This window comes from Bactrocera neohumeralis, chromosome 5, assembly GCF_024586455.1.
Source record: "Bactrocera neohumeralis isolate Rockhampton chromosome 5, APGP_CSIRO_Bneo_wtdbg2-racon-allhic-juicebox.fasta_v2, whole genome shotgun sequence".
Classification (NCBI taxonomy): domain Eukaryota; kingdom Metazoa; phylum Arthropoda; class Insecta; order Diptera; family Tephritidae; genus Bactrocera; species Bactrocera neohumeralis.
Window position 1 is genome coordinate 16,205,787 of NC_065922.1, and position 505,842 is coordinate 16,711,628.

Consider the following 505,842-nt stretch of genomic DNA (forward strand, 5'->3'; position numbering starts at 1 on the left):
GAAAAGACTTTTTCGACCACCCAGTTTTTCAGCCTGGATTATAACTGCGTTCCAAATATTTTAAAACTTCGTACAATTATAACAAAAATATTGACATTAACGTTCCTAACGATTAACTTAGATTTAAAATATATTTTATTCATAAAATATTAGTTTTAGTTATATTTTACTCACAAAGTATATTTTCACTTAAGAGTATTATCGGTGATGTTGTTATGATATACTATATAGTACACACAAATGATTGCAGCTTTCAACACAAAAATGAAGACACCATTCACCAACGAGATAGTATGACTAACTGACACATATTTTGTAACATAACACAGTTATTTACTTTTAGCATTGATTGCCATTAAACTCGAATTTTAGAAGCAAACTGAGCTTACTTTCGAAGATTGTACAGTTATTGTTGTTGTAGTAAAACGAAACTATTTTTACGCGTAAAATTTAGAAAAATAATCAATAAAATATATTCGAAATATTTTTGTTGTGCATTTTTATAGAGGAAACTATCGAATTTTCCGTTGAAAACAGAATTCTATCACACTTGGCAAGCCCTTGATGGCTTATGCTCTTATCTTATCTATGTGGGTCTGAATAATGCATACTCGTATTACCATACAATGCGTACAAAAGTGTTCATTCGCAAAATTGTATGTTGTCACTGAAATGAACAAACAAAAAAAAGTTAGTTGTTGTTGTTGCAACGGTTATCTAGACATCGAGGTCATTGTATGTTGTCACTGAAATGAACACATACAAAAAAAGTTTGTTGTTGTCGTTGCAATGGTTATCTAGACATCGAGGTCATCAGGAAACGTGCTGTTTCGACTGGTGTCGGGCCACTAGATTAGATTAGGTTCGGACCATAGGCAGACGGGTGTCAGATGTGTAGGGTTAACTTCGCATGCAAAGAGGTGGTTAGAATCATGCGGGGACTCATAGCATGCTGGACATAAATTTCGTATGTCGGGGTCGATTCTGGAGCAGTAGGAGTTTAACCTGCTACAGTATACAGAATGAAGCTGCGCAAGGGTCCCTCTCGCTTTCGCGACAACTCGATCTCATCGTCTTCAATAGTGGTGTGACTCTAAATACGCCATTCACTGAAGGGAGTCGGTGAAGTTTTTCATGGATCCACTATAAATGGCGGTCAGTGCATGTCTGAAGTTAGTTACATCCGAAGTCTGGTCGGCGTATTGTCTTATGTCGTCGACGTAGTTAAGGAAGGACTTCATGATGCTCCTAGGAGGCGGTTCCGCTTCAAGCAGGTGATATCTACGAAAACACCCCAGCAGAAACTGTTTGGAGAAGTGTTAATTATGCTCCTTAACTGGGATATTCGACAGGAGAGCAAGAAGCATCCCGTTACAGTCCGGAGTGTAGTGTTCTGGCATGCCTGAAGCTTTCTCGTCTGCGTTTCACTGCATGCAGGCGACCATATTGGCGCGGCGTAGTTAAAAACCGGCCGGCCGATTGCATGGTATGTTGCCAACAACGTTTCTTTGTCTTTTCCCCATGTAATGTCGGCTAGCGACTTGAGGATTTTGTTGCGGCTATCTACTTTGGCAATAATTGCGGTCGTGTTAGGAGTGAAGGATTACAGGCTGTCGAGTGCCACACCTAAAATCTTAGGGTTATTGACAGTCGGAATTATAACACCATCGGTTGCAATATTAAGGTCAAGTCTGTATTCCTTCGTCCAGTTTATGAATGTGGTCGCTGTGGATTTAGTGTAGGAGAGTAATATATTCCGTGCAGCGAAAAAGCGAGAGATAACCGTTAACTTTGGAGAGTTCCGGAGTTTTTTGGAGTTTCCAAATGTAAAAGTTAAACATCAACGGGGAGCGGACACCTCCGTGCGGAATCCCCTGTTAATTTTCTCAATTTATAATTTTTACTTCGAAACAGTACGGATGATTGTCGACCGCTCGGGTAGCTCCATCTCTTCAACCCTGGAGGGAGTGTAGATTTTTCGATGTCCTCAAGTAGCGTTGTGTGGTTCCCTGTATTAAAGGTTTTTGACAAGTCAAACACTACGAGGATTGTCCTCTCGCAGGATGGTTTTCGGTTGAGGCCATTAACTATCTGGGCGTTTATGGTGCTAAGTGCTGTGGTGGTGCTGTACACTTTACGGAAGCCATGTTGGTGGTTTGCTAGAAGTAAAGATCGGGAGTAGCAAGGCCTCAAGTGCCTTCACTACTGGTGAGAGGAGAGTTATTGGACGATAGAACCCCCTTTGTGGGTTACCCAGGTCTCAGTAGTGGAACCACTCTTCCAAATTTCCACAAATGGGGTATTTGAAGAGTGGGCAGCGAAAGGTCGAGGACAAAAAAAAAATATTAGCAAAAGTTATTACTTTTTTCAACGTACATATGTACGCTTGTATGCACATACATCATTTAATTTCTCTTAAGCATTTCATGCTTATTGTTAATAATTTTTTTAATATTTTTCATTCTGATATTTAGTACTTACAACCCCTTCCTTATGCCCTTATTTGCCACACAAGAAAAATGTATTTTACTTTCCGTTTGCCTCGCAATCCATAAATCAAAGTGAAAATCCTGTGCCCGTGCCGCATTGGACTTAATTTGACACCTTTGAGTGCAATTATCCAACTGCACGGCGTTACTCCTTGCGCCACCTTCCAAAGCAACCAGCATATATGTATGTATGTAGGTGTGTATGCAGCTCTGTGTATACTGCTGGCAACGACACATTTTTTATTGTTGATCATCAGCGATAAATTTTACCGTAAATCGCCCGAAATAAGGTGACAAGCTGTAATAATTCTTTACCACCCGAAACAACACCAACGCCACAACAAAAAAACTACATCAAAAGGAGCACGTATTGCCAACAATGGCACCTTCGCAGCTGAGCGACTCACAACCAAAAAGGGCCAATTAACAATAACGAAATGCGTGGCGTTGCGCCCACGAAGAATCCATTCTTATGTATGTAAGTAGGTACATACATATGTACATATATGCATGCCCGCGAACAACAGTTGTTGGTAAGCTTTTAACGACAGCGACCAAGTTGGTCCATCACCGTTTTGCGCCTGGTGCTGCAGTAAGAGAAAATATCTACTTACATGTATAAGCCAGCACACCAGAAGCAACAACGATAGCAACCAACAGCAACAACAATAAGTGATCAAAATATACAATGGCAAAATAGTAGCGATTATCGTGGTTATATAAATCACTTTCGGCACATTTGGCCGCCAGCGGCGCTTTTTCCAATATTCGTTGGCCAAGCAGTTGGACGACTAGTTCGAAAAGAGTTTGGTATATGTGTGGCCCCACACTTTTCTTAAAAAACAAAAAAGAGTGTTATGAACAGCTGGAATAGAAATGGTTTGGGGCAGCAGCATGTATCGAAAATTCAAAAGACAATGCAGGCTAAAAGTGTTTAGCTAAATGCTGCTATAAATAATATTTGTGTAACTTTGGTGTCTGGCGGCGTTTTATACAGCAGCCAAGTGCCATAAAAACCGAGAAATGTAGCATAATTTCTTTAATATTATTTCAGCGTCTGCCTGCTTTCACAAACTGCAAAGAAAATAGTAAAATATTTACCATGCCTACAACAAAAACAAGCAGTACTTTGGTATTTTAGAGTACTTATATTTAAAGTGTTGCCCGGATTTGCGCCGATCCTTGAGCATGTCGCAAACAAAGTAATAGCAAATTTGGTGTATAATATAATACTTATCCATGTAGGGTTATTCCAAATTTCTATTTAATAATAATTAAAAAGTCGCATTTATTTTTTATCTTACAATTCAGGTTTCGCGTTTATTTCAACTAACTCTTTAAGAAATAAAAAAAATAATATGCAGATTCCTAATATTTCATATATTTTACTTTATAAAGGTATTTTTGCTTTACACACAAACAAATAGAAAGGGCAGCAATACATGCAGCGCTGCTGTCAAATGGTTTTCACATTGACGTTTGCTTTCACCTTGACTTTTATGCAGCTTGGTACATGAAATGCCATTAAACTTTAAAAATACCTATTTAGGATTTTTTAAATAATGCTAATAATTATAATGAAAATAATAAGGAAACATATAATCATACAAAATTAAAAGTAACATCAGTGTTTTTTTTTTTTTTTTTTGAAGTATACACTCTAATGATTAATCAAATTTCATTGTTCTTTAAATATTAATAGCAACTTCCTTAACGCAGAATATCTACAACGTCAACATGCGGCGTGCTTACATGTAGATACATATGTATAAGAGTGGCTTAGAATTTAAAATGCAAAAAAGAATATAATTGCTATAAGAATAGACGGCTAAACGTAATATTGTTAGCGCAACTAAAAGAAAATGTGAATAAATAGCACACAGCGACTTAGCAAACGAGCGCGCACAGTAACGTGCAACACTTCTATCAACGTACATACGTGGACGAAAGCCAGTAGCAAGCGGTAACCGGCATTTTGTTGAAAGGTTGTGTTGCGCTCTTTACTCAAACGCTCATCTTAGCAGCCATATGTAGACCGTATAAAAGTTGGAATCAAATATCGCATAGTTATTGTTGTTGTTGCATCTTCTTACAAGTGATTTAGCATTTAGTTTTTTTATATTCTATTTAAACTATTATCATATCATTTAGCTTGTATTAAAGTGTATCGTAAGAGTATACATATATTTATGTTTTATTGTATGTACTTATAGCAATTTTTGTATTTTATTATTTTTTTGCATCATCAATAACTTTATTACTGTTTTGTATTTCATTTATTATACTCATTTGTTTGTTGTAGTGTTTATGTTTTGCTTGGTAGAGTTTTACTTTTAAAAACATCAAGACGTCATCATCTCAATGTATTAATGTGTATAGTGTTTAAAAAATATTAAACAGCATACCGGAAAATAGTTGTTCTTCTTTAGCCAGTTAGCAATTCTTTTACGCAATATTACTCTACTTAATTGTTATTATATAATTCCATTTCTTGTTTCACACACAATACAACTACGCCATGTTCCCCCACCCCATCACTTGTTTACCAACAAAAAGCCGTTGTATTCACGTGTTGATCTCATGCTATGCCCAAACCCCCGCCACACTCCATGCAGCTCCACCGCTCGTGTTCATCGTCGTTTGTTTTCTGCTGCAAACACTTCACTTTGCACTTCAGTCTTCGACGGCATATTTCTGAGTCCATTCACGTGCATTCTTGATGGCCTCAGCCTCGTTCACCTTCCACAATTCTGCGACATCATTTGCTAGTGGATCATCTGGATTGGGTGCACTCAAAAGCGCCTGAATTGAAAGCAGAATTGTACGAATTTGTAATGCTGGACTCCACTTATCCTTGAGTACATCCAAGCAAATGCGTCCCAAGCGATCAATATTCGGATGATAAATTTTGGTAATGAAACGTACTTTTGGCGCTGACATGGGATAATCTTCGGGCAAGAATAATTCCAATTTAAAAACGCCACCTTCGAAAGGCGAATCATTTGGACCCGTTACAATAACATGAAAGTAGCGTGCATTGTTTTCATCAGGAATGGCATTAATGCCGGGCACAGGCTCCTGCATCAAGCGTTGAGTTTCCTTGATGATGCGACGTGGTAAGCTGGACATGTTTACAGTTTGTGTATTATCTATTTACTTTAGCGTACACTTGGTCGTTACAATAATTATTTTTAGTTTACAATATTTTAGAGCCTTTCCTGTTTCGCTACTGTTCGCTAGGGAACGATGCACATGTGAAAGGGGAACGCTATAAATATACAAGGACAGAACAAAGAGGAATGAGAAAAATTAAATTATTTGTTTTCGAAATATATTGAACTCGGTAACTTATTTTATAATAAAAATCCAAACAACTTTCTTTAAAAATGAAGAAATGTTAGCTTTGGTAAAACCGTACATAGAACTTGATTATGATCGGTCGGTTTACATGGCCTACCGACCTACCGGGGCCAGATATTAATTAAAAAAAATATAAATTGTTACATTGCATTATTACTTAGCAAAATCTTAAATTAAACAAATAATGTAATAAACAATTGTTATACTTTCTTTTGACTCTGCTGCATATAATTAAAGGGTCCCCGAAGTTTCCTTCAGGGTGTTAAATATTTCGTGGTAAACTTAATATATCTTGCTCAGGATATAAAATATATATTATATGTATGTATGTACGTTTTTGTGATAATATTAATTAGACGGATGGAAAATCAACATCAAATAAAGTTCATTTTGGGGCCAGTGCCTATGCCTGTACAAATATATCAAGGCGTTGGTGAAAGCTCAGCTCTGCAGTTTTTGTTAAACAAAGGAAACAAAGAAAATATTGGGTATGTGCTACGCATGGTAGAGTTTGACGTAAACGTCGTACAAGTTCATATTTATATACATATGTACATATAAATATGCTCGTATTAAAATTGAACACTTCTGACCATAGCGTGTGCTAATCATCGATCAACACTTGCGCCCCCAAAACAGATATATTGATTTCTTGACAGGCTTGCATACAAAACAAAATTACGTGCTTCTCGAACGTACCACTAAGTGGACCCCCACACGCTCTCCATACGAACACACATTTCTATATATGCATGTGAATGCCAAAGCCGAGAAGTAACGTACCCACTTGGTTAATTTTACGTTTTGGAAAATCAATAAACGAACAGCAAAACCCTTAGCAAATAGGTAATGCTATTATAATAGGAAATTTAAAAAGAATATAGTAAAACCGCAAATATGTTATTTTTTGATTGGGGGGAATGGTAAAATTATGAAAAGTTTTCTAAGTACATCGCCTAAAACACCGACTGAAGTACAAAACGAATACCACAACCACGAGACACCGATGAACTTGCAAATTTTATCCATTCACTGTCAACGTAATTATCTGTATTAGTATACAACTTTAACTATTCTTTTGTTTACTAATTGATAGAGCGTAGATTGTTTAACACTCACCACTATTTTTTATTGGTTATTATGGCTTACTTTTCGTGAGTAATAATTGAAAACAAACAATTAGAAATTTCACGACAAACGCACTTAAAAAAATTTTCTGACAAATTGTCCAAAACTGACAGTGCTGCAGCATAGGGCAAGCATATGGGTGAAAAAGAGTGCACACGACAGAATTTGTAAAATGGCACAAAGTCTCTGTATTTGTGTGTAAGAGTGAGAACACAGCAGTATGAATAGAAAGCGCTGACATAGGTAATATTTTGTAGTTTTCACAACAGCCAGCTTTCTGTTGTGTGCCCGAGCTGCATGGTTGTAACGAAAAAAAGCAATAAAAGCAACGATAAAACTATATATATTTAAAATATTTATGATAAGCGTAGACAAATTTCTATTAGTAAACGCCTTTTAAAATATAACACCTGTATTTGCTTCATTTTATTTCAAAATAATTAAAATTTTTAATATTATATTTAACAACACTGTATAGCTAACGGTTTCACTTTGACAGACCTAACGGACACCGCCATTTTGAAGAAAATTTTGTAAATTTTATTTCAGACTGCGTTCTTCTGATTGGAAATTTTTAAAAACCTCTTATAAAAGTCAGTGTGTACTAATATATTGTTTAAAAAGCGTTCACATGTATAAAATGATGCAGAGAAAAGTGATATATACCACATATGATGTAATTGTTGATGGTGGAAAGTCGAAAATTAAAGTTCAAGGTTGTGGCAGAGTGAATGTGTGCCGGAAATATTTTCCCTTGGTTTTATGGCTAAATATTAGGTGAATTTATTGGATTGCTAGTGATTTAAACTAAATAATATAAATACAAGTGTTTTATGTTACTTTTTACTGTTGTAATATTGTGGAAACATAAAGACGTTATTGGTGGAGCGCTAGTGCTCCACAGCCCCAGCAAATTTCTGTTCCGGCTTTATTTGTACGCCGGAAGTGGATATTCGGCGACAACTGTATAAGAATATGATAAGAGAAGTGCAACAAAGCGGAAAATTACTTTTCAGCATGGTGAGTATTGAAAAATTTGATTATCAAGTTTGTAGCAGATAAATGATGCTTGCTTATGAAATAATACGCTTTAATGAGAATTTTCTTAAGAAATACGGAGAGTTTAGTACCTAAATGCATATTCTCTATATATAAACATTTAAATTAGATATATTGTGCATTGTTGTTCATGATTTTATAAACATATGCGTATTATTTATTGTGTCTCTATATAAAATATAAAAGTGATATGTGTTAATTAAAGGCATTAAAACATAAGGAACCTAGATCAATTGGGGACAATTAGCTTTCAACAATTCAAATGTTTAAATGTTTAAATAATAAAAATAACATACTTTAAGCTCACCGTTTAAGGTAAATTAAAAAGTTCAGCATTTAATTAATATTAAAATGTTCGTATATAGAAATCGGCTATATACACCATAAAAAAGCACTTCTTTCGAAGAAAAATTTCCTTGCCACCCATAATCAAAAATGTGGAGTGGAATCCTTTCTAATCATTTATTGAAATGAACACAGAGTTTTTAAGATTCATAATATATTGCAGAAAATTTCCCAGCGACGGATAAAAATAAACATTAACTTCTGCTCCACGAAAAATATAACTCCATTCAAAAGTGCATTTCATGCTGAAAATATAACCGTGCCATAACTGCATTCAAAGGAAAACCTTTTGCTGGTTCCTCTTAGCCGCTTTTGTTTGATAACCTTCAAATCTAATTAAGGTTATTTAATAAAAACAATAAGAATATCTTTTTTTTATAGTTTGAATGACAGATACGTACATATGTATGTCTGTATGTACATATGTATAAGCTGCAGTGGTCTGATCTGTACAATTTCTTTGGAGACAGTAGAGCTGTCTTAGACAATAATGTACACCGAATTTCGTGAGAATACATTGTCTCGACTTGATTTTAATATGTTAGTTAATTAGTTTTTATGGCAACTATATGCTATGGTGGTTTGATCTGAACAATTTATTTGGATATTGGTAGCATTGCTTTTGACAATATTTTATGCAAAATTTTCAAAAAATATCTTATCAAATAAAAAATTTTTCCGAACAGGAACTTGTTTTTTTATCGAACAGGTGTCCTACAATTATATATTGGATAGTCGCAAAAGTCAATAGAGTCGTATATATCCAGTGCTACCAATCACATTGTGTCATACCATATAGTGTTGGAAAGGTGAGATTTTAAGCTTCATTTAATCAAAATTAAATTCGGAGAAGTTGAAAAAAAGTTACAGCTCTGGAAAAGTGAGTGAAAATAATGAAGAAATTCGCTATATTTTGAAATTTTTGTATAAAAAAGGGAAGAATGCCACACAAGCCACCAACGAAATTTGTGAAGTTTATGGAGACGATACAGCATCAGCTCGTGTAGCACACCAACGGCTCGGTTGCTTTCGTTCTGGATATTTCGATTTACACTGATGGAATAATGTCTCTAGCGGAAAAAAGGCAAAAAGTGTCCGACTGAAATGATACATACATATTTGTTTATTTATTAGAATAAAAATAAAAACAAATAAGTTGGAGTTCGATTAGAAATACGAAAAGATTTTTTCGATTACCCAATATATGCTATAGTGGTCCGATCTAAACAATGTTTTCGGTTATTGCAGCATTGCCCAGAAGAATAATCCTCGTTAAACTTCGTGTAGATATTTTTCCATATAAAACGGTTTTGCATACAAGAACTGGGTTTTGATCGATAGTTCGCATTTACTCATATATAGACAGGCGAACACACCTTGTTAGGCTTATAGTTCACTTTATAGGGTATCAAAAGTTTAATTATTGCCAACTCACGGGCCTAGTTCAGGGTATAAAAGTGGCCAGCAATAACATTGATGATAATTTTTGTTTAGTTTAAGATTGCCGAAGCAGAAAATCTTGGAATCAAAAAATAAAAAAAAAAATCATTTCCAATTCTTACACAAATATTCGAGATTAAGTTGCTTTAACGGAAATAACACCTTTTCAAACACAACAAACAATATTTTATATACAATGCGGAGTAAGAGTGAAATTTTAAGCAAAGCTAGGTTATGGACGAAAGATCAGAAGATTAGTTCAATATTTTGTAGCGACGCCAGGCTTACTTAGAGCTAATTAATATATTAATAACTACCTAAAATAAAAATAACAATAATTTGTCAAAACATTTTAAAATGATCTTTACATCCAAAGTTCTCTAAATAATTTAAAAAAAAATTTATTTCCTCACCAATATCATATTGTTTTCCCCGGTTACTCTTATTTGAGATCTTTCGGTCGAATTGTCCAATTATTGTTCCAAACACACACACGCACAGGCTCCTCTTATATGGAGTATTCATAGTAAGCTGGCAAACCTGTGGTTTATTTGACGATTTTATTTGCTAAAATGACACAGCCTTTAGTGTTGGTAGAGGCAATAATAACAATAACAACAGCGTTATGTGACCAAAAGTGCTAGTGAAACTAGGCATATGTGTACATATGTATATATGTATGTAAGTACATATGTCTGTATGTATATACAGACGAGTACTAAAAGCATGCCGTATCTGCCAGTCTTGCATGTTTCGCATAGTAGTTTTATTATGTACATACCTTTCTATATTAGCAAATACATACACACATACATACTTATGCACTTTAATATTCCCATATGTGCTGGCGAGTGCTACGTCCATACTTATTTACAGCATATTTAGTTGTTGTGGCTCTCGCTTGCACCAACGCAATGCAACCGCGTATCGCATCTGTGTAAATAGCAATAAAAACAGCAACAAAAACACAAACAACAAAACGTACACACAACCAATATAGGCCGTCAACTGTGTCCAAACACATATGAAGTCATGTGTACATACAAACATATGTGCATACATGCATCCGCGTATAATTGCCCGGCAGAGTGAAGAGAGAGGAGTACGACGTCGATGAAACAAAAATAGTGCAGAAAAAATGCATTGCATTCTCTTGCTTCTTGGCCATAAATACAAATACACCAAGCACACACGTGTGTACTGTATGTATGTATGCATGTATGTAGGTGTGCGTAGGCATGTACGTTGCGTGTGTGTTGGTCGGCAATGCTTTTTGTATGCATGAGACTATAGCTATGGCTATGGCTATGGTTATGGCTTTAGGCTGGGGCGCCATAAACCCAGCCTACTTTTATTATGTGCATTACGTGCGCGTTGCTGTGTTGTGTTGTTGTAGTGCTTTTGTTGTAAGTCGTATGCGTTGCGAGCAATAGGCCGCACGAAGGTGGCGGCTGCGATAGGCACACACTGGCACAAGCCGCGGCAGGGTGTGTAAATGCCGGAAAGCAGGCAATCGAGTTGTTGTTGTGCGTTTGTGTATTTGTACAATTGGTTTTGTTGGTGCGTTATGTAACGTGTCGTGTGTGTGTGTGGGGTGGCTGTTTGTATGCGTTGTCCAGGCATGAGTGAAAGGGATAGCATGCAGCTGTGTTGCTGAAACATGTTGCTAATCAACATTTTGACCACCAAACATGATTATCGAAAGTTTTTACACTACATAATTAGTTTTTTCTTGCGGTGTTTGTTTTAAATATACATACATATGTACATTGTGACAAAAATGTAAATACATTTGGACAAAAAAGCACATGGAAATTATAAATAAATATATACATACATATGTATGTATGTACATATACATATATTTAATTGTTCATCAATATTTATTTTGTCGCCATCAAAGTAAAAACATGCCTAATCTGTTGAAAAAATTTGAGTTTTGTCATTATGAATGCTGACGCTTCGCTAACAGCTCTCCATTTCTCAGTCGACTGAAACATGAGTGTCGTTAAATTATGGACCCTAAGACTACCAGCAAGAGTGGTTTTTAGTTTTTTCCTTACATTTGAAATGGCAATAAAATAATACATGTTCAGAGTCTTCTATATACTACTACGTCGGACAGTTCGGACGAATGTCATTGTGGGATCTGTAAGGTGGCTTCTAAATCACCCTTATCTACTAAGTATTTGGGTCAGATGGAAATCCAGGTTCCCATGACGTCTGTCTATTCACGAGTGGATGTCTGGTATAAGTCTGTGGGTCCAGCGCCCTTTAGACGAGGAATGCCACCGCTGCTGCTATATTTTAGAGCTCTTATTTCTCCCTCTTTTTCTCTCTGTCTTTGCCGATACCGTTTTAGACTCTGATAGCTGATATAATCGCTCAAGTTCATCTCTCTGGATGTCAATGGGCGGCTGATACTTCAGCAAAAGTGCATATGTAAATTCATGTGTGTATTTGAAAATATTCTCCGAAAATTTGAAGTTGATTTGGCAAATAGTTTCAGAGAAATAAATAAGAATTATATATTTAAATTGGTGTAATCGGCTCAGAAAATTGTAAACGTTTTTTCTCACAGCAGTGTTTTCAGGGTCGGTGAGGAATATTTCTCCGAAATTATTTGTAAACTGTCTTTAACTTCTTGAGAATCATAAGATTGGAGCGAATTGTAAAGTTTCATAAGCTATCGAGTCTTCGCTTCAAATTGTTTTGAGCTTCGGTTCAAAGGAGTAGACAAATTTCTTTTATATCCTGTTGTTCTGTTTCGTTTTCGCACATAACCTACGGACCTGACGGGAGCGTTGGTCGAACACTAGTGAATCGGAATAATAAGAACTCCTAACTAGTTATTGTCCCATAGACATCCATGCGCTAGGGCATGCGGACGCAAATTTTCAAACTTGTATGCAAGAGGATAAGATAGAAAAAGCAGGCACTTTCTCCATTGTTCACACTGAGATTGAAATATCTCGGCGATCAAACTTTCGGCGAACTGGGATTGCTAGCGGAAAGTAATATTAGCCGTCTCAAAAATTGGGCGATGATTCTCAAGTTTTGTCAAATTATGAAGGTCCATTATATATGTAGGAGTTTTAGGTAATCGTATCACAACGTACCAGCATTTTAAGCTATCCACATGGTTGGTCTTTTAACACATCCTGTATCCTTGATCCTAATTCCTAATCGATCGGAGCTAAGAAGTTTTTGATAAATTATAAATCCACTGAATTTCTTTCACACTATTGACATACTTTTGTAGTTTTTGTACCAATTTTATTGTTCTCTATTAGTTACGAAATTGGAAAATGAAGAGGTTTCGTATTTAAAATATGTCAAAATGACGTTATAATCGAGTATTATCACCTAATTCACACCAATTATTAGTCATTGTTAATAAATAGACGATGTTTGTAGTTATTCCCATTCGTCCGTCGATATTTTAGCGATATTCATTATGACAAAAAAGTACCCGGAAATTGTAAATAAAACGCAAAATATTAAATTATTCATCAAAATTTATTTTGTCGCCTTCAAAGTAATCCCGCCAGATGTAATACACTTATGCCAACGACTTTTCCAAACTTCGAAACACTTTCATAAGCATTTTTTGGGATGGCCTTTAGCTCTTTCAGCGAATTTTTTTTTATTTCTTCGACCGACCGAAAGCGGGGGAAAACGGCAATTTCAAATTGAGGAATAAGAAAAAACCACACGAAGCCAAATCTGGTGCATACGGTGGTTGATTGATAGTATTCATTGCGTCTTTGGCTTTAAATGTGATCACAATCGTACTCTTTTTGAAAAAAGTGCAGTTTTAGTCGATCAAGAATGCGTTTCAAACACAAAATATCCACCAAAATCATTCGAACGCATGAACCGTATAAAGAATATATACTTTCATTTAGAGGTCAGCTAGCATCCCAAATAATCATGTCAAATATAAACCAAGTGAGATCATTTATATGGATTTCAATAGCAAATTGAGTCTCACATATAAACAAACAAATATTATTACTTTTTGTTGTTGTTCAATTTTTTTCAAATAATTTGTTAAATTCCTCATAATAAATTGTAAAATATTCGTAATAACAAGTTGAAATTGATTATAACTAATATAATTTCTCAACTCCTTAAAGAAAATATTTCATAAACTGGTTGAGAATTATGATACGCATTGTTTGAACGATATAAATATTTGTAATGACTCAATAATTGAATATGCGTGTGTAAAGAACAAGAAACAAAGTTAAAGTATATTTTAAAAATTTTCAAAGCGAGTATTAAATAAACTTACTGAGAATTGTAAATACGTTTTGCCTTAATCAAATTTTGTAAATATTTTTACAATGATGCAACACATACATACATACTAACCCAAATTTCGTCACCGAAAACTTTCTTAAAGTTAACCAAGCAGCACAAACACACAAAAAACGCTCGCGAAATGCCAACAAACGAATGCACTTTAAGAGCAAAATTCTACTGCCCTTTTTCGTGCAATTAAACTTTGTCACGAGTGGCTCATTGAAGTTCTTGTAATACTTCACACAAGGCGAACAGCAAAACAACGCAACATGAAATTCACAAAAGCAACAAAAACATACGAAAAAGAGACACACACAAACAAGCAAACAAACAGAGGAAACTGCGACTGCAAACGAAATGAGTTCATTAACATTTTCGTAAGGACACTCGTGCTTAATTTTCGCCTTTTCTCGAACGAACCGTGAAAATATGTGCTTATGTACGGATGTTTTTCCATAGGTACGAGCGTACAAAAGGCAACTCAAAGGACGGCATGAAATATAAAAAATAATCATAACACGAAAAGTAAAAAAAATATATAAAGATTATAAAAAGAAACAAGCGAAGAACGCCGTCGAATTCTTCGCGAATAACGAGTGTGTGGATGTGTGTGTCTGCCACACGAATTTTGTTTCAAGCGGAGTGCGGAGGACAATTTTTATATGCACACGCACTTGCAGGGGATTTTGACAAATAACGGTGCGCTCGGTAGCAACAACAAAAAACACGTATGTGTATGTGTGTGTGTTTGTATAGAGTCTTTCAACATTTGTTGGCCGAAAAAAGTGAAGGAACTCCAAGGCGCACCGAAAAATATGATTAACAAGAGCAGAAATAGCAAACAGTTCGCGACAATTTTCCTTCCACTGCTTGAAAGCGTGAATGTGTGTGTGTGCGTGTTGTCGACGAAAGCGCGTGGGGGTAATTAACATTGGAGTCAAAGGACTTTTGCCACTTGCAGTGACGCGTGCAACGCAGCGAGCAGCGTCGAGCCGCCAAAGAGTGCGTTGCGCGTGTGTGCGTGGCAACATGTTGCATGCAACATATACATTTGATATAGTTGCAAGGAAGAAGTTCGCGCGTCGCGACAGGACAACGTGAAATGAAGAGCAAAAACACGTGAGAGTAAGCGCAAACAGTCGCTCACTCTCTCTCTCACTTTCTCTCTTTTTCACCTTTTCACTATCAAAGCCCCCCAACTTGCACGCGCTTTGCCGCTCTGACGTGATTTTACGCTCACCGCGCTGTCCTTACGAACCAAACAAAAATGCAACGAACAAAACGAGCAAAACAAAAAAGAAAATTGCCATTCGATTGCAAAGGATATATATGTATGTATGTATATGTAAGTAAACAAAACAAAATACATAAGCGCCGTTTAATGTGCGGGCGTGTGTTTTGGCGTGGTCGGGGGCGGCGTGTGTGGCCGTTGAGCACTTTAGGCTGTGCGGCGTGGTGTGGCCGTCGTCGCCACTGCCAGCAGCGTACGCGCGGCGGCACAACAAAGGAAACCCTTGGCAACGCGACCAAACGCCCAACAAAAAGCACGCAATTCATGCCCCAAGTACTATACTACACTACACTATACATGTATGCGTGAGTGTGTGTGTGCGTGGCGCATAGCCGGCGTTGCATGTCTGCACAACTGATTTTGGGCATTTGCCGATTTTGTCGTGGCTTCGTTGTACGCGGCGTGTTCGCAGTGTGGCTGTTGGGTGCTTGACAGGACATGACCGTTGAGCGCGCGCTTCCTTCGCATGCCGCTACCGAGGGTGCGCTGGGTCATTTTCGGGCGGCTGCGTTGGCGAGCGCCAAACATGTTGGTTGTCAGTTGGGTGGCGGGTATACAGACAGTCAGCGGTAGTGGGGGCGGCGGCGGCACATTTCGATTTTATTGAGCAAACAACGAAAATGCAAATGAAAACAAAAAACACCGATGAAAATGCACAAAACAAAATAAAACAAAGCAAATACAATGAGGAGTATAGAATTTCAACGCTGTGCGCGTTAGTGTGCGTGCGCGTTGAGGCCAATCCGTTGGTATATACACATGTGTGTGTGTTGTTTTCTTATTGTGCGCTTGTTTACTTTATATATCTAAGCTTATTTATATACCTAATATGTACAGTACAAAGCGCACGCACACTTTTGTGTGCCTAAAATTGTTTACATATATGAAAGCGCATGCGTGTGTGTGTGTGAGCTGTTGAAAATGCACTCGTCCATGTAATGTCGCTTTCCGACGCTCACAAGCCATCGACTTCCATTGATTTTCGATTGTTTTTGGTTATATGAGCGTGGATTTTGGTAAAACTCGTCTAATTGTTGTTAGTAAAAGTTTGTAAATCTTATTTTAATTTTAGAAAATAGCTATATCACATGCTATAATATATGATTAACTGTATATACAGCCAAAAGTTATTTTAAATTATTTTTTTTTTTTTTTTTTTTTATATGAAATTTTTTTATATTTTATTTTTTTTTTATTTAACTCATGCTATAACGTTTTGGATACTGTTCTAATATTTTTTCGCCTTCTCTTGATTCTCGCATTACTTCTGTTAAAAGCTATGTATTTAAAATGTCTCACAGATCGTGTTTGGCGCCTGTAAGCAGGCTATGGGAAACTCTACGAATGAAAACTCCTTTTAATGATATATTGAATAATATTATTTATAGTCTATGGTAAATATTTAATTTCTAAATTCGAATTTTTATTATCTGCACTTGCATGTGAGAAAAATTATTTTTTCTTAATTTTTTTATATAAGGCATTTTATTTAATGATGAATTGAAATAAAAGCCCATTTGCCGATTTCAATGTATTTTAATAATCAACGATTCGTTCTGAAAAATTTTGATACCCTGAAAATAAGATAAATAGATGAGGATTGTACCGCGGCCTAAAATCTATTGTGCCCTTAATACTGTAACCAAACTCCAGCAGAACCTTCAGAAAAACGTTTCTGGTGATAATGTTGATTTTCTGCTCAAAATTATCTGAAATCCTAAAACCTAACAAAATTATCATTACAATAGATCAATATAACTAACGATCGAAGTAGTAGTCAAAATTTATATTTTTTTTTTTTTTTACAAAAGGACTTTCGCGTCTTTGTTCTTTATGAAAAAGTTTACACTCCAGATTGACTTAAATTTGAAACATTTTTGATTTCCGCTGTCATTCTTTAAGGGCCGGAAAGAGATGTATGGCGGTGAGTACCATTTTTCGGATTAAAAATAACTCAAATCCAAAATCAAAAGAAACAAAAACACTATTTTTGTAGATGGATGTTTAAAGGACTAGTAATACGTCAGAGCGACAAAAAAAAATCAAAATTATTATTAAAAATCTTATTCCTTCCATTCATAGTAATCCCCACCGGATGTAATACACTTTTGTCAACGATTTTTCGGATTCTCGAAACACATTTCATAAGTACTTTTTGTAATAGCCTTCAGCTCCTTCAGATCGGCTGAAAACGGGTTCCATTCCGATGATTGTTGACTTGTTTTAATGTCAAAGTCATAAACCCACGGCTCGTTGACAGTTGTAATGCTCTCTATGAATGCGGGATCGGAATTCGCACCAAAAGATACCTGTTTACGGTACCCTTTTTAAAAAAAGATTGGCGTTATCGGTATGAGTCGAGCAAGAACGCGTTTCATACCCAAAATATCAGCCCAAAATCTTTCGAACGGGCTCGCAACAGATGTCCAGCTCTCTTGCCGCTTTTCTAACACTTGCCTGAGGATTTTCAATCGCCATATCCTTCACTTGTTTAATATTTTTATCAGTTGAAGAGGTCAAAGGTCGTCCAGAACGAGGTATCTCTTCAACGATCTCTTGACCGTCTTTGAAAGCTTTGGCCCACTTGTTGGCTTGTTTTTTGATAAAACTAAATCACTGTAAGCCTTTTTCAACATTCGCAACGATTTCGCACAAGAAATTTGGTTAGAAATATAAAATTTGAGGCAAATTCTTTGTTTGATATTTTTATCCATCGCGCTAATATTTGGCGTAGTAATTAAGGACTGTTCTACCGAGTTACTCAGGTAATTTAATTACAATTTCCGGGTGCTTTTTTGTCCCAAATGTTCAAAGAACTGGTAGTAAGCCTGAGTAACTAAACAAATTAAAATTGATATTCAAAATCTTACTCTTTCAATCATTACTTGACAAATATATCAAAGAATCTCCTGTAAAAATTTCAAGTCGATCGGTCGACCCGCTTCGAAAAAGATTTCCTCACCGACTCTGAAAACAGCGTTTCGATAAATCGTGTTTAAAGTTTCGGGATCTGATTACACTAAGTTCAAAAATTCTTACAAAAACGCTGTTATCTCCGAAGCTATTTACCGGAACACCTTACATAAATTTTCACAGATTATTTTGAAATAATACATTCACAAGGGGATATACACCTTAAAAAATTTAAAAAAAAAAAGTTTATGTTTTTATTTTTGAATTCAATGCTCTTTTAATACACGTTTTAAAGATTATTATCCATTATTTCATTATTATATCCATTATTATTTTTGGCGAGCTTAACGAAATCCTAAGAATGGAAATTTGTTATTAATAACCTCTATGACAAATCTTGGAATCCTTTGCCAGCGATCTAGGGCGTTTCTGGTACACGTTTTCTACTATCTTTACACTTGGTTATTTTTTTATTGTTTTCCTATTATTATTAAATGTCCTGAATTTACAATATTTTCTACAGTACAGAATTGAGGTTATGTTAAATTTGGTAAAACTTTATCGTTCAAGGCATTGTATTAATTTTTCGTTATGGTTGAAATGAGGTTATGTCAGATTTTGTTAGAATGCTTAGTATACAGGGATTGGTTACAATTATAAGATCTTCAATGAAATTATCAAGGGTGCAGGGGACCTCTTGGAATTGTGTTATATGGAAAGTATGAATTTTGTTGAAATTGGACTCAATATATGTAATGTCCCCTAAAGAAGGACCTTACTACGTCCATTGTCAAATTGTGAACATGAATTTCATAAAGTTCTCTGATACCAGCTGGGTAGTAAGTTTAATGTTCCTGGAGTTTTGGTTATTGATTTATCGAGGTCTTAGTAATTTAAAACAGTACCGTTATATAGCGGGTGGGGGGGATTATGATACGATTTCATTAATTTTCACACTGGGGTTATAGAATTTATCAAGCGCGAATTTGGGTAGTTTGGCTTGAACCGTTTTTTTGTGTTATTAGAAGATGGGTCCACTCCCACTTTTTTTTATTTGTAGCCCCCAGGTGCCCTCTAACATTGCGATCTTTTATGCCAAATTACAGTTCTGGATCTTAATATAGTGCTTAGTTATGGCACTTTATATGTTTTCGGTTAATGGCGATTTGAGGGCGTGGTAGTGGTCCGATTACGTTCATCTACGAAGTCGTTCTTCCTTTTTTGTGAAGGAACTTATATATCAAGTTTCATTACGATATCTCATTTACTTAAGTTAGAGCTTGCACAGTCGGACGGACGAACAGACGGGCAGTCACTCGAATTTCTACTCCGCTTGTCAACCTGATCATTTATTATATATGTACATATATGTATATACCCTACATCTAAATATTTAATATTGGCTTGAATCTGAAACCACAATCGACCAGGTTGCCCTCCGTGGCCACGTCTAGGCTAACCTTATTGGCTTAAAAACTATTCTTAGCGAAGAATTTCAAAGTTTTAACTTAGCGTATCATATTTCCGAAATATTTTATGCTTTCTGTTAATATACAATGTATATGCTTACACACGAGTTTACCAACGACTGGTTTAACAGAAATAAATCTTTATCGGTCGCATGGTTGCGTTTATTTGAGTTGTTGTAATCTATTTTGTTCTATGTTTGTCGCGGTTGAAGTTTGCCAACGGATCATCTTCACACAAAAAGAAATAAGAAATAGAAAAAATCACACTCGAACAATTGCGGCGTACACACATACACACGCAGATAAGCGGCGTTCGCAAAACTCACTGAGAAGACTCTTCAAACTAAACAGCGCCAGCCGACAAAAAAAGTTCGCCACAAGTGTGTGAGCAAAAATTCGCAAACCCCACAGAGTTCGATTCAATTCTGGCATAGAATAAATGAAAGAAAGAGAATTGGCAAAAAATTCGCAAATTTGCAAAGAGTCACGACGCCGCCAACGCCGCTGATGTCATACGCAGCCGAAGTGGGGAGCCAAAGAGCGGGCGAACACGTTGGCGCGAACGAGTACGCAAGATAAGAGGACCACGCTGTGTGTGGTTGCGAGTGTGTGTTGGTGAGTTTGCGAATATACATGTAGAATGTTGAGTGCGCTGGTAGCGCAACATGTTGCTTGGCACAAAAATGTTGCGGCGCTGTTTTTGCAGTGTTGCTGATGTGAAATTGCGAAAATTGAGCGTTGAGCGGTTGGCGAAAGAGTGTGTCAGGCATGTATTTGTATATTTTGCGAATATTTTGCAAATTTTATTTTAATTTGTGTGTGCGCGTGTGCGTATGAGAAATTATTTTATTTCCACTCGTTTCCATATGAATTGCGTAGAAACGTGTAAAAGCTGAATAAAAATGCTATGAAATGACGGATGATAGAGGAGCGTTAGAGATTTCGACAAGAGTTTAAGTAGTTAGGAGCGCAATTTGCCGGCGGTTTCTTGGTTTTATACAGCTATGACATTGAAGGTTGTAAGGTATACGCGTAGATAGGTCTCTTTTAGAAAGATAACGAGATCACTTTTGGGAAATACAGCCATGTATATATGTATATAAATATGTGTAAGTAATTTGAATTTTGTAGAGAAATGTTTAAAGTTAGCGGCAGAGAAATTGTAGAGATAAAAAAGTAGCGAAAATAGTAAATAAAAGAAAAACAGTGGAAACAGTTGAACGAATGTTGATTGGTCTGATATTTAGTCGAAAGTATTGTTTTTGGAAAATAAAGTCTATGAAAGTATATAAAAAGTAAAATAATTTCATTAAAAATAACACAAAATCATAAATCAAAGAAAGTAATATTAATATTAAAATTAAAAAATAAAGTTGGGTAGAATATGAAATAAAATAAAAAATAAAGTAAAACAAAATAAAAAAAAATTATAATAAAATCAAATAGAATATACATAAATTAAAATAAAAAACGAATTAAAATTAAATTAAAAATTAAAATTAAATTCAACAAAATTAAATTAAATTAAATTGTTAAGTTAAGTTACGTTAAGTTAAGTTAAGTTAAGTTAAGTTAAGTTAAGTTAAGTTAAGTTAAGTTAAGTTAAGTTAAGTTAAGTTAAGTTAAGTTAAGTTAAGTTTAAGTTAAGTTAAGTTAAGTTAAGTTAAGTTATGTTAAGAACAAAACTATATACTCCTTAGCAACTTTGTTGCGAGTATAAAAACGAAATTAAAAATTAAATTAAAATAAGTTAAGTTATGATAAGATAAGTTAAGTTAAGTTATGTAAAGTTAAGATAAGTTAAGTTACGTTAAGTCATAATAAACGAAATTATGAAATAAAATTAAATTGATTTATGTAGGTACTAAATGATGAAATGAGATATTGTAAGACAAAGAACAAATTGTTGCTACAATATCCTACGGTCGAAATCTGGTATTGATCGGATCACATGTCACGAGTAATTAATCCAGCAAATCTGAAAAATGTAGTTCTGAAAAAACGCATTTAAAAGTAACCTGATCGTACTGAGCGGCTATGCTTTAGAAGGTTTATGTCTCAAAAACTATTTGAGATTTCGATTCAAGATTAAAGTATTTTATTTTTAAAGGTACATATAATCTATCAAAATTTAATATTAAAAAAAAATAATAAATAAGAAAAGTAATTAAATTTAATTTTTATTATTATTTAATTTAATTTAATTTATATTAATTATTATTATTAATTAATTGAATTAAATTTAATTGAATAGAAGAAAACTAGATAAAGAATGAATTAAACAAAACTGTTAACAAAAAATTATTTTTTTTTTTGAAAATTTGTAATAAGAACTATTTTTATTTATATATTTAAATGTTACTTTTAATTATTAATGACTGCCAAATTAGTTGACGCTCAACACACTCGAAATACCATAAAAAAACCCAAACTAATATTTGCCAGCAGTCCAAATTAGGTTAAAGAACTTTTCGTTAACATTTCACCTTTTCATTTGCACTAAGAGTGCCGAAAACTATTTTATTCATTGATCTACATAAGCATAAACCCTTCACTTCCCGCAAACGCTACATCAAAATATTCTACGCATTTCAAAGTATGTAATTTAAATGGAGAAATCGCCTACTCCATACATTAGACACTTCCTATACTACGGCTACACAACTGCGTGCGCCCAGCAACATGTTGCCGAGCAGCAGCAGGCCAAAGAGTAACGGCAAAGGCATGAATTTGAGCTAAAATATAATGATAGTAGAATTTTTTAATTATTTTTGTTGCCACTACAGCCTTACAGTACAGTTAAATGCTGTTTGGCGCTCTTACACGCTATTGCAACATGTTGCTGGCAACATTTAAGAGTGTATATTCGCAATGTTTGCTGGTGGGGATACGTTTTGCAACTCGTTACGCCTAAGCAGTGAAAGAGTAAAAGCGTGTTACTCATTTTCGCTCATAGTAGGAGTGAGTTGCGTGTTGCTTGTATGTGTGACTGTTATGTGAACAGGTGGCGGGGGCAGAAGGTGTGTAATGAGCGCCTATTTCTAAGCAAAAGCCACTGACTACTTGATGATTTTTTTAGTTTGCAGGTAGTTGATTGTCTGTGTGTGTGTGTGTGTGTATGTGCGCCCAGTTCTTCTCCTTGCTTTTAAGAGCATATTCCACGAGTATTTGAGCGCCGCTGTAGGCCAACAGGAGTTCAAATTGCAACATACGCTCCGAACCTCTGACGCTGCCAATCTCTGGACGCTTTGTTGCCAACAAGACTCTCTGCCGCCGCGGTTCGCATGCGAATTGTGCGTTGACTGCAAATAGAAATGCCACTGGCAGTGGCAGTGTGTGAAGTGGGCGGGGTGTGGTGCGCCGGTACGTGGCTCGCACTCGTAACCGCACATATGTAAGACCAATAGGAGGTTTAGGAGACTAGTTTGAGTGGAATTGCATTTTCGCACAGAGCGTGACGTGAACAAGTGTGTGCCTCAGAGTCGCGCAGTCTTCCGACAAGGAGCGGGTGGTGACGCAAGGAACACGCGCTGTTCGAGGCGCTGAAACGCACAGTGAGCAAGTGAGTAAATCGTTGATGGTCGTTCGTTGGTGTGTCTGTGTGTGTGTGGGTGTGTGTTCGTGTGCGCTTAGCATTTCAGCTATGAATTAGCTAGAAGAACGCACGCTGAGCGCCAAACAAAATGTTGCTTACAGCCGCGCTGCCTCGCATATGTTACGGCTGTGACCGCGGAAGGGGTAAGGTGGCGCTGTGTAAAATTTGTAAATTTCTAAGTGTTCGAACTCATAACTGTATGTGTGTGTGCATTTTACTGTTTCTCACGACAGTGACACTGGCCGTACGTAACATTTCACGAATTTTTTGGCCGCCTGCTCCTCCGCTGAGTTTGCTGCTGGCGGCAGCGGTTTGATGCTTTGAGTGTTAATGCGTTTTGGCTCCACACACAAAATGTTTGTGGATCGCCACAACTACAACTGCACGCATCAACTACACTACTGACCACTACAACAACAGCAAAAACTCAACGTATCGCATAGAATTTATATAGGAGACTATGACTATGGCAGCAGCGTCCGCGAGCGAGTGAGTTCACTCAAACGGCATTAGCGGCACTTCGCACACACAAAATTTCTAGAAGACGCACACACCGACATATGTTTGCGCCCAGCATTTAGGAGTGTATGTGTGTGTGTGTGTGTGTAGGAAAGTGACTAGAGTCGTGGTGGCAGCACAGCGCTAGGCCAGACACCAGCGCCAGTACCGAATGTGTGTTGGTAGTAGGAGCGGGCCAGTCGATCTGCCAAACAGTCTGCTAGTCATCCCAGCTAGCTAGCGAGTGAGTGCGTCAGCGCCGTTGGACACACAGGGCTACTTAGCCAGCCAGTGAGATAACCTGGCAGTGGGACACTTAGGCTGTCATCAGGCAGCGCTAGCGGAAGGAACCAGCCATAGAAGTAGAAATAGTAGCAGCAGCAGCAGTGGCAGCGTCAGCGACAGCGCCAACAGCAGCCACTCGGGCAGCCACTCGTGCAGTTAGCCAGTTAGCACGCCAACTAAAAAAGCAACAACCAACAACCAAGAGCCACCAAGCAGGCAAGCAGCCAGCCAGGCAGGCAGCAAGTCAGCCAGTCGGGCAGTCGGCAGTCAGCCACCGCATATTCGCACACTCAGCGAACGCAACGCAACACATGCAAAAAGTTACTCGCTTGCAACGAACGAGACGAGACACGCAACGGCTAAGAACGGATCGCATTAGCGGCACTAGCAGCAAATAGCTAACTAACTGACTACAGAAAGACCAGCGGCGGCTGAATGTGTAGAAAAGGCGGAAAGAAATTACTTTTTTTTGTTGGTTTTTTGCCGTACCAGCGAAGTGTGTACTGAACTCTTTTAAGTAATTGAAAATAGAAAAAAATTCCTGAAATGTTGAAAGTTTTCGAAAAAATGAGACTTTTGTAAAAATGCAACGCCAAACGAGTATGCAAAGTGAACTGGAAAAAAGTGTTTCGAGTGCGACGAAGCATTAGCGTAGCGGGAAAGGCAGTAAACGTCGTGCGCATAGCGGAAGTATAGCAGTGAGAAAGTGCGGTAGGTTTGAAAAAATGTCGTGTTGTTTCACCGACGGCAATGCAGCCGAAGTGAATTGTTATTATTTTTTATTAAAATTGAGTGTAATGTGTGAAGGCGTGTCTAGAAAATTGGAAAGTTATAAAAATACTTTGAAACGAAAGCAAGAAAGTAAAAAGAAAAGCCAGTTAATTTCATAAAATAAAAGTTATAAATAAAAAAATTATAAAATTGAAATTTAAATAAAAAAATTGAAAAAAAAATAAAAATAAAATAAAAATTTTAATTAAAAAATAATAATAATTAATAAGTACTTATAAAAATTAATAATTATTAATAAATAAAATAAAAATAATTAATAAATTAATTAAATAAAATTAATAATAATTATTAAATTATACATTTTTGAAATTAAATTGAACTAATAGAAAAAATTATACAAATAAAATCTAAATTACCTTTACATGCAACAAAAATTAAAAAAAACGAGAATAGATAACGTTACTGTATAAAAAAAATTACTTATAAAAACTAAAATTTATTCACTTCCGTAATAAAAGTAAACTAAAATTAATATAAATTAAAATTATATATTTTATTAAAGTTATAATTGAAACAACCATAAATAAAAGTAAATAAAATCTAACTTATACTTAAGTGGAAGAAAAATTTAATTAAACCATCAGTTATTAGTGAAAATATGAGAGAAAAAATGCATACAAGATCGAAAAATATTAGAAGTAAATGGAAAAGTAAATAAACTAATGATATATTATAAAATAATACTAATGATTATAGCAAAACTAATTAATTTTCTTTAACAAACAACAAACAAAGTTTTAAATATATGTATTTTTAAAAATGATTAAGACTGTCAAAAAGCCATTACATTTTTAATTTTTAAACAAAGTATAGTAATATAGTTTACCTAACAAAAAAAATTAAAAAAAAAAATTAATTAAAAAACAATTAAAAAGAAAAATTATAAAAATAAAAAAATATAAAAATTATAAAAAAAGATTAAAAATTTAATAACATTTAAAAAATATAAATTAAATATTAATCTTAATTAAATTAACAACAAAATTAAGAAAAATTAAAAAAAAAAATTAAGAAATATTGCGTCAAAAGAAATTATAAAAAAATTGAAAAAGAAATTATGAAAAAATTATTAAAAAAGTAAAAAGTGCTAAATTTAAGGAAAAATCAAAGCTATAGCCAAGAAAATCCACAAAAGTGATCACAAGTTTAAGTTGAAGTTCCTAATCAGATGTTATAATAATATGAAATCAATATTACGAGTAGTTTTCTGGTTTGCAAATAACATTTAAAAAACTAAAAAAAAAAAACCGGACAAACACTGCTTAAGTCAGTCCTTACAACTTTTTATACTAGTACTTGCACCAAAGGTTATTTTAGCGTTCGCGTGAAAGAATGGGAGTAAATATAAGCTTGAAAAAAAACAAAAAAAAAATTATTACTGAAAAAGTGACTAAAAATATTGAAAAAACAACAAACAATTATTATTAAATAAAGTGACTAAAAATATTGAAATTCTAAGTGCATTTTTGTAAATTTTATTAGCATAATGCTCAACGCTACATTCTTGTGGTTGCGAAATGGACTTTTCAGAAGCATGAAAAGTATGTGCTAAATACGAATTTGCGGAAGATTTATATTCAGAATAAAATATATACTTATATATAGTGAAAATATATATGACTAATTAATTAAAAATGAAATTCAACGACTTTAGTCTAGTTTTTATTGCTAGTTCTTTAAATAAAAAAGGCTAACCAATAATGGGCTTGAGGACTTCCAGTAGCATTTAAGCAAGAAAAGTATGCAAGTGTATTTATATTTTGTGAAAAGAAATTGTGGTAATGCTTTTAAAATATTTAAAAATGTGAGCTGTGTTTAGATATGTACATATTTGTGGATCTTAGAAAAATTGCCTTTGAAATCCGCCTTAAAAGTGACTGCTTCGAAGTGCGTAAAAGATACTCGGTTGAAAAAATATATAATTTTGAAGTATTTTTTTACCTGTGCAAATATAAAATAACATGATTGAAAAGATCATGAAACAAATATTAACTAATTTAAATACATTTATATAACCATAATAAGTGGTGCCAATAAAGAAGAATATGATAATGATAGTTCATCGTGCTTTTCTTCAGGTTGTTCCGAAGTGAAATGTGAAAAAAAAATTAAATCCTCGTTAATTAAATTAAATAAAAATTTCACAAAAAGTACAACTAGACTGTTTTTTTTTATAGTAGGAGAAAGCATCGCCGGAGTTTCGGGACTTTAATCCGCTAAACTTAACACAACCCATCTCATGACTCTCCAATGAGATCACTGGACTAAGTGTTACTTCATGGGATCTAGCTTATTTAAAGTGGTAGTAATGTGAAAAAGGACTAAAAACAAAAAGAAAAAACTTGCTACTCTTGTAAAAGTGATGTTTATATTGTGTTGCTTTAGAAAGAATCTATTTACCATTTTCTAAAGCGAAATGTGTGCGTAAAGGTTTTCAATACCGAAACGAACTAATGTTGTTTGAAATTGTGGGTGAAATATTCTGCAAAAGTTGCTAAGTTACAAAGAAATTATGTTTTGTGATTTGAAATTGAATTCTTCTTGAATCCTAAAGGATGACTATTGCTCATGGACTAGTAATTGAACTCCATCTGGTATCGCAAAGGACCACAACTGGTCTATGCGTGGCTCTTTGGCCTACCAGACTAACCTATCTTAACCTAATATAAATTGAATTTGATTGGACATGGGAACTTTGAAAATTGAAATGAATATTATAATAAATGCAATTATTTAAAAGTGAACTTTACAAAAAAAAAACTTGGTAACTTAAAAACGTTAGTAAATTTTGTACTTAGTGTAATAATAACATGAAAAAATTAACAAAAAAGTTGTATTACGAATAAAATGTCTTAGAAATTAATAATATCAAAAAATATAAAATAATTATAATAACAAAAAAATTTAATTTTTAGAAGTAAAACAAACTGCAAACATAAAAATAGTTGGTAAATCATAATATTTCAATTTTAGCTCGAATTAAACAAACATTTTGCAAACATTTTTTTTTTTTATTTCTCTTCCTGTTCTGCTTAGACACTTTTTTTCGATTTTTGCGGTTCAACGCCAATTACAGCTAATTTTTGTATATTTTGCGACGTAAATTAAATTCTCTGAGAAAAATGTAAGCAGCTTTTTAACAATGTCTTGATATTTATTTATGATCATTGTGGGATTAAAAGTAAAACAAAAATTTTAGAATTTACTTTTAGACAGTTTATGTCGTAAATAATTTATTTTACCAATTAAATTAATTAGTTAAATTAATTTATTTGGCTAATTAACGACATAAAGTGTTTTAAATTTAAAATTAATTAATTAATTAAAAAATAGTAAAACTTAATTAACTCATAAAAATTAACTAATTAATTTACTATTCATTAATTAAATTAATTAATTTTTTTTAATTTTAATTAATTAAATCAATTTGTTTTACTAATTAGCAACATAAAGTGTCTGCAATTAGGTTCTATAATTTTAGTTTTAAATTAAAATTAATTTGAAATAATAAAATAATTTAATTAATTAATTAAATTAAAATTAACTAATTAATATAAAATAAAATTAATTAAATAAATAAACTAATTAAATTAAAATTAAGTGATTAATTTAAACTAAAACAAATAAATAAATTAATAAAATTAAAATTATTTAATTAATTTAATTTTAATTTGAGTAAAATTTGACTAACTAAATCAATTTATTTTACTAATTAACAACATAAAGTATCCAAAATTAAATTCTATAATTTTAATTTTACTAAAAAAAATGTTTTGCAAAAAAATTAAATTAATGAAAACCGACTTTAGCTATTATAAACAAATTGTAGAAGCTTTAAATAAAAAATAATAATATAAAATAAAGTGCTAAAGAATATAAACCATTTTAATAAAAACAAATTAAAACTACTGAAAAAACAATTTACATAAAATTGACTTCAAATAAGCTTAAAATTCAACACAGAGAAAGTAGGTCACTTAAAAACTATGCTTTTCTCCACTAGAAATGATTTTAATTTTCAACATAACCAACAAATTTGGGCAATATTTCAAATGCGCCGCATAACTCGCGCCGCTGGAAATAACAAACATGCCAACAAATAAGACTACAAAAACAACAAACGCGCACTGCCACTAAATGAATATGCCGTGTCTGGAAAAAAATCTTTTATTGTTTGACAATTCCATCAAATGTTAATGGACATTTGGCGCAAAATGCGCCACCATAACAGCTTACAAGCAGCAACAACAGCAACAACAGTAGCGTCAAATGCAACCAGCAACACTAATAAAATCGCAACACTTGTTGGTACAAAAAATTACTACAAAATACTACGCCAACAACAACATAGCGCTGCAGATCCGCCACAAAACGCACAACAACGCCGAGGCGCGCGTACTCCACGCCAAGCAAGCAGTGTAGAGTAAGGGTTGGGGTTGCTACGCTTTGGTAAGGGTTGCTGGGTCGCTACTCGCTACGCGTGTGAGTGAGGGTGGCGATTGGTGAATTGTTTGCTCCATTTTGCTGTGCGCCTAACAGCAGACGCTGTGCAACGCGCGCGCGCTCGCTTTCACGCAAATCAAGTTTGCAACGCACGCACTCCCTACTTCCTTCCTCCTTTCTTCCAAAAAGGTGAGAAGAGCAAAAAAATGTCCTGCTTTGGGGATAACATTTATGGGGCGACACAATGAGTAACGATTAAGTGAGTGTCCGAACGAAGAATTCTGAGCGTGTGTGTGTGTTTATATGAAGAATGTGCGCGTAATGTGTGCGCGCGTGCAGTGGACGTGTGGTTGTTGCGTGTGAGGATGGCTAAAACGAAAGGAAAAACATAAAAATGACCAAACGGCCCAATTGACGACAACACAGCCGAGTGGTCGCTAGGTGGTGAGCGTGAAAAAAAAGCGCGAAAGAAAACTTTTGGTCATCGCTGCAGTGGGCCGATGAAGATTCGTCTATCAATTCGGCTGCGCGCTCACTCGCTCGCTCGCATGTCCATGGTCGCGCGCGTGTTCGGTTCTATGTACATACTATATGCGGAGAAGAGTATTGCAAGCAGGCAGGTTTGATGTGGTTTGTTTGGCTTGGGATGGATGGTTAGATGGACAACTGACAGACCAATATGTTGTTGACATGAGATACACTGTGTGTGTGCTGTTGTTGTTGTGTTTGTTAGGCAGTAATGACCAACACATAACACTTTTCTATCGCTTTTATGCGCGCGCTTGCATTACTTGTGAGTGTGTGTGTGTGTGTGTGTGTGCGGTTTTGCACGCTGCATACATTCACTCACTCACTCACCTCGCGCTCGCTCGCACACTCAGTGTAACGTCAGCGCGCAGTCAACGTCGCGCGCCGCATAGCGCATCACAGCGCCCTAGCCGCAGCGCTTACTATTATCATATTCTATTCTATTCGGTGTTAGGCGCAATGATTGTGTCTGTTGGTCACAGTGACAGTGGCGAGTGCAGAACCTTGGTGCACGTAGTCGCAAACGCACGCTACTGGCGCACCAACACGGACGTACGACGCGGATGAATTGCAACGTAAAGCGAGTCGAAAACGCAGCTGCGTCATCAGTGTAAGCAATATTTTCTACTTTTCGCCAACGTAACATAAACTGTTATGCGCGCAACATTCATTTGCAGCGCTGCCGCGCACTGACGCACGTTCGAGCCGTGACACACACGGCTGCAACGCGTCACACCGTCAAAAGCTCGATGAAACGTTTTTGCCTAAAATTCGTTTTCTTCTCATTCTTGCCAATTTGGCGACTTTCTTTCTAGCGTTTGTCGTGTGACGCGACGCAGCCGTTGTTGTTGCTCATGCTATTTGGTTGTTGGTTGATGTTCTGTTGCTGTGACTGATTGTTGCTGTTGCTGGTTTCGCGCCGATGCAGCTCCAACAGCCCTACGCTGGCAGCAGCAGCAGCCGCCACCGCCGCCTAGAGTCGCCACTCGCAAACACGTCGTCATTCGAAACAATTTGCAGCCACATTCGCAATCACAATCGCATTGGTGTCGGTGTCGGGCGGTGTTTTGCTGTTCTCGCTGGCGGAAATGCAATCAACGAAGACGCGTCTGCTTAACAGATTTACGAGTTTTACGAATCTTACGAATTTCGCCATAAATCTAATGTTGCGCCTTCTGCGTTAATTGCTTGAATATTATTTTTTGGTTTTTAGTGAACTGAATTGTTGGCAAACGATTTCTTTTGGTTTCGAAGCGATTTAAAATTTTTCGCCACTTGTCGTTGCGGCGCGTGAAATTGTGGGTGCGCGTTGCTGTGTTTGTTGTTTGGTGTGTTTAATCTTTGTTAAAATAAACTAAAACGAATTGTATTTTAAAGAAAATTGTTGGGAAAAATCATTGTGAAGAAAACATAAATTTGAAAGTGATTTTTTAAGCAAAAGCACAGTTGGCATTAATGCCGGGCACAAAGTGGGCACTGATAATTGTTGTGTGTTCTGGCAATGTAATCATTATATTTGTTTATTTTTTTTTGGTGTTTTTTGTTTTGATTCAATGAAGTAGAACTTATAATAACAATGAAAAACTAAAACAAAATTTATAAAAACAAAAAAAATATTAAAGAAAAATTATATAAAGCAAACAAATAAAAAATGAAAAGCAACAAATATGCATTATAAACTTCTATAAATTTCATTAAAAAACATATAGTATTAAAGAAAGCAATAAAAATAACAAATTATATAAAATGAAAAATATATTTAAAAATGCTTATAGTTTACAAAAATCTATGCCATATAGGCGCTGTAGTGGAAAATTAATTACAAAACTCTATTAAATAATAAAAAATGAAAATAAAATTTAAGCAACATGCAAAATTAACGTAAAATAGATTCTTATTAACGCTTTCAAAACAAGCTGCCGATAATTTTGATTTTGTCAACTGTTCCGAAATTAGTGGACAATAATTAAATTTGACCACCATGGAACCTAAAATCATTTTGAATATTTCCCATCAACATAAAATATTATTACATTATTTATAGACATTTTTAAAATTGTAAATTAATAAATTTGGTAAAAAAACTTAATAGAAAATACTAAAAATAATAAAAAAAATAATATATACATATATAATAAGCTTCAAAATTGAAGAAACTGCTCTCATTCTTATGCTTATTTAAAGATGGTTCTCTTTAAGACGAATATAAAAAACTAAATAAATTAATAATAAACATAATATATTAAAAAATATAAATAACTTAACAATAAATGCAATAAAATTAAAATAATTAAACATAGAAAAATAATTCAAGATAAAAATTTTAAAATTAAATATATATAAAAAAATTAATAAAAAAATTTATGACATATTTTTATTATTTCTATTATTGCTTTGTTTAAAATTTTCTATAACCAAGACAAACATAAAATAAATTGCAGTTAAAAATACAATAATTATAACAAAAATATAAGAAATAAAGATGCTAAATTAACAAATTCATAATAAATGGTATACAAATGCATTTATATACGAAAATTTTGTTTTAATAGCGTCAAAAAAAAATCCAAAAAACAGTAAGAAATAATGTAAATTAAAGTTTTGAAATTTTATGAAATCTATGTAATTTTAATTAAATTTATTTTAGACTGAGTTTAAATAAATTAAAAAGTAATGCAAAAAAATTAAAAAAAAATCGAAATTAATTAAAAAAAAATTACAAAAATGTATATAAAAATTGAAAATATTCAACAAAAATGTAAATAAAAAAATGGAAAAAAATTGAAAATATTTAATAAAAATTAATAATTAAAAAAAAATTTACAAAATGTATAATAAAAATTGAAAATATTCAACAAAAATTTATTTGAAAAATTAAAAAAAAATAAAAATTAAAAAAAAAAATTAATATTTTAAAATAATTTAATTAAAAAAATTAAACAATCTAAATAAAAATTAATAAAAAAAAATTTAATATTTAATAAAAAAAAGTCATTTCAAATAATTAATAATCAATAATAAAAAATATGATTTATGTACTAAAACAGTTTCTAAATATTATTGCAATATTTTTGTAAAAGAAGTATTAATCACTGCTAACTCGTAGCAATTGTTACATCTTAATGATGAGTCAAATTTTGGCGAAAGCTCTTAACAAATGAAAACTACCAACAAAAATAAAGTCTAAAATCGCCAAAAACAAAAAAAAAATTTTCAGTGAACTGACTTTAAAAGCAATAACAATAAACTAGTGAAGAAATAATAAAGAAACACAGTGCCTACAATACCAAAAACTATTTTTTTTTCATGAAAGAGTGATTTCAAACTTAAATATAGAATAGAAAGCAAAAAAAAAAATATAATAAATTGATAATATACATTAAAACAATTAAATAAACAAATATATAAAGAGAAATGTTAAGCTGTTGAAAAAGCAAACAATAAATAATTAAAAAAATATTAAATAAGAATGTACTTTAAAACGACAAAACCAGAATCAAAAGCAAAAAAAATATAACAAATTGATAAAAAAAATTAAAATAATAAATAGTTAAATAAAAAATTAAAAATATTAAGTTGATACTAAAAGTCAATTAAAAATAATGTAAAAAATTTTTTTAATAACAATATATTTAAAAGGACTTTTTAATTAACTATACTATACTATATATAATGTGTATTAAAATGCAATTAAATTGAATTAAATTTTTGGTGCAACATATTTTATGTATTCGACAAAAGCCAGGAATACCAAATAAATTGAATTGGAAATCTTTTTTTTTTCATTGCAATACTTCTTTTAAATATTTTTTTTAACTGCCTTTCAGGTTTTAGCATCTACTTTATTAATTAAGAGCTATATTACCGTTAGTGGTGAAAGCAAACAAAAATATTTGTTAAATGAACTTTTCAAAAATATACGTGCAATATTTTTAAAATTCAAGTTCATTTTGTATGCCGATTATATAGTTAGAAAAATAAAAATATTTTTTATTTTTTAAATGATATTTTGAATATTTATTAAAAATATAAATTAATAAAAAATTAAAACAAAATTTAATTTTAAAAATCATTTAAAAAATTAAAAATATGTTTAATAAATATTTAATATAAATTAATAAAAAATTAAAAAAAATTTAATTTACAAAATTCAAAATATTTAATACAAAAAATAAAGGCTAATTAATAAAAAAAATTACAAATATATAACTAAAAAATGTATATTAAAAAATTGAAAATATTTGATAAAAAATTATTATTAAAATTAACGAATAAAAATTGAAAATAATTAATACAAAAATTTAATTGAAGTAAAAGTACTGAATTATGCAAAGAAACAAAACTTAATTTTATTAAAAAAATTCAAAAACTTTGATTAAAAAAATTTTAAATATGTAATAAAAAATTATTAAAAAATAATAAGTAAAAATATTTAATTAAAAAAGTTTAAAATATGTAATAAAAAATTATTAAAAAATAATAAATAAAAAAATTTAATTAAAAAAGTTTAAAATATGTAATAAAAATTATTAAAAAAATAATAAGTAAAAGAATTGAATTAAAAAAATTTAAATATATCATAAAAACTATTAAAAAAAATTAATAATAAAATTTTTGATGTGTTTAATGAGAAAATCGTTTTTCATAAACTAATATTTCAAATATCTTCAAAATTGTGGCTAAATTATAAGCGGCACCCAATGTTTTTCAGTCAGTGTAGTGAATTCTTATCCTTTAAGGAAGAGTTAGTTTTGTAGTGCAAATCTACTTTTAAAATTTAATTAAAAAAAAAAAAATATAAAAATATTTAACTAAAATAAAAATATGTAATTATAAAAATAAACAATATTTAATTTCTTATCTTAGTTATGTATTGTTAACTTTTTGATTACTTAATTTCAAGTTTCAGACACAACACTTGTAGCGCCTTGAACTTAGTAAATCAGTGTTGAAAAAATTTTTTCAAAGAGTAAATAAAAATATATATGTACATATGTTTTGGGCTCTAAGATGTGCATAAAAACTAAATATATGCCAAATGTGAAATAAAAAAAAATTAAGCTAAAACAGTGCAGTACTAATCTACATGTATGTATGTATAAAAAATAAAGCTGTTTCTAGCACTATTATAAGCAGTACTATTTTTAAAAATATTTTTTTTTCAATATTTCTTTATTTATTGAATCTATTTTTTGTTTTAAAAGCCTAACAATAAGTTATAAAATCTTAAATCTATTTAAAAACTAGACAAGCTCTAGCAAGTGATTGAGCTGTTTTGGTGATACGCAAAAAGTATGTGTTTATGATTATGTTGATTAATTTGGTTGGTCCAAATTTGTTGTTTTTGTTTATATTTTAGAAAATTTTAGCATTTTTGATTTTTTGAACTTTTAAAAAATATTTCTTTGACTTCAGATTTTAAAAAACAATGTTGAAATTTTTTGAAAATGTTCATATGTATTTTTTATTTTCTGGACATTTTTTAAACAAATTTTTGATTTTAAAATTTAAAAAAAAATTCGATATTTTCACGTCACCAAATATATGCGTTGCGCCAAGTCGACACCTGTACGCAACTACAATTAGTCTCAAATAATTCCAAAATCAAACCGCTCGGTAGCTTCTAAATATATTTCTCTTAATTTAATACTTTTTTTAATCAAAAATTTTCCACATTTCAAACTATTTTCCAAAACTCATCAACACAATTCACGAAATTCACATCAATCAAGCAGACGTACATGTGACATTTGCAGCCAAAAACAACAAAAGCAAAAGCCAAGAGCGCCAAAGCAGCTGATTACCACCGCCTACCCATTGCACTTGTGCCACCAAACAGCACCAACACCTTCACAAAGCACAGTGCTCAATTGCCATCGCGCCCTTCACACAACACACACTACAGTAACAAAAGCAACAACACACGATTTGCGTTAGTCACAAAAAGCGCACAAAAGAAATTACTAAAATGCAAAAACAAAAACTAAAATAAAATAAGAGCAAAAAGGCAAAATGCTATGCAACAACGTGTTGCAAGGGCAATGCGACGCAACAGTGAATGTTGCATGCAGCGCTGACGCTGCTGCTGGTGCTGTTGCATGTACACTGCCAAGAGCTGCCAATTTGCGAAACGCGTTGCTCTTAGCCAACTTAACAGCAAAGAAAGGCGCGCTGCGCTCTCTTCGTTGGCTGCCAACAGGGGACGCTCTTTTGCAACACAAAAGAGCTAAAGCCTTGTTGCAAGTAGGACGCACATGCACGAGACTAGTTGCAGCCATTAAAATACAAGCTGCTTGGTTGTTGAGTGACTTGCCGCTGTGTTGTTGGCTTGAGTGCGTTGTGTTGAACGTGCAACCTGCCTCGCCGTGTCGCCACCGGCCCCCTCCAAATAGGCCACACATTGCATTTGTTGTTGTTGCAGTGTGTTGGCTTTTGCTCAAGTGTCGTGTGTTCGCTGTTGTGGCGTTGACTGTTGTTGCTGGTGTTGTTGGTTCGAAGGGTTTTGTGTTGCGGATGGACGACGGCGTGCGGCGACGCGTCGCGACGCGATGCGACTGCCACCGGCTCTGACAGAGATTTTGCACGCGATGCCACTGCAGTTCTTGCAGATACCTTCGTACGTTTGTTTGGCTTGCACCGGCGAAAAAATTTTGTTGCGCGCGTGTGTTGTTGTTCTCATTCGCCGGACAAGTGCAGTACACAACACATACACAACAACAAAACAAAAAGTTATACAAATAAAAAATACAAAAAAATATTAAAAAATAAATATATTTATCATAAAAAATATTTTTTGAGTTGAAAAATAGTAATTAATAAAATGAAAACTCATCAAAAGGCATGGAAAAGGTGAATAAGTTGCATTTCGCCATTAACCGTTAAATGTGCGATTTTCAGCCGCGCTGTGTAGTGTTTCGTGCACATTCCCCAAATACTCGTACACTTTAATTGCGTTCAAGTGAATTTTGTAAAATTAGTAAAAGAATTGAGAAAATGTTTTTAACACCCGCTTCTTCCATTAAATGCATGCAAAAACAGTGCGCTCCGCTTCGCTTGCTCATACCGCCGCTGAAACAGCACTCGCTGGCTGCCGCACGCAAGCAGTGTTGCGCCGCGAAAAGCCGGTAAAATGTAACTGAATTGGCAAATTGTGAAAAAATTGCTGTTTGAAAAACAGAAATTTGTTGAAAGTACGTTGTGTTGGAGTTTTGTATAATTTTTTTATGTTTTTGTTTTTATGCGTAGTGAGTTTTTAGGCGCTGGTGCAGTTTTTTGGTAGATTTTTTTTACAAATAAGTGCGTTGGGAGTTTGTTGTGTGTTTCTGAGGGTTAAAATTTGTTCATTGGCAGCTTTTAAATATAACTCAAAACATTTTAAAAATTATTAAAAAAAAATTGAAAAATAAAAATTTGAAAAAAAAAAAAATTTTTAATTTGTTTGTAAACAAAATAAATAAAATAAAATAAAAACCAATAATTATTAAAAAATTGGATAAAATTTTTGAAATGAAAAAAAAATTTGGTGCTCATATAGGGAAATGCTCTTAAATTAAAAAAAAAAAATTGTGGCAAACATATTTTGTAGAAAAAAATATTAAAAAGTTGCATAAGTTTTCAGTTTTATTAAATTTTTTGGTGTTCACATGTTGAAAAGCTGTTCAATTTCCCTTTGTTTTGCTCGAAATTCTATTAGTTTCATATTTCTCGTGTCGCTTATGCTTTTTCCAAATTTAATGGTTTTGTTGTACATTTTTGTTATTGTAGATTTGACAAAAAAGTTAAAATTAGTAAGTAAAATGTTTGTGACGAAGCAGCTAATTATTTAATTTATTATAATTATTTATGTGTCGGTAGTAACTATATTTGGTATTTCAAATATAAACTAAAATTTTTTATTTCAAAATAAATTTTTTTTTAAATACCAAAAATTGTGGTGATTTAATTTTTTATGTGTGTGATGAGAAAATATTTACTTAAAATATAAAAAAAAATTCAAATATTTTAAAAATTATGGCTACAGTGTTAGAGGCTCCCACATATTAAGTCAGTGCAGTGAATTCGAACTTTGTTTTTGAACAAAAATCTGTTTTAAAAATCAAAATTTATTGTCTGTTTGAAGAAGTGTTCGATTGGTAGTGCATTTGAACTGAAATATACGTTTAAAATTAAGATATGAGAAGTTGGAAAAATCGAATTCGAAATTTTTTCGAAAGTTTTTTTAAGACTGTGAGCTGAAAAACATGTGATTAATTAAATAATGTGAGAATGTTGAGAGATTGTGTATATAAAAATTGAATTTGTCTCTAAATCTCGTAATTAAAACCTTTATTTTATTTTCCTGCATTGGTTCAATTTCAACAGAAACATTAATTTTTTTTATCTGAAAAATATTTTTTTCTGGAAAGATTTATATGAATTTCTACAGAAAAAAGTCTTCTTTTAGTGACTTAAATTCAAGTGCTATTTAAAAGAAAAAAATTAATTAATAATTTTTGAAATCATAATTTTTGTAACAATCCGAAATTTTTTTTAACTATAATTTTTAAAACCATTCCGAAATCTTTTTGGAAACCATCATTTGGACACCAGTCCGAAACCTTTTTTAAACCATAAGTTTTGTTATCATTTCGAAACTACAATTTTTGGTTCAAAACTGTTAGGTATCAGAGAATATTTTATATTTTTTAAAGCACCAGTGAGTCAAATGAAATTTTTTAATATAAATAAATAGTTAGACCGGTAATATCGACTTCTCCGTTATTACTTATTCGTCAAATCGATTTTCAGAATAACAAGAACGGGGTTTCATTAAGTTTCTAGTGCAAAAGTTTTAAAATATATTTTTTTCGAATTTTGTATATTTTATAGAAAAATTCAGAACAGTGAAAATACTAAATAAATAAAATCTCAAAAAATTGAATTTTTTTAAATTAATTTTTCAACATAAAAGTTCAGTAATTTTTAAAATCCATGGAATTATGTGTATATCGTCTGCTGAAATGCCAAACAACGTATGATCAAAAAAGTCAAATTGAGTTTTTTATTGCTTACGATTCACTATATCATACGGTGATGCAATATAGTAAAATTTCAAGCTTCCGCTCAGGGATATAACCAATATATAACTAATATGTAACCTATATATAACCATTTTATAACCAAATCCCAAATTTTGTTGTAATATGATTATATCGTTTTTCCTTCGCCTGTAAACTTGTGCAAAGTGGTGTTAAGTTTTTACTAGTTTAGTGATCTGATATAACCAATATATAACCATTTTTAAGGTATAATTAAGTAAACTTATGAGTTAATAATGACTGCCAATATGATTAAGTGTGTAAAAAAAGGTCTATTTTGCATTTTAAAAAAGACCTATAATTTTACTAGTTTAGTGATTAATAGGTTTTTAAGGTAGAATTATGCTTAGAGTTAATAATGACTGCCGAAGTGTGTAAAAAAAGAGGTCTAAAAAGATTTGGGACGAAGTTTTCAGATATTAAATAGAAATCAGGAGTGAAGAATTTTAATTTTTTGTATGAAAATATAAAGGAAATAATAATTTTGGTGCTTTTGATATAAATATACATACATACAAGTGCATATCTAGACTGAGTACCGCTTCAAACTGTATTTTTTAATATTCTTGTTTTTATTAAAAAAAAAATATTTTAAAAATTATTAAAATGGCTTTCAATGTTTATATTGAGCATTACAACAAGTCAAAAATTATTATTTTTTAAGCACTTAGGCACAACATGCATTTATTGCACATTTCACTCGAAAAAAATTAAAAAACATTTCAAAAAAAAATTTAAAAACTTCAAAAACTCCACTACTCGTACTAATTTCAGTTCTCTCTCTTGCAGATCAATATCAATTTACTAACAACAAAATAAGAATATGCGGCATGAGCACACAAAACGTCATTACAACTAACTAAAAATTGCGAAAAAAAAATTATTTTAAATAAACTGAGCAAGAAGCGGCTAAAAAGCTAACATTGTATAAAAAAAATCGTCACAAAAAGTTATGTGCATAAAAAGTGGAAATTAAGCAGAAATTGAAAAAAAAAATTAAGAAAAAAATCGAAAAAATCGTGCATGTATTAACTCTAAAACTGTTTCGGTGAACCAAAAAAGCTAAAAATTACTTGAAAAAATAAATACATATGTATTTACGAAATTGTGAAATTTCAGAAAACTGCAAAAAATTAAAGTGTACCAAAAAAATAGAACAGTTTTGGCAAAATTCTTGCAAAAAATCGGTGAAAAAAATTTAAGTGCTGAGAAAAAAGCGAAAAAAAATCACAAAAATATTGCACTGCTGTTGAAATACGCCACGAGTAGCAGCAGACAGAGGCAAAACGCTAGCAAAGGACAAAAGAAAAAAAACAACAAAACGAAACAAGCGGCTAATTAATAAAATGGTAATCTTCTAGAAGCTCGGATTTGACGACAACAGCGCGTAGACTTCGCTGATCGATTGTGAGTTGTGATTGGTTGGAAAATAATTTACGTTGAAAGCAAAAAATTTACAAGTCGCTGCTTTTTTCATAATTCTGCAAAAAAAAACGCTGTGAAAAAACAACAAAAACACACACACATACGAAGAAACGCGAACGAAAGCACATAGTTGAGAGACCAAAAACAGTTGCTGCTGTACATATGTATTGCTGTGCATGAAACACAAAAAATAAATTACAACAAATTACAAAAAAAATTTTACAATAAATTACAACAACAAATAATTTTAAAATACTAAAAAACGTTTTTGTTGGCAAAAAAATTGATTAAACTTTTGCAAAAATACGTTGTGCTTAAAAACATACACACACACGCCTACAACAACAACAAAAATAGACTTTTACCAAAAAAAGTAAATTATTTACACTTGTTTACTGCCGAAAAACTGCAACTTTGACACGTCGAAACACCGGAAAAAATTGTAAAACATTTACTTGGTTTTTATTTCGGCAAAAAAAGTGAATTTACACAACAACAAAAACAAGTGCAACCAAAATTGACATTAACGCGCTTCACCTGCTCCCAACGCGAAGAAAGTCGCAATAAGCAACAAATCGAGGAAAACAGCGCAATTCAAAAGTCGTATGTTTGTTTTTGTTATTGTTGTTGCTACACATATGCTTTAACAAGTGAAAGAAGTGCAATTTATTGCCGCTGAGTTGCCACCAAAATTCGTTTTGATTTAACTTTTACCAAACGCAGCGCACGCCTCCAACATTTGTGTTTACGCCATTAGAAATGCCAGCCAAATTTTACAACAACAAAAGTGTGAAAAATTACAAAAATCCAGAAAAGTAAATAAATTTCAATTTGCAGTGCATACATTTGCGAAAGTAAAAACATTAAATCTGTTTCGAGTTATAACTTATTTCCAAATTAGCTAACTGTTTTTCGGTATACGCTTGCAGGCATGCACATGTGTGTATATGTGTGTGTGTGACGCGTGTGACAAAGTTACGTCCCGTTTAATTTTACAAATGGATTACATCTGCGATTCACAAACTGGATGGTATACAGCAGCTTTAGTAGCCGACAGTGGCATTATAGCAACAACAACCACAATAAAAGCAACAACAGTGAAAGCAATTAAAATAATAAACACAGCTGATACTACGAGCGCCATAAAGAGATTCAACAGCAGTTTGGCAGGAAACGTGCACATATTGAATTGCTTTTAAACATTTCTGCTTTATGTGGTGAGTGTTGCAATTAATTTTTAACAAATAATAATTTTTTTTTACCCGTAATTTTTTATATTTTTTTTCACATAATTTTTTTAATAATCGTTTACATAATTTTCTTAATATTATGGTCATCCTGTTTGACTTTGCCAGCGGAACTTGTGTGTTTTATATAAAACAAATAAATATCTTACAGAGCACATAATATATAAAAATCATAGATAGATAGAAAATAATACCACCTATGGTCTATTATGCCCTCTTCTTTATCACATATGATCACAAAGGTCTAGCACACTGAGTAATTCCTGGAGCTTGCTCGCCGCGACAGAAGTGATGTGATCCTTATCCACGTAGTTGGTATTTAGGGCCAAAAGCCTGCTTCTCAAATTACTGGGAAATTTAGAATCAGTTATTCCAGCCCTATATTCCTGGAATGCTGCCACAGAGCGGGCACCCAGGCCAGTTGAACCCGTTTGCAAACTGATAGGAGGCCTTCTTATACGCTCCACCACTAATAACGTTTTGATCTCATAAGCTGAGATCGCTTTTAGTGCCGCTTGACTATCGCTGAGTATAGTGATACGCTGGTAGCGATAGTTGCGCTGGAGATTGATTTTTGCACACTGGCTTATAGCAAAGACTTCTACTTGAAAGATGCTCGGAAAACTTCCCATTAATATGCGGTCCCGCAATGTCTGCTCCAATGCCTTCCACTGGTTTCAAAGTACCACTGGATAGCGCTGCCGTTGAGTAGTAGTTCGAGCGTGGAATCACTCCACTTAGCCTTACTGCCGAGAGTAACTAGTAACTTTAAACTTCTTTGTAAAGTTTATCCTCTTCGTAACGCCGTCCCATGGAAGAAGGGCCAGTGCCAAAACCCTGCGCTGCCATGAGCATGGATTGTTTCGCTGCTTATTTGATCACTATATGCAGCGGTGTGAGCTCCAGTATAACTTCAAGTGCGCGGTTAGTTGGGTTGAGTGTAATGTGAGGTCTAGGGATTTGACCGCTTTAGACACCTCCAACTCTCTGCCACCAAGTGTTAATGGCCTTAAGCCCGGAAGAGATCTTAGCTATGTAAAAGGAGCGACGATTGGTTTTGACGGGGTTGATTTGATAAAAATAATAAGTTCACACACTCTTTCAAAGTCAAATTGGTAAACGTCGGTACGTCATACGTTAAAAATTACATTAACTTCTTATTGTCTTACGTCTGTCTGTCGTTTCCATATGTATTCAAATGAAGTAAAGTCGAAGATTTTATAAGTAAATGACGGATTAACATCTTCCAGAGATTATGACAAGCATCCATTCAGTTAGATAAACGGTTTCGCAAACTTAGCATGCCTTTAGGTAGATTAAAGATTATTGATTCACTTTTGAATAACAACGAACTTATTTAATTTCGAGAAAACTTCCGATATTCGCATCCAAAATCAAGTTTTATAGCGACTCTGAAGAATTTTAGTACTTCAGTACATGACTCATGCTTTTATATAGTCACTCTTAATTTTGCCAGAGGAACTTCATTATCTTAAAATCATAAAACTTCAATGTCTTAAAACAGTTTTGGCTTCTAAAGCTGAGTACATTCAAAATATACTTCACGCAAAATGAACTTTCAGAATACCGTCGGTATTGAAAAAGTGCTTGAAAACTAGAAGACACTTAATACATCTCAACCTTCTTTAAAGCTTCCGAAACAGAAAATACTCTTTGACGTAATATATATACACATATTTAAATCTACATAAACTTGTAAATGCAAGGCTCAAGAAGTTCTGCTAATAATGGACCAATACTTCTTCTATATTGGTGTCGACACCACTTACGCTCCTCTTCTGCTTCCTTCGGCGGGTACTGCGTACAATACTCTAAGAGCTGGAGTGTTTTCAACCATTCGGACGTCATGACCTAGCCAGCGTAGCCGTCGTATCTTAAAGGATTACTACTCCATAAAATACAGCCTGAAAGTTTGATATTCATTCCTTATTAGTATATTAAAGATTTTCTTGATCATCACGCTTTGTAAAAAAATTATTCGTTTAATCAGATATCGAGAGCTAACTAGTTGGCACACCGGGATTTTTTTTATTTGTGCCATTTTTTTGATCTTGCTTCTAGAATTTCGTTTTAGACATGTGATTTCTGAAAGTTGTCATCCGTTCTCATATCATCTCTCGCCGATACTAGCCTTGAACTCAATAACAGAGCGTTCAGGGTTGGTCAAGGAGTGCCTAACCTCTTTACCAATAGCACGAGTTCTTATTTTCTATGTCTTAACAAGGACTACTTATAATAGTGCACCTGCGGCCTCTTTAGATCAGCCATCTAACCTAACCATCTCTTCTCATTTTCCCAAATAATTGTTATTCCAATTTAGGATTTTTTTTCTTTTGCCCATTAATTGGTTTATTGTTTTCTTAGACGAATTGGGTGCGGATAAAATAACTCCATAGTTTGGCATAACTCAATTAGTTTACGTGAATATAAGTTTTTCAAGTAATTTTCAGCTACTGAACTCAGCTATAATCGCGTAAGCGGTGTCTACGTCAATAAAGAAGAAAGATCTCAGCTGCATACACCATTGCCTAGCATATAACGGCTTTGTTCTGTGCCATTTGATTTTCGGTACAACTAAACCAATCCCAATTATTTTTAATTTCCATCTGCGTATGTATTGAATCACTAGTTTTGGGTTAACTTGAATTTTTTCCGCACCAAGAATTACTCAAAATTTCTCAAGTCATTTTCTTCTTCTTAATACGAGTGCAGTGGTCATCATCGAAAGGGGCTCTCATCCGAGGCTGTTTTGTCCTTTTCATTGACATCCAGACTGTTTTTGATAGCTTTGGCATAACTTTCATTGTGTTATAAGCTTTCTATGCATGGAAGATAGATCATTTTAAGTAAACTCAGAACCTGCCATTCATACTTATGATCTCTTCGTGGAAGTATTTTGGCCAAATTTAGTTAAGCTACGGTATTACATATTAATATTGCTCAGAAAGATGGTCGTCCTGCAATTTTTCCTAGTCCAAGTCAACATTCTTCTACATACTTGTATAAATAGCTCAAGAACGGTTTTAGTGTCATCAACGGCGGTTTCGTTGTATTAGACCAGATTCACATTGAAGAGTTAAATCATAGTTAATAGAAGTAATTAGAATAACATAGTCTACTATCTTGAACTACTAAAATGATGGAACTTAGCAGAGTTAAGAACCATGTAATGGTTTGCAACTATGCTATTTTTAGTTCCAACAGCTGAAGGATAAGATAAGGTAACCATAAAGTGTTTTTAGTAAATGGTAGGAGTTCTCCAATTAAGAGCTTGAAAAGGTTTAGATTAGGTTGGATTTTTTGACAGAAAACACTAATACATTAAAGCTTATGCTAACTATTAACTGTTCAAAATGATTTCCTCAAGAATAATCTAGCTGTAATCGAGAACCTGAAGGCTATATTAATGAGCTTAAGAAACCATACAGACATAAAGCATTTGCTTAAGCTTCTACAATTTGTTAAACCAACTTATCCGCAATAAAATCGGCGATCAGTCAAAGAGTCCGCCAGTTAAAACCATAATAAATTATTGAGAGAATTTAACAATCTCGCTCGAATGGTAATGAATATGAAATAAACGCAAATGAAGAATTGATACTAACAAGAACAAGAACATGAACAAACTAGATGCCAAGCGGTATAAATATTCAACAAATGCAACAACAACAATAAAAACAACAACAACAAAGCAACAGCAATAATTGCAGCCGCAACAATGCTTAATAACAACAATTAAATGGCAAAGCAACAACAAAAACAAAAATAAAAGAGCAATGAGTAGAAAAACGCAACAACAACAACTGGAAGAGCAACAATATACATTGCGGGATAATTGTGGCAAGTTGAGGTTGGTCCGGCGCAAGTGTTGGCCATTATGCACGTTACTTACATGTCTATGTGTGTATATATTTACATTTCTATATGTAAATATGTAGATGTATATTTATATGTATATGTATGTGTATATGCAGCTAGTGAGTGTGAAAAAATAGCAGCAACTAGCTAAGATATGATTGAGTTGCTGCTGTTGTTGTTGTTGTTGTGCAGTGGAAAGTGATGGCGTGAAGTGCAATCTTGCAAGCGTGGAGCAGCGGGCGGGCGCTGCAGCGGCTGCTCCTACTTATATCGGGCTAATTTTGCGATTTTAATTATGCGCGTGTGTGTGTGCTACTACACATGTGTATGTGTGTATGTAACTGCAAAAATTAACTATATTTTCATATTCAGTTATGTATAATAACTTGTAGGAATATTATTTATTTGATTAGCCGGCGTGCATGCCTGTCTCTCTCTGTATGTGTATATGCATGTGTGTGTGTGTGTGTGTGCGTGCGTACGTGCTTAGGTGCCAGCGTTTGTAGCACGTCATAAAGTAACGCCAACATTGCCAACCAACCAGCCAACAGCAATCACAAACTGACACGACTGCTGACTGACTGCAGCAACGCCAACAACAAAAACAACAACAGCAACAAAAGCTATAGCAACAACATTGCATAGCTTTTTAACTAACGTACAATGCATTTGAAGTCATAATAAACGCCCACAGCATTCACTATACTGCACCACTGTGCATTCGCATATTAATTTTATGCCAAGTTTATTTTTTTATGTGCAAAATATTTTATCTTCTCTTGAGTTTATAGGTTTCTGTAGTTAATTCGATTAATATATGGGTTTTACAAGTGTAGAGAGAATCGTTGTGTTGCAAATTTAGAATAAGTTACACGGCAAGGCGCTTCCAAAGCGGCTTTATCTGTCGTGTATGAGTTGATGTGTGTATGTGTGTGTCTTTACTGTGTTTTGTAGGTGTTCCTAGCTTGCTTTTAATAACCCGACATTAATTGCCGCCCATTTGCATGCTCAATTTAGAAATTACTGGGAAAGGCAGAAGTAGCAAACTTTTTCAGATTTTTTCTTCTATAATTTGATTGGTTTGGCAATATTACTCCTTGATAAATTTGCTTAAAATCAAGAAAAAATGTTAATTTCGGTTGCAACGAAGCTGCAATACCCTACAAAAACATATTCTATACAAGAACTTGATTTTGATTGGTCAGTTTGTATGGAAGCTATATGTTATATTGATCTGATCTGAAGAATTTCTTCAGAGATTGTTCCGTTCCTTTAAATAATAATTCGAACCAAATTTCGTGAAAATATCTCATCAAATAAAAAAATGTTCCATGGCTATACGTGGAATAGGTGAGGGCACAATAGACCGTAGATCGCAGTGAAAAAGCTCAATTTTGCTATTTATCTATCTATCTAAGGGTTGAGTGAGCCGCTCATATCAATTACTTCGCCAAATTGGGATTGCCTTTGTTTTTTTAACGCCTAAGCTTTCCAGCTGTGCTTGCAAAGGCCTGTTCCCACGCAGCTGCAGCGCTTGAAGTCGATCTTAAAGCTTAGCTTAAACTTTCCCACAAAACACCACGTTACATAAACAATAGACGGTCTTACTCTTGAGTAATTTTGAATCGCAGAAGAGACCTTATATCGGAAAAAACTACTCTCAGCTTGAGATTTCATTCTTTGGATCCGTCTGTCCTGGGAACCACATCTGACATCTGTCCATGGAGAAAATAGACAGAGAGGGAGTATGGTAGAATATTTGGTTTATTAGGTGTTTTAACCGAAGCCCTGCAATTTTGAAATCCTCACATCTTGGTCACGACTTAACTTGAGAGCTCGCTCGGAACCAATCATGCGACACCTCAAATAAATCTCGGAAATTGATGTTCTATTATTAAGACTTTACACTCTTGAAAAAGAAACAGAGAGAGAATGACAAGAAATGTTCTAAAAATTATCAATCGAATATTGTGTTGCATTTTTGTGTTTGGATTCCTTTTCCTGCTCTCATACCCATAATATGTAATAACTAAGGTATTGTTTTGAAGGTAGTGATTCCGACTTCTTGTCAATAATGAAATTAATCCTTATGAATCAAAAAAAAAAAATAATAAAAAAATAAAAAAAATAAGTACAGTAAAGATGTATTGAGAATATAGGTTCAGATCTCTACTATGTTAGTAAGGACACACACCATATCCAGTGCTTTGCTTAAGTATTTTGTATTTGCCTTGGCAGCAGAGTGAAATTTAGTGATTGTAATAAAATTGAAGAAAACTGACATCATATTAACTGCAAATTTTACTCTATAACTAAACGTTATTGAAGTCTCTGCTGTAGTATATTCAATAACCTTTGAAATGCCCAAATTTCAGAATTTCTATTTACCAATAAAATCTCTGCTTACTCAAGTGCATGCTCTCCACACAGTCAAATGCATTCAAAAAGCTTACGCAAAGTACAGTTACGCATCAGAATGCAAGGCAGTTAAAAATCAAACTGGCGTACAGTTCAAACGCCTTTATGTATGCTATAAAAATTTCAAAAAACTTTTACTATTTTCTGTGGAACTTCGGCGCAAACATTCAACGCCGTTTCAATATAAAATTTATTTTTGTATGAACAATTTTTTATACACACACATGCATATTTTCACACACGCAAGCAAATATATAAAGTGCTTTCGTCATTATCCTTTTTAATTTCGGCCGTTGCTTTCGCTGCAATTCCTTTCGATTTTTCATTTTTCTGCGCCATTTGTCGACATTACGAAACTTAACAAAACAAAAGTTGTTGCTGTTGCTGCTGTTGCAGCGGCGGCGCCTTCATCTTCATCTATTTTTTCGCGCGCTCGGACGGACAGTGTGCGGTGCGTTCACAATAAGAAAAAGGCCTGTTTTTTGCGCTTGCAACACAGACACAAAAAGTGTTTGGCAGACACAATAAGAAGACATGTGGCAACAACAAAAACAGCACGCGCTCAAACAGACGCACGCACACCCGCTAGGCGCTCGCATAAAACTTGATTGTGGTGGCGTGTGAGTGTGTGTGTGTGTGCGGACGTGTAGCTGTGTGTATTGTTGCAATAAAAGTGAAGTGAAAATATTTTTCCATTTATAGAAAATTGCCAAATATTTTGTATTTTCACATTTTTATATGAAAGCAAAGCTCCGAACACACAAACAGCTATTTCTATATGTCTGTGTGTGTGTGAGTATGCTGCAAAATATCTGCATGTAGTCACTTCAGTATATCGTATAACTGTTTACCCAAATACTTTCAGCTATATTTATTTGTATTTGTGTGAAAACTTTTCTTTTTCTTGCCACTTCACTTCGCCAAACCCTCTGCGGCGGCGTGTGTGCTTGAACATGCGTGGACATTGCAACGGGAGCAGCAAGAATATTATCGAAATGAAATTTGGTAGTCTTATTTTACATAAAAACATAGTATATCAGTGTGTACATATGTTGAAGTTCGAATAGAAGGCGTAGAGGCAGCGTCTGTTTGACTGATGGCTGTGAAATCAAAAATATTAAATTTTAAAATATTTTGCTGCAGCTTATGTGATATCTGATATATATTTCTATATATACATATGATATTGAAAACTTAAAAAACAAGAAAAAACCTTAATTTCGTCTGCATGGAAGCTATAATATCATTCACAGATTCAACTTTTCTTATAAAAGCTTGATTTTGATCTGCCAGTTTGTAAGGCAGCTATAAGCCATAGTGGTCCATTCTGAAAAATTTCTCGGGAGATTGTAGTTTTGCTCTAGATAATAATACGCGCCAAATTTCGTGAAGTTATCTTGTGAGATAAAAAAGTTTCCCATACAAGGACTTCATTTTGACTGATCTGTTTATATGGCAGCCATATGCTATATGGTCCGACTTGAGCAATTTCTCTAGAGATTGTACCATTACTTGAAACCAAAGTTGACAAATTTTCCTTTTCAAATAAAAAAGTTTTTCTTACAAGGGCCGAATTTAGATAGATCAGTTTGTATGACAGCTCTATGCTTTAGTGGTCCGATATGGGCGATCCCGAAAAATGAGCAGCTTATTCTGGAGAAAAGGATTTGTTCAAAATTTCATATAGACATCTCATAAACTGGGGATTGTTCGCGTATATAGAGACAAACGAACAGGGCTAAACTAACTCAGTTTATCAAATGTTATATCAAATGTTCTGAAAACCATAAATCGAATTTTCTGTTGTATTTTTACGTTTGAATACCTTTTCCCGCTCTTATACCCCATAATATGTAATAAGTAAGGTATTGTCTTGAAGGGAATGATCACGACGTTTTGTTCATTATAAAATTAATTTTTATGAATCATAAAAAAATTCAGTTAAGATCTATTGCGAATGTAGGTTTGGATCTGTGATATGTCAGCGAAGACATACACCATATTTGTATTCAAATTTTGCGATGTATTTTTATGTTTGGATACCTTTTTCCGCTCTCATACCCCATAATATGTAATAAGTAAGGTGTTTTCTTGAAGGCTTAAGAATCATAATAAAATCCAGTAAAGATCTATTGCGAATATGGGTTTCGATCTCTAATATGTTAGCAAGGACATGCAGCATATTTGTACTATATTGTCGACGCTATTTCTACCAAAAATTACAAGCGTCTGCTTGGTATAAAGTGTGCTGGATATATTTCTAATCAAGAAATCGTCATAAAACCATAAAGCAAACTCTTTTATAGCTCTCAAGCCAGAAGGGTTTTGTGAGTAGTTTGACTTCAGTAAGACATTAGTTCAACACAAGCTTTAGAGAAGAATTTTTTTATTATTAAAGAGACAGTTTTATATATTTTGGCGAAGTTTCTAAATATTTTGTGAAGCGTAATGTATCTTGGAACGAAAATATATTGTTTTATAGATAATTCTGCTTGATTTGCTATATTTTCCAGTTAACAAACTTATATACCGCTAATTTGGAACTTGATATGCCTAAAATTATTTCAAAAACAGTTTGAGAATTGCAAAATTTCACAGTACGCTTAAGAAATAATGGTGAAATAAGAATATTTTTTTCAACTTTGCATAGAACTCATTAAATACTGCGTTATTTAAAAACATGGTTGCCATGTCAATAAATAATTTTGAAGAAGAACTTTTTAGGTACAATTATTTTGCAGAGTTGATAGCATTTTCATTTCTATTATCTTATTCGTTGTTTAAACGTTTCTACTGAATATTTCAGATCTTTCGCCATAAACTGGCGCTTAAACAGGTTGAGAACTATAGATTACTATGAGCGAAATGAAAACATGTGAACAAGTATGACGATTAGCTGTAATAGCTTAGTGAAACAAGAAATAATAAAGTGATAGAGATAAATGACGAAGAGGAAATTTACTAACAGGGTTGCCACATATTAAAAATTTATAAAAGCAAAATGTAAATGCAACGCTGAGTTTTTTAAGTAAATTTTTGAAACAGAACAAATAGAAATAATTAAGCGTTAGAGATAGATGCTGAGGAGGAAATAAACTAATAGGGTTGCCATATATTAAATATTTGTAAAAGCATAGTGTAAATGTAACGCAGAATTATTTTTTTTTTTATATGTATAATAGAGTGAAAATTCGATTTTTCAAATTTTTTTTTAAACATTTCGAATTTTTTTTGAAAACTTTTCTTTTATATTTTTAATACAAATTCAGCGAATCTTTAACGCCAGGAAATTCCCATAATCTCAGTACACCACAAAACTGCTGTAAATTACAAAATTAATAACATTTTTTCTGCTCCTGAGTGTGCGACGCTGCTCACATATACCAATAACAAAAACAATGCTGCGCTGAGTGCACAACAAAAGGATATGCGACGCGCCATTGCTATCAAAATGCATTTTTAAAACAACGAAACAAAAAGCACACGAACGTGTACGTCTGCAACAGCAACAACAACAACTGCCAAAAAATTACAACAAACATGTGCCACTGAATTGCCGAAAAATTCGCACAGACGATGAGGGTACTGCTTGAGCTCTTAAAAAACTAAATAAATTCCAAAAAATTGTAAACAGACAAATGCGCGTGCAACGTACATATTTGCGCGGTGTGTGTATGTGTTCGTGCGTTGAATAAAATGAGAATTAAGACAAAGCGCCGCGTACGCTTTTACAGCTTATGCGTTGTTTCTTGCACAACGCGCACGCACACACCGCACCGCCAGCCAGCCAGCGTACACCCGAGCATTATTAAGCGGCTCGCATGCTCCTTTTTGATCCTTGCAACGCGCATTGCAGCAGACAAGCACGGTGGTCTGCTACTATTTGGTGGCTGGCAATGCATGCAACCGCACCCGCTGCGCCTCGTGTCTGTCATGAGTGGGTTGATTGTTGCTGCTATTGCGTCAGTCGCCGCCGCACACACCTCAGCCGGTGGCTGATTAATGGAAGTACGCGCGTTGCAAGCTGCGTGTAAAAAAATTTGTTTTTTCATATTTATTCGTGTATTTTTGTGCAAAATATGCCGAAAGTAAGAAAAAGAAAGGCGACTTCGCGTCTGCCAAGCGTCGCTCGGTCCAACTGCCTGTCCGTTCGTGCGGCATTTCGGCTGCGGCACAACATTTTCGCACTCGCCAAAATTTTTTTCATATAAAATTCTTATTTTTATATTTTCTTGCATACGCCTGTGGCTCTGTGTATGTATGTATATGCAGCTATGTATGTGTGTGTGCGTTCTAGTGTTCTTTCTTGTGCTTTTGTTGCCGCTTTGCTGCGCTCAAGCAAAGAAAAAGGAATTAAATATTTTTATATTTGCCCACACACACACATATACAAGCGCACAGCGTCCGACTGACGCCAGCAATACACGCACAATATGCATGCCAGTTATTTGCCTGTATGTGTGCGTACGAGTATGCGCGTTGCATGCAACTGCCGAAAAAACGACGCCGGCGACAAGAATGAGAACACTTTTCTTGCTTTCGTCGGCAGCAAGTCCAAAAACAACAACAGCAACAATATAAATAACATTTTATTCACACATACACGCGCAAGCACACACACACGTAGCAGAAAAGCACACACACCTAAAGCGCGCTTTATCCTTTCTTTATGCGTTGACGCCGACTGCGCTGCCGGCAGCAAAGTTCCATTTCCTTGCGCGCAATTTTTTGCACACACACACATACAAGCGCGGAGTTTTTTTGAATATAAAAATGCAAAATAGCCGAAAATTTTTCATTTCCCTTTTACGCTGCTTCTCATTCCTCTTTGCTTACTCATATATATATTATGTGTGTATGTGTGCAACAAGCCTTTTTTTCTGCCTTTTCGCAAATGTCCTGTTCGGGCAAATGAGTTTGGGCGCGCTCAAACAAATGCATATAATAAATGTACATATACATATATGTATGTGTGTGTTTCCCCATTTCGCTTGCCTCTCATGCAAGTTGACGAATTTGCCGCCACCGCCGCGCCGCTGCTGCTGCTTTGCATTTTTTCTATGCCCGCACTTGCATATGTTTTGCACTGCAGAATTCTGTATTAAATTTTTCATGCGTTATCCTTGCAATCAGGCAAGAAGAAGTAGAAAAATAATGTTGCCACATACATATCGTTGATGTGCGCGCTTTTTCATTGCCTCCTTTGTTGTATTCTTATTTTACGGGCGCTTGCAACATGCAACTTCTGTTAAATGTGTGTTTTTCTGCTGCTTCTTTTGCCTTTACGATGAACCTGCAACGGCTGTGTGTGGCATGTTCACATATATTTTTATATGGGCACATACATATGTATGTATGCATGTTCTTCTTTATATGTGTGCTTGTATTTGTGCATAAATCAGTGGCAATAAGCTCTGGCATCGTAAACAAAGGCAAAAAGAAAGTAAAAGTGCGTCATGTTGCAAGTGCATATTCAGCATATATTTGTAATGTCTTTTGTGTAATTTTTACATCTGAAACACATTTTCAGGGTTACTTTTGTATAAGTGAACTTCAACATATGTACATAAATATGTATGCGGAATAAGCACGAAATGTTGTCAGTAAAATATCATAGTGCAGTTGAGGGGATTTGCTTTGCGTACTCGTAGTTATTATTATATTTCTCTTGGAGCTAATGATGCGACCGGGAGCACTGAAACTTCTAATCTGAGTTAATCAGAGCGAATTTCTTAAAAATCGCTCCACATATAAAGCCAACCATTAACTGCCTACAGACATTGATAAATTTCTGTCGGTGTTTCATAACTTCTTCGCTGTTTGATTATAAGCGTTGGGAAGCTTTAGTAATATGGGTTAATATCTAACATACTCTTTATACATCCATACAGAAATATCAATGAAGATCTGAAAGAATGCTAAACTCGGACCATTTAAGTCAAAAAATTATCCCCATTTAGAATCCAGACTAGAGTTGAAAGTTTTGATACTTTATTGTTTTAGTTTTGGGCATAGATATAACACTTTCGTACTCTATGGTGCTCCCAGAAGATCCAAGTATTAGGAAAGATCATCTTTTGAAACGCACAATTGTATTTCGATCCTCTTTATGTGAGCTACTTCTAAAAAACGTATCTGCGATCCAACTTTTAAAAACTAAAAAAATACTTTAAATCATGTACGAAAATGAAAGAAAGCGATTAGAGATTATTCCTAAACTACCTTAGAACACACAGTCACAGTCAGCTGTTCTGAAGCAGCGTTCCTCGTATATTTAGCTAGAACTAAGTAGAAACGAAACGACGTTTTTTTAATTTTTGAATCATCAAGATTTTTGATTTACATTTTTGGGTTTCCTAACCTGGTTTCTGCTACAAAATGTTTCCAAAATTTTTTTACGATAACAACATTATACCTTGCCATATATAGAGTTTTTGAAACATAATCTACCAATAAGGGTTTACATGGGTTACCTTGGGCTAAAAACAGCCTTTTTTAAATTTTTTTCTCATATAAAAAATTAAATATTTTATTAGAATTTTTTGTTGTTCCAAACATATACTATTAACAAAAAAATTCTGAAGTTTTTTAAAAAAATATTTTAAGCTCGGCCATTGCGACACCTTTTCCACTGACCCCTCGGAAAAAGATGTGCTCACGTTGGCAGGATAGCTTCTTACAGGAATATTTAAAGTGAAAAAAATGTGTTTTAGTCAAAACCTTAACTTAGAACTTAGATGAAGGAAAAAAACTGAAAATTTTTAGTTGTAATCGAAAAAAATCCTTCGTCCAAGCGTTTGAGAATTGTATTTCAAGAACCTGTGTAAAATTTCTTGAAAACTAGTGAGCAATTCTCGAGAAATCTAGCCAAACGACTTTAAAAACACAATTTCGAGAAAAAGGCGTTTAAAGACGGGGCAGTTAGCCTAGCTAGCCTCGAGCGCACAAAGTTCTCAAGGCTGTATCTCCAAAACTATTAAAAATTGATAGCATATTCTAGAGGTGTAGGATTTAATAAGACATGATTTCTTAAGCCCGTAAACCCATGTAACCCCATAAGTTGGGTTAGATTGAAAAATGAATTTTAATTTAGATAATGTATTAGTTGCTACAACGTGGTTTCAACCTGTTGAGTTCGAGTAAGCCTGCCATTAACATTAATTTATTAGATAATATGATTTTTGACCCTTACGTAATTATAAAATTTCCACATTTTACATGAAAACATCTTATGTTTATGGGTGTTATGGAAAAATTAAAACAGAAATTTTTTGATTTCGTTCGAAAGCCTTATTTTACCTTCATATTTTAACTAAATGTTGTACTGAGTATCTCCAACTATTTGCGGCTTAAGGGGTCAGTAGGGTAATCTGGCCTGTTTTTTGACATTTTTTTTCATAGAAATTTTTATTCTACAATAGAACTTTTTTCACATATCATGAGGTATATCGTGGAGTGTAGAAACAATTTTTTCCGAATTTTTTGATGACAACTGTCGGAAAAAGGCTGGGTGAATGAGATGCGTTTTTTCAACGCAAAACCCAATTTATTCTTAAAAAGTACGTGAATAGTTATCGTCCCTACTAGAATCATGAAAAAATGTTGATAAATAAAAAAGTAATTAACGTATTTTTTTTTTTTTTAATTTTTCCCATGTCTTTTTTTAATAAATTTTGTCATAACATTGTCAATAAATTATAAAAAATTATGAATCTATAAAAATTTATGAAATAGCCAGGCGTTTTGTGAACATTTAAAAAAAAGTTAAGCAAATCGGTTGAGTAGTTCGACCGGCATCATGCCCGCTAGTTTAAAAAAGTGTGTTTTGAGAAAAACGCGTTTAAAGTTTGAGGTGTGCACTCCGAGCGCTCCGCACGTCGAGCGGTATTATTATTTTTGGGCCTTTTTCGAAACCTTCGAATGGTAAAGTGGGTTTCTACATTGATTCTAAGGGTATAAGGGAACAGAAAATGCAAAAACAAAAAATTTCAAAAAAAGATCACTCTACTGACCCCTTAATCATAATATGTTTGAAGGTTTTCTGGTAAGTAGAGGGTACTTACAACTTTTACAGCGCCTCTGAATGATTGAAAAGCATTTCGATATTGAAAATAATGTCTTAGCTAATCCTTATCTAAGGCGGGCTACTGCTATAAAATTTCTATATAATTTTAGATTTGGACTGAGCTGGGTATTAAACCAATGAACCTAGGTACAACCCTATGCCCTCCACCAATTTACAGTTCTACACATCTAACAAATTATACTCTTATTGACATAAGTTCCTTGACTTCAAACAAAAAAAATTCATTCTAAATCATTTTCCTCACCAAAGCACTACACCTCCTTGCAATTTTCTGCACTATTTTGCACCGCTTGTCTCCGGACAGTGTCCGCCAGGTAACAAATCGTTTACACATGTACCACTCAGCAGTTGGTGATAAGAAACACATGACTAATTACTGCTACTGCTATTGCAATTGCAACGCATACGCAGACATTAATATTTATGAAAACGGCATACACGCGCACGCACACACACACATACACGCGCGCAGGAGTTCATATGCGTCCGCACTTAACAAATAGCTGTGCGCTTGCATACGCATAAATTGACGCTGTGAAAAGGCTAGGCGCGCTATTCCTGCCATTAAAATTGCCTTTGCGTCCCATCAATTATGATAATTATCGGTTTTATTGACAGTGGCAGAAATCATGGCACAAGCAAAGCGACACCCGCGAACTGCATGGCGACGCGGTGCGCAAGCTGTAGAGAATAACAGGAGCAACAAGGAGAGCATGTAATGCAACCGCGTTTTATTACCTTTACTGTTGTTGGTTTGTTTTGCAGTTCTGTTTACTGTAATAATGACAATAACAACAGCGCTGCGTTTATTTATGCGCATTACATAACAGGCAAGTGTGCGCCACACGCGCATGCGTAGCGCATTCCAACGCCACATCGAGCGCATTCGCAATCGCATTCTCGCGCGCCTGCGCAATTGCATGCGCTATGCTCCCCACTCGACGGCGCACTGCCCGACCGACTCACCGGCCGTTTGTGAGTCGCACAATTCCCGAACGCATACGCGCACGTCCGATTGCATTCGCACAGAACATATATATACATACATACGTACGTTCGTGCGCATGCAACAACCAGTGTCATTATGTTAATTGCGCATATGTGCTCCTCAACACCAAAAGCAGCGTGCCCAGGCAGCGCTTGCGTAAACAGATGGAGGCGCAAAAGCTCTGTGTGTATGTGTAAGTTGTTGTTCGACTGGTGGCGCACCTGAGCGCCACTTAATGCCGCATATATCTTTGTTGTACTTGTAGTTGTTATAGCATCTAGAGCCGTTCGCCGCAACGCGTCGTGTTCCTCTTCCTTTCTATCCTCGCATTCACGCATGCGCCGACATACTCGTATTTCATTTGAGTTCATTTCATTCAGGCGCAACAACGCGCACACACACTGCGCAGCTGCAGCTGCATTTATTATTGCTTGGCGCATTCATGTTTATTTCCCCACTTGTTTTTGCCTCGTACCACCTTGTTGTCGTTGTTTTTGCTGCCATTATTATCACTCACCATATGTAATTGATGATTAAATCGATGTGCTACTGTTGAACTACTGAGGCACCGCGTCCGCTGCCTCTTTTACCTATGGTGTGGTGCGGTGTGAGCGAGTCGGCACAGCTTCGCTTAGCCGTTTTGCATCTTCATTTCACTCACTTTGCATTTATGCTTCGCAGTTGAGGGAGCAATGCTATGGCTTGAGTTTGACTACTTTGCAGGTGCCACAGGTTAATTGGATTACTCCACGTGGTGTTCGCTTTGGTTGTGTGCACTCAGGCGGCTTTCAAGTTATTTTGTGTTACTAAATATATATCTTTGTGGGGTTGTGTAGGAACTCGGATGATCAAAGAACTTTTTGAGAGTAGTGGGAATTTTGAAGTTTGCTTTATGGTTGCTTAAGGGGTTATATGGGTTTACGGGTTTAAAAAAATCGAAAAAATCTTATTAAATTTTACGACACCTCTAGAATATTGTCTTTAATTTTTAAGTTGATCCAAGTAATAGTTTCGCAGATACAGCCTTAAGAACTTGTGTGCTTGAAGCTAGCTAGTCCTTGCTTTGGTGGCCCTTTCCTGATAAAAACGATGAGGTTTAGTTTACATAACCGTATATTTAATATGTTCCCATAACTGGAGTCCCTATAGGCTAAGACTTCTATCCCTTCTTTACAAATAAAAAACCCTATGATATGTATCCATGCTACTCAAACCTTTATAAGGCAGTATATAGTGTGTTTCTATATTGTTTTCTGAAGGACATCTTTGAGAGTCCAAATTTATTAGTTCGGGAGTAAATCCCAGATTTTAACAACGAAGTATTCACATTAGGCTTAGACGAAGTTATCGTTTTCTTAAGTTACATTTCTAGTGAAGACGATTTTCAGTCCAATATTTTTAGGGATTATAGTCATAAACTGCCAGATCCTTATTATCGAGGTGTAATTTGGTGATATAGATACTCCTTTCGTAAATTGTCTCATCCGCAATTGTGTCGTCCATGGTTTAGAACGTGCTGAGTGTATATGCTTTTATGAGATAATGGATCAATTATATGAGCTGAAATATACAAATATAAATTTATCGTGGTGAAATTCGGTATATACACCACACTTGATTTTCAAATTACCAAATTAGTATCTTGAAATATGTGTTCGGAAGGAGAATAATATTTATTTCCGACGTAACGGTGCATTATATTCTATGGTGAATAGGGTAAATTTATGATTGATTGCCGTGGCGAGTTTCTAACGGCATTCGTTTTTCGACATTCACTTAAATTTCATAAAACATGATCGTGGTAAGTATAAAATTGTATTAATCTCCCACATTGTGGAGAAAATGCCACAGTATGGTGAAATTTGGTTATATATATATGGTCCAAATAGATGATATAGATATCTCTTTCGTTAATTGTCTCATCCTTGGTTCATATTTTAGGGCGTGGTGGGTGGAAAATTACGCTTTTATTAGATAGGAGATCAATTGTATGAAGTGAAATATAAGGTAAAAATTAATCGTGGTGAAATTCGATATATACTATACACCACACTTGATTTTCAAATCACCATCCTGAAGTATGGGTCCGGAAGATGGAGAATAATATTTATTTCCGACATAACGGTATTTTGAGATGAAATGGGAAAATTTTTCTTGTCGTGGTGAATTTCTTTCGACATTCGTTTTTAGATATTCCGTTAACTTTCATAAAACATGATCGTGGTGAGTATACAATTATACTCACCTCTCACGTATAATTTTATACTCACCACGACTATGTTTTATGGTGAAAATACCTTAGCCATTAATGCGGTAAGTGAAAAGTCATACTTACCTTACATAATGGTGAATTTCATACCACGCTTTTAACTTCCTTTGTAATTATTAATGAAGTGATTCAGTAATTCTTTCGCACCGCCAATTCTTTATATTTTTTATGTTATAAGTAATTCTTGCGTTTCTTATAAGCATAATACAAATATTAATAATCATATATAACAATAAAAAGCTTTGACTTTTGATTAAGAATTAATGGTGATAGCATAAATTCATTTAAACACTTTATGCTCGTGTGGCTAGGATTGCATGCAGCGAGGGCAGCTAAGCGCAGCCACATATAAGCACTTGTGTAGAATTGAATGAATTAATGTCCGCAAAGCCATTAAATTTAGTGTTATCACAATGGCATAAGAAAAGATTTGCGTGCTAATTACTTATGTGTATTTTCACACAAATTTATATTTATGTGTGTGCGTGCGCATCGCAAGCACCAATGGCGTTTTTTAACACCAACCTTTCAAGTTTCAAGTATATATATGTAAATATATTACGATATAAAATTTATCAGCACTCCAGCGCTTCCCGCGAGCACTTGTGAATTTCGCTTTCAATTAAATGTGGCAGCAACGCGACCCTGCAACACAACGTGCTTTACAGACGCGTTATGGATGAGAAAAGGTGAGCGCGCTGCCTTTGCATTTGCAAAATTTTGTTTTTGCTAGCAATTTGTCTACATTAAGTTACCAAATTAAAAGCGAAATTCGGCCAGCCAGCTGCTGCTGAAATAACGCCACTTCACCCTTACCGCGCGTGCGCCGCGCCGCCTTGCTTTTTTGACCTCTGCACGGCGCTTGGACCATGTCCAGACGAAAGCCCGGCCACTTGTACTACACTTTTATATTGCATTTATTTGCACACTCTCATTTTATTGTTGCTTTTGTTGTTATTATATTTGTTTACTTATAATTTCTCATTTATTTATTTACATATATTTCGTCGCTTGTATTTTTATTTTCAACGTGTCTGACTACGTTTTACGCTCTAAATACGCCAAAGACAATTAACGAAAAGTTGCTGTGACGCGACCCGCCGCGCTGCTTGGTGAGTGGCGGTGTGAAGGGATGCGCGCACGGTGTACGTGTCGGTCAGCGCTAGGCAGGGGTAGCTAGCAACAGCTTGCCTGCTGACCGGCGCTTCAATGCGCTTGTCCCTACAAGCCATGGCATGTGTTTGTGTAATGCAATGCAAACAACAAAAAAGCGCTTTTGCCGCATTATTGCGCCGCGTCTGGCCAAAACACTTGCCTGCAACCCTTTGAGGAAGACGCGAGCGCGGGCGCGCGCACACTAACTTACTCCCTCACTCATACACTTGCTTCTACTTGTGCTTACAAGCCAGCTGTATGCCCTCTGCTGTTGCGCTCACCTTTTCGCTTACTCACTCACACACTTACCCCCATGCTTGCCGCTCACCTTTTCACCTTACATTATTGTAGCGTAAAATTTGTTGGCCTAAAATTGTTTGTTCTTGTCTGGCTGGTTGGTAGAAATATGTAAAAGCCAGTAGTAACGCCAACAACAACAACGCGCTGGTTCAAATAAGAACAACAACAACAAGGCGCTGTTGCAAATAAGCACACTTTCAGCTGGGCGGCCGTGTTTGAGTTTGCAAATTTTTGGGTAATAAGCCCAGTGCAACGGCGTTGCGTGTTGTAGTTTGCGTCCAATATTTGTTGTTGTATTTATTACCACTTCAATCGTACTTCCTTCGCCACACAAGCACACATACATACACAAGCGCATGTAAATACACGACTCGTCTGTCTGCCGCGTCTCCATTGCGCTTGCTTTCGTTGTTGTTTTTATTTTTGTTTCAAGCGTCAGTTTGGCTAAAACCGCAGACTGCCTGTGCACCTCACTCAGCCATGCAGCACATCCTACCGGCCACTTAACCAAAATGCTTGCCATCATACACACATATAAGTGTGTGTGTGTGTTTGTTGCTGTTTGTACCATGCCACATTCAACTCATCCATTTTGCAATGACATGCCCCAAAAGTCAACGCCAAAGCAAAAGCGAAAGCTAAAACGTCTTCTGCTTTGTCGCTGTGCGGCCCCAACCGTCGGTGTTCGAAACTTACACAGAATTAACACAAATTAATTCCAAATTGCAATTAACCAGCCCAGACATACCGATAAATATGTATTTATGTATGTGCCACTCACACTCGTGGCACTCACATACTTAGTTGCATGTAATTGCGGCTGTCTCCAGCTATAAATATTTAGTGTGCCGCGTATAATTTGCAATTGACATGGCTGGCCAGCGTCTGACGCCCTCAAAAGCTTAGCAGAATGCATTAATCCGAAAAGGAAATCAACTCTGCGTGTTGCCGCAGATGGACATAAAACTTTAAGTCGTTACGGGATTACAACTACTGTTTTGGTAATTTTAATCCATTGCAGTTTAAAGGTGGGCCAAACCAAACCTTAATTTCGCTCAATTCTTCTCACCTGGCTTATTGCGCTATGATGATTGTGACTAAGGGCTGTATGTATAGTGTAATATGACAAAAAGGGTATCTGTAGATATGTGAGCCTCAAACTTGTATACTATTTCATAGACTTATTCGACCCACGGACACTTCCATGTCGTTCATTCTTAGACTGTTTTCACTGTCTTGAAGACAGCATTGCCTATAATTGTAGAAACATTCAATTAAATGAGCAATATCGCCCCTAAATTACAGGGGCTGGAAACAGAAAAAAAACAAAAGATGAAATGAAAATAATAAAAATAAAAAGTTTTTTAGATCGAAAACTGCTGAAAGAGTTCTTCAGCTCGTTTCTTTTAATTTCCCTCATTGCTTTTCTTTGCTGCATCTCAATTTCATAAGTGTGATGACGTTTGCCGAAATCTTCAATATATCTAGCCGTTTTCGTATACTAACAGATTCAAAACAAATAGTTGTCAAAAGCTTTTAACACCCCAGGTTTCTATGAAGCTTTCAGTTTATTAACATTATATTTTCAAAATAAGTCGTAATCTTTACTAAGCACCCTTCCAATATTAGACCATATAACATGATCCGGTCTTTCGTAAATGTATTCGTTTTGCTTTCCCCAAAAACATTTTTAAAAGCTTTTTATACCAGAGAGTTTAATGAAGCGTTCAATATAGCTACAATGTGCAATGAGGTTTCCTCTTCTTAACACACAAATATTAGAGTTTTTTATATACATATTTTTTAGTTTCGCAAGCTTGTTTACAAAAGCTTTCAACAACACAGTTTCAATGACATGATTAAAGTCCTTTTACTCATTTTCTGAACATTTCGTTTTCAAAAGCTTTCACCATCACAGCTTTCTATGAAGCTTTCGCTCTTGGTATATGTATTCTACCTGGAATGCTCTTTGAATTTATACTTATTGAGATATATTCCAAATGAAAATATTCCCATGAAAAGCTTTCACCACCACAGCTTTCCATGAAGCTTTCGTGCTTGGTATATGCTACGTGGAATGCTACTTGACTATATACTTATTGAAATACATTCCTTATAATCCCTAACTGCCTTATGAATCTAGTCCTTTTATCAATTTTTGATTTGACTTTTCTAAGTTCACTGCTTAGATATTTAAGTTTCCAATGTGTATCTAAAATATCAAAATGTATCAAGTTTTAAGTGAACCCTATCTATCTTCAATCTCATTAGGCATGTACTTACATATGCATATATAAATCATCTCTAATTTTTCATGCTAAATGCACCTCTTTTGTTATAGTCCATAAAAAATAGTATCGTTGCCTACATTTAGGCGTTTTCAAAGTCGCACACCTAATTCAATAATAAGTCTATAATTTATTTATATTGCTAAATTCAATATTTTTGAGTTTAAAGAGATGAATAAATAAATGAAAATAATTAAAACAAATTTTTAATGATTTAGCTAATTAAAAAATTTAATCCAAAAATTAGTTTCCTAAAAAACTTAGTGAAAATAAATACAATTATTTAATTTCTAGGAAAACAGAATTCATTAAAAGCATAAAAAATATTGAATAAATTTAAACTTTTAATTTTATTAGTTTTAATTTAAAAACAATTGAAATGCATAAATCATTGAAATTAAACAGGTCTAAAGTATTTAAAATTAAAAATAAAAAAATTCTATAAATTAGTTCGTTAAAAATTATTGAAAATTTTAATTAATTATAAAAACTAATTTCTGAAATAATTATTTAAAATAAAAGTAATTAATTAATGCCTATAAGAAAAATAACAATTCAAAATTAAATTAATTAGGAAAAAATACTTTTTTAAAGAAATCTTCAAATTATTTAAAATAAAAAACTTATAAATTATTGAAAATAAAGTTAAAAATTAATTTATAAATTAATTATTTAGAATTAAAATAAATAATTAATGCCCAGAATTTTTAATTAAGAAAAATTTTATTATTAAGAATAATTATTAAGAATTAATTTTAAAAAATATACTTGGCATTATTTTTTTGTAGCATAGCTTTTGTGCTCAGCTTTCAATTTCCCTTCTCAATAAAATTTTTACAAGAATCGAAGGCAAACATATGCAACGTAATTAAAGGAACATCTGCAAATATCAATTGAAACAAGTGTACAAAACCAAAAAAAAATCAACAATAAATAAGAAGGGAAACAGCAACAACAACACAAAAACCGAAATACAACTTTTACAACAACAACGGAAATGCGTAAAAGCCAAAAACCAACCGCCAAAGTAAGGGAACACGAATTTTCGGCAACTGACCACGAGCATCTGCTCGACGGGGCAACAGACTGTGGCAAAAACACACACACACATGCCACCTTTACACATGTGTGATTGCCAACTGACCACATTACTGTTACTACGCAACAAAATTTGGTCAAAAACGGTTACACAAAGCTTACAGTGCGCCATAAAAGAATGCTTACGCATTTGTGCCACTGGAAAACCCAAGCCGGCCGAACCCTTCATCGCAGCGTTTGCGGTTGATGAGCAAGTGAAGCCGAAGTAGCGGTAATAAAAGTAAAAATTGCCAAAAATTATTTCGCAAGGCAACAAACATCACATTAAAAAGCATAAAAGCAACAACAATAGGCCGGTGGCACACATGCATGCAACCGCTACGTTGACGATGACAACACACCAGCTCGATTCCCGTTGCTGGCATTTAACCCCTTTTGCGGCTGGATCGAAGCAGTCAAGCAGTCGGGCAACCCGCCAGCCAGTCGGTGGCAGCAACGAGCAGGCCGTGCAACTGCAAATGCAAATTGAGTGGTTGAAGGAAGTGGCGCACTAGGGAGGCGAGTAAGGAGAGGTGAAGAGTGGAAGGTGGCGAGGCGACGGCGATAGATTGCCAAAATTTTCGAGAAATAAAGGCGCATAAAAACAATGCAAAAGTGTTGGGGTAGGGGAGAGTTGGCCGGGCAGGGGAAGCCGACATGAAATCGAAATCGGCAGGAAGCCCAATAAAAATGTAGACGAGCAGCGAATGCGACAAGAACATTGCAAGCGACAACAACAGCAAGAATAACAACAACAACTACAACAACAGCAGCAATTAGAGCAGTGATACACGAGCGCTGCGAAGCAAAAAAAGGGAAAATATAGAAAAAAAAAAAACGAAAACACAAAAACAATAAAAACTTGATGGGAAATCACCAAAAATTTTGCGGCAAGAATTTTTTTCGCACAGCAGTTTTTAGGCATACCGCGCTTTAACGGGACACAAAGAGGCGGCGGAGGACGGATGGCAGTAAAAGAGAAAGAGAAGAGGCGCACGGCAAGCAGGACGTTGAAGAATGAGGACAAAGTGCAAGCAGTGGCAACAACAACAACAACAACATGGTTGCGACAAATGCAGCGCGTCAACTGCGAGCAACAACAACAATGCTAAGCGCATTAATGTACCGTATATTGCCGAAAATGATATGAAGAAAAGAAATACAAACAACAACAATGACAACAACAACAACATGTATATGGGCACACACTTACATAGAAACATGGGTATGCAAACTGCACTGCACGGTGTGGCAACCCTTCAACAAATCGCTATGACATAATACGCCAGTGGCGCGGTAGCGGGCGACACGGGGTGGCAGCGAGCGGCAGGAACACGTAAAAATTTGGGACAAAATAAAATATGCAAAATTGTCGGTTGGGAAAAATTGAAGCCGGCAGAATGGCAAACGAGTGCGAAAATAAGGGCAATAAAGCGGCGGTTGACAACAACAATAAAAAAAATAAATACAAAAACAAAAGTTACAACAATAATAAAAATGAAAAAAACAACAACATTAAAAAAAATAAAATCAACAACTATAAAAAATTAAAACAACAACAATAAAAAATAAAAAAGCAACAATAATAAAAAATAGAAACACCAACAATAAAAACACAAAAACAACACGTTGATGTTGTAGGAAACAGTAGATTTGTTGTAAAGCGTCGCACAGTAGCAACAACAATAATAGCAATAACAACAAAAAACTGTTTTAGCGTCGGCGGCTGCATTTGTGGCAGGTTCTTCGCGCTCAAATGGCGCTTACAGCAAAAGTAGCGATGACTAAGGAAGTCGTTGTTGTTGTTGTTTTTGCTGTTATTTTCATTGCTTGCATAAATATGTTTACATATGTACGTGCATTTATTGTCAACTGCAATTGCAGCAGTTAATACTTGATAGCCGACGCTTGGCGTTTTCTTTCGATCATATCGCTTATGGCATTCGTGACGTGTAGGGTATATAATTCGAAGTAATACGTGTAAAGCTCAAAAACTTATTTTTGCCGGAAGAAATGACAGATCATTGTTAGGAGAGGGCCGAGACTTTATTTTAAGAACTCTCCTGTGAGTGAACCGGGGTCCCAATCGGTCTAAACCACTTTCATTCTGTGTACTGGTAGCTCCTTAACTCTTAAATCTTCCAAGTTAGGCAATATTCAAAAGCTCTCTCTCTCAAAATCTTTTTTTTCTCACTTACTGAAATTTTTGGCTTCAGTCGCAACCTCTAGCGCCCTTACCCATTTTTCTTAATTTTTTCCTTCTTTCTTATTGCTTCAAAACTCCTAAACTCTTTCATACCTCCATTCATACATTTCATTCACATTTTTATTATTTGCGCTGCCGCGCACGGGAAATGCGCGAAGCAGAAAAAAAACGCACGAAAAAAATTACAAAAAAATTGTTGTTGGCATTTCGAAAATTTAGCGCCAACGGAAGTGCCACCACGCTTTGCCGACATTGTCGTCAGCATTGCTGTTGATAGGTTTGCTTGTTGTTGTATACTGTGTTGTTTTTGTTGTTGTTACGGTTGGCATTTGCCGCTGGTGCCATTGATTTGCGATATGCGATTGGAAATCGCTTGCATTGTTACCAATTTTTTTCTCTGTTTGTTTTTTAGGAATTGTTTTTGTAGCTCCTTATTTGCAGTTTTCCCTGCTTGTTGTTGTATGCATATTTTGCGCACCCGTTGTTGTAGTTATTTCCGTGCGAAACTAGGTCACTGAGAGTACAGCTGAAATTTGTTTATTTTTAGTTAGTGCAGTTTTCAATTTTTTTTTCGAAAAGGGTCTTGAAATTTTTTGCTATGGTCTGGTATTTTTGATAAAGCGACATTTTAGTGAAATTATTAAATTTTGGTATTTCAAAGTGGAATAAGAAAGCGATAATTGGTTATGAGTGTATAAAACTAGTAAATAAATTAAAACATAATTGAAAAATATGCTATTCTGATGTTTTTGTATTTGAAATTTATTGGCAACCCTGTAAACAATATAATTTTTATTTTTTATTATTTCACACGTTGTTCAATTTGCTGTTCTGTATTTTTGTAAGACTTTTGATTCCAATATTGCATTTTAAATTTTTATTTCGTACAGTTGGCAACTCTATGCTTTGTATATTTTACAAAATTTGTTTGCTAAACTACTTTCATATAAATCATTTCAAAAATACTTCAATATTGTTTTAAAAAAGTTATTTTTTTATTTCGTACAGTTGGCAACTCTATGCTTTGTATACAAGTATGTTATACAAAAACTTTTCTTAAGCTATTTTCATATAAAAAATTTCAAAAATAGATTATTTTTATATTTTAACAAAAAAGTTAAATTTAAGTGGCAACCCTAAATAAATTTCAACAAGTTTTTTCATTTGATTTTACAAATTTTTTATTTCACACATTGCTCTATTTGCTCTTCTGTATTTCTAGATAAGTTTAACTTGTGATTTCAATATTGCATTTTAAATTTTTATTTCCTACAATTGGCAACTCTATTCTTTGTATATATTATTCAAAAAATTTTGTTAAGCTACTTTCATATAAAAAATTTTAAAAATGTATTACTACTATATTTGAGTAAAAAAGTTAAATTTAAGTGGCAACCCTAATAAAATTTTAACAGTTTCCGAAAATATCTTAAATGTTACAATATTGTTTAATATTTGTATAAGTTTTTATTTACGTAACGCTATAAACGAGTTTATTTTTAAGTGAAAATAGTTGGTCACCCTAGCCAAAAACTTACTCCTAGCAATTTAAAAATTTGACTTCTTCAATATTGTCCCCAACAAAAGTTTTTTATTTACGTAGATATACATATGTATGTATAGTAGTTATAGTTGGCAACTCAATTATGGTTATTCTTTTTTTAATCTTACAGAAAACCAGTTAAAAAAATTAAAATTAGTTGGCAACCCTATTATAAAAAAATAATTATAATTTTTTTTTCGTAATTATTAACTGAAGAGTTTCAATGTTATCTACATATGAATACCTAACAACTTATTTTTTGAAGTGTAAAAGGTGGCAACCCTGCACACAATTTCTTTTTATTTTATCCAGAACTGCTTTAAGTATTGATAACCAACAAATGCTTTTCAAATATTTTTTATTTTAAATAAATTTAACATAATGCAAAACTAAAATAAGTGGCAACTCTGTTGGAAAAATAAAATTTTTTGAAAGCGAAATTAGACAATATAATTTAATTATTTCTTTTTGTTTTTGATTTTTTTTTAACTTGTATACTATTACTATATTATGCCCAGATGGCAATCCTAAATATTTTTGAAAATTATCGCGATTCATGTGTATAACTGTTGACGTGCTTCTTGTATCCAGTAAATAGCAGTTCAAAGGACTTTTACGCATTTTTTATAAAGCAAGATATGCAACGTGGCAACACGTAACTGTAAAAAGATTGTAGATGCTCTCTCTTTTGAGGCAGCCAATCTTTTCATGCCGCCCCGAAACACCGCTCTGTCAACGCTACACGCTTGGCTTTTCATTTATCACGCTGATTAGTTGCAAATGCTGTTATTTGTAAACATGTGTCGCTGCCACATATGCAACTGCCACATATAGCGACATGCGTGCGTTACATAAGAGTACAATTGCAATGCTGCCACAACGTGTCTGTCATTTTTCCACACTGTCATTTTCCGACATCCTCAACAAACGCATCCTTTGCTCACCACGCAGCGAGACACAATTTATATTTTGCAATTTTCCACTTTTGTTGCTGCTGTTGTTGTTGTTGCAACTGCCACCACTACTCTGCCGCCTGTTGCTGTTGGCCACAATTTATACGTGTACGTGCATGCTACTTCTTGTGCTTCGCTATGCCTGCGACGACCTTTCACTATCTTGAGGCTGTTCGCTTTGTGTTGCGTCAGCACTGCTACCTTGCTGCACCGCCTCTGCATGCAACACTTTGCCCACTCGCTCGCACTTACGCAGTGCCACGACTTGCGTTTGCCTATCTTGCAACTAATCTTTGTTCATGTGCCTTTTTTTCCTTTTCAGCTTGTTTCCTTCTATTGCTATTTTCAACATTTACCCCCCGCCCCCCCTCTTCCCAACACTGATGAATGTGTGCGTACTTTTAATATAATCCTTGAAATTTTCCTTTTTGCTACTTTAGTTTATTTCATGCCATTTTTTAATGCCGCGTCAGTAGTTTTTGCCCACCCGACTTCTCCCTCTCTTGTTGCTACAAGCTTTTATTCCTGTCTTTCATGCCCCCGATTTTCCTAATGTCTTTCGTTGTTGAAAAATTGCGTGCCGCACAGAAGCAAAGCTCGGAAAGGCGCACAAAAAGATTTGTGAAAGGCATAATTTAAGTAGGAAACACCAAAGTGGTTGGGCGTTACGTTGGTTATAATGAAATAATGTCATTAAAAATATTAATAATTATTATTCTGCAAGCTTTAGAACTTTGTGTATGTGTATGGAGATTTCTTTATGGAGGCTCAGTTATTTGCATACTCAAATTGTGTCTGGATGTACTTGGGACTTTTGGTTCTAATGAATCTAGTTCTCCTTGTTTACATAAACCCTATTTTCTTGTCATGATTATATCTGTAGTCTTGTTTGGAAAATTCTTTAGCATATCTCCTTCGGTTTTGACTTTTGCATTTAATAGCATCATGGGATTCTCTTGAGACCTTCAAAATCTTCATTTATCTCTTTCAATTTATGAATTATGACGATGAAATTTCCGAAGAAGATGCCTTATCACAGTGTTGGGGTCTATTGTGTTTTCCAGGATGAAGAAGTATGACATCTCTTTCTCTGAAAGTCTCTCTCTCTCTCTCTCTCTTTTTCTCTCTATCTCAGTCTTTCTCTATCTTTCTCCCTCTCTCTCTCTCTCTCACCTTTGACGGTCCTTTGTAAAGAACTTTCAAAAACGTGCAGGGAAACCTTGTTGTTCTTTACTCTTTTGGCGCTGGTAACAAGTATATGAACTTAGTGTAAGCGCCTTTGATCGACCTTGCTACTTCCATTTTCAAATCGCAGAAGCTCGTCTCTGTCTTTGAATAAGGTTCCGTTTCTTTTGTTCAGTTCAGCAGACTTCAAACTCGCGCTCTCTTTTATTTTAGGTCCATATTCCTCTAATATTTGATACAACTTTATAAGCAATACTTAAAGAACTAATCCACATTAGATTCTAAAATAATTAGTTTCCCGGTCGAAGGCTCGCAGAAGTCCATTGTTCTCTGTAGACTTCGCGCTGATTGTCTCATTTCGGTCTAATCCATCGTCTCGGTTCAGGATCTCGTTCTCGTCTTCTGCTAAGCAGATAGAAATATTTTCTCTCGAATATCTTAAGAATTGGTGTTCTAGATAATAGACCTTCCCTTTACCGTTACCTTTTTTGAGAACATTTCGATAAATTTCCTGCTTGTCATGTTTAACACTTTATTCCGAAGCCGTATGATTGAGAGAGATGATTTTCCAAGCTTTAAAAAAAAGAGACAGTAATCCCTGTAAATGGCTCGTAGAAGTCCATTGTCATCTGTAGACATCGCGCTGATTGTCTCATTTGGGTCTAATCCAAGTCTAGGGTCAGGATTTCGTGCTCATTTTTGGCCAAGCAGATTGGAAATATTTTCCAACGAATAATTTAAGTATTGGTGTTCTGAATAGTAGACCTATGAGTTCTTGTAGTGGATCTATACTCGATTTGTGTTATCTTTTTTGAAAACATTTCAATAAATTTTCTGTTTGACAGGTTTATAACCATTTTCTGGAGTCATATGATTGAGAGAGATGATTTTCCAAGCCTCAAAGGAAATAGATAAGTGTCGACTGTACAAGTCGGAACAGGGTGATTCGAAGAAAGGTGACACTGATAGCAGAAAAGATAATGAATTATCTTGGAATACATCTAATGCTTAACAGACTCTATGAACCGGTTCTGGGAAGATTATAACCACACATTCTTTAGTAATGTTCCACCAGATCACATGTTTTTGGGATAGAGAGAAAATTCCAGAGCGATTTGAGTACAACAGTACTGGAATCAATAGTTTGACTTTTGAGATCCATAGTACGCTTCCGAGCATTCTTGGTCGAACTTTTCCTTTAAGTTATAACTTCAATACACAAACCCTACTATTGATCTTACAGATAGAGGGTTCTGATTTTTTTAAATATTGTTCTCGTCTGATCCAGGTCCATGCATCATTATTTCGAATCCTGTTGCTTCGAGGTTTCGTACTCGCTAATCACCTATTCAATATTGGATCACAGGTTTAAGAAGCTTTTTCAGCTCTGAGGTCCAGGAATGCTTTTTAGAAATCAGAGATGTCAACACTGAGCGAAGCAAACTGTGCACCACAGTGTGCTGAGCAAATATATATGTTTTTCTATAGGTTTATAACAAAAGCGCGAAACTACTTGCAACACTGGCAAATCGCAACGTGACGCAAAGGATCAAAGCAACTTTTCAAGTCCTTTTCCTTTTATGCTCGCACAAAGCGTGCAAGTGTGTAAACTACTTACAAATATAAGTACACAATGCTACTTTCTCATATGTGTGTTGCATGTGTGTGCGTGTTGTTGTTTAGCTGCGTGCTTGTGCGTTATAAGCGTTTGCATTCGTTCCGCTGCGTACTTTTCGTTGTTACACATTTGCCACATAGCGCGGTGCATGACTGTTGTGGGCAGCGTCTAGTCGCGCGGCATGCCTTGCCGGCTTGTCGCTTGCTTTGTAAATGCCGCGTCGAGTGCACTTGTGAAAAATACGCGAGCGAACGAGTTAGTTTCATCTTGCAACAACTTGGCAAGTAACTGCATGCGTTTGTTTGCGTGAGTGCGTGCCACTGTATAGACTTCTATATACTGTATATGCATGTGTGTGGGCGCGTGTGTTTAATGACGTTGCCGCTGCGTGCTCTTTCACTTCAGCACTTTTGCTGTGCGAGCGCGCATCCGGTGCCGCCAAAGACCAAAGCACCAGTCGCTTTGACGTTTGTTACATGGCTAACTGTGCATGTAGCCTACCTTTAGGCGGCTTAATGTGCGATTATAATTTTTAATTTGCATTTGTAGCGCTGTGTGTGTGTGCGTGCGCTTGCGCTGCACAAACAGAAAGCGAACCAGCAGCAAATAGCCTGTGTGCAATTGACAAATAGACGCGCGGACAGACGAATGCATGGCGCAAAGCAGTAGCGCCAGAGCGCGCCAAGCGATAACCAGCCTTTGACATAAAAGGAAGCGGAGCGCGTGGCAAGCGGCTGAGTGGCGCGCCAGCTTTGGCAGCTCCACTTGTTGTTGCGTTGCACTGCGCTACTAATTAAAAATAAATCAATCTCAATGATGTTTACAAAATTCATAATTTCTCTGCCGCCTTTGAGCCAAAGCAAAAGCGAGCAAAGCAGTAAACGCGCCGCTAACCCCGCACAGTGGCGTCGCCGACGATCACCTGCTTTGACAAAAAGACTGGTTGCTGCACGTAAAAAGCGCTCGAGTGCAAAAACAATTAATGTGGCAAGTAACAGTGAGTGGCAGTAGGAGCGAGATAGTGAGTGAAATGGCGGGCGCGCGGCTAAAATGCGGATAAATAATGCCATGAAAGCTGTTTTGATAAAAATGTTTCCTTTTATGCACTTTATCGACGCTTTGCCATTGCAGCGTTTGTGCGGGGGCAGCAAACCCTTCAGTCTTGGTTATTGGAATTTTTTCACAAAACTTGCAACAAACTGCACGAGTACGAAAAAGAAAGCAAATGCAAGTACAGAAAATTGGAAAATAAATCGAAAAACATCGACATTGGATGGCTGTCGGCGCGGGCGTCGGTCAGCGGTAATGGTGGCAGCTTCCTCATTGAACAACGCATAAATGTTGCGTGCTCAAGTGTGCGGCGACGACGACGACTTTGTGCGCCTTCAAAGTGCAACAAGAGTCAAGTGACGCACACTAAGTAAGCAGGGCAACGCAATTTAGTGAATTGCCGTGGCGGGAGGGTGTAGTGGTGCTGGCGCGCCAAAGCGTACGCTTATGAGGGTGTGCTAGCTGAATTTATGCGCGGTGCGACGGGTGGCGTATTAACGCAAAAGTAGATCAGCAGCAAAAGCGGCAAAAATGCGTTACATAAATTGATTTAACCTTTTTTATTATAGTTTGATGGATTCTTTGCAAGTTAGGGAGAAAAAATAACTGTCCTGTCTGTCAGTCTGTCTGTATGTATACATATACATATGTGAACTAGTCTCTGAGTTTCTGAGTTATCAAACTGAAATTTTGCCTGCGTTTTTTTTCCTAAGAAGCTGCTTATTTATCGGAACCATCGATATAGTACTACTATAGCATGGAACTGCCGTGTAAACTGAACCCTCAAAATCAAGTTCTCGTTTGGAAAAAAGTTTTACTTGACGAGATATAGTCACGAAATTTGTCATGGAACATTACCCAAGCCAACGCTATAATATTAGAGAAAATATTCCAGATCGGATAACTATATCTTATAGCTGCCATAGAAACAGAACGCTCAAAATCAAGTTCTCGTTAGGAAAACTTTTTTATTTGATGAGATATCTTTACGAAATTTGAAAATTTTTATTGCTCAAGAGAGCGGTACAATATCCGAACAAATTGTTCAGATCGGACCTCTCTGATATGTAGCTGTCATACAAACTGATCGGTAAAAAGTATGCCCTTGTTAGGAAACTTTTTTGTATGGGAAGATTTCTGCACCAAATTTGGCATACATTTTTGTCCGAAGCAACAGTACAATTCTCGAATAAACTGTTCGAGACCACTAGCCAAATCAATCAAAAATCGATGTCAGATATAATACCCAATATATAACCATTTTATAGACAGAACTCAAATTTTGTTTCAATATGAGTGTATGATATCCATTATATAACCGTTTTATAACCAAACCTCAGTTTTGTTTCAATGTGAGTGGTTTCTATTACATCGTTTTTCCTTTGCCTGTAAACTTATGAAAAGTTATGTTACGTTATTTTGCATTTATTATATACATGCATTTCTTATGTATAGATATACATATGTCGATATTAGAGAACAAAAACAAATTTTAATCCTCGAAAATCACTTTATTATTTTTCAAAATATTTTTAATTAACATCTATACACTTTCGCATGCGTTTGAAGCAATTGTTGAAACACTTTTGCCATTCTGATTGAGGTATCTTCAAAATATTAGTTCTGAACGCATCAACCGGCTCTTCAGGTGTCCAAAAATTAGTTTATTTCTCACGTTAGGGAATAAAAAGAAGTCATTCAATCACAAGTCAGGACTATACGGTGGATGACTCATCAAATTGATGTTTTGAGTACTCAAAAATTAAGTTGTTTCAGTCGATGTATGAGAGATAGCATAGTCGTGGTGAAGAGTGATCCGTGTACGGTAGTTGGTTTTCCTGATTTCTTGAAAGACAACTGTCAAACAAATGGTTGTATACTACACAGAATTTACTGTTCTGCGTTGTTCCAGTGGTACGGTTGTGATACGTTCAGTTTTTCTAAAAAACCAAGCAACCATTTGCTTGGAAATGCTTCGTGCGCGAACAGATGTTTTTGGATTCGGCCCATTTTGAAGCACACATACAGTCGACTGTTTTACTTTCGGACTCATACCCGTAATTTCACGATGAATCACTTCTTACGTTGTCAAAGATATGTTACGAAGCACCGTTATCATATTCATTTAACATTTTCTCTCGACCAATCGAAACGAGTCATTTTCTGAACAAGTCCCACGATAGTCGGGTCTAAGTAACTGGAACGGACCTGGATTTTTATCCGGCCAAGAACTCGGTATCATTCCTCTAAATTATTTGAAAATTGTTTTCTGTTGCTATAACAACAACAATAGCTTTTTTTGAGAAATAAATTTTGTTTACAGTCAAATTTCCATGCAATATGGAATGTATGCTAGTCTCACTATTACCTATAGTTGTCTCAATCACACGATATACATGACGATCTTGCAATATCAGTTTGTACATATCGTCAATAGAATCTGGAACAACAACTGATTCCTACCTTCCCGAAATTCGTCTTGGAGTGATCTACAGTCTCGTTTGAATTCACCATACCAACGATTAACGACTGGTTCTTGATGTAGCTTTTTCTCGCCTCTTTAATTTACCTCGGAAGTTGTAAAAAATAATCGTGCGAAAGTGTTGGCGATTTATTTCTATTTTTTGGTCAAAAAGAATATTTTAAGTTACTGTAAACAATAGAAATAGCGCTCATATGTCAACACATTCTGAGATTGTATAAGAGCAGAAATTTTGAACTGTACGATAAAGTTGTGAGTTGCCAGATTGTAAAACTAGGTTTCCCAAATCCCGAAATATAAAAGGCAACCTACGTATTTTCAAGAAATTTGGCCCAGGTTTTTGCTCAAGACAATGGTTAAATTTCCAAAGAAGTTCTACAGATCGGACAACTACAGCATATAGCAGCCATACAAACTTACCTATCAGTTAGTTGTAAGAAAAACTTTTATATTTGATAAGATATCTGCACGAAATTTGAGACAGATTATTTTTTAAGCTAAAGCTATAATCTCGGGAGATATTGTTCAGTTCGGACCATTATAGAATATAGCTGACATACAAACTGTGTAATCAGACTGCAGTTTTTGTATAAAAAACTGTTAATTTTAAAAGGAAAGATGCATAAATTTGCATTTTCTAGCTTCCCTCTCCTCTCTAAAGAACTCTTAACTTAACTGGGCTTATACATCTTCTGTTTCCCAAACTCAGAAGCCGAATATCAACACTAAAATTACTCAGCAGAACTTCATGAGTGAAGTTGCAAACGCATATTTCCCTAGTTGGTTGCCAGAAAGTTTCTAATTTTCACCAAAATTAAAAATTTCAATATCTCTCCTTCACCAACTTAATTAAAATTTTGCGAAAAATGTTTCCAAAAAAGGAAAAAAAAAACAGTTACTCGCGTACACATGTAAGCATGCATTAAGCTCAGATTACAGCAACAAAGGCGCAGACAGACTAGAAGAAAAAAAAGAATCCAAATTGATACGACATTGTGTCGCCGTTGTAGCGAGTAGATGTCGCAAGGTTTACCAAAAAATTTGATATGGCGAAAAATGAGTAGGCCAAAAACAAAAGAACGCAACAAACTTCAAGAAAACACAGAAACAAAAATCGCACGAAACAAAAATTCTACACCGAAAACGCACAGAAAACAACACTTAAAATGTCAAAATTAACAAAACACAGCACAACAAACAGCAACAACAACAGCAACCGCGCGCTGTGACACTGCAAGGTAATGCAACTGAATTTGAGCGCTGCGGTGCCCTTACACTTGTACATGCTTGTATGTGTGTGTGTGTGTGCCTAAATTTGCTCGTTCGGCCGCATGCGTTCGCCGTTGCGTTGCAATTTGTCGCCGCCAACAGCAACAACAACAAACCATTGTACCGACATACATACATATGTCCACAACAACAACACTGTGTCTGCGTTGCGCCAATGCGTTCTAATATTTCATAAATTCATCGAAATCGCCTGCCGTCAAAAACACTGCACGCAAACGGCCCGCAAAGGCAATAAACAACAAATTCTTGTTCTTTTTAATTCCCCAACATTGCATATTCACTGACTTCTGAAGAAGCAACAAGGTGTATACCCACACATCCGTCTGCTTGCTGATGTCTTCATCGACTTTGTTTCGGTGTTATAGCTTCATTGAATAAGTTCGTCGTCGGCGTTTATGAGGGTGCCGAGTGACCAGTGGGGCCTGTGAGAAATTTCTAATATCAGAATAAGTGGAACTTCAAGATATTTTGGAGTATATTTTGTAGTTTTTACTTCTTCAGAGCGGTGACTCTCCGCTCTGTTAATAGGAAGGTGAGTTCGTTGACTGTGCACTTCAGGCAAGTGAAGGAATGTCGTAGATTCCTTATCTCTACCCTAGAGTTTTTTTTTGCTTAGACTAGTTAGGGTGCCTGGCCACAGCGGTACTGCAAGAAACTATAAGGCTGATGAGCTTGCTAGAACAACTACTTCAGCCTCAATAACTGCGGAATATGAACAGGTAGGAGCTCTGTTGGCTTCCAGTTTAGCGAGTATTGGTCAACCAACAGCTGCTGTACAGTCGCAAGATACTTCTGACCCTTCATAAATTGGAAGAGATTTCAGGAACGCTGCGGTGTCAACCAGATCCCCCTTTCAGTTGTAGTAGTTCTAACTGCTTTCGGGAGCTCTTCGGTCTCAGCAAGATTCACCTTTCAGTTGTGGAAGTTCTAAATAGACACGGTCCGATTAGGTTTCTTGCAGTAAGATTGAACATCTTATCGAGTGCCAGCTGTGCCAGCGGTTTGGAAGAAGATCAGATAGAATCATCTCGATACTTCTTCCTCGAAAGTACCGCTTTTGCTAGACCAAGGAAAAAAGATTACGCATCTCCTACTTTTAGACATCCATGTGAAAAAGCGAAAATGGAAATGAAATATCTACAGAGATTTGTCATAGGTCTATAGCATTTTGCCGATTGCTAATACGAGTATAGAATTACAGGAGTTTTTCGATTGGCTTTATAAAAGACGGAACGGTGTATGAGTGATCTCTTCGCTATGTTCAGAATTCGGCTTGTAAAAATTTTTGTAATATTTTAGTATTTATTTTCTGGTATTAGAAGTTTAATAAATTTTAATTTTCTTTACATTTCTTAAATTGTAAACAGGTGGCAACTACATATTTTATATTATTAATTTTTTACTTACTTATAGCTGTTGCCAAAGAGTTTCTTTTTCTTTTTAAGATAAATAGTATTTTGATAACTTGAAATTATTAACAAATATTTTATTAGGTGGCAATATTGTACAAAATAAAAAGTTAATTTAATGTTTAATATATTTTTAATTTAAAAATAGCCATGGTATTATATTAATGTAAAGGCCACATTTGTGTGAATATTCTATCAGATGGCAACTTCAGAATATTTTTTTTATAAATATTTTTTGTAAGTATTTTTCAAAAAATTTCTTTTTGAGCCAAGATTCGTGTACTCCTTACTGTTTGTAATTTTGTTTTGTTGGGTGGCAACCATTTAAACTTTTTAGGTAATTTTTTTTCTATAAGTTTTGCAATTAGTTATGTTTTCAGAAAAGTAAAATTAGTATATAAATTTTTAACAAAAAATTATTACAATTCAAATTTGTATATGTATGATATTGTAAGAAGGTGGCAACTTTCTATTTTTTTTTTGTATAAATATTTTACAAATAGTTTACTTTTGAGCTAAAAATTGTTGAAGTAACGAAAATTTATTAAATTTTTTGTCAGGTGGCAACTCTATTTAAAACCATTAAACTTATTTTTAAGCGTTTGGAAATTTGTTTTAGTCTTAAATTCACCAAAATTATTATATAACTTTATAATATGAAATGTACTCATTTAAAATGTTTACATATACATATGTTTGTATGTATATATGTATGTATGTATGTATGATATTGTACGAAGGTGGCAACTTTATATTTTTTTTTATAAGTATTTTACAAATAGTTTACTATCGAGCTGAAAATTGTTGTGACAACGAAATTTTTTTAAATATTTTTGCTAGGTGGCAACTCTATTTAAAAAAATTAAATTTATTCTTAAGCATTTTGAAATTAGTTTTAGTCTTAAATTCACCAACATTTATTATATAACTTTATAGTATGAAATGTACTCATTTAAAATTTTTATATGTATGCATGCATGGTATTGTATCAAGGTGGCAACTATATACATATTTTTTTACAAATATTTTGCATATGTGTTTTACAAATAGTTTACTTTTGAGCTAAAAATTGTTGATGTAACGAAAATTTATTTAATTTTTGGTTTAGGTGGCAACTCTGATTAATTTAAAATTTCCCGTTACATAGATTTATCTTTGTAATGCTATTTGTTATATCTTTTTGTGTATATGAATGTTGGTCCATATGTACAACATACGTATATAGGCTGCATATTTGTACATATCTACATATGTAAGTATACTTGAGCTCTGTGTGGAAATCTGTCGCACATAGATTCATATCTCTGATTCTCAGTATCAACTCCCACGCACCACAAACTTTGTTGCTTCTTCGGCAAAGGAAGTTCGAGGCATATTAAGAGGCGTGGGTATATGTCATATGGACATATATATGTATATACATACATACATACATATGTATAAGTATGTAATCTTCAGATTTGTTTACACTCACATATGCTCTGAAGAATTCTTAGTATCTCATTCCGCAAAAGCCTCAAAGCAAATGTTATGATATTTTAACTTCAAGCTTCAATATCTCTTCATTATGTTGTTGCTGTCGATTACGAGATTACAGTTATTATAAATTGGTGTTGATTTTTTTTCATTTGACATTTGTGAACCAATGCCGCTGACTCGCCTCGCCTCGCAATGCAAGCTCCAAAAGTTGTATAATTCACGCTCATTTACTTTTATTTAAGTATGTACATACATGTATGTGTATGTTTGTATGTAATACGTTGATGTTTGTGTGTGTGTGTTTGCGCGCATTTATGCATTTAGCGAACTTAATTGTTTTGAAAGGTTTTCGGTGACGCGCGATTCCTGGAAAACCACTTTGCAAATTTTTTCACTTCACCACTTGGCCGCTTGATACAGCCACGGTGCCGGTGCCGGTGGTGATACGATTACAACAACGCCGCGCATTTTGCTGGCACTACAAGAACGCTCAGATTGTATTACATATGCAGTGCATTGTTAACAGCCAAAGTATTATTGTCACATTGTCATTTCGTATTGTCACTGTTGTTGTTGTCGTTATTATTATTATTGCTGTTGTTATTGCTACTGTGCGCGCTGCAGAAGGTTGATGGTGCATTTTTGCGCAACAACAACAATTATATGTAGCATTTTTTTGTTTTCTGCAATCTTGTATTGCTGCTTGGCACTTCTTTCTCAGAAACTTGCATTATTCATTATTGAATTTCAAATGATACACACACACACACACTCACACACTTAGCCACATGCACACCCACTGTGGGATTGGCTCAACGGCTGCTGCTGTGCTGCATTTAATTTGCAATTCTTTGTAATTATATTTACCAATTCAATTAGAAGTTGGGAATATTAGCTGACAGTCGCAAGTAAACAACAAGTAACGTTGGTAAATCTAAAGAAGTTGTGAAAAATTTTCGAGAAAATGAACATATTTATTTCCTTGTTAGCTGGTTTCATGGAATCGAATTGAGGCGCCACCTTTGCCAAATTTTGTTTGAGCAATAATTTTTGCACAAACACTCACACGCACTTGAGTAGGTGGTATGCTTGTGTAAAGAGCTGATATTTGTGCCTTAAAGAACCTGCTAAGTCAAACAGTGAAGACGACTTCGACTTTTTTGCTGAAGTGGAAAGGAGTCTAGTATTTGAAAACAACTTTTTTGGCAGACAAAAAATGATCTCTGCCCGGTTTTTGTTATCGTTTGAATCAATTCTCGCTATATTTAATCCATTTGGCATCCATAAATCCATTCGTAAATGAAACAACCTACGCTTATAGTGTCAAAAATCGAAAGAACGCCAACTGATCTAACCAGGATTGATAAAGAAGAAACTACACTTCTTCGTATTTGAATACAAAATTTTATTATCGCCTTAAAATTACTCGTATTCGGATTATTTTCAATTTTCCAATTCCAATTTTCGAATAAAATATTCGTTAACTTTTGAGTTGTACGAGGGCTGCTATATATATTTCTGGCCTAATAATGAAAATAGGAATATTTATCAACGAAAATGGTTTTATTGTTTTTCAAAATATTCTCCATCAAGATTTATACATTTTTGCATGCGCTCAAACCAATTTTCGAAGCACTTTTTCCACTCCGATTGAGACACCTCCAAAACATGGTTTTTGAATGCTTCAACAGCATCTTCTGGCGACGAAAATCGTTGACCACGCATTATTTTCTTGATGTGTGGGAATAAAAAGAAGTCATTGGGTGCCAAGTCAGGGCTGTACGGCGGATGAGCTTTGAGCCGTTGTGTGAGAGCTCGCATTGTCATGGTGCATAATGATTCGTCTTCTCTTGTTCGTTTTTCGAATTTCTCCGAAGACTTCAGGCAAACAAATGGTGGTGTACCACTCAGAATTGACCGTCCTACGTTGCTCAAGTGGAACAGTCGCCACATGACCAGTTTTGCCGAAGAAACAGGCGACCATTTGCTTCGAAGTGCTTCTTCCACGAACAACTTTCGTTGGATTTGGCTCGTCTTGGAAGACCCGCACGGTCGATTGGTGTTTTGTTTCGGGCTCATACGCATAGATCCATGATTCGTCACCTGTGACGATCTTATAAACGTCTTTTGAAGCACCGCGATCGTATTTTTTCAGCATTTCTTTACACCAATCCACACAAGCCTTTTTTTGAGCGATTTTCAAATTGTGCGGGATCCAACGAAAACAGACCTTTTTTACGGCCAGGTTTCCTCCGGCGGGTATTGCGTCGAATACCTTCAGAGCTGGAGTGTTTTCATCTATTCGGACGACATAACTCAGCCAGCATAGCCGCTGTCTCGTACAGCTCATCATTCCATTAGGATCCTTTACACATTACTTCAATACAAAAGGTTGCATGAATGTAGGAAATTTCTTTATATCGATTCCGGTTGCTCATTTAGTTTATTCGGATCAGTCCGGCTCAAATTTGATCAGATTTTTGAAATTGTTAGAAGAAAAATCGTAACTTAACGGCTATAGCATCCGTGATTCGACCTTGAATCGGATAAAACATATTATTTTCCTAGAAACTGGATATCTGAAATCCCTTGTGATAAGAAAACAAATCCACACGAATCTGTCTTACAATATAATGAACTGAAGAGTAGTTGAGTAGTTAGAACATGGTATACATTTTTATATTCGATTATTCGAAGTTTAACCAATATAAGTATATTCCGCGATAAGTTCTCTCAGATAGTAATATTTTTGATATCCGCCTGAATATTGCCGAACAAAATCTTTGAGCTACAAAACGAAAGGTTTCTCCATTGATTAAAAGCTGGAATTATACAATTCATATTTTCACTTTCGTTATCAATCTTACTACTATTTTAGTCATAAAGGTAAATTTGATTCTCGAGTTAACACTAAACAGTTTTCCATTCCAAAAAAATATGAATTTTTATTCGAACCAGGAATTAATTTTTAATTCTCCACTAGTTAATGTTATATGAACTTTACATAGAACTCAACTTATTAACAGCACTTGTTTGTAGATCAACTCTTTCCCACTATAGTTTAAATAGTTAAGGTGAGATAGAAACAAAGGAGAGAGGGCAGTATAAAGATTGATTTGTAAAGATGATATAGATAAGGAAGGAGAGCGGGTAGTTTAAAGATTGAAAGAAGTGGCGAGATAGAGAAAAGGCAAGCAAAGAGACGATGCAATTATGAAATATTCTGAAAACCAATCCATGACAAAGGATTGTCTGTAAGAAAAAAATATATCTTTTTGTAGATTAATATCAAAAGACTCTCTGAAATTGAAAGGCAAAACTAAAATCTGCAAAAATAACTTAAGCTTAAACTGGACCACTTATTATAGTACAAGAAAAATAGTCAACTTCGGCCGAACTGAAATTATAATACCCTTCCTAGGTGCATTTCTAACCGCAGATAGGGTTAAGGTATATTGATTTTATTTTGTTTTTGATCGGTCAGTTTCAGCGCAGCTATATCTTATAGTGATCCAATCTGGACAATTTGCTCGATGTTTTTGTTATCCCTGCCAAATCTCGTGAAGATATCTTGACAAATAAAAAAGTTTTCCCTGAAAACATTTCATTAACTTAGTTCAGTTTGTATGACATCTTTATCCTATAGTGGTCCGCAATCAATGATTCCGAAAAATAAAGAAATTTTTCGAAACAAATAGATTCGTACAAAATTCAAGTTCGGTATCTCAAAAAGTGAGGGACTAGTCTGCGTTAATACAGACGAACGGACCCATGGTCTGGCATGATCCGACCTCTCGTCACGTTGATCATTTTCACATATATATTGCCAAACTAAACCTATTTAGGGTATAAAAATCAGGTGTAAGTTCCTAGAATTACAAGAGTTTTCTCTTTACTAGATACACACTCTCTACCAAAGTATATACTCAAATTGTATCCACAATTTTATCCATCATACCCTTTTCACCGCTATTTGCTACCCATATTTCTTTCATTTACGCATTTCCGTCAATTTTCATTTTAACAACACTCCATCTCCACTCCACTCCGCGGGTAGACCGTTGATTGCGTCTTCATTTGCCACACCGTTGTGTCCACACACAAAATTACCGTTAACGAAATGTCGTGGAATGCAATGCCGTTTCTTGCTGGTGCAACAACACCATTGTCCTGCTTGCGGCATGAAGTAGCTTGATGTGTATGCTTTCTTGCCTTCTTCGCATTCTTGTTGCTGTTGTGCATTTTTTACGGTTATTTTTTTTGCAAGGTCTGCAAAAATAAAAACGAAAGTACTTCTGCACTCCCTTACTCCTGGCCATTATGCTTACATCATTTCGTTTCATTTCGACTGCGTTGTACGCGCCTTGCGACAATTCAGCGGCGGCGGCGTTCATGCCACAAATGACTTCAGCTGCAACTTGGCCGACGCGACTGCACTTGTTGTCATCAACAATGCCACCACTGCACCCGTACGTACCACGAACACCACCATCAACCGCCGTCGCCAACACTTTGGCTTTCTTTCGGCTCGGCGGCGACGCGTCGGTTGTCTGTCGCCGTCACTTGACTAGCACTTGAGTCGCTGTGGCAGGCGGCTGGGGCTTTAACACTGCGGCGCTGTCGTTGCATCTCATAATTCTTCCTTCGCGACACAGGCAACGCGGGGTCGCCAGCCGAATTGAAGTAGCAGCAGGTGGATTTGGTGCAAGGAGCGCAGCGCTAAGGCAAGCGGTAAGATGGAGAGAGACATCGGTGTGTAATGAGGGGTAGCGCCATATGGATGAGCGTTGAGGGAGGGGTATGTGTGGTGTTGTCGTTTGCAGGGTTAAGGTCGACCGGGCGGCTCGCTGCGAAATGTTGAGGAATTGGTGAAGCATGCGACACTGCACTGGTGACGATGGCAACGGCAACAACAACAGCGTTAAGCGACAAGCGGCAACAAGCCGAAGTCGAAGTAACAACGAAAGTATACATTTCCAGACTTATGACCAGACAGCCAGACAGCGATCGATAAGGAATGACGCGCTGCAGCAGAATAAGGAATAAGCAGCACACAAACACACACACACACGCATAGCTTTGAAGTACTATACACAGGGGAGTGGGGAGCGAAAAAAGTGAAAATGAATGAAGTTTAATGGAAATAAGCAAACAACAACAACAAAGTTTGAAACAGTAGCAAAAGGACACACAACCAAAATAAAAATTCAAATTATATGCGGCGCAGGCACAAAGCAAACGGGCGAAAGTATGTAAGAAGCGCTTGAAGGTGTAGAAAAATAATCAATAAACGCGTAGACGCGGCCCAGGAACAGCTGTTGGCAGTATAATCTAAGAAACAACTTTTTGAAAGGACGCTCATCATTTTGAAGCGCTGTCGTGCGCGTCGCGTATTTTCAGAATTTTTACAATAAAAGTATACATAAAGCTCAGGTAAAGAGCTTTAAAGCTGCTTCTTCAATCGTTTGAACTGCACTGCCTTTTGAAATATGTTTTGATTATTTTTTGAAAACTTTCGGGTAGTTTTTCTTCAAATACGTTGGAGTCGCTAGTCCTTGAAGCTTTTCGCATCTTTAGGTGAGTTCCTATCCTAGAAGGTTATGGGTTCGAAATGTGTTTTGCTTACTTTTTGAAAACTTTCGGGCAGTTTTTTCTTCAAGTGAGTTAGAGTTATTAGTCCTTGAAGCTTTTGACATATTTAGTTGAGATATTAGTAAGAACTCAACTGATATTTCAAAAAAAAGAGTTTATTCGAACGCTCCAAATTTGGAATCAGTGGCTATTTCCTCTTTCCCTAACTCAAAAATTGGCACGCTGGAAATAGATTCCGCCGAAATAAGGCGGTCAGAAAATTTCACATTCCAGAAAAGCCAATTCATTTCATTTTGATGTGTCTTGAAATCTTCTTCCACCGTAAAACTTAAAGCGACTTAAAGATCTCTAGAAATATCTGCCCTTAGCCGATACTGCCGATAACTGAACACATTATAATAGAATTTTTAATCTAATGTAAGCATTTTCGGTCGGTTTCTCGATACCACTTCGTCTGTATTCCGTTATATAAGGGGTTTTCACGGTTTGAGATGCTCAGCCCGATGCACGATTATACGACGATTTTGGTAGTCAAACGCCTTAAGTTCTTACGTCAGTTTGATCTTGTAAGAATGTAGACCAAGATCTTTTCGCAAAATTCGCCAACCACGTCACAGAGATGCCCAACGCTTGAGAACGACATGTGAGAGACTGATTTGGTCTTCCTCAATTGATTTGTCTCACTGGCACTGGAACATTTTGTACTGTGTCTCTAGATTCAAATTTTTCCACTGGACGCTGAATTGTTGATCTGGCAGGGCGATTATGACGACCACAAATTGGACGTAGCGCTCTTAAAGTTGAGGCCACTGACTTCGAATTCGGTGGTAAAATTTAATAACTTCGACTCGTTGTAGGATCGTATATCTTTCCATGATGAAATAGCGAACTTTACTGAGGAGAACGTCAAAAGAGCGGGAAAAAATATGGCGTCGTTCGCAGTCCCTATCGGTCCACTTTTGTAGCGTCCCTATTGAAAAACCCGTTATTTCCATAAATCGCAGAAGCTGAAAGCAGAGAGTAAACCGATAGTAAATGTAAGAAGGATTACGCAAAAAACATAATGTAATACAATTTAATTGAAACTTCTTTTGTTTGCTTCGAATATCAACCAATTCTCAACTGAGTTATGGAATATTTTACCGACGGTGAAAGCTCGTATAAATAAGTTATATACAAGTATATATTACAGTTACAAGAAGTTATTAATCTAATTTCTTATTAAATATAGAAATGAAATCATGTCTTCCACGAAGAGTGTATTGTGTAGAGCGCTTAAAAGCCAAATGAAAGCAGACAAAATGTTTTTGCAAGTCATAAACTGCTTAAATGAATGAAAACTTAACAACTAATTGCCTCAACGACATAACAAAACCGACTGCTAGACACAACAACAACAACAACAGAAACGGTGGAAATTTGTATAACAGCAACAACGTCAATGAAATTGGTAACAATGAAAACTACCAAAGGCAACAAAAACAGCAATTGAAAAAACAATTGTTTGTGCAACAACAAAAACAACAACTGCCTCAGCCATAACGCCGACGAAACCGACAACAGCAATAAAAACTACTGCGATAAAAGGAGGCGATAGCTACTCATATAAATAAGCGCCGAGCGCGTTGGACACAAACTGAAGGAAGCGGCGAGGGGATAATAACGGTATAAAATATAAAAACTAAGAAATTAACTGCAAATATTTAACAATAAATGAAGAAAAAGGAAAAGTAAAAGCCGAGACCGACGTGCCACGACGTGACGGTTTAACTGTAAATAACTGTGTGTGTTTGGAAGTGCAATTGTATGTGTGATAAGTGCAACATAAAGCAGGCAGTGCAACCTGCGCATTCACCTCCACCCACACGAGCTGCACGCGCGCGAGCTTGCACCCACAACATGCATATATGCCACATGCTGCACAATGACGTTGCAATGTCAAACAAAAACATACACATTCATAGATACAATTGCAATATATGTGGCATTTATATGTGTTTATGTATGTAAAAAAACAACTCCGCTCACGTTGAGTGCCGCAGTGGCAACAAGCGCACACTGCCACACGCTGCCGTTACCGTGTTTAAATCCACCACAGCGCAGTTTGGTGTCTGCAACTTTGACGTTGCAACCTTTTTTGACGTCCACACCGACGCACAGGCTAGCTGACGAGCTGCCTGACTGCCGTGGCACCCACCAATTTATGTGTTGCTGCACAGATATGCGCGTATCCTGCTGCATATTTTGCGCCACCAACACATTTAAATTGGCCATTGCCACCATGCCCGCCCTGCAGCCACCTGCTCCGTGCCGCAGCGTCGCAGCGTATGGCGCATTCCATGCAATTTTCACTATGCAACATATTTTTGCTTTCGTTTTCATTTTGCATGGCTTCATTGCAGTTGTTGTGATTTGCTGTTATTTTATTGTCGTTCTTCTTGTTTGTTTGTTTGTTGCTTTGGCATTACTCCGTTACTGCTGCTTTCCTATTTTTATGTATATTCCTTTCGAATGCGGTTGCATGGCAGAGGTGCGCGGTGTGTGGTGGTGTTGGTGGAGCTGCTTGTATCTGTAGGAGTAAAACGTTTGTAAAGGAAAAACATAATAAAAACAAAAGCGAAAAATATGTTGAAACAGCAAAAGTAGAGGCAAATAAATAAAAAATAAAATTAAATATTGAAAAGAAGGACTGATGCGAGTCCCTGTTTCAAGGTAGATACAGTCGCAATAACATAAAATATTTAAGGAATGATGAAAAGAAAAATAATTGAAAATACTTAAAACAAAAAGAAAATCGAACGTATTCCAAAATTTTAAAATTTTTTTTGATTACTCAGCTATAATCCAGAAAGTTAAACAAATATATTTCAAATACATACATATATCATAATTTTGAGAAAATAGTAAAAAAAAAAAAATTACTTCGGCCGCAGAGAGGCTCAATACCCGTCGCAAGTGCATTTTTATAGCATATTTTATAGAACATAAAAAGATCATTATTTTCATATTTGGTTGTTTTTTGTATGGCAACCATTTGTTTTATTGGTCCGAAATCTTAGCAATATGTTTGGAAATTATAGCATTTTTTTGGCATTTAGTATACAGTTCAAAAATGGAAGAAATCTTGTAAAGGATATTTGAAAATCAGATGACTAACAAAAAAAGAAACACTAAATTTTCTATATAAGAACTTTTTTTTGATCGTCGCCCAGTTTGTATCAGGAACTACAGCTTTATGTTTTAATAACTCGATCTAAACAATTTCTTCTGCTATTTTGAATTCCATCTGATGCCTTTTTATAATATAAAATAGTCCATGCCATAATGAAAATCACTTTTTGAGTATAAAATGTTCGTCTTAGCCCTTCCTTACTTGTTATTGCATATTTTAAGAATATAAAAAAAACTTTGTTGGCAACCATTTATATTGATCCGATCTTAACAATATTTTAATTCGTTGGACAATAATATATGCCAAATTTTGTGAATGTATTTCGTCAGATGAAAAAGTTTTCTATATAAGAACTTGATTTTGATCAGCCAGTTTGTATGGCAGCTTTATGTTTTAATAACTCGATCTAAACAATTTCTTCAGAGATTATTGCTTTTTATTGAAAAATAGTCCATGCCAAATTTTGTGCAGAAATCTCGTCAAATAAAAAAGTTTTCCATACCAGTACTATATTTTAATCGTTCAGTTTGTATGGCAGCTATGTGCTATAGTTTTTTGACTTGAGCATTTTTCTCGGATATTGTAGCAATGCCTTGAAAAATAATCTGTGCCAAATTTCGTGAAGATATTTCGTCAAATGAAAAAGTTTTCATACAAAGACTTGCTTTTGAACGGTCATTTTGTATGGCAGCTATATGCTATGGTTTTTTGATTTGAGAATTTTTCTCGAATATTGTAGCAATGCCTTGAAAAATAATCTGTGCCAAATTGCGTGAAGATATTTCGGAAAAGAAAAAAGTTTTCCATACAAAGTACTTTATTTTAATCGTTCAGTTTGTATGGCAGCTATATGCTATAGTTTTTTGATTTGAGCATTTTTCTCGGATATTGTAGCTATGCCTAGAAAAATAATCTGTGCCAAATTTCGTGAAGATATTTCGTCAAATGAAAAAGTTTTCCATACAAAGACTTGCTTTTGAACGGTCAGTTTGTATGGCAGCTATATGTAATAGTTGCTCGATCTGAACAATTTCTTCCGAAATTATAGCAATGCCTTGGATAATAATCTTTGCTGAATTTTGTGAAGATATCTCTTCAAATAAAAAAGTTTTTCTTACAAGGACTTAAATTTCATTTATCAGTTTGTATGGCAGCTATACCTTATGGTGGACTGATAACGGCAATTCAGACAAATGAGCGAGTTTTTGAAGAGGAAAGAACGTGTGGAAAATTTTATATCAATATCCTCAAAACTGAGGGACTAGTTCGTATATATAGACTGAGGAACGAGGCTATTTCTTGTTAGCTTGCCATGCTGATCATTTGTATATATGTACATATATTTTATAGGTTCTCCAACGTTTCTTGCTGGCTGTTACACACTTTGTCACAGACTTGATATACTGCGGCTCAGTATATAAAAAAATTCGAAAAATTTGCATAAAATTACTTATTAAAAATTCCCAATATGAAAAAAGAGTGAAAATGTAAAAAATATTGATAAAAAATTCCAAAATTTTTAGATGCTATTCCAAATTAAAGCCATTCTAAAATTGTAGCCACCTTGCCTTTCAAAGCACTTTTTCGCCTGATTTTGGCACTATCAAATTGCTTCAGCATCTCCCGTACTCGTATTCGACTTGTGCCTAACTTCCACCGTATCCGCCTTTTTGCCTGCTTGCTTATTGCCTTCAAGCTCGTTATTTTCTCGACTCGCGCGCGCATTCGACAAGTGTTGACCTCTGACACCTAACACAGTGCCATATGTTTCTTTTGCTAATACCCTGCCTCCTCGCAAACTTTCCGCCACTCACTTCTTCCTAACATACAGACAATTTGTAGACACGCTGAGGTATCTATCTTAGCAACAATCGTCGTCTGCATGTCTCCGCTATGTGTTCCATTGCAGGCGTGATTGTCTCAGTCGAATATTCAAACTCAAAGTCGTACTCGAAACTGAGTCGCAGCTGTTGTTGCAAGTTATGTCTTTGTTGTCTATCCTGGCGTTGTTGTCGTCTCGCAAGCATAGTTTTCGCTATTTCGTACATTGTGGTGCCGATTTCACAGGAGGCAATTGCTTATTTTATGTAGTTGTCAGGTGTCGAGCCCGCGCCATCTCGTCGTCTCACAATCGCAATTTCTATTTATACCTTTACCTGCTTATCAAACGACCAGCCTGCTTGCTCCCAGCTGTCTACTTGTCTGTCGTATAGTCTGCGAATGCATTGCTTTGGCTAGGGAAACCTCGGTTTCACCACCCCACTTCGAAGCCACCTCGTATCGCTTGGCTGTCATAATCACCTGTGGTTCTTACACGACGTCTAAGCTGCCAAGTCGCTTTCGCCATGTGACCAAGACGTTCCGTCGGCCACTCAATGCGTCGCAATGCAGTCAGACGCCCGATTTGTAGTCAATCAAAACTTGATTAGTGTGTGTATGTAGATTACTTGGAACGTGCCTGGATTTTATTTATGTGGATCTACATAAGTAGAACTGCAATGCTTTGTACAAGTAGTTCGTTTGAAGCTCTGTAGACTACCTTTGCTTTGGGTGCGTCTTTTCTATTGAAAGCAACAAACGTTTCTGCTGAATGGCTGGGTGTAATGTAAGTAAATCAAAAAGATTGGATAAAAGGTGGGAATAATAAGTCAAGAATACAAATTTCAATTTTTAAATGAAAGCTTTAGAGCTCTTAAGCAGAGGTGAGAATTTTTTATTAGTTTTAAACAGTGATTTGACATTATTTCATAAAATTTCAAAAATATTAAAACAAAGAGCTTTTTAGTGACAGCTTTGCCTATTTTTGCACTGAAAATTAAAGAAAGCTTTTTTTACTAGGTTAAGAAGTAAGCTTTTTAAGACCAAAAGTGTAATCGAACTGATACAAAAGTTCCGAAAAGGTTTAATCGTGAAAGCTTTCTGAAAGCTCTGAAATTGGTTACTTTCGCAATATAAGAAATAAATTTGCTCTGTTTTATTCAAAAGATTTTTGATACTAAAAACAAAAAAAGGAAAAATTGTTAGACTCGTCTGTTTACATATTCATTTTTAAATGAGCTTTGTCGCTTTTAAGCAGAGGTGGGAAATTTCTCTCCTTCTAAACGATTATTTAGCATTGTTTTTTAATATTTTGATAGTAATGAAAGTTAAAGCTTTATAATAAAAGCTTTTAGTTTTTTAGTGTTCTAAAAATACTGAAAGATAAAGCTTTTTAATAAGAGCTTTCACTCTTTTCGCTGAATATTTGCAAACTGTAGAGTAGAGAGATTATATGCGTTTTTTTAAGAAAGTTCACTTCTTAACCTAATTTCATACTTAACAAGTAAGGAAGGGCTAAGTTCGGGTGTCACCGAACATTTTATACTCTCGCATGGTAAAGTGATAATCGAGATTTCATAATACGTCATTTACATATTTTTCAAATACCGTATTTTTGTAAAGTTTTATTCCGCTATCATCATTGGTTCCTAATGTTTATACTCGTATTATACAGAGAAGGCATCAGATGGAATTCAAAATAGCTTTATATTGGAAGAAGGCGTGGTTGCGAACCGATTTCACCCATATTTCGTACATGTCATCAGGGTGTTAAGAAAATATTATATACCGAATTTCATTGAAATCGGTCTAGTAGCTCCTGAGATATGGTTCTTGGTCCATAAGTGGGCGGCGCCACGCCCATTTTCAATTTTTAAAAAAAGCCTGGGTGGAGCTTCCTTCTGCCATTTCTTCCGTAAAATTTAGTGTTTCTGACGTTTTTTGTTAGTCGGTTATCGCACTTTTAGTGATTTTGAACATAACCTTTGTATGGGAGGTGGGCGTGGTTATTATCCGATTTCTTCCATTTTTGAACTGTACATGGAAATACCTGAAGAAAACGACTCTGTAGAGTTTGGTTGACATAGCTATAGTAGTTTCCGAGATATGTTCAAAAAACTTAGTAGGGGGCGGGGCCACGCCCATTTTTCCAAAAAAATTACGTCCAAATATGCCCCTCTCTAATGCGATCCTTCGTGCCAAATTTCACTTTAATATGTTTATTTATGGCTTAGTTATGACACTTTATAGGTTTTCGGTTTCCGCCATTTTGTGGGCGTGGCAGTGGGCCGATTTTGCCCATCTTCGAACTTAACCTTCTTATGGAGCCAAGGAATACGTGTACCAAGTTTCATCATGATATCTCAATTTTTACTCAAGTTACAGCTTGCACGGACGGACGGACGGACGGACGGACGGACGGACATCCGGATTTCGACTCTACTCGTCGCCCTGATCACTTTGGTATATATAACCCTATATCTGACTCTTTTAGTTTTAGGACTTACAAACAACCGTTATGTGAACAAAACTATAATACTCTCGTTAGCAACATTGTTGCGAGAGTAAAAAAACGCATACGAGTATAATCTCACGAAAGCTTTAATCACTTTTAATCTTTCTGAAAGCTTACCAATTGTTAAGTTTCGTATGAGAAGCACTAAAATTTGTATGCTATAGCTTAACAAAAAGACTCTTTACACTCAGCTAAAATATGATTTTTTGAGATAAAAGCTTTTAATAACAAAATCTCAAAAAAAAATTTGCCAGGAGGTAAACTTGTTGCGAGAGCTTTCTCTTGCACTTTTCAGCTTTTAAACTACAAAGCTGCAAAAAATCGCCTTAAAAATCATCAGATTAGTACTTTTATATAAAAAGTTACACTTGTGTAATGCAGTTTAACTTATTTAATAATAATGCCAGGTGGCAACTCTTTTGGATCAACTTTTTTGGATTCTTATTATTTTTAATTATTTGAAACTTATTTTAGCAAATTAAATTTCCTTAACTTACCAATCGGAAACTTTTATTAAACGAAAAGCATTTTTTATACATGTGGCAACCCCGTTTTCAATTTTTTTTAAATTTATTTAATTAGTTTTGTCCTATGAAATATGTGTGTACATGAGTGATAGTAAAATATATAAATTTTTGTGTAATTTTGAGTTAAGTGGCAACACTCTAAAATAATTTATGCTTAAATAATTGCGTGTAATTTGTTATTATAAATAACTATCCATATGAATAATTAAATGTGGCAATTTTTTGAAGATTTGTGGCAAATGTTGCACATATTTTGTTGTTTTTGTTTTTTCCCACCTGTTTGCGGCTACCGTTGCCATATAGTTTGTGGAATAGCAATTAAAATAGTGAAAGTTTTCACAACAGACAGGTAATAGCGGTTCAGACAACAACAAAGAAAATTATAGTGTTGGCAACTGGAGCAACGAACAACAACAATAACAACAAAACCGCGCTGTTATGAAGCAGATGTGGCAATACATTCTTATATATTCATATGTATGTGTTTTGTAAAGTTTTTCAAGGATGCGTCTATATATGTATGTATGTGTATGAAGGTTGTGGCAAGTCTTCATATTACCGTTATTTACATAGTTAGTGGCGCTCACTGCTGCATTTTTCATTTCAAGCATATTTATGCACTCATACATACATATGTATATGTATATACATATAGAGATGCAACATTTTGTTTGTACGGCATATACTGGCAACCAGCAACATGTTGCACGAGGATGCTGCACTTGTATCTCTATGCCAACAATAAATGCTTCAATGTTGCAAAAGTAACTTTTCAATTGACTTCTATGCAATTGCGCTATGCATGCGCACATTGTGCTGGAATTACAAATACAAATGCAAAAGGAAGCGCCACCAAGCACACACACATACAAACATAAAGAGACACACACACATACAAGCAGAGATAGCTTACGACTAAGCGCAATGTAGTGCTGAGAATCATTCATGCACTTTGCGCCATTCACACAGATAGCAAGATTAAACACATACACAATCAGCCATACACGCACACACATACACGGCGAAATTACTATGCACTTGCTGCCGCACATTAAACTAAACAAACTTAAAAACTTTTTCCGGCTTTTCTTCCGTTCTCGCTCACTTACTCTTTCTAACTTTTCACTGTTGGCATTGCATTGCGCTTACTCGCCACCCTCCTACTCTCACCTGCCGCACTTCCGATTGGCGGTGGTGGCGCTCAACGTGCTTTTAGCTATTCTTTCAACTTTTTGTTGCATCAACGAGGTTGATGACATGGTTAGCTCAGTGTTTGGAAGTTGTGCTTCTGCGGTCGTCTGAATGAATGCTGCTGCACTTGCAACACAAAACGCCCGCGTACACCGCCCCCTGACTGCATGCACACACCGCGCCCACCGCCCCCCGCCAAAGCGTCAGCAACTATGTTAGTGCACACTTTCAGTTGTTATTGTTGCCTTTTGTGTGAGTAGAGCGCAACATAAACTTGAACTTTGTGAAATATTTGCGCGCGCTATTCACGTGAATTAAGCGAAGCGCCTGGCGCGGCAGGCAGTTGGCGGTGCTGCCCGTTTAAGTATGGCAGTTTTAAATGCCAATTGAAAGTAAACATCTTAAATTTTGTATTAAAAATATTGCATGCTGCGCAAAAGTTGGCGACAAGTGAAATTAAAATGAAAGCTACGAGAGCGGAGCTTTAAGCTGCGTGTAGCTTGGTACGTTTTAGGGGAAGTTAATGATTTTAAAGTGTTTCACAATGCAAACAAAATATTTGAATGTACTGTATGTGCTTTAAAATTAAAAACAAATTAATTAATTAACAGTTAATTATATAAAAAAGCTCAGTTTTGAATATTACTTGGTACTATTTCTTATATATTTGAAAGTAAGCATTAAATTTTGCGCTAAAAATGTTTAATGCCACAGAAAAGTTGGGGCAAGTGAAATTAAAATGAAAGCTTCGAGATCGGAGCTTTAAGCTACGAGTGGGTTGAGCTAATTTTGCAGAAAATAAATTATTCTAAAATATTTTACAATGGAAGTTTGCGACAAAAGAAATTAAAGTGAAAGCTACTAGAGCGGAGCTTTAAGCTGTGAGTGTATTGATCTCATTTTGCGGCAAATAAATGATTCTAAAATGTTTTAAAATGGAAAAAGTATCTTTGTAAGTATTTTGTCGGCTTTAAATTGAAAACAACTTAATTCGCAATTTCAAAAATATGACGCTCTATATAAAAAAAGCTCATTTTTGATAAAAATAATTTAGTATCAAATTTACATGTTTAAATATATTTATATACAAATTTTATACTCCAATACATAATAAAAATCTCTTTATTATTATTTTTTATTAATACTTCGAACGAAATTAATAAACCTATTCCATTTTTCTCTTCTATTTCCAGAAAATTCACACTAAACCCCAAGAAAAGTCAAAATTCCAAATTTAAACTCAACGTCCAAACATTCAAAGTGAAACAGCAAACACATCACACAAATAAACAAGCATTCAACTTTCGGTAAAAACATAAACAACTTTGGCCTCTTCCCTTCTTCACAACATACTCGAAACACAACTGCGGCATCATAAACCGTTAAGCGTAAAAATAACTAAAAATGTCTACAAACTGCTAATAAAAATCAATTTAAATTATAAAAAAATTTGACAAAACTCTCAACGGACTTAAATATATTTAAAGCGTAAAAAGTGGCTATGAAAAATTTAACTTCTCGGCATTAACCAAAAATTAAATCAACCAAAGTGAAAGCGTGTATTTAGCAAAATATACAAAAATCAATAAATTTAAAGTGAAAGTTCTTTTCAGTTACAGACTTTTGGCAATAAAGTAATTTTTTTGTAAAAGCTTTTGTCGAAAGCTCACTTGAAGTGAAAAAGCTCTTTTAAAGTGAAAGCTCGTTTAAAATGAAAGCGCGTTTAAAGTGAAAGTTCGTATGAAGTGAAAGCTCGTTTGAAGTGAAAGCTTATTTAAAGTAAAAGCTTATTTAAAGTGAAAGCTCATTTGATGTTAAAGCTCTTAATAGTGAAACTGGATTGATGAAAGCTTGTTTCTTATCAAAAGCTCAATTCATATTATATTTTTATTAAAAAAGTGAAAGCTTGTTTTCGGAACAATAGAAATCACAAAAACTTTCTAAAGTCGAAACCCCGTTCCAATTTTAAATCGTATGAATTTTGAAAACCTTACTAAAGTTGCTTAAAACAACATATGTCTCTTGTGCTCTCTCTCACACTCTCATATATATGTCACATAAAGTTCTTTCCTGCAATTTTTGTTTCTTTTTTCTCACAAATTGTGAATTTATGAAAGCTCGTGTTTACATTTTTGTGCATATGAAAACCAGTAAAAATTTAAACTAATTTTAAATAAAACCGTTATTATTTTATATAAAAAAGTGAAAATAACGGGTGTGTTCTCATTACAAAAAAAAGCAAACAAAATTTCGTGCAACAAATTATTTGTCTTGTGTAAAAAAAAAATATATTAAATAACAGTTTCGAACACAAATCATAACAACAGCAATAACAAGGGCGCAGCGTAACGGTTACATCTTACAGCCAACTACAACAAAAGCAACACAGCAACAACAAAAAACCGGCAACACGGCCAAGCAAATTTTTATCTTATGGATTGCTGGACGGGTAACGCCCGACTGGCGAGTGTTTTAGTTTAAGGTGAGTCACCGAAATATTTTCACCAAATTTTATTAAATCATTTATTATTTATTTTATTATTTTCTACAAATTGCTAAAATTGGCACTGCAACTGCTGCTTGCAAGTGTGGCGACACTTCCGCTTTGCAAACCAGCTGCGTTTTGCAGCGAAGGCCATATTTTGGCATTGAAAACGGTTTTTCAAAAATATCAAACAAAAATTTCGAAAGTTAAAAATAATAATTTTGAAATATGAAACATGCAAAAAATGCAAAAGTTGCTAAATGCTCAGCGCAACTTAGCAAAACACACCTTTATATTGCATCTAATGAGCCAGCGCTTGCTGCACCACCTCCGGCACCGTTAGCCTACCGTCGGTGCGCTGTCAATCACTTCATTGATTGTCTGTCTCCCTAACGACTTGCGGCTGTTTTGCCGTACCGCATTTACATACCTCTCTTCATACACCTGCTTCTCCCCCCAAACTACTTTTCAAGCATATGTGATTTTGTTTGTTGTTTTGTTTTTCTAGCGTTTGTTGGCGTTGTCTTTTCATTTGAGAGATGCCAATTCGCAGACACTGGGTATATAATGATTGCGTTGGCTAATTTTGCCAACTGCAATTATACCACACACACACACCCTTTGAAGCGATGGTGGAAGCGAATAGCGGCGTGTTTGTGTGCTGCATTCATTATAAGGCCCTGTAGGAAAATAAACAGAGTAAAATAATTACAAAAATTCTTGGTGACAAAATTTAATAGAACTTTCCCAAGTTTCAAATAATAAGAGCCTTGGAAGTACTTGAATACTAGCTTTCGAGTTACTTGAAGTTAAAGTGCTCTTTATTTAGGCAAAGCACATTCTTGAGCTTCGAATCGAATCATTGCTCAAGTTGGATTTAAAATCTCGCAAATTCAGTGAAAAATATTTATGCATTTTTGGTCTTCCAAAAATAAAGGTTGAAGCTTTTGTTTTGGCATCTCATACTGTAATATTTTTAAGGTTATAAAATATGTATTTTATCATTATCAATTAATGATGAACAAAATTTACTTTCTCTATCACAGTAAAAGGTGCTTAAATAGCCGGCAGGTAGTTGTTGATGTCCCTCCTTCTTTAGTGCTCAAAAAAATTGTTGTGGTTGTCGTCGAGATCTTAAGACAGGTCAAAGTCAGGAGTAGGCTTTAGGTACAGAAGTTTTAGGGGTCTGTAACATAGAATGAACAAGCTAAGAGCTTGTTTCAAACGAGATTCGGTTCGATTAGGATAGGTACGTCAGCTAATTCACAAAATGGGGTCGCACTTAGACTAAAGATACGCTGTAGTCTTTTATGAAGCCATAATATAGAACTCTTGCATCCGATTTTAGTTTCATACGAGATTCAGATTCTTTATGAAGCCATAATATAGAACTCTTGCATCCGATTTTAGTTTCATATGAGATTCAGTTCGGTTCAGTTAGGTTCGACATTTTTTTGATTTTCAAAATGGGGATCGCACTTGGACTACAGTTGCTTCTCAAAATAGGGATCGTATTTGAATTACCGTTACACTGAAATCGTTTATGAAGAATAATATAGAACTCTTGCATTCGATCCTATAAGTCGGCAAAGCGGGCCTTACTAATCTGCTTAATTTCAATTCATATCAACTCAATGGGATATCTGAAAGTGTGAGCTCCCAAGTGTTTCAGCCTTGATTTAGCGAAGGCTGGAGAGTCAAAAAGACGTTTTGAAATGTTTCTACCTCGTATTCTTATATACAGCTTTTACAGCTGGAATCTGGCAAAATTGTCAACCTTACAGTGGATGCGCCGATAATGACCTGTTAGTACCTCGAATGTTAAGAAAAGGCTACCCATGCTGTGGGCAAAGAGCTTACTGAATCTCTTGTGATCGATCTTGGGCCAAAAAGATCTTCCACGGACTGATTCTAGGCTTGTGTTGTTCAAGCTCCCGATGTTGAGCCATCCGGTTTCCATGATACTGACAACAGTGCTAGGCGTTTGCTTTCCAGTTCGTTAGCTTCAAAAGTTATCTGCGATTCCGCTTTAGTCTTGGCACCCCTGCTAGGCCTATCAGAAATTATTCCTAAGAGGACAATATTAGAGTCAATCTTATACTGGTAGAGCTTTGAGCTGACATTACATACTTCAAAAATCAAGCTAAAATCAGCCTATCTAGATCGGTAAATAGCATGAGCTTAAGTTTTTCCTTCTGGGTCATTATAGTTATAAATCCGTTATGAGATGTTTGGAAAGGAAAATGTATGGCTACGATCACCTGAATCTCAGCTGCTTATACATACTAATTGAAGTTGATTTTTTAAAACGTGTAAATTTAATAAAAATGTATATATTTATGGTATACAAATATACATTTTCATTAGATTTTATGAATATCAAATAGAAACGGGTAGTTTCATTGATAGTGATGCTATCTCTAACTGTCTTCAGCAAGTCTTCAGGAGCAATAACTAATTGCACAATTAACACAATATTTAATTGAGACAAGTTTTCAAAGAGTGCTTAACTTCAAAGCGTAGCTGTGAAGTATTTTTAACGAAAGAGTGAATGATGGGCAAGCCTTTCTTTGATAAAAGGAAAATGTTTTGAAAGAACCAAATTTCAAATCATATACTGTATCTATTCTAAGTTAGGTTAGGTTCGATTAATCTGGTAGACAAATAAGCCACGCATAGACGACCAAATTCGTCTTTTCCAGATAGAGTTTAGTTGCTAGATCCAAGAGAAGTAATCATCCTTTAGGATGTCTGCGCTTGACGCGAATTTTAACAGATTTTGCGGCCTCACTAACGATACCTCCTCCAGTGTATCATACCGTCGGAACCCCAGATGCTTACAGCGTAGTCTTGCCAATGCGGGACAAGTGCACAAGAGATGCTTCATTCCGTATCTAATCTAGTGTCTACTGAGAAAGTTAGGCTTAGTATCAAATTAGTTAATTAACTGAACTTAAACCAATTTTTTCGTATGGATGTTTTTATGAGCAAAAGAATTTATTTCAGAATAATGAATATCTAAATGTTGAAGCTAAATTGAGTCTCAATTAACGACTCAATTATCTTTGCTAATTGACCTGAACTTGGTTTAAGGCTATTCAACCTAAAATGACCTTAATACGAAAAATAAAACCGAAGAACTTAATTTTAAGATCCATTTAAAAAAGGTTAAAACAATATTTTAGAAAAGTCAAGCGCTCAACCAATCCCACCTCCCCAAGCCTTTTTTTCATCCAACTCACTGACGTGTTCGACAGTTCGCGGCGAGTGTTTCGCTATTTTGCAACGCGTCAGCAAAGCAGATCGCCGTAACTAATGCGGCAAAGAATGCGCAAATGTTGAGTACACGCGCACGCACACAAATGCAAATATAGAAAATGCAAAAAACTTAAAAATATCGTACTTACATACATATGTATGTACACTACGCTTTTGCACATTCGCGCTCGCATGCTGGGCATGATCGTCATACAAACACAACGAAAAGAGTAGAAAAAAAACCGAAACACCGTTTCGCACAGTGTGCAGCATGCGGGCGAGCGCACAACAACAACAATGCGCCTAACAATATATTGACAGGGGAAAAAATGCAAACAGAAATTTCATAAAAGCTCGCGCGTAAGGCGATCGTGTGTGGAGCGGTGCAGTGGAGTGCGCGCAAAAAGCAAAGCAAAACAGTCGAAACACCAAAGCGAAATGCAAACGAAAACGAAAAAGGCGAATTCGCAGCGAAAATGAATAATAAGAGCCCATGCAACAACAACATTAAACCAACAACAACGACAAATCTGTATGATTCAAGGCCAAGGCCAATGCGAACGGAACACGAACGCACACAAACAAGCAGCGACGCAGATCGCAATCGCCGCGCGCACACACTTGCATACACATAACAACGCGATGCAATGACACACACACGCTTGCATACATACGCATGCATATCTGTATGTATGCATGTGAAATATAAAAACAAAAGCAACAAATAAAAAGAGAAAAAAGCTCCCAAGCGATCCGCAAAAAAATTCAGAATGAAACGAATCGCAGATGCGGATGTGAAACGCGACAGTCCCAGCGTAACGCGCCGCGCCGCGCCGCGCGCACCGCATCTCATCGCCCCCACTGCGGCGGGGCGCGTTTTGTTGGCGCACGCTGCGCTGGCTGTTCGCTTGTACTTGTTGTTGCTCTGCTGTCGTTTTGCTCAACATCACAAACAACAACTGTCATTGCAGTGACAACAACAATAACACAAACAAGAAACGAGCGGCAGTTATGCGCTTTGGCATACACGCGCATACATGGCGACGCAAACAGCATGACAACAACTGGTACATATAACAACAACATGTCAACGCTTACAATGATTTCGTGTGTGCTGCGACGAGTACCTTTGCCTGCTGGTGTTGTTGTTGTTGCCTTCGTTACGCGTTGCTGCGCGCCGATTGTTGTCGATCGTGAGATTCACTCAGATTGCGGAAAGCTCCATGTGTGTGTGACTGTGTGTGCGCGCGCGCTTTACACCAACAAAATCAACAAGTATTAATAATTTCTATGTAAAAACCGACAAAGTCGTGATGCTTTGTAAGGGCGCTGATGAGGGTTATAGGGTGTTGGAAATTTTTTGCATAAAATATCAGCGTAGTCGCAGGCTTTTAAGGCGTGTAGGCGGAAGTAGCGCGCTTCGCGTATTTTCCAGCAGTTATGATTGCTGGCGCATGTTTTCTAAAAGTTGCATTTATTAAAAAAAAAAAATTTGAAAATGTCTGCCCTAAACGTGAAAACAAATTATACTTATGACCTTATGATATGACCTTGTTGATAAATTAGTTGAAGAAATACGTTAAAGTTGTTTAAAAAGTTAAAAAAAACCGTAGTATTTTTGAAAAACACCTGTTTTCGAAATCCTCATATTGTGAATTCTCAATATTTGTGGGTATAAATCAGAGCATGAAAACCAAATAAACCAGAAAATGCAACAACATGCACAAACAACTTATTCTAAGACTATTTATGAACTGGAAATGCTACTTATCTGCCAAAAGAAACTTCTTGGATGGAAAGCCCAAGAAATTAACCCAACCGGGCACAAGTCACTTGACAATTCCAAATACGTCTTCAAAAATTTTAAAAACCCAGAAGTCTCTTTCCGACAAGTTAAAAAAATTTGCCCCGAAATTATGATCCCGAAAATTGCATCCCGAAATTTCGGAATCCCGAGTGAATATTTTCAAAGCGATTTAAATAAAACGTACTTTTAGAAATATATGATTTCTTCCGACAAGTTAAAAAATGTGCCAGAAATTATGATCCCGAAATTTCGAATATTAAAATGTGATTTAAAACATACTTCTTGTTTTGTTTTTTTTTTTATAAATATATGATATCATCCGACAAGTAAAAAAAAATTGCCCCTAAGTTATGATCCCGAAAATCGTATTCCGAAATTTCGGGATCCCGAGTGAATATTAACAATGTGATTTAAAAAAATACTTCTTGTGTTTTTCGAAATATAGTTCTTCATTTTATATAGAAAAGTCACCGAAAGAGAGAATTTTACACAATTTTGCTCTAGAACGCACCCTAATGACAGTTTTATTTTTAAATCAGTTCTGGTTTCGAAATCGTTAACCGGCAATAACTGAGTAATACTTATTCGAGATGCGATATTTTGTTTCATCTTACACAATATCTTAGTAAAGATCAATTAAATGAAATGCTTGGATTTTCATTAGAAGTTAAAAAGCACACCCTATGGTAAAGAGTTCGAATGTAAAAGAAGATTTTTAAAAATTCAGAAATCCAAAAATATTGCTCTGAAATGTCAAGCCAATTTAAAAAAATAGTCCCGAAATTGTAATCCCGAAAATCGTATCCCGAAATTTCGGGATCCCGATATGAAAATCATTATAGCGTTACAAAAAATGTGTTAAAAGATAAACGGAAGGAAAAACCGCTATGAAGCGGCACATTGTATTATTAGATATACACTTTTTTCGTACGCCTCCGCATTTCGAATTTTATTACAAGCGTATGCATATAAAAATTAAAACAAGATCGTTAATAGACAGACGGACATATACACAGGTATATAGAAATATCTTTATTTATGTGCAATTATGACATTTAGATTGCGCAACACAGCGCCAGAATGCTGCGCTCAAACGCATATGAATTATTTATACAAAAACAACAGCAACAACAACAATGTGCGAAAATAAGAGTACGCAAAAAATGTGAAACAAGATTTGCCGCGTCGTGCACCCCTGCACACACATACACACACCCATACAGATATTCTTAATTCGCGCGCCTGTGAGATTTTTGCACTGCAAAACTCGCTGCCGCCTGGCTGCCAACGCTTCCTACTCGCTGGTGGCGTATATTTGTTGTTTGGTGTTTGTTGTTGCTGCTGTGTATTTTTTTCTGCCACTCGCCGCGACTACTTAATTTATTTGTATTCTCTTTGGATATGCTGATGACTGACTGCCTTGTTGTTGTTGTTGTCGTGCTGCTGAAGGTTGGAAATTTCTTGCAAATTGTTTTTATTTTTTTATTGTTTTTTTTTTCAAAATTATACCCATTTTTATTTCAATTTCTTGCTTTGCTATAATTGCTGTTGTGACTATGTTGTTGTATTGTTGGTGTTGTTGTTGAACACCCCTGTCCGGTTGTTGTTTTTGTTGGCACAATATTAATTGCAGAAAACCAGAAGTTATGCAATCAAACAGCAAACAATTTATTGGTTGGCCTGCATCAGCACGGCATGACACTTGCACATACCTATGTATATACATACATACAATCAATACATACATATGGGCGTCCATGCAAATGCTAGGTATTTAGTATGGCATTTGTGTTTGACTTTTGCTTGCTTGCTTAGTCGCTCCAACGCTTAGCTGCGGCTCAACTCAGTTTAGCTTGGCTGATAGCTGACTGGCTTACGGGTTGGCATGTCAAGTGACTGAAAGGCGGTTGGCGGCTATTGCAGCTCACTTGACTGGCGTGTGGTGGCAAGCTGTCGCACTTTAACCAAAGAATGCTAGAATAGTACTTGCAAGTTCTAATGCTGTTATGACTGATAAACAAATAGAAGAAAGATTTGAAATACTAGAAAAAATTTAGAAATGAAATTAATAAAAAAATTAAAATAATTTAATTTTCCAAAATATAAATTAAGTTATATTAAAATTAATGAAAAATAATCCAAATAAATAAAATTAATTATAACAAAAATCAAAAGAAATTAATTCTAATTTAATTATTTAATTTTTAATAAAAAAATTACAAAGAAAATATAAAACTAGAGTTTAAGTAATGTTAATTATTAAAAATATTAAATAAAAGCAATTAAGAACAAAGTTGAAGGAAAAAAAAAAACTAAAAAAAAATTAATAAAAGAATTAAAATAATTTTAAAAATTTAAATTACAAAATTAGGTCAATTTAAAATTAATGAAAAATAAACTAAATACTTTAAACTTAATTTTCATAAAATTCAATAGAAATGAATGAATAATTGTAGTAAAAAATATTATTTTTTAATTTAAAAAATTAAAAAAAAAATTAAAAGAAAATATAAAACTAATCTTAAAGTAATTTTAATAATAACAAAAATTAAATAAAAGTAATCAAGAACAAAGTTTAAGGAAACTGAACTCTAATAAAAGTAACGCAAGATTAATAATAAACTAAGTAAAACAATTATTTATATTTTTAAAATTATAAAATAATATTAATAATTATAAAAAAAAAATGAAGTCATTGCAATGAAATAACAATTGATTACTAAAAATAAATTAATTAAAAATTACAAAGTTAATTATGAGCGATTTTTTTTTTTTTTTTTAATTATAAAACAAAAATTTAAATTATTATATTAAAATAAGGTTGAAATTAACAAAAAATGTTAGCAAAATTAAAAAATGAAATAAAATTAAGATTTAAAAATACTGGAAAAAATTAAAAATAAAATTATTATAATTAAAAAATTTAAATTAAGTAAAAAAAAATTAAATTAAAAAAATTAAAATTAACGTAAAAGGAACCCAATGCCTTTAAAATTAAGTTTTAACCAAATTCAAAAGGAATTAATCGTAATTTAATTAAAATATAATGAAATAAAAAATTTAAAAAGAAAGTAATTTAATTAATAAAAAAAATTAAATAAAAAGAATTAAGAACAAAGATGAAAATAATTAAACTATACTAAAAGTAAGACAAAATTAATTAAAAATTATATAAAAATTGGTTAATTATAAAATAAAATTTACAATAAATAAAATTTTTTAATAAATAATAACTAAATCTAAGTCATTAAAATAAAAAAATTACCTAATAAAAATAAAGTAACTGAAAAGTTACAAATTCAATTAAAAGGTTATAATTTTAATTAATACTAATTAATAAATTAAAATAAAATTAATTACTTTCTCTCAATTAACTTTGTAATTTTTTAATAAAAATAAATAAAAAAAAATTAAATTAGTTCTTAATTTTCTTAATTTTTATCAATATTTGTTTTTTTCATTTTCAAAGAAAAACGAAAATGTATAGAATTAAAATTAATTTTAATTAATATTAATTAATGAATTAAAAGACAATTAATTACTTTCTCTCAATTAACTTTGTAATTTTTAAATAATGATTAACTAAAATTAATTAAAATATTAAAATTAGTTGTATTTTAATTAACTTTGTAATTTTTTAATTAAAATAAATTTAAAAAAATATTTAAAGCTACTTCTTAATTTTTATTAATATTTGTTTTTTCATTGAGAAAGAAAAACGAAAATATATAAAAGAAAATTTTAAATAATTAAAAGCAATACCACGCTTGATTAACAGTAACGTAGCCGGAGCCCATATCGAAAAATAAAAAAAAGTTGTGACAGTGAATTACCGACTTTCCCAGTTCCCAGCAATTTCTGCCTACTTCTGGCTTTTGCCAAATCACTGTAATCACAAAATGACATTGCACAGCATCATTTGCTCTCAACACACACACATACACACAATATAAACTTTTCACGCACTCAAACATAGACAAACTGTCGTCACCAAGCCGTTGTGACGCCTATTTTTCATGCAACGTCATTGCCGCGTCCAATGCCATGCTACAGCATTGTGTGCCGCAAAGCACAACAACATTCACTAAACAACAACAATATCCAGCATACAATAACGCTTGCCGTTACTTCCGTCATTTGTAGGTAAATGCAACATAATTAACGGCTAATTGGACGTTGCTTGTTGCAGCATTGTTGCTTGCCATTCATTACTTGTTGCTGTTGTTGGCTTTTTTTTTTACTGTTTTTATTGTTTTTTCGAAAATTATATGGTTGTTACGTATACGTAACGGTGAACGTGCAAATTAATTTCTTGAATAGTGCCAATGGTTTTCATATAAAAGAGTGCGAGAGCGAAAGAGAGCGGCGATTACGAGAGTGCGTTTGCAGGCAAATATGGCATATGCAGCGAATCAATAGAAGGGAATTAATATAATTGCGCTGGCTGCATTGGTAAATAGTATTAGCAATTAAAAATAATAATATATGTAAACAAAGGCGGCTAAAGTGGCTGGCGATGGCGAGTTGTGAAAGGCGAAAAGCGTGAAAGTTGCCAGCTTAAGAGCGCAAATTGAGGCATTGAGTAAAGTGATATTTTGAATCTATGGAAAAATAGTATTTGAATTGAGGCCGGGAATTTTTCGAAAATTATAAAAATAAAATAAATGTGAAAAAAATTCAAAAAATAATATTTATTATTTATTATAAAAGAATATTAAATATTAATTAATTAGTTTTAATTTTTATTAATTAATTATTAAAAAAAATAATTATTTTTAATTTTAGTTAATTATAATAAATTTATACTTTTTTTAAATTAATTGATTAGTTTTAACTTTAATTTTAATTCATAATTTTTTTTTTTAATTTTATTATTTTTAATTTTAATTAATTAAAATTTTTTTAAATTAATTTTTAATTTTAAAAATGTATGTCAACGCTTAATTTTCCCTTCTTAGCTTATATTCGTTAACTGCATATTTTGACCAGTAATAATTCGTTTTATGAATTGCTGAAGGTAGGGTACTCAGCTACGTTATCGAGCATCTTTTTGCTGACAGGGGTTTTCCAAAAGATTCCCACATTTTGGTAAGAGTTTTGCATTGCCATGCTTCATACCCAAAACATTAACCAAAATGTATTGAGTCGATCCATACAAGAATTTGAGATCCTGTGCTATCTCTCTAAGACCTACGCGAACTTTTTCAAGCACTATTTCATAGATGACTCACATCACTCTAGTTTTTGATGACTTCACGACCTCCTCTGATTGCTGACACCAAGCAAATCCTTGTGTGAGTAATAAAGTAGACTCCTTAAAGCTCTTCTGGAACACTTCTTTTTCTTCTATATTGGCGTAGATACCGCTTACGCGGTTATAGTCGAGTCTGCAACAGCTCCAGTCGTTTCTTGTTTTGTTTGGCCGCTTGGTACTGCTTCGAATATTCTCTCACCTAGAACACTTGCTGCGACAAAAAAGCGGCTAATGATCTAATGTAGGGAATTATCTTTTGCAAAACGATGTTTACAATAGTGAATTAATCTAGAAACTTATTATATAATATTATGTTCGAAACAAAATAAAAACGGGATCTTCTACATAATACTTGCCATTTACGTGCTCAAGCTGACTGCCTTGAAGGCTTTGGCGACAAGTCGTTTTGTTCACCATTTCCCCACATGATAATAATGCCTCTAGAATGTGAAAGTGAACTTTAGGCCAAAAAATTTTTTTGTTTTGAAAACTGTAGGCTGGCCTTCAAGCAGTAATATCCATCTGCAATATCAAAAAATTGAAGTTTTTTTTTCAATTTTTACTTCTCGTAATGCGGTGAGTAAGAAAAATTTCCCCAAACACTCGAATGCATACGATTTGCGATAGCAATTTAGGTCTTTGAAAACACTCTAAAGTGTAAATTTTTTCACAAAGTCAAAGTTTTGACCAGTCCTTTGACTTCTACCTGTATTCATCTGTTATAATATAAATTTTTTGTTATTATTGGACTTGAGACGAGAAATTGTTGAAGACTTTCCTGGTTCTGGACGACCTCTTCCACTGATGAAAATATTAAAAAAGTGAAGGATATGGTGCTTGAAAATGGTCAGGCAAGTGTTAGAGAGATGGCAAGAGAGCCCGACCTCTCTCACGTATTCGTTCGAATGATTTTGGTTGATAGTTTGGGTATGAAACGTGTTCTTGCTCGACTCGTTGCGATAAAGCTGTTTTTTTTTTTTCAAAAAGAGTACCTTGGACATGCTTGATTGTGCGAATTCTGATTCCACATTCATGGACATTAACTGCCGATGAGACATGGGTTTATGAGTTATTACATTTGGTGGAGAATAGTTTGAAGGCGACACAATTAGTATTGATGAATAATTAAATATTTTCCTTTTTATTTACAATTTCGGGTTACTTTTTGGTCACAAAGTATTTTTCAAATATTTTTTTTCCAAATTTTGAAATTAAGTTTGTAAAAAATGCCGTACCGCAGCCGGTAGGATTCGAACCTACGCTCCCAGAGGGAATCTGATTTCGAGTCAGACGCCTTAACCACTCGGCCACGACTGCCTGCATCGGAATGTTCTCACAAAAAGGACTTAATTTTGATAATCCTTAATTATAATTTGCGAAGAAATATGTAACTTATATTTTTCCCTAAAGAAAGTGCGCAGCAGCTCACAAAAGCGCAATAATAGTTCTCCATGCATACAGTTATTCATATGTACACATGTGTGTGTGTAAGTGTGTCACAAATTTATTGATTAATTATGATTGTGCTCAATAGCAACAATCGCTGTCAAGCCCTTGCCTCTCTGCCGTTGGACGTGTCAATCGCCAGCGCAAAAGAAAAGTCAAGCGAAAAAAAGTCGTTCTAACACTTACGCTTACGTCATTATGCAATTTATGCGCAGCATGGCAAATCAATTTCTTACGCTTTATGCATTGTTGTTGTTGTTGTTACTAATGTTCACAGTGTTGCTGTGATTGCGGTTGCTGTAAACGCTAACGTTAGGCGTCACACAGCGTAGTGATTGAGACTTACAACATATATACTCACACTCATGCAAATACACATACAAACATGTTCACATGCATTAACACCGTTATCAGTGTTGTAAATTTAACGGCCGAGACAAATGTTTCGCCTGAATAATGCTATGAGGTGATGGCGTAAAGTCAGCTTGGTCGGGCTGACGGCGCATTGGTGGTGTGAGGCGCTAACGGGAATTACTTTTAATGGAGTAACACACATATAAGTTGGAAGAGAATCTGTAGCTGGTTGTTGTTATTATGGTGAAAGAAGGGATTGCTGTGGGCGGGTCATCGGAAGTGCGTTCTTAAAAGACTTCAAGAAGGCAAAAAGTCTAGACATTTGTCGTCAATTCCCACAGCTTGTCGGCTGGCTGTGCGTGAGGCATTTAAACTTCTTTCTGTTTTGATTATGATTTTCTATTTTGCATCAGATTTATATAGATTTTTGCAATGTAATTATCATAACCTCAACACCCAACTAAATTTAGTTATTTTTTATGCCAGGAAATGTGTTAATCATTGCTTAGAAAATATTTTGCTTTGTCATTCGCGCTCGCAGCCTCTTCGGTTTTTGCACTTTGTTGACATTTTTAACACTTCGTTATTAACTGTGTTGATTCGCTAACAGTTTTAACGCCTACCTTAGGAATTTTTTGTACCAAATAGTTAATTAGTAACCTACCTTCCCATTTTTATTTCTTTTTTCTCTAAACTATTTCCATCGTGAAAAAGTTTCAGGTAGTATGAGAATGGGAACAGTGATCTTTCGTTTTACGATTTATGTAAGGTCATTCAAGCCGTAGTAAGCTACTTATTGTGTTGTTTCTTTATATTATGTTGGTTTTTCTTTGAGCTTGATCCTGGTATAAGAGATTATAAGGTTTCAAGAATACGCGGAATACACAATGTTGAAACAGAAGAAGAGAACGTAATATATACATATATTTTTGAATGTTATTCAAGAAAACTTTCTTAGTAGGTTTCTGGAGATCCAGGTGCAATGTAACACAGCCAATATATCTCTACTCAGTTCAAAACATCATGCTCATATATAATAATCTAAAATTAGCAGAAAAATATAAAATTTAAACCAAGTGCTCGAAAATATTTGTTCTCTTACACAAAATTTACCTTCGTATTTTTCTGTAACTCTTAGATTCCCTACTTCCAAAACTGAGACTAATATTTGAGAACCAATGTCTATCGACGTATTTTTCTGCAACTGCTCTACTTCCCAGACTGTGGATAATATTCGAGAACCAAAGTCTATCGACGTGTTTTTCTAAAGCACTGAGATTCCCTATTTTCCATTTCTAACTTGTTTGCTTTTTACACTCGAACTTTGTTAATTTGGATTTTGGAACGTCTTTAACCCATTCTATTGCTATACAAGTATAGATCGATATTGAGGAGTTCTAAAAATTATTCAAGAACTGGAGCGTAGATTGCTCTGAGTTTCAAGACATTTCACTATTAATGCCTTACGAGCTTCAAATCCCTTATAAGACTATTTAATATATCTGTAGTCCATAGGAACTTGGCAACCCCTCAATGGAATTTGATTTTTCTTCGACGTCAACGAAGTTAATTCAATGTATAGCCCTATTTTTGGGAATACAGAGAGATAGCGGGTATGAATAACTACATAAACCCAACGTGTCTTGTATATAGTGATTTGTATTGGAAGGCATATCCTTGATGTTGTTGTTTTTTACAATGCAGCATTAATAATAAATATGCCACAACTATACTATTATAAAACTTAGACAATAACAAGCGCGCATGTCAATAAATTTTTTTTGGCAGAAAACATGTAGATCGATACGGAGGAGTTCTAAAAGAATTATTGAAATAATAGAGCGCAAATTGGTCTGAATTTCAAGGCGTTTCACTGTTAATGCCTTATGATTTTCAAAGCCCAAATATGACTATTTAATATATCTCTAGTCTGTAGCAACTTGACAACCTCTCGATATATTTTTGTTTTTCTTAGATATAAACGAAGTTAATTCAATGTAGATACTAATTTTTGGGGTTTTAAAAATAACCGATATGAATACAGAGTAATACTCGCAAATGTCTTACAGAACGTCCAAGCCTTTCATAAAGTTTAGGAAGCTCATTGGACTTATCTTTTTAAATTCCGTTAATACTTGTCCGGTTGTCCCATTTTAAGCGTTAGTAATTGCGAATATTCGATTCCTTTGTAGAATTCCGCATCAGCCAGGTGCAGAAATGCTTTTGCGCAAGTTGAAAAAAGCCAATTTAGTTTTAGTTTCTGAGATATTATCTGAAATTTTGCACATATTCTTCGCTTCTCAAGAAACCGAAGAGAAATTTGACGGAACCGCCGTTATTGGATCACTATGGCATATACCTGCCATACAAACTGAACTATCGAAATCAAGTTCTTGTGAAGAATCTTATCACCGAAGCGGTCTATTGCACTAAAAAACTTTACTAATATAAAAAATAATTTTATTTTATAAAATGCCTTCAATACTCCGCCTCCATATACATACACACATACTATCATTTATGTATTATGAAAATAAAACCATTTTTTTTGTAGCCACAAACGGGTTAATGCCTAATGTACTTTTAAGTGCATTTTCTTGCGAACACCAAACGGGCGTCTTAATAACTGTACATATCTCGCATGCATGTGTATGTGTGAGTGTATGTAGCTGGCTGATGCGCATATGTTCGCAAGTACAACAGGGCGTATGACTGTAGATAGACTTATGGACACGCACTTGCGCGTGCACTGCAACAACAGCAAAAACAATAATCATACAATAACTAAAATAACAAATAACGAACGATAAAAAATTGTAACAACTAAAATAGGCGAGAAAACACGTAAACGTACAAATGCTTGTAAAACAACAATAACAACACCGTGCAAACTAACGCGTGCATAGGAAAAGCGATAGCGTAACAAGCGAACCCCCATTTACGCTCGTTCCACCGAAAACGCGCTTCAAGGTTGGCGATGACAAATAAATTATAAAAGCGCAACCGAAACAACAGCAACAACAACAAAAAAATGCAGTGTAATGCGATTGCGACTTGACTCTGAGAAAAATGAATGAATTCGTTGCATGTGTGTGTGTATATGTGTGAGTGAGTAATTGTGAAACGCACACTGCCGCCTCATACCGCCCCTGATAGCTTGAAAGCATTACTGAAGATGGGTGGTAGGGTGGGACGGGGTAGAAGAGTCAGCGGTGGGGTAGTTTGTTAGGTAGCGCGTTGCATGCTCTGTTTATTGAGGGCCTGAGAGAATTCAGTGAGAGAGCATGCGGTGCATTTGAGAGCGAGGTGAGGGGGTTTGCCGATGCGTGTATTCGCTTGTGCGTGGGCGCGTGTGTGTGTTTTGGGTTTAGGGGAAGTGATTAGTAAAACTACAATCAAGTAGTAAGAGAAAGCGGCAAAAATAAAAAAAATTCTTATTTTTACTACGAAGAATTTCAACGATAAGAAAATCACTTAACACGTTGAAGATAACAACAAAACATTGCCAGTCGCTATAGAGTGATGACGAGAAAGCAATGAAGGGCAGCCAGAAGTAGAAGATTTGCAGAGAAGGGTTGAAGGCAGGCCGTGATTTACATTAATTTTTTCTTTTAACTTTTTCTGCAACCCCATAATTTTTCATTTCCTTCATTTTCTCTCCCGCGCCGGCTTACGCACGCTCAAGCGCTCAAAAACTGCACTCATTTCGTGGCGTGTGCAACACTCTTCGCCTCCGAATGCATTTTAGTGCAAGCTGAGTGAAAGAAATTTTCCAAAAGAAGAGCGCATTTTGCGAAATATGCGCAGAAGAGCGAAATATGTGCTGCTGGTGCATGTTGCAACGCGTCTGAAGAGAAAGCGAATGTGATATATGACAAATGCAATTAAAACATTTTAAGAGCACGAATGCAATTGCGAGCGATAACATTTGTTTAGTAATGAAATGTAGAAACTTTGGTGTGTGAGAGGCGAGTGGTGTAAGTTGACACATTCTTGAGAGGTAACGGGTATGAATAACTACATAAACGCAACGTGTCTTATATAGAGTGATATGTATGAGAAGGCACATCCTTGTTGTTGTTTTTTTACAATTTGTTTGTTTAAGCTTAGTTCAACATTGCAGCGTTAATAATTAAATATGCCACAACAATAAAACTGTAATAAAACTTCGACAATAAACAAGCGCGCTTGCCAATAATTTTTAGGTGAGAGAGAGCATACATATGTACACATGTGTATGTTTAAATGTTTAGCAAGTATTATCTTCTAAAGCATTTGGGGAATTTGTATGCTGTTACAATAAAATAACAAAAAATTTGGTAATGTTGAATGCACCGATCTGTGGGAAATTTTGTAAAGATATTTGGTCAATTAAAAAAGTTTCTCGTACAAGGACTTGATTTGGTCGTTCAACTTGTATGACAGCTATATGTTGTATTGGTCCGATCTGAACAATTTCTCTAGAGATTATACAGTTGCTTAAAATAATAATTTGAACCAAATTTCATAAAGATATCTTTTCAATTAACAAAGTTTCTCATACAAGTACTTCATTTTGACTGATCAATTTGTATGGCAGCTATATGTTATATCGGTCCGATCTGAAAAATTTCTCCAGAATTTGTACCGTTGCGTGAAACAGTACTTTGAACCAAATTTCGTGAAGATATCTTCTCAATTAAAAAAGTTTCTCGTACAAGGACTTGATTTTGACTGATCAATTTATATGACAGCTATATGCTGTAGTAGTACCAACAGCTCTGACAAAAGAGCAACATTTTTAAGAGAAAAGAATGTGTGCAAAATTTAAGACCTATATCTAGTATACTGAAGGATAAACAGACAGTCAGACGACATAACTTAATGGACTCCACTGAATTTTCTTTCATAGATCATCATTTTCATTATTTTAGCACTCATGATATTCACTTGTTATCAAGACTCTTGTGTTAGGAGTTCAAAATGAAGCAAGCAATCGAAAAAACCGGCCAGAACTGATCAACAGAAAGGGCTTCGTCTTCCATCAGGACAACGCTAGAACACACAAATCTTTGATGACTCGGCAAAAACTGGGAGAGCTCGGCTGAGAAGCTTTGATGCATCCACCATATAGCCCTGAACTTGCACCAAAGGACCACCATTTATTTCTGTCAATGCAGAACTCCCTTAATAGAGTAAAGTTGGCTTCAAGAGAAGTCTGTGAAAATTACTTGTCCCAGTTTTTCGCCGAGAAACCAGAAAAATTTTACACTGATGGCATAATGTCTCTAGCGGAAAAATAGCAAAAAGTGGTCGTCCAAAATGGTACAAATTTGGTTAATTAAAGTTCATTATAAATACAAAAAATAAGTAGAAGTTTGATTAGAAATACGAAAAAACTTTTTCGACCTCCCAATATTTGACCAGGTTAGGTGTTTATTTGTGCTTTGTGAAATTATTACTGAGGGTTAACAATAAGCATTACGCATATTTGTAGTTTGGAAAGGTCCGCGATTTTGTATTTTTAACCTTTCGGAAATAGTTTAGGACTTAATTGAACACCCTTTGTACCCATTTATTTTAAGAAACATGTAAACTTGAACCATCGAGAAGAATTATTTTGAAATTTAACGGCGGCTTGTTTCGATTTGATTCCAGTTTCGTACCTCTTAAGATTATTATTAGGATATATGGTACTATTTTCTCGGTTTAGAGCCTTTACTTGGGTTCTGTAGAGCCTTAAAGACATCAAAGTAGAATTATTATGAAAATTAACGGCTGCTGAATTCGATTTTGTTCCAGTTTCGTACTTCTTAGGGTCATTATTAGGATATATGGTACCATTTTCTCGGTCCAGAGCCTTTACTTGGGTTCTGTAGAGCCTTAAAGACATCAAAGTAGAATTATTATGAAAACTAACGGCGGCTTGTTTCGATTTGGTTCCAGTTTCGTTCCTCTTAGGATCATTATTAGGATATATGGTACTATTTTCTCGGTCTACAGAAAACTTGGGTTCTGTAGAGCCTTAAAGACATCAAAGTAGAATTATTATGAAAATTAACGGCTGCTGAATTCGATTTGGTTCCAGTTTCGTACTTCTTAGGGTCATTATTAGGATATATGGTACCATTTTCTCGGTCCAGAGCCTTTACTTGGGTTCTGTAGAGCCTTAAAGCCCTCGAATTGCAAACTTTGCCAATAGCTTAAACCTCATTTGGGATAAAAACTGTATCATAAAAACCTACCAACGTGCCACATACTCAACTTGGCTTAATCCGCGCTCACACCTGTGCCAATTCATGCTGCTCTGACCACCCACCCTCCTCCCCGCACATATTACCTAATTGGAATTAAGTTTATAATTATTGTAATTACAAGAGCTTAAACGCTGTGTGTGTTGGCCGCTGTGTTATGGCTACTTGCAGCGGATACCGGGTATTAGCTTTCAATGTTGCCATCTGATTAAAATATACCATGTATGCATAATTTTTCCACTTTTATAAGCAGACACATACATGTGTAAGCCGCGTTTCATTTCAATTCTAATTATTGGTTCGGCGCTGATTTTATCTTTGCACCCATGCGGCATATATACTCATTTGCGCAGGCATGCATTTGTGTGTGTGTGTGTATAAAATGATGTAAGCACATGATTTGTAGTTGCAACACGCAATGCGAATTGTCAATTAATATGTACATTTGTGGTTGTAAAGGTGCAAAGAGACAAATGTGCATGAAATTACAACTACACATACACACACATACGTAAATGAGACTAAAATGGCATTTATATAAATGTGTGTGTAGGTATGTATGTATGTATGTATATGTGGTTCGTTTATTTTTTTAACATGCGCGCATTTGTCCATTGCTGTTTGCATTGTGAATTGCACTTGCCCCTACATGTTGCACAATGCCATAAACACACACATGCAGGCGCCCACACAAGTGTTTGCTTATGTGTTTGTATGTTTGTCTGTGTGTTTGCGTGTACTTTTGCTCATCTTGCATTTACACTTGTTCATGTCGGCCTTACCTAACCCTGCGCCCGCTTCGTTGCACGCCGTTGCAATGGCGATTTGGCCCCGCTCACGCCCGTGCCGCACACGCAAGTGCTGGCAGCCAATTAATTTGCGTGCCTCGTATGCGTAACGCCTACTACTAAAGTTGTTTTTGCATTTTTTTTTTGCACTCACTTTTGTAGTTTCTTATGGTTGCCTCTGCTGCTTCTTCTTCTTCTGCTGCGCATTTGCCATTGTTATTTGCATTGTCTAGCTGTTTTGTTGGTGGGCCACTTGCCACGGTCAGCCATATGCACAGAGAGAGGTGCATATTTGCGCCGCTTAACCCTTGCTAATTTATGTATTTGTGTGTGCAATTATACATATACATATGTACATACATACCGTGTCCATATATGCTCTTAATACATGCATTTTTCATTGTCGCATGTTATGTGGCATTTTCAATTATCTTCACCACTCAATCAGTTTTGTCAAGTCAAGGCAATATTACACTGCAGCTAAGGCCCATCAATACCCATATCGGTGTGCGTGTGCATGTGTATATGGTATTTGTAGCCAAATGACCGCCCAAACGTCTCGTCAACCAACTAGCTGACTGTTGCAAGTCGCCAAATGACGTTGGCGTGTAATAATATATATACTTACTTACTTTAATACATATAGTACATACACACATTCATACACATATACATATTTCCATGTATACACATACATATGTATCTATATGTAACTATGTACATATATATTTAATGCATTACTAGTGTGGCAAGTCAAAGCGCTATTGGCCAGCATTTGCATTGTCAATTGTACGCCACGCCATGTTGCACGCCCCATCACTTATTAATAATATTTGCTTTGTCGCTTCGACATTTCCCATTGCAAATTTTAATGTTTCTCATTTGTGTAAACAAAGACAGTAATGAAAGTTAATGGCGCCACGCACACACAATTGTTTGCCGTCGACGCGTTGATATTTTCATCTAGCGATCTAGCCCTCTTTTGAAGAGAGAGATAGAGTAAGAGAGAGCAATAAGCTTTAGTAATCGTGAGTTCCTTATACTCTATCATGGTCTAGCCAGGAAAATTTAATAATTTTATTCAAATTTTGTTTAAAATTTTATAAATTGGGTTCATAACTGTGTCCACACTATAATTTTTAGACGATTCTGTCTGGTTCCTACAAGCAGCAGAGACAACTTTTTGTGAAGATACTACTTACTTGCCCTAAAGCGTTAAGCCTCCACAGCATTTTTAGAAAATTGAAAAGATTTCTGGACTAGAGAGTTAGTGAAAGTTATTTAAAAATCATTCTTTTATGATTTTGCAAGGTCTCTTTTTTATTTTTGTTTTGCTGAGTTTAAGGCTTTCAACTTTTAGTTGAAAGTCCAGCGATCCCAAGAGCTTATGCATGGATATATATGTTCTATTAAGTTTAGTAGCTTTGTACTCACACGTGGTTTTGAGATTTCGTAAAATCTCTTTTTTTTGCTTATTCTAAGCTACCAACTATTAGAGGTTAGTCCAGTGATGCAAAGAGTTTTCGCATATATCTGTTTTATTAATTTTAAGACTCTTCGTACTGAATACTACAACTAGGCAATTCTATTTCCATAGAGGATTTCAATGTTAGGGTTTCTTTCTTTTTGATACATTAGAGGAAAGATGCTAAGCGGACAACGGAAGCAAGGGCCCCCACGCATCCAATGGAAGGACAAAGCACGTTCGTCAAATGCATAGCAATCTAGCTGCACTTAAAATTAAAGAGGCATCTGGCGAACTTTTGTGTTCTCATCGCAGAACGACGCATGGTTTAATACCAAAAAAGAAGACCCATATAAAGCTCTCAAGAAAGTGACAATTTATTTCTGATGTAGTCGATTCTTTACAACATTTCTCTGCCTTCTTCATTATTACTGGCGTAAACACCGCTTAGGTGGTTAAACCCGAGTTAACAACAGCGCTGCAGTCGCTTTTTCTCTTCGATACCAAGATATCTATTCCACCCCGCGATCGATCGCAACGTGGCAAGGTAGGCAGTCTTTTTTCTCTTTACTGCAACAGTCCTCATCGTACCACCTGTTTTTTTGTGATTTACGAAAACCAATGGTTTCAGAAGCTTGAAAGCCGACCACATTCCTTTATATCGAGTTGCTAATGAGTGCTCCAAGAGAGCAGTACGTGCAAGTCGAGTAGAAGACCAATTCGCTGTTGGTTGTGATAATAGTAGCTCGACGTCGTACCTTACCCGTGTTTGTTGACGAGCGTGCTTTGCTGTATAGAGGCGGGCGCGTATCTTCAAGCTATAACAAGACAGTGGTCTGAGTCGATGTTAGATCTTGGAACGTGCGCACGTCAAAGACATTACAGAAAACAATATTTCAGGCCCCTGCGAAGTCGATCAGCCTTAAACCATTTGTAGAGGTTTCGCCATGGAGGCTGCATTTTCTGACTGTTGTATCAAAGATGCCTTCTTTGCCCACCTTGGCGTTAAAATGACCAAGCAAAATTTTTACATCGTCGCGATGGTAGTCGTCATAAGCGCACTCCAACCGCGTATAAAAGGCATCATTGATCATATCATCCTTCTCTTCTGCCGGGGCGTCAGCTTAAATCAGGGTTATGTTGAAAATTTTGTACTGATGTGGGTTGTGGCTAGACGGTCCACACCGAATTTGCGCTCCTTTATATGGCCGCTGAAATAAATGTCACAAATACATACTCGTCTCCGTCATTGCCCCATTCATCGCATTTCTTTGATGACCTATGGATTTGTCCTTTACTCCTACGAGGACAACAACCAGCTGGACATCGGCACCTTCCCAATTAAGAAGACTTCATTGAACCCTTAAACCGAATATGCCGGAGTGTCTCCGTTGAAGCTTAATTTTTTTCTTTCTTTCTTAGTTTTTGGGTTGATTTTATACCTCTATAAGAATCGACTTCATTTTGAACTGGACTGTAAGATTTTACTATAGTTGAACGACAGTAATATACTAGAATAATAATATACATATGTAATTTAAAGCCTCTTTTTTAATCATCATGAAGGTGATGCTGAAGTAACCTTAAAGGTTGTTAACAACTAGTGATTATTATAGCAAGCTTATACAGCCCATTTCTCGAATTTACACAATTCCTTATAGTTTTTAATACCACGCTGTGTTCACATAAATTTACAATGCTAAACTAAATGTTGCAACTAATGAATGTTGCTTAAGCCGGTGCGTGGTTTTAAATGTATGCGTGATCTATTTACATATGTATGAGTGTGATCTACGGGCATAATGCTATACTTATGTTAGAAATTATTCTGTACATTTCTACTATTATGTACATGGTTGCATTTTATTATGCCTATGCTCATATGTATGTGCAACAAGGTTAATTTATTGTTTAATTATTATTTATTGCTGGCAGTTATTATTATGTTTTTGTGTTTCATACACATGTTGTGTTGCAACTTAAATCTTATTGCGTGATATGTAATTGCAAATGCTCATATGTACCTATACATACATAACATGTATGTATATATGCATACATAATATATACATATGCATGTTATGCTTATATATAGAATTTCGCTCAGTGCGCTAGCGTAGCGCTATTTCTGGCTTTGTAGACACGCATTTTTACGCTTGTCTGCCTCAATTACTTGCGTCATGTTTGCAGCTACTAATTAACTTATCAACATTGTAGTGTGAAGAATTGAATCAAATTGAATGATATGTACTTGAGGCGAGTTGATGTTATTGTAGTGTTTTATGAAGAAAGTTCTAATTACAATAAATATCAATTTCGGTGGAATTTTTTAGTTATCTGATAAGCTTGAATATATTTGAAATCTTAAAAGATTTCTAAAATTTGCTTTGATAACCGGAATATCTCGTTGGGCCTCTCGTTTTCTTGTACTCCTCAACATACTTGTTTTAAAATTCGCAAGATTCTTATAATTGAAGAGCGATGGAGCTAGGGAAAATTGGCAACAATGTTACGAAAAAATTGCATTAACGCCTTTTTTTCTAAGAATTGCTCAAGTGGAATGTGTTCGTTTGGCTTTTCGAACCTTTGTGAGCTTTCAGAGATGTATAAAAAGCATTTTTAGTAAGCTTGAATATATCTGAAGTTCAAAAATCTGCCTGAAATTTACTTTGGCAACTCTTCTTGGGAAAATTGTCAACATTGCTAGTGAAAAATGGCAACAAAGCCATTTTTTGTTCTGGTTTGCCTTGGTTTCTTTAGCGAAGAATAGATTTTTAATTTACTAAAGATATACAAGAAAAAAGTTATTAAAGAAAATATTAAATGCCAATATCACTTTAAATTTATACAGCGAAAATATTTTCCACAAATATTTGAATAAAAATCAACCCAGACGACTTAAATGGGCAACAAATTAATAATATAATCAAATAACAATTGAAATATGCCTTAAATACGAATTTAAAACAAATTTCGAATGAAAACTAAAAAAATGTAAAGCATACAAAAGCGGACACCCAAACAGAAAGCTACAATTTCACCAAACTCCATCAAATAGAAAAAAATGCCAGAAAACTTTCTATTCCCTCCTTCAAACCCATTGTCTCGTATAAATTTGCAATAAAATTAATACCGACCACTGAAAACACAAAACGCAATAAATTATTTATTCGCGAGTGGGCTGAAAAGACGCGACACTAAAAGTCGGACAGTCATCGAAACTAAATTAACGGTGAACAAAAGAAATTTGCAAAAGAACTGTTCACACCAATCATAGTATGGCTCAGTGTGTGCGTCTGTGCAGATCATGAATTATGCAAATAAAGTGCGAATAGGAAATTTAAGCGTCTAACAAAGTTCAATCAAGATGTCCGCAGATAAAAATTGCGATGCTTGAATTTGTTGGAATTCAAATGGAATCGTGAGGCGAAAGACTTGGCAAAAAATTATGCCACTTTTGGGTGCGTTTGTTTGAAGATTTACTGCGTTGAGTCGAGGCATTTCCGAGTAAACATTTGGAACGAAATTACTCGGTGCGAAGCGTGAAAACATACGGTGTTTGTTTCAAGAATTTTCGATTTTGTTTCTTATTTGCTTTGGTGAAAGTTTGCTATCAATGAGATCGGTTAGGCTTGTAGTCAAAAACGTTTATTCTGTGCGAGAATTAGTTGAGATCAAGTAATGAAAATAGTATTGCATTTTCTTGTCCTCCTCTTTTTGCTAATGGTTGCAAGTTATTCTTAGGGTGCGATCCATTTTAAAATAATGTGTTCTTAAACCAACATTCCAGCAACTTTGATACAGTAGGTTCCATTTCCAACGAGATATTCGACGATGAAAGGTTAAGGGTTTTTTCAGCGAAATTTGAAAAGCAAGTGGAACTTAAAGACAGAGAATCGGAGTTAGACATTTAGATTTCACAATAGGTTTGGTTAGGTTGAATGGTCCAACCTAATAGTAATCTCAATTGGATAGCTTAAAGACTGGCCGTCGACCAACGCCTGCTAAGCCACGTGGCTATAGATCCCAGTGCTAGAACACAAGGTGACAACGGAGACCCAACTCGTTCACTCTTTTGTTAGCTCATCGGCTTTGCAGTTTCCAGCCTGACGATGATTCACAAGAGCTGGTTGTCGCTATGGATCACAGTGCTAGAACATAAGAATACAAAATGACAACGGACATCCACTTGTTCACACTTTTGCTAGCTCATCAGCTTTGCAATTTCCAGAAATTTCGCTATAACCAGCCACTTAAACTAGTTAACGATGATTCTTGATGTTATTTTTAATGTGGACAGACATACCTTGACTAACTTTGAATGAGCAGTACACTCAACGCTAGTATCGGCACTCTGTTGTTGGGAGTAAATGCTCACCACCCTGAAAGAAACTGTATTTCGGAACAGTGAGTCTACTGCTGCATAAATAGCCGCTACTTCAGCCAGAAAAACATTAGAGTTAGTCTCTAGCTCAAAGCTAAGCTTGTGGAAGAGCTCCTTATAAGAGGTCTACCCTCCAATCTTACCTACTAGCTTTTATACAGCCGTTCTCATTGCCCCTGTTGTTGCTGTTGTTGAAGCGGCGGAATTTTGCCGATTTGACAGTCACTGGCCGGATAAAAGTCCGGGTCCGTTCCGGTTACGTAGAATTGACTGTCGTGGGAACGGTTCTCATTGCTCCTCTTCTCCAGGGACTTTTGCCCCTTCACAGATGCCTCATCAGAGAAACGGCCACTAGAAAAACGTTGAGGCGCAGTGATTCGAGTTTACAGTTATTTGAAAGAGGACAGCATTTCAGTTTTACTATTTTGGACCCTTTCGTACATCCAGATGTAGTGAGCCTGTAAGTAGTATGGAATTAAGTGCCATCGTTGGTATAGCCCGGACCAACACAGATGGCTATGAGAGCCGCTCTTTAGACATGTTCAAGTTTCTCAGAGAGTGTAGCTTTCTTGAGTGCTCTCCACCATACTTAACTACGGAATCGTAGGGTCAAAACACCACCTTACCTTAAAATATCATCGAAGAAAATTTAAAAAGAATTTGCCTTGGAAATAAAATAAAGGTCTTAACCATACAGAAAGATTCAAAAAAATATATGAAAACTCTACGCTTCCCTAAATTAAACGATCAAAATTAAAAGCAGCATGTTTGAAGCAAAAGAGGAGCAAATTTCCCCAAAAAAAAAGCTTAAGTATGCGAAGAAAGACTAAAAAGATGGTATCTGTAAAAGATAGCTCAAAGCATGGTTAAGCTAACGCTGGTAGTCACACAACCAGCAACAACAAAAACAGCAACAGCTGTGACTCTATAGAGTGTATTGAACCTTTGCGAAAATAGTGGCAAACACACATCAAATAAGCGTGCGGCATACATACTTACATACATATGTATGAATTTGTACACATAACCTACAATAGTTTACAACGCAAACAACAATAAAATAAAATATCGAACAACAACACTAAGCAGCGCCAAAAGTGGAACTGAGGCAAGCGCTGAAAAAAAAATTTTGCGAAACGCACAAGTAGCCGAATAAAATAACAAAATTTCAGCGCGAAAACATAAGCAAACCAATAACAACAAGGGGCATAACTTTTCACCAACCGCGCGAAAAAGTTCAATGAACCCAAGCCAAAGCGACGCGTAGCGGCAGAGTGCGGCGCGTCAAACGGCCGACTGACAGGCCTGTTAACAGTGTAGATCAACGACATACACGCACCTAAAAATTCCCTCAAATGGCAAAAGTTTTTGCAGAAAACAACAACAGTAGCACGCGCTCTGTGAAGCATACTTATGAAATAGGCGTAAAAAACCGCGAACAAAAACAAAAATTAAATTGACGCAGCAAAAAACGATTGTATTTTTGCGGTGCGTAACTGCGCGCCAACAATAATCTGCACGAAAACAACAACAAACGCAAGCGCCTTCCCAAGCAATTCATAACGACAGCTCATATCATTACGCACGCCTAATCAAAAGCGTTGCCGCAACCGCGCGCGCTCCCTCACCAATATTTGGTCTATGCGAAATTGGCAAGCATGGATATTTATAACAGACGCACAACAACAACAACGCAAAATTTGCACACGCAAAAAGTGCGTGCGGTCATTGAACTCGCTTGTCGTAAATCCAACAGGCGTCAAAAAAATCATCGCGCTACAAAAAGTAAAAGAAAGACACACGCACTTTTTGAGTGTAGCGTGCGCGCTCTCTGAATGCGCACATAGTAGGCGCGCGCTCACGCACTTTTGCTACGCACTACACTCACGCGCTCTGACTCTGCGCGCTTGGCGCTGTTAAGAGTGGTATTATCTGCAAATTTGCGAAAATGTTGCGAATTTTGGCAAATGTTGCGTTGCCCCGCCGCGTTCGCGAAACATATTCAATGTCAAGATCAAGTTTAAGAGAATTTCGCAAATGTTTATTAACGCTGGCAGCACATAGCGCGCGCGCGGAGAGTTGTGCTGTGTTCTTTTGTTGCGCGCGCTCGGCGCTTGCAAATTTGGAGTGACACGCATACACGCGCATCTCTTCCGTACGCACACCAGCCTCACTACGCACCGCGTATGTGTGCGCGCGTTTGAGTGCGAAACGCTTGCGAAATTTTGGCAATTTCGCGCATTCTGCTTCAGTTGCTATTTCGGCAAAGCGCGCTAGCGATCGCACATTCAGTTTAGCGGCCGCTTGTCGCTAAGCAGCGGCGCGCACTATTTGCTTTCTGCTCTTTACGACAACCCATATGGTTGAAAGCATTTTATCTATTACATTCAATCGGCTACGCGCGAAATTTGGCAATTTTTCCATAAACAAATCTTTCGAATGCGTGCGTTTTTGGATATTATGTAAATTTGGCATGATCATAAATTTCACTTTATTACTTTAAAATCTGTTTTAAACCAACGCGGTGGCTATTTTAGTTTTATATTGCTTTATAATGCATTTTCCTTGTGAATTTTTATTTTCAGTTTATTTTTATTTAAAATTTTGCACACAAACTTTTTTACGATATTTTTTATGTTTTGCAAATGACGTGACTTTTATTGGCGCTCATCTAGTTTTCGCATAAACGTGCGCTTTTTACAGTTAGCTTAACTACTTCACTGTTGATTAGAAGTTGTAGATAGGCTGTAAGCAGAATAGTAATAAAATGAAATCACAAAGTAAGCGGCCGAACTGCCGAACGTGATCGAGTTTCGAAAAATTCTGCAGTTTCTTAGAAGTCTTTCGTTTAATAAAAATTATTGACGTCTATAACTATTTAGTAATTTAAATAATTTCACAATGAAAAATTAGTTATTTTTAGAGTAAAAACTGAGAATGGATTGAGTCACTTATCGTGGTACTTAAAACACGTTTTCTTAAAACATTAGAAGTACTTAAAGATTGTTGAAGAAAATTGTTTAATACCCTATTGTGTAAATTCAAAAAATGGACCGATGATTCTAACTAACCACAACCCACACCAAACCGTTGTTGTTTCTGAATAAAATCGCAGTTTAGAAATTGGCTTCATCGCTGAACAAAAATTTGGCTCTAAAACGTGGCATATTTTTGGAACTTTTCAAGAGCCCATAGAGCGAAGCGATTTCGCTTGGGAAGGTCGCGCGCCGAATCGATTCTCTACGGTCTTCGTGTACACACTCAGCAACGGCTGCTATACAATATTTTCTTCACTACGCGTTGGTCGTGATCTATTCGGCAGAATATTATCCAATATTGAAAGATGGATGACGGGTTGATTTTCAAAATAAAGTTGAAAGATTTGTAAAGGTTGTTCAGGCATAAGTCTTTCCATGACGAAATGCCAAACAATAGTGAACAAAAATAAAATAACATGAGTATTTTTCTGTGTTTTTGGGCTTTATATGTTGCTGACTTATTTTCATTTTTTTATGGTTCTATAATCATTGTTTCATTCGCGATGATCAGTGATCTTTTACCAATATATAATCCGAAATATTTTATATTATCTGTTGTGGAAATGAAAATTAAAAACTTTCTGTTTTCGCATGCTTATAAAATATTTATCTGTGTTTAGTATTATTTATTTTTTAGTTTTTATGGCTGTGTAATCAGTACCAAATCCTGAAGATCAGTGATCTTTTACCAAATATTTATCATGACTTCGAATAATTTTTTGTAATCTATTTCTGAAGTAAAAATTGGAAGAGTAGAAAAATTATTAGCTAGTGTAGTATGGTATATAGAATGATGAAGAGAGACCATGGCTTCTGAAGTTTATGGGTTTGGGGTTGAGATCACTCTTTTTTTCATTTTTTATTTTTTTTATATTTTTTTTTGTAAGTTTTCGGCACTCGCAGACAAATTAATTTTAATAAAAAATAATATTATTTTAATATTAGTGAACGTTTTCTGATTAAATTTCCCTTAAGAAATACAAAACATGTCTATGCCTTCTAAATATTTTTTGAGAAAAAAATCAATACAAGTTATTAGGGATGTATACGCAATAGATCTCAGGAACTCATTTTTAACTATTAATGACATATGATAAATTGCTTTCTTTTTTCGATGTTTCAATTTTCAAAATATTACTCATGACCCCGAAACGTTTAACGATGATTAGCTGTTATAAAGTTTGAATTGAGGAAATATTAATTGTCAAAACGAAATTCCTCCAATTCTCTGAAGAATAAAAACACTTTATTAAAAAACAAAATATTAATAAAGAAAAATCCGAGATATCGAGCATTGCGGATTTTTTACAACGACAAAGAGAAGACTTATGGAAAGAAGTCGACCTATCGGTAGAAGACATTACTTTTGAGAAGCTACGAAGCTAAAAGACATATACAAGTAGAAAGAAGGCGAGCGACGCGTAGAAAAAGCACTTGAAGTCGAGGCTTAAGCTAAAGTAATCGAACAAATTTTTGAAGACGAGGATGAGACATGAGCAAAAAGTGAGCGAATGAAAAGTGTAGAAAGAACGAAGAAAACAGAAGAACTAAAAGAATCTCGGAGAGATAACAAATTAAGAAAAATTAAAGGGGCGGAACTGACAAGAATAGCAGACAAAACGAAAGAGGAGGTTAACGCAAACACCTTTTTAATTAACGAAAGCACAAACATTGTGGAATTAGCTAGATTTTTGGACAACGATTTGAAACGAGATTGCACCAATTACAGAAAGAGAAGACTTCAGCATTTTATTTCCGTAAAAGTGCTCAGTTCGAGGAAATTTGGGGTGCTGGTTATGTTGTCATAGATGCAAAATTGGACCCTGATTCCGCTGCTAAGGATCGAAATGACGACAAGTGATTCTGCTGATGAAGATCGAAATGACATTTATAAAATGTCCCTGACAATGTAGATATGATTGCAGAAAATGATCCTGATGGTTTTAATATTGGTATTACAACCAAAAAGAAAGGTTTTCAAAGTGGTGCTAGGAGTAGACGAGTTATTGTCTTAAGTATTCCAACTGCTGTTTGGAAGATCACTGATCTTCATTGGTAATAAGCATTTTCTGCAAAATTCAAATATTTAGTTAAGTAGTTAACTTAGTTTTTATTTTTAATTTTTAATTCGTAAATAGTAATTTTTAAGCATTTAATCAAAAATGGAAATAGCAATTGACAGCATTTCATAAACTGATCCTCAAATAATTGTTCTGACTTTTAAAAATAATTCTGCTGCTCTCGAAACGTTCAGTGACCAATTATTAAAACACAAAAATTAGAAAAAAAGTTCTAAATATGAGCTTGGAAAGATCATTGTTCCCGAAATGCCCAAAACTTGACTGGAAGATCAGTTATCCTCACTAAAATTGAGCCAAAACTATAGAAATAAAAAAATGCATTGGTGATATTAAAAACTGTATAACAATGATTTCGACTGACTTAGAGAGCCTTTTATTTATTTTTTTTTCTGTTACTAAAGGCAATTACATATTTCTCAAAAAGTAAATATTTCTTAGTCTTCTCTCATCATCAAATCTAACCTATATGAGTATATACCTTTATGTATTCCTTCCTGCTGTTTCAAAAAATTCAAAAACTGTATGAATTCTTTGTTCGATTTGTGAGTAAAGGCAAAGTTTTTTCTCGTTTTTTGTTGGTTTTTATTTTTATTTCTTTGTGTTTGTTTTTTTGCGTTTTTTTTAATCATCATCAGCTTCATTTATAGCTCATTTGCGTTTTGTTCTATGCTGTCATGTGTGCGTTTCGCATTTTTTGCTTTTGATTTTGCCTTTTATTTATTTTCAGTTTTTTTTCTGCTTTTTGTGCGTACATATGTATGTTTTCTAATATTTGGTCGTCAGGGGCGGAGCTTAATTGTTTGAAGTTGAGTACTTCCTCAATTTTCGTCGCGTTTGAGTGTGTTTTTTGCAAGAGGTTTGGCGGGGCATACATTTATATGTGTACATATGCATATATACATACATATACATATGCTTATCGATTGTACATAAATTTATATTTCATGTTCAAACATTTGAGTAGCTATACAGCAACTGTTGGCTCAAATTAGAGGCCTTAACATAAAGTTTGAAAAAGCGGTTGGCATTAATTTGCAAATACAGGGTGTCGAAAAACGTTCTTTTCGCGATTTAATATTGCGATGAAGTGAATATTTCGAAAAATAGTTTCTTTGGGTTTTGAACAAACATTTCAAATATATATTTTCAGTACAATTTTCTCTAAGAATTCAAAGTCTTAACCACAATGCCACTACCTTAAGAGCAATCCTACTTGCTTCAGATACAACATTTTAAAAATATTTTGAAAAAAAAATGCCTTGGAATAAATAAAAAAATTTAAAATTTATTTTTCAAAATTTAAATGAAAAAAGAATCCAAAAAAATATCGAAATACGAAAATAAATTGCACATAATCACCCGCACTTCCGTTTCCTTTGGCATGCTTCAATTAAAATTCATGTAAATAAGAATGAAAGCACGATAATTTACAAATCAAATAACGGCAATCCCAAACACTAACGCATACAAACTCACACACACTCAATGCAGAATAAACGAAAAACAGAAATGAAAAAAATTCAAAAAAAAAGATGCCCAAAAACCTTGCTAAACGTGTTAAAGGCTTGCTTATTGAAGAACATTTCAAAGTTGATTGCGTTACAATAACAAAATCGACAACAATGAGACTGAAAAACTAAAATGGTTTGCAAAAATTAAATCATTCAACAGAAAATTAACGAAAAAGTGCAAAAAGCGCATAATTTTTCTATTTCGGAAATGGCATTAGTAAGCCAAGCGGCACAGTAGGCAAGCGGCTGGCAGATTGAACGAAAGCGTCACGTCACGCCGCAATGCTAAAAATATATATTTATATGTATGTATGTATATAGTGGACATACATATAAAATATACATATGTCGTTATATACTAGCCTATAAACCTACTCGCTTGCTGTTTTTTTATGTGAGAGTGATTGTTAGCGCGTGCGTATATGCCCTGTAGGAAATATTTGAAAATGTGAATATGAACAGTCGTCGCACTCGCATCTTGGCTCCCACTTCACTGTCATAACTCTAACTCGTAGATAATTTCTTTTATCTTGGAACCAGAATTAACACCAACAACAACGTCAGCTTCGAAATCCAATGCAGAATAACACAAAAACCAGTTGCTTCGTACTGAGTAGGCAATTGAGATTAAGGTCCTCTCTCGACCACCAAAGTTCTCATCATCCCCGCCGCTATATTGACAGAGGAACGATGGCATCACGATGATACCGAAAAAGCCTCCGCGGAAAATTTATGGTTCTTTGCGCATTGGTAACGGCGAATACCGTAGTCGATGGAACGATGAGCTATACGAGTTAACGAAAACATTGACAAAGTTTAGCGAATGAAAAGGCCGAGGCTACGCTGACTAGGGCATGTCGTTTAAATGGACAAAAACTCTCCAGCACTGAGAGTATTCCACACAGTACCCGCCGGGGGATGCTGTGGAAAACCTACAATCCATTGGAAAGACCAGGTGAAGAAGGACTTGCCTTCATTTGGAAGAAAATGAAGTGAAATGAAGAAGTTCTAGATAAGGTTGAACAGGCGTATAGGAGGTCTTCCAGCTTCTCTTTTTCACTGCTAATTCCCTGCATTTTTTGCATATAACGTGTGCTTTCGGGGCTCTTAGACTCGGTTCTGCTTGTCCTTAAGGCATTCCATCTCATCCTAATCCGTTTGTCAACTCTTGTGAACGCTTGATTTCTCTTAAAATTGAAAATATAAAGGACACAGATTTTATTTCAAATTTAGATTGCGTTTTTTGGCTAGCTAGAGGATATTTGATCTGAGAGTCGTTTCTGATCACTGCCAAGTGAATAACGCTCAGAGAACTTTTCTCACTCGCATGAACTTCTACACATAGCTCCGGCTATAACCACGTAAGAAGATCTTTTGAGATTTCCAAGCGATACTGAACTAAAAAATTATATATTTTTCAAATGCGGACGGCAAAAAACAGGAGAGATTTTGATTATCCCCAAGCTTAGGCATGTTAGACTCTCTCTTTTACTACAGAATTGGTTACGTAAGGGTTTGCAGCTTCTTCAAACTAATGACAAAAGACGAATATATATTGAAATTTGAGTTCAATTTTGGTTGAATAAATATTTTTAAGGTCCAAGCGCTCTACAAATATAGAATTTATATATTCTAAGTTATATTTCGATGATATAAACATGACCCAAGAAGTTCGCTTTTATCAATTTAAAATACTTTCTATGTATGTGGATTCATATTTATTGCTATAAAATGGATTTTTATACCAACTTCACAGCAGCATTCGACTTGACATAACTCGCACCTAACAATTTCCTTGAAAATTTCCTGCAGGGTACGTTCCATGAAATAACGCGTATTCGTATGAAAACACGACTGTGAACTATATGAACATATTCGTATGTGACTATGATTATGTGCCTGTATGTATGTATGTATGCAATATTTCATCAGCAATCGCCTCTGCGGTTGGCTTGCATGCGAAGTGCTTCGGTTTTGCGCTGATTGCATTTCAGTTTACGCTTTTTAGTGCTTTAATTTCCCAATAAGTATTTCTATTCACAGTTTGTTCTAACAGAAGTTGGCTTTTTGTTGTTATTTTTTGTGCTTGTTTTTTTTTTTTTTTTCTTTGCTCTCAATTGACCGCTTGCTGCGCTGCGCTCCGCATCTGCCCTGCATTGCGTCGCTCCCGAACCGAACGCATGCAGTCGTGCGCTACATACTTGTTTGTGTGTGTGTGTGTAGTATGTGTGATGCGATCGCTCAGGCGGCTGTTTGTTGATCGCTGCGCGTTGGCGGCTGGGTGGTGGGGTATGCGGCTATGCTAGGCATTTTGCAATGCGCGTTGTTGTATTTGCTTTTTTCATTTGTTTAAAAATAATCGCGTAACGCGCCGCCGCTAAACGCTGCTACGCTTTTAAGTTCATTATCAATGTCGGGCATTGCTATGTGGCGGCGACGACGGCGGCGATTGCAGGCGTGCATAGAATTTTTATATGAATTTGAATGAGTGGCAAGTAAGCGTAGTACATAAGTATGTAAATAGTGATATGTAAATGAAGCAAGAAATGGATGCTGTAAATGTATATAAATATATGCAATATATAATATTTATATATGACACATTATATGTCTGTTATATTATACATACAAACTTATACATGTGGTGTAGGTTTATCTGGACATCGTTTGAGTTAGTTTTATGTGAACTTGCTGTATTTGTGAAATTTCCGGTTTTTATTTACTTTTTTCTCTCATTATTTTTATGAAAAATTTACATAATTTCCTTTTCCCTTTAAGTTTTATCCACTAAATGAGCCTCTCACCTGGTTTGGTAGCCCAAAAAGGCGATTTTAGGGAATTAAAAAAAAACTACTCTAAAGATAGTTTTAAAATTTTAAGAAAAATATGTATATACATTTTAAGTATGTATGTATGTATATACAGTCAAATTTTTTGAAAAAAATTAGTTATTAAAAAAAGAATAAAATATATAAAATGAAACGCGATCTTCGACGGCGCAAAAAGGCTCCTCAGTGATTCTGGCCTAGTGAATGAAACCCAAAAAAAAAAATTATACTAAAAATTTTGTCTATAAATGACCTATGGTAGAAAAAAATTTATAAAATGAGGATGTTTTCAAAAAAAGTTGAATTTTATCCACAATTTTGGTCGTTTTTGGCCAGCTGTCTCATTGTATGAAGGGCACAATAGACCTAAGTCGCGGTGCATTCCTCATTTATTAATCTCATTGTATGGAGAACTAAGTATACACAGAAAATGCATTAAGCATTTGATAGTGTTCTTATCAATTGTCTCCGAGTTATCGCTTAAAGTGATAGTTTAGTCTTGAGCCCTCAAAAATTTACCAACTTAGAACATTAATTCAGAAATTAGAGAAAAAGATATTGAATCTCATCATCTCTTCTTCAGACTTTATTGGTCCTATATTTAGCATATGAAAAATATGTTTTGACATGTTGATATCAAATTAAGGTTATTGGTTCAATATTGCCTCTATTTTACATAACCTCGAACGTATTTTTATACATTTTCAGCCACATATTTATTTTCAATAATCTATTATTCTTGTGTTTTTCCATTATTTTAATTTTTAAAATTAATTTTTTTTTTAATTTTTATTTAGTAATTTTTATTTTTTTTTTTTAATTATCTCTTAATTTTTTTTATATAACCGCGATATGTTATTGTTGTGTTCGTCCATTATTATAATTTTTGAAATTAAATTTTTTTAATTTCTAATTTTTTAATTTATTTTCTATTCCCAATTTTTTTTTAATTTTTAACATAACTTCGAACGAATTTGTATAACTTTTCAGTTACTTATGTATTTTAAAATTTCTATTATTTTTGTGTTTTTCCATTATTTGAATTTTTTAAATTAAATTTTTTTTAATTTTATTTTGTAATTTATAAAATTTATTGCTATTCTTAACTTTTTTTTTACTAAACCTCGAATGTATTTTCATAAATTTTCAACCATATATTTTTATTTCAAATTTTGTTGTTGTTTTTTGGATATTCTTATTTTTTAAATGTTTTTTAAATTTTTTATATTGTAATTTCTTCAAAATTTTTTTCTGTTGTTGTTTTTTTTTTAATTTTTTATTCTCATTTTGTATTTATTTTTAATTTTTTTATTCTTAATTTTTTATTTTTAATTTTTTTATTTTTATTTTCGCAAATTTTTTATTTTACTGTCCCTGCACGACTGCCTGCAGCGCAGTAATCAAGCGAAACAAATGGCGGCTTTACAAATGAGTACAAAACGACTTACATAACTTACTCATACCTACATTTCAAATGTTTCCATGTGTGCATTAAAGGTGGTTGCTAGTTTCCGTATAGTAACTGGGCACGGGCGCCGTAACACATATGTAAAATTTTTTCTAATAATAAAATTTAAGTATGGTTGCATGTGATTTTAACAGAAAACTGCCATTTCAAAAGCGATAAAATGTGAAACCTTAATGGGCAAAATCGCAACTGGGTTTTGCCCTATTTAGGCGCAATTGTTGCACAGTGTTTTGAAATTGACTTTTCTCAGACAAAAGTTGAATTAAGCGCGTTCTCTTAATAATCAGATTTCATGTTATAATCTTGCCACACTTCTTGTAAAAAACGGCTCAAGCAAATATTTAAGAGAGCAGGATAGTTCCAAATATAAACTGAGTAGTATATCAAACCAGCTCAAATCATAACAAAGGCTGAAAATGTACTGAACGTCTTTAATTTGACACTTTTTTGCTCGCCAGTTTTAAACTCTTTTCTTTTGTTCGTAAATTTTCATATGCAAGTAACGGCTAAATCAACAAGTATTTGGTTATCTCATGAAACTAGCATAACCGTAGGCTATATTGTATATATTTGATTGTGCCAAACTATCGAATTTAGACCAGTTGTTTATTTTATTCAACATTCTCAAAAAAAAAAAATAAATAAATCGAACGCCACTTCTATTATTTATACCAAATTATGTAATTTATACCAGTTCTTCGTTCTATTCGCCACTATCTAAAGCATGACAAATCGATTGCAGCTTTTATTAGTAATAACAGTTTCGGTTTTTGGGTGTAACATGTCGAATACAGTTTCTAATTATACTAATTTACGCAATTTATACCAGTTTTTGTTCTTTTCGACACTCTGCAAAGCTTAAAAAATTGTATACTGCTATTTATATGCATGAAATATTTTCTTCGAAAAACTTGTTTAGTATAGAAAAATCAATAAATTTGTGTTCCCTTTGGTGCCAATTGTTTTCAAATGCATAAAGTTTGCTTTGCCCAATCTACAAAAAGGCTGGAAGGACCTCTCCGAGCCGTTCGATACCAAACGAGGTTTCAGACAAGGAGTTCTACTTTCTCCAGACTAGATAAAGAAGCGAAGTGAATGGGTCTGGTTGTGAATAAGCTCAAGACAAAATATCTAATGTCATCAAACAAATAGTCATCGCATTCGCGACTTGGCTCGCGCGACACTGCAGTCATACGAGCTTTGAAGTCGTGGATAATTTCGTTTATCTTGGAACCGGCATCAACACCAACAATAATGTCAGCATCGAAATCCAACGCAGAATAACTCTTGTCAGCAGGTGCCCAAACTCTACAAGTCCCTCATTATTCGTGTGATACTATATGGTGCGGAGGCATGGAAAATGATATCATCTGATGAGGCTGGGTTTCGAGAGAAAGGTTTTGCGGAAGCTTTAAGGTCCTTTGCGCATTGGCTGCATTTGGTATCTCGAATTGGCGAGCTATTGTTAACTCGGCTATAAGTTCGTGAACGGTGTCTATTCCAGTAAAGAAAAAGAACACAATTGGAGCATAAATATAATTGTTTAAAACTTCGACGCGAGCGCCATCTATTGGCACACTTTCTCATTTCAAGTAGCATCTATTGAGTGCTCTCTTAATTAATGAGTGTCAATAGCTGTTATAGCAGAGCGTTTTATGGAATTCCCACTCAGCATACGCCATCAAAGCGCAAATATTTATAAAAGACACAACTAAGTATAATCATGTCATAATTATGTATATAATTACCTGGATTTGTACATATGTATGTGCATTAAATAAAAGAATTTATATGATTTTATATAGATATTATATTATTTTATGTCAACCGGCAGATCATTGCATCCGTGAGCGCATACACGCACATACATAAACATCTATGTAAATATGTATGTATTTGGCTCAGAAGATTTGCCAGCGCTTGCACGCGCACAGCTGGTTAAACGCTAAGCAGGCGCTTTACCTTTCCACGCCGCGCCGCGCCGCACCGCATCAAGCGCTTAGCGGCTTAGCCGGGCTAACTACACCACAGTTGTGGCGCTGCCTGCCAACGCCGATCATGTTTGCATCTTGAATTAAACACACACATCTGCGAATGTCGCGACTTAAGCTTCTAGCATTCAGCAAGCACTTGGCGGTTGGCAGTTGACGGCGCGGCGCTAACTTAGCTTGGTAGTTATCCGCTGTTGCTGGCCGATGCTGCTGCCGGCGCCGCCCCCGTTGGTGCTGCCAGATGATCACGTTGCATCGATTTTTATGGCCAAGTGGAATTTGAAAGCATTTTATAAATATTTATGAATTTTACGTTGCCAACTGCATAGCTTGCATACTTACAGAAATGGTCGTAAGCGCGCGCGCGCGTTTAAGTGTGTGTGTGCGTGTGCAATGCGCCGCTAAACAATGCACCAGCACGGCTCAAGCCAACTGGCTGTGCTGTCGCTTGCCGGTTCGTAGCGAATTTGCAATTGAAATTTTTTGCGCAGCGCGCGCTCACACCCGCCCAGTATGCATGTGTGCATAAATCTACTTGCCGCCACATTTGTATATGCATATGTATGTACTTTGGTGTAAGCGGTCTTGCGCTTAGTTTCTATATAGTTATCTAAGTTTGCAGTTTTAGGAAGCTGCGCGCTAAATTTTCCATAAATAACAGTGGAAAGCAAATAAATAAATTTCGATTTTTTTTTGTGTTTTATATTTTATTTACGGAGATTTTTTATATAAAAAAGTATAATATATAAATACAAACCTTATTTTTATTTTCTTAAAAGAATTGTGATAAAATTTATTATATCCAAATTTCACAAATATTAATAATACTGTAATTTTCTTTTTTATTTCAGGTAAGTTGACTGAACGAGCAGCTCTATGTATTACATAATATATATGTAGTTATATAAGAAATGTGTGAGTACGTACATATAAATTTGTAGGTAATATACATATATATAAGATTCTTAAATTCATTATATTAACTATCATATGTTTGCTTATCTTGCAAACCATCTAATCAAATTTGACTCGGACTCTTGAAAAAGCTACATCGCTATTATCTTCCTCAAACTAGACTATTTTTGAAGCAATATAAGCATGAAAACGCTTACCCCAATTTTCTTGTAATAAACCTGAGCTGGGATGGCCTCAAGTGCCTTCAACGAAATTTGTTGTTGCTGGCTTGGGCTCATTTGCGGAGCGCTATTCGCTAGACTGTTGGTCAGTTTCGACGTCGTATTCAGAAACCTGTGCCTCATCGCTAGTAAGGACGCGTTTATGCATATAAAGTCCTCAGCTACCTCAGCTAACTCCTTTATGCAAAAGATCCGCTGTTTTGGTACGAGTAAAGCTTTGAAACGCTTCTTACTAAAAACACTCCAAAATAGGTTGAACCGATCAGTGTACCACTCCGCTCCACTCCTCTGATAACCTCTGATATCTCTCTGGCGCCAACACGACGATTTTCAAGCACTATCTTTAACCTTCTCGATGTTATCGTCATTAACAGTTGTGGTTGGATGACTAGCATGAGGCAAGTTTTCAATGACTTTACGAACTTCATTGAATGCTTTAGGCCACTCAAACACTTGCATTTGTATTAAAGTAGACACCCCGAAACATTTCTGAAATTTATGAAATAAAATTTTCATAGATTCGCTTTGCTCGCGCAGTTCAAATGTACCAGTCCGGTTCAAATTTGATCAATCATGCACATATTTTCCTAGATAAACAAAACAAGCTAAAATATGAAATTATTCTGATTTTGGTTCTGGTCTGAATCAGAGCGCCACCTGGCGACCGTTATTAGTAAAACGAGTTGCAGATTTAGTTAAATTTCTCTCTTGAAAAATTTTGGAAGTTAAATTATTTCTATTGAATTAATAAACACTATATTTGTAATAAATTGAAAATAGCAGTTTAATATCGGAATGGTGATAAAAATATTGGTTTCCTCAATAATCTTTCTTCACCAGAAATATATTTATACCCTGACTAGTGTATATTAAGCTTGCCACGAAGTAAGTGATCACCGTGATGAGCTGAATCGACTTATATACGCGAAATAGTCCCTCAGTTTTTGAGATATCGTTCTGAAAATTCGCAAACATCCTTCTCTGCCCAAGAAGCTGCTCATTTGTCAGAATCGCCGATATCGGACTACTATAGCATATAGTAGCTGTCATACAAATTGAACGCTCAAAAACAAGCTATTGTATGGACAAATTTTTTATTTGAAAAGATATCGTCACGAAATTTAACATGGATTATTTTTAAAGGCAACGGTATAATCTACGAACAAATTGTTCTGATCGGAGGACTATTGCATGTAGTTGCCATAGAAACTTATCGTTAAAAATCAAGTCCTTGTATAGAAAAGTTGTTTATTTGGCGAGGTATCTTCACGAAATTTGGCGTGGATTATTGTCCAAAGCAACGATACAATCTCCAAACAAATTGTTCAGATCGGACGACTATAGCATATAGCTGCCATACAAACTGAACGATGAAAATAAAGTTCTTGTATGGAAAACTTTTTCATTTGTCGAGATATCTGCAAGAAATGTGGCATAGATAATTGCCCAAAACAAAGGTTTACTCTATGAAAAAATTCTTCATATCGGACGACTATATTATATATCTGTCATACAAACTGATCGTTCAAAATCAAGTCCTTGTATGGAAAATTTTTTCATTGGTCGCGATATCTTCAAGAAATTGAGCGTGAATTATTGTCAAAAAAAATTATGTAGTGTCTGAAGAAATTTTTCAGATCAAGTCACTATAGCATATAGCTACCATACAAACTGACTGATCGAAATCAAGAGAAATTTCTTTGTATACGATACAAATTTCACCATTGAAAGGTTTTATAGCTAAGTTGCAAAGGAATATTACTTTTCTTCTTGTATTATATATTTTTCAACTTTTTTTAAATCTTTTCTTTAAAATCGGTGAACAAATTTTGTTTCCGTCAATTTAAAGAAGAATTAATACACTCGTGCGGTGCAATCAATATCAATTAGAGCGCCAAGTTAATTTATATTAATTTACTTTATAAGTAAATAGACATACATATGTATGTATGTAAGTAGATAAATATATACATATAAGCTTGTATGTATTTATGTATATATTATATATAAGTTTCTGCTCTGCCACACAAAGCGTTTAACCCAAATAGGCGAAATTCAATTAACCTTCGCAGATTATAACCCACCAAAGTGCTATCAGGCGATTATTGCACAAATTGATTAAAAGAACAAAAGCATATCTTATCGCACCGCCCACGTGTCTCCATCCACCGCGCCAATAAACGTGGAAACGCACTCAAGTGACACGTCAAGTCTAAGGGTACAGATATAAAATATGTGTGTATGTTTGTTGTGTGTGTAAAAGTTTCAAATTTTCAAATCTTGCATAATATATACCTACACACATACATATGCAAGCGCGTGCGTTATGCAAACTGCGAAATTTTTCGCACGCATTCACTACAACAACATGTTGCAAGTGTGTATGTATATCTAACGCACTGCAATGCCACAATAACTCAGTGACGACAGGCGAAAATAGCGGAAAATAAAAAATGACACATAAAAACTTTGCAAAATCCATCAACTTAATTTTTTAATACACATAAATGTGTTGTGCGACACACACTCATGCACACACACACTTTTAAAGAGCCCATCCGCCCGTATTTTGGCGAAGATCCACAAACACACACACATACATTTGCATTTGAGCGCCTCCTCTGGCGTCTCAACACTCTTCTATTCGCTGGTTCCACTTTAGTGCCGCGGCGTTGACGGTGGCGACTGCTGGTGGGGCCCCGCAGCTGTGCGTAGCCGAAGTGTGTCAAGGACAGAATTGTGCGAATTTTTTATAATCAAGCTCCACTAACAACTCTGTAGGCACATATATAAACTGCCATTTGCCATTTCTCATTGTTTTACTTGCGAAATTTGGTGCGTTTTTGTTATTGTTATATTCGTTGTTTTGTGCAAAAATTATCGTTGAACTTAGAGCGCGCATGCTTATATAAATACAGTTGTATATATTTATGTAGCCTCGAGTGAGCGCGTGCACGCACCAAGCAATTAAGCTATATACTACTACATATATATACATTTGTATATATATATATTTAATTTTGCAAAAGTCGCTTTGCCTGTGTGCGTGCGGTTGGCATTCGCGCTGTGGCATTAGAAACCTACTGAACTAATTTTCGCAAAAGTCGGCAAAAAGGCGTGTGTGCGTATAACACACGTCACATATATAATACATAAACACATACAGATCGTTAGATACATATATATTTAATAATAGATAGTGCGAAATGATTGTTGGCCTAAGACCCTGTAGGAATTTTGACTGCAAACTTGTTAATTATTTCCGATTATTGGGTTGGCTTATACGTTTGAGTGAATTTCCGTCTAAAAATACGATTATAAAGAAATTTAAGCAAAGCTTTCATTAAAGTAAAATTTTAGCCCAATTTCAAAGTTAGTATCGAAAAGCTTGTGCCTAACCTTGAATCAAGTATTAGAAAAGCACAGAGCCAAAACGTTTTTAGCCATAAAATATATTCTTTAGGAAGGTGAAATCAAACTGTTCAATGAGCTTTGTTGCAAAAAGCTTCGTCTATTAAAGCTTTCATTAAGAGTGTGGGTAATTGAATGTAACCGTCGTCTTTATAATAATAAATAACTTGACTCAAATTGCTCAATGAGCTTTTTTGCAAAAAGCTTATTTTATTAAAGCTTTCAAGATAGTCCGAATTTGAATCTAACAGACATTTTTATAATAATTTTCTATCGTATGTTAATATATGCCATAAATAAGTAAAATCAAATTGTTCAATGAGCTTTCTTGAAAAAAGCTTCTTTTATAAAAACTTTCAAGAGAGTTTGAATGTAACCGACGTCTTTATACTAATTTTTTACTGTAAGAATGTGATCATCGCTGTTATAAGTATTTTTCAGGTGTTTGAACCCGCCCTGCGCCATAACGGTCAAGTTCGTTTTTTTTGCGAGTCATAAGTATTGTTGAAATGCATAGTGACACTACCAAAACTATTTTACTGCCAGAAAACATGCACTCTAGGAGTAAATAGAGCGTAACTGTTCATTGAACTTTCGGCAAAAAGCTCCGTCCATTTAAGCTTTCATCAGTAAATGTTTTTTCCGATTTGAATACTCCTAACAGCCTGGATAGCTATTTACACTGATATATATAATTGTACTTTAATTAAAAAATGTTCAAGAAATATTTGTCATAAAATACAGATTCTATGATGTAACTATCACGAAGAAAGCTTTAGGAATTTTATATGAAGTTAGAATAATTGAAATATTTTTGTGCTATAAAACATGCATTTTATGAGCATGCAGACCGCTACTGCTCATTGAGTTTTCATGCAAAAAGCTCCGCCCTCTAAAGCTTTAATAAAAAAGTTTTTAACCTATTAGCTATTTACCCTTATTTAGTTCATTTTTAATTAATGCATGTTCAAGTTCGTTTGGCTGTGGAGCTTTTATGTAAAAAGCTCCGCCCATTAAAGCTTTCATATTACAAATTTTGTGTCATGAAACATAGCTTTTATGATACAACTTATCCCTTTTTGAACTTAAAAACTCTTATATTTTCAGTTTTCCCCAGAAAGTTACAGTTTCAGTATATAATTTTCGTTGATTGAAAAACTAGAACACAAGTCGTTTTAAAAGCTGTCGGTGGTGATCTCAGAAAGCTCAAAGCTGTCACTTATGTTTCTAGTAACTTACAAATATGTATTTTTGTAGAAATATTTTTTTTTTTCAAAGATTTTGAAGATGAGGGCAAACTATACATTCCCGTATATTTTTATTTTCTTATATTTATATATCCACTAGATGGCGCTGCACTCAGAATAATACTTAGTATTAAATTTTTTGCTAGTTTAGCTGACTTTTTCAATAAAGATTTGGCACAACATGAAAAATATGTGGCCAAAACCTAAGCTTCGGTGCCCTTGAAAACAAGATGCCTAGAATACTACTACAAAATAAATATATTTTAAGGGTATTTTAAATCTGACATGTTCATCCAATCAAGAAATTTGTTAGACTCTATAAATTTTTTATTCAAAGAGGTATATACATATGTAGTACGATTACTAGTAGCAAACACTGTTAATTTACCAAATGAACGCGCATACATTGCATAATCAAGTAAACAGACGTTAGAAGACCCAAAAGCTACGCTGCTCCATTCACCGCCCGCTGCCAGCAAGCCTACCCGCGCCATCCAATCAATTAGGTAGTAACAGCGGGCGAAGTGATGTCTTTTTTGTGTTCGCTACAAACACTCGTTCGCACTTCGTTGCCGTGCGTTCGATGGGTCGTCGTCGTTGGGCGCGCTCGGCGCACATACGAAAGCTACAAACTAGAGATAATGAAAAAAAAAATAAAACACAATGGCAAACAAAAAAATAAAAAAAAGTTTACTAATAACAGCAACAAAAGCGCCAAAAAGTGAATAGCAACAAACAAACCAAAATGGGTAGTAGAAAATTAAAGCGAACGCACATAGCTATGATACACTGAAGAAGCGCGGCGGCGCTTGACTGCGCGGCGCACATATGTACGTCTATACGAATATTCTATGCTTTGTGGGCAAGCGCTTGCTTGTAGCGCGCCATGTGCGCTCGTCGCCGCTTTGGTGCTGATCGTCGTCACCGACAGACAGTGTTTGGTGATCGTCGCTTTGCATAAAACGGTGCAGAATGATGGGAAGCGATTGGCGTGCGTATACGCGCTAACACATAGCCAACATACATAAGTGTGTATACATATGCGCGCCTAGTGGAACTACTGTTTGCGCATACACATGCACATATAATATTCAGATGGCAACATAGCGCAAAGTACGAATAGCGGCGCGCATTTCGCGTGTGTAAACGCGTATAAGGCAACGCCGCTGGTGACCTCATCTTGGCCGCAGTTTGCAAAAAAAAAAAGTGCAAAAACATGAAGAAACGCACACAATTTGACAGCCGAAACAGTGGCGCAGGGCGGGTGTGTGTCAAGCGCCCGCGCGGTAAGCGCTAGGAGGTAGGCGCAAAGCTACGCTATGACTGTAGGTATCAACGGCGCGCTATATACCATATATTTTTGTACATATGTTTCTATGTATAAATATATTCGTATATATAATTTAACATTTTTTAATTTTATTATATATACTTATGTGTGTATGTGTATCTACTTATAAGTACGTATGCGCGCGCTCACATTTTTGCTTTGTGCGTTCGACTTTGTCGAATTTTTTTTATACATTTCACTGCGTTATTGTTGTTGTGCGTCTAATTTCGCAAATTTGTGTAGTACTGAAGTAAAAAAATTGGAAATTTTTGCAACAAAAGTGAAACGTATTTGCCGTTCTGTCACTTTCGCCTTTGTTACTCTCTTTTTGTTGCCTTTTTCGTTATATTTTAACGGTTTTTGGCAAAGTTGTTCGGGTTATACAAATATTTACCTTCAATGTTTGCAGTTATGAAAAGAAAAGAAAAAAACTTAGTCTACATAAGTTAAAGCGGTTTGGCACGCATTGCCACTTTGCGCTGTTGAAAAAAAAATACTTTTTGAGCAACGCTGCCAATTTTTAAGCGCAAAGGTAGTCAGAACTATCAAAAAACCCACCTAAACGCTAAAAAAATATGCTTCCTTATTCCCGTTTACAAATATTTATATTATTTGAAATCGAACTTTAAACACTCACGCCATGTGTCGCGCACAAGCACACTTTACCATGGCTCTGCTGTCAATTTAAAAAAAATATATACATATGTATATACAAATACATATGCATCCCAACTAACAGCCCAACGCGTCGTCATCACGCACAACGTACCTAATGACAGCAACAATTTCATTTGCAAAAAATAATTTGCGAACGCGAAATTCGCAAACATGCGATACGCACAAAATTAGGTCAAATTGAGGCAGCGCTGCTAGTTTGACGTCGGTAACAACAAAATTAAGTGCTCTAAGAAAACAAAAAAAAAAATATATATAATAAAAATGCGAAACGCACAAAGCAAAAATAACAAAAATGTTGTGTTGCTATCTCAATTGACGATATTGTTGTTGTACGAACGCTTTTCTAATCATTTCTAGGTTATGGCGATGGCCTATCTACTTATGCTATTCATTGGTATATGTATTTATTTATAGTTCAGTACCCCGCAAAATTGATTATTTTATTTGCAGTTGAGTTTAGATAGTAATAGTGGGTGTTTACTAAAAGATATATGGGTGTAGGTTTGTAAAAATTATAGATGATATAGACAAGAGATCTGGACTAAAACCCTAGAGACTATTATCCATACCTTACTTACCTTTCTTTCATTATTAAAAATAAATCTGACGATAGACCATAACAATCTACGAAATTCAGAACTGTATACTGTATATTTCTCTAAATAACCAGACCTTATGGAGGACAAATATACATATAACGGTTTTTCCAATAAGAGCGCTGCAAAATTAGTTGTAAGATATCAATGAAATTCTTTATTCCTGTGAAAGTATATTCGATGCCATTATATATGGAACTCAATTTCTTTTGCATGACACCACGGGCAGTCTTGCAGAAGTCAGACGCTGAACCCAATTTTCGACGGTTTTCAAGCATAAATCGGTAAATACCACTGCGAAATTCACGTTCGATATTCGTACGAAGTTCATCAATCGTCGCTGGCTTGTTGGCATAGACTATAGACTTGACGTAGCGCTACAGGAAATAGTCTAACATCGTCAAATCGCACGACCGAAGCGACCAATTGACTGGGACATTTCGTGAGATAACACGTTCTCCAAACTTGGTTTACAATAAATCGATTGTGACTTTTGCTGTGCGGCTTGTGGCGCCGTCCTGTTAAAACCACATATTGTCCAAGTCCATATCATTCAATTTGGGCCAAAAATATTCGGTTATCATTGAGCGGTAACGATTCCCTTTAACAGTAACATGCCGGTCGTGATCATCACGGAAGAATTACGCCCCACTGACGCCGCCGGCCCTTAAACCGCACCACACCGTAATTTTTTCGAGATGCAATGGTGACTCATGGAATACGTGTTGATTACTGCCAGACCAATGACGCATATTGTGCTTATTCACTAATACGTTCAGCCAGTAATGAGCCCCATCGCTGAAGATGATGTATCAATGAAAATTCTTATCATTTTAAAGTTGTTGCTCAACCCAATTCCCGAACAGATGACGATTCTAGTGGTCAAGCGGCTTCAGTTCTTGCGTCAATTTGATCTTGTAAGGATGTAGGCCAAGATTTTTTCGCAAAATTCACCACAATGACGTCACAGAGATGCCCAACGCTTGAGAACGACGTGTGAGAGACTGACTTGGGTCTTCCTGAATTGACGTGCTAGCGGAAGCAATATTCTCGACGCTACGGGCACTTCTTTGTCTCACTGACACGGAACATTTTGTACTGTGCCTGTGGATTCAAATTTTTCCACTAGACGCTCAATTGTTGATCTGACAGGACGATTATGACGACTATAAATTTACCACTGACTCCGAATTTCGGCAGTAAATTTTAATAATTTCGACTCATTGTTGGATCGTATCTTTCCATGATGAAATGACAAACCTTACTGAAGAGAAATGTCGAAAGAGCGGGGAAAAATATGGCGTCGTTTGCTGCCCCTATTGGTCTACTTTTGTAGCTTCTGTATTAAATATCACGTTAGATTTAATTTTTTATCAGAAATTCCAAATTTTTTCCATTTGGATCCTGTAAAACTTTCCTTTCCCTCGCGAATTCTTCTATCGATGAAACTTTCACGGTTGGATTTTACAATATCCTTTATGTATGTCATTCCGGGAGTGAATTCAAAGGCCACTACCTGTTTTCAAAGCCCCTTCTAACAAATTAATATTTTTTTGTTGGCAATTTTCCTAGACTCGTACAATTGAGTATTTTTCTTTTGTTCAATTGAAAAAAAAAATTGAAGATTAGTGATCGAATAAACTATACCAGACCCCCAACAGTTTTTTTATGACAAGAGACCAGACGCGAGCTAAAAAATGGCGAATCGAAAACAGCTAGTTTAATATAACTTCTGTGGCGCTATGCTAGCTTGCTCGTTATCAAATTCGGGGTAACTTCTATCTAGTGGCGTGGCTTAAGTAACTCGTTTAACAATCGAAAGCGGCATTTCCTTTTTGTAATTAGAACAACTGACTAAGAGTTGAGATATCAGGGTAAGGTGTTTGGTTTATACTACTGTAAGAAGTTTTGGAAACTCTGAAGCTGTTATCTTCAATATATTTGAGCGCATATTATATTTAAACTTGATAATTCCACGGCGGTACCCTTCAGCATATTATATTGTCTTTCTTTGGTTAACATGTCATCGACATATATTCAGATCTGTCCAATGCATTTCAAGATTCATACAAAATTTTGTTAGTTATAAATATTTTGTTTTTTCCCAAAAGGATTTATATGTTTCGATTAGACGTATAATAGTCTAAACTTTTTAGATAATCAAACAGTTTTGGAAATAAAAAAAAATTCTGTATCGACGATTTAAAAATTTTAATTTTATACAAATTTTATGAATATACAGTAAAATTTTTTAAGAAAGAGTAAAATATTTTTTTATTTTTTTTTTTATTTTTGAGTAACTCGTGGTCTCCCATGGAGTAAAACAAGGCTTCTCCACTGCTCCATTGATTCCAGTCTTCTACGTGCTAGTGACTATTGTCCATACAATAACCTACGTTTGAAGAAAAAATCAAAAATTTACAAAACTATAGACTTTTAAGCAAAAAAGTTATATATATCCAACCTATCAACTGGAATTCGAAATTTTTGAAACTCAAAATTTGGCTTTCGAAATTTCATATTTATCTTCATATCTACTAAAAATAGTAACATTAAACACTTGTATACTATATGTACTATATGTACTTATGTGTATATTTATAACTTTGAGTAATTACTTGAAGCACTTTTATATGGTACACGCTTATTTACTTTCAACGCAAGTGTTTTGTGCGATTGTGGAAGCTGTTTGCCATTTAAATGAGCATTAACCGTCGGTGGTGTGATAAATTACCCAAGAATATTTGACGACAACGAGCAAAAGACAAGCGCGCAATGTTGTCAACCAATTTATTTCGCATGTGCCGCCTGTGACACTTTTAAAAAGATATTTAGATACATACTTACATAAATAAATATATTCCTCATGCTAAGTTTAAATAGCTGTTTCGTACTGATGAGTTTTTGGGTCAAATAAAGGCGGAGAAAATTAAAAAAAATAAATTATTTGAAATAGAAGTATTAAAAAGTTGTTAAACACTTTTGTTATATTCTGGCAAATAGAGCTTGTTACATGTAGTTTGACTCAACTAAGAACAAAGAAATGAATCCTTTTGAAGTAACGTCAGACAATTTACTGATCTGCGGAACAATTTACTTTCCTTTGGAAAATTCTGTTGCAGGCGAAGTGAGTTCTAATGAGGATTATATGAAGGTTTTCATTTTTTTTAAGTGTTAGGGCAGTCTGGACTTTTTTAAAGGGCTAAATTTTGCGAATTTTTTTTTAGGTGCGAGAAAAATGGGATCGATCGATCTAACTTAGACATATATTGGGTTGTTCACTAAATTATTTCGTTTTTATAGTGCGATCCAAGAATTTATATAAAAAATACAATTTGCATCGATCAACCACTTTATTTTATCCACATCGGCTTTAAGCGGCTTTCCAAGGTGTGGTGCATCCTCAAGATCGACATGGCCGGAACGAAATTTTGCAAATAAATTTTGGAACTGGCGTCGGTTAAAACATCTTCTTCGACAAAGTATAAAATAAAAAAAAGACGGGGTTTTAATCGACCTCAGTTTGGCTAGTAAAGTTTGGACATTTTTTAGTTTTTCTTTAGTTTTACGTCAGCTGAAGGACTACTATCTTAAACGACTTTTTGAAAATTCTTAACAATAATTTTGGAATAAGTTTTGATTTTGTAGATTTTTTTCATATTTCTTTTATGTACAAATCAAGCTTGTTCTCATCAGACCAAAGGCAACTTTAAGAGCTAAAAATAAAAATTCTAGTATTTTTCAATGTCTAGAATGAGAATTTGAGCATGAAAACAGAAAGCCAAAATTTTTTTCTTTGTTGACTGCAAAAGTCATGTGCAAAACGGCAGATCGGAAGCATATAAAATCGGCACAGTAGAAGAGACTGTAGGAACATGATCGGAATTTAACTGGTCACTGTCTGGTGGCGACACACGCCCGTAGATTGAGGCTGACAGATGGAGAAGACTGCAGGAAATGTCTAGAACAGGGCACCAAGGAAATAATGGCGAATCTCTTGTGCACTTGTCCCGCATTGTCAGGACTACAATCTAAGCATCTGGGGTCTCCACGGTATAATACATTGGAGAAGGTATCGATAATGAGTCTGTAGAGTCTGTTAAAATTTGCGTTAGCGCAGACATCCTAAAGGATGGCTACTCCGCTTGGACCTAGGAACTCCGCTTGGACCTAGGAAATCCATCTGCTATCGCAAAGGACCAAAACTGATCTATTCGTGGCTTATTAGCATACCAGATTAACCTAATCAAATCTAACATTAACGGGATGGTCGGCAAGAAGTTTGTAAGACTTAGAAGGAAATATCGGAGACCTTATATGTATTATAAAAATGAGCAGCATGGCGAGCTGAGTCGATTTAAGCGTGTCCGTCTGTCTGTCCGTCTGTCTGCCCGTCTGTATAAAGTCGAATTAGTCCGTCAGTCAAGTAATTTTCTCTTCGGAAGCTGCTCATTTGTCGGAACTGCCGATATCAGCCTACTATGTCATATAGCTACTATACAAACTGAACGATCGAATGAAGTGCCTGCTTGGAAAGCTTTTTCATTAGGCGAAATATCTTCTCCAAATTGGGTATTGGTTATTCTGCAATCAAAATCAAGTTCTTTTAAGGAATATTTTGTATTTGTGAAGGGTGAAAAGTGCCAATTGAAAAAGTACTCTCTCGACGAACAAAGACATAACTAAGCAAGTCTCTCATCATTCCCGTCCTGCTATGTTGTGCAGAGGCACGGACAAAGACAACATCTGATGAGTCGACGTTACGAGTTTTCGAGAGAAAGGTTTTGCAGAAGATTAATGGTTCTTTGTGCATTGGCAAAGCCGAGTACCGCAATCGATGGAACGTTGAGCTGTATAAGTTCGATGACATTGGCATAATTCAGCGAATGAAAAGACAACGGCTGCGCTGGCTAGGACTTGTTGTTCCGATGAAAGAGAGATTCCATTTTTGAAGGTTTTCAATTGAGTACCCGTCGGAGCGCAGAGAAGCTTTCATTTCATTGGAGATTTTAGGCGAAAAAGAACCTGGCTTTACTTGGTATCTCGAATTGGCGGTAAATAACGAAAGATATGACTGGCGCGCTGTTGTCAACTCGGCTATAACCGAAAGCTATGTCTACATCAGTACAGAAGAAGATGAAAAATGGTGAAACTGAAGTTTTTTGATTTGTTAATAAATTTGTTATATATTTTGTTACTTAAAAATTGATTTTTTTATTTCTTTTTTTTATGAAAATTTTAATAATTTTAATTTTAACATAAATTTTTCTTAATTTGATCTTAATTATTAATTTAAAGTTTTTTATTTAAGTTACTTTTTTTTTTTGTTATATATAAAATTAATTTTTGTCTTTTTTATATGCCCTTTAGTAGTACTTGCTGGTATTTAAATTATTTCTGTGCAAATTCTCTTTCATCTGCATTAAATGCAAACATACATACATATGTACATTCCAGTTGGCCTTCAAATTTACTTCACTTCTCATTCATTTGTACTTAGGTATTTATATGCATAGCTGTTTCCTTTGTGTACACCTTTTGTAATTAGTTGGTTTATATACACCTATACATACAAACACACAGACATATGTATATGCATACATACTTATTTACTTACAAACTGAAATCTTTACTACCACTTCTGTCGTTGGTGTTGTTGTTACGGCATTTTTTGCCACAACTAGCAACCGATTTCGTCGTCACTTCCATTTTATATGTACATATGTATGTGCGTATTGTATATATTTATGTATGTATGTATGTATCTGTATGTACTTTGGCTAACAATCTTGACACTGACATTGAAACGCAACTCACCGTCGCCAACGACACTGGTCCGATGACGGAACTAAAGCCATGCACACATACACATATATTTTTTACAGTAAATTTGTATGTATGTATGTTTGTATATGCTGGAGCATGGTGTAGTCTCCTAAAGCTGCTGCTCTTGCCACCCCCACTTCGCTTGCAACGCATATAAAACTTCATGCACATCACTTTGCACAGCTAGAAACAGGCAATTAAAGTCACAGCGCGACAACAACAGCAAGAAAAAACTACAAAAAATATTGAAAAGTAGTAAAACATTATAAAAAGTAACAGCAAAAGGAAGCGAAAATTAACGAGATTTGCTAGCTAATGGCTTCAATTCATTAAAGTGGTGGAGAGGTGTTCGTAGATTTTATTTTTATTGTTTTTGCAATTTATTTATTATTTTATTTATTTTTTGTGCTTTTCTACTCAACTTAATTCGCTTATTCGTTATTTCGTTTCTTGTCTTTTATTTTTATTTTATTTTATTTTTTGTTTTATTTATTTTTTTTAATTTTTTTTTGTTTTTGTATTTACCTCATTTCTCATATTTGTTTTATTTTTTAGTTTTTTTCTCCATTTTTAATTTATTTCACTTAAATTTTTCTTTAAATTTTTTTAAATTATTTTTTGTTGTGTATTTTTTCTCAGTGTATATTTTATATTATGTTTACTCATTTATTAAAGATTTATTATTATTTCGTTTTATTTTTATTTTTTTTATCTTTTTCCCAAATTTTAAATTTATTTTATTTTTTGAAAGTTTAAAATTTTTTAATTTTTTTAAATACTTTCTTTGTGTATTTTTTCTCAGTGTATATTTTAAATTATGCTTACTCATTTATTAAAACTTTTTTACTGGCACTTTGCTTCGTTTTATTTTTATTTTTTATTTTTTTTTATCTTTTTTCTAAAATTTTAATTTATTTTATTTTTTTGAAAGTTTAAATTTTTTTTTAATTTTTTAAAATACTTTCTTTGTGTATTTTTTCTCAGTGTATATTTGATATTATGTTTACTCATTTATTAAAACTTTTTTACTATCACTTTATTTCGTTTAATTTTATTTTTTTCTCCATTTTTTAATTTATTTTTTTTTTTAACCTTTTTTTAATTTTTTTCAATAATTTTTGTTTTGTGTATTTTTTCTCAGTGTATATTTTATATTATGCTTACTCATTTATTAAATTTTTTGTACTATCACTTTACTTTGCCAACATTTGCATGCATTTAAGTTTGTTTTTCATTCTCTTTGCTTCTTACTTTTATTTCATTAAATTTTTTCCTTTCCGGTAATTTGCTTTTCTGTTGGCTACGCGACTTTATTTAATTCAAGCAAAAATCAGCTTATAATGTTTAGTGTTTAAATGAGCTAGTATTGTTGTTGCTGTTGTTTTTGCTTCTTTCGTTTCGCTGCAATCACTGCGCATGCGCAAAAGTCGCACTTTTTGTGCGAAACTTGTGAGTTGGAAAAAATAAAAATAATAAAATTGGAAGCAAAGACACAGCAAAATAAATCATTATAACATAATAAAAAATGCTTAAATTAAGCCGAGCATGTGTTAATGTGCTCAAGTGCATACATACAGACACTCATAGAAACTCACAAGCTGCTTGCTACACACATATAACATGTATGCAGGTATACATATATGTATGGGAGTGTGTGTGTTATAAAAAAGCATTCTGCAAGAACGACAAAGACATAATAAAATCCACATTAACTCGTTAGAAACTAGCGAGTGGAAAAATATATGAAGCGCTTGTTGGCTGAATAAAGTGTGGAGGAGAGCAGGAGCAGCGCTTGCAAAGCTTAAAGTGAGGCTTTACACACAGCCAGCTTTATATAACAATACATTATGCATATGTATATATGTATATGCTTGTATGTTTGTATGTCGTTATGTGCGTGCGTTTGGTTTCAAGGTTATTCCGCTTCGCATGCTGCAGTCGCTAAAAATGACAATAGAACAGCAACAGCAACAACTACAAAGCGTTAAAACAATCATACAGACATACTCATATACATATGTATATACATATATATATGTAGCTATCAGAACACAATTGCAGAGAAGGGAAATCATAAAATGCTTTTGAAATACATTTTATTGCTAAAAAAAATTTCAAATATTTATTTCATTTGGTTTAAGCAGCGATTATCTGTTGCATTCCACTAATTATAGTTCAAGTAATGCATGATTTTACCCACACAATTTTAATTATAAAGCACCATGAAACTAGACCTTAGTTCCTTCAACTGCAATAATTTCTTCTTATAACCGCATTAGACACGTGACTTGTTCCAAGCTGCAAATAGTTGAGTTTTGAAAACTAAAAACCATACAAGCAACCAAGTTTATGAAATCAGATGCCTGAATAGTGATTTTTACTTCAGTTTCATTCATAATCGTCTTTTCTACAAATACAACCGATATTTGAGGTTTTTGAAGAACTTCATATTCAAATATGAACACGTCTTGAGTTGGTTTAATCCGTAATCCTGAGTGCTCTTGTATCTCTTGATAGACAATCCAAAAGAAATCCTGCGAGTTCTGATATCGCTCTATAGTTCCTACAACAAATTTTCGAGCATAATTTCGGAGAGTTTAACGGGTTTGAGGAACAATCAGCATGTGTAATGTTTTCTAAGCTTTAATGATGATCTTCATTGATTGTTTTGTGCCACGCAAATATCTGTGTTCTTGATTAAGCAGATGCCTTCAAACAAGTTTGCAATACTTTCAACGACTTCGTGGTTCCATCAGATACACAAATTTTAAGCAAATGGCCAAATTCACTTTTTGCATCTCGCTCAAACTACCTAAGAGCGTTAAAGGAGACTATACAATTAAAGAATTTGGCTACTCAGTTCAAGTTAAATATCTAAAGATACCAGAAGTCTCTAGTACAAATCCGGTAGGTAAATCGGCGTAGTTATTGATTACTTAGACGATTTCTTTTAGACCTTCGAGGAGATATTAAAAATGTCTAAAATAGTTTTCTTGAATTTAAAGTCTAATAAAATACACTTTAAGTACGGTAAGGTGTGTTAGGTAGTTACGTAGAGTGGCTGTTCCAACGACGTACCTAGGCTTTTAGGGGGCCAATTGTGATAGTACTAGAACTAGAGTCCTCTAAATCTATTGTCTCCCCTCCGGACCAAGCTGTGCTTCTTATCATGTTCATCAGTAAAGTGGTGTCTGGGAAACCTGTTTTCGGTTCTTTTCCTATACATTCGCATATATACTCTCCTTCTCTTATACCTCCTCACAGCTTCAATAGTCATTATATGGCTTTCCTGGTCTACCGGCATGTCTGTCAATTAGGCAGTGATCTGTTAGGACTTCAAATATAGTTCTTATATAATTCATATTGAAAGTTTGCCTGCTTGTTGAGCAAGCACCGAGACTCAGCTGTATTTATAATATGTTTGCCGAATAAATATCTACGCGTAGCCAGATGTACATAATTTCCGTCTTTTTCGGGATCATTTTCATTTGACGAGATATCTTTAAGAAATTTCGCTGGGTTTATTGTCTTAAGCAATGGAGGAACCTCCGAAGAAATTGTTGAGATCGGATCAATAGAATGATCCACTTCGAGTTTCCCTACTTGTTTAAAGAAAAAACACAGAAACTTCAAATTTAATGGGAAATGTTTATTATCATTCGAAAGAGCATAATTTCGCATTTCTTTTTCGAAGATTATCTCTTTCAAATGTTGACCGCGGCCGTTGTCCATCCGTTAAGTTCAATTTTCGATGACTCGTTCAAGCCTCTCGACTGGTAACTGGCGAATGAAACGCCTGATGTTTTGTTCCAAGGCCTGAATCGAAGCGGAATTATCCGCATAGACTTTAGACTTTACATATTGCCACAGAAAAAAGTTTAACGGTGTAATATCACACGATCTTGGTGGCCAATCGACCGGTTCACAACGTGAAATTATCTGCTCACCGAAGTGTTCTCCCAATAAATCGATTGATTGGTGCGATGTGTGGCAAGTGGCGCCGTCTTGTTGGAACCAAATGTCGCCGAGATTACGAGCTGTCATTTCAGGCATCAAATTATTATGCGCGATAACGGTTACGTTTTCACCGGCAACATTTTTGAAGAAATATGGATCGGTCATTCCACTGGCCCACAAACCATACCAAACCGTTGTTTTTTCTGCAAGAAATGGCAGCTCTATATATCATATATTGGTAAATAAAGGCTTATAGTTACCCACACATAAAATTTCTAGCATTTGAAACCCATAATGGCGACCATTATATAAACTCCACCCAGAAGCAGTGTGCGAGCGTTTACTAAACACATATACACATATACTACCTCGCGTTCACATTACGCCGATTGACTATTCCGCCTTAAGTGCTTTGCTAGGATTCTTATCCGCCATTTTTGGCGCACCAAAACAAAAAAACAACAACGGCGCTTACTAAATACCGCACCAATACGAATCATAGTAATAGAGAATACTTCGAGTAGGCCAAAAAAAAAATATGCAGAAGAAAAGGAAGAAGAAGAAGCAGCAGCGTGGCGCACAAGTGCTTTTAAGCCATGGCGTTTCTAGGAATGTTGCACCCTTTTTACGGCGAAATAAATAAATATGCGAATTGCGATTTCGTTGCGAGCGGCAACAGAATTAATGCCACGACAATAACAACAACAACAACAACAACCGACAATTGCTATTAGCTATTTTAGTGCACTTTTGGGCAAATGGAATTTAAAGGCGCCCATTTATGCCAACAAAACTACTAAATAGGCACGCGCACACACTCACACATACTTACACAAGTGCATGCGTTGTTGCAAGCGTTTCCATGAACAACAAACCGGAGGCCAACAAACAGAAATTATGATGGCTGCACCTCGAAAGTGCATTGCGAAAGCAAAGCACACGCACACACACACTCACACACATGTGTGTGCCTTCAAATTGTGTGTTGTTGTTGTTTTTTGTTTTTGTTGCTAGGGTTGAAATACCACGCTTTGCCGTTGAACGGAAAAGAAAATATAAAAACGCCATGGCAAGGAGTGCAATGGCAGGCGTAAGTTGCATGCAACATTGCAATAATGGCCGCCATGCAATGCATGCGGAAAACTAATACACGCACACACGGACACGCACTCAAACTAGCACGCAAATGCCAAGCGGCGCTTAAGTGCATGTGTGGCTATATGTGGCATGCAACTTGCAACTTTGCCACGGCATTAATATTTTCCAATACAATCAAGTTGCATTGCATGCGTGTTGGCGCGCGTGTGCGTGTATGCCTACTCATAGGCTCTGTTATGGCCGCCTGGCATGGCGTCGTTTCTTTTCGTTTTGCACTTCATTGTTGTTGTTGGCATTTTTTCTAGGGTAGAAGTAACTCAATTTGTTAAAATATGAAAATAGTTCGGTGCGAAAAGGTAAAAGGGTTGGTGGAATAGTGTTCGAGGCAGTAAAATTCTAACTAAATGTTTACGAGCTGAGCTTTTTTGATAAAATATTTTTGAAAAAACATAAAAAAAACACGAAAGAATTTGGTTTCGAAAATCGATATATTAATTTTATATTTTTATATTTTTTTTGGAAAACTCCTTAAGGGGTTACATGTTTTTTTTTTATTTATTTATTATTTTATTTAATTCTACAACACTTCTAGAATATTGTCCTAAATTTACAAATTGATCCGAGTAATAGTTTCGGAGATACAACCTTGAGAGCTTGTGCGCTCGAGGCTAGCTAGTCTATTTAAGTGTGTCTAAGTGTCTTTACACGCGTTTTTCTCGAAACTGCTTAAGTCGGTTGGCAAGATTTCTCGAGAGCTACTCAACCGATCCTCATGAAATTTTACACAGGTCTTTGAGATACAATTTTTAAAGACTTGGATGAAGGATTTTTTTTCGATTACAACTATTTATTAAAAAAAATGTCGCGAAATTTTCACTGAAACTTTCATTTCTTGGAAAAATGTCTGTCAAAAATCCAATTTCAGTATTTTTTTCCTTCGTCCAAGTTCTAAGTTAAGGTTTTTCACTTAGATGATCCTGTAAGAAGTTATATGGTTATCAGAAATAGCGTCGCAATGGCCGAGTTTAAAATATTTTTTTCCAAAAATATCAGAACAGTGAATGGAACAAGCAACTGTCATAGGTCAAATACATATGTAGCTCAACAGATCAAGAGGAGAAAGAATTTACTTAAAACGAGGTATCCAGGTATTTCACATATTATTTTTGTTACGAGCGATCAAAGCTCAAATATGGCTAGAAGAGTAGCGACGAGTCGAAGAGAGGTGTTTATAATTTTTGTATTCGAATTTGATGCTCTTAATTCTATTGAGGGATTCACGTTTTAGAAGCGTCTATGAAAAAGTGACTTAGGTTGGTAAAGGTAAATTTTTGATGGCTTGTAATATTGCTGCTGTACTTTACTCAGTTAACATAATACACTTTTTGAAATTTTAAGTTTGATATGGAATACGATATTGTAAACTTATGGAATGTGTAAGAAAAAAGTAAGTTCTCGGTACTTTTAAGCACATTTTCCTCTTGAAGTCATAGTCAACTTTCTATTACTACACTCGAAATGATCTTCAGCGAGATTTTCAGGTGTGAAAAATGGAAATTAATATTTTGTGTGTAGCAAAAATCGTCACTCGGATGAAACAGGGAAATTATTCTCTTCTTATCAGGTGGTCTCGACTATATAGTCTTTAAAATGTAGTGACATGGCGAGCCGTGCGTCGAACGAACTTCGAAATAAGGTCATACAGAGTTAGACTAAAGATTATTTAATATAGATCTGTCATGATGTGAAGCGAAACTCAGGGTTTAAAGCGAGCTACTCCCTTGAGGATTCGATCTGAAATTTGACATGCATTATTTTGTTCTAAAAAATTTGTGCATTTATCGGAAACGCTTTAATTGAACCACTATAGGCTATAGCTGCCATATACACTAATCTATCAGAATCATCTCTTGTTGAGGAAAACTTTTTTTATATGACAAGATAAGATACCTTTACACAATATTAAGTGGATTATTGTTCAAGTAAACAGAGCAATCTTCGTAGAAATTGTTCGAATCGAATCATACTAGCATATGTAGTATATCTGTCATACAAACTGACCTATGAAACTCAAAATGGGGACGAGAAAGTTGAAATACGGTTGACTGTCTGTCTGTCCATCCGTCCGTCCGTTTGTCAGTGCAAGCTGTAACTTGAGTAAAAATTCAGATATCTTGATGAAACTTGATATCCAGGTTCCTAAATTACGAGTTCGTAGATGGGCGTAATCGGAACATTGCCACGCCCACAAAACGCCATTAACCGAAACCCTAAAAAGATACATAACTAAGAACTAGATTAAGATATAAAATTATAATTTGGCATAGCGGATCGCAGTCGCTGTGGCAAAATTTTTTAAAAAAGTGGGCTTGGCCCCGCCCTTAAATAAGTTTAATTTACACATCTCCTAAACTACTAAAGCTATAATAACCAAATTCGCTCAGTGCAAACATTGTAAGAACCTACCGACCGAGTGAAAATGAATGAAGTCAGCTGATAACTCTGTTCCCTTCCCATATAACTGGTACTGGTAAATAACCCATCTCGCAAGTGTTGTGGGCGATTGCAACATTGCAAGAGAGGCAGTATGTTTTCTCTGCGCTATAGCACTCACCATCGTACCAGCTGTTCTTTTGCATTTTCCGAAAAACAGCGATTTTGGTTGCAGCTGTACCTAAGGTGCTTGAAATGCCGTCCCACAGTTCTCTTATAACGAGTTGCTGATGAGTGCTCTACGAGAGCAAGAGTGCAAGTCGAGTAGAAAATCGATCGGCTGTCTGTTGTTATTGCAGCTTTTCGACGTCGAACCTTTCTGCACCTGTTTGTTGACGTGCGTTACTTGCTGCACAGAGGTGTTTGCGTATCTTAGCTGCAACAAGATACTGGCCTGAGTCAATCTTAGAACCTCGGAGCGTACGTACATCTAAAACACTGGAGACGTGTCTTCCATCTATCAAAACATGATCGATCTGGTTTATGGCTTTTCGATACGGAGACAGCCAGGTAGCTTGATGAATTTTCTTATGCTGGAATCTAGTACTACAGATAACCATATTTCGGGCCCCGGCGAGGTCGATCAGCTTCAACCCATTTGGGCATATTTCGTCGTGGAAGCTGAATTTAGTGACCGTTGCGATAAAAATACCTTCTTTGCTCTCCCGACAAAGTCGCAAGGCACGATTTTGACATCGTGGCGGGAGCAACTCTCATAGGTGAGCTGCAAGTGTTCATAGAAGGCATCCTTGGTCACATCGACCTTCTCTTCCGTCGGGGCGTGGGCGCAAATCAGCGATATCTTGAAGAACTTCGTTCATTCACGGTAGTGAATGCCAGTACTCAGCGACGGAGTCTCTCTCTCACCACGAATCTACTCCTTTATTTCACCACTGTAGTAAATGCCAAAAGGACCTACTCGCCTCAGTCCTTGTTCCGTCCGTCGCATTTCTTGGACGGCGGTGACATCAGCCTTCACTCTAACGAAGACATCTACTATCTGGGAAGCGGCACCTTCCCAATTAACGGACTGGACATTTCAGGTGCATGCTTATAATCATAATCCTTAACATGTTTGCAGGGGTCGTCATCAAAAGGGGGGTCACTTATCCGAGGCTGTTGTTTCCTTTTCATAGGTAGGGATTTTAACGTGGCGGGTCCCAAACCCAGCGCACAACCCTGTGGAGGGTATTCCATTAGCTCGCCCTCAAACGGATGGTTTTTGGCTACCCAGAGGATACTTGGTCTAAGACTGTATTTATTTAATTTAATTTACTTGCAATAAATTTTTGCCAAAATTTTATTCTATACTAAAAATCTACTGCTCCTTGCTTAGGTAAAAGCTTGGTTGCTTGCATGTGTGTATGTATGTGAACGTAGAAAACCAGCTCAACAATAATGGCCGCCAGTGCGCAACGCGAGTAAGAAATTGCTAAATAAACACACGTTTAGAAAAATTGGCTGGCAACACACGTGAAAATAAGTACCTACATATAGTACATATGTATGTACATACATACACATTTCAAATTGCTGTGTGATTTCAGCGCCAACGTGCCGCTTTAGCTCCTGCCCTTACCCTCTAAACTTCAAATCAGCTATTTTGCACGCCCCGCCAGCAAATGTGCTTAGATATATACATACGTGCACACACACATACATACATATGCTGTATATATTTCCAAATACATACATACTTACATATATGACTCACCCTCATGTCACACGTGACTGCACGCGCTTGCCAGCAACCCCTAACTACGCGCCGCAAAATTACGCAGAATTTCTTAAAGCTACGCTTCGCCTGTCCGTTGCTTTCTTTTATCGCTTTACTCTTCTTTTCCCTCTAGTTCTTGCTGCTGCTGCTTCTTCTTCTTCTTCTCGCTGCTCCCATTTCTACCCTTGCCACTATTTGGTTTTGTGTGTTGTTTTTGCCTTCTTGCAGCCATTTCTTCTGCTCGAGCTCCCATCACATGTAGTACCGTTGCTTTGTGCGCCACTTCCATTTGCTTTCGTTGACATCTTTCTTGTTTTGCTTGTTTCGCTCTCATTTGCTCGTGTTACACTCTTTTTCTTGCAACAATTTTGTTGTTGTTGTTCTTGCTGTTGCACTGCTACCCTCCATAATTCTTTCCGCATTTTTTTCGTACCGTTAGTCGCTGCTGTTGTTGTTGTTGCTGTTGCTTGCGTGCTGTCAGCCTTGTAAGGCTCATCCCTCGTGGGCTTGTTCTTAGGGCTGCCATTCTCTGGCACCTGCCAGGCGTCTCCAACGCTTCGCACTGCTTACAGCGTTTCAGCTTGTATCTACCATACTCTGTTTGTTGCTTTTGTTTTTCATTTTGTGCGTTCGTGTTGTTTTTGCCTTTCCTTTGCCATTAAATTTCTTACCCCACGGCCGCAGCGCTGGGTTCGGCCACACGCCCTTTTCTACGTCGCTTGGAATTCGGTTCCGTGTTGTTCTAAAGTAGGCTGCCAAAGCAAACGCACACACATACATGTGTATGTATGTACTCTTATGTATATGGAGGCGTGCTGCGTGGTTCGAGTTGCGCGTTGTGTGGCAACTTTCTTCGGCGCTTTCTCCACTCCTCTCTTTCACCTGCCAAAATCCACTGGGGTCTATCGCATGCTTTCAACCAGCAGCAGAAAAAGTTGCACAGTTAAGTATTCAGCTGCCTAGCATTATGGTCTAAGCGCACGCACACACTCACACACACACGCTGTGAAAAATGTTGCACATGCCCTATACTCTCATATGTATGTATATATAGTATGTATGTACTTATATGTAGTATTAGACATTCACACACTCACTTGTGCTTATTTACATTTCGCCTGTGCGTGCGTGACATGCCAAAGTACCAATACACGTGTGTACATGCACATAACTGTATTTATTTATGTGTGTATGTGTGTGTGACTTATATTTGTTTTGCTTTTTGGGGTTGTTTAGTTCATTCGCATTTTATTTTGACCTCACATTTGCACGTTTCTTATTCGTTTTTCATTGTTTCGACATAGCGTTGTTTTTGTTGTTATATTTTTTTCGTTATTTGCCAATAATATACTTAGAAGAATTTCTACATAAATACATACATATATACATACTTATATACAAGTACAAACATTTGAGCTTGAGTTGGTAGATATGTAAAGCTATGTGGGTAGACTTAACTGGTTATATATATGTATATGTATATTTACCTAGCTTCACACATGTACATACAAGTATATACATATATTTTTATGCATGTTATATACAATATATATTTAAGTATATACATATGCATAAACATCTACAATAAGTGCTACTTCTTCCAATCTCATGCATGGATTACTTTTCACTTTTACTGCACCCATACTGTGACACAAACTTAGTACATACACACATATATATATGTACATACATAGTACATGCCTGTCTATATTTCGACAAATCAGTTGGTGTTCTAGTTGCGTTTAGAATTTTCTCTGTGGAAATGGTTACTGTCGAAATTTTTGTGCTTGACAGGAGCTTTGCTAAGCTTATATGAAATTATATACTCTACAATGTACATATGAACGTATAAGTTTATACATCGATGGAGTATCCGAACGACCAGCTTAAATTATTTTGAAAGATCAGTTGGGCTTAAGAAAAGTGAATGCACGATCGATTCCAAAATCATTAAATCTTTTTGAAAAACAGCTATAGCCTTAACGTCTGTGAAACAATGCTTTCCGACTACCAGGCTGTCATGAAACGCATTAGTACTGGCAATGAGCCTTAGATCTATGTTTACGATCGGGAAAAAACGATCAATCCGCCGAATATCGTGGCAAGAGAGAGTCGAAGCCGAAAGCAACACGTCAAAGCAGGCCGAAAATAAAGGTTATATTGACAGTTTTATTCGATTATCGAGCTGTGGTGCACTTCCAATTCCTTCCGACCGACCAAACTATCAACAGGGAATACTATTTGAGTGTTATGCGTTATTTGAGCGAAACGAGGTCGGAAGTGTATGTACCGACAACACTTGGGTTTTTCTCCATTTTTCGTGAGTTTTTCAAATTTTCAACCAATATCGTGCAACAACCACCGTATTCGTCTGACTTGGCTCCGTGTAACTTCTGGCTATTCAGCGAACTCAAACGACCGCTCCGTAGAAACCGTTTTGAGTCAATTGAAGACATTAAACGTGAATCGCCATTGAAGGCTACGGAAGTTGACTTTAAGAAGTGTTTCGAAGATTGGAAAAAACGTTGACACTAGTGTATTGGGGCCGGCGCGGATTGCTTTGCAGGGGCGATAAAGATTTTAAAAAAATAATTTAAGAATTGTAAGATTATGAACAAACACAATTTTTTGCTGATAGTAGTATATTATGACCTAAAATACTTAAAGTCCCCCTCTCTTTAATGCCGATAACATCGAAAAAGTTAGAAATATAGTATTTTAAAATCGTCGTGTTGGCATCATAGCGATAGTAAAGGCTCAGAGGAGAGGAGAGACTTACGGATCGACTCAATCAATCTTGGTTAATGTTTTTGGTATTTGGTGTGTCAAAGCTAGTCTCGTATCAAAAATCCTGAATGCGCCGTCATATTCTAGCATGATACTGACTGACTTTTTCGCTAAACAGAAAACGAGAGTCATAGCTTAGCCAGATTTGACTCGCTTTGACTTTTGAGTCTTCGAAACTGAAAAATCAGCGTCTGTACAGCACCAAGAGTCAGTTGACTCAAACTATAAAAAAGCGTATTATAAATTACCAAAGAAACAGCTGCCACAGACTAATTAGCGCATAGAGATCAAAGATCACAAGAACATACAGAAATCTTGTACCAATATAGGAAAATTATTTTGATCGATTCGGTTTGCTGGCGCAGTTTATATACATAGGTCCGTTCGGGTAAAATTTGATCTTGAGTGTATGTAAACTGAGTTTGACTAAACTAAAATACGATTATAAGACTGAAGATTATGGATCTCTCTGGAAACATGACATACATCGCTACCATGCGCCTGTCAGTCTTCATTTCGAACCTGTAGTGCAAAAACTTATTAGTATAAGCTTGCGAAAACTGTCTGTCCACAATATTTTTCGGCCCAACAACCGGTTCTAAAGCTAACCAAGCATTAAAATACTTGTTCTACCTGTACGTTTTGCCTTCTCCGTTCGAAATTGTATTTTTCTTAGGAATTAGGGATATTAGAAAAGCTACTACTAGCAAGAGATTTGAGCAGAAACTTCGACATATAGTAATTTGTGTAATATTTAATCTTACAACCAGTGGCGTAGCTAGGGAGGGGGTTCGAAGGGGGCCATCGTTGTAGCTACGCCACTGCTTACTACCTTATATACGACGAGGCGGTGCCCCATATAAAGTTAGAGGAGCTACACAACGAAACCTTCTCTAAGGGAATGTTATCGATAAAGTAATTTTGATGATGGCCACAAAGAGTTTTGAGAAAGGAAAAGAAAGAATGTAAAGTAAGTATAGAGGGAGATATAAACATATGATCGAAACCGAAACAGAATTCGAAAATAATGAGCGATAAAAGGCTCTACGTGTGACGTGAACGTAGTCTAATCAAGAAGAATCGGTAAAATAATAACTTAATATTAATAATAAATTACTTTACTCAACACAAAGTTATTGTAAGAAAATGGACATCTTCAAATCCTTTTAGTTTAAGTCACTCTTATTAAAAAGAGTCCCTACAATAACTCAATAAATGCATATTTCCAATAAATTAAATTACCTTAATTTAATAACGTATCATTTGATCTAATAACAGCAGTTTTTTTAAGTTTGTGATATGACGGCGTTTGAAATTTTTTAACTTACTTTTACCCATTTTATACTGGTATTTGTTTATATATATTATTTACATGGCGTACGAGTATATAGTAGTTGTAATTTGTATGTGTTCAGTAAAAAATGGCTGCTCATTTGTTTGGGGTTGACACGCTAATGGCGATGTGACACGACACCTAATTACACATATAATATGGCAGTGGCCTCGTAAAATTACTATATTATTTGCTATGTGGTGTTTTGTGAATATATGTTGTATATACAGAAAAAATTAAAGAATATTATATTATTTACCAAAAATATATAAAAATATATTTTTCGTATATAATATAATATTTTTATACTTTTCAAATTTTTTTATGTTATTTATTTTTATTTTGATGTAAAACACATTTTTCAACTACTTACATATATATTTTTTTCTCTTATGCTTTCAGGTGAGTCCAGTTTTCTTGTTTTCAAATGCCGCAGGTGCTAACAGAATAAGGTAAATCTTTACGTTTTTCTACCATAGAATATACCTATGAAATATGTCTATGAAATTTTAAAGCATCCTTATAAATTATAAATCTCATCTCAGCATATAAAAATCTTCACTTCATAGCCTATTCTTAGCGAAAGCTGGTGAGGTTTCCTACCTCACGCCATAGTTTTTAGAGCTTTCCTAGAGATACTTGTACTTGAAATATTTTAAAATATTTTCGCACCTCGTTCAATGTTGTCCAAACTCTATATCCCTCTTATGAAGATTAACGAATCTTTCTATATTTATTAAACGTATAGAATGATTTCGGGGTTTCGAATTATTTGAACTCGGTTTTTCAAAACTTTGTTGACTTTTTCATTGACATTGTCTCTACGAATAAATTTCTCCGAACACGTTATCCAAATCTATGCTTTTCATTCACCACGCATTTCAATTAAAATGGCAAGTGAATCAACGGAGCGAATTCTAGCACTGCCTTTCTACGAGCACGTCCAGTTATACCTATCAACAAATGTGGACCAAGATATGATAGTTTCTCTTATAAAAAATTCATTTCTTCGTTTGTTTTCTTCCAGAAAAATACTCGTTACTTGATTTGATCTAATCTCAAGCTCAAATTGACAAGCTTCAGCGCTTTCCAGATTTTCTTAAAAAAAAAGAAAACACTTATTTTTAATGAAATTTAAATAATTTATTTAATGTGAAGTATAATTGATGCAATTAAGTTCTGAATATAACATCATTCAAATGGCCTCCAAGACTTCGTTTGCAGGATCAAATTCGATGAATCCAGTTTTCAAGTAATTTTTCCACTAAATCAAGTTCTATATCATGAAAATCACGTTCAATAATAACTTCTAAAGCTTGAAAAGGGTCTGACTTATTGCTAAAGACCAATGAATTCCAATAACCCTACACGAGGTAGTCTTATGGTGTTAAATCACAACTTCTTGAAGGCCATTCACTGCCACAATTTCTTGAAATAATCGAATTTTCAAACTTTTCTCGCAATAGTTCGTTTTCTACATGTGCTGTAGCACCGTTTTGTTGGAACCAGATGTTTACAAGAACCAATTTTCAATTGCAGCCATAAAAAGTTGATCATCATCGATCCATTGACAAAAACGGTGTCACCAGCTTCATTACGAAAGAAGTGCAGACCGATGTTTCCACCAGACCATGGTGGTGGTGAATGGTTGTTTATGAATATTTTGATTCAGATTCGACAGTTTTGTTTATTTACCGCACCACTCATGTGAAAGTGAATCTCATAGGAGAAGATCATTTTCTTATGCAAATCGTCGTTTCAAGTTGTTTCAAGGCAAAATCAGCAAATTCACGACGATTACGGTGGTCTAATAGCTTCAGTTCGTGAGTGAGAAAAATTTTATACAGATCCAAGCCAAAATCCTTTCTCAAAATCCCCCGGGTTGTGATTTGAAGCAGTCTCAATTCTTCAGAGCATTTCGAAATCGACAAATTGCGGTCTGCAGCAATAGTTGACTGAGAGGCAGCAATATTTTCATTACTTTGAACGGTTTCTTGTCTTACTGGCACTTCAATATTACGTAAAGAAATTGGTCGGTCGAAATTTTCAACAATTCGACGAATGGCGAGTACAGGTGGACGATTATAACGACCATGAAATGGTACAGGTGGAACCAGCCTTTCTGTTCGGTTAACAGAGTTGTTCGCTTAATGATTGCCCTTATTAAATATCAGAAAATATTCGAACCGGCCAATGTGCACGGTTAAAGGCGATATACGCTTAAAAGAGCGTCCGTTTACTAAAGCTTCCACTGTATATAGTTCCAATAGAGTTGAGGAACTTAAAAAGTCTGTATTTTTTTTAAGTCTATTATAAGTTAGAATCAAAATAGGGCAGGTCAGTTTGTACTATAGCTGTTATATAAAGTGCCTCCAATGTATCTGGACTGCATTTCAGCACAAAAGCGACACGAGCGCCATCTATATCTGTCAAAGCTGCCAAAAAGCTCATATTTCTTTGACCCCAAAACAAATGATAATTTATAACAAATGAGTCTAGAACCCTTAATTCCGGAGAAGATAACTTACTTATTCAACATTCATCTCAGTTGTCATGTATGTATGTATGTAAGAGATGGCGCATGCGCCTGTGCTCACATGCTAAATAAATAAATAATTCATATTTGATAATGGACGCGAATAAATTTCAATCTAATTCGGGAAAATCACGACAATGCCGCAATAATAGTGAGACAATAAAGCAGTATAGACAAAGAAAAAAAAATTACAAAAAAAATTTAGCACAGCGACACGCAAGCAGAATGTAGAGAGCAAGTAAGTAGACAAGAGCCCAACCAGGCTGTGAGTATGAATTGAAGTTTCGGTCCTTTGACGAACAGACGCGACATTGTGTGTCGCAGCAGCAAGCGCGCTTGTCGACTAAAGCACGTTGAAAGCGAAGTGCGGCAAAGTTTTGCACCTTTCGCGCATGCGCAGAAATGCAGATGAGTTGGAAATTCGGCCAGATTGCTATGCTGACCGACAGATTGATGCTTTTAGTTAGTTTAAATCTTTTGTTTGCTTTTCTGTCTCATTACAATTTACCATTCCTTATAATTTTTTTTTGTTATTAGTATTATATTTTTTTATTTTACTCAGCCGGTTCTCAGGGCGCTGTGTCATTGCCTTGCCGCACCGCCCGCCCTGCGCCGATTTGAAGCGTCACAAAAGCAATTGGAATGCAGCCAACGCACGCGTTGCAGCACAAATAGAAAAAACAACAAACACATTTTTTTTACAACAACAAACAACAACAAAAACAACAAAATTTTTTACAACAAAAACAACAAAATTTTTTACATCAAAAACAACTCAGCAACTGCCTGCAGAGAATCACAAATTGCGAAATTATATTTTTAGTTACGCTGCGAAGATGCGCCGACGCATGCAACATGCAGTGTGGCATATGCCGCATGTAGCGGCATGACTGTCTGCATTTGCCACAATTCAAATGACTGCTTTAGATTTGCTTAAATATATCTTTTTTCCAGAACAGCTTGCTGCGTGACTGTCCAAACGTGGCAATTTTGTCTAGCAAGTTGTTGCAAGTTGTGTGTGTGTGTGCGTGTGACCTATGCGCCATATAGAATCGTCAACTGATGAACGTACAACTCGTGCCTTTTGCTTTGCTTGCTGCACATTTTATGAGATTTCAATGGTCAACAGAATCAGTTGTTGTTGTTGCTGTTGTCGCATTCGCTATTGCACGCCTGTCTCACTGTCTCGGTTGACCGTTGGCGCTTCTTCCTTGCGCGCAAGCAGCTAGACAGTTCAACTGAGCGCTGTGGCACGATTTTTTAGAACATGCCACATGCAACTGTTGGCAATTTTTTAGAATTTTTTTCACATTTTAAGTTATTTTTTTCTTTGTTTGTAAATTTCTCTAATATTTTGTTTTGTTGTTGTTGTTGTAGTTCACGCAATCACGACTTTTTAATGCGTGCCACATGGATTATGTTGCTTTGCGCTGTTGCGCCGCCGCGTGTATGCCGTTGAAATGTTACAGTTTTTAGGCGTTTCGTTGTTATTTTTCTTATTGTTGCTGCTTTTGGGCATCGCTGTTGCACAAGACAAAATGCGTTTTAATTTAATTTGACGAGCACCGAAAAGGAAGAGCAAACTATAGAAATAGAACTTTAGCTTGCCGCCGATAGCAAGCGCGGCAACATGTTGCACGCTTAGCGGGTCTGCTGGTGCGCTATGCGCTCGCACGCCTTAAATTGCCGCAGGTTACGGGGCGCAGTATGCGGCGCTTGCAACAACAAGAACGTACACGCCTTTGCTCGCATGGCAATTGTGGAAAGTTCGCCGAATATCGTTATTGTTGTTGTTGTTGCTATTTCTAGTAATCTTTAGCCCTGTTGTTGTGCTGCTATTGCTCGAAAGACGTGACTTTTCTGCGAGTTATGAAAAATGCGCTGCACACACAAGCGCACACACGTGCGTTCATTGCGGCGCTCCGGCTATTGCGTTGCACACGCGGCAAGTGCACTGTTTTGTGGCAAGTAGATGAACTCTAAAATAGCGAAAGCCGCCTCCTCACGTTTTCTGCAGCGCACAATTGCCAGTTACGCCGCGCTGTTGCAGTCATCCACCCATACAATTGCCGCGTGCGCTCTCAACGCGACGCGCTACACCCACCTGCGTCGGCGCATGTGCAAAGCGCACCCATTTCCCATACAAACACCCCAACAAAGAGGCGCGCATATTCGCTTGTTGTGTGTGCACAAGCGCGCATGTTGTTGCAACGATTGTGTTGCCAGCTTGTAGCCGCCGCCGCGCTGCGGCATATCTGACGCTCGCAGCGCCTAGCCAACCACTTATGTTGCTGCCGCGCCGGCCGCTACAATCTGCACCGCTGTGCGCGCGCTCATGTTGCACGCAGAGCACGCATTTTCAGCGTGAAATGCAATTTTGTGCGCCAAAGGAATTTCGATTGTGTTGCGCATGCGCGCACCAACAACGTCGGCAAGCAAAGCTGTTGCAAAGTGTGTGTGTTGTTTGTTGTTGCGAAATAATTTCGTTGAAAAGCTTACAGCGATGTCGAAAAACGGTGGAAATGTGGCACGTATCGGCCGGCATCTAGTCACCGTCCGCACTAACAGCGCCACATGTGTTGCGAAGCGGGTGGTGCTGCGCGCAACGCACGCTCACGCAAATCACGCATCTTCCTCCAATCGCGGCAATTTCCAGCCAACGTTTATTGCCAGCCTATTATGATGAACGCTGTTGTTGCAGCAATTTTTTGTTGCTTTCGTACCGCAATCTGTGAACTCTGAGGCCACGGCAAATTATTGCAGCGCGGCAGCGTGGCTTGCCGCAGCGCCTTTTTTGTGTCGACAACTAGTCGGTTTTGTTGTTGACGCTGGTTTGTTCAACTTTGTCTAGTTTTGTTGTTAATGTTGTTGTTGTTGTTGTTCAACTTTGTCTAGTTTTTTTCTTGTTGCTCTTTCTATTGCAGCTCTTGCTGTTGCTATAATTTTTCCACGCATTGCTTTTTTTGTAGTTGTTGTTGTTGCGCGCATTGTGCGCAACTAATGAGGCGTCGGTGGGCACCACTTAACTCACACAGACACATTCGTGTATATGAACGCACACACTAACACATATTCTTGCCTCCAACCTTCTATTCAACTTCATTACTCTTAGCGTTGCAGTCATTTGCCTTTTTTGTTGTAAATTTATGCAACGTTACTCCGTTCTCGCATCGAATTAGCCTTATAAGCCGCAAAATGCTTCGATTCCGCGTACCCTAGCCCAGCCGTTTGACCAAATTGATCACGAATTTTTAACACTAGTTCTAATAACTGAATTGCATTATCTACAGTATGTGTTGCAATAATCAGGTTCGGTTGGTGTTCTTTATTAGGTTGGACTAAATTGCCAACTTATGAGGTCGCAAAGAGAGTCATTGATATATCAGAAAATAATGAAATATTTTATTTGAATAACTTTGTGATGCACCAAATCTGGTTCTAGGCAATCAAAATAAGAAATAAATATAATGTAAGGTTAGACAGCAAAGGAAAAAGAGGGTTACCAGGTTCCCACTATAGTCGGGTCTAAGCAACTGAAACGAACCGCGATTTTTATATAGCCAAGGACTGTCATCTCGGCACCATTCCTCGAAATTACTTCAAGAATGTTTTCTGTCGCTCCCACAATAACAGGGTTGCCAGATTGTTTATGAATGAAAATAATTTAGTTTTCTTTATAAATATTTAAGGGCAAGTTAAGAACTTGTTGGAAATTCGGTGGGACTTCGATCTAATAATTTTCTGACAGTGTTGCCATATTGTTTTTTTTTAATATTTTAGTTTTTATTTTGGCGAGTAAGCAGATATAACATTCTACGTATTTATTTTTCGAAATAAAAGGTTTTAAAAATATTTATATAAAGTAGAGCTGCCACCTGAACTTTATACCCAAAATAACTACTAAAAATGAAAGAGAAAGTGTTTAATACTTACTTATGAAAATAGAAGCTTTGAAGCTCCGCAAAATAAAATTAATTGGAATTGATGAATCGGTAAAACAGCCTTCTAAAATAATTTGCGAACAGAGTTGCCAGCTAATAATTTCAAATAATTTTTTTTTTATAAGAAATTAAGTAAGAAAAATAATTTGAATATTTATTTATTTATAAATAAAACAATCTTATTAATATTTATATAAAGTAGAGTTGCCATCTAAATTTAGAACCTCAAATAACTACTAAAGATGAAAGAGAAAGTGTTAAGTACTTACTTGTAAAAACAGATGCTTTAAAATTGCGTAAAATAAAATTTATTTTGGATCAGTGTTGCCAACTATTTTTTTTATTAATTTAAAAATAATAATTAATTTTTTTATTATTTTATTTATGAGTTTGTAAAACGATTAGCTTAAATAACAAAACTGGGAAAATCAATCAGAATAAATTTGCGAACAGAGTTGCCAGCTAATTTTTTAAATTAAAATATTTTCTATGAATTAATTCAATTTTATGTTTTTATTTGCTGTATTTAAAAAAAAAACCGATTAATATTTTTGTGAAATAGAGTTGCCACCTGATTTTTAAACCGCAAATAACTGCTATAAAAGGAAGATAAAGTGCTAAAAATTACCAAATTAATATTTTTAAGAATACTTGAAATAAAATTTACTTTTCGACTAGTTTCGCGGTTTTTAGCGTAAAGGAAAATTTTCGTCCATAGTTGCCAATATACTTTTATGTCATTAAATTAATTATGAGAAAAAAATTGGGAGTTATTTGTTGGGAATAGTTTTGGGGTATTGAAAATTTGGGCATTTTTTTGATTCATTATATTTTGAATTTTTGTAGGTGTAGAAAATGTTTTGTTATCAGCCTCCTTGTAGGCAAAGTTTTATTCAAAAAATTAAGTGTTGCCTACATTTAGGCTGATTAAGAAACAAGGTTTGGCGCAGAAAGTTTATATTATGATGAATGCATGAAAAAACTACAAATTAAAAAGTAGAATTGTCAACTATTTTTTATAACTGAAATCCAGAAAAAATATTTCTTGACAAAGTTTTCTTAAAAAAATTTAACGTTGCCTACATTTAGGCTGATGACCAAACAAGTTTCAGCGCAGAAAGTTAATATTATGTTGAAAGCATAAAATAATTTTAACTTAAAAAGCTTATGAGTAGAGTTGCCAACTGTTTTTTCCTACTACTAAAATTTAGAATATCTCGTAAAAGCCTTTTGCTCTTGCAACAACACTCCCAAGGTAATAAAATACACTTGTTTATAGCCTATACAACAACTTATTATTCGCGCTACTTCTCTATGCGTAGCTTAAAGATGCATGCAACATGTCAGCATGTATAATAATAAATTATTATGAGACACTTACAACCCAACCGAATTATGCATTTTCAGTGAGGCGCTTACCCTAATTAATGCACTCATTATTAATTACGCTTGTACGTAATGCAGATGAGTTGGCCAGCCATCAGCTGCCACAATTAATTACTCATTCGGGCGTAGATTTTCGCATAAGGCGTAAGCTTGCCGTTTTTTTTTATTTGCCGAAGGAGTTGCCGCGAGTTCACAAGCTTCGCATTATTTATTTACTTTAATAACTCACGGCTAATAACATTTAAATTTGCGAGCTAAATATGCGCAAAAGCAATGGCAGTGGGTGTGTTTGGCCGCAAATTAATGAGTATGTGATGAGTACAAACGAGTCGTCGTGTGCAACAACGCGGCTACAATGTTGCCAACACGCATGTGATGAGTTGTTGTTACGTTTGATTTAAGTGTCATAAATCTCGTTGCTATTTTCAAACATACTTGGCTGCATGTTCGTTTACTACACACATAAAATAGCGCGCATTTGACTTGCTTTCAGCGCGCTAGACGCCACTTTGAAGGCTGCAAGTGCAGTTTCACTGATCGCTTCACCTTGAGGCAACTTCCTTCCTGCGTCACTAAAGCGCCACCAAATCGCTTTAATTATTATTAATTGTTGTTTATTATATCATTTTGGTGCTGGTGCTTCGCAAAGTAATTTTCCTACGCTCATTTTTATTAGTTGCTTTTAAATTGAATTTTAAATAATTAACCTTAACTCATGTTTTTGCTTTTGTTGTAGTTTTGTTTTTGCATAATTATTAATACAAAATATGTTTTGTTCTCTGCAAAAAGTTGTGAATTAATGTTACGTTTTCCTTTTAATAGCCACAGTTCACATTAGGGCGTGTCGCCTTCCACATAAATGCCATCAATCAGCTGACAAGAACTGTCAAGGTGATGCGCATCAGTTATATTGTGCATGTGATCGTAAAAAGTGTGCGTGAGCAAGAGTGAAGCAAGCTACTGTCATGTAGTCTTCTGTCATGCTGTCATATATTTTTATCGCAAGTGCTTTAGCAATCTATGAGGGGCTTTGAGAAAGCAATTTTTTTGAGTTTGCCTCGTTGAGCTTTTAGGAGCTTTTTGAGACTCTTTCGCAGTGATCGTGTAGAAAAAAAGTCAAAGAGGAGCTATTCTAAAGTGCCATTATTATATATTACTATGAGAGAGGTATAGTTAAGACAAGACTATTCCGAGCTTTTAGAAAAAAAAAGTTGGAAATTAACTACTTTAGGTCTCCAAATACACTCTGATTTGATTTTTGTGAAAGATTTTGCTATTTTTCTGATGTCCGAGCATGAATAGCTTTCAAAATTAGCTCTAAAAATTTACTCTAATCTTGCATTTCTTGAAAATTTCTCTATTTTCCTGATCTTCAAGCGTAAGGAAGTGATTTTGTAGCCTAAGGTTTGGACTGAATAAAGAAATTTACTTTACAATTTTCGGAAGCTTAAAAATACTGACGATTTAGAAAGCATTGCTAAATAAAAAGTGACCCAAAACTATGTTTTAACCCTCATATCTTTATTCTTTTTTGAAGTCAGATATAGATATTCTCGCAGTAATCGTATTGGGTATAGATCAAAGTGATTTATTTCATTAGTTAATACGATTAATAATGATAATTTATAGAAAGGGTTTCAGAGCACTCATTCTATTTTAGGTTTTAAAATGCAGTATGTTCTAGCGTTTCTTTCAGATTTCATTATTATCTCTGTTTCCGATCTTAAAGAAAAGATTCCGGAGTTGAAGACTTAGCCCAGAAAAGGACGTTCACGAATATTTTGGGACCATGAAGAATACCGGTGATTGAAAGCATTATTAATTCAAAAAAACTGACATAAAGTCTTCTTCAAAAAATTTACCGCGGAAGAAAAAAACTATAAACTATTGATACTCCAAATACCAGGAAGACCAAGTTATATCTAGATACTCTTCCGACATTTTTTTAACGCAGTCGAGTTCCAAATTGTGTTTCTGTCGCATATTTGCAATAGTGGAGATATAAAAATAAAACGTTGCCTACATTTAGGCTAGTTTATAAAATTTTTTTAGCGAGGACACACACCTAAAAGGTGGTAATAACCAAAAAACTTGCTACAATTCTCCCAAAATGCAAAATATTCATTTGCTTACACGGTCATAACCGAGTTTACAACAGCGCGCCAATCGTTTTCCTTATCACTGTTTGGCGCCAAGTGTAGATTCCAAGTGAAACCTGGTCTTTCTCCATCCGGTCTTTCCAACGTAGTGGAAGTCTTCTCTTCACCTGCTTCCAGAAAAAAAATGTTTTCAGATGTGTCTGTCTCAACTATGATCTCGCCTGATGAGCCTTCAATTGTCTCAACTATGATCTGAGAGTTGAGGAAGACACATCTGAAAACATTTTTTTTCCTTTTTTTTTTTGAAATACTTTTTTTTTATAATTTAATTTAGAAGCTAGTTCTTTCAAAAAACCCAAGTTTCTTATGCTTCAAGCTCATAACATATTTTCTGAACTTTTTTCATTCCGTTTTCTTCCAACTCGTCACTGCCGCTGCTTAACAACTTGCACCTAATTCGAAATTCATTAATTTTTTAAATTCACAATGCTGTTTGCCGCCACTAAGCGTCGTTTCACTTCTACCTTTTTCTACTTCTTCGCCCTTGTCCAGATTTTTTATTGCGTATATCTCACTGCTCATAAGTGCCAACTAGCTGCAACGCTCGTCCACACATATACTGTTATTGTTGTTTGTTGTTTTTCGCACTTTTTTTGGCTCCTCACCTGTTTTTTGCCTCGCACATTTTTTATTGCCTTGCACACGATCATCCTTTGACGGTGGTCCTGCATGCGCCCAATTACGCCGCGCTGCACTGCACATCGCACATGTGTGCGTGATTGCTCATCTGCCAGCCGAATTGATGGCCTGCCGACCTACCGAGCTGCCTACCTGCGCCTGTCCTGCCTTGTTGTCTCTCTGTTTTTTCTTCATTTTTTTCCACTTCACTCACCGCTTTTTGTGCACTTGCTCCTGTTGGCAGCTCCACCTTTAATTCTCCATTGCGCTTTCCTGCCTCCGCCGCAACCCATTGTCGCCCACGATGTTTGGTCGCCGGTTCAATGGCTGTTCAATCGTTTATTGTTTTCTGCTTTTGACTCCGATTTTTTTCCCAATCATTGCCATGCCATTGTTTCGGCGAGTTGCCAACTTTTTGCTGTAGTTTTACCCTGTTTGTTGTTGTTTTCCGTTGAAGTTGCACATGCTCAACCGGTTGATGCGTCGCAATTTTTGGAATCCCTTACGGGATCTCTTGTAGTTTAGGTGTTTGCTGTTGTGGTAGTTTTTTGTCGTTGTTGTTTTTGTTGTTTTTGTTGTTGCTGCTGTGGTGTCATGTTGTGTGTGGTCAGTTTGGTTGATTACTTAATTTTATTGTTGACGTTTTGAGCGATTGCCCGTTGAGCTTTCACTTCTTTCATTCGTTCTTAGTTCGCTGACTTTTATCGCTTTGTTGTTGCAGTTAGCAATAGGCTTGCTTTGCGCATTTCATTCTGTGTCAAAATTCGTTTATGTTTTTTTGACTTTGCTGTTGCATTTTATTTTCTTTCTTTTGCAATATGTTATCACACCTTTTTTGCCGTTGGCCTGATGAGTCTTCAATTGTCTTTAAGTGGGTAATTTCCTTATTCCTTTCGGTCTCGTTCTGTAGCTCTTTCGCATTTGTGGAAGAGTGTGTTTGATGTTGTTTTAGTATTACAGTTTCTGACTTCTCACTAATGTATATCCTTTCTCGTTTAAATTATTATTGTAGAGTTTATATTTTTAGGCTTATTTGGTCCTTACGTTTACCCATGTACTCTTCGAACTTAAAGCTTTTTACAAAGATTGTATATCTTCGTCTTAAATGCTCGTATGATTTTATAATAAGATATCTCGAGGTAAGCTTCCTATTTAAGTCAAATCATAGATCTCCTTCTAGTATCACAAGGGCCTTACAGCTTCTAGTATCACAAGGGCTTCTCGAGACATGTTTTCAATAGAAAATGGCAAATATGTTCTTTAAATCTAAAAACTCTGACCAGTTCTACACTTTCTGAAAGACTAAAAAGCCCGGCCTTTTGGTAAATATATCAAGAAACCAGAAAATATAGAAATAATGGATTTTAGGCTAACGATGATACCAAAGAACATATGTCAGATCCGAACCATTCAAGGTTGTACGTTATAGATCATATTACCAGAATACTGAGGACAAAAATGTAGAGAAGGTCACAGGATATAGAAAATGTAGTGAAACAGCGAATGAAGCTCAAGGATGGCAATTAGACAACAGAGAGAAGACCAAATATCAAGAACTTGGAACTCTGGCCAGAAAAACTACAAACAGGAAGTTACAATGGTCATTAAATGTTGAAAATGAAGGAAACAGTAACATTGAACATTAATGGAACTTAGACAATTACGATACAATAGAAGAGAGCAGAAATTAAAAACAAGATTTTAGGGATCACACAACAAAAATTTGGAATAATACATGAAATACATAGAACAAAGGTTCAGAAACTTAGGGTTGGTACTATAGAAGATCAAATATCTTAATATGGCATGGGATGTCAAAGCATAGATATCTGAAATAAGTAAACAATTGTCTCAGAATAAGTTTATGAACATAATGATAGAGAATGGATCCAACCAAGAACAGAAGATCTGTGTGATCTCTGAGCTGAGGTGAGAGTTTACTGAATACAAAGAAGAGATCAAATCTAAATAACTATAACTAAGCAATTTGTGGTCATATCTCATAAACCTAAAACAGTACATTGGAGATAGGATTCCAAAAGGAAAGAGCTATGGACCAGATACCAAGAATCAACCGGAAGACACTCAGAGTAATCAGTTTGCTCTACATTCTCCTAATACACTTCATATACTACTAGCGCTGCAACACAAATGACCTGCAGATAACTGCAGGTCTACAACAGTAAAACCAGAGGTATCGGCAACAGTCAATTTGGCCACTTAACCGCAAGCTCGTGAGACTAAATTAAAAATGACATTTGGGAAAGCGTTAAAGCAGCGCCAAAGTGATAGCGACAGCCACAGCCACTGCCACAGATACCAAATAACTAGCAAAAAGCAACAACAACAACGACACCAGCGCGAAAATGCTGTAGAGCGGTGAAAGAAACGCGACGCTTTGCAGTTTATCACGCATCGCTGTCAAAATGTCAGTTTTGCTTAAAATGTCTACCGAAGCGACAAGGCCTAAACAATAAAAAAAAATATAAAATATGGTGAAAAAAATACTGCTAAGCGCGCGTTGCACCATGCGACCCATGGCAAGCAGGCACGTAGTTTACGCGCAGTGGCACTAGATGCAATAGAAGAAGAAGCAGACGAAAAAGATGCGCGCCACAGCCTACGACGACATAATAATGTGTGGCGGCCAGCGATGGCAATTGCAGTGGCAATGGCAGCTGGCAGCTGCTTGACAGCGGCAGCAATAACTGCAACTGTTGCGGCCACTGTAGCGCTGCCGGTGCTGGTGCGACTGCATTGCTGACAGCGGCCATAACTGTTGGCGCAACACCAGCAATCAGGAATCACCAGCGCATGGGCTGCGCGGCGCACACATGAAAGGCGGCCGTCGCGTCGTGTGACAATCACGTTAATGATTTTGTGGCACTTGTGGCCCCCTTCGCTGGCTTGGCCACGTCCAACAATACGGTGCGCGCACGCATGCGCTTCCCGTGCACAAGCAAAGAGCGCCTACGGCATAAACAGACACACGTATACACAGCGGCGGCAACACGTATAGCGTACTTGCAACATATGCGTCTACGTGCCGCTTTTGGGTGAGCAGGTGCTTTGGCATTTGGGCACTTAGTTGCCGCTCAAAAGCGCCTGCAGTGATTTTCATTGCGCTGTTGCAACAGCGCTCGTTTTTTTGTGTGTGACAATATTGCTGCAGCAAGTGTTGATAGTGTCTTGCCGCACATATGCGTCATGACAACTTGTGTTTTGTCACATCATTATCAGTTGGCAACATAAGCGCACACATACCAACACACATACACACACTTAAAAAGGTACTATGTTGCCACACTGACAATAGAGTGGGCCACGTAGTGCCTGCGGCGACACTGTTGCCGCTTTGTTGCAGATGACAATCATTGGCATTGACAGTGGCAGCATCAGTGTGCCTAGTGGCTGTTCTTATTGTTCGTTGCAAACTTTATTTTTTTCTTCGGTGGTTCGAGTTTTTTGTGTAAAATAGCGTTGATGGTTGCCACTACAGTGGCAGCATGCAACAAAGCGCTTGGGATTGGCACGGCATACACATGCTTAGGTGCGCTGTTCAAGTGGCAACTGGGAATTATTGTTAACTGTCACGCGGCATGCCATTATGAGTATGTTGCAAGTAGCATGTAGCAAGTGCAACTCAAAATTTAGCTGTCATTTGCGCGCCGAGTGACAATGCTGACGTTAATGAGCTGCAAGTTTTTTTCAAAATCAATAAACTTGATAAGGAATAACTAATATACTAACGGTTCCCAGCACTTTATAAAAATTGGTTTTCACTCTTTGTTGTGTATTTTGCGATTATTTGAGATAATCTGGGATTATGGAATAGCGACTATATGATTAATTCCAAGTCTATTAATTAACAGTGATTTTCAAAAAATAAATTATACTGACTTTTTGTCTCAGTGACGTCATAAATTTTGTAATTATTGAAGTCAAACCTTCCGCGGTTATAAAAATGACAACATCCGAATTTATATTTATCCAAACTTCTCCAACTTCACTTATCTCTTTAAGGAATTTATAAGTTTTTTCCTTTATAAAGTCAAATATAAAATTTAGTTAAAATATCTCGCATTTTTGTATGTTTGTTCGGTTTTCATTATGTCAAATTCAATGACACTTGTGTCAAACCAATATCAAGGGTTCTCACTTAATTTTTGTATGACCTTTGTATATATATTTATACAAAAACTTTCGAATATCCGGTTACAATCATGTTAAATGTGTCAACTTGTTCTCATTTTGTTGAGATTGCTCTATGATAGGAAAACTCATATCATGCAAAATTTTACTCAAGTCAAGTGTCACTAAATTTGACATAGTGAAAAGCGGACGTTATTTTGTAAGCTAATCTCAGCTTATTAAAACCAGTGCTTTTAAGATATGCCAAGGTGTTTTCTCCCACCGACAATTGTTTTTTTTACCACGGGCGGTTTTCACTACGTCAAATTCAATGACAATCGGTGTCAAACTAATTTATTATGGTAACACTTTATAAAATTGAGAAATATAAATATCAGAATTTTTCAAAAATTTCAGTGATTTTGAAAAAAGAAATTTACAGTCTCATCTCCGTAAAGCTATACTTATTCCAAATCCATATGCATATGTAGTTTTTGGATTATAAAATTTATTAATTTAATATATTTTAATCATCTTATTTAAATTTATTTATTAAATTTACATTTGTCACTTTTTGCAATTGTCAGTGATTTTGACAAAATCCAAATTGCTCGTTATTCTTTGTCGACTGTATGTCGAATATCGTTCGAGTGTTGTTAAATAATCCAAATATTTATATTTGGCGTCATTGAATATATTGTGAAACAAAGGTTCGTGCGTTATTTTCTGGAGACAATCTGCCTGCCAGTTTAATAGCCTGATTATTGTATTTCATGTATAGAATTGTGCTATGGGTTATGCTAGGTTAGGTTCGGTGGCTGACCAAGGATCGCTATAGGACTACCATATGCAGTCCTTTGTAAAGCCATACGAGTAGAACTCCTGTATCCGATCTTATAAGTCGTTAAAGCGAATTGTGGCTAATATAAATTTTTTGAGGCGTTTAATTTCTTTTCCCATCAGCTCTGTGGGTTATCTCAAAGTGTGAACTCAAAATTGTTTAAGGTTAGACCAGCAAACAAGGTACAGTCAAGTAGGAAATCTTGAGACGTTTTCATCTCGTCTTCTTTCATATGGCTTCTGCAGTCGGCATCCGTAAGAATCTCAACCCAGCTATCGTACAGCGTGAACGCCAGATGGTAATGACCTGTTAGAACCCCACAACTAAGGAGAGGGCTCACTGAATCTCTTGCGAGCGACCTTGAGTTAACACAAGAACCGATGACAGCTCAACGCTGGCTAAGCTCCCGTGTACGTAAGCTATCCAGTAGTAGAACACACGAGGAGAGTGGAATTCCGACCCGTTCCCATTCTACTGATAGCACAGCACCAGAGTGCCATTCCTTGCCAGCACGTCAGCTTTATGGTTACCTGCGATTCCATTATGGCCTGGAACCCTTACTAGTCTTATCACGAGTTGACTCGATGTCATTGAGATGGAGGTTAGGAATCCCTTAACCAGCCTTAAATGCATAGTTAGTAAGCTTAAGACTAGTATCGCGGCTCTGCTATCAGAGTCAATTCTCTGAAAGAGGCTGCACTCCAGAGCAGTATATCTCCCGTTACTCTTATGGCAGCAAACTCGGCTTAATAGAAGCCCTGCAATAATCAGGAAGTCTGAAACTGAAGCTAATTGAGAGTTCCTGAAAAGATACTTCTTCACCAACTGTGATATAAATATTTAATGAAATCGGATGCTAAATAATATTTTTTGAGGTATATCAACTCTTGCGTCTATTATATTTTTGGTTGTTCAGATATCAAAGAAACCTTACTGTGGAATGTTCCATAAATAATTTTTGTCGTCAGTGTCAGAAGCTCTTCTCAAAGAGATTAACGGATTTCAGACTGTCTGTAGATGCTAGGTTTAAGTTGTCTTTGTAGAAGATTTTTTGAGGAAAAAATAAGGTCAGTATGAGGAGACAGAGCGCTGACTTCGTTTTCGTTTGATTGATCTGAACGAACTGGTCTTTTTTGATCACTTTTTTGATTACTTCGGAGTATAGTTCTACAGTGAAGAACTGATCGAGAAGCATTTATGAGGTTTAGGGTCTTCAAAAATGCTAATATTTTCAGTAGCAAGAATACTTGCTTTTAGTTTTCGTACGTTAAATGTGAGACTGTAGCTTTACTCTTTTTGGGTTTTGGATCGCCCTCTGTGCATGCTGTACGTTTCTAAAATCAATTAAAAAACTGCAGAAAACCGATCGAATCATGTAACTAATTGGTCAGATTTTCAAAAAAAAAAATCAGATGAAAAAAGTGATAATCAATCTCCAATCACATACTTCTCTTACATCATTTCTTGCCTGCCACAACAAACCAATAGCGTCACACAACCACTCTTTTCTATATAAGCCACTCACTTCCTTCGGCATTTTGTCATTCAATCAATTTTTCCACCATCAAAGTCATGTAGTTATGTTGTTATCGTTATTGTAATGGCTTGTCATAATTTTCCGAACATGTTTTGCGACATTAAAACCCATGTTGCAAGTAAGATTTGATAAAGATCTACCGCAGGCGGCCAACGCAAATTTATACAACGAAATAAAATTCTATAATTAAAAGAATTAAATCTAAGAAATAGACAAAATAACGAAAAAAAATATATAAAAAATAAAAATAAGAGCGCTACGATCTGATAACGCTGCTGCGCGAGCGGAAAAACGACGAAAAAGCGAAACAAAAGAAACCGCGCTGCCAAAGCGCTTTGACTCCATAGTATGTGGCACGCATTGCGGCACACATTTCGCTTGACATTACTGTGCGCTGACAATTTTATTTAGCGAACGCTAAGCGCTCCACAAAGTGCACGCACACACACTGACACACATAGCCGTGCCACAAGCACGCGGCCTTTGCTGTGTATCAATTATATTGTTGTCGTAAGATTTTTTTCTTACTTTGCTTTTATTGTTGTAGTTGTGACTTCGGCAATCGCAATGACAAACGTCAATTACTTGAGTGGGGCAGTGTGGCATGCCACCCACGCTGTCAACGCGCTGCGGTCGATGTGCGACATGCACGCGCGTACATAACTGGCAATGGCAGTCGCGCCGCTGGAAGCTGTGCGCTTGCCTTGTTCGATGTGACAAACCGATGTTGTATTTAACGGTAACGGTGCGCCTTGCGGCATGCTGCAACAGACGGCATGACAGCCACAGCAACTGTCGGCTTCAACGGAGATTTTGACGTTTAATATGTCAATTTAATGGCAAGCTGTGCAATTGCGTTCGTAATCAGCGGTAAAAATGCGCGACCGCAAGACACACACATACACGTTGTCTTCGAAATGCCACGAGCAGCACACAAAACGAAAAACAAAACGCGCTCGCTGTGCCCAATTTGGCTTGAATGTTTTGCGCGAACTCTACGTTGTCCGTTACTACGCCAAGGGTACTCACAGCAAGTGAAGTACGAACGCGTCATTGCAGCTGACCGCCATTGTGGCAAGCTTCCAGCTATCTTGTGTACCGTACAAATCATAATTCGCATAATTTCTGAGAAGATCGATGTAAGCGCAGACTATTGTCGTCATCTGTTCGTTGCCGTTGCTTGGTTGTGTACTTGTGGCGCATGCGCGTCATGTTGCGCCTACGCATAAGGCGTACCAAGCGCTTGCTGCGAAAAAGTGGGCAGCATAGCAGCGCTATGACGCGCTCAGCAGAAAATAATACCAAATAATGTTTGTATTGTTATAAAAATGTTTATATGGGTGTATAATTTCTCAGATATTAACCACCCGCAGTTGTTGTTTGCGCAATCAATTGCTCTATTTGGGTTGATGGAATACTCTGATAAAAATTGTAGATGATCGCTGCATTTGCTTGGGGAAATGAGTGGGCTAGGAAGCAGTTCTAGATCGCGATTCGTGCTTATTGTAGCTATTTAAAAGAATTGTGGGTTTTTAAAGTGAAAATTTGGAGAAAAATCATCACTGGGAGGTTATCTATGTTGGAGGTCACGCTTTAGTTACTGAAGGATTTCTCGATATTTCTCTGGCCTCTTGATTAGCACATCAATTGGTCTAGGCAATTCATTTCAAGGCCAAAGTATTTAAAATTCCTCTTTGTTATACTTAAGGGCCAGTTTGCCAATGCGCAAAAGACCATAAATCTTCCGTAAAAACTGTCTTTTGAAAACTCGTAACGCCGACTCATCAGATGTTGTCATCGCCCAGGCCTCTGCACCATATAGCAGGACGGGCATAATGAGTGACTTGTAGAGTTTGGTCTTTGTTCGTTGAGAGAGGACTTTACTTCTCAATTGCCTACTCAGTTCGAAGTAGCACCTGTTGGCAAGAGTTATTCTGCGTTGGATTTCGAGGCTAACGTTGTTTTTGGTGTTAATGCTGGTTCCAAGATAGACGAAATTATCTACGACTTCAAAATGATGACTGTCAACATAAGTGACGTGGAAGCTAAGTCGCTAGTGCGTCGACTGTTTGTTTGATCACGGGAGATATTTCGTCTTGTTCTCGTTCATTACCAGAGGTATTTGCTGCGTTTGCGTATCCAGATTGTTGAGGCCAATGATATCAACATAATCATCGTACGCCATCAGCTGTACACTCATATCTATTCAGATCTGCAGCTCGAATTATTTTCTTCACGAGTACATTGAAGAAGTCGCACGATAGGGAGTCGCCTTGTCTGAAACATCGTTCGGTATCGAACGGATCGGAGAGGTTGAAAGTCATTGGTCGGATAAAATCCGGAAAGGTTGTGGTTACCTTATCCCGACTATAGTGGAGTCTATTTTTTGGTGGAAGTGAATCGGTACTTAGTCCAATGTAGCATGCTAATCATATAACGGTAGTATACAGAAATTGTATGATGAGAATGGTAAACCTAACCTTTAAATAGTTGGTTTTCCTGTGGCCTTTTTGGTACGGAGTTTCATAAATCATTCCTTGCAACCCTTATGACTTCAAATCCAGTCTCTGGCAGTGAAGACTAGGACTCCGTTTAATACAAAGTTTATTATAAATTTGCAGCTCTCTTTGGAAGATGTTATCATAACTGGTTGGTACCAAATCTTTCAAATTCTCAAAATTCTGAGCCGAAATTATTCGAAAACTACATTATTATTCCAACTAATAGCTTTCTAGGATTGTTATTGTTTCTAAGAGTCGTCCCAGGTAATCAAAGATAGATTATGTTAGGTTAGGTGAGATTAGGTTAAGTAAATAAGCTGATTACTCGAGAGCCCACGAGTAGTCCCTCTTGGGCTGCTATAAGCACTTTCCCGCTGGGATGCCTAGAACTCCGAAGTATGGATCAAAAACACCGTCGGATATCGAAAAATAGACATCTTTCATGTCAAATATCTAGATTCGTAGATTGTTTGTTGTTATAGCTTGTAAACATTCCTGACTCGTTTGGATAAATGCTGCGAGTTGACTGCCCTCGTTAGGTTAAAAATTCGGGTCCGTTTTTATTACATAGACCCAACTGTCGTAGGAACGGCTAAATTCGTAAGACACCTGCCATGCATACCGACTAAACTAAGTCCGACTTAAATCGTACAAGGAATTAAGTAGTGTCTATTTTCACTTTATCTTGAGAACCGTATAGAAATTTTCGTTTTTAGGCGAATGTTGTGAGATTTAGAAGGAATTATTTATGGCCCATTCCGGTGGATTGAAACCAAACTCCCCTATGATTGCACAAAGAATGGGATACTCTTGAGAAGGAGTGAGATGATTCAATAGTTTTGAACTATTGTAAGAAGACAAGGTCTGATAGGACACCTTATTAATTGACCTTAATATTTTAAAATGATCTTGAAGAAGAAAAAGGTATATATACAGTCCTGCAGTTTAAGAAAATATATATCAAAGTGTGTAGAGAACTTTGAGTTTTATTAGTCTCAAAGTTGTTGGAAGTTAAGCAGAGTATTCTAATTTTATCAATTTGTTAAAAATTAATTCTTATCAACTGTTCGCCCAATCAATTATATGTGGAGGATGTTGCCATGTGTAGAAGTTCACGCAAGTGAGGAAAGTTCTCTGATCACCATTCAGTTGAAAGTGCCCTGAAACGATTATTTTAATTACGGCTCAAGTAACTCACAAATTCCGGTCTTAGACTAAGTATACATACTCTTTGTAGCCCAAAAAACATCTGTTTGAAGGCGAGCTAAGTGAGAAGGCGAAACAACCCCTCTGCGGGGTTGTGCGCTGGGCTTGGGACTCGCCACGCGGTAAAAAACACTACCAATGAAAAAATATATGTGAATATTAAGATGTATGTATGTATCTCTGAAGCCTTATATTCACTTCGAAAGATTGGAGTCGGCTCTACCAGAGCAATTGAGGAGCTTACTGAGCTTTGGAACTTCATATTTACTTTTATGGGATCTTATATGGATTCATTCATTTAATTAGAAAATTTTGACAACCAGACTCCTAAATAGGCTTCACAACTACAATTTTTTTCTAAGCAGTTTTTATTGTTACTTTTGTAACGTTATACAATTTGTTCTAACTATCATTGCAATGAAAACAGTTACCACGACAATTGTCACCAAATATATTGCAACTACATACTGCCAGCTCATGGTATAGAATTCAAACCTATGCGGGTCCCACTGCAATCCACGAAGACACTTAGAGTTGTGCAAACGCGCATAAAAATCCAGATCACACCACATAACCATTAGCTAAATCAACGCGCGGCTGTGCGGCCATTAGAAAATTCACAAGCTCGTATATCCTAATCAAAAGTCATACGATTCGACGATGCGGTCGGCGCATGCGCGCGCACACATAAATTCTAACCAATTACGGCATAATCATAAAATCGGACATAACAAATGTACACAAACAAATAAAGCGATGAATGGACAGGCGAACAAGCAAGCGGACAGTCCGATTCCGAGAGAGCGGCGCAAAGCGAAGAAAATAATGATTATAACAGCAACAAGAACAACAACGTTGGGGACATGCTAACCAAAGCCAACACAGGCCGAAAAGCAGCCGGCAAGCAGCTGGACACCAGCACCAATGCGCGCGCAGATGCAGCGGCGCAGATGAACGGAAAAGAGTGTAAACATTGGCAAAACGCCAATTGCTCAATAAAGTAAAATGAAATTGCTCAATAATTTCGCGCGGCATTTGATTATGTGGTACCAGCATAACTATAAACGCGCGCTATATAAAGCTATTCATATGCTTGTGTGTGTGTGTGTGTGACAGCGCGCGTATTGGTGAGATATTGGCAACATTGGCCACGCAGCGCGCCGCAACTAGCCATGAAGACATCACAACAACGCATGTTGCAATTTGCCTACAAGCGCGGCGGAACAATCACAACAATAATAACAACAGCAGCGACAACCAGCAGAAGAAACAACATGTTCAAATAAATAGTAACAATTGTGCGCAAATGCGGCGACAAAGATATCAGCAGCTACAGCTAAGCGGCAACAACGCCGCGGACACAGCAGTTTGCTGTGGCAACAAATAATTGCAACAAAAGCGCATTGCATGCGCTGCGTTTTTGGTCAAGATGTACATGTGTATATGCCTGTGTACATGACAACAATTGAACATGAGAACGCAGGCAAAACGCAAAATTAACAGCGCGTTTACGAGGCTGCGTTGCGCGCCGCACCAATAATGATGATGTTGCTACAAATGTGCGCACAATATGGCAAAGCTTTGCGGCAACTAGCATAGCCACCAATAATGCGCCGCAATTTCGGTTGAAACAAGCGCGCCGAAAAAAGAAACAAAACAACATGTCGTACTACAACAACAGCAGCAAACAATATGCGCGCTGCTGCGCTCACAGCACCGCATCGTCATGCGTGTGCAGGCAAGAGCCAGCGCTTTGGCAGCAACATGCCACTTCAACGCCAACAAATGTATACAACGTATACATGTATGTGAATATCTGTGTTGCGCGTCAGACCGCGGCGGCATTTTTCCCATCGGAAAATCTCAAGTCATAAACAGTAAAATTTTCTCAAACGCAAGCAAGCAGCGCCGGCATTCAACCATTTTCGGCGCAATTTTAAGGATGTTGCACGACCGCACGCCTGCGTAGCAATTTTGTTGTCCATGTTGTTGCGGCGGCTGCGCGGCGCGCTCGTGTCGTGTGCGTTTTCGTTTGCGCATGCGCAAATTGCGTCGATAATTCACCCAGCAATTGAGGTGATTAAATTGGTACATGCCGCTGTTGCCAATGTACTGTGGCAAGATCTGTGTGCACTGCACACCACCAAACAATGTTGCTGCCTCTAGCTGCACTAACGCTTCGCCACCACCGCGCTTTTCTCTCCTCACTCTTTTTTCTGTCTTCACTCCATCTTGCGCTCCCTTGCGCCTGCCGCCGCTCACGCTGCCCTGCCGCGCGTTGTGTTTTGTCTGCCGTTGCTGCTGTTAGATTTGTTGAGTGGATAAAATATAGGCGAATGTCACTCGGACTCGGTGGCTTTGTGGCGGTTCGAGTGCGCGCGCGCATTGCACAATTTCGTATATTGGAATTAGCTGGAAAATTTATGGCAGGTCATGGAGAAAGTTACTAGATTGAAACATGCAAGCTTCGACTTGTCGAGTTGTCTTCTTTTGTATTTGGCTGTAACTGAAATCTCTTTTACCGTCCGTGAAATCAATTTACTGCTTTACTACTACAACAACTACCACTATTATTGCCGCTATTATTCGTTCTGCCTGTGTGTTTGTTTTTGTGTGTGTGTGAGAGAGTATTTATTTGCTTCTTTCTTTCCTTGGAATGCATAAAATTGGCTTATAATGCTCGGGAAAATGTTGGTAATTTCTGATTTAGGATAAAAGTGATATTATATATTAATGTAAATATTTATGTTGAAATCACTGACTGATGCTGGTGAAATGAGAATTTATGGCTCCAATAGAAAATCAATAACAACAAAATTGGCACACTTTGCTTACTTTTGTGAGAGACTCCGTGTTTAGTATAAGACATTCCCATGGTTTTAGGTGAAGATGTAAGGTATGGTTGAGAAAATGAAGGGAATGTTGTGAGGTTAGTGCATTTTATTAATCTGTTTCTAAATAAATCTCTTAACGATTAAGAAGATATCAAAATAATCGGAATTAAATGAATAATGCTTTTTCCTTATTTGTTGTAGTTTAAAAAGCACAAAATTAAAAATTTTCAATGTTCTCCAAAAATTATGTTAAACATTTTTTAAAGAACTAAAAGTTCCATATTTGAATATGAAGCAGAAAATTACTCGAGAATTGACTGCAGTTCACTCTATATACAATTACTTGCTTAATCTCTGAAGAGTTCTTTCAATACGGTTATGTATTGTCATATGACAATATATCACAAATTCATTCATTCAAAATAGCAAGTAAAGCGAAAAGTCTAATGGTGTGACATCACACGATCTTGGTGACCAATCGACCGGCCTAAAACCTGAAACTTTCTTCTCACCGACGTGTTCTTTCAATAAATCCATTGATTGATGCGCTGTGTGGGAAGTGGCGCCGTCTGGTTTAAACTAATTACAGTCGAGACTGCGGGCTTCAATTTCAAGCATTAAATAGTCGGTTATGATGGCACGATAATGGTCACCACTGACGGTTACGTTCTCACCGGTATCATTTCTCAAGAAATATGGACTTATGATTCCACCGGCCCACAAACCTCACCAAATCGTTGTTTTTTCTGAACGAAATGGTAGCTCTTGCATCTCTACAGGTGGCTCTTCGTCCCAATTGTTTCAATTTTGCTAGTTTATATACCCATTGAACCAGAAATGGTCCTCATCGCTGAACAAAATTTGGTTCGAAAACTTCGGATCTTCTTGGAACTTTTCAAGAGCCCATAGATGGAAACGATGTCACTAGAGAATGTCGAGCGAATTCAGTTCTTGCAAAAACTGTGTTTTGGATGCTTTCATTTCAAGATCTCGACATAAAATGAGCCAAGTCGTTCCATACGTCAGGCCGAGTTGCTGCGAACGGCGCTGAATCGATTCTCCACGGTCTTCGTGTACACTCTCAGCTACGGCTAATATATATTTTCTTCACTGCGTGCTGGGCGTGGTATATTCGGTGCAATATTATCCAGCAGTGAATGCTGGGTCTCAAGATGGGCGATGGTGTTGCGAATAGTACGCTCAACAGGCCGACTATGTTGACCATAAGTAGACCGAAGCGCGCGAACACATTCCTTATAGAACGTGAATTTTCATAATAAAGTTGAAAGATTTGTAAACGTTGTTCAGGTCAAAGTTTTCCCATGATGAAATGCCAAACAATACTGAACAAAAGTAACATGACAGCTTGATACGATTCACGCGAAAAATGTATCTGTACTTGAAACAAACCTTATATATTTGATCAGCATGACAAGCTGAGTTATTTATCCATGCCTGTCTGTCCGTCTGTTTGTACACGTGTTTGCTCCACAGTTTTTGAGATATCGACCTGAAATTTTGCAGATGTTCTTCTGTAACCAAGAAGTTGCTGAACTATGGCATGTAGTTTCCATATAAACTGACCGATTCAACATTAATCCTTGTATAGAAAATTTTTTTATTCGACAAGACACGAAATTCAGACTACGCATTATTGAGTAACTCATCCCTCAAGATATTTATTATATATTTTTCTCGCCTGTGCACTTCGTGGAATCGATAAATATTTTGATATCAAAAACTATTCAGCCTTTGATGAATAGCAACTCGCTCAGCTTCTATTGATACTTATTGACGACTCTGCTCGAACCAAAGGTTTGTTGCGACTCTCAAAATTTCTATCCGGTATTAGACTCCAACACTGACCTCAACCTGTTGTCCAACGGACTCAAATCGGCACTTCCGGTCGACCACTCAGTTACAGCTTTGAAACCAGGAAAATTTGCTTTTATGCCATTATTGGATGGTTTTTGCCTTGCGTGTGCTGGCGCAAAAGCTTGCTGGGAGATCCGATGCTCTCCATCGATGAGGGTATTACTTAACTGCTTTAACACATTTTCGAAAACATCTTGCTGATACAATTTTGCCACAGTGTACTTTTTCACTGACTTCGAAACTATTAAAGCAGGTGAATAGTGACCACATTGAACCTTGAAAAAAAATTGTTTGCGTTTTTTCAACTTTTTGCGTAGATTTTGCCGTTATGTTTTAAAATTTGTTTTCTTCCGTAAGGACACTTCTATCGCGGCCAGCATGCCACTGAAGAAGCCGCTTGCATGGTTCGTTTTGAACGCGTTGTCAGTAATCATGTCAAAAAAGTCTTGATATTGTTCTATATCGACCAGATCCATTTCACTTGACAACAGTTTTAGTTTTTTCTGCGAATTTTTCTTCGCTAAAGCTTGTAACAGTATTTATGGCATGTCTAAGTCTAGTGTTAATATTCAGCGAAATCAGAGTCTAATAAACTCTAGTCATTATACATACATTCTGTCACAATATTTTCCTTTTTTATTTTCATTTTTTAAATTTTTTTTAAAGTTCCGTTAGTATTAACTGCACACAACTTTGAATATCTACCAAAATTTTAACTACCACACACTTAACACTTCGATATACTAGTTTTATGTGGCATTTTACGACTGTGAACTGGAAAAAATAGGAACTTGCAACCAAGTGCGGCACTAAATTGACGAACCCTATTTATTTGAGATGTGTTTGCTTGCTGGTTTGGTACGTGTAAGTAAGCTTCTATACAAATTTGGTTTGCGCGCAGCACTTGACCTCACCTTAAACAAGTCAAAAATGTCTACAACGCTTACAACAACAACAATGTGCGTCATGAAGTTACAAATATCTGTATATTGGGAAGTCTCTCAATCGTGTTTACGTATTACGTTTTCGGTTAAGGGCCCTTTGTTGCATGCAGCAAACGGCCATCAACCTAAATGAAGACATAATTTGACATAAGTGACGTCAAAGTTCAACTTAAAGACCATTCAAAGCTAAGTGCATTTAAATTAACCAACAGACAAGACTTAGACGCAACGCGACGCGACGCGCACCGGACTACAGTCAAATTCGACGCGCTGATGAGCTGAAGTGCGCAAATAGTAAAAAATGAGCAAAAACAACATATGCAGTGTATTGCTGTTGTTGTTGCTGGTGGAAAAATGTTCGACACACCCACTAAACCAAAAAAATAAAAAATCGAAGACGTTGAGTGGACAGGCAGCTGTAAATGAAAAAGTGGCAGATGAGTGCCTTAACACTTCGACGCGCTGAACTTGCCACATTTCGTGCGCACGGTCCGTTGCAATATTTCTGCAGTCCGATATTTTTTACTTACCGCTTATTGCTTTTGCGCCGTGGCACAACTCATGCCACCAAACATATTTACTTATATTGAATGCCACAACAATGGGTGTCAATCCATACGCGCGCGCCAAGGCATCATAATAAAATGTTGCCGGTATGCGCTGCATGCTGCATCATCTATGCTACATAAAAAAACGCATTGCTGCTTGACGCGCTCGGTTATCTGTCAAATATGCGATTAATCTCAATCAAAAATGTCGACAACAGTGATGAGCTCGGTGCGCATGCGCGTCGCGCGCACACTTGTCCAGCGCACGCCTGTACCTTTTCTGCTAGTTTTACTCGCGCTTTTGTTGTTGTCATCATCAGCGCAACATTCAGCGCGATGCACGAGGTCCAACCGCGGGCAGCACATGCGCATCAACGTCAACACTCGCATTGATTATGCGATGAACAACAAGTTTTGCGCGGCCGTTGATGAAGTTGCACACACACATACTTAGCGTTTGATATGACGAATTGCTCCAGCGCATTGCTATGGCAAATCAAAGGCAGCCCCCGCACAGCCGCGCTCGCTCTTATTGGCTAGCATTGTGCCGGCTTGCCTTGCTTCACTGCCATTTGTGGCACTTGCGGCGGCACTTGTGGCATGCAGCTAGCCAGCACTTTTGCCGTATGCCATAATTGAGATATGAACTCGGCAATTTTTCATTGCGTTCTACGCGCGCGCGCATTCTTACACTTCAAACGCAGTCCGCGCGCACTTATTGTGAAACCCCGAGCGCAGCTAAAGCAAAGTCACTGCAAGTCAATGAAGTCGCCATGCGGCTAGTCAAGCATCAAACTCACTTCATAAGCGTTGTTGGTTTGTTGTTGCGTTGCCAACAATTCGATCATTTGCGCGTAAAAGTCGACAAATGAAGTAAATAGATCGAACAGCGCGCGCATGCACATATAGATAGTTGCAACAAATGGCTTCGATACGCTTGCAACGCCGTACGCAAAGACGTTATTTATGTGTGAGAAAGCAACGCACGCGCGCACTAAGACTGCCTACCTTCTGAGCTAGTGGCTGCCTGTAACGTTGCACTCTCTAAGTATGTAACCGGTTGGTTGTCGCTCGAGATGACTAGCCACTAAGTCCATTCATTCAGCCAGCAATGCCGTGCAACACCAACACACATGGGCGCGCATCTTAAAATAACTTAATTGTCACTCAATTACTCAGTTTTCAGCTAAAAGCATTCACTTCTTTGGCTTAACGTCAAACGCCGACCGACCGACCGCGCGCCGCAAAGTGTGGCTGAAAACAACGCAACGGTGTTAACTGCTGCCGCATCTAACATATGACTTATTTAGCTTTGGTGTATACTCGGTTTTTGCTTTTGTTATAGTTTTAACACTTGCTTATGCTGCGTTTTAGTTTTTTCTTTGAGCTTTGCTTTTTTCTTTATCGCGTTTCATTTATCTTTGCTACGCTACGCGCGTGAATAATTGTCTGGAGCGAAGTGTAGCATTTTGATTCCCTCATCATCTTGGTTTGAATGGAAATTTATGAGGTGCGACAGTTTTTGACTCAAGGGCAAGGGGCGTGCACATTGCGGGCTCTTAAGATATGTTGAAGGAAAGCATAAACAAAATATTTCTATTCTTATAAATCACAGCTAACTGAATATTCTATTCGGATATAAAATATATCAGAAAAAGTATTTTTTCTCGCTTAAATTATTTTATTTTTAATTGTTTACTATTTTAAAAATTATTTTTTATTTTTTTAAAATAATACAAATCAAATGGCAACTCCCTCAAAAATACTTTTTTCATGTTAATATAAAATTTTTTCAGTTTTTTTTTATGTTGCTCTACCTCCAATTTAAAGGTCTTATGATACAAAGTGAAAATTCTTATTTAAATAATGTTTGTTAACTATTTTCCATACTTGGCAACCCTTATTTCAGCAAAATATTCTCTTATCATCATACTGAAACTTGAGCTTTCTTCTTTCCTTTAATATAACTAGATATAACTGGCTGTCGCAATTAAAAAATAAAAAACTTCAATATGTGGCAACTCTGCAAATATATTTCCATAGTAATTTGCACAGATTTTAGTTAATTAAAAAAAAAAACTTTAAAAAATAATTTCACATGTAAATATTTTATTAGTGTTTTCTATGTCTTGGCAACCATAACAGAAAATAAATACTTTGGCAACCCTAATCTAAACTTTTTATGTAGCAAGTTGTGGTAATTGTTCTAATTTTCCATGAAAATATATAATTAATATTTTTTAAGTCTTGGCAACCCTAACAAAACATAATTATTTTGGCAACCATAATCTAAACTTTTTACGTGGCAACGTATGGTAACTGTTCCAGTTCAACTTGAGATTTTCTAATCAAGTTTAAGAAAATATTTAGTGGCATCTCTAAGCTTTTTTTAATATGTTGATATATCCCATATTTCAAAAGAGTTTCTCTGCACCAAAAAACATTATCGTGAAAACAATTTGCAACTTTTTTATTGCCAAAATAATAACTAAAAGATAGTAGTAGAAACTCACAAAAAGGCGTTATAAAAAATATTGAATATAGCTGGTAACCCTGGTTACAAAATTTCGAAATTTTATTTCATTTACAGTTTTTAGAAATGAGTTAGGTCTCTTGCAGATTGATAACTTACAGACAAATTTAATTTTAAAGCATATGGCAACCCTAAGCTGGTAACCCTATTAACAAATTTTTTAATTTTTTCTCGTTTCTACATTTTAGGAATGTTGTAGAGCTCTTTGTAATTGGTAACATAGTTTCAGAATTTGTTTCAAAGCATATGGCAACCCTGGCTTGATAATCCTATTTGTAAATTTCCTTATTTCTTTTCTCTTTTCTAGTTTTTAATAATATTTTAGGTTTCTTGCTGCTTAATACCATATTTGCAAACTTAAATATAAAGTATATGGCAACCCTGGCGTAGTAACCCTATTTACAAATTTCCTAACTTTTTCTTATTTCTGGTTTTTAGAAATATTTTGATTTCTTGCTGTTTAATAACATAACAACCCTGGTAACAGTAGTTACAAAATTTCAATTTTCTTTTTCATTTTCAGTTTCTAGAAATTTGTCAAGTCTCTAGCCGATTGATCACTTACCGACAAACTTAATTCTAAAGTATATAGCAACCATAAAATTCAAATTTTTTTCTCATTTATAGTTTTCAGGAATATTTTAGATCTCTTGACGATTGGTTATAATTTTGCTGATGATAACATTTGTATCATCAGACTTAATTTTAGAATATGTGGCAATTTAAATATAAAACGATTAAAATTTTTTGTATTTTAATGTTTTGTGTTTGTTTGGAATATTTTTTTATAAATACGTCTCTTCTTGATTTCTATCAGACTCAATTTTACTTTTTATAAGATTTATAACTTGGAGAAATAAAATTTTGTATAATAATTTGTTTGAATATTTTTTTATAAATATTTCCTTTTTTGTATAACTGGGGAAATAAAATTTTTATAAATGTCCTTTTTGTATAATTAGTTGTTATTGTTGTTCGCATATTTCTCGGTTATTAAAAGTTTTGAAAACTATATAGAATTAGCTATCTAGTTTAGTTAACAAAATATTTAGAGTGAACAGAGAGCTAGACCAAAAAATAATTAATATTTTTCAGAGTTTTTCAAATAGAAATACATATGTACAACCCAACCTAGCTTACTTTAATCAACTTTAAATTGTCCAAAATTTTCGCAATCGGCAACCAGAACGTCGTCAAAGACATCAAAATCAAAATTCGCGATAAACAAAATATGATTTATCGACGCCGCCGCCGCGCACTAACAGCGCACCGCAGCTCAAACAGCAGCCCGCTTTGCCATCGAAATGCACCCAAAACGGTAGAAGACAGCGTCGGTAGCTGTTCGTAATAATTTTTCGCGCTGCGTTCGGCCGCTGACAGCAATAACAGCTGAGACGAATAAATACTCATAAGTCGCTTGTGCATCATATGCTCCTTGCCTGCATGTGTGTTTGTGAGTGTGTGCGTTGTTTTGCATTTGGCCACCTCAGGTGCCATCGCCGCTGTAGAGTGTCACAACACCAAGCGCTCACCGACATTCAACAACAACCATAGATCATCGTTTCTTATCGCGCGTCGCGCCATCTATACACACATCTACGTGACCGCAGCATGAGCTCATCGCCTGCCTGCTTGTCCGATTGGCTACCTGCCTGGCTGCTGGTTGTCTGGGCTTAGCGGCGCTGATGCTGACGCTGGCGACAGTGGACAAGTCGGTCTGCCCAACAGTCATTCGCGCCCCAGCGCTGACCTGCCACATCGCGAAGTAAAGTCTGATTTCACTGCGCCTGAATTTGTTTATTTTTCCAAATATATGTACGAGTATAAGTATGTATGTACATGCAAGTGAAACACTTTGTTTATTTGCCTGCATCGTTGCAAGGGTTATCAGCTGCTGAGTGCAATCTGCCTTCGAGAAGCGAATTTTTGTTGAGATTTTGTTCGTTCTGTTATTCATGGGCTTTCTTAAGTAATTGCTAAATTGTTTACAAACAATGTATTTTTAGAAATATACTATATATGTATGTATATATGTGTATGTGTGATTATTAAAAGTGTATAATAGATATGAGGGGGTCAGTATATAGTCGCTCTGTTTGAAAATTTGTATAGACAAACGTAGCCTCGTAACGTTGTCTTTAAATTATTGGAGTTTCTAACTTGCCTTCAGTTTGCTGGGACCAAACCGACCTCTTGTTATTTTTTTACAAGGTCAGTAAGATCTTTAGTCAAGTTCTGGCATAGTTAAACTCATCGGAAAGAGTATTATAGAGTATTTGGTCCTTCTTGAACCCCGATTGAGTAATCACCGCTTTTTCTGAAATCTTTCAGGACCCAAATTCATGAACTCGTGGTGCGGATCTTCTGAAATGCCGTTCTGCATTTTCTTGAAATCTTCCACAAAATCAACTCATTCGTAAATCTATATTACGGTGTCTTGAAAAAGTAAAATCTGACCTTAAATCTTTCGTAGCCAAATGCTTCCTGGTGAATCGTTCCGAGACACATTTCTTTCTAAAAAGTCGAATAAGACTTTTTCAGTTGAACTTCTTTAATGATGAGTCCAAGCGAAGCCAGGTCCTTCTCCACTTGGTCCTTCCAACGGAGTGGAGGTCTACCCCCAGCGGGTACTGCGTCGCATACTTTCCGAGCTGGATGTTTTCGTCCATTCAGAGGGCATGACCTAGCCAATGTAGCCGCTGTCTTTTAGTTCGCTGAACTATGTCAATGTCGTCGTATATCTCATACAGCTCATCGTTCCATCGACTGCGGTATTCGCCGTTGTCAATGCCCAAAGGACCATAAATCTTTCGCAGAATCTTTTCCTTAAAAACTCGAAACATCGACTCATTAGCTGTTGTCATCGCCCCATGCCTCTGCACCATATAGGGACTTATAGAGTTTGGTTCTTTCAAGAGAGGACTTTACTTCTCAATTGCTTACTCAGTTGGAAGTAGCACCTGTTGGGAAGAGTTATTCTACGTTGGATTTTGAGGCTAACGTTGTTGTTGGCGTTAATGCTGGTTCCAAGATAGACGAAATTATCTACGATTTCGAAGTTATGACAGTCAACAGTGAGGTGGGAGCCAAGTGGCGAGTGCCACGACTGTTTGTTTGATGACAGGAGATATTTCGTCTTGTCTTCGTTCACTACCAGGAGGATGGAGTCATGTGTAGAAGGTCACGCAAGTGATAAAATTTCTCTGATTGCCATTCACTTGAGTATAGCCAGAAGCGATTATTCTACATGTGCCTCAAACAGCTCACTACTTCTGGTCTTAGATCAAGTATCCTCTGTGTTGCCAAAGAACATACGTTTGAAAGCAAGCTAACGTAAGAAGGCGAACCATCCCTACCCAGAGAGAACTGGGTTTAGGACCTGCTTCGTAAAAAACGCGCCCAATGAAAATAAAAAGACAGCCTCGGAAGAGAAGCCCTCCTCGTCAGTTGAACAATGGTTCTAAATATGCTCATGAAAGATCTCGCAGTTGGTAAAATTTCCGATACTCTACAAGGCCCAAACATTTTAGGAAGTTTAGTTAACGTTGCTTTGCTCTCCGTGGTATTTGTCTGCTGATCAGCCTATAAAAATCCTATATAATATTAAGTTGACGGTCTCAAGCATAATCTCTTAAAATTAGAATTCGTTTTGCCAGGTTAAGATATGAAAGAGCTACTATTTGCTTATTAGAAACCGTCTCGGAACCGAACTCCTAATTTTGGGAGTCCAAAATCAGATTCATTAATAGAGAGTGAAGGAAACACATTGAAGAACGTGGTTGAAACTCCTCATATAACCGATTGTTAAGGCTGATTTCCGCTGACAAAAATATTTGTATGATATTCTGATGAAATCTAAAGCTATTCGACTTAGTTTAAGGTGGTGCTTGACTTTATGTTTTGGAAAAGTAAGTCCACTGATTAAACTGGCTCAACCGTCTCCATAAGGCTGTCACACAGAAACCTGGAAATAACGAGATACTTCAATACAATACTTTAAAAAGCAAACGCATTGTTCGGTTGGAACTCTAACAAAAGCGAAAGGCTCGCGAAATTACCTCTGGTATTTATTATCAAATAGGCCTTCGGAAGCTTTAGGATTCGTCAACTTAAATACTGAAATTTCTCATATTAATAATTTATAAAATGGTTACATTATCACATTATGTACTTACAGCTTTTGAGCAACTCTTCCGAAACATTTTACAAAATTCACTAAGCAAAACGTCTTCACGCTTGTAATCTCGCAGAGCTTTTGAAAAAGCTCTATTTGTTATACATGTTGCCACACAGAGCTGCTGGCAGCAGACGCATTTATCTGTGACATTGCACTTAGAAACTAGAACGAAATGAAAATAAAAGCGAATGTCAAGTTCAAAAAAGCTTACAGCTTGTCTCGATGAAAAGCAAAAACAACGAAAGCAGTGCACTATTTATTTTTAGTATGCAACCGAGTGCGCCAACAAATACGAACACTCATGCGAATGCAAAATAAATAGAGCAGTGAGATGCGCGCGCGTTACAACACGCATTCGTGCGCGCGCTCATTCGGCCAACACACACGCTCGCAGAGAGCCGAGCACGACATTACAACGCGCGCTGAAGGGTAGCAAAGCGCAGTTGGTGATGTGGGGGTGGAACCGCGCCAACTGCTGCCGCTGCTTCGTGCGATGCTACAGTTGCCGCGCGCGATCGGTGCGTTGCTAATGCGCTTTCGAACGGCGTTCGCTCAACTGCACGACTTTATTGCAGTGATCGTGCGGTGTTCGACGCGAGCGCGCTAAAAACTAAAAACAATAATTAAAAAGCTCACAGCGAAAAAAGCATAACAAATGCGCGGCGACAGCCACTTACTGGTACATTATGCATTGCTTTAGAGCGCGTTCTGGCATACAGATCTCAGCGCTGTGCGTTGTGCGGGCGCACTATTGTTGGCGTATATATGTAATAGCGCGCGCGCTTATGTAAGCACACACAGGCGTGCAATACCGTGTGCGCGCTCCCTCTCATTCGCCTTGTCTGTTCCGCCTTTCACTTCAGTGGCTGCTGTTGAGGGAGCGAGTGCTCACTGTCGCGCCATTCGCTTTGCTTGTTGGCGTAACTTTTGCGTAAGTGATCGTGATTAGCTGCAGCATTGGCAACGAAAACAATGCCAACAACAAACATTATTTATTGCAGGCGCTGCCGCTGTGTGCGCATGTGTGTTTTGTAGGCGGCGCGCACCAAACACTCGCATGTAGCGACGCTCACTTTCGTCCGCTGCTCTCGCCGACAGTTAGCGCATGTCGCTGGCGCTGTGTGGCGACTGCATGCGTCGCCTCAGAACAACGCTCGACCTTGACAATGAAAATTGCTACGCGCTGTTGTTATTGTTGCTGCTATTGTATAGCGATATTTTCGCTTTTTATTTGTGACTTGCATTCGAGCGATTTTGCGATACGAGTTGCTGCGGCTACAGTGCTGTTTGTGCCGGTGTGTTGGTGTGCGGTTTCCTATACATTTTATTATTCGCAATTTTATGGTGTTTCTCAATTTAATTTTATGCCGTGTGGTAGGTGTTATTGTGTTGCAAATACCTTTTTTATTTTCACAATATTTTTTTTTTGTTTTTTGTTTTGTGGCTCTTTTATGTTTTGTGGCATTTTTTTGCTGGTGTTGTTGCCGTCGTTGTTGGCAAAGTGTTTCGCGTAGTTTCGCAATTGTCGAGTGAAATTATTTTCGCTTTTCATTTGGCACACACAAACCCACATCTATTACATGTATTCAGTTGGACTGTAGCTAAATGAGTAAAATTTAGTAAATTTTTCCCTTTTACCATAAAATTTTTTTCACCAAATTCAATTTCGTTTTTAATTATTCCGGCCTTTATTTAGTCAGTAAATCAATTTTCCATATTCTAGCTCAAAATTTGCATAAGCTAATAGTTTATTGTGCAATATTATGTGTGAATAGTTTGCACGTTTATAATCTTGGCTGAGTAGGTGTTTCTTATGTGGGTGTGCGCATTAGGGTTGGTCCGAAATAGCCTTAAATTATGGAAAAGGCCTTCCAGTAATAATTGTTTGTCAGGAGCGTGTGATTTTTATTGGTAACAAATATTTGAACAGGATCGTTTACGACGAGCCACGCCCTGGACGGCCGTCAACATCAAGTGATGATCAACATGTCAATAAAATAAAGGAATTGGTGCTTGAGAAGCGACGATTAACAGTCGAAGGTTTTACTGGCATCGTTGGAATATCGGAAGAATCAGTTGAAACTATTTTGAAAAATTATTTCGGCCTAAGAAAAGTGAAAGCACGATTGCTTCCAAATCACTAAATTTTTTCGAAAACCAGCGTCGCGCTAACGTCTGTGAAACAATGCTTTTCGACTATCATGAAACGTATTATTACTGAAGATGAGTCTTGGTTCTATGCTTGCGATCCGGAAACAGACGATCAATCGTCCGAATATCGTGGCAAAGATGAGCCGAAGCCGAAAAAGACACGTCAAAGCAGGTCGAAAATCGAAGTTGTGTTGCCAGTTTATTACTTAAATGTTTACTGGAAGAATCATATGGGATTTAAAAGTTTGTTATACAGGTACTTCTCAGTGTATAATGGAAATATCTAGATAATCTGACAAACCAAATTTTGACATTAGTTATATAGGATTTCATTTGTCCAATTTTCACACCTCCCATAAACTCTTCCCCACCATCCTAACTGTGGAATTTAATGCTTACGTTTCATATATTCAGTGAGTTAAAGCACTGTTAGTAATGTTTATTGATCGGTAGATTGATAAACGAAGAATGCACCACGACCTTAGGTCTAATGTGCCCTCTACTAAACCACAAAGACTCACCTTAGTCCCAGCATATTGATACAGTCCAATATTCTGCGGGATGCTAGCGAAGCGATGTGATCGCTATTTGGAGACATGGATCCAAGGGCCTTTAACCTGCGTATGCAGACCGCTGTGCAGTTAGTTAGCAGATGTTCTGGTGTTTCAAGCTCCCTGTCGCAGAACCGAAAATTTACACAAGAAGCTAGGCCCATCTCGAAATGCTTCTTCAGCTTGCCGTGGCCTGTGTAAAATGCGACCAGTATTCTGAGTTTATCCTAAGGGAGGATTATTGCATATTTAAAGCTGCTGAAGTTATACGTCCCCATTAGCAACATGGCATGCCGTATGCCATGTAGTTGTTGCCAATGCCACTCTCTGCCTACTCGTTCTTCCTTTCGGAGCAGCTTATTTATGGTATGTGGACCCACTCCAGTGAAGTTCAGGTTCTACCATGTTAGTGGATGCTGCGGAGCAGGCTCATCAGTCAGTTCGTTACCGGCTATACCTTTGTGATCGGGCACCCAGATGAGGGTTACTTGGTTACGTTCCGCTAGGCTCGTTCTCTACACTCCTGCATCAGTTGCGATTTCATCTTATAGGAGGAGACTGCTTTAAGTGCCGCCTGATTATCGCTAAGTATGATTATACGTTCGTTGCGTTAGTTGCGTTGGAGGTTTATATCTACTGCAAAGACTATCTATGGCAAAGACGTCTGCTTGAAAAATGTTCGGAAAACTTCGCATAGGTATGGAGAGTTTGTTGCGTGGTCCCCCTACACCGATTCCCTCCGACGTTTTCGAGCCGTCAGTGTACCACTTGATCGTACTATCCCTAAGCAGTAGCTCGAGAATGGAATAATTCCATTCAGCTTTGCTACCAAGGGTAACCTTGAACTTCTTGGTGAAGGGCCAATGATGTAGTATAGATTACTTACCTTTGCCACCTCCAACCACTGGCATTTGTAACAATATGTGCTTGGCTACCTGATCGATCACTAGATGAAGTGATGACTAGTGCGCATTGCACCCGACATTCAGATTTATGCAAATTTGAGATCCAGGCCAACATACGTGATTATTGTTCGCACGATCATGGTGTACCACCACCTAACGAGCCTTGGCTTGCAGCCCTATTGCACACCATTAGTGCTTTAGCCGCCTCGGCCAAGGTCAGGTCAACATGCTGCTTCTGAGTTTACCAATTTTCACAGTGTATGAAGTAGTGTTAGAACGGCTTCTTCCCGTCTTAGCGTCTTGGCTAGCTTTAGTGGTTTGTATTATATGTGAATTTAGCCGTTCAGAGGGGATATCACGCTCACTTTTAAACAAGTTTTAGCCAAATTTACAAATTTTAGCGATCTTTTATACCAAAGAGGCAATGGCAACCTCCCTTAGTTGCCAAGAAACATACGTACTTAGTTTCATCAAGATATTTCAGTTCTTACTCAAGCTATCGCTTGCATAGATAGAAGAGATAGTCAACCAGATTTCTTCTGTCTCGTCATCTTAAATATCTCGATTAGTTTTAGGTGTTATAAGCAACCGTTAGATGAACAGAACTATTATAATGTTTACTGCAACATGTTGCGAGTGTATAATAAGGACGTCCCTAAATACGTATATTCTTCTACGGCTGTGTATGAAAACTTGATTTTATTGGAAGTTTAGAGAAATATTGTCAAAGAGCACAATAATCCTTAAGCTCAAAAATTATCATTGCAAGAGAACGTCAAAACTGATTACAGTCGAGAGGATATACCATTCAGAGCCCCATTTGATTCTCACAATGAATTACTTACAAAATCAATTCGTATTTTTAATGCAGGCGGAGGCATTTTTATGACAGCCAAAGTTGCCAAATTGGTAATGTTTATATAGGGATATGAGGCCTCAGCGATTTTCTGATATATTTAAGCTCAGATGCTAGTGTTAGCATTGAATCCAAGTTTAACCGTTAGAAAAGAAACCAGCGTTTAGTTGATACAACATGTAAAAAAGCAAAATAAAATAACAATAAATAAATAAAAAAATTAAAATAAAAAAAATAAAAAAAAATTAAATAAAAAGTAAAAAAAAATTAAAAAGAAATAAAACGAAATTCTAAATAAAAGTAAAAAAAAAACATTCAATCAAATTAAATTCAACAATTTCTAATGATTTTTTTTGTTTTGTTTGACAAGCAAAACTTTCGCTAACAAAGGGAATTTCTAGCTATTTGTTGGTTTCATTATTTTCTTGTACGCTGGCAAAAGCTCAAAAAACGTGCGAGCAAAATATAAGGTCTTTCTTATATGCCTTTATAGATAAGGTATACCTTTCTCTAATCGACATTCGGCCAAGGCTAAGATCAAGCAAAAGTACATTCTCAAAAAACAGTTACTCAATACTTCATCAAATTGAGTTAAGCGCTTCATGCCTTGCGACCGCTCAGTTGAACGTGCATATGTTGATGTGCGTAAATGCACTCAAATAAAGCAATTTCACAGCGAAACTGATAAAGCAGCAGCTAGCAATAAACGAAACAGCCGTAACCAATATAACCGAGTGCTGCCTTGCACCCGCCTGCACGCGCGCTCGTCTGTGCTTGTGAGCGCCCACAAACGCCGATCACTTTTTCGCTTTTCAAATATTTGCTATTTTAGTTATATATTTTACTTTCACACTTTTCTGTGCTTATTTACACACATCCTTTTTATATTCTAACGATCTGGTGTGCAGCGGCTAACCGCATCGTTTAGTTTGCATAACGCGCTCGTCTTGACGCGCTACTGCTTGTATGTGTATGGTTTGTGGTGGAACCAGCGCTGCACGAGATGCGTCAGTAAATGTTTGGCAGCCAAACTAACCGCGCGCACGCCAAACATTGCTCGCGGCATCGGCGATCAACTAACTAATGCTTGCTTGCCAAAAATTTGCAATGACTCTCAGCGCTCTCCAGAGCGCGCCGCAAGTGATGCCATCGCGCACATACGAAATGCATGCAAATTCTTGAACTTGTATCGGTGAGCGAGAAATGTCACAAAACATAAACATACACATACATATACAAGCGCGCGCGGCTGCCAAGGCATAGCATTCGTGTACGGCCGCTAAGCACCGGACGGACAGTTGCAACCATTAATCGGTCGTTGAACGACGTGGCGTATACGTAACGTCAGTGCGCGTATTTCCTAGCGGAACAGCTGCAGCCACTTGTGTGTTTTATGTCCTGTGTGCATTGAACTCGCCCAGCTCCAACGCCCGCCAGCGCATATAGTCGGCGAAACTGGCGCGCTCAAGTGTTCGCGAATTGCATGCGCATATCTTTGCGCTAGCTACTGCTGGGTACCTTAGAATCGTCACTTTTACCCACACCGCCCGCTAGCAGTTGACCTTGAAAGCGCCGCATGCACGCGCGTCACTATCGCCGCATTTCTACTCTGTACAACCGTCACACGCGCGCTGCAGCTAGGGGCGGTTCGCGCTAACGCTTAGGCACGTTTTTGGGTGAGCGCGCACAGCGCCGTTGTTGTTGTGTTGAAAAAATCAAAACGAAAATTCGCTAAAACTCAATATTACGTGGCTATAAAAAAATAGTCGTAAGTTAACACGAAATTAAATTGAGTATTGAAAATAATTAGAGCAGCAATAATAATAATCGTAAGAATTGTGTAAACAGCAATTATCTAATGCATAGAGTTGTGCTTGAAACCGCTGAATAATAGTGCAAGAAATTCGTAGAAATTCACGAAAACGCGAAGCGCCTCGCTAGCAAACGTGCGAATATGCGAAATTCCTGTGCGACCCCATTGCGAAAAAAGCCCATATTTTCCGTGCAAACGCGTTCGCGGCGTCGTTGCAACGCTGCCGTGTCAGCCGCTGGGCTGGCGTAATTGCCGGCGTCGTCACGTCGTTGCGCTCGCCTATGCGCGTCCGTGTGAATAGCGCAAATTGTTTGCGTATTACTGCCGTAACTATTTTTATTGTTGCTACTGTTGTTGCTGTTGCTGTTGCTGTTCGAATGCAACTGTGGCTGTGACACCAACGCCTGCCCACCTCTGCCTCAACGTTTTTTTTGTTTGTGTCACCCACTGCCACCCGTTCCGCGCGCCCATCTTGACGCTGCGTTCGCGTCACACAGTTCTCGTCGTTTGGATGCCTGCGTCTGCGGCGCGTCGCCTGCTGTCGCGCCACTGCCTTGCCAAACCAGTACTATGCCACTAGTTGGCTGCAGCGCGTATGCACTATTCCCACAAAACGATTCAAAGTGAACGCACGAAAAAAATTCGAAGAAGCGCAAATTAAACAAGTGCAAAAATATTAGAATTTCGAAAGTAAAAGTTGTGTGCATATGCGTGCGCGTGGCAAGCGTTCTACGTTGCTAATCGTTTGACTGTTTTTCCTTGATCTCTGCGATCTGCGACACGCATCGTTGCACGAAGTTGACGTTTAGTCGTGTTTTGCTGTACATTTGAGCAGTTAACTTAGTTCCAGTATACGCACGATCTTGTGTGGGTGTGTGTTGCGTGTTTGTTGGTGTTGCCTGCTGCATTTGCAACAAGGGTGAGTTGAGCTACTTATGTACAAATTTTATTTTTTATTTCGAGCGAAAAATCTATTTCCGTATTTGACTGTAAGCTGCAATGATTTACTTTCGCTTTTATTTTTATTTTTATTTTTTTTATTTCTATTTTTTCTATTTATTTTGTATACCTTTTTTTACTAATTGATCATGCAATATCGTCATGATCAGGCGGCAAAAGACACATATGATTCAAGCGCTAAAAAATAAATTATTTTTAATAGCTATTGTACCAATCACCAATTGATTTTAGGTCTCATTAATCACTGCATTGGTTTTCAAGAGCTGTCTATTTAAGCAGATCACCGATGATTGCGGTCTTTGCCTATAATTTAAAGCTATTGATCATGCCTTTACTATTTAGACAGCTATTTTAAGCACAAATTTGCAAGAAGTTAGACTTTCTAATGAAAGCAGCTTGCCACGATTACAATTCATACTGGTTGGTAGCGATCGCTGAGCTTATATCTTACTATTCTTAAGTATAAATATAATTTTAGAAAAATTTTTTCTCATATTTTTTCAGTATTAACGATGAAAAACAACAAATTTTTATTAATATTTTTGGAAATTTATAGTAAATCATTATCTTTAATAATATAACATAAAATAAGCTTCGATTTAGAGACGTTGGTGTTGACTAAATTCTATATTCAGTATCAGTTATAAGCGAAATTAGTTACTCATACGCCTATTACCCCCTTCACAACTAACATTATTATTATGACCTGAACAGGGTATATTGTTGACCACGCAGTTTGTAAAGTTCACAAGGTAACATCGAAAGCCTAATAATATATGATATATATACTATATATATTTACAATATCTCAGCGTGACAAGTCGAGTCATGTCCGCATATACTATATAGGCTGACTAGCCCCTCAGTTTTTGAGCTATCGATCTGAGATTTTACGCACGTCTTTTTCTTTCAAGTGCTTATAACGGAAAACCTACAAACTCGATCGGAGTGCTTAAACGGAAAACCTTCTGATTTTACGAGATATCTTCATGAAATTTGGTACAAATTATTTGCCAAAGAAGCAAAACCTTTCAGTAAAGAATTGGTTCACTTTTTTATTTTAATTACAGCTTCGGAGCAACTATATTCAACGTTTTTTTTTTGTTTTTCAATAAATTTTCTTCCGAAAAAATCAAAAAATTAAATTTTTTTAATATTAATATAATAATTAAATTTTAATTACAAATTTATATAATAGCTTTTCGTATATGAAAGCATAGAAATTAAATTAAATTAATTAATTATGTAAAATTTAAATTTAATTAATTAAACTTATTCGAAACAATAATTTCGAAGACATAATTCAGTTAAATGAATTTAATATTCTTAAGTGTCACATTACAAAATTAAACAGCTTAAACCCCTTTAAATATCACTCATACGCACTGACATCTTTCATAATTACTACGTGTATAAGCAACTTTGTTGAGTTTTTTGGCACCTAAGGCAATTAGCGCATAGACCATCTATTTGAAAAAAAAGCGTTTAAATATTATCTTGAAAAAAATACAAAGAGGAAAGAAATATGAGAGCAAATAATTACATTATATTAAACTAATTAATTAAGTCGACTAAGCTGAGAAACATTTTTAAACGCATAAAACTAGCAAATATATCTTTCCATATCATTATTAATAAGAAAAAATGTGAGTTAAGTGATTTTATAAAAAAATATAATATATTAATTAAAAATAATATAAATACAACCAAAAATTAAAAAAAAATATTATATTAAATTATCTATAATAAAAACATTATAATTTTTTATTAATTAAATTAAAATTATTTTTTAATCATATTTTTATTTATATTATGTTTTTAGTTAAAGAAAAATAAAATAACGAATAAATCAAATATAATTAATAAGTTAAATAAAAATGAAAACAAAACTAATTTCTTAAATTAAAAAATTCTATTTTTAATTTTTTTTTTATTGATTTTGGAATTATTTTTTTTTAAATTATATTTTATTAAATTTATATTGTAATTTCTCTTTTTTAATTGCATTATAATTTTGTTGTAAAATTAATGCAAAATATTTCTATTGGTGCTCTCTGGTCTTTATTACATCTCTGCCACTCACAGGCTATTTGAAAATGATGATATAAATTATTAAAAAGAAAAATTCGTATACAACTGCACTGACGGCGCACTGTCTATAAAATATTTTTATCGCCTGCTTGCCCACGTTATTTTGCTTTCTTTTGTATTCAGATTTTTTCAAATTCCTCTTATGTTTCTTTATGCGTTTGCTGGTGTTCAAATGCGGCGCGTGCAATCGTAATTTGTTTTTAATTTGATTTTGCTAATATTTTTCTTTTTTTTTTAATTTTTTAGACTCTTGTAGTTATTTATTATAATTATTGCTATAAATTGTTTACTATTTTTTTAATTTTTTTGGTGTAGTTGCAATTTTTTTTTTAATTTTTGTTTTAAATTTAAATTTTTTTTAGTTTTTGATTATGATTTTATTATGTGTTTTTTTTAATTACTGTTATAAATTTTGTACTATTTTTAATTTTTTTATGTTAAAGTTGTGCAATTTTTCTGTTAATTTTTTTACTAATTTTTTTAAATTAAATTTTTTTGTTGCAGTTGTAAATTTTTTCTAATTTTCCTTTTAATTTTTTTTAAGTTTTTTATTATGATTTAATTTTTTTTAATTACTGCTATAAATTGCTTACAATTTTTAAATTTATTTATTACAGTTTTTATTAAGTTGTGTTATTTTTCTTTTAAATCTTTAACTATTTTTTTGATTTTTTAATTGTTTTTATTATGATTTTACAAATTTTTTTTTTTATTGCTATAAGTAGTTTACTATTTTTTTAATACATTTTTAATTGTAATTTTTTTTTTAATTTTTCTTTTAAAATATTTTATTTTTTTTATTATAATTTTAGAACTTGTTTTTTGGTTCTTTACAATTTCTTTTAATTTTTTTTTAATTTTTTACAATTTTTCATGTTTTTATTATAATTTTAGAACTTGTTTTTTTGTTTTTTACAATTTTTTTTTAATATTTTAATTTAAATTTTTTATAGTTATACAATTTTTCTTTTAAATTTTTTCATTTTTTTACAATGATTTTTTTTTATTATTGCTATAAATTATTTATGTTTTTTTAATTTTTTTTGTTGTAGTTGTACAATTTTTATTTTTAATATTTCTTTTAAATTTTAATTTTTTTTTTTAATTTTTTTATTATGATTAATTTTTTTAAATTTTCTTCAAATAATTTGTACGTAACATTGTTTTCTGCTACACTCACCACAAGCGACGCTAATGACAAGCTATAAAATTTGTTTCTGACATGTATTTCACAGAGATGAAAAAGTCATGAATGTTGAGTTATATGTACTATGTGTATGTGTGTGGGTTGATACAAAAATGAAATGAGAAATTATGCACAAATGTTTGTCAAAAACCGCGTGCCTAAGTGACATTTGCATATAAACCAATATATGTATGTATGTATGTATATATACATGTAAGTATGTACATACAATATTTACACATATCAACTTATGCGCTTTTTGCCAGAGCAGACATTATGTCGGGTAAGATGACTTGATTATTTCCTTTATCGCATACCACTCGCCTTTGCTTTTGGCTCTTACAATCGTTTCGAGTGAGCTGTTGCTAGCTTTGCAAAGGAAACACAAAAAAACAACAACAAAAAATAAACATTTGTAAAAAAGTGAAAAAAATAAATATATTTCTAATCTACATATGTAAGTGCTTGTTTGCACATACACACATACCTACATGTGCAATATTCCCTCTATTTGTTTACGTAAGGGCCCTAAAAATTATTGCGTACTCCGCTGCACATTTGCCGTTATCAGCCGTTTCATTTTTGCTTTTGACTTTTTCTTTTTTTGCAATTTTTTTCTAAATTTATTTCCTCCACTTTCAGCGCTTATCACATTTGCGTTATCTGCTTGTTTGCTTGTTGTTGGCTTGTAAAATGTCAAATGAAATAAAAAAATTGAAATCAGTTGCCGGTTGGGGTAGGGGCCCCAGCACTCGTTGCCCACAAACGCATAGTTAAATGCAATTGATAAGCGAAATGCGATTAAAATGCTTTCATAATGCACACATATGTACATAAATACGCACATACATACATACGTACATAACTACAAGTACGTTTTTTTCAAAGCTTTTGCCGTAAGAGTGCTTATTTCTTTTCTATATTCCCTTAGATTAAATATATTTTAAAGTGGAAATATTATTTGAGTAGGTATATATATAAACATTTTATAAATAGCTGATATATTTAAAGTTGTCTAAGCCATGTCCGTCTATTCGCATGTCTCTACAAAGGCGTACTACCTTCTTGATTCAGCTCTGCAGCTCGAATTATTCCCTTCAGCAGTAGATTCAAGAAGTCGTATGACCTCGTTTGGTGTTTCCCTCAGTTCTTTAGATATCGATCTGATCGTTGTTTTCTCCTAAAGAAGGCACTCATTTGTCGGATCCGGCGTTATCGGAACAATACAAGTATAGCATATATTTGCCATACAACTCAAATCCTTGTGTATACAACTTTTTCGTTTGGCATGATATCTTCACGAAATTTTGGATAACATAATTTTCTAAGACAATCGTACAATCACCGAAGAAATTGTTCAGATCAGACCACCATAGTATATATCTGCCATACAAACTGACCGATCCAGCTCATTCCTTTGTAAAAAATCTTGTTTTAGGTTTTGTATGATATCTTCAAAAATCTTATGATTTGTTCAAGATAAACCCAATAATTTTAGAAAAAAATTGTATTAACAAGTATGATAATTTCATATAAACTGACCGATAAAAGTCAAAATTATGATCTTTTTCAACACTTTTATACTAAAAAAATTCACTTGTTAAGGGAATTGTAGCTTCGTTCCTTTGATAAAAATTAAGGTAGAAGTTATTGCTGTATCAGTTTGTACAAGTATAGCACAACAATGGTTCGCTCGCTTCCGTACTGGAAATTTCAATGTGAAAGATGCACCTCGTTCTGACCTATCCTCGTCGACCTATCGTTAAAAAAGTCGATGAAATTAAGGAAAATATTGACTAGCACCGTCAAATAAGCAGCCATAATATCGCTAAGGAACTTAACATTCATTACCAAACGGTTTTGAACCATTTAAAAAAGGCTGGCTACAAAGAGAAGCTTGAAGTTTGGGTACCACATGAATTGTCTGTGAAAAATTTAGGGAACCGAATTAACATTCCTTGACGGATCGAAATGAAATCGAACCATTTCAGAAGCGAATGGTAACAGGAGATGAAAAGTGTATCAAATGCGACAATAATGTGCAAAAGAGATCATGGCCCAAGCGTGGTGAAGCTCAACAAATGGTCGCAAGACCAGGATTGACGCCTCGAAGGTTATCTTGAGTGTTTGGTGGGATTGGAAAGGAATCATTCATTATGAGCTGCTCCAGCTTGGTCAAAAGAGTGATGAGATTGAAACAAGCAACCGAAACAAACGGCCAGAACTGATCAACAGAAAGTTCTTCGTCTTCCATCAGCAGAACGCTAGAACACACACATCTTTGATGACTTGGCAAAAACTGGGAGAGCTTGGCTGGGAAGTTTTGATGCATACACCATATAGCACTGGCCTTGTACCATCGGATTACCATTTGTTTTGGTCAATGCAGAACTCCGTTAATGGAGTAAAGTTGGCTTCAAGAGAAGCCTGTGAAAATTACTTGTCGCAGTTTTCGCCGAGAAAAGAAAAAAGTTTTACACTGGTGCAATAATGCCTTTAGCGCAAAATTGGCAAAAAATGGTCCACCAAAATGGTACATATTTGGTTCATTAAAGTTCATTATAAATATTAATATAAAAAAAATAAATTGAAGTTTGATTGGAAATACGAAAAGACTTTTTCGACTAACTAATATTTCTGTACCATGAAATGTTTAATATTGTCATATTTTGCGTAAAACTTGTGAGTTTTTAATATAAATACATTATTGTATTTAATAGCAGCTGCTATACTTCATTATGAATCGGTAATTCTTTCATACACTCAAGATCAAATTTGACCCGGACTGCCCACGCAAACCGAATCGATAAAAATGTCTTCCTAGCTTGGTAGAACCCTGTTCCATTTCTATATCGTCATAACACCACTTTGCAGTTTACAGGCGTAGGAAAAACGATATTATAGAAACCGCTCATATTGACACAAAATTGGAGTTTTGGTTATAAAACGGTTTTATATTGGTTATATTTTGGTTATATCTGACAGCGGAAGCGAAAATGTAATGAATCGTAAGCAATGAAAACTCAATTTCGATGACACGTTATTTTGCATTTTGGTTGACAATATACATTTATGGGAAGTTCGATTTTATATGGCAATTAATGTGTCTGTTTGGCAGCTCTTTGTTTACGACGCGACAAGTGCAAATGGACAAGTCCGAATCAAATTTGATCTTGAGTGTATTTCTCATGCATTTTTTGACTTAAAACAAATGTAAAAGCTGAGTTATAAATATTTTCATAAATACTAATTGCTACTTATCTGCTTTTATCAGATTTTTTTTCCAAAACACAGCTGCGCCTCAGTTACTTATGGCATAACTTTTAATTGCCAAAATTTGGTTCTTCTCTGTCAAAACTGGTAAAACTAAAATTTCTAATATTTTAACTTCATTTTTTTTTTACAAATAGTTGGATATTTGCTTCAAACTGTGTCTGTTTTACTTTCGTTCAAAAAAACTCCGAAATCAATAAAAATAAAAATCATTTCCTTAAACCAAAATCTGCAGGTGTTTCGACAAATTCCATTTTTTTACAGTTTTTATTTTTATATTTTTTTTTAATTTTTTTTATAATAATTTTTTTTATAATTTTTTTTATATTTTTATCTATTTTTTTTTTACTCTCAACAAACTTTTGCTTTTTATTGTATTTTTTACACAAAATTGTTTCATTTTATTTTCTTCAAAGCATTTGTTTGGGATATTTAAAAATATAGTGTATGCAAGCAGCACGCCAACAACAACAAACCAAATTGCATGTATATACCGCTAACAACAACAGCGATTACAAAAACAACAATTCCAACAAGAACAACAACCATCAAATGAGTATCTCAATCAGAGCGGTCACGTAGCGAATAAAAATTACTCACACATAAACTAATAGAAAAGCAAAACAAAAACAAAAACAACAACAACACAAACAAAACAAGCAACGAATGCAGCAATTTGTGGTGTAATTGTTTATATCATGGCTTTTATTCTTGTTACTATTGCTAATTTATTATTTTATTTTTTCTGCTATTTGCAATTCTTTAGTTTCTCGTTTACTGCCTTCTTTCGTGTAACTGTCTTAGGTGTTTTTTTGTCGCTCGCTAACTCGTCGTCGTCGTTGTCGTCGTCGCCGAGTGCAACTTGCATGCAATTTACATATTTCTTCTAGCAGCATCGAAAGCAATCGACAGGCGATCATACATACATATGTACATACACCCATACATACTTAAAAAGGTACTTGCATAGGAAACTGAAGGAAAAAATCATTTATAGTAATGCAATTTGCAGCTGCAAATATGTCTTATCTTCATGCTAATACAACAAGTACACAAATGCTGGGAAATAGTGAAGTTCAAGGCATCACTAGCGGCAACAACGAATGAGTAGTTGCGGTATTTTAAAGGAATTGCTGTACTGAAGTGTTTGCTGAAGAAATTCGGTTAGTAAAGGGTTATTGTATAACTTTTCGTCGAAGGGATGCATCCATGAAAATTATATAACTTGTTTCGTCTCAGGGATGTATCGATGAAAATTGTATTACTTTTTTGTGGTTGTAGACTTAAGATGACGTAATAGCGATTTCCGCTAAAATTTCATCTAATCGATGTTTTCGGTAGACATTTTCAATAGCTGTACCTGTATGAACGAGATTCTTTTTCCTTCGCCAGAGAGTTACATATAAACTAATAGTGTGATAGAAGTTTTCTCATGCCAAAATTTATTTTTTAAACTTACCATCTCTTGTCAATTGGTGACCTCGGTAGATCAATGTAATACCAACTTAATTGTCTATATTATTATATAACCCCTGGTAGTAAGAAAATATATTTTGTATATTTTAATGATATAACATTTATGTATAACTGGTGTCTCAGTTTTTAAGACATCGATCTAAAAGGCTGCACACGTCATTTTCTTCCTAAGAAACTGCTTCTTTATCGGAATCATCGATATTGGACCACTAAAGCGTTTAGCTGCCATACAAACTGGCCGATCGAAATCTAGTCCTTGTTTAGAAAACTTTTTTATTTGAAAAGGTAACTTCACGAAATAACACTCATAAATTATTATCCAAGGTAGCGCTACAATCTCTCAAGAAATTGTTTAGATCGGACTACTATAGCGTATAGCTGTCATACAAAATTATCGTTCAAACTCAAGTCCTTGTATGAAAAACTTTTATGTTTGATGAGATATCCTCACTAAAATTGGCACACATTCTTACCTAAAACAGCAGTATAATCTTCAAAGAAATTGTTCAGATCGCACCACTATATCATATAGCTGTCATACAAACTGGTCGATCAAACTAAAGTTCTTGTACAGAAAACTTTCTCATTTGATAAGATATCTTCACGAAATTTTGGCACAACTTATTATGCGAGAAAACGCTACAATCTCACAAGAAATTGTACAGATCGGACTGCTATAGCGTATAGCTGTCATACAAAATTAACGATCAAACTCAAACTCTTGTATGAAAACTTTTTTATTTGATGAGATATCTCCACGAAATTTGACATGAATTCATTATCTAACTTAACAGTACAATCTCAGAAATAAATTGTTCGGTTCAGATGGCTATAGCATATAGCTGTCATACAAACTGAACTTTGTATGACGTTTATGCTATAAAAAATGTACCTGTGAAAGGTCGGTGCAGCTAAAGTTGATGTTTTTCCAAAAAACTTTATAAATTTAACAAAATAAAATTTCATCCAATAAACTTTTTTTATCTCACAGAAATTTCTGTTATTTATTTTTTAGCATTTTTATCATAATTAAATTAATCATAAATAGAAATCCAATTCTTGCGGTTTGAATGCTACTAACTTCTAAGTACCGCTTGATACAGTTCTTAAATTATAAGCCGATACACTTCTATACATCTATTCAAATACATACACATACATATACCAATTTACTTCAAACTAAAGAAGTAACAACAAAAAATGAGTAAAATTTAAGCACTAAAAAGCGAAAAAATCAAAGCAGTGCAAATGTTTAATGCAGCGTATCGCATCAAATTTGCATTTTATGCGCCGCAACAAAGCCAACACACCCTTCAGCCGCTCCTCGTTTCCAATAGCACGCCAGTACTCCCTACCTCGCCGCCGCTGCCGTGTTCTCACTGTGTTGTTGCATTCATTTCTATTCTAATGTATTAACAACGAATCGCGTTGCATTTTTTTCGCTTTTTTTTTGTTAATTTTTCTCCAGCGGCCCACACCTTGTTCGTTAGCAACAAATACACGTAGAAGAGCAGCAACTGCAACAACGTGAACCGCTACTTTCGCATGGTGTTGCCTGTTGTTGGCCGCGTGAGCGATTTGCGACGCGTTGCTTTGAAGTGTTCCAACGCGGTTTAGTTCCGCGGCGCGGCGCGGCGCATGCCGGGCACTGCAAGTCAAGTTAGTTCTCAGCTCCGGTGCAGTACTTCATTTGCAATGCTTTGCATTCATCATTATCGTCAAGATCAACATCATCGGCAGCATGCATACACACTTACATACATATGTACATGTAATGTATATGTATGCGTGTGTGTGTGCATACGAAGCGTCTACGCGAATGCGGGTAGTCGACTCTATCGTGCCGTTATTATACGCGCACATGCGCCGACAGACAAGATCAAAAGCTGCTGCGAATTTCCCACGATTTTTTAAGCGACTGATTTGTATGAAGTTCGGAAAAAAGGAAATGTTACACAAATTCTGTTCAAATTTGTTTATATATGTACATACTTTCATATATATTTATGTGTGTGTGTATGTGTTATTTATTATGCCGATTGCAAGCCTACACATCTTACAGCTAACGGTAGTTTTTTGCAGTAGCTGAAAAGCTTTTCAATGTAAAGTTTAGTGTGACAAGGAATATAATACACATACACATACACATGTGACATTAGTATATATTTACACATCGTCACCTAAAATGCAAAACAAATCATAAAAAAAAGTCTAAAATCGTTTTCATCGTATAATAACCAGTACATAACCAATATATAACCATTTTATAACTAAAATATTGCTTCAATGTGAGTGTATGATAACCAATATATAAGGATTTTATAACCAAAACTCAATTTTTTTCAATTTGAGTAGTTTCTATTATATCGATTTTCCTTCGCCCGTAAATTTATAAAAAGTGATTTTACGTTATTTTGCATTTTAGGTGACCATATATAATGTTTTTTTTTTCGACATTGAGCTTTCAAGAGGAAATAAAACGCTTATAATTATGTTATAGCCAATAATGTAGCTTTATTATACAGATAACATTTGCAATTTGTTACATAATCGCCCAGTGACTTGCCTCACCCGTATAAATTCCAATCGAAAGTCAATTTTCGACCACTTTTCACAACAACTGGGACCATATGTCCTCAATAACACGCCGAATTTTCTCTTCCAAGGCGTCAAACGTCTCAGACTTATCTGCGTAGGCGAGCGACTTCACATAACCCCCGCAAAAAATAGACTAGCGTTGTTAAATCGTACGATCTTGTAGGTAAGACAGACCAACGAAGCGAGCAGAAAAAAATTTCCTTCCGTAAATTGGTTGTTTCTTTGGCTTAATGGCATGTAGCGCTCTTTTCTTGCAACCACAGGTGGTGGACACCAATATTCCCCCATTCAGGGTCGAAAAAGTCATGATTCTTTACTCTATAGCGTTCCTCATTGAGTGTAAAAATAAGGCCGGCTTCATTTGTGAAGAAATGTGGACCAATGTTTCCCATTGCTCATGAGAAACACCTAAAAGCGACTTTTTGAAGATAATGGTTTTAAAAAAAGTCTTGCGGTATTTTTATTGAATTTTTATTTTTTATTGAAATTGAAATGAATTTTTGATGACTCATGCCCAGCTCTTGCCCGATGCTACGGCTGCTTCTATACCGGTCTTTTTCGACCAATTCAGCGATTTTATCGCAATATTCGACGATAGGCCTTCCGGAGCGTGGCGCATCTTCGACCACCTCTACACCAGAACGAAAACGTTGAAACCATCGTTGTGCGGTGAAAATGGAAACTGTATCGGGTCCATAAACTGCACAAATTTTATTGGCGGCTTGAGATGCATTTTTGCCTTTATCATAGTAGTACTGTAAAATATGCCGTATTTTCGCTTCATTTTGCTCCATGTTTGCGACGCCATAACTCACGAGCGACTTAAAACAAACGACAATCAATCAAACACGTGTTAGCGCGTGATGAATGAGCTTTCCAAAAAGGTATAGCATGACCCGATGCGACGAATAAAACTAGAACTATAACGTTGGCCAAAAGAAAGTTTCATTGCTGATGAAAAATTTGTTGTGAAAACCGGAATCGGAACATCTCGTTTTGGGTCCACTCAGCGAACGTGCGAAGCGCGCGATGATTGTTCGACTTCAATCCTTAAACGAGTTGAATTTTGTAAGCCCCAGCTTCAGCAAAATCTTCCATAGAGTGGATGGGTACAGCTCTAATTGTTGCGCGCGATGACGAATAGACTCATTCGGGTCTTCTTCGATATTCTACTTCACATCAGCAATGGCGTCTTCGGTGTGCACTGTACGTCGTCTCTGAGGATTCCTTTTATCTAATAGAGTAAACGTGGTGCGAAACTGACTCTTGGTTGCTCGAATTACCGACTCTGTTAGCTATTATGTCGACAGAATATTGAACATTTCGCCTGATGTAACTCCCGAAAAGCATCATTATTTTGGTAACAAAAAAAAAAAACATTAAAAAAACTTATATTCAAACCTCTCTTTACTCTTATGAAAAGATATTGAGATACAGAGTTGCATTTCATTGCCATTGCGATATACTGCCTTCTTACTAATTCCTTATTTGTTGCCACTCTCATGCTGCTTTCTACCTTCACATTTATTGTTGACTTTCACACAAAAAAAATGTGTGTGAGAAAGTGGGCGGCGCAAAAGGTGTGGCAAGTCCTCAAAGGCGCTCAGCGCGCTGTGAAAATTTTCCAGGCATGGAAACCAAAACCATAAAAATCTTACAATAAAATCCACTCATTCAACCTAGAAAATGGCAAAACTAAAGTAAAATCTAATAAAATTAAGCAAAGCGTGCGCGTTGGCGTAAAGTAGAGCGCCACATAATGACATTGTTTGCCGAACATGCAGCAAAAATTTATTGCGCTTATTGCATTTGTTATTTGTCGGCATTTCGCAGGCATTCAGCGCTGTTTATTTTTCACTCCAGTGGGCTAAATAATCAGAGTGGCCACGCCTCAATTCATCCATTGCCTCATAATGCCAAGCGTCGAGTGACTAGCGCGCCAACGGACCGCCCGCACAGGCGTTGACTAAAGGCGGCACTTCTGCGCCTTGTAATCTGACCCAGCCCGTTTTTAGTCCAGGTTCTTCTAAAGTCTTTAACACTTATTTATTTATTTATTATTTTTGTTGTTGCTTCGAATGGTCGCTTATTTATCGCTGTGATAATTCTTCTACACTTTATTTATAGTTGTTGTTGTAGTTGCAGTTTGTTTGCTGCTGTTGTTGTAATATAATTAGTCACCTCTGTCGGTGAGGTAATTAACGTAATTATTGGGTTTAGTCCGACGCTAATTGGTTGGGTCAATTTGCTCTGTGCATGCTTATAAATATTTCTCGTTGTTAGGGTGCGTTTATACGTAAATACATACGTTGAGATATTACTGGGTTAAATAAATCGTAAAAGTCTGAACTAACCAATTTTGTATTGCTAAAGCTGATTATTATGTCCAGGCTTAAGTCATGCTAATAAAATCAATTTAATTATAAAGGATTGTGGTGGCTGCCGATTGTAATGAAGGTTCTGCAAATATAATAATTTAAATTGTTTAATCTTATTACTATTTATAATTTATCAAGGGATAAGAACTGGTTATGACGAAGCTTATAAAGGTCTTAGTTCCCTATAAAATAAGCTAAGCAAATCTTTTGGCATATCGATTAGATTGAAGTGACAAATGAAATTCGAGACACCTTCTATGAGAAATGATAATTCAGATGATACAACTATAAGTTAGTTCAAAACGTTTTAGATTATAAAGCTTTCCTTTGAAAGCTTTTTAAAACTAAATCAAAGACAGTGGATTATAACTCAGCTTTATGTGATATAACAACGCACAATATCTGTTATAAATATACATATGTACTTAAAAGCGTGAAAATCCAGCTTTATCCGTCTTTGAGCTTTCAGAAATTCATAGATCAGAACACAGAGCTTTCAAGTTATGGACACCATTTTGGAAAGTTGCTTTGCAAGAAATATTTCAAAAAATGATTAGCCTCCAAACCTTGAATAAGCTTTCACTAAAAGAATCAAATATAACAATTCCTTTATAATTATTATTTTTTCCATATGCCACAACAATATGTGACACTAAATTCCATAAAATGTGTATAAATACTATATAAAATTGTCTAAATCTTTACGTTTGAACTTTTTAAAAGCTTATAAGCACAGTGCAAAGCTTTCACATTATGGTAAAAATTTATTTGCATTTTGTTATGTACAAAAATAATTTAAAAAACGATTAACCTCTGAACAGACGAAAAAAAAATCTTTCACTGAGCTTTCACTAAAAGCTGCCAATATAGTTACTTGTTCTAATTTAATTACATTACTAATAGATCAAAGATATAAAACAGATTTCAGTGCAAAGACAAAATACTTTTTTTCAAAATTCTATTAGCACAGCGCAGAGCTTTCACTTTATATTGAATATGATTTTGGTACTTTATTATTTAAAAAATAGTTTAGAAAATTATAAGCCTTCAGATTAATATAAAATTAAAATACTTAAATAATTAGTAATAAAACTGTCATTGGGCTTGCACTAAAAGCTTCTTCATTGTGCTTTTCTTTTTTTTGGTACTTTTTCATAATATATGTATGTAAAATAATTAGTTTCTAAATCCATGTATACAAAAATCAAAATTTTGGTTGAACTGTCATTGAGCTTTCACTGAAAGCTCCTTTATTGTGCTTTTCTAACGATTGTCACTTGTTACTAATATATTTTATAGTAATTCACCTAAAATTACTTTTAATACATAAAATAATAGAGATTAAACAGCCCTTTCAATATTTCATAAACAGAGCGCAAGGCTTTCACTTTACGGTAAAAGAAAAACAAAATTAGTTTGCCAGTTTGTTACTGTAAAAATAATTAAAAGCATGATTAGTCTCCAAATCCACTACTTTTTTACAAATCAAACAGAACTTTCTTTGAGCTTTCACCAAAAGCTCCCAATAATTTTATTTTTTTTATATAATCTCTACTGACGTTGAAAAAACGGTATTAAAGAGTTGAGATAAGCCATAGAATATTTTTTTAAAATTTCATAAGCAGAGCGTTAAGCTTTCACATCACAGTGAAAGTGAAATTGTAATATTTCGTTGCTTGCAAAAATAGTTTAGGAACTAATTAACCCCCAAATCCGCGTTTTTTTTGAAAATTCTTAAGCCCGAACTAACTTTAATTGAGCTTTTACAAAAAGCTTTAAGTAAAATGTGTAAAAAAATATTAAGAGAAATAATGAATAATTTGACAATAAAATTAGTTTTTTATGGAAGTATATAGATATCATTTGGAGCTTTCTAGTAATGCGCTATAACATTATGCCACACCATATAATTGAAGCACGCATATTGAAACTTAATAAGAAATGACTATGTGACTATTATGCAATGAAATACATTTGTGTATGTATCAATGTATACCATTGTAGTGTCCCTCTTTCATGATTTTCAATCTCATCTTAACGCATCAATTCTTAAATGACGAATGAGGGTTTAATCAATGCACCCATCAATGCATGAATTAATGAAAGCTGGCGCAGCGGCCTTAAAATAACCATGAATGCATCGCATGCCTCTATATACACAGTTATACAGACATACTTATCCCACCACTAGACGCTACCCATTAACTGCGAGACTCACCACTCCGCACACGTTCTCGCGAGTGAGCCATCAATTGAATTGAGCTTAATTGTGGCATGACCGCGAAATGTTGCATAATGGCATGGTGCGCAAAAAGTGCAAAAGAGTTGACTAACGACAGCAACATAAAGGTGATGGATGTTGTAAGCGCAGAAAAAAATGTTTTCCCGCATTATGTGTCAGTTGGAACGGCCTAATGTGGCACTTGCTGACCGACAATTCATAATTAAGTGACGTTTGCACGCATTAGTGTGCCAATTTCCGGCAACTTTTGCAGTTTAGTCCGACTTAATTTAATCTCTGCGCTATTTAAGATTTTGCATAAACACATAATGCGCTTGCAACGCGCTAAACTGCCTAGCGGATGTGGCGAATGCGTTTCCGTTGCAAGCTAAAAAGGCAAATATTTTCAAAATAATATTTTTAAATATCCGTTTATATATTTATTTATATGTGTATTTAGTTTCATATGTATCATGCTACTTGCCACATGAATATTAAGTAATTTTCTTTCTTCTTCTTCCGCTCTTTGCAGGTAAGTCGCAGCTGTTGACTCACATTTTGCCACAAATGTTTATATATTTATTATATATGAGCACATAAATAAGCGAGTAAGTACTTAGTTAGATATATACATATGTGTCTGTTTGAGTAGCCGCTGGCATATTTCAGCGCTACCAAGCGGCGCATGCGTATTTTGCACATGCAGCTTATGCAACACTGGCGGCGTTTAAGGTTAGTTTGCGCAACCAAAGTTTTACCGCGCACAAAAACAAAGTCAACGCCGAACATTTTCCAAGCTTAAGTACGAATTTTCTCACACCTACGCCAGTGAAGACAGCGCGCACACACAAAAAGGCATACAGTTGCCATAAAATGTGGCACGGTCGTCTCGTTCGTCTGCACGCAGCTGTGGCGGCCGCTGGAGCAACGCTTGAAGACGCATAGGCCCACGCGTTCAACAAGGCGCACACAATACGCGCACACACACACATATACATATATACATATGTATATATATTTATCTGCAATTCATTCTACGTGCGCGCTCGTTGTTTGCATTTTCGTGGCTGGCAAAGTTAATTGACAGCGGCAAAAGGCACACCAAACTATGTTCCGCCGCGGCGGCTGCTGTGCATTTTAAATTCAAATAAGCCACACAATGCCACAGTTTGTGGCACCTTCACGTCTTCTGCTCGCGCATTCGTTTGATTCTTGCTTTTTTCTCCATTTCTGTTTCTGTGTCTATTTCTGTTTCTGTTTGTATTTCTGTGTTGTGGCATTCGACATTTCTATGAATTTTCGGTAAATTTATACGCAGCTTGACATTTGACTGCCTTGCGGCAACACACCGCCATAACAAAAACAACAACAATAATAAGTGATAATAATAATAACGCAAGATCCAGCGTTTGCTTGCCTACAATTGCCTACTTTGTATGCACGCACACATACACATGCATGTAAAGTCACACAGTCTTGCCTTTATTACCTCATCATCTGCCAAGCCGGCTGTCATAATCAATTATGCCATTGACAGCAATCCATTACAACTCATAGCAATCACAATTATTCACATGGTATATGCAATTAAATAGAAGCTGCGCTTTTCTGGGTGACTGAAGGCGCGTATTTTCTGTTTGTGATTGAATGAATAGCAGTAAAATTTTCTCAAAGTTTACTCACAGCGGTGAATTGGTAGTAATGTTTTTTTTAAGGTTTCAATATAATATGTGGCGATTTCCTAGTTCTTCAAAACTCTTCTAAGCCTAGGCGAAAATGATGCTGAAAATGTTTTAAATTGAACCCCAAGGCCGTACTTAAAGGTTCCCTTGCCGTACGGAAAATGATTTTGATAAAGTTTCTAATTGAACACCGTAGCCATACTCAAATATTCTCAGGTCATACTAAGACACTTATGTTAGTTTGATTAGGTTAGCTTTGTTAAACAGGCTGATATTCGTGGAGCCATATATAATCCCGCATGAATAACCAGAAACGCCTATTCGTAGTAAAGTTCAGTATGGATCAATATCTCTATATGAATAAAAAAGACCGTCGCATCAAAACAAAAAATCTTGAGCCTGCCACAAATTGATTGAGGCGGCTAATAACAATTAAAGCAAATTCGTCTGGTTCCTCGAGGGTTTGACAATGGAGTTGCTTCAAGCTAAAGCTGTCGAAAGCTGAACAGTGGACAAAAAAGTGACTAGATGTCATCATCCTCCATGCAACATTGACCAGTTGCGTCCTCCAAAATATTTGGCCTCAACTCATGAGCGCCAATAGTGTCAGTTAGAACTTTTATCATTGCGGCGAGATGAACCTTGCTAAAAGCAAGTAATACTATGGAACTCTGACGTTCTCCACCATGTCGGAAATGTGTGCAACAACACATATCTTGTTTGCTGACCAACACTTGGAAAGGTGCAAAGATCCAACCCCAGATGGGAGAACACCGGCTCGTTCCCATCCTGTTGGAATTGCAGTAGGGGTAACCTTTCTTGCTGGTAATGGCTTACAAAAGCTCTGAAACTTTTAGTTAGCTTGCACGAGGTCCATAGATCCAACCCCAGACGAGACGTGAGAACACCGTCTCGTTCCCAGGGGGTATCCTTTCTTGCTGGTAATGTCTTACAAAAGCTCTGAAACTTTTCGTTATTTACTTCATTTCCTGTTCTTGCCGATCACTGCTCAGTATAACAGCATGGCCATTTTCATAAATCCGTCTGGTTTCATATTCAAACTCTTCTTTCGGCCTAGTATTCCTACAGATTTCTATGTCATAAATGAAAGCACAGAAATCTCTGATACAAATATCGTTCTACTGTTCTGCGGACGCTAAATGAAGAACTGACCAATAGAACCTGAAACTCATTTCAAATAAAGAATTTTAAATGAAATATGAGTAGCTAAGATCAATATATGTATCTAGAACTAATTAGTTTTTGATTAGTTTCTGCTTCAAATAAACCATAAAATTCAATATTCTTCCAGTAGGCACCAAACTTGTCCCTAAGTTATGCCTTACGGTAGTCTCAAAAGTTTCATTCTTAAAAGCTTTTTCCACTTGGGACGTCCAGTTTTTGGTATCTGCTTCCTTCAAAAAGATCGAAATTTTCAAACGCATATTTTTTATCTCTTCGATTCGTCAAATCTTAGCTCTTATCGGGCTGCGAACTAAGCTCCATTATTAGTTAGATGTAACAGAGTGTGCTGATATTCTCTTCGTGATACAAACTATTTCTATTCTATTACTAACTGATTATACCAGTTTATTTGATTTATACCAGTCGCTTGTTCGATTCGCCACTTAACAAATTCTTACTAATATCATAAATCTAAATTTTTCGGAAAATTAATATGCCTAACTACTCATATTATTATAATAAAAATTATTTATATTTAATTTTTAATTTCAAAATTTGTGCGATTAACCAAAAAAAATGCAAAAATAAAGACTTATAGAGTGTAGCGAGCAAAGACCCGAGTGTGCAACGTGCCAACGCAACAAAAATGCACCAGCACCGAAAAAAAATCATTAACCTTCGCAGCGATCACTGCACTGTAATAACAATAAAAACATGTGTACAAGCAACAACAATAGCAATGATTGCAATAAAAGTGGGCAATAAGCGGAATTGAAAGACATGTCGAGCAAATAAAAATTGTGTGTAAACTATTTCTAATAGAAAGCGTTCAAGTTCAAGTATACATAGCATATATTTCTATATGTGCGCTTATATATATATAGATATATATATATATATATATGTAAATAAATATTTACATACATATATATATATACAAACATTGTAGTGGGCAAAATCGTAAAGATTTGCGGACACGTTTGAAATGATTTTTTTTCCTCTTGAATAAGTGTGTATGCAAAGAAGACACTTAGCAACAATTTTATAGCGAAATAGAGTCGTTAAGGCAATGAAAAATAAAGACAGAGAACTTTTCAAAAACTTTAAGAAATTTATATAAATAGAAGGGAAGTGAAATAAAGCAATACAAGTAACTATCAAGAAAAAAGGCAAACCTAAGTTATGAATGAACTGATCCATATCAATATAATCAGTACCATGAAGGAGCACGGAAACTATGAACTAAACCATAATATGCTCAAAGATTGTATCCACATAACTTTACTCAGATATCTCACAAATTAACCGATATATGCGGCAGTCAGTTAAAAGTGCACGGAACCGCGTATGCGGTATGTAAGTCTGGAGAAAGATTTGTATCGATTTTTTTTTATAATGTTTGGATCATGGTTGCCACATTTTAACAGTACTATTATTGTAAGGTCTTATACTGGCTACTTCATGAATGCTTTAATAACCTGACAAAAGGCTAAGAAAGCTTCTGGAACTGGCGTGCTCTGATCAGTAGGTATAGCTACAGTCCAATTCTCGGTTGGATTCTGAAATCTTGATGATAATGCCACCCAAAGTTGTTTGAATATATGTAAATTGATAAATTTTACATAAAAATGGGCGATGCTATGCCTATACTGCAATTTTTAAAGTAAGCCCTTTGAAAAAACCATATAATATTTACAACTTATCCATATTATCTTAAGTTTCTGACATGAAAAGTTATTGAAGCTCTCTTTAGCTTAATAATACCCTCTTATTAAAGATCATAATTTTAGGAAATTAAGCATACTGTTTTTTCGTAGTTAGCTTATGCAGCTCTGTTACCGTGTTAGAACTTGTAACTTTCGTCTTCTATAACTCTTTGCAATATAGGGTTTGTCTGGAAAGTAATAGGACTGAGTCGATTTAAAAAAAATTATTGAACCAATCGTTACAATTCTTTAAAAAAAATTTCAAAATAGGCCCCTTCTGGGTCGATGCAGCGCTGCTAATGCGATTTCCAAGCATTGTAGGCGTCACGGAAGGCATTCTTCGGAATAGCCTTGAGGGCCGAGGTGCATGCTGCTTGAATCCTCTTTTATCGGCTGTTTCAAGCAAGGAAAGAAAAAAAGTCCGGTGGGCCACATCTGAGCTGTAAGCCGGTTACCGAAGTGTTGGGAAACCGGCATTGGTTAGGTAGCTGTTTACAAGAAAGTCGTGGTGCAACTTCCAATCGGCTGCAATGTCTTGTCGGACCCGATTGATCCTTCATTTGTGTCTCTTGAGGACATCCACGTAAAACTTAGCGTTGTCGGTTTGACCAGGGGGAACAAATTCATGGTGGACGATGCCTGTGATGTCAAAAAAGACAATAAGCATCGTTTTCATTTTGGATTTGCTCATTCTTCTGGTCTTCATAAGCGGCCTCTTCCCGGGTTTTTGGAGGCCCGGTGACCTGGTGCCACCAAAACACATCACTTCTTGCTAAAGCAACATCTGGGTAAGCCAGCTTGATCATATCAAACCTCTCTGTCGCAGATTTATCGAGTTTCACACAGAATTTAATCGCGTACCACTGCTCTAACGAACACTGCTTTTCCGGCTTGCACTACTCACAGAAACACGTCGCGTGGAAATGTTTGTCCTGACTTTCCAGGTGTTCGGAGACAACTGACCAGCCGCTCGTTCGTTAGCTAGGAACGCCCACGACCGAATATAAAGAAAAAAAAAAAATAATGAAAAAAAAAAATCTATAAAAATTTAAAAATTCAAAATAAAATTAACAAATCAAATTAGTAAAAAAATTTAAATCAAACCATAAAATGTTATTAAATATATAAAAACTTTAAAATAATTAAAAATAATAATAATAAAATAAAAATTATTAAAAAAGAAAATATTTAAAAAATAAAAACAAAATTAATAAAATTTAAAATATATAAAAAATTTAAAATAAAAAAAATTAAGCAAAAATTAAAATTACTAAAATTATTAAAAAAAATGAAAATGGTAAATTAAAACAAAAATTAATCTAAACCAAAAATAAAATAAAAAGTTACTAACCCAAAAACTTAATATAAAAAAATAAAATTGAAAAAAAATAAATTAAAAAAAGTAAAAATTAATTAAAAATTAAAAAATAAACAAAGATTTTCCAATAAATAAAACATACAAACTACAACAACAAATTATCACCAACAAAACACACATACCAAGTATCAAATTTCCTGGTATTTCTTTCTCTGAGCACCAGCTAGAAGTGCACCGGAAAAAGTAGCAATAAATATCCATGCGCCCCAAAGCCTTCATATTTCATAGGCCAACATGTAGTGTTGACATTTTTATTATGAAAATATGGCAAACATGAAGTCTCCTGCACTCTGCAACACTGCAACAACTTGCGACAAACATATGTCGGTGATAGTTGCTGTGGCGGCAAGATCGGCTACGTCGGCTTGGTCATTGCGCCTGCGCAAATGCTCGGACAATTGTATGCGCGTACTCGGCAATTACTCAAAATCAAATTTTTATTTATGTATTTGCATAAAAACGCTAAACAAATCCAGGCATTTGTATGACAAATGCGTGCATTTATAGTGCAACATTTTGCGGCATGCATACATACGCATGAAAAAGCACTTCGCCCACTTGTCCGGCCACCTACTCATAAGCGGCCACATTTGCATACGAAATTCCGCGCAGCTGCTTCAACAATTTGCAACTTTCGGAGTTTTTTTTTTTGCTTTTTGCAACGCGCTTGCCGCACTCACTCACTGCGTTGGACGCCAACACGCACATATGTATGTCCAAATAAATAAATCGATGCAAATTTATTTAGCAACACCAAAGCTGTGTTGCTTTGTAACCGCCAATGTAGTGCAACTTGTTGCATGTTGCATATGTATGACTATGCTTGCATACAACGGATTGGTAACTGATTTGCATGCTGTCCGCCACTGTTTTATGATAAATATACGCTTTCAGCACTGTAATTAAAAGATGAATTGACTGGCAACGCGTCCGAACGTATGCTGCAACAACGGCAGCTGTGGCAAGTCAGTGCTCGGTTGATCTTCTACTCAGCGACAAGCGTCATTTGGTGTTGTGGCATGTGTTCGAAGCGGCTTACAAGCATGTGGCAAGTTGATTGTGAATAATCTGTGGACAAATTATGCTTCATTAGGGACGATTACCGCCGAACGTCATTCGCGAGGGCTGAAAGTTGCACATCCGCACGCAGCTTGTAATCAGCTACAGTAGTAAATTAAAGCGGCTCTTTGGTACTAGCGGTGGTAGATGCCATGAAGAGCACGTTTTTGATTCGGGATTAACAAAATTGATAATTCGGAATCCCGAATGCTTTCGAAAATCATTACTCAATGTTTACTGTAAAATTTCAAATACGCATTTCGGGATTTGGAAAGTTGGTAATTCGGGACCCCGAAATTTTAATCCCGAAATAATTCGGGATTCAGTAAGAGCTTTGATATATTTATAAATAATTCCCTATGTTAATGTGGCTCAGACTAAATAACTTACAACAACGCCCTATTCCGACATGCTATACATATTACTTGCAACATTTATAGTTTGTGATAAAAATAATTTAGATTTGAAACAATTTGAAACTCTAGCACGAATTCGCTTTAATTCTAGCGACTCTAGCTTCTATGAAAAGTCACTTTCTTAATTCGGGATTTGCTAAATTAATAATTCGGGATCCCGAATGCATTCGAAAGTCATTAATCGCTAATTGCTGTACAATTAAACATTTTAAAATCAGAAGTTTGATAATTCGGGATCCCGTAAGCATAATCCCGAAGGAATTCGGGATTCAGTGAAATTTTGAGAGAACTAAAATTTGCCAAAAACAATTATATGCATACATATATATGTACATATTTTTTTGTTTTCATAAGATAGCTTAGAGTAGGCAACTTGCAACAACGCCTCTTTCCGACATTCCATCCTACTTGCAGCATTCATTGTTTGTGATAAAAATACTTTAAACTGAAATCATTTTAAATTTCACCACAATTGCACACTTCTCTGTTACGCCTCGATTCATGTTCGCTACTTGCCGCATTTTTATTGCCACAACGACAGATGCCTTCAACGCTTATTGCAATAAATCGACTAACGAAAATTCATATTTTTTTATTTATAACCAATAATTATAATTGAGTTAGTGTGCGTCGTGTGCAGTAACCTATAGGCTGTCACATGTTGTTGCAACATAAATTAAGCCAATTAATGAGCGTACACGCAAATCGGCCAACGCCAATGGGTATGTGGCAAGTGAAAAACAGCGCGCTTTCAGTGCATATGTCAAAGTGTCAATAAATAAAATAACAATTAAGGTGGCAGCAGCAACAACAACACATTACTTGCAACACAATTGACAGCAATTATTGCAACAAGCTGTAATAAATTTACGGGCTTTGCAACGCGACACGCGCCGCGTTTGACCACGCTTAATATGGCCAAATATGAGCACATACATGTATATATGTTGCAGGCGCATGTGCAACATGCTTGTTGCATGCTCATGTCATGTCATAAAATTTGTACGCGTATGTGAGCGCAGAAAGTTGCAACAATGAATTGCGGTAGTAATTTTTTATTAATATGAATAAGCGTGCTGCAGCTTGTTAACAACAACAACAACAACAATAACAACCACAAAGAAGTTTTATTTAATATTTACATATGAAGTGTGATAAAAAAGCGGCACCAAACAGAAACTGAAATATTATAAATAGTACGAGTATAAACAAAAACGTAGCACTTGCAGCAAAATACAACAACAAGAGATTATTACTTAAGGCGCCTGCTCGTTGCAACACTACCATGCCACACTTCAAAAATATGTGTCTAACTAATTGGCAATTGTTTATTAAGTTGCCGCTGTAACTAAGCCACCTTATTGTTGTTGTTGTTTTTCTCATTTGCAACATGTGTTATTGTCGCTGTTGGCCCCAAAAAAGGATAACGCACCAAATTTTGGTGGTTTATTAAAAGTTGCATGCAAATAATTTTCGGCCGCCACGAAATTTATGTACAACAAAATGTTGCAAATTGACAATTAAATTGCCAGCACATACACATTTTCATACTACATACATACATATATGCCGGCGCACAAAAGTTGTATTGTCTAATAATTTGCATGCGTTTGAAATGCAAACGCTTTGCTTGGCATATCGCTGCATGTTGCAACACTGGCAAAACATTTAGTGGCAACATGCGCCGTTGGCGTGTTGTGATATATCAATTGCCAGGCAGCCGAAAGCCGCGGCAAACATTGAAATAAAGTGAATAAGTTGTCAAATCGTTGGCGGCGCATGTAAATGTAAATGCGTAGCACCCACGCAACACGCACACACCTACGTACCCATATACCTATACAAATGTAGTACATATGTATAGGCAACTGCACTGTTGTTGCAACAACGTGTTCATGTACGTTGCATATTTTCGCTCTTTGTTTTGCTGCCGGCTGTCAGTTTTGACATGTCAATATGAGGGAGAGTTGGGGCGAACTTTTTGGAAGAGTATAAAAGTAACTGTAAACTTATTGTTTTGAAGAAAATTATTATTTTTTAATTAAAATTAAAAATTTATTTTGTTTTATATAAATCCCATACAATAAATTAAAATTTATTGAAAAAAATATTAAATAATTAAAAATTAAAATCAAAAAAAGGTAATTTTATTAAAAAAAATTTTCTAATTTTCCAAATTATATACTTTATAACATTATTTTTTTATAAAAATTCAATTTTTTTTTTAACTAAACAAGTCTCTTACAAAACAAAATTATTAAAAAAAAATTTTTGTTGCCTTAATTATTTTTAAAAATTAAATACTTAAATCCCTTTTAATATATATTTTTTAATTAAATATTTAAATATAGCATTATTTTTTTTTGTAAAAATTTAAATTTTTTACAAAAACTAAATGAGTCTCTTAAAAAAAAAAATAATTAAAAAATATTTTTTTCTAAAAATTAACGTTTAAAATTTATTTTACTTAAATACCTTTGAATAGATAATTTTTCTTTTTATAAAATACTTAATTTTAATATTTTTTTTTTTTTTTTTAATATTTTTTTCTAAAACGCTTAATTATACTTTTTTTGTTTTATCTTTCTTTAACTTAAAAAAATAATTATGTTTAAAACATTAAATATTTATATTGAAACTTTTTTCCAAAAATTAATTTTTTAATTTTTATTTCACTAAATCCCTTTGAATATATGTTTTTTTTAATTACTTAATTTCCATTTTTTTAATTTTTTTTATATTTCGTTAACTTATAAAAGATAGTTTGATACTTTCCTTTATTTTATTTCATAATTTTTTTTTTGACTTAATTTTATTTTTTTATATATTAAATTATAATACTGAAATGAATTTATTTTTTTTATTAAAGTAAGTAAATTTGATTGAAAAAAATTTCATTTTTAATCCTAAGTTTTATTTTCTAAATTAAATATTATAATATAATTTTATTTTTTTTCACCTTGTCACCTTTACTACATATATTAAATTTATTATTGTATATTAAATTATTTTTTTCAATTATTATATTTTACTTTTTAATATTTTTATTATTACTTTTTTATAATTTTTTTTTTGTATATTTTGAATTTTTTATTTTATTTTCCTTAACACGTTTAATAATATGTATTATATTTTTTCTTTACTTAATTAAATAATTTTTTTTATTATAATGCATGTTGCTATATTTTTTAAATATTTAATTAAGATATTTTTTACTATTAAATTATTAATTTTAATCTACAAAATGTTATCTCACATAATTCTCTTTTCTTTCCATTTTTCATTTACCACAAACAAATTTCACGCCTGAAAGCCCATTATATCAGCATACCGTTAGAATAGCGGTGCTTGATATGCAAAGATAACATGAATTTGGCTTTATTAACAGTTTTGTTGCATACTAAAAAAATTGGCTACTTGCAGCTTATTTCCATATACAATACAGTTTGTTGCAAGTAGAGCTCAGCGAACCCCACTGCGCATGCGCGCCGGAAGTTAACTGTTCAATTTTAATTTTGGTAACCCTTTTCGGCAATAAAAAACATTAATCAACGGTCTGTTGCAACAAAGTTTTGCGCAGCTGCTAGCCGCCATATGAACAAATATACACACATATATGCCGCATGTTGCCAAAAATTATAAATAGCAGCCTAAATTTTTTTCGGCGAATCCATTCCCACCTAGAAACGCGCCACACACCGCTGCTTCTATATATAAAATTATACTATACACCGTTATTAATGCCGGTGAATTGCAAGTGGCAAGTAGCTAATGCGGCTGATTGATCTGCTTGCAACAACCCTTTTTGTGTAAGAGACGCGCAAATGCGCGGCAATAATCGCGGCTGACATGCGAAATTAATGTCCCAAAAACGAAAGAAATGCAAAAAACGCGCACGAAAGTAATTTTGTTGCAACAAAAGTAACAACAACAAAACTGAAATTTATTTGCACCTCGAAATGCAAATGTAAAGCGAAATGTTGTGAAGCCAAGCAACACTCTCTGGTTAAAAAAGAGAAAGTTAACTAACTCAAAGTGGCAGCCTGAATCACGTGACACATGCGCAGTGACAGTTGCACAGCCAAAGATAACAGTAAAAGCAGTAAGTAAAGGCAACACACTAAAATGAGGGGTTAAAAGAGTTCGACGGCGCTTTTGGCCGCATGCATTTAGCAGATAAAAATCTACGCGGCACATGCCACAAAAATTGGTTTCCTTTTCTTGGAACTGTTTTTAATATTTTGCAATTTGTTTCGTTGATTTCGGTAAGAAGCATCCTGCAGGATCTGCAGTGCGACCCTCTCAGCGCTTTTGAAATGGGTCAATAGCCGGCAGATGGCAGTAGAATGGCAAAGGCGGCGGCTGCAATGAAGGACACACGCCAAAATCGCGTAGTAAAAAGCGAAGGATATTAAAAAAAAAAATTATATATATTTATATATGTATGTATGTATGTATATGTTAGCAAGCAGGACTACGCGCATTTCGTTTTGAAGAAATTAATAGCGGTAGTTTATTTTATTTATGTTTTGCAAAATATTTTACAAGTGACGGTGTCTTTTTGTGCCACGCGCGCAACGCATTGTTGGGGGACCCTCCTTCGCTTCGTTTATTTTTGGCTGACCCACTTTCGCACGCAATGACACATGCGTGGCAACAAAATGTTGAAGATACATACCTTCATATGCATGCCGGCTGCAATTCCTTGTCAATGTGCTGCTTCTGTCACAAAGGGTTGCAGCTCAAAAACGTAGCACATGCCGCGCGAATTGTCTGACTATTCAGTTTTAATTTAAGTGACATTTTTCTTGATTTACACTAATGTATGTGGTGGGGTTTTTATCAAGAGTGATGGCAATATTTTTTTGTTCATGAACTTTTGTATGAGAGCGTGTTCAGATAGTAGAGAAATTTCTGTCCCAGATGACTTTTGTGAGGCGCCTGTAAGAATAATATACTTACATATGTATGTAATAGTCTGTATTGAGATCACTAGAGATTTTTGAATTACAACCTTAATGATGATCAGATATTAGATATGTATATGATATTTTCAAATAGCTCCTCTTGATCTATAATAATGTCTCGGAAGAAATAGACGGTGTGATAAAACTCTTAACAGTTCTTCATAGTCCAAACTCAATGGACGGAGCACACTCTGAGACTATTCGCACTGGTTCTAAAACTGTGTTCACACATACTTATTTCAAGCTGAGATATTAAAGTATAGAGTTAGCTGAGATAATAAGATAGATAAACACACTGCTCTCAAGCAAAATTTTCTTTCAGGTGGTAGATATTTATTAGCGCAAATCAGTCACATAAAGTAAATTTCTTCCGCTCCCATCTGTATATTTTAACTAATTGGTTGACCAATGTACAACAATGAACGGGAAGGTTTAATTAAGAGATATTTCTTTCGACCAAATGCAATATATTACTTCAACTTAGTCAAAGCTAATACGGTGTTTATATCGTAGAATACTTGCATAAAGTTCCCGAATGAGTGAGTGGGCTCTTTTGAGGCCTATCTTTAAGCTTTAATTTCAACTGCATGAATGCTGAAGTATTTTCGAACCATCTTGTAGTGATTATTGATAATACTAATTATATTAAAACAAATTCTTCAGGTATCCCTCTAACTATTGGATTTAAGAAACATGATCCTTTGCAATGTACTTATAAAATAATCTCAATGCTCCAAAATGTAGGCAACACTTTCCAATACTCCAAAATGTAGACAACACCTTCCAAAATATTTATAATGTAAAAAATATTTTCAAATAATGACCGAGCTTAAGATTTAGAGGTTGCGAAAGTTATTACGTTATCATGAAAATGATGATAGTTTATCTTAAGCTCCTCAATAGTCCAAGAAATATAGACGCACTTTTTATTTGTCATATATCTTCCCAAACTTAAATCAAGCAAAGTGAAATGTGGTGAGCTCTTTGACCAGTTAGTTTCACCTTTTTTTCAAAAATGAGGTTGTTCAGAAGCAGACACGGTGATAGAAGATCCATCGATATCCTTTGGCAGCTAATATTTTATTGTTTTTTTCCTTTTGAAGAAATATGCGAACAACGATGCTTTTGGGGCATATGCTGGTCGAAAAAGTCGTAGTTTGATAATTCAGTGACAAAGCAAAGAGCACAAACCGATTGTCTGTACCACAGATTTTATGAAGTGTCTATGTGAGATGGTGAGATGTGTTGGCAGTTCTAACCCAGTTGATAAGTGGAGTGTACGAGTAGTAACGAATAACTTGCTTGTAATATAAGAGTGTAGAAAGTATTCATTCCTTATATTACATAAAGATGCCGTACCTGGAACTTTACCTACTCGTCTTCAATATTCGGGTATCTGTCATTGAAATGAGTCAACTTTTGTCGCAGAGATTTTCTAATCGTATTTACTAGTGCTGTCATACCATATTAAAAATATCTCCATATCATTTCATGCCGTCCTTAGGTTGATGCGCCAAAGTGTAGGCAATAAATTTTCGCTATACTAGTGTATGGTAAACGTATGTAATGATATAACAAAAATTAAATTTCAGGTGTAATTAAAACAAATTATTAATATACATAATTAAACTTAGAAGCAAAAATGTCAATAAAATAAATATAATTTCACTTGTTAGTATATCACTATAAAGTACATACATACATACATATGTATGTATGTATATATTTTTCGCGCTTATTTTTCTGCTACGCATTTGTATACCGCATTCTTGGCAATTTACTTGCCTACCGCCTGCAGCCTCTATTTGATTACATAACCAGCACTTTTTATAGGCACCCGAGAATTTATTGCAAGTATTTTCCATTCATATTTTTTCACGACGCAACCGACGCATTGACGCCACGCTCTTATCGCTTTAGTTTATTTAAACTGTGGTTATAATGGCAATAAAGAATGACTGGAATAAACGCATAATACTTACAGATATATACATACATATATACAATATATATATATTACATATGTATGTATATTTATTGATATATACATATGTTCATGTATACGAGTATATGAGTATACTATACTAATTGCTATAAACATGTAAAAAACGAGAAAAAGCAAAAAAAAAAGCTTTATGATTCGAGTCAGCGTGCTCAAGTGCTTATAGTTAGTACTGTATGTATATATATATATGTATATGTCTATACATATATACATATATGTATATATGCGTATGTACATACCTACCTATGCCTATAGCAACTGCAATATTCACACACTGTTGCCATATTATTGCACTTATTTACATAACGAGGGCACGCGTATGTTGGCAATTAACAATATAAATAACGGCAATTGCAATAACAACTGAAATGGCAAACAAATTGCCGAACGCACATGCGAACAAATTCATTCCGACATAAACATACATACATATGTATGTACATACTCGTAGGTAATTCATTTGTGTATTTAAGTTTTTTTCTACAAGCTGTAAATACTCTTAATTGTTATTGTTGTTATTGTAAAACTACTTACACGTATTATATATAACGGTTAAAGCAAATCAACTGCATTTGTCTACATATAAATATTAACCGTATAGAGTATGTATGTGCATACAATTGTGTTCTTAGCTAATTAGACTGGCATATTGTTATATATGTATGTATGTACATACATATGTAGTACTTGTCGCTCATATACATACATAAGTAGATATGTTCCTATATATATATATACAATCGGTTTGCAATATTTCATATGTCACTTACGGACAACAAAGCTATTGAGATAGGTTAGCGTTAGACCATGGATATGACTAATATGATAAATTTTTTAAGAAGCTGAGAAAAGCTGAGAAATTATTGAGAATCATCGACTTTTTAATTTCAAATTACTTTTGTCCATTCAAAAACTGTTGAGAAACTGTTGAGAACTAAACATAACATTTTGAGTAGGTTGTGATACTATTAGGCAATTTATTGTGAAACTGTTGAGAAATTATTGAGGAACTGTTGAGAAACTATTGAGGATCTGTTGAGAAACTATTGAGAATTCGAAATGACTAAAATCATGAACTTTTAATTTATAAATTACATTTTTCCATTCAAAACCTGTTGAGAAAATATTGAGAATATTTCTAAATTACATTTATCTATTCAAAAGCTGTTGAGACACTGTTGAGAAACTATTGAGCAACTGTTGAAAAACTATTGAGAATCATCGAAATTACTAATATCATCAAATTTTTTATTTTTAAATTACATTTGTTCATTTAAAAGCTGTTGAAAACCCATTGACTGCCTGTTGAGAAACTATTGAGAATCTTTGAAATAACTAATATCATCAAAATTTTAAATTTTGGGTTGCATTTGTCCATTCAAAAGCTGTTAAAAGATTAGTGAGAAGCTGTTGAAAAACAGTTGAGAAACTATTGAGAATCATGGAAATGAATAATATCGTCAAACTTTTAAATTACATGTGTCCATTCAAAAGATGTTCAGAAATTATTGAGAAACTGTTGAGAAACAATTGAGTAACTGTTGAGAAACTGTTGACAAACTATTGGTAAACTATTGAGAATCTGCTAAGAACTAAACATAACATTATTGGTAGATTGAGATGCTGTTGGGCAATTATTGAGAAACTGTTAAGAAATTATTGAGAGAATATTAAGAAAATATTCAGAAAGTGTTGAAAAACTATTGTCAAAGATCAAAATGACTGACGTTATAATTTCTTTAGTTTAAAATTACTTTGGTCCATTCAAAACCTGTTAAGAAATTATTGAAAAACTGCTAAAAAACTATTGAAGCATTCTAACGACTAGTATAAATTTAAAATCTAAATATCTCTTGACCATTGAGAAGCTGTTGAGAGAGTTTTAGGAAGTTATTCAGTCATCTGATGTTATAAGTTGGATGGGAAAGTTTCTCTGTAAGAAATCTATAGAAAAATTATTCATACATTAGCCGAGTCAACAGTAGTAATTTTCGCAGACTTTCAAACTCTAGCTCACTTGTATCTTAAGAGTAGCTAATAAACTGCTGTTGAAAAACTCTTAGTTCTAATAATTTTTATTCAAAAACTTTTGAGAAGCTGTTGAGATACTTTTGAGAATTCGACTTGGAGCTTTCGGAAAGCTTTTTGAGAGTCTTGTGTTGTTCATTTTGGATCCTCCAACTAGTAGGATCTACGTACCACAATCAGCACTTTTCTTTTCAGTCAAAAAAATATTAATTTTGACATACTTATGTTTCGAATTTTATCATTGAGTACTTCAATGACTTGCGTTAAATGGATATTAATCAATTTTTGGTCATTGAAGAATTTCGTGAAAATTCCGCATTTCTTCCATATCAACACACTTTATTTCGCTTTCCGTTGACTCAGTCAACCAGCTGATGCCGATTAATGCATGAAAGCGCTGAGCTACATACATACATACATACAATAAATGCACACAGCTAACTAAATGCAAACAAGAAAATTAAAAAAATAAATAAACAAATACAAAACTATCAGAGAAAACCAAAGAGTGTAAGCATTGGCATGTGCAGCAACTATAGTACATATGTATGTTGGTATGTATGTTTGTTTGTATGTCAACTTATTTGTAATTGCGCGCGTGTGACCTTGAGATAGTTTAGCTGCACAGAACAAAACGAATACACGCACGCATACACACACACACATACATATGCATGTGTGTTTGTATGAAAGTTCACATAGATTTCATTTAAGTGTGAGTTGCTGCAGGCGGACGGACAAGCAAACCTATTAAAGCCTGCAATGCACTCGTTGCAAGCAAACGCATTTGGGCGCGTAGTGACACACATACATACAAACACACATGCATATTGTTCATATTTACATTCCGTTTGCGGTATGTATGTAATTGCCTCGCGCTATAAAGCAATTTTACTGTCAGCAACAACAACAACAATAACAACGCAAATAACAATTGCAGCGTAAAAATAGCAACGTGGCACTGCATTTCAGCAGTTTGCAGCAAAAAAACGGCATTTCCACCAGCAGTCAAGTCAGTCAGTCCACTCAGACATTCGTCCATCCATCCAACTAGCGGCTCATTCATAAACGACACGTTTGTTGTTTATATGTTTCTATGTACATATGTGTATTTATGTATATATGATCGCCAGCAACTGCATAGCGCACAGCAGCAATCTGTAATGCACACATACATACACAAATATATATAGACATACATATACACGTATGTACATGTTAACATATGTACATACTCACCGCTACATTCATTTCCATAAAAATATCTGCAGCTTTCATAGGCGATTGCCTCATTGTGACAGCAATTGCTCGCTTTATGCTTTGTTGTTGTTGTTTTATGCTATTTTTTTATTGCACCCATTCCAAGTTGCACTTATAAATTTAATTATAAATGTTGCTGCAGGGGTTCATCTCGCAAAAAAAGTACCGCAATTGCACATACAAGATTGGACGGTAGTATTCCAGTCGGCCTTGTCAACCTCCGAGCTTCCATAAAAGCTGCTCTGAGTAACTGCACGATTTCAACTTTCTTCTAATTACAATTAGAGCAACAATTTTGTTGCATTTAACAATTTTTCTAAGGCCAACAACTTATTGTTCTTTTTTGACACTGATATGCTAAAAAAGGTTTTGAGTTTGTTCGCGACTTTAACCTAATTTTGCACAATGGCCTGAAAAAACCTTTATAGTTCCTACTATTACGTGTTAGATTTGATATGGTTCCTACTATTATCCAGTGATATGCTAAGTTAAGGGCCTCTGAGTTTGTTCCATCTTGACACTTTTGTAAGCCATATAACATAGTTCGGATGTTTTTTGGAAAAATTTCCATTCTTGAAACAGTAGCCGAACATGTAGGTAAGTACTTAAGGGATGTTCTTTTTCTCTCGAACACTCCCACGGCCAACTCATTAGATTTTGTCATCGTCCACATACGACACAGTCGTATTAGTTCAGACATAGTTCCTTCTCGTGATGCCGAAAGCAGCTTTGAAATCGATCCGAGAGATAGTGTGTGCCGATCTCCCTTTCACGGGTCTTTACAAAGATTTGGTGCAGATTGCATCAGTTTGATAACGATGGGCTTCAGTATTTCACAAACTACGCTCGATAAGACCTTTTATGCGATATTAAGGAAGCTTTTCCCACGATAAATGGCGCAGATTGAGGAGTCACCGTTTTTTGGATTTTACAGAGTATCATCGGGCATGCTTTCAACCGTCATTGTCAGTTATTTGTCGCCACGGAAGTTGAATAGCTCGGCCGGTAATCTATCGTCCCCCTACCGCTTTGTTGTTTTTCAGGCGGGCAATTGGTATTCGAACCTCATCATAGCCAGATACTGAAACATCTCTGGCATCGGCATCGATTGGGTAATCGGGCTCGTCATCTCCAAATGTTTCACTTTCACAGCACTTCCGCAGGATGGAATTTCAGTATTATCAGCCACTAGATCACCACTTTGCCTCTTACAAGAGTATGCTCCGGTCTTGAAACCTTCCGCTTGTCGCCGCATTTTTTGTAGAATTTTTGAGCATCACTCCTGTCGGCCAGCCTCTCAAGCTCACTTACTCACTTGTAGTAATTTGCATGCAAAATTTTCATTCTTAAAAAGAAATTGTAAATATGTAGCGCACACATGTCTGCCTATTACAATAAAATGCTATTTTTGTAACACAATTTCTTCGTCAATTACTTGGTGACATTTTATTCTAAAAATAACACATAATTGACCCAACCAACGGTGGCAATTGCTGCACACCTTATGACATTTGTCGCCGCTAAAAATAACACAATCAAGGAAATGTGCGCTGTATATATATGTATGTATGTATAGTATATATAAATCAGTTAAATCTTAGTGACATTAAAGCAATTTTTCCAGAAGAAGATGGTTTTTGGTTGACCAAAGAGGAGTAAATATTTTAAATTTATAATGAAAATGATTTCAATTGATTTGAGTAATTTCCTTCACGATATACTGTTTGATCAAATTTGGGCCGGACTGAAGAAAAATTTTAATATAAATTTTTATTATCGCCTATATCGGACCACCATAACATATAGCTGCCATACAAACCGATCGATCAAAATCATCTCCTTGCATGGAAAACTTTTTTTTTGTAAAGGGTATAGTCTCCGTGCAACCGAATTTAAAATGTTTCTTGTTTCTTTAACTTTTTTCTACTAAAAAGCAAGATCACTCGCTGCCACCACACACGTATACATTTCAGTGTTACCGCATTGCTGCAGCTCTCCTCCATACTCACAGACTACATACATACTTACATCATCTTACTGCAACAATGATCAACAGTTCGTGTTGTTGCACATTAATTTTATTGTTTTTTATTATTGCATTTGCTCTTCGGCTTGCTCTGCGCTCGCGTAGGCAGGCAGTGTTTGTGTTGTTGTGCCTTCGTAGGCAGATTTTTATTGCCGCAAGCGATTATCGCCAGAATTTACCCCAGTGGCATACATTTGCGAGGCTACTGCATGAGCAGCAACATCAACAACAATACAATTTTATGTTTTGCACACTTTACACCACTGGCCAGTGGCACATGCTGCACTCATCTGCACTGTTGCACTCGGCTTGCTGCCCCGCTCGTGCGCCGCAGTTACACCTGCAACCTGTTGACTGTTGTTGCAAGCTGCTGACTGCCGAGTGTCGCTGGTGTGTGCAAATTAAGCGCGTGCGCTGCTGCCTTGCAACATGTGCCGGCTATCCGCATCTCTGCTCTCAGTCGGGCCCTGCACATATTTAACTCTAGCTCTCTTCTCCCTCTTCGCCTTTTCGCCACTCCCGGTTGCATCTCAATGCTGCTGCACCATTGACGCCTGCAGTCGGCTCGGTTCATCAGCGCTAATCGGCCATGCCAACAATGCAATCAATTTAATGCATTTTTATTGCTTCTCATTGCTGCCCCATTGTCCAATGTGCCGCTGCCTTCATCTCTGCCTCGTTTTTCTGTTTCATATCACTTGCCATTGCGCTGTGGACCCTACTGTTTTATGCACCGCATAAGTATGGGGCATATATGGTAGTGCATTTTTATTGTTATGTGTTTCAGTTGTTGCTTTTCTCTGGATTTGTTGCTTGCCGCCCCATCCTCCTACTCAGTGTTTGTGCGATTTTTGCCGCCTGTCTACTCATATTCACTTTTATTCCCCGTTTATATTATTTTTTATTGTTGTTTGAATTGTTTGTTGTGCTGTGGACTTTACTGTTTGTTGTTGTTCATTTATCAGTGTTAAGCGTTGCAACGCAGTCACCTTGACATTTGAGTGTGCCGTAAGTGTAGTGCCACATTGTTGTAATTATATGCAAAGAATATGTTCTACTTATACTAATGTAATTTATTTTTTATTATTTGTGTTTGTTGTTATTACAAATATATGTACATACATATACATATATGTAGATACACATATGTATCTACATATTTTTGGTAATCTGTTCGTGCCACAAACATTATTTTACACATAATATTTCTTCATAAGATCTATACAACTGAGAAAAAACAGCTTCTTTAAGTATAACATATAAAACAAAAAATCTTGAAAACTTTTTTTGTTATGGTGTTGCCACCTAAAAATTATTATGTTAATATTGATATATTTTTACAACATTTCTCTATGTGCAACATTGTTATGACACGTTTTGACCAACTTTCGTTCAAAAAAAATTCCTGGAGTTGCCACCTGATTTTTTTCAAATAATTATTTTATATAAAATATAGACAAAACGTAAAAATATGCTATCCTGTACATTATATATCACTTTTATTCAAAAAAAAAATTCGATAGAGTTGCCACATTATTTTTTTAATAAATTTTTTTTTGTGAAATTTAGACAACACATGAAAAATATGCTACCTTTTACATTATATAGCACTTTTAAATAAAAAAAATAGTTCACTAGCGTTGCCACCTGATATTTTAAAAAATTATTTTGTGCGAAATTTAAACAACACATGAAAAATATGCTTCACTATACATTATATTTATTGAAAAAAATAGTTCGCCAGAGTTGCCACCTGATTTTTTAAAATAATTATTTTATGCGAAATATAGACAACACGTGCAAAATGTGCTAACCTTTATATAAATTTAGTGCTAGCTAATTTTTAGCTAGACTCATTATTGTTAATAGTTGCCACCTGACAGAAAAACTTAATTATATTATTATACATACATACAAATTTTTACGTTAATATTACTATTTTTTTTAATAAAAAGAAAGAAAACTCCAATCAACTACTAAAACTCTCTTGCACCTGTGTTGTGCAACCACGCACACGCATGCAAGCACCTGCATCATTAACAGTGCATAGATAATGTATAATATTGCCCCACGCATGCGCGCACTTCCAATGAAGCGAAGCGCGCATGTGATTTATGAGATCGCGTGGAATTTTCGAATGATGCCAACTGTCGCGCACAAGCGGCGCTCAGCCAATAAACTAACTGCACAAACGCGGCCACAGCTTGGCCATAGTGCCATTAGCAACAGCGAAGAAGGAACAGCATGAAGACACAATAAAAAGCGCATGCGTGCACTTAGCCGGCGGTCACAAACATAATGCTGCGTCCACAGCGCCTTTCAACTGTCGTATCCGCACGACCTACCGCTACTATCCACCGAGCAGCGCGTGTGTGGGTTGCATCGCCAAAGCAATCATCAGCTTCATCTTTGTTTTTTTTGGTAGTGTGCGTGAGTGTAATCGCGCATTTATAATCCGCTGTTGTGGCAATTTCATCTTTATGATCAGGCAGGTAAGCAGGCATCAGCAACCGATGCGCTGCCACCACAGGCGTTGGACAAGACCGACGCGCACATGCCCAATGTCTCATGTTGCGTGCGCGCTCATACGTTTGTTGCTTCAACACCAACAGCTTAAAATGCAACAGCTGGTTTTGATGATGATCGTACACCACGCTGCATCCACTGCCATACTTTTCTTTTTCGCTTTTGCTCGCGCGCCTTTGTGCGCTGGCTTTTGTTTGTTAATTCCGCGCATGCGTAGCTTTTATTTTCTCACTTCCCAATGCAGTTGTGAGCTGCGCGCTGTGCTTTTTTTGCTCGCTTTACTTTGCCGGTGAATTATGAAATTATATAACTGCAGTGTGCGCGCGTCGCTCGCAGCCACAGAAGCAGTCAACAGCCAAGAGTCAACAGTCACCACTTGATATATGAGCCTGTTGTGTTTAGCGCGCTCGGCGTACCGGTGTATATATTTCACGCAAGCTCTGCTGCCACCTGTACCCCCACCTACCACTGCCAACGCGCGCGCACTGGTCTTCAACAGTTGCTTTGTCGTTGGCGCTGATGCTGCACCAGTTGCATTTTACCTTATTGTATTATTACCAGATCTTGTTCTTCTTTTTTCACCTCTTATGTTGTTGTTTATACAACAATTGCTCATTCAACTCAGTGACGTTTTTGCCACATTTATTCTGCTGACACAAAATGCGAGCTGAACTTTATGTGTGCTCGCCTGTGTGTTTATATTTTACAACTCTCTTTTAACGCAGTTCCCTTTACATCGGCGCGCCGCCTTTATTGTTGGCGATCAATTTACACCGGTCACGTGTTGCTGCACATGTCATTGCTGTTACTTGGTTCTGCTGTGATTTCCAATATTGGCTTCTTACGTGTTTTATAGTTATGTATGTTTCTAGATATTTGTTGCTTTTGTTTTTGTATCGATTTTCTTTTCCTTTAATGACCGTAAATTGATGACTGTTTATGCACTTTAATGATCTTCCGAAGTGGGTTCCGTTGACAAATCACGCACTCACAGGAAAGTGCTGAAAAATTAATGTGACAATCGCGTTGACAGCTTTTTATGAGGTTCTGGTTAGGAAAACCCGTTTAGAGTAATATGATGACTATAATGTACTAGGTCTCTTATGGCATTAAGTCCTTAAAATTATGTTTTAATATGAATTCCTAGAATTTGTATGTGAATTGTTATAATAGATAGAAAGATAGTAAAATTGACGTTTTGTACTGGACCTGCGGTATATTGTGCCCTGCCCTATGTCACATATGGTCACCAAGTATCCTGAACAATTTCAGGATCCTGCTGGGTGCGACTGATGTATGTGATCCCTGTCTACGTAGATGGAACCTAGGGCCTTGAGCCTGCCTCTCTTCTCCGTGCGGAGTAGCTCTTTAAAAGTATGGGACCCCACTGCAATACATGGTTCTGGACCCATTATTCTGGACTCTACCCCTTTATGGCCCGATACCCAGATTAGGTGTACCCGGTTGTACACTGATAGGCGGTTAAGCCTTCCTATACATTCCTCCGCTAAAAGTGATTTTACCTCATACGCTGAAATCGCTTTTAGTGCCACTTGACTATCACTAAGTATAGCAATATGCTAGTTGCGAAAGTTGCGGTGGAGATTGAGATCTGCACACTGCCGTATAACAAAGACTTCTGTCTGAAAGATGCTCGGAAAACGTCTCATTGGTATGGATAGTTTGGTATGCGGTTTTGCAATGCCTGCTGCAATGCCTTCCGGTGTTTTCAAGCCGTCAGTTTACCACTGGATAGTGCTGCCCCTCAGCAGTATGTCGAGCGTGGAGTCATTCCAATCCGTCTTACTGCCGAAAGTAACTCTCAAATTTGTTGTAAAGTTAATCCTTTTTGTAACGCTGTCTCTTGAAAGAAAGGCCAGTAATGTGTCTTTCCGTAGAGCCTTCATTTGTTGAGACGACATTATCATTCCTTTGCTGAAACCTGTCATTAGCAGCAGGGTATGTTTCGCTGCCTGTTTGATCACTAGATGCAGCGGTGTGAGCTCCAGCATGATTTTAAGTGCTGCAGTGGGGCAAGTGCGCATTGCGCCTGACGCGTAGACACAGGCGAGTCTTTGCAGCTTCGTTAGTTGATGGCCTACCGAAGACTATGTTGCATTAGATGCCCATGCAACCGCTCCGTGACAATAGGCCTTACGATCTGGATAGTGTTAATTCCACATGCCTACTCCACCGTAAGGTTGAGTCTAGTGAGAGGCCAAGGATTTTGACCTCTTTAGACACTCCCTGCCCCCAAGTGTTAGAAGCCTCAAGCCCGGAAGAGACCTTTGCTTAGCAAAAGGGACAACGGTTGTTTAAAAAATCTCTTTTTCTATAGAACCCTATACCAGTATGGTGTGTGGAACTCTTCTTGAGATAAGTTTTTAATGAAAATTTTTGTGTGAATAGTTACAATACTATTTTTTGTCTATTTTATATCTTTGGGGTTTACCCCTCTTCTTGAGATAAGTTTAAACAAATTTATTCCACAAATTTTTAGAACGTTTAGAATGAACTGGTTACGTATTTCTCTCCGATGGGATCTTGAAGAGGACTGAGATTCTCCCAGTCATTAGTGTCATCTCCTCAGCGAGATCAGTCAGTTTTATAGACCCTTTAATTAAATATACATAAGTACGAATGGAGGTATCATAAAAATCACTGGTCATCATGGAGACGTTGCAAACCCTAGCTGAAATGAGTTTCTACGCGGAAAACTTAAAATACTCTGCGAGAAAAGCTTGTGAAAATAGTTTCTCTAAACCAAGCCAAAGAAACAGTGGTACGTAACCAACAAACTGGAGCGGACTGTCCTTGATTAGATAAAAAGCCGTGATTGTTTCGGTTTCTTGGACGGAAGTGTTTGGAATGGTGCTCTCAGTGGAAGACTTATTAATCCTAAGCATTTTCCAAATATCCTCGATGTATATTACATTTTTAATCTTATGCTTTCGTCTCCTTAGAGATATATTGGCCATAAAGCTTTCTCGTTTTGTGATTCCAATTTTTGTGCCGCATTTCGTAAGCACATGATGCTCGTGGAAACCCTAAAAAATTTCTAAATTTTTCGGACACTATGTTTTTGACGCCGAATATTTATCAACTTTATTTCAAAATTGTAATTTGGGTTTCAAAACTTCACTCAATCGGTTAATAGACATCACCGGCAACTCATGTTGCAAAAGTCATGTTTTCGTTGCACCTCCTGCGCAATTTCGACACAAGGCCACATCATCAATCAAAGTTTTTCATAGACAATATGTTAAACATATGAGCGCAGATAACACTCAACATGGAGAAAATATTATTAAAAATCAACGCACAATAAGCGCAAATGACAGCGCCTGCGCACAATGACAGCGCAACGCGCGCAATCGCGATCAACGCGTCAACTCATAAAACTTGAGAAATAGGCAGTGAAAACCGCAAACATAGCGAAGCCATAACATCCGCGCTTGCACTCAAGCTCCGCTTTACCAGGCGTAATTTAACGCAGCGCCGACGAGCGCTGACCGCGTTATTTTCGCCCATACATTCCAGCACAATTTCGCACTCCCGCAGCATTTTTGACATTTGCTAACGATCTGCGCGTGTCAAAACAGCCGTTTATTTCTCCTGCGCTCCGCTTTCGAATGCTGTCTTTGCGTTGCGCTAAATGTTGTCGTTTACATGAGGCGCGCGCGCGTTAACGCGTCGCCGTCAGCGCAGCGCACATTCCACACGGCAAACGCCTGTGCGACACAAGCGGAATTTTGCATTTCAGTCCATTTGCGTTAGGAATTTAAGTTTCTGTGTTGCAACAACATATCCAAAATATATTTGTGGCACATTGGGCATGCTGTGTGCGTTGTCATTACTCAAAACATTCATTTGTCTGTCTGACTGTCGCACACTTTTTTCGCGCACGTGTTTGTTGCTGTGCGCACCGCGGCGCGCTCCACTTAGTTTGCATGCTTACACTGGTGCTTTCACAGCTAACGCGCTACAGATTTTACTGTAGAGCGCGAATCGCGTTATGCGCACGGCACTCGGCGCATGTCTGCATAGTTCCACAATGCAATGAATAGTTTTTCCAGGTGACCAAATCAATTTTTGATTGTGTCAAAGCAGCTTTCATCTGACTGACCGCGCGCACACACAGTTGTACATACTCACGCTACTTCCTTGCTTCATTTTTCCTCGTTGCTATTTCTCCGCGTTGTATACTGCTTACAACAAGATTTATGCGCACTTGCAACACAAATGCCTGCGCACATTTGTAACTGACCGTCAGCCCGTCAGCTGCTGGCTGCGCGTGCATTGTGTGTCATTATATGCGCTGCAGCGCCCCTCTACCGTTGTCGCGGTACGCGCTTGACATGCAAAGCGCTTCAAAGCACACACACACACTCACGTATACAAAATACAATTACTGCGTTGTGGAATTTGTTCGCCTGCCGACTGCCGCCTGGCCACCGCTGTGCGCGCTACGAACGCAACTGCATGCAAGCGCGTCTCAGCTGGTTAAATAGGTCCATACTAAGCTGCAGCTAAGTGAAGTTGCACTTGGCGTTTCTGTTGTCCAGTTGGTTACACCTACGCAATTGTGTTTACCATTGTTGTCGTTGGCGTTGTGTTGCACTTGCTAGCCGCGTTGTTGCTGCTATTGTTGCATTTAGTCTTTGTTGTCATTGTTGTGCTTGTTAGACTCGTGTCATTCGTGTTGCTTCATTTGTTGTTACTGCTGTTGCATTGTACGTTTCTGGCATTTAGAATGGCCACCGTTGATTTTCCTACACACACACACACTACACACAACAACAACAACAACAACAACAACAGCAACAATAACGTAAAGTAACCTCTTAAATTTAGCTGAAATTCAGTTTCGGTTAGGCCTTCCGCAATCTGCCGTTGTCTGTGGCAACAAGTAGTAGGTGATTAGAAAGCATGCGGCGTACGAGTACGTCGGTACGTCGCAACCACCTACGCATGTTATTCTAGTTAAGTAGTGATTGGTGTTAGGCTAAAATTTCATTCAAACTAAAAAAAAAAATAACAAAAAAAACAAACACATCGAGCATCTCAAGTGTGCCTTACATCCTGCATTTGGAGTTTGGTGCCACTGGGAGTGCCACAAATGAATGCCTAATGAGCTTTGACCCATCCCAATTTGGTGCCGCAAAAGTTGTGCATTGCTCGCAATATTTATTTCCAAGCATTGCGTATTAGGGAACGACGAAAAATGGGGCGGATTATGTGGGAAAATGAAGACTAATGGCTTGTTTGTGCTACGCAAGTAGTTTATGGCAAGAAATATGTATCTATATTCCAACATTTTTCTTAAAACTATAAAGTACTGTATATAGTATATTGTCTTATTTAAGTTCAGGTGACACCGAACATTTTATACTCTCGCATAATAAAGTGATAATCGAGATTTCATTATCCGTCATTTACATATTTTTCAAATACCGTATTTGTGTAAAGTTTTATTCCGCTATCATCATTGGTTCCTAATGTATATATTATACAGAGAAGGCATCAGATGAAATACAAAATAGCGTTATATTGGAAGAAGGCGTGGTTGAGAACCGATTTCACCCATATTTCGTACATGTCATCAGGGTGTTAAGAAAATACTTATACCGAATTTCATTGAAATCGGTCTAGTAGTTCCTGCGATACGGTTTTTGGTCCATAAGTGGGCGACGCCACGCCCATTTTAAATTTTTAAAAAAAGCCTGGGTGCAGCTTCCATCTGCCATTTCTTCCGTAAAATTTAGTGTTTCTGACGTTTTTTGTTAGTCGGTTAACGCACTTTTAGTGATTTTCAACATAACCTTTGTATGGGAGGTGGGCGTGGTTATTATCCGATTTCTTCCATTTTTGAACTGTATATGGAAATGCCTGAAGGAAACGACTCTATAGAGTTTAGTTGACATAGCTATAGTAGTTTCCGAGATACGTGCAAAAAACTTAGTAGGGGGCGGGGCCACGCCCACTTTTCCAAAAAAATTACGTTAAAATATGCCCCTCCCTAATGCGATCCTTTGTGCCAAATTTCACTTTAATATCTTTATTTATGGCTTAGTTATGACACTTTATAGGTTTTCGGTTTTCGCCATTGTGTGGGCGTGGCAGTGGGCCGATTTTGCCCATCTTCGAACTTAACCTTCTTATGGAGGCAAGAAATACGTGTACGAAGTTTCATCATGATATCTCAATTTTTACTCAAGTTACAGCTTGCACGGGCGGACGGACAGACGGACAGACAGACATCCGGATTTCAACTCTACTCGTCATCCTGATCACTTTGGTATATATAACCCTATATCTGATTATTTTAGTTTTAGGACTTACAAACAACCGTTATGTGAACAAAACTATAATACTCTCCTTAACAACTTAGTTGCGAGAATAAAAAAAAAATAAATGTGGGTAGTAAAATTGTCTGGAAATCTCAAGCCTATGTTGAAATGAAAGAAGATCTAATGCACTCATACGAATATCGTTTTGCTGTATTATAAACAATTGCAACATCTGCTAATTGACTGCGCAGCAGTCTGCAGACGCAGGTTAAAACCCCTTGGATCCATGTTTCCAAATAGAGATTACATCGCTTCTCTAGCACCCAGCAGAATATTGGACGTTATCAATATGCTGGCGCTAGGTGAGTCTTTGTGATTTAGGAGAGGGTATAATAGACTTAAAGTCGCGGTGCATTCCCCGTTTATCAATCATTCAATCAAGAGTTTGCAATATATCAAATAACTCATATCTAAAAAAATCAGATTGAGACGTAATTGTCTGTGAAGGTCTGAAGACTTACCTAATGTGTTCATAATCATGTTCATGCGGTCATATAAAGAACTCCATTGAGCTCTTCAGCCATATAGAATCTTTTCAAAACTGAAAGTGAGCGAGAGGTTTTTTCATTGCAAAGTTAGAGAACCGACTCTGATATCAATACAAACTGCTTCTGAAGTAGAGAGCCAAACACACTCTGAGTATCCTAATAAACTTCATAGATTAAACAAAGTAAAAATGTTGAAGAGCTCAAGTGGAATGTCTGAAAGTTAATATCGTTCTAGAAGGGTTTAGAAATTTGTTGAATATGCTATGAGCAGCCTAAGGCGCTATCTAGCTAATAGTTTTATAATTCCTTCTTTAAGCAACATCGTATTATTAATCCACAGTTATACATTGTGACAAAAAAGTATGTCGTCGCCTTCATGGAAATCCCCACCAGATGTAAGTGTATTGTGCTAACGATTTATCCAGTTCTCGAAACACTTTTCAAAAGCACTTTTTGGATAGACTTCAGCTCCTTTACGTATTTTCGGGACGAGTCTAACAAGAACGCGTTTCATACCCAAAATATCCACCAAAATCATTTCAACAGTCTCGCGAGGCTCTCTTACTTTCTCTGAAACACTTGTCTGACGATTTTAATCTCATATCCTTCACTTATTTTAAATTTCGATCAGTTGAGGAGGTCGAAGGTCGTTCAGAACGAGGGATGTCTTCAATGATCTTTCGACCGTCTTTGGAGGCTTTGTACCACTCGTAGACTGAATCACCGTTCGATAAAACTGAATCACCGGAATCCTTTTCAAACTTTCGAAAGGAATCCGCACACGAAATTTGAAGCTTTAAAAATGTTTGGGTTTGAACCTACGACCTGTTGGCTGGTGGTCACATACCAACTTAGTTATTTTGTTTCTGAAGTTTTGTGCACTTTAGCTCTTTGCAAGGATTTCTCGAATCTTGCTTTGAGTTTTTGGTTTGGTGATATCATCGCTAAGCAGAAAGCTGTTAAAAAGTCATCCTACAAATATTGTGAAATACAAAGAAATCCCCGGCTTTTAAAAGATTTTCATTATAAGCACCAATACACAATACTTTATTGCACAAGCGGTTCTATGAAGGGACATCACAGGTGAGAAACCACCTAGAACTTTAAACTGGAACGCAGCTGCTATTACACACATTATACCGTTATAGTGTACAAGAAATGAAAATTTTGCATAAACTAAAATGGCACACAACAACAATAAAACCAAAGAAAAGTCAACTACTTAAACATATCAAAACAACGGCTATATTTGTGGTGACTTACATTCACCGCAAGCCATTTGTGGCAAGCGACACATATGAACGACACAAATATGTAAGTGAACGTTTTGCGCTACCGTTGATAACGGTAAAATGGCGCATATTTTATGCAGGCGAAAAAGTAGACAAATATGCAGACACACATACACATACAAATATAGAAGTTAATATACATGTGTGTGTGTGCGTCTGTATGTATTGATGCAGGGTTACCATTCCCAAACAGCAGCGGCTACAACAATGTTTCTACATAGATAACGCGCAACAGTAGCTGCAACACGCATGCCACAAATGCCAAAGCACAACAGCAACAACAACAACCACATGGTCTGCATGAAAATTGAAGGAGAAAAATTGTGCGCGTGCCCAAAAACAAATAATGGCAACAATGCAAATTACGAGACACATTAGCTGGTAAAAAGGCAACAATAGCCGCAGCAGCAGTCATGCAACAAGACAGCAGCACAGAAATTAACATTGCCACGCTGTCTCAGGCCGTTGCATACGCGCGTATATGGCAACAAATACGAAAAAGACACGCATCCAAAAAGAAGCAGCCGCAAAATCATACAAAGTCGTAGGAAAAACAACAACAGTGAAGCAACGAAAAAAGCAGTGGTGTCCATGCAACAGCAACGCCAGCATGTTGACATGCTAAATCCGCATTTCACTGCACCAAAACAGCGAAACAGTTGCCAAACATTACACATGCTGCCATCTAATTGTTTACAAGGCAAGGAATTCGGCCACTTCGGCCGAGCGGAGGTGAGCGTAGCCGCGCTGAGCTGAGCTTAGCGTTTGCCACAAGACACCACGCAGCTGTGCAGCGTTCCCTTCGCGACGACAGACGCGCATTTAGTGCCAAATTCAATTGAAATGGACATGCGTCGCGAAACGTGGCAAGGATGCCAAAAGCAGCGTAGACAGCGACATTGCAACAGCTGCCGAAGCGGTGACTGGTGCGAAGGTAGTGAGAAGATAAAAAGAAGCAGAAACAATTGGCAGGGATTTTCATTTCGTAGGTGTATGCAGCGTGGAGGTTAAAAAGACATATATGAATATTAGCGTGGTTCTTAAAAAAATTTTATACAGCAGCAATCTTGTTAGATCGAAGGTATCTTATATATGTATGTATCCTACTCGATACCCCACACGATAGCCCTTATAAAGATCTGACTGGGGACATGAATAAGCATTAGTATTCTCTACAGACCCTTCATTTTTAAAATAAAAAAATTTATAATTTATTTGAAAAAAGAGTGTGCCGGTAGATGGCGCTGTAGTCGGAATACTTTCTTTTTCCTATGTACCTGATATTTCAAAATAGATAGGTAAGGTAGTAAGGTCACAAAGAAGGGATGAATCGGATACAAAACCGTAACATAATTTTTCAATAGGGGCGCTACAAAAGTAGACCGATAGGGACAGCAAACGGCACCATATTTTTTCTCGCTCTTTTCACATTTCTCTTCAGTGTGGTTTGCCATTTCATCATGGGAAGATATACGATCCAACAACGAGTCGAAATTATTAAAATTTATTACCGAAAATCGGAGTCAGTAAACTCAACTCTAAGAATGCTACGTCTAATTTATGGTCTTCTCAATCATCCTGTTAGATCAACAATTGTGCGTCTATTGGAAAAATTTGAATCTACAGGCACAGTACAAAACGTTCACGTTCCAGTGAGACAAAGAAGTGCTCGCAGTGTCGAGAATGTTGCTGTCGCTAGCGCATCAATTGTGGAAGGCCCAACTCAGTCTCTCAGTCTGGGCATCTCTGAGACGTCTTTGTGGCAAATTTTGCGAAAAGATCTTGGCCAACATCCTTAAAAGATCAGATTGACGCAAGAACTGAAGCCGCTTGACCACCAGAATCGTCCTATGTTCATGAGCAACAACTTGAAAATGATCCGTTTTTTCATCGAAAAATCATCTTCAGCGATAAGGCTGAATGGTTTCGTCAATAAGCAAAATATGCGTTTTTGGTCAGTCAGCAATCCACACGTACTTTATGAGTTACCATTGCATCCCGAAAAAAATTACGGTTTGGTGAAGTTTCTGGGCAAACATCTAGAAAGTCGGGGAGGAAATATATGTAGTTTCGGTATATACTAACTATTAAAAAATTTCGTGTAATGGAATGAATTTCTTAAGGCTACCATGCCATGCTTCCATCTTCCCACTGGAGTGTCCATAGGCAATGTGAAATGGTGATTAAGGCGAAGAGTATAAAGAAAGAAAGTAGACAATGACGCGGCATTACTGCAGTTAACGTAGCAAGGTCGTGAAGAAGTGATAAATCCAATACAGTACCGATATAAATAAAGCCCAAACTGAAAATAAAGATTGGGGAACCGAAATTTAACTGAAGCCACATCGCAGGGTTTAAAGAAAATAACAAAATTAGATCAAGAAAGATCGAAATTACGGCCGCAAATCGTGGTAATGGTCATAGTAGGGACATGGAGGAGACAAAAGAAACGGAAACTTATATCAAAACTGTATTTTAAAAGGAAACGAACTAGCAATTCTTGATTCCGCACAAAATTTACGTCAGAACAATAGAACCGAGTCTCATAAATTTGCAACAAGTTAACGTCTTGAGCGAGTTTTTGCTCCAAAATATGAAATCTACGAAAATTATCAACACAAACAATGAAGCTGTATTCGTGGAAAGATTTAGTTAACAGAGTTTATAAAGTCACGTGAGAAACGCTTGCTAATCAGCGAGTTATAGTGTGCTTACCTCGGAACATATATATTTTCAATCCGACAGACTTCAGTTTTGACGCTGCTGCCAAGGTATTATTTGTTATGTATTCGAACTTACAGATCCGAGGTCTTAACTGAACTCTTCTGAATCATAATCTTCAGATAAAAATTTTGAGGACTAAAGTCTGAGGCTTAGAATACCTATAAATGCCGTTCGTCAAAACCTCCTTTAGCTATAAAGGCCAACTATGTATAATTTCTGACTTTGATGACAATCAAAAACAACAACAACAACTTTCATTTCATGAACAACAAGCTACACCAATAAAATCATTCAACACTCTTCCGCTGCAACTGGAGCAATCGAGCGAAATTGGAGCTCAAACGCGGCAGTAACGAGCTGCCAAGTGTTGTGGCAAATGCGAAGAATTCGAAAAAGACTATGTAGTAAAAGAACAACAAACGGAAATCTCTACGTGTACGCTGTTATGTTGTATGCCGCACAATAAAAGACGCAGCAGCAACAACACAATGCCGGCGTTGCACGGAAAAGTGTAGTGAAACAATTGGTGAAGGCATTTTTTGGCATAACTGACAAGCGGCGGCTTGCATGCAACAACAATAGTAACAACTATTGAAAGCACAACAACAACAATAATAGTAGTAACAGCGGCTATAACCGTGGCTATAAAAAATCAAAACAACACAGCTTGCAACCAAACTTTGCCACATATCGGTTGAGTGCCAATAAAAGCAGCGGCAAATGGCACTAACAACAACAACAGCACTTGGTAGAATACATACTGTTGGAAGAGCTAACCGCAAGCGCTCAAGTGTTGCCAGCTTCTGTGGTAGCCGCCAACTGCAACGCCAGCCAGCCAAGCCGCGGAGGCCGGCACACAGTAGCCGTCCGGCGTGACTGAATGACTGACTAAGTGGCGGGCGGACGGACGGACTGGACCAGGCAGCGGCAGCGTTGGTGGCGTCTGTTGCTGCTCTTCCTACTGTGTTATTGCCACTGCCACCACCGCCGACTTGACGATGTCAGTTTACGATCAGCTGGCCTACCGTAAGCGGCAAGCGGCGTCGTCGGTCAGCACAGCCGGCAGCTGGCATTCGCTTTTATTGCTCGTGAATGTGCGCTGCCGTGGCCGTGTGCCACCTTTGCTGCCGTGTTGCCGTTTTCGTAGGTGCTATTAATGTTTGGAATGTTTTTGGTGCCGCAATATCGACAACGGCATTGGCATCCGCATCAACATCAACATCACATCGACAAGAGAGCAATAACAACAAATATAGCAATAAGAGCAAAAGCTGCTACAACAAAAAAAGAGACAGCAAAGCAGTCATTTTCTGCAACAACAACAAGAGAAATAGTTGCAACAATAATCAGAGCAACAGCAACAACAAACGCAATAACAATAAGTACAACAACAACAAGATTTGCAAAAACAATATTGGTGCTATCAACGTGGATATCGACACCGCTGCAATTGAAAAGCAACACTGCGACAACAACCAAGTAGTACAACAACAACAACGCTAAAATAGTAACCGAAATAAGAGCAGCGCACAGTTGCATGCCACATATACCATATACGTATATACTTGCTCATTTTTATTTGCATGTGGCAGCTTGTTGTTGTTGCTTTAGCTGTTTGTGTTGTTGCCGCTGCTAGGTACTATAACGAATTTCATTTGGTAATCATGGCCTAACACGAAAATGCATTAACCAAAAATTGCGCTCATAAATTTGCCAAGCAACAACACGCGCCAGACAACAGCAACAACAACTATGACGACGAGGCATTGCCTGCTGCCAATAAGCGGATGAGAGGTCGTTGGAGGCGTTACAGCGGTGACGTGTGCAACTGTGCAACTGTTAAATTGTAGGCTGCGTTGTATTGACTTTTCTAATTTTCTTGCGGCTCCGTGCCTCCAATTGCGCCCATACACATATACTTGCATATACATATATACATATGTGTGTGTGTGTTTCGTGTTGCAACATTATTTGGCGCTTTTCTGTTGTTGGTTTTGTTAGATTTGGGTTACGCATCGGCATGCTAATCAACTGTTGATGATGGAGGCGTCACTCCAAGTGGAGCAGTGATTGCATTTAACTGTATTTGCGTTTTTGTTTTTGCATATCCGTGTCTGTTACGTGTATTCCTATTCGAAATTACTTCATTTTGCGTGGCAAGGAAGTAAATTAAGCGATAATCAGTATTTAGTGCTTGGCTATCCAGCTAATGATCAATAAATTTGACTTTTTATTGACAGCGTTGCACGGAATTTTGTAAAATATTGTTCGTTAAGACAGCCAGCGATTGATGAGGCTCTCGCTTAGTGTGCTTGCAGCTAATTAGAATGAAAAAGCACTAATGAAAATCCTTCTAGCTCTTTATATGAGTGTTTGACCTTTTGAAATTTTTATTTCAAAGATCTTACTTTATCTATTTTAACTAAATATTACTTTTTTTGCATTTGTATATCGATTTTTTGGATTTGATGCTAAATTTTTCATATCTTTTTAAAAGAAAACTTATAAAATTTAAAAATATTTCTTTAAATTTTAACCTTTAAATGTAGCTTTATTCAATGGAAGCATTGGAATCAATAATTAGTAGCGATTAGTGAATAGCGATTCGAACACACTATGCTATAGTAAAGCAGACTGGTGGCCCTTCCAATGCAATCCTCCGTCAACTTGTCCTCTGACACATGCGGAGTTGTATTGTGTTCGCATTGGTGGAGAAATGCATACTTCTTTAAGTAGCCTTACTTACGTTTTGTGCCATTTTTATACTCTTAACGGAGTATATTGAAGTTACACCCTAAAGAAAATGTCAAAAACTCTAGAAAGTGTTCCCGAGTAGTATAAGGATAAAAAATTGCTCCTTACTCATTTTAAGTTGCAAAGTAACTTCAAAAAAAGTTTCCCTTGTTAATAAAATCTAAATTATGATAATTAAGTGTCTTGGAAATAGCTTTCGATATTAAAGAACTATCATCAGCATTTCAAAGGCAGCTTGTATGCGGAATCGTTGCGTATGTTGGAAAAGACTTGCAGAGATTCAAGCTCAGATTCATTTTTGTCAAAAACACAAGTGTTGGAGACGGCAAAAGTTTTCGACATCTCTCGTGAATCCGTTCAAATGATTTTGGTGGATATTTTGGGTATGAAACGCGTTCTTTCTGGACTAGTCCTGATAAAGCTGAATTTTTTTTTACAAAAAGAGCACCGTAACCGCATTCCTGGTTTATCAGTTTGACATGCAGACAAGTTAACAATCGTCGGAATGGAGGGAAAAAACAAGCCGAAACCAAAAAACCAGTCAATAAGAAATTATATTTGGCCGTGTTGAGACGTTTGAGTGAGAACATCCGTCGAAAACGACCGGAATTGTGGAAGAATAATTTATGGATTTTACACGATGATAATGCACCATCGCATCGAGTCACAGATACATACACATACTACATACATATATGTATATTAATACTTTACCATATGCTCTCAAAATAATATGTTCATTGGAATCTACGTATGTTAGTTCCATGTTCGATCGCCTCTAATTGTTAGAAACTCCACTTATGCTTCAAAATACCATACTTTGGTACGTAGATGGGTCTCCCATATAATTTTGTCCAAATTGAATACAGAGAGCAATATCGATAATTTAGATTATCTCCTTATTTTAATATTATCTCGGCCTGTATCACATCGATATATGGTACAGAGAGGTGATATCGATAGATCAAATGTATAAAAAGCAATATTATTTAAGAACCAAAAGCTAATGAGCCGCACAAAGACCAGTTTTGTTTCTTAACTATATCAGATGGAGTTCCGTTGCAAAGTCCATAACGAGTAGTCGTGCTTTAGATAGAATGGCTGCTCTTGGCGCGAATTCTAATAGACTCTACGATCTCAATACCGATAACACTTTCAAGTGTCTCATACAGTAGGGCCCGCAAATGCTTAATGGCCTTGCCATTATGGACATTATTGGACAAGACATATTGCACAGGGATGCTCTATTGTTTCCCTGGCGCCTTGATCTTGACATTTCCTGCGGTCTTCAGTTCTGTCAGTTCCATTCTAAAGGCATGTGTTACCATCAGACTGTTCCTACAGTCCCCTCTATCGGGTGCCTTTGTTAAACTTCTTAATATCTACTCTGTTGCGTCTGTATTGAGCTGAGAGTAGAGAGTTTCCCAAGATCATTACAGTAAAAGGGATCGTTATAACAATTATAATGGTGAATAATGAGTGATTAATGGCCTCGAAAACGAATCAAGAGCAATAAGTTTTAGACAAACCTTGTGAAAGGTCATGATTCGAGCAAATATTTACCAAAACGTAAAAAGGAATTAAAGTTAAATCGAAGGGAATCTCAAATGAAGAATCTATGTACTATCCTCAAAAACAAATATTGAGACACCAATGAGCGACCAGCAAATATATGAGAGAATACTAAATAAAGTTGAGGACAACCAACTAACAGAGCTTTGGTGATATAACAAATGTACACAAACAAAGCATAAACAAAAACAACAACAACAAATCAGCAAATAACACACTTTCCGAAATGCGCCAAAAAGTGCAAGTGAAGGCGAAGAAGACGCGCTTTATTGAACCGAATGAAGCTGTTAAAATCGAAAGTGTGCAAAAACCAAACAAAAACAACAACAATCGCGAAATTTTAATACCCTCCATCAAACATACAAACATTGGCAACAGTTAACTGACGCATGCCACAACGGCCAACAGCAGCCTAACCATGGCATTGACCCACACACACATGCAACACATATTGCACACATGTACACACACACACATGCATGAGCAACTTCATTGTTTGCTTGCCGCCGTGTTGACGATTGAAGTCTCGGGTGGTATCAAGATGCAACAGTCGCCAAACAGGATTACCAAATATCAACAACACACAAAAAGCGCGAGAGCAAACAACAACAACAGCAACTAAACAACATAAGCGCCTAAATTGAAACAGCTGCACGCGGACGCCCTGCTGGATACGTTGGTGGATCCCTTTTGGCTTTCGGCTTAAGTCGCGCACTTGCAACGGCGCGGTCGGTCAACAACGACGGTGGCAAAAAAATAAAAATGCGCGCACAACAACGGTAAGCAAATGGGCAATTTCATTGCTGACCGAAGCGTCGACCACTGCAGTTGCGGTTACAGATGCACAAACACACTCACACATATACACAAATATATGTATACACATGTGCCTGTTGCTGTGCTCATATAGTTGGCGCATATTTTTGGTCAAAAGCATCCGCCGCCTTTCAGTTATTTTGACTTGCCTCCTTTTGACGCCTCAGCATGCTTGTTGCTGTAGTTGTTATTGTTGTTGTTGTGCTGTGGAATTTCATTCTTTGACTGCCCAGTGAACTTGAATTGTTGCGCGGCGTCTGCTGATGTTGTTGTTGCTGCTACTGGTCTCTTCGCCAGCTGTGTTTCGCTCCCTTTTTCGGAGGATGTGCGAAAACGCGAAACATGTTGCCACTCATAAGTGGGTCGCCGCCACCAAGTGATGCTTGCACTCCTTATGTGCTGGCGTTGTTGTTATTGTTGCTAGTTGTGTTATTTTATGATTGTTTTCGTTGTTTCTTTTCGGTTATTTATGTTCTACATATGTTTGTTTGTAAGTGTGTGTGTGCTTGTTAGTATGCAAACATTGGCAACATGTGGCCAAGAGTCATGCAACAACTGGCGCAACAGCATGTTTTCGCGTCATTTCACTTCTGCTTCGCGGCGCACTACCTGTATTCTTATGCAGAAACAGTCGTGCAACTTAGGTATGCCAAGTGACCGTATTTTGAACTGAAGGTCACATTGTTTACCCAATTCGCGCGTGTTGCGCCTTTCTGACGTTCTTTGTTTGTGCTTTAGTGTTGTTGCTTTTGTTTTTGCATAACTGTTGCATTTAAGGTATGTGCTACTGAACTGTATTCTTGTTTACCGCAATTCTCGTTATGACATGTAGCAGGTGGAGCGCAGCATACTTTTGGCTTGCAGCGTGCTTTTTTTTGGAGAAAGGGCAGCTTGCGGGCTTCGAGGAAATGTTGTGTGCTTTGAAGTCAGTACAGTGTTTTAATGTGGAATTTTTATCGTCTCAGAGAAGAATATTTGATCGGAAGTAGATAAGTCTAAGAGTCTAAGTCTAAGTCTAAGTCTAAGTTTAAGTCTAAGTCTAAGTCAAAGTATAAGTATAAGTAAAGTATAAGTATAAGTCAAAGTATAAGTATAAGTATAAGTCAAAGTATAAGTATAAGTATAAGTATAAGTATAAGTATAAGTATAAGTATAAGTATAAGTATAAGTATAAGTATAAGTATAAGTATAAGTATAAGTATAAGTATAAGTATAAGTATAAGTATAAGTATAAGTATAAGTATAAGTATAAGTATAAGTATAAGTATAAGTATAAGTATAAGTATAAGTATAAGTATAAGTATAAGTATAAGTCTAAGTCTAAGTATAAGTATAAGTATAAGTGTAAGTATAAGTATAAGGTCTATGTCTATGTCTATGTCTATGGCTCTATCTTTTACAAGTCTAAGTCGGAATATAAGTTAAGGCTTATAAGGCTAAACGTGAGTTTAAGTATAAGTCAAAGTCAACACCTAAGTCTAAACCCATATCCATATTGGAACCTGAGTCTAAGTCCAAGTCTAGGACTATTTATAAGTCTAATTTGAAGTCTCAATCTAAGTCTTAGCCTATATCTAAGTCTATGTCTAAATGTAAGTCTAAGTCTAAGTCTAGGTATAGGTATGGACTCAAGAAGAAGTGAAAGGTAGAAGAGTAGACTAGAATGAGAAGGAGTGACATACACACGAATTCAAGTAAAGTAGCCATAGTTGCTTGCAACAAAGGGAGACATACGAAAAACAACTTGCATTTTGCAACATAGTAGTACTCTTGCAACATGCTTCAAGAGGACTAATATTACTTAAGTTGCTAACAAAATTCCATGCAATAAACCCAGCAATACACATACAAACATATCAGAAACCAAATGCAACAGCGCCGGTGTGAATTTCTTTGTTGTTGCAACTTGCGGTGGGCGATGCTTTCCACGTTTATATTTTGCACACGCATGACAGTTTCGTTTAAATGAAACAAATGGGTCTATTCGCCAAGCACAACAGCAAAAATAAAAGCATTCAAAATATATATATATATATATGTTGTTGCAAGTGAGCATAAACGGCTGCCACGCACCGCTGCTGGTTATTTATGCTGCTGCTGTTGTTGTTTATTTTCTTTTATCATTACCGTCGTCGTGCTATCTCTTTGAGCAAAAGACGCGCATGCGTGAAATGTCACTACTCATTAAAGTTTGCATTGACATTAGCATGCGCTGGAGCCAGCCTCGAACAACAACAACAGCTAGTGGTGTTGTTGTGCCAGCACGTAGGCTGCACTCACATGCAGCAAGTAGCCAACCAGCCAACGAACGGTCACCTGTTTGCTCACAATGCGCGCCGCGCAACCACTTGCATATGCGTCGCGGTTGTTGCAGCTACCTGCCTGCCGCATTGACGTCGTCCACGTCGGTGTAAATCATTTTGTTGCTGTTGTCGCTACATCTTGCCTCTGAGAAATTAGATTAGTCGCTGTAATTAGTTAATAACATGGCAGCATGTCTGAAATTGCGCATCAACTTGCAACATGCGTCCAACGCATGTGCCACATGCCTATTGCCTATGTAAAGCGCATGCAACGTTGCGCATGCGCGCCGAACTTACCAACTTGACATTTCTACACCTGTGTGTGTGTGCGTGTAAGTTCAGCTGCCGTTCGCGTTGCAATGACACCATCACCAATGACCATTAAATGTTGTGTTGCACACTTTGATGGATGGTTTTTTGATGGTTGCCTCGCCATGGCCTGCAGCAGCTATCAACACAGCGCCGCAGAGCCGCCATATACGCTGGCATTCCACTAATCTGCATACTAATTTGCACACATTCTCACATGCGTGTGTGCTGGCCGGCGCTCGGTTGTGGTATGTGCTGCTGATTGGCAACGTTTTAATTGATAAAATTTTAACACGTGATAAATTTTGACATTTTATTGATGAAACGGCTCGTTGACTGCTGCCAATCGCCGCCACATAAGTGTGCTTGCGGTTTTTATTTGCACTGTCGGCAACTTGTTTGGCTTGTGCCACGGCAATTTGTCAGCAAACAGCTTAAGTGGCAAGGTGTCACTCAGTTGCGGCATTAGAAGAAAGCTGCGCAATTTGAAATGCGTAGGAATTTAAAGACCCCTCTGTGGAGAAGTTATCATAAAAACACGTTTAATGCCTTAATGTAGCGGCATTAACAATTAGTAATTGCTGTTGCACATAAACACTGCAGAATTATGTGGCTTCAATAAAAAATTGTTTAACTTGCAACATGCTAAGATTGTCGTTTGGCGATGGGGTTTCTTCCTCTAACCTAATTTGTCAGGAGTATTGAATTTCATTTCGTATTTTTGCTATGTTGCATGCATGCTAATGTTGCCATTCTTAGAGAAATTATACATGTTTGCTTCCTTTCACTTAAGCAGGAGTATAATGTACACTCCTTAGTATTACTTAATGGTCAGAAAGTCTATAATTAGCTTATGTATAGGGTGATTGGCGCCTGCTTCCCAAAGTGGTTAGAAAACAAGTTTGAGGCAAGCTGATTCAGATCTCTAAGCAATACATTTTCATAAACATATCCAAGCTTAAATATATTTATATAAATATTAGTGTCTCTCTAAATATGCTCTAAAACAGCTTGCAACCAACTTTTCTTGGTTAATAGTATATAAATTTTTGCAGGTTGGATTTTGCAAGTCTTTTCTCCAAGTTCTTATTAGCTGATTGCACGTATACATTGTTTTATAGCAAAAATCTTCAAATCTTTATTTATTCGCACTTCAAAATCTTTATTTAATCGCACTTTTGGATATTTTCTAGAAATTCAAGTTTCTAGTTAGCATTTTTGAGTTTATTAAGCCCAGAAAAAAATCATATAAAATACTTTAAACTTTATTCTTTGGATTTAATTTACTACTTTCAGAAGCCTTTATATATATTTTCAATACGTTTGAACTACAGAGTGTGCCAAAATTAAAGAAAATTTACATTCGCCGGCATTTCAATTAATATCTTCACAGCTGACGAAGTATGAAACTTTAAAACTGTAGTTTTTATTACTTGCCATAGCAGCCACTTATTTAGAACCACAAGTTGACTTTTACCCCTCCATTAGAGTACAGAACAAGCCTCTAGTAATTTTTTTTAACCAAAAGTCGAGTGAAAATCCTTTCAGATTATTTCTTAATTCCTTCTTTAGAAGCTCTGTATTAATTTTAGTGAACTATTGTCATATTCCTTAACAAAATCGTGAATTTTGCGAAATTTGTAAACCGGTTGAGAATTACAAAAATGTTTGAACGAAAAAAAGTGGTTGGCGCCTGTATGTATGCTAAAAATATAATATATCAATCATATTTAACAATTATAATTAGAAATGGTTTTTCAATAAGAGCGCAACAAAAAAAAAAAAAATGAAATTCTTTGTTCCTGTGAAAGTAAATTCGATGCCATTATGTATGGAACTCGACTTCTTTGCAATGACAACTACGGGCACGCTTGCAGAAGTCCAGACGCTGAACCTAATTTTCGACGGTTTTCAAGCATAAGTCGGCCGATACTGCTGCAATGTCACATTCGCTATTCGTACGAAGTTCATCAATCGTCGCTGGCTTGTTGGTATAGACCATAGACTTGACGTAGCCTCACATGAAATAGTCTAACGGTGTCAAATCACACCAAGGCGGCCAATTGATTTCGTGAGATAACACGGTCACCAAACTTGATTTTCAATAAATCGATTGTGACATTCGCTGTGTGACTTGTGGCGCCGTCCTGTTGAAACCCACATATTGTCCAAGTCCATATCATCCAATTTGGCAAATAAATATTCGGTAATCATTGAGAAGTAGCGTGTCCCATTCACAGTAACGGGCCGGTGTGATAATCACGGTAGAAGTACGGCCTAATGACGCCGCCGGTCCATAAACCTCATAAGACCGTAATTTTTTCGGGATATAATGGTGACTCATGGAGTATGTGTGGATTGCTGCCTGACCAATAACGCGCAGTTTGCTTATTGATGCGACAGATGTGTCATTTTAGTAAAAGGTGATGGATAATCACGCGCTCAGGGCTTCTTTGTAGTCTTTACTTCTGATTTTTTGTAGTTTTATTCACTTTCCAAATTAAAAAAAATACTCGGTGGCGAGAAAAGGCGTCTCTATCCAGAAGCTTTGCTAAGGAGATTGACTCAGATCTCTTATGAGTGGGTCCATAAAGCTATATATATGATTCTAAAGGACTTTCGATCCTAAATCATATTATATCTCGTATCTTTTTGCTTTGGTGTTTGTTTTCCTATACAGTTCGAATACTGCTTTCGACGCTCTCGCATAATTTACTCAAGTATATGCATAAACGACTAGACAAACTCATACATTAGCATTTTCGCCTTAAGCTTGCATCACACTCGCTTTAATCTGCGCTTTACTACGCATTTTTATCAGCATTTTAGCTGCTGCAATCGACAGACTTGCCACATGTAATGATAATGAAGTTGACTGCGTTAGTAATGATGGCAATGATGTTGAACACAGAATGCCGCGATTATTATTATTTCTAAAATATATGCAACGAAAACTATTTTCTACACATTTTGCCATAGCTTTTGGCGATTTTAATACAAGTATTTTCATAAACATGAAATTTCGCGGCGGCGGCGCGACGAAGCAGCGCTTGAGCGCATTGTCGGCCGCATGTTGCGATCGCATCATAGCAATTGTTGCAAGCAATGTCGGTTGTTGTCCGCAACACACTCGGGGCAATGCGTACAGTCGTTCATTCGCTTTGATTCGTATATCTAATTTACAAAATCTAACCCGGAGCCGACAAGTGGCGAGTATGTAGCGGCTTAAGCGGCGCGCATTCGCTGCGCTTAGCATGCCACAAGTGCCATTTCGGTGGCTGTGAGTGTTTGTCGTGCACTCGTTTGTTGTTTGTGCTGTTGTTTGTTGTTATATGTGCGCTCTAACGCTGGTGTGGCAAGCAACATGGATATGTTGTTGCCGGCAAATCAATTCAAATCATCTGCTGATCAGTCATCGGCCAACTTAAGCGCAACAACGCTCGTTGCGGCAATCGCGTATTTGTGCGGTTTTTAATGCTGTGGCAAGTGGCACTTTGCTATGCCAATGTTGAGACGGAAGCTGGCTGCACGGCGTTGCTTGTTTGTTTGAACATGCCACCAGTAGCGGCAGTGGCAGCATTGTCGGGCGCTTTAGTATGTGTGTGTGTGTGTGTTTGGGCGCCAATTGTTGTTTGCTAATCGCCAGTGGCCGCTGCCATAACATGCTTGACTCGACCAACTAACCCCCACAACAACAACAACAATAACACAACCAGCGGCATTGAAGCACCACTAATGCCACATAAACGCATTGTACATACATGCCACAACAATACTACACAAGCAATGGCATATAGGAAACGAGTGCAAATCAAACAAAAACACAAGCAAGCAAAAACAACAACAACTGCGGTAGCATTTCAGCAACATTTCATTATAATTATCACAGAAAACATTTAAAGATGCAACAACCTGATGCACTTGCCAGATACAGCTGCACATGTCAGTTTGCTGCCACTATGCCACAGTGCGTTTTACTTTGCGTATGCATTGCAAGTGGCATGTGTCGGTCTGCCCATTTGTGGCATGCTCACTTCTAGTATAAATACATATATACATACACACGTGTTTGTGCTACAACTGCTTCCGGCTCATTTGTTTACTTTTGCCCGACTTGTGGCACAGTTGTCGCTGTTGCATGTAAGTAACTACGTTCGCGGCAGCATGCCACACTACTGCTACTACTGTTGTTGCAATATACCATTCAGCATTCACCATTCACTTGGCGGCACACATACAATATGCATGTTGCACCTTCACTATTACGCTGCCGCCACCGCCGCCGCTGCAAAAATATTAGATTTGTTGTTAGCTGGTGACAGCGACGCATTGACTGCAACATCCTTACATAGATTTAAACGACTTGTCTTACATGCATCTCTTACCTCAAGCCACAATGAAGCGAAATGTTAAAATGCGTTGCATGCAACATACTCGTACACTCAAGCGCTTGGGCGGCTCTTTTGCCGCACTGTCGCTTCTGATGCGGCAAGGTGAAAGATAAAATATTACATGACCATATGAGGTGTCGTCTGATGGCGTTTGTGGCACCAGGCAACAACGTCTCGACTCGCCACACATTCTAACAATTTTTTTGCCGCATTGGTTGCTGCGGTATTATTATTATTACTTATTCGAGTAGGTGGCAAGACACAGGTAGTTGCATGCATAACTAGCTCAGGCGTTTGTTGGAGATTTTTCATTGCAACAAGTGCGTTGCAAGTCCCCCGTTTGCATTTATACCATTTCATTCATTGACATATTGAGATTTACTTACGGTACTTTGACCGTTTAGGTGCTAAATTTGATTTTTATAAGATTCCAAGACAAGTTATGGGGATAAGAGTCCATGAGAAGATGCCCTACTCTCATGTGTGAAGACTAAATAGGTTTTGTATAGAAGGATTCCTGGTCTGGTCGAATTCTTGTAGCACTTTTGTTAGACCTTTTTTCTAGTTCTCTTGTTCTTAATGATGCAACGAAAAAAACATTTTCTAGAACTTACCCCCACAATTCGATCCCTTAACATATATGTATAAAGTTGACCCTTGCTACGAGTATTTTTAATATTTTAAAATGAGAGCTAATCTTTGCAGCGAGGCTCTCTCACGCTGTAAAATATAGTGTCACTTTGTTGTTGTCAGAGAGTTTTTTTCTCAGAGGTTTAATCTTCAAAGATATCGTAATTATTCCGGACCAAGCTTAGCCATTCGGCTCTTGAGTCACTCATTTTCGCCCTAAGTCCGGTTAATCCTTCTGTTTCTGTTATCTCTTACATAGCTATAGCTGTCCACGCTCTCACTCTGTCCCAGACCACCTTCGATTGGATCATGTAAGGCACGATATTCTCGATATTAATCGATCGCTTATCAGGTTCTCTGCTTCAAATCTCTCTTTTTCATATTTTGGGCAGAAAAAGAAGATATGCAAAGAATAAAGATATGTGTCCATATTTACCATTCCAAGCTCTGTTTAAAACTGTGTAAGATAGAAATCAGTTTCCACATGTTTGTACGCTTCTAACAAGTCTGCGCATCCATCTCCCCGTCGTTGCTTCATCCCATCGTTTCTGCAATTTTTGTAGGCTTCTTTGTCTTCCCTTCTTCCTCACTTTTTTCGTTGAGCAAGTGTCTTTGCTTTTTGTTTTATTGAATACTCGCGTATCCATGGCCAATATGTCTGATGGCGTGAGACCTGCTAAGACTTCAACTGCCTGATGTGTCGGTAGGCACATGCAACTCTGATTACATTTAGTCGGATCATCACTCCTAGATGTTTAAATGACTGCTGTATCCTCTTCCTGCTTGTAATTAATACTGCTTTCCTCTTCTGGCCAGCTAGATGTCGCCACACTAATTTCTTTCGCCACCACGGTCACTGCGATGTCATCGGCGTATCCAATTATTTGTACCTCCCTGTGTAATGGAGGCATATATGATGTTCCACAAAAGTTGACCTAGTCTTGTGGAACTCCGCCCGTCACTATATAGCTTTGCAGTCTTTCGTCTGTGTCAAATATTAGTACCCTGTTCGACAAGTAGTTGGAGATGACTTTCAGCAAATGGAGCGGTGTTTTTTTAGTCAAAAAGCTCTTATTATATGGGGCCAATAGGCCGAGTTAAAGGCATTCTTAACACCGAATGTAACTAACGCACAGTACATACATATTCATCTATTGATTGATTTTTAAGAAAGATAAGATGAGACTCACAATGAATGATCTGACAACCCTGTTGTCAAATATATTCAAGTTTTCCTTTTCGTTATGAAGATTCTCAGCAAGTTCTCTGCTCTGTAGTAGTATACATATTATTCCAATTGGCATACATAAATATCCGTTTCCGAATACCAGGACATTATTGCGGAGTTATCAGCACATTTCTCTCCCTCCACACCCACTTGATGAGTTCTCAATCACAACGTCTATGAGATTGCAGCCTTCTCCAGTAAATTTAAATATTCATACCTGCTTTTAATTACCCTTGATTCCCAAAGGCAGACATCAGTCTTCTCGGCAAACACTATGAGCCCCTAGAGCGGCTCATCCATAATATGAGTTTACAAAGCAAAGGTGGATGTTGCACATTAAATTTAAATGTCGTTTAGCGGCTAAAATAAATAATGTATGTATTCCTTTACCAGTACTTGCAACAATTTATGCATGCACGTTATATTAACAAGTACAGCAACACTAAACTGTCATTAAAATTAGGCAGCCCAAAGCGTTAGGCGCGCTTACCGAGACATTAACGCACTTTTAAATATGCCCGCGTTGCAAGCAAACGAAGCGACACGGCTAGACAAAAAACAAAGCGCTTACAGCGCGACGACGTCGATAATGAAATTGTTGCAGCAAGCGCGGCAGAGAGCGCTGGAAAAAAGCACCGGCAACCGCAGCGCTCAAGCACAATTATTATCATTAAAATACAGTTAGCGAAAAAAGGCAAAAATCCGACAGCGTCACATTTGCACGCAGGCGCATTTGAAGCGCACATAATTGCATGTTACAAGCTGTCTAAACTGCATAACTTGCAACATGAAACGCCATTACTTCCGCCATTTGCCACAGCGCGCGCCCGGTCACACCGCATTTTATTAGGCAAAATCTCGATGGCCGGCTGGCACTTCTTTTTATTTTAATTTTAATTAACCGCTTTCATAACGCCAACTAATAATTTGCAAGCGTAGCGAAATGCCTAGCGAAAACGTAGTGTGCGCGCGCGCGCGGCAGATGAGCGGCCGTTGTGGCAAGTTGCATTGCTTTGCAGATGTGAGACAGCAGCGCTTTAGTCACTTTGCGTTGAGCCGCTTTACTTACTTAGTTTAGCATTTAGCTTGCAGCAAGCGCGGCATATGAAGTAGCAGCAAATGGCGCCGCGCTCCACCCAACTGCAACAACAACAACAATGACGTTAACACAAATACTAGTTATTAATGCAAACACCAAGTGTCTAAGCTGTGTTGTGTGGTGCCGCGCGGCTACCATATAAAGCGGCTGTGCGCGCCACCATCTCCTTTATGCTTGAATTAGTTACTTAGCATTAGTGTAGTGGCTCTTGCTGCCGCAGCGGCCGCTTAAAGTCGTTGCGCTTCATTTATGATTGGCAATTTTTGCGAAAATGCCCTCAACATATCTTAATTATAGTGTTTTGATGGCACCGCGTCGCACTGTGTGTGCCGCGCGCCGGTAGCCGCGTTCGCCAGCAGCATTTGTGCTTGTAAAAAGGAAACGAGCGCCATGCCTGGCGGACGCACTGCAATTGCTGGACTCTGGTTGAGTGCTTGATTTTAGTCAGACGCTTCACTGCTAACACTATTTGTTTTCTGTTGCACGTGTATGTATTACTTACCTGTGTGGCAACATTGATGTTCGCTTGGCCACAGACTTGTAGCTGCGTTGGTAGCGCAAATTTTTCTTATTGACTTTTGCTTCCTCTACCCTCGCGCGTAGTACCCACTTGCTGTAGAAATTGTTGCAACATATGATACTCTATTTGTTTTATTTTCCTTGCGCTTTTCATCTTTTATTGCTTTGCCACTTGACCGTTACCACAGCTTGGCGTTGGTGTTGCACTTATGCAACCGCTTAGGCGTTGTTCTCGTTTGCCAACATTTCGCCTTCATATCGCAATATGTCATTATACAGTTGCTGCCAACATTTGTTGCAAATCATAATAATTTATTGCTACTCATTTGTTGTGCATAATGTTGCAACATAGCAGTGTAATTTTTTAATATTTTTTATTGTTACGGCTGTCCACAAGAAGCAAACCATTCGCCGTCGCTTTCTTACTACTTCTAATGCTTGGCCACTTTCGTCTTTCTCTCTTCTTGTGCGAATTCTTACAATTTTTCAACCTTCATCTCGCTGCCACCTTCCATTTGATTGTAATTATTGGTCTGCTCCGCACGTTGGCTTCAATTGGGGCGTTGTTACCACCTTCCTGCCAATCCAAGTTGTCGTTTAGCCTCCGGCCCGTTCAACATTTCTAAATTGTCGGAAGTGAATTTTTAACCTCAAAGTAACAATTTCAAATATTTTTATTGCTACTGTTACTGGTAGGCCGTCTGTTGCCGCTGCTACTTGTGTTTTGCTTTAGTTGGTGGTCGCTTGATTAGCGGAATTGCATAAATTTATGAATTTGTTTCGATTGGGCGCAATGGCAATCAATAGGGGTAATTTAGTATAAAATATAATCAGTACATTACGTTTAATCGATAAAGTGATGAAATATTGTTTATACCACACACATTTTGTACTTGTTTAAGATTATATGTACCCTAATTTCCGATTTTTGTAAAAAAAAAAAAAAATTATGCTACATTTTGTGGCAACATACTATTTGAAACATTTTCAATTTTTATTGAATTGAAGACTATATGTACCCTTATTTTAGATTTTTGAAAAAAAAAAAATTCATGCCACATTTTGTGGCAAGATAACAATTAAACAAATTTCGATTTTATTGAATTGAAAGTATTGTTTCTACCGATATTTTATACGTCTTTCGTTCTTAATATACTTTAATTCTCTTAAAAGTATGTGGTCAATACACTACGTGCAGCATCTTGCTATAATGCGATTTTTCTTTGTTTTTAATATTGCTGTTAAATGATTTGACGGAAAAATACCAATTAGTTATAAAAACAATATGCATGTTATCTAAAAACTACATAATGTGCAATATTTTGTTGCAACAAGATGCTGCAAGTAGCTGGGTTGCAACTTGTTATATATGTACATATGTACATACATTAGTTAATTTTGAAGTACATACATACATATATTAAAAATCATATATTTGGATACGTGTACCTTCTATGAGTTTTTTTCAAACTGTGCAGCATTTTGTGGCAAGCTTTACAACTTATTTTTTTCCACTATTGTATAGAAATACCATTTAATTTAATTCTTATGCTAAAAATTGTACTTGCCACATTTTGTTGCAAGTTACATAAATTTATCAAAAACAAGTAAAAAATAAAAACTTTATTTTATTTCGTATACAAACAAGCATATTAACCAGAACCTGTAATACGACAACAGGAAAAAAATATTACACTCAGGTTTTGTGCAACATTTTTTAAACAAAATTATTAACAACATCGACAATATCCTACTTAACCCCTTATAAATACGACCTTTGTTAGCTTTTCAAACGCCAATTTTTACTTCAACTTCACTTGCAACATTTTGTGGCATAGTGTTATACGCGCAAACTAAAACATTTTTATTTATTGCGCTTGTAAATTCATTTTTCATATAACTTGCAATCAAAATGTACATGCAACATTTTGTGGCAACATTAATTTTGTTATTATTATAACACCCACAATATCTAGGCGTAAAATGCATACATTTTTTCGCATGCTGCTATAAATGTCTAAGCTTTATTTTACTTTTAAAGCGACTTGGAGCCCTAATCGAAACTCTGTTAATTTCCAAACTGACCCAACCTGCTTAACACCCAACATTTACCAATAATTTTCCACTAAACAAATCGTTTAAAAAATTAACTCCTTTTCATGTGCAACATTTGTACATATGTACATATATACATACATAAACATCAACTACAACAATTTAGCCAACTTCGATTTAAGTCGTTCACCAATACCATCAAAAGCCACGTGATACTTTTGCCAATCACTTTTAATAAAGCATAAATTTATATGGTGGCGCATTAAATCGCCGCCAATTCGCGCCTTTCGCATGCGATAAGCCATAAACGATTTTCAAATTAATGCAACAAACGGCACTGCAACAACGGACACAAGATCAGCCACCATACGAAGCGAGCATAATTATCAATTTTAATTGCTGTACGTGTGAATGCTGCATCTAGCATGTGTATGTGTGAGTATGTGGCAGCTAAGATACGCTTAAAAGTTGTTGTAATTATTTAATGATACGTGTGTGTTGCGACTATTAAAAATTCCACACCACACGCAGGCGCTTAACACTTTCAACACAACGGTTTTTTTCTGTTTTTGTTATTGTTAGTATATTTTGGAGTCCATAGGCATGTTGCCATTTGCTTGGTGCTAATCAATCTCGCACATTCACACTGCTGCCACATAATGTGGTGCTAAGCATGCGCTGAACGCAATTTCCGTTATCAGCTGAAGAAGATTGAGCCAACACACATACACACAAGTATATACATATGTGCAATTGCAATATTGGCGGGTGGTGGCAACAACAACATATTAGCAATGCAACACAACTCTGTGATGCAATGACTTATCGGCGCAAATTGTTGTTGTTTAATATTGAACAGCAATCTAATTACACGGCTTGTTGTGCTGTTGTTGCAAGCGCAGTTAGTCACGTGCACTTTTAATTATTTGCAACACGACATCCTGCAAGCCGAAGCGATTGTGGCAAAAAGCCACAAGCTTTCTTTACAACTAAATATAATAGTAGTGTTTGTTGCTGTTGTTGTACAAGATCTTGTTACACTCGGCATAATGGTGGCGTTATAACAGTGATTGCCGCTGTTGTTGTTTATTGTTGTTGTTATTTTTACTGTTGTTGGATAGTGTGGCGTTGGCGTCGCTTTCGCACCGTCGCATAATTCGCAGATGACAATAAGAGATAAAGTGCCGCACATTAAATTGCGCTGTGACGCAGCCGCCACCGCCTCCTCATATAGTGTATTGGTTGGTTGTTGTGCGTTGCTACACGCCGTCGTTATGGATGCAGTAAATTGACAATCATCGATCTTGCTTTGGCGCAATAGCGGAAGGACAAGCAAGCAAAAAGCGTATGCAGGCGAAAAACTCAAATGGGGAGCAACAAGAACGCGCCTGCTGCCACCTCCTACCACTGAAAAGCTTCGCGTCATGCGTCATGAAAATGTTGCACGCAGCTGTGTGTTGTATTTTGTCTTACACATAGCCATACACATGCGCAGCACTCAATTTCCAATTGCTGCAACACCCACTTTGCGGGTTATTTTTAATATTTTTCATGCAGCAATTTATTTTTATTATTTCAGCTGTTATTACTTACAATCTATTACTTATGGCTGGTGCTTAAGCTTTATGTTTGTAAGTGCAACATTTTGTGTCATTTATAAATTGCTTGGAGGTAATGATATACATACATATGTATGAAAAATTTCTTATTTAAAAGGTTTTTGACAAAATTTGAACTTGCAACGTTTCGTTGCAATATGCTCTAAACTATACAATTTATAAAATTATTTAATTTTGTCCAATTTGGGTAGCAATATATTCATCTGTAAATTTTTTCGTGCCACGTTTTGTTGCAAGTGTTTTTTTAAGAATGATGCATAAAATTGGGTCACAACTGCATAACCCCACTCTTGTCAGATTATGTAAATAAGCATACACATAATACTCTGTGGCAACATTTTTTAGTTTATTCAAATTAACTGCGTTTTTAGCAAAAAAATTTAAAACATTATTGTTTATACAAAATATTACTTGCAATATTTTGTGGGAATATCAACAAAGTGGTTAAAAACACTTTCAAAGCATATTTCCCTTTTTTTTTGAATATACATACATACATACATATGTACATATGTATGAACTTATATGTATGAGTTAAATACTTGCAGCATTTTGTGGCATTCATCAACATATAAAAAAATTTAATAATATTGAAAATAGATGTTGCATAGATTTTCTGAACAGACGTGATTTTCATAAAATATGACTTGCAACATTTTGTGGCAACATCGAAAAAGTGTTAAAATATACTTTCGACATATTTATTTTTATTCAAATTCATAAAATATTACTTGCAACATTTTGTGGCAACATCGAAAAAAATACATTTTCAACTGTTTTTTTTTACAAAAATATTTAGTATACGTATTTTTTATTGAATATGCACATGCAACATTTTGTGGCATTTAGTTATTTAAGATAATTTTTACAATTATTAACATTTTAATATTTTTAAGGAAATGTTGCAAACTTTTAAGCTTTTCGTATAGGCTTTCACAATTCACCATTTCTTTAATTTCTTAATTCAAAAACATTTAACTTGCAACAAATACTTACCTTGTATTAACTTCCGCATGCCAGTTGTTGTGGGTACATTTATGTTAGTATACTATACCTTCATGCAACGTAATATGTAATGCGAATCAGCGCTTGTTGGCACTATTATTAATAAAAGTTTCTTAACGGTCGTGCTGGCCGTATCATATGCGCATATAGACAAAGTTGCCACAAATATTTTTCTTATAATAAACTGCCGCCAATCGCCCATGCGCATATTATCAATATATCAATTTCTTGTAGATTCTGTTGCACACTTCACAGCTAGCCTACCTGCCACACGTGCACGCATTTGAAGGCATTTTCGTATGCTGTATGTTGTTTTTTTTTTTTGCTAGCAACGCGCTGTTGGCCGCCGGTTGCAAGTTGCTCTACATTAATAACGCATCCACCCTCTAATTGCATTTTGTTGCAACGCAGCAGCCGTCGCGCAAGTTGTACAAGTTGGCATGCCATTGATCGCAGGCTGAGTAGTTGCGGCAGCTAACGCCTACTCTCGCTGCACACCCACCCGCGCCACTGCCACCTAGGCATAGTCGATTGCGTATCGTTTTATATGTAGTGTGGTGTGTGCTACACCTTCTAGTGGTCTTGCGCACTTTCTATTACCGTGTTGCAATATGCCGCTTAATCGAATTCTTTGCCGCCAACAATTTCAGCTCACGATTTTCAATTTCGATTAATGTGTGCGCGCCTGCTTGCAACGTGCAACGTGCAGCTAACTTCACTGTTGCTATTTATAAATAACGCTACTATACTGCCACACGGTATTTGGTGGTGGCTGCCACATTTTCTATGAGTTTCCTATTAACTTTTACTCCTTAGCGACGACATGAAATGCGATGCGTTGCTTGGCTGTGTGTGTGTGTCTGCTACATGCGTTGCTTTACTGCAACTTCAATTAACAGTTTTGTTGTGCATATTTGGAGCACAAGCAACAACAGCACGCTTGCTCATGCATGTTGTTGTAATGGGAAAAAATCGCAAGCAATCGTTAGATATTAATAACGGTGGCCAACAGTTGCAGCAACAAGGTTAATCGCCCTTTTGCGCTAAGTAGGAGTATCGACTTAAGCGTCGCAGATGTAGCAACAATATAATATAGCGCTATGTGGCAAGCAGTCCGCAAATATTTTGCGCTAGAAAAAAAAGCAAACTACGTTGCAAGTAATCTGTGGAAAATGAGCGCAAGAAAAATTTTGTAGAAAATCGATATTAGGCGTAGTAAAGTGCTCTGTTGTGGTGTATGTGTGGCAAGCAAGCTGCAAGGCTGAGAAAGCGCAAACTGCGAAAAGCCACAAACCGCAACGGCGAGTGTACACGATTGTGGCAGCCAAAAATGGCCTTAGCGAAATTTCTGCCCCTTCATATAATTTGTCTGTGTGGCAAGATAAGCAGTTTCTTGGCCGTTGCACATTTGCCATCAACGCTTGCAACACTGCAACAAATTTACAACGCGCATACACATTTTTAAGGCCTTTGGAAAATTGTTAGCAGCCAAACTGATAACGCGCGCACCGAATACGTGCAACATGACTGCCAGGACACACATACACTCACACATACACACGCGCATGAGCTGAGGCTAAATGGTTCATGCTGGCTGAAGTGTGGGAACTGTTGCGTAAGGCTAGGCCTAGCTTCCGCATTGTAAAGCACACATTCTATCGTGCCACATATGTACGCATGCAACATTAGACAAAACACAAAAATAAAAGCGCATATTTGAACCAAAAAAATACATAATAACAAAACTAAACACACATACAAAAAAAATTGTAGGAAAAAGGCGAAAATAGTACTTGCCACAAAATAGAGCCATGAAAAAATTGAAGGCTTTCTAATAGTCGTAAATAAAGTGGCGCGCAAAACTAGCCACCACGGCAAGCAGGTCACTTTGGCTTGCAGTGTAGTCCCGGTTGCTGTCCATTGTCGCTGCACCCCCGCACTTTGGTGAATAATGAGCGTAGATTAGCGGCCTTAGCCGCGCTTATCGTGCCGCTTAATGAAAACCATATTTTTTTAAGCCAACCAAACCGCAACGCCAGCAACTTTTGCACTCACTCACACACACACATACATACATTATGTTTGCACAATTATTTGCGCTCGCCATACTTGCCACACATTGTCTACGTACGGCTAGCAGTTGGCTGGTTGTGGCAACTAGCAAACTTTTGCTATGTCTATTCTCGTATCGCACTCATGTTGCCGGTGGTAAATCAGCAGTTAATTTGTTTCTCGGTTATGCTAATCTTAATTGTTTGGCATTTTTTCGCTAAGCTGTTGTTACTGTTGCGGCACACAAACGCATTCCGGCGCACGCGCACTGCAGCGATTGCGCATTTTCCTTTTTGGCTGTGCACAATCTTTATTATAGCCATGTTTTTTTGCTTTTGTTGCTGTTGTCTGCCAAATGTGGCATATTCGCTGATATACTTAGGCAATTCTATATGCATAGATATATATTTCCTGAGACTTGCTCTAACGGTTCAAAGTAATTAAATGTGTGCTCGATATGCGGCAAGAAGTAATGTTATGATTTATTTTATTGAAGATTTGCCGCCTTATAAAGATATTCTTATTCTTATATATATATATGTGTATATATATATATATATATATATATATATATATATATTTATTTATTTGTTTATTATAACTTGCAACATTATTAATGTGATTTTCGTTTCCTTCTCTTTACAGGTGAGTTTTCGGGTTTGTTAAAAATTGCAGTTTTAGGCAACAAAACTCTTTGAGTAGTAAGCTTAACTTTGTGAGTATTTGTATACATATTTTAGTACATAAATTATATAACGGGTATTATTTAAAAATTTATAATTTTTTAATATTTTAAATTTAGAAAAATTTTAACTATAACTGTAAAAATCATTACAAAAATAAGTTGCTTTTTTGGGCTAAAGTACCTGCTATAAATTGCACTGCTGCCATGGAAAAAAATTTCCAATTATTCTTTTGTATTGAATTTTGCCGCTGTGGCAACCCTCTTCACAAAAATTTTATAAATTTTGCTAATTCATAAACCATATGAACTATAGTAAAATATCGCACATTTTATTGTTAAAAATATAACTTTTAAAATATACAACAAACATATGGCAACACTGTTAAAAATTTCTGACGCAGTAATTTTATATAAAAACATTAATATCTTTCAATTTTTACTAAAATTATTGTTTTATCCGAATAAATTAATATTTTTTTGTTTCCAGGATTGCCAACCAAATATAAGTTTGGTATATAATTTTTTTTTTTTGTAATTCACAAACCTTATCAACTACAGTAAAATGTTGCACACTTTTTGTTAAAATATATAACTTTTAAAACATACTATACACATGGCAACCCTGTTAAAAATTTTGGCTGCTTTAATTTTATATCAAAACGTTGATTCCTTTGTATTTTTTCTAAAATTTTTTAGTTTTTTCGTCTAATTTTATATTTGTTTGGTTTCCAGGGTTGCCAGTTAAATATAAATTTTATATAAAATTTTCTTTTAGTGTCACTAATTAATATTATTAGAGTTGCGGTATGTAAATACTATACTGTTTTATCGATACACATTTGAAATTGTTGAACTTAGTTTACTTGTGTGGCAACCCTATACCAAAAGTTATGTGTTGTTCTAATAAAATTTTTCGTATTTGAATTTTATAATATAATGTACATATGTGTAAAAAAAAAATATTTATTAGTTTTATTTTAGAATATACATACATATACATACATATGTGCCAACATAAAAAATTTTAGTTTGAAAAATTTTTTAAACTAAACTTTTTTATGTGAAAGTTAATTCCAAAAAAATTTTAAACTAAAATTTTTTAAGTTGGCAACCCTACACAAAGTTGAAACCTTTGAAAAAAATTATTTCCGAAAGAAAAATATTAATTAATGAAAAAATAAAACTCTTCAAAATGTCTATTAATTTTTTTTCTAAAGGTGGCAACCTTCACAAAAATATGAGAGATATATTTTTTTTAATGTTAACTGAAAGGCTTTGATAATTCGCAAGAATTAATTATAGAGAAATTTATCTCAAAAAAGTTTTATTTCAAAACCCCTAATACTTGTACAAACGCAAAAGAAAGACGCACCAATGAAATCTCCAGTAACTTTCTTAGACGGCAGTAAAGCTTAAACTAAGTAAAAATAAAGGACATTTATGTATACCAGATTTAGTCTTCGGAAGAATTGTCATCCAAAATCCTATTGAACGCAGAATACTAATACATTATTGCCTCGAACTGAACTTTTTCCATGACACAGTCTCGTGTAACTTGGCATCATAGCATCATATGATATCATGTACATATGTACTAAAGAAGTTAAGAAATTTTACTGCTCCAACTGCTAAATAAATTACTATATATCGTAATAGCGGCTGTCATATGATAATTTGAAGGTTTCACGTCACAGAGTCACATCATCATATCATGTCATATCATCAAATAAGAAAACTTATGTAATTCAGTAAAAATGGCATCTATGTACGTAAAAAATTTAATCAACTAAATGACCTATATGCCATACTTAAAGTCATTACAATATACAATGATATCACATCATAACATCACATCACAAGACATTTTACATTTTTTTCATTGCATAATTTGAAATATAGATATTATTTATATAAAATATAAAAATACAAATATTAAACTGTTTAACATATCGGTCATGTGATATCACATCAATACAAAACATCACATCATTGAAATTATGCAAAGCTGTTAAGTGCTTGTTGCATTTATTATTTATAGAATTTAACAAATTCAATTTTATTTTTCAAACAACTGCAGCACTATCATATTAATCATATTATATATATTTTTTTTTTCTGTTTACATTTTGTCTGGCAACACCTGGGCAGCATACATCCTAGCTACTTGTGCTACAAACACACAAAAAACTTAAATTTCAATTTCATTTTCCTCGACAATTAACGACAATTTCGAAATCAATTGAAAATCAATAAAACAACAAAAACAAAAAAATGCAAAAAATATCATAAAATCGTCAAGTATGCAAAAATCAACAAAGACTCGCCCCAAACATAAACGGAAATGCGCCTGCATGCAGAAATATTTATGTAAATATGGCATACATACACACATATACATATGTATTGGTTTTTGTATGAATTTGTATGAGTTCGGCTGCAAGACATTTCAATTCAGCGCTTCAAGTAGCGCAAAGCGCCAAGAAAAATTGGTAAATCGGCAAGCTTGCAACAAAAGCAGTTGTGGCAGCAACACTACACGTCGTGTATGTGTTGTGTGTCGCATAGTGGTGGCAACAACAGTGTCACGATGGCAACACGGCAAATGCCAACAATTGTCAATTCAATTCGCGCCGCACGAAATGTACGCAAATGCGAATTGTGGCAACAATTTTTGGTTTTTCACTCATTTTATTGTTGTTGTTTTTTATACACAGGCGACCACTTCTATTTATCTTTATTGCATTTCGATTTTTGCGCAAACAAGAAAACAATGAAAAACAAGTAACAACAACACAACAATGGGGCTAATGGCATTCCTGTCGCAGGTCAGTAAGGTGATCGGCCAGTTGTGGCTGGTGGATTGGAGCGGCTAGCGAAAACAATTTAAAAGCAATTTGAGTCATGTTGGTCGCAACTTTTAATTCATGAATTGTGCTGATGCTGGCAGCAATAACAAGCGACAACCAGCGGCGTTCGCCAGCCATTCAGCCGACCAATGCGACGCAGTGACATTTGCATTTCAGCCGAAAGGTCTGGTGCGTGGCGCTCCGACCAAAGCACACACACACATACACCGAATGACGCGGCGCAGGAATTCGTTACATATGTCGGCATTTAAAAACGAGGCATTTCGACATTTCTGTTGTTTGTCTGTCGGTGGCTCAAAGCGCCTGCGCAACGCCGCCGTCCGCCATCGGCCGTCTAATTCATTTGTAAGCGCATGCGCAACGCACAGTCAGCAGTTGGCTGTCAACACTGACGACAATTGTACTGTGCGCCTAGCAATTTTTTAGTGTCACAACAAGAACAACAAACGATTTTATGTTTCCACTAGCGACAATTTGCATTTTCATGCGACCCAAACGCTTTGCTGCGCGACCTGCCACAACTGTTTTTATAGCGTTTGGTATGTTGTTGCTGTTGATATTATTGTTGTTGTTTTTTATATTGTTGCTATTGTTTGTTATATTGTTGTTATTGTTCCTTATATTGTTTCTTATATTGTTGTTGTTTGTTTCTTAAATTGTTGTTGTCACAATTGAAATGCTTGCTTGCAGGGCGTACTCGCCTGCGTGTTGTATTGATTTATTGCCAAACAGTGGACGCTTTATGTTCGCGTTCACCTTTGCGCAGTCGCGCGATTTTTCAGCGGCGCACAGACGCCGGCTAACCACAAATTGCTTTAAGTGTCGACTTTTTTTCTTATTTTTATTTTTTCTTAATTTTAATTTTTTTTTAAAAATTTTTTTTTTTTAGTTTTTATTTCAATTTTGAATTTTTTATTTTTTAAATATTTTTTTATATTTATTTTTCTTCTAATTTCTCGCTTATTTTACTTGTGCGTGCAACGCGCCTAAGCTGTAATATGCTTGCAGCAACACTCCGTTGCCTAGCAATTGTCATTTGTTTCCTACAATTCAATTGTTATTGCATAATGTTGCGGTTTTCTGCCTTTTCTTGGCCTGCCATTATTGCCTTTAGCCACACTTTATTCCGCAAATTTGTTATTGTTTTTATAGGAAATTGTTATTTTTGCTGATTTTTGTGTGTTTTTATAATTTGCTTGTTGTTGCTGTATTTTATTGTTGTTGTTTTTGTTGTACTTCTTTGTTTCTTTGATTGTTTTTATTTTTGTATTTTCTTTTAGCTTTTCTTTTTGGCCTTTGGCACAATTTTATTTCTTGCGGTAACCCAACGTCGTCTGTGCTTCGTCCGGTGCGCACGAGTGTTGTACGCCGTTGAAGTGTTTGCAGCTGCAAAAATATTATTGCAGTTTTTATATTCATAATTTTTTAGTTTTATTTTTCCGCCTTTTCTTTGAAACACACTTATTAATTGTACTTTTGTATTTTGACTATTTTATAACAATCATTATTTGGTTGTTGTTGTTGCCACATTTTTAGGCGCAGCTTTGGGGATTACCATAAACTAATTTTGTAGAAGTATTTTTGGCTAAGATTTTTTCAGGAATCTTGAGATTGAATTGAAATATTTGAAGATATGTTAGCTTCTCCATAATTTCAGCAGAAATAGAAAATCTCAATTACACTCAAGATCAAATTTGACTCGGACTCGAGACATTTAAAGTGTTCGCGCAAGCCGAATCGATACAAGATTTGTTTAACCTTCTTGTATAACAACTATGAATTAGTATTCCAAGAATAAAATATTTACGAAAGTTCCGTAATTATATTGAAGTACTTGCTCAAAAGCTCATAACTCTCAAATAGTATTCTTTGTTGACAGTTTGGCCGGTCGGAAGGAATTCGGAGAGCATCACACCTTAACCACCACGTAACTTTGATATTTAACCTGTTTTGACGTGTTTTTTTCAGCTTTAACTCACCCATATACGGCCGATTGATCCTGTTTCTGGGTCGTAAGGGATAGATCCAAGACTCTTCGCCAGTAATAATATGTTTCATGTTTCATGACATTCTGGTAGTCGGAAAGCATTGTTTCACAGACGTTAACGTTACGCTGTTTTTCGAAAAAATTGAGTGATTTTGGAACCGATCGTGCTTTCACTTTTCTTAGGTCCTAAAATGGATTTCACAGATGTCAGTAAGATCTCTGGCTGTCACTGAAGGACTTTTCCAACATTCTGAGCGTTTCGGTAACAGAAAATTAATTCCGCACATAAAATTTATTGGAACTTCTTGTCTAAACACGATGTGGCATATAGCACAGATGTCAGTGACAGTCACATCACCTAGACAAAAAGTATTTCGGCGAATGGGTTTTCGTCTTTATTATCGCTTTGCGAATATATGAAAAGAATCCCAAAAAATCTATCGGTAGAAGGTTTCTTGACGATGTCTCGGAAGTTGCACAAATCAAATATTTTGCAATGACTTTACTCAGGAGCACAGGGTTATTCAGAGAGCACAAAATAGAGTGGGAAATTTTACGCCACGTGATTTCACAATGGGCCTCCTAAAGGCATAGGAGTGTCGTGAGCCATCCACTCTATTAAAATATATAAGAAAAATTGCAAAAAAAGTATTTCTTAATTCTTTTGGAATTAAAAATGTTCTATGTTAATAAGCATTAAAAAAAATAAAAATAATATTCAAAAATGTTCACTACCACTTTATGAAAATATTTTTTGAATTCAAAGTCTTCACACCCATATGATATTAATCAAAGTTCATATGTTTGTATATAATTTTGTTTTAACGAAAAATATACATATAAAGTCACTTTTCATAACCCAACGGTAAAAAGCAAAAAATACAAATATTTAAAATCGTGTTACCAAACACGACCGCTATTATTAGCGCCGCAGGAGAAACTTAAACCAAACGTATGCGGGTTATGGGGTTAGGTGTAAGTTCAATATTTATTGCCACAAATGGAGTTATAAATAATTAATTAACTTACTGCATTCGAAATTAAGGAGGCAAATTACATGCATTTTATTCGTAGCGCTGGAGGGCTTCAACGGTAAAACTTTTACATATGTATTTATATGCATAGTATGTACGTATAGTATGTATGAAAAATGGCCTGTTTTTGAGAGAACAGAAAAAGATCTCACAATATTTGGAGACTGTAAGGCTCAGGCAAATAAGATTTTACAGATGATAAATTATAAAAAAAAATTAAATAATATAAAACATATTTTTTTATAAAAAATAAATAAAATTAAATAAAGGTTTCCTTAAAAATTAAATAAATTAAAAATAATTTTTTAATTTAATATATAAAACAAAAATATTTTATTAAAAAAAAAACATTTTTTTGGATTTTTTTTTCAATAAAAATTGTTTTTTTTTGTAATTATGCATACAAATTAAAAATAATAAAAATATTCGTTAATGGAAATATTAAAAAAAAAAAACAAAATTTTATTAGTAACAAAATAAATAAAATAAAAATAATTTTTTAATTATACATATACATATGTATATAAAAAAAATATTTTAATAACAAAAAAAAATTCAAAAAATTTTATTTTTCAAAATTGTTTTTTCTTTTCAACAAAATTGTTTTTTTTTTGTGCAAAAAATTACTTAATAATGATTTACAAAAATGAAGATTTTCCAAAAAAAAAATTCAAAAATATTTCACTATAAATACCAAAATTGCATAAGATGTAATAAAACTACTAAAATACTTTTTAAGTTAAATTAAAAACGAATTTCAAAAATAAAATTAAACAAAAAATATATAAAATTATAGTAAACATTTTATAAAATAAAAATTATAAAATATTAAAAATAAAAATTTTATAAAATTTTCGAATATTTTAAAAATATTCATAATAAAACCTTTCAGTAAAAAATAAAATATTTTTAAAATACTAAGTTTTCTGCAAAAAATTGTATCAGCCCAATTTCAGCACAGCCTCCACATACCTTTCTATCTATCCTACATACGGCCTCTCTATACTACTATGTTGTTGTATTTACATATGATTTCACTCAAAAACGCGCTTCACTCAAACACACCGTCGACTTGACGCTGTGGCACACCTTTTTCGTGCGTGTGGCAAGTAGAGCACTAGAGCGCTCTTTAAGCTGCCACCTACGCAGATTTTTTACAACGCCAACAACAAAAGCTATGCAAACAAAGACCAAATAAATAATCTGCCACTTATAAATGGCATAGAAAATGTAAATAAGAACAAAAACAAAAACAAACACTAACATGACGGAATCGCCGTTCATCCATTTAAGCTTTTCACACCAGTTGGCATTTGATGTTGTTGTTTTTGTTACTATTTTGCTGTTTATGAGTATTTGAAGCACTTTCAACTTCCCTGTAAGCGAATTCGCTAAATATATTTACATATTTACACACCAAAGGCCCACACGCCAGCGTACGCAGAGCAACAGCAACAACAATAGAAGCCACAACAACTAGTAGAACCGAAAAAATGTGTATTTGAGACAAACAAAAGTCAGAAAATCAGCAAAAAAAAAAAAAAAAAAAGAAGAAGAAGAAATTAGCGCAACACCTGAGTGTTTGTGGCAAGCAAGAAGCAGACCACCAACATTGGGCAGCCAAGTGGCAGCTGCAATCACATGCAACGACAGCAATGAGGCATGGCCGCCGCGCCACATTGCAGTTAAAGTGAGTTACTGTTCAGAGTTAGAGCGGGCGCGCAGCAACAACAATAACAACAGCATAAACGGCAGCCACAGCAGCAGCGTGGACAACATTTTTGCGTGGCTGCAACAAGACGGTGGCCGCAACAGCAAATAAACACTTGTCTTAATTGTATGCTGCGCGTGGTGATGCTTTGGCAACGCGCTGCACAACCTACTGAGCTATGTTGCATGTTGCCGTTTTTATTATATTTCCTTCTTGTTGTTCTTATTGTTGTTGTTGTTGCTTGTTAACTCGCATGTTAGCGCCGCTGCTGGTACGCCGCGGCAGTGGGCGCGCATAAGTGCCACCACATGTGGCAATAACACACTCCAAAGTTGTGAATTTGAAAAGTGAAAAGCAAAAACCGATTTAAATTAAAATTCAAATAAAATGCGCAAACAAAAAAGCCGAATGCGGAAAACATACAAAAGCAATCGCCTTTTAAATGCCAGCCAGCCGAACGACATAGAAATCAAGTCAAGTCAAAATGTATGCAAAGCGACGCATGTTTACACACGTCAAACGTTTTTGTGTGGGAGGGGGGCAACTTGCAACAAACGCGGTAATCACCCAAACGGCTTGTGGCGTAAATGATGTGGATTAATGTTAGTGTTTGTTGTTGTTGTTATTGTTATTATGTGGCTTTCGCTTTGCATCTTGTCAAATTAAAACGCTTGCGCCACTCATTTCGCATTAGAAATATGTCCGAATGCTTGCAAACAAGTTGCAAAAGTTGCGTTAAAGTGACAATTTACCGTTAGAGTGGTTGGAAGCATAGTTTTCACTGCAGAGATATGACAAAAATTATAACAAAAGCTAATATTTGCGCTACACTTGCTTTAGAGTGTGGCTTTAAGCAAATTTATGCTTTGTGGCAAGTGCGAAATGCGGAGGTTTTCATATTTGCAGGTGTGTGTTGTTCAAACTACGCATTTCTGCTACTGTCTTTTGTTAGATTTTGTTGTTATTGTTGAAAAAAGCGTTTATAATTGTAAAAAATATACAAAAAGGTGAGATGGGCTACCTTAGTTCTACTTGCAACATTATTTTTGAAAGTAGTTTCCAAAAATAAACCTCGGCTTTTATCAGTTTGCAATTAAAAGTGTTTATGGTACTTACCTCTTTGTATACTCTTGCAACATGTTGTTCTTATACAGCAACATTGTTGCATAGATTATTAATAATTATATATTCTTCTTCTTCTTTACTGGCGTAGATATAATAATTACATATTACTGCTCTAATAAGTCCACGCTCTCTTCTTATAGTATTTTCCTTCACGAAGAAGGCACTACTTAGCATGGTTATAATAGTAAGATTAAAAAAGTATGTTGCTGATGGCTCTAGAACCACTTAGTCAAAATGTTATGTTTGCTAAGTATGTAACAGATTTTTCTCCTCATCGTGGTATAGTGTTCGAAGTTTGCTATGTAGCCTTCATGATAATCTGCCTCAATTAGGTCCAAGAATCAACTGAGGTCTTTCGTCTTATTTTTGCCTATTTACTCCGTCAGCTAACGGCCACCTTTCACTCAACTGTTCGGCAAAATTCTAAGTATGGAATAATGGGTATGAGAACGATTTATTAATGGGTCTTTCAGAAAAGATTGTCTACATATAGAATACGTTAATGGATCTCCCTCTCAGAATATGAAGTCTAAATACACACTCTTTTCTTTTTATACCTTTGTATTAAATTGCCGCGAAGTGGCATTCTGAAGGAAACGTTTGAGACCGTCCATCGGTATCCGTCCATCTACATGTATATTTGCGCTCTCGTCAGGCAATTTGTAAGATATCAGTATGAAAATTTGAACACGTCCTTTTTCCCAAGAAGCTGCACATTTTTTGGAACCGCTGATGCCGCCATTTCGAATGGTCAGAATAAAGCTCTTATATATAAGCGAACTAGTCCGACAGTTTTTGAGATATCAATCTGAAATTTTGCAGACATTCATTTTCTCTCAAGAAGCTGCACCTTTGTCAGAATCGCTGATATCATATAGCAGCCATACAATCCGCATGATTGGAATCAAACTCTTGTATATACGCGAACTAGTCCGATAGTTTTTGAGATATCGATCTGAAAATTTTAACCACCATTGCTGATTTGTTGCAACCGCCGATACCGAAATATCGTACAATAAACCTAAACATTTCTTCGGATTGGACCACTATGCTATATACATATCTTCCTCTTTATTGACGTATACACCCTTTACGCGGTTAGAGCTGAGTTTACAACAGCGCGCCAGTCGTTCTCTCATTCGTCTGCTTCCCCCAACGGGTACTGCATAGAATACTCTCAGAGCTGGAGTGTTTTCATCTATACTTACGCCAGCGTAGCCGCTGTCTTTTAATTCGCTGAACTATGTCGTCGTATATCCCGTACTGCTCATGGTTCCATCGACCACGGTATTCGCCGTTGCCAATGAACAAATAACCATAAATCTTCCACAGAACCCTTCTCTCGAAAACTCATAACGTCGACAAGTCAGATGATGTCGTCGTCCTTGCCTCTGCACCAAATAACAGGACGGGAATGATAAGTGGCTTGTAGAATTAGTCCTCTATTCGTCGATAGAGGCCTTCAACTCTCAGTTGCATACTCAGTCCGAAGTAGAACTTGTCTGCAAGAGTTGTTCTGCGTTGGATTTCGAGGCTGACATTGTTGTTGGTGTTAATGCTGGTTCCAATATAAACTAAATTTTCTGCGACTTTGAAGTTATGACCGTCAACGACGTGGACGCCAAGTGGCGAGTGCGATGACTACTTGTTCTCCTCCTAAAACTTGGACAACTAGCGTCGGGCAGGATTTTAAGACTCAGGACACTTATAAGTACCATAAAAAATTGTTCCGATATAAATGTATTAATGTTACTAGTTGTATAAACTGCATGAGAATTGCAAAGAACTCGGTTTATATCTAACAAAAAAATACACAATCCCTGTATTAATATTTGATCTTGGACTGAAATAGAGTTCTAGCTATCTACTAACAATTATTAATATGGAATTTCCGAAGCATGCAGACTACAACTGTTGACGTTGCAAGGAAATTTAGAAAGTGTGAAGAACAGTACCTTGGCGAAAATGCGTCATAATTCTTGCAAGTGGCAAGATAGTTAACCTTTTTCCTACTCCAATTTGTTTTCCATTTAAGCTCCATCATTTCAACGTAATAACTTTTATGCTGACGCCCGAGGCACTGCCGCTCACTTTCGCCTTTAGCAAAAAATCCCGAAACCAACAAAGATGTGCGAACACCTGCGCATGTGTGAACTTCAAGTTTGTGGCGCGTAAAACAAAAAGCTATATTTATTGCTAATGTTGTTGTTATACTTCTTCATATTGTTTTTGTATTTTTTCATTGCTGCAACACACATTTTGCCACCTTTTGTTCGCGCCTATTGTCTGTTGGCCATTGTTGGCTCCGCTTTTTCTTGCACTTTGCTACTGTTGCACTATTAGTTTTAGGTGCTGCCGCCTGTCTTTAAGCGCGCGCGTTGATGACTTTTCAATTTTCACTGAGAAAACAGTGTAATAAAGTGTGGCGAGTGGGTTGTTGCCGCGCGGAAGCAAAAGTAAATAAGCAGCGCAGCAAAAACAAATGCGAAAAAAGCGCAGTGCCAACCAAATTACTATGCCAGAAGTGGTGTGCCACCGGGTAGTAAACAGTGTTGCCACAAAACACGCACACAAAGGTTAACCGCAGTTGCAACATGCCGAGTGTGCTGCAACACTTTCACAGCGCTACAGTCTTCAGCTGTTTGGAAAACTAAAGGGAAAAATCCCACTCAGCTGTTGCAAGTGTTGGCGTCACCTTGACGTGCGTGCCACCACCACCGCCACCACAAACTTGGTGGAGCTTGCTTTGTCTACAAGTGCTTTTTGTCGAAACCTAAGCCTAAGCCTACCCACCAGCTGACCGCATTGCCAACCGCCCGCTCGTTTGCCCCACCACATCACTTGCATCAACTCAGTGAGCCGTGAAGGCACACAGCTCAAACACACACACACGCACATTTATAGTGAAGGCAGTTAAGTCATGAATAACTGAAAATTATGATGAAAGTAATTTTCTGCTCCAGTAGCAGTAGTACGAACAGCTGCCACACAGCAGCCAGAGCCGCACTTGAGTTCATAGTATGGCTATGTGGCAACAGGAAATTCTTTTGATTTACGTGCAACACTTGCCACAACGCATAGTGCGGCGGCACAGTGCAGTGAAGTGCACGCTGTGTAGCATTAGTTGGCAGCCATAAGAAAAAAACAACAAAAACAGCAACAAGAGATGGCAGCTAAATTAGAAAAAGCAACAATAACAATAACAACAACAGCAATACTAATGCATAAATAATAATATTTATTTATTAAAAGAAAAAGCTGAAAACGGTAGCAACAGCATTGGCAACAATAAAATCAGCGCCAAAAACAACAACAACAACAACAGCCAGTAGTGGCAGCAACCGTAAATTATTTGTGCGTGTGTGTGTTTGTGTAAACTTGGCAGTGAAAATTCACAAGCTTGTTGGCGACTCGAACCTTGCACATGTGGCAGACATAACTACATATGCGCATAAGCACATTCACACATTTATATTTGTATGTGCCACAAATACATGCAGCTACTCTTCATTTTATTTTTTTTTTAGCTGAAAAGATTTACGACTATTTTTGTTGTTTGCAGACAAAAATAATTGCCACTTGCAGCCAGCAGCTTTGTTGCCACCACTTTTTGTTGTTGTTATTGTTGCGCTACCTTCTGCTATTATTGTTAATCCTGCTGCTGCTGCTGCTGCCAACAATGTGCACGCCTTGCACATATTTCTCTTCTCCTTCTTCATTTACCTCCCCCCTGCCCGGCTTGCAACATCTTTCGTGTGTGTGTGTATGTGAAAATAGCTCACACACACACTCATACACATTGCGTACTTAAATCTCAGATTATTATCTTCATCTTTTTTGTGCGCTCTACTTTGTCGAGTTCAAGATTAGTTGCACGCAGGAAAAATCTTTATAATTAATTGCACTAATTAGATTAGTTTGTTTGTGTTGCATAGTTGCACGTCTTGAGTGCCGCTCGTTGGCCTTCGATAAATATCTTTCGATTAGATCTACTTTATAGCCTTTATTTTATTGATTGAATTTCGCGTGGATTAATGTTGTGGGTTGAGTGCGTCAGATTTATAGCGAACGGTTTATTATGGAGTGCACTTTAAAGATTTATTTTTTCACGTGCCACACAGCAGATTTTAGACCAATCGATTTATCGATCTGTAATAAAGTCGTACTGTATTAATAAGTAGAGTTTCAAATTTATAGCAGTATATTGATTGTCTATATCTTGGTATTTAAGAGTATTCACAAACGATGTCTGTCTTCAATTCAACAAACTTTGGAACTTGGTGAAACGAACAAAGTACCTAATGATATAAAGCTTATATGCCTAAATAATGACTTACAGATAGAATATCAAAACATTATGCCATTATAATGAGGTAATCTCTCATATTGAACATTGTTGTTGTTGTTATCACATATATTTTTCTTTGCTCAAACTGACAAGTTCAAAGTTTGTGAACGCAAAAGCGTGAATATGGTTTCCAAAGTCTACTGAAATCACAAGATCTATGTGAAGCGGTAAAAATTTTGACAGTTTTGTGATTGCCTGACTCAGTTTTGTTTAAGAACTGTCATTGGACACAATCCAAAATAAAATACGCCAGGTTTTCTTTCACCAGCTCCACGCTTTGAAAGACCACTTGTCGAAAATATCGATAAAATAGTGGAAATTGATTAATGTCATCATGAAAGCGCTGTTGCGATTGCCCAGGAGCACAAAAAACCATTTCTTCTTCTTCTTCTTAATTAAGAACCGCTTCGATTATAGCCGAGTTAACAACAGCGCGCCAGTCGTTTCTTCTTTTCGCTACGTGGCGCCAATTGGATATTCCAAGCGAAGCCAGGTCCTTCTCCACTTGGTCCTTCCAACAGAGTGGAGATCTTCCTCTTCCTCTGCTTCCCCCGGCGGGTACTGCGTCGAATACTTTCAGAGCTGGAGTGTTTTGTCCATCCGACAACATGATAAAATGAAGCATAGCTGTGTCTTTTAATTCGCTGAACTATGTCAATGTCGTCGTATATCTCGTACAGCTCATCGTTCCATCGAAATATTCGCCGTGGCCAATGCGCAAAGAACCATAAATTTTTCGCAGAATTTTTCTCTCGAAAACTCGTAACGTCGACTCATCGGTTGCTGTCATCGCCCAAGCCTCTGCACCATATAGCAGGACGGGAATTATGAGCGACTTATAAAACCATTTGGGATCCTATAAAAAAAGTCCACATACAAAAACAAGCCCAATGTATGGGTGGCACAGGAGTTAACGCAAAAAAATCGTAATAGAACGAATTTCCACCTACGAATCGCTGCTGAATAGCAATAAAATCAATACATTTCTGTAGCGGATGGGTACTGAAAATTAAAATTAGGTCACTTACGACAAAATCAAGCGAAGAAGGTCGTGGACGAATCGTGCTAAGCCGGCGCAAACAGTGGCCAAATAAGTTTTGAAGGTTCTGGGGTGACTTTGTCAGGAGTTTGATGGGTATGACAGAGAATAACTTGCTATGGGCTGCTCCTCTAGAGTCAAACTCTAAATTCGGGCCTACACGGTCAACCATTGGATATGAAGGAATAAAACGCCCAGAAGCGGCGACTGTTACCCAATGGGAGAGAAAGAGTGTTCCATTAGGACAACCACAAGCCACATACAATGATAGCGACTTACCAGAAGCTACGGGAGATGGGTTGAGAGGTTGTTATGCATCCACCTGCTAGTTCAGAACTGACACCAAGGGATTACTATGTAAATGAGTTTGCTTGTGGAAAATTTGCCCTAACAGAAGATTGTGACAATTGACTGTTCCCATAGGCATATGAGAGAATCTTCGATTTGCTATTTCTCTGCTCGCTATCTTGTGTGCTGCTCACTTTTTTTAACGCGAAAAAAAATATACATTTTAGTCTAAGAAAGCATTATAACACTATGGGTTAGTGCTGCCTATTTGTTTGAAGATCGTGTACAGTTTATTCGATTCGCTACTCGCCAACGCTTGGCGAATGTAAGACAGCTACTATAAAATTGCCTTCAAGCTATTAAATAAAATCTAAAAAGTGAACTGAATATATAACAAAATTAAATTTTAACGGACAATTTTTTTTTAGTGCTGCCACTTATTTTTATTTCTATTTCTATTTCACTTTTTCTTTTAATTTTATTTTTATACAATTTATTTAATAAAAAACTGATTAGTATATCAAAAAAAAATATTAAAAATTAGCGTTGCCACATTTTGATACTTATAAATTCACTAAAAATAATATATTTTTTAATATGTAGATCAATTATATTTTTCATTGGGGCACATCTTATAATTATATCTGGCTTTAATCGAAAATAAATAACAAATTTTAATTTTAACCAGAAATTTGTTTTTAGTGCTGCCACTTATTTATATTTCGATATCAATTTTTTCTTTTCGTTTTATCTTTGTACAGTTTGTAATGAAAAAATAATTAATATATCCGAAAAAAACATTCAAAATTGGCGTTGCCACATTTTTATAATTTTAAATTCACTAAACATAAAGTATTTTTTTAATAGATATATTTTATTTTTAATTGGGCACATCTTATAAATATGGAAAGTATATAACAAAATTTAATTATAATGCGAAATTCGTTTTAGTGCTGCCACTTATTTTTAATTTCTGTTTTTATTTCACTTTCTTAATTTTATTTTCTTATAATTTTTAATAAAAAACTTAAATAGTAAATTAAAAAACCCATTACAAAATTAGAGTTGCCACATTTTTTAAATTCCAAATTATTTTACTATTATAATTTTTTTTTTAATTTTCTCTATATTTATTAAAAATATTTTCAAATAAGCAATAATGCATTTTCTGAACTTTGCACCCATTATGAAGTTGATATTAACAGTTACACCAAAAATGCATTAATTACTGCAGTCAAAAAGGCTAGTGTACTCAAACGCTTGCGCTGATCGCCCCTTTCGTGTCCGTAAGAAATTGAAAAATGCACAACACTTGCAGTTTCGCACAATCGAGCAATGGCCAATTGAATGGCAAATAAATTTAATAGTGTAGCATGGTTACCACCTACTTTTAAGTGCAAGCGCCAATAAAAAACGTTTCGCAAGAAGCAAACCAAAATTAAAATAGATACAAAAAACCGTTAATATATTGTAAAAAATTCCAAAATAAAATCCAAAATAAAATAAAAACCCGTTAATATAATGTAAAAAATTAAGTGCAAAATAAAATCACAACCAACAAGCGGCGAGGCACAAACCAACGGGCATGTCGTGAGTAATTAATAAGTTGGCGCGCTAAAAGCAAGGCGTTTTTGAAAAAAAAAAAGATTTTCATTTTTTTGTATCAAAATGTTGGAAGGCAGTAAGGAAAACTGTAGCTAAGCGGTAAGGCTTTTAAGCTTACAATGCATAGCGGTTTTTTCATAATTTCTGCAATATTTTTTCTTACTGTCTTTTACTTTTCTTTTGTAACTTTTTTTTTAAATTTATTTTTGTAATATTTTTTCTAAATTTTTTATTTTATTTTTTGTAAATTTTTTTTTGTAAAAATTATTTTTTTTTTTAATAAATTTCTTAACATTTTCATATCTATTTTTATTAAAATTTTTTTTTTTTTACTTTTTTCTGTGTAAGCCTGTATATTTTTGTCTCAAATTCTGTTCAACTTTATTTTTTGTATTTTTTTTCCTTATGGTATGCATTAAATAAATATGCAACAGCATGAAATATCACGCGAAATCACTTCATTTGTTCGGCGGCTGCCTTATCAAACGCGCACGAATGGGCCAATGGTAGGCTACACGCAACAACAAAAATATACAGAGTAAATAAATAATGTAAAAAGTCAATAAAAATATCAAAAATAAAAAAATATATTTCAGCGTGTAAATTTCAAAGAAAAAACAAACGATTAAAAATATGTGGCAAAGTAAGAAAATCACGTTTCGAGTTGCCAGCGTTCAAGCGCCTCGTACAGCCATTGGCGCTGCCAAGCGCACCAAATAGCATTACACACATACAATGTCATATAAATATTTATACATACATACCTACCCACTTCAAAGCAGCATTTCTTCGCCTGCCACAAGCATCGCGCGCGATCGCCAATCGAACATTTAACCTGACATTCATTATCGCTCTACTAACTGCGCGCGCACACACACACACATAGGCGCGCGCATATGCACTCTATCATTTGTGCTTATGCGCGCCGCCAAGTCAACTTGCTGCCAGCCAGTGACTTAGTCAACCAGTCAATTGCTTAGCGCTTAACTACATTAAATTTGACTTGTTGCATATGAAATATACGAATAGAGCGCGCGCGCGCAAGCGCACATACAACGCGAAATCGAATGAACGAATCAGACAACAGCTGTGACACGCCACACCACACAGTCGCCACGCGGCGTTAGACAACACCCAACCCAAGTCGTTCGGCCACAAGTCCACACACACGCACACATCGATAGCCAGTGGGACTGCGCATGCGCCAACGAATTTGTTTGTTGTGTGGCTGATCGTTTTACCGCCGCGGCTTAGCGATTGGCAGCTGCCACATGCGGCGCGCCATACCACCGCGCGCGCACCTCCTGACTTGAGTTGTTGTTAAGTTGCGCGTGAGTGTGTGTGTGCGTCGAATTGACCGCTTTTTAAACGATCAACATAAATTCACCTGCTTAAGCTGAAATGCAAACTAATCTGCTGCGCTACTCCTATTTTAATACCCACACACACATGCATACATACACGAACGCGCTGCTACTATGTTTCGCTATTAAAATTTTTAGTTTCTTTTTCATGACAAAAAGCAATCGTTTTTTTTCTTGTCACCGACTTGTTGCGCATATTCAATAGAAAATTGTTGCTGTTGTTGTTGCGCTGCTCGTTAGTTAATTTACGCTGTAAATATTATTGCAGAAACGTTTCATTGTTCAATTAACTTGAAATGCGATTACAGTTACGCGATTGCAACGCCGCCTGCCTCAGCGTCTGCGCCTGCGCCGTGGCCAATATCATTTACATGCATTTGCTTTAAATACATTGTGTTGGTGTTAGTATGTGTGTGTATGTGCTAAGTTGTTGGCGGTAAGTGGCAAACGCGTTTGAAATGCCACGCGTGTTTACATTCAATTTTTCTTCTTCCTCCTCGGGCGCTTTGTCGCACTTGTTGTTGTTGCTGTTTTCTCATTGTTGTTGTTGTTGTTGCATGCATTTATCGCTCACGGCAATAGCTTGTTACACATTTTTGGCCATTTTTCTTAGCCCACTTGCGGCCAAATGTGTTATATTGGTAAATAAGCACCGGCCTGGCACATGTTGCAACATGTTGTAAGTTTCCTTTGGCGACAATATAAAGTATGCATGACTCTTAATTAAAATAAATTATCGGAGTTGAAGAAATCGGCTTGACATCTTAAAGAAAACTAACAACTGCATTTAAATGAGAGAGATTATATAATTTGGATTGAGGTTAGGAGGCACTGGAGGACGCCAGCTGGGAGGAAAAATTGTGGCAAGATAGCAAAAAACTAAGTAAAGCGAATTGAGTACAGATGGGAACAAGTAAGATATCAGCAGATAAAATGGAATGCGAAAAGTGAGTTAAAGCTAGATGAGGAGAGTTAAGGAGTGGTGAGATAAATTAATATGAGATTACTACAAGATGTAAAGATGAAATGAGAGGTGATGAGGATCAAAGGAAATGAGAGTAGATGAGTTGAGAGGATATGGATTGTACTGTGGTGACATGGAATGATGTGAAATAAGTTGAGATGGATATGGATAATGATGTGGTAGGATGAAATGTGGTGATATGAATGAGGTGAAGTTAGTTAAAGTGAGATGAGGTGAGTTGAGATAAGATGAGATACTATAGGGTGAGATAATTTGGAATGGATAAGTTGATATAAATTAAGGTGAGATCAATTTACATAAGAGTGAGAAGATAGGTGAGAAACGATAACTTAAAGTCAGATTCAAAAGAAGGGATCTAAAAAAGTAGAGATCTAATTAAAATATATGAAAATGAGAAAAGGTAGGATGATATAATTCAAGAGGTTAATAAAGTCTCGTGAGAAACACGGCAATTTCAGCTGAACCGAAGCTATAATATCCTTTACAGGTGCATTTATAAAAATATCTTTATTTTGATTTTGATCGGTCAGTTTGTATGACAGTTATATGCAATAGTAGATCGATCTGAACTGGGTGCTCGCAGATTGTACTGTTATCTTGGAAAATAATTCCTCCCCAATTTCTTAAAGATATCCTGTAAATTAAAAAAAGTTTTCCATACCAGAACTTGATTTGGAGCGGTCAGTTTGTATAGCAGCTAAATGCTATAGTGGTCCAATCTGAACAATTATTTCGCAGATATTACCACTCCCTTGAAAAACTTTCCATGGCTTACTTTTCCGAAGATAAATTGTCAATTAAAAAAGTTTTCTATGCAAGAAATTTATTTGGTTCGGTCAGTTTTTATGGCCGCCCTTTGCTATGGTGGTCCGGTTCAAACAGTTTGTGCGCAGATGCTACTGTTACCTTGAAAAATAAATTGATAATGATTTTTAAATTTAAATATAACGTTTCCGTCTGGGTGCTACAAACTTCGTGTCAAATTTAATAACCCCGAGCAGGGTATAAAAATGTCGAACAATATTTCAATCGTATTACGAGATGATGCTGGAATAGTTGGAAAATATATAACTTAGACCTCTGGAACACGTTTTAATTACTTAGCGAAGTTCCAAACCAAAATAAGTGAAATATATAAGTCATAATATTCGAACCCAGGCATCGCAGTTGTTACTTGGCAAACTATGCCGTTTAAGATTACAATTAACCTGCAAAAAGTATTCATTCGCCTCTACCAACCACAGAGTTTGAATTGTTTCCTCGAAACACACACATATATATTTACATACATATATTTATATAACCATTTGCATATCTCTTTAGCGTTCAATATACAAGTTTATGCGCCACTCTAAATACCTTTTATCCAAGTCATAAGCGTCTAAAACTGGGTAAGTGCCACATTTGAAACGCTCTGAATTTTCAATTACAACTGTAATTTATACGAAAATGCGGTCGCCTTGTGGTTAAATGACCAATAAAACTGTATGGGCGCAAACGCTGCCACAAAATTTATTATTCGCTAAAAGATATCTAAAATTCGTTGCGCCTTCACTTTTAGCTTTCAACAATTATTATATTAATTTTTTATTGTTGTAATTTTAAATTAAAATTTTTATTTCATAAATAAATGTTTTGTTGTATCTTAGGCTTAGCCGTTATAATTTTTTACGAGCGCACACTTTTGAGCAGAGCCTATGAGCTGGGTGCTGTCTGTTTATGGTCCTTGATTGCTTTTCACACATGACTGTAGAAGTTTGGGTTCTAAAGATTAAAAAAATATTAAAATGGGAGTAATAATAGATTTAAATATAGAGGAAAATATCCACCATGGAAACTGTTCTTTTTATACATAAAAAATTTGTTTCGCTTTCCATAGGCAGTTGTTGTGGCTTTCTCATAAAAAGATGTTTATCATATATAAAAACATTTTTTAACTTAAAATGCAAGATGCGAACAAAAATTATTGGCCAAATGTTCTTTCCACTTTCGGTTTTCTTTCCATCGAATTCGATTATTAATAGTTTGATCAGATTTTTTATTGCAATTTTATATATTTTTTCATATGTTTTTAATATTTTAAATTTAATTGTACATTTATAAAAAATATAAAATATTTATTTCATATTCATTGACTAAATTTGTTGTTTTTTTTTGTATGGCAATTCAGTTTTAATCCTCTGGTTTATCTTATCCTTTTTCATTTACTGTTCTCTGTATTTAGTAGCTGTTGCTTGGGATGTTTCAATATTATTGGTTTCGGAATTTTCAGCGTATCTATGAAGAAAAACAAAAAAAAAAATTTCTAAAAAATTAATTTTAAATATTTTTGAGAAAAAATTTTTTGTAAAAAAAGTAATTTTGAAAAAAAATTTAAAAATATAAAGATGCCAATAGTAAATTTTTTTTTATAGGAGATCTCTGTATATCGCTAAAAGAGATCAAAGGGCTTAACATACTGAGAATAAAGGAAATAACTATAATTAATAAAAAACCTTTGTTAATTATATTACATTTTTTATGAGTAACCTTAATGGGTTTCTATCTTTGCTAAAGTATGAGTTATTTCCCTAAAAGTAGGCAACACTATATTAATCAATAAGTAAAACGCATGCCAAAAAGTAAATGTTGCCTACATTTAGGATAATGTCGCACAATTTTAGATTCTGGACCAAGGAATTCATTGAAGAAAAACTTGCAGATCTTTTAAAGTATTGTCTAAAACCAAAACTTTAAAACTTTTCACAGATTTCTGGCAATTAGTGGATTCCGTCCTAAAAGACAGCTCCGGCTTGGTGGTCAGGATTGTATGAAGTCAACTTTTGACACCCTACTTTGGTGTGAACCAGTGATCTGCAGTGAATACTTGGCTTATGAATACACTCTCATATTCATGAATCACCCCCAATATTCACTCACACTTGCTCTCACTAAAAATATTATCTTCTCACAATCACATGGCTTGCTTGTGTAATAATGAGTGTGAATATGTCTCACAATCACTTATCGCTCACACTTGGCTTGGCTTGCTTCTCTGTATACAATTGTTTGAGCTATTCGTTGCTTACCATTAGATGAGTTGAAAGGCTCATGAATACATTCACTAATAAGTGGCTCATTGTTTATTCATGAATACATTCACAAATTCCGTGCCTATTCAAAATATATTTTATACCTACGCGGAGGGGTTTTAAAAAGGAACGAAACGCGCGATTGTAGTGACGACAAAACTGAAACTTCTTTGTTTATTATCCTTTTATTGAATTATTTTCTTAACATTTATCTTACATTCTAGAAATTGGAGAGCTTGTAGATGAGTCCCTGAAGTTTATACCTACGCGGTGTTTTAAAAGGAACTGAGTCTAATTGACTTCGTAAAAACTACAAAACTGAAACTTCTTTGTTTCTTATCACAAATTTCATCTTCACCAATTACTTCAACATCAAATACGTCTTCACCTGCAAATGACCTGAACTTCTTTTTTCCAAATATTTCAAACATGGGCGCGCAGGAACGTATCGAAGATGAGATAGATCGATATTTTACAGAAATAATACAATTTGATACTGACTTTGACGCAATTCAATGGTAGAAGCAACATAAAGCTAACTTTCCACGCATATCAAAACTTGCACTTAAAATATTAACTATACCTGAGTGCGGCGTCTGAGGCAATTTAATAACTGATAAAATAAATCGACTTGCACCCAAAACCGTAGATAAAAATATTTTGAATACAATATTTAAGACTTATGGCAATAAGAGTTTAGAAACTTAAAAAACTAAAATATACAATGATATTGAGAAGTAATTTTGTGCCAAACCTCAATCTTAATATATATTTAGAAGCTATACTTATAATATATACTTGTATCTTTGGAGTTGAATCTTATGTATGTACATAAATCTTGAAGTAAATTTTATGCTTATTATTTTTATTTTTTACCGAAATTAACTGAAGTTTGTTATTTAGTTTTTTGATAATAATTCATGTAATTTTTATACCATTAAACTGACGTGATTTTTTTATTTATTTTTTTTAATTTTAATTCCATTGAAAGGAACTGAATTATCATTTTATAAAATAAAATGTAATATTATAAGTGTATGTATATGTGATTTTTTTTAATTTCATTATATCTAGTCATTATTAGAACCAGTTACAAAATCCTTGTTGTTAACAATAATATAATAGTAATTTACTAATTTCGTAATGGATTTCTTAGCCTTTGGTTCATACCAAGTGGCTTAATGAGCTTCTTCGTATATTCACAAGTGTTTTGTATTCATGAATGTCAGAGAATCCTAAGCAAAGATTCATAAGTATTGTGAGCTCATAAGCAAACACTTGTGAATATATGCTTCATACAAGCTAAGCAGCTCACAAGCCAAAACTCTCTCTCATAATTGTAAGTGAGCAGTATTCACACTTATACTCATTCCGTGAATAATTTGCTTGCTTCATACTCAATTTTTCGCAAGTGGCTCAAAGTTGTGTTTAACTCATTCATTGCAGATCACTGGTGTGAACTGTAATTCAGAGAAAGCGTTCTCAATCGATCGAACGAAATGGTAGCCAGAGGGCACAAGGTCTGCGCTATACAGCGAGTGAGGCAAAAAAGGCCTAGCGTAGTTTTACAAATAGTTTTGAACCATTTTTAATGGAAAATTATTGCCTCGTGTCTAGTACGAGTCTGGGCGTTTTTTTACACGCGCTCGCTTTAACTTGATGATTTGTGATCAATAGCCTTTACCATTAATGGTTTCGCCAGGTTTTAGAAGTTCATAATACATACACGGACCTCTGATCCCATCAAATACAGAGCAATACCTTAGTGTTATGAATATTTGGTTCTGTTACTGATTTGGCTAACTAGCCATGTTTTCCATATGATTTTATTGTTTGTGGCTGTCGTAATGCGTTCACTTTTCAGCACCAGTCACAATCCAATACAAAAACGACTTCTTCTTGTAGCGTTCAAACAGCGTTTCTGACATGCAAAAGCATCGTTCAACGTCTCTTAGCTTCATATATTCGATCGCAGCCAGTTTCCTTGATTGTAGTTGAAACCGGGACCTTCTTTCGTTTTGAAATTCCTGCTTGGTTGACTCCCAAAGATTTTTTGAGCTCTTTTGTGTGTGGAAATATTGAAACTTTGTGACGCAAACAAAGATTAATATTGTTTTTTTTCCGAATATTCAAAAATATAATACCAATAATATATAAAAATCCAGTAGCCCGCTCGAAAATAACGCAATAGTAAATTTTTTATTTTATATTATTAATTTTATTAGTTTTAACGAAATCGGCGGCATTGTTAAACACCAGCATGCCACACAAATCAATCAAGCAAAGCTTTCAAAATGCAAAAATTAAGAATTGCATTGGCAAAGTGCTAAATAAATTATGACTTTATGTCACAAGCGCTTAAAGGCTACCAGCTTAAGCCATTCAAAATCACTTAAAAGCGCATTTCGTTGTACGTTGCTTGGCTAATGAAGCAGTTGCCCGCAGAATATTACTCATACGCACTGGCGGGTAGGCATTAGTGGCTTCAAAGAATGCCAAGTCGAAGGCCAAGCAGAAACCAAAGAAGTGAAAAGCTTCTAAATTGCGCACACACAGTCAATTGTTTTCAATTCTTTTTCTACTTGTGGCACGTTTATCTCAAAACGCTATATGCGGCAGCAGCAAAAAAAATGCACCCACAATTGAAAAACCTACCGTTACCTTAAGCAATTGATTTATTAGTGGCTTACAAATGGTAATGACACACCAATTAAATATACAAAAGAGGTAGCCGCAAACACACACACACAGCTACATGCGAGCGCACACTTGCACCCATTTCGGTGGCGATGGCGATGGTGGTGATGCATAAAAAACGCAGTGGAAAATTAGCACAATGCACAGCAACAAATAAATCCTTGACGTTTTTATGACTCGCCAATAAAATGTAAATCGCAATCGCAAACGCCAGCTTGCAACAGTTGTCAAGCGCCAACAATGTGCACAATAAAAACGGCAATCGCCACAAAAGTGGCATGCAGCAGTGCTGGCAAATCGGAAAATCACGCAAAATAATTTGGTGGCACAAAAGAGGCGGCAACACACAACAACTATGCATGCACATTTGTATATGACCGCAATTTGCTGCAAGCGCATGCGCACCGCTCATTCACTTCTACTTTTTGTGGCACCCACAACATAACCACCATAGACACACACACACACTTGGACCCGTGTAACTGGGTGTCACCCCTTTGACCTCGACTAATTTTATTTGCAGAATGTGGCAGCTGGAAGGAGGAGTCCAGTCGACACAAGCGCAATAATGATAAATATGGCACGAAGCGGATTATCTGTTGTGGCTATGCGCATGTTGCAACACCGGCAACGCGCTGGCGCACGCATTTGACAAATAAGCCGCAATCAGCTGCACACAAACGCAAAGAAATGTCGAATGAATGCACTTTGACCTCGAAAGCACGCGTGCGCATGCGCAGCTGCGCAAAAACCAACATGCCACATAGCGTAGTACGCGGTATAGTGACTAATGCACAACGAAATGTGTGGTGTGTTGCAAGCGTTTGCGCACTTTTGACACTGATTGTGTAGCATTGCAAATGTTTTGATATTTGATTATTGGTGTCGTGCAACATGCGTTGTTGCCTGCTGTTTGCAGCACTTAACGTTTGTCATTTGACACCTCATTTGCAACCAAGCACGCGTGGTGCGTGTTTAAAGCCACGAAACAACAAACAGTTTCGATATGGTGGTATGTGGCAAGTTGCATGGCTGCAAGAAAAAAAACTAAACCACCAATATATGAATTCAAATAAATAAAGAAGTAATAAATAACGCACTGGAAACACAAACATGCTTTGCTGCATGCTGCAAGCTGCATGTTGCAAGTTAAAAATGAGCTAATAAGCTCAATAAATGCCTAATACCCGCTGGCATTGTGCTGTTGAAGCCGGCGTTTAAGGCGGTGGCAGTCAATACAGCGACTGAAATTACAGCCCAAAAAAAAAAAAACAACTACAACCAAGTAAAAATCTAACATGCCACACAAACAAGCTGCACCAAGTACAACCACACCAATGACTATGCGCCAGCTCATATCGCACTAGCCGCTATGGCTCGGCCACCGCGGCAGTAAATTTTTGTAATCAACTTGCAACCTCATTAATAAATTGCTCGGCATGTAGCATGGTGCCACCAATGGGGCGGCTACTGCTTTGGCGGTCCAGTTGTGGCGTTGTTGCATGAATGCTTTCAATGCACTGTCGCCTACTTGTGCCTGCCTGCCTGCCATGTAACACTAACTTGCCACTTAGTTGTTGTTGTTGTTGCATTTTTATATTTTTTATATACTTTTTATTATTGCTTTGTTGGCGCTGCCTTTTGGCATATCAATTTTGTGGCACAGCAAGCGTCGATAGCCGGCGCTGCGTGCTGTATTGATTTCAAATGCGTACCGCGCATGCGCAACCACAACGCCGATTGTTGCCACAACCCTCAACGTGACCGCGCAACTGCCTTTCCAGCGATTTGCATCTTGCTGCTTGCCTGCCTCACACATTTTTTGTCTACTAGCCTTTGGGTGGCAATTACGCGTTGCAAATTGCGCACTGTCGTTGTTGTTGTTGTTATTGCTGTTGGTTTTTATTATTCTACAACTTTTACAATTATTATTAATGACATTTCAGTGTCAAATATTTTGATAGTTTGGTGTTTTGTTTTGCCTTGCAACTGTTGCAACAGGCTGATATCCAATTTCATGCTGTGCGCTCGAAATCAGCTGCCCGCTGAGGTCATCTGTGCGCATGAATGACATTTACGTTGTTGTTCTTTTATTTCATTTGCTTAAAGCATTTGCGTGTGGTTTTGTAGTTGTTTGTGGTTGTTGTCGTGTGTGTGTCGCATTGGTACACCCAAACAGTTAGAAGGCAATGTGGTCATATTAGTTGTGCAACATGTTGCGAGCAATGTCCGTTAGATTATATATTTGGCTTAAGTATTGTGTAAGATTAGTGCTTTGAACGAACTTACATGAGAACCTTAATTTTTGTTTAAAAAATTAAAAAATATTATAAAGAATGGTGTCAGGTTAGGTTACATTAAGAGGTCGATCCTAACAACGATCTGACTACAACAACTTAGAACGCCAGTTCATTGTTTTACCTAAAACTCATATATAATAGATCTATAAGACTCTTAGAAACCTACAAAGCAATTTGTGCCTATCACAAATTTGTTGAAACGGCTAATGTCAGTCTCAGCTATATCTCTTGATTCGCCGAAAGTAAGACTGTCCAGATGTTTCGTCCTCAGTCTTGCAAGGGCTGGACAAGGGGGAAGAAAGTGTTTCGATGTTTTCACTTCACCATCCTCCATACTAACGTGACCACTGTCGTCCGCCAAGATCTTTAACCTTCACGCATGAATGCCTATTGGGCAATGTGCAGTAAGATCTTTAAGATCGCGTAAAAATGTCTAAAAATTTCGAGATAATCTAATGCTTCTAACACTTTGAGCTCAAAAAGTGTACCTCGTGTTTCACTCTCGACAGTAATCGTAGTTGACAGACAATATCTGAAGAAAAAGCTCGTTGCAATCGACATTAGAATCGTTCTTCTGTACTGCTAGAGTACTGAAAGATTAGTAAACCCCTTGAATTTGAGATGTCGAGTTCTCTCTATTTTAGAATATATTATTTTCAAAACAGAAACGTTCATCAGTTTGGAAATCTGGGTAGATCCAACGCCAATCCAGCTACTGGAACCAAACCTTCCATTTTACCATCGTTATGGAAGTTCGAAGGTTTCCAAGACACAGTGAAATTTGTTTATTTTATACTTGAATTATCGGAATTCCAAAAATAACAAAAAAAGTTTTTAATAATCTAATTGCAAAATAAATTAAAAATATAGTTTGAGGCTTCAAATCTCTTGAGTGTGGTGAAATTAGTCAATGTTGTGCTAAAAACAGTCAAAAAGTCGGACTTTGGTCTCCAACTTTCTGATATCTCACGTCCATATACTTAATAGTGGAGTTTTTTTTTGATACGACTTAAGTAGTACCCGGTTTAAGGCAAACATATATTACACAACCGGTCCTTTTGATCCAAGTTTTCGGCTTACAGCCACAGCTACACCCTCTTCAATGGCTTTCTGAGCTTTACTGACTGCCTTTAGTATTTCCAGTACATTGTGAGACGAATAAATTTACATAATAACCTTACCTACTGCTCATATAAGGATTATGTTGAAAGCTATTGCAAGTGCGACAAATCACTGAATAACTGCTCCGCAATCATTAAATTTCACAAGCAAGATTGTAGGGAATAAGCTTCATAGATTCGGGTGGAAAAATGTTACAAAGTACGCGGTACCGCCCACCTTTAGAAGGAATCCTATATAGCATCGATCAACATGATCAAGCAACCCAAATATTCCTATTACACTGGCCTACAAAAAAAAATTTTGGGTTTGGTGCAGCTCTGTGCGCATCAGTAGTCGGTATAGTAGGTAGGATGAACCACATTCCCGCTACTAGATGTTTTTTCTTTTTCTTATGAACAAACCTTTGGAAAATGTGACTTGTTTTATCACTAACTCACAAAATTCCAAAAAGTCTTGGCACCAAAAGATAGGCCAGTATTATATGCTGTGAAAAAACCCCAGTGCATATGGTTGACTTATTATTGTACATATCGGTCAATCTGTAGTGTCTAGTATTGAAATTTAGAGAAAATATTTTTCGAACATGTTTATATGTAAAATTGTCATTTACTGGTTTAAATATTTTCGAACATCAATTGATTTTGTCATTTCTATCGGGAATATTAGGAAATCATAAAGAAATGGCAAATAATCTCTTCCCAATAGTAGGCTATGCTGGTTTTTGTAAAATAGGTGAAATCGGGGCAATATTTCCCCTAATTTAATATAAAGTTTTGCCAGCATCCCGGCCTGGTTTTGATCTTTGTGAGTTACGAGTATAGAAGTTTCCATCATTTTTTTTTTTTTTTTTTTAATAAATATAGCGGTGATGATATATGGGTATCTTTATAACAAAAGAAAATACAATAAGCAACACTAGGGCTGCATTTCTCCAATTTGTGAGCAACAAATACTGCGCAATATTTTATTGCTTTAACTAAGCAAACGTTTGGCCGCTATTGAATGCGCTTATAACCCCAATTGTATGCATGTCAGCTTAGCAATCTGACAACGCTTTGCTTATTTCGCACAAATGCGACACATACATTTCCACATTACGACTATGTACATGTATACACATAGATGTTGCGCAACATGGCACAAAATGTTTATAAGCCTAACGACGCGTGATTTATGCACATTTTGGCGAAAATTCGTCACAAAGGTGTTACCCGCATTACGTCACTCAACTACTCACGCACACACACACACACACACACGCATGCAGCACGCCACGGCGGGCATGCGTAATGCCAACTACAACAACATTAAGTAACTAACCAACAAAAATGTTTGTTGGCCATAAAAATCCGGCAGTCACGTTATGTCTTGCGCGCGCTAATGCCGCCTGGCAGCTGAGTGCATAATGTTGCCACCTATAAATGCCACAAAAGTTCATGTCAATTATTTTCGAAAACATGCAGCAGCCTGTCGAAGGCTGGCATGTCAAGTCGAGTAGCAGCAGCGACAAAAAAGACAAGAAGCCGCGAACGAAGTATTGTTTACAATATATGCGGCATGCCGCATGCCGCATGATGTGCCAGCACACCTACGCATGCGTTCGGCTGGAGCACATGCGGAAAAGGGCGCGTGTAGTGCAAAATGCGCTGCAAAAGCACATGTAAATATCAATGTGCTTGTGCATGGTATGTGTGTGTGTGGCACGTTTGCAGCCGTCAACTATTAGCTTGCCTTTTCTTTTATATAACTTATATTATTTTTCACAAACGTTTTTGTGACAGTACGCTGTGCAGTAGCCAACTGTACGCGTGTAACACGCGCAGCCAGCAATATGTTGCACGCATGCGGTTTGCATGTGAGCAGTTTCTACTGTCCAGGCGCGCTGTTACCTTCTTTTTGTTGCATTTATAACCACTTTTATCCGCTGATTTATCGTCTGCTGGCGATAAGCTTTGTACCACTAATAATGCGTGCCACCAAGCGTGCATTATTTAGCATGCCACATGAAAAGGGGCTTTGGCCCTGCCTGTGGCATGTTAACAATTTTGCAGAATGCAATTTTTTTAATAGAAAAATTTAATTTTTCATTTTAATTTTGAGTGCGTCATGCCACGAGCGTGCCACATTATGCACAAGCACATGTTGCACAAGTGGGGAAGTGGCAGCGAATTCTGTGGGGCCTAAAGAAATGCTAGATTGTGGGCTGTGGTGCGTATAATAAGTCATAAATCAACCGCATAGGCTGCGTAAATTTATTGAAGTTGCTGTTGCAAGTTATACGCAAGCACTAACTCATTTATTATTTTTGCACATGAGCAATGAACGCGGTGGCATGGAAGCGTTGACAATATAGAAGCGCGCGCATTGCTTGTAAAAATGCGTGCAACATGATTTTACACTTGCAACATGGTCATGGAGGTAGCTGTAAGATAAATGGTGCGCGGTGGCAAGCTAACAGCAACAAGGCATTAATCAAGCTCCGAAAAAGTAACGCGCTGTTTCGCAGCATGCTTGCCACATGCTATTTTGTTGCCACTTAACACATTTTCACCACGAATTTGGTTAATTTAACAACATCAAATTGTTGCCAGCGAAATCTTTTTAAATACCACCTGCTTGCAACAGCGCACACTAAAAGCCTTCCACATGCCACATCATTGTATTACTTGTAATAAATACCGCTTTTCCAACAATCAACCCATATAACAGCTTTTACAACAATAATAAAATGTAATTTGCTTGCGTTTCCTGGCGCGCTGCAACAATGTGTTGACATATACACCACATATGCATGTATGTGTGTGTGTGTGCGCGCAGGTGGTTGCCATGCGGCTGGACCACTTTTTTGCAAACAAATTGGCGCATATCAAGCGATTCGTTGCAGTCGCACATACAGTTACGGCAGCAATAATTGTTGTTGCTGATGCGTACATGTAACTTGCCACATCTGCCGCATTCGATCATGCGCGCCAACGCCGTTGCATTCTAATGAAGCGCCACTTTAAATGCCAAACCACTTATTTAGCATGGCAAATAAATCGCGCATGCAAATAACGTATGTTGCATGCCACACAAAATAGCGTGGCGCTGGCGAAAAAAGCAAAAAATGTGCAATGCCGCGCTGTTGTATGCGTTTCCAAGTGGGTTTTCATGCTTTTTTCTTTACTCTTTTGACTGCGCACAGGTTTGTGAGTGTGTGTGCTTGTGTTGCAAGTATGTGTGTTGCTTTGATTTGTTTGTGGCATTGCGTTGCACAAATCACTGGCACGCGCAGCCAAGTGTTCTTTCGTTGCGCTGTTGCGTTTGTTGTTTCTGTTTTTTTTTTTTTTTTTTTTTGTTGTTGTTATTTCATTGTTGTTGCAGCTGATGCTGTTATTCGTATGCACGGATCAGCGCTGGTCAACAGCCATGCAATTAGTGCGCGCCGCGCTGAAATGCGGCAAACGCAATGCCAAGTGACTCACATGCAACGGATGCACACACACACACACCAAATACTTGCCACAGTGGCACACACTTGACTAAATGAAAAAAAAATCAAACCATTTGCATTCTAACTTCTAAGCAAAGTGGCGTTGCAACATGTGTCCACACATACATATGCATATACACATTTTTATTGCCTTTTGTTGCAGTGGCGTTGCTGCAACATGCATCTCATTTGCTTTGGCATTTCTGCCACCGATTGCTCTTGTTGCTGCTGTTGCCGCTGTTGCGTTTTGCGTAATGCCAAGCAATTATTGTTATTATTTACGCAAACTTCGCGGTAAAAGCCAGCTATTTGCATAGCCAACTCTGCATACTAAAGCTAGTGGCAACAACAACAATAATGGCTACAATAATAACCGCAATAGAAATAATAGAAACAATAAAAGTGGTGAAAAAACTGTTAACAAAAAATGGAACGGATGTAATGCTACAGTGTGGCACATGCCACAGCAGCGTAAGCAAAATTTAAATGTAGGAAATAGTTTTTGGCGCAATTCCTTCTTATATGGCTTCCATTGGTCTCAAAATATTTTTTTAATGTCTGCAGAAAATCACCACCGTTTTATCTACTTTTGGACAAAAGAATTTGTGAATTTCAAAAAATCGAATTACTATTTTTGCTTATATTGGGTAGTCGAAAAAATCTTTTCGTACTTCTAATCCAACTTCTACTTTTTTAGTTTTTATATTTGTAATGAACAAAATGGTAGTCCGATGGTGCAAGGTCAGGGCTATATGGTGGATGCATCAAAACTTCCCAGCCAAGCTCTCCCAGTTTTTGCCGAATCATTAAAGATGTGTGTGATCTAGCGTTGTTCTGATGGAGTTCACATATATTTTAATATATTATCCGAAAATTTCAAGTTGTTACGACAAATAGTTTCGGAGATATGAGATTTAGTAAAATCGCCTGTTTCTGAGTCGGTGAGGAAAATCTCTTCGAATTGGTTGCACCGATCGTCTAAAATGTTCACACTACCTTCATAGATATATTTCAAAGGTAATGTTTGAAGAAATAAGATTTTCGATAATAATTTCGAATTGAAAGTCCCTCTGAAGTTTAAATGATTTCACATAAAACGACTGTTTTGGAAGCCCCCATTGTGTCAAAAATTAAAGTTTTGCTTGTTCATCAAATATTTTTTTGCTCTTTGGTTTTTGGATCTTAAATTATTTTAAGCAGAAAAATATTATTCACAGCCAGATACCCTTTTCGAAGGTACGCCTGAAGTTTCGCTAAGGTAACAGAGGAATCAAAAATGTTTCAAAATGAATCGCTGGCTGTCAAAGTATATTGAAATCTGTAAATGTATATTATATTTAATAAAAAAAAAATCTTCAAAAAATTTACAAAAAATTCATCGTTCGTAATTTGTCTACATTTGTAAGTGGCTCAAAGTTATATTTTTAAGGCGACTGATAAACCAAAACTATGTTCCAATTACCATTATGTACGATTACTTAAATATAAATATAAAACTTATAGAATGTTTAACTATTCCAAATTGTTAGCCCTATTGGACATAGTTCAATAAATGGACATTTTTAACTCTTTATAATTCCTCAGCTTATTGTGTTTTCGAGCTTTTCGCTTTTCGAAGATGACAAATGCGGTTTAAAGATGCAAAACTTCCATGTTATCTTAAACACATTAGAACATTTTAATAATTTTTAAAAGCACTCGAATGGACATTTTTAACTCTTTTAACTCTCGAGCTTTTCTTTTCGAAGATGATGTTTAAAGATGAGAACATTTCAATAATTTTTAAAAGGAAATCGTACTGTACTTGGAAACTGTCATTTTTAGAAATGCATATATATTTTCTTCGGGTAATTATAGATAACCGGCTATAATCGCGTAAGCGGTGTCTACGCCAATTAAGAAGAAGAAGAATTATAGATAACTCGGTAACTCGATGGTTTGAATTGCTGCTTTTAAAATACAACAACCTAAATTGCTTGTAAAGGCGCTCAAAGATATCAAGCCTTTTCACTACTTTATTCAGAGAAGCTTTAAAATGTTATTGTCTTCGAAAATTGTCATGTTTTCCGAGATCTTAAAGATTTCACTGCTTGAAATTATTGAACTTGAATTATATCTTAAAAAGTATGACTTATATAATGTCATTTTGAATCTTTCAATTGCTGTCAACTACTATTACTACCGAGCCTATAAATATCTTTGTTAACTGACCGTTAGTCTAATACCTAATAGCCTTACTGATACGTTCTAACCGAGCATGATACATTTTCTTCAATTGGCATGAGAACCGTTTAAATTTACTTTGTTCAATTCCGTTAATTCGTATTTACATCTTCTGATTGTCATAAACGTCGTTTTGTTAAATGTTTTGCAAGAAAAAAATATATTATTCGATAACTGACGATGCAAATGGAGAATATTTTCTACTAAGCGCTTGAAAATATTCCTCTTTACTCTTGAGAGAATAAATTTTAGATATATTTTCTAATTCGTTTAACGAAATAACTTGTAATGGAACTACTTAAATATTATTTTGTCTAGATAGTATTTTCAAAGATTCAAATCAGCCATGTTATTGCCATAATGACCTACTAGAACTTCATATTAATTCTCTTCTTTTTTTCCATTCTTTCATCAGTTATTTTTTGAGTAACAACCGATTTCCGAATCAGGTCTTTTTTTTTCGAAATTTTGACTATTCGCATTCCTTCGCATTATTTGTTTGACAAAATTTTACTATTTTTTTCCTTTGAAATGTGAAATACATAAGTTCTATATACATATCTTATAAAATAACAACAATCGTTAATCTATATCAAAATAAAAACACATTTTTTACTATTTCTACATTATCTTCAATTTTCTTTCCTACATTTTGTTCTCAAAATTTCTCGGAAACATTAAAAAAGTAATATTGTTATTAAATAAAAATTGTAAAAAATCAATAAAAAGTAAAAAATTAAGTCATAAAAAAATTTCGCTGCGGACAGGATTCGAACCTGTGCGGGTAGAACCCAATGGATTTCAAGTCCATCTCCTTAACCGCTCGGACACCGCAGCTGTTGAAAACTTGTTGTCAAACTGCGCACTTGACTAAGGGTTAATGTGCGTGTGTTTCTGTTTGTACACGAACGCAAGTACGAACAACGAACGAGAATGAAAAAGAAAGACAATAAAGAGCTCAACAACATGCTAGCACTCAATATGAAAATTTCGCTTTGTGGGCTAAATGGAATTGTTAGTGTAGCGTGTCAAATAGAAGGGTGAAATATATGTATGTAAGAACTGAGTATGTGGAATTTAGAAGTAATTGAATGTGTTTTGTGAGAAAATATTGTAGAATGCTTTTAGTGATGTCATAAATTTGTGTAAATATTTTTTATTTATTATAACAGCTTCTTTTTGTAAAAGTGGTCTATTAATAATTCAATTTTAAAAATATAAATATAATAAATGTTTGATATTAATTTCAAATGCAATCGAATTACAATTCGAAATGAACTTGGTAATTAAAATTAAGATTAAATTATATTATGCATTGATTTTGGTTACAAGTTGATTGAAGTCGTAGTAAGCTGTTCTCAGTATTTTTTTTTTTTTTTGATTCTAAATTAGTAAGAAATTCTTATTTATTTCTATTTTAGTGAGGAATTCAAAAAAAATTCAATACAAAAGTCAAATATCGCACTAATAATTAAAAAAAACACATAATTATTAATTTATAATATTTTCTTTAAAATAAAGCCTTATTCCTTAACACAAATTAGACGCTACTAGATATTTATTAATTTTACAAAAATTAAAAAACAAAAAAATAACAAAATAGTGTGCGTCGGCCGGGAATCGAACCCGGATCAACTGCTTGGAAGGCAACTATGCTGACCATTACACCACCGACGCCCTGGGCACACTTGCGTCATTTGCACAGTTGCCGCTTTTCGCATTTCAAATTTTTTTTTAATTATCGCATTCGTATCATAGATTATATTTGTTTAAAAATACCGCTAGCAACAAAAAAAAAGTTATTTATAAATTTGCCTTGCATATTACGAGTAATGAGTGGTGTGACAGATAAGCATTGCCATATTTTAAGGAGCAGCTGTTTTTTTCTACAGCTGCTTTTGTCAATATTGAATTTTTGTATAATATTTGAATATTATGGCTTAGCAGCTATGAGAAATAAAGCTGATAAGAAACGCGACAAAATCATTTAAGAGATATCTATTTTTAGATGCGATAATCTTTTGTGGACAGTAAAAGTTAGTATGCATGCTAGATGGTTCAATTTGGCTGCCTAGAAATTCATTTTGTTTAGAGAATATTTTATTAAATTTTTTGTTCAATTTATTTCTGCCGAATTGGGACAGGTCATTGAGTTGAGCTCTTGATATTTTAATATAAAACCGCATTAAATTATTATTTTCAATTTAATTTAGTACGAAGCTGGTATTTAGATTTTTGAATTCATAATTTTATAGTATTTTTGTAGCACTATAAATGGATACTGAGGTTATTACTTATTCATATCAAATTTTAAAAACTTTTAAGCTTCTAAATTATCAATAGATGCGTGAATTGAAAAACGAATACTATTTTTACTTTCCTGAAAAATCAGGCTAAGGTATCTAACCTTACTATTAAGTAACCAACAAAATTGTTGTGCCGTTCATGAAAGCAACTGAAAGCTAAACGTTCTTCATAAGCAATTCCTCTGAATGAAAACGTGAGGCAGATTTTCTTCTATCTGACCAAGTCCATAACTGTATGTATCTAACGTCAATTTGAGCCCGCCCAATCTCTGAAGGTAAAATCAATTTAGAACGTTCACACAAAACCTCTTTATGAGACTATCATCGGTGGACCTTTGAAATACTTTGGTCTAAGCTAGAATCCTTCTTTTATCCAACCTCTCAATCAAATTTCCATTGTATTAACATTTAGGATGTAAAATATGATTCAGTTCCTCACTAATCAAAGAAATGTACCACTATAAAATATCGATTATCGATCTTAAGCAGTTTCAGAGTGAAATTCGTTGCGGTTAAAAAGCTAAACAAGTGTTTTACGAATTATCAGTTTAAAGCTTTTTCCTCTATCTCTGAAAATCTCTGAGATTTCGAAGGGAAGGGAAAAAATTTAAAATATAAATTACCCAGAAACGGTTTGAATCTCCGCTAAAGTAGTTGGAGTATTTCAGATTTCAACAAAAAATGGTGATTTCGGGGAGGTGGCTTTACGAAAATGGATAATATGTTAGCTAATATTAAGCTATAAACAATTTATAAAGTCAGAAACTTAAATTAAAAAAATTTAAATTTTCAATTAAAAAAAAAAGGTTTGAAAAACTAATCTAAAATAAAAAAATTTTGAAATTTTCTTATAAAAAAAAAATAAAAACTGATCTAAAAGGGTGGAGGTGTAATGAACCAAGGATTTTTTTTCATTATTACTTGACCTTCATGGAAAACATATTCCGTCTATGTAATTTTTAATAAAATATTACCATCCATGCCACACTGTGCCACCTTGCCACACAAAATTAGACTATGCGTAGCGCAATCTAGCACAGCTTAGAGACCAAAGCCATAATAATAGTCAATAAAAGAAAATGTTTGTAATGAAAAAGTAACCTGCAACAAACAGCCGCTTCCGCTGACGCTCGATTTCCACACGCAGCCGCAATAATCATTTCACCGCTACTTCACTCATTTTCCAACAACAACAAAATGCCATCAACCGTTTTTATAATGCCATGTCATAGGAAAGAAAAGATTAAGCACATTTTCCAACTTGCAACATTTGCATGCCACAACAGTCATTTCATGCAACAAACGGCTTTACATTGCAATTTGTTGCAATTTTATTTTTACTTTTTTTAAACTTTTTTCGAACTTTTTTTCCATTGCCTCGGTGTGCTGTACTTTTTCTTGCAACGCCACGCATTGCTGCCTGTGAGACGCACTTTTTTGCACACAACACACACACACACATACATATACCGTTGGCACCGCTTATTCTCATCAGCATATCGACATAACCGCAGCGTTGATGCAAAATCGATGCATTTTAGATTGATTTATGTTTTGTTTTGTCGTTTGACGGCTGCCGGCTGCACGGTGCTTGCAACACGCTGTGGCCAAACGACGCTGGCAAAATAAATGGCATCGCTGTGGTGCGGCGCGGCAGCGGCAGTGGCAGTTATGCAAAATTGCTGTGGTAATCTGCTTCCTGCCACTGCCACACAGCTGCACAAAGTGCTTTCAAAGACCATTGCTGGTGCGGCTGCCTCCACCGCTGCTGCTGTTGCTGCTGCGTAAATATTGCGTCGCGTTCGACGGCCTGCCCCGCTATGGAAATTGGACGATTGCGCTCCGCTTGATGGAGATGACGATGAGAAAACGCACAGCGCTTGGTTTTCAGCGCGGCCACAAGTGGACGGCTCAGCAGCAGCGGCAGGGTGCGGGTGTGCAATGGCAGCTTTGAAGTTATGAGGCTGTTAACTTTATACTTCTTTACCTTAAAAGCCTTAAGGAAATTGAACGGAATAAGTGAATGCCTGCTCGGCTGCCTGCCTTCGATGGATTACATAAGCAGCCGACGCGCGTAAGAGCATTTTGTGAAATTTTGCCATTAGATGGATGGATGGCTTGTTGGTTGGTTGGCTGGTTGAATGGCTGTGTATTATGCATAACCAATAAAATAGCAAGCGGGACATCAAGTCCATAGTCATGTACTTATATAGATTAAAGTGAGTGGATTAAGGCTACCGCTTATGGGAGAATTTTTAATAGACTTGTAAGGTTTAACTATCGTTATGAGTTATTGAAATTTTTGGTAGAAAGGAGGAGCATGTATCCATTTATTAAGTTAAAACTAATTAAATAATTTATTTTCTTCAAAATTTCGAAAATGTTTATATATAACAGAATAAAAATCGGTCACTAAAAACGAATTGTTAGAGACCCTTTAAAGTATATATGTATATAAATGATCAGCGCAATGAGATGAATCGATTTACCCATGTCCATCTGTCTGTCCGAAATATGTACAAGCTAATTAGTCCTTCAGTTTATGAGATATAGATGTGAAACTTTACACAAGTCATTTTCTCCTCAAGAAGCTGCTCATTTGTTTAAACCGTCGATATCGGACCACTCTAGACTATAGCTGTCATACAAACTGATCGACCAAAATCCAATCCAAACGTTGTATGGAAAACTTTTTTAGTTAACAAGATGCCTTCACGAAATTCGGCACAGATTATTGTTTAAGGCAATATTACGGTTTCCAAAGAAATTATTTAGATCGCACTACTATGGCATACAGCTGCCATACAAACTGACCGATCGAAACTAAGTTCTTGTATCGAAACTTTTATATTTGTAATAGCCTTCACAAATAAAAAAGCTTCTGTGCAATATATAAAAAATAAATTTGGTTACCTCGGCACTTTTTGCGGTCTTTCGGCTCATGATTTTAGGCTAGGGCTCACTATGGACATATTAATGAACTCGGATTAAGCTAACAATGCGATCGAGAAAAGGAGACCAACGAGAAACCAAGCGCATCGTTCTCAATACCCAGTAAAGAAGATTGGATCAATAGTTTGGAGATCGACAGTTTCAACGGCGAAATCTATATACATATGTATATTTTCACTGACGGATCAAAGAGTGAAACGGGGATGACTTTTTCTGTAGTAATTCGTACACAGAAGCCAGTATCATAACAGAAAGACATCAAGTGGGCTTCTGTCCCAACCAGCAAGTCCATAAACATCGTAGTGAATAGCCATAGGGCAATCAAGGCCATACGTAGCGTCTATACTATCATAAGTCTCACTTCCTTAGGTTATGCAAATAGACAATAGCTAGACTCTTAAAAAGTAATTCTGTTAATATCATTTGGGTATCCGGTCATGTAAGAATAGAAGGAAATAAAAGGGCGAACGAGCTGGCCCCCACGGGAGCAGCTAGAGACTTTGAGCACCTTCAAGGATTCTATGAAGCTATGGACCCTAGAGGAACACCTCAGTTGTTGGAACACGAGCAATACAGGGCACACCACAGGGCTTTGGGTAAACCAAAAGCTCATACTACTAGGCAAACGTGAGTTCTGTAACATTGTAGCTGTCATCACAGGGTACCAACCCCTAAGATTCCGCCTTTTTATAATGAGAAAATTGGATTCGGCGGAATACATAGCATGTGAGGAGGATGATGAGACGCTGAAATATTATTTAAGCTAATGCCCAGCCTTCAGCGGTATGAAAAGGCTATTCCTCGACTTCCAATACTCAAACGTAAAAGACATTGGGCAGCTTGGGTGGAAAAGAAAGGCATTTTACCAAATCCATTAAGTTGCAGGAAAATGCTTGAATTGATTACCATCCGGTAGAATAATGAGCTTAATGAGTTAGTTAATCTAATTTGAGTTAATTAATTTTTTTTTTTGATTTTTTACCTAAATTTCCAAAAAAAAAATTGATAAAATTTTGCTTTGAACACATTTTTCTTTAATTTTCCTAATTTATTTTATTTTTTTGATTTTTGATTTTTTTTTATGGTTTTTGTTTTTGTAAAATTTGCATCGGCTGCGGCTTTATTAATTTGCGTAATTTACCGTAATTACCACCTTGTGTTGCATGCGGTCAAAATCGCCGTTAGCGCTTGCATTGAGCAACACATTCGATTCGCTTTTATTTTTTGCGTTTTTTTCTTCTCAAATCTTTTGACTAGAAGAACTCAATCACGCACTAGGCCATTGACACAGCGAGGTGAAGGCGGCAATTTGAACAGCCAATAAGCACACACACACACCTCTATAAATGGCATTTACCGCATAAGAGAAGGAAACGCAAATGTCATTGTTGCAACAGAAAACCGAAAACCCGTAATCATTGCCTCAGCGATAGGCAAGAAATTGTTTCGGTATTTTTTGCGGCGCTCAAGGATTAAAGGCTAACAATTTACACCCAAAATATTTGTAATTGCAATTTGCTTGCCACAAAAAACTGCTGTCTAAATCTAATAAAATAAAAAATAGTAATTTTTTGCCAAATTTTTATGAATAATTGCAACTGTAGTTGTGTGTGCGTGCCACCGTGTCTGGCGACCTCTAATAAATGACGCTGCCACTTGTATTCCTGCCGGCTCATATGTCATTTCGGCACTCAAAGCTTAAATTCTTTTTTTGCGGCCGTTAACTGCTGCATTTAATTGATTTTAATGCCCCTCACACACACACGCACACATGCAGGCAACAACAGTGTAGCTTGTGGAGCGAGCATGCAAATTCGTAAATATTCGTGGATTTCTGTGTATGAGACACGTTTGGGGCAGTGTGCATTGCTGCCGTTTGCCATGTCATACCGTAATTTGCAAATTGTCTTACTATCAAATCTTTTTTTTGTTTTTTGAGATTTTTTTTTAAGATTTTTTCTGTTTTTGTAGGCCACCAATTTTTTCGGCCGCTGATATTTTCGCGCTGTCATTGTTTTTGTGAATTTATGAAATCGCCGTAATTCGATATTAATGCCACAATAAAGCCATCAAATTTTGTATATTTCTGATTTCTATAAAATATTTTTTTTTTATTTTATTAATTTTTTTTTTTTCATATCTTTCTATTTTTAATTTTTTTTTATTTAAATTTTTTTAAATTTTTTTATTAAAATTTTTATGATTTTTTTTTTAATATTTTTGGTATACATACATATAATATTATATCCACCTATGTGTTTCTGGCAATTGTCTTTGTAGTAATTAAGTTGTAATTTTCCTATTTGTTAGCCAATTTGTTTTGTTGCTTTGTTGCGTTTTGTTATGTATTACACATTTCTGAAGCATTTTAGGTGTGTGTAGGCATTGTCATTGCTACTCATTTTGTTACTTTTCAGTTTTTTGAATGACATATCTGCATAGCTGCGTCGACATTTGATTGAAATCCCGTCAGTTGTGTAATTGTGCGAAACTATTTTGGGCGTTAAGCGTGTAAGATTAATTTTTTTTATACTCTCGCAACAATGTTGCTAACGAGAGTATTATAGTTTTGTTCACATAACGGTTGTTTGTAAGTCCTAAAACTAAAAGAGTCAGATATAGGGTTATATATACCAAAGTGATCAGGGCGACGAGTAGAGTCGAAATCCGGATGTCTGTCTGTCCGTCCGTCTGTCCGTCCGTCCGTGCAAGCTGTAACTTGAGTAAAAATTCAGATATCATGATGAAACTTGGTACACGTATTCCTTGGCTCCATAAGAAGGTTAAGTTCGAAGATGGGCAAAATCGGCCCACTTCCACGCCCACAAAATGGCGGAAACCGAAAACCTATAAAGTGTTATAACTAAGCCATAAATAAAGATATTAAAGTGAAATTTGGCACAAAGGATCGCATTAGGGAGGGACATATTTGGAAGTAATTTTTTTGGAAAAGTGGGCGTGGCCCCGCCCCCTACTAAGTTTTTTGTACATATCTCGGAAACTATTATAGCTATGTCAACCAAACTCTACAGAGTCGTTTTCTTCAGGTATTTCCATATACAGTTCAAAAATGGAAGAAATCGGATAATAACCACGCCCACCTCCCATACAAAGGTTATGTTCAAAATCACTAAAAGTGCGTTAACCGACTAACAAAAAACGTCAGAAACACTAAATTTTACGGAAGAAGTGGCAGAAGGAAGCTGCCCCAGGCTTTTTTTAAAAATTGAAAATGGGCGTGGCGCCGCCCACTTATGGACCAAGAAGCATATCTCAGGAGCTACTAGACCGATTTCAATGAAATTCGGTATATAATGTTTTCTTAACACCCTGATGACATGTACGAAATATGGCTGAAATCGGTTCACAACCACGCCTTCTTCCAATATAAAGCTATTTTGAATTCCATCTGATGCCTTCTTTGTGTAATACGAGTATAAACATTAGGAACCAATGATGATAGCGGAATAAAACTTTACACAAATACGGTATTTGAAAAATATGTAAATGACGGATAATGAAATCTCGATTATCACTTTACCATGCGAGAGTATAAAATGTTCGGTGACACCCGAACTTAGCCCTTCCTTACTTGTTTATGAATAGTTTAGCTTTTATATCCATATGAATATATATCTATGTATATACATACATATATTTAAGTATGTACATGCACATATATGGAAATACCTGAACATACCCATAGTTTCATCGCTTCTGGTGTTAACCTAACAAAACAAGACGGTTTTAGGTATTAAAAAGTCTTATGTAGTGATTGCTACAAAGTTTTAAAGGAAAGGTCCGAATAGAAGTCCACATAGACTTTAGACTTGACATATCCCTACAGAAAGAAGTCTAACGGTGTGATATCACACGATCTTAGTGGTCAATCGACCGGCCCGAAACGTGAAAGTATTGGCACACTGACGTGTTCTCTCAATAAATCCATTGCTAGATGCGTTGTGTGGCGCTGTCTTGTTGAAACCAAATGTCGCCGAAATCAGGAGCTTCAATTTCAGGCATCAAATAGTCGGTTATTATGTTGGCCCACAAACCACTTTAAAACATTATTTTTTCTGTATAAAGTGGCAGCTCTTGGATTTTGTTAGCTAGTTTACATACACATTGAGCTAGAAATGGGGCTCATCACTGAACAAAATGAGGCGGATCTTCTTGGAACATTACAAGAGTCCATAAAACAAAGCGATGTCGCTTGGGAAGGTCGAACGAAGTCAGTTCTTGTACACTGTTAGGTCATTCTATACAGAACTGTAGACAAAAAGTACAGAAACAACTTTACAAATTTAGTTTAGGATTTAGGAGAAAACTTGTTTAAAAAATAAACTGTTTGAGCTCATTGAACGCTTTAGAAGATTAGAACTCAAAAACTATTTGAGATATCGAAAAAAAAAATTTATACGATATTTTTAATATAGATACATAGATATATCTTATAACCTATCGCAAAACAAAAATCGATTTTTTTTAATATAACACTATGTATGCTTTTAAGAAAGCTTTAATGGCGCTTCTCACTGGTTTTACCCCGTCTCAAAATGTCATAATATTAAATTTCAGAGACTAGAGCTGAGATTTTTGATATTATTTCATTTACTATCCATTTTTAAACAGCTCTTTCTAAAGATAATATTTTGCCTTCAGTGAAGAAATTATAAAAATTGAAGAATAATATTGCAATTTCTTAAATAACTAATCCTTTTTATTTAATTTATTTTTTATTTTTTGAGTTTTGTAGAAATGCTCAAAAATTAATATTGAAAGCTCTTTCAGCGAATTTTGTTTTATCACTTCGATCGGCTGAAAACGGGTTCCACGGAGTGGTAATTTCAGTTTAGGGAACAATAAAAATTCACACGGAGTCAAATCTGGTGAATACGGTGGCTGATCGATGGTACGCATTGCGTTTTTGGCTTGAAATTTGGTGACTATCGTACCCTTTTTGAAGAAAAAATGTATCTGTATCGGGACGATTCGACCAAGACTGCGTTTCATACCCTAAATATTCACCAAAATCATTCTCTATATATGCTAAATTGGTCTTTATTCACTAACCAATCTTAAAAGGGTTTTGGGAGTCCCGAAAATGTATTCCACTTAAATTATTATTTATTTATGTATTATTGGCAAGTTGTCCACTATATAATATACATATATATTTCATTGGTCCCATTCTGAAAAATATTTGAGACTATCTATCTTTCAAAAAAAATTTCTAAATCTCAGTGATTCCGGCTCTTTATAGATATTGCCTCTTTTTTTAAGTTTTTATCTGGAAAAATTTGCTATATTCACTGGCGTTGTAAGCATTTTTGCGCTAAGTTGGTAAGTTTAGAAAGTATCGACATATTGCATTTTACAATAAAATACAAATTTTCCAACTCCTTTATTTCCAAGAAAGTTAGTAACAGAATTTACTGCTTTAAGGTATACTTCAATTTATTATTAGGAGAGATCAATTGACACTAAAAGGTTAATTCCTAACAAAACCTTAGTGTGCAACTCAGCTAAGATAAATTCTAATTACTTCTTCCTTCTTTTTAGAATCGCAAAATTATTTATTAGGCTCACATAAATATTTATTTAAATAAAAAGTATTTATCGATAGTAAAATTTTATCGATATGCATTTTTTATCGATTATCAATTCTATATCGTTCCGATATATAAGTATATTGTACCATGAAATCGACATAGGATCATTTCAATTTACTAGTTTAGGGCTTTAGAACCATGCAATTTTTATTTGACCCTTTTTTAACATATCGATAACAAATTTCACAGATATTTATTTATATCGGTTAATTTTTTTTTAATAAATTATAAATATATATTTTTCCGATATATTACTGAGAAGATTTTTTAATATATCGATAAAAAAACTTTACCGATATACATATATTTTATCGATCATATTTTTATCGATATATTTTTTATCGATTAATTTTTAATATATCGATAAAAAAACTTTACCGATATACATATATTTTATCGATCATATTTTTATCGATATATTTTTTATCGATTAATTTTTTTTTAATTATCAATATACATCTTCCTGATATAATACTGCGAAAGCTATCCAGTAGCTCACAAATATTTAAAACTCCAACCTCACATTATTTGGTGAGAAAAATTTTGTTTAAACTTTCAGCAAGCACCCTAATCTCAGTATTGCATCAGTGCTGCAAAAATTTAACTGCGGTAGCTGACATTTTTATGTTTTGCTGAGTATTTTATGCATTCGCGCCTAAAATTCAAATGCGTCTGTGTATGTGTGCATGCTTATGCAACACTCATTAACACTATTGATTTGAAGTGCAGGCAATGCCACAAGCACCGCAGCGGCAGCAATTTCGGCCAATTAAGTGTATGTTGGCAATGATGTTGCATAATCGCCGAAATCTTGCAACATCTGCGAGGCAAAACGCGTGAAGCGCGATTTTGTTAATTTTTTTGTTTTTGTTGTACTCACTTCATTTATACACGTACGTTGGTGTGTTTGTGTATATATATTGCGCGCATCACACGCTTTTCGAGGCAAATTTTGCAACAGCAACAAAAACAAACAGCAAAAAAATCAATAACAATGACTTCGTTTAATTTGTTGTTTTTGTTTTTCCGTTGGATTTCTGATAATTTCCACACTGTCGTATTGCAAATAAATTTTGCGAAAATTACCTTCAAATTAGTTCAAGGACTTTGTGCGGCAGCGCGTTCGACATTTCGCATGCGTGGCGCAGGCAGCGCGCTGCGGCAAGCGGCAGCGTGTGCAGGCATGCGGCAAATGGTGGCAAAATAGCAAATTACACATTGTAAATTGAAATTGTAGAAAAATAAAAACAACAACAACGAGAAAGAATGGCCACATTTCAAACTTGTTGCTGCGGTGGCACGTTAGTGCTGCCACTTAATTGTTATTGTTATTGTATTCTTGATATTTGGCTTCTATTTCAATTGCTTGTATTTTTATTGCCGTTGTTGTTGTTGTTTTATAGTTTTGTTTTGCTGCTCGCTGTCAATAATCTGCATCAATCAACGGCTGTGGCAGCGGCAACGCCATGCGACAAACAAATAACGGCAGCTCGCTAATTTCGCTCATAATTATTTGTGCGCCATTCACACTAACACCAACACAAACACACACATGCAAATCAACGCCCGAATGTGCTTTTGTTTTTGCATGGTTTTTGTTGTAATGCCACAACAACATTAGCACCCAGTGGCATTCACCGCATGCGCCGCAATTGCAACATTGTCATTTTATTATTGTTTTTGTTGTTGTAAGCACCTGATTGCTGATTGCTGGCAGTGCTGACTGTGTGCAGCATTTAAATGCAACATTTGCCAGTGATTGTTGTTGTTGTGGTTGCTGGTGTTGTTGTCGGCGGCGGTGGCGTCGGCGGCATCGTGATTAATTGAAGGCAGTTTAGACAATTTTCGAAAGGGGCACAATGACACAAATAGTGTAAACGAAAATGAAAACAAAATTCAACAATAAAATCGCTTTTGTTTGAAGTCTTTCGGATACGAAATAATTAACGGTGCATTTTAGTTATTTTTTATGTGCTGCAAAATGGTGCAAGTATACATATGTATGTGCGTTATGTGATGTTGCCTTATAGTCCATATAACTGTTATTGATGCTTATCGCTACAGGAGATTTTTTTACTCCTAACGGTAAAGTGGACTACTTTTTTAATGGGGGTTTCTTAAGTTTATGAGATAAAATATTTGATCATTAGAATTTGATTGGAAATTACAAAAAATTTCCTTAGAGGTGGCAACTCATTAACAGTGAGTTTTTAGCCAGATTTTGGGGTGCAAAATAATAAAATAAGTCACACACTTTTCGAAAAATACATACATATGTATGTATGTATATCCTAAACTTTTTCAGAAAATCGAAATTATTTTAAACAACAAAGTTGTCACCTGACAGAAAATTTAGAAATTTTATAACTTACTTAAAATGAATATAATATGTCATACATATTGGTTAAAAATATATTTTTCCTTCCAACATTTTTTTTTTCGATGTTACCACCTTATTTGCATACAAAATGGCTAGACATATTTAAAAAAAATTTTAAAATTTGAATGAATTTAAAAGTGCTATAAAATCTCCAACATTTATTTAATTATAAAAAGAATTTTATTTTTCGGAGATGCCACTTAATTCTATATAAAATTGTTTTAAAATTTATAATAGCATTTATCGAAATTCTTAACAATTTAAGACTTGAATAAAATCCTTGAAAGAAAACTATTCAAACTTGTCTTATTGCAATGTTATTGCATTACAAGGGTGCCACCTAATTTTTAACACAAAGTTTTTGTAATATTGCATAAAATACTTTAATATTTTTTCAAGAAAGTTTACTTATACTAGCTTTAATAAAATATTATTATTACAAGGTTGCCACCTAATTTCGAGTTAATTTTTTGAAAATATTCAATACTCTAAGAAAATTGTGAAACAGCTTAAATATTAATTAAACACTTTCTTAAAATCTTTAAACAAATTTGAATTAGCCCAACTAACTTTATTGCAATAATATTATTTTACGTAGTTACCACCTAATTTTTGTACCAAAATTGTTGGAAAAATATAATATTTGACAACTTTAAACGACATAAAAATTGAATAAATTTTATAAAATTACATCAAAATATTGGAACTATAAAATTTGAATTACATTATTTTATAGAGTTACCAACTAATTTTAAATAAAAATTAAAAAAAAAATATATTTAAATATTTAAAAATTATAAATATTTTCTCTTTTTCTCTACTTAAGGAAAATTACATCAGAATTTAGAATTATATTTTTTATGGAGTTGCCACTCAATTTTAAACAAAATTTTTTGAATGTGTATATATGTATAAAGAAATAATTTAGAAATTTCACTTTGTAACGAAATTTACTTCAACGAACTTAATTAGAATAATATTATTTTATGTAGTTGGCACCTAATTAAAAAAAAAAATGTTGAAAGAGTTAAAAAAATAATTTTGAAATTAAACTTTTTAACAAAATTTATTGCAAGGAATCCTATCAAAATGATAATATTTTATGTAGTTGCCACCTAATTTTGAGAAAAAAGCTGTTGAAAGCATGTAAATAAATAATTTAGAAATTTTACTTTTTAATGAAATTTATTGCAAAGAACTCAATCAAATTAATATTAGGTTTTTGAGTTGCCACTTAATCAAAAAAAAGTTCGTAATATGTTTAAAAAATATAAAAAAATTTCAAATGAAACAAATGCTCGCAAATTTCATTTGTACAGACACCCAGCTTCATAAAGAAAGAGTTGCCACCTAATTTGTAACTCAAATTTTTTTTATAGAATATACATAAGTTTATAATCAAATTTGTATAGAAAACAAAGCTTTAAAATTTGTAGGTTTAAATTTTTGGTGAAAGAATGTTGCCAGCTTGCAATATTTTTAAAAATGTCACTTGAAGTCAGTATACATTTAAGAAATGTTGCAATTTAAGTATGAAATGTTAGCTTTTAGAAATTATGAAAAAATGTCACATGCCGACCTTGCCATCTGGTTTGACATAAAAAAAATAAAAAACACTTTTCGCAGCTTTATAAAAGTAATATCATTTTAGAGAGTTGCCACCTAATTTTTAACTAACATTTTTCGAAAGACTCAAAGAACTTGTTCAAAAACCTTTAAATTTGAAACTTTGAATTTTAGATGCGATGATGTTGCCACCTTGTTAGATTTAAAAAATATCATTTGAGGTATGTACATACAACTACATAAGTATAAATTTAGAAAATATTGCAATTAAAGTATGAGCTGTAAGAAAATTTCAGATATACTGCAGAAATTTGATATTCCACCCTTGCTATATGGTGTGAGAAGCAAAAAGTAATATTAAAAACTTACAGAAAAAGTGTTGAAATTTTAATTAAAAAAATGTTTTCTAGTTTTTATTTTTTACTTTCTGTTTCTATAAAAAAAAAACTTTTTCAATAAAATATATTTTGTACAGCAATTTTTCGATTAAATTGTCAGATAATATTGAAAAACAGCTGATAGAATTGTTTATCGAAATCCCTAAGAATATTAGACTAAAATAAAATTAAAATATTTCAAAATCAGGTTCTCCAGAAGGTAAACTCGATTCTTCTCGTGGAAAAAATTTTTCGAAAATTTATTATTTTGTCAACCCATTCAATAACTTCTTAGAGTTAGACCTAACAGAACTGTAGGAAATTTCGACGGATATTAGGAACTCCATAAGCCATTCGAAGGCTTTTAAGATAATGTACATAGATCATACAAATAATATACTCGCAGTACCATATATGCATATAGTATATATAATATATATATATGTACATATGTACATACATATATAAATATGCCTGGAAATTTCCGCTCTCTAACCATTTTCAACTAAATGGCCATAAACCTCGATAAAGTTGATAACTTGCAATCGATTAACGCTCGCAAATTTCGCTCGCCGATTTCGCCGTTGATAATACAGTTATTACGACGTCACTACTCCTCAAGTCAATAGCTTTCAAGAACTTTATTGCGGCATTAAATCAAATACTGATAACGTAGTCTGGTTACCCTCTACATTGCTTTTGTTGTTGTTGCTATCATATAAAGCGAGTATCAGGCACTTAGTTGTAATAAATTTCGTTTACGCATCAAAATGCTTGTAGTTGGCTATGTTAACCTGCTGCGCTAACGCAGAGCTTGTTGCATGCACACTTGCAGCATGCCAGTAAATGTGCATACATTTGCATGTGTGCATGTGTGTGTGCAACAGCAATTGCCACCTGCAATATTTTGTTAAATTGTAGCGTAACTTTTTGCTTTTGTTCTGTCAGTTTAAGCGTTGTGCTGCTATTACGCGTAGTTAACGTTGGTAATTGTTGCTGTTGTTGTTGTGCTGTAGTTTTTTGCATACTATTGTCGGCTTCCCGCGCCAAAGAGTGCCGCCGCGGCCTCACCCGTATTTGCGATTATTAATTGCACTGCCACAACATGTGTAGCGAGCGATGTTGTTGATGTTTTTGATGTTGCAGCGGCAACCAGCAAGCAGAGTTATTGCACCGTCAAAGCAATTGCTGCCGACTTGCACCCGCCGCATTGCGATGGCGTTGCTGATAAATATTCTCAAACACACACACACACATATGCACCAGCAACGACTGCTATTATGTGGCAGCTAGTTGGCTTTTTTGTTGTTGCGGCTGCCGCTGATGAGTTGGCTATGCACACGGTAATTGTTGTGTTGTTAATTTTTCAAATCTTTTTGCCGTGTTATGCAGATTTTCAGTTTATTATAAAAATCACGAGAACGGACAGATGGGTGCATGCAACACACACACGCTCACACTCATACGTACATATGATTGCCAGCCTTGCAGCTGAGCTTAGCTTAGAACAGTCTCTTTAGAACTTGGCTGTTTGGTGTAAATAATTGTTGGTTTCTTGTTGTGCTGCTTGTGGCTTTTGATTTATAAACACTCACACACACACACACACATACATACATACTCATATGCAGCTGCTTTACTGCGTTTACAATAATTAACAACAATGTTTAATGGCTGCTTCATTTATAAACACTCAGCACAATCATATTTCATATGCGTTGCATATACCCACTAGCGTATGTGCTCTTGTGCCTTGCCACATAGTTTTTTGTTTCCCTTGCGCATGTTGCTAAACATTGTTGCTGTGTGCTGTGTGCCAGCAATTATTGTGATTTTCATTAACAACATTACATGGCTGAAATCAATCATGTCCACTAATGAGGCTATTATTACTGCAGCTAATGTGCCTGCGACATGCAACCCGAGGCGTTGCAGAAACCGAAGACGCGCTGCTTAGACTTCTTAGCTGGGAAAGTTAATGAGAACTCTTAAAATTGTTTATTAGTTGAAGTCGAGCGGCAAGCGTGCTGCTATGAAAAAGTTAAGAGCTTATAAAACGTACGAAATGTAAACGATTTATTAGACGTGTGCCGTCCATAAACCAAGATTAGGCTATAAAATGAAGGATGAACTTTTACAATGCGCCTTGTCAATAGAGAATCAAATTCGGAGTTTACAAAGTACAAATAATGATTGGTGTGGGGAGTCAAGAAGTACTTACTTCATACATACTACTATACTGAGGCTTCAAATGAGATGAAGTGCTATTATGTTTTTCTCTCTTTATCTCTCGTTCTCTCATCTTAAATGAGGCTTCAAATGGGACGAAACCTCACTATACTTTTCGCTCTTTTCATCTCTCGTTCTCTTATCTTACGCATAAAAATATGAGTTTTAGAGTGCTATTAAATTTTGACTTACTGTGTTTTATTTTATGGCTAATGTTCTTTAAAAAGATATCACATTCAAAGTTTAGAAAATAGTGTTTTGGATTCCAAAAATCGCTTATCTCAGCTACGATGTCGATAAAAATATCGAAACATATAGTACGTCGCCTAAAAGAGTTTTGTGCATCGATAAGAAACATAGATTGTAAAGAGTCGAGCCCCGAAACGCAGTTTACGGGAATATTTAAGCAACAAGAAGACAGTCGTTTCGAGGGTTCCTACCTTAGCCAAAATATTGCAAAAGCAATATTACCTGAGTAATTCTAGGGCTATATAATCTTAGGAGGATGGGGTCATGTGTAGAAGTTCACGCAAGTGAGGAAAGTTCTCGGATCGCCATTCACTTGGGAATCGCCAGGAACGATTATTTTACATATGGCTCAAGCAGCTCACGGTTTCCGGTCTTTGACCAAGTATCATCTGGGTAGCCTAAGAACATCCGTTTGAAGGCGAGCTAAAGTGAGAAGTCGAAACATCCCCTACACAGAGTTGTGCGCTGGGTTTGGGACCCGCCACGTAAAAAACACCCCCAATGAAAGGAAACAACAAGCCTCGGATGTATCCAATTGGCGCCACGTAGCGAAAAGAAGAAACGACTGGCGCGGAAGAAGAAGATATAAACTTATTCTAAAGTCTTCGATATCATTTATGAGAACATCTCCAGTATTTTTAATGCGCTTTTCTGTGGCATGACCAGAATTTGGCTAAGAAAGTTAGCTGAAAGCGACATGAATTGATTAGCATGTATTTGTGTGCACTTAACTTTTGAGTTAGCTCACTAACTACCTAACTGTGAAGCAAATACACACCACTTAAACTAAATAAGTCTTTCACTATCCACTTGCCACTTAAACCGCTGCCTGATCTTCAACATATTAAAACAATAAAATGAGCTACTTTAATACGCTCAGACGACTATATTTAGTGCATGATTTATAGGTGTCTATAAACTCTTCTTCAAGTGTTCTTGCTGCTTCCTGCTCGCCTAAAAGCGGACTCATGCATATTTTCTTACGTGCTCACGCCTTATTACCCATTACTTAATTATTTAATGATAACTTTTTCGTTAGTTTTTGTTGCCTGGTTTTTTGGTGTTTCTCAAAAGCAACTAAAGTAGCAGCGCAGGTGAAATGGCATCTCACTTAAGCAGCCATGAGAATTACCAAAAAAAATAGTTTATAATGCGCTTTATTAAATGCTTAGCGTTGTGTGTGGCATGTGGCAAAGAAAAAAAGTGTTTACTTATAGTTTCTACCGAATAATTAACTCATATATTTGTTAAGTAATGATGTCTGCGCATCATATGTATACACTTTTTATTATATTTTCCCTTAAATATTTATTTTAAGCAATTACTTTTGAAAATATGCTTAAATAACTTTCGTTAATTAGGTTTATTTATCACTTCGCTAGAAGCGGCGTGTAAATAAAAAACCGAATTTTGTTGAGTTGAGAATTGAGTTATAAAAGTTAATGGCATAATTAATCGGGTTAAAAATAAGCACGCCGTCTTTTCATGCCATTTAATTAAATGAAAATAACTTTGGTAGTGTCTTGAAGCCAGCAACGTTGCCAGTAGATTGAAATTAATAAATAGAATAAATAAATTTTAAAGCCCAGCCACTTTATTTGGCTGAAAATAGTTCTCTAACACGCCAAACGTCAACGTTATCTCACTCAAACATCTTAGAGTGCGCCAAGCAGGTCGGGAAGGCGTCTCTATCAAACTAATTGCCGATGAAAGATACGCATATATGCATAAAATATTTGTTTTACAACAAAAACAACAAGCGACTATATATTATTAGATAAAGTTATCAGATTAGTGGAGTTTAACTTGATTAAATGGAAGCATCCGTGGCATGAGTTTGGTAAAACAATTGGGTGAGAATTATAGGCAGAAAGAAAATAAATGAATATCTTATTCAAAAAAATATATTAAAAAGGAGATTTTGGCTTGTAAAGTTTTTGCTTGTCAACAAACAAAAGAAACTGAAAATTACTCGGTTCTTGTTCCAGCTAAATCTGCATGATTTTCAAGGTTATGTCAACTTAAAAGCAATCGTTTCCCTCAGAACACTTTGTCAAAGTTTTTAATACAATTTCAGAGAACTTTTCAAGAAAAATTTCAAATAAACAACAAAAATTATTATCTGAAACAGATCACACGATTCTGATGAAAATTTTATTTTCCGATATTTAAACTGTAAAGATAATACCGGCTATGTGAAAGGAAGTTTCAAGCTACCATATTCACATTTCGACTACAAATCCTTATCAAACAATTTTGGTCGATTAGCTGATCGTGCAACTTCACTAATGTCGATCGCAGCAGAGAAAATCCTATGGAGAGGAAAGTACGAATCTAAAACTACTATGCTCCACCAAAATGGTAGTATCTGGTTTGTATTACTATACGTTTCCGGAAGTTGGAAACTATTTCAAAATACCTATCTTTAATAGAGGTCATATTCTAAACGCTATGAGATCAAACCGGGAAAGAATTTTTTGTCTGATCGCAATCACTTTTGGGAAAACTTTAAAAAATTCTTTTATAAAATAGATGGGTCATATTTTAAAAGCTCTGAACCAAATTTAGAAAGAAATTGATTATTCTGATTTCAATTATTTTTGGCTATTCGTATAATTGGTTCAAAATTAATCAAATTCCACATATCGACTTACATTGAGAACTATATACGCTGTTTGAAAGCCTCCAATCCGATGCAGTTGATAGAAATTTCGGTCATTCTTCCATTAATCAGCTTCTAAAACTCTTCATACTTCGCAATTTCGGTCTGTAAATTTTATCTTAAACAAGACAGGAAGGAAGATAACAACTTATTGCGCTTGTCTATGAAGCGTAAGTCATTGGAGAGTGTTTCATGGTGGTTTCTGGGCTCAATATTGCGCTAGTCCCGTCAGATCTAAAATTCCAACCTCGATCGCGGTTACTTTGAAACCTAGAAAGTGGTCATAAGGAGGCGATAAGTGCTCGTAAAAACAACCTTACGTTGCTTTGTCTATATTTTTACTATAGAGTAAGGATGGATTACAGTTTTGGACTGGATTTTTTTCAGTTTTGCCGTTTTCAGAGCTGTATCTTCTTCTTCATTCTTCATATCTGAGGAATCTAGTTTAAGAACTGTTGGTTTTGCTGAAAATGAGGAAGATAGAAAGAGCTTACTTTTGAGGTCTACTCAGAAGGCATTTGGTATGGGAGCCGAGCTTTAGTGAACCGATCTTCAGCCTATTTTGGAAAAACCGAACTTTTTTGCCTAAAATCGGTCGTTTTTTAAGTCAAATGAAAGAGCAAAATACACCGAAGACATTATTTTTAGTCGCTTATCCTCCTATTGACTACTATTATAACGGGCTTAGAGTAATTTCCAAACGCTTTTGTGGTGACTTCATCAGTGACAGTAATCCGAAATATGCATAGTGCTATCGTTTACTTTGGCCCGGTGACTTGAAAGCTTTCAAACAGCTCTCCACATCAATTTTAAACTGCCATATACACAAAGACTACTGTGTGCTGCTGCTCATGCGCTGAAGCTCGTCTTTAAACCATTCTATGCATCATTTGCACGAGTGTGTATATTTAGCTAAATATTGTTTATGCGCATGCGCACACCGTGGGATACCGAATATTGTTGAAATGTTGACGGAAATTATGAGTCGCGCCGAGGCGAGGGCGATAGCCATGCCGCCAAGTGAATGCTGTCAGTTGAAGATGAGCCGAAGCGCAAGCAATGCGCAGCTGGTGATGACTCGCTGGTTTTTTGTTGCTGCTCCTTTGTTTTGCAACTGCAACAGCGGTAGCTGATTCTAGCTAAGCCTTTGTTTACGATGCACATGCTGATGATTATTGTTAGTGTTTTGCCGTATTTCAGCAATTTGCAACTCCATCTTAAATTACCAACAAAGCTACTCGACTTACGCCGCCAACTAAGGCAGGCAACAAAGCGTTGCAAGTGTGGCAGCTAATAGTACACATTCGCATGATTGTTGATCTAGCTGCCGTTGTTGCCGGTGTTGCAGGACGGCACTGCGCGGCACGGCACTTTACTGTTGCAAATAGTCATCATCAGTTTTATGATGGCTGCTGCCAACAATAACAATAACAGCCGTGATTGCACTTGTGCGTTCCGACGTTGAGTGCCTCATTAAGTGGCTGGCAAAGTGAGGAGTTCATCGAAAAAAATATTGTTGTGGGCAACAACAAAAAAGAGCACCGAAAAACATTCGGTTCTACTGATTGCCACTTGTTGCTGTCAGTCGGCGGTAATTGTTGTGATTTTTTGTTGCTACCGCACAAATATGATGCATGTGCTGTCCTGCCAGCCGTTGAGCATGCAACTTGCAACTCAGCAGCTAATTGGCGGTCAGACTAAGTGACGCAAATTAATTTAATGCATTCGCATATATTTTCGCCGATATGAATTCCAAGAAATTGTGCACATTTTTCACGCCTCTCGCCGATTTTTTCACTAAATGAATTTTTAAGCGCATTTGCCGCAGCCACTTTGTCTCATTTATAATGTTTGGACTGCTTGCCACAGTTCCACATTTACTTTTTCGTTTGATATTTTCCACTTTAGAAGCGCTGTTATTGTTCTTATTGTTGTTATTGCGGACATTTTGAGAAATGTGCAACACGCTTTCGCATTAATGCTGCCACAACAACTTCCTGCTATCGCGCGGCGTTGAAAACAGCAGGCCGAAGCGGCGCATTAAATACGCTGCTACACTCACTTTCACAAACACACACACATATATGCTTAGACATATGTACACCTGTTGCATCTGCAAGTATGTGCCGCATGTGTGCTGACGATGAAGCCATCGTAAATGACCAAATTTATTTAAACAAATAAAACTTTGATTTATCGCAGCACGCACAGCATGTTGCTGCCGCATAGCTGTGTGCGTGTGTGTATGCGCAGCAGCTTAACGCCACATGTTGCATGGTGCGCATGCGTTTACGAGCGCATTTTTTCCACAATTTTTCTCTTAGAGCTTACCGCTATTGTGTGCGCGCGCCGCAAATGTTGTTTGCTTTGAATTTATTTGCAGGTCAAAACACTTGCAACACGACTGCGCAAGCAATCCGGGCGCACAGTGGGTGGCGAATAGTGAGTAATGTGGGCATATTTTGTTGTATTTTTTGAGTTAGTTTGAAAATTATTCCAGGAATTCATGAAATATTAATCGAAATTTATGAAAAATTAAGAATTCAACTCGGAAGAGAGCCTCTTTATACCTTAAATATAATCTTTTATACATTTTATAAAGCGGTTGAGAATTATACATTAATATGAACGAAATTCACACGATTGAAATTCTAACGCGATTGAGTTAAGTCACTTTAGACTTTTTTCAGCTTTTCACTTGAAAACAACTTATTTTATAGTTAGGGTTGCCACCTATTTAAGAATTAAAAATACTTCAATGTACTTATGAAACCACGATTCCAGTAAAATAAAGATGATGGTATTCAAACAATGCCGCAGTAGATATTCGCGAGGCAAAAATTTTTGAAACGTTGCCACATTTTAAAAATATATAAATAAATTTAAGAGCACATATTTATGATATTAATATGTATGTGTATTAACATTACTCACAAAACAAAGATTTGTGTGCATTTAGTACTTGAAGTTTGGCTAAATGAGGTTGCCACCCGTAGAAATTTTTTTTAAAGAAAATCTAAACAAATTTCCCAAAAAGATATTTCGAAAGCAACAAATTGTGTTGTGTTGCCACCTTATAAAAATAAAAATTTGTTTTAAAATCGGAAAATCGGAGGTTGCCACCCGAAAAAATTTCTTCTTGAATTAAATTCAAAACATTTCACCAGAAGATATTCAGAAAGGGACAAATTGTGTTGTGCTGCCACCTTATAAAAAAATATTTATTTTAAAATCGGTTATTTGTGGGATTGATATTATTAATTGGAAAAAATATATGAAGTTGTACACATTTAGTACTTGAAATTGGGCTGAATAGGGTAGTCAGCAGAATACATTTTTTATCAATAAAATGGAAACCATATCTCAAAAGAGCATAACAAATCGAAATTTTGTGCAGGGTTGCCACTTGTAAAAAAATTTTTATTTTAAAATCGAATATTAGTAGAATTAATATTGTAAATTTTAAAAAATTATGTCACACGTATTACTTGAAATTGGGCTGAATAGGGTTGCCACCCTATTTTTTGCTAAATATTTTTTTTTAGGTTTTTTCCTAGAATAATTAAAACCATATCTAAAAAGAGCATTACAAATCGAAATTTTGTGCAGGGTTGCCACTTGTAAAAATAAAAATTTATTTTAAAATGGAATATTCGTAGAATTAATATTATTATTGAAAACATTAAAAAATTATGTGACACTTAATACTTGAAATTGGGCTGAATAAAGTTGCCACCCTATTTTTTCCTAAATAATTTTTTAAGTTTTTTCCAAAATAATTAAAACAATATCTCAAAAGGGCATTACATATCGAAATTTTGTGTAGGGTTGCCACCTAAAAAATAATATTAGTTTCAAAATAGAATATTTGTGGGATTAATGTTTCGGAATTTCGAAAACATTGACAAACATATATGATATGCTGACAAGGCTTACCACCCGAAGAAAAAAGTTTTTATCACAACTTAGCTTGAAACACCCCACTGTGACCCCATTGCCAAATCACTTATGCGTTCAATACATATCAATAAACTGAAACAGTTGCAGTTGCAATTGCTCCTATAAGTGCTGTCGTTACCGTTGCAGCCGTAACGGCTCACTATCAATACAACCAACTACCAGTTTCGCTTCTTGTATGGCCGCTTGATCGTAAAGTAAATTACATGCAATTGTTGCATGCAGATAATAATAAAAATTCAATTTGTGCGTTAGAAGGAAAAAACAACACGCAGCAACAACAACAGTCAAAATAACAACAACACATGAGTCGCAACCGAAATATATGCAATTTTTCTGATTTTTACTTTTTATGAAAAAGCAAAATATGCGCCAACATGCGGAACACTTTCGGCAAATCGTCTCATTGTGCCACAGATCGCGCCAATTCCCAATTCCCAGTGCAAATGTTAGGCGATCGTGCGATTATTTAGAGATCGTAATCGCGTTATCGCGCCTATTCGTTGCGCCATTGATAAACTGCGTGCGATTGCGATCGCGTTCGCTGGCGGCGAAGTGCGAAATGTGAGCGCCGCAGTTGCAAGTTGCAGGTTGCAAGGTCACCGACAGCGCGTTGTGACGCTGGCTGGCGATCGCACGCTGGCGTTTTATTGCTGACAATTGTGGCTATAAAATTTCACAATTCCACAAGCGAACGTTTTGCACAGTTATGGTACACACGCGCGCAACCAACAACAGCAACAACATGAAATATATGAAATTGCTCGCCTGCTACTTACTACTTAACTGTTAAGTGTTTAGCAATCGCTTTTTACGCTTGCCATTGCTGTTGCTGCAGCAATTTACTGCACGCAATAAGCAACAACAATAGCAATAACGTTTACCGGCACAGCAATTGAAAAGCAATTGTAAATTGAATTACAACGCAGCAAAAAAAGAATTCCGAAGGCAACACTTTTTAGCACCGAAATTCACACTAAAGGCAAAAATTAATTGAATTTGCATGCGAGGGAATGCATGTGCAACAAAAAAAGTTACATGCAACAATAAAAAAAATGTGAGATGTAAAAGCCAAGTAATTGAATAGTAAGTGCGGGAAAAATATTTGCAGTGCTGGGTAGCTCGGCCACTTTGGGGCTTATGTGGCGCAATCACGTAGTTTTCTATGGTAGGAAAATTTTTTAAAAGGAACGTTGTATGTATGTACATACAAATGTATGTATATACATACATACTGACATATACGTACATGTAGTCAAATATCACATTTTTAAGTAAAGTTCAGTAAAAAATTTTTAAACACAAAAACATATTTTTAAGAAAGAAAAGGTCACATTGGTAACACAGTAGGCAAGAAAATTGTAAATAATGTTGCCAACTTTTTTTAATTTTCAGATTTTTTGTAACAGAAAAAATTTGATTAATCTACATATATTTTTATACAAAAGAAAAAAAAATTCATATAAAAAAGTTGCAAATGATGTTGCCACCTATTTTTAATTATTTAATTTTTTTTCAAGGATTTTATTATTTTATATTTTTAAAAAAGAAAAGTGGCAGAGGTTGAATATTGAAAAAAATTTGCAAATAATGTTGCCACCTATTTTTTTAATAAAAGAAAATTTTAATTTTTTAATTATGTATTTTAAAAAATATTACAACTTGTTTTGACAAAATAAATGCAATATAATTGAAACTGTCTAAAAGAGTTCACATAGAGAGTTACCACTTATTTGGCAGATAAATATCAATAAAAAAATTGGTTAATTTGGAATTAATTTTAAATAGAAAATAATAATTAATTAATTTGATTAGAGAGTTACCACTTAATTAATTAATTAATTTTTTTTTTTTAATTAGCCACTAAAAGGATTATGAAGCAAATTATTATTTAATCGTACTTCGATTTTTTAGAGTTGCCACCAAACGAAATTTTAAAAGTTATTAATTTATATTTTGCTTAGTTCGTATAACACTAAGTAGTCTTATTTTGTAAATTTTAATATTCTTTAAAACCGAAATTTTTAATTCAGTCACAACTGAGAGTTTTTTAAGGTTTACCATATTAAGCAGAGATCATTTAATTTCAAAATAAATTGAAGTAGAGTTGATAACTACCGAAAGTATAAGTTGAATTTGTTTAAGTCATATATTTTTCGAATTAAATGAAAAAGTCAAATATTGGTACCCAAGTCGCTTTGAACCTGTACTTATGGTGTTGCCACCTTTACGCAATAACAATTTTAATGTAATATGCAAGAAATATTCATAATTTTGTTTTGTTTTTTAGACATGAATTTAAGTACTTATTGCGATAAGAAAATCAGATTTAGGGTTGCCACCCCAAATTTTTTTAATAAATTTTTACTTAATATAAATGATACATACTTTTATGCTACGGAAAACAGACGGTTTGAAATGAGTTACATGTAAAATATTTTTTAAAGTAGTCATGGTGTTGCCACCTTTTTGAAAAAATAATTATTTTAATTTAGGCAACACATGCAAGAAATATTCGTCATTTTGTTGGATTTAAGTACTTATACGGTTGCCAACTCAATTTTTAATTTCTTTTTTTATGAATTCGTGTATTTAATTCAAATATGTATTACACACGGTTAAAACTTGCAAAAATAATTTAAAGCTAAATTACCATTTTTTATTAACTAAATGTATATTTCTTATTTTCTTTTGCAGGTGAGTCCTAAATACCAGCTGTGTTATTTAATGACGCCGACGTTTTATATATTTTGAACCCTTCAAACTGCGTTTTACTACGGTCATCATTTTTGAAAGGTAACTTTGAATTAAAATAATGCCTAAGAAAAATTTTTTTTGAGTAAAAAATATCAAAATTTAAAAATTTCATAAAATAGTAGGAAAATTAAATGAAAAAAACTAAATTTAAAAAAATTATTTTTAATTTAAAAAGTAATTTTTAATTTAATTAAATTTAATTTACACTAATTTCATTTAGTTTAATGAATTTAATTTAATTTTAAATTTAGTTACATTTAATTAAATTTAATTTTTAATTTAATTTTGTATTTTTTTATAAAAAAGACAGAACAAGTTCATAAAATAAAAAAAAAAGATTTTTACTGGCACTCGCTACACCTCCCCAGTGTCCCACTAAATTATTACATATTTTTGCAGTTAGTTTCCTTTTTATGTAAAAAATTATTTGCAACACTGCAAAACGCATTCACGCATGCGTTAATTAACGAAAATTAGTATCCCACGCTTGTTTCATGAATTAGCATTCTTGCAACACACAGCGCCTGATGATATCATCGAAAATACCACAAGCTGCAGTTTTGTGCAGCCCAGCTGCGCTGCGTGTCTGGCAAAGTTTACCTTCCTTTCACTTGCCTTTGCCTTATCTGTATGTAGTATGGTTTTAGAGCTGTGTTGCATGCCACTTCTAACGCTAAATGCCACAGTAATGCGTTGTGGCTGCCACAATAAGCTGTTAACTATTTTTATTGTTTGTGTATGTATTTGTAAATTATTATGCGTGCGCTAATCGTTTGTGGAATGTGCAGTTGCAGCAACAAGCAAACACACAGGTGTTTAGAGAAGGTAGAGAGCCTCAATTTGTGGCTTAATATATTTGTATATTTTTATATGTATTTATATATTCGTGAAGATATTTTCTTTACGAATATATATACTATACTAAACCAGTAAAGTAATCACTACATCAGATAAGTCATTAACTCTTAATCTCTCCCACCTAAGTGAAGCGCCTAGTGCGCTTGTTGCTGCCCTAACTTGTAAGCCAGCTGTTTAATTTTTTTATTTCAAATAATTTTAAATCCCCACTGATATATGATAATCCAATCAACAATCAATTAATGACTTCACTTGTGATTTCTGTGAGATTTTATTGCACACATCTCAATTTTCCCGCAAATTTCCATCACATTTACTTTGTTTACATTTCAATTCATTTTTTCCGATCACTTAATTGCTTCTCAATTACAAGCAACTGCGATTTGTCGGAAATCATTTCACTTAATCGCTTTTCGCCATTTTCTCTTGACATGTTTATGACAAGTTTAGTGACAGGTTTCAGTTTCCCAAACATTTTCGCACAAAACGCTAACGAAATCCGACTTCAAGCGCATTTATTTTAATAACTTTTTTTATTCTTTTGCACAAAATTTCATAGCTGCAGGCATTTATATACTTATAGACATCAAATTTCAGCCTCAACCGGCAATTAACTGCATCTTACACGCAACAAAAATTGAATAATTGATTTACATGGAACTCATATTTCACCGATAATTATGGACCGCTGGCTGAGCTTAATTTTTCACCTGTCTTCACATTGGATTTTGATAGAAAAATTATGAAAATTATATGTTATGGTAATGTGCCATACACTGAGCGACCACAGAGTAGAAATTGTAATGGGTGATCCTAGTAGAGGTACTTTTTTCAATAGCCTTTTTTTGACAGATCACGTGTGAGTCGTATCATCTTTCCAAGTGATTTCGCTTAGCTTTATGGGCTTTGAAAAGTTCCAAGAAGATTGACGTTTTAAGCCAAATTGTGTTCAGCGTGAGATTCAGCTGATGGGTATGTAAACAAACAAAATTGCCGCATTTAGGACGAGGACCAGCCTGAAGATATTTAAGAGTTGCCACGTCAACCTTCTCCCTTAAATTTGAAGTTTCTGTGTTTTTTTTCTTTAAAAAAGTAGGGAACTTCGAAATGGATCATCCTTTATATTGAAAAGTTTCGTATAGGTCCAATTTGTTGTTGAGAAATATTGAAGAGAGAGCAGTAATTTAAATATGACGCTCGTAGTTCACCTCTATGTTGTTCATCAACTTCATTCCTTAATACATTTTGAGACATGTTAAACTTTTTTTTATATTCTCACTCTCTCTTTCTATCTCTATCTCTATTTATCTCTTTAGGTCTTTTTTTTCTACTTCTATTTCCATCTCTATCTTTCTCCTATTTCTTTTTCTCTTTCTCTCCATCTCTTTGTCTCTCTCTCTTGAAGGCCCCACCAAAAGATAGGAGTCCTGATTGTTGGAAAACATAATATCTTAACTGAGAAAAAGTGTATGATGCCTTAAATTGATTTTAGGGATTACGTTGGCAGCAGTCACTGCATACTCTCTCCTGATCTCTTTCGAATTTAATGAGATTCCAAGTTTCCTTTTCGAAACAGCCAGAGCTTATTGAAACTTTTCATTTTCGATTTTATTTGAATGTTTTGTTTTCGAAAAGCCGTCCTAGATACTATCTGTTAAAGAGAGACCAATTTAAGGGTTGCGAAGTTTGAGAACTTTGCATACACCAATCTTAAACTTCGCGGAATTTACTGACTATCAACGAAAAAAAATACGACAGAAGTTGTTACTCAACGATTCAAACGGGTTTATATCACCGAAAGGAGATTTCGAATACGGCGCTACAGCTTTCTTAATTTTTAAGCCGGCGTTTGAGAAGGGTTGATAGAAATATAGACATAGTTATGGTTGTTTATAAATATTTTGGTGTTCATTCTGGAAAAGTAAAATTATTTGAAAATTAAACACGCAGTGGTCTTACCTTTCAAAACCACTAAAAAGCATCGTTTATTTCCTTTAACTGGTTGATTCCTATTGGCATTCGATAGAAGAGACTGTAGAAACATGATGGGAATATTAACTGGTCACTGTCTGCTGGCGACACGCGTCCTCAGGATGGGATTGAAAGATCGAGAAAACTGCAAAAAATGTCTAGAGCAGGGTACCAGGGAAATAATGGAGCATCTCTTGTGCGTTTGTCCAGCATTGGCCGGACTACGCTGTAACCATCTGAGGTCCCCAAGGCATAATAAACTGAAGGAGGTATCGATAGTGAGGTTTAAATTCGTGTCGTTCTCTTAGACCTAGCAACTGAACTTCATCTGGTATACCAAAGAACCAAAACTGGACTATGCATGGCTTTTTGGACTACCAGATTAACCCATCTTAACCTAACGTATCTGCTTGATTACATCTAGGCATGCAAGAAAGCTTATCTCAATTTAGCTACCCTGTTAACCAACAGTTGCCGCGCAGTGTACTCAGCGCACTATTGCAAATATTTTTTAACAAGTTTTCTATTAAATCATATTAATTTGATTGAAATAAATACACAGCATATTTGTAAAAATTTCCCAGCACAAAGTTGCAAGCACAACTGCAAAAAACAAACACGCCGATCGACCATATGTGGCATGTGTGAATTATGCGTGCAACCTGGACAATTTTCTCAGGCCTGCATCTAACGCGAGGCGGCGCCGTCATCGCCCCCGGCATGCCGCAGCGCATGCGAATGCGTTAATTGGCAAATTGGGCAAAATGAATGCAACTAAATGTGAGAGATTAATGCCTAAATTACTATAATCACCGGCGCGATCACTTGCCGGCAGCGGCGACGCGGCCGTCACTAACAAGTGCAGCGGCCAACAGGCGCTTGATTAATGCGCGCCAATTGTTGGCGGCAGCGCCACCAAACGCCGCACACAGCGTTGCACAAAAAGTGCGTTCACATTTGATTGGCGGTGTTTGCAGCGCACTGCAACATAGCGTCATGGCGACGTCACAGCGCGCACCGCGCGAATGCAAATTACTGTTGACAATGTTACGTTGCATGTCCAACAAAGTATGTCAACAGCAATAATAATTACTCAATTGCGATTGGCGGTGCATTTGCGCTGTCTGTCTGTGAGTGCGCGCGCGCTTAGCGTGGCAGGCAGCGCTTGGAGGCCTTTTTGCGCGCACACCGCATCGCGCCGCGCTGCGCTTTGCCTTGCCACAAATAATTGAATGCAAATGGAATTAGCGACTGCCGCTGTCTAGCTGTTGCGCTGTAGGCCTAGCTGTGGTTTAGCGGTTGCAATTGTCATTGTTGAAATGAACAGCAACAACAGCAACTGCCGTGGCAACAATTGTGTTTTCGCCGCTGGTGGCGCGGAAAACGAAAACGCACCTTTTTATTACGCAAATTTTAATAATCCAGCAATTAATGCAACAACCTCGCCACAACAATGATTGCTACATCCACCAGCGGCATGGCAGCGTGCAATGGCATTAACCCGCAGTTGCGTTTGCCGCAAGCCAGCGAAAAAAGCAGGAGAAAAAACCTCGTCAATTAAACGTACAACCAACAAATTAAAATCGGTCAAAGAGGTGCGAGGTCAAAAGTTGAAAGCAGACATGAAAAAATGAGCTAAACGCGCATCCACGCATTTGTGCCACAAGTGTACTGTGCGCCGGCGAGCGCGCTGGTGGCTAGCTGGTGGTGGCCTCGGAGCTACTCTTGCATGGAAATGCGAGTGTTTGTGTGTGTGCGTGTGGCACGTTACGGCAGTCGCATGTTTGTGCGCGCAAATTGCAAGAAGAAATGCATGTCAGCAGCGCTTTTGTATGCAAAGAATGTGCTCAAGACACAGTGCGGCGCAGTACGTGAGTTGAACGCGCGGCATGGCACGGCCGGTAGGAGATCTCAGAAGCCTTGGAATGTCTTTTCAAACTTTTGCGAGTTAACTGTCCACGTACGTGGTGTAAAAGTTGGTGGATATAATGCTTGTGTGCGGGGGAAATGTTGACACAAATTGTGTGTAAGTTGTCAGGAAACTATGGAACTATGAAACTTATGAGGCTGAGTTAGAGGAGGTACATTTTTATACCCTGAAGGATATATTAAGCTTACCACGTAGTTTAAAATATCCTAAAGGCAACGTCGGAGGCCCTATAAAATTTATAAATATAAATGATCGGCATGACGAGCTGAGTCGATCCCTCCGCCCATCTGTCTATCCGTCGGTATAAATACGAACTAGTCCAAAAGCTTTTGAGATAAGGATCTGAAAATTAGCACACGTTCTTTCGTTTCTGTTTCTCCTCAAGAAATTGCTCATTTGTCGGTACCGCCAATTTCGGACCACTACATCATGTAGCTGTCAAACTAAACTATCGTTATCAAGTTCTTGTATGAAAAGCTTTTTCATTGAACTTCCCTAAGTTCGCCATGAGTTATTACAAAAGACTACGGTACAACCTCTGAAAAAACTGTTCTGATCGGATCACTGTAGCTACTACACAAAATTGGCTGATCAAAACTAAGTTCTAGTATTAAAACTTGAGTCTGTGAAGGTTGTTTTAGGTTCGTTGCAGGCGAAGTTTACATTCTTTCTAGTTTTTAGCTCAGTTGTAAATTTTTCAGTTCACAAGATTATATGCATCACATCAGCTTAGAAAATTTTAACTTGAATATACATATACATACATATTTAAGCTACTCAATATAATGTCAAGAGCTTCAGTGGTTCCTTAGAACTGAGCTGGCGGAAGTCTGTGAAATACTGCATATAAAAACATGGAAGGCAGTTGAAGCTTAATTCAATCTGACTAGCTTTTCAATCAACAGAGCCTTCGAAACATCCGTTGATCTAACGTTACCGACACAAGTTACCGCAAATTTGGCTATGGAGCGATGATTGAAATAGTCCACTTATAGTGGTTCCTGCACTAGTAGCTATTTATTCACATCTTGATGGGTAAATAAAAGGAAAATCGTATTGGTTCAACTTCCGACCTGATATTTTCCTGATCTCTGCGCGAAGCATATCGGTTTCCGTTGGAAGCTGCTTTATGAGCATACATCATTGACTTTACCTTCACAAAATGTAAGACAACTTAGTCAAAACACATGACTTATGTGACCAAATGAATTCAAAATTCTATATAAATCGGTCAAGAAAGCCGTGAGAGTATCTTCAATATTGTTCGAAACAAAATTACGGTAATATTCTCACGTACATAGCCGTTAAGTCAACACTGTGTCTCATCGCTGAAAATGATTTGACAACTGGTTTGACAACTTCTTTAACAACCGATATGACAACTATTATTCTATAAAAGTTTATACTGCTAAAAAAACAACTTATACATTTATAATATTCTTACTTACATAGTCGTTAAGCCAATATTGTATCTGACAACTAGTTTGACAACTTATTTGTCCTTTGACAACTTGTTTAACAACTTACATGACAACTATTATTCTATAAAAGTTTAGTTCTAAAAGAACACCCTATACATTTCTCATTACACAGAACTTAACAAAGTATCGACACGCATAACTACAATGAATCCAGCAGAAATTATTTAAAAACAAAAAATGAACCAAGCCACCTGAAGAATATTGTAATTTTATTTTGTTTGTAATTTTCTAGTTGTAATTTCTTAGTTGTTATTGTAATGCATAAAAAAACGACTTTTGTTAGTAGCACTTGCAATTTGATTTTGCTGTAATTGTTGTTGTTGTTACCACATGCAACGAACACGTTTAATTACCAAGTCGACACGTTGCAACCGAAGGTGGTCGACAAGTCGCATGCGTCGGTCGGTCACAGCGCATGCGTGCGCATTCGCGGATATCAGCTCAATCAAATGCAGCCCTGTATGTGAGTGCGTGTTGTTTTGCACGTGTATTTGCTCATGCATTGCATAAGTGATGAATTGCTCTTTAATTTGTGGGCGAAGTAATTAAATGCGTGTTTTTTTCTTACTTTGTTTGTACCGGTTTTGTTTTTGTTGCATTTGATTTCCAACCCTTTTTGTTTAACAAATGCAAACCAATTTCACGCTTGCCAGTTGCAGTCGCCTTGCGATCGTGAGTGTTGAGATAAGTTAGCCTCTATATACTATAGTAGGTACACATACATGTGTACATATATAGTAGTATATTTATATTGTATGTTATAGATTCGTTCGAGGTTTCATCTTAGAGCTTGGATTGTCAAAATCGTTGGAAAATCGTCAGGCACTTGTTAGAGAGATGGCAAGAGAGATCTCTCTAGTACTTGCCTGACATGTCTCGCCAGACTGTTCGAACGATTTTGGTGGATATTTTGGATTTGCATAAAGCGGAGTATATTTTTTTTTCAAAAAGAGTACCATATATAGGTCTCTTTGGACAAGCTTGATCGAGCGAATTCAGATCCCACATTCTTGGCTAGCATTATAACTGCCTATGAGACATAGGTTTATGAATTTGACACACAAATAAGTCAACAATCATTGGAATCGAACGTGATTTCAGTCGATCGAAGAGATAAAACGAAATTCGCTGAAAAAGGCCATCTCAAAAAGTGTTTCGAGGACTTTCGACTTACTGCTTATTGGGTCATGAACAGTTAGCCGTTGTTGAAAGTTCAAGTCACCTAAAGATGGTACTCCCTATCCATATTGAAAGAGTGTCGATTGCTTTAAAATTGGATTATTGATATTTAGTACCTACATGGTTACCGAGTACTAAGTACTAATTTCGAAATATTTTTCTTAAACGATCCATGATTCAGTTGTGAGTTGTAAATAGGTGAATATGTACAAGTATGTGTTTAATCGATATTTAGTACCTACATGGTTACCGGGTACTAAGTACTCGAATCAAAATAACTTTTTTTACGATCTGTAGGTTTGAGTTTTGAGATATACGTGTCCGTATTTGTATATTATCGACATTTAGTCACTATGTGGTTACCGGTTACTCAGTACATAATTCGAAACTATTTTTTTAATTGGTCAATAAAGTTCAGTGTGAGTTATAACTGACCGTATTTGTATATTTTTGATACTTTTACCTAAACGGTTACCGGTTACCCACATTGAAATGATCCTTTTAAACGTTCTACATACGAAATTCAGTCTTCATATCTGACAATATTTATATATAGCATTTTTTGGTGCCAAGATGGTTACCGGGTAGGTACGAAGTACACAAATTGAAATGTGTTTTTTAAATGATTTATGAGATACAGTTGTGAATTATATCTGATCATATTTTTATATCGATATTTAATACCTATACCGGGTATAAAGTGGTCAAATCAAAATTATTTTTTTAAACAATCTATGAGATACAATTTTGATTTTTATCTGATAAGCCCCTTGAGCATATTTATGTCCATTGAAATGATATATTCATTAGGTTTTAATTTCTATATCGCAAATGGAGCAGAACTCGATTATTTTTAACTTAAAATGAAAACACAAAATCTATGTTAACTTTTATGTACACTCTGATCAGATTTCACCCTGACTATCACTTTCTTTATGAATGTCTACAAAATACTCTCCTCAGCTCTTACGTTTACAAGCAGACCAACGTTTAGTGCAATTTTTCAAACATTTGTTATACATAAGCCTCGACTGGGAAGGCCTGCAGTGCCTTCAGCGATTTTTTTTGGTTACGGGACATTTTTACTTCCGAGAATGTTGGATAGTTTCGACGTCTCATTCATCAACCTCCTCTACTCGATATGGCTTTTGCAAAAGTTTGTCTGATATGAGTCTAGCTTCATATCAAAAACATTAACCAAAATGTGTGATTCATAAGAGATAAGATCCTCTGCTAGGTCTCAGTTGCCAACACGATGATTTTCAAGCACTGTATCCTTAACTTTCTGATGTTTCTTTAGCAGTGGTGGATAGTTGACTGTCAAGAGGCAAATTTTCTTTGACTTCACGACATTCACTGAATGTTTTGTTTTACTCAAATCCACAAAACGCTTCTCTAACATTTTCAACGAATCTGTGTGCGTGATTCCATGAGAGACTCATCATTTCAAACATAACTCGTTGTTCAGTTGTTTTCATGATTAAATTTAACACGAATGAAAGGTTACAACAGCTTAGGGAAAACATTTTAACAAACCGGTTTTTGCGCACAGTTTAAAGGTACCAGTCCGGGTCAAATTTGATCAGATTAAATATAATTTTTTTTTGCATCTGACGCTTTACTTACATACATACATATATGTATTTCTAGTAATTTTTTTTAGCGAATATTTACTTTTCAGTTCAGAAATAATTTTCTTGGATATATAAAATGCCTCAATTATTTCTTTTTACACTTTTTACGCCGACGATTCAACTGTATTTTCCATACTAATAGAGTTCTTAACTCATTTTTCACATTTCTAACAAAGAAAAATTCCGTTGCATAAACAGAAAATTATTGTTAATATAAATAAAACAACCGTTTGCACTTCCTCACCACAGACCATTAATTTAACAACGCCGCAATTGCGAACAGCACACATTTTCCTGCCTTCTATTTTGTTTAATTAACACGCAGTGCACGCATTCATGCAACCAACGCATCTACATATGTATGTGCAGGTGTGTGTGTAGTTGTGAGCGCATGCGCATTAAAGTAGATGCCGGTTTCGTAGCGCTTAAGCCTCCCATGCATATCCGCATCTCCATAAGTATGATTAATCACGTGTTTTGTGCAAATATGCACTCGCTCGCTGCAACGACCGCCCGGCGATCACGCACGCACACACGCACGCATGCGCAGTCGTCGAGTCTACGCTCACGCGCAATTGCAACATAAAAGCGCAACGGCAAACAAATGTGTTTACATAGAAATATTTTTATGTAGATAGAGACAGACATACATATGTATGTATGTATATATGTGTAATGTATGTTGCCTCGTACTCTTTTGTAAACACGCATGCGCGCCAATAATTTCCACCCGTCGATTCGATCCGCATGCGGCCGCGCCAACAGTCATTCACACTTGCAGCATTGAAATACGCATTTCATTCTCATTCTGGAAAAAACAACAACAATATTTCTTTTATTTACTGGCTGCTTTACAACAAAAACGCGCACAAGTGCCAGCAAGTGCGGGGAGCTTCCGCATAGCGCGGAAATTACTAAATTACAAGTGGTTGAAAGGAAGGGCTTGTTGCACACTTGTTGCATGCGGTAATTAAGGTTGCAACTACGCATATGTCTGTATGTGTGCGTTTCTTTCAGCAATTTGCATAACTAAATTCCTTTGTCTTCATTCATGTAATCTTATTTACATTACGATTAAATTCTTGATAAATGTTTTTACTTTAATGTTTTTATTGTTTTTCTTATTGTTGGTTTTTTTTATATATTGTATAATATATTTGTTTGTTTGTGGTTTTGTAATTACAGCAGCGTAAGCTGTCACCGACATGGGCAGTGAGCACTACTGCTTGAGGTGGAACAATCATCAATCCAACCTGTTAGGGGTGTTTAGTCAATTACTACAGGACGAGAGTCTGGTGGACGTCACATTAGCTTGTTCAGAGGGCGCCCTCATCAAAGCCCATAAGGTGAGTACAAATTACTAGCTACACATATGTATGTACATATATGTATGTACTATAAGTCTACGATATCTTTGGAGCAATAATTTCTCATTAGTGATCCATATCAGCGTCAAATTTTTTGGAAAATAAGTTTATAAAAATAATAACTAAAAAACAAAAATAAAATTAAAAAAAAAATAAAATTTTAAATTTAATTTTCAAAATTAAATTTTTTTTAATTTATTTTTTTTTTAAACAGAAAAAATAAATTTTTAAATTTTAAAATTTACATTTTTTTCAATTTGTGTTTAAAAAAAATAGTTTTAAAATTAAAAAAATTAATTTTTCTGTAAAAAAAAATAAATTAAAAAAAATTAAAATTTTATTTTAAATTTTAAAACTTACATTTTTTTAAATTTGTTTAAAAAAAAAATTAATTTTAAAATAAAAAAAAAAATATTTCTAAAATTTGAAGATTATCGTAAAATTTTTTTTAATACCTACTTTTTTTGTGTACTTTTAAAAAAATTTTTAAATTTGTTTTCTTTTTCAATTTTATATTGTTTTAATAATTTTTTAAATGTTTTTTATTATAATTTAGAAATGTTATTTATGAGATCTCTTCAGAATTTTTTTCGCAAACATTTATAAAAAGCAAGTTATTAATTATTAAGAAAACCAATGCTAATTTTCAGAATTAAAAGATGTTTTAGATTAGTATCAAATTAGGGTTGCCAAATAGCTCGAAAAGCAAATGTTAGAAAAGTAAATAAATACACTAAATTCGGCGATATTTTGCATATAGCTTAAAAGCCTTGTAATTAATAATATTTTAACGTAGAGTTGCCAACATAACTGAAAATGGAAATTTAAACGATTTTCTTTGCAATAGACAAAATTTATATATGTAATTATACTCTCGCAATAAAGTTGCTAAGGAGAGTATTATAGATTTGTTCACATAACAGTTGTTTGTAAGTCCTAAAACTAAAAGAGTCAGATATAGGGTTATATATACCAAAGTGCTCAGGGTGACAAGTAGCGTTGAAATCCGGATGTCTGTCTGTCCGTCCGTCCGTCTGTCCGTCCGTCCGTCCGTGCAAGCTGTAACTTGAGTAAAAATTGAGATATCATGATGAAACTTGGAACACGTATTTCTTGGCTCCATAAGAATGTTAAGTTCGAAGATGGGCAAAAATCGGCCTACTGCCACGCCCACAAAATGGCGGAAACCGAAAACCTATAAAGTGTCTTAACTAAGCCATAAATAAAGATATTAAAGTGAAATTTGGCACTAAGGATCGCATTAGGAGGGGCATATTTGGACGTATTTTTTTTGGAAAAATGGGCGTGGCCCCGCCCCCTACTTAGCTTTTTGAACATATCTCGGAAACGACTATAGCTATGTCAACCAAACTCTATAGAGTCGTTTCCTTCAGGCATTTCCATATACAGTTCAAAAATGGAAGAAATCGGATAATAACCACGCCCACCTCCCATACAAAGGTTATGTTGAAAATCACTGAAAGTGCGTTAACCGACTAACAAAAAACGTCAGAAACACAAAATTTTACGGAAGAAATGGCAGAAGGAAGCTGCACCCAGGTTTTTTTTTTAATTGAAAATGGGCGTGGCGTCGCCCACTTATGGACCAAAAACCATACCTCACGAACAACTAATCTAATTAATTTTACAGCAAAATAAAAAATATGTAAATGACGGATAATGAAATCTCGATTATCACTTTATCATGCGTGAGTATAAAATGTTCGGTGACACCCGAACTTAGCCCTTCCTTACTTGTTTTTTATAAACATTTGTAACATTTTGTTATTAATAGAATTTTTAATTTAATTTAATTTTTAAGAAAAATAAATATTATTTAAATACACTATTTGGTTGTAGCTTTTCCACAAAATTTAAAAAAAAAATTGGATAAGGTTGCCATAATATATTTTTTTAATAAATTTTAATAAAGTTGCCACCTATTGGGTATTTCAATGCACGTTTAAGTAATAAAAATGTGCACATATCGTTAATAAACGGAAGATTTTTCGATTTCGAAATATTGTTGAGTAGAGTTGCCAAATCAGCCAAAAAAATCGTTTAAAATTTTCCATGTGCAAATGATATACGTATTAAACGAATTTCGTTAGTTTGATACATGTGTATTTATAATAATTTATAATTTATTATTATAATATTATAGGTGCACTTCAAATAGCAGAGTATGGTATAAGAAAAATATCATTTTTCGATTTAAAAATCGTTTATTTTTAATAGAGTTGCCATCTATTCGAAAGTTTTAATACTGGTTGAAGTTGCAAACATTTTCGTATAACGGTAATAAACAATGCGAATACAAATTTAGAAATATTTTTTGTAGGGTTGCCATATCAGAAAAAATAATTTCGCTTAAAAATAGCAATATGACTGCGATGATTATAAAATATCTCGAGTAAAAAGTATTCCCTAATAAATACTGTGTACTTCAAAGGGCACGTGGAATTTTCTTAAAATAGCTCCCGTACTTAATATATATTGCCTGCTTTTCAACCAACTACGTGCCACTATTCATTTACTTGCAAAATCACGCCGATTATGCCATCATTTTCATATCAAAATCACTTAGCATTTATTCTTTTCAATTAACTGGCAATTCTAAAACACTTAACTTGCACAAAAATACACACATTTGCCTCATGAAAACAATGCGCATCGTGCATGCGTTCACCCTTTTCGATTTGCATCGGTTTGCCATGTTTAGGAGCGCCATGCCACATTGCGTCCGTCCCACCGCCGCATTTATTGACACGTCAACTCGGCTAAGTGCTCAGTTAGCTATTTTGAGCGGAGTAATTTTCATATTTGTCAGTCAATTGTCAACTTAACGTGTACGCACCAACAACAATAATAACAACAGCAGCGGCCCGAGTAACAAATTGCCCCTGTAAGTCATCATCGCTTGAGTGTGTATGCGTGTGTGTGGCACGCCAAGTCGAGTGCAAATCATTTCGCATGTTGCGGCAACATGTTGACAAGGTCAACAAGACGCGTACAGTAGCTACATAACTGCAGCAAAAGCAAACAGCAGCAATGCCAACAACAACAACATCCGCGGCACTAACAGTTATAGGCGCGTAAATGCGAGTGCACGAGTGCATAAATCATGCGAACGTCGCTTGTCAATGGCGAATTCCGCCAATTAAATTAAGCGGCAAAATGTGTTGCCGCATGCGTTGCAATGTTTCATAATTTACCGCTGCTGTTGTTGTTGTTGCTGACACTATGGCTGTGGCGGCAGTGGCGGTGGCTCAATGTCATTAGGCTGCTGCAATGCGTCGAAATGATGAAGTTATTTATTGTTATTGTTGTTATTAGAAGCTCACACTGTCGGTTCGTTGGTTGTTTTTGTTATTATACCTTGAAGGTTTTGAAAAAGTTTATTCGCAAAGTTTTTGAGTTATTCGTATGAAGCTTCGCACACGTCATTTTTACTTCAAAAAGCTGCTTATTTGTCGGAATGGCCGATATCCGACCACTATATTGTGTGGTTGCCATACAAACTGATCGATCGCACTCAAGTCCTTATATGAAAAACTTTTTTATTTGGCAATATATCTTCAAGCACAAATTATCACCAAAGGCAATGCTACAATCTCCGAACAATTTGCTCAGATCGGATCACTATAACATATGGCTGCCATACAAACTGACCAATCGAACTCAAGTCCTTATATGAAAAACTTTTTTATTTCACAAGATATCTTCAAGAAATTCGACTTGGATTACCATCAAAGCCAATGCTACAATATTCGAAGAAATTGTTCAGATCGGAGTCCTATAGCATATAGCTGCCGTAGAAACTGGTCGCTCAAACCCAAGTCTTTGTATGAAAAAAATTTTTATTTGATGAGATATATTCACGAAATTTGACATGAACTATTATCTAAAGTAACGGTATAATCTCGTATGAAATTGTTCAGATAGGAGCATATAGCTGTCAAACAAAGTGTACGATCGAAATTAAGTTAAAAACCTTTCTGTACATTTTTATGGTATAAGAAATGCATGTGTGAAGGGTATTTTAGCTTCAGTGTAGCCGAAGTTAACATGTTTCCTGTTTTTGCCATTATTTATTTTCATATGCATTTTGCTTGCCGCCGCTGTCGCTGCCACTGTTGACATTGCAAACTGGTAAATTGATCAATTATTATGCGTTTAGCAGCGCGTTTGCCTTCCTTCTTCTTATTCTGTTGCGTGGTAATTGCTTCGCATCTAGTTGTTGTTGTTGTAGTTAACTATGTATTTAGCCCGCAGCTATGTATGCACTTACATATGTACATAGCAGCACTAATAGAATTTTAAATGCTGTCATAAATTGTTGAGTGCCAACATTAGCGGCATTTTTTGTACGACACACACACACAAACATGCATGCTTACATAAGTCTCTGCAAACTAGAAGTGTAAAGAAAAAATTGAAAATATCCATTGAAATGATGCCAGCTGATGATATGCAAATCATTGTTGCCGCATGTGGGCTTTGACAGCCGGTTAGACAGTTTTGGAGTATTTAACGCGCTCGCTGAGTGCTCTCAGGCTTGTGTCGCGGCAAATAATTCGATCTTCACAGCGTGAGCTGTGCGGAAAGCGCGCAAGAAATATGGAAATGCCATAAGCAGACATGGAAGTGGTGTGTGGGTTTGTGGCGCTTGTTTGACGTCAATGCTTGAGAAGTGGAATGTTTGTAATATAGAGAAGTTTAGGGCAGATAATAGAAATATTTTTTTCTGAAATGAGTAAGAAATAAATAAAATAAAAAACAATCAAAAACGCCAAAAATCGCCTGAATTAAATATTGTAATTATATTTAGTTTTTATTTTTTTATAGGCAGAGGCTATTACTTATATATTATTATTTTTACATTTTTAAATAAAATTTTTTTTAGTTTAAATTTTTTTTTCAAATAAATTTTTTTTTTTCATATAATTTTTTTTTTTTTAAATATTTTAATGCTATTAAAAATTTTTTTAAAATATTTTTTATGTAGCGAAAAAACCTCCTCTAATCGCGTTTGTGTCAAAAAACCAAGTTTTTTTTATGTAAATGCTAAAACCAATGCTTGAGTGCTGTAATTAAATGATTACGCATTACTTTTAGGAAAACATTTTTTCAAGCTGATTTCACAAAATTGTACACTCAAAGAATAAATTTATTATTTTAAATTGAATTTAACTGAAAATGAGTAATAATTGTTTTCTTTTGGGTGCGCGACTTCGCTAGAATTGGGAAATAATGCGCCTAACTGTAGGCAACACTTCGTTTTTATGACATAAAAGATTAAAGATTTATTGCAGTAAAGCTGAATTGTAACTTTGCCTACGTTTAGGCTGAGACAATTTCAAAGGGAACAAAAAATAATAAAAGAAATAATCAATGTCAATGAAAAATTTACCGTTTTCCGGCTTTTGACAACGAATTTTACCCAGATCCATGTGTTAACGGTTCTGATTTGGACTGAGATTTGTCACCTCAGGTTATTGGCTTACGTATATAGTCTCAATTTTATTTCCCAACTTGGCTATGTTCTAAATATTTGGATAACAACAGCTTATGTTGTAAGTCTGACCCCTTTCTGCAACAGAAAAATTTCTAAAATTACTACTGCAACAGAAAAATTTTCTGACATCAATTTGTGCTGAAACTGACTGCCTTCAGACACGTCGTAACAAATATCGTGGAGAGAAATGTAGGAGGGCTCTAAATAATTCAAAGTTAACTACCTTGTACGGACTTTCGATTGAGCTTATTTTCTAGAGACACTTGTTCTATCTCCAGACAGCAAGATAAGGAGTATATAAGCCTCCATCTTTTTTATTTCAACCTAGCAGCTTTTTCATTTTATGTCAGCTCAATAAAGTGAACACAAAAGACCCTTCATTGATCATTAACATTATTTGTTGTTGTTGTTGTAGTGTACGAAACGATTTATCGAACAGTTTTGGAGATTGCTACTATAATGAGACAGTCTTTGACAGAATATAAATTCAAATCCAATCTGTTATATAATATTTTTGGAAAACTCCCGAAGTACTTTTTGTCAAAATCTTAGAAATCCGGTCTAAGCTTTATTATTATCAATAATTTCTACCTCGAAAAATCATTAAAAAATTATATTAAAGCGCCTCAAGCAAAAATTCAAAAATAAAATTTAAGGAACGAGTATGTCAACAGCAAGAGCCACCCAGGCGTATGAGTAACATTTCTCTAGTGGCAGTAAAAGGAAAAAGAATATTGAATGACACCTAAACGTCTAAATTGATTATGGCAAACAGACAAGAGTATTGATTGCAACATGCCACAACATGCTGACAATAAAAACAACAATAATAACAAAAAAATCAACAACAACATTAACAAAGAGCGCAACAACAATATTCACAGAAAGCTCAACAACACTTTATAGAGCAGAACAGTGATGCAAAAAAGGAATAAAAATTAAAAAAAGATTTAAAAAATCAAAAAGAAATAAAAAAAGTCGTATTGAGCAACAGCAGTTGGTAAGAAAAAAGTATCGTCAACAAGAGCAAAGATTAAATACAAGCGGCAAGTCAATGAAGTTGCAAAGAGCTTACGCAAATATGATCTTTTAGTGAGAGACATGTATGCAGCACACTTTTACATGACTATATGCATATATGTATACATATACATATGTATGTATATATGGTTTTACAAGTGTGTGTGTTTCTATGAAAGTATTTTCGTTTGTATGTATGGGTGTGTCAACACAACATGTCTACTTTACACGTGTAAACACAAATAACTCATCAATGCTTTCTCAAGTCGCTATAAAAAAATAAAGAAAACAACAACAAAAATACAAAAACAAAATATTAAAACAACAAAAAATCTAAATAACTTACAGTTGCAGCCAGTAATCAACTCAGACTGTAAGTAAGCAAACGGTTTAATGGAAATTGATGATACAGCTTGACGCAGCGTTGCATGGTGAGAGGCAGCAACAGTATACCAGTGCAAACGGCAGAAAAAATTTACATCCGAGAGGCTGAGAACTAAATTCGCTGTAGGAAATTGGCAAAGTGTTGACGCTGTCAGGCAATCGACACCCTTCAGTCGGCTAACGGTCAGTGGGGTGTGTGCGAAAAAATGCAAACATTAGCCAAAGTGAAAGAAAACTAAATAAAGACGAGCAGGCAGCAAAACAGTTAGAGTTAGCCCTTCACTACACCAACCGGCAACAACAAGCAACTTGTCAGTATTTTGGTCAACATGGAAAAAAATTAGCAATAAATTGAAAGCAACTGTAAAAAGTCAAATGAAGAGGCAACATGCCACATAGGCATAGATATGTGCCACACTGCCATAGTCTATGCTGTCAAGATTCATACATATATGTATATATGTATGTGTATATATGCATATGAGTGCTGCTGTGCGCGCCTTTTGGTGACACTTATTGCCTGCCGCTTGCCACATGCCACTTTGATACCAGCTGCCGGTTGCGAGTTAGCCGTTTGCCAGCATGGCCCTCACCACACACACGGCCTCGTGGCACGTTAACTAGTTGTTAGCCCTCAAAAAGTGCTCCTTTACTATTTTTCTAACTTTCTCTGTGCGCCTTTGTTGTTTTTGCTTTTGCATGTGTGCGGCTTTTTCACTTCAAATCATTGGCTTTTTAGATTTTCCTTACTTTTTTCTCACAGTCGTCCGTCCGTCCACCCGTTCGAGTCAATTCACTTTGGCGTAGATTTTTCTAACGGCAGTCGCCACGCTGCTTCACTTGCAACTACGAATATACTACGTACTATGTATGTGTATGTGTGTGTGTGCTGCAGTTTGTAGTTATTTTTACAGCAGTTTCTCTGCCATGATGCAGCGCGCGCCTGCATGTGTGCCTTCTGGTCCAGCAACTGCAAAGTGTAACTCAATTTGAGGCATTTATCGTATGCTCGGTTGAAATTTGATGCGATTTGCCTTGTTAGTTGTCTAGCGACGCGGGCCAATTACAACTACAACTACAAAAACTTCTCCAAACATACATATTTTTTCTTTCACTTATATTTGCCACATTTGATGAAGCGATTTTTTATTATTGTTTTTGTTTTTCGAGTTATTTTTTCCCTAGCATATCAGCTAGCATAGTATTAGGCGCTTAGGCCATGCTCTGTTTGCTGTCGGCAGTGCTTACATGTTGGTGAGAAAAAATTGCGGCACATGTGTGGGTGGCTATCGAAATGTGCGGCAACTTGCTTGACGGTATGTTTGCGTGTGTGTTTGTGGCACTGCTTGCAACGGCTCAAAATGATGTTAAATGCTTTTTGATGCGTTGGGTTTAACTGACTTTCAGGTCAGTATTAAATATAAAAGGGGTAGATTTGGGTTTGGATAAATATGGATGGAAGCTTGATAACACAAATTCATAAAGAAAGAGAGAAAACGTTAACTTCGGTTGCACCGACGCTGGAATATCCTTCATTAGTAAACAAATTTCGATACAAGAAATTTATTTTGATCGTTCAGTTTGCATGGCAGCTATATATATATATAGTTGTCCGATTTGGCAACTTTCTTCAGATATTGGAGCGTAGCTTTGGATAATAATTCATGCCGAATTTCGTAAAGATATCTTGTAAAATCAAATAGTTTTGGATACAAGATATTAATTCTGAGCGCTCATTTTCTATGGCAGCTATATGATATATTTATCCGATCTAGAAAATTTGTTCAGATATTTTAATGTTGTCTTGTAAAATTATCCCTAACAAATTTCGTCAATATATCTCGTCAATTAAAAAAGTTTTCCTAACAATAACTTGATTTTGATCGTTCAGTTTGATGATTAGTTATCGACAATTTTCTTCAGTTATAGCTTGACAATAATTGATGGCTATCTCAGCTTAATTTTGATGTTCAGTTTGTATAGCTTTGTCTATAGTCGTGCGATCTGGAAAAATTGTTTCAGATATTGTAATGTTGGCTTGAAGAAGTATCCATAAAAAATTTTGTGAAGATAGCTCGTCAATTAAAAGAGTTTTCCTAACAAGAACTTAATTTTGATCGTTCAGTTTGTATGACAGCTATATGATATAGTTATCCGATCCGGCAAATTTTTTCAGGTATTATAATGTTGCCTTTGAAAATTATCCATGCGAAATTTCATTAATATATCTCGTCAATTAAAAAAGTTTTCCTAACAAGAACTTGATTTTGATCGTTCAGTTTGTATGGCAGATATATGCTATAGTGATGCGATATCTATGGTTCCGACAAATGCGCACCCCCTTCGAACGAAAAAGAATTGTGCAAAATTTCAGATTGATATCTCAAAAACTGTGGCATATATACAGACAGGCTGACGCGGTTCAGTGTTTAAAAATCGAAAAAATGTTCCACGAGGTTAATCTCAAAACTTGTACTTCATAGAGTTGACGCTAGTTAAAATTTTTTAATGGATATACATATGTATATATTTCTCCATAGAACATTCTGCCGTGAGGATATACATATGTATGTATCTCTCTATACAACATTTTGCCATGACGCCTAATAAGGTTTTAGAATGTTAGCTCTTTCACCTGAAAAGGCCACTTGTTTCTTGGTCGCGTTTCTTGGTAGCTGGTAATTCAATATTTCCCATTAATACTTTGTTTGAAAAAAAAGCACTTCACAGTTCGAAATATTTGTATTTCTCACCACGAAAAAAAGCCTGCCACCAGCTGCTTGCTTGCCACTCGCCAATACAGTATTTTGCTTAACATCATTTTTCTTAATCATGCCGTATTGCCACACACATGCACATTGCTAGTTGCTACGCAATGGCCACATGACCGTTATGTTGCGCAACTTGTTGCCACACTGCCACAACGCGAAAAACACAATTAATCACTGTATATTCATAAATAAGCATAACACAAAAAATAACAACAACAACAAAAACAAGCGTGCGCAAAAATATGCTGAAATTCGGCTTTCAGTACTATTGTGGCAAGCAGCATGCTGTTGCATAATGAAATTGTGTCAAATTGCCGTTTAAAATTAATTCATTTCCTCCAATGAGCGGACATGCGAGAACAATGCGCGCGGCAATATTTATGAAATGCAGCTGTGGCAAGTAGGCAAATGAGTGGGATTGGAAAAAACACGCAAAAAAATTGCATTACACTCATACAGTTATACAGTAGAACGATACGCAGCGACTTGCCGCAGAAACATGCAGCAATAATAAACAAATAATGGCAATAATAACTGTGTTGCTGCCTCATAAGCGGCAAGCTATCGGCGTTTGGCATCGGCTGTACTTAATTTGTGCGGCATTGGCCGACGCAATACGCTTTTCATTGCTTGCAACATATTATTTTAATTTTTTTCTTTCGTGCCACTGCTGTTGCGGCGCAACAATGCCACTTTGACGCTTTAACCTCTGCTAAAGCGCTTGCTAGCCCCCACTGTACACCTGCTGCTGGCGCGGACTAAGTCTTAGTTAGTCTACAACGGCTGTTGTACTAGGAAGACAAGTTCGCTCGCCGTCATTGCCGCTTTGGTGGCAAGTTGCTGCTTTGTAAGCGCCAACATTCATTCAACAATAATCAATTGGCCAAGCGGCGTGGCAAGCACAACACAACGCTAAGCACGCTGTCGACAGTCGGTAACAATAACAACAACAAGCACTGCGGTAATAAAGCTAATAAAAGCCCACAATGGCGTGCTGGCGCATGTGCCACTCCTACGACAAAAGCAACAGTAACAACAACAGCAGCGGCAGCGACAACATTTGCGCTCACAGCGCAGTTGCGCGGTTGAATATGAATAAATATGCCTTTTTGTTGTTGTAATTTTTCATATTTTCCATATGAAATATGAGTGTCAGCGATGAAAGATAACAGATAAAATTTTTCATTGCATTGCCGCGCTGCACATTTTGTGACTTGTTAACATAAAATTGCAATTAGCTTGCATTTTGTAGGCTGACGCATTCGTGCAATCACACACAACTGCACACGCACACACCTATACATCTACATATACAAAATTAACAACTAATATTGAAGCAGTACAGGCTACACTGTGTCAATATTCTTTCATTGGCCACCATTAATATGGACACATGTTTGTATGTAAGTACTCTATCGTTGTTGCTACAAATTACTATGCAATTATTGGCACTAAATTACGCTTTTCGTCTATATGCAACATCTTAATAGGGCAACATAATGTCGAAAATTATAATGTACCAGAAATTGTTTGAATTGACTAGCTGCATTACTCTATAATTACATGCCAATTACTTATGGATAGCATGCGCTTTTCGGTATTGGTAATCATGAAGTTGTTAAAATGTTGCACGTTTGCTGTGCTGTCAATAAGTTGGCTAAATTATGTTTGGAAGTGTACGATAAGCTGAGCATTACTTACAATTACTTTGATGTTGGATATTTTTGTAAAAATTATTAATAGTTTGTATTTTTTTTATAATTAATTGCTATTTTTTAAAATAGTAAATCTCGACTCTGCAAGAATATGTAGGCTTTAAATACTTTTACGGTTTAAGTACTTTCTAATTACTGTCAATTACTTTTTATTTTTGAAGAAATTACACTACTTATTATATTGTGGAGCACATATGACTCATATTATCGATAAACGAAAGTTATTGCATTTTCATTACTTGTAATTAACTACTAACTTCCAAGTTAAGCCAGTTTGATGAGACTCCTATAGTTTTAATTTTACTTTTGCAAAAAAGATCACTAAAGCCACAGAGAAATTTAGTAATGAAATTAGTATTTATTTTTTAAAAGTGCCATGAATAATATTGCTCCAACTTGGCTACCTAATGTTACTTAAAATTAATTAATTAACTTTGCATTACTTTTTAAAGTTTTCGTTTTTTATGTTCAGCACACATTTTGTTTGTTTGTCATAGCGATATTTAATAATTTCCAGTGAAAATTGTTGAATTATCTTATAATTACTTTTCATTACTTAATAAGTACTTTTGATTACTCAGTAATTACTTTCGATTACTTATTAATTTTTTAAATTTCTACTAATAATATTACTATTAATGTACTATAATTTTACTTAAAATATTTCAATCCACTTTGCATTACTTTTGAAAAGTACCGTTTTTAATGTAAAGCATAAATTTTGTTGTGTTTTTCATAATGATATATATGTATATATGAATATCTGCGAAGAATATTGTTGAATTCTCTTATAAATACCTTTCATTACTTAATATGTACTTTTAATTACTTAGTAATTACTTCAGATTACTTATTGATCTTTTTCAATTATTACTGATAATATCACTTGTAATGTAATTTTAATTAAAACATATTTATCAACTTTGCATTACTCTTTAAAAGTACCGTTTTTAATGTAAAGCATATATTTTGTTATGTATTTCAAATTGATATATAATTATCTGCAGAGAAAACCTTTGAGTTGTCTAATAATTACTCTTGATTACTTATGAATTACTTTTAATTATTGAGTAATTGTTTTTAATTACTTATTCGTTTTTTCAATTAACATTTATAACATTATTTAAATGTAATTAAAATGTAATTACTTAACATGTATTAATTAACTTTGCATTGTTTATTGAGGCTCTGTTTGCAATGAATTTCATAATTTTTTTGTTTCTCATAAAAATGTTAAATTACCTACAGAGAAAATTGTTGAATTGTCTTATAATTACTTTACTTAGTAATTACTTATAAATACTTTCCATTACTTAATAACTACTTTTGATTACTTCGTAATTACTTTCAATTATTTATTAAATTTTCTTAGTTATTAATTTTGCACTTAAGTAAAATATTGTTGATTAATTACTTTTATATTACCATAAATTATCCTAAATTTTGGCGAATATAAAACCCTTATTTCAGTAAAAATATTGTATTTTCATATAGCTTTAACTAAAATATTTTGCAGCAATATTTGATTACTTCAGCGGCGTTAATTTGCAAAATGCTTAGAAAATTAAGTACATAGTATTTTCTTTTGCCCGTTTTCAATGCCATTTCAAACAAAAGCAATTCAAACCTTATGCCACGCAACACTGTTGTCGCCCAAACGACGGCTAAATGTTGACAGCTAAACGTCAAATCGCCTATGTATCTACAAATCGAGATTACTCGGTTCACTTTGTACAAACTGCCAACTTTATCAGCGTCGTGTATCGTAAACTAAAATCAGAGTGGAAAATTTGTTGGCGATCGCGGCAAATAAAGTCAGCTCACCTCACAAGCGAGACAAGACAAGCGGCCAACATTTGAGATTTTGACATCTGACTTGACTTGGCTGTCAATTTATGCGCTAGCTGTAACACGTCAACAAAGACACCAACAACAAACGAATGAGTTGAGAGCGAATGAAAAATGTTTGCACTAAACGTGCAGAAAAGCAAAAATACACATGAGGCTTATAAAAATATAATAAAATATTTAGGCTGAAAGCAATAAAGTAGAAAACACTTGGGAAAACTTGCGACAAATTGGTTGGAAATGTGTGAAATATACATGAAAAAAGTTAACGGAAACTGTATTCGTATTTTGTTCGTTGTGGGATTGTTAGTGTTGTATTAAAAGGGGAGCAACACTGATATAAATTGTCAGCTTGATGAGCTTGATGGATTAAAGTCGTTGTATCAAAAGCTTTTTTATCTGACAAGAAATCTTCAATGAATTTGCTATAGATTGTTATCCAAGACAGACTATAACCTTCCAAAATATCGTCCAGATTGGGCTACTATACAACATAGCTGCCATACAAACTGTTTATCAAACTCAAGTCTTTGTACAATTTTTTTTTATTTGACAAGATCTCTGCACGAAATTTGGTACAGATTATTACACGAGACATCACTATATTCTCCAAATAAATTGTTCAGATAGGGCTGCTTTAGCAGCATATAACTGTCTTACAAACTGGTCTATCAAAATGAAGTCCTTGTATAGAAAAGATGTTTATTTATTAAGATATCATCAAGATCATCACGAAATTTAGCGTCGGTTTTTTACTAAGACAACGCTATAGTCTTCGAACGAATTCTTCAGATCCGATCACTATATCATATAGCTGCCAGACGAGCTGATCGTTCAATATAAATTTATTTATCTTTTATCCTTTTGTGTTATAAAAAATGCACCTGTCAAAGGTATTATAACTGAAGCTGAAGCAGCCGTAGTAAACATTTTGCTTTTATTTTTTAATTTTATAAATTATTATTTTTTATTATTTTTATTTTTAATTCGAAATTTGTACTATATAGTGCATGTTATGATAAATTTTAATTTTTTTTAAATCTTATTTTAATGTATTTTTTTCTAATTTTATTAATTTTTTTAATTATAACTTTTTATCGTAATAATATATGTTTTGTTGGAAATTTTAATTTAATTTTATTTATTTTTTAAATAGTTTTTTCTAAATTTATTAATTTTCAAATTCGAATTTTTTATGTTAAAAATATTTTTTTGTTTATTTTTAAATATTATTTTTGTTAATATTATTTTCATTTTATGATTTTTTTATAATTTATAATTTGATAAATTTAACGTGTTTAATTCTTATTTTAAATATAATTATTTTTTAGTTATATTAATTGTTTAATTGGAACTTTTTTATCGTAATAATATATGTTTTGTTGGAATTTTTAATTTTATTTTATTTATTTTTAAATAGTTTTTTCAAAATTTATTAATTTTCAAATTCGAATTTTTATGTTAAAAATATTTTTTTGTTTATTTTTAAATATTATTTTTGTTAATATTAATTCATTTTATGATTTTTTTATAATTTATAATTTGATAAATTTAACGTTTTTAATTCTTATTTTAAATATTATTATTTTTTAGTTATATTAATTTTTTAATTAGAACTTTTTTATCGTAAAAATATGTGTTTTGTTAGATATTTTTAATTTTTGTTTTTTTTTTAATTTTTTTAATTAGTTTTTTATGGTAAAATATATGTTTATTTTTAAATTTTATTTTGTTTTAATATTATTTTGATTTTATGAATTTTTTTATAATTTTTAATTTGCTAAATTTAACGTTATTTAATTCTTATTTTAAACGCTTATTTTTTAAAATTTTTTTAATTAGAACTTTTTATCGTAAAAACGTTTGTATATTTAATATCGACAATAATTTTTAATTTTTATGTTTTTTTTTTATTTTTTTTTTTTATTTTTTTAAATTTTTTAACAATAATTTTTTGTGGTAAAAACATATGTATGTATTGTTGTTTATATTTTATTTTTTTTTTAATTAGACAACAGTTACATATAAATACAATTGTTTTTTATGCAAAAAAGTATTATTATGTTTATTATTATATGGTTAATATTTTTTTTATTATTCAACGTTAAATTTTTTAAAAATATTTTTGATTTTTTTTTCTCTCTTATTATATTTTCATATTCTATTATATATAATTACATTTTCTTGCTTATTTTAGACATCAATTTTCCCTATATTTAATGGGGTAATTTTCATCCATTTCACCTAATAATTTCGCATGCGTCTGTGCATATTTTATGGCAAATTATTTCTACGTTCGAATTCTCGCACATTAAACTCATTTACCATTTATAAGCTGCAATAAAACTAGTTGTGCCAAGTATTTAATGAGCGCTTATACGCCTACCCAGCAATTAAATATTGCCTGCATGCACACGCACACACTAACACACAGAAAGCACAAAATTTACATAAGTGCAATATATATGTATACGTAGTATATATATACATATGTATGTATAAACAAGTATAAATGTCGCATGCAAGCCAGCGCGACAGCCTGTTAGCCATATGTATACATATGGGTCTATGTATATGGGTGTGTATGTGAGCATCTACACTGTGTATGTATGTGTGTTGCTGCATAAAATTGCGCCTTTTGCTGCAAGTAATTATCAATTAACAATCAATTGATTGCATTCCCCATTGCCATAAATTTACGACAAGACAATAGCCACAAGCCAGTGGCAAAATGCCACCAACAACAAAAAAACAACAACAACAGCAGCAGCTACGTTAGCATTCGAACAAAAAACACTGCTATGGCCATTAAGAGTGAAAACTAGCAATTAGTATGGAATAAGTGTGCGCATGTGTGCGTTCATATCCATGTTTGTGTGTGTGTGAATAAGTTGCAACAAGCGTTTGTTGTTGTTGGTGTTGCTTTCAGCGCTATGTTAGTAGCGTGCTGGGCCTGGGAAAACTGCATTGCAAATAAATTACAAATAAAATTACAACAACAACAACCAAAATAAAAAAAAAACGCTTGGTAAGCGCTTAGCATTGTGAGCGGGAGAAAATTAAGCATTAATTCAAATTGGAAAATTATACAAAAATAGTTTGCCAATGTGCAGACGCAGACGCAGGCGCAGGCGCAATCGATTATATCGCCAACAACATAACCGAAAGCGAAACGTCACGTTTTCACGTTACATACCGGCCAATAAGCACGTTGTTTTGCCGCTAACTCAACACAACTCAGCTTCGGCTCAACTCGGCACTTTCAAGCAAAGTTGTGGCAAACGCCATGCCAGTGTGTCGTGGCGTAGGGGTGTAACACAAATTCATACAATTGACTTTTGCGCATTTTTTCGCATTATTTTTTCATTCTCTATTTTTATTGTATTTCAATACAACAACGATAAAGAACTCACGCATTTGTTTAAAACTAGAAAATGCGCGCCGCCACACACAGCTCGCGGAATGCCGCTTTTGAGGTATTAGCAATAATAAACATATGTATACACATTTCAACAAGCTCAGCGCTCTGTGCAGATATGCGTTTCTAAACCCATATCGAATAAAATATCCACTTACTGCCGCCTGACAGCAGCAATGGCAACGCCAACGGTAGCGGTATGCATTGGCAATCGCATAGCAGCAATATGCATTAAAACTCAATAAAAATGTCATGTTTTCTGTATGTGATTATGGCTAATCTATCACAGCGATCAATTGTAAGGAGCTGTTGAGTGATGAATACTTATACATATGTACATATGTATGTATGTACCTGCATACTTATGTAGGTATGTATGTACATATATGTACATCCATACAAATATACGTTGTTTTTATTCATATATACATACATATGTGTTTACTGAATTTATAATAAACTTAATTCGATATTTCAAAATTACAAAATTTTTCAAAATAAAATTTCGGGATCCCGAAATTGTACCTCAGTTTTCTTTTTAAATAATTGTTTTATAAAGAATAAGAAATTTAATAATTTTGCCGTTAGTCCCAAAATTTCGGGGTTTTTAAATTAATATTTCGGGATCCCGGAATTGTATCTCAGTTTTCTTTTTAACTAAGTTTAATAATTTTGTCATTAGTGCAATTCCCCGTATTTCGATATTTTTAAAATAATATTTCGAGATCCCGATAGTGTTAAAATGCCAAAGCCCGAATTCCATCTTTTTTTTCGAAATGGTTTATTAATAATTTTGCTATTAGTGCAATTCTCCGTATTTCGATATTTTTAAAATAATATTTCCAGATCCCGAAAGTGTTAAAATGCCAAAGCCCGAATTTCATCTTTTTTTCGAAATGGTTTATTAATAATTTTGCTATTAGTGCAAGTAACGAAATTTCGAGGTTTTTATAATAGTATTTCGGGATCCCGATAGCGTTAAACTGCCAAGGCCTAACTAAAACTTTATGAAATTTTTTATTAATAATTTTGCTATTACTCCAAGTTTCCAATTTCGGGATTATTAAAATAGCATTTCGGGATCCTAAAATATCAAACTGTCAAAGCCTAAATTCCAATTTTCGAAATTTTTTTTAATAATTTTGCCGGTCCCGAAATTTCTGGATTTTTATAATAGTATTTCGGGATCCTGAAAATATTAAACTGTCAAAGCCCGAATTCCAACTTTTTGAATTTTTTTACTAATCATTTTTACATAAGTGAAAGTCCCGAAATTTGTTCGACTTCTTCTTATTAATATTTCGGTATCCCGAAATTTGTGTATTGACTGATACAAGTTTTACATAAAATATTAAATTTTCACGGCATTACAAAATTAGGAACACAATTTTAAAACTGAAATTTTCGGGCTTGTTAAAATAACCGAATAATAATAATTTATAGTCCAACCTAAGAAAATAATTTTTATTGGCAGTCCATCCATTGGGTCTAGATGAGATATGCGACCGTTTTGGAACTGGTATCCAATCACCCTGCTCATCTAAAGCCTGTATATCTATATACTCCTATTAAAGTGCACTGATTTCTGCTGGGATTGGGGTGTTAGGATCCCATATTAGTGCTCTAATCAGGACCGTAGTGAGAAAACCGGGCTCAGGGAAGATTATAACGAGTTTTTGAAGAAAAAAATCCGCAAAAATTGTTACAAAGTGCCAGGCTTCCTGATACCACCCCTCTCTGGATCACTTACTCTAACTCAAACTCCTTAGCCATGGACAATTATAAACAAAAAATAATTCACAATTTAAAGCAACTTTTTATGTAGAACGAAGTGAATGTTTGACTGGTGTTGGTTGGACTGGTTAATTGTTGGTGCCAATGGTTCTGACTATATTTTATTTATGTATGAAAGAATGTATATAAGTATATTCGAAACAGCTAACAATCAAAAGATGGAAATGAGCGGAGAACGCATTTAAAAATGGCAAAGTGGAGTAAAACAAAATTAACAAAAGCGGCGGGTGGTGGCAGGAACGTAACTACTTTGACTGCGCACTTTTTTGATTTGTGTGTGTGTCGGACTCAAGCGGTTAACTGTGAAAATGACACACAACACTGCAGACAAGTTCGTCCGTCCGGCGAGAACAGTCACTCAATAAGCCAACTAAGACACCAACAGCGTTAGCTAAATGGCAGCTGAATAGCTAGTTGAAGCGAACAGCACGCTTAGCTAGAGCCAGAGCTAAGCTATAGTTAGACATACGTGCATGCTTACACACATACATACATAAACGCTGAGACAATGCGATAGAAACGCTGATTAGCGTTTATATAATTTGCAGTTATTTTATGCAGAGGTGATTTTTTTGTTGTAGTCATGTGTGTTTGTTGTTATACTTATGTATACTTATATAGCTGCTTTAGAATTGAGCGTGTTGCAGCAGCTTTTTACTATTTTTTCTTACTTCAGCCAACTTTGTTTGAGCAAATAATAGAAGCGCAGAAAAAAACTGCAAAAAAAGTAGAAATAATAATACATATGAGCAGAAATTATAAACAATCGCGCGCTGGTTGGTGTTGAGAATTAAAAACTTTTATTCAAGGTCGCCGCTGGCACGACTTTCGGCTTGACGACTGAGGCGCGTGCAAAGCCGCGCAAGCACAAATACATACACACATATAGTATACTTGCATATAGCTGAACTGCATGTACCTGTATGGTTGTATATATGTATGTAGTGACATATAGAATACGGAATATATGCAGCTGACACATTTCGTCGCCTGCTTTCGTATTCCGCAGCGCGCTGGCAACTTGTCTTCGGCAGCTTCGTTTGAGCAGCGAACTTATGTCTATATCATACTTGCCTATATGTAGTTTAAGCAAGCGTTTGCGAACATATCTTTGCGCGTTGCTCAGCTGTGATAATTGTGTAGGCTCAGGCACAGGAAACGCATGAGTACTGCCAGCCTTGCCGGACCGCCTCATATTTTCAGCAGAAATTGCAGTCACAAATCAAAATTTGAAATAATTGAAAAATTCTCTACAAGTGATTGCAAATACACATACATACATATGTATGTATGTATACATATATGCAGCTTGGTAATTATGGTAAATGACTTTTCTGCACCTTCCAATCGCTACATATTGCTGCATGCAACATACTATGTAAGTGTATACACATATTTTACCGGGCTAAATTATTAAGTGTCGTTAAACAGCTGCATGCTTTACATGTTTTTCGGCACATAGCGGCATAAAGTTTTTTTCCACAACTAAAAATTTTAAACCAAAATGTTCGAAATAAATCTCGAAATAAGTTTCAAGACCTGAAAAAAAATGTAAATTAAAAAAATTACAAAAATCTCTACAAAATTGCTGCTATGTATTCGAACTCAAAACACAAATCTTAAAAAAAATTCTGAAATTAAAAAATTTACAAAAAAATATTGAAACTAAAAAATATTATAAATTTGTCAGATATTGCTGCATTGTGCTTAAACTCAAAAATCTTAAAATTAAAAAAAAAAATTCAATAAAATATTGAAACTAAAAAAGATGTCGAAAGTCACTAAAATATTACTGCATTGTACTCGAATTCAAAAAAAAAATTTTAAAAATTATTAAAAAAAATACTGACATTAAAAAATTTCAAAAAAATATTGAAACTTAAAAAAAAATGTGTCAAAAATCACTAAAATACTTGTACTCAAACTCAAAATAAATCTTAAAAAAATATTTAAAACAAAAAATATTGAAATTACAACAATATTTCAAAAAAATATTGAAACTTACTAAAAATCACTAAAATCGTAAAAAAATAATATTGATATATAAAAAAATATTGAAATTAAAAAAAAAAAATTAAAAAAATATTGAAACTTATAAAATTGCCAAAAATCACTAAATGTTCCTGCATTGTACTAAAACAGACAAAGAAATCTTAAAAAGTTATTTAAAAAAAATATTGATATCAAAAATATTCGAAAAAAAAATTGAAACCGAAAAAGATCAAAATTCACTAAAATATTACTGCATTGTATTCAAACTCAAAAAGAGTGTTGGAAAATTATTAAAAAAAAAATAATAATTTAAAAAAAATTTCAAAAAAAATATTTAAACTGAAAAAGATGTCAAAAATAATTAAAATATTGCTGAATTGTTTTTTAAAATAAAAACTTAAAAAAAAATTCAAAAAATAGTCAAATTAAAAAATTGCCAAAAATTACTAAAATATTGCTGCATTGTATTCCAATATATTACATATATGTATCCATGTATGTATGTATGTACATAAATAAGTATACTTATACTTATATAAATATGTTTGCATATACCTATTTATTAAATGTATGTACATAGAATGTATGTAAATACACATAAACATGTGCATACCTTAGCACACTCCTTCAACACATGCCACTCTGCGACATTTGTTAACAACAAATTGCCTGTCGGTAACAATATCAACGCTCGAGCGCACAAACACGCTTAAAAAACAACGAAAATACCAAAAACAAAAATTATAAAAACAAATATGCATATTTTTGAAGCATAATAAACTTGTAGATATCGCCAGTGCTACAAATGGCCGGCAACACTCGTACGTGCAACAAGAAAATATATATATTTATGCATAATCATAGATTTCCTTTATACAAATTTTGAATACACAAAAAGATAAAGTTTGTAAGCGACACGCAGTTATGGTTAGATGGCAACTCTGTAGGAAACAGAGTAATTTCTTTTAGTAAATAATTTGGACCTTAAGCTTAAAGAGCTAGTTTGAAGAATGAAAACATGTTTTTAAAATATTTATTATCTAATAAGGGAGTCGTATGCCATATGAAATGAATGCTGTCAAGAAAAAAATATATGTTGCCTACATTTTGGCGTCAAACACAATATATAAAATTCTCTAGATTTCATACTTTTAAATCTTATTCAATTCGGGAAACCTTTTTTGTCTAGATATTATATGCATATGAGCATATGTCTAATATATATGTATATAAATATGTACTAACCCTTATTATATTTCGTAGAAGAAGAGCCAACAGAGCAATAATGTTGCCTATATTTTGGCGCAATTGACACAAAAAATAATTGAAATGTTTATAAATTTGATGAAAATTTTGTTAGGCTGTGTCTAGACTCTTAACCCACAAATAGAATATATTAAGTATGTGTGAAGCGTACGTATGATTCTCTTATGTGTGTGCTTTTCTTGAATCCTGAATATTTGATACTTTCATATTGAATTTTTTCTCTATCAGTTGCTTACTTTCAGAACTTTACCAAGTTCTTTTTATTTAATCTTAATGGCCTGGTATTTAGAGAAAAGAAGAAAAATACTAAAAAAAAAATCAAAAAAGGAAAAGAAAAAATACAAAAAATTCTAAAAGTAAATTTCAGCAAAAAAAAGTTATTTTTAGTATTTAAAAATTTCAATGAAATTAAAAAAAATAATAATAAAAAAATCCTAAAAGCAAATTTCTATAAGAAAAAAAGTTTTGTAGTACAAAAATGTTCGTATAATCATATATTTGAGATAATATTGCTTAACTTTCATACGGGATCTGATTTTTTGTATAACCACTCAATTTAAATTTTTTTTGCTCGAAGAACAAAAGTTTTATAACTACGAAGGTCGAGTTTACCTTTTTCCAATTAAATAATCTCTTAGAGTTGAATTTTTTTCAACCTGGTAATGGAAATATACAGTTAGTCTATCTAAGATCGATAATCTAATACTTGGAAGAATACATGTATATAGGTTATTCGGCGAAATGTTTTTCAAGAATGGCAGATACTTTATGACTTATATTTATAACATTTTTAACATGTCTATAGCATGCTTTTCGGCGTTATGAATATTATTTGTTATTATTGGGGACAGTTTTCTTACTTTTTGAGTATATATAGAAAAATATCTGAGGATTATATCCTTATTATATTTCTTCTCCACACATCATATATGTTTGGTCTCCGACTTGACTATACAAAAAATTGCGCCTAACTGTAGGCAGTGGTTAGTCAGAGTTCATTTAAAACATTTATTAAGAAATAATTACAAATTTCCTATTATTTTTAATATATCAATAAACTAGTTTTATTTTCCAAACTCTAAATAAAAAAATTTATTTTAAATTCAATTTTTCCTGAACGGTCATTTGCTCACTCACTTCAATAATATAAATACATAGTTCTGTATGAATGTACCACGGCCAATATGTAAAAATTCCAAATCTATTGCCACTTCCAAACAATTGCACGCGCATGCACGCAGCAAACAGCATATAAAACACATGTGGCAAGCAAACTTTTCCCGCAAAACACAATAACATATCGACCAAAGTGACCACTAAGCGGTGTAATATGCCAAAAGGCTCACAAATAATAGGCAGCGCCGATTGTGCCGCCTCACCCTAAGCAAATGGAAAGACAATTTACATACACATACATGTATGTATGTATTTCGTTGGCAAAGATATTAGCATTGCTACCAATTGGCACACAAAACCAATACTAAATAAATAAATAAATGTGGCAAGCGTTGTTGCATACGCGGCAGTTAGGCGGCAGGGTAGGCGTTTTTCGACTAGTCAATTGTTTTCGGGGCACACATAGGCCTCCAAAACAAAGCAGCGCTCCAATGCAACAACAAAAAACCAACAACAATTGCGCGCATATACAGATTGCTTTTGCTGCCGCTGGCGCTGCTGACATCTGCGATAAGCGGAACCACGCCAAGCGCATGCGCAAACGCGCCTTAGAAATGTATTCGTGCAAATTTTTCTCAATTTCTTGTCGACAAAAAGTTATGCTGCGCATTGTTTTCGGGGCATAGGCGCGCATGCGCCTAACCTCCACCACAGCACACATCAGTTACGGCAGCACTGCAGCTGTGCCGCGGCTCAGCTACTCCCAAAATGCAATTTACATACGCTTTATTGTTATCTCTATTAGCGTTGTGGCTCTTAGTGTTTCTATTTTTTGATTAACGAGTCACGCACACATACACACAAGTATATATTGAGTGTATATTTGTTGTCACTGTCATAAGGTGCGTGTGCCAGCTCCATGTTCTAGTCCATCGCTCTGCCTGTCCACCCAGCTGCACATACATAGTTATATAGTGAAATACATAAACACTCTCTCACACACACGCATATAAATGCCAACCGCTATCTGTGTGGCTATATTGGCTGACCAACGCGACTCCCTGTCCACGCATGCGCGCCACCGTTGCCTGTTTGCTCGCTCTTATCAGCATCTTGTATCGGCTGCGCCTATCAGCTGTGCTCGGCAATTGCGGCGCGTTTCGTTTCGCATACGTTTTTCTTGCAACTTGGCTTTTGTTTTAATGCTATAAACTATTATTTTTTATTATTACTATTTAATGGTTGGCTTTTGTTTTTTTCGGTTTTGGCGTTAACAAAATATTGTTGTGTGTTTCCTTCATGTTTTCGTTGAGTTGACATGAAAGCGCACACAACGCATATATTGCAAGTCAATTAAGTTGGATATTTGTGCGCCAGGTGAAGAGATCGCCAGCCGATAAGAGAACGATTCGTTTGCGTATTAAATGTAGTTTTGGCCATGTGCACTCAAATGCTTATATATTTGTAAATATATACCAAATTTGGCAACTTGTGAAAGCTCCATTGAAAGTAAAAGCATTTTTTTGCAATTTTAGTGTTTTCCGAACTGTAATTTGTTGTAATTAGTATATTTTATCGCTTTATTCGAGGAGACAAAAAATATTGTGTTCTCCTTGAAAACCTTGTTTTTCTGTGCTTTCAGTTATAAAAGCTTTTAACACTTTTTGTTTTTGTGAAAGCTCTAGTGACAGTGAAAGCCTTTTTATTCCAATTTGAGGGATGCGAGCAGTTTCTAAACTTAACATATTCGAATGAATTTATTCCAACACTTTTATCGAGACCACAGAACTCATTTTGATCACTGTAAGATCAAATTTCTGGCAGATAAAAAAGCTCCTGGTAGTTAAATTTTTTTTTGTGAAAGCTCTAATAGCATTGAAGGACGTGCTTGCCTTTTTCGATTAGAGCTGCATATCATAACTATATACCAATTATATTTCCTTACCACAAATCATATATGAAACTTTTGCTGTTGAAGACTATATTCGGTTTGCGGCTTCACTTAAAAACAGGTTGCGCCTAATTGAGGGCAATAATAATAAGTGGCGGTTTAATTTAGCTTTATTTTCAAAACTCTAAATAATAATTTATTCTTCGTTCCTAAATATAAATTCAATATTATTGATCTCTTTAAAGACATATTTCTGGCAGGTATGAAAGCTTCTTTCTACTGATTACAGTTTTTTATTGTGAAAGCTTCAGTGACTGCAAGAGCATTTTCACTCCAATTCGAGTCTTGAAAATATTTTATTGAAAAAGAGTCTTTCAATCTCATGTCATTTCTTGGAAAGTTTTGAATTTAATAATTCTATGACTTAGCTCTGAATGGTCTCAAAAACATGTACATTGGCAAGAGGTCGCTTCCAAGACATTTTCTCTAAAAGTAGTTTCCATATTTATATCTAGCATCACGATCATGTGATATGCGTGAAAAAAAGATCTCATATGAACCAAAATTTTTTGAAAAATTGAAGTGACTTTTAATAATGATGATCCTGTTGGTTTGTGTCGAAATAGCAAAATTGGTCGAGAGTTCTTTTCTGTAAGTTCATCACAGTTTTCTACGAGAAAGTGACTCCACTCTGATTGATAAACAACTTATCCAGTTTATAAGAAAGGTTCAATCATACTCGTATTTTTAGAATATACTATGTGATTTCAATTGGCCAGCAAGCATATAAAGTAATGACTGAGCAGTTGAACTAACTCGACTTGAGTACCAAGAGATGAATTTTGAGAGCTTTCTACTTCCACTGAAGGCCACTAATATGTGATTTCAACTGTTTGCTGGCCGGAAAGCTCTCAAAAATCATCGCATTTAGTCCTCAAGTCGTGTTAATTCTACTGTTCAGTCATTAGTTTATATGTATGAATTGTATAAAACTTGGGTCCGTTGCGATTTTTCTTTAAATATTTAAACACAATCAAATTTTCTGACTACTATTTCCTAACTAAATTCTTATGTAGGCTTCTGTGCCTCGCTGATGTAATCTATTATCAAAATCTAACTGATTAATCGAAACTTAAGCCCTAAACATATCGCTCGAAAACAACCTACCTACCATACCACATAAATATGAATATGATTACTTATAAAACACATAAATAGATTTTGCATTTTTTTGCCCTAGAACACTTGCGACCGACTTTACTGAACCACAACTAATTAATATCAAATATTTACACTATCATCTATCTCAATTATTATTATGATTACTATTTTACTATATTTTGTTCTTATTTTGCTCTTTTTGAACACTTAACTTCAACTACTTCGCATGCCTTTATGTTGCTGCAACATGCCGAGGTAGTTTATATTTAAGGAAATGCGAAAATAATTTCCTAGCAATCATACATAAATATCTCCACGTTACACGCCCATAAATGCATACATGTACATACACCCAAGCAGACATAATGGACCCCAATATAATTGTCGCATTGTGCTTAACGAAATACTTAAGCGCTTGCTTGCATACCTACTTACTTACATAGTACTTACTTATGTATGCCATGCCAAATTAACATTAGCATTAACAATGATCGGTTATCTAAATTGACATCACGACTTGCCATATTTCTTCAATGTATAAGAATATAATGCGAGTGCATATATTCGCTTTGCAATTGCAACTGCATTAATTTCAGCGCTCGCAATAATTGTTGCAAGTTATAGATAGATTCAAATGTATGCTTTTATTGTATATATGAATAAAAGTATGTGCATGGATGTATTTAAGAATATGCAAAAAGTGCTATAAAATGTAGAGCAAGTATGCTGAATGGGGGTATACAAGGAATGAAAAGACGTAATATTTCGAATCAAAAATATTTCTTAAAATTATTAATGTTTTTTTCGAGATTTTTTTAATTAAAACCAAAAATTTTAAATTTCGAATTGAAAAAAAATTTATTAAATAATTTTGTGCGTTCAAAAAATTCACAAAAAAATATATTTATGAAATACATATATTATTTTTTTCAGTTTTTCGTTATGTTTTAACTTTTTTAAAATTAAGTTTAAAATTTAAAATAATTAAATTAAAATATTTTAATTTAAATTAAATTAACAAAAAAAATTGAATCGAAAAATTTTAATTTATTTAATTTTTTTTGATTAAGAAATTTAAATTTTTATTAAATTAACAAATTTTTTTAACTAAAAAATTAAATTTTTTTAAATTATTAATTAAATTATTTTTTTTAATTAAATTTTTATTTATTTTTTTTAAGGTTTGTGTTTTTAGTTTATTAAAATGTTTTTCTTAAGTAAAATACAAAAAAAAGATTTAAATTAAAACATATCTACTATGTACATACATAACGAAAACTGAAAAAAAATTCTGAAAATTTAATATTTCTATATTTAAAATTTTTACTTTGTAATTATTGTAATTGTAAAAATAAAAATAATTAATTCTATTAAATTAGAAATATTAAATATAATTAATAATTAAATATTTTTACATTTTTTTTCATTTTTATTCATGTACATGTGTTTTAATTTTTTAAATAATTAAAAAAAATTTAACCAAAAAAATGTAATTTTAATTAAATTAATTTTTTTTAATTTAAAATTCAAAATTTTTTTATTTTAAAAATTTTAGTATTTTTTATGATTTAATATTTTGAATTTAAAAAAAAATTTATGAAATGTGTTTTAAATTAACAAAGTCATTTTTGTTTAATTTAAAGTATTTGTGAAATTTAGTGATAATTTTTAAACAATAAAATATAAAAAATTATAAATTTTAAAAGTTTTATTTAACTCAGCTACATTCTATGAATACCCCTATCACATGACGTCAGTAACAGATCTGAAGAAGCGCAAGTATCTTTGCACTAATCGCTTGTGCTATAAATATGTAAATTCCAACCACGAAAAGCGGCAAAAATAAAAGCGCAGGTCTAAAAAATGTTAAAATTAGCTAAAAAAAATTATATGCATAAACTTAATTTAGAATTCACGCACTGCAATAAAAATAAACAACACGTTTATTCCCAAGAAAACATTTGCATCTTTATATAAAATAGAATAGAATAAAAAATTCTAAAAAACCAACTGCGCATGCGTGACCTGTCGTGGTGAACACATGTGCACATACATATGTACATATGTGTACTTGTTATAGGCAAACAAAACGTGAATTTCGCCAGACTTGATGAAACAATGGTGTCTAAAATATTTCCGGACCAACTAAGCAAATAAAATGCGGCAAAAAGCGCAAGTATAAATGACAACAACAAACACATTAGTAATGAAAAGACGGCGCTGATAAAGTGAATTCAAGAAAATAGCAAAGAAACGAAGTTAGCAAAAATTTATTTCGTTGGCCTAAAATGATTTGAGTGCTATACAAATTTCATGTTGCACGTTCGAATTATCTATAATTACAAAATATTAAAATTAAAAAAAAATAAATTGAAAAAATAAAATTTCTTAAATTAAAAATATATTTTTGTTTTAATTTTTTTAATATTAATTTATTTTAATAAAAAATATTAAATTAAATTATTTTTTCTTTTTAATTTTAAAATCCATTCGTATACATATATGAAAAAAAATTAACAAAAAAAAAACAACAAATAAAAAAAATACTAAAAATTAAGAAAATCAAAAAAATATATTAAAATTAAAAAAAAGCTGTTTTAAATTTTTTTTAATTTTTTATTAATAGTTTTTTTTTTATTAAATTAAAATTTTTTTTTTTAATTTTTAAATTTTTTATTCTTTTTTAAAAAATACGGAAATATGCAAAAAGCTTAGCAAAAAATAAAAACGAAAAAAAATATTAATAAAAATTAGGAAAATTAAAAAAATTTAAGAAAATTAAAACAGTTTTAGATTTTTAATTAAAAATATATTTTTGATATAAAAAATAGGAAATTCAAAAAATATTTTCAAAATCTGTTTTAATTTTCTTAATTTTTTTAGTTAAAATTAATTTTTTTAATTAAAAATACGGAAATATGTAAAAAGCGTAGCAAAAAATAAAAACGATAAAAATTATTAATATAAATTAGGAAAATTAAAAAAAATTAAGAAAATTAAAACAGTTTTAGATTTTTAATTAAAAAATTATTTTTAATATAAAAAAATAAGAAATTCAAAAAATATTTTCGAAATCTGTTTTAATTTTCTTAATTTTTTTTTAATTAAAATTAATTTTTGTTTAATTACAACTTTAAAACTGTTTTAATTTTTTTCCTTTTTACAATTAATTTTTTTTGCTACTCGTATATTTTGAGCATATTTCCGCGCTTTGTTCACCACATTATACTACTTTGTCATGTCCTTTTGCATATATTTTAGTCACTCCACCACCTTGCCACTCAGTTACGCTAACAGCTGGAGTCCCCACAGTTACGCATGTCATAAGCGATAAAAGTTTAGCGCAGCAAAAACAACAAAAAATTAATGAAATGAAATTAAAGACAATGGACAGCGCAAAAAGGACATTTTGTTCAACAGCTGTAAGTGTTGTTGTTGTTGCCGTAAGTGTGTGTCTTGGCGCACAAAAACAGGCTACTTGAAACTTTGAAGTGCTCAAGTGTCTGAACAAAGCATGTCAGCACGCAAGTTCTGCGTGTGTCGGTAGCAGCGAGTGAAATGAACTAAGCAGGACAATGCCGCCACGCAGGTAGTGAACACTTGATGGCCAGTTTGAAGTGCACATAAAAATGCTAAAAATACCGAATTTCGCATTATTTGCGACACAAAAAGTAAAAACATTCAATTGCGTAGTTTTTAATGTGTTGTTATTATTTTTTTTTTAATATTTCTTATTTTAATATATTTTAATGTTTGGTATGTTTGGCCCTCCAGCTGGCTGTGTGGTCAGTTGTCGTTGCGGTCAACGGGCATTTAGTGCGCGTTCACTTTGCTGATGACGGTCCTTTATTCCTGCTCAGCGCTACCTCATTTCTAAACGCACATACGCGCATAATCATGCCTTATTATTGTAGTTGTTTTTATTGGAAGCGCCTTTTTAATCGCTTCTGCGATAGAGATCCTTTTGCGGTTGACCGCTGTGCAGACAAAAACAAGTGTTTCGTGTACAAAACGCAATGCTGCATGCAAGATATGAATAAGAAGTGTTTAAAAAATAAATAAAAAAATAAATAAAAATGTGCAAATAAGTGTAAAAAAATTAAAACAAAAAATTAAATAGAATTAATATTAAAAGGCTTAGCCCGCAACATTTGTTCGACAATGTGCGCTAGCCTTCTTTTTTTGTTGTTTTTGTGCTTTTGTTTTCAATTTCGTTTCTCACACTCACTTGCGCCATGCTATCAGCGCCTCTTTATGTCCGCTGTCATTTACTTTTTGTTGTTTTTTATCCCTTTTGTCCTTCCTCCAACTGGACAATGGTCAGCGGCGGTCATCCGTTGCGTTCACTTGCTGCGCCTAGTTTCCTCTGACGCATTCTAATAATACTTACGGGACATGCTATTGTAATGCGTCTCGCAGGTTTTGAAGGTCACTTCTAAATTTTGAAATATAAAGAGTTTTAAGAAAAATAAAATTAAGAAATAAGAGCTTGCTGTTCCTGCTTAAAGTTTTCCCACGCTTTTAAGTAGAAAATGGCCAACGGAAGCGCTAATTGTAAAGAAATCGAAATTCGACTAAAATATTTTTTTAATATATTCAAGCGTCTAGTCAACTTCCTTACTGCAAAAGCAACAGTTATTATGGAAAGGCTGGGATTTATTCTCTGAACAAAGTGGTCGAAACTAACTCATATATAACTGAAAAACTCTTATTTAACTAAGGCAGTGAAAATTCTATTTTATCTCTCAGCTGTAGCTTCATAATTCAATACCTTTGTAGAGCCTATCAAGCTTTGTTGACTACGCTTAAGAAAGCTGTAGATCTGCTGCCTATTTCAGGAAGTTAAATCTTCAAGCCGATAGCAGTTAAGTAATATTGCTCCTGAGCTTTTAGAGAAGGGCACACTATTTGAGTAACTAATAAATATCCAACTTTATCTTTTGAAGGCTCTTTTGGACTTCTAAAGGTCCAAGGAACGCTAGATAATCGTCAGTACAGGTCGCAAAGTATTCCTATCACGAGTTTAGTTATACGAACTTCTTTTCCGTGGTAAGGTATCTCACTGTAGCCTCACTGTTCTGACAGGTTACAATTTTTTCTGTATACACGATATAGCGAGACTAAAATGATTCTCTGATTCTAACCATTGAAGTTGACCTAAAAACATAAAAAGAGTATTGTAGCGAGTATTTGTTTCTACAGAAAATGTTCCCTAAACGATTTGGAAGCATAAGTTTACAGTCTTCCGCCAAACAACTATACGTCGATCACTTTTTTCTTGACTTCCGGGACTTTGAGCGACAAATTTTGAACATTGGACCACGTTTGCCATAATTTTTTTGGCCAACTCGACGAACTATTGTAATCTGAACATATACCATATTAAATTTACTTATAAAGTATATATATGAAAGATCTGCGTAGCGAGCTAAATTGATTTAACCAGGTCCTTCTGTCTGTATATATACAAACTGATCCATCAGTTTTTGAGATATCGATCTGAAATTGTTCCGATCGGATCACTTTAGCATATAGCTGCCATACACACTGAAGGATCGGAATCAAGTGCATATATGGAAAGCTTTTTCACTTGAATTGACAGATTATGGATTTACATACATACATATGTACATAGGTTCCCTCTGGTAAAAAACAGCACTTTTCAAGAATTTTTTTCTCATATAAAAATAAAACATTTTACTCGGTTTTTTTATAACAATGTTTTAAACTCGACCATTTCGAGCCATTTCCGGTAACCTGTCGGAAAAAAATTCGCCCGCGTTGGCAGGATAACTCCTTACAGGTCGTCCAAGTGTCTCAAAGGCCTATGTAAAAATTTCATGAAGATCGATTGAGTAGTTCTTGAAAAATCTCGCCAACCGACTTCAAAAACACAGTTTCGAGAAAAACGTTTTAAGGACGGCGCACTTAGCCTAGGTAGCCTCAAGCACACAAGTTTTCAAGCCTGTATCTCCGGAACTATTACTCAGATCAATTTGAAAATTTATGAAAATATTCTGGAGATGTTGTAGAATTTATTAAGATAATAAAAATATTCGATTTTTTGAAGCCCGTAAACCCATGTAACCCCTTATCAAAACTTGGCAAGGATTATTGCCTAAGGCGATGTTGTAATCTCCGAAGATTCCGTTTCAGATTGCACCACTATCGCATATAGCTGCGAACAAACTAATAAATAATAAAGAAATGCCCCAGTCAAAGGCGTTTTTTCTCGCTAATTCTCTAAATGCAACATCCGATTTGGGTTCAAACAAAATAACCTAACTTAGCTAACATTGAATATTTTTTTAGAAGAAATGATTCCTTTAATTCCTTTCCTAGGTAGTGTTAAGGTCAAAGATACGAACTTTGAATTGATATTTTGAGAGTTAGAGCGTTAAAATATCCTAAGTAAGTGTCATGCAAAGTTTTAAAAAGCACATAATGATTATGCTATGCTACTAATATGAAAGCTATTAGTTAATCATTAGTAGGAAGACTCATTTAACAGAAAAAATATTTTGAATTTTGTGTAGTCACGTTTTAATTTATTTATTGATTCGCTGACTTAAATTGTGACTTGTGCCCAAATAGTCATAAACGCCACTTCAAATTTTCCACCTCACTTAGCACGCCAGTTAAGTCAGTTAATACAGGCAGCATCATAACAACAGCATAACAACACAAAATAAAATGTAAAAAAAAAAACAACAAAGTTCAATAACCGAGCACCGGCGTCTACACGCACTTTCGCGAAGCTAAAAATAGCAACATTAATATGCGTAACGGCGTCTACGCACAGCGTGCGACAAAAATAACGCACAAAAAATAGTAGATTAAAAGCAAGCAGAAACTGCCTTACACATCTACACACACGCTTATACCCAACAGCCGTAAAAATATGTGAATAAAATAAAACTAAATTAAGAGTTGTGCTATTGACCCTCAAAGAGCGAGCAAAATGCGTTCAAATTCACGCATAAAAATTTATCACAAATTCATTTAGTACAAAAAGCAACAAAAACAAGCAAAAAATTGCGTAAACGCACCGGTTCGCTTGGGGGCGTGACTCATACGCCACAACTGACGGCGATCACTGAACTTGTTGCGTACAAAAACAAAGCAAAAGCCACAAAAAAAGTAAAATAAACAATAACTGTGCACAGCTGTTTGCTGTTTGTATTTATTTAGTAATTTTGTTGTTGCCTCACGCATATTCACGCACAATCGTACGCACATTTCGCCGCTAGCCGGCCTCTAGTTGGCCTCGACCGACTTAACGTTTATAAACGGCACCGGCATTTTGACTTTGAACTTGACTTTAGCTCGCTGCCGCTTGGATTTCAATGTTGTCAGTACGCGCCTATCAATGTCGCACCAAATAACCTACATTTTTCATTTAGTTCGACATAGATGCGAGTGTGTTTGTATGTACATACATATAGTATGTGAGTATGTCTGCCTAATCGAGAATTTATTTATAGTTACTTATTGCGGCTGATGTAGGCTGTTGAGCGCGCAAATGAATGAAAATTGTTATTGTTACTACTTTTATTGTTTGTATGTATGTATGTGTGTTAGGTAGGTGTTGATAAGCTTGCTGGCTGATAATAAACGTATGTATTTATTTAACGTTATTTGCTTTAGCTGTTATATATTCGTATAGGAATATGTGTACCAATTTGCATATATACAAAAAAAATATATGTTTAATTAGTGTTATGTTTTTATTATTTAATTTTTTATATACACATGTATTTATTTGTGCATATACATATATTTTTTATTTTTTTCGCATTTTTTCCATACATACCGTTATCTGTTTCAATTGCCGGTTATGTGACTGACTCGTACTAACTGTATACTCTATTGCGTAGGCTTTTTGACATTTGCACACCGCTAGTGCGATAATTGCTGCCCCTCTGGTATCTTACATATGTACATATGTACTTATATAGCACTATAATAATAATAAAAAAATTGTATTATAGTATATGTGTATGCGTGTTTAGTTAGGCGTAGAATTTTTTCAGTACTGAGTAATAATTTCGTTAACCTTTTTTATTGAAATTACCCAAAAATCGTCTTTTTTGGACTGGCAACTTGGTGTGCCCCTTAAGCATTGCGCTGAGTTCCGATTTTTGATGATTAATAAAGTGTAATCCATTTCGAGATTTCTCACTAAAAAAAAAACACAAGAAAAGGGAATGTTTATTATCATTCAAAAGAACATTCCTTGGCATTTATTTTTTGAAGATCATCTTTTTCAAATGTTGGCCGCGGACGAAGCGAGATTGTCCGCATAGACTTAAGATTTCACATATCCTCATAGAAAAAATTCTAACGGTGTGATATCACACGATCTTGGACGTCAATCGACTGGCTCAAAACAGGAATATATCTCAATAAATCCATCGATTGATGCGATGTGTTGAAACCAAATGTCGGCGAGATCACGAGCTTCAATTTCAGGCATAAAAATTCGTTCGAAATGCGGCAATTATGCGTGTTTACATACCCATTGAGACGACTCATGCGTGATTTGTCAAAAAAGGCTAATGAAAAAATATAGGTAATTGGACCACCCGTTATGGCCGTTTGCTAATTTACTCTAGTTTGGTGTTGTTGATTGTTCAAATCGCCAATTTTCTTAGATTGCCAAATCGAAGTTTCAAAATATATACATACATGTACATATGTAATAAATAAAGAAAATTTTAGATATATATTGGGTCTAAAAATATATTCCATTTTAAGTTGAAACATTTTCTCATATTTCTCGCAATTTGTGCATAGAATCGCAAAAGAACTATGCCGGCTTGGCGAGCAAGAATAAATCAAGTCAATTTCTGATACCCTGTACTGATTCCAGTGAGAGTGTCCTGCATCGATCGAAACAAATGACAGTAGTGTTAAGGTCTTGGCAATTAGGTGGGTGTAAAAAAACTTCCCAACCGTTGTTTTTCAAATGGGTTTTTACCGGTCCTGCAGCATGAGACCGAGCAATGTCGAGATGAAAAATGATTGTCACGCATTTTGTTACAAATTCCGTGATTTGCTGGCAATCACTCGCTTTAATTTGATAACTTGCTGTCGGTAGCGTTCCCTGTTAATGGTTTCAATCGGTTTTAGAAGCTCATAATATAACACTTCCCACCATATACAAAGATCCCACCAAATACAAAGCATTACCTCAGTGCCGTAGATATTTGGCCTTGCCGTTTATTTGCCTGGTTAGCCAGGTTTGATATGATATTTTGGCTTTAGAGTTGTCGTTATGCGTCCATTTTTCATCACCAGTCACAATCTGATACAAAAACGACTTTTTGTAGTGTTCATGCGGCATTTCTGAGATGCAAAAGCGTCTTCCAACATCTCTTTATTCTTATACCACAGATTTGGCTTTAAAGGATTCATCAACGGATGAATATAATATAAGTATATGGAAATTCGAAATTTCAGGTATTTTTGGTTGGTAATTTTCAAGTTTTCTGTACTACGTTTTCTTCTTTATGAAAACAAACTTTTGAAAAAAAATTCATAGCACTCCTGAATATATACATCTTTATATATAAAAAGTACATGTCACGTTGTTTGTCCGCGATGGACTCCTAAACTACTGAACCGATTTTAGTAAAATTTAGCACACTGTGTCCAGTTCGAACCAACTTAGAAGATAGAATAGTTAAAACAATTCATAAATAAAGAATACAGTGAAAGCTCTATTAAATGAAAATGGGAAATAGAGCGTTCATTTAACAGAGCGGGCATCTCCATTAACAACTCCAACTCTTTAACTGGACGGAAAAAGTAAACCTCAAATACAATCCCTTGGATTCTTATATCGATAAAAACGTTTTCGCCTTTATTCATAAATAAAATTTTCACTGTATTGAATAGTTTATTATATGAATAATAGTATAAAATATATACCACATATACATAGTATATTTATATTTCCCTCATATACAAAATACCCAAATTATGATTGCATTTTCTTATGTTATTTCCGAAATAACTTTTCTCGTCATTAACTTACTATTTAACACAAACCAGACGAATAAGTGATCGCAAAGCAACAAAGAAAATGTCTACTTCCGTCTCTAAACATTGTTTGTTGCCAACCGGAGTGTGAGCTCTGCGCATACACATTTTGCTAATCGGCAAACATTTCTGCTTCAACCTGAAAATGAATAGGTACATAAAAAATAATAAATTTAACATTGCCAAGCATGCAAATATATGCTATAAGTACGTCAAACATACAAACTATATACACATATATATGTACATATTTCTGTATGCATATGTTTGCAGACATGTATATCCGTGCACATATCTGCACCGCCTCGAGGCATTTAACCACAAATACCGCTTTTCGTATTCGTTTACTGCCGACCAGTCACAGCGTCTACACACTTCAAGGCCACTAGTTACACACATTCATACATATGTACATGCATACATATATCATATGTGCATATGTCAGGCGTCCGTTGTGCATATGTCAAGCGTCCGCGATCAGCAGCATTATATGAGCAACTTAATGATAATTTCGATTTTTTCCTCAACACTGCTTCTTCTTCTTTCTAACGCTTATTCACTGCAGGTTCTTTAATATGCCAATTTTATTAGTTTTGTTTTACAAATGTGCATTTTGTTTCATGTTTGCTAGATCATTTAGCACTTCTCACTTGGTTTACTATTGATATTATAATTATAATTTGGTTTTTCCTCCGAGTTTTATTTGCATTTTGCTTCGAGGGGCTGGGCAGTTTTTTGCCGTGTATTTGTTTTTGACGCTACCGATTGCATTTTAATGTTCGGTCTCAAAATAGTCGACAAGTTGTCTCGCTCACTGCATACTAATATTTGCTTGCACACTAAAAAAACAACAACAAATGCAATAAAAGTAAATTAATGTGCGAATTTTGGCGCAAGCTGAAAATTTTTTAAGTGTGAAAATAAAAATTTACATACATATGTATGTATATTTTACCTCAAGCAGCTTGTTCTTGCCAATCTTGTCATTTAAGCTTTCTAGACACGATCACAAGCTTTATAGTTCAGAGTTCAACATTTTGTTATTTCGTTAGTGAGTGATTTTCATCACTTGGGTGAGATCGAATAACTCGGCTATAACCTCGTAAGAGATGTTGTCAATAAAGAAGGAGAAGAAGAAAAAGAAGAAGATGAGGTGATTAGATATTACCGAATTGGCGAAGTTCGGTCGAACGAAAAACTTTGTAACGATAAAAAAAGACTTTGCAGTCATACTAAAAACATTTTCAAAATGTATTTTAATATAATGGCGTTTCCAAAGTTTTTTTAAGATTACGTTCTAATGAAGATAATTGAAAATACAAACACACATACATATGTACATATGTATAATACATACATATAGTACATCTATTTGATTTATGATTGATTGTTTTAAGCATTCTCAACCAAGCGTTCCAAAACTGGAATATGTTGAAGCATTTTGCGCGTTTTCCTCATTTTGAGCAACAATTTTGCATGACAACAACAACTAGGCAATAAATTAACGCAACATACAGAAAACCCAACACATTGCCGTTAATGCGCTCATCACTCTCCCCTCAGCGCTTTCCGCTCACACCAAAGCTAAACAGGCACAAAGCACACAGTTTTTTCTTAATGAACAGCAAAGTTTTAAACAAAAACATAACAAATTTCCGATGAAAAATTGCTTATCTTTTTAGTGTTTATGCGGTTTGTGGGTGTTTGTGGATTTGTGTTCAGATTTTTTTGACGTTTAGGAAACACAAGATTTTTACTTCGCCGTTTTCAGCTTTTTCGAATTGATCAGTACTTTTTGTTTCTGATGGGATTGGGAACATCGATTTATTTTGTTTATATGTACTATTTACTTCAGTTATTTATAATTTGGACGACCAGCCGAGCGCTCCAATTTTCTACCATTTTTGGGAGCATTAAACAGCAATAAACTCGAAGCGAATACTCTCTTTCAAGACCTCAATGCTCTCAGGATTATCTGCTTAGACAAGCTACTTCACATAGCCCCACAAAAAATAATTCAGCGGTATTAAATCGCATGATCTTGTAGCCCAAAAGTTTCCTTCAATGAATTGATGGTTTCGTTGTCTGTACAACATGTAACGCCGTTGTTTTAGAACCAAAGGCCGTCCACATTAATATTCTCCCACTTAGGCACGAAAAAGTCATTAATCGTGGTTCTATAGCGTTCCTGATTGACTGAAACACATCAGGCTCGAAAAAATCATTAATCGTGGTTCTATAGCGTTCCTCATTGCCTGAATTATTATGACCGACTTCATTTTTGAAAATGGATCAATAATTCCCTCTGCCTAGTGAGTTCACCAAATAGTCAAATAGAATGTAACGGCATCTGAACATTAGCTTATGGATTATCATCACACAAAATGGGGCAATTTTGTTTATTAACGTACCCATTCAACAAACAGTGTGCTGTCATCGCAAAATCTTCTTGTGAAATTCAAGATCAGTGATCAACCCGTTTTGGGCTCTTTGACTTGATGCTTGTTTGGATTCCATTCTAGCATGATTTGGATTTTGTAAGCCCACAAACTAAGATGCTTCCTCAACTGAGGTCATTTTAGGTTATCCCTTGGGCCAAGCAAGCAATAAGTACACTTTCAGTTGGTAGCTCGGTTAATATCATCTGGGTATACGGTCATGAAGTGATGTTGGAATATTATCTACGCGACTGCGCAGCTTTAAACTAGATGAGAAGGTACAAATTCCACGTAGTATTGGGCTCCAACTTAAAAAACAATGAGTTACTGGGGTGAAAAATAATCAGATCCACTGAGTTTCTGGATAACACTTAAATTGGTTACCAGTCAAGAGCACAATGGGCCTAACGATGGCCTAAGTACGGTGGCGTACCAAAAGTAGTGCGAAACCGATCCACGGTTACTCGAATTTCCGAAGCGTAGAAAACTGGAACGATTCGTGTAGTCCCTACATAATTTTAAAAACTTGTAATCACAGAGTGGTAAAAATGTGCCAGACAGACTGCTGGGAGTTTATGTTGACCGAATACGTTAAACTGAACCATTATTATACCCTGAACAGGGTATATTAAGTTTGTCACGAAGTTTGCATATAGCTTCCATATAAACTGAACGATCGGAAAAAAGTTCTTGTACGGAAAACTTTTGCATTTGATAAGATATATTCACGAAATTTGGTATAGATTATTTTCAAAGGCTACAATGTAATCTCCGAAAAAATTGTTCAGATCGGATTACTATGGCATATAGCTTCCACATAAACTGAACACATAGTTACTAAAAGAAATGCACCTGTGAAGGGTATATTAGCTTCGGTGCAGCCGAATTTAACGTTTTTTCTTGTTTTCATATTAAATTAGCATGATTTGCAAATGTGGTTTGGGTATAAGCCTCAGCAGTCAAAAACACCAATTCCAAAAAAGTACTGCTTCAAAATTTTTGTACGCATAATTTTCTATATATCAACTTATCTATATGAAATATATAATTTTTTTATTATTTATTCGTCTGCGTTGAGCGCCCTCAACGATGCACATTCAAGCTAAACCAGCCCCACAATGCCCAGCATATTCGCATAGGCGATCACTTAGTGCCGATCGTTGGCGTGAGGGGTTGGCGCTGAAAGCTCAAATGTGGCAGTTACGCAGTGGCCTAGTAGCCTATATGGCGTATATGCGCTGAAAATAGCTATAACAGAGGCATACAATTAAAGGCATAAGTGTATATACATACATACTATGTATCTAGAAATTTTTTTATCTACTTAAGCGTGTACCACACATATGTACATAGCTCTGCGCTCCCAGCTCACACCCCTCAACATGCTCGTTCTAAGCGTTCATATTGCGTTTCTCCATGCGAGTCGCATTTCTCGTTTTTTTGCCAGTCAATCAGCCACAAGCATGCTTAAGTATACAAATAATTATTTCTATAGGCAAACATGTTGCATACATATTTACATATGTACATGCTTACATATGGATATGCTCATATGTGCTTGCATTTATATAAGCGCTTTGACGTTTGGTTGCGTCTCGTTTCGCTGTGACTTTTATATTTATCGTCTAGTTGCGAATATCAAGGTCAAAGCTTCGTTTGCATGCACACACACATCGCTACATACATACACTTAGTACACATACATACATATACATATGTTTGTATATATGTGCATATACATATGTGTGTATGAGCGCTTCAAACACTAGCATTGTTTGTTAGCGAGCGATTTTTATTATTAGACTCAGCGCGTACGCGTCGTCCGTACGCTAGCCACCGCTTCTAGCTGGTCCGCATATGTATGTATTTCTTCTTCTTCTCATACATAGCTTTGTACATGCATATAATATTTTCTAACAACAATTTATGTATCTCTAGTTTCTTGCGCTTTATTCTTCCTATATTCGCTGCGAATACAGAATTGACGCTTTTTGTGAAACAAGTTTGCGGCGATTGCTAAATGACAACAATTTGCTTTTTAATGACTTTCGATATTTTATGATGTATTTGAAAAATTCAAACACACAAAAAAAAGTAAACACGTGTTGGTGGGCAGTAAACGTTAGACATGACTAGTTTTATTCTCAAGCAGGCAGTTGTCAGAAATGAAACTATAAAGAAGATTGCTTTTGGTCTAAAGAAGTGCTTGAGATCTAGTTAAGTTTTGTTGGCCCCTCGAAAATGCTTTTATTGCTTTTTTTTATTTGCCAGTAGCAAAGTTATTGAACGAAAGCCATTTCTTTTTTTCTTAAACTGACCAAACCTGAGTTATCTTGACTACCCTTTCAGCTAGAGTTGCAATAAAATAGTTTTCTGAAAAGACTAAGCGAATTGCTCGACCCCCCAAGCAGCATTTGTAGATACATATGAGAGAGAAAAAAAGGAAAACTTAATTTCCACTTAGCAAAGTCGTCTGCCAACTAGGCTTTGGTTACGAAAATGAAGTTTTTCTCAAAAAGATCTGCATAGTGAGTTTAGTCAAAAACACAGAAAGAGAAAAAACTCCTCTCCAAGCTGTTTCTGAAGTACATTTCATCTGCTTTACATATTCCTGATATGGAGAATCCTTAGTTCCTATTTTTTTTATACAATTTTCGAAAAGAATTTCAGCGATGGAGTTATCAGTGTCAAGTTTTTCAGACATTTACTGACGCGCCATTCACAGTGGAACCATTAACATCTTCACCGACTTACTCTCAGTGAATGTCGTATTTGAAGTCAAACCATTACCCATTGCAGACGAAGAGCTAGTCACCTCTTTGCCTTTAGTCCAACCAATAAATGGATATATGCGTTTAGGACCTTCGTTCTTCAGTCAAAAGCAACAGCACAAAAAGAGAAAGAGTCTCTTAGAGGAATTCAAGTACATTTCCCCTTCACATCCAGTTTGCTTCTGGATTTCTAAAAATTTCTGGTTTTGGCTGCATTTAGGTTTCTTACCTCTAACTCTTGGTTTATGTCTGCAAGATGGTCGAAACCCATACCAACATTATCTTGCCGGTTTTTTTTTCATCTCGAGATTATACTAACTCCTTCGAAATCTATTTCATTATTCACGTTTTGGGCAGGGTCTAAAATCTACTGATTGAATTTGAGTGTCTGCATAACCTAAATTTTATTGATGTTAGTTCTTCCTTAGTTCGCTATTCTTTTATACAATTTTCGAAAAGCATTTCGAGGACTCACTTTTTTCGCCAATTAACTGCACGCTATTTGGCTATCAAAAGTGGAGTTATCAGTCGTCATATCATCAATTTAATATTAAAATATGCAAAACTAAGAAAAGTGCTTAGTCTTTAGATACTAGTGTATTTTAATATCTCAAGAGTAATTTTATAACAAACGCTTTCGGTTTCAAATATTCTGCCAAAGAGAAAAATTCAATTTAACTTAAAGTGAACTTTAGTAAACCAATAGATACATAATTTCTTAAAAATATATATAATTCTCATAACAAGCATAAAAAAATATATACCTAATAATTTAAAATAAACTTTAGTAAACCGACGGATAAATATTATATTGAAGTATTTTATATATAATAAATTTAACTTATAACATTTTTTTTTTTAATTTGAAGTGTTAATATTTTTCAATCACAGAGAAAAAGTCAATCAAATTTAAATTGAACTTTAGTAAACCAACAGATAAATAATTTTTTAATAATATAAATAATTCTTATAACAAACTCTTTGAATTTCAAATGTTCAAATTTTTCAACCAAAGAATAAAGTATAACTTAAAGTGAACTTTAGTAAACCGACAGATTAGTAAACCGACCGTTAAATAATTTTTTAAATGTTAATGTGTTTTAATATTATACTATTTATTATTGTAACAAACACTTTGAGTTTCAAATCTTCAAATTTCTTAACCAGAAGGTAAGATATAACTTAAAGTGAACTTTAGTAAACCGAAAGGTTAATAATATCTTAAATATTAATGTATTTTAACGTCACAACTAATATATTTATAATAAAAGATAGAAAGTTGTACAGACAATAACTTAAAAATTATTTGTTGTGAGGTAGCTTGAGAATGGCTTGAGAAAGTTTTGAGTATGTATTTTAATGATTATCTCTAACTTGTTTCGAGTTATTATTGAGTTTTGGCATAATTATCAATAAATAAAAACACGAAAACAGACAAATTATGCGCCTCAGAAAGTGTAAAGCTTGAAATAGTTCAAAGGTTCAAAGAAAGTAAAAAAAATTAGTATTAATTAAACCAAAATAATTTATTATTTATTCGCCAAAAGCTTATTGCTTTTCTAAAGCAGCTCTAACCTTCAGCGGCACACTGTTAGACTAGATTTGTATACTACAAGCATCGCCTACCATTCTCACTCACGCCACACAATCTAATCTGCGCAGATTTGCAAGTCGCTAAAAACAAAAAAAAAAAATAACTTTTCCATAACACCGCTGGTTATACAGTTTCAATTCCGCGTATCTGCCGCAAATATGCAAAGTAAACTGACTTCCTAACCCGCAACAACAACAACAATCACACAAAGTCATGCGTCATAGCAGCAGCCTCTAGATAGAGTCATGTGCCACACGCATGCGCAACAACAAGCGCCAAGCATACGCCCGATACCTGTTGGCTACAAAAAAATACTAAATATTAAATGCTATGCGGTTTCGGTTTTTTGACTTTACTATGCGCTGCGCATGCGTTCTTCTCGGCCATGCAGAAGTCTTGATAGAATTGTAAGATTTAAATTTGATAGCGGCAAAAGCGGCGCCAGTGCAACGCGAGTACAATGCTACGCGCGCCTGCCACTAGTCGAGCGCAATAGATAAAAATCCAAAACAACAACAATAACAAAATGTATTTATAATATGCATATATGAGCGATTTTCCGTTGTGATGATCAAAAGCTTGCTGTGCCTCGCCTGCCGTCGCGCTGTCGCTGCGCCGCGTCTTCAGCGGCTTTGCAATTACAATGCAACCCTGAGGGTGGCGGCTGCAGCTGCGCGCAATGGGCGAACTTTAGTGTTTTCTCCACTCTCTGTGCATTGCCGATTTCGCTATTCATACACAAACATACATATGTATGTACATATTTTTTCTATTTCAAGGTGGATCCGCTGCTTAAGTTGTTCGGCTGTGGCGCATAGCAATTTTAGGGTGTGACTTTGAAAAGCGTGCGGGTGGGTGTAGAGAGTAGCGAAGAAGAGTTTGAGAAAAAGCAAAATAATACTAGACTGCCTTAAAACAAAGGACAGTAGGCGTTTGTGGACATTGCGAACTTTTTCATGCATTTTTTTCCCACTCCCTCTCACCTCCTCTGCGGCGCTAATATTTTATGCCTTTTTATGGGCAATTTTTCGTATGAAAAGCTAACATTTCTATTAGCCAACATTTTGGGTGGGTTGATGCGCCAGCTGTTACGCTGGTTTGTGCAGTTGTTGTGTGGTTGCGCATGTGGCCGTTATTGTGACCACCAGCGCTGCAGCAGCGCCATATGCAAATTATCGTAATTTGGACGGGTGTGCGCATATGGCCGAATGCCTAGCCGAACAGACGCACACATACATAGATATAGTATGTAGTATGTGTTATGTATGTCTGTATATAAATAGAAAAACATAAAAATAAATATTTTCAGTGTTAGCTGGCGGCTACGACTTTTCCTTGCATTTATGTCTTAATATGATTTAAGCTTTATTGCCTCAGCAGCTTTCAACTGATTTTTTTTTAGACACACACAAATACCTGTATATATACATTCATATATGTACAACATGCAAATAAACATATATACATACTTACCTTACATTGAATCCTTGTCCAACATGTGCTCATGCCTTTGTTGCAAGTATTCTGTGTACCCAACCAAATTGTTGTATGCAAATTGTTTATTGTTTTCTTTTTTGCTTACATAATGTTTACAAATTAATATTATTGGCGTATAATTTTTGTAGCAAATAATCCACAAATTGCTATGCAATTTATGGCTATTGCGGATTGATTGCGGTGGACTTGTAGGCGCGCGCACACACATTCGAAAAGCGCCAATATTTATGGGCTATGAATATGCATAAATTGTATTTTTAGCGCAGGTGTGGCATAATGCTTGTATTTTAGATAATTTAAGTCGAATATGTAAAAAAAAAATTTTCTATCAACATAATTTAAATTTGCCTTATTATTCAACTCGAATTCAATTCACAGTTCATTAACTGTATCATTTTTTATATTTTTTTATAGAAAAAGTTGCATAAATTACACGGTTTTTCATATACAAGTACATATGTTAACTATGCTATTCAAGTACTGAAGTGCGGACAATTTAAGCTTAAAAATCGCAATCCTTAAATTTTTTTCGGGATCTCGAGTTTAGTCCCGAAATTTAAATTATCTATTTTGCATTTATTTATTATTTTATTTCATTGCTTATTTAGCTTAAAAATTGCAATTCCGAAAATTTATTTTTGGATCCCGAGGTCAGTCCCGAAATTTACATAAATTATTTATTTTACATTTATTTAATATTTTATTTCATATCTCATTTAAGATATGTACTAAATTTTAAAGTAATTACATTTGAAGACATTGGAAATTTAATTCCGAGATCAGGAGTTCAGTCCGGAATTTTCTAATTTATAAAAATTAATTTCAATAAATATGTTTAATATTCAATTTATTCCCTCAAATGTCAAAAATAATTGCAATCCCGAAAATTGATTTCGGGATCCCGAGTTCAGTCCCGAAATTTAAATTATATAATTTGCATTTATTGGTTAATTTATTTCATATAACAATTACGTTATAAAATTTTAATTTAACCGCATTTGGAGACATGGAAACTTAATTTCGAGATCCCGATTGTAATCCCGAAGTTTCTAATTTATAAAAATTAATTTCAGTAAAGATATTAAATATTCAATTTAATTCTGCAAATGTAATTGGAAATTGAGTTTCGCTTTCGGGATCCCTAATTTAATCCCGAGATTTCACATTTAATAATTTTAATTTTATTAATTTATATAAAATATAAATTTTTTTTTACATTTTATTCGGTAAACAACTTTCCTTCTATTACTTTGTGTATTCTATTTTTTTAGTTGTCATTCATGAGAAGAATTTCAGTACAGATCTTTCGGGAAACAAATCTATAAAGCTGCAGAGAGACTTGAATATATTATATTTTATTAAGTATATAATAATAGTGAGCTAACAGAATTATTAGGAATGCTGCAAAGCTGTGTTTCGAATTTTTTGATTTCGGGATCCCGAAGTTAGTTTAGATTTTTATATATTAACTTATTTCCATGAGCTTAACCAATTTTATAAGCTTTTAAATAGACTTGCTTTGAAACGACATTTTTGCTTAGGTATATTCATATATGTATGTATATGTACATATGCATATCGGGATTCTGAATTATCATTGAGCGCACTTTATTCTAATAATTAGCGTACGAACCCGAAATTTCCAAAAATATTTATCTGAGTGTCGAAATTTTGTTTAGAAATTTTCGAAATATTTATATCGGGATTCCGAATTATTACAAACATTTATAGAACTTTCTGAAATAAATAACGTACGATCCCGAAATTTCCAAAAATATTTATCGGGATCCCGAAGTTTTTTTTAAAGATTTTTTTTATATCGGAAATCCGAATTTTCATATCAATTTATAGAATTTTACTGTAAAAAATAGCGTACGATCCCGAACCCGAAAATTCCATTACTATTAACGTGATCCCGAAAATTTGTGGACACATTTTTTCACCAATATTAGTTAAATTCCAAATTATAAACCATTACAAACTGACCATGTTGCTATCACGCTCCCTACGCCCTATATCACTCTACGCTCGTAAATACATAATTCCCTTCACGTGATATTCGAGTGCAGTGCAATTACACCGTTAGACCAAAAAATCGTGGCCACATTTCTAACCTGACGGAAGAAACACGCAGCGTTGCCGCAGTACAACAAAGCGCATAGACACACTCGCACACATATACATATACACACAAACATACATATATATCTACATATACATACATACATATCCAAAAGTATACCGTAGTCACTAAAATTTTCCGCAAAAGCGACAATACACGCTAAAACACATACACAAAGCAACTATACGATTCAAAAAGTAACAACAAAAATAAAATAACAAACTGTTGGCAGTCAACTGGCAACGCAACGCAACAATGCGCTGTCACTTCGACGTCGCTGCTCGAAATTCCCATGATGATAATAATGAATTGATGAGGCTGTGACCAACAACAACAGCAACAACAACAAAGAAGGGAGCAACAGACAATAGAATGCCACAGTCACTCAATCGCACTGAAACTGAGTGACCGCCTGCCTGCCGCACAGTGCTTGCAACACGCCGCGTTGTCGTGAGCGGCACAAAAAAGTGGCACGATTTTCGCAGCGGCAGCAACAAAAACAAAAAAGACAAACAACAAATGAAGTAAAACTGGCGAAAATATGCGACCAAACACAACGCAGTAACAATTTGAAAACAAAAACAACAACAAATAAAAGTGCGCGTTGCAAGCGTTGTGGAAGAAAGCCAAACATTTTCTTCGCTTTGTGGCAATGTTAAAAAGCTTCAGCAGGTCCATAAACCAAATGCGAATTATTAACAAAAAAAAAAATGAAAATTATAAGCAGGGCAACAACAATAACAAAAAGTGAGCTCCATCAAACAGACGAAATAAGCAGCAGCCGCCGCATTTGAAGCCAATTGTAACGCAATTGTGGCACAACAAGCGCTGAAAACACAAATGTTGCATGCAACAAGCAACTATGCCGCAGCAAATACTACAGAGCAATGCCAATTGCTATTTTTATTTGTTATTGCTCGCATCTTAGTGTTGTTGTGCTTGCTTGCCACGTTTGCATTTTTCGTGAACTTGTCACGATCTGCAATAAATTTCACGATGATTGTTGCTTTATTTGCCAAAATGTGCGCACAGACACACACCTATGAATTAGTAGAGACAAACACTCGCATACAGTTTGAGCCCAGCTGCTTGCCACATTGCAGTTGTAAGAGCGGGTGTAGTAAAATATTTCTGCCAGTTCAAGTAGGCGATGATTTCTGATAAAATTCGCAGATCCGTTGCATATTTTAGTCAAAAAAGTGCTGAAATTTTAATTTCTCGAATTATGTACATATGTACATACATATGTACATATGTATATGCACGATCTGAGAAGTTCTTTAAAGTATCATTAACTGTAAATTGTAATAACTTAGCTTTAAATTGTGTAGTTGTTACAGAGAATTTTTAGATAATAAAAATTTTGAGTCCCGAAAATTTCGGGACTGATTTCGGGATCCCGGAATCTAACAAAGCAATTTTCCGATCAAATTTCGGGATCTCAAAAATGTAAAAAACAAATTTTCCAATCAAAGCACAAATTGTCTTATTTTAAAATACATTTTACCGGTGCCGAAAAAATTGAGCTTATTCACTTTGGAATTTTCAAAATATATTCTACGCTATTCAATATTGTACGTATGTACATATGTACATACACATATATATGCATGTATGTATGTATGTATGTATGTATGTACATATGTACATATACATACATATGTATAGTATGTATAAAATTCCTTAAATACAAAGCACGTTTTCAAATGCTTTTCTTTCTAGACTTTTTTATACACGTACAGTTGGCATCGTCGATGTGCAGATGCATATAATTTCATATCCCTATCCGCAATTGCTATAGAACTCGTGTATCAACACATTGAATATCAAAAAATATAGTGCGATGTCTTTTCGGAAGAAATTATAAAAATTATGACGTAAAAATAAATTGTTAATTTCGGGATCCCGAAACTAGACCTGAAAAAAATGGGATTTTTTTCGAAGAATTTAAAATAATTACGACGAAAAAATAAATAATTAATTTCGGGATCCCGAAACTAGTCCCGAAAAAATGTAAAAAATTTTTTTGGAAGAATTTAACCCTTATGTTAATAACCGGGTACCCGGGTACCCACCGCGGTGTATTTTGGTGAGTAGCTTAAAAAAAATTCAGTATTTCATTTTAAGCTCTCAAATCGTCGTTTTTTAACTTAAAGGAACTCACGTTCATTGAATTGATTTTTTTTTATTTTTTTTTTTTATAATTATAACGAAAAAGTATTAATTTCAAAAAGTTTTAAATTAAATTTTGGCATCTCGAAATTAGTACCGAAAAAAGGCGAGAATCCTTTTTATTTTTATTATATTATTTTTTAAAAATGTAGGTATGTCATATTTAACAAATTTTACTATTATTTTCGGATTTTTGTTAAATATTTAAAATATTTTCTAGAATATACGGAAGAAGGCTCTTCGAAGCGACTACCTCAATATTTTCGAGTTTATTAAACCATCCGCTAAATATATGATTTCAATATCTTACACCCAATACATAATTTCATGAGTGCACTAGTTATCTGACTTTTCGCATACACACACACACTCATATGAAAAGCAAGCATGCGCACAAACATAAATACTTGACCATTGATAATTTCTAATTGCCTTAAACATGAACTTAGTGCAAGATTTATTTTTATTTGCTACCATTTTCACCTCATATCCTGGTCTATAAGTCTACCCGGAGTCGTAAACAAAAGACGCAAATAGCCAAGAGTGCCTTACAAATGCAAGCAGATCAAACGAAGAGCAGCAAACGTATTGTGTTTGTAGCGCATGCGCGTGTGTCAAACATATCCAAACGTATTAATATAATATTTTCTGTTGCCTCATTGATTAGAGCAATGCGAAATAAAACAAAAGCAACAACAAATAAAATAAATTGCCCCATACGCAATGTTGTGGCATGTGTGAGCGAGCAACAAGCGCGGCAACAGCAATAAATGTGTTTGTGAAATACGCTGGTAGCTGCACCGAACAGGTATCTATAAAGAATCGGACTCATAAGAATCTTAATTTACTGCGTGGCAAGTGTGGTCGCAGCGCAGCAGCCATTGGCGCAGCATCAACAGCAGCTGTTGCAAGTTGCAACTGTGCTTGAATTACTTTTATCTGCAACCATGTGTGCATGTGACTTTGTTGTGTGCCATCTATCTGCTTGTTTGACGGCGCATGCGCACAGCAACTTTTAATTTGATGACGATTTTATGAGTTGAAATGGAAATTGCAACGCCTCCAGACACGCAATGCCGCATTGAGTTGGTCCGACGATGATGATTCTGAAAAGTGCTGATATGCATGTGTTGCTGTATGTGTGTATGCATGCGTACATGAAAATTGCAATCGATTCTATGAATTGCGCGTGCAGCTGGTGGCACAAACATAAACAATAATTGAGAGGGAGAAAAAGCTATTGCGTGCAACGTGTGGCAAAGTATGTGAACAGCAGTAAATAAAAAAAAGTTACACAATTTTCCACAATTTTTTCTTCAACCGAAAAGTATAAGACGAAATTTCGGGATTTAATTGGAGATCCCGAAATAGTCCCGAAACAAAATTCTATTGTTTTTAGGGTATTTTTTTTTTGTTTAATTAAAATACTTAATATTAAAATTTCGGGATTAAATTCGGGATCCCGAAATAGTCCCGAAACAAAATTCTATTGTTTTTAGGGTAAATTTTTTTCTTTAATTAAAATTCTTAAAATTATAATTTCGGGGCTGAATTCGGGATCTCGAAACAAAATTGTTTTGTTTTCATTGTAAATTATTTTTACTTTAATTAAAATACTTAATCCCGAAAAATCACAATTTTAAGTTAGATCCCGAAATAGCCCCGAAATAAAATTCTATTGTTTTCGGTCTCAATGTGTATCTACTATCCTAATTTTCTCGTTAATTTAAAACATAAATTTGAGATTTCGCGAGTAAATTCGGGATCCCGAAATAATACAAACATTTTTATTATATTTATTATTTTATGCATAAAAGAATTTCTATCAGAAATTTGTTATAAAATACGCAAGACATTGAACTTTCTCATACAAAAACCGGTAGAGTTAATCAGTTCCCCTCAAAGCCCTCTTTCGATTACTATTTAAACCTGATTTTCTCTTTTGCGTTAAGACTTCAGTTGCCAGCGCTCAGTTCCTAATTGAATGGGAGTTGTGGCAGCAACTCTTTAAATTTATGCTTGCCAATTTGCCACAGCGCAGCTTGCCACAACCGATCGGCTGCGCTCGGCTTTATATGCGCACACTCCCCGTGGTCATTTGTTTTTCGTGCACGCAACACATTTTTTCACTTTTGGCATTCATTTGCAGGACTAACAACAACAACTGTCAGCTGCTAGCTTGCCACAGCCGCTGCCGCAGCCTTCAGTCACAGCCATTGGCGTTCATTAGCTTTGGGGGCGTCAACGTCTCGTTATTAACAGCGCGATCAATTAAGCGCTGCCATTCGGTCGGTATGCCGTCCAGTTGCGGCAATGATTTGCTAGCCGCCAAATGCCAATGCCAACAAATGTTTCTCATCCACAATTCTTAATCGTCGCGCAATCAGGAAATTCGATTTTGCTAATAGTAACGTTAGAAACGTAATAACGCCAAGACACCTCCGACTGCCGCATGCGCCTTAACTTATAGTATGTGTGTGTGTGTGTCTGTGGCTTGCGGGGTCACTCCCACTGGAAAGTGTACATTTCTGGATCGCAACAAATCGCCGCCAGCAATTGGTATGAGGCGTAAACACGAATCAAAATACAAGTACTCTGTGGGCGCTCTGGGGGAGAGGGGCGCTAAAGCTGAAGCTGTGACAACTGATCGCAATGAGAGCGTGAATTTAATGCCCGGCGATTGCTGGAGGCATCTTCAAATGCTGTCGCTGGTTGGCTCAACAGCTGGTTGTTGCTGTTGTTGCATGCTGGCGGTGGGAAGGCGGAAATCGCTGGAAAGATTGGATTTTTAATAAATTGCAGTGCAAACTCGCATTGACAGCCGATCATAAAGCATTACGGTAAAGAAAATATAGTTTTGTTCGCCTTTTCTACAATTTAATGGATCGCCATAAAGTAATAGGCAAAAGAAATTGTTGTTGATTAACGGGATATGCGGCAATAAAGTATGATGCCTGGTATAATCGGGTATACTTTGCTTGCAAAATGAAAAGAATTTATAGTCCTCGGCAGATCGAAATTATATAGAACATGAAGTTATAATATTTACGTGCAGTGATGGCCTCTTTTGTCCAAAGCCAAAGCATAAACCCTTCAAATAAAAGTCCTTAGCGCCATTTGTACCAAAAAAAAACTCAAAAATTGATGTTTAAATGAATAAACTGCGGATTTTCAAAATATAATTGATCTTCAATACATTAGAGTACTCAGAACTCGGAGTAGTTGACATATCGAAAGTAATTATTTGTGGTTGTTGCACCTAAATTAGGCACTATGGATCTAAGGTCGCCTTGCAGTCCTCATCTATTTATCTTACACTTTAATTGGTATCAAAATTTTATTCTTTTTTCATATTTCCACGTAGCACTCGGTATTTTGATTGACGCTTGTATATAACTAAAGTATAAAGTATGAAATCTATAAACCTATTGAGAATTACATTGATTATTCGCTAAAGTGAATGAAATATTTCCCTTTACATATTTGATTCTCTCAACTACGCCATAGGCATTGGTATAAAGCGAACTGGCTTAAAACTTACGAGATCTATCACGTACAGTGTAAATCCCAAATAAGTAGATAAGTTAGAGTAAAAACCCCACAAAAAGCAAGTTCGCCGTAAAGAGAATTAAATATTTATTTTCCTTAATTATGGGAGAGTTTTAGATGTAATTTAAACATTTTGTTGTAATTCAATACGAGATATTTGTTTTGGGCGAAAAACGGTTTTTGTTGAAATGGTTACTTGAGCTCAATCGTTCTGAACAGGGACGGATCCCAGTGGGTCAATTCCCACGTTCAAAACAAGTTGCTCACAATATCAAGGAATTTTTTTTTGACTTTTGAAAATCAGAAGTATTCATGCATTTCTCGACTGTTAATAAGCTTGGCCAGCTGAACTTTCACTATGAACTCTATGTTCACTTAAGGTTCTGAAGTGTTCTGAAAACTTTATAATTTTAATATGATTGTACAGAAAAGTTTTCAGAACACTTCAGAACCTTAAGCGAACAGAACATTTTAGTTTCAGAACTATTAAAAGGACTGAACCTCATTCCAGCTTTAGCTGAAAATGTGACTCAAAAATTTAAATGGAGGACCGAACTAACTAACTTAACATGAGGGCTAACTACATATACCAACTACTTGAGTATGTATACCATATAACAAAGGGATCGTTAGAGAAAAGTTGACAGTATGGTCGAATTTGTTTTTAGAAAAGTAAAAATCTAAATGCAGTACTGAATGTGTCTAACATACATACATATATGTATAACAAAGGGATCGTTTAAGAAAAGTCTATATTATGGTTGATTTGGTTTCTCGGAACTGAGGAGCGACTAAAATTATAAGTATTTCGGGGCTGTTAGGTCATTTAAAACGACGTCGATTTCTATACTTAATTATCCATGAAATTGAAAGTTTGTGCTGTCATATTCTTGAATACTGAAATGTTAACCGCGGGATCCCGATCATGATACCGATTTTTTCACTCAGGCTTTATAAGTTTTTTCTTTTACCTCTGAAGTTGTCAACTGTATACATTTACTAAAATCCCGAAATTCGGTTTTTGGTATCCCGAAATTAGTCACAATCGTTACTAAATTTTATGCGTTTTTTATTTATTCCTCAATTTGATAGTTTCTGTTGATATTTGCTCGAATCCCGATATGTTAACTTCGGGATCCCGATTTTTTCAATCACGTTTTTTGAGTTTTTTTGTTTATTTTTGAAGTTGACGCTCTTTGTATACATACATACATTTACTAAAATCCCGACATTTTATTTTCGGTATCCCGACATTAGTCCAAATTTTTACTAAACTTTTTTGCATTTTTTTATTTATTTCTTAAATTGATAGTTTTTGTTGACATGTACTCAAATTCCGAAATATTAACTTCGGGATCCCGATTTCAGTCCCGACTTTTTTAAATATTTTTTTCACTTAATGAAATGAATATGGCATACAAGGAATAGTTAACGGCTGAAATAAGCGATTTAATGCAGACACTCACACCCCTTATTTAGTGTGATACTCAAACGTGGTTGTTGAGATCCACGATGTAATATTTAATCATGTGGTTCCGTGGGAGAGTCTGGAGTTGGAAATAGGTTAGGCTAGCTTTTGATGATTTTTCCTACTTTAAAAAAAACTACACTGCACGGAAAACATTAAGAATAATAATATTCAGATACTTTTTTCAAAATCTTCAAAAAGGCCTGAATAAGCATATATAAAATTAAGTAAATATATACAGAAATATTTTGTTTCTATGGTTTAATTAAATTATTATTATTTTAAATTTTATTAAGAATGATTTGCATTTTAGTTTTACAAATTTTTCTTAAAAATGAACCTACAACTGCTTATTAGACGCATAAATACCAATAACCGCCAAATAAAACCCTAAATAAAAGTATTTGTTGTTGTTATTAGTGCTAGTCGCTGCGCTTAAGTGCGCAATATAATGTTGAAATATATATACAAACACTTATTTGCGGCTTTGTTGCAGCAAGCGGCCCACCTTGGCGGCAACACAGAGAATTTATTTCCTCAGGCGTCGACACTTTTCTTTTTCCACCAAATTTATTTTCCCCACACACCATTGCAGCGCATTGGTGAAAACTAAGGAGTGTTACCACTAAAATATTCGATGATATTTTATGATATGCGAAATTTAATGGCAAAATAAAAATAATAAAAAAACAAAGTTGCAAAAAAGCAGCAACAACGTTGAAAAACATAAATTCGCTGTGTAGCAAGCGCGTTGCCACAACTTGTGGACAGTTATAGTGCAACACGTGCAATGTGTAGCAGCGGACTTGGAAAAGTTGTTGCCGCCTGTGGCCGTTGAGGCAGTGGTGAAGGCGTTAACAGCATGCCGCGCATGCGCACAAACGAACAATGCTGACTTGAGTGCAACAATTTGTAGCAAGTTTGCGGAGAACAAGTTTTCTTTGCTTTTGAGAAAAAAAAAATATTTTCTAAATAATTATTAATGCATGACAAGAACAGTGCTCTAGCTGTTTTCTATGCTTGAACAATATTTTTGCTTTTATTTTAGAAATAAATCGCTTTTGGTCATTTGGGGATTTTCACGCAGTCCACCAGCTATACATTCATTTTTTTATGCTTGCCACATGCTACTTCTATGCATTGCGTTGATTTTTATGTGCGCATGCGCAAAGCCTTCACGCAAATTAAAAGCGCGCCACAGTCACACAATCACAATCGCAGGCACAAAGGCGCAAGGCAGAGCGCGCGAACGGCAACCAGCTGCGCAGCACAACAAACAGTTTCAACGCCTTGGGGTAGGCAATGATATGCGATGCATATTTCGTGCACACTTGCGGGCCAAAAAATGAATGCAACATTGGCGGCGGCACATACCTTAACCACAGCCTCATACACACACACACACTCGCACGCGCAGCGTAACTCTTGTGGCAGTGCGTTCGCTTGCCGCGGTTCTTTTTCGCTTCAACGCCCATATATTGCGTTGGTGCAACATACACTTTGCTGTTGTTGTTGTTGTTGTTTGGGCATTTTGCGCAGGCGCTAACGATTTGTTGAGGTTGTAAATAAAGGAAATCGTTGCATGCGGCGGGAAATTGAAAAACATCAGCGCAAAAATAGCAACAACAGCTATATAAATTTAAAAACAACAACAACGCTGTTGAGCGTAATATTTTAACGCAATGGCTATGGCAATAACAATAACAACAATAACAATTGTCCAAATTGTTATGAGCTTTATGAAATTTATATGCACACATTTACTAATGCATCGTCGCCCGCGTGTGTGTGTGTGGGTGTACACTTATATTTTCTTGCCGCCATATATTTGGCCTCGCCGGTTAGTTGTGCGACCACAGCGCACACATTAGGGAAATTTCAATTACTCCAAAAGTGCGTCCCGAAGCGTCGCAGCTGGTTGGGTGGACCCTGCCACTTCAAGCCGGCCGGACCGAAAGTGGGCCAATTGCATTTGTGTTTGCGTTATTTATGATAGTGCATTGGTGGTGCGCTTGGGCGCAAAATATTTTTCCTTAATTCTGATTGCTTGCTCAATTTTATTTTTGTTTCTATCAGCAATCTTCTGTGTGGTACTAGTGTGAGGGACTATCACTGTGGCATGATATTTTGTACATAAGTGTGAACAAATTCAATTAGTTGCTTGTAGTGAATTTATTTGGTGGTAAAAAACAAATTTTCCAGGTTGATATACAAAATAGTTCCAATAAATTTATGACTTTTTTTGTGATGGTCACCAACTTTTAAGCTTCCAAAACTTCCTTCTTCTTTATTATTGGCGTAGACAATGCTTACGCGGTTATAGCCAAGTTTACAACAGCGGACCAGTCGATTTTTCTTTTCGGAATTTGCCGCCAGTTCGAGATTCCAAGCGAAGTCAGGTCCTCCTTCATCTGGTCTTTCCAACGAAGTGGAGCTCTTTATCTTCCTTTGCTTCTTCCGGCGGGTACTGCGTCGAATACTTTTAGAGCTGGAGTATTTTCGTCCATTCGGACGACATGACCTAGTCATCTCATCGTTCCATTGAATGCGATATTCGCCGCGACCAATGCGCAAAGGACTATAAATCTTCCGCAGAACTTTTCTCTTGAAAACTCTTAACGCCAGATGTTGTCATCGTACATTCCTCGGCCCCATAAAGCAGGATGGGAATATTGAGTGACTTATAGAGTTTGTTTTTGGTCTAGAACTTCCTAACTAACTAAATTCCGTGAGATTGTAGTGTAACACTCTGTAAAAGACCCATTTTGGGGCAAGAACTCTTTAGCAAGTGCCTAAAGCTGCAGAAGATGTAAAGCCTTTACACCGTGGAGCAAGTATTTAGCTGAGATCTTGTAATAAGTATTATATTAATACCACTTAGAGGGGGTATATGGAGTGAGCGATTCCCTATCTATCAAAAATTTATAGATTACCCGTTTCCTTGAGTTAAGATCCCTGATCACTTTTCCATATAGTCTGCTTCAAATAACTTAAGAATATGACATGTTTTGTCATTAACTATGATATAGTGGAAACCACACATTACATGAATCCATTTTTTTAACTTGATTCAAAGTATAATATGCCGAGGGAAAAAATCTTCGAATAATAAGCATTTCTCCATATAGCACTAAACAGAAGAACTAAACATAACATAATAAAATTTTCTTTAACAAAATGACAAGTATCACAAGAGACTAGCTGACATCTTGGAATGGTAATTATATAACTCACACTTAGAGGAGAGTAATAGTAATGAGAGACCATCTTTTTATGGACTATTAATTTGTTGAAGTTAATAGTAATATCTTTCTGCTTCAAATAATTTAGGAATATGACATGCTATGTCATTAAATACGTCATAGTGGAAACCACCCATTAGATAAACCCAGCTTTTCTAATTGGTTTCAACTATAATGCGTTATGTCAGGGTAGAAAAATCTCAGAGTATAAGCTTTTTTCCACTATTGTATAACATAAAACAGAAGAGAGATAATTTAAGAAAGATTTATTAAACAAAATGACAACGTTTGACATAAAAATGACAGTAAACTGAGTCATTTCAAGTAAGTCGATTGTATTTTCTGTATTAAAATTATATAAAAATAATATCAATTATGGATATAATTATATCTATGTATTATATATAATATATTATATATACTACATACATATATGTATGTATATATGACACATACTGGCATTTAGAGATCAGAAATTGACAGTTTGTCATTTATATTAGTATCGTAAGAACTAAACTGCAAGAAATGTCAGTGCTTGTCAGCTTTCCGACTTCGAAATATGGTAAATATTTTTGAAATATTATGAAACAAATACTGAAAGAACTACTTATAATATAAATCGGGTCTTAGTGGCGCTCAAATTTTTTTTGTTACTAAACTTATTATTTTATGTCAGAAGAAAGGCAAAAATAATACTTTCAACTGCATATTGTACTTTTAAACATTAAACATGTATCAACTAATTGTTCCACTTCGCTGTTTTCTCTTTGCAGGTGGTCCTCTCGGCCTGTTCTTCGTATTTCCAGAGCCTTTTTCTGGACCACCCCGAAAAACATCCAATTGTGATATTGAAGGACGTGCGCTTAGCCGAACTGAAAACATTAGTCGAATTCATGTACAAGGGCGAAGTTAACGTGCAATATTGTCAGTTGTCGGCTTTGCTCAAAACGGCCGAGTCGTTAAAAGTAAGTCACGATAACTTAAAATGCTTAAAGAACAAGTTTACTTTATTTTTAAAAAGGACCGAGTTTAAAGTCCTTTTGTCACTAAAACTATCCACTCTCTCTCTCTAATCCATACTTAGGTTAAGGGCTTAGCAGAGATGACCAATCAGAACACAACACTCAGAGAGCCAGAACGTGAACCGGATCGCCTGAGACCGCATTCGCAACCTATTAAAAGCACTTGTGACAGTCCCGTCGATACAGCGCTAGCGAGCGGGTCCAATACATCGTTAGCCACCTCAGCCGCAAACTTAGCCACATCAGCCGCTTCGTCGCCAGCCGCCGCAGCCGGCACAGCCTCAACAAACGCCACCGCGAACGCAACAACAGCGCCAGCAACTACGACGCCAGTCAGCACAACAGCGGCTGCCGTTGTGGCTGCAGCTGCCGCAGCCGTTGTAGCGGTCACTCAGCAACAACAGCAACAACAACAAGCTGCCACAGCGTCTGCCTCCACATCAACGACGTCCACGTCTAGCACAAGCGCCGGCAGCAGCGCCGGTTCCGCCACTACGGCGTCTACAGCGCAAAAACGTGACGCTAGCGGTGAACGCAGCGGCGGCGGCGGTAGTCCGTCATCGTCAGCGCCACCCACAAAGCGTCAACAAATGTCACCGGAACGCGACTCCTCACCGCTGCCGCTTGATCTCTACCAGGGGCGCAGTGCCGCCGAAGCCGCAACACTTGGCCAGGATGGTGGTGCGCGTGCCACGAGCGAAGAACGCGATGCGACGACGCATGCCATTAGCAAAAATAACAACAATAGCAGCAGCAATAAGAATACGACGAGCAGCGGCGGTGGTGGTGGCATTGCCAGTGGGATGAGCACGCAGACGGCGCATCACAATAACGGTAATGGCGACAACAAACCGTCGCGGCGACGCGATGACTCGGACGATGAAGACGATGACGATGAGCCGCATCACGGTATTACCGCGCTCGATTCGCCGCCCGCACGACCCGGCTCCTGCAGTGTGCTGGACGTGGTGGAGAAAATCGAAGAGCCCGACAGTTACGACGAAGAAATGGATCTAGATGACGATGTGGAGGACAATAGCTCGAACGATGCTATGGGTTTGAATATGAAAATCGGCGCAGCCATTAGCCACACAGCGGCTGCGCTGGCTTTACCCTCACCGCTGGGGGGTGGCAGTGGCGGCGGTGGCGGTGATCCAGAGTCGGCGCGCTCAACACCCGCTGCTGCAACCAGCTCAACATCGTGCGGCGGTCTCATACTCGCCTCGGATCTCACACACCAACAACAGCGTGCGACTTCGCGCAGTCCACGCGATGCGGCGAACATTGAGCGACCCGGCAGCAGTGGCGTTTGCGGCTTGCCCTCCACCTCGGCGGGCATGAGTCCCAGCTCGTCGGCGGCAGCAGCTGCCGCAGCGGGCAGTGATGCGCTGGCGGGCACCTCCGGTCTGGGACCAGTGCAGTCCGTGCCGCTGGTGAGTTTTGTGTGGAAGTTTTAGTGGATTTGAGTTGCCTTTAATTTTATACTTCTCTTTGCAATCCGCAGTCACTGAAGAAGGAGATCGATTGCAGCGAGGATGACAACAGCAACAGCCGTCACATGCATCAGCCGCGTTCGGCGTCGGCGGGCGGTGGTTTGGGCGGCGATTTGGACTATCGCCTGACCACACACGAGTCGGTAAGTGCAAACGTAAACTTAAAGGCTTGTCCTTTCTATTAAATTTGCATATGAAAAAAAGCAAAAACAACAAAAAAATAAGAATAAGTGATAAAAGTGTTTAGTTTTTCTTTTGTTGACGTTTTCACTCCTGTTCGATTTCGATTTTCAAATTCAAATGATACCGTTACATTACTTACTACTTACTACTACTACATAAAATACCACCATATATATTCGATATATATTTATATATAAATATATTATATATGCAAATATATTTATTAAATATGTTTTTTGCTCTTCGTCGTGTTCTTTGTCTATGAATTTGTTTACCTACTACATATCTACGTACATCACGTTTACTTTTTTCTATACAATATAATCACTAGGATATTTTTATGATTACGTTTTGTACTTTTTTTTTTTTGATTCCAATGGCGATGTTTTGTTTAACAGTTGCTGTCGTTGATAAGTTTTGTTGAAAGAAAAAACACATAAAATAATAGCGTAAGAGCTTCAATTGCAAACATTTTAAGCTTAAATAAACAAAGTGCACATTTTTGATTTATAGCCTCCCCAAGCCCACGACAAAAAATAAATTCAAATAAAAAAAAATAAAATAAAATAAAACACTAACAATTTTAGTGCCAAAATTTACAATTTTCTGCGACAAAATTGGTTTGCAAAAAATTGGTAAATGCACGCCATAAAAAGCGCCCACCTCCAAAAAAAAATTGTAAAAATTTGTTGCAACATTGGTAGAGAAAAAAATTAAATTATAAAAATCTGCACGAAATTTCCATTTTTCAAATTTCCCTTTGCATTTCCGCCAAATTTTATATGCGAAAAAAATCCTCGTCTTGCCATATAAATTTTCGGTTGACATTTTATGTTTGCCATGTTGCATGTTTGCCGTATCAAAAATTGCTAAATAAATAACACACGCTTAAAAATAATAAAAAAAAATCTAAACACAAACACACGTAGACATATATCAGTTATTTCCCATTTGGCCGCCATTTATATGCACACACACATACCTTTACATATACTATACATACCACCTGCCACACAGCCTAACCTCACGCGCGCTATTTTCTGCCGCCAATTTCGCCGTTTTATTTATTTAATAACTCGCTGGTAATTCGATTTTTTTTTTATTTTTTTTGTTAGCTTCCCCTTGTTGTTTTTGTAGCGTTAGAACATTTTACCATTCCGTTGCTGATTTTGATTTTGATTTCATAAATGTCGCGTGTTGCCGTGTGCTCAATTTTTTACCGTTATGCCGTATAGTCTATACAGATACATATGCGCTACATGGTTGTTGTTGTTGTTATAACTTTTTGTTACTTTTGATTTTAATTTTAATTTCTCCGCTATGTTCTCGCCTAACCCGTTGTGCATTTTATTAGTTTACCAGTTTAGCCAAAGTTACACACACGCACACTAACATGCATTGACTCGGTCCCTTAGCCGCCCAGCTGTTCAGCCACCTTCCTGCACCGCTCCCGCCCTGCGCTTGTGTCCAGTACCTATGCATTTGTAAATAGCAAAATTGTTTATTGCGTTCGCTGCGCACCATTTAATCAAATTTTCTAGTAAGCTATTCGTTTTTACCGTTATTTGAAATTCTACGAAATTAATATTTCTTTTGCATGCATTCAGTTTTCATGTTTTCGCGCAAAACTAGCGAATTTAACGAGTTTTTTTTAATAAATTTATAAAAGTAAAGCACGTAAGAGTATTTGGTTTTTTTGTTGTAAAAAACGCATATTTTATATAAAAATAACAGTAATTAATTAAAAATTTATAATATATGAGTTTATAATAAATATAATATTTTTATAGCATACTTTTAAGAGCAAAGTTCAAAGTTATAATATTTTTTAGCATACTTTTGAGGGCAAAACTCAAAGGTAATATCACTCGAAGCAAAGTATTATTTATAATATTAATATATTTTATATATTTACTGCATAAGAAATATGAAATTGGAGAAAAATTTTTCTCTGGCCTATATCATATTTGTAAAACTAACCTTTATATCTGGATTCGCCATACTTTCATAATATAAAGATTAACTGAATTTCGTACGCAACGTTTGTTATTATCCTTGTGGTAAGGAAATGTTGATAAAAAGACGTTCTTTGTAAAGCCAGATTGAGGTTAAGTTTAATTTAATCTGAAGTATTTGTCATACAGGACGTCAACGCTTTTTACGAACTTTACAAATCGCTTGACATATAATTTTATTACCTTATTTAGTCTCTTGAACTGCGAGGCTTCTAGATATCTAAGACGAGTTCTAGATAATGCTGTACAAAAGCATAGAACGTGTTCCAGCGTCTCTCTCATGCCTACATCCCTGCACTTTCTGCATGCATCGTCGTTAGTAATTTCCATCCGGCTCGAATGTGATGGCAAAAACCGTCCTGGAGTATTTATTTTTTTTATTTATATAGTTGGGAGAAGCATCGAAAGCCGGAGTGCGGAACTTCAATCCGCTTAACCTAACCTACTCGCTACTCAAGAATCTCGCGCGGAACCACCAGATAAGGTATTATTTCGTGAGAGTGACAAGACATTTTACGTATGCTCTATAGCACGGACGGACTGACGCCTATTCTGTTGTAACTGCCTTAATTTAGTCTTGATGGAAGTTGCGGCTTCGCGAACAGCTTGCCACTTGTCATAGGACTGATACATAAATGCGTACAAATTCCTGACGTCATTTTGAATTTGTATATTTAATATTGGGATCAGGTGGAAATCCAAATTCCCATGTTATCTAGTTATCCATGTGGATGTCAGGTATAACTCTGTGTGTCCACCGTCTTTGGGTTGAAGTTGCCACCGTTGCTGCCATATAATAATGCTCTTTCTTCTCTTCCCGCTTATTTTGATTTCTGATAGCTCATATAATCTCGTGAATTCGTTTCCCTGGTTGTCTAAGGGCGGCATACTGACTAGTACTTCTGCTGTATCGGTGGATATAGTTTGGAAAGCACTTGTTACTCTAATTGCTGTGAGTCTATGCACCGCATTTATTGGTCTGTCGTACGCTTTTATATATAGCGCCAGTAACCATACTGGAGCGGCATGTATTATTACTGAGTTCATCGCTTTTGCGATTAGAAGTCAACGGCTGGAGCACACACAGCCTCTATTTGCCATCATTATTGATAAGGCATTGTACATAAATCGTATTTTCTTTATTGGCTGTGTATGCCAAGTGCTGCTTGAACTTCAGTTTTGAGTCCAATATTACCCCTTAATACTTTAACTGTGGCTGTGAAGTAATCGCACACTCTCTTATAGTGAGAGTTATATTTTCCTCAATTTTTCTGGTGCTTATGAGCAATACTTCAGTTTTGTGCCCAGCCAATTCCAAACTCATGGACGAAAATCATTGGCGCAGATCATTTATGTATTCATTACATTAATTTTGGAGGTCATCAAATTGTTTAGCTACAGCCTTATAGTGGTAAGGTCGTCCGCGTATGCGATTAATTTAACGTTTTTTGGTTATGGAATTCTCAGCACCGCGTCATACACCAGATTCCATAAAAAAGGCCTAATACTGAATCTTGTGGTACTCCACTTGAAATAAAATAGCTCTTAGTGCATTCGTTGGTGATGTAGATCAGCTTTCTATTTTTAAAATAACTCATAACGATATTTATGAGGTACTGAGGTGTGCGTATTTCATATAGGGCTTCGAATATGATTGTCCATTTAGCTGATATGTGCAAGCTTGCGGCAGCGTGGGTATAGCAAAGACGATCTCTCTGATATATTTTCAAAAACAAAAAAAAAAAATTATTATAAATAAAAAAAATATTTGCCTGCAAAAAAAAATAAATAACTTTCATTACGTTTTCCAGCGAATTTCTTTGCTTTTACTTTATTTTCAACAAATTTTATTCAAATAATTCTTAACGGTGAACACTTTTGCTTTACTTTTGCACTGTAGCAAAGACAAGTGGCAAAAAAGCAAGAGAAAAATCATAAAAAACTGAAAAAGAAATATAAATAAAAACATATATGAATGTATACATATGTACATATATGTATGTAAAGAAAGCAGCGAGTAACGAGTGAGCAAAAGCAAAAAACGAGCAAAATGATAACGAATGTGGTGAATAAGAAAGCGGTAACTTGTCTAAAAACAAAAATTTTTGTTGTTGCCGCAAATAAAGAGCAAACAGCAAACGCACTCGAAATTCAAAACGCTTGACAGATTCCGTTAGCGCATAGCTTGTCTCAAATAGACACTCAGAACATGTACATAGGCATAGATACACAGCTGCAGGTACATATGAAGGCAAGCCAAGAGGCATACCAGCCCCTCTTGGTCAAAATATATATTTTAGTTGGCTATTTGTTTTTGGTTTAAAAACATGCTGTAACATGCTACCTGCAACAATTTATTACACACATCTCATCATATAAGTAAAATATAAAAAATAAAAATATTTGTAAGCTTTTATTGAAGAGAATATATTTTCACCCTCAGCAATCGTTGCTGTTCTCACGCTCTTAGAAGTGCTACAAAATGTGGTTGTAATCACAAATATTCGCAAAAAACTCAAAAGTAGGTTGCCTCATTGAAAAAAGACGTTTTCGTAAATTTCGGTCTTTCGACTTACTTTTTACGGTGATGCCAATTTTCTTGCTAATGTTCTTGTTGTTTCTGAAATAATTCTTTTTCAAGTCTTCCTAAATTTAGTCAAGTCTTATGTAGAGATTGTTTCGAGAGTTTGCGAAAATTTAATACAAGGAAGAATCTAATTTTGAGAACATCATTATATTATTATTATAATTTTAAATATATTAGAACGATATTATAAATATTTATTGAGATCGTCACTTCATATGATAATAGATTATTTTGAATATCTAGAATTTGTTATGTTCAGCCTTAGTATCATTAATGGTACTAAATGGTACTCCATCTAACCTCTCTTTGATATTTTGGACACGTGACTTTTTTTTTTAATTCATAGTAAACTTCATAAAGCAACTTACTTGTTAGTAAAAATCAGTTTCAAATGCTAAATTATTTGCTTTTCGGTTCGAAACCCCTTTTTCAGAAACTCCCACGCACGACACCACTGTATCGTAACTACCTGCTGTCACTGTAAACTTTATCTAACACAGCTCTGTTACGCTAACATTAAGCTGTTGCGCCTGCAACATTGTGTCAGCAGCGCTGCACTTCAAAATATGTTGCTTTTATTTTGCATACCTTCAGGCGGCAAGCAATAAGTAGATGATGGGCGCTGCTACGCTACATCTTGAAAGTCCGTGGGGACATTTTAGCGCAAGGGTTTTACTTGCCTCAAAAGTATATATGTGTTTTATTTGTTGAAAGCGAAAAATAAAAGGATATAGTAAAAATAACGGTAATTCTCCGCAGAGGTTTTCTCTAAGCTTGCCTTGAAACTTTTTATGTCACAAAAAAATATTTTTTAGAGTTCTCACATTTACATTTCTCATTACTTTCGTGAAATGATATTGTAGTATGCTGTAGTATGTATGTATGTGCGTGTGTGACTTGTCAAGTACGACTCTGAATGTTCCTATTTCTCTGCTATTTCCCAGCCTACATTGCAATACGGCTGTTGAAGTTCATTTTATGCGTCTGTTAATTCCTTTTTGCACTCGTTGCGTACTTGCAACATGTCTTTTTGCTACTGTCAAATGCAAGCGAATTCGTATACTATTTTATTTTATTATTATTAGTTTTTTTTTTATTTTTTGTAAGCCTACATACATACATCATATGACGAAGTGAATGTGTATATATGAATGTTTATTTTTATAGAAACGCCCCTCCGTGATTTCACCACATTTTTTCATGCTTACTTACACACTTCAATGCTCCAGTGAAGGTACTCGCATGCAGTCGAGAGCATAAATGTTGCAAACTGGCATATATACATACATGTGTGTCTATATAATATACATTTATATATATATACATATATATATATTATACATTGCTGCAACGTCGCGTTGCTGTGTTTTTCTTATCTTTATTGTCAATGCGTTGTCACTCTCAGCCCAACATACCTTAGAGTTTCATATACATACATACCATATACATATATGTACATATGTGTGAATGAAGCTGTACATTTCACTCTTTTTGCTCTGTATTTGTTAATAAAATAAGAAAACTATAAAACTGCAATATATTTCAGCACATCTTGTTTAAATACGTATATGCAAGTTGGCTCTTAGGTCCTACTCTGGTGGATTTTTGTCAATATACCTTGAACAGGGTATCTGTGCGTATATACGCGTACTAGTCCCTCAAAATTTGAGGTATCGATCTGAACTTTTTAATTCGTCTTTTTCTCGCCAGAAGCTGCTCATTTGTCGTAAACCCCAATAACGGACCACTTTAGCATATAGCTGTCATACAAGTTGACTGTTTAAGATCAAATTTTTGTAAGGAATCTTTTGTATTTATGCAACCAAAATTGACGCTTTTTCTTATTTTCAATTCCTTTTCTTTTCATTAAGCTCATATTTTCTTCGTAGACAGGCAGGAAATCCAATCTACTTATAAATATTTATAATATCTCAATATGCTGCAAGAATGTTGCTTGTTTGCTATACATTAGAGAATATAAGTAATAACGTCTGGGCCCTAGTAACGACTTTTCCTCTTCTACCGAGTGCCAATAGGAATTTTGTGTTCTTCAGATCTACCGTTTTGCAAATGACTTTTGTTGAAGTTGCTTGCTTCTGGCAACACTTTCCACTGCTGCCATGCTTTCCAAGACACTTCTGGCCGATATGCGTTACGAGGTTACTTGCCTTGATTGCTGCTTGGCTGCCTACTTAGATGTTGACTCTGGAGTTGCCTGCAGGTGCATTAGAGGTCAGGTCCATGGGTTTCGCAATAACAAAGATCTCAGCTTAAAATAAACGGCAATGGTCCGGCTACTTAAAAAAATTATAGATATGTAGACACATTTTTATGTACATATACATATATACAATAACACTTTTTATTTTTTCAAAAATAATTCTATGGTTGCAACTTCCATATAATTTTTTAAAAAATTAAATTTTATTTTACTTTTACACTAGTCGTGTTTCCTTCGCGTATATATGAACATATTTATATGCTATACGTGATTTTATGTATGTGTGTATGCATATACATATATATATAAATATTTATTATTTTTGTTGATGTAATGATTTTTCATTTCCTCTCTTTAGCTTCGTTTCAATCAGTATATTTTTATCTACTTCAACTGTCATGTCACTTTCTTTTAATTTTGAAAGTCGTTACGTTGTATAGTGCAGTACCCATAAATATATATACATGATATTTTTTTATATGCTAAAGGTATTTTTCTTTACATATGCATATATGTTTATATATATGTATATATATGAATATTTAAGTGTACACATAAGCGCTTTTGTCGAGCATTTGTGCTTGAAAGCGACACAGTGTAATATTCCCGAACCAAATAAAGACAAATCCAAAATTTTTTTAAATTTAATTTGGAATTTGTTAACTAATATTTAATATATGGAAGAATTATATAATTTTATTAGAATTTTTTTTTATTTAATAATAATAATTTTGAATTAAATTAAATTTTTTCAATTACGCAATTTAAGAGCTTTTTCTAATTGATAATTACAAATTATATAAAAAAAATTTTAATTTATTTTAAGTTAATAAAATTTTAACTTAAATTAATTAATTGCAATTTCTAATGAATTAAAATTTTATTTAAAACAAATATTAAGTTTTTTCTATTTAAAAATTAATAATTTTTATTCAAACTACATATTATAAAGTAAAATTTCTTTGTTTTTACTAAAAAACCAAAAACATGTCATTGAAAGAAATTACAAGTTTAAAAATTACGAAAAAGAATATATGAATAAATATTAAGAAAAAAACAACGAATATTTTATTAAAAAAGTTTTAATTAATTAATTTTTTAAACAATTAAAAAAAATTTAATTTAATTAGTTAATAATTAACTAATTAATAATAATTGGAAAAAATGTATTATTATTTTTTTATTAAAATTTGTAACTATCAAAAACGCTTAAATTTTAATTAACTAATGAAATTAATATTAAAATAATAATAAAATTAATATTAATTAATTAAAATTTAAGCGTTTTTGATAATTACAAATTTTAATAAAAAAATAATATTTTTTTCCTATTATTATTTATTAGTTAATTATTAACTAATTAAATTAATTTTTTTTAATTGTTTATAATAAATTAAATTTTTTATTTATTTATTAATTAAAATTAATAATTATTAATTAGAAAACTTTTAATTTTAATTAATTTCATTTAATTAAATACCAATTAATATTAAATTTTACTAATTAACATTTTTTTTAGTAAAAAATTCGTTGGATCTCCCATGTTTGTATATCGTATGTATATATTTATACATATTTTTTTCCTTAATTTTTTAGCCAGAAACGCCATTTAATGACATGTTTTCGAGTTTTTAGTAAAAAAAATTTACTTCATAACAGTTTTAATCAAAAAAAAATCGTGAAAGCTCGAAACACAACCTTCATTTTCATGTTGAAAATTAAATGCCATCTAGAAAATGGAAATTCACAAAAAAAATTAATGGATTTTTTTATATAATTTTATTTTATTCTAAAAAAACAAACTTTATTTATACATAATTTTTTTAATTTTGAAAAATAAATAATTTTTTTAATGTATTTAAAATTAATTTTTTTTTTATAAAAATCAGCAATAAACTTTTCTTTCAAAATTTTACCACAATTTAAGCTGTACTAACCCACTGTTCCATTTACTGTATTTGCCCCATTCATATCAGCAAAAGTGCCATTGAGTTTGAGTGAAAGTGTTGTTGGCGCAAAAACGAAAAATTAATAGAAGTATTTTCCCTTTGGCATTTAACATTTTTTGGTTATTTTTGGCAGGTGTTCATTGCCATCTACAAATACATATGTACATACACCCATACATACATACATGCATTTGCATTATTTATATGTATCTGTGTTTGTATATCTGCTTTTCATGACATTCTTTTATAATTTAAATACATTTGCACTTTTCTATGTGAGAAGAAACACATACATATGTACCTGTATAGGTATATGAATGTATGTGTGAATGCATTGTGGTTTCAATTTACAGGTGCACTTTTGGGCATATACATACGTTTATATGCATATTCGCTTTGATGTTTTCTCAATAATCTTGCAAATGCTTTATTTCTTCATTTCGAGTTGTTTGCTGAAGATAATGACAAACCGGTGGAAGATACATTTTATTTAAATTAAATTTGTGGACAATAATTATATATTCACTTAAAAGGCAAGCCTTACGGCAAAGTAAAATACTAAGCTTTTTCGCTGGAATTGAGGGGGATAGTTTTGTTTTTTGTTTGTGTAATTAAGTTCGAAAAATTTAATTTTTTGTTGTTGTGATTAAGTTTATAAAAGGAAAGTAAATGATTAAGGTTTGAGGAGTGAAATTTTTTAGGCATATATATATGTATGTATAATGCTTTTCACTACCATCATTTATTTGTAGTTACCAAAAAATTCAATTTTATCATTTTTGTTTCTCGCAGTAATATTAATAATTTTTAACGGCTGCATTAGATCCTCATAGGCCACGGGTGCCTAGCTAGGTATATAACGAATAAGGCAATCTAAGAGTACGAAAAATTTCCTCTGTTTAACTTCCGATCCAATAGTATCTATGTACCTCCTATTTAATTTATTGTAGCCTACATTTGGTATGAAATTCTCTAGAAATTTGAACATAATATATTTATAAAACAGTTATATAATATTTATTTTTATTTTCTGATTCAATGATGATTAACCGTTTAAATAATTTAAATTTTCGTAGCCTACTTTTAGGATGAGAAAGTAAAATTTTACTTAATAATTGCTTCAAAAATACATTTTTATTTAATATATTTTCTGTCGATATTTTGCGACTAATATCCTATTGAAAAATGCCTATTTCAAAATTGTGAAATTTAATAAGTTAGAAATTCGAAGTATACCTTTAGGATGAAGTTATATGCTTTAGAAATAGAAATTAATTGAGGTTTTGCACTGCGACCAATGGTCTATTTTGCCCTCGCCTATACCGCATACATATGTTCACAAAGGTTAAGCCTTCTTAACAATTCCATTGGCTTGCTGGGCGCGATGGAGGTAATGCGATCCTTGTCCACATAGATGGATCCAAGGGCTTCAGTATTGTGGCATACTAGGATGAAGGAACAGAGTTATTACCTGCAGTAAAAATAATTACTTTTCTTAAAAATTTATCAAAATTATCCGATTGCAAGAACCCTTGATTTATGTTTATCTGTCACCAGCACATCAATTTTAAAATATAATAAGCAACAACAACTCACATATCAAGTATGAAGCTTTCAAAAATGTCTGACAGGACGCAGGTCCATTAAAAAGACTGACAGCATGAGACAATGAAGTAACGAAAATTAAAAAGTGACAAAATTGTGGCATAAAAAATCGAAGAAAAAGTAAATGTGGCTTTGTATTTTACATGTCTGTGTGTAAAAACAGCCGCGTTGATGAGAATGGGTTTGGTTAAATTCAATACAATTGTGTATCTGTATACCTCAATGCGTGTGTTAAAAGATTTCTATTTATTGCAAACAACGCTTACACACACACATACATACACCTATGGACTTATTACAAATGCTGCTACTGCCCCTACAAGTAGGCTACCATACTGAACCTTCATTCACATGCCACATATGTGAAGCTTATATGGACCTTGTGGCATTTACCCTCACTTCACCCGCGTTATACTCTACTAGTAATCCCTCTTCCTTCCTTTGTCACACCCTGCAGAGCATTCCCATTCGCGCAATATCAATTTACAGTTTTAAGTACTTTCATAACTTTTGTATTTGCACATTTCGTACACTTCAACGTCACTAGAGTTTACACCCCCGACTCCCTCCTCTACAAGCGCGCTTGCAACATTTCAAATATATGCTTAATACATACCTACATATGAAATATTATATGTTTTACTTGTGCAACTGGGGGTCCTACGTACGAAAATAAAGCGTGTTGCCGGCGAAAAAAGTTCAAAATAACGCTTTTCAATATTTTTAAAATGAGACAGTGCAACATTTCGCTCACTGTTCACATTTTAATTTTTGTTTTTAATTTTGCGTGAAGTGCAGGCAATGTCCTGTCCACCGTGCTGCCACTCGCACGCACACAACTGCAAGCGTGTACATATTAAATGTGTACTTACGCCGTTAGTGCACCAAAAAAAGCACAAAATAACGGCATAAAAAACCTAAAGGAAAGAAAAGTCATAATAGCTCATCCCCTTTGTGTCATTTGTTGGCGCCATACTCTGCTCTACGCTGCTCTGCTTGCCAGCATTGTTTCGACTCCGTTTTGCCCGCTGGCTGTTAGGCGTCCGCGGTGTCGTCGCCTCACGTTGCCATATGAAATTCGGTGACATGTTGCAAGTTGTGAAATTTTTCATCATCTGCTTATATTCCCCGAGCCGCAGAAAATATACAAATTCATAGAAATTCGCATTTCATAGAATTACGTACGTGTGTTTGTATGTGTAAGTGCGTTTTTATATGCGCCAAAAGTTCATATAGAAAGTTGGTACAGCGTTGCATAGATTAGGGCGCAAGGTAGTTTTTTAGAAACAAAAGTATTTTATTTTAATGTTTGATATGCTCATTGTTTTAAAATAGAGGTGGGTTTAACAGCGACTGCAATCACGAAAAATATATGGGCGTCCCGAAATTTCGGGATCCGAAAATATTGTTCGGTTTTTAGTATTTTAGTATTTTTTTGTGATTGAAAACTTTTTATATAATGTGAAAAACTACAGGGTCAGACTTTAAATTTCAAAAGCATAATCCCGAAAATATTTTTTCCTACATAATAAACCAAGTAAGATTATTACCGAAAATGAAGGACATTTTAGTAAAATATTAAATCTTCGTAACATATCCAATGCAAAATTTCGGGATTTCAAAGAATATTCCAGAAAATTTTCGGGATTATAAAAAAAAATGTATGAATTTTCATTAAATCAATGCATTTGCGTAAAATTTCGGGTTTTTAAAGTAATGATCCTGAAAATTGTTCGGGACTGCAATAAAAATATACGATTTTTTATTAATTCATTTGCATAAAGTTTCGGGATTTGAATGTAATGAATCCCAAATTTTTCCAGGACTGCACTGAAAATGTATAGTTTTTTAGATAATAATTGATTTTTTGCAGCCTAAATAATGCCGAAATTTCGAGATTTCAAAATTATGATCGCGAAAACTTTTCGAGACTTCACTCAAAAATTTTAATTTCCTTGCTATATATAATATTTTTGAGTGATTACATTAAAGTGATGGGTTCTTTGAACTCATTATCGTCACTTCTTGGACGAGTTCAAAGTAATGAGACCGATATTTTTTCGGGACTGCACTGAAAATGTACCATTTCTTAGTAAATCATTGATTTTTCGCAAGCCACATAGTTCCGAAATTTCGGGATTTCAAAGTAGTGATCCCGAAAAATTTTCGGGACTGCATTCAAAAATCTTAATTTCCTTGCTTTATATTGTTGAGTGAATTTTTTTTAGATAACATAAGAATGGTGGCTTCTTTGAACTCATTTTCGTCGCTTCTTCGGAGAGTTTTCTAAAAATTAAATTTAAAAATCCTAAACAAAATAAAATAATTTTTTTCTATCAGTTCTGTACTAAATTTAAAGACTAGCCAATTTTTGCCTTCAAGCAATATTTGAAATGGACGCTTTGTATCAAAAACCATGCTAAATATATCCAATTTTAAGGGATTTTTGGGACCCTTAAATATTCCAACAAAAAATTACTGAAAAATCAATAAAGGAACAGTTTCTTATATTGTGGACTTAAAATATATAATAGAAATTAACTTTAAAGCACACAAACTGCCTAATCGATGTTAGATGTGTGCATATGTGGGGTCTCAAAAGCAACGCTTGATTGAGAGACCTTTTACCCCAACTCCGCTGTCTGTCTTCCAGATTTAACTGATTTCCATAGAATGCACAAAAAATACTAATGAGCATTGAAAGCGGCGGAAGCGCTGAACTTCACACACACACACATAACTTCTGCCACTAACGCTCTACAGGCAGACGCAACCAGACGCCATCACCAACAAGTCGAAAATAACAAAAAAAAATATAGAAAATAAATAAATCACAAAATATAAATAACAAAAAAGGCGTTTTACATATTTGAAATTGAGAAAAAATCTGCGAAATGATGCGTTCGAGTGCAGCTGTCTGGCGCTTTCCATCAAGAACGCACACATACACGCATATAAGAGTACATGCAGATATGTATGTGTGCGTGTCTACAAAAAGCTGCTACCAAAATACGCAAAAAAGTCATAAAAAGTAAGTGCAACCACTACACACATGCCTTGCCGTGGAATTTATTACATTTTTCGTTGTGTGCATTTAGGCGCTGCCTGTCTGTAGCCACTATGCAGCAGCCATCGATGCGCGCCGATTGCTTTGACGTTTATTTTAATTAGTTCTTTAAACGTTGGCTGCATCTAACGGTGCGTTGCAATCTCTGATAGCATGCCACGCACACCAATACAACGGTTTGCTGAACAAACACACGCATCAACCAGTTACATGGCGAGAGGGAGTGCAGTGTATATGCCAAAAAAAGGAAGAAACGCCGTGATATAATCATAAAAAGTAAATAAAATGCCGCAAAAATCAAGTGATAAAAAATCTGTTGCACACAAAACGCAAACCCATACTCACACACACACATACATATGTATATGTACAAACAGCGCGGTGAAGCTACCGAAACCGAATGAAACGAAACGGAACAAATGAAAGGGAAAAGCAAAAGGGAAGTGAACATTAAAACAGCTACAATAACGCTATGCCGCCGCTGCGCAGGTATGAGCCAAATGGATAGCTGGGCAAAAATAAATAAAAAAGAATTAATAATAAAAGCCCACTCGCACTCGCTCATAATGCAGCGCGCAAACAAAAAATTCAAAAAATAAGCGCCTACTAAAATAAACAAAAAACTTATGAATGCGCCAAGCGCACACAAAAACAAAGAGCGCAAAGCAACGCAAATAAAAAGCGACCACAAAAAAGCGCAACGCAACGCCACGAAGTATGCAACGGCAAGTGCTAAAACGTTGCAATGCAGCAGCCGCCAATGGCAATGGCAATGGTGGCCCTGGCAATGTGTGTTGGCTTTGCATTGGCATTGAAAAATTGCAACAGCAACAACAAGCACAAGAATAAGTGCAAAGCGGCGGGTTTGCAAAAAAGTGCGCCTGCAGGCAGGCAATGAATTTTTACAAGTAACGCATAGCGCAGGCAGTGTCTTCTGGCCGCTATGTATGTGTGTGTTTGAAGTGAGAGTGGGTGCAGTGGCTGTGCTGCAACATTACACTGCTGTTTGCCTTTCATTGTGCGTTCGCATACAGCGCAGCATAATGACGTGCGCCTCCATGCGCTCACTCTCTCCCAGCTGCGCTTGCTTATTTCGTTCGTTGCGTACAAAAAAGCATGAAGAATTAAAAAATTTCAAATTTTTTCTTTGTTTATTTTCGGATTTGCTCAAGTTTAATATGCTGTTGTTTTTATTGTATTTTCGGATTTTCGCTGCGCGTAGCTGGCGAACGCATGGGCGCGAGTACAAATAGAGATTTTTGGATTTGAATGAGAGTAACCGGTTAAACAAGAGGCGGGGTGTTTCACTATTTTTAACTGGAAAATATCTTCATTATATATTTTTAACTGGAAAATATCTTTATTATATATTTTTAACTGGATTTTAAATCATTTATGTTTTCGCCTAAAATAAAAACAGTTCAGACTCTGTATTTAATGTTGAATTTATTTTGAGAAGAAAGTTGCCTTTAAAGTTTCACTATTGCTCTCATTAGCTTTTATCATTTACACAATGACAACCGGTTACTATTTATTTTGTGAACTCTTAACAAAAACCGATAACTTTCTGTTAACTGCTAACATCTCTAGCACTGTCTGCCGGTTACTTAATGCGTCTAACAATTTATCTAGTCTAGTAGACAGCGAATCAAAATTTTTGCAACACAAAACATTGTTTGGCAGGATGTTTTTTACGGGGAGGGGGCGTAGAGCGAAGAGTGTAGAGTGAAATTCATGCTTAACGGTGCATTTATAGAAAGTATCACAAAGTTTTAGCTTACTATGTTGGTAAATAGTGACATTATGCGCAATGAAGTGAAAGGAATTTAAACTAAGCAAAATTTTTAAGTCAAAAGATTGTGTTTGAACTATAAATTTCAAGTATTCGCATTTAATATACTTAAAAGAAATTAAAGTTTAAACATGCTTAAAAACATCTTAAAAGAGTTTAAGCCTATATTGATCAATTTTCACCAATGAAGTCTTAAAAAACTTATTTTAATGATATCGCCTTCAAACAGGGCTCCTGAGCTTATATCTTCATCAAAAAAAAAAAAAAAAAAAAAAAAACATAGTTAAAAGTTTTAGTATATAACTAGTATAACAGGTAGATATGGTATGTTGTATCCCCTTCTATGATTTAAAAGAACTTGAGTTTTCAGTTTAAGAATTTTTTCTTAAAGCTTTTATTTAATTGCGTTATGCTGCTGTTGTCACTTTTCCATGATTTTTTCTTAAAAAATATTGTTTTTACTATTCTGCAGTTTGAGAAATTCCTTTCTTATGTCCATTTAATTGTAAAAGATATATTATGCCAATATTTTTGTTTAAAAATAAAAAAAAAATGTGTTTCATACCACAGCGCCACCTATGACGAGCTTTCAGTCAAGCTAAACAATAAAAAATTATCTTCTATTAATAATACATCAAAATTGTTTAGAATTATTACAACCTTATTGAGTTTTATCTAACTTCTGATATAAGGAGACAATTTACTTTTTAGGCTTATTGGTGTAATCAGTTAATCGTACCATAGCGCCACCTATGATGAGCTTTCAGTCAGCTAAATAACAAAAATTAATCTTCTATTAATAATATATGAAAACTGTTCAAAATTATTACACTCCTACTGAATTTTATCCAACTCCCCTGTTTATAGGATCACAATTTACTTTTACGCTTATTGGTGTATCTTCAGTTACCATACCATACCATAGCGCCACCTATAGTAAGCTTGCGGCGAAATTACGGAAAATACCAAATAAATCATTTGACTTATTCACGACTTAATCATACGCAATAATTTGACGATGATCATTATTCAGCAAACTTAAGCAATTCTTGACTATGAGTAGTAAAAAGCTCATAAATTTTAGTTTCGAAATCAATGAATTTACAAGGTTAGGTGGGGATAGGTTAGATGGTTGATGAAAGATCGCACGTGAACTGGTATATGTAGTCTGCTGTGAAACCATAGAAAGTAAGAACTCCTGTGTTCGAGCTTATAGATAAGCAAAACGCTAGTGGCCAATACAAATTTGCACGGGCGTTTAATTTCCATTCCCGCCAGCTCGAGTGGGATGTCTGAAGGTATGCGCTCCCAAGTGTTTAAGTCTTGGCCTTCAAACGCGAGACAGTCAAGAAGGAAGTGTTAAGTTGTTTCCAGCTCATCTTCTTTCATACAGCTTCTGCATATGGCGTCTGGAAGGATTCCCTACCTTACTGTTAAAAGACCACAATGGCCTGTTAAAAGACTCACAACTAGCAAGAGGCTAGCCTTACTAAGGACAAGGAGATTACTAGATTTCTTGTGATCTATCTTGGGCTAAAAGGATTTTGCGACAGCGAAGCTCAGCTATCTAGTACTACAATTACTACTACTACTAGAATTTACAACTACTTAATCCTAAAAATATAAAATTGTAAAATTTTTCCAAACAATAATCATTTTTTTCATACTGCATTCAGTGCTCTAATAAGCTTTGAAGATAGCGATATAATGCCTCAGCGAAATTTATGAGGAAAATTGTTATAAAACATATGTTAGTGTTATCTGCAAATTTTTATTAAAAAAAAAATAAAATAATTAAGCTAATAATTATTAACACTTAATTCTTGAATACTGATATGTTTTCAGGCATCTTCAAGAGGTTATGATTCGTAGTCACTCAAAGATTACTTATCAATCACTGATTTCGTATTTATTATGAATACTCAGTTCCAAAAATTTTCACTTTGTCAACGAAAATTCGTCACTTTATTATTTTTAACCCACAACAACAACTTCAAACTCTAACTCTTTGATAATAACGCCGGCAATCTTTCAAAATCTTGTCAGCAGTTCCTCTGCACCTCGTGCCGTTTCTCATCACTGTCAGGACTAATCGATAAGTAATTGAATTAGACTGCAGCAGAAAAAGTCAATAAGTAAATTATCGGCTAAAAATTAATCAAGGCAAGCACCAACCTCATAAACACCTGTCTGCCTGCGTAGAAAATTGAAAAGAGAAACTGCAAAGCAGCAAGAAAAATATGTGTTGCTACTGACTTCGCTGCATTAATGGCTTGAAGGTGAAGTAAATTCCAAAAATTCCGACAGATAAGCCGGCAAGGCAGACTTCCGTAAGATTGTGCAAAAACGAAAACAGCAACAACAACTGCAATGGGCCAAGAAAAATCAGTTTAAGCGAAAAAGGAAACAGTCGAAGACATAAAAAACTAAAAGTAATTGAAAGACTTTGAAGTCAAACAGACAGTTACAAACACACACATACATATATAAGTGAATTTTCGCATGTGTATATGTGTGTGAGTTCGTGTACTATATATGAGCGCCGCCATAGTCTGTTAATATAGCAAAGCTTGTGATGGAGCGCGCGGGTCATAGTTTCAGTTATAAAATGAACTCACGCAAAGGACCAAAAGCATGATATATATATATGTATATATACAGACATATACTACATAGCATCATAAGAAAACCAAAAGCACACAAAAAATCAAAACTAAAGAAACTCACCAAGGCACAACCGGCAGCATCCAGACGCACACGGATCGATAACTGATTACTAGTGGTGCATTACTCTGGCCACTTAATACCCACAGCGCGGCAGCCAAGCAAGCAAATGAAGTCGGCTAGCTACGCACACGCACAAACCGTTATGCGAGCGACAGTAAGCAGCAGTGCAGCGCACTCAATGAAAATCGAGATGAAACCGAAGGATTTTTGGCAGCGTCAACAGCAGCCGAATATCAGCAACAGCGTCATGTTGCAATGTCAACAAACGCACATCAAATTGCCACACTCTGCGGCACAAATCCTTAAGTAATGATACAACGCATAAAAATCCTTTTTAAATGAGCAAAACGTTATTTTTGGCAACTGCGTGCATTCACTTCTGCGACGTGCAACCAGCTTATTTTGGTTACTTGACCGCGCCTGCTGCTGCTGTCGTAAAAACCGCTGCTTGCCGAGAGTCTGAGACGCATTTGTATAGGATCTTTTGCGCAAATAGAAAGTTCATACCAAAATTAAGGCGAACTCACACACACACACACACACACATCTCTGCGCATTTGTTTAATTTCGGCTATGCCATAATGTCCATAACGCTCCGCCTGCCGCTCGCAGTCCGTCTGCGTTTGCTATTTTTGCCGGCTGATTGCTACGTGCGCCTGTAGATATGCTAGCAATTTTGTGCAAATGTTTGCGTAAGTGTCCTTTGCCGTAATTGCCTGCCTGACTGCCTGCCAGCCAGCGTACTCGTATATGCGTTTAGTGTGCGTGTGTGCGAGGTTCACTGCACTCGTTGGACGTGCATTGAACTTGTACATTGGCTTTTTACAGCTTTCTGTTGTTCGTGTGTCGTGTCTCTTTTTCGGTGTGTGTCTGCTTGCGTGTCATTTGCGTTTCGGCTGCTCATGTTCAACACAGTTGCTTGCCTAATTTTCATCCACACTACGGCAATAACAAGTGCAACAATGAAAATCTTTGCTTGTCGTCGCTCTTTCTTCGTGTAGCGAAATCTTTGACGTTTTACCTTTTTTGGCGCTTGTCACTTCTTTTGCTGACTTTGGCTTATTTGCTGCGTTTCTTTGCACACTTCTCTTTTTTTTGGGTGAATTCTAATACACAGGATGTTTACACAATTTTGGTGTATTTTTTTTTTGGTATTTTTTTGTAGTCTGCTTGAGGTTTTTGACATTGATGTTGCTTGCGTAGCATTTGAATTTGAGTGAATCGCAAAAGCTTCGTTGTAATGCGAATGAACTTAAAGGGGCAATGAAATAAAGTTTTGTTTTTGCAAGGTTTAGGCAACTATTTGAAGAAAAAATTAATTTTTGATGTGTCTCCTATATAGTGGGTGTCAAAAAAGCTGACCGGTTGACATGGCGCATACGTAACATTAATAGCCGAAGGAAAGTTTTGTTATAAATACCATACAAATGAGCAACTTCAACTTCGATTACTCACAATTAATTTCAATAACAAAATATAAAAATTGAAATGAACACAACTTTTTACAACGATTTAGTGACAAATAATACAGAAGGTTCTGCTGTTAAAGATTAAACGATTAAGTTAAGTTCCTGTCTCGCATTTAAAGGGTAGTTTTTTGAAACAGCTGGCAATAATATTAAAACAAAAACAGAAAAACGTTAACTTCGGTTGCACTGAATCTATGATACCGTTTACCGGTGAATTTCTAATGGTTTACATGAGTATAAAAGGATATCCATCTTGACTTTGAGCGGTCAGTTTGTATAGCAGCTTTATGCTATAGTTCTCTGATCTGAGCAATATGTTCAGAATTTGTAGGGTTGCCTTAGGCAATAATCTGTGCCAAATTTCGTTAAGGTATCTAGTCAATTAAAAAAATTTTCTCTACAAGGACATGATTTTGATTAGTTAGGTTGTATGGCAGCTATATGCTATAGTTTTCTGATCTTATCAATATGTTCAGAGATTATAGTGTTGCCTTGGACAATAGTCTATGCAAAGTTTTAGAAAGCTAATTTGGTAAATAAAAAAGTTATCCATATAAGGACGTGATTTTAATCGATCAGTTTGTATGGCAGCTACGTAATTTGCCTTTTTATATTTCGGGATTCGGCAAAAAAAAAATTTTAATGATTAAAAATCGCTTTAATGTTTTTCAAAAAAGTTATATATACTTTTGTATGAGTTTGAACCAATTATCGAGGCATTTTTGCCTGTCTGATTGAGATATCTCCAATACATGCCTTCTAAACGCATCAACTGCCTCTTCAGCTATCGAAAATTTTGACCTCTTAGTTTATTTTTTACGAATGGAAATAAAAAGAAGTCATTAGGCAGCAAGCCAGGACTATACGGAGGATGACTCATCAAATCGATGTTTTGCCTGCACAAAAATGCAGTTGTTTTAGTCGACTTGTGAGAGTTTGCATTGTCGTGGTGAAGAGAAATCCGTCTGCGAAAGCTAGTTTTCCTAATTTCTTGAAAGACAACTGGCAAACAAATTGTTGTATGTCACTCCGAAAATTCTGATACATACATATGTGTGGTTCTAGGGGTATGGTTGCGATATACATATCTACTTGTCAAAGCAAACAGGCAACGCTTTGCTCGGAAGTGCTTCGTGCTAGAACAACGTTTGGTGGATTCGTCTCATTAAAAAACGCCCATGCAGTCGGCTTCTGTATATTTCGGGCTTATATGCGTAAGTCCACAATCCATCATCTTTCACGATTTCATAGACATGTTTGGAAGTACAGATATCGTATTTTTTAACATTTCCCTCGACCAATCGACAAGAGTTTATTTTTGAGCGATTGACAAAATGTGTGGGATCCAACGTGAAAAAAATTTTTACAGACAAATCTCCATGCAATATTGAATGTGGTCTAGTTCCACTACTACCTAAAGTCATCTCTATCTCACGGTGGGTCACATGACGATCTGGCAATATCAGTTTGCACACAGCATCAATTGTTTCTGGATCAACAACTGATTTTAGACCACCGAAACATCTTGGATTTTCTCATGAAATCCGTCTTGGCGTGCGCTGCGACCTCGATTAAATTCACCTTACCCTCGATAAACATTGGCGCTTGATGGAGCTTTATCGCCTAAAACTGAATTAAGTTCATCGATCCACTCCTGTCCACATCGAAAGATGTAAGAAATAATCGCTCGAAAATGTTCGCGAGATGCATATTTCAAGTTACTGTAAGCAATGTATAACATAAAATGCCAAACTTGACGATCAAGTTGTCAGTTGCCAGATTTCTACGGTTGCCAGAACCCGAAATATAAAAGACAACTACGTATAGTGAGGAAAAAAAGATGTATGCAAAATTTCAGATCGGTGCCCCGGAAACTGTGTTAAGGGTATAAAAAATTTAAAGAATGCGCTTCAATTTCGGTGCAAAAAAATTATATATCAACTATCTGTCCTTACCGATGTGCACTAAAATAAAGTTATTTTTTACTTTGAAAACTCTTTTTGTGTAATTTGACTTATCTCTTGAACACTTCTTCTTTCTGGAAACTCCTTTCAATGAGCCTATCGTCATTCGATTTTGAGAGAACACAAAATTTTTTAAAAATTTCAAAAAAAAAAATATTTAATTTTGAACTCAAATTACATTTTTTTTTAATATTTTTGAAAAACATAATTTTTTATTTCTTTTAAATAATTAATTTTTGTTTTTTTTTTATATAATAGTAAAATTAATAAAAATAACAGTACCAGTACCTTCACTGACTTTCACATTAAATTACAAGAAATTTCTCTCCAGTCAGATTCCTTTAATTTCCATAAATTCTAGCTTTGCTAGTGGAGTGATACACCGATTGGCAAATTGAACTCAATAACTACAAACGATAGTCAATAAAATTCAATAAACCAACGCCTGCGGGCCGACTTCACAGTTGGCCAACACACTGCGACACACAGCATATTAAGAAACGAATTGAAAAAATGACAGCCGAACGAACTAAGAGAAAGAGGGGTCCAAAATGGAAACTGAAAAAGTCTGCGAGAAAAAATTTTGGCGAAGACAAATCGTCGGGAAGTTCATGGAAATCGCAGTTTTGCGGTCAAATGCTTTCACAACTACGCATGCCACAGGCCAACATTTGCGCAACGAGACATCAGCCAAATGCCCCGCTGGTGATGACGATGATGTGGCAAGCAAAGCACAAAAACAAAAAAATCACAAGCGAATGTTCGAAAAAAGATGCGGCTTCCAGCTAACTGTCTAAGCGCATTACTCCCATTAACTACATTTCGGTTGGAAAGTGAAATGAGTGGAAAAAATTCAGCTAAATTTCGCTGTGCTCCTTGCAACATATTGACGCCAGTTGGTTGCACCCCTCAAACAAATGTATATAAATGTTGCAACAACGAGTGTGTGTGCCGTTTGATAGCGCAAAATTCGCAGTCGAACGAGTGAAGTGTGATATGTGGCATGTTGAACGTGGCTACTTGAGTAGCATGAACAAACACATCTAAATATTTCTACATGTGTTTGTATGTTTGCCGTTTTCGTGCAACATATTCATACGATTGCATTTCGAATCTATTTAGATTTCACCATATCTCCGCCCAACTGCCGCCGTTAGCTCTAAAATAAAATAAGAGTAGTGTGACACTGCACAGCTTGCCACAAACTTTGATATGCTACCATTTGGTCAGTCACTCAGCGCAATCTGCGGCTCCCTGTATGTCACATGTGTGTAGGTTGCATGCCACAGCATGATTTTTGATGAAGTTTGTTATGCATACCCACTCAGCCTCCGTCTAATCTTCTAACTGTGTGGTCAGTGTAAATATAGACCATTTGGATTTAAATTTTTTTTCTTGTTTTTTCGAGACTTTTTTTATCGAAGTTGTTGTCCAATTTGCTTAGCTTTTCTGGCAACTGTTGAGCTGTACTGTCGCTGAGTTTTTGTTGTGAATGTATGCCTTGTGTCTTCATGTTTTGCCAGTAATAGATACAGTTATTGCCTTTTCCTTTTTCTCACTCCTCTTTTACCAACTTCTGTGCCTGTTGGATTTTGTCACCGTTTTGGGTTCAATTTCCATTTGACCTTTAGGCTGTCAATAATTCGTGTTGGTTTTCGTAATATTTGCATAATTCTGATGACTTGATGAACTATTGATAGCGAGGATAAGAATTGGTGTAGTAGTTTTTGCTGTACATATGATTTTCTTCAAGTTGTTCTTCATTTTTGCGCAGCCTTTCATGGGCAATACTGAGATTATACATTATGATGGAGACACTTGATCTTAATAGAGCGCTAATGAACTGTGTAGAAGTATTTAAAAAAGAAAGTACAGAAAAGAAGAAAAAGAAAGTTATATTTCAAATGGGGAACTTCGAGTAACCCTAAGGAGCTTTCTAGAAATATTGATGCATAACATATTTTGAGCCAAGGCACCCTCTCTAGGTTGTGAAAAGGCTTAATCATAATTTGGAAGACAATCAAATCGATAACATTATGTGAAGGACAACATTTTTATTTGTAAGGATTTTTGTCAGATGGAACCCTTTAAAATCCAAGGTACAAGGCTTGGTGAGGTGAGCATATACTTCAAAGAGGCCAGCCTCCTGTAATTTTTCATTCATTTTGCTATGGAATAGTAGAATGTAAAATATGAAAGTGGAATTCGATATATCCGATATTCGTACGGTCTCTTTCAGTATTTGATCATGCTCTTGAAGTTTAATTGTTCCTGTTTATATTCAGTCCAGTCCGGCTTTTCAATTTTTTCATTTCAATAAGAACGCTACAAAAGGTTTTGAATTTCAACGAAATTCTTTATTGCTGTCAAAGTACATTCATTGCCATTATGTATGGAACTCAAAATCTTTTGCATGGCCACCACTGGCACGCTTGCAGGAGTCGTCTGTACTGGCTGAACCCAATTTTCGACGGTTTTCAGGCATAAATCGGCCGATACTGCAGCAATTTCACGTTCGATATCCGTACGAAGCTCATCAGTCGTCGCTGGCTTGTTGGCATATACGATTTTTTAGACTTGATAACTTTTTTTGACGTAAAAGCAAAATCTCATCCCAGATTGGTGAAATGAAGTAAATGTTGACCGCGGCTGCGTCTTAAGGGCATCAAATGGCACGACCGAAATGTTGTCGTCCAAAGCTGGAAATTGACTGGCCAATTTCGTAGAGATAACACATTCGTTAAATCGCAAACTTGGTTTGCAACGAAAAATCTGTTTGGTGTGGTTTGTACGCTGGTGGACATTCGTATTTTTTCAAAGATGCTGTGACGCAACGTTACGGTGAATGGCGCGCTATCGTTCGATGCTAACAAACTTTTTGTTGCCAAGTATGGAAGAACTGAACTTGGTTGATATGTGTCCAAGATCCACATCAGCTCGCGATTCTATGGCCATTTTGAGGGTCGGAGAAATTCATCTCAAGAAATGGACCCGTAAGTTGCGATTGCGATTTAACGCCTTTAGACTATTTTTTGTGGGGCTACGTCAAGTCTAAAGTCTACAGAAATAAGCCAGCAACTATTCCAGCTTTGGAAGACAACATTTCCGAAGAAATTCGGGCTATTCCGGCCGAAATGCTCGAAAAAGTTGCCCAAAATTGGACTTTCCGAATGGACCACCTAAGACGCAGCCGCGGTCAACATTTAAATGAAATTATCTTCAAAAAGTAAATGTCATGAACCAATCTAACGTTTCAAATAAAGAACCGATGAGATTTTGCAAATTTTATGCGTTTTTTTTTTTTAAAAAAAGTTATCAAGCTCTTAAAAAATCACCCGATACAATAGACTTGACGTAGCCCCACAGTAAATAGTCTAAGGGCATCAAATGGCACGACCGAGGCGTCCAATTGACTGGCCAATTTCGTGAGATAACACATTCACCAAACTTGGTTTTCAACAAATCGGTTGTGACATTCGCTGTGTGGCTTGTGGCGCCATCCTGTTGGAATCACATATTGTCCAAGTCCATATCATCCAATTCGGGTCAAAAATATTTGATTATCATTAAGCGGTGGCAATTCCCATTCACAGTAGCGTGCCGGTCTTGATCATCACGGAAGAAGTGCGTTCCAATGACGCCGCCGGTCCATAAACCGTACCAAACCGTATTTTTTTCGGAATGCAATGGTGACTTATGGTGTATGTGTGGGTTGGTGCCTGAGCAATAACTCATAGTTTGCTTATTGACGAAGCCATTCAGCCAGAAATGAGTCTCATCGCTGAAGATGATTTTTCGATGAAAATCCGGATCATTTTCAAGTTGTTGCTCAGCCCAATTCACTAACATACGACGATTTTGGTGGTCAATCTATTTCAGTTCTTGCATCAGTTTGATCTTGTAAGGATGTAGGCCAAGATCTTTTTGAAAAATTCGCCACAACGACGTGTGAGAGACTGATTTGGGTCTTCTTCAATTGATGCGCTAGCGGCTGCAATATTGTCGACTGCAAAAGAAATCGGGCACTTCTCTGTCTCACTGGCATGGGAACATTTTGTACTGTGTCTGTGAATTCACATTTTTCCACTAGACGCTCAATTGTTGATCTGACAGGACGCTTATGACTACCATGATGAAATGGAAAACGTTAGTGAAGAGAAATGCAATGAGAAATGAAGGGAAAAATATAGCGTCGTTTGCTATCCCTATCGGTCTACTTTTGTAGCGTCCCTATTGAAAAACTCGTTATATGAGCGCTTGTTTCTTGATTCGCCAGAATTTGAACTTGATTGCACCCCTTCATGGTAACATGTGCACTTTCGAGAGAGAGATTTTTACTTGTCATCTTCTGCTTTCCAAGTTTCAAGCGTCTGGTAAAAGTAATTTTACATTAGATATCTGATTAATGATTTTGAGATTGTCTCCCAAATACATCAGCTTGCTTACAATTTCGAAGTCGGATCACCCTACAATGGCATGAGAACCGAGACCTGATTTATGCTGATTTTTATATATTTATTATTCTATAAATATATTAATCAATAACAGAAATGCCAAGAAACCAAGATAAGTAAATAAGACGATTAAGTTCAGTGTTGTTTAGTTCTCATTCTCAGCATTTCTTTTTGATGGAATAGTACTTTTTACGAAAGGCCCCATCTTTCTCTCTCTCTCTCTCTCTAGAAATAACATTTAAAAAAAGTATATTTTAACAAATTCAATTATGAATTAAATCTTGCATAACATTGGTAAAAAACGACGCTACATAACAATAAACGTTCTGCCAAATACACGACAAGGGCTACCGCTTCAATCTCTCTGGGTATGTGTGCGTGTTTGCGCAATGAAATTGAAATTGTCCATATTGGCAGGCAGCCATTTTGCCCACACACTACACGTGCTCAATACTACTGTATTGTTTATATGTATGGCTGTATGCATGTACATATATCAGTGTGCATGCGTGCAGGTATTGGTGCCTGAGGCAACATGCAACACTCCGTAGCCGCTGAATGGGTCACATGTAATGACTTAAATGATTTTTATTGATTTTCACTGATGCAGTTATGGCGACACATAAACACAAACACACACAGACGCATGTACATGCATTCATACTCGTTTATATATGCACGTTTATCGGTTCGCGTGTATGTGTTTGTGTGTCACACGCATTTACGAGTTGGTTATGCGACATTTTCTGTTTCTGTCGCAATGCGCTGTCAGGCGCGACAGATGTTGCAACATCAACATGCCATCAATAACACATTTTTAGGTAATGAAAATTCAATTTTGCCAACATGTTTGCATAAACGCCTGGTTATTGTTGTTGTTATTGTATAACAACTCACTATCTACTGCCATATGTTTGCGCTCGTTTTTAATTGAACCGCCAATGATAGCAGCGGCGCTCATGTTTCCCACTATAGCCATGAAAAAAATATTTTTATTTTTTTATTCTTTTATTTTAATAATGTCCTGCCTCTAATGGATTTCCATGTGCATTTTTCTCAATTTTTTTTTTTCAATTATTTAATATTTTTTATCTACTCCTACTCACACATGTGCTGTCCTGCCGCTTTGACCTCGCCAAATTCGTTTTTGACTATGCACCTTTTTGTGGCAGACACACAGTGACCTCATTTCCGGCCATTTGCCATCGCATTATGCGCATATAAAATTACCAAAATTTGTGCTTGTCCTTTGGGCTGGTTGGCTGACTGACTGAGTGACCGAATCATGAGTGTATCACATTGCTGCAATGCGTTTTTCTCTTAATGTCTTGTTCATATGCGATTTTGGCTCCGTACCAGCTAATCACATTAGCTGTGGATTGAACTAAATTGGATTAGTATGTAGTTTTTTTGGGTATTTCATCTTCAAGTATGTGGCGTTTTGGTATGTAATTTTTTTTTCTTTGCTTTTTTTGGCATTTTTTTTTGCTATCTAGCACATACTTCATTAGCTCTGTCTCTACTTAAGCTAATTATGCTTCAAGCCTTCATTATTTAACTATTAAGTTATTTACTTGTTAGAAGAAAATTTTCTCATAGATTTGTAATGCACCATCTAATTTATGCCACAACTGTTTATCCATTACAAAAACAACAGTGAGAGGAACTCACCTCGAAGTTATAAGCCTTTCACTTTGTATTAGAAACTTACTCCTTCACAAAAATGCTATCTGTGATGAGTATGTCCCATCTTCCCGATCCTTATCGACAAATCTATCTTAACACCTTTTGCTATATCTTTCCTAGTTTTACTCTGAAACTGCTAATACAAAGTAAGCTTTAAACGAAGTCATACAACTTTCCTCTTGCATCCGTACCGATGTTACAATCTTCTTCGTGAAACTTGGTCAGCTTACTTTTGTTCGAAATTTATATCTTAGATTTTTTTTTTAAATTGAAATGAGATCAGCACTTCTCAATTACGTGCTCTTTTAAGTTATATATCTTAGCTTTGCTTTGTTCGTTTGAGAGTAGATCAGTACTTCTTAAATACTTGCTCACTCCTAAATTAAACTATCTTTTAAAATGAGTTTCCAAATGTATAAATCAATTTCAATATTAGATCATTTAATAATGGCATGAATATCGAGACCTGACCTATAGAGATTTCAGTTCAATATCAATTCCATATATCGATTTCCTTGTATACTTCTTTTCTTGAAATGCCAACTTTTCAGTACTTCAGCTCAACGTTTAACAAACCTGTTCAATTTTATGTAATGAAATTACTTTTTGGGCTTCTTTTTCATATTTTTTTTGTGTAGTAATAACTAAATTTTCGTGAGAAAAAAAACTTGAAAATCATATAATGAAATGCTAAGTTTGAGCATAACTGTCCCACCCCCACAATTTGTAAAAATTAAGGTGTGAAAAGTATCTGTAAAAAATTATTTTATTTTTCATTATTAGAAAATCTAAAATAACTACATTGAATATATGAAGGCTTGGAGTGATCAGAGGTCAGTATTGATATCAAACCACTTTATGCCGGGAGTAAAATGTTCATCAAGTTTTCATGAGTTATCTGCACTAATCAATGATTTCCCTGGTATAAAAAGCACAATATGGGTGCTGCAACCGTTATATATCGTATAGGTATCAGTTTAGCTTACCCAACATCCACGACAATGCTATACTGATGACCAGTGTTGCTGATTATTGAATACATTTATATCTTTAGAGGGATGCTTAAAATGGCTTAAATTTATAGAAAATCCAAAGTCAATATAATGAGTATATGAAGGCTGTGAAGGAGTTCTAGGAGTAAAATATTCATCAAGTTTTCATGAGTTATCTGCACTAATCAATGATTTCCCTGGTATAAAAAGCACAATATGGGTGCTGTAACCGTTATATATCGTATAGGTATCAGTTTAGCTTAACCAATATCCACGACAATGCTGATTATTGAATACATGTACATCTTTAGACGGGTGCTTAAAAACGGTTTATCATAAGAATTTATAGAAAATCCAAATATAGAAAATCCATTATATTGGGTAAATGAAGGCTACACATTATTTTAGCAGTAAAATTGTCATCAAGTTTTCATGAGTTTTCTGCACTAATCAATGATTTCTATAGTATAAAAAGCACAATATGGGTGCTGTAACCGTTATATACCATTTAGGTATCAGTTATGTTTACCCAATTTCCATGTTGGTACAATTTATAATAATGTTGTGCTTATAAAAGTGATCATCTGATGAGCTTTGTTGCTGTATAATAGGTTTAATAGCAATTTATGATATTCAACAATATTATTGTGTATGAAATACTATAGTGTAAAGTATTGTTAAATATTTTATCGCTCAAGACACCTAAAAATTTTAAAAATTGTATTTTAAACTATCTTAGTTTATATTTAAGTATATGGTAGTTTGAAAAACGCATGCAAATAAAAAAACGCTTTTCTATATAAAAATATTATCTTTTACCACACTTGACTTTGAACTTTGCTTATAGAAATTAATGCTTAAACAATAATAATTACTATAAAAATATTTTAGTTACTTGGCCTGCTTATACAACCAGTTATAACTAATATAAAAGAAATAATAATAATTAAATAATATTTTGTTTATAAAAATGCATTAAAAAATTTATAAACTTATATATATATATAATTTTTTCTAATTTTTGCTAAACCCCCATGCGCCTACAATTTCAATTCATTTTAATAACTAAATTATTTAAAATCAAAAACAAAAAAAAAGTATTTTCTAAACAGCAATTTAACACCCTACCCACTCCGTACTAGAAAAAAATTTAATATTGAAAAAAGCAAAGCACAAATTTTATTCATTTTTAATATCCCTAGCTTTTGCCTAACTATGAATTCATATATTAGACATTTTTAATATATTTACCAATATTAAATATATATATTTTATATGAAATTTCTACTAAATATGCAACTGTGAGAAGAAAACAAGAGGGGTCCTCGCTACAGTGGAGCGCGAAATAAATGATATAAATATGAAAATAATAAAGAAAGGCAAATAAACATTAAAACAAAAATAATTTTTTCGAAGTCAAATATACAAATTGCAGCAGTGCTTTCGGTGTCTCAAATAGAACTAAGTGTTAACATATTTTTTTTTTGTAAATGCTATTAATTCTTTAATACTTTTTTTCAAACAAAAAGTTAGTAAAGACAACAATATTTTTTATTTGAACTTTCAATATTTTTTTTAATTAATTCATTATCTATTATAAATGTCATCTAAATGTGGAACGCTTTTACATAAATTGTTGTTTATTTATGTAAATGGTAAATGTGTACTCTATTTCTTAAATGTCGTTAACGTTCATTTTTTTCTAATAATTAAAAGAAAAAGTGAAAAAAAACTTAAAAAAAATCGCTTAAAAGCGTTGAAATATTTGTTTTTTTTTTGTAAACGATGGAACTTTTTCGAATTCTCTCTATATATATGTGTGTGTGATTCGTATGTTTCTTAAACTATATAACTATATATATACATATTTTTTGCAAGTATATATGTATATGCGTAAATATGTATGTATACATAACGTAACATTTGGTGTACTTATGTATGTATACGTTTTTAATTATTATTATTTCATTTCTATATAAATGTCTTTCTTCATTTTCTTTTATCGATGTACTTTCTCAACGTTGTTGTTGTGTAACTTTTAAATATTCAATATACATACATACATATATGCAATACGTAATAGAATTTAAATTGTTGTTGTGACTGTTATTTGGCATCTTAAGTAAGCGTACGAAGCAATATAGTCGGAGTCGAGAAAAAAAATATCGATAAGTAAATTTAATGTAATAAAAAAAATTTTAAAGAAAAGTAGGAAAATGTATTAAACTAAATTGAATTTGCAGTGCATTTGTGGTTGGATTTTGTATAGATAAATAGAGCTGATAGTAAAAATCTGTTTTGTTAGAGCTTTCGATCGAACTTTCACGCACGAGCTTTCACCATAAATAAAAAGCTTTTTTATGTCTGAATAAAAATCTGTTGATTAATAAGGAGTAAAGCTTGTTATACAACCCTTTTTTGATCGAGCTTTCGTTCGAGCTTTCATCATTCACTTGCCAAAAAACATTTTTTTATATCTGAATTAAGATCTGTTGATTAATGAGAAGTACAGCTTGCTATACAAACCTGTTTTGATAGAGCTTTCGATAGAGCTTTCACCATTCACTTGCCGAAAAAAGCTTTTTTGTGGTTGAATTAATACCTGTCATTTATGACGAGTACAGTTTACTACACAAATCTGTTTTTATAAAGCTTTCGGTCGAGCTTTTACCATTAACTTGCAATAAAAGCTTTCAAGGCAAGTTATTTGTTGTTGAATAAAGCCTCATTATCTTAAATGATTACTCAAATTCGAGCCGATAGATTTTTCGGTCGAACTTTCACTAACTAATCCCCATAAAAGCTTTCAATATATATGTATGCCAGAGAATGTTTTCGTGAAATAGTAGGTAATACCAAAGAGATTACTTTTAGTTGTAAAAAAATACTTTTTGAAATTTTATCTGCGATCTAGCAAACCATTTTAGAATTTTTTTTGAAAAGCTCATAAGTTAGTTTTGAAAAAATGTAACACATTAAATAGAAATGGTTTCCAAAGTCATCAATTGACTGACCTTATAGCACGTTTTATAATGCCTTATTGTACTGGAATATACAGTTCTAAGTTCCAGATGCATTTTCAGCGTTCAAAGAAATCAAATCCTATATGACCAATAAAGCAATTTTTGAGGCGATACTGACCGTTCCAACCATTCTTGAGCTCTCTTTTAACTCATATGATATTGTCTGTCCACATTTTCGCGAAAAGACGAGGTGGTTGTTATATGATCTCGAAGATCTCGAATCTATAAAAGGTAGACTTTAAAAATATCGATGGTTAAAAAAAATCATTCACATCTTCTATCCTGGTTTTCTAAGACTAAAATATAGATGTTGAATAATGTTAAAAATCAGTACTCATACGCCATGAGAAAATCTTGAAATTTTGCATATAAAAGAAACTGGATATTTAAGACTTGTTGATCTTAAAATAGCTTTCGTTCAGATCTTCTCTCTTTACTCTGCTATTTTCTAAAACAGAAGTGAAGCAATTATAAGAGGAGCAACTAATTATATTAAACCGAGAAACCAATAAAGCGGTAGCATGAGCTTTTGAACAAAAATCTTTGAAGTCTTCAAAATTATGTTTCTTTAAGTGCAAAGCTTTGTTTCTACTGTGAATCAAATGAAACTGATAGTGCAGTTTCATAGAAAAAGAATATAGATCTAACCACAAAAGCACGCAGCATAAGATCTTCCATTCTAACAACAACAATTTTCATAAGTATATTTTTTCAAAATTTTTGAAAAAATTAAAAATTTCACTCCAAACTGAATCAGACAACACATAAATAGAGATTAGATGGCAAACCCCGAATCGGTGAATTAAAATTTAAAACATGCATACCTCAATACGCATACAAATTATTTAATATTATTGTCAAGAAGTTGATCTACGTTTTTTGGAAATGGCTGTGCTATTACATACTTATTTAACTCATATTTATTGCAATTCCAATTTGTAAAAAAAATTAAAAATTTCACAAAATATGTTTACTTGCAAAAGGCAACATAAGAAAATGCTCGCTTAAGCAAAAATAAAATATATTGGAAAAAGCTTAAAACAATTTATTTGAAAAACAAGAAACAATGGAAAAAGAGTGCGGCAGTGTGCCCAGCATAAACGATGAAAACAAAAAACAGAAAAGTAAACAAAAACAGAAAAAGAAAAGTAAACAAAATGCAGATTATTAAAAATAGCAACAATAGAGATTATGGAGAAAATATATTACTTTTAAAGGAAAGTGGAAAAACTTCTTGAAAATATTAATGAAAAACAAAATTTTGAAAAATTTAGCAAAACTCATACTTTTATTTGCCGCAAATTTTAAGTAAAAAAATCAAAACACAGGCAATTTCAATGCATTGCTCACCAAAACAAATGCAATGTGAGCGCAAGTATTTGGTTAAATTTGCAAACAAGAAAACAAAATTTTCAAAAATGACAGCAAAAACAACACTTGTTATCAAAATTACACGCAAAATTGAGAGAGAGGCAGGTAAAAAGACAATATGTTTTTATCAAAATTATAACATGAAAAAATTTTGCACACATTTTTTACGCTACTAAAAAATCTATATTTAAATTTTATTTGGTAAAAATCGAACAAAAGTACCGTTATTGCATTTAGGTTATTCCAAATTTAAATTTATCAAAACCATTGGCTATAATACTTATCTAAACACTTGACCGTACTTAAGCAGCAACGAACGGAACTTATGACGAACCGAATTGCTGGCAAGCAGTACCAGAGAGACAAAGCATTACAAAAATGACACTTCCATATTTTTTTACGAAAACGAAAACTATTTCAAACACAAAACGACAGTTTTTTGTACGAAAACGAAACTTATTTTTACCAAACGCTCTACACACAAAACGCTCTTTTTCACATTCTTGATACTGAATTTGGCCAGATAATTTGAGAACATAAACAGAAAGGTTTTCGAAAACCGCAAAACCATTTGCAAATGCTAAATTATTTTTTCCATTATTGTTGTTGTAATTTAGTATTAATTCAAACTTATACGCATATAACGCAAAAAAGAGCCGAAATTGTCGCAAAAAAAATTACTAGCGTGTGTGCGCTAAACGGTCGAAACGGTACAAGCGAACGGTCGAATCGGTACATTTTTGTTTGCGCGCATAAATTTAACGTTTAAGCTTGAAATACGCCACTACCGCCATTTTTTTCATTTGACTCAACTATTTTAAATATAAATGGAAATATTTCTAATTATAATGGTTATAAGCTAAATATCAAAAACCACAAAAAGCAAAAAAACATAAATGAAAATGTGACTTTTCGAACAACGCCCAAACAAAAATCGAAATTCAACTTCTTGCAAAAACAAAAATATAAATAAATAAAGCAATATATATATATATATATATACAAACAAAAGAGAGTAGTAAAGCAATATTGAGAATTTTTTAGAAATAAAATTTTAAATTTTAGTAAAGCGTTTTATTATTATTATTTTGTTACTTTAACGCTAAAACTAAAAAAAAAATTAAATTAAAAAAAAAAAATATTAGCGAAATTAATTTTTGGCACGAACACACACATGCCGCTTAAGGACTTGTGGCAGCTAAATGCGAAAATAGAGAGAAAATGAGAAAAGTGTTGAAAGAGAGATTTGAAATTGCCGCAAAGCGTCGGAGAGAAAACGCTGCAAGTGCCAAGCGTGCTGCAAGGCCGACGCTGAAAAGCCCCTCTTGTTTTTCGGCAACACAAACATATTTATAAAATAATAATTACAAAAAATTTCCAAAAGAAAGTATTTTAAAACTGCAGCTAACCAACAATTTAGTAGATTTGTTTTGAAAAACGTATATTTTTGAGAATATTTTAGTGCGTCATAAAGCATAATTTATAAATTTGATTTTTTGTACTTTGAAGAATTCGTTATGTCCAAAATAGTTGGTAAAAAAAAACAAAAACAAAATTAAATATTGTTGAAAATTTTCCATCTACTCCTTTTCCTCTTTGAGTTCTCATTCTCATTTGATTCATTTGAGTTTTTCAATAACGTTGCTTTTAATTTGCCATTTTGAATTCGAAAAGTGTGGCAGCACCGCACTTCTTTTCATACTTACTAGAGACAGTACCTCCTTTTTAACATACATATTTATATATATTTTTTTTTTATAAAATTTCACTTTTACAAATTTGTTTCTACTCACTTTGATTTTGAAATTACTTGCAACAAGCGCAAAATGCGAAAACCAAACAAAAAAAGTAAAGCCACTTAAGTGTTTTTAACGTTATATATATTTTTTCAAGGACAAAGAAAACGAAGAAAGGCAAACGCATAATATTTATAATTTTTTTTTGCATAATTTTTTTATAAAACCATAAATCGAGCGTTGAGTTTTTTTTTCAATTCAATTCAATTCAAAAACAATTCAATTGAAACCGAACAAAGCGAAAACGTAATGTAGACAAAAGAAAAGCAAAACCACAAAGTAAAACAAAAGCAAAAACAAAAGTCAAAAAAGTAAACAAAAAAATGTAAATGCAAAGTAACGCCAAAGCGTAGTACGAAAGAAGTTGATGTTGGATTTTTGTTTGGTGTTGTTCCAGGAAACGTCCGATTCGCCGCACGTTGTCGCCGCTGGCAGCATCTCGGTTAGCGCTGGCGGTGGCGGTGGTGGCAATGTCGCATGTTCCACATCGGCTGCTGCCGCTGCCGCAGCGATTGCTGCGTCGGCCGCCTCCACCTCACACAGTCTTGACCAATCGCAAACACCGCCGCCCCTCTATCAATGCATATATTGCGGCCACACATTCCAGCACCAAAGCAAGCTAACGCGACACATACTCTCGCATTCGCTAAAAACGCTGGAGTATCGCGAGACCGCACAGCATCCGCTCTTGCATTCGCATTTGCTGTCGCACGACCTCAATTTGGCGCAGTTGCCACAATTTACCACGTACCAAATGAATGCTGCCGCATTGGCGGCCAGCGGCGCCGATACTCAGGAACAACAAGCAGCTGCCGCTGTTATGGCTGCCGCCATGGAGCTGGCGGCCACATGCGGTAGTGTTGGTGCGCGTAGCGCACTCGATCTCGACGGCAGTGGTGGCCGACTTGGCCACGGCGGTGGTGTGGGTGGCGGTTCGGCTACGGACAATTGCGGCATTGGTGGCACGTCAGCGGGTAGTGGCGGTATGGTATTGAGCGGCGCTGGTTCGTCGTCTTCTTCGACATCGGCAGCGGCGGCGGCAGCGGCCGCAGCTGCGTTGGCTGCATCGTCGTCGTCATCGGGCGCATTGCTGGGCGCCTCATCGAGTGGCGCCGATCCGAATGGCGTTGTGCTGTGCAAATTTTGTGGCAAAAGTTTTCCCGATGTCCACGTGTTGATCGGCCATCTGCCGGTGCATACGGGCGAACGACCGTTTAAATGTGAATACTGTGGCAAGGCGTTCAAGCTGCGCCATCATATGAAAGACCATTGTCGCGTCCACACGGGTAAGTACGCTATTTTTATAATTATGTACATATAATTGATATCGGAAATGCCTAGCAGAAGTAGAAACGAAAGCTGAGCAGAAAAGGCAAGCAGAATTTAGGAAAGTGAGCATTTTTTGAGGGAGTTGAAGTTTAAATATTCGGTCGGAATAGATATTCACCACTCTACTTGGTATTCGAAAGTCCTAAAACTGGTCCGAAATTATGGTAGTCTTCATGAAATGTCAACTAATGTCCGATCTAAAAGGCTTCTGCCTCTTCAGGAACCGATCTTCACCGTTAGTGTTATATTATGATCTCTGTGAGATTAATGGATCTTTCATTCACCCAAAAACTCTACTTAATGTTCGAAAGCTGCCTTGAAACTTGTCCGAAATGATTGAAATCTTTATAAAATGTCAACTTTTACTAGGCTTCTGCTCTTCTCGAACCGATCTTCACCGTTAGTAATAAATTATGATCCTTACAGTATTACTGTATCTTTTATTCACTCAAAAAAGTTGTCGACAATCAAGAAGATCGGGTTTTGATCTCATTCAAAATCGAAATTTGTCAAGAACCGACAGATAAAGTCAAATTTTCAGCAATAGTTCACTGCAGTAGCTTTTTGCCTTGAGTTAATTCTCTAAAGTTAATAGAGAGACCTAGAAACAAAGAGAAAGAAATCTAGAAACATAGAGAGAGCGACCTAGAAGCAATAGTCAAACGAATTATAGAGGACATATGTATGTTCCTCTACTTTCAAGCGATCACGAGCAAAAGGTCGATCTATCGGTCGGAATAATTTCATCGTCTTACCGTTAGAGAATTTCAACCCATTGGCGTGCAGAAAGTTCACAATTAGAGAAAAATTTGTTTCTCGACTTACCTCCAAGTGAGATCCATCGGTTTCTGGATCAACCCTACGACCTAACATAACCTGACTCAAAGAGATTTAAGTAATCTTAAATAATTATAGTTACTTATGAAAGAGATTTCAGTCGATTACTTCATCATACTTCCAACTCCACTCGTTTCTGCTTCCGTTAAGCATCTTATAGTCTCTAAGATATATTTTAACTGTATATTCGTTCTCTTCATCGTTCCGCGCTCCAACTACGACACCACTACGACATCGCCACTCGTTAGGTGAACGTCCCTTCCGTTGTCACATGTGCGGGAAGACCTTCTCACGTTCAACCATACTCAAGGCGCACGAGAAAACCCATTTTCCCAAGTATGTGCGCAAATTTCTCTCACCAAGCCCTGTCGACACAAAGGATGAACTACCACAATAGTGAAGCGACTTTAGCTTGCTACTAAACTACTACTATTATTATTACTACTACAACTACAACATACAGGATAATAATAATTATAATTACTACAACTGACGATGAGCGATCGTGATCTATACATAGTTAGCGGTGACCGACCGCATGTAAGATCATGATCAAGACACCACGAAACAGGTAAAAGGGAGGAGTTGATGCAGCTGAAGCGGTGCCGACTTTGCTGAAATACAAACAAACAAACAAACATACATATAAAGTAATCGATGACAAACCTCGACGACAAAGAATTTCGTGGCTGAGCGCCGAGAGTGCTGCCACTTAATAATTTATTTAAAGAATACAAAAACTAAAAGAAAGAAAAACGCTAGTAAAACTAAAAGTCTGCCTGAGCATACAAACAGCAGCAATTATATACTTATCTTATACATATTTGTAACGTAAATACATACATATATACAAGAGAATAAGTGGTAGAAACAAAAGAGAGAGAGAGGGAGAGTGTATGTGAAAAAGAGACACATATATTATGATACATATGAAAGAGAAAAGCTGAGAAGCAGCACATATGCATGCACACAATACACTTACAGTTATATACATATACCGTTATTTGAGAGGGAGCGTAAGTGATGCAAATGACGAAAGCTAAAGTTAAAGTAAATAAGTAAAAATTGTCATTATATACATACATACAAGTATATACATAAAACCCCATATATATATATATATATATATATATAAATATATATATACATGCATATATATATTTAAAATAGTTGTAAAAAATAATAATAATTAACGCAAGCGACAAGCGAAAGCGAATAGTGAGTGCAGTGTAGAAATTTTAGGTTAGGAGCGAAGCTAAAAACAAACGCTAAGCGTAAATGCAAAATTTTAATTGCATTTTTTTACAAATAGGATTTGTGTACAGAGTGTGTTGAGCAGGCGAGTTATATGACACTTAGAAATAAGCGTTAGTGAGTAAAGCGGTAGGCATGAGTGCGCGATACGCAACAGAGAACTCATGCGTAGCACAACAAGAGAGCAAGCAGTTTGCGCTCAATGAAAAATATACACATATGTACATACTAACATATGTATGTGTGTGTGAGTATATGAAATAGTGAGTCCTAAATGCTACAACTGTAGGAGAGTAGCAAATGTAATAGAGAGAGAGAGAGCGCCGTAGCTAACTGCGCTTTTACAGACAGACATACGTTATGCAAGTCATATTCTTTTTTTTTTTTCTAATTAGTAACCTATGTATTTTATTAAACTACATTTGTATGTGTACTTTAAAGTTTAAGTGAAAGGAAGTAGTTCTAAGAGAGTTACAGTATAGGAAGCTCGTTACGGTTAAAGAGAGAAAGAGAAGAAGGTAGGTAGGTTGCGTTTAGAAAGAACCAAACAAGTATAAGGATGTTACCGTTAAACAGAGAAGAGACGAAGAGAGGTTGGTTGCGCATATGGAGGGAAAGAGACGAAGAAAGGTAGATTGCGAATATAGACAGAAAGAGACGCATAGAAGCCGGTTACGGATAGAGTGAGTGAGAGAGACGCAGTTAGAGAGCGTGACAAGCAAGAGCGAGAGAGCAATGTGTAAGCTGAACTTTCAATTTATTACAAAGCAGACATAACTTGCTTAGCAGAATGCCCAAGTATAGACAGAACAGAAAATAAGTTGAGCAATTTTCAAGCTAGATTTTTTTTTAGTGTTACTAATGCTTTCATTGTACAGTTAAATAATGTGTATTATATGGTTTTTGTTACATAATACAATATAAAAAATATGTACATGCAGACACAAGAATATGGATGTGTGTAGATATTATTAATTTTTTCACAATTAACCGTTAGCTGCAGCGCGTAACCCAGCGTTTGCAAGATCTCATGTGATCCGTTTTTTTTATATACATATGTAAAACAAACATATATACATACATACATAGCAGCGGCCTCACCTTTGTTGGTGAGTGATTTAAGCATATAACCCCCTTCAACACATATGCGCTTACATATGCATGTACAGTTATGTTTGAAAACGAATCCAAATAATTATCGTTTACAATATCGCTAATATATATACAGCTACATAGTACATATATAGCAGCACAGTGACACAAATATCAGTAAATATTAGAAATTATAGCGATTCTTCAACAAAGTCATGGTTGTTTATGCGCATGCGCGCACTTTATTTTCAAATTTTCAACATGCTTGGAGACAAGACTTGGGTTTGCAAGCGCTAGGTTCTCAATAGGAATTGCAATTACCGTTTTTGTTAGATGTTTTCAAACCGGTTTTGTTTTTAAAACAGTTATAGTCAATAATATACATATATACATACATATATACAGTCTTATAAAATACATAGTTACGAAATATACATAGGCAAAGTAATAAATGGCATTGCAAAAACAAACTTACAGTACGATAGACTTTTTTACAACAACATAGTTGAGCAATATGAGCTTTTTACAACAAACAATAACACAACAATTACAGTTACAATAGAATAAACAATTGGTGCTAATAAACTACAAACTTACATAGAATGAAACATGTAACGTCAATACAAAAGTACACATACACATACACACATATTTTGCATAGAAGAACAGCGAGTTACAAATTAAAAACGATTGCCTACAAAAACAAATACTTTACATAATTATGTAACATAGTAAAGGTTATGTTGAAAGCTCTTGTAAAATATTTTCCGTAAATAGATTGAATATTTCTTACTACAAATGGATTTGCGATTTGGATGATATACTTATATTTCAGTTTCGAAAGCTCAAATCCCATTTCGAAAGTTAGTTCTTGCCTTCAAAAATTTCTTATGTGTAAAACTGGAACGAAAGCTCTGTATTCTACACACATATTTCCTAAAGCTCTATACGAAAGCTCTACTATATTCAACATACTTCCCAAAGTGAAGCTTTAGTTTCGAATTTCATGAAAGCCTCCACAAAAAGTAATATAAAATATCAATTAGTAATATGATTAAATTTCAGTAAAAAAATTTTAAGCTTTGAAAGCTTTCAAACCACGAATTTGATAAACAGCTATTTAACAAAAAAAATTTTAATTTGTTTTTCATACTTGCATAAGTTTTCCACATTTGAATTATTGAAATATTTGGTTTTTGACTAAATTCATAAAAAGCTCTCATTCGTACTTTTTATACTTTTTACATAGAATTCACAGATAAGTTACTCGTATCCATTTCAAAGTTTAAAAAATAGTCCCTAATTTCTAAAATTGCTTGTGGAGCAAGTTTTGAAAAGTTCCGTATACAACCATTTTTCGCTATAGCTGACTTTTTAAACTTTTTGCTTGTGAAGCTTTTCTATAAACTCACAATTTTTCGAAAGTTTCGTATATAACCATTTTTCACCGAAATCGATTTTTAAGCTTTTACGAGTTTTCATTTGAACTTTCATTATGGTTAATTTTGAAAGCTTTACAATTTAAACTTTTTCAAGCAAGCTTTATTTGCCAAATTTGTGAAGCTTCCAACAAATTTTTCACGGAAGCCGTTTTTTTAAATTTCAATTTTTTAAAAGTTTCGTATGCAACCATTTTTCACCGAAGTCGCTTATTAGACTTTCTCGAATTTCCGTTTGAGCTTTTCAAGCAAGTTTCATTTGCCAAATTTGTTAAGCTTCTAAAACATTTTTTACGGAAACCGTTTTTTAAACTTTCGTTTGAACTTTAATTGTGATGAATTTCGCAAGTTTTTAAGTTTATAGAACTTTTGTAGGGCTTTCTAAACTTTCGCGAGCTTTCGTTTGAACTTTTATTGTGATGAATTTCGCAAGCTTTCAAGTTTATAAGAACTTTTGTAGGGGTAAACTTTCACTAGCTTTCGTTTGAACTCTTATGACTATGAATTTTGAAAGCTTTCAAGTTTATAGCATTTGTATGAGTACTTTATTACTTCCAAAGTAATTTTTCATTGAAGCCGCTTTAGTTGATATTTCATTGCGGTGAGTTCCGCAAGATTACAGTTCATAAAAGCTTATAGTTCTCTGAAAATTTCCATTCAAAATTTTTTCAGCCAAATATTGTTGATAAAACTTACAATGAGCTTTGAACTTTTATTGCGGCGAATTTTGTAAGCTTTCAAATTTATAAGAGCTTTTGTATGGGAACATTATTATTCAAAAAATTTTCAACATGAAATTTCTTAAAAAAGCTTCATATCTCAAATTTGTAAAACTTTCAAAGAAAAAATTGTTAGAGCTTTTTATATAGCAAATACAAAAAAACAAGCTTTTATGTGCATACTTTAAAATATTTGGTTATGACTGAAGAACTTTCAATACAACTAAGAAGTAGCCTAGTGAGCTTTAAGCTCCGCAAGTTTCGTTTGCCCATAAAAATTATCACATACGTTATACAAATATCTTATAGCTCAGACAGACAGAATTATGTAGCTTTTACACAAAGCTTTCACGAAAGCTTTTCAATAGCTTTTTATTTCCCAACATTGACTTCTTTACTTTAACAAAAGTACGAAAACTCACACATGCAACCCAATGAACAGACATGTGCATATACTACATACACGCATACAAACATAACCCCAAAGAAAATAAAGAAAAAATACAATAACAACACTAAAGGACTCAAAATAAAAGCATTAAATAAACAAGTTTCAATAAAAGCAAAAAATAGTGAGGAGCGATAAAAAAATATATGTAAATGTAGTTTGTTAGAAAATGAGAGGAAAGTGTAGATAAGTATGTATTTCGAAAAGGACTGTGGAGAGTTTTTAAGGCAAAATAGAGATAAAAAAACACTTAAAAGTACACAAAAATTTCTATAAGGCTTAATAAATTACGTAGAAAAGGCGACATAGCGTAGCAGAGAAAAGACACTGAGCAAAATTAGGAACAGCAAGCGAGCGATAAAATAAGAAACTTCAATTAGTTGGCGTTAAAGAGGCAGAGCAGACCAAGACCGAAGGGAGCGAAAGCGAGAGCGATAAAAAGTAAACAGAAAATTTATTGCATAGAGAATATCTGTGATCTTAACGATATTTATAAAATACATACATAAAAAAATAAAACAATTAAAAAGCATACATAACAAATCAAAGAAAATGAACACAACAACACAAAAATATATAAAAGAAAACCAAAATAAAACTGAAAATATTTTAAGCATAAAAATAAGAAAACGGCGAAACAATTTCAGCATAATACAGTTAAAGAGGCAAGAAAATGAAAAACATAAGTAATAAAAAAAATATGCAAATATCGTAGAAGCGTACACACACATACATACAGACATGTGAGTAATATTATAGAGCGCATTGGATGAGAGCAGCGTTTTAGAAATGAAAAGCAAAGCGCGCATGCGCAAAGTTCTATCAAATGCTATGCTTTGTTTTTGTATGTAGGGCAAGTAGCAAGCGAATATAGTTTCATTTTCATATTTTAAGGCGAAGGATCACAACAGGCCACATAAACAGTACTTGCGGACAGGCATAATTAGCTTTATATACATATATTTCGGCTTATATGTATATACTATAGACATATATATATATATATATAAATTAAATATATAACTTAATACCCACTCACACTCACACACACACACACACGCAGATAAACACACATATACTTGCACACATGCACGGTTATTTTATTTAGAAAGCTTTCGGCTAACAGTTATGCATAGAAAAAAACAAAAACAATATAAATTGTAATATTAAAAATTAAAGTGTAAAATAAAATACTTTTTCGGCACTTTGGCATATATTTAAGTTGGAAACAATAATACTTTATGTTTATTCTTTTTATATTTTGTGTAATATAAACAAAAACAAAAAAAAAACACATTACTTCTACTTTCTCTGTATGCAAATATATACATAAATAACTGCATATATATGTAGGTCTATATAACCGATATATACATGTGTATACATTTTCCCTTTTTTCTTAATATAATTTTGGTTTCTTTGGAATTTACGCCTGCAAAAGCGTGTAAAATTAATAAAATTAACAAATTATCTAAAGTTTATATAACAAAACAATATTTATACATACATACATATGTACTTTTATGTAAAGCATACTCTATAAGGTAGTGAGACAAAAAGTTAACACAAACAGACATATTTAAAGCAAAACAAAAAAAATTATAAAAAAAAACAAAAACAAAATTATACATTGTAAAAAAATTGTATAAGTGCATACAAAATTTCTATTTAGGTAAAAGCAACAGCAAAAAAAAAATATGAAAAACTTTAGAAATAGCAAGCATGAAAAGGTTTAGCAAGAAAAGTTTAGGAAAAAACACTTTTAGGCAAAAAAAAAAACAGAAAAAAAATATTTCGATAATGAAAATATATACACACATACTAACATAAGAATACAAATGCATATATAAGTCTTGCACAATACATGCATACATACATATGTGCACAGGCCCCCGCTGACGTTATAGTAACCCCTGCTAGGAGCAACCGCTAAGAAAAAGCAACAACAAATTTTGACTTGCTTATATGATATGAAAATTAAATTAGTTTTTTTTATTAATATGAGAAAAAATTTGTATTGAGGGCTTAAAATTTGAGGTGTAGAAATGTTTTGCTCCAAATTTTATGGAAGAATTCAAAATATTTTGTTTAATTTTCGCTTTTTGCTTATGTTGCAAATTTTTACGAAGACCAGCATTTTCCACGGTTTTATTGCATACATTTGGGCGCTTAAGCTCAAAGCTTTTGCTTTCACGTGATATGCTACTTCAAAGCTTTCTCCAGCTAAAAGCTTTCAAGTTTACATTTTCTAAAAGAAACTTTTAAGCTAAAGCTTTCAGTAAAACTTTTTCGGTATTCACATCCTTATTTTACCAAATTTAAAAGCTTAAGTATATTACGTATATACTAATTTTCATAACAAAACTCTACTTTTTGCGACACATTGAATATAAGAGCTCGACTATACATATGTACTTTCTGATTTTCTAAACTTATTTCTACTATTTCGGATATATTATTTAAAAAATTTTTTCTGAGTGCATTCGGAAAAATTTAAATTTATTTTTCGTTTCAAAGAGCTTTTGAAAAGTTGTAAGTATTTATTTCACCTTTCCACTAGCTTTTGAATAGTTGCAAGTATTTTTTAAAAATACTATTTGAAATATTTTCGAAACATTATTTAATCTGAAAAAGAAGCTTTTAGGCTTAATTCTGATAAAATTTTCGTTTCGGAGCTTTTATGGTATAAAAAATAATGTGAAAAGTCTTAAAAGCTAAATTCTTAAAAATATTAATTTTAACTCGTATGCATGCGAGTACTCTTTGCCTTGTCAAGAAAGCTATATAAAATTTTTTTAAATTTTTTTAAGCTTTTCAAAAAAGCTTCCTACTTTTTAACCGCAGTGGTCAAAATTTGTTCATAAAGTTTTTGAACTGATAGCTTTCGACACTTTCAAAAGGCTGCAAGCTGAGTTGTACATGAAGCTTAAAGTTGTATTTTCCCAAAGATTTTTCCCAAACAAGCTTTCATATGCTTCAACCAATAAAACGAATTCTTTCTGTGAATGTTACCAGTTAAATTAACTGAGTTCTACAGGAAACTTAAAGCTGTGCATCACAAAAGCTTTTCGCAAACAAGCTTTCATATACTTCATGCGTAAATGTTTACAGTAAAATTGTCTGAATAAAGGTTGTTTACTTTTAATAAGCTGCGAGACGAATTCTATATGAAGCTTAAAGTTGTGCTTTCACAAAAGCTTTCACCAAACAAACCTTCATTTCCTGCCTGAATATATGCAGTAAAGCTGTTGGAATAAAGGAAAATCACATTATATGTTGTCTTCTTGAAAGTTTGGGGTTAAAAATAACTTTTAGTTTTTATAAACTTTATTTTGAAATTACGTTGCCATTTCTCTCCCTGCCCCGATATGCCAAATTAAAAATTGCTGCTTTCTTATTTCTTATAAAATATTTTTCCAATATATGTATAATAATTAATTTACTATATAATTTTTCTCTAATTTCGCTGGCGCGCATAACAGTTAAAACAGATGCTGGTTCGCTGGCGTTGAATAGCTAAGGTATAAACAAATAAAATGTGTTAAAAAAGATCTCAAAATTATTATCGTATTAAATAATGATGAAATGGTGGAACGCGTATGTGTAAGGTAATAAACGAAAAAGCAAAAATAATAATAAAAGAAAACAAAAACAATTGCAAAAAAATTGTTATAAAAAGGAATTAAGTTAAGCCATTCAGCGCCACTGCTGCAGCATCGCAACAAAAAAAACGAACATAAACTAAAATTTTTCCGCTGATGCGACATTGATTACTGAAAAAACTACTTTTTAACGCACTGCACCTTTTTAATTTTTTTTATGAATATTGCGCCACTAGAGTCTCGTTAAATTTAAGCTTACCTAACTATATACACGGAAGTAAAACAAACCTTAGGCAAAATTCAAAATTCTAAATTCAAAAAAGAAGAAGAAGAACTATATTAGTAATATAAAAAAAACAAATTACATAAAAAAACAAGTCAACACGCGTGAAACCCCCTTTCGGCAACAACTTTTGGATAAACAATTTGGCTGTGATAGTGTTAAAAAGTACATTCATGAGAAATAAAATTGAATGTGTGTGTAAAAAAAACATTTTAGCGTAATTAGAATTATTATAATTTCTCTCTCATTTTATAAACTATACAAATATATTATAATTTTTCCAAATTTTTTAGGCAGTATTAAATTTATGATAAATATTTAAAAATTAATAATAATAATAATTAAAGAGAAAAGCGAAAATGTGATGTTAAAAATTTTTTAATTCGAAATTATTGCGATAACATGTAGACTTAAAGCAACAACAAAAACAACCAATGCACAAAACCCAACACACTGATAAAATATAAAAAAATTAAAATTAAATTTTAGGCAAGCCAGCAATGCGAAGCTAAAGTAACCTAAATGATATGTATACATATATATGTATAAAATATATATATATATATATGAAAGAAAAACAAAATTGTGATTTTCGGCCTTTTATGCAAAATTAAACTTTTAGGCAAACTTATAAAAATAAATTAGTAATAAATAATAATAAAATAAATATTTAATATATAAATTAAAAAAAAATTGGTGCGTAGCGTAAACGCAATTAAAAGCAAATGGAAAATTGCGTAAAAAATTTTTAACAAACATATTGCGGCGTTACAAATTATGAAAGCTTTAGAAAGCTTCAATATTTGAAAAGAAATATGAAAGCTTTAGAAAAGCTTCATTATTTGCAAAAAAAAATTATGCAAGCTTTAAAAAAGCTTTAGCATTGGCACAAAAGTTTTGAAAGCTTCAGAAAAGCTTCCAGATTTCCATAAAAATTATGAAAGCTTCAGAAAAGCTGCAAGATTGGCGCACAAAAGTTTTTAAAGCTTAAGAAAAGCTTCTACATTTGCTTAAAAATTATGAAAGCTTGGAAAAGCTTCTACATTTGCATAAGAATTATGAAAGCTTCAGCAAAGCTTCAATATTGGCACGTAAAAGCATTGAAGTGCGAACGAGTCGTGACAGAAAGATCTCAAAATTAAGCATATTAAAGAATTTCAATAATTTCATGCGTAAATATATACATATATTTTTATATAATTTGTGCGCAATTTTTTTGTATTTTTTTTTAATATAAAAATGTGTAAGTGCGCGTAAAAAGTAGTTTTCGCCGTCTCTGCTAAATAATTTATATTTTTTTTAAGTTTTTGCTAAAGAAAATGTTTGTGTATGCTAAAACATTCCATACAATTAGCTTATGTCTTCAATTTGTCAAAAAAAAATGTTCGTTCAAAAATAATTCACAATAAAAATAACTGTTAAGTGCGCCAGCAAGACAAGTTGCAAGCAGCACATATTTTTTTAGTGTTATGTAAAGTTAAAATTTTTATTTACTCTTTTCATGCCACGTATTTTCTATTTCTATTTTAATGATGTGTACATATTTACTTATTTTTGTAAAAAAAAAATATTTTTAAAATTACTACTTTTTGCTTACAAAAAAATTTTCAAGCTAATAATAAGCAGCGAAAATATTATGATATATTTTAGGTTTTTTTCTTGTGTTAATTTCGTAAAAAAAACAAAAAATTTATTTTTTGAATATTGTTAAAAATTTTAATTTTCAAAAAAATCAAACTAAAAATTCAAAATTTTACCACACTAAAACACACACACACATGTCCCCAAGAAACGTGTACACACTTTTCCAAGTAACACGCCTCACACAAACTACTTATCTATCTATACATACACAACACCAACAACAATCGCCACGATGAATTTGTAATGTTAATTAATTATTAAATAAACCGTTAATTTTAACAAAGCGTATAAAACAAGAAGCGACTTAGCCATAAGCCATTGTTATTTGAGTAAACGTTAAATGATTTAAAAATCCAAATGAAATAAAAATAAAAGATATCAAGAAATGAAAACAATAAAAAACAAAAACAAACAATTTTTGGTTTTATTCCTTAGTTGTATGAACAAAAAAATTCGTTTTCATTTTCTCATTGTCATACATTTCATAAAAAAAAGAACAAAATTGCATGCGTTGCAAAATTCATTGTGAATACATTCAGCACTCACCCACACACATTACCATTCCACCAACACACCTTACAACTTAATCAGCACACATATCACACAGTCACATTTGCAAAGAAGAAATAGTGCTGTGGTGAAAGCACAGCAAGTATATGTGAAAGCTCCTTGGGTGAGCTCTTGGTGTAGTTTTTGAACTGAAAAAGCGGTGACTTTCACAAAAATTAATTTTTATCTTTATTTTTACAGCATATTTTTTGCCAAATTACTTTTTAAGTTTTATTTCATTTTTATATGTATTTGTGTTTATATTAAAAATATCGTATAATTTAAAAAATTTCTTAGTAACTAAATTTTAGCAGCCTCAATATGAATATAAGAAAACGAAAACGTAAAACTTGTGAAGAAAAGAGCGACAGCTCATAATATCAATACATGAGCTGTCACTACTTTAATTTGTCAAAACTTAAGGCAAAAGCTTATGAAAATCACATGTGTTTATAATTTTATTGTGAAAATATGAGCCATCACTACCACTTATATAGAAAACAGTATAAGTGGAAGCTCAGGAAGGGTATGAGCTTTCACTAACTGTAATTTATAAAAAAAAGGTATAAACGAAAGCGCAGAAAAACAACATTTGTTTGTGATTTTAGCGTGAAAATATGAACTTTCACTACTTTTAGTTTATCAAAATTTAAAGCGAAAGCTTATGAAAATCACATGTGTTTGAAATTTTGGTGTGAAAATATAAACTTTCACTAACTGTAATTTATAAAAAAGTGTAAGCGAAAGCACAAGAAGAGTATAAGCTTTCACTAAATTTAATTTATAAAAAAGTAGAAGTGATAGCTCACGAAAATCACATAACTTTGTATTTTTAGCGTGAGCAATGAAATATGAAGTTTCACTAACATTAGTTTATCAAAATTTAAAGCAAAAGCTTATGAAAATCACATGTGTTTCAAATTTTATTGTGAAAATATGAGCTTTCACTACCAATAATTTGTTAAAAAGTATAAGTGAAAGTTCACGAAGAGTTTGTAATTTTAGCGCGAAAATATGAGCTTTCACAAACTTTAGTTTAATAAAACTCAAAGCGAAAGCTTATGAAAAACACATGTGTTTGTAATTTTAGTATGAAAATAGGAGCTTTCGCTAACTTAAATTTATCAAAATTTAAAGCAAAATCTCACGAAAAAACATATGTTATAAGTGAAAGCTCACGAAGATTACGAGCTTTCACCAACTTTAATTTATAAAAAGCTACTCACTTCACAAGTTTTGATTCCTTTTCTTTCGCTAACTTTTTATTTACTCTTTGCATTATTTTAAATAACTTTGTTGCCTTGTTGTCATCAAAATTAAATGGATGTACTACAACATTTTTCGGAAGAATACGCTAAATTTAAATTTTTAGGCAAAATTATACGAGCATTAAAGAAATTCAATTTTAGGAATTACAAACAAAAATTATCATTTTGGTGAAAATTAATAATTTAGGTGAAAAAAATGAAAAAATAAATAAAAAAAAGAAAATTTAAGCGAAATTAAAATTTAAGGCTATTTAGAAATCATACACCATATACATGCATATACACACTTATACAGATATATATACATATAATAAGTGAATAGTATGAAGGTAGTGCATTTTTAGGGCAATAATGATTATGAAACTTAATATAGTAAGCAAATAAAATTATACACAAAACGGAAAATTAAGTAAAAATTTATGCAGCGGAAAATCAGCAAAAGCAGAAAATTAAGAATAAAAAACAAACACTTCAGGCTCAAAATAATTAAGTACATATTCTTAAATACATATGTAATTAGTTTGAAAATTTTAAACAATAAACACACATACATACACACGCGTATATAATGACAAAAGCTCTATGAAGAACCCTTAACTGCACACATACATATAAATAAGCTAAAATTTGCAAGAAATTTGTTCACTCCAAATTGCTTTAAGAACAGTACTGCAGAAAAAAATTCGCTCATACATAAACGCCAATGTATTTGCAGGCCACTTCTATGTTATTTATCAGCTTACGAAGGGACTTAAGTATATACGGAATATATACAAGTACTTATGTATATATTATACATAATTAATTTTTTAAGAATATGAAATAAAAAGAAAATTTTGTTGGTTTTTGTTCTGTGCTCGCGCCTCTACAGCCGTAAACATTTAAAAGCCGCAAGGAAAATAAAGAAAATAAATAAACTGAAAATCATTAAGGCATATAAATGAAAGAATGCAAATGCATTTTTTTAATAAAAAATATCGACTTAAGTTCATGCAATCCTTAAGTATATATATAATCACACGTACATATATTTATTATGACATTAAGCCATGCGAATTAAACCAATACATATAAACACACATTTCTATAAGTCAATAATAATATGTATATAATAAATACAGCTTATAGTGCCTCCTATATATAAAAAAACGAACATAACTGAAAATATGTTTTAAAGTGGAAAAACACAAAGCACAGTTGCATTGAAAATCTGTAAGCTGTGTCAGCTAGCAATTTTCAAAATTTTCTAATGAAAATACTACACTTTTTTGAAATTCAATATAAGCCATTTTTTGCCTATTTCTTAGTGATTACGAAAGCTTTTACCGGAGCCTTCAATCTTACCAAAGCAAAATGACGTTCTCTTACTAATTTTTTTAATTTTCTTAACGACTACGAAAGCTTCTAAAAGCTTTCACTTGAGCTTTCAATTTTTGAAAAAAGCAAAATAAATTTCTTTAATACCATCTTTCAAATTTAGAAACATAAAATTAATTTTTTAGGCTATAAAAGCTTAAAAACTATTCTTAACGGTAAAAACAACTAACTTCTCTTACTAATTTTTTTAATTTTCTTAGCGGCTACGAAAGCTTTTATCTGAGCTTTCATTCTTCCAAAAACAAAATTATGTTTTCTTATTATTTTTTTTTAATTCCTTAGCTGCTACGAAAGCTTCTAAAAGCTTTCACTTGAGCTTTAAATTTTTAAAAATGCTTAATATTTTTTTTATACTGTCTTTCAAGTTTAAAAATACAAAATTATTTTTTTAAGTTTTAAAAGTTACAAAAATATTCTTAACGGTAAAAAAAACCATGTTCTCTTACTAATGTCTTTTTTTATTTTCTTGGAGGCTATGAAAGCTTTTCAGAACTTTCACCTGACCTGTTTATTTTTAAACAAGCAGAATTCATTTCTTTAATATTATCTTTCAAATGAATATAAAAGAGCTTTTTTTTAAATACAAAAGCTTCCAAAAATATTCTTAGCGTTAAAAACACTAAAAGCTTTTCTTATAACAGCATTTAAAGATTCATTAAATAACTGCAAAATTTATGCTTTATTTACTTATAGACCTTAGAATATTGCCCAAAAAAATCTTGCCCAGTTTTCGTAAGCTTCTGTTTTTAAGCTGCTCGAAACATCGGTGTAAGTTCTAAAGCTAAAAAACGCAAGTCAAAGTTTATAATTGACTAAAGTAAACATATTTATATTTGGAAGCTCTTGGGAGCTTTTTTCTTTAAGTTTTTGGTGAACCATAATTTTATTTTTTCAATATTTTGAGTTTTAATTTTATATAAATTTGTATAAGTATTTTTGACTCAAAATATTGAAAGCTTTAAAAAGATTTTTGGAATTTCCGATGAAGCATAATTTTTTTTATAAAATATTTTTGATGAGGACTTTCATAAAGATGTTTATGATATTTTTGGCTTGAAATATTGAAAGCTCTAAAAAGCTTTTTTGAATTTTTGGTGAAACATAATTTGCTTTTTCATAAAATATTTTTGTGAAGAGATTTAGTAAAGATTTCGTATAACAAAATTGGCATATAAGCTTTTGCAATTTTTTCAAAGCTTGGTTATGATATTTTGAATTCTTGGCTGACACTAAAAAGCTAAGTTTGTGCGTATCGAATTTATAAGAAAATTAACAGAAACAAGGTCAATAAGCTTAAATAATACTGTATACACTTTAAAATAATAAAATTAATAAAAACACACTAATTTACATACATATATATAAAATATATAAAAAGGTATAAAAAATAAACCAGAAGAAAATATCGTTACACTAAAAACAATATGCTAACCGCGAAAACAAAAACAAAAAAAAATATTCTTAAATAAAAAACAAAAAGCCTTTTATTTTTTCTTCAATAAAAAAGCTAAAAGCTTAAAACTAAATTCAAACTGAAGCGAGAACAACTTTAACCGCTTAAATAATAAATAAAAAAAAGAAAAATAATTAAATTTAATAAGCTTTGGCACACAAAATTCAATGTTTTCCAACAAAACCAACAAAAACGTGAAAAGTAAACAACAAAATTTAAAATTTTCGGTAAATTTCCAAAAAACTTTAGAAGAAAATCCAACAACCGGCGCGAAATTAAGCAAGTTCAAGGACTTGTCTAAAAAAAATTCAAAAAAAATTCATGCAAAAAAACAACAACAAAATTAAACCAAAAATTACAACTTACTCGAGGCAAACGAAAACCTACTTTCAACAACAACAAATTGCAAGTTTCGGCAAACAAAATTCTTGTTGCTCTTAGAAGACACTCTGTTCGGCATTATTTCGTTCAGTTTTTCGGTAAATTTCTTCAAATAAAAATTTTAATTTATTTTGAAATATTATTATTTTTTTTTGAATAAAGAAAATTATTTTGATAAGCATATGATTGTATAACAACAACAAAGAAATCGCTACAAGAAAACAAAAAGCTCAGGGTAATACAGATTCTTCCAATTATAACTTAACACTAAATATAAACTAAAAGCAAAAGCAAAAACAAACAAACCAACAAAAAAACTTATTAACAATACTACAACAACAAACAATAGCAGCTCAAATAAATAGTCTAAAAACTAATGATTACCTTTAAAGCAAAAGCAAACAAGCGTTAAGTGAATGATATACCAGCAGCCACAACAACAAATACATTACATACAAATTTGCAATAGTACCAGAATAAAAAAAAAACAACAACAGCAAAAAATACAACAACAAATATTTTTACATAATTTTTAATTGCATGACAGTGAACTGATAACTTAAATAAGCGCCGAAGGGCCTACTCAAACAAAGTTAGAAGAATAAGTATAGCCGAAAGATCAGATGAAATGCAATTATTTACAACAACAATCTATAACAATAGTGCTTACAAAACAATAAATAAGTGCATAAGAAAATATATAAATACAGCAATATTTTTAAAAAGAATTTGTCGTAGTTTGTTTTCCCAAAAAAGAAAGCGCGAGATAAGCTTTTGATTTATTTTTTTACATACAAGTCATGTGAAATAGTGCAAAGTATTTCAATTCTCAAATGCCTTTTTTACAAATAAATAAACGAAATAAATGCGTAATCGGTAAAACCAACAAATGCAATAAATAACTGTGAAATACTTTATGTGTAAACGGGCATGTATTGGAAGCAGCAGCAAGCTTTTGGTGTATAAAGCAAATGATGAAAGCTCTTTGGAAAACCGGTGATGAAAGTTTTTTCGAAAAAATGTGATGAATGGTTTTTGGAAAAAACGTGATGAAAGCTCTTTGAAAAAAAAGTGATGCAAGCTTTGTGGAAATTAAAATAGTTGCTGAAAAGTTTTGCCTGAATTCTTGCAAAAAATTTTGCTGAAAGCTTTAACAAAAAGGGCGAAAAATTTCACAGGAAGCTCGAAAACTTTCACAAAAAGCTCGACAGTTTTCACAAAATGTTCGAAAACTTTCACAAAAAGGTCGAAAACTTTCACAAAAAGCTCGACAGTTTCACAAGAAAGCTCGAAAACTTTCACAATAAAACTCTAAAACTTTCACAAAAAGCTCGACAGATTTCACATGAAAGCGCAAAAACTTTACAAAAAGCTCGAAAACTTTCAGATAAAAGCTCAACGGCTTTCATAAGAAACCTCGACAACTTTCACATAAACCGTAAAAACTTAACACACATTTCAATATGTGAGCTTTCGCTTGTAGCTGCTTTCATATGCCAGCTGTGAAGCCCAGAACCAGTTTGCACCACATTAATGCCTTTACAAACCCCCTTACAACATATATAGAAATAATATTGCATTCTAATAGACAACAATATAAACGTCAACAACAACAATTTGCCTTGTTTACTTGAGATATACTTGTTTTTCTATTATACATACATACATATATAATATTTTTCACATTCCACAGCCGTTGTTCAATGAACATATTTGTACCCTTAAGTATCCATAAGTGACTACCAGAGTACCAATCCATTTTACCTAAATACAAGCATACATCAATTATACAAATACACCTATAGTTACAAAGAACCCTTGTAGTAGTTATGTATTTAATTGATCTTATACATTTTTTTTATTCTATTACAATTTTTAAACAACTGTTATGAGAAACTTGTAAAACCGTAAAGCAAAAACAAAAGAATAGTTACCAAACTACCCTTAATATGTACCGTTATGTGAAAGTAGCAATACATACCTACAAATAACCAGCAATCAGTCCAACAATCGATTATTAATCAATTCCGTGCAAAGCATTCTGCAAATAATCCGATTGATTAATTAGAATATATAGTAAACTAAAGATAGCAAAACAAAATATTAAATTTGAGACTTTCAAGTGTTTATTGATAACTGTGGTTTCGTGGGACTAAAGGACATATCTGTGTGTTGACTACAAATGCCAGGTGATTTGTGTAAATCAACATGGGATTCACTGCATTCAATTGTAGGTTTTGAGTCACTGCGGGATGGATAGTTAAGGCTAGCCCTGATGTGACAGAAAACCCTGTTCGCAACTGTCTTGGAAATTGGTTTCAAAAGGAGTATTTATGAATGTATTTGATACATTTGAACTCCGCTATTACTATTTAATTAACAGAAATAGAATTCAACAGCAAATAGCCAACACAATAAAAAATAAAATCCAATATTTCCCGAAAAAATGCTTTTTTAAAAATTTTCTAAAATATTCTGCTCGACGAGAAAGGTCAGGTGGTTAAATATTAATAAGATATATCGAAGATAAAAAGAATATAATAATAAATCTCAATTAAAAAAATAGAAGTATATAAAATAAATCGAAAGATTTAATATGAGATAAAGTAAAATTAAATGAAGAGAAATATTAAAATGAATAAATAAATAATATGAAATAAATTACTAAAATCAAAATGAAAATAAAGAATTTTAAATAAAAATTTGCAATGAAATTGATAAAATAAAATTAAATAAATTAATCAATGTTAAAAAACGGCAACCGATCAAAATGGCATGAGATAATTTTATTAATTTAAAGAAACTGTAACCTAAAAAATGTCATGAGATAATTCTATTTAAGTTGAAAACAACCAAAACGGAAAAAATGTCATGTGCGAACACTGGCTGAAAAATGTCAAGGGAGAACATTGGTTAACATAAAACAAAATAAATGTGAACTGTTTATAAAGTAAAATCCTGACAAATTAATTTTGATAAATAAAGGGTCAATTGGCTCGATATTCAGCCCTAACAACCTAATATACAACAGATAAATTAATATAAAACATAAAAGAAAATAGCGAAAATATACTATGACATATTATAACATAATAATAAATAATAATATTGCAGGAATCAAGTATAACATGGCAGGACATGACATAACATAACAAAGCATTGCTGAAAATTTACATAACATAACATGGCATAACACAACACAACATAACATGATCTGACATGACACAACATGACATAACGTAACAAAACATTGGTGAAAATTTACATAGCACAAATGACTTAACAAAGCATAACATAACTCAACATAACATGGCATGATGCAACATAACATAACATTACATGAGATGATATAACATGAATAACAGAACAGAACATTGACATAACATAACATAACAAGACAAAGCATGATATAACGTGACATAACATGACAGAACATGACACAGCATGACATAACATAACAAAACATTGCTGAAAATTTACATAGCATAACATGACATGGCACAACAAACATAACATGACAAAGCATGTCATGACATGATAAAACATGACACAACATGAATAACATAACAGAACATTGATGAAAATTTCATATAATAAAATAACATAATGTAACATAACATAACATATAATGTAATATAACATAACATAAAGTTTACACAAAATGTTACTTCGAGTTAAAATAAATAAGTCAACAAGACCCAACCTGACCACGTCGTAGGCAACGCGAATACAATTACAACAATACCAAACCACAACTAGCAGCAATATTACCACAAAGCAATCCTTAATACAAAAACCGAATCTAAAGCATTTCAATAAACATTTTCTACAAAACAATATGTAACAATTAAATCGATAACTAATTTGAGTGCCAAGCTATTAAAAGAATAAGAATTAAATAAGTGATAAATAATTAATTAATTGCAAACAAAAACAAAAAAACCAAACAAAAACAAAAATAATGAAATAAAAATATGTATAATTGGTAAAAAAATTCGAATGCAAGTGCGAAATACATACACATATATACATACATATATGTATAACTACAATTGGTTGAGAGCATTGCAGCGCCAATTTTCAGTTTAGCAAGCCAAATTTCTTAACATTAAAACTAAAAAATATTTGTACATAACAAAAACCAACAAATTGTGCAAAAATCAATTACAAAAGAAAAATATGGAGCCCAAACTAACATAATTAATTGCAACAACAAACATTTTTACTTCAAACAATTTTGGAAAAAAGACACAACTCAAAATGAGCACGCTGAAAATAGGCGCCAGAAATTTTTTCCAGTATATTTATGCGCATAATTGAGCAAATGTTTTTCAAGAAGTACTAAAAGTAAAATAAAACACAAATCTTGATCATTTTCAACAAAAAAAAGTAAATATTTTGCTGATTTTTGTTTACAGCAGCAGAATAAAAATAATAAAAAATAGCATAGTTGATTTAAAAAATAAGCATCTAAATAATTTAAGAGCATAAAAGTTATGAAAACACATACATACATACACACTGTAGTGCCTAATCCCCTTAAAAAGAAAAACAGAAATATAAATACAAGTAAATGAAGTGAGAATACGCATAAAATTATATATACATACATACATATATACTAAAATATTATATTATTTTATAAAAATTTAACCATAACAGTACATATAAATAACTGAAAAAATAAGAACACACAAAATACTGGACAAAACGCTGAATAATTAAGTGAACCAAGGCAGAAGATATGCAATTTTTGAATAGTTTTGAAAAAAAAATAAAAAGCAAATACGGAAAAAATATAAAAAAATATTACAAAAATGTAAAAAATGTACACAGTTTTTGCAAAATTGAACAAAAAAACAATATTAAGAAAAGTATATATCTAAAAATATGAAATAAGAAATTTATAAGTTAGGACCTTTTGTAGTGACGCCTACTAAAACAAGAACAAGAAAATAATATCCAAAAAAATATTTAATAGAACTTTATACAAAACGGTAATATAAGCATTGTAGTTTACAAAAACAACTAATTGAAGAACAACCAAGTTACAAAAACAATGTAGATTTTGCATATCCACACACTCACTAAAAACAACAAACAACAAAGCTGCAACAAAAAGTAAAACAAAAAGCAAAAAAAGAAGAAATAATATCGCAAAAAACAAGCATACACACATTTATAGCAACACACACTGTATTACACTGTGAGAAAATATTGCTGACACATAAAATGACAGCTTGAAAATAGAAATAAGCAAACGAGCGGTAAAAGAGCAGAGAAGAAAAGCTGCAAAGAGTTGGACTAAGAAATGTGTAAACATATGAGTGGAGAGTAATTACAAGTCAAGCATATTTTAACCTTCCTGAAATGAAAGAAATACAAAGTAAAAGACGGAAAAAGTAGAAAGAAGAAGAAAGACGGAAAAGAAGAGACATGGTGAAAAGAAAAGTAAGCTTAAGCGAATATTAAGGCGCTGAAGGTTTAAAATCACAACAGATTAGCGAAGTGTGAAAGTGACAGTTATTTAGCTGTATCATGTTAGTGCGAAAGAGACGCAAAGACCGAGTTTATGAACTAGAGGCATTGCAGACAAAGGTGAAACAAAAACAGGATGACATAACACAATTCCTTTTAGCATTATGCTTTTTTTTCTTTAATATGTAGTTAATTTTATTTTGCGTAGTATTTAATTGCTAACAATAAAATTTATTTTTATTACTTATGCATTAATCAATTAAATAGTTTAACGGTATATTATATTTTAATATTATTTTTATTTAAGTTATATAATTTTTTTTCGCAAAAATTAAGTCTAAATAGCGCGAGCTACACTGAAAAAAAATTAAGAAAATAGAATTAAAAAATGAAAAAAAAAATAAATAAAATTAAATAAAAAAAAAATAAATAATATTTACACTGGGGAAAATATGTTATTACCGCTAAATAATTAAGAAAATAAAAAAGTAATAATTTGTGAGCGAAATAGAAATTTGCCGTATAAAACGCAGCCGTTGTAATTTGTTGTTCCTTCAAGCTTAATTTTTAATCAATTATTTTATTTTTTAAATATTACTTGAAATTAATAACTATTAGTTTTATTTAGTTGTACGCTTAATTTTACGATTTTTTTTAAGACTTCATTTTAGCAACGAACAAAAATCATGCTTACATACATACATACCTAAAATATAGAACTGGAAATATATAACAACAAATAGTTGCATATATACATACATACATAACATGGCTACACACACAGTTATAATTTAGCAAATTTTATTTTATTACTTTAAGTTCTTAAAAAAAATATATATATTTAAATAGTAGTATTTTATTTTATAAAAGAAAATGCGCAAACACAATGAAAAGAGAGATAAAAAACCGTACACAATGCAGTGAGGACAGACAAGTGAATAAAAAAAATATAAAAAATATATACATACATATTTAAATAAAATAGTACCTAAAGGTTGAAATTTTAAGTTTCCTATGAGGCTCATTTAATTTGTAATTTACATAAATACATGCATACACACATACATACATACTCACATATATGCATATAAACACATACATATAGTACATAAAAATAATTTTTAAAAATTCTTAAAAAAATGCATAAAAATTCCTAAAAGCGACAGCAGTGAAAATATGATGATTATTAGCAGTAAACAGCGAGCTAGAAAAAGACAGCGATAAGAGAGAAGTACACAGAGCATGACAAAGACAACGCTGTTTGCTAATAAAAATAGCTGATCGCTGGTAAAACCAGCTGACTGCTGGTAAAAGCAGCTGATTGCTAGTAAAGAGAAAAGTAAAAGTTGAATTTAATAAAAAAATATTGCAAACCAAGCAAACAATAGACAGTTATCAATTAAAGGCGTTTTCATTATGCTTTTAATAATTTAATTTCAATTTTTTTATCATTAAATAATAATTTTAAGTCAGTAATTAATGTATGTAGCTTAAGCTTGGCTTATTTTGTAGCAACATTACTTGCATTTCACTTGTGAAGAGAAAACTAAAAAAAAATATTCACAAAAAAAGTTTTGAAAAATATTGAAAATAAAGAAAACAAGAAAAAAACGAAGAATAAAGTATAAAACAAAATAAAAAGTGAGCGGGAGAGAGACAGACCGACGTACACATATGCATACATACATACATACATAGTAGAGTAGACAGTGTGAGAAGTGAGTTTCGAGTAACAGCTGCAATACGTTAATTACGTCAATATGTTCCTACAACAAAAGTATATTTTTAAAGTATTTAAAGACATAAAATAAAACGAAAAAACTTAAGCAAACAAAAAAAAATAGTTAATAACTTTTAAGCAACACATTAACATGAATACATACATATGCATACTTACACGTAAACCGACTAAAACTTGTAATAAAAAATACAAAAAAATAAATTAATTAATTAATTAAATTACACATACAATAATACAAACGAAAATTGTGGAGAAACCGTGAATTGAGGTAACGGTTTAATTGAAAAATAAACTAAAAGTTTTCACTCAGTTTAATATTTTTTTTATTTCACACTAAAGAGGCATTTATTTTATTTGAATTGTCACAACACACACATAAATTTAAAAGAAAAATTATATATATTATGTTTATTTAATTTATATAAATTCATATTTCATTGTTAACTGAATAATATATATTCATTCCATTTTCATGCAGGCAGACATTCCATAAAAAAATAATTCTGCAACTGGGTTGTATAGAAGATCACACACATACTTATAGCACACAGTGTATTGCAATGAAAATATAATAATACATTCTTAAATATTGTAAAAAAAATACTCTTAAATCTTATAATTTTTTTTTAATGTCAATAAATGTGCTTTCGGTAAAAACAAATAATAAATTAAAAAAAAAATTGAATTTTTTTATTATTCAAAATATCTCTAAATTTTTCTAAACTTTCAAAATTTCGATTTATAAACTCATAATTTGAGATTATGAACAAAACAGCAATTAAAAAAAATGTTTTAATTTACAAAGCTTACTTTGAAAAAAAATATAATAAATAACTAATTAAATAAAAATTAAACAATTAATTATTTTCTTCAAAATTACAAAGAGATTTATATTATATATAAAAAAAAAAACAAAAAAAGGTTCCAACAAAACATTAAAAAAAAGTATAAATAAAAAAACTTTATATTTATATACAGGCATTTGTATAAAAGTGTCTCATTTTATAAAAGTTATTTTGAAAAACAAATCTTTTGTAAATTTTTAATTATTTTAAATTAATTTAAAATAAATTTTTTAATACTTTATTTTACTTTACTTGCTTTTATTTCCAAAATTATATTTTAATACTTAGAAATACAATTTTTGTTGTTCAAACAAAATTTTTTAAAAGATTTTAAAAATTTTAAATATCAAAAATTAAATAAATTATAATTAAAATGTCAAAGATTTATTAAAAAAATATATTGATTTGAATTTTTTTTATTTTTTTGATATTTGTAATTAATTCAAAACATTTTTTTATAATTTTACTTTACTTTACTTGTTTTTATATACAAAATTATATTTTAATACTGAGTAATACAATTTATAATTTTTTTTGTTCAAACAACTTTTTTTTTTAATTTTAAAACATTACAAGTTTAATTAAAAAGAATATACTGATTGGAAAGTTTTGTAATTTTTCAAATTCCTCAAAAAATATTCAAAAAAAATTTTGAATTTTAATAAGAAAAATTAAAAAAAAATTAAAAATATGTGGCAAGGCCTTTTTGAATCATAATATGAATGAAACAATTTTATTTCATTGCAATACAAATACCAAAATAAAGAAGAAAAGTCATAGACTTGAAAAACTTAAAAAATATTTATTTCATTGCAATACATTTTGGCGCCCAGTTCAAAATTCACATGCATACTCCTATTCATATTCATATTCATAAATCATGTTTTTAACCGAAACCGAATAAAAAGAAAAACAACAATATTTTTCATTTCATTCACAATGTAATTCTAGTTTTTAATAAGTTACTTTTACAATTTAACTAATTTAGTAATTTTTAAGTCGTAATTTAATTGAAAACGTTTCAAACGAAATTTATGTTCCCATTTTTAACTACATACATAAATGTATTTGTTTAGTTACATGAAATAAACAAACAAAAACAACTATTTTTTATATACCATATTCGAATATTTAAGCCAATAAAGTTATTTAATTACAATAATACAGAAAATATTATGTTCATTATTTCATTGATTTTATAATTTTATTTCCATTACAGTTTTGCTTGTTTCACACTTTTCATTTCATTCCATTTCACTTATGTCATTCATTATGTTCAGTAGTTACCAGTTTTGATTTATGCATACATACATACATATGTATATATTTCATACCTAAGGCTAAGCACACAGTGAAGCGTGTGCTCAACGAAATAGGAAAAGATTTGAATCATGAAATGGAAGACCAGAAACATATTATTTAAATTCCAAGGAGTGATAATTTCAGTTTGGGTTACAAGAAAATATCATCTGGTGAATACAATGGTTGATCGATGGTATTCAATTAATTTTTGGCCGTAAATTCGATCACAATCGTGGCTCGATGCGATAGTGCATTATAAAAGAACAAACTCTTTTAAGAAATTCATAAAGAAAATATTTTCGAAAAAGTTGCCAACTGTTTGAAATTTTTTAATCAGTTAAATGGAAGATTTAAAGAATATACTAAAACACAAGTACTAAATTAAACAGGTTCAAGAAGGATATCAGTGGGCAAAACTTTTTAAAAGGGTTGCCATCTGTCTGAAAAATTTCATTCAATAAAATTATTATGAATGACACAATACTGCAGAAATAGCCATAAATAAAAACTATTTGTGAAAGGATGCCATCTGTCAGAAAATTTTATTTCAATAAAATTTTTATGAATAAACGAAATTGTGCAGAATCAGCTATAAATAAAAGCTTTTTATAAATAGTGTTGCCACTTATATTTTTATAAGGATTGCCATCTGTCTGAAAATTTTAAATCAGCAAAATCATTACGATTAACAAAACGTTGCACAATCAGCTATAAATAAATCTATTTGTGAATAGTGTTGCCATCTGTCTGAAAATTTTAATTCAATAAAATTATTATGAATAACAAAACATTGCGGAACCAGCTATAAAAAAAGCTATTTGTGAATAGTGTTGCCACCTATTTACTATTCCACAGTGATATTCTATATTCTATGATCGACTTTTCTGAATTTACAATTTTTTTTTTTAATAATTTATTCTTTTATTTTAAATTTATACATTATATTCCTGTTGCCTCTTTTTAATATCATTTTTGTTTAATTATTTTATTAATATTTGTTATTGATGCAAAAACAAATACCTTACGTAAATACGCAAAATACAAAAGCCCGGACAAAGTGTAGATCTCTACTTGGTAGTGCTAAAAAATCATAATCACATATAAAACTTACATATAGACATACAAAATATTTGTATAAATTTCGGAAGGTTAAAATTTTAGAGAGCGAAAATTATTATTATTAAAAATATAGTATTAGAAACTTACAAAAAGCGTGGGAATGCACATTTTTGTGCGTTTTATGGATAAGCGAAAATTATAAGAATATTACTGGAAATTTATAATATTTAACAGCGCACCGCCTGAGTTAAAACACAACAAAATAATTTAAAAAAATGTAAAAAAATTCACAGAAAAATAAAAAAAGTATCTGAGAAGACCGAGCAATTTTTTTTTTCAGGAAATAAAAATAAAGTAGAAATGCGTAACATATTTTTAGGCCATTGGGCCCCTAACTTAGCAAGGGATGTAAACTGAACAAGCAAAACTAAGAAAAAAATACAAAAAGAAACCACAAATACTCCACACTTACAAATACAAATGCAGCAACTAAAATGCGAAATTCTAATATTCAAGAAGCAAACGGCAAAAAGCAAACAAGATAAACAAAATTATTACAGAAAACAAAAGAATGCATATCATAGTTGTAAAAAAGATAAACAAAAACAAAAACCACGTGCTGAGGGCAAAGCGAAACACAAGCGAACTAAAAAGCAAGTATAATTATTATTGCCGATTATTATTATGACAGACTATTAATACTGAAGATTGCGATTACAAAAACAAGAAATTAAATGGTGAGTTGGTGGGTGAGTTTTAAATAGCAAAGACAAACACAAAAAATGGCGTTAAGAATAAAACAGTAAAAAAAAATTAAATCAGAACGTTTGCGTTGAGGCAAAAACAAATTCATAACAAATGCAAAAAATTACAAAAAAAAATTATAAAAATGAAATATATACACTTAAAACAACTTAAGTGAGATGAGCGCGCAAAACGGCAATGCGTGGCAGGTGGCAAGTAAACACTTATGTATGTATAAACAAAATGCTTAGTAGCGTCTCAACACCAAACACATATTTTCCAAAGCAACACAAAAAATAAAAACAAAATTAAAAACAAATTATCAGCAGAGCCAATAATTCGTTGAAAAAGAAAGCAAAAAAAAAAAATAAAAACCGAAATTGTCAACTTTAAAGTTCACGCGCATAGTCACAAGGCTCAAATGTGATTGGTCGATTGGGTATTTGGCGTTGATTGTGACTTAGCAGCGTTGCAGTGTATAGAAAAGCATATATTATAAACAAATGATAATTGAATTATATATTGCATACACACACACACACATACACAGACATATTGAACAAAAGTAAATAATAAAAAAAAACATACAAAAACCAAATACAAATACAAATATAATGAAGCAAATGAGAGATAAAAATGATAAAAATTATAAAAGTGAAAATAAAATATATAAAAATGAAAAAAAATTACTTATCTTTTTATTCAACGTATAGGAAATAAGCGGAAGTAATGCTTTTATTTATGGTTTTTTATTAGAAATAAACTAATAAACTATTACCGCACTTGTAGGGGAACATAGCAAAATTCTCTTCTATAAAATTTTAAGCTTGCGTCTCCTCGGGTTAAAAACAGCCTTTTTCCACAATTTTTTCTCATATAAAAAATTAAATATTTTATTAGAATTTTTTATTCTTACAAACACACAATATTAACAAGGAAATTCTAAAATTTTTGGAAAAAAATATTTTAAACTTGGTCTTTGCGACGCCATTTTAAGTGACTTCTCGGAAAAAAGTTGTGCCCGCGTTGGCAGGATAACTCCTTACAGGATCATCTAAAGTGAAAAAATACTTGTTTTAGTTAAAGCCTTAACTTGGAACTTTCACGAAGGCAAATAAACTGAAAATTGGATTTTTGGCAGACATTTTTGCAAAGAAATGAAAATTTCAATGAAAATTTTGCCACATTTTTTTTTCATATAGTTGCAATCGAAAAAAAATCCTTCGTCCAAGTCTTTAAGAAACCCTCCGTAAAATTTCATGAAGATCGGTTGAGTAGTTCCCGAGAAATTTTGCCAACCGACTTCAAAAACTCAGTTTCGTGAACAACACATACATTTCTATAGTAAAATTTCTTAAAAATAATATACACATTGGCTTGTTACTAAAAGCTTTCTTCGATTCGATAAGCTTTAGCGAGTAGCAACAGCTGTCCAAACAGACAAACAGCTTCCTATTCAATCTTCCGCTAGCATGCTCTCTCACGCATTCATAGTTGTGTAGCACTACGCTCTCTGAAACAGAAATGTTTCTTTCATGGTATCGACTATTGTTTTTTTAATATATGATCGATTGCCTGATAAAAACTTGTTTATTTAAAAAAATGTTGGCCTCTTGAAATTTCTCTAGATTTTCTGGAAAAAATTCAAATCAACCGTTAATTGTTTATAAAAATCATTACATCAGGCACTTATTTTTCGTATTCTCAAAAATAAATATCATTGATATCTACCGAGCAGTTTTCGAGCTACTGTCGTAGTTCAAAAAACATGGTTTTGAAGAAAACGCATTTAGAGTTTTACACGAATATACCAGAGCTCCCGAGAACCTTTTACTAATTATCGAATAACTCGAAAAGTATTTATCGAATTCACTTGAAATTTACAGAAAATTTTTCGAAGATATTATATTTTTCGAAAATAAAAAAAAATTTAATACATCGGATCGCCCGAGAACACGACCTACAAAACTTACGGAACGTATAATTTTATTCTCTAAGGAAGTTTAAACTCTCAATTTTCACAAGAGAGATTTTTTGTTTCCTATATAAACATCTCATTAGTACTGCTCTTGTATAAAACTTAAATTAATAAATTTTCGGTGAAGTGGTCATAATGTGTAAATGTTCCATTTTATATCTTCATAATGTGTGCGAGACTGTCTTCTCTATTTAGAGAATTTGCAAACAATTTAAAAAGAGCGCAAGATATTTCAAGAGTATTCTCAAAGCTGTTCTATAATGTTTAAAGTTGGGTTATTTGACAAGTTTAAGATTAATCTACACACCAAATTTAACATACCGCTCTTTATCATGTAATTTTAAAATTTATAACCAAAACTGCCAAAAAAAAATAGTCAGAAAGCCTACTCGCAGGTTATCATATACAATATTAATTACTGTGGGCAAAAAATAGTAAGACCTTTTTAATTAAAATTTCGTGCGAAAACTCAACCAGAATGTAACGAAACGTATTATTACGAACGATGAGTGTTGGATCTATGCTTGCGACCTGGCAACAGCCGATCAATCGGCCGAATAAAGTGGCAAAGATGAACCGAAGCCGAAAAAACTACTTCAAAGCAGGTCAAAAATCAAGATTATGTTGACAGTTTTCTTCGATTATCGAGGTGAGGTGCACTTCGAATTCCTTCCAGGCGGCCAAACTGTCAACCAGGAATACTATTTAAGTGTTATGCGTCGTTTGCGTGAAGCTATTGCTAACAAGAGCCCGAATTATGGGCTGACAACTCTTGGTTTTTGCATTACGATAATACACCGTCGCATACTGCATTGATTCTTCGTGAATTTTTTGCCACTTTCAATCAATATCGTAACCCGTATTCGTCAAATTTAGCTCCGTGGGACTTCTGCGGCGATTACTCTGAGAGGGACGCCACAGACTTTGAAGAATAAATTAAGAATTTTGAGCTTATGAACAAAGTCTTGCTATTTTTTGCCCATTGTAATTGTAATTGTTACAGCTTTAAGGAAAAAAAATGTTTATTTAAGAAAATTAAGGAACTTTGTCTCATACATTTGAAGTTTTCCATCCTGTGGACTCGAATTTATACCATAAATTTTAGAACTTACGGCATGCTTCTTCTTCCCATTTAATATGCATATAAGTTTATTTATGGATGTATATATGTACTTCTTAATGTTTCACTTAAATGTGTGTGCCTTTTAAATATTTTCAAATCTAAATGTTTTAAATGTTTTAATGTGTCGGCTATGCAATAACGGTAAGCTAATTCCAATGAAATATAATAAAATACAATTTTTTATTTGTAGTAAATGTGACAAGAACATTTTTGTAATATTCTAAAGTGTGCAAAAACTATTTGTAGAGCTATAAAAATTTATTAAGAATTCGAAAATCATTAAAAGAAAACATAAATTCGTTAAAAACCCAAACACAAAATCTTTACACTGGCTGGCATTAGAAAACCAAAACCAAATCATTGCTTTTATTTAGTTTATTTTATTATTTAGTTCGCATGCCTCAAGGCCGCTTTCACATACATATACTTAACAGCTGATATGCATTATTATGACATTCTCATAGTAATTTTTAATTTTATTTTGTTCTTCCTCTCTCTCGAAAAGCTCTTTCGCCACTTCAGTTCACCGTTTAGCGCTATGGGCAACAGCAGCAGTGCCGCTGTGGCAGCCGCCCACTGTCCAGCACCGTTCGCCTTTCCATTCACACCATTCGGTCTGAGTTTGTTCGACATTGATCCGTCCAGAATTTTGGGTATGCTGCGACATCAGACTTGGCTGGCCGAAGAAGCTTTGAAGTAAGTGCGCTTTCGCATAAATAACGGTAGTTAGAAGCAAACCATAATATTATCTTTTCCACGCATAACAGAAGTCATAACTTGTTGAACACACCGAAGGACTTTGCCCACCGTTTCAATCCCGTCGGTGATTTGTTCGCCAAGGATTTCCATCCGAATCATTCGCATGCCAACACTGCCGATTTGCTTGCTGGCGTAACAGTGCCCAGTAATAGGGCGAGCACTGTTAGTCCAGTTAAGCAGACAACATCACCACAACAACAACAAAAACAAGCCGAACGCAATGCAATGGTGCAACAGCAACAACCACAGTACAAAACGCAACTTCATCACCAACAACAGCAGCAACAGCCGCCACAACAGCAACAACAAACATTCAATGTGCGCTATCCCTCACCGGCTGCTTATTTTCATCATCAACAACAGCAGCAACAACAACAACATTTGAAGCAAATGTCCAGCCGTCAAGGCACACCGTCACCACATGCCACCGCCACCTCAACACAAACGAAAGCGGATAACACACCCGCAACGCAAACGGTGGCAGCTGATGACGATGATGTCGTCATCGAACTCACGACCACACACGATGACGCACGCGACAGTGGCCGCGAAAGCGCTGCGCATACACCGAACAACAGCAGCGCCGGCACTTCGAGTGGACTGGGCACTTCAGCCAGTGCCGCCGGTAGTAGCGGTGCACTGAGCAACGCCTGCTCACCGCTACTCTACAAAGAGTCACTCGAACAATTGTTGCAACGTCGTCGCTCGGGCTCCTCGCTTGGTGGCGTCAGCGACAGTCTACGTTCGTACACACAACTGTTGCTCTCCTCGAGCACACCCGGTTGCACCGACACGTCCAGCTGCAAGGAGAAAAGCTCCTCATCTTCTACCTCATCAACACCACCACCCACCTCAGCGCTGTTGGCGCAACACCAGTTGCTCACGCAACGGTTGAATAGTCCATCGGAGACGTCGTCACTATTTGGTGAGCCACCCATCGAAGAGGAGACACGTTGCGTCGTCTGTAATGCACACTTTCCGAATGTGTGGCTATTGGAGCAGCATGCCACGCTCCAGCATCCACACATCGGACCGGGCGAGGAGAAACCGTTCATTTGCGAGCAATGCGGTCAGTCGTATCGTTATCGCTCGGCTTATGCTAAGCATAAGGAGCAGAATCATCGCGCTCGCTTGCCGGCCGACAAGCTCTTCACGTGCGACGTCTGTGGCATGCAATTCCGTTATCTGAAATCGTTTAAAAAGCATCGCCTCAATCACGCGCTGGAGCGCTTGCACGGCAAGAAGAGCGTGATTGGCAAGCACTGCATAACCCCGTTGCATATGCTGGGCGAACAGGATGTGGTGACCAGTTCACAGGAGCCGATGTTGCCCGATGAGGGTGGTGAGGATTTGCGCATTAATGTCAAGCGTGAGCAGGACGATGATGAACGTGAGCAGCGTGAGCGCGAAGATCAGGACTGTACCATCGATTCGGCTGGTATGATAATATGCAATGACAACAACAATTCAACAGCTTTAGCTACCACCACTGTGACCGAGGCAAACATAAGCAGTTCAGATGGAATTCATAGTACAAATAAGGGGGTGAGTAAAAAATTCTTACCGGGAATTATTGCGTCTATTCTATTCTTTTATAATCTCTAACCAAACAGCCACGCCTTCTTACAACTTCACAAATGGAAACGGATCCCTCCTATCATCATTTGCAACGCCACCCACAGCATCAACATGCCCATCCACATCACCATCAACAGCAAGCACCACAACAACCGTTGCCACCACACTTGCACAGCAGTGTTGCTGGCTCATCACTGCCACCACATCAACACGCACATCCACATGCGCATGTGGCTCTACCGCATTCGCATCATCCACATGCGCATCACGCGGCGGCATCGTCATTGAACTCGTTGAACTCACTGAACTCCATTACGTCGTTGATCAATGCCGAACGCATACCGAACGAACAATTCCTGGGCCTTAATCCGCAAGAGGCTTCAATACTCAATTTTCTGCGTGTCGACGCAGCCGAACGTCAGCGGGACAAACGGTAAGTTGTTGCGTTCCATATTTGTGCACTGTAAGATCCACAAATGAGATTAATGAGAGCTTGAGGGAACTCATTTACTTGAGTGATAACATTCCGTGGCTGGGGAGATCATTATAATTATTTGATCGCAAGGCCTCGTGCCAAACACTTGGTTACCTGGATTTAAATTTTTTTTTTAGATCTAAGTGTTCTTTGGATATTTGATACACTTTACAACTAACCTTTTTATTGAGAGCTAGATATTATGTACAGGCTTTGTCCGGGAAGAAATAGGACTGAGTCGATTAAAAAAAATTTATTGAACCAATCGTTACAATTCTTTAAAAACTTTCAAAATAGGCTTCTTTGCGCCGATGCTGCGCTGCCAGCTCGATTTTCAAGTATTGAAGGCGTCAGAGAAGCTATTCTCCGGAATAGCCTTGAGAGCCGAGGTGCATACTGCTTGAATCCCCTCTGTCATCTCAAAATGATTGTCTTTCATCGGCCTTTTCTTGAAAGGAAACAAAAAAAGTCCGGAGGGTCCAAATCTGGGTTGTAGGGCGGCTGCGGAAGCGTTGGGATGCCGGCCTTGGTTAGATAGCTGTTCACAAAAAATGCGGTGTAAGCCGGGGCGTTGTCGTGGTGCAACTTCCTATCGGCCTGATTGACCCTTTTTGATAAGTTTAACATCTGGACAATTAAACGAATACTTAGTCGACGGTCTGAGTTCAAAGCTTTGTGCACACGAGTCACATTGTCGATGTTTGTCGAAGTCGTAGGTCTCCCAGCACGGTCTTCATCAGCGACCTCTGCCCGGCCCTCCACTTCTCGCTAAAGCAACATCTGGGTAAGCCTGCTTGATCATATCAAACGCCTCTGTCGCATATTTACCGAGTTTCACACAGAATTTAATCGCGTACCTCTGACCAGCCGCTCGTTCGTTAGCTAGGAAAGCTCTCTACCGAATTTAGCCGGTGCGCGCAAGCTCCGAAGTACAGTCGTGGCGGAAGAAAATCAGTCCTATTAATTTTCGGACAAACCCTGTGTCTATATAGTAAAATAGCCACAATTTAAGGAACACAGGTGTCGAATAGAGCAAATTTCCTCGCTGATTAATACAATATAAGCTTAATTTCTGTATAATTTACCGTTAGTCAAAATATGTATATACTAACATTCCACTCCCAATTTACAGCCCACAAACCTCACGTTTCGCCTGTCCCTTCTGCGGCAAATGCGTGCGCTCCAAGGAGAATCTAAAATTGCACGTACGCAAACACACCGGCGAACGACCATTCGTGTGCCTCTTCTGTGGACGCGCTTTCGGCGGCAAATCGGACCTTACACGCCATCTGCGCATACACACCGGCGAACGGCCGTACCATTGCGAATCGTGTGGCAAGTGTTTCGCACGCGCCGACTACCTATCGAAACATCTAACCACACACATACACAATGCGCCACGCTGAGATGAGGTGCGAAGGAGACAACGACTCCTTCGCAGATAATAGAATGAACAGCCGACGACAGAGCTTTGGTCGGAACGTTCTTGGTGGCGCTGGTGGTGTGGCTTCTTGGCGGCCAACGCGGCGACGGCGGAGAACGATGCAAAGCAGAATGAGGCGAGAAATGTGGAATGCAACAACAACAATGTTCAACACTAAAACAGTAAAAAATAGTTATGAAACGGTATAGGTTATAATATGTATAAGAAACGGAGGAGTAAAAAAAATCGATAAATTATGGATAAACAGATTTTATAAAATATCGATAAATGTAGTAGTTAAATTATCGGCAAATATTATCGATAAATTATCGATAATTATTATCGAATTATCGATAACTACAAAATTGTTAGGCACTGGCATGCCTTTTACAACAACTATAACAAGATGTGAGAACAGTTATTTTTTTAGTACATACATATATACATATTTGTATTGGAACTCAGCTAACTAAGCTTTATTGATCGTGTTTACAATGAATTGCGTAAGAAATTAGGTTTTTGAATTCAACATTTTATTAATGTGTGTTTTTAACAAAGCACTCTTTGTATGAGGTGTTTGCAGATTTAATTTTAGAAAATAATTTCAGGTTGAAAATGATTTTAAAAGTTGAAAGTGCTGCCAAGCAGAACTTTAGCTAACGAAAGCGAAGACGCGGGTATTAGCTATTACGTATGAAAGTTAAAAACATGTTTTTTTTATGAAAATTAGTTTTAACAAATAATTAAGTGTCTTAATTCCACCCTAGGTGTCAAGTTTAGTTTTTTAGTGATTTATTTTCGTTAAATTTGAAAAGGTCTTTCGTTTCCACACTTAGTATTTGGAGTACTTCATTGAAAGAGAGGCGTTTTACGGAATTATTCGAAGAACAAACAGACCTGCCACGGCTTGATAACCTATTGCGTATTTTCTTCTTATTTTTAAAGGACTTTTGAGGACTTATGAAGTTCTAACATACCTTTTTCGTCCTTATGTTAACTTTGTACACCTTCTCTCAAATGTAAACACTGCCGAAAATTACCTTTCACTTTATAGAAATTTTTTTTTCAATCATATTCATTACAAATCTGAGGTTAGGTAATTCTACCAGAATTCTAATTGCGCTCCGCAGCTTAAGGTTAGGTACTTCTAGTAGAATCATTCATATGTAATTTAATTTCGATCCGCAAATTAAAAATAGTTGTACGATTTCTAAAAGCCACCTAACGAGCTGAAGTCATAAAAATAAATGTTTTAGACCAGAAACCAATTTTTTATGTTAGGACAGGAAAATCTCCCAAGATGCATTAAATTTTTTAGTCTCGAGAGATGGCAAGTCTTTTAATATATTTACAAAGTTGATCCCTGTTTCATTAGTTGGAAAGAACTACTACGGCTAACTGCTTTTCAATTAACATAAGAACCTTTAGATCTTGTCTTACAACTGATAAATTATGAGCCTTACTCTCCGTTAACCAAAATTTCAAGAGAACTTTGGAATTATTGTAAATAATCAGTGCTCTCGACACATATTTTAAGCTAATATTCCCGATATGGAGACAGGCGAGTACTTTGTATCATAAAAATGTACATATTTCGAAGTCCAAACCAACCGCTTCTCAAAATGATGAAGTTTTGATAGACACTGAAAAATTTTACCGATTATCCTTATACGCAAATATAACGGTAAGCATTGAAAAACTAAAACATCTAGTAGTACTGTAAGTCTTTTATGTATAATTAAAGTTGAAGTTGAGTTAAAATCGTTTGTAGATCAAAGTCACGATCACTTTTCAAAACTCAGCAGCTCTATAAGAAACAACCATCATGTATTCAGTTTAAAACTTCGAATAAACAGTTCACCACCTTTTGTGTTCATTTTGCTAACTGTTTGAGCACTTAACGACACTATAACTTAGAAACGATCGTTTTTAGACCTCTCATCATGATCAGCACGATCATTGGTAAGATCCTCTCTTTCAATGAAAGCATGTTTCAAAAAGCAAAACCAACGTTTAATTTTTAAATATGGAATAAGTATAGAAATAAACATTTTGGTGCTAGCGATTTCTCAAAGGAGGCAATAATTTAGAAAGCGTTTGAAGAAAAGGGAGCGGACGCTAGTGAGCGCCCTGTGTTAATATGGAGGCAAAGAGACGTTACTAAGCCAAACAGAGGTTTTTTTTATTCAAATACATATTATTACCATATACATACAATATGTTTAGGTCTAATTTAATTAGGTTTGAATGGCATAATTTTATTTCTCTAAGATTTTTTTTAATCGCTGGGAAAATTATTTTTTTCTCCAAGAAATATTTTTATTATTTAAGAAATATATTTTTTATTATCTAAGAAATTATTTTTATTCTTTAAGAAATAGTAAAAAACATCACAACAGATAGTTGTTATAGTTAGATTAGTGTGAGAGATGCTAGAAAAGTCGTCGGAGCAATGAGGCAAATCTGCAGAGAAATTTCACAGATGAAAACATACAACAAAACCAAACAACCAAAAAACAGAAGGTAATGCAAGAACTTAGCATAATTAAAATTCTAATATTTCTTGTAAAATAATAAAAACAAACAAAACATACAAAATGTGTGAGAACACAGCGAGAACCCAACAAAACAAACAAAGAAAGAGATTTGGTTTCAACAAATTACATACAAACAATCAAAAGTTAAAATATTGTGTAAAGTAAAAAAACAAAACATAACTAATAGCACAATCAAAAAGCAGCTACTGATAAACAGTAAAAACAAAAACAAATGCAACAAGGCAACAGTCTACATAAGTATTACCATACGAGTACATGATGGATTTTGTTTTGTTTAACAATTCACAGTAATAGCAAATAGAAAAATTTTTACAGAGTATTTTTTGTTTTTGTTTTTAGCAAAAATTACTTTAATTGAGTTCAAAACAACAACAACAACGATAGCAAATTACATACATACTTACATATATACAAATTGCATAGCGCAGCGTGCAGACATAACCTGAAATTAAATGAAAATAGTTAAATTATTTGTTCATTTACACGCATACATACAAACATAGATATTTTTTAATTGTTTATAACAAACAAGCAAAAAGTAAAGAGGCAACTGTACAAGATTTTTTATATGCATATATTTACAATTACAATTATTGCAACAATAATTTTTTTAATACATAAATATATACAAACACACATAAATAATATATACATAAATCTATAGAGTAAACCAATGCAACTCAAAATAGCAACAACAAATAAATAAATAGCATAAATAGCAATAGCAAAGCATAATTTTTATTAATATTAATATACATATATAATTATATACATACATATGTACATGCATACATACAAAGATAGCGAAAGTGCAACAATAGAATTTATTTATTTTTATGCAAAAAAAAAAAACAAAAACAGAAAAAATATTTTTTTTTTTGAAAATTAAAATTATTATTTTCAATAATTATTTTTCAACAAAAAATTAATTTTTTTTAATTATAATATTTTTTTCTGAAAAAAAGTTCTAAACAAAAATAAAATATTTTTCTGCTGAAATTTTGTTTAAAAAAATTATAATTTTAATAATTAATTTAAAAAAGTTAAATAATAAAAAAATGATAATTAATTTTAAAAAAGTAAATATTAAAAAATATCAATTCTAATAAATAATTAAAAAAAATGTTTTGATTAAAAAGTAAATAATTTTAATAATTAATTTAAAAAATTGTTTTAAATTAAAATTTTATGATTCTAATAATTAATTTGAATAATTAAAAAAAATATGTTCTAAATAAAAAATGTATAATCCTAATAATTAATTTGAAAAAATGTAAAAATTAAAAAAAAATTTCAAATAAAAAATTAATAATTTTAGTATCTAATTGAAAAAAATAACAATAAAAAATTAATAATTTTAATAATTAATTAAAAAATATTAAATAACTAAAAAAATAGTTTAAAAAAATAATTTTAACAATTATTTAAAAAAGGTTTAATAATTAAAAAAATGTTTTAAATAAAAAGGAATAAGATTATTCATAATTAATTTAAAAAACAAATTAATAAATAAAAAAATTGTTTTAAATAAAAAATTTATAACTTTAGTAATTATTTGAAAAAAACTTAATAATTAAAAAAATGTATTTAATTTATACATTTTTTTTATTATTAATGAATACTTTTTTAATTTTTATAAGCAATTAAAATAAAATTAAATAATTAAATAAAAAATAATGTTTTAAATATTTAATTTATATAATTTAATAGTTCAAAAATTGTTTTAAAAAGAAAATTAATAACTAATAATTCTTTAAAAAATTAATAATTTTAATTATTAATAAAATATAATAATTTTAATTTAAAACAAATTTCAGCTAAAAAATATTTTCAAAACAAAAACAATAAAATAATTTATTCGCATAAAAGTACCACCACCACCGCAAATAACAGTGTTTTATATATTTTTATGGATTATTTTAAAATATTTTTTTTTAAGAAAAATAAATAAATTTTTACAATATTTAATTAGTTAATTTTTGAATGCAACACTTACGTGTAATTATACAAATGTCTTAATAAAATGCAATAACAATTACAAAGCAAGAAAAAAATAGAATGCATACAACAACCGCAAATAACTGTGATTTTACAAGGAAGCAAAATAGCAAACAACAATTAAATAGAGAAATAGCAAAATATTTATTATTACCACAAGCAAACATACTTACATACAAGCATGCAACAACAAAACCAACAAAATAAATAAAAATAGTTAATAGCAAATAATTAAAAATATTTATGAAACGCAATATATGTAAAAAATATTAATTTTGAAATATTTTATTTCAAATTATATTAAAATATTTTTTTACAAACAGATATTAATTACTTTAATGCTAAAAACCATTGTTGCAATATTTTCTTTTTCAATCTAAAGTAACATACAAACATACAAGAAGCGTATACAAAAGCAAAAGAGCGTAAAATGAAATAAAAACTTGCCTGCAACAAAATATATACAGAAATATAAGGAGATGCAGAACTTAAAAAAAAATTAAGAAGTAAAATTGTAAAAAAAATACAACAAAAATGCTGCAGCTAGAAAGAATTTTAAGAATAATATTAAAAAAAATAAAAAAAAACCAACAAAGCAACAAACACAAAGTGTGCACCAAAGCACAGAACCGAGAACATCGAATTACCGCTAAATAGTAGTTTCATTGATATACATACAGACGTACATACATACTTACAGAGAATTGTAAAAAAAAATTAAATTTACAGAGTTTAAAGGAAAAAAACAAGGAAAAAGCAAACAAAAAATAATGATACAACAACAGCAACTTACTGTTAATAACAACAAATCTTAAAAACCAAATTAAAAATTTTAAGTCATGATAAAAAAATATAAAAAATTAAGAATTGGAAATCAATTACCAACAAGTAAAAAGTATAGTGTTTATTACACTAACAAATGCAATGTTTAAAACAGAAAATTAAAAATGCAAGAAAAAAGAAATAACTGAAAATATTGTAAATGAACAGTAAGGCAAAATAGTTTGGCACCAAAACCAGCTGTTAGAAACAGTTACAAAAAAATAAAAAAGAAAACGGTATAATTCAAGGCAACACAAGGTCAATATAGCTAAGAGCATGAGAGAGCAGCAATAGTTGCTTTGAGTCGTGATGCCACTTTGCTTAGCAACAGTTTGTGTTATAGGGCGGACTATGTACATATAAGGCGCAAGAATTACATTGAATAATTAACTTAAACAAAATTTTCGGCATTGCCGTTCAGAAATTTGGAACACTCGAGCGAATTTCTTAAACAAAATCTTTAGAATCAGACATTCAGTGAAGACTTTAACTATTAAGGACCAAATTTTTTTCTGAAAACATATGCCTAAGCTCCACAAATAGTAGAAAAAAAATTAAAAAAACGGAAAAAAGTTATAATGTGGGGGTTTTGATAAACGTTTGAATGGAGGACTCTATTAGACTTTCTTCTTTATTCAAAAACTTTCATGATTTCTCAAAATTGTTTTCCTAGAGAGAGCTTTAAAAAATTTTTGGAATACGCGTAGAAGCTTTTTTTCCAATAAAATTTCAAAGCTCAAGCTCTGTTTCAAATGAAAGCTTAAAGCTCAAGCTGATACAAGCCGAAGCTTTTTTATTTTAAATGAAAGTTCAAAGCTCAAGTTCAAAACAGCCAAGGTGTTCTGTTTCAAATAAAAGTTCAAAGCTTAAGTTTATGAAATCTAAAGATTTTGTTATTTTAAATGAAAGTTTTGATGAAAGCTTGTGGCTTAAGCTCATACAAAGCCAAAGCTTTTGTATTTTAATTGAAAATCTAAAGCTCAAGCTCATGCAAACCAAAGTTTTCTGTTTCAAATGAAAGTTCAAAGCAGAAGTTTATGAAAGCCAAAGCTTTTATTTCAAAAGAAAGTTTCCTAGAAAGCTCGAAGCTTAAGCTTTAAGCTAAGTTTATAAAAGTAAAGGTTGTTGAAATGATAGATCAAAGATAAATCTTATACAAGCCGCAGCTTTTGTTACAAATGAAAGCTTATATAAAGATTAAAAAATATTTTAAAAAAATCATTTTTAATAATGAACGACAACATATGGGCAAGTTTAAATTTAATTTTAAATTAAAGTTAAAGAGTCACGTCTCGAAAATTCTAACTCTGCTCGTAAAACTCTTAGCTCAGAACCGCACAACATTTACCGTACTAATTAAACCATTTATTAAAAACTCACAACAAAAAGAATATAAAATACGCAAAACTAAAAATAAAAAACAAAAAACAGAACTTGTGCAGCGTGAAAAATGTGGAAGAAAGCGTTAGTGTTGGTTAGCTAAAAAATCTTTCACTGTGCCAAATTGTAAGAGTACCTCATTAATTTAATACGAAAACAACCAGGAGAAGCAAAGAAATACATAAACAAAAAACATTACATAATAAAATAAAATTGTAATGCATAACAAAGCATAGCATAGCATAAAAGCAGACACAAGTAATAATAAAAAGCAAAAGCGATAGCGAAAATTGAAACAGGAAAAACAACAACAAAGATTATGAAACACAAAACGATTCAGGAGTTTAGCATACAATTACATACATACAAACAAATATAGTTGTATAAATTTAAGTAACAAAAACAACAAAGAATAAATGCAGTAAATGCAACAATTTTTGTTTTTAATATGTTAATGCATAAAATTATATATATACATATATTTATTTTTAATGATTTTATAATTTAAATATTTTTTTAAGCATAGCTGGTAACCACATATACATACATACATATACATATATATATACATATATAGTTTTTTTTTAGTTTACAAATCAAAAATACAAAACGTCGTGTGGTGCGAATTCCAACAGCAGGCAATCTTAGTGAAATAGCATTATATATTTTCATAAATTTTATTAATTAAAATAATTAAATTTACATTGAATACAACTTTATATGCCTCAAAACAGGTCTTAGTGCAAGTTTAGCCGCGAAGCGTAAGCGTAAGAGGGTTTTAAGGGAAGCGAAATAGCAAATGTTGCATGCAATATTTTTTTTTTTAGTTTTTAGTTTTAGTATTTAAGTTTGTTTTAAGTTTATTTCAAATAATTGTACGTAAAAATAAGCGCTGGAAATGTTCATTTACACAAAACTTGGGCTTAAAAAATATTTTCTTTATATATCTTTATCTTAATTTCATGCTAAGTTTAAAACGTTTTCTTTTTTATTATGTATTCTTATTCTACAAAAAGTGTTCAATGTCCGTATTGTGATAATAATTTAATAAATTAAAAAATGCTTAACTGTTCTACTTTTAAAAACACACTTCTGCATAACTTTGCTTTAATTGATATTAAATAACAAAAAACACACAACAACAAACAGAAATATACAAACAAAAAATTTAAAAGTAAAAAAATATTCTCACAAATATTTTTTAAAAAAATTTAAATTTACAAAAATATTAAAAAAAAAAATTATTGTAGAAAATATGGCTCACATAAATTATAATAATTTTTGTTAAAAAATTTTAAAAATTCGAAATTTACAAAAATATTTTTTAAAAATTTCGAAACCAAAAAAAATGTATTGTAATAAAAATATGTTTTACATAAATTATAATAATTTTTTTTGAGAAAAATTTAAAAAAAATTTTCACATAAATTATGAAATTTTTTTTGAAAAAATTTTTATAAAAAATTTAAAATTTAAAATATTTTTTTGAAAAAATTTTTATAAAAAATTTCAAATTTCTGTAAAGATATTTTTTATTGTGTTATGGTACTGTACCTTCATACGACAACTGCTTCAAAAGCTTGAAACCAAACTAATTAGTGCTGAGCTGTTCACATTGGTAGCAGAAATTTTCGAAAGAAATGTTCAAAAGGCACTTAAGTAACACCACAATATGTTCTTCATCAAATATTTCGTCATTTCCTCAAATTTCAATATAAAACTGCCCATATCGCTTAGAAAACGTTGAACCTCTATGTTAAATAAATACTATTTTTTAATTGAAAAATTAAGAAACATTATATATAAATAAGCTCTACCACCAAAAAATTCATTTAGTGTCGAAAAATATATCGTTTTGAAATTGTTTGTGTTCAATATAATATTTCGGCTGATTGCATGCCAGAAAGAGCCACCCCAAAACAGCTACCAATGTGGCAACAACTTAACACACTTTTAACACTTAAATTTTTCATGAATTTACCTCACAAAAGCGATCAGCTGATCGTTAAAAAATTAAGGCAAAGAAAGTTAATTAAATAAAAAACAAAAAATAAATAAAAAATTGGCTATAATTTAAGCAATTAAAAGTAAAAAAAAAATAGTTCAATAAAAATGCAGAAACAGCTACAAATATAAACATTCATACATACATATATATATACATACATGAAGACAAATATGAATTGCCGTTACACACAAACCAAACAAAGTTTCAGTCGCACACATAAAGGCAAAAAAAAAAAACACATACACTCATACAAACAAACAAAAATCAACTAAAACTTCAAACAACAACACTGCCACCTTGAAAAACAAACACAACTGCTAAATATACAAACAAACCCACATATGTACACACAAATATATATAATTTTTTACAATTTCCTTTACTTTCATTTTCCACACAAATACAATTACAAATACACAGCTACCTTTATTTCGCAAGCTTTTTTTTGCAATAACTACAAATCTACACAGCCACAATGAGTACAGGTCTTTCTCGAAGACAACAAAAACCAAAAAGTTTTTCCTAAAGCAGCAAGTATTCTTCACAAAAACCATTTTCTGCCACACAAAAAAACTAAAAATAACTCGTATTAGCGCACATCACACTTTATTTTGTTTAAACGAAAAAATTATAACAAAAATTATTTTAAAAAATTTCTTTTAATTTTGTTATAGTTCTATTTTTTTTTTGTTTTTATGTTACATTTTGAATTTCTCTTGTTTTAATTTGTTATTATCGTTTTTATTTTTTTTTCAATCTTTCAATTTTTTTTTAATTGTTTTTAAATTTTTTTTTTATTTTTTTAAATGTTATTTAATTTTTCTTTTATTTTTTTTTTCATTTTTAATTTTTTTATTGTTTTTTATAATTTTAGTTTTTCACTGTTTTAAATTTTAATTATTTTTTTTATTTTTCTAAGTTTTTAAATATTTTTTTCTAACTTTTAAGTTTTATTAAAAATTTATTTCATTTAATTTTCCATTTTACGATAACATAATTTCTTTTTTGTTTTAGTTCTTTTTTTGGTTTTCATTTTAAATTTCTTTTATTATAATTTTTGATTATTTTAATATTTTTATTTATAATTTAATTTTTTTTAATTTCTAATTTTTTTTTATTGTTTTATGTTTTTTTTTATATTTTTCACTGTTTAACTTTTGATTTTTTTATCTCTTAATATATTTTATATTTTTTTAATCTAATTTAATTTTTTTTTCTATTTTTCTAAATTTTTAATTATTTTTTTACAAATTTTATTTTCATTAAAAATGTATTTCATTTAATTTTTCATCTTCCTATATTCACAACAATAGTTAAGCTTATATTTAGCCACTACCCACACTACCACATGCACAGTTGCAAGCAAACTATTTACAATTATTGTACATACACTCACAATTACATATATACTATACACATAAACAATATTATACATACTTATAAATACACAACAACAAGTACCAAACACAAGCACAACTAGAGCTACATACTTAAGTAAATAATTTTAAAAATAATCAATCGAATTATGTTTAATTTCACTTAGCGCAAAATTAATTATAATTAATTATAAATTAAATAAGTTAACAATCAAATTTTTTTATGCTGTGAAAATTGTGAAACAACTAAACAAACAAATGTAGAGCGAAACGTTTAATGTAAGAGCAGAATGAAGTAAACAGGTCGTAACATGATTTTTTCGTTTCGTTTATTTACACGAAGCATATGTTTAGAGATTAGCTGGAATTATACAATACATGTTTACACACATACAATATACATATATATTATATTTATGTAATATTACATACATTTATATTTTAATGTTATTATTTTATATTAATAAAATTTTTTGCTCAACAAATTTTGTGTTGTTTTATTGACGTTTTTTTATTTTTCGATTTTTATTATTATATTATTTTTATTAAAATTACGTTTTGAATAAATTTTTGATTAAACCTTTTTTTGGTTTTACTTTTTTATTGAAAATGCATTTTGAATTCATTTTTGATTTAAAAAATTTATAAAAAAATTTTTCAAAGCCGATGTGGATAAAATAAAGTCGATTGGTCGAGGCAAAACGTCGAATAGCAACTCGAGAGAAAAAAATTATTTTGACGAATCGGTTTTCGCACGAAATTTGAATTAAAAAATCTTACTATTTATTGCCCACCGTAGCATTTTAAACAGTAATTAAAAAAATATTTTTTTAATAGTAAAACTTTTAAATATAATTTTTATTATTATTTGTCGAAATAAGTATATTTTTCGATTTCGAATAATAACAATGCCACTTGAAATGCTCAACACGCAATTTTGGAATCGCTTTCAACCTCTGCTTGTATTCTTTATATTTAGAAATTTATCATTAAAAGAAATTCAAAAATTTTCATTACATTAAAAAGTCACTAAAAAATATTAACACTAACAACAAATGAAAACTCAAAAACGTATGACGTATACGTACACAAAACTGCAAGAAATACAGCAACGAACCATTTTTATTAGATGTAATAGATATTCGTATTTAGAACAAAATGAAATGAGAAATACCAAATATACACGGGCAAGCGATAAATTGGAGAAAAACTAAACATAAAAGAATAAATTAAAGTAAAATAAAAACAAAAAATAATTATAAAAACAAGTAAATAAAGCATTCAAACTCTCGATGTGTGTTTTTGTCGGTGTCTATGCTAATAATCAAGAAAAACTAAAAACAAAAACAAAAAACCAAAAAAAAAATATGAGACAGAAATGATTTTTTCGAAATTTACTTTACTAAAATCGAACTCTATATATACATACACACATTATATACATACCTACTTAATTACATATGATATATTGTATATTTACTCTTTGGTGTAGGAAAAAAAACATTTAAATAAAAAAAATTAATTTCAAATAATGAACGAATCTAAAGAAGTTCTCCCGATTTGCGAAATAATATGACAATTTCCAAGGTTTCAATAATGCAATTTATTGCAGAAAAGTGCAAGTGCAAGAAGTATGGAAAATTTAATTAGAGTGTAATACAATATTTATTTAATAATTACGGAGAAACGCTGAAAATTTGTAGAATTTGTGAGTAAAATCAACATTTGTAGGGGAGAAGAAAAGTACTGAAATTGCATTTTAATTGCGCTAATTTTGCAAGAAGCATGAAGATTAAGTATAAAAGACTTGCAAAAATTTTGTATTAATTTTAGTAATTTTATTTGTAAGTAATTAATAAATAGATTGAAATTAAAGCGTTAGCATTTGCGGTAAAAAAATATTTTTTTTTTCATAATATTTGTTTTATATAAGTATTGTCTCTTTTCTTTTTTATGGGCACTACTTAACTTGCAATCTGCCATTGAAACACTTGTGAAATAATTTTGATCAATATTTTTTCCAAATTTCTTTATAATCATCATATTCTGACCAACTCATACCAGAGACACTAGAAAAATAAACTGAAATTAGTAAAAAAAAAATATCTCAAATAATAAGGCGACATTTTTTGTCAGGCTTTCAGACTCCAAGTACGGTTATGATCTCAAAATAAGATTGAAACTATGAAAATAAAACCGTTTACGCGGTTATAGCCGAGTATAAAACAGCAGGCTGTTTCCTTTTCACTTTAGCTCGCCTTCAAACGTATGTGATTTGGCTAACAAGAGGATACTTGGTCCAAGACCGGAAGTCGTGAGCTGCTTGAGCCACATGTAAGAAAATCATTTCTAGCTACTCTCAAGTGAATAGCGATCAGAGAACTATGCTTATTTTAGTGAATTTCTGTACATGGCTCCGTCCTTCTGAAACTAGTCCAGACGGTCTCAAAACATAAAGTTTTGTGAGTGCAAAGTTAATGATTGAGCCTCTTGTCACCAAATTTAATTTGCTAGATTTACTATAGAATATCCATTGCGTTGTAAATAAGGCGTCGTTCGAATTTTTTTACTTATTTGAAAGTTACTTACTAGTTTATAAGATTTTCAGATTTTTTCGGTGGATTGTTTTTCCGTTCTACGGTATTTTTTATACTCTATAATATATGTAGTATACTGAACATCCATAGGGACACATCCCTATAAGATATATGTAGATAAATCATCAGCTTGACAAGCTGAGTCGATTTTGTCATGTCCGTCTGTACGTCCTTCTGTCTATAAATACACGAACCAGTCGCTCGGTTTTAAGATACCGATTAGACATGTATTTTTCTCCCCAAAAAGGTGCTCATTTGTTAGTACCGCCGATATCGATCTAATATAGCATATACATACATATGTAACTGCTATACAAACTGAAATAAATACTTGTATGGAAAACTTTTTCACTTGGCGAGTAATCTTCACAAAATTTAGCATAAATAAATATACGCTGAAACGAAATTGTTCAAATCGGACTACTATATCTTAAATTGACCGAGCAAATTAAGTTCGTGTATGAAAACTTTTTTATATGACAAGATATCTTCACGATGTTTAGCATAGATTGTTTTCTAAAGCAAGACTACAATCTCTGAAAAAAAACTTCCAAATCGGATCACTATAGCATATAGCTATCATACAAGCGGTATAACCAAAATCAAGCTCTTATATGAAAAAAATTTTTATTTGAAGATTTGTGTTCACAAAATTTGCAGTGATTATTGGCTATAACAACGCTAAAATATCCGAAGAAATTTTCCAGATCGGACCACTAAAGCATATAGCTGCCATACAAACTGAACGGACAAAATAAATCTTCTTTACTTACGTAGGGTATTCTAACTTCGGTGCAACGTTTTTTTTATGTCTACTTTAATTTGGACGTTCTCAAATCACAAAAATTTAAGGCAAAATAGTATCATTTAAACCGGTTCCATTATTATTTCATACTTTTAGCATCACCTCAAGCACCGAGCCTGTATATTACCCCTCCCTCAGATTGTGTTTTTTTGCTTTTTCTTTCACATCCTCATTCACTGCAAATGCAACGCCTCTAAGCTTTAAAAATTAAACGCTAAATATTATTTAAGCTATTTTTTATATCAAAAACGGTATTTTTCATCAGCGATAAGGTGTAAAAAAATTACGAAACATAATAACAACCACTACATAAAAAACTTTATAAAACGAATATTGTGTACATGTTTGTTTTTTAATAAAAAAAAATCAAACAAACGGTAAATATTGAACGTTAACAAAACTATCTCATGTAAAGAAATTCTTTTTGAAAACTATAAAATAATTTTTGAAAAAAAAACAAAAAAATATGTATGTAAAAACGAAATTATATGTATGTGTGGTAGAAAAAATGAAAAATAAAAAAAAATACAACAAAAAATTAAAATTTTATAAAACTATTTTTCGGTGTTAGTTGTCTTTTTGGATAATATACTTACACAATAAAATATAAGAAATTTCAAAAAACAAAAGAAAAAAATTAAAAAAAAAATACAGAATTAAATTCACTGTTGATGTTGTGACAAAGGAAATACAATTAAAGTGCAAATGCATATTTTTACTCACTTCTTTACGTCCCCCATGAACAAAAGCAAAAAATAACGATATTTAAGCTAAATTATACATATGTACATATATAGGTGTATGTATTTGTATATGTACGTCTACAAAATATTATTGTATTGTACTAACTACATACATATATACAATACAAATATACATATATAAATTAAGTAACGAACATTTTTCTCTTTCTCTCTCACACTCACTCCGCTCTATTCTAATATACTCTATGAATATCGTTTCAACTAGTTATATATGTATGTATATTTAACGAAAAAAGTCCAAGTGTTTTAATAAAAAAATAAAAATAATAATAATAAAAACAAATTTATGATTAGAAAAAAAAAACAGTTGCGCAGAAATGAAAATTTTCAAAAAACAAAAAATAAAATAATAAACAGTTATTAGTTTGCGCATCAAACTTGTATTGTATTTGAAACGTAATGTATATGTATTAATTTTATTTACATGTATATTATATACAAGCATACATACATACACACATGCGTGTAAAGTAAATGTCTACAAATATTGTATTTACCTACCGATATACATACATACATATATACTAAAGAAAAGCCACGTTATGCACTCGTCAATGTATACTAATTAACTACAAACATACATACATATATACATGCGTACGTCTGTGTGTAGCAAATTCTCAAAAACAAAAACAAAAATATTTATCAAAAACGCACATTTGTGTTGGAAAACGCATGAGAGATCGTTTGGTGAAAAATAAAAAATGAACAGTTATGTTGATGACGCAGTTGGGCGTTGGTCCTGCGATCTGTCGACTGTCGATCTGGCGTGGATCTGCAAACAATTTAGCAATAATTCTAAAATGACCTCAATCAAATATTAAAACTAGTTATATTTTTAAAATATATATACATATATTTTAATAACAATTAAAAGTAAATAAATTAAAAATAAAAAAAATATTAAATTTAAGTCAAACGCAAAAAATATAACTGTAAATAAAAATATTAAAAAATAATGGCAGAAAATTGATATTAAACAAAAATATGGAAAAAAAACAAGCAAAAAAGAGCCGTGGCGCCCAAAACGCAAAATGTAATGAAAGAAAACTTGCAACTAATAGAATAGTTAGTACAGCCACAGCAACAAAACAAACAAAAAATGTCTCTCGATCGAACGAAGTAAGAATGTGATATTTTTCTAAGCCACAAGCAACCGATAATGATTTTTAATAAACAAACTAAAAATATTAATATGTAATATTGTATAAGCAAAATGGAAGCAAAAAGTGTTAATTAAAGTCAGTAAGCAGTCCAAAAGCGGTTATAATGCAGCAAAGAAAAGCAAAACTCAAATATTTCAAGTATTTGCTATAACACAGCAGCAAACACATACATTCAAACCGTTAAAACCATTGAAACCGTTACAGCAAACAAGCGGTACAGCAATAGCCAAGTCAATAGCAAGCAAAAAGTGTAAACAAAAACTAGGAAAAACCCACAAAACAGCAATAGAGACTGATTTTCACACAAAGTAAACAACAATAAAAACAAAAACATTTTTTTATTAAACACAAAAAGTGAAAAACAATAAATTAAACATAAAAAATGAAAAAACGCAATAAATTAACCGTGAAAACTAAAAAAACTGCATGCAAAAACCGCTTAACGCAAAAATAAGCAATTTTCAAAAATGATATAAACGCAAACTTTTCACAAAACACCAACTAGAATGCAGTAAAAAATGTTGAAAATAAATGAAATGCAATAAAAATTATATAATTTTTGAACCTTCAAAACAAAAACTGTTTACTGCAACAAAAGCGCCTTATAAAATTAGGTTTAACAACATAATATTTGAAAACCAAACAAATTTATGCACAGAAAACCCCAAATTATTTAGAACTTATACAATTACACTTAGTTCAACTATGCCATTACAATATAATTTAAGGAATGTGCGGAATTGGAACAGTAGTTACGTGTATGCGTAGTAAAAACAAAAAAAAACGGAGGAACGAAAAACTTAAAGAGTGAGATAAAGCACGTAGTAAATGTTAAGCAATGCGTAAACGAAACGAAACGACAGTAAAAACAGTAAATTACGAGTATAGTATAGTGAATAAGTGGCAATGGAGAGTTTAAGCAACAACTAGTATTGGAACATGTGTACGTATTTTTAGGTTTACAAACGTATGTACAGGTGTGTAGACGTTGTGAGCGTTAGATTATTTGTATAGAGCGGGTATAAAATTGTGCGGAACGATTAGAAATCGGCGAGTGGTTAAGCTATTTTTTGTGATAGATTAGAGAGGAAAGTAAATAAGAAATAACGGTTAGAGAATTTGTATTAGCATGATTGTGAGAATTTATAGGTATAAGTAGCGGAAATTGGTAAAGTATGCATTAAGATTAAGAGAGAGGCGGAAAGGGAGGCTTGTTACATGACATAGACGTAAGAGGCGCTGGATTTTGAAGCTAGGGATTATAAAACGAAGAGAATTGCAACGCTAGACGATTCGGAAGCAAAGACGAGTTTGGTCGATCATTTTATTTTTATTTATTGTGAAATCTGAAAGGATTGAGAATTATTATAGAACACATTTTTTAGCTTCAGCGATTTTACCTCTTATTACATTAAAATTGATATTCCATGGAAACATTAAATAATTTAAATCGATTTTTAACAATTTCATAGCACTCGTGCATTAGCTAAATATCTTTCCATTCCATTTACAACTTGTGCGCTAAATATACTTCTTCTTCGATAAACCGAACCAATAAAAAAAAACTAATTCGAAATAATTTAGTTACTTCGATTTTATAAAACATATTCTTAAAAAAAAGTGAAGCAATGAAAGAGAAGCATTATCCTTTCTTGTCGTTCGAACCACTGACAAATTTAAGATGTGATTATTATCGCAAAAGATTTTGCTAAAGTCTACACTGATCTTTTTTATTATACAATTTCAAACCTTAATAGTGAGTTCTAACTAAAATTTTTAGCTTAACTTTATGTATTTTTGGCTAACATTACTTCTACAGCTAAATAACCTGGAGTCTCCATTAAAAAGTATATAAATTACTTTCAATATTTTTTTATTTGTCTTTTAGACAACAACTAAGGAGAAAGCTTTTCTTTTTCATTTTAACATTTAATTTTTAACAACTAAACGTAGAACACGATTATTTCAACGTAATGCATTAATATTTTTACATTTGCCAATTCACGTTATAAATTATCACAAAGTCTCCAATGTTGTTAACATAAACAAAAAACAGCTGATGAATATATTAATATTACATTTTGCGATCAAACTCGGCTAAACTCAATTAGAAGCAAAAAATATAAGCGTCAGAAGAAGGTAGGAATATTTATTCAAAAGCGAAAGGTGCTATGGACAAAGACGTAAACAATGTGATAATGTTGTAAACTTAATTTAACTAAATTTTTTTATGAAATAATTTTCGTTGACGTTTAAAACAGCAAATTAGAATTCAAAATTCAGTAAAAACACAAAAACAACTACAGTGGAACTGCTTAAACTGCTAACATAAACACACACACATACATAAAACTATTGCAAAACAATACTGGAAAAAGTTTTCTTTCATAAAATATTCAAAAATATTTATTTGAAAATATCTATTTCAAATAGATTTGCAGGCGTGGACATGTATGAAAAAAAAGAAATTAATGGAATTAACTAACAAAATTCAAAATTTAAATATTGTAAAAACTACAATTAAAATTAAAAAAAGGTTTAGAAGGTAAAGTCAAAGAAAAAATGTAAAATCTCTAAATTTAAGCTTTTGGTGTTTTAAAAGAATAAACAAATCAAAAATTGATCAAATTAAATATTTTAGGCTATTAAAATGAATGCGAAAAAAATTTATATTTGGATAAAGTAAAATTTAAGTGAAATAGTATTGAAATTAAGCCGAAAAAAATTTTAAGCAAATCTCGATGTTTTAACTTAAGCAAAAGACATACAAAAAATAAATTTTAAACAACTTTTTCGGCATAAAACATTTATATTATGGCCACTAAAAATTAAAAAAAATTAAGATACCCAAGCACACATACACACACGAATATACACCCACCCAAAACACGCGTATATATTTAGCTGAACAAAAATTAAAAATTATTAGAAATTCAATTAAGAAATTAATGCGAACCTCTTTCACTTTCGTGTCTTTTACTCAGCAAACAAAACAAAAGTTAAATTGACGTATGTAAAATCTTAAAAAACAAAAAATATGTAACACTTAAATCTCACACGCACACATACACACACCGACACAAAAGTCTAAAGTAAAAAAGAAAAAGTAAGAAAATTTTTTAAATGAAATAATTTATGATTGTGCAAATTAGTAAAAAATCAAAAAACAGGAAAATGTTTCAATTCCACCGGTCCATAATTTAGTGTTAATTAAAGCTTTCATTTAACATGCTACAAAACAATTACTGATGAATTTTACAATTACTGAATATATTTACCGAAGTGTAAAGATCCAAACAATAAATAAATATTACAAAAACATGAAATTAAATGCCTGCCACAGAAAGTCAAAACTGTAAAAATTAAACACAAAAATATAAGAATTATATGAAAGAATACAAATAAATTCAATTATTCCGTTCCAGTTTATTGCAAACAATTACGAAAGTTTTTAAGTTTTTTAAACCGTAACTAATTTTACAACAATAATATATAAAAGTTGTTTTTTGTTCTGTAAAAAAATTGTAAGAACTAAATGACAAACAAAGTTTCGAATTCAATTGAATGTCAAATAAATAAAAGAACTACCATAAAATGTACACACCTAACAGTTAATATGAAACTGATACAAAACACTAAATAAATAAATAAAACAGACAAACAAAATGTATACATACATACATGGAGTTTTATATATGTACAAAAAAGAAACAAATTGCTTTTATTACTTAGCAAATGGAGTGGTAAGTTTACAAATAACATATACATACATATGTTGCATAGTTGAGGCCAGATGAGTACCGAAATTAGGAGAGCTTGAAATACACACGCGATTAATTTAAAACACTATAATAGTCTGTATCTTACTGGCTTTATGAAATGCCTTCTGCAATATCTGTGTAGAACGGAAAAGTTCTATCTCGACATCTTCAATGGAATACATTTCAAAACCATTATTTTATAATTTCGCTCGGAATTCCAATTTTTCTTATAGTTTTTCATAAAAGAAACTTTCAAATGCTTGCCGATGCAAAAATAAGTTAATTCTTATATACATACATTTATAACCCGATTTATGGTTTACCATTTAACTTCAAACTGACCACGATCTTTCTGCCGCTACAACTACAACAACGACAACCATCTTTCACAAGTATTATTAAAGTATTTCACTTTGCATTTTAAATTAGTTTTAATAAAAAAAGTAAGTTTCACTTCCTCCGTTCAAAACGTTCAAATACTTCTGTCAAAGAAAAAGTGGCTACCAATTATTTTTTTTAACGTTTTTAAATGGTATAAATTTAAATTTTTACTGACGTAATATATATATATTATATTTATATTTTAATGTTAATATTTTAAATATCTTGATTGAATTAACAGAAAAATATTTTTGACTTAATATATTTAGGATATGTTTTAGTAAAATAAACAATTAATTAAATGCCATGTTACAGTCCGGCAAGGCAACCAAATTGTTAAAGTGGAGAATTGAAAACATTGACTGGGCAGCACTTTTTAGGAAGTTCGACTACATTTGTCAAATTGTATTATAAACAATAAACACACGAAAGTAAAAACATAATTTTCTGTATTCAACGTTAATTTGTATTAGGCAAAAAAATATATAAATTACACTGTAGTCATAAACGTTTTTTATAAATAACTTTGTAATAATTTCCTGCGCGCTTGTCACCGAACAGCTGGCTTATTTACATTTCTCCAATTCTCCAAAAAGTGCTAGTCTCTTCTGTGTGCAGGAATTTTTCATTGACAATAGGAATTTGTTAATTTGCAAAAATTTTACGCCAATTTCAGCAAACTATATATAAGTCTGCAATTAACTGCAGACGCACAATAAAAGTTACTTGCATTCGAAGAATGGCTGAAGGAGGCAGTTGCAGTAACACCAGTGCTGGAAATGGTGTGTGCATTGAAAACGGCGGTGAGTTTTAATGCTCTTCAATGTAAAATGAATCATATTTTTCATTTTAAAAATTTTAGCGGAATCCCCTACAACCGATGAGCAGTGGCGCGGTTGTTCGATGGAGGAAATACATCGTGGTTTGAATGAGTTTGAATTAGACCATTTGCCAGCGGTGCGACCCAGTGAAACGCATACAGTGCTTTATCATTGTCCTATACGCGAGCCTGACAATGTGCCGCCACGTCCATTACGAGCACATCACAAATGGGATGCCATACATGTGCGACTGCCCTGCTCCAGTAAAAGTCAATATCCAGTTACAGCGGAAGATGGCAGCTCCACAATAGAAGCGCGTTGGGGTATGATTGAAAAGGCATTACTGCAGCCTATTACTAACAGTAAGGAATTGCAAGCGGCTATACTTTCTTATAATACTAAATATGAAGGACAGTGGAACTTTCGTTCGCTACACCGTCTATTTGAAGATGATTTGGATGAGAGTGAATCGCGAGTATTTTTCGAAGATTTGCTACCACGTATAATACGCTTGGCTTTACGCTTGCCGGAATTGGTGCAAGCGCCTATTCCTTTGCTCAAGCAAGGACAGAATCATTCTGTGACCTTGACGCAGCAACAGATTTCTTGTCTCTTGGCAAATGCATTTCTCTGCACGTTCCCCAGACGGAATACAATGAAAAAGCGCTCAGAGTACAGCACGTTTCCGGATATAAATTTTAATAGGTAGATATACATATAATTGACAATTTTTTAAATACAAAGTATATATTAAATAATACATTACATTTTACACATTTTAGGCTCTTCCAAAGTGGTGGTAAAGCAGTTATAGAGAAAATTAAGTGCATCTGCCATTATTTTCGGCGTGTATGCCCAACGGAACGTGATAGCTCTAATGTACCCACTGGTGTGGTGACATTTGCACGTCGTAGCTTAGAACCCGCAGAATTGCCCAACTGGGCCGAATGTAAAGCACCATTAGGTGTTACACCCTTACACATTACGTCTGATGGCACTATTGAAGATCAGGGCTTTGGTTTGCTGCAAGTGGATTTCGCCAATAAATTCCTTGGTGGTGGCGTACTCGGCGGAGGCTGTGTACAAGAGGAAATACGTTTTGTAATTTGTCCTGAATTGCTCCTATCTAAATTGTTCACAGAGTGTTTGCGTCCCACAGAAGCACTACTAATGGTTGGTGCTGAGCGCTTTAGTGACTACAGCGGCTATGCAAGTACCTTTGAATGGGCTGGTAATCATGAAGATTGTATACCACGCGATAGCTCAAGACGTCGTCAAACGCATATCGTGGCTATTGATGCGCTCCACTTCATGCAATCACAACATCAATATCGGGAAGATCAGATCAAGCGCGAATTGAATAAAGCCTATGTGGGCTTCCAACACACGTTAATCACACCGGCACCTGGCGTGGCTTCAGGCAACTGGGGTTGTGGTGCCTTTGGCGGCGATCCGCGTCTGAAGGCATTGCTGCAGTTAATGGTGTGCACCGTAACTCAACGGCCGCTTGTATATTTCACATTTGGCGATGCACAACTGCGCGATGAAGTGCACCGCATGCACACATTCTTGCTGGAACATAATGTGTGTGTAAAAGATTTGTGGAATTTGCTCACTAGCTATCAAAGTCAAAATATGCCCGGCAATGAACTGTATAATTTCATCTACGGCTGCATTAGTAACACATTAAAGGTATGATTATAGAGAACTTACATCACCCTTAGGCTCAAGTGTTCAAATTTAATTTCCAACACTTATTTTGTTTCCAGCGCAGTCCGAAGACGAAGTTGACGTCACCAAAGAATAAAAATATGCGTAGTTTTTTGACAAGTTGGTTGAAGCCGAAGCAAACCATTACTAAGGAGAAACCAATTTCCACGTCAGCGCCACGGCGAGTCAATTTGAGTGAAGATATTTTCGCCTCCACTTCCGATTCGGAAGTAGATGGGAATGAAGTTGCGCCTGAAATCACCATATCCTCGACGAGTACTTCGGTGAGCACGCCAGCAGAAGTAGAAGAAGATAGGAGTGCGCCAAACCTCTCTACAGTAGATCTAACAAACCAATCACAATCAAACGATAGTATTGTTGCTAATTTGTTGAATAGTGAAGAAGTTGTGCTTGATAGTGTAGAAAGTGCGCGTCCGGAATTACAAATAACGAAAAGCAAAAATAATACATCAACGGAAAAGCAATTGGGAGAATCAAATGTTTCGCCGCCGTCTGAGAAGCCCACGGGTTCGCGCCAACGTTCGCTACTGGAAATGTTAGACCAATGTTATACAACAAAATCGAATAACGGGCCAGATACAAAGCGTATATGCCTTAGTAAAATCAGCAACCCGAACACAGAAACACCGACAAAACAACAATAATGGTTATATATATGAAATTTTAAACACAAACAAGAAAACATGCATCAATGCATATTTTGTACTTTAATAGATGATTAAAAATTTTAAACTATATAAATAATTGCCTAGCAAAGAACAAAGTGTTTACGCATAATTACAGCAGCATTTAGAGGGAGATCATGCAAGTATTAATGCAAGAGCTAACTGTTTTATACATACACACATATTTTGATTGGAGCACCGTTGCATTATTGAAAGCTTTCGCTTGTGTGAATGACGTCTTCGTTGAATTTGTGTCGCGCAACAACAACAGCAGCAATCGCGCACAGCGCAAACAAAGAGCATTGCACTCCTGCAAATTTCGCTAAAAATACATAAATGCATACGGCAATGTAAGAAACGCGACTGCTAAACATGTGCGCCTGTTATCGCCGTTACACGATGCACTTGTGTACACAACATGTTGCTTGCCAACTTACGTAGAGTAGCGTCGTCGTTGTTGCGTAGCGTGTAGCGTTCGAGAATACACTTGCAACTCAAGTTTTTTGTTTATGCCGGTCAGAAATTGTTAGATGCTAACTTAAATTAATTAAACATTGTGGTTTGTTATGACTATCTCTATAAGTGTATGTGTGTGTCGGCGTGAAGTGTGCGTGATCAAGTGTCTGGTTGCTAAAATTAAATTTTTACTATGTTGTTTAAAAAAAGTTTGTTTACTAACATCTTAAATATAAAACAATATATTTTGCGGTGATTATTATAATGTTTATTTGTATGCATGCCGCTTTACTATTGGCGAAAAGATAAGGTCTAGTGATGCTTAATGAGCAAAGTATTTAAGATAATTTTGTAATAAGCAGTCGCACAGCACTTTTTTTTGGAGTGATAATTTTTTTTGCTATAATTAACTGATAAGTGCGGACAAAGCGGACAGGTTGTTTTTAATAAGTCAAGGATATTAGAAAATAACCCAAATACTAATTATAAATCGCGTATGTTCTTTCTTTGCAATTTGCGTACGCGTGTGTCGGCATGATTTCATTTGCAGCAAAGGCCGTAGCGTCTGCTGATATGAATTGCCGAAAATACGTGTTATCAGTAGCACGCTTGTTAGTATTTATTCGCGTTCAACTTTTAATCTGTGTGATTGGAAACAAATAAAATGATTTTTAATAAATTTTTTATTGCCATCACGAAGTAAGCGAACGACAAAGCGTAGCACTTTACATGCTGTATGACATCAACAACATCAAGGTCAAATTATGCAGCCAATGACTGACATATTAAATGAAAAACAAAATGTTGGTTTAAGCAGCGAATAGAATTTGAATTAAAAGCGATAATAATTTATATTTATAAGGTGGGTTTAAGAACTGATAAGTACTATATTCATATAAATATACATATTTTAAAGAAATCACATGCTTACAAATATACCAACATACATATGTATGCATATTTTTATATGCTAATTGTATACTTATAATTGTATGTATATTGGACATGTATATTTATTTGAAAAGAATCAATGTTTACGTTCATTACTGCTCACCTTATTGAATATTAATTTACAATTTATTAAAAATTCATACACGTTACTTATTGTTTCAGACATAACTCAAGAAACATTGCAAGTTTTTATTTAAAATATTCATCATTTTCATCAAATTGCGTCACAATATCATATGTATGTATATACTCTTCACATCACCCTTTCCATATAAATTCAAGAAAAAACAGCAGTGTAAAAAGGTAAGCAAATTAATATTTAATTATTCCAAACACATACCTGCAAATACATATATACAGACACCTAGTACTCAGATATTATCATAAATTATAAAAATATACCGCAATTAGCTTATCGGCTTCTTGTAAGAACACGCTTACGTCAGCAGAAGTCTGTAAGCCAGAGCTGTAGGTAAACTATATTTAGCTGGTTTAAAATGGAACGCTTCCAAAGAATTATTAAGGATTTTTTCAATAAATCTTTTTCGTACAGCGTTGCTGTTTTAACTATTACCTAGTCCCCGTTAGGGTGGTAAGGTTCAAATAAGTTTTCACCAACAGTAGGCTCAGGAAACGTGCAGTTACGACGGGGTCGGACATAGGGAGAGGGGTGTCAGTTGTGTAGGGTTAGCTGGGTATGCAAAGAGGTGGATAGAATAATGCGTGGACTCATTGGATTGGACATATGTTTGATATGTCAGGGTCGATTCTGGATAAGTAGAAGTTTAACCTGCTACAGAATCCAAAACGAAGCTGTGCAAGCGTCACACTCGATACTCGCGGCAACTTGAGCTTATCGTCTGCAAAGGGTGTGGGTCACTGAGAGGGGTGAAGGTGTTAATGGCTCCACTGTGAATGGCGGTCCATGAATGTCTGAAGTTAGTTGCGTCCGAAATCTGGTCGGCGTATTGTCTTATGTCGTCGACGTAGTTGAAGAAGGACCTTTTGATGCTCCTGGGAGGCGGTTTCCCTTCTAGCAGATGACTGCAGCGATGATTTCTACGAAAACTCCCCAAAATAAACTGCTTGGATAGGAGCTCATTATGATCCTTAACTGATGCAGATGTTGGATAGGAGACATCCCGTTATATTCCGGAGTGCAGTGTTCTGACATGTCTAAAGCTTCCTCGTCTGCGTTTCACTGCATAAAGGCGACCATATTGGTGTGGCGTAGTGAAGGACCGCTCGGCCCATAATCTTGTATGTTAGCAACAACGTTTCTTTGTCTTCCCCTCATGTGCTGTCGGCTAGAGACTTGAGAATTTTGTTGCTGCTCTACTTTTTGGCAATAATCGCGGTCATGTGAGGAATAAAAGAGAAAACGCTGTCGAGTGCCAAACCAAAAATCTTAGAGTTATTGACAGTCGGAATTTTAACGTCATCGACTGCAATATTAAGGTCAAGTAGTTACTCCTACGTCTAGTTTTTGAATATGGTCGCTGTGGATTTAGTGGGGGAAGAGTGTTAGAGACCGTTCAAGTAGTTTATAGTCCACCTCTTCAACCCTGGCGGGAGCGTAGATTTTTCGATGTCCTCAAGTAGCATAGTCTTCACTACTCGGGAGAGGAAAGTTGTCGGACGATTCGGGAGAGGAAAACGATTGAACTCCCCTTTGTTGGCGGGTTTCTCATGTTTCCTTAATTCATCCACTCTTCCGATTTTCCACACATCGGATATTTGAAGAGTGGTCGGCGACAGGTTGAGAACCTTGGTGAGAGTACTTACTTCCGTCGAGCCTAGGAGCTTTCTTATGGGGTTAGGTCAACTTAGAGCCCTGAAAAAAGGTATAATTTTGACAATTTTTTCTAGAGCAACGAATAAAAGATATTTTGATATTTCCCTTAGTACTATTTGTATCCAAAATAGAAAAATGCAGTTTCGAGTTAAATTTCTGTAAAGCTTCACATGCCGAGCTGACAGACTCAATTGCTTTGACACTATCGAAAAGCGCAAATGAGAGGGAAAATTTTAGTTTGGACTGGTCTACCAATCGAATAATGTTTTTATGTCCCTAAAGTATATAAAAAAAAGCAATTGATTTTTTGAAACCCTTAGACTGATCTCGGAGTCAAAACGGATTTGCCTGATTCGTAGAAGAGCTTTTAATCTCACTTAACTAACCCCTTAAGTGAGTTGAAAAAACTCATCTCCGAATTCAAAACGTTTCCTTTACTAGTTTTCCCTTATTTTTTTGCTTTCAACCCAAACTCCTCCCTCCCTAAATGAAAACAATTTTTTCAATTTTATCTAACGCCAGCCAGTTCAAATTCATTAACTTTGACGCTTCGGCAATAACAGTACATTTCTTATGACAATTGCAGCCTGTAATAGTTACAATTCATTAAATATCGATTATATTGTGTAAACGCATAAATGCGGCTTTGTCTAAACAACGCTCGACGTCGGACTCCAAACATGTGACGCACGAAGCTTCTGTACTACATTAATTGAGGCATTGCTGGGCAGCTTTTACAGCTTTTGCCGTCCCATCGCAATTAGCTGCTTCAATTTAATCCATTACAATAGTGTAATAAATTGCGAAGCAAAAACAAAAACAACAACGCCTGCAGTTCAAAGTTTATGAACGCACTGCTTGGCGTTTACGCAATGGGAAGCCACAAGTTGCCTGAATTCACTATTGCCAGTGGCTATGTGCAACTTTATACATATGTGTATGTATGTATATGTTGTTTGTATGAATGCATCTATGTTGTCTGTTGTACGCCCCATCGATAGCGTTGCAAGTTTATTTATACGCATTAAGCAAAGCAAAAGTAGAGCGTCTTGGGATGCAACACTTTAGCAAATATCACAAAAAAATATTTAGATTTTATATTATTCTATTTGTTAAATAATGTGCATATGTATGTATATATGTATATATGTTTTAACAATAGTTGCAGTGTAAGCATAAACGTGTTTACTTAGCTGCTCATAATTGGGGCCAAGTATTTAAGCGTGTTGGGTCATTGCACGCTGACTGTGCTTTCGCTGACTGCACAATCGAAAATGTGTTGATATTAAAATTAAAAGAGCAATTTTTAACATTTTAATATTATTATTAAAAAATTTTGCTATATATTTTGATCCCGTCTGAACTCCCGATATTGATTCAAGTGGTCCGTTAATCGCTTTGTAAAAAACTCTGACACGTGAATTAAATATTTTCGCTTTTCGAGAAATTTTTAATAAAATAACTGCATAATAAATGTTTATATATTTACATGCTTATACATACATACATATTTATATGTATAAATACCATTTTTCTTTAAGACATTTTAATAACCTGATCAGAATAGCTTCTAAAATGCGCACCCTTTCGAGGTTCCCTACTTTTTTAAAGAAAAAACCCAGAAACTTCAAATTTAATGGGGGATGTTTTTATCGTTCTAAAGAACCTTCTTTGGCATTTATTTTTTAAAGGTTATCTCTTATAAATGTTGGCCGCGGCTGCGTCTCAAATGGTCCATTCGTTGAGTCCAAATTGCCAAAGCACGTTCGAGCACTTCGAGTGGTAACTGGCGAATGACATGCGTGATGTTTTTCTCCAAGAGCTGAGTCGAAGCGGGATTGTCCGCATAGACTTTATCGACCAGGCCGGCAATGGGCTTCATCGCTAAACAAAATTTGGCTCGAAAACGTTGGATCTTCTTGAAACTTTTCAAGAGCCCATACAGCAAAGCGATGTCGCTTGGTAAGTTCGAACGGCTTTAGTTTTAAACGTTGCTCAGGCTTAAGTCTTTTCATGATGAAATGTCAAACAATACTGAACAAAATAACATGATCTTGACGCGACTCACGCGTGATCTGTCAAAGAAGGGTAATGAAAAAAGTACCTCTACATGGATCACTCGTTATAAGCCTCATTTTCCTTTAGGGCATTTATATAACCTTATTAGAAGCTTCCAGATAGTTATCACTTTTTCTATCAGTTATTATTAGTAAATCCTGATCGCTTCTGATACGTTGACTCCATCGCAACCAAATCATGATTGAATTGATTTTCGATATTGTATGAAAGTTCTGACATTCATATCCGTTACTCGATCAAAGATCAAAAATAGACTGTCATTCATAATGCGACACAAACATAGAATTTTTAAACTTTAAACGCTTGTCTAATAGCAATCCTAAAACTAAGTTAGATTATGTTAGTTTCTGTGGCAGAACCCAATATTTGACCATGCTGCAATTTACCTTTCAAAGTAACGTATTATAGTCCACCCACCCCTACCAACCTGTCAAAAACTTGAGTGCTTTAGCATTGATTTTTTGGTGTCCTTTTCAACACAGTTTTGCCCGCTTCTTCCGACAGTATACGAGTTTTATTTAATGCTTACTCTATAATGTAGGAAGGTTCCACTACTAATCCTTATTCCTGGTGCCTTTACTATAGGTTTGCAACCGATCCCTTGCAATTCTATTTGCAGCTCTGCAACATTTGCAATAATACGGAGAAGACGCTATTGGATCAAAAATCTTTAGCCACGTCATACGATCAATCTGATATAAACAAAAAGAGGTGTTATCTCTCTCTGCAGTCTGCAAACCACAAACATAACGATTAATTATTAATGACTTTGATTGCACGTAATAAAGATTTATACTGATTTTATCAATTCCATTCATTCATCAGTTTCACAGAATTTCTGTACGCGTAGAGAAATGTTATCCGAAATCTTATATTAATCCTCAACGAGGTATCAACATTTTAATCTTTCCGTTCAAGACTTTATACTTGTAGTCAATCAAGTAGGGCAGAATGACTGGTTTGTGGGTTGTTCTCTCGTGAATTTTTCACTACGTTAACACAGCGACACACAATGCCATCGTTATTTGCAATATTTTGAACACAAGTAATACCATTATTTTCTGTTCGAGAGCTCAAAAGGACGTAAAAACACTTTTTAGTAACTAACGAAAATTGCGGAACCGTATGCCAAAATATTCATAACAATGGCATGTTTTCCGAGCATCTTTCAAGCAGAAGTTTTTGCTATAAGTCAGTGTGCAGAAATCAATCTACAATGCAACTATCTCAACCTGCGTATCGCTATACTCGACGATAGTCAAGCGACACTTAAAGCGATCTTAGCTTATCCAGTCGACGATAGTCAAGCGGCATTGAGCTGACCGACGAAAGCCCGCGCTGAGCTCGGTTCCAGGATGATGTGGCCATGCATTGAGGTGGGGTTGCACACCATAAAAAAGTTACTCCGCACGGAGGAGAGAGTGGGGAGCAAACGGCGCTGGCAGTAGGCAACAGGAATGAGTCAAACCAAGTTGCTGCTGGGAGATTACAACCTAGCAAGGTTTAGAGATATGATCAACCTCCAACGAGGCAAATTCCGTTTCCTTTTCGCGCTCTATACGTGGCACTGCTTCCTGAATACACTGTTTCTTGACACACTTGTCCAACATGGGCATAGTCTCTTGCGCAAACTGCCGGTTTTTCCACAGGGAACGGGAAACTCCAGAACACTTGATTCTAGATTGCACAGCAATTTGTAGAAGCAGGCTCATGGCCCTAGGAACCATTTGCGTGGACAGGGATCACTCCACCGCGGAATTATTCAGAGTGCTGGACCTTTGTGACCATATGTGTTATGAGAGGCACAATATACCATAGGTCGCAGTGCAAAACCTCAATTATTTTTTATCTATCTACCTATCTATGATTCTCGTCAAAATATTTGTAGAGAGTCAAATTTAGAATATACATAGCATATTAAGGAGTTTTTCTCTTGAATCTCATTTCTTTTCCAAGGCATAAAGACACGTTTTAGAGTCTCACATAAAAACTAGATTTTTGCGGAAGAAGGTTGGACAGCTGTTTTTCTCACTATTTATATATTCTTTGTTTGTTTATTTCATTTTGACTTTAATGATTGGAGAGTATTTACATTTTCG

At 34.8% G+C, this 505,842-nt stretch overlaps 4 protein-coding genes, 2 long non-coding RNA genes and 3 other non-coding genes across 16 annotated transcripts; 4 read left to right on the forward strand and 5 right to left on the reverse strand.

The window, feature by feature from the left end:
• Positions 1-3,776: 3,776 nt before the first annotated feature.
• On the reverse strand, positions 3,777-7,088 carry LOC126760698 (ubiquitin-conjugating enzyme E2 N). The gene is made up of 2 exons (XM_050476537.1): positions 6,969-7,088; positions 3,777-5,757 (listed from the first exon to the last, which is right to left on the reverse strand). The coding sequence occupies exon 2, from the start codon at positions 5,616-5,618 to the stop codon at positions 5,163-5,165; it is 456 nt and encodes a 151-aa protein (XP_050332494.1). The 5' UTR covers positions 5,619-5,757; positions 6,969-7,088; the 3' UTR covers positions 3,777-5,162.
• A 445-nt stretch (positions 7,089-7,533) lies between these two features.
• On the forward strand, positions 7,534-477,930 carry LOC126760678 (platelet binding protein GspB). 8 transcript variants are annotated; one of them, XM_050476505.1, is made up of 11 exons: positions 7,534-7,997; positions 39,810-41,662; positions 95,376-96,664; positions 345,061-345,221; positions 402,807-402,998; positions 403,118-404,488; positions 404,560-404,691; positions 471,900-472,090; positions 472,162-473,698; positions 473,767-474,164; positions 475,339-477,930. In XM_050476505.1, exons 4-11 carry the CDS (start codon positions 345,081-345,083, stop codon positions 475,610-475,612), a joined length of 4,236 nt encoding a protein of 1,411 aa, XP_050332462.1. In that variant the 5' UTR covers positions 7,534-7,997; positions 39,810-41,662; positions 95,376-96,664; positions 345,061-345,080; the 3' UTR covers positions 475,613-477,930. The 8 variants fall into 8 exon arrangements, with proteins under 8 accessions (XP_050332462.1, XP_050332461.1, XP_050332467.1 ...); XM_050476504.1 differs by lacking the exon at positions 7,534-7,997 and adding an exon at positions 24,080-24,891; XM_050476510.1 differs by lacking the exon at positions 7,534-7,997 and adding an exon at positions 34,858-35,031.
• Positions 108,222-108,303, reverse strand: Trnas-cga (transfer RNA serine (anticodon CGA)). The gene has a single exon. It is a non-coding gene; the product is annotated as a tRNA-Ser (tRNA).
• LOC126760704 (uncharacterized) lies at positions 192,847-196,180 on the reverse strand. The gene is made up of 3 exons (XR_007667244.1): positions 195,948-196,180; positions 195,831-195,888; positions 192,847-195,736 (listed from the first exon to the last, which is right to left on the reverse strand). It is a non-coding gene; the product is annotated as an uncharacterized LOC126760704 (long non-coding RNA).
• Positions 308,531-308,612, reverse strand: Trnas-uga (transfer RNA serine (anticodon UGA)). Its single transcript has one exon. It is a non-coding gene; the product is annotated as a tRNA-Ser (tRNA).
• Trnag-ucc (transfer RNA glycine (anticodon UCC)) lies at positions 309,381-309,452 on the reverse strand. The gene has a single exon. It is a non-coding gene; the product is annotated as a tRNA-Gly (tRNA).
• Positions 439,817-452,511, forward strand: LOC126760690 (transcription factor Sp8-like). Its single transcript, XM_050476528.1, has 2 exons — positions 439,817-440,735; positions 441,864-452,511. The coding sequence occupies exons 1-2, from the start codon at positions 439,817-439,819 to the stop codon at positions 442,010-442,012; spliced, it is 1,068 nt and encodes a 355-aa protein (XP_050332485.1). The 3' UTR covers positions 442,013-452,511.
• Positions 465,608-468,979, forward strand: LOC126760701 (uncharacterized). Its single transcript, XR_007667241.1, has 2 exons — positions 465,608-466,918; positions 467,012-468,979. It is a non-coding gene; the product is annotated as an uncharacterized LOC126760701 (long non-coding RNA).
• Positions 477,931-495,674: 17,744 nt separating the features above from the next.
• LOC126760683 (poly(ADP-ribose) glycohydrolase) lies at positions 495,675-499,177 on the forward strand. Its single transcript, XM_050476519.1, has 4 exons — positions 495,675-496,048; positions 496,108-496,771; positions 496,849-497,758; positions 497,836-499,177. The coding sequence occupies exons 1-4, from the start codon at positions 495,985-495,987 to the stop codon at positions 498,439-498,441; spliced, it is 2,244 nt and encodes a 747-aa protein (XP_050332476.1). The 5' UTR covers positions 495,675-495,984; the 3' UTR covers positions 498,442-499,177.
• The last annotated feature ends 6,665 nt before the right edge of the window (positions 499,178-505,842 follow it).

Excerpts from the sequence above, each read along its gene's own strand:
- LOC126760698 (XM_050476537.1), bottom strand. The coding sequence starts at position 5,618 with ATGTCCAGCTTACCACGTCGCATCATCAAGGAAACTCAACGCTTGATG.
- LOC126760678 (XM_050476505.1), top strand. The coding sequence starts at position 345,081 with ATGGGCAGTGAGCACTACTGCTTGAGGTGGAACAATCATCAATCCAAC. Across the intron at positions 345,222-402,806 it reads CCCTCATCAAAGCCCATAAG|GTGGTCCTCTCGGCCTGTTC; the intron begins GTGAGTACAAAT and ends TTCTCTTTGCAG. Across the intron at positions 404,489-404,559 it reads CAGTGCAGTCCGTGCCGCTG|TCACTGAAGAAGGAGATCGA; the intron begins GTGAGTTTTGTG and ends TGCAATCCGCAG.
- LOC126760690 (XM_050476528.1), top strand. The coding sequence starts at position 439,817 with ATGTTGGATTTTTGTTTGGTGTTGTTCCAGGAAACGTCCGATTCGCCG. Across the intron at positions 440,736-441,863 it reads CCATTGTCGCGTCCACACGG|GTGAACGTCCCTTCCGTTGT; the intron begins GTAAGTACGCTA and ends GCCACTCGTTAG.
- LOC126760683 (XM_050476519.1), top strand. The coding sequence starts at position 495,985 with ATGGCTGAAGGAGGCAGTTGCAGTAACACCAGTGCTGGAAATGGTGTG. Across the intron at positions 496,772-496,848 it reads CCGGATATAAATTTTAATAG|GCTCTTCCAAAGTGGTGGTA; the intron begins GTAGATATACAT and ends TACACATTTTAG. Across the intron at positions 497,759-497,835 it reads GCATTAGTAACACATTAAAG|CGCAGTCCGAAGACGAAGTT; the intron begins GTATGATTATAG and ends TTTTGTTTCCAG.